The 498,559-nt window shown below is 37.9% G+C and overlaps 4 protein-coding genes across 8 annotated transcripts; 1 reads left to right on the forward strand and 3 right to left on the reverse strand.

Moving 5' to 3' along the window:
- The first annotated feature begins 2,082 nt into the window (after positions 1-2,082).
- On the forward strand, positions 2,083-6,090 carry COX6C (cytochrome c oxidase subunit 6C). Its single transcript, XM_007427354.4, has 4 exons — positions 2,083-2,239; positions 3,236-3,363; positions 4,974-5,108; positions 5,983-6,090. The coding sequence occupies exons 2-3, from the start codon at positions 3,250-3,252 to the stop codon at positions 5,097-5,099; spliced, it is 240 nt and encodes a 79-aa protein (XP_007427416.1). The 5' UTR covers positions 2,083-2,239; positions 3,236-3,249; the 3' UTR covers positions 5,100-5,108; positions 5,983-6,090.
- A 1,925-nt stretch (positions 6,091-8,015) lies between these two features.
- On the reverse strand, positions 8,016-411,854 carry VPS13B (vacuolar protein sorting 13 homolog B). Of its 3 annotated transcripts, none has more exons than XM_088149087.1 (62): positions 411,431-411,854; positions 410,236-410,403; positions 408,250-408,393; positions 386,837-386,954; positions 385,518-385,685; positions 384,556-384,737; positions 379,560-379,734; positions 373,263-373,507; positions 371,268-371,363; positions 370,578-370,700; positions 369,356-369,493; positions 367,596-367,683; positions 363,220-363,411; positions 361,827-361,996; positions 361,388-361,582; positions 360,951-361,075; positions 355,572-355,753; positions 320,905-321,039; positions 317,746-317,919; positions 282,919-283,028; positions 270,699-270,840; positions 267,651-267,781; positions 256,281-256,515; positions 249,405-249,625; positions 242,759-242,965; positions 226,726-226,897; positions 225,761-225,875; positions 218,493-218,634; positions 214,703-215,111; positions 213,387-213,495; positions 191,692-191,895; positions 185,761-185,887; positions 182,723-182,866; positions 148,988-149,678; positions 140,818-140,955; positions 129,961-130,368; positions 102,882-103,084; positions 101,261-101,468; positions 100,800-100,984; positions 85,167-85,363; positions 81,859-82,040; positions 79,295-79,644; positions 73,644-73,805; positions 58,078-58,233; positions 56,446-56,709; positions 51,371-51,454; positions 51,040-51,215; positions 46,691-46,861; positions 44,781-44,979; positions 42,977-43,165; positions 42,014-42,160; positions 40,791-41,074; positions 36,773-36,900; positions 36,270-36,469; positions 29,096-29,211; positions 27,216-28,039; positions 23,673-23,849; positions 22,499-22,669; positions 15,019-15,195; positions 11,385-11,487; positions 10,544-10,793; positions 8,016-10,434 (listed from the first exon to the last, which is right to left on the reverse strand). In XM_088149087.1, the coding sequence occupies exons 2-62, from the start codon at positions 410,380-410,382 to the stop codon at positions 10,186-10,188; spliced, it is 12,054 nt and encodes a 4,017-aa protein (XP_088005213.1). In that variant the 5' UTR covers positions 410,383-410,403; positions 411,431-411,854; the 3' UTR covers positions 8,016-10,185. The 3 variants fall into 3 exon arrangements, with proteins under 3 accessions (XP_088005213.1, XP_088005212.1, XP_088005214.1); XM_088149086.1 differs by having other exon boundaries at positions 44,781-44,982; XM_088149088.1 differs by lacking the exon at positions 218,493-218,634 and adding an exon at positions 219,179-219,245 and having other exon boundaries at positions 44,781-44,982.
- On the reverse strand, positions 264,357-265,277 carry LOC148214759 (uncharacterized). The gene has a single exon (XM_088149250.1). It carries the CDS (start codon positions 265,275-265,277, stop codon positions 264,357-264,359), a length of 921 nt encoding a protein of 306 aa, XP_088005376.1.
- Positions 411,855-466,607: 54,753 nt separating the features above from the next.
- On the reverse strand, positions 466,608-479,209 carry OSR2 (odd-skipped related transciption factor 2). 3 transcript variants are annotated; one of them, XM_088149090.1, is made up of 5 exons: positions 478,628-479,209; positions 477,593-477,840; positions 471,199-472,021; positions 469,851-469,950; positions 466,608-468,123 (listed from the first exon to the last, which is right to left on the reverse strand). In XM_088149090.1, exons 3-5 carry the CDS (start codon positions 471,927-471,929, stop codon positions 467,941-467,943), a joined length of 1,014 nt encoding a protein of 337 aa, XP_088005216.1. In that variant the 5' UTR covers positions 471,930-472,021; positions 477,593-477,840; positions 478,628-479,209; the 3' UTR covers positions 466,608-467,940. The 3 variants fall into 3 exon arrangements, with proteins under 3 accessions (XP_088005216.1, XP_088005217.1, XP_088005215.1); XM_088149091.1 differs by lacking the exon at positions 477,593-477,840 and having other exon boundaries at positions 466,608-468,041; positions 478,628-479,207; XM_088149089.1 differs by lacking the exon at positions 477,593-477,840 and having other exon boundaries at positions 478,628-479,207.
- Between the last annotated feature and the right edge of the window lie 19,350 nt (positions 479,210-498,559).

The following is a 498,559-nucleotide window of genomic DNA, read 5'->3' on the forward strand; positions in this document are numbered from 1 at the left end:
AAAAAGAAAAAAGGGCACTTGAAACTTCTGTTTTCTCCACATTTTCAAAGCTTTTTCAAGCCAGTGATTAAAAATCCAACATGACAATGACTAATGCTTTCAATAGTTGTGGCAATCACTGGTAACCATCAACATGTTGCTTCATCTGCATATGGTCCAAAACTTAGAAAAACCATTCCTGCGTATTTGTTGTTTGCATCCATCATCATAAGATTACTCCAAAATTAAAGCATGCAGTACTTGAAAGAACTTCAAAAGCTAAACTTGCAGTTCCACTGGTTGAGTCTTTTTATTGGTTCATGTTTTCCATTTGGCTTCAACATCTTGCTTTGCTGATACCCTTCTAGAATTTCACTTAGTTAAGTTACGGCTCCAGTTGGTAAGTAGTTAATTAATACCGGGATGGCAGCTATGGATTGTAGCAAGTTCATACCTTCTGCTTAGAGACAGGAAGTGGTGAAGAATGCCACATTTTTTTAATCCATTCCATATACATATTTATACCATACAGAGGGTGACCAAGTATGCCTTAGGAAAATAAATGAAAATTCATTAATCTAAATGTATTCAGCTTTGATTATTTAGACTATTATTGTAGTTCTGTTAACCACGTAGCTCAGATATGTTAATGTAATAGAAACATGGGATGCGCTTTTTAAGATAAGGTTCTTTTCTAACAAAACAATGTAGAAATAGCCAATTTTGCAATAAAAATAGTGCCAAGCATAATCTAAAAACCTGATGTAACAGAAATAGAAAATGGGAAGCCTACCGTCTTCTTTTCCTCTTATATGATAGCATTCTGTAATGAGAATTCTATAACTGCATTTAGAACTATCTAAAGGCAAAACTTACACCATGAATATTCTTGAAGCCATAACAGCAGAAGTTTAGTAAAGAATACAACGAACTCGCATCAGCAGAAAACAAAGCTTGTCGCAAGGTGGCAAAAATGATGCCTGATCCATGGGTCTCAGTTTAATTTATAACACAGCAAAATGCTTGTGGTGTGCCCAACACAGTACAACAAATCCAAATAAAATGTCTGAAATTCTGATGTCTGTTTTAAATAACAGCCACTTTAAAATACTAATTTTTAAACAATGCTATAATATATTTGGCATCGTGTCAGTTCTAAATCAAGAGTTTGCCATGAATTCACTTCTGGCCCTGAAAATAGGAGCAAATCTGATTTTGATTGTGGCACACAGGACTTGTTTTTTTATTCAGCGTTGTTCAACAATGCCAATTATATCTGACAGGCCGGCTGCTAGTCCAGTTTTCAGAAGTGACTCCGGTCCAGAACCAAGAAAATGATGTACCCAAACAGAACAATGGTAATAGATGGCGGTATCTGGCCAACCTGGCCTGGCCTCGAAGCTAGCAGGACCGGGCGCAGCGGGTACCCAGCAGGAGGACCGGCAGTGAATCTGGACGGGGATGCCCGCCAAGGCCGCTTTTGCAAGACTGGCCCTCAGACTGCGTGGATTTGTCTGTCACCAGGAGCTGAGCTCAGCATGGTGGAGCTCCAGCTGTCCAGATGTTCCTGCAGGGCTGCTTCTCCGGGCCCCTGAGCCAAAGGACCTGCAGGGTGGCTAAGCCACGACTCTCCCCTGGGGCTGCAAGGAATTTGGGATTTAGCAATCCAAATCACAGGATCGGCAATGAATTTTCCATTAAGAGCTGGACAAACACTGCCCACCCCGAACATCGCACTGGCTCGCTCCAGGAGCAACACCGGCGACATTCACTATTAGCGCAGCGCTGGACTCAAGAGTTGTAAACGCGGCTCTAAACCGAAACAAGCGTAGCTGTTTGCAGCACCATCTTATATTTCTCGGCTACACCCGAATCGAGGGCGCCAGGTTGGGGAAAGCAGTTCAGTCACTTCGACTTCAGCGCTCGCTCCTTCGACCGCGTCTTACTTAACCCCGAGCCTCGTCGCGCCGCAGCGTTACGTCAACTTTCAGCACCGCCCCCCGGCTGGCAAAAAGCCCGCCCTCCGCTGCGATGAACCCCGCTCCCACCGCGCTCGGGGAGGCAGCCCCCGCGGTCCAAGTTTGGGCTGAGTGCCTTGCCGTAGTCTCACGCGCGTGCGCAAACCGGAACCGTGCGTCTGAAGGGGAAGGCGGAAGGACAGCCTTACCTCCGTAGGGGTCAGAGGAGGAAGTTTCTCCTGCTTGCTGTGGGGCGCGAGTGTCCGCGGCGGCCTCCTGAACAGTTCTCAGCTTCCCTGCAGGTGCCGACTGGCCCTTCGCTGCCTTCAGGGCTCCGGAGGACGCCGGGCCTAGTTCATGGCTCCGGGGAGAGCGGGAGGCGGGGACTTGCGCCTCTGCGGTCTCGCCGTGGCGGTGCGGTTGGTGGGCCGGTGGGGCCCTCCCGGGGGGAGGAGTTGGGGCGCCCGTCTTCCTTGGGGTCCGGCAGAGACACGCTGGGTGGGAGCTGGAGGCGATGAGGCCAGAAGGATAAGGTGATTTTTGGCTTATGGCTTGCTTGCTTCTCGCCGTAACGGTTGGCTAGCCGCGAATTATGGCGTACTGGGCCATGTGAATCCTGCAGATTATTGGCTTTGGGAACCGTGACTGAGGAAGCTATGGCCGTCTCCAGGATGCAGTGCACGGGGTGGGGAGAGACCATATTTGCTGAACGGATCGCCGTTCTTTGGATGAGCAGCAGAATAAAAAATGTCAGCAGGATGATCCTTGTCACGCTGGCAATTAACAGTAGCTCCCGAAGTGTAAGATTGAAATTCCATCTGCAGCTGGGGAAAGGGAGGATGCTGGTGCATCCGTATTAGGGTTGTGCCTTGTAAAGCAGAGGAGCATCTACGAACCAGTTGTCTTTGCGTTGTCAAAGCAGCCACTGGGTTGCAGAGCTGCACAGCTGCTGTAGAAACTGCTCCCATCTGCTTCTGCTGCACGTATGCATAGTGACAGCTGCGTGCAGCTTCTGGAGCTTTGCAATTTGGTTACTTGAATTTCAAAAGTGGCACTTTATATACTCTGTCCTGCCTATTGCTAAACATCTTTCAAAAACTTTATAGAGCCCTAGTCTATATCACACATTATGGATTTCTTGTAAATATTACTGAATTTCCAAAGAATTAGGTAGTTCTATAAAAGATTGCTCCTTTTCTGATATAGGGAACTCTTTGTGGCTGTGATTTTTGTTGTTCTTGTTGAGTTAATGATGTGATCATGATAGCAAAGCCTTAATTTTCCTTTTCTTTTTTTAGGAAAAAACATCACTATGTCTTCTGGTTTGTTGCCCAAGCCACAAATGAAAGACCTCCTGGGAAAATTTGCGAGAAGGAATTTTCTGATTGGAGTTACTTTAGTAACAGGATGTCTGATTTACTTGGAGGTCAGGACTTGTGTTAAAAGTCAATATAAATCAGTTTCATTTCATGCTTAAGTCCAATTCTTATATATTTGAGCAAGTCCTGCAAAATTACAGGTAGTCCTTGCTTAACAACCATTTGTTCAGCGACCATTGAACAAATGGTAGTTATGGCCAATCCTTGAAGTTATGGTTGTTGCAGCGCCCCATGGTCATGTGATCAAAATTTGGGTGCTTGGCAACCTGCCTGCATTTATGACTGCAGAGTGTGCTTCAAGTCCCCCCACCTACCTATCTCCCTCCCCACCTCTGCCCTTTTGGCCACTCTGCTGCCGCCACCCCCAGCTGACCTTTTTCATGTTTTTCCTTCTTCTTGGCATGGGGCCTCTGTTGGTGCTGGGCTTGCAGCCGCCTCCCTGGCCACCAGGCTTCTGAGAGGCCTACCCCACTTCAGCAGTCTCAGCCAGCCACATATTCCCACATGCACACCTGTTCTAACTGCTGGGGTTCTGCACACAGCACGTGGTTCGCTGCCTTTTCCTGGCTGCCAACCATGGTCTTGTAGCCATTTATTCCACAGAGGGTAGTGCCTCCCAAGAGGCAAGCGAAAACAAGGCAGGGGCAGGCTTCAGATTGTGTCCAGGAGGAGCCACAGCTGACCAGTGGCCTCCTGCTCGGAGCTCCATGGACCAGGTCCTGGCTGTGTGCTCTGGCCATCTTGGGAGTGGGGCTGGGGGGGTCTTTGTACAGCTGCTCCTTCCTGGGCAGGAAAGCTGTAAGTGGCTTTTTGCTGCGGGGGGGCATGGACCTGGCAGTGGTGGTGCTTTCTCAGCCCTGGAGTGACAGGGAAGGGGGGAGGGAAGGGAGGAAGTTTGCGCCCCTCACCTCTCTGGACACTCCTGCCCGGTTTGTGATGGGTCTGCTGTACCCCATCCCGCCTCTGTCTCTGCCTTTTCCACCTAGATGTGCCCAGTCAGATGTGGGAGGATTTGTGTTGCTAAAGAAGGAAGTCAGTGATGAAGTTTTGTTTATTACGTTTGGAGCAAGGAAGAAACATGTTATTTCATTATGCATAGCCCTCTTGGCTGCAGGCCTGTCAGGAGCTTATGGCCAAGGAGGTGGTGGCGAACGGCAGAGGCAAGCATGCATACATGAACCCCAGCCAGGGAGGGGCTGAGACTGCAGAAATGGGGCCTGAAGTGGGGCAGTGGGGGCGGCAGGGGTAGGTGGCGGTGGAGTGCTGGGTGGCCAAAAGGGCAGAGATGGGGGGGGGAGTTAGGCGAGAAGTGTGAGGTCCTTGCCTAATGACCACAACTGGGACTACCAGAACTGCTGTTGCTAAGCCCTGCAGTCACATGATGTTTCGCCTAATGACCACTTCATTTAGCAATGGGAATTCTGGTCCTAATTAGGGTTGTTAAGCAAGGACTACCTGTAAGTCGCAGGTAAATAGGTATAAGATTGTAGCCTTAATGATGTGTACTTTTTCCATCAATTCTATCACTGTTTTCTCAATTTAGGCTGCAAATAAGAGTGTTTTCATAGACATTGCTCTCATTTAAAAAAAAACACTGCTTTTGTTCAGTATCTAATTGAATTTTGAAGGCTAGTAATGGTAACTTTTTTCTCTTCAGTTTGCTTTCATTCAAGGAAGGCAAAAACAATACAGAGATTTCTATAAAACATTTGACTTCGCGAAAGACTTTGAGGACAAGAAAAAAGCAGGAGTGTTTCAAAGCGTGAGGCCTGGTGACGCCTAATAATCATAGGTAAGTGATTGTGCAACTTATGGTGTAATAATTCAAGGGAATGTTTAAGCTAGGTATGGATATATAGAAGTGAGCCAGTGTGGCATAGCGATTAAAGTGCTGGCATCGAATGAGAGATCCAGGCTCTAGTTCTCCCTTAGTGGAAGACAGCTGGGCAATCTTGGGGTGGTTGTCCTCTCTCCGCCCTCACCCGTCAAAACTCTTCCTGGGAGAAAGCCGTGGCAGACCACTGAGCTGCTTTGGTGTTGGGTGGCCGGATACAGATTAAGACAGTAAGACAGATTAAACCACTTCCACAGTGTTAGCAAGGAAATGGCATGGATCTGTTACTGGTTTATTTTATAACCGTTTAGCAAATACCTTTAAGGTGGCTCACTGTGCATTTTGAAATACAAAACTACAAAATAAGAAATGGCAACTCAGTTAAAGTATAGGTAAAAGTTAAATCAGTTAAGTAGATTTAACCAAAATAATTCCTTGTATAAGCCTGCCACTGTCTGTTGACAGTGATGTACTTTCCTTAATTCTAACATTCATGTGCTTTCTTGGAAAAATGTAGCCAGTTTCATTGCTTCCAATTTTTTTAAAGAGTTTTCAAATCATGCCATTAGAAGCTTTATTGTTAAAGCAGAGGTTGGCTAATTATGTTTGTAATGGCATTTCACCATGTTATCATAAGCATGTTTTTTTGGGTTGTAAACTGTTAGATCCCTTGGGCTTCATAAAAGCCAATAAATATAAATATATATTATAAATATAAATATTATTTATAAGTATAAATAACTTAGAGAAAACAAAATGATATTTTGCGCATCATCTTCAAAACGGGAGAGTAGATTTCAGGTTCTTAATAATTTATATTTTTCTTTTTTAGAGCTGCCTCTTGGACACAAGATAATTGAAGATTATTGTGATCCGTAACGATCACCTTCAGTGCTGGTCCTGCTGTAATTTGCTCATTAAACCAAATCCTTATCTCAGAGTGCGTCTTTGCTTCTTTTGGTTGGTGGCAACCAATATTGCAAAGCTCACGGGGAGTATTGCAGTATTTAGCTTTCTTGGGTAATCTGCCAGGCTGAAATGTCCCTAGTAGCAGAAGTCTTTGAGCTTTCTTTTTAAAAGAAAACACCGAGGGAAGGATGTGTGTCAAATCTAAACGATAACAGGAAAAAATCTGGATATTGTGTTTGGGTCTTTTTAGTTTCCTTTCACTGGGGTTGTGCTGGCAGTTGGGAGCAAAATTTTTCCCTCACCTTGTAGCTTTTGCTTCTCAGAGAAGTCAGGCAGAAAAGAAAAGGCTGGGCTGTATTAAATGACCATGTGGAGGTCAAGGGTATGGAATCCACATTTTACACATTATAATTTAATTTTTTTTCTCAGAACATTTACTACGTACCTTGCAGATAGAACATTGCTGAGTAAAAAAAAATTTTTTTTCACTTTGCGATAACAAGAGAGGTTTTAAAGATCTTTGTTATTCACAAGAGTTCACTTTGTAACAGTTATGGAAACTGATGTGCTGCATAGCTGTGGGCAGGCTGATGCAAATGGCTACTTTAGGCCCTCAGAGCTGTGCTATAGCAGGCTACCAGCCCATCTAATTCAGCATTAATTCTACTGTGGCCAACCAGAGACATGCAGGTTAGGAATGCTACAAAAAGGTTTTTAGGTTAATGGCATATTGCACCCTCTTCTTGGATGTTTCATTTAGAAAGCAAATAAACCTGTTACCGAAAGGGCTATGTTGATAATGCATCCAGATATTTAATCAGATATATATTGTTGCCTGTCACTGCCAGATTCTGATTGTTTCAGGCATGATGTCTATTTTTATCATTATGTAAAAAATGTGGCTGAGCCTGGGAACCTCTGCCCTAAGTATGTGCTCTTCTTGCTGAGCAGCAAGGCCCTCCAAGGACCATTTATGGGTCTAAACATTGTATCAAGTAGTGTGGAAAAATAGTTGTATAAAACTTAATAGTTATTTCATGCTTTCAGTGTTCGTACATATACATTATTAGTTGTAGTCCTTAGAATAATACTATACTGTATAGAATAAGACTTTGTGTTAAATGTAGTGGGAGGAGCCTAGATGACTGAGTTCCTAACACTGTCCCCCTACCCCAATATGCTTATGACTGAAGCACAATTTGAATCTTGGATTCTCTATTCCATAGCTTAGTCTTTAGTGATTCCACAGCTTAGTCCATGATTCACCATCTCATGGTGGCAATGTTCAAGAGACTGCATAGCTTGCTGTGAACCTACGTGTCATGGGAATGGCCTGTAATGGTGCCCTTGCTTTCTGAGGTCTCATGCAGATTAGGGAGGACATTTTTCTGTGTTGCTCCCAAGTCATACTGTCAGGCGTGGCACTCAGCTTCCATTCTTCCTGCTCTGTGAAACAAAAAATGTTTTTTTTCTTTAGCCAAGTATTTTCAGTCTGAATTAATTGTGATTGTTAACCTTTTTAGACTGTAAATGTTTAGAGATTTTTTTAAAAATTGTTAGCTGCCCAAAATGTGTTCTGGGCAGAAAAGTGGTATTCAAATCATATAAATAAATATATGAATATTATGATTAGTCATGTAACTATCTGAATCTTAAAAGTCATTTCCAGTATACATGCTGTTCTGATGTGTCTCAGGGTGATGGAGTAGCATCTTCATACAGCAGAACCAATAGCTGTTGTACAAACTGTAGCTAGGTCAGCAGTTTAAATTTAATTGGATCTGTAAAGCAATTACTGCTATAATTGAGAAGAGCATTAAACGAATTGGGTTGCCTCACTCTAGCTATAACCTGTCCTGTCCGTACTAGTTTATTATTTTGGCATGTTACAAATAAAATGCATTTCCTTTTAATCAAATTGCTATAATAGGTACAGTCAACAGACAAAAGTGGCAATATAACTCTTTATTTCTCATGAAAGATTCAATTATAAAATACAATATTTTAAAGCAGTATAGGTAAACAATGACTAGTTTGACAGATAACTTATGTACACAGTGTTCTTACTTTGTACTTAGGATAAACCTAGTTTTCAGAGGCTGAGTATTTTAAAAAAAGGGACACATAAGACACATGACAAAATCAAAAGAGTTTTCTAAATCTCTCTCTACCCAGGAACGCACTGGAAATGTTAGTGAAAATTAGATGGCAAAAACTTGCTTTAAATTCAGTATCTGACTTCGGCATAGTTTTGTAGTACAGATAGGTCTGCACAGATTAATATTGAGTTCTTGCCATGAAAAGCTGAGTTGGGGGGGCTTGGGGGGGAGGAGAGGAAAAGAAACATTTAGGATCAAAATTGTTAAATAAAAATAAGCAATAGCTAAGAACCCATATCAAGCACACTTTCTCAAACTAAAGCCTGCTGATCCCATTTCAATCCACAATTAAATCTAATAATTGTTTTACACCAGTGATTCTTCTATAGTTCAAACTTGAAAACAGATGGTGAAAAGTCTGTAGAAAATATGTATTTAAAAACAACCACTGTTAACATACTAGAGCTGTCTGAAAAATTGGATGTACTGAGAAATCTGATAGCTGATCCAGTATGGTCTAAACAGGGCTTGGACATACATCCATGAATTTTACTTTACTTTTCCTCTGTGATGGTTTACGGTGGAGTTCTATGCTACAAGTATATATTTTTCTTCTCTTAGTCCACCAGATACCTTCCAGTGCAAGCGTAACTGCAGAATTACTACAGCAATAATGAAACCAGGCACTAGTTTTAAAGTTTACTGAGCCCTTCCCAGTGGATATAAGGTTTTAAGTTTGGATGACGGTGGGTACATGAGACCTGATACACTGGCTGCTAACTTGCTCAGTTAAAAACTCAGCACACTACATCTCACCACATTAAATTACACTTTCAGCCATACACTGAGTCTTTTATTTTATAGAAAAGTATGAGACAAATAAACGTGAGTTCAAATTATGTATACTTCTTAAAGAGTGGCTACACAGGCTTCAAGTCAATGATGTGTTTAAGATGAGCCTTGCCTATCCTGGCACCCACCCAAATGTGCTGCAACTACAACAGCATGGCTGGGAATTATGGAAGTCCCAGTTGTGTTTGCTGAGGGGCTCCAGTTCGGATATGTTGATCAAAATGTAAACAGATTAATATGGCCAATGTGGCAATTGTTATGTTACTTGGATGTAAGTCAATGGAACCTACTTTGAGTAATGCATCTTGGATCAGTTAATGATTTAAATTATTCTCTTGTTTTTGGTACGCTTCGCTGAACACAATTTGTAAAGCTTTATATAATGCAAATTATTGGTCCCACATCAATAGTCAATGACAATTCTTGCATAATTATAAACTGTTAAAGAATCTGCAATAGCATATACATTCAAAAATCTTAAGAAATCATTGCTATCTATTATTGTGGACAAGGAATCTCATAAATTATTGTTGTCACCAGGTTGTTCTTCAAATTACACAAAGGCACTATTAAGGACTGAAATCCTGCAAAATTTCAGTCAAAGAAAATTATTCTAACACAATCGTCCTGAAGCCCAGCTATCGCTAATAACTTAAGACTTCTAAGTGCTTCCAAACTGAATGGGAAGAAATATTTTGCTATAGGTTGGGCCAGTTGGAGTACAAATTTCAGCCCTGAGCAAGTTTTTAAAGCTGAGTTCTAAACTTTGCTAATAGAAACTGGCACCCCTTTAGAAAGAATGAAAGAAGGAACAGAAAGATTTGTAGGACAAGAACATTCTAATGTTAATTCTGTGCATTCTGCCTATCTTTGCATATCAGACTTCCAGTTAAAAAGAAAAGATTTTCACTGTCACCTTACAGGGTTGCCAATTTCTGCTTACTGACAGCTTAGTTTACAACGTATATGCATAATTTTGTCTCATAAAGCAGACTACAGAATTCATCTCAAATGTACTGAGTGCAAAATAGACTCTTTTTTAAATGTGCTAGTTCGCTATCCCAGCCCACCTAAGTTTAAGCTCATCGGTTTCATGTGATGTGGAATTTAAAAGTTCATATTAGGCAACTGCATAGATAGTACTTTAAATCTGGAAGCATTTCAGCAGGGTGTTTTCAGTTAAACCCTCTTCTCAAAGCTTTATTTTTTACCATAGTAAATTTACTGATGAATACATGAGCAAAAATGGGATTAACCAGGTATTGGTAAGTCTTTAGTGTTGCTGGAACTGGTTCTGCAGCTACGAGGGGAGCTGTGTTTTGTACAGACACGGGGACAGTAACCAAGTGGCAGGATGCTTTCGTAATGTAGTCAACAAGTCTGTTGTACTGCTGTTCAGACAGTCTCTCTCTGTTTCCATCTGCCTGAAATCAGAGAACACAGATTTATTGAAATGGGCAGTGTATAGCTAATAAACTTCAAAAAAATCATGGTGGTTTGTAAAGATTACAAGTAGCAGTGAAACAGCTTTACCTCCACATCACCAGGGACTCTCGGCTGTTTGAGCTGCACCTTCAACAGATTGCTTTGTTCACTGTCTAGTAGACACTCAATTTCTGTCACTGGGAATGCCTGTTGCTGTGTGTCTTCATCAATGCTAACCACAAACAGCACTTCTGAGGTAAGTAGTAAACATCCTTCATGTTCTTGGCCTGATCCGCTCACAATGACCACATCCAGGGCCATGTAGGCCTCTGGTCTCCCTAGTGACTGAAGCATTTTCCTACAAAAAAAATGTTCAAGATAAAGAACATAAGTTCACCTGATAGTCAACATTTCTGAGTGTTTTTTTTTTTTTTTAAAGGAAGCAGTAGTAGCATTACACAGAGACAGCAGTTTTTTGCAAACCTAGCTATGTTTTTAAATCCCAAAGAGGTCTTGTTTATTTTGTAATACTCTCAAACCTCCAGTTCTGCAGCCAAGCTGACCTAACTGATGGTCACAATCACATCTCCTTTGTCCAATTCATTTCTCATTCCAACACTGAATCCACTCCAAGAGACTGGAACTGGAAACTGGAACCAAACTGAGAAGAAGAAACTAACAGCTATTTCTGGAGATGTCCACTATTTGGGCAAAGGCATCTATGTAATACCTTTTATAAACAAAGACAGGCTAGCATCAGATTTCCAAAGCTCAAAGGAGAATTGATTTTGAGAGAGGGCCTCTGAATAGGAACTTTGTGTTTAGCATTCCTAAATATTCTGCTGTAACTCAGCCTTTTGCTTGGGCAACAGCGTTAATTTGACCAGAGTCCAGAATCTATTAATCAACACTTTGGGTACAGAAATGAGTCAGTATCCAGATAATTTACCAGACGTATTTGACGTGGCTGTTTGGTGCCTGTTCAGCATGTTGATCGCTTGGAGGGCAGCGCTGTCTAGGATGCTGGGAAAGTCCAGCCCCATGCAAAATACCTGTGGTGAGAAAAGTTAGGCTGTTTTTGTTTTTACGAGGAGGGAGAAGAGAAACATGTTGCAGTGATGTCATGTTCTTAAAGCAGTCCATAAAATTGTGCAGATCCAAAGTGATGTCACATCTTTGGATGCTCTAGTGGAGATAATTCATTCAATATTAGAATACAATAATCATGCACTTAACCCTAATGGATTTTAGCATTAGAAATAAACAAAAGACAGAATGTCAGTCACATACTAGCAATTAGGAAAAACCGAATGCTCTTGAGAGCCATAGGTTTAGAATGGGATTGGACAAGTCAGTTAAGAATGTAGGCATAACAATTCCAGACCATGGTTAACTTTCCACATTCTTTCATGCGTATCTCACAATTAGTAAACATCAACAGCTAAATTTGCCCTAGATACTGCATTTCAATATAAATTACTTAATGCAGCTGCTAAACATGAAACCCAAATGTTTATGAATTCTCTTGGGGTATCTGAAACTTGAGAAGTGTCTTGCGCTACAGTAGAGCTCTGCAAAGCTACTGCTCTTCTGTTTGCGCTGATCAGAATAGAACAAGGGGGTGACTTGGCACGTTGCTTTCTGATGGCAGGTACATTTTCATACATAAAGGGCATGGTTCTTATACTGAGAAATGGCAGAGTGTCAACACTTGAATAATATACTTCAAAGATAAACGTTTTACAAGAGGAATTGAAACTGGGGTGCAGCTTAAGACTGCAGTTTCTGGATAGGGAGAATGCTGAGCACTAATGGGTGAGACTGTGGGGCCAGGTTGGAGGTTGATTTAGCCTTGACAGGTTGCATGCACTCATAGCAGAGTAAACATTTCTACATCAGGGTAGAAATTTATAAAACAAATACCAAATTAAATAATGCACTGGTTTTGTTGGGGAAGAATAAAGTTTAATATTGAACACACAAACTCCTGGTAATGCTTAAAAGATACATTCCAGTTACAACAATTAGCCGATTGAGGTTTTTCAGTGTTATTGCACATGAAATTGTCATTGGCAGTTGGAAAAAGAGAGAGCATGTGATTACTTCTGTGTGGTCTTGTTCCCCCCGTAGGGCATAAGCCCATTTGCCCATTAGTCAAGACCAAGATACTGATCCATGCACTTCCATTTATTATGGAAGAGGTTTGGGTGTTCTCTGTTTTCTCAGCCAATAGACACAGAAAATACGAATACAGTTGTCAGAATCTAGAACACCCTGTCATTAATTCTATGCACCTAAGCCAACATTGCACTGCAAACCCCTTTTCAAATGGAGGACGAGAGAGTTGCAAAAGAACTTGACATTTTTTTGGAGGGGTTGTTATTCAAAGAACCAAAAATAAAAAAAACAAAAAAAACAATCCTCCTGAGGGCCTGCAAACAGTTGGCTCTGCTAAAGTTGCTCTCTGGTTTCAAGCCACTGTTTGCAGTGAAGTGCATCTCTCCATTATTTTGGGTTGCTTCTCAGTTGCCAACATTTTTTAAAAGTCTAAAATACATACATGGAACATCTCTTACACTATCTTCCAATTTTGTACTTCTTCCTCTAGTTTTCCTAGAACCAAAGTTTTATGTACAATTTCCACTCACTCAACAGGCTAAAGAGCTGTACGTATTGCACACACACATCGGATAAACAACTATGTGGGAGAACAGCCACGCAGAACGGTTTCATGCTGTCCCTCTGAAACCTCTCCAGAGAATCAGGAGATTCTTGGAAAATCTTAGATGTGGAGTGGGAGCTGCAGAAGAAGGCATATGTTGAAGAAAAAGAGTTGTGGCTTAGGTTTCCCTGGTTCTTTTTTGGCTACTTTTTAGGCCTTTGGAGCTGATGAAGAACATGGGGGAAACCTGTGAGAGTACCCTTTGGATGACCCCCCCATTTTTTCTGAAAGGGGTCTGCTTGAAACTTAGGCCTCTAATTTTGTCATTTGTCCAGAAAGGATCTTTACCTCCAAAATGTGTTTAAAAGCACGGAGGAGCAGAACAGAGCCTCTGTGGTTAGACTCTTCATTCTTTTGGGTGCAAAATAATGCCTACAAATTTAGTTAATGGAAATCAAAAAGTTGGCCAGTGTCAGTGGCCAGTGATTCATCTCAAGGAGGAAAATGTTGAACCAGTTAAAGGAAGATGCCATATGAGTAATCACATTATAGCAATAACATGTACAATGTTTGCAATCCTTGGATACAATCTAATGTATCACTAATGGAATAACTACATTATCTGGGCCTGGCTCAAAGAAAGTGAGCATACTATACACAGTGGTGTCATATGCCCTGGTAGGAAAATTCAGAACACACCCTTATTCTTTCCAACACTAAATCTAGAAGCAGAAAGAGCAGTTGGCAACTTAGTTGTAATATGGTTATCAAGACAAAAGTGTGATCTTGGTGTGAATGGGCACTTAGCTCCCACTAGTCCACAGCATTTCATGGTATATATGCATGAGATAATACTAACAATATTACCAACCTTGCAAATTTGATTCTTGGCTTTGGTTCCTTATAGCTTCAGAAGAAGGTATCTAAAAGCTGCCATCTTCCACACAGTCAGTGCTGTCCATTTATTTAAGGTAATAAATGGTGCCCCATCTACCTCCATCTCAAAGACCCATGAAATATTTGGGAGGAAGAGTGTTTCTCTAGAAGTTGCCTCCCATCTCCAAAACTGCCTTCGGATTGTCTTACCCTTTCATTACTATTTTTTTCTCATCCTTTAAAAAGTTTATTTTTTTAGAAAGACTTCTGGATTTTTCACTGCCCTACTATTACTCTTTAGCCACCCTGAAGAAAATATGGGACAATCAACATTGCTCTTGATTGAAAGAAAGGCTGGACTTGTTAGCAAGCAGGATGATTTTATTCTACAATAATTACTATTAAGCAATTTGCCACCTCAAACACTTTAAATTAGATTTCCTTAACCTGATGCCTACATTTAAGCTGAGACCACAACTTCTAAAATTCACAGACAGCACGTCCCCCTTTTTGTTATAAGGAAATGATTTACATTAATAAGATAATGACAGTAAAGGACATCTATTCTGTAGTTGCTTAATCCTTTGAAAATTGTATGATATCATCTGGGCTTCATGGATTTCCTCATTGAGATAGGTAATGGCTAAAGAGTAAGCAGGAATGTATAACTTAATTTTGTTGTTTATATTTTATTAACAAGATTTAATCTAAGTTCTCAACAAAATTTCTGCTATAGAATCTGCTAGTTTTGCAATGGATTGTAGATTTTGCAAAATCCTTTTTAGTCCCAGTTTGGCTCTTGACTGCATTTTCCATAAAATTCCATGTCTGTTTTATTTTCTTAATATACAGAATAACTGGGTCATGAAGGCTAAATATCTGAACTAGGAAAATAATGTAATCTCATTAAAAGATTGTGATGGTAAAAGGGAAATTTGTATCTTTAATAAGATTTAATAAGATGTACATGCTACAATTAAAATAATATATGAAAACTGTCAATGAACTTGTAATACGCTGAATTCATACATTTGCTCAAACCTACCATAGCCAGTCTGTGAGACTAACTCAGCTGCTCCTCCAATAGGCTTAGCAAAAACTCCCATGATTCCTTTCCCCACGCCAGAGATCACGCCTTTGGCTTTGTGTCCAGCTGAAGCCTGGGCTTCTGATGTCTTCTGGAAGTTCTGCATTGGCTGGTCTACAATCCCAGCAATTGCACCTGTAATGAGTTTTCAAGTATTATAGAAGGATATAATCCCAGACCAGGATGAAATATTGACTTCTGAACCCGTTTGCTTCATATTATTTGAATCTTATGCCATTTTGTCTAATACAACAATAAGGAGCAGACATTCAATCCCTTTAATTCAGTGTAGGGAAATTTCTGCTAGTCACATCTTCTACTTCGCTTTCACTTAAATAAGGGACCCCAACTTTTTGATCTGCCTCACAAATTTGGAGTTCTGAGAGCATGTTATGGGCCCTCAGCCCAAATTACTGCAATGATGGACATAGCCAGTTACAAAACAGTCAGTTTACCAGAAAGCAAATTTATGAGCTTGCTCCCTAATAACCACTCTAGTGGTTCTGAATGTCTCATACCACCCTTTATTTCTGTCTTCTTTCTGGGTAGGTGAGCACACTTCCAAAGAAAGCACTGAGCTGTAGTTTCTATAATGTCTGATGAGATGTCTGAGGAGTTCAGAAGCATTCTTGGAAGTAAGGGTTATGCTTTGCAACATGCTGACTTCACATTTACTTCTTTAATATAAAACAATCTAAAACAAATAAAATCAGGTGAGGCATAGGATATGGAACCTGATAGGCACCAATGTAGATGTCTGTAGGTGGGCACCATGTTGGGGACTAGTATATAAACATTTAAACTTGGTTTCATAATGGATTTTTAAAATTTTCATCTTTTCTCTAAATATAGTTGTTGAAATGGTAAAATTGAATATGTTGTATGTATGAATGTGTATTTTACATAAGAACAAATTTCTGCTAACATAGAGAGACTTCAGGTTATTATCTAAAGTAAATCTCACAAACCCCCTAAGCCTGACTTCATAAGAAAAAATTCCTATGTCCAATATATCATTTTAATATGCCCTTATATTACAAAAATGCTCATAAACTAATGCAATCTCTGATATATTACTAAGCTTAGTAGAATTAGGCCTGGAGACTTTTGTTACTGTTTTTCTGAACACAATCATATTTTATTTTAATGTGTATAGGTCAAACTTTTACAAGTGCCTTAGTGACCCCTCCAGCTTTTCATATCAACAGAGGATAGCAGTTTAAATCTCCCTAAATGTAAACAGGTATGTCAGGTGGGATCTCTCTTTGATCCTGAGTTTATTCAAGCCACGTACCACAGAGATGCCTCTAGCTGTTGTAACTTTGATGGATAAGCTATTTGGATCTTACTAAAAGGACAATGATTGAACAAGGTGACAAGGTGTTACATTATGAATCTGAAGTGCTTATGATGCTCAAGGTCATCATTCAGCACAGGAAATACTCGGTAAAGCCTGCAGATCTCTTTGTAAGGACTTTGTACAAATATGGAGAAGAGACATCTTTTGCATCCCATCTGGACAATAATAACTGTATTATGGCCAACCGCTGTTCACTATGTGCCCAAAAATAAAAACAAAAAAACCCACACAAATATTAGGTGTCCCTGGAGACAACAAAACCACCTTAATTGATAGGTAGAACCTCTATCCACCATAAGACTCTCAAGCTAGCCATGACTCTGGGGTTGTTTCAGATGGTTCTTTGCATCTATCTTATAATCCACGCCTGAGTCCTGAGATGAGATGCAAGTATTTTTCCCTTTAACTGGTACATCATGATGTAGAAAACAATTAAAGGAATGAGTGGTATAAAATTGTATTAAAACTACTGCTTTACTATGGTGGCAATTTACTAAATATTAGTAATGGTCATATAAAGTGACTTCAGCTGTTCTTCAAATGAAACATTTCCTCCTCTAGGCCACATCACGTTTGCTTTATTCCTTACCCAGTTGTCACCCTTGCAGAAATTGTCCTTGATCTCTCTCTAGGACAGTGTTGTCCAAACCTGGCCACTTTAAGATGAGTGGACTTCAACTCCCAGAATTCCCCAGCCAGCCATGAAGTCCACTCATCTTAAAGTGGCCAGATTTGGACAACACTGCTCTAGGATGAGGATGTATATTTTGTGGCATAGGCATGCCAAGAATTAGACAAGTACCCATCATCAAAGAAAGATGCACACAGTATTGCAGAAGATGCTAAGTATCTAACACATGTGTGGTACAGTCTTCAGTGCATTTTGGGGGTGGTGGTGGTGGAATGCAATTACAGTAATTACTCCTTGTATAAAACCCCAACACACTAAAAAATGTGTTCTCTCATTTTATCTTGCATTTCAGTACCAAACTATACTACTACAGCTGCCTTTCTCTTTTGCAGATAGCCCTCAACAGGAAGTAATTCATGCTGAAGAAGCGAAGGGGGTGCTTCATTCCTCTTCTGTAGCTTCTTTCCCCTGAAACTTCCTTCTCTTTTTACTCTTATCGGTGTTTAACTGAAGCCTGATTCCAAACTTTCCATACAGATCTGGAGCCCCATGAAAGCAGCTGAATGATGGGTGAACCCCTGGGGAAAATCTCGAACATGCAGAAGCCATTAGGCTTTCAGTGCATACTGCAGAATTATAATAGGAAATTTACCCCTCCCTGAAACACTTCTCTCTTATGTTTTATTGAAAAGGACATGCTGCCCCATTAACAGTGACTTGTTCTTGCAACTTTCTTATTTCTTAACAAATATTCTTGCTCTCGTGTGTGTATCTGTGTGTTAGGAGATTTGTTTCTTTATACTACACTACAGCATCTAAAAAGAAAAGCAAAATGGTCTTCCCAAAAACAGTATTAAGTCACCATTACTGGCTTCTTTCACCTGACCTATTTTGTCCATCCAGAGAAATTGCTCAGAACTTAATAGTTTCTTAAACATTTAAAAACTTTCCTATTGTTAGAATTAATACAATGTTTTCAGCAAACCACACTTAAATAATGTCACTGGGAACTAATAAATGCATCCTATGTATTCCAGACTCTTTTTATCTGCTAGTAAGTTCTGGACAAAAGAGGTTAGATAAAATAGATGCCAATGCAACATCCCATCTTGGAAACAGTTATACTAGCAGTTTATGCCTCTCCCCCACCCCGTTTGAGTAAGATTCTAGATGTGTTCCTCTCCTTCAATAATAGTTGGAAAAATATTGTATTTATCAAGTTCAACATGTTTTATTTCTTCCCATCCATCACAATTTTAGATTCCTAAATTTGCCTTGCTTTCAAAAAGTAACTCCAATGAACTTTAGAATGTGCTACTGGAACCTTTCAAGGGCATGGACAAACCCATGTGAGGCATCAGAGAAGGTAAACCAATGAAACCTGGGAAGAGCCGTGACAAATATATTGTTAAAATCTCAGTACACCAGAAGAGACAGGTGAAAAACAGATTGCAGGGAGAAACCAAATAATATTGATGGATCCGTTATTTGCAGAACTGTACACTCAGGCTGGGTTTGTGTTGAGATGTGATACTTTAAAATCCTGGCAGATGATAAAATCTGGTGCTCATGAAAAATCTGCTTGTATATCATTACTCCTAAAATGCAATTTAGATACTTCAGATACTTATATCACAAAGTGCTTGTAATTCATTTGGATAGTTAATTTTTCTGAGACTAAGAGTAGTGGGAATTATTTCAGCAATAAAGAATTTGTAAACAGAATCTGAATGCCAGTTCAAGACTTTCATTCTGTTTAAGGAAAACAGTGCAGGCAACGTAGCTTAAGCCAAATTGTAAACTCAAATTTCTTGTCTATATCTTGAGTAAAGGCAGCAATTAAGAACAAGAAGTGATCCGTTTGAGTGAAATATAACAGGAATAACTGCAGGTTTCCAGCACAGTGTCTAAATCCCTGGAACATCAAGAAGATTCTATTGTTCCAGTCACAAGTATTCATATAATAATGGGAACCTTCAAGAAAATCTTCAGAGCTAGATAAATTCAGCCAATCTTCTATGTGGCTAATCTAAGAACGAAGGAGATGTTGTGGATACTGAAACTTTAACTGTACAGAAGAACTTCTGACCTTTCTCAAGAACTTTTCTGCAGGACTCTAATTATGGTATGGAGTGCAGTGGCACAAATAAATGGTGAATACTGTGGGCACATATTAATCATGCACCACAAATTTTCTTTTGGGTGATTGCCCAAGGCTATCATAGCTAAAATACAAAATGGATTTAAAAAAAAAATTCTTTGGATAATAGTTTGCACATGATGCTTTTATTGAGGATTCTGCTTGTTAAGATTTCAAAGTGCAACCTTCTGCTGTAGCAATTTTCTTTTAAGATATGTCTTGATGTATCCGTATCTATATCTATATTGCTGAAAGTGAATGGTATTCACCAGCTATTAGGATTTTTTTTTTAAAGTTAGTTAACACCATTTAGAAACCAGTTCCTACCTTCATTGGGCCTTTACAGGACATCTGAAATAAGTTGCTTCATCCTGCTTCCAGGCAGGTCCTGTCCTGGAGAGTTTTCAAAAGACTGCACCCTAGGTCAGCTTTCCCCAACCTGGGTGCTTTCCAGATGTGTCTACTACAACTCCCAGAATTCTAAATAATGGCTGGGGAATTCTGGGAGCTGAAATCTTGCTTGGGATGATGCCCAGATTAGAGAGGGTTGCTGTAGGTTCATAACATGATTAGCAGTTACCTTATTCTAATTTCTATCATTTGAAAATTTCCCTGGCAAATTATTTCCAGGTAGGTATATTGTCCTAGTTCATATATGATAATCCAGGATTTTAATTACGGTTTGTTGAACAAGTTATATTAATCTGGTTCATAACATAAAATACAGCGAAAAATAACAAACCAGAATATGGCTTAATGTTATGTATGAATTAGGCCACTAATTGCATTTACACATCATGCTGAACTATAGTTTGGTTCACTCATTGTTCGCTGAATCCAAAACAAGTTAGTCAGTCTTTCTGTTGCATAAAGTAATAATGGCTTATTTGACCAATTCCTGGTTTATTTTGCCACTTATTTTAGCAGCTCTCAACTTGCACCCTTTGAATGTTCGTTAGAATAAGACTTGTGGAGAGCATAAAAATAAAGCAGGTATAAGCTAGAAAGGTACAAACTCTGATTTTAGTCTAAAAAAAATATTGTTTTTCAGTCTTCCCATTCACACATCACACTAAATGAAAAGCAAATCACATTATGACTTATTGTGATCTGGGGATCAAGCCAAGCTTAAAAGAAATGTGAAAGTAGCCCTATTGAGCCCCTTCCTTATAATGTCAGTACAACATAGTTTATGGGAATAATGAAATGCATGATGCAAATGATGATAATAATAGTCATAAAAATTTCCTTCTACTGCAGGGTAGAAGAGAAGCCATGAAATATGATTGCTATTCTATTTATAATGTCTATTTTTGCTCTTAAGTTGAATTGCATGGCAAGGAATTTTTTTAAGAAACCGAAAAAATCTTTTCAAACTAGATTCTTCTGAACTTTTATGTTTGCTTATTTCTAGCCACTTTGATCTCACAGGGTGATAATGTGGTCTCATAAAAGCATTTGCCAAGCAATACATATTTGTGATTTTTTGGCTAGTAAAAAAAAGTCTGTGTACATTCTTCCTTCACAATTCTAAATCCTACTTTCCTTTCAGAAATTTCTATATAGTGGTTAATTAGGTTGGTGCAATGTGTCTCCTTCTCCTGAAGAAATATTTTTCATCAACGTTTATTTGACATTTGAACTAGTGGTTTACAAACAAAAACAAGCATCTAAGTTAGCCTTCCCCAAGTTGGTGCCCTCCAGATGTTTTATAATCAAGCAAACTGAAGAGTGCTTGAGTTATGAAGCAATGGAAACATCAGAAAACAACATCATTTGAAAGGAAAAAAATGGAACTCTTGTGTCTTCCTACCATTTACAGAATAGTAAGAAAATAAAGTTGCTTTGCATGCATGCGCGTGTGAAGACATCCAGGAACAGCTCCCACAGCTGCTGCGCAAATCCCCCTCCCCCCAAAACAGCTCCTTTTAATGATTCAGACACAGGTGCTTTGTACATGCTCCCATGTGGTGCAAACACTTCATTCGCATAATTAAAAGGTTCAAATATTTTTCATGATCCTACTACATAATATATGCAAATAAAAGTATAGAATGCATTTTTAAGTATTACTCCTCCATAGCCTTTAGCTTGGGGCAGGTAGTTTCTGGTGGCTTTTTGGTGTTATTTTTAAATGGGCATTCATCTCCGTTCACATTCAGCGGATTGTGTTCCTAAACCTACTTTGCTGCAGTGATACTGAACACAGTATTCCTTGCCCAGGACAAGCTGTTCTGCTAGCCTGCAGGGAATCCTTAAGTAAGTACTAGAATCTAGTAAGATCTAGTTAGCCCATACTGGGAACAACAGGGGGAGTAACAAGTTAAAGCCAGAGGCTAAACACAATTCATTTCTACTCCAGATTTGGAGTCGTGGCCTCAGGCAGTCATTCCTGTGAACTTGCTTTCCTTCTGAATTAGATTACTCTGTGATTCCCCATTAAATAATCTGTTCCCCAAGTGTGGAGAATTCACATGCAGTTGCTGCTACATATACAGCTTTGTGGAATGGAGCATTCATCTAGCATCGTTCTTACCAGATGGCTAAAACAGGATGTCTCTGTTCCCCTCCAAGATTATAGGAACTCATAATTACAAGAAACCAGAGCTTTTTCTGAGCTCTCTTTTTCTCAGATTAGATTAAGAGGATGAGATGGGGGGAGAGGTAGTCACCCCTGCAAGTCCGATATGATTCAGGGAGAGTTGCTTGCCAGGGATAATCAGCCTACCCAAGGCCTGGCTAGGGAGAGGAAATCAAATAATACATGAAAATAATGTATCTGCTCCCCCCGCATCCCAAAACATATCCTGTGTCCCCAAGGGAGGATCCCATCACAGTTGAGAACATAACTCTGCTGTCCAAGGCAACAGCCTTGCTTTTCAACTTTGCTTTGCTTGCCCAGCCCCTGTTCCCTCCACTTGGCAGTGGCTAGGTCTGACACAAGCTTTCATTTCAAATGAATTTTCTAATCCCCACCAATGTGGAAATATGTAACTCACTTTCAGTTAAATGGAAAAATTAGAGGAATTGAGAATAGTGGAGGAACTTTATTTTGCCAAGCGGAGACTGCAACGTCTACACTACGGGGCACACAGATCTTGCTTCTGCCAGCGATCCTCTGGCTCTCTATGTCTGTGCCCTCACTCAAGGAACGATTTGGAATTGGAAACCAAAGTCAAAAAGTTCTACTCGAGTTGGCAAAAGGAAAATGACCAAATGAATACTGTAGCTCCAAATAAACATATTCAACCTGCAGATATTTTCAGATCATGTCCTCCCAAATGGTGGACATAATGGGGCTCCTTACCTAGAAGGCTGATGCCCAGTCGGGAAAGGCCTTGTCTTAGTCCTTCTCCCAGATTTTCCGGCAGCTGCCTTCTCCATTCTTCTTGCCGATTATAATGCTCCTCGTCCAATGAAAGCCTATCCATATTTCGAGCCAGGCTTGTTGCTAGGTTGGTAATGGATGTTAGTGTACCTGAAGGCAAACAGATGAGTAAATGCCCAGTTCATTTGGAAACGGCGAGGGATGTTACTGTTTTGTTTAAAAACAATGGAAACTACTTGGCTCAGAATTTTCTCTACACAATCAGGGCCTGTAACACATAAAAACAGTATCTTACATGAATAATATATGTTACATGTCCTCAGTACAATTCTTTACCCACCCAGCAGACTTTATAATGAGGCCTGCTGTAACTGTGATACAACAAATCTTAAACTGGGATTGGCAATGTGGCAGTCTATAGTGGACTTCATGGAATTTCAAGACTAAGTAACGCTCTTAGATTTTTTTCCCCCCAGATTTTCAAAGGGGGAATTTCAATTTTTAAAAAATTTTCAGCATCCATGCCATAGCAGAAACAAGCATGATTTTTGTCTGGATATGAAAAGATTGTTAATCTCTGTCCTAAATCAAGCAGTGTTGAGCTAATGAAGATTCAGCAAATAATAACACTATTTGGAGATAATCTGACAATGCTTTGAACTGCTGGCGACGCTTTGATAATCTGGCAGTGCTTTGAATCTTTTCTGTTTTCCGCTTGGCCTTTGAAGCCACAAGATGGCGCTATGTCTGTATACAAATCCGGGGAAAGCCAGATGTGGGCTTGCTTTACAAATGTGCTCAGCAATATTTAATAACAGTGTCTATTATTATCTTTTCAACTACATATGATGAGGCAATGTGGTGTAAGGTTTCTGAGGTACTGCAGAAATACTGAACTTCTTTAACATTTCTGTTCAGTTACTGCATTACAAAGTGGTCATGTGGGAAAGCTTAAATCACTAGTAGAAACAATAGTAGAATAGAAAAAGTAGAGGAGGTCCTCTCTCCCCCCACCCCAAATGCACCCACACAGCAACATACACCATTCCCTGAGACTCAAGGGGCTTAAATACAGCTGAGGGTGGCAAGTTCATCTGAGAAAGTGATGCCTTCTCTTAGGGCTGTACTGGAATTGGGGAGAAGAGATGGATACCTTTAGATATGTGCTTTACAAACGACGTGGTTCCTCTGGAAACCCCACTAACAAAGGCTCCAGGGCCACGGGTGAGACCTTCGTATGGAAGCCGGAAGAAGTCCGCGATCCCATTCCCAACGCTTCTTACCAAACTGGCTGGGCTGCCAAGAATTTCCAGAGATCCCACAACCCATCCTGCAAAGAGATGTGTGGTAAAAAATGAGCTGAGGCTCACGCTAATTTCACAGAAATTGCAGTTAAATAAAAAGAAAAAGATGGAAAAAAACCCCACTCTCATCCCCCCACCCCTTTTTTACACTAAAATTTATCACATCATGAACTTCCTTTGAGGAAAACACGGGAAATAGCTCATCCGCTACAGATTCAGCAATGGCAATCTTTCACGCTTTCTAAATCAAAGAAATCTCTTTGGCAAAAACACAAATAGCTTTAAAATGACTTCCTTCCATGAGCCTCCCGTATTTCTGCTAAAGCTGCGTGTGGAGAGAGGGATGCTGCAGCCAGACGGCTGGGAATAATAGGACCAGAGGCTTATTTTGCTCCGGAGGCTTTACATCTTGCAAAGCAACTTTGTTATTTCACGTCCGCCCAGCAGAAGAGTCATGACAGCCAGTTTACAGTGATACACTGTCCCGCCTTGGGGAGTGTGAAGGTCAGCGGCTTGATGGGGTGTTGGGAAAGGGGATGCAGGTTTTTGACAAGCACACAAGGAATGATTTTAATCCACTCAACAGCTCTGTGCTGATCACTTTCCTGTAGAGTCCAGTTATGGCCAGATAAATGACTTCTTGCTCAACATAACTGTAAACAGAAATGGCATTTGCATGATGATTAAATTACTCAGAGGGAGGATCCTTATACGTTCCCCACAAGGGCTTGAGGGTGGAGGAGTTTCTAAGATTTCGTTTCTCACACAAAGTTACGGTTGCCAGCAGAAAGCCTGACTCCGAGCACGTTACAGCAATGCGAAGACACCAGGGCTAGAAGGTTCTCTGTAGCCAGCGCATCGTGAAGGTTGCTAGAAAGAGCCTCCTGCCAGGACTAGAAGAGCCCAAGTTTGCACCTGCCTGAATGCCTGGCCAGCTGTCCACACATGTTATGATCAACTGAGCAGCCACAATAGATGGACAATTTCTCATGCCAGTTCTTTTCACTTAATGCAGTATTTCTGCAACTTACGATAGAAAAATATTTCAGAGTGAGAGGGCTTTATCATACTGATCAACTTACAAGGTTATAGAAAAGTCTAGAAGTAATTTGATATAGCAACTGACTTTCAAGCCAATAACAAAAAATATTTCAACATTATGATTTTTCATTCCATTATTTAGAAGGCAACTTAAAAAAAAAGAATCACCACATAAGCTACAATAGTTAAGAGTCTACTCTGACAAAAGCTGTTTCTTTGATTCTGCAATAAGGCTTATGAGATTAATTAAGCATTGTGCAAATGAAACAGATAACTTGTTTGATCATCTTAAGGTAGAACTGCATTTTCCACCTCAATTGTTTTGCCTATATCCTACAAGAAACAAACAACCAACCAACCAACCCCAGAGGGTATCAAACAAGCAAAATCAACACTATTTCAAAAATACCCCCAACCCTACCTTCTTGCAATAGTCTCAGAAATCCAAACAAGCAGTGGTAGTTAGTATCAGCTACTATCCCAAATGGTTATATGTGCGCACCAGGATACTAGTGTCATAGTAGTGAATGTGCAAGTATGCTCAGATTGCATGGTACCAAACTCTCTAGCCCAGCATCCACTATGATGCTTGTCCTGGGGCTCACCTTTCAGATCATTTCACTGATCATATTTTCACGCTGGCTCATTCAGGCACTATCTGACTTAGACCCAAGGCTTTTGGGGAACAGTACTGTAAACACTTTTGCTGATAATATATATAAAGCTTTCAATGTTTTGATTGCTTATATACCAGATATAGCTTATATTGCAAGCTCACATTTGAGTGAAGGGGTTGTCACAAGGAAAGATTTCCTTAGGGTTGGCAGAGCTGAATGAATTAACAGCTGTTCAATATCAATAGATTATTTGTTTTTTCAGTCCAGCATTATCCATTCTGACTGGCATTTTAAGACCTCAGACTTTCTCAGCTCCTGCTATCTACTCCTTCTGAACTAGAAATAATTCTGGGATTTTAAGCATGCAAGGCAGGTGTGAACAATGAGCCCTTTTAATGGTTTGCTTATCTACCAATTCATAGGAAACAATGTAGGAGTTCATATCTAAGCCTGTCTTACAAACCGACCAATCTGGATGTGTCCTACCTTTACATGGGCCCCGGATATACATGAAATTAGCTCTTCCACTATCACCCATTCACACAGTGACTGACACGAGCACACATACGTTGGAATGATCTAGTCCAAAACAGATGGAATGAAGAAGATAATTGCTTCAATGCAATGTACACACATATACATTAAAAAAGTGCCGCAGAGATGGAGTCGCTTTGTGAATGTGCAGGTATGGGAGGAAGACAAGCTATCCATTGATCTAAAAGACTGTTTGTTCAGTATTGATCTTTGATGGCAAAGAATCAGTAAAACAAACACACTCCTCAGATCAAAGGACAATAAACATCTGCATGCCAGTCTAATGTGAGGATTCTGGGAAGAAAGACAGATTGCTAATCATAAACGACAGTTAAAGGGAAACCGAACAAGAACACAGTTTTCAATGGCCTAATTTGCTTCGAATGTATGGAGATGGATTGAATAATGCCACAAAAGAAGCTCCTTTTGTGAGATCATATTAAGAAATGGTTTTGAACTCTGAGTTGAGTAGTTGGCTAAGACAGCAAAGAGATAATGAGAATGTAGTACCATCCCTCTATTTGTGTCAAGCCTTGTGAATATCCCATTAAAGTCCAAGTAATTATTGCTGTTTAATATTACTAAATTTTCTGGTCATTTTCAGATGAGATTTTAAATACAATATTCTTTGAGACAGCATTGTTACTTTGCAACTGCAGAGCAATAAGCATGCTGACAATAAAAAGTAAAATCTCCTAGGCTGAACTTAACTTCTGCTACCTGAATAGATAGGGTATGCAATTGTTCTTAGCAACAGCATGGAAACGATTTGGTTGCCTCTCTCTTCTTCTATGATGTGTTCAATCTAGCCTACAGCATTAATATTGAAATAACATTTCAATGAGTAAGAATGGAAGTTAATTCTAAGTCATTTGTAGCCTTAGGTACAATCTCTGTGACATATAATGATTAAGTCATGGTCATTTCTCAGCTTATTCTTGCATCTGATGAAGTGAGCTGCAGCTCATGAAAGCTTATGCCTTTTAATAAAATCTGTTAGAAAAAGTTCTACCAGACTCCTGATTCCCCCCGCCCCAAAAGAACAGGTATCTCTAAAATAGTTGGGTGGATAACGGTACATATTTCAGTCATCAGTGTAGGACCAAGCATAACTTCTATTGCTACTTTTCAGAAATGCAAGCATACATTTTAAACTTAATCTAGAAAAACGTGTACAATTATTAAAAAACAACAACATACCTGCTCGGAATAACGCTCCTGCAGCATAATGCATGGCCAGGGCATGAATAAGCTGCCTGGCAGTTGTAAAAAGGGGTCCTCGTTCAAACACAGAAAAGGAGAGAGGAGTGTGATCTGAAGCAATATATATCTTCAGGGAAGCATGGATGCTCACCAAGAGGTTAACTGGCTGGATGGTCAGCTTCCTTAACTTTACTGGATTGACTAAAGCATTTGCATGCTGCCTCACCCTTTCTGGCAGTGCCTGGCTTACAGTCAATGTTTTTGTGGAACGGTAAACACTTTTGCTGTCTGGAAGGTAGGTCTCAAATAAAGTCTTAATGTAATACACAAATGTATCTTCCACATATAACCTGGTTGGTTTCATTTCAAAACTGAGATCATTCACATGAAATAATAAATGCTGCTCTTTTGACAAAGTGACACAAAGTTTTACAAATGCATTATTGTTACATTCTTCCAGGTCTTTACTGGAAAGCATAAGGTTATGGACTTTAGCCCACTGTATGGTTTCATTTTTTTCTCCCTGGCACAACACCACTGGAAAATGAAAATTCGACTTGTTGTAAAGCTGATTGTCCAGCTGTAAGTCTCCACAGTAGACCTGGAGAGTATAAAATTGCTGAAGGCCACTGGTAGTCTCTCCTTGAAATTTGTGAAAGAGTGGTCTAAGGTAGCTAGCAACTGGAACCATATGAAGATAAATGTGGTCTACTGTGAACCGCAGAAGTTCTGATGATGTTTTAGAGTTCGTGATGTCATCATATACTGTGAGGCTCAGCTGATTAATAAACAATTTGAACAGAAGACTTTGCTCCTGGGTTCTGTATAAGAGAAAACAACATCGTAAACATTCCTCCAGTTTCAAGTAAAAATTAAATGAAATGCAAATGCAATTGTTGTGAACTGAATATGAGGATCTGGTCAACTTATGCTAACAGATATTATTACTTATATGTGCCCAGCTACACTTTCCCTACCCATTCAACATAAATGCATATTTGAATTCTTAATATAAAATCATGTTCAAACTTCTTTGTAACATTTTGTGCACAGTAGTTTTCAGTTATATTTGTAATGTAGAGACAAGTAAAGCAGTCAGTGGAAAATATCCTCACATCTTGTTACATCTTGGGCAAACAATATGGACAGTTTCTATTATGGATCATTAATTTCACATTATGGAAGCGGTATTTTCCCCTATTAAATCACCATGGCTATTTTAAACTGATGATGGGCTGGCTGGCTTTATAGTGTTAACTGCTCTTCTGCCAAGCTTAACTACAAGTGAATCAGTAAATACTGAAACTTGCTAATTTCATGGTGATTCCTAATTATAAGACCTTTTAAAAATACACAAACCAAGCCTGCAATAACATTTCTGTGCTCTCTGTGATGCCAAATCATAAAGTCAAGTACTTTGGCAGATATAAATAGGCGATATTATAGACCTCACAACAGAGATTTTGCAGTTTGGGGGCATAAGGCTGTGTAATAAAGATGATCAACTACACAGTCTGTATCGGATAATTCTTCTGTCCTTCATCATGAATGAGAACTCCCACAGACCTCAATGGGAGTTATGTGCAAAAAAGGTCTGCTGATCTGGCCAATAAACTTGAAATGTGTGAGTCTTCTCTGAGTCTTGTTTATTATAACAGGCACTTCATGTTTATCCTTTAGTGACATGACCTCAGATGTTAAATTGTCATGGCTTACAATGATATACAAAATGTTAACATGTGGTCTAAACATATGCCACACATAAGCAGTGACACCAGACAAAACAAATAGTTGTGCTAGTTTTAATAAGTCACCTCACACCTAGAGGACTAAACAGCTACCCAGGACAATTTTCTTTCCAAGCAGTTTTAACATACCTGATCAAATTGGCCTGGTGTCCTGGTTTTCCTTCAGGTGCTAAAGTGATTATTACTGTCCCGCACTGATGAGCAATATCCACATAAATGTAGCCAAAGCCAGTTAAGAATACAATCTATGGAAAAGAAATAGTATTTAGAAATCTACCAAATGTGGCTATGCTTTGATTCAATAAAATTAATGCTGTTTGGATTAAAATTATTTACTTCAGAGTGGCGTCTACAGAACTATAATAAAACAAGTGTTTGAAAATGGCAATTTTTAGTAATATTCTGTATCAAATTAAATAACAACAGACCTACAGCATTAGACAAAAATGGATTCTCCCAAATTTAACTGAACTGACTCCTCAAATAAAGTCCAGGACATGAAGACTTTTTCCCCCATACCTTATTCTTGAATTTGTCTTGCTCGCTTATGTATACTATCCCAGAATTAGGTGCAACAGATACTTCCAAGCCTTTTTCCAAGGTAGAAAAGCTTACAGTGTATATGTTTTTTGCACAAATAGGGCACTTCATATCTTTTGTCTCTGATTACAAAAGTGTTCCCAATTTTCAGGGATAATTCTGGGCTAAAAGCAAACTCGATCTGCATTAAGAAAGGAATGGGAGACTGAAGGGAGCACAATGCGTTGCTTGCATGAAGGTAGTAGTGGTGCTTCATTCAGATATACCTTCATTACCCATATACATGTACATGTTTATTTGCATTGCCCACAAAACACCACACTACAAGAACATTTATACTCTCAGGAATATTATGGCCTATATAGTATGTTGAAAGCTATGTACTTGAAACACCTTCCACTGTAAAGAAAAAAAAATGACTTGAATGTTAATAAGTTTTCATCTTCCTTAAAAGGCCTCTTTCACCTAAATCAGTGTTGTCCAAACTTGGCCACTTTAAGATGAGTGGACTTCAACTCCCAGAATTCCCCAGCCAGCCATGCTGGCTGGGGAATTCTGGGAGTTGAAGTCCACTCATCTTAAAGTGGCCAAGTTTGGACAACGCTGACCTAAATGACTCCCAACATGGTATATAATCTACTCCACAAGGGCATAATTCCTCAGAGTTTTGTATTTGGCTATGGAGGCATCCTGGGAGACCCTGCTGGTTGAAAGATTCTTAGGAGCATCTGCCCCTCACTGCTCAGTTATGCAGACCCTTATAGCTCTGGCTGATGACACATCACTGTCTGTGATGCTACCCCAGAGCAGGCCACCTTCTCCTCCAGTCGCACAAAATGAAAACTGCTTGAATATCACTGAGATATTGAAATTTAGGATATGATCTAAATGACTGAAGAAGCAAGACAAAAAATAAAGCCAAAAGAGATATCAAATGGAACATTCCGAGGCTACCACTTTTAAGGAAGTGGTGCCACATACTGAGGAAGCACTTTCTGAAGTAGAAGAGACAATGACTGTCTCTAAGAAAATATTTTATCAATAAAAGAGTTAACTATTATGACAGTAACTTTTTTTACAGATTCTTGATATTTGACTTCCTCTTTTTCCTGCTTTTTCCCTTTTCCTACCTATCAAATATTAGGTAGTAAAGAATTCTATGCATAATTTCTTACAAGATTGTGAACAAAGTCAGGGATGACCTAGTAGACCAGGCATGTATTACAGAAAGCTGTTTGGGTGGGGGCAGTAGTGTTGCTCTCCAAGATCTGCTTTCCAGGTTTGGGGGTCCTGTGCCAATCTCAATGCCAAGGTGGGAGGGAGCAATGCAAGGCGGGAGGGAGCAAGAAAATCTGATAGCATCTAGGGGCTCTGCTCATGAGGGGCAGACTATGAATTCTTCTTCATGTTGTTGGGGGAAGGGAGAAGCTAGGGGTTCTGCTTGCGTACTACCTGTCTTGCTGCATAGCAATGTCTCTTCCTGAGCTCTTGGAGCTCATCACTGAGCTGGTGTTGGAGTCTTCCTGACTTGTAGTACTGGGAGACTTTAATCTCTATGCCTTGAGGTAGGGTTCTGGAGAGCTCAGGAATACATTGTCTCCAGGGCAACCATGGCTTTGTCCCAGATTCTCTTTGGCCTGATGCACATAAGTGGCCACATACTTCTAGTCTTCACTTTGGAGCTGGTAAGCAATCTGAAGATAGAGGATATGCTAATGAATCCATTGCTGTGGTCGGATCAGTCTTGGTTTACCTGAGGGTAGTTGCTGCCTCCAAACCCCTGCAGGGAGGACCCATTAAACTGATTCATCCAAGATACCTTATGGATTCAAATGGATTCCAACAGGCATTTGAGGACTTTGAGGATTTCCCCACCAATCTGGAAAACAGTTCTGCCAAGCATCTGGTTCAATTCTGGAGTATGGATATAACCAGGACACTTGATAAGGCTGCATCAGAGCAGATTCACCTGTCAGTAGATCTGAAGGGATTCCTTGGTTTACTAAGAAACTCAGGGAGATGAAGCAGATGAAGAACACCTACAGAACTAATGCAGAAAGACCAGAAGTGAACATGACTGAATATAGGCACCAGATAATGACTGAGATTACCACATGGCAATAAGGGCAGCAAAGCACCCCTGCTTCTTTGCCATTATCGAACTGGTGAACTCTGCCCCAGCAGCTTTGTTTAGGGTGTCTTGTTTCCTTTTTGGGACCAAGATTTGGTAAGATCTGCCTACATGCTTCTGTGAGAATTTGGGGTAAAATTTTGCCAATAAAATCACTTAGATTTGCTCAAGTGTTGGTTCCTCATAGACAGGAACTATGGAGATGTTGAGTCTTCCAATGCGATCTGGGATTCATTGTATCCTGTAGAATTTCAAATAAGTAGATATGATACTGGGCAGTATAAGCTCTACTCCATATGATCTAGACCAGGGGTTCTCAAACTACGGCCCACGGGCTGGATACGGCCCACCAGGGTCATTTATCCGGCCTGCCCGCCTGATTGGCTACCGCTGCTGTCTGTCAGAAGCGGAAGTGTTGGGGCTGTGTCGGAAGCTGCAGGCAATGCACGAGGAGGGAGATCACAGAGCCGGACTATTCTACATGACAGGTATGCCGGGTCTGGCGGCTCTCCTCCTCTCCTCATACTCCGCAGGAGGGATCCTCATGTTTTTTTCAAACTATAGTCCGGCCCCCCAACATTCTGAGGGACCATGAACTGGCCCCCTGTTTAAAAAGTTTGAGGACGCCTGATCTAGACTTCTGCCCCAACTGGCTTTTTCAGAAGCAAGTGGAGGCTGGATCAAAGAGATGGGCAGTAGTCTCATTGGAGATGGGGTGGTGCCATCTGCCTTGAAAGAGACAGTAACGTATCACCTCCTGAAAGGGCCCACACTGGATTCAGCCATGTTAGATGGCTACTATCCAGTCTCCAATCTTCCCTTCCTGGGGAAAGTTGTGGAGAACAATAGGGCTCCAAATGCAATGCACTTAGAGGAAGTATATTATCTGGATCCAGGCCTGAGCATGGGATAAAAGCTGCATTAATTGCACAGCTGGATGACATGCATTGGGATGGAAGAGTGCACCCCTCCTCATCTTTTTAGATCTCTTGGCAGTGTTTTATAAAGTTGATCCTACCTTCACAGCTTTTCCCTCCCTTAAATTCTATTCTAGACAGAGGACCCTCCAGAGAAAATTTGCAGGAGGAATCACTGTTTTGAAAGACACATTTTATTCAGGTCATAGAGTATAGTACATTTTGAGCTATTTATTTTTAATCAAACAAAAATCCAAATAACAGTGATATTACCTTGTTATACAAATACTCATTGACTGAAAAACTGGAATAAACTACATATTATACTAATCATTTTATCTTCAGTGCAGAATTAATGTACATTTATATTCATAAATAGCTAGTACAGGAGTCTCAATCCAATTAGACCTAATAAAAATGCTTTAGCTCTTTGTTCCATCCTAAAACTCTGAAATGCAAATTGCCTTTGTGCTTAATGTTGGGTTCCATAAGCATTCAAACTTGTTTAATTCTGGGGAAAAAACAAACATAGGTATAATGAATGGAGAGAAATCCCTCCCCCAATAGCTATTTCATTAGGATTAGGGAAGGAAGGGGTAGAATAGGAACTTTTAATTTGTCACACTTAATGATCTTCACTGAATTAAAATCACTTGGGGGAAGGGAGTTAAAGATGGTCTTGTGCTCAGAAATCTTATTGGTACGTGCTGTATGTCTATGAGTATACTTGGTGTGGGTATGTGTATAGGAGTGTGCTGTGTGATATGTTGTAGCCCCATTTCCTAGCTTAAAACCATCTACGTGTCTTTCAAAGAATTCCACAAGGTCCATCTTCCCTCCATAAGAATGGTTGTCTACACTGGCTTTTAACATCTAGCAAGGACAGAACATTTGGCTAAATCTTGCATGAAAGAATACCCAGCCATATTGAAATACACAGTTGTATGGCTACTTCTAAAGTATTACATATTGAAGCACTAATGATCTATTGTCAATGTACTGTTTTTTAGGATGGATGTTGAATCACTGACAGCTATGTATTCCAGAGTCTTGGATAATGTTGTTTATCTAGACCCATTTTAACTAGTTTCAGACTGAGGACAGGAACAGATAAGGCTCTGGTTACTTTGTTTGATAACGTATGCCAGAAGACAGACAGGGAATGTGGCTCTAATAAGTACCCTAAACTTTTCGGCAGTCTTTGCTACCGCTGAAGATAGTTACCCTCATTAGCAGTTTTCTTGGAGAACTGTATGTACTATATTGTGATGCATTTCCTTTTGTCTCACGTACTGGTTCCAGAGTGTGTCCAGTTCAAATGTTTCCAGCATGGATGCAGAGGAATTTGCCCAACTCAACAAAGGATCATCCTTTGCTTTTCAAAAACTATATTATTAATTTTCAAATTCATAGATTTATTGAAAATAGAAATATCATTACATATATAAACTGAAACATGCTGAGGTTAATTTGTCTAGAAGGTCTCTGCTACTTATTTAACTAGGTCACCAAGCCACTCATTCTACATCTATATTCCTACCAGCAGCAAAACATCATTGCTTCTGAGGCAGGTAAAAACCCTGGAATGTGCTAACCTAACCAGGGGAGAGGGGAGGGGAGCTTTTTTCAAATGTATCCATGTTATTAAAAGCTTGATAAATTATTTTTGTTTCTAGATTACACTTATCTTGGCTTACAGATGTTATTAGTGGACACAGCACTCTTCTGAAACATGAAATAACATCTTGCTGTAACATCTTGTTGAATTATTTCTTTGAAGATTTCCTGATGGCAATTAATTCCTCAGGTCAAATAAACACAGCAGAGGAAGCTCTACTATTTAGTTTCTTAGATTTACAGACATTTGCCTTCATCAAGTATGCTTTTAAACTTGCATTGTGAAAAGTGCTTTTTTGCCCTTGCAACTCCTGCCTGTTTCTGAACACTTTGGAATCTGAGCCAAAGTTGGCTTTGATAGCAAATGGCAGATGGGAATTTCAGTTAGTATCTACTGCATTTTCTTACAAGAAGAAAGAGCACTTAAATTAATGGCTCAACTGAAAGAGCAAACAACTTATGATCCTATGATATCAGAGTTGCTTTCATTTTTGTGCCAAAATTACAAGCAGAACGAACCAATTCAAATGCAAAGGAATTGTAAGTTCTGTGTTTTTGAGAAATTATATACTTGATACACATTTTTTACTTTTTCAATATTCTGATTTCAAGATAGAGTTCCATTTGGCAAATAAGTTTTAACTAATGTAACCAAAAGCTCTTTGAACTTTAATATATAACCAAGAAAATGAAACCTGCAGAAAAAGCAGTGGAAGCTGTTGCTCTCAGGATAAAAACCTTCATATCATAAAAAATGTGAACTTTCACTGGGAAACCCAGTCATAGACTGAAAGTAGCATTCATTTCTCAGAATCCAGGTTGCCCCTGAGAAAATCCATTTCCCATCCAAGCCCTCTTTGTTCTCTTTAAAATGTTTACTAAGGGATCTTCTGGGGAAGCACAAAACCCCCACCCCACAATGATGGATAACTTTGCAGGAGAAGACCAAGGAAAGAGACAATATTTCTTCTTTTGGTGGCAATTCTACGGTCCAAGTGCTTGTTCAGCAATAAACAGAATCTGCTTATTTAATTTTATTTTTTAGCTTCGGCTGGGAAAGCTATAGCATTTGCTCATATTAATCCCTTGGTAGTGTTGTGTTTATCATTCCTCTCACCTCCCTGTAAGTTTTCCTTATTATCTTCCCTCATTCCTTTTATGTCCCCACTATCAACATTTGGTCTGGAAACTCCTTGGCCAGGATTTCTCTCCCTTTTAAATCTGTTGCTCTATAAAACTTAACATATATTCATGATGCAACTAAATAATACAAGGTTTTATTAAATTCAGCAAAACAAGCTCTGCCACTGTTAAATATTTAAAACGAAAGTAATCACAAATATGAGACTTAATGTTTGTTCTTAAAGTGATACCCTTATCCAACCTTCACCTGTCCCCAAAACACTTTGGATAGGAACATTGATTGGAAGCAGAAAAACGATACCATTCCATAATTCCTTGCCTGAATTGTGGTTCTCTGTTTAAATATAGTTAAAAGGCACCAGAAAGCATGCACATTTTAATTGTTATAAGACAATCTTAGCTTCCAACACTGAACCCAAAACAACAAATGTTTCTGTACAATGGAAAGCACATGTCAATTGATGAGATTGAAAAATGAAATGAAGGATTGAATGTAAAAAAATATTCACAATTCTTAAAAGCATGAAAAAGATTATATTTCTATCCTTACAATAACACAACTGCCCTCAAATCAATAAGGTATTAAAACATAGAAAAAACAACTATTTAAGAAAAGATAATTTAGACTCTCATGGGAGGATCAACACATTAATCTCTTTTTCCTAGCAGATATTTCTTGCTTTTTAAAAATAAAATAAAAGAATGGCATATGAGTTAGTGCACCTACCTAGAAACAGAATAACATGGAATGAACAAAAAGAAAATCTTTCTGCTATTAGAAAATGCACTCATATTATCAGGCCCTTTATTTGTGATTAATTCCTATTTTTAATTGGTGGATATTAGTTTCTTATTATTGTGGATTTATAATCTGTTCTATGCAAATGTTATCTTTTACTGTCAAAATACTTTATGCCGCAACACTCAGAATTTAAAACCAAACCAAACCACTAACCTGTGTGCCTTGGTTATTAATGTCCACAAAATCACTCCATTCATTTGTTAATTCCTCTGATGATATAACTTTTAAAAGAATGCTAGGGACCAGTTCTCTGGTTTTGCAATCTGGATAGCTGGAAATTTGATGATAAAGCTCATGGTGCACTGAACTTTCAGCTGGAACATGCTTGCAGTAAATAGCAAACTTTGGTGTGTCTGGAATTTAAGGAAATATCAAACAGGCGCTTTAAAGAATAATGTCTGAATTTATGGTGCAATTCCATAATATCTCAACATGCAAGTCTAGCCTCTAATGAACTCTGACAGATTAGCAGTACATACCATTTTCTTGTTTGTTTATTTTATGGATCTTCCTTTCATTCCCTTGCCTACGCATTCTAATGTTTGGCTTAAATATGTTTCATTTTGAATAAATGTATTGAAACAAAGAGTTGAGGGAGAACAAGCCTCTTCATTAAAAGGTTTAAGCATTATGCTGTAGCAACAAAAATGACATACCTTTGATGTTCTCTTTCAAAAGCAGTGAGACAGGGCACCTGTTGTGGATAATTATGCGAGGACTAGGATCTTCCGATAGGGTTAAGTATGTCACCCCAAGATGTTCCTGGTAAGTCAGAGCTATGGCTCTAAACAAGATTGAAACATTACACATTTCTTTAAGAAAAGTTCATCTGCAGTTAAAAACTTTGTATCTTCATAGTGAGATATTAAAGAATAAATATTTGAAGTTTTTCCTTCTAAAATCCAAAATCTTCCTATCTTAAAAAATGTAACATTACACTTATGAAGACCTTAACAAAGAAAAACAAGAGGGGAAGTAGTTATAATACGAAAGGATTTACATGAGAAAATAATCATAGGTACAAGATTTCCCCTAAAGGTGCCCTTCATTTAAAAGGGTAATTCTATAGCATTGATATGACTACTCCAAAGAATTCTCCAGCATCAAACACCACTTATACAAAATAAATGCAGAAGAGTAGTAAAAAGCAACATGTGCAATCAACGTATTTGTCAGCATAATGAATGACAGGGATGTGAGAATATGAATGAAATCAGAATCTTATATAGGATATATATAAAAATAAACATATTAATCAAATTGAATCAGCATGTTAATAACTTACAGCCATTAGTTTAAAACTTTCATTCATATATTTTGCAACAATAGTAAATAAAGCAAATTGATTTGTTATATGATTCTTATTTGCAATTACCTCACACAGTTGCTCAAGCAATGTTTTATCAAACATTCCTTTCAGCAAAGTGTCTAAACATCTTTTCTTTGGATTAGCATACAAGTGACAAAAAGTGTTTAGCGTATAATATTCTCAGTTTTTAGCCCCCACATATACAAAGTAATTGAAATATGGGATTATTGGCATAAGTCTCATCCAGATAACAAAATCTAAAAATATAAGGTCTTCCTCAACCCCAAATCATTTGTTTTGGAATTAACTTAAGAGTGTACTCTTACACTTTTGACAATGGTCCTATTTATTAAATTGTTTGTTGAATATTTCCCAAATATTTATTAGCATCGTGTGAATATAATGAACGTCTTTTTAAATTCTGTATAGTGTTAAAAAGATCTAATGAAAGAAAAATTTGGACACTATTTTTGAACTTGAACTATTTTTTCTTCTAAATAGCAATGTTTGCTTAATATTGATCAACGATATCAATCAATCTTATTAAAAATACTATGGCCTTATTCACTGTCATAGAAATTGATAATACTCTTCAACATGTAAGACTAGGTATACTAGCAAAACAAATATTTAAAAATTATTTAAAATGCTCCTTGAACCAAATTCCTGTGATGTGCTAAAATCTTCTCAAATATTTTCAATGCCGGAAGAGCAAACTATTTTCTCTGTATGCTTTCCATGAAGAAAGTCCAAGGTTACTCTGGAAAACCAGGCAGTGTTGATGAAAACGACCTGATTCAGTAGCAGTTTCCCATGTTAGTTTAATGGCCAGTTGTTTGAAACAAATATCCAAATATTTGTAAGATGAAAGTAGTACACTAGAACAATTATCCAGGATCCGTTTATAGAATTGCAGTCATTTTTAAAAAATAATCCACACATCTTTATCCAAGAAATAATAACATACACACATATGTGCACACACAAAAATGAAAATCTTGTGTTGTACAGCATGCAGCTGGATAAAAAAAGAAGATAATTTGTCTACTATATTATTTAAGGAGAAATGAGCAAACAACTGAGCTCTCATGTATGTTGAGCATCTATGTCTAGTCTACACAGGATTTTTATTGTAAAACAGAGAATAAACTTAGAATAAGTGGATAAAAAATGTATCAGTTTTTATCCACTTATTCAAGCCAGGAATCTTTACTTGCTATTGTGTCCTGCTGATGTCTGTTAGGATTACTGTGTTTTGTCAGCAACTTTTCTTCTAAGACCTATTTTGGAATCTCTTGAAGCTCAGCCACACTACTCATAAATCACCCAGAAAAGTCACTGTTGAGTGATTGAAACGATATAAGGTATTCCCCTCCTCAGTGCTTAGGGATTGAAACTCATTGTCTTCAAAGCATCTCCCACATAGCTCACTCTAAGGGCAATACCATATGGTTGATTCTGATCTTACTCAACTTTATGTAGCTTCTTATTTATATCTACAGCATATTCTAAGAACAAAATCAGGTTTGGGACAGGAAATGGAAATCAAGTTTTCTAATCAGCAATGGAATTTTTACTGTAAGGAGTGGCTTATTTTAAAAGGGGAATGCAACTTTGGATATAGGGTGCCTTTAAAACTTGGACATTTTCCTTCTATATTCTCCAGATCATCATTTCCCTCATTAATTTTCTTTCCTATTCTTCTCATTTGCTCTTCTTTCAAATAAATTGTGCAATTTTAAATAGCTACCTTTCTTCTCAAACTACTGCACTGGGAGAGATCTACCTTGTCCAGTGGAAGAGGTTGGATTATGAAAATCTCATTGTTCACAAAACACCTGAAGCTTCAAGAACAAAATCATTTGCATCATTGACAGCTGTCATAGATATGGAATGAAAAGCATAAATATGAAAGAAACAAAAGTGGGATCTTTTTTATGTAACAAATACAGCACATCACTACCTTTCCCAACCATGCAAATAGCAATTCCTCCATCCTTGCTGTTAGTATTTCCATCTCCTATGTGATATGAGGCTGCACATATCATAGGATTATATCGTTTCTCAACTGAATTTGCACCTAATTCCAGTTGGCCCACACCAAAAGGCTTCATAGTGCTTTCTCGGGTTACTAATGCTCTGATTGGAGTGAAACTCTGAAGAGAGTGAATTTCATAACTGAATAGTAGTAATTAAGAATGCCTTTGATTTTCTGAATATGGTGTTCTGATGAAATTGTCAAGTTTCTACAGTTTCAGAAGGATTTGCTACTTCATGGGAACACAGGATATAAACTTTATGTATTTATTTTGTATGCTGCCCAACTCCCAACAACTCATTGGAAGAGAGTTGTGTTATATCTATGGTGGCAAAGAATCAGAAGGTGTCTGGTAGCATCTTTTCCAACTAACACATTTTATTAAAAGGCATAAGCTTTCATAGCAGCAGCACACTTCATCAGATACACAGAAATCCTTAATCAGTCCAGTCGCTCTATGCATCTGATAAAGTGAGTTGCAAAAGGAGAAATCTATCTTCCATAGATTTTGCTTTCTTTTTTATGTATCCTTTGGTTCCTTATGGCCCTTTCTGAACCTGGCTTAACTATTAATTCTTTATGCAAAAATGTACTGTTACAGATTCTAATGACAGTTTTAAATGTTATGGGCCATACAGATTACTGCGGCCTTATATTTTAGTTGTGATACTAACATGAGTTGTAGTGTATTTTTGTATCAATTTCTTGACACTGTATTTCATTACTTTAGATTGGGCCTAGTTAGAGGCAGAGAAAAATAACATTACTACTACTGCTTCTGCTGCTGCTACTACTACTTTCCTCTCTGGTATTTATGTAACCACGAAACAGCTTTTGTAACTGCTGCAGTGATTGAAAGGAACTGAAGTAAACAGCAAGAACTGCCTTTAAGCTGCACCATAGACAATGTGGTGACAGTGGAGCCTGTCAAAAGCTGAGCTTCATGACATCGCAAGAGTGTGTTGCACAGGTGTAGGAAACCTACATGTGTAACCACAAAGAAGAACATTCTTGTTTTGTAGAATCGTGGTATCGTCTGGCTCACATTAACTGTGTCAGAAAAGATCTGTCCAGTGAGATATTATACATTTCTTTTTTCCCCTTTCCTTTTTTTATTGGAAACACACAGTGAGCACAGACTGTAAGAAACAAATACCCTTACTTTCTCTAATATTGAATAACAGACACCTTATGAAGAGGGTTATACAAAAAGTACAACTGAATTTCTTGTGACTCAATCTAAATATCCATTCTTCATTAATGCATCTACAATACCAAACACTATTTCCGCTTAAATGAAAGCTTCATTCACATACAGACTACATACCTGGTGCAGAATCCATTTTCATCTCTACCACCAACAGGTACAGCTATGCTCTGCCTTGGGAATTCCTGTCTAATGACAGCTGGTAAGCTCCAGCATGGAGTGTCGGGACCATTTGTGCTGTGTTTGAAGCTTAGCAACATATACTTCTGAATGGGAAGCTCCTCAGAAATGGATTGACTAATGTCAGGCATCAAGTCCCAGTAGAGCACAGAACAAACTTTGGCAGCATCTGACTCCGTAGCAGAACAAACACTGAATATTCTGCTGTCTGGAGCTGGTAAAAACTAGGAAACACAAGGACAAGAAAAATAAATAAAAGAAGAAACAGAATACGTAACTCTTATTTGCCAGAATATTTGACACATTGATATTGCAAACTTCTGAAGAATTTGCCATTCCATGTATGATGAAGTCTTTGTCAGGACTCCCTCAATATTCAGATTTCATTATTCCAATGAATGGGAGAACTTGAGAGGGACAGCAGAGCAATATACAATTTTCAGCAGTAGTTTGCAACTCACACATTATTTCACTGAAAAATGTTATCTTGAATGAAATTGGGAGACACACACCTTTTTTTGGTAAAAAAAAGAACCAACATGTTCTGCACAATGGTATACTAGCCAATGCCTCAATTTCAATAAAAATCAATACAAGTCCTATAAAGTGCATTCAGGACTGCCACAAGCTTCACGTTACTTGTCTGGTTTCTGAGGAAGGGATTTATGAAAGTGTAGCATTCTGCAGTTTTAAATTTATTTTATTCACATGTTTTGTATACAGAGCTTCGGAAATGCTTATAAACCAGCAGAGTTAAGTTTAGGTGCTGCAAACAGTTTCAGGCTGTCAACAGATGTACCTACTTTATATGAAAATGCTGTACCATAATTCTTAGAACTGTTCTATAGTTATTCCAGACTGCGCTGCTCCTGTTTTGGCAGCCTTAAATTTCTAATGAGAGCCAGGGAGAACTAACACTATGAACTATTAAAATTTATGCAACAATCACTTTTCATTTCCATGGCTGACTATACTGTGGCATCTACCCTTTAACTGGAATAACCAAAAATGGCCATTATTTCTTATTCCTTGTCCACTGTTTTCTCTTCAGTAAGAAAAGCATTACTTCAGACCCAGGTTCCTCCTGTTGTAAAGCTTAGAGAAGTTTACCCCCAAAGCAGTTTGTACATATGTTAAAGAAATGTATGTAATCAAAGTTGTACCTCTTCCCTGAGCTGGGACTTCGTAACAGAGAACAGCGGCCTACAACTTATTTGGTATGGGGTATTATTGACAATTATACTCTTGTCTTCAATCTGCAGGATTTGAATACCACGCCGAACAATGGAAGAAATGCAGAACTGACACAACTGCAGAATAATGTAACAGAAGGTTAAGCATATACAGTTAATAATTTGTCTTTATACTTGAAAAAAAAAAAATAGAAAAGCACATTGCCCTGGAGAAAGATATATAAAACTGTGTCCATTGATGCCCTATTCCGACACAGAGTTAATGGGAAAATCCATGTCTTCCTAAGCCTAATCACTGAGCACTGTTTCTTAAGGCATTCCTTTGGTTAAGTGCAGAGAAACAGAGATGGGGGGCTTCCCAGACTGGAAGTTCTCTAGCTCTGTAATACAGATGACTTAACTGACAGTTCTCCATTTCTTTATGACTTTCCACCATCTTATTTATTGCACCTAAGCAGGAACATCTTTGCTTAGCCACAACAGGAGAAAAAAAAAATAGCCCTCAAAACCATTCTTTGGGCCCCTTGCTCCTACCTCTTCCTGCACAGACAAACTAATGATAAAAGGTTGGAGCTTTTGATATTATCCTGTTTGCCAGGTCAGTTGAGAAATGGGATCCAGTCCTCAGAAACAATTTAGTTCTCCATTCCTGGCTATACTTAATAGCAGAGCTGGAATCCAAATTGTTTTCTTCTGAGTAATAGGCACAGGAACACCAGTAACAGCTTCCATTCAAGAAGAAATCCGTTCTGGGAAAGATCAGCTATTAATTTACTTTGAAAGACCAATCTAGCACAGTAACCCAGTGACTATTTGGAATATCTTTAATTAGTTATTTTTGAATGAGACAATTAAAAAAAAAACTTATTGGCAGATACTTTATTTTTTGTTTATTGCTTTTAAAGATTAGGATATAATTCTAGTAGTACTAACTTTCTGATGACCTGGAAGGGATCCAAGTCTGATCTCTGCTTCAACAAACCCTTCTTCATCCAGTGTTACCACCTCCTCATTGTCGCCATCCTTCCATTTTGGTGATGTCATGTTGTGAACTAGCTTAATGGCTACTGACTTGTGTACAGTATTACTGTTTGCCCAATATATTCCAATCTGAAAAGCTTCCTGAAATAGAAATATTTGATTACCCTCAACACTTCCATTACTTAATACTTCCATTTGATATTTAGGCAGAGGGAATTTCCAGACTTCTATCTTTCCAAACAAACATTGGAACATCTTTTATGGGACAGTCCTTCAGATACCTGAAGAGAGATATTGTTTTTCTCTATGGTCTTGTCTTCACTAGGCTAAGCATACCCAACTATTCCAGCCATCCTTCAAATAAGTTCTTATTTTAGACTGCTTATCTTGGTTGACCTTCTCTGGATAGGTTCTGATTTACTTTCCTAAAATGCAAATGCAAATTAGAAGCAGTATTTTAGGTATGTTTTAACCAACGCAGAATAGAAAGGAATGAAGATCTTGACACTTAATTTTTCTCCATGTAGTCTAGGATCATCTTTGTCTTTTTTACTGCTCTGTTGTTGCCTCCTGTTCAGCTTCTAATCCACTAAGGCACTCAGATCCTTTTCATGTGTACCGCTGTCCAGTGTTTCTCCCAAATACTACACTTGGGCCTTTGATTTTTTTCTACTTAGATGAAGGATTCTGTATGTCCCTATTGACATTCATCCTGCTGGTTTTGAAACCCACAATGCTACTGCTTTTACCTCTTCATTTGTTCTACCTTTCTAATATATAAAGCTTTGTGCAATTACACCTTAGCATGAAGTAGGGATCCAGTCTGCTTATATCTTGTAGGAAAGACATTCTAGTTACTTCTACATCTTCCTATTGTACCACACCCTCCCACCCAGCTAAATGTATGATTCAAGGCTAAGGCTAAGACTAATTTTTTACATCCAAATACTATGGGTTTAAAAATGGTAAATAGAGAAAGCATCAGAAGGCCATGCACAAAAAGTTAGGTAGAAGTATTTTAAATTAACAAATCAATCTGTCCTACGTAGATAATTAGAGATGGTTAAGTTATATTAAAGGGTTTTAGCCCAGTTTATTTAAGGGCCCTAAAGGAGTAAATATAAGGATTGTGCACATTTCAAAAATGATTCCACAGAAAGACTTTGGAATTTGCACAAGTGCAGCACTTCTCTGGTGTTAAAAACTTTTTCCACGCTTCTGTGGAAAACAGAAAAAAAGAAAGAGGACATTATAACTCTTAATGCTTTAAGAGTCACATTAACATTAATGAGTGGATTTATTAAAGGCTCACAAAGACACCTGAAAAAGTTGGGCTATTTTGACAAAAAACAGGGACATGCCATGCTTGTTCCGAAACATTTTCAAAGCATGCACTATCCTAGCCAACATATTATCCTTGTTTCTCAACTTAAAAACACCTATAAAACTTCCTCACACCTCAAATAATGGAAGCTGTCGCTGATCTTAAAAAGAGACTTCTCACTGTTTGTCCTGTATTAGGAACAGAATTAACTCGATAAGTGGGCCTGTTTTCAGCTGGAGAGCGGGCAGAAGAATGCCCGCCACTTGTTACTTATGTGATTCTCTACTTGTGTAGCTACTGATAAAAATAAGATGCCCTGTGCCCTGGGTCATGACTCAGCAAGACCTTGTGACCTCTGATTTGACAAGCCCCACCTACATGAAATGAAAAGGAAACTTCTTCAAGAAAATAACACTTAAATGGAAAGCCTGCCTGGAAGTTTGGCGGTATCATTGTTTTCCCAGTAGGAATCTGCAGAACAATCTTTTCGCCTTCAAATAGCCAAAGATCCCACTTGGACTGATTGATCAGCAGAGCCCACGGCAGGAGTTCTATCAGCAGGGTTTTCACACATGGCTTCCACACCGACAGCTTCACACGCATTGGACTATCCCACTGAGTGAGCTGTTCACTGCTGTTCCAAGCAACGTATCAAAGGGGAGATAAAAGAAAATGGTTAATTCATTGGTAAGATTTGCTGTTTATCATCCTTGCCATTCATAAAGCTTTTGTTACACTGTAATACTCCTGTTAACAGATATGACTCTGAAAGACAATCAGGGAAATCTGTCCCTGATTTAGGTCCTCTCCTTTGATTGAAATAGGCCTTTATTCAAGGATCAAAAAGCAACTGAAATTTTTAAGTAATTGAATTAAAAGTTTTTTTCTAGGCAACACCTGGCAATGAGACTGGTTGCCAGTTTCTTGCTATTGAAATAGTACATATGCTTTCTAGAAATACGATTGTTATTTTTTAAAATAAATATTAACCCTCATCCACCTCCTACCCCTATGTTGCCATGTGGAAAATTACCCTCTGCCCTGGAATGCACTTTAGACGGAAAGTTACAAAAGGAAAAGATTAGTGTCTTTTCTTTAGGAGGGAAATGCTTAAAAGATACTGAAAACTGTATGGGCTCAAGTAAATCCTCTTGATATTCCAGCTACCTATTTGCAGGATCCATACAGATCCTTCAGGAGCTGAATACATTTACATAAACCCTAATGGCAAATCTCCCTATTCTCATTTACTTATTTTTTGAAAGGAAGATCTGGCTGCAGCTACGTAACTAATCTCCCTGAAAACTGTAGGACTAAAGCAGACAGGTTGCTGCTGGGTCCCTTACAGTCTGCCAGTCTACTGTGATACCCATCCTGTCCCACCTTTTTAAATGTCCCACTACATCTATGATACACACCAGGTGTGTATGTCAAGATGGTCAAGATGGGGTTGTGGTATCACCATCCTCACTGCTTCTTTGCACCTCTGAGTTACACTGGAGCACATACAAAAAGGAAGGGCTTTGATTGCGATGGCACAACTGTCATCTTGCCTGTTTTGACTTCCCACAAGCACTGCTGAAGATAGAGCATTGCTCTGTGCACTGTGGGAGAGGACAGACAACCTCAACCATCTCACATAGTATGTGCCAGATGGCTGAATTGGGCTGCCATTTTCTTCTTTTGCTTATCAAACACTTTAAAAATAAACAAACATAAACAACAGCTCAAACTAAGCCAAAGGTCCATCTAGACGAATACCAGGTTTACAAGCAGTTTTTGTCTGTCTTAAGCTTATTCTGTACTTCTCCTGCTATGTAGAAGTTTTGATATATTCATTCATGGCTCTGGTTATTATTACTACATTCACACAACTGTAATTGATAAATTGATACCAAAGTAACCTACACTATTATTTGCTGAATTAGGACTGTGGAACAAATCTGCTGGTACAAATACTGTACTCTGTTTCTGGACTGTTCTGCCCTAAGACTGTAAGGCTACCTTTTCTAGAATTAAATTATGTATTCAATGTCTTTTCTGAACAATGGCAGTTACTTGGGGGTTTTTTGGCAAAAGACAATAGTCTGGATCATGAGTGAAAGACATTCTAGCATTTCAGAAAGGGCCTTTCTCAACTCTGTCCTGGGCATACCAGTGAGAGAGAATGGGACATTTCACATCCAAGGCATGTCCTTCCCCTTCTTTATGAAAGAAAACTAACCTAAAGTACATAAGCTTCTTAAATATGAGTTATTTGAAGATCATGTATCATTTGCAAAGATATTTTTGCCCTTGCAAGTAGAATATCTCCAAAGGGAAATAGTTAAAAGGAATAATACCTGGCAAAATCCTTCTTTGTATAAGGCCAGACAGATTGAGGGGAGATGCTGCGCCCATAGAAATCATCGAGTATTTCATATATGGTGCCACTTGTATTCGATTTGGTGGCTATCTGTTTAATAAGTGCTGTTGAGATAGGGACTGCACATTCAGATGGATTATCTTCTTCCCTGCCATATAGATTAAAAATACAAAAGATATGGTATTCATTGAATGAATATATTAAGACAGCAATTGTCATGGCTTTATTAAGAAAGTATTGCATGAATTTATTAAGAAAGTATTGCATGAATTTATTAAGAAAGGATGGCTGGCTAGGGAATTCTGGGAGTTGAGTCCACACATCTTAATGTCGACAAGGCTGAGAAACCTTGCTCTAAGCAATTGTTTCCAATTGCTACAAACCTCCTGCAGGTGAGCTGTGCTTCAGGCTCCAAAATTAATTTTTATATATATATATATGTATGTATGTATGTATGTATGTATGTATGTATATAAAAATACATAATACGGCTGGATAGCGTAGCGGTTAGAGCACCACCTTTGACACAGGAGACTGGGGTTCAAATCCTGGCTGGTACCTACCTTACCAGTAGGGGTCCTTGGGCAAAGACCCCCTGATGTTTCACCTGCCTACCTCAAATATGAGAGTGACACGAACTAAGAGAGTCATGCCAGCTCAGATGTCACCTGGATTAACAAGGTCCATGTCAGATGTTGGGGAACCATGACAATCTGAGGATAAGTGGGCTACTGGAACAAACCATACATGGACAAGACAAGAGAACTTGGAACTGATGGAATGCTACTACAACAGTAGACCTAATGAGAGGGGATATATGAAATGTATGAGGGAACTATGGATAGACAGAAGACCTACATCCACACTAACTGAGAAACAACTAGTTACCCAGCGCTTCAACATAGTGAATAGGAAGCTGCTCTCACAACTTGAGATAGACCAACTCCACATAACGACTTGGACTCAAGCAGACCTGGAAGAACAACTGGATGTGCAGCCAACACCTGAAGCTGGAACGTCACTGCCACCCCCTCCATTACAGAGCACAGCAGCTGATATGAGGCATAAGATCATGGATAAACTAGCTACAGCCAACCCTCGAGACCGATTACCAATGCTCAGTGGAGAAGTACCATCAGATAGTATGCCAGAAGATGCCAACAGAGACCTCCAGACAATACCTACTACCACCATAACTGAAACCAATGAATTGGTATACGCTACAGCCGCTGTAATCCTGGAAATGCTTGGCTACACGATCAAAAAGAACAGCAGTATGTACCCACCCTGGAAAATGAGACTGGAGGCTAAAATCAAGGCAACTCGCAGAGACGTCAGTCAGGTGGTGGAACTACAGAAGGGTGTGGAGGTTAAGGATAAGGCTTGGTTACTGAAAAAATATATGGGCCTGACTCCATCTGAAGCCCTAGAAACTGCTAAACAAAGGGTCACAGCACTGGCTGCCAGGCTAAGGAGATACACTAGAGAAGCAGAGGCCAAGAAGATAAATGCCCTGTTCTCCAAAGAACCATCCAAAGTATACTCCCAACTGCAGTGCAACCACACAGTAACAGCTGAGCCACCAGCAGCAGAAACTGAACAGTACTGGAAGAACATATGGGAGCAAGAGAAGACACATAACAGCAGTGCACAGTGGCTGCAGAACCTGAAAGCAGACCACAGCAATTTCCCAGAACAGGAACCAGTCACCATCACAGTAGCAGACATCCAACAGCGGGTCAGAGCTGGACAGCACCTGGCCTGGACATGATCCACACCTACTGGCTAAAGAAACTAACAGCAGTGCATGAATGCCTAGCAGCACAGATGAACCAGCTGCTAGCAGCAGGCTACTACCCAGACTGGGTAACACAAGGAAGGACAGTGCTTATCATGAAGACCCTCACAAGGGAACAGCACCATCCAACTACCATCCAATAACCTGCCTTCCCACAACATGGAAAGTCCTATCAGGCATCATAGCTGCCAAGTTACAAGACCATATGGGCCAGTACATGAGCACAGCTTAGAAGGGCATTGGGAACAACACCAGAGGCTCAAAACACCAGTTGCTCATAGATAGAGCAGTCACCCGAGACTCAAGGTCTAAACAGACCAATCTGAGCACAGCCCGGATTGACTACAGGAAAGCCTACGACACATGGATCTGTGAATGCCTAGCGCTATACAGAGTCAACAGGACACTAAGGACCTTCCTCAAGAACTCAGTGGGACTGTGGAAGACAACACTGGAAGTCAACTCAAGACAGCTCGCACAAGTGGCCATCAGGTGTGGCATATCCCAAGGTGATGCACTGTCCCTGCTACTGTTCTGCATAGGCTTGAACCCCCTCAGCCACATAATCACAAGGACTGGATACGGATACAATTCAGGAGTGGAACTACCATCAGCCACCCTCTCTACGTGGATGACATTAAGCTATATGCTAAGAGCAAACGAGACATCGACTCACTGATCCACCTGACACGGATCTACAGTGAGGACATTGGAATGTCATTTGGACTGCAGAAGTGTGGTCAGGTGGTAGTAAAGAGAGGGAAGGTAGTTAAGACTGTTGGGGTGAAAGTACCAGCTGGCCACATAGCGGACATACAGACCAGCTACAAGTACGTTGGTATCCCACAGTCACATGGGAACCATGAAGAGGAGGCAAGGAAGACAGAAACATCCAAGTACCACCAAAGGATAGGACAGGTCCTCAAGAGCCAGCTCAATGGGAAGAACAAGATCCATGCCATCAACGCATATACCCTGACAGTCATTATATACCCTGCTGGTATAGTGAACTGGCCAAGGGAGGACTTGGAGGCTGCTGATGTGAAGACCTGGAAGCCCCTAACAATATACCGAGGTTTCCACCCCAAGTCCAACACCCAGAGACTGTACACCAGCTGGAAAGAGGACGGGGGGGGGCGGGGCTTCCTTATGAGTGTCAAAGCCACTGTCCTGCATAAAACCCAGAGTATCCAGGAGTACATCACTAAGATGACACCCAAAGATAAGCTGCTGAGAGAATGCCTGAGGCAGCAGCAAAGGGGAGGAAGTTCAAGTGAAGTGCCATGGCAAGACAAGCCCCTGCATGGGATGTACCATCGACTGATAGCTGAGGTGGCTGACACTGGGAAATCCTATCAGTGGCTGGAAAGGGCTGGACTAAAAGACAGCACTGAGACACTGATCATAGCAGCACAAGAACAGGCACTAAGCACCAGATCCATAGAAGAAGGGGCCTACCACACTAGACAGGACCCAAGGTGCACATTGTGCAAAGAGGCCTCAGAGACAGTCCAAAACATAGTGGCAGGGTGTAAGATGCAGGCAGGAACAGCATACACTGAACGGCACAACCAAGTAGCTGGCATTGTGTACAGGAACATCTGCACAGTGTATGGGCTAGACCCCCCCAAATCCAGATGGGAGATTCCACAGAAGGTCATGGAGAATAACAAGGCTAAGATCCTGTGGGACTTCGAGATCCAGGTGGACAGGCAGGTACTGGCCAATCATCCAGACATTTGGTAGTAGACAAGGACCAGAAGACAGCAGTGGTGATAGATGTACTGTATCAGTGCCAAGTGACAGCAACATCAGGAAGGAGTATGAGAAGCTGGAGAAGTACCAGGTCCTGAAAGAAGAACTAGAGAGGATGTGGAAAGTAAAGGCCAAAGTGGTCCCAGTGGTGGTAGGAGCACTCAGGGCTGTGACTCCTAAGCTGGGAGTGTAGCTCCAACAGATCCCAGGAACAACATCAGAGCTCTCTGTCCAGAAGAGTGTGGTGCTAGGAACAGCTAAGATACTGTGCAAAACCGTCAAACTCCCGGGCCTCTGGTAGGGGACCCGAGATTGAGGAAGACACGTACCACCTGTAGAGGTGAGAGGGGATTTTTTTTTTTATTTTATATATCAAATGATTGTCATGAAATTGCCAAATCTTGTTATATATTGGGTTGGAACCTGAAATCTTACAGGACTTTGGTGAGAACACTGACATATGATGAGATTTGGTGATCTGTGTAAAATTCTGGATATTTATATACTTCTGTATTAATTAATTTTTATTTAATTTTGGAGTTCTGTGGGTGCCAGCTGGGAGAGTGTCAGGTATGGTGCTGCCAACCCCTGGCTTACGTTAGGGTCTGAAAAGCTTCCAATAACAGTGTGGTGATCCACATAAAGCAAGAGGTTGGGAACTACTGCTCCAAATTTCCATTACCTATCTGAAATAGGGACAATACTGATGAAATTTGTATGGACAGAAAAGCTACTTTGAAATCCAACATATTTAGGAAAAAAAAAAATTATACCTGGCTTGGAAGGTTAAGTGATGGGTTAGATCTGGTTCTATATTTTGCAATGTTTTTTCTTTTCCTTTTCCAGGAATTACTTGCATTTCACTCAGACCCAGGTTTCTTTTCTCTAAATGTATGATGATGGGATCAGGAAGATGGCTCCTTATGATAAAAAGAGGGCTGAAAACAATCTACAAAAGTAAAAGAACAGAGCAATATTGAATGCAGTGTTCCAGGTCAGCATTCCAGCTCTAACAAACTGTCAATAAATCTCTGCTTAGGGTCAGACTGACCGTATTCAGAACATAAAGAGCAAGATCAATTTGCACAAGGGGGAAGTACTCACAGTTCGTTGCTGGACTTGGGACTGGGCCTCTAACATCAAAACCATGCACCATACATAAATAATAGAACTATTTGATGATGGCACCTGCAGCAAAGGAAGATGTTTGTAGAGGTTAATGTAGCCTCATAGAAGTAAATAACTACAACCAAACGGACTGCAGAGCAGAAAGAACATTTTCAGCAGAAATACAATTGTACTTGTGCATGTTATTCTAAAGGATGCCTGTTTAGAGCCCAACCAACATTACAGAATTAGAAGAGGCCTTTTAGACCATCAGCTGCAACCCCTTGCTCAGAGCAGGAATCTAAATTAAAGCACTGGTGGCTGATGGCTGTCTAGCCTTGGCTCCAACACATCTAGTAAAGGGGAGCTACCAACCTTCTGAGTAACAGATTCCACTATCAGACTTCTCTTGCTGTTAAAACTCAATGTGAATAGGCCTTCCTGAAACTTAATTCCATTACCTATTGTTCACTCTGGAACAATAAAGCCCAGGGTTTACATCCTTTCAGGTATTTGAAGAATGCTATTATCTCTCCCCCCACCCTTTGTCAAGGCTAAACATTCCCAACTTTTTCTCTCTCTCTTCATAGGACTCAATTTCTTGTGATCATCTTCATTACTTTTCCCTGAAACTTTCATAGCTTCTTGGAATCCTTCTTAAAGTATGGTGCCCAGAACTGGATACAATAAGTAAGATTTACCATCTTTGGTCCTGGATGGGGTTGCACTACCCCAAACAGACCCAGTGTGCAATTTGGGGGTTCTTCTGGACTCATGGCTCCTGCTTAAAGAGCAGTGGCAGTCATGGCCAGAAGGGCCTTTGCACAGCTTCATGTTGTGCGCCAACTGCGCCCATTCCTAAATCGGGAGGCCCTACTCATAGTCACTCATGCCCTAGTTACCTCTTGGATGGACTACTGTAACACGCTTTACATGGGGCTGCCCTTGAAGATTATCCAGAAGCTTCAGTTAGTGCAAAATGTGGCAGTGCAGGCAGTTATATGTGCTTCAAGAACTGCACACATTACACCTCTGCTTCGTGAGCTGCATTGGTTACCAGTTTGCTTCTGAGTCCAATCCAAGGTGCTGTTTTTGACCTTTAAAGCCCTACATGGCACGGGACCAGGTTATTTGAGGGACCGCCTCTCCCCAGTGACATCTACCTATCCCATCAGGCCTGGCAAGAGAGTCATGTTGTGGGTTCCATTAGCTAGGGAGTTTTGTCTGGCAGGTCCTATGAGGAAAGCCTTTTCTGCCATAGCCCCTCCTCTATGGAACACCATTCCCCCCTGAGGTGAGGCCAGCCCCAACCCTTTTGGCCTTCCAGAAGGCCCTCAAAACATGGTTTTGTTAACAAGCTTGGGGATCCCATGGTAGAATGGAGCCTGCTGGATGGTTATTTGATCGTTAACTGATGCACTCTTTATATGCTGGCTGCCATTTTGTTTTTTACTTTGTTTTTATTTTTAATTTAAATTGTGGTTTGATTGTTTTTTATATTACTTTTATGTATTTTGTTCTGTTATGTACACCACCCAGAGTCACTATGTGAGATGGGTGGCTATACAAATATGACAAATAAATAAATAAATGAAAATAAGATGGGGTCTGACCAATGCAGAACAATAACAATTCATTATTTGCAAACTATACTACTGTTGATGCTATCTTAAAAATCGCATTTGTCTTTTTTTTTTTCTAGTCACAAAACACTGACAACTCATATCCAATTTGTAATCAGTGACTAGTCACATATCTTTTTCTATTAACAAACCAAATATTTCCCATTCTATACCCAGGTATTTGATTTCATTTCCTAACCAAATAAAGTTATATTTGTCTCGGTTACAATATTCATTTTTGTCAGCTCATTTCTCTAACTTAAAATCATTTAAATTTTATTTCTCTCTTTTAGGGTATTAGCTATCCCACCCAATTTTGTGTCTTTGAAAATTTGATAAACATTCCTTCACCTCTTTATCCAAGTCATTAATAAAAATGTTGAACCTTGTGGCACATCAAGCAATACCTCATTCCCACTGGATAAGGAATTGCTGATTAACTTTCCTTGATTAAAATGTTTAAGCTGCTTATGTATCCACTTAATTGTCATGCCATTCAACACACACCTATGTTGCTAATAAGAATGTTGTGGGGTACTTTTTCAAATGCTTTGCTGAAATCATAATATATGTTGTCTATACATTACCACAATCTACTAAGAAGTTATCCTATCAAAAAATAGGTGTAAGTCTTTGCAAGATTTGTTCTTGACAGTCCATGCTCCACATTGTTTTCAAAGTCCTTAAAGATTTATGGAGAATGCTTCCGGTGAGGCTAGTGAACTGATGCCTACGTTCTGTGGGAGACATCACGGCCGAAAGGCAGCTGGATGTAGATCTGGACTGCCGATAACTCTCTCTGGATCAAAGAGAAATCTTGAGATCACCCCCATGCATTCTGGACACCTGTTTTTTTTTTTTTTTAATGAGTCAGCAGCAGAAACTGATGCAGCTGCTTGTGATCAGCTGGGAATTGTGGGTTTCATCATGCTCTGAGCCATTAATGTAGCCTCTCAAGGACTCAAAGTTCATCTAAACCTCATCCTCTTAATCACCCTGAAGTTTAATTTTTTTCCTTAGTGCTTCTTCAAGAATGAAAAACCTTCAGAACAGCAAATTGGCATTTGCTGGGTGAATTCCTCTTCAATCCGTTTAAAAAGAAAGAAAATTCTGTTTCCAGTTTTGTAAGATCTTTATTTTTTGCAATAAATAACAAAAGGGGGATTATAGTGTGTTTTGGAAAGTTTTTGAACATTAAGGATTTGGATGAAATTGATTTAGGGTAAGACTTTGGAAGTTAATTAGCCTCCGATAGCTTCTCCTGTGGGGGAAAAATTATGTTTATACTTTGCCCTGATAAAAAAGCTTTGAAGGTTAATCACCAGAGAGCACCAGATGGCTACTAAAGAAAACAATGTATAAACTGGCTCAAGAAATGTTGGGATTATTTAACCCTATATTGGAACCAAAAGTTGCTATTGAAGAGAACCAAGCTCCTTGGAAGATAACTGAAATGCTTTTAAGGTGGACTTAAAAATTATAAACTATAAGAAAGAGATGGAAATATTGGATTTACAAATGGAATTGGATGATCATTTGAAAATCAAAAGAGGGATATGGATTACCTGCTTAAATTGGAATATAAGAAATTTACAGGAGTGGCTATATTAAAATTACATACGGTTTTTGATAAAGATGACAATGATTTTGACAGAAAAGACAAGGATAATAGAAGAAAGAAGATGCTGGAATTTTATTTATGGGATTTAAGGACTGATGGAAGGCAGAAGAAAAAATACAAAAATGGTTTATTTGATTATGGTTAAGTAATGGATTGTTATTTTTGGTGATGTTTAATGGTTACTTTGATTGGAGCACTCTTTTTTGGAAATGTCTAATTGGGTTTAATGGATTAGTTTGTAATATCTATATTACTATTTTTGGTATACTAATAAAAGATTATTATTTCTGGTAAAGTTTAATAGTTTTTTGCATTTAATTTTTTTAATGTATAATTATTTAATTGGGTTTAATAATGGGTTGTTATCTCGAGTGATGATTAGTGGTTATTTTTTTTATTCATTTATAATGTTTGTCAATTGGGATGAGATTTTGATTATTAAGAGAGGGATTAGGGGGATTATGTTTAAAGGGAAAGGGGGACTAAATGCTTATGTTGCTAGCTATATCTGTTAATCTTGAGACCTTTTGTTGATTAATAAGGAAAGCTGAGGATTTAGAAATGGGTTTATAGAAATGGGGTGAAGGATGGAATGAAGATGTATTTGGTAGTATTTTAAGAGACAGTGATAAATTGTTAACGTTTTATATACTTGCTGGGGATGAAAAGGGAAGCTTCTTCTTAGTACTTTGGGGGGGATTTATTTTCTTTTTTTTTTGCACTGTCTTATATTTTTACATCTATTTTGGTATTTGATTTTTGTATTAGTTTTATCTGTTTTATATAATCTTCAATAAAACTATTTTAAAAAGTCCTTAAAGATTTATAATCTGCTCTAGAATCTTTCCAAGTATCAATGTCAGAAATGGATTAGTTTGTAATTCCTTGGACTCTCTCTTTTCCCCTTTTTGAACATAGAGATAACACTTGATGATAATTTTTAATACAGGAACAGAATAATTCTTCCAATTACGTGGCATTTTAATAGTTCTTCAGAATTTCTCAAAGACAATACATAAAGGTTTTGCTAGCTATCATCAAGTTCCTTCAATACTCTATAGTGGAATTCATCTAGCTCTGAAGATTTAAATTCACTGAAAGTAGGGTGTTCCTTGACCAAATTTCTGTCAATATTACGTTTCAATCTAGCACCTTTAGCTGCTCTTCACAACTGCTTGTTGGAGAAGACTGAGTGAAAAGAGGAGGTAATTGGCTCTATCTTTCCTCTGTTGCCTGTTAGTATTTTATTAACTTCACTGAGCAGCTGTTACATCAATTATCTTCTCTTTATTTTGAACATACATAAAGTTTTTAATTAGCTTTCCTGATAACAGTTCTGGAATATTTTTACACACACACACACACAGGTACCCACTTTCTTAGTGAATGCCTGTCTTTTGTGGAGCCAAATTGGGTTTTCTTTTGCTATCCTCTATTTTTGTTCAGACTGGAAATGGCACCCATGTGCATTATTAGCAACTGAATAGGGTTTTTAAAAAAGGATAAAGAATTGCCCCATTTGGACTGGGATACATATGGGTTGGGGGGAGGAGGAAAAAGGGAACATTAACCAATCAGGTTAATCACGGTCTATATTCCTACCCTTTCCTTCAAACCAAATGAGGGCAAATAGCTAATTGTATGTCTGGTATTATCTATTTTTTAGCCTTTAGAAAACTATTGTTAGAAGATTCCATGGGAGGTGTTTAAAAACTCATCAGGAAGCCTTTTAGCTTTAATGCCTAAATTATAGCTTGATCATCCATCTTCCTCTAGCTCAGAGGTAGCCTCTTTCAACACCCTGTCCTACAAAATATTTGCTTCCATACCTGGATGACCGTGCTATATTCCATGAGCTTCGACTCAAGTGACACATCTCTTGACCAATCTTCATTTCCTTTAGCCTTTACACTCAATTCTGTCAATTCATTATTTTCTAGAACATATGATGGTAGTTTCTGCTTGGGTTCAAGGCAATCATAGTGTTCTTTCACAACAGCCTGTCCATCAGGCCCAATATAATGCTGAACAACTTTCAGTTCAATGCTTTCAGAGAGGTAACTACATACAATTTGTCTTCCACAAATAATTATCTAGATTAAAAAAAAAACATACAGACAACACAGAAGAATGTTCTATATGAGCCAGTTCATAGACTGAAAGCTAAAGTGCACCTTGAACATAAACATTTGTATTACAGAAAAGTGCTCACAGAAAGATAAGAATGCTCAGATATAACTACCTTGGCCAGTAAACCAAAGTTTATTACACTGAGATCAGGCCTTTTAACCACATGTTCTGATCTGATCTGAGTTTTTCTTTTCCATGTTGAGCTTTAAGAAATACATAACAGATTCTTAAATCAATTTCCCATGTTATCTGAACTGAGATACTATATTTTAAGTACTGATTTAAAGTCAGGATATGTGAATCAGTTATCAGTGTAAAGAAAAAAAGCAGAGATTTGTTTTTACAGTTCAAACCTGAAAACTGGAAAAAAAAAGATTAAACTAAATCGGCTTCTCTCTGGGCTGGCAACAGTTACCCATGCCTTGGTTTCACCATGTCCAGAATACTGCAATATGTTCAGCCATGCGCTACCCAAGAAGACAACCAATGGGTGTCAATCGATGCAAGTTGCTACCTGTGATCATATCTTACACTGAAATTCCTGCACTGGTTGGCAACTGCTTCCAGGTCTGAATTGAAGTGGTTAGCCTTAATCTTTGAAACCATAAATTGCTTAGGGTATTGCTATCTGAGAGGCCACTTACCTTGTTATGAACTGTAATTTTTTTTATAAGAGTACTCTGAGCAGCCTTACTGCTCAGCAGGCACTGAGTCTGCAGACACTTATGTCCTGTTGCTGTGTTTTACTCAAAAGGAGGCTGGTGTTTTCCCTTCACAGTTCAATTTTAGTAATTACTGCATTATATTATATTTTAATTGGGTCCTTCATTAGTTTGTTTTCAGTTTTATTATTTTCTTGCATTGTTGCCCATATTTCTGTGAAATTATAATCAATGTAGGAAATTACTCTAGATACGAATAGCTAAAAGAATTGGTCTGGGGCGGGTGGCTATATAAATTGAATAAATAAAATAAATAAAAGGCAGAGGGGGGCAGAGTGTTCAAGATTTTCCAGGAGGCAGTATGATGAGTGCATTAGTCCCAATATATAAAGTGAACTTGCCACAACTGACAGATTTTCTGTTGTTTACTACAATTCTTATTTTCCGAACGAAAGCCTCTGTTAGACCTCCCACAGAAAGAGAAGAAGGGTGACAAGAGAGAGAAAGATGTTTCATGATTACCCCTGATCCGAAAGCATCAAAGCATCTGTTGCTATTGCAGTATTGCTAAGCGTAATTATGGCTAACAGCATCCTTAGACAATGTGATGGGGAAAGAATCCTGTCTGGAAATGCCCATGTATTACATGCAAACCTTCTTGTTACTTACTTGTTTCTGTATTCCACAGAGCTGCTGGATCTTGATAATAAGTGAAGCTGTCCTTCCCTTGTACTGAATAGTTCTGATAAATATTCCTGCATTATCTACACTAAATGGCTCAGACCACCGCCAGTTTCCCCAACCTTCAATACAAATATGTAGCAGCTGAAAAGAATAAAAAACAAACAAACCAGAAACAAACAATAAACATGTTAACTGATGACCCATAATAACCAGTTAACCCTATGGCAAGAAACACGTTTTATTGCTGAAAAGGTTCTCATTATGAGAACTGAAAATGTCTATTACCTTTCATTGGAAAAATAAACAAGCCGCATGACCCATGTAATCTAGCATTCGAGGACATCATAAGTCTTGATAATCATGTGTTTTATATTCCATAAAGTAAATAAACTTCTAGTTTTGAAAAGAGAATTTCTAAGCATGCTAGCCTATTTTATTAGAGGCTAACTTTTACCATATAGTTATTTATGATGACACCCCTCCCTCTAGCCCAAAGAAGGTTACCAAGTTGATGTGCTGTGAATACTAAAAACACAAATAAAAATCAAGGCCTCAAGAAGGAGATAACGACCCCCTACTCACAGACTGAGGACAATGAATCAAGGCTAATGGACTGAATGTTCTAAAATTATGCTTTCCATCCAGTGAAGGCTGACACTGACCTTTAAAAGGGAGGTGCAATAGCAAACAGCTAAGATATTGCAACCCAGTCGCCTGCTGGCAATTTTTGGTTCCTTCAGCACAAAACTGCATATAAAACAAACATGTCCAGTACAGTGGGTGGCTTTTGAATGACAAGAGCTAGGCCTTGATTACTAACACAAATATACAGGATGATAAGTACCCTCAGGGAAAAAGTTATTCTCTGAAACAACTTTGATATTTAAATCTTAGACACCAAGTAAAGAAACAGAAGTGCTGTGGCTGAAACCAAGTGGCTTACAGTTTCATTGGGGGGAAGTGACACATAAGCAAAATACAAGGAATAAGACTTGGGAGAGAGAAAGGTAGCTGGAAAAACAAAACGGAGGCATGGCATATAAAAACTTTAGTATATCACTAAAAAAGTTTGATGCCAAAATAAATGTTCTGGACTAAGATGTATTGTTATCTCAGGTATTGAGCTAGAGTGGTTGGAGCCCCTTGCGAGTGTAAGACATGTTTGTCTTCTTGACCAGTTCTGCCATCTTGTCACTGCCACTGTTATATGCGTTCTGTAAATTTGTGGTTTGTTTTTATGCTGGGAGCCAGCCAGAGTCAACTGGAATTGGGCAGAACCTAAGTCAATACCAGTAGTCCTCACTTAACGACAGTTGGGACTGGAATTTATGTCGCTAAGCAATGCGGTCATTAAGCAAATTAACATGTGACCTTCTTCCCTTCTTTGCAGCATGAAGCCAGCCCCGCCCCCTCTCAGAGGCTCCAAAGAGGGCTTTGTGCTGCAAAGAATGGGAAAAAAAGGCTGCTTTCAGCTCTTTTCCCCTTCTTCACAGTGCAAACCCAGCCCCATTGAGCCCAGCAACTAGGCCAGGAATGCCTCATCAGCAGCGGAAGCAAGAAGACGGTGGCAAAGGTCAGCCGGGGTGATGGAGTGCAGAGCAGCAGGGGCCCAAAAGGGCATAGATGGGGAAGGAGATAGGCAGGTGGGGGAGTTGAAGTGCCCCTGCGATTGTAATTGCAGGTGGGCTGCCAAGTGCCTGAATTTTGATCATGTGACCACAGGGGTGCTTCTGTCATAACTGCAGGCACAAGTTGTAAGTCCATTTTTCAGCATCATCATAATTTCAAACAGTTGCTGAACAAATGGTTGTTAAGCAAGGACTACCTGTAAAATAAAATAAAATAAAATAAAATAAAATAAAATAAAATAAAATAAAATAAAATAAAATAAAATAAAATAAAATAAAATAAAATAAAATAAAATAAAATAAAATAAAGATAATAATTAGCCTGAATATAGACTATCCAGGTTAGTGCTCCTGTTTTTTCCCCCTACACTATTATTATTTTTTAAGTTTTGTAAAACTTAAAATAAAGAAACATTCCAAAGCAACCAACAGAAAGCGTTTCCCAGAAGAAATTCTGAATCATTACAGGTAGTCCTCTCTTAACGACTGTTCATTTAAAAACGGTCCAGAGTTACAACAGCCTTGAGAAAAGTGTTTTACGACCCCTGCAGTCACGTGATTGTGATTTGCAACCTTTTTTATGATGGTCATTAAGCCAATCATGTGGTTGTTAAGTGAATTCTGGCAAAAAACATCCATCAGGGAAGCTGGACTTGCTTAATGACCATGTGATTGGCTTAACGAACATGTGATTCTCTTAACATCCATTCTAAAAAGGTTGTAAAATCAGCTCCGATTCACTTAATGACCAAACTGCTTAGTGACCTAAATTCTAGTTCCTATTGCGATCAGATAGCGAGGACTACCTGTACTGGTTTCTGCCTGTTCGTGCTGAATCCACTTAGTAATAAACCATTAACATGTCTACCACATATATAACATGGCAAAGCCAGGATTTTGAATCATAATTTGAACAAGCCACAGGGCCCTAATTTGCACATAAGAAATAATGAGCAAAAGAAATCAATTATGGAATAGTGTTATGCATCAACCTGACGGCTATGTTTGACAGTATACAGAATTCTGAAGTGACACAGTCCTTTACAAGAGACTTAAACCTACAACAGATTAAGAAGAAAAGAATGGGGTTTAGTCAGATATCTTCCATTAATTGTAAACGTTAAAAAGAAAACCTAGTGAAACTAGAATTCATGAAATTAATGAAAAAGGAATTGACTTTGAAAATGAATTATCAGTGGACAAGAAAAAAAATAGCTTGATAAAAAAAGACAGAAGGACAGCCCTAGGTATAGCAAGCACAAGTAAAGATGAAGAAAAAAAGATTATTTATTCCAAACATTCTGCTCAGTATTGCTGCGAATCTCAACATCAACAATCATGAACTTCTTTCTTGCATTAATCCTTTTAACATAAATTGGAAGAGGTAACCCCATTACATCATATTTTAATAATCAGGAAAAATGGTATAATTCATGTATTTTCTCTTTAAAAAGGGATTGTCTATTTAGATAGAAAGTCTCAGATAAGAAGCCTAAATCTCCAAATATTTGGGTTCCATAGTACCATTTTCTTTGGTCCTTTGTAGCATTACTCCAGAAGAGTGGGGTAATTAACATAGATAATTCCCAGATCATCTTAAACTGCTGTCAGGCTGCCATCCACCACATCAGAAAATAACATTTTCACCACCTGCTATGCTAGTGCACTGTCAAGAAGTTTTTACTTTTTCTTTGCAAGTAAAAAAATCTGGTGTAAATATTTATGATCAACTTGCCAAACTGGGAGACAAATTAAGTACAAACAAATTTGACTTGCACCTTATATTTGATCTTGGTTATAGAACCCACTACAGTTTACCTCTATTAATTTAATTTGAAAAATTTCTATTCTAACCGACTGTATTTAATTTTGAACAAAATTGTTTATAGACTGCTATTGGGAATCATTTATACCATTAATGAAATCTAGTTTTGCAATCCAAAAAAGTATGAGATCTTTGATAAAAGTAACAGATACAGTGATGTTTAAATGTTTGCGAACCTGTTTGAATTTGGATCATTTTCCCCAATAAATAAATGAACAAGTATAATATTTTGGACTCATGTGTTTAATTGGGTTCTATTTATCTAGTGTTAGGACTTGTCTGGAGAACAGATCACATTTTAGGTCATATTTATGCAGAAATATTGAAAATTCAAAAGGGTTTACAAACTTTTAAGCATCACTGTAGTATAAATTGCTATAAAACTGGGAGGGAAAGGGTTAAGGATAGCCCCTCTTTCCAATAAAACAGAGCCATACCTAAGAGAATTTCTGCAGAGGTCCATACACAAAAGTTACCCACTACATCACACAATTCAAATTCTGGTTACTCGAGCCTGCAGACGTGTTGCATTTCAGCCCACAGAATTCCCAGTCAATATGAGGAGCAGGCCCAGTGACGTGGAATTCTGGGTGATGTGCTCCAATGTATTTGGAGGATATTGGGATAGAAAAGGTTGGCATAGTGCATTTTCCTCCTTCCAGACAAGTGGCACTCTGGCTTACTTGCTCTTAACAGCGTTACAATTTCAAGGGGCCAGGAAGCCGTTGTTAAATTGTACTTTGTACTTTTAGGCACCAGATCTCTGAAACTGAGCAGAATCATATACTCAAGAAACATCTTGAATCCAAATGATATCAAGGACCTCTGAACAAGCGAGGGTCTCAAATCTTGAAAGAAGCGTGCTAGATACATTATCTGCTAAAGAAGTACAGTTTGAACAAAATGCAGTGAGACATTTAGAGGATAGATTTTGACAGAATAAAAAGAATAAAGGGAAAAGAATAATTCTGAGAAATTCTTTTTTAACCGTACGTACTCATTGAGATTTTCAGCAGTTTTCCAAAACAAGGGAATCTAAATTTCTACCTTCTATTTATTGCTGTTTTTAAGTAGCTATTAGATAAAGGGTTTACTTTTAAATCCCATAATTGAAATCTTTTAACAAATTTACATCTGAAACAAATGTGTTTTGAGGTTTTAGCTGTATACCACTAAGGCAAAACCAAAGGAATTTTAAGTCTCTTTTCATTTATTTTTATTATGTACTTTAAGTGGGAAATTACAATACTTCTTCTTGACTGTAATCAACAAAATAACAATGAAGTCTTTAAATGATACAAATGTTAATGAAATCCAACCCTTTGAAAACAATTCATTTTCACTGAAAGAACTGCCGTGCCATACTTAAAAAAAACATTTTTGCAAAGGTTAAATAAAGTATTTTATGGCAATCACTGGTGCTCAGTGCCTCTGTAACAAGAAACACGAGCTGCAGGTTTTGCTTCCCAATAAGGGAGTGCGGTATTTGAGACCTGATCCTAACTCATTTTATCCCCAAGTGTGAATTAAACAAGTCAAATGTGAACTAATGCCTAGAGGAAAGTTTCTGACTCCAAAGTATGGATTATTTCATATTTCACATTTATCTCACAATCTGCTCTCAGAGTTCTTAAAATCCACTAACTTGGCAAGATGAGAATTATCATGAGGAATGAAACAGCTTCAAAACGATGAAGTCATCTCACATTCCATTAATCTGACACTTGCATAGCTTGTCCACAGTTGGGCACTATTCTGACCTCTAGATAATGAGTTCCTCAAGAATAAGCATCACTGAAACAGTTTGGAACATACCACAACATAAAATGCCCACACTGAACTCCTAATGAATTTGTATTAATCCTGCATACTTACAAGCAACTGCCTGTTGAGAGATTAAGACAGAGTGTTAAAAAAAGAACTTTGCTTATGCAGTCCACAAGGTATCATGCTATTTGACATTTTTCCAAACTATTTTTTCAAAATACCCACACACATTATATGACGCAGATGCAGGTGTAGAAGAAGAGAGAGTACTATATATAAAAAAATTCCTATATTCCCCAGTGGATCACTTCCACCTCTCAATTCTGGTGTCATGGTAATAAAATATCAATAGAACAATAATAACATGGAATATTACAAAACTCATTAACTTCAATGATTGCCAGAATCTTGGGTTTCAGAAAACCAAGCATGTAGTGCTATCGATGATAGAGAATGCTCCACAGCTGATCTGCTTTTCATAATCTTTGCCTCTCACTCTTCTTTTTAACACACTGTCCATTTTTTTCTGCTTGATGGAACAGTCTTCATTCTTCACACAATATTAGTAAATGTATTCAGCTAAGAGTCCTTTATGACTCCTTTTGTCTCATTCCTAATAACAGTACAACTTATTCTGAATGCTACGTGCCTAAAAACTACCAATATCAAAAAATGAACTTCTTGTTATATTTCATTTTTCTTTTTTTAATAAATAGTTATTTCCAGTCTCATTCAATTTAATAAACTGACAGCAGAAAATAGGAATAATTCTCCAAAGTTACCTGACAGATCTGGGGGGTGGGGGGGGGGATACTTGAACTCAGGATTACAAGATTCTAAACTAAACCCTCACCTGCTGGGACTTCCAGGAGAGGTATGGTGAACTGAAGACGGCTCTGTGAAAGTGGAGCCAATGATTGCAGCAAAGACAATGAAGTAGACCACTTCCTTGGAGCCTCTCTGTATAAGGAGAGGACAAGAGATTGCCCACATGTGCTCCAGATAGCTGCTCCTTGTGAGGAGATGGCAGGACAACATTTTTTTATGGGTTTGAGAACTAGGAGACAACTGGATTAGCCATCTTGCTTGTAACCATAGAATCTCACTTTCTAATCACTTTTGGAAATTGCTCATTGACCACTTCTAAGTTGGTCAATGCTTCTAAGGAGACCTTCAGACCAACAAATCTGAAAATGCTGGGTGACTCTGTCTTCAATCCCGAATGAAAGAAAATTTTAATTGTAACCTTAAAAATGTAAAGAATCTGAAATAACAGCAAAAAGCTAAATATGATTTTGATCTTAGGAAGTTATAAATGGACTAAGGGTCCATATAAAATTATAATATTTAAACTTTTACAATAAGATTTTGGAATTAATTATAAAGGTCAAACAGCTTCTCATGGGAAATAGATTCTGTTTTGGTTTTTACAAGACAAAACAAAGATAAGCAATTTCATTATTTCAAAAACTGGACACTAGAGGTAAGTAAAGTTTTTAGGCAGAGGAAAAATTTACCAACCTGCAAAATATTGCAAAGTGTTCTAACAATGGAAATACTGAAGGAGAATTTTGAAGAATGGAATCAGAAAATAGTAATCACAATATCAGTAATGTCAATAGTGATGTTTGCTTCTATGGACAGACTATGTCCAAAAGATGTTATTGAAGAAATGATAGATGTAGAACAAATTTTAGCTGACAAGATAGAGATGGTATCGAAAGTGGATTTACAACTGACAGGCCAAGAGAATGACTTAGAAAAGGATGTTTCACGGGATCGACAAAAAAAATTAAAACTTTAAAGAGAAATACAAACGACAAACCAAGAGAGTGATCTGGATATTTTTTTTCTATTGGATTTACAAAAGAGGCTTGTTGAAGTCTTGAAGAACTCTGTGCAATGGGACAAAGAAGAAATGAAGAGAAATAAAATCCTATGACAATATTTGAATGAACTAAAGATTAAGACTATTAGAAGTAAAAGGAAGGAATATAAAATTGGTTTATTTGACCAAGGTTAAAAACAAGATATGTTGTTACCTCTAGCAATTCTTTACAAACTTTCTGCTGACACCAGGACTGAAAAGATGATGTTTTATGGATTTGTTTAAAGATAAGAGATGGGATATGGGATGAAGAGATAAATATTTGTAACCTTAGAGGGGGTGAAGACTCTTACATTTGTTTTATTTGTTGTGATGAAGATTGGAAGTCACTTCTTTATATATTTCTTTTCTCTTTCCTTATTATGTTCCTACTTTTCTCTTTCTCTCTTGCAATTTTTACTCATTGTTTCTAGTCTCTTTTCTTTCTTTAAGTGTAGTTTGTATTAGATTTTACTATTATCAACAACATTCTTAATTTTTTTTAAAATCCCTTTCACCACTTTGGGTGTGTCTTTCTCAATCTCGGGTCCCCTACCAAAGGCCTGGGAGTTTGACGGTTTTGTGTAGTATCAGCTCTTCCTAGCACTGCACTCTTCTGGACAGAGAGCTCTGATGTTGTTCCTGGGATCTGTTGGAGCCAGTCTCCCAGCTTAGGAGTCACAGCCCTGAGTGCTCCTACTACCACTGGGACCAACTTGGCCTTTACTTTTCACATCCTGTCTAGCTCTTCCTTCAGGCCCTGGTACTTCTCCAGCTTCTCATACTCTTTCTTCCTGATGCTGCTGTCAGTTGGCACCGCTACATCACCACCGCTGTCCTCTGGTCCTTGTCTACTATCACGATGTCTGGTTGATTGGCCAGTACCTACCTGCCTGTCTGGATGTGGAAGTCCCACAGGATCTTAGCCCCTGTTATTCTCTATATCTCTGTGGAATCTCCCATCTGGACTTGGGAGGGTCCCGTCCATACACTGTATTGATGTTCCTGTACATAATGCCAGCTAGTTGGTTGTGCCATTCAGTGTATGCTGTTCCTGCCTGCATCTTACACCCTGCCACTATGTGTTGGACTGTCTCTGAGGCCTCTCTGTACAGTCTGCACCTTGGGTTCTGTCTAGTGTGGTAGATCCCTGCTTCTATGGATTTGGTGCTTAGCGCTGGCTCTTGTGCTGCTATGATCAGTGCCTCGATGTTATCTTTTAGTCCAGCCCTTCCCAGCCACTGGTAGAATTCCCAGTGTCAGCCACCTCAGCTATCAGTCGATGGTACATCCCATGTAGGGGCTTGTCTTGTCAAGGCACTTCCTCCACTTGAACTTCCTCCCGTTTGCTGCTGCCTCAGGCATTATCTCAGCAGCTCATCTTTGGGTGCCATCTTATTGATCTACTCCTGGATGCTCCAGGTTTTGTTCAGGACAGTGGCTTTGACACTCACCAGACCCCACCCACCCTCTTTCCAGCTAGTGTATAGTCTCTATGTGCTAGACCTGGGGTGGAAATCTCCATACATTGTGAGGAGCTTTCAGGTCTTCGCATCGGTAGCCTCCATGTCCTCCTTTGGCCAGCTCACTATACCTGCAGGGTAATTGATGACTGGTAGGGCATACATGTTGATGGCATGGATCTTGTTCTTCCCATTGAGCTGGCTCTTCAGGACCTGTCTTATCCTTTGGTGGTACTTGGATGTTGCTGTCTTCCTTGCCTCCTCATCGTAGTTCCCATGTGACTGTGGGATACCAAGGTATTTGTAGCTGGTCTCTATGTCTGCTATGTGGCCCACTGGTAGTTCTACCCCATCAGTATTAACTACCTTCTTTCTCTTTACTACCACCTGACCACACTTCTCTGGTCCGAATGATATCCCAATGCCTTCACTGTAGATCCGAGTCAGGTGGATTAGTGAGTTGATGTCTCGTTCACTCTTAGCATACAGCTTGATATCATCCACGCAGAGGAGGAGGGTGATGGTAGTTCCACTCTTGAACTTGTATCTGTATCCAGTCCTTGTGATTATGTGGCCGAAGGGGTTCAAGCTTATGCAGAATAGCAGTGGGGACAGTGCATCACCTTGGTATATGCTCCACTTGATGGCTACTTGTGCAAGCTGTCTTGAGTTGACTTCCAGTGTTGTCTTCCACAGTCCCGTTAAGTCCTTGAGGAAGGTCCTTAGTGTCCTGTTGACTCTGTATAGCGCTAGGCATTCACAGATCCATGTGGGTGGCATTGAGTCGTAGGCTTTCCTGTAGTCAATCCAGGCTGTGCTTAGATTGGTCTGTTTAGACCTTGAGTCTCGGGTGACTGCTCTATCTATGAGCAACTGGTGTTTTGAGCCTCTGGTGTTGTTCCCAATGCCCTTCTGAGCTGTGCTCATGTACTGGCCCATATGGTCTTGTAACTTGGCAGCTATGATGCCTGATAGGACTTTCCATGTTGTGGGAAGGCAGGTTATTGGATGGTAGTTGGATGGTGCTGTTCCCTTGTGAGGGTCTTTCATGATAAGTACTGTCCTTCCTTGTGTTACCCAGTCTGGGTGGTAGCCTGCTGCTAGCCGCTGGTTCATCTGTGCTGCTAGGCATTCATGCACTGCTGTTAGTTTCTTTAGCCAGTAGGTGTAGATCATGTCCAGGCCAGATGCTGACCGGCTTTTCATGTTCTTGACCTACTATTGAATGTCTGCTACTATGATGGTGATTGGTTCCTGTTCTGGGAAATTGCTGTGGTCTGCTTTCAGGTTCTGCAGCCACTTTGCACTGGTGTTATGTGGCTTCTCTTTCTCCCATATGTTCTTCCAGTACTATTCAGTTTCTGCTCCTGGTGGCTCTGCTGTTACTGTGTTGTTGCACTGCAGTTGGGAGTATACCTTGGATGGTTCTTTGGAGAACAGGGCATTTATCTTCTTGGCCTCTGCTTCTCTAATGTATCTCCTTAGCTTGGTAGCCAGTGCTGTGAGTCTTTGTTTAGCAGTCTCTAGGGCTTCAGATGGAGTCAGGCCCTTGTATTTTTTCAGTAATCAAGTCTTATCCTTAATCTCTACACCCTTCTGTAGTTCCACCAGCTGACTAACATATCTTCAAGTTGCCTTGATCTTAGCCTCCAACATCATTTTCCGGGGGAGGGGGTATGTACTGCTGTTCTTGATTGTACAGCCAAGCATCTCCAGGTTTACAGTGGATGTAGTGTATACCACTTCATTGGTTTCAGTTATGGTGGTAGTAGGGATTGTTGTGAGGGCTCCACTGGCATCTTCTAGCATAGTATCTGATGGTACTTCTCCACTAAGCCTTGGTAATTGGTCCCATCCATCCCCCCCCCCCCACCCACCCATCCATCCATCCATCCATCCATCCATCCTCACTTGCTGGATCATATATTCCTCAAAATAGTATTTATTTATAAAATGTGTATGACACATTTTAACACTAAGGATACTGTAGCTAGCTAAACCTCACAGTAACAGAAATACTAATATGGCATTATAGAGTTTAGGATGAATAATAAATTATATTCCCAGATTGAAAATTATTTGGAAAGTGGTTAGAATATATGAACACAGGAATATTCTGCTAGATTCATGTAATGACCCCTCTAGAATACTGGTACACCCAGTGGCCATTTAGATTTTTCAGGTAGAATATGAAGGCAAAATGACTGGCATGCTGAAGCCTGAACCCAGTGATTCCACTTGTGGTACTTGTCCTGATCTGTAGCTATTGACAGCTATATCTTCAATGAATGTGGCCAATTCTCTTTTAAAAGAAACTAAACAAGGTGTTATCACTGTATCTTATACCAGATTTATGGCAGCATAAATTGTTTATGGCATTGCAATTCACAAATCATGACTTAAAAAAAAAATACTGTGGAGGTTGTGGCCATGGGGTTCTTTGCCTAGTTTTGGCCTTTGCAAAAGCTGAGACTGTATCTGGAAGAGAAGGCCTTGGCATCAGTAACTCATCCCCTCATCCCCTCTGGAGTAAATTACTTCAATGAGCTGTACGTGAGGTTGCCTTTGAAAACTACCCAGAAGCTGCAATTGACAGCCCGCCTCCTGGCAGAGGAAAACCACTTCAGCCCCAAAACACCAATTTTTGCAGGCACTGCACTGACTTCCAGTAAGTTTCCAAGTGCTTGGTTCCCTGTATCTTCAAGACCATCTGTTTCAAGTGAAACCAACTTATCTGGTCTGTTCACCCACAGCAGGGATGTAAGTTTGGGGAGGGTGGGAGAGAAGACAATGTTTGTCAATTATGACTCCATTCTTCTGGAACAGTTTGCCTGCAGAAATCTAGATATGATACTTCTCCAATGGTGTTCAGAAAAGTGGCTAAAGACAGAAGTGTCAAGGAGGTTTCAATCATGAAAATTTTTGGATTTTTATTTGGATAATAGAAGCTACATTGGATTGACAGTTCTGGTGGTTTTATTAACATTATGTACTTACAGGTAGTCCTCCCTTAATGACCACAATAGGGATTGGGAAATTGGTTGTTAAGCAGGATGGTTGTTAAGTGAGTCACCATGTGACTGGATCCAATCTTACAACTATTTTTACTATGGTGGTTAAGTGAATCACCACAGTCATTAAGCGAATTCAGCTTCCCCAGTGGACTTTTTTGCCGGAAGTCGCTTAACGATTGCGGTGATTCATTTAATGACCATCATAAAAAAGATAGCAAATTGTGATCACATGACCACAGGGGGTGGTGTGATGGTTTGCGACAGTTGTAAGAGTGACTACAGGTCATAAGGCACTTTTTCCGAGGCCGTTATAACTTCAAATGGTCATTAAATGAACAGTCATTAAGTGAGGACTACCTGTATTTGATAAGATTTTATTTTGTACTTTGTAAAATGCTGGAAGTTTTGGAATCTGGCAGCACAGAAAAAGTACAAATAAAAAATTTTTTTAATCTTATTTTAAGATGTATAGAGCCATCTAACTCACAAAAATGCAACTCTGGGCAGAAATAAAAACACAAATACAATAGAAATGGCCTAAAATCCACAACAACAACCAAATACAGAGGTAGGGTATACCACCACAGACCATTCCTGGCAGCTATGGGAGCTGCTATGCTGTTTCAGGAGGTTGCTACCCACCAAAAAAACAGATGAATTCCACCACTGGAATCAGTTCTTACTGAACTGGATTGTGTATAATGCTAAAAAGCTTTCTTTCCTACAGAAAAAAATCAAATTGATGCCAAGCAAGCTGTAGCCACATCCATCCTTAATATTAGGAGCCTCTGCTTCTCCTTAGAAAATTCCTGTTCCTCCATTCTGTCATAGTTAGAAGGGAGTTCTCAGTGATTAAGAGACAAAAGGAACCTCTGGTTGGAAAGTTACTGTTTCCCCTTAGAACCACTGTGGTCCTTGTTTATCTTGGCCGTTTTTCTAAGAAAAGTGTTCCCTGGGGAAGGATTTCTGGGACAGGAGGACCAAGACCAGAGGAGAGCTTGAAATAACTCAAGTCAGAGAAGAATTACGAAGGCTTTTGTGCTACCTCTTGTTATGCTAGGAAGCCCAGCCCTTGGAGCAATGATTGTTCCTACATTTCACCTTCTGCTTCTTGGGGAGAGGGAGATTTGGATTGGTTTGGTTGGTTTACCCTGCATAAAATAGTCCTGGCCCCCAATGTCTCATGGGAAATAACACCCTTCATCCATTTTCAAAATCAAATTTCCTCTATGGGAACATTAGGCTTGAGGTAGCTCTTGCCTCCATCTGGTACCTTTTCAGGTTTTGCATATTTGGACGCTTGCATCTTAACTATTGGTGCCCTGGAGATGTGGGTGTCTCTTCCATGTTGCTGTCTTTGTTACACAATGAGATCTCGCATTCTGATTTGAGAAGGGAGGAAGTAGAACTACAAATATAAGTTTTAGGTTTTTATTGGGTCCTAGGCTTGGCTAAATCTTTTGTCGACATTGGGAGGAAGACTAGGCTGGATCCAGGATGTTTCCTGCATAGCAGTAGAGTGGTACCACTCATTCATGGCTTGAATACAGTACTTCCTGGGCTTCTGCTCTGGCCTCAGCCAAATGGGTGCTAGGAAGGGGCCCATCCTGTTTAGACATGGGAGTGTTCCAGGAAGGAAATGCTACTCCGGAAAGAAGTTATGTAACATTGGCTCTTATGACTTCCAGCTGGACCCCCCCCCCCCACTATGCCTGGGAGAGAGGACACATTTGTCCCCCTGGAGAGGTAAATCTAAAGTGTAGCTGCAGGAACAGGAGGATCCATTCCAAAGTTAGGAATGCCCTCTGGAAATCTCAGTAAAAGTACAGTTTCTCCCCCGGAATTACTTTACAGTATTTGTTTAGCAAGAATCTTTATCAAATTTCATCTTGTTTTAAATATTTTAAAATGTCCTCTGTTTCTTTATTATTTTGCCTCTGAAATATTCTGTTGCTTTATTTTAGATCACTAACTTGTGTGGTTTACTTTTATTATTGTGAATTGGGCATCTCATAGTTACATACATAATAAAAGTAACAAAACTCTAAAATAATATTCAGCAATCTCTGAATATTCAGTGATGCTTCTAGACAAGGATAGTTTAACAGTGCCCAGTCATGGTTGTTTGTGTTTCACTGCATGTGGAAGACTGCAACTGTCCTTCCAGGTTTTTTTAAAAATCCAAATAACATTCTGTAGTCAATTGGACAGTCTTACTTCCTGCAATCCTAAATGTTGGCAGAAAGATGAGTGGAAAAGATATGATTTTCATTGAGACTGCTGTGTTGAGAAAAAAGGGTTAAAAACTCCTGATCGTGATTGGCTGTGCTTCTTACTGCAGTTTAGAAAGAGAGAGAAACAGCTATAAAAACAATGCTATTTCAAAGGGGAAAGATTAATGTGAAAGCACTGCTTCCACAGAAGCAAAAACCATAGAGAAAAATATAGAGCTATCAATTATACTGGCCATAACTTGTCAAAAAAAGGTCCTTAAATTGCTTTCTGCAATGGGTAATCTATAGGAGGGGAAATTGTAAAGCTCTTCTCCTTTAGCTTTTTAAAAAGTTAACGAGTGAACTCAGTGTAGTTATTCCACAGTAAATGCACACTGAGTGCAGGTTTCTGTGATCGACCTCAGCCGCTCATAAACCTGCACTCAACATACAGAACCCAAAGAAGATACGGCTACAATTTCTCACTGAGGAAGACCTCTTCCTACTAAGGAAGAGCTAAACATTAAAGATAATGGTTCTCCCAGAATTATCTTCTTTTCTCACTGATTTTTTTCCAAGTACAAGTGATGACTATGTACAGAATATTGCGCTGCCAAGTTTTTTTTTAATACAGTGCCCAGCCCAGATTATTCTGGAAAATCAGCAGGAACAGCAGCAGTCAAGCAATATGAAATTGTCCTTCAATCACCAGACTGCTCTTTCCAGCTATGACCTCAAACTTTTACATCCATAATCTAATTTTCCACAACCCAATCCCTTTCTTGCTTATGTTCAGCAGCAAACAGCATACTGCAGTGATCTTCCTATTTACATGTTTTTATTTTTGCCTAAAGCACAATGATAAAAATAAATACTAGAAATGTTTGATTTTTTAGAATCTCTTTTCATTACCATTGGAATCTCTTCTCGTTATCAAATCTACCAAAGAAGCTTTTATGAAGGAAATAATTATGAAAAACACATGTGGGCTGTTTGCTCTGTTGAACCAACATGAGCTTCTTCACTGCAGTTCTGTGCATGCATGCACCATGCATATACCCCCACTCTGTGAAAACAGATGCAGCTCAAGCATATGTAGAAAGAGAGGAAAAAAGCTCATCAAAATCATTAGATGTTGATGAATATGGATATCTGTGAATTCCCAAAGAGTGGTGAAGTTGAGATTCTATTGTCAGTATATCTGAGAATGCAACAGGCAGTTATCATAAAGGACATCCTTCTCCAAGATCCCAAATTATGGTTCATTGTTCAGCTTTTGGCCTGCCATTTTCAAATGTATTGTCTTATGTCAACAGAAGCTTGTGCCCACATTGTTAGGATTAACATCCCAAAATCTGAAGACCAGTGTTTTCTCTCAAACCCAATAAATTATTGCTATGCTTAAATACAGAAGCCTGAAGTTTTTTTTAAATTGTAAAATGTGTGAGTGTACAGCAGTGTTTCTCAGCCTTGGCCACTTTAAAATGTATAGACTTTAACTCCCAGAATGCTGACTGGGGAATTCTGGGAGTTGAAGTCCACACATCTTTAAAGTTGTCAAGGTTGAGAAACACTGTATGGCTCCAAACTTGAATGACATATAAACATTTCTGGGTTTGCTCATCCTTTTTGTTTATCTCTTCTGTCTTGCAGTTTAAGCATGGACCTTCAGCTGAAATCTGGAAAGCTAAAGATAGCGGAATGCATGAATAACTAAATTGAATTATTTCAACACTTCCCACTTTTAACAACTGTTGCACTTTCTCTGACATACCTGTGGGGACTTGTGAGAGCGCCAGCTGTACTGGTGACTATGAAGACTCTCCAGCAAAACATTTTCATCAGTGTCTACCTGGCCAAACCGCAGTGTCTCCTGCGTGTCATTACAGATTACAAAATGGCTAAAGAGTAACTCTTCTGCCTCAGGGCACTGATTCTGGAAGAAAAAGAACAGAAAAACCAAACAAGCTTCAGATTAATTCCAAGATGTTTGGCAACTATCTGCCCAGCAGCGAAAGTTTCTGTACCAAAAGCCTTCTCTGTTGCAAGCTTTCCTACAAATTATTTTTTCCTCATAACAAAAATGGCAGAATCATTTATGGGTCCCAAAATTTATATCCAATAATAAAGTTCAGTTATACTGAACTGCAAACTACAGACAACAAAACAAGGGAATTACAATTTTTAAAAAAGATTTGATATACGTTATACATATGTGAACAACTCTGAAACAATGAAGTCTTCCTTTTTGCCTGAAGACAAATCTATGAATATTCAATTACTCAGAAATGCTTCTATATCTGGGGACATCAGTCTCCTCAAAATGCATACTGAACAAGGCATGTAGGTAAAAAATGAACAATGCTGCAGATCCATAAGGGTAATATTTAATGCACATCATACATTTCTGACATTTAAATTAGAAAAAATACCTAGCTGTACCTGCTATTTAACTGTTCATTGTCTGTCTTCAATCATTTGTATTTGGCCTTGCTACTGCTTTTTAAGAAATCAGGCTAGAGCAACAACTATATTGGACATCTTTCCATACAGTATGAACAACTGCCTTATTTGACAGTCTGTATAAAGTCTCAAGGGTTTATTAATCCCTATACTACATTGCGTTACAAGAATGGTTTGCAGGAAGAAGAGTAAGTGGCAATGTTACAATGAGATCTTCAAGACATTTTTCCTTTACATTTTGACCTTTATATTTTCTCACTCCATCAATTTGAAGCTAATTGCCAATTCTCTGTATCCCTTAACCAACAGGTAATATATTACACTGCCCACTTCTTCTATTGGAGCTCACAGGACCTCAACTGATTTCCTTTCTTCAGTCCCATTTTCAGTATTTCCATTCTCTTTGGTTATATTACTATGATGATTGTCAGTTTCACAGCGGGAGTATTTCTGAGTGATTTTTTTTCCTTCTTAGAATCTTCTCCCACACCAGTGGGTAAGTTCTTCCCTTGTTGTTTAGTTACTGATGGTTCTGTCAGCAAAATGCCACAGAAGTAATGGAAGCTTATAAAAGCAAGGAAGATGTCCAGATTTCTCAGCCAGCCAACTCCTTCTTGGCCATCAGATTTCTAAAGAATGCACTTTAGAAGATGTAGTTGTCAACACTTCATTTAGACCAACACAAAGAGCTACATTCTCAGGTCTTAGATGTAGAAAGTATGTAATCCATTACTTTTGAAAGTTATGCAAAATCACCCATGATGATGTATGTAGGTAAATACCTCTTCCCTGCAGGATGTTTGAACATCCCCAAGCAGAACTTGGTTTCTATAGTGACCACATGCTCCAGTGTGTATGTTCCATTTTATGTTATCTGTTAAAAAATACTGCATTCCTATATTCTCCTAACATCTCTTCTTGGCAAGATTGAGGTCTTGTATCCTTTCCACAGAGGCCAGTTATATAACCCGTGCTTATTTCCTCTCTCCTTTTAAATGTATGTGTATATACCTATCCACACTTAATCTCATTCAATTGTAGAAGTTAGAAATGGGGTTCAAGATAACTGGGGCAGAGCTAAGTTCAAGAAGATTTGATGCTACAAACTTAATGTTATATAATTTATGTTATAAATTATAAACATAATTTAATTAAAATGTTTAATAACAATTGAAGAAAGGAACACTGTCATTCCTGGTGCCATGTAAGAACATATTTTGTTTTGACATTCTTTAATGGTACATCTCTGATTACCATTAGCCACAGACATGGATTTACTTATTACCAATTTATAAAGAGGTCTTCCTTAAATAATTTTTTTTAAAAAAATCTGAAGAACTGTGTATTGGCCTATATAACATCCACTACTATTCATGCTACATAAATCTGAAGAGGGGAAGATTTTAGTGGGCCAACATTTCATTGGCAAAAGAATCCAAACTTTCAAGATTTCTATAATAATTTTCTACCATAAATGATTCCCCTCAAACACTGAAATATATCTTATTGTGTTCAAATGTAATGGGAGAACCTATCACATATATTCATATTAAATACATAAGTTACTTAAAAGAGAATTATCTGGACTGTACCTCTTATATTTCAGAACACTTTTTCCACTTTAACTGTGAAATCCTATAGAAACTCAGAAAGGTATTCCTATTAAGTTGAATAAAACTTGCTCCCAACTAAATTTTCAAAGACCTGCAAAGTTAAGACTATAAAAACAGTTGCTTACAGAAAGAAATCACTGGGTTTTTTTGGTGTTTTTTTAAAGAAACAGTTCTATCGTCTTGGGATTTGAACAGATGACCGGGGATCATATAGCACAGAGCCTGGTAATGTCTGTAATGCCTAATCTATTGTTAAACCTTCCATCATTATTTAAGAATAAAATTAGTTCACCTTTTGGGAAAAACAAATTCCAACAGAGGCTTCTGTTAATCTTGAACTCTTGACCTAAAGGTGTAAGGCCAAATTACTTTGTGCTTTGTATGTCAGCTCTTCTCCACAATGTGTACAAAAGTAGTTGTTTCTGATACTTAGTTAGAAAATATGAGGAATTCAATTAATGGTGGTGCTCTTGATTTTGCCTGGCAGAATAATGTGTTAATTGTGAACACTGAACATAAAAAAGTACTGACTAGTGGGAAGCTAATTTTCAGTATGTGGTAGAGAAGAACCCGCTGAAGAAACATGTTGTTACCAATTAACATTAATATGTAGTTCAGAGCCCACCTCAATAGCTAATGTACCCTAATGTACAACTAGGGTGAGTTTTTAATCAAGGACAGTCTAGGCTAGAGACTCACCCACCACATCAGAAGATGGTGGCAAAAACTCCCGAAATGAGAGGAAACAAGGAAATTGCAACAACAATTACAGAGGCATATCCTCTGTGGGTCATTTGAACATTGCCACCCCTGTGTATAAATCAGGTCTAACTATTCATAGAATGTACCTGACTGGAACATCTTGCTAGGCAACATATGGCTCTACTTACACAATCCTGTTGTTTCCAACTCAGAGTATTTCTTAAGGCTCCCTATAGTTCAAGTCAGTCAGTCATTTTCTGATGTGGTCTTACACATTTAAATATTTATACAATGCATTTTATTTGTACATATGTGATACTGGAGAGACTTTTTTCACTGCACAAAGCAATGGGTCTTTCTGAAGGCCATTTTGCAGTAGTTACTGCTCCACCAGCCCATGCAAACAGGCCTCCTTCAAAACTGTTTGCTTGTTTTCTGTTAAGCGCATTGCTCAAAATATGACAAAAAGCAGGAATTGGAGCTACAAAGACTCTTTTTTCACAGTGATATTTGAACCAGATGTAAAGATTTAAATCACACTAGCTCTTATTTTATGAATGTCCTTTTACAATAAGAAAATCCTGGAATGCCTTGAAAAAAGAAACTCTGATGTAAAACAGATGTTTTATCTTTTTTAGCTTTGCTATTGTAGTTTTGTGATGGGTAATTAATGCAGAAAACTTCATATAGGTACTGTATATAGATTGGTAAAGAGAAATTCTGGGGGAAGGACTGAATAGCTTGGCATAATGCAAGATTGTTTGGATAATCGCAGAAAATATTATTTGGATATATTTTTATTAATTTGACCCATTAGTTTTGTATATACAGCAAATCATGTAAGTTGTAGCAAAAACCTTCATTAAATAACAGGGAAGATATATGCCAGATATCAAATGTAACAGGGTTCTATTTTTCATTCAGTAAGATAAACAAAAAACTAGGGGAAAGTATAACTTTAAACCATGATATCATTTGGAGGGACTGGGTCAAAAATCCACAACGCTCCCTGGTTCTGCCTCCTATCTGAACTAAAAGGAAAGGGCTTATGATTATTTTTTTATGTCATACATAGGTTGGACCTTAGGAGGTTATATATATATGTGTGTGTGTGTGTGTGTGTGAGAAAAATATTTGGTATTACCATTATTCAACAAGTTACATTCCAATCTCAACTACACAGGCTTAAATCCATCCAAATTGGCCCATGAAATCATAATGTTTTTTGAAATAACTTTTAATGGCATAGTAGTAAGAATTTTAGTATAAAATACTCTTTCCTGCTATAATTTTTAATTTATAATTGCCAAAATGGGACAATAAAAGTAACAGACTACACTTGCCAGGGCTTCTGCCAAACATTCTTCAGAAGTTTTGGTGCACCTAAGACAGCTACTCTGTCAGGGCAAAACTCACTATCATAGCCTTTATGTCAATTACTCTGTGAATCAGTTTGGATACTGTATATCCTATTATCTAGATAACTGTGCTGGATCCAGAAAGCAGTTGAGTCAGGGTGTCTTCTGGATCATCCAAACATTTGAATTCAAAGAGGGAAAGAGCACTTCTGTTTTCAAGTGTTTTCCCACTGACAACCTGACCATTTCCCTGGCATCTGTTATGTCTTATGTTCACCTGGAGTCCTTCCAGAGCCACTCAGTGACCTGCATACCCTGAAAATTTGCTCTTTTGCTATGAACTCACATATCTCTTCCTTATCTTTCTTCTCCTTGAATATGTACCTTCAGATTCAGTTAGTTACTTCATGATAAGCACAAATTGCATTACAAGGTTAGATCTGAACCACCACCAAACTATGATTTTTGCTTATTCTCCAAACTGGAGTTGCAAGCCATAATCAGATCATTGCTTGGACTTCTGTTTTGGATCGCAAATGTAAAGAAAACCATAGTTTGCTGGTCTGGATATAATGGCAAAAACCATATAATCTCTGGTTTCCGCTAAATGGGAAACAAGATGCCATCCATAACTGTCATCCTTTTGGGGATAGACGATGTTATATGAAGCACAAAAAAGGCATAAGAAATACTATGCAAAAAACAGGGAAAAAAAATGAGAAAAACATTGAAAAATTCAGTTTATACAAACACCAACCACTGTAACTCTTCATATCTTTCTATCCTTGCAAACCAGTCTTGTTTCTACTGCATCTTTCCATGAATTCATACATTTCCTTTTGTTTCTTAAACTCATCTCTTTCTATTTGAGGACCTCATCAACTCCATCCAACTACAACTACTACTATTTCCTCCCAACCCTTCTTTCATATATATCTTTTACAATTCAATCCTCATTCATTTTCTCTATAGGACTTTTGTATTCAATGCACATTCAATCAGCACCCTTTCATTCATTTCCTTCCCCATAGAAGAGCAGGAAAAAACATACGAATCATGCTCATACAACACCAAATCGTTATACAGTATGTGAATAGGTTTTATGCATTCCATTTGCTTTTGTTTTACTTTCAATAAAATGCATGACACAACAAAAAGGACCTGAGGCCAGTTTGCCTTTCCTCTTTCAGTCCCTTCGCCCTATAAAGCTTTTGACACTTCTTTTTTTCTTAGGAATCCTGAGTTATGGTATCTGGTTTAACCTTTTCATTTCAGGACTATTCGCTTACCTGTTGCCAAGCCTGAAAGGTTTTATGCAGAGAGTGGATGGTATGTTGGCCAAAGCTGATGAATACAGGATCCACTACCATATTTCCATCCAAAATCTTTTCCATGAAATTGCCAGAAACAGAAAACTGCCCAAAAACACCAAATGGTTTTGCAACAGTTTGCATAGTGAGATTTCTACACTCCAAAAGTTTGCAGTCAATTTTAGTGGAGAACTGGATCTCCTTGAAGATGGTTCCATCAGTCCATTGCCTTAAATAGGTATGTGGTTCTTCAAAAGAAATTATTGAATATTCTAACTCAGATGGCACACTTTTATCAGAGATAAATGGATGTAGGAATTTTGGTGGCCCTGTAGAACAAAAGGTAAAAATAAATCATTAATACTTATTTGCAAATATAAAACTAGGAATGAACATATGCAGGAGAATAATATGTCCAGAATGACCAAGCCATATTTTTCTAGGTCAAATCAATTTATTTTAAATAAAAATTCTAAATATTATTTGATCATAATTAAGTAGTCACCAATATGAAATATAGACTGAAAAATATTGAAAATCAACATTTTCTCCACTGAAAGTTTAGTGCTAACAGCATTTCTGTTCCAAAAAGATGTGCTTGTCTCCAAGTTCTGGAATCATACAATAAATGCCTATTACTTATTTCGTTCTAAGTCACAATATAAGCATTACACATGTCTTCTTTGCAGGGCTAACTGAACTCTATTTTTCAAAAGCTCTTGGAAGTCTTTGCCCACTTGAGTGCCATTGAGATGCATGGGTTCAGTTCCCTGAATCCTAACCTGCCTGGCCATTGCTGAAAATTCTGGGAATTGGTGTCCATATTTGTGAAAGGCACCTAGGTTGGAGGGGGCTAGCTTTTGAAGTCCCAGGATAAAACCTAAAGCCACAAGACAGAGCAGCCTTACAGTACATGAGAAGGGCAGCTGTATAAATGTGATATATATAATATATATATAAACAAGCAAGCAAGCAAGCTGACCTTTGGTCAGAGTTTGGATGGAAGATTGCTCTTTCATATGCCTCTTTAGAGGTATGATATGAATAAGTAAAATATGTTGGGTGTTGTGCAAAAGTTAATAAGATAAAGCCCTCTATTAAATGGTATTAGGAATGTAGAGGTGGGCTCCAAAGCCCAGACAGAAGGTCTCAGCATCGCCCTCCAGCCACATGGCCAGTAGCTGGTATACTCCAAACCTCTGGAAAGTGCTAACTTGCCTGCCCCTACAGTGTATTAGCCAGGACATACAAACTGCTATTGCAAAGATGATATTGATGACAACAGCAATGTCAATAAAAAAAAAGAAATAATAAACAATCAGTAGAGCTACTCAAGAGCTAAACAGCAAAAATCCATACTTCAAATCGGAACAGGAAAAAAAATAGAAATCAAAATTGGCGATCAAATTAGGAGAACACAGAGGATACTTATTCAGGACTGTATGTTCAGATATAGTGTTGATGTGTAAGTTAAAATAAATGTAATTACTGATGGGGGTAGAGATCAGCATCTGGTGAACACATATGGGAAATGTAAAATAAGACCGTTTAAAATATACTCAATTATCAAAAGGGTAAAGAAAAGTATAAAAAACCAAAGCTATCATAAGCATACATGGAATCATACTGCAGATGTTTTTTTAAAGGAAATGGGAACCAAAATTACAGAACACATTATTTTGAATTTGCAGAAAATAATTATCCTAGAAAGCAATATTATTTAACATAGTCAATCTGCAATAGCCACAGTTGTGTATATTTAATTGTTCCACTGTGAATAAGTTAATAAAGAAAACAGTAATTAAGGCCAGTTTAATTTTAAAAAAGTTCTAAAAAAGAAAAATGCATCTTCTGAAGGATCTCTGCCTGGTTCAAGCTTCTTTTGTTTCTTTCACTGTCATCTGAAATGCTAAAAATGTTAACTAGTAATGGGGAAACCTGAAGAAGGTAAGTCACTCACCACTTTCAAAACTATCATTTATGCAAAATGTCCTGCTTTAGAAATTGCTTAAATATCTGCTCATTTCTCCTGGAGAATATTACTTGATAATATTACTAGATAATATTACTAGAATTAGACAGTCTAACAAAGTGTACTGGAAATAAAACTGACAATAATGAAAGCACATAGTACTGAACCAACACAGATGGATCACATCCCCACTCCCAATTTCTTTTAAAATAATACTCTGAGTTTCTAGCACTTGGTACTTTCTTTGGCATCTCTTTGTTGAAGAGGACATATAAAGCAGAGCAAGTATGCTGGCAAATGTGAAAAGCAAAATTTATTCCATCAGGCTCACAATAAAGTGAAGGAGGGTATTTGGGCCCATTACTGAGGCTTAGAAAATGCAGCACCTTCTGCAATTACCGCATTCAAATACATCTGTTTTTTACACATTCCTGCTACCGATAAGGAGGTGTAAGCTATCTGAGCATATGGTCCAGGGGACAAAAGAACTGCAAATGTAAAGCAGGTGGGGTGATGAGTAGGTGGAAAACCAACAGTTACAGCTTTCTGTTTCAGAGTTTAAGATACATACCTGTGCCCAGCTGATCCAGATGGTGGCAAAGATGAAGTTCCACATGAGCAAACTGAACTGAGACCCCAAGGGCAGGCACAAACCAAGGGGTAAAGCATGAGTCCACCCTAGTACAGGCTGCTAGGGCAGTAGGAGTGACAAACTGATCGGATGTACTCTGAGAACCGGATTCACTTTCTGAACTGGGATGGGGGAGTGAGGGAAGGCAAAAAGAATGTTTCAATATACTGAATTAAATTGTTTTCTAAAATAGCAGCATGTCTGAGGATCAGAATTTCAGAAATCCAGTCATTATTAAAGACTTTTTAATAAGTATTTGGAACAATAATTTCAATAACAGCATTATAATAAGAATATATTATGTTCCATTTAAGTTCAATAAACTTTTCTTAGACAATATTCTTCCCCTTCAAACTTGTGCCTGAATCATTTTCTACTGCATAGTCATCTATTTTAAAAAAGTGGGGACATGTTAATTTTAAGACAGAAATCTAAAGCTGAAGAATTGCCATTAGCATACCATCTCACTGCATTGCCTCTCAGTAATAATTTGGGCTGCCATGAACGGTTTTCAAAATGTGTTCAGCAATCATGTTTAAATATCCACAAATCTCTAGGCCTACAATCTATATCTATAGATAGAGGGCTTCGTTTTTAAATAGACTTGTATACCAAACCACTGAAAATACTATACAGGCTAACACTATGTCTGTCTGTCTGTCTATCTCACAATAGTTACCTGTATTTTCCTTATGTGAATAAGGGTGCATGTATGTATGTGTGTAAGCTTGCTGTGTATGTGTGTGTGTGCACATGCACGCACACAAACATGCTCACACACATATATTTAATAAAAAGCAAAGGTTATTTTGTTTATCTACAAGGACGAGATCATGCAAACACTACCACCATCCAAGGACAATTGTTAAAAAAAATGACAGAGAAGATGCAAAATTATCAAAGATTTGCTTTGGGAGAAGACTTCAGAGTGAAGTCATATGTGTGCTCCAACTTTAGCTGTCAAGTTTCCTATGATATCAAATTTGCAATCAGTTGTTGACTGTGAGAAGTGATTAATTATTGTGTAGCTACATTTTAAACCTACTTGCACTAGAGTGGGGGAAGTTATCCAGCAAGGCAATTGTTAACGTTCTTTAAAAGGAGCAAAACTTCATCATGTGAAAGAACAGAAGTTTTAAAATTAAAACTAGCCATTAGATGGCAGAACCAATTTAAATATTAAATAGATTGATGAGTAACAGCAAGCAACAGAATAAGGAAGGTATCAGCCTAATATAATGGGAAGAAAATTAGGGAGAATACTTCATTTTGGAGAAATTCAAACTGTAGCATTAGCTGAAGAGCTAACATGGTAAATCTGGTAAAAATCAATTAATATGGCTAAGCTGAAACACTGGTCATTTGGAAGGTAGAAATTTCACACATCACATGCACATACAATGTTGTAAGTCCTTTTTCTAGGTAAAAAAATAAATTTCCAGCCCTACATGTCTTGAAATCACAGTGGGCCTTATATTCCAACAAAAATTCCCTTTTTCTCCATCTCATGCTTTTTAAGGCAGACTTTTTTCAAATCTCTAGTTTCTTTCCTCCACTCTGAGTTGTTGGTTTTTTTCCCTCCATATTGGACGTTACATTGGATTCCTTTCAACTTATATCAATACTGATTTTTTTGGAATAAAATTGTATTGGCATGCCAGAGAACTCCACATTATGCATATCTGCAATTTCTTAGCATGGGCAAGTATTATTATATTATTATTTGACCAGCAGAAATAATCATATATGCATATATTTCCTTTCTCTCTCTCTCTAGCATTTAATGGAACCACAGTGTAATTTAGGGAAAGTCTGACATGCAGAACAGTTAAGCTTGCCTAAAACATTTAACTTTACTATGATTAAAATGCATTCCTTTGCAACTAACACCAAGAAATCATTTAATATGATCAACTGATGGTATGAGCTTCACGAAAGCAAATCAATAAAAAAAATTGGCTTCCGTTAATCATATCAGGTCAATTGATATAAATATTATTCATTTTCCTGTGTCTAAAATCTCCTGCATTATAAAAAAACCTTATCTTCTATTTCTCTCCTATTTCATCAACTGCTGTAGATGCTTTCAAGCAAATCAAGAAGATACATACTAATTTTTTTTTTATGGTACCTGTGCATGTAGTATATTTCTGATGCTCCTGAGTTCAGTTTGAATACCAATAAGGTATAATTCTTAAAGTGTTGGACTAGAGTCAAGAAAGAAAGGATTCAAATCTCATTTAGTCATGAAGCCTACAGATGAACCCAGATGATCCTAAGTCAATTATGATCTCTTTGGTTGAATTAACTTCACCAGATTGCTGTGAGGACGCAATGTATCAGAAACACATTCCTCACGTTGAACACAAACTTAAATTTATAAACATTCACTTTATTTTATTTTATTATTTGAATTGGATATACTGTGGTTAATCTTGATAATTTCTTTGAAATATGCTAACTTTCTTCCCAAGGTGCGGGGTGCCCCCACTCTCATGGGCTTTAGGAAAGGTGTGAAATCCTGGCTATGCCAGAAGGCTTGGGGGCCAGATGGGGGCTCGCATCAGTGGAAGTGGCTTGTGGGGTAACTGATTTTACCACTCTCCCCCCGGTCATCTTGAATGTCTTTAGTATTTATGTATAGGGTTTGTTTTTAGTGGATTTTAATGGATTGAGTATTTAATTATTTATGGGGTATTTTAATTGTTTATAGGTTTTTGATTTTTAATTGTGAGCCGCCCAGAGCCACCCATTGGAGGAGATGGGTGGCATACAAATTTAATAATAAAACAAACAAACAAACAAACAAACAAACTAGATACAATGGGCTACGTACCTGGCTTATCTCAACAAAACACAGTTAAATATAACTGTAGCTTAGGATTCAGATGTAACACTGTGATTTACTAAAAAAAGAAGCTTCCAATGTCTGTGATCATGCCAGAGAAAGACAGGAGGGGACTACATGGACCCAAGATTTGCCTAGAATTCTTTATATCATGACCAGCTATACCCAGTGAAAGGCTTGGATCATACATATATTAGCATTTTTCCAGACCTGCAAATTTAGACCTCTGTAATGTGGTGTTTCAGTCATCTATCTAAGCAAGATTTCTTGCAGTAAACAATAAATAGTTTGAAGAGTCATGTGTTCTCGTCTGTTTCAGTGTCCTAGCTTGGTGGTTCAAAAATAGCATGATCTGTCTCTATAAAATAAAACACTGTTTCATAATCAACATTGTATTTACCTTTGGTCATCCCCTGAATTCTGGTTGCTGTTCAAAACAATTCTCCAAAGATCTGAAGCTACAAGTTCTTTTGGGTCAGTTATTAGGTTGATGCTTGGCAGGGACAGCTCACAAACTTTGCTTTCCGATAAGCTGAATTCTCTGAAAGCAACAAATGACTTCTGGAGCTCATCCCAGTATTCCAAGCTGCAGGGGATCTGTAACAGTTGCAAACAAATCTTAGTTGCCTGGCATTTCTTGACAAATTCAAAAACATTTATCTGCAGTGTGATTTACAGTTCCTCTATCTATCTGTCTCTCTGTCTGACTGTCCATTCATCCATAAATACACACACACACACACAGTCTGTCTGCCTGCGTATCTATCCACCCACCCACAGATTAATACACATTGTCTGTCTGTCTGTATGTCTATCTATCTATTGGCACACACACACACACACGCAGAGTCCGTCCATCCGTCCATCCATCCATCCTACTGAAATCCCAAAGGACCCTTGGCAGTTCATAAAGATAAAAGACACAATTATGATTACACTATCCCAAATCAGATTAAAATTGAAATATAAGTTTCAGAATATATAAACACAAGCCCCAGCTATAAACCTCAGCCAAGGTGACATCACAACCTAAATGTCCTCTGGAAGAACTTGATTTTGAGCTGTTTCTGGAAAGCAATTAAGATGGAAGTCAACCTCATCTCCATTAGGAGACCATTCCAAAGGACCGATGCTGCCATCAAGAAGCAGCACTTTGTCAGTCATCTTCTTAATATATTATTTTAAAGGTTTCATATTAATACAGTTGACACTGATATTTATCTCACTGGGATTAGGGAATATTTCTACCATACAAAGGGAATATTAACTACCATACAATGTGTATACATTTCTCTAAATTATGCAAAGCAAAATGCAAGCAGATATCCCATCATCATCATCATCATCATCATCATCATCGAATTCTGTGCTTGCATTAACAATATATTTCCCTAGATTTTGATTAAATAAGTGGTTTTTTTAAACACCAGTTTCACATATAGCAAAGCTGGAGACAGAAAGCAGTATTTCCCAGGGCACATCTGTAATAGATCAGGAACTATTATAGAGAACAATTATCTTCTTGGAACCTTTTCATGCAGGGTGTGACTCAGTTCAGGATAGGATATCCACCCCATCTTAGTCATAAGAGAAACCAACCATCAAAAAATTGTTCTTATCTACACCAGCTTGTTAACCCTTAATCCACCAATTCCTCTACATAGGTAGCAGATCTGAACGTCATTGCTGGTCCTGAAATTTCTGATAAAGAGAAATAATGTGTGATCCACACCAAGTTCTAAAACTCTTTTTTTTTTTTTTTTTTACTTAACAGCTTTTTATAGAAATGTAAAAAGAGAGGCAATAAAGCATAGCATGAAATCCCAGAGTATGACTTCATTAATGAAAGCAGTTTCCACTGATAACACTGGGTGAAGGGACAGGTTTTCTTTTGCCTCCAGTTTTATATGATCCTCTAATCTGGTGTTTCTCAACCTGGGCAGCTTTCAGACGTGCGCACTCCAACTCCCAGAATTCCCCAGCCAGCATGGAGTGCGCATGTCTGAAAGCTGCCCAGGTTGAGAAACACTGCTCTAATCTGATGTAGAATATCTCCTAATTTGGGATCTCACCCCAGCTCTGATTAGTCCCATGTAACTGATTTCCTGAAAGAAACAAGTATTATTACTTTCTGTGAATCCAGCAATAAGTAGCATACAAAGCAGCTGAATGTAGTTTTCTGAATTTCCACTATGGCCTGCCAGAAGAATTTAACCGATAAATATACCATAATGACAATCCGAGGGAGCACAGCCCCTAACTGCACACAACATACCTAAGAGTACATCATTAAATCTTCACTTTCCAACTCTAAGAATCCCCAGACACTCGTCAGAGCTGATGTAGTACCAGTTAGATGATTACTGGCAACAGTGGAATTCATCTGCTTAGTGGAGTAGGGGGTGAGCCTGGATCTCTTTCCCCAGTTGTCCTACTTGCTGTCCTTCCAAGTCTATGTGCCCCGATAGGATTAATGTATGGCATAAGTGATTTAAGTGATTTCATTTTTAGGCAATGCCATGATTTGGAACAACCTCTTAATCTCTTAAAGCCATTTTATTACACACTAGGAACTGGCCATATAATCATTGGCAAGTTTGAGTTAACTGTTTAAAGACACTTAAAAAAAAAAAAAGCATTGGCTATTAAAAAGCTAAACAGCAAAAGAAAGCAGGATTTTTAGTATATAATCCTTCATTTTAATATATGCAATACTGAAAAGCCCATTTATATCAGTAAATACAAAGAATACATGGAAAATTGAATTCATGTTACAAAATAAATATGATATGTTCATAATTGAGTAACTGCTTACAGAATGCTAGGTCTTGGGAAGCAAAAACCAAAAAAGCACACAAATGCCTAGGAAGGAAGGAAGTCTCACTGAAATGTACAGGTTTATAGCAGCAGAGATCTTTATGAATTGAATTTGAGAATTTAAACTGATTTAAATTATATATTTCTATGGATACCACATTATTTGTTCTTCTGGGTGGATAGGTTATGACTAGTGGCTCAGCTTGATAATTTTAAAGGAAGATGAATGCTTTATGCAGTAGCAGCTGCCAAAAATAATAAGTCTAAAACTTGGATATCAAGTATATTGTACAAAATGACTCATGGGCAGGGGAAGTGAGGATATTAGATGCTGTCGAGAGTCCCATAAGAAAAATAAAATTGTATTCCTTTTGTCTTGAAAAATAAGATTAATATTCTCCCTACATGTCAAATAATACTTATTCTAGAGATATTGCTGCTATCGTTACTGCAATAAGAAACTTGCATCAATGTTGTTAAAACATGCATTTTCATAAGAAGCCATAACATAGCATCTCTCTTCATTTTGTACATCATGAAATCTTCCAAGAGTGGCACAAGCTGAAAGGCAACAGTGATAAACATTTGGACTTTATCTCAAGCAAGCCAAATAGCCACCCCGGAGCATCAAATCAGGTTTCTCCAATTCTGAGTCACTTTCCAACCAGGAAACCCACATGGCAAAACCTTGATTTGACCCAATGCAGGGTTCTGGTTGGAAAACTAAGTTGTGAAGCGTTTTCATCTCTTAAAGGATCATAATGTTCAGAATAACATTTGACTATTGCAATAATTTTTAATGGTCTGCTTTAAAAAAAAATCATATAATTCCAGCTCTCCCTGAAGTTTCTGCTTACTGTTCAAGATGCACCTTCTTTATCAGAGCCTATGTTACTGTTATTACTGTTGTCCATTCATTCTCTTCACCTACACAATCAGCATAGTCATTTGATATAAAGATGACCCAGGATTCCTCTTGGTTTGTCATGATTTTTTCTATTATTTCCACCCAACTCTAGCTTCTAACATTCATTTCTAAGCTGGAATCCTCACTTTTTTCTTTACCCCATTTCCTTCCTGGCTACTCAAAGATACACAATTTACTATTCCTGATAAAGCATCCACTGAACCCAAAGTCTAGTCTTTGCGTTGTATAAATCTGCCAATTCTTAATGCATCCCTTTTAGTGTTGTTTGGAATGTCTCTAGCTGCCAAGCAAGAAGCCCATAACTGGTGAGATACAGTTTCTTAAAGTTTTTGCAATGGGCACTGTTAGGAAACTTTAAATGAAGAGCAATTTCTGGACTGCAAGAGCTGCTATGCAATGGAACAGCCTGCCTCCTGAAGTCATGGGTGCTCCATCACTGGAGATTTTCAAGAAAAGATTGGACAGCCACTTGTCTGAATGGTTTGAAGACAGTTGCACTGAGCAGGAAGTTAGACCAGATGCCCCTGTGATTCTATGATGTACATTTTATAAGTAAAATAATAAATAGTAGATATTTTCCCAATTTGTTTTTAACAAATGTTTGGGGTTCCTTGTCCTTAACAAATTAGCATCCAGTTCTCTCCTTCAGGTCCTTGACAGTCCAATATCTGGAGGCATATCTTTGGTTCTTTTTTCTTGAAAATGCTTATATAATCCTACAGCATTTGGCCTTCTGTACATTTTGGCTCTAAAGATGACATTCTAGAGGACAACCTGAATGAAACTTACAATTTTAATTCCTTATAGACAATTGGAATTTTGTTTCTTCTTCATTTATTTCTCTTCTTGTCCCTTTCAAGGTCTGTTAATTGTTTCACATGTCCTACCACTTCACTTTTCACCAGCAATAGAGTTTTCCTTGATCTGCACAGCTGCCAAACCTTGACATTTACTGTTATGCTGTCACTGCAATTTTTTATTTTTCAGGTAATGTATTCAGAATAAAAATGTGCTAGCAGGTAACTGTATTAATAAGTTGCTTTCTCTTTTGTACTCTGAGTAATAAACTATCTACCTTTTTGAAGATGAATATTTTAAAACTTTTCCTTGGAAGTTTTTTTTTTCTTTGAATCTGTTTCCTCATGATTGCATTCTCTGAACATCACAAGTTCAACAAAATATAGGTAACCATACAAGGCAAAGCAGAATATATTTCAGACAGTAATTAATCTGTGAATGAAGAGGTGCTGGGTCCATGATTGCATGGAAATTAGTCCTTTAATTTGAAAGTTTTATTCTGTAATATTTAATATGTATGTTTGGAGAGAGAAAGAGAAAGAGAATCCTGTACTTAATATGTGAAAAATTCTCTTTCTAGGTCCTGATGCTAAGTAGCTGGAAAAATGTTGGAATCCAGTATAGGAACTACATGTAAAGCTTGGCACTACCATGGGTTACTTTACTCTGGTTATAAAGTGAATCCATCCAATAGATGACATGGTTTAATCTTGCAAACTAGAGATATTTTGAATATAAGCTGTGCACAGAACTACCCTGCTCAATGGCTGGTCATTTCAATACTTGATAATGGTATTTCAATTTACCTTGACATTGAGACACAGCCTCGGTTAATTTTCAGAAGCCTTGAATAACTTCTCTATCTACTAGTGGGGGAACATGAATCAAGGTCTGTAAACTTTTTACATTTTTATAAATTTACGAGAAAGAGATGCAGCAGACAGATGCAGAGGATTTTTATGGAAAGGGAGTTTATCAACTTTTAAGTTTCTGGTAATTTAATAAATCTGTTATTAAGAGTATTGTGTAACTTTTTTACAAACACAACCTTTGAGAATAAAACCTCAAAAACTTTAGAAGCATCCAAGGCTTATATGAGACACTGTTTTCTGAAGTATTGATTGAAAAGTATTTGCGTCCCTGACTCAGATTATCTTGGTAGTCAAACATATCTGCACTTGAAAAGTGCAAATAGTTTCTAATCTGGTTCACTGTGGGTTCTCACCCTGTGCTAATTTATGTTGGGACCAGAAAAAGAGAGTCTTTGATTTAGATTTATGAAATGACAGATGTAAACTCTCCTATCATCATTATGGAGACTTCAGTAACAGTTTTAATGCTATCCCTAAATTTCTTTACAACACTCTTTCTGCTCTACACAGAAGCATGTTCACTTTGGCAAGATTTGACACTCTATTCTCCAAGATGCTGGAGGGGAGATTCAACAGCATCACTTACAGGAAAACTGATGTGTGTGCTCAAAATTAGAGAATGAAACTGTTATATGCGTTCTAGTGTGTGTGGTCTTCTGTACCTTGCCTGACAATTAGAGCTAATTTCTCCACTGAACAGTAGGGGCTTGGCTCTAATTAGAGATTATGTGTTACTTATTGAGAGATGAAATTTCTTTGAAAATTATGAAATTTTCACCCCTGCAATTGCTATGAGAAGGTGGGTGTGCCAGTAACATTTGTTGATATGTAAACTAGCTTAAGCAGTCTGATTGCTCTTTATTATTCCTATCCATTCTCAAATTGTTTTAATGTGGTCTGTACTGGTTTTTATGTGGATTTTCTGTTTGGCCTACAATTGTACAGGTGGTCCTCAGTTAATGGCCACTTGTTCAGCCACTTTTCGAACTTGCAATGGGGTGAACAAGTGGTACTTATGACTGGTCCTTGGAGTTCCAGTCATCACAGTGTCCTTGTGGTCACATGATCGCGATCCAGGTACTTGGAGCCCAGCTCGTGATTACAATGTTGCAGCATCATGTGGTCACCATTTGCAATCTTCTTTGCTGGTTTTTGACAAGCAAAGTCAATGGGGAAGCCAGTAGGAATTCACAAATGGTGACCATGTGATGTCCTCACCTAATGACCCATGGTGATTCACTTAACAATGGCAACCAGGAGTGCCAGAATTGCTGTTCCTAAGCAGCGCAGTCACATGACATTGTGCTTTATGACCGTGTCGCTTAGCAATGGCAATTACAGTCCCAATTGTCATGTCTGTATAGGACTGCCTGTATAGCCTGTAAGGACTGCCTGTATAGCAAATAAATGAAATGCATACATTTCCAGAAAAAAATATGGAGGAAAAGATGGAAGAGCTGCACAAAACCTGTTGAATAATAATGCCAAGAGCCTTCCATCTAAAGTACCCAAGTGCAGAGGAACTTGATTCAGGTTGTGGAAACTTAGCAGAACTTTGTATATCTAAACTGATATCAGCCACCCACTGAACAGACAACAGTGTGATACCAGATATCTCCCAACTGTTTGTTGGTGGTCCTTAAGCCATTTTTGGAAGGCCTTACTGCCACTGCTACTAATATAGATAGGAAGGAAGGCTTTTTGATAAATTCCTTCTACATCCCTCACACGATCACTGTGTGTGGAAGCAAAAAACAATGTCCTTGGTATAAGTTTCAGCTGAAAATCCCAAAGTGTTACTCCCTCTATAAGAATGTGGAGACGTTATGGAAGGTTCTACAATAAATAAATTATTTATTCTTGGCTAACTTATTTAACTTTACCACATGTCTTGCAAAACAGTTTCTTTAGGCATTATGCCAATTGTAAAAATCCAGAATACATAGCTTTTAAAAGAAATAGTAGACAAAAAAATATTACCAACACAATAGCTAAAGTACTATCCATAGGAGCTAGAAACACTGAAACTAGTAACAGGAATCAGTATCCATCGGGTATATCCACTGGGCAATCCAAAGGGCATACTGAAATATAATACAACCCTCCATCTATTTGTTCAGCAACAGAATAGCACAAGTCTTTCACTAAATAATCATTTCCAGGCCCAATTTAAAATTCTATTTCTGCTCTTCAAAGGCTAACATGGCCTAGATGCTCCTATCTTAATAAATGGCTCCTCTCACTCTTCTTCTGCTATGCATTACAGTATCATTTGAAAAAGCTCATTTCAGAGTGCCTCTACAATAGGAAATCAGAGGTGGCTGTATTGGGCAAATGAAACAATGATTTTGGTCACCAGTCATACCTACTTAGCAATCTGCAAATCTATTCTCAAGGATGGGGGCAGAATAAATAAATAGTATTTTAAAAAATTATTTGTATTTTATTTATTTATTATGTCAATTTATATGGCTACCGATCTCTAATTTTGTATGCTTTATTTCTGTTTTGACAATTGCAGGGGGCTTTTGGTCCATCATTTTCACATTCCATGCTCCAACTGTAGGTGATCTTGTAAAACCAGGAACTTCTCTTTCAGTGCTGATATCATCAGTGACTACACTTCTATGCAACTTGGTGTAACCAAGTTATCACCTTCAGATCTATTTGTGGAAGTTCCATGTTCCTCTCCAGTAACTAGAGGGGTCCCTTCCAACCTGAGGATTTCATTAATTGGCAACCAAAGTTGTCCAAATGTTTCAGACATGCCCATACAATTTTCCTGGAAACAGATTTAATTCTGAAGTTCTTTATCCTAGATAGGTTGGCTTCAAGCCTGAAGAACATCACCTCTGCTGTGGGCTACCCTTACTTTAGTGCTTCCTTTGATCTCACTAGAGAGACTTACTAGGAACTCCTGCTAGCATCACTTTAATGGTCACTGAAGCTAATGAGTCCTCTCATCATGTAAAGCTGTTAAGTCCATGAGAGGGTTACTGTATATTGTTTTCACCTGCTTTTAAATTGTAAGAGGATTGCAGAAGGCCACACATTCCATTTTTGATGTTACTGACTGAAAGGATCAGAAGCAAGATATAATATTAATATTAATTATAGCTTTTTCCCATGGATTTTAGCATTATAATGGTTCTATACTGTAGGCTGGTAAGTATTCTATTATTCTAAATAATCACTTACATGCCTTATTCAAATTGCATAATGCCATAGTATATTAATTTTCATGCCCCAAATTCTTAAATTAAACTTATAATTTCAGTTGCATTGCTACATGATTATATAGCTTATATGATTATATAGAAATTCTAGTCAATTTCTGTACTGTATACGCTGCACTGATATTCCATAAGTTAAATGTGAAATTTTATTTCAATCATTGACCAAAAAAATAGATCTTTGAAAAAGAGAAAAAGACCTGTTTTTCTGGTCAATGACTGAAATAAAATGACTGATTTGACTGATCAGAAGCAAAATCCCTGAAGGGTTATATAACAGTAACCTGGGATATTTTATTTTTTAGTTATTTTTATTTATTAAATTTTTCAACCGCCCATCTCCCCCCAATGGGGGAACTCTGGGAGACTCACAACAAATATGCAAATATAGGTATATGTACATTACAGGTATCCTCACTTAACAACACAATAGGGATCAGAAAATCAGTTGTTAAGTGGGGCGGTCGTTAAGCAAGTCACCACGTGACCGGACCCAATTTTATGATGGTCATTAAGTGAATCACCACAGTTATTAAGTGAATCACATGGTCATTAAGCAAATACAGCTTCCCCAATGGATGTTTTTTGCCAGAATTTGCTTAACCATGTGATTCACTTAATGACCACGGTGATTCGCTTAATGACCATTGTAAAAAAGGTCGCAAATTGTGATCACATGACCGTGGGGGGTGTAATGGTTGTAAGTGTGAGTACAGGTTGTAAAGCACTTTTTCCGAGGCCATCATAACTTTGAACTGTTGTTAAACAAATGGTTGCTAAGTGAAGACTACCTGTATTATGTTGATAAACAATGACAGGAATTTATTAGCAACAAACAAATTCATCCCATATAAGTGCATACATATAGACTGAAATAAACTAATTATGATGCATAGATTTCAATGGAATTTATGTATAAATTATTACAATTGGAAATCTTGTATTGATTTTTTTTTATTCTATGTTACTGCATTTAAATTTTCTTTAGGGGAAGGTTCAGCAACTAATATATGGTATGCACATTTTACTAATACTTGGACAGATGTGATTTTCTATTAAAGTCCATAGAATGCTCAGTTATGTAGCTGAAATGTCAAGAAAATCCATGTCTGCTTGAAAAAGAATTCTTTCTTTACATATCTCTCTGCCTTTTAGATTACTTAAGAATGAGGCTTCTATACATCTTCAACTAATAGAAGTCATAAAAAAAACTTTTGTAATATTGGAACCAGTTGAGAAACCACAAGTATTCAAATGCAGGAAATCATGATTTTATAACATTTTAATGTGATCTCCTCTTGGGAAACAAAGTTAGCCAAGCCTTATTTCTGTACAGGAAATATTCACTGTATATTTGTAATATATTGCGGTATGGGGCACAGCTGCACGTTTTTCACCTGTAATGCCCACTGGTATTGTGGCTTATTGCATTGCATCAAGATTGCCTTCCTGTCCGGAAAGCCCTCTAAGTACAAACAAGACTCTAAGCTGAGGTTTTATTTTCCCTTGGTATCAGAATATGGTAATTCAAGAGCCATGAGAAATAGTTTTTAACCTTTACGAAGAAATACATAACATTCCTTTATTTTTAGAAAAAGCATGTGGCCAGCTTATCTTATCAATTCATCAAGCTACTAGGTTTAGAGCAAATGCAGGTGTGCTGAATGGAACTCTGGGCTAAAATGTGCCACGAAACCTGCATCAAGTCTCATTAATGGGGGGAAAAATAAACGAACAACTAAACATACATTAAAAAGCAGTTTCACAAAACACACAGGCTCAGAGGGAAAAGAAAAATGCATTACACATAAGTGCATACATATATATGGAAATAAAGTAATACAAAACCAGTTTCATTATGAGAAAAGCCTCTAGTCTTTTACCATGTGTCTATCCACAAGCTGTCTTAAAACTTCAACAGCAACAACAGAAAACAAGAAATAGTTTCAAGAATTCTGTCCCTAGTATTTATCTGGCTTTGCATTTTTTTTGCAGCAAAGCCACTATACCATTTTATACAAAACTACCCATGTGAGTCAGATCATCAGGACATCTAGTCCAGTGCTTACCACTTTTTTCTCCCCACCCTGCTACCTGAGATCTAATAATGGAGATGTATACATGTGAAACATACACTATGTTATTGGGTTTTAATTGTTGAGTCATTTTTGTTCATGAATTTTTCATTAAAACTCAGTAACAAAAAAAACCCTGAAAATGCAACTCTTATATATATGCACAAAATATTCTGTCACTTACAAATTACCGCAACCAAGCTGAAATGCCATTATTTTACATTTAAATTCGACACGGCCCAGATACTGCTGTAAGGTTCACTAGCCTGGATTCCATGATTTCCAATGAGACTGCAGACAGAGGTTTTTCAAAAGCAAATACAGCTTTTATTGTTGGCCAAGAGAAAAGCAGGGTGGACTGGTCTCTGTCCAGCTGGCAAGAAGTAGACAGGGAGCAGCCACACCCAGAACAGTTTACAACAGCTTTTATACCTTTTTGTCATCCAGAAGCATCTAGGAGGAGGGTCACACACACAAGTGTGCCCGCCTTCTAGGGTTGGCATAACATTAGCTTAAGCAGCATAAACTAATAGTCAAGTCTCTAGTCCTCACTTGTTCCAGGGGTTCCTCATATAAGGCATTGCTATCTAGCTTGCCCGAATCGTGCAGAGGATATGGTTGCATAGTGTGGTTAGAAGCAAGAGCAGGTGCAAAAGTTCATGCATGCTCAGGAAATGGGTCTAGGAGCTGGCAAGACATTTGGCCTTTAGCTTAACCACATCTTTCCATTTCCTTTTGCAATTCTGCAAACTGTTAAAATGTCCCTTTACAATCAGTATAACTTTTATATGCTTAGTACCTTATAACTTTTATAAGATTTCTACTTGCAAAAGCATTCCTAGTTTCTTTAACTGACCTTCAGCCAAACAGTTCCTATGTCAGCAGAAGCTTGAGGTACAGAAGCAAAATAGGCAGTCTAACCATACCTTACACTGCGCATCAGAAAGAATGCCCCCTCCCATCTCTCTCTCTTGTCACCCCCATATATTAATGTCCTTGGGGGAAACTCTCTTGAGAGTTCCTGTAAAATGTGAAATACAGAGGGTGAGTACAAAATCTAAAACTTCCTTGATTATAATATAAACTTGATGCTGCTTTTTTGTTAATCGTAGTTAAAATATCAGGCATCATCTGTGTGAATGCAAAGAGCCTCTATGGAACTCCCCCCTCCCCCCCCGTTAGGCAAATCTCATGGTGCTCTTAAAATCTATACCAAGGCCTGGTTTTTGGACCAGGAGATAATATGGTAATCAAAACTCTCAAATGTTTAAGTTTTAATTTTTCCATGAAAGTTTTCCCAAATGACACTGATATGGGAGAGTAATCTCCAGTTTATATACTTCTTCTGGGAACACAGTAAAAAAAGAGAGACCTCAGAACTCATAACTTGACCACTCTTGTTTTATATATGCTACCCACTCCCATTTTGTGGTTTTCCTCTAGGTGGCTTAGAAATACAAAACTCTAAAAGATCTTAGTAAAAAGAAATATTTCAATCCCCATTTTAAACTATAACAGGGAAGAGCCAGCCTCAACTCCAATGGGCAAGGTGTTCTACAATTTAGCCTCTAGCACAGAAAAAGCAGGATTAGCTGTTGATGTAAGCATGTCTGTGGTAGGACCTGCTAAAGCTGTCCCAGTGAAGATCTAAGAACATGCAGTAACTTGGATATGTGAAGGTGGTCCTGCAAGTAATCTAGACCCAAGCTCTGTAAGATCAGAACAAGAACCTTGATTTGAACCCAGAAAGCAACCACTAACCTTTGCAGCTATTTCAACAAGGGGTGTTGGGGCACATTCATCTCCTCTGCTACCACATTCTTAGCCAAGTGCAAATTCTGGGCTGTCTTTAATTAATTGAAGCACCATTAATTAATTAAACGACCCAATTTCTCATGACTTAAGTCTATCTTCAAAGGCCACTGCACAAAAAACTGCAGACTTTTAAACTAGGGAAGAATTCATTCCTTGCCGTTGATAACTGTGGTAGAATTTTTATGGCTTTCTTTGCTAATACCATGAACTTAAATCACTACATGTCATACACAAATTATTTGGATTTCCAAAATACTTGCTTCTGAAATGTGAGAAATGACTCAAACATCAGTAAAATGTGTGGTTTTCCAAAAAGCCCTTTTCCCAGGCTCTCAAACGCCAACTCAACATTGTAGTCTCAATGGGAAATGTAAAACGAGTGAGCACAAAATGAGGTATTCTCTCCGAAAATAAAAATATGAACGCTTTTGATGCTCCTCACAATTGTTTTCTCATTGACTGCTGTGTCAAATCTTTCCTAAAGTTATGACTTGCAACAAATTTCAAGATAATTGCCCCAAAGTCCATACTTTCTTTAGGCATTATTTTAAGGAGTGCTATATAAAATAGTAGTACATTTTTTAAAAAGTCTATTTATAGATGAACATGGTGCTAGAAATAAATAGCTAGCTCATACATTTTTAGATCAGAAACATTTATGTAAATTCAAGAACAATTCATGTAACTAAACAACATATACATACCATTCCCTCTTACATTTTCTTAAATAAATATAAACTATATTATATTGGCCTCCAAGAATGCAACATAGCTTTCCTGTCTCAACTGTTCCTTTTTTGAAAGACACAGATTATAGTGGCAGAAGAAAGAAGGGGAAAGGTAGAATTCTGCTCAAGTAGAAACCACTGATTATACATGTTTCATATTCCTTCTTTTCTTTTTGTATTTTCTGAAGTGTCAAAACACAGTAATGGCACAAAACAAGCAAATTACGCAAGTTTCTTGCATTAGCACAGATTTACTTCTGAAGTTTGGTCTTCTCTAAACCTCAATGAAACCTGTTGTAAATTGGTACTGCTTAAAAATGCTGGAATTAAATGAATCATATTCTTCTAAAACAAAATGTGAACAAAATAGCATTGTTTATTAAATTTATATTCTGTGTTTCCTCTAACAAGCTCAAACCAGTGAATGTGATTTACCTGCTCAACATTATCTTCACAAGAACTCAATGAGGTAAGCAAAAATTAAGGCTGAAAGTTCACTCTGTGAATTTTGTGGCTGAGTGTCATTTGAATTAGTCCTCACCCAATGCTCTAACCACAAAACAGTAGGTTTTTGCTTTTTATACTCTGTGCAGGTAGTCCTCAACTTACGATGGCAATTTCCTTTGCTAACCGATGTGGTGGTAAAGCATGACTGCATTGCTTAGCAACGGCAATCCCTGCAGTCCCAGTTGTCGTTGTTAACCAAATCCCATGGTCATTAGATGAGGCAACTTCCTGCCAGCTTTCTACAACCAAGTCAGTGGGGAAGCCGGCAGGAAATTGCAAGTCCCAGGCAGCTTGCAAAGCAGGCCAGCACAGGCAGCTTGCAAATAGGCCAGCAGGCAGGTAAGTGGCTGCTGCTGGGTGGGGGAGGGTGCGAGGGGGTGTATGAGGGTATGAGGGAGGTGTGGCAAGGCTCGGGGAAGGGGTGCAGGGGTGCAAGGGAGAATGTGAGGGTGGTGTAGTGAGGCTTAGGGAAGGTTTGCAAGGGTGTGAGGGGTGTGTGGCAAGGCCCAGGAAGGATGTGTGGGGATGTGTGAGTGGCCAGCATGGCATGGGTGCAGAAGGGCTGGGGAAAGCTGTGCGGGTGGGGGAGACTTACCCCAGTGACTTGCAACCTTCCCTGCCAGCTTCCCCACTGACTTTTGGGGGAAGCTCGCAGGGAAGGTCACAAATGGCAATCGTGATTGTGGGGCGCTGCAACCGATCGTGTGAGCCAATTGCCAAGCACCCAGACTGTGATCACATGACCACAGGGGTGCTGGGATGGCCGGGACTCCAAGAACTGGTCATAAACACTATTTGTTCAGCGCCGTTGTAACTTCAAACAGTCACTGAACAAATGGTGTAAGTCAAGGACTACCTGTTGTATTGCCCCCAAATGACATGAAATACTGATTCTTGCACAGATCCCAGAAGAAAAAAAAATATGTAGACATTTACTACTTGCTGTATTGCAGAAAGGGAATAGAGTTATAAATCTTACATCAGAGAGTTAAAAGTTTAAAAGAGTACAAGCCCACAGACTTTTTAATGGATGATGAATGTGAGGGTGCTGGGTGCTTGGCAACTGGCTCACACTGTTGCCCATGTGTGCCAACATTGCAAAATATCCTTGTTTCACAAAAGGAACACATTCAATATTTCTATCTTTATACTTTATCCTGTCTAATAACAAACTTGAATAATCCAGTGCTGCTTCATTTGAAAGCAAAACAGAATCACTTAGCTGTTCTGAGTAGTCACTCAAAGAGGGTATTAATTAAATCAACTAATTAATTAAATGAGTGATTTCTGCATATGAAGAATGTAGTGGCAATTTGAGCAAAGTTGAATTAAATAAAAACAAAAACAGAGGCCATATAGTGTGTGAGTAGAAAATATGCAAACGATGCATTCCATCCTATTCTTATCTGTTACTTATTTAGTAAGTTACAGGTAGTCCTCGCTTAATGATGGTAATTGGGACCAGCAACTTCGTCACGCTGACTTTCAACAGCAGTTGCAGCAGTTCCAGTTGCCATTGTTAGGCGAATCTCGTGTGATTGCAGTTTCCCATGGTCATGCAATTGCCATTTGCAATCTGCTGCCAGCTTCCCTATTGACTTTGCTTGTTGGAAGCCAGTAGTGAAGGTCACAAATGGCAATCACGTAACCATGGGACGCTGAGACCATCATAATTGTGAGCTGGTTGCCAAGCACCCGAATTGCAATCACGTGACTGTGGGGACGCTGCGACAGCCACAAGTATGAGGAATGGTTGTAAGTTCCCTTTTTCAGTGGTGTTGTAACTTCGAATTGACACTGAATGAGTGGTTGCTGAATGAGGAATACCTGTAGTTAGTTATTTCTAAAATTTCTATGCAGCTTCATTCCAGATTAGCTGTAAATGACTTACAAGACAAAGCAATGCATTAAAAATAACAGAAAAACACAGGAAACGAAAACCAATGTTATATTAAATATGCCATCCATCAGGAATTTGTAGTATTACATCTGCAGAGTACCAGACATTTTTCTTTTTTTAGATTTACTGAAACCAAACACTGGAAACTGTTTGGAGTTGGGTGGCATACAGTAAACTCTAACAAATTGAGAATCAATCATTTCTCATGTAGTGCTGCTACTTGTCTTTATAAATCAGAGGTGTATTTTTACTTTTTTTAAACTAATTTCCCACTGACATTCTAAAAGTTGTTTTAAATTAATAAAAATGCTGTTTTACATTTTTAAAAAGTTGTTTTAGATTAATAAAAATGCTACCAACCTGAAGTACATCTCCAAGATCTGCAGTGCTAATATCTGGATCTTCAGTGGTGTTAAAAGGAACTGGGGTGATTCTCACAAGGGTAAGCACTCTAGGCTCTGGATATCTCCATAACATCATTCCTGGATCATCCTCAGTTTCATTGTAAAACACAACTTCATAGGCCCCAGGTAGTTTTTGTGTATCTATTAAATTGAGGTAGAATGGTGAAAGAACAATATTTTACCTAAAGAAGAGAATGTCCTGGTCTATCAGAACAATACAGTTAAAAACAAATTAAAAGAAGGGAAAATAAAATGAAATCCAAGTTTTAAAAGGTCATAATAAAATGGAAAGCAATCACAAACTGTTTTTTAACAGATGCCTGTCTTAATTAAAAAAAAAAATCTAAAGAAAAGTGATGTTCAGTACTGTAGGCTAGTACAAAATTACCCTGTAACTGAACTGTATTTCAAAAATACCTGTATCTTGTATATATTGAAATAGGCCTGTTCGTAGATCATCTGAAGTATGTTCTGTTTTAGAAACCTGATTCTTCTCCGTTAAAAACTGTACTGGATATTTTTGATTGGCCATTTGTCCTTCTATCTTGTCTTCTTGAACAAGGTAACTTTGCAGAAGTTCATTAAGAAGAACTAAGCAGTTCAAATGTTCCTGTCCCCAAAAAACCTTATAATGAGAAAAACATAGTTAGCAACTTAAAAAAGATTTAAGCACTTTATATCCAGTTCTTTCAAGGTAGCTTGTTAGAAAGCTTATTCTAGGACTTTTCTAGGTTTATCAGAGAAACAAGTTCATGGATCATGAAGGGTTTAGAAATTCAGATCCTGGTCCTGAAAGCAGAAGATATTTATAGCAGCAACCATTTTTAATTGCAAAAATCTTGAAGCAGGATTTCTTCTAAGTAAAGAGAAAAATTATTATAAGATCTCTTAATAGTGGCATGCAGAAAATCTTTTTTTTTTGTAGATAACTAATTTTATACCACCTAGATACTTTAACATGTCCTTTCTCAATCTTGTTTTCTATAGGTGAGTTGGATTTCAACTCAGGTATCTCCCAGTCAGTCTGGGGATTAGCCATGCTGGCTGAAGGATTATGGGATTATGTGCTTTTAACAACACTATGCATCTATTTTGGTAAGCAAACTGGGAAAGGAAGACATAGGAACACCACAATCTATCACAAAAACTACTGCTTAACAGTAGTTCAAGTTATTTCCTCAAGTTCTTTCTTCATTTCTCTCCCAAGCCAGATTTCTCAGCTCAATAAGTCATATGGCATAGAGTGTTTACATACAGCTATAGTTAAGTAATGATACAAAGTGCTAATCCTATGGGTTTATACCTTTCAGCCAGCCCGTCACTCTGCAGCTAACTTTAGAAGAAAGAGCTGCGGGCTGAGCTGTGTAATGAAATGTCAGAGACCAGAAGGTTCTGCTCTTCAATGGAAAGGCTCCTTCCCTGGGGTGGCAAATTTACCAACAGCCAGTTTTTGAGTTTTTTGGAGGAAAAATGTCTGGAACTGAGACTATGGCATCAAGCAGCAGAAAAGACTGCAGTAAGTATCTCCACCTACTATTAATATATTCTTTTTTGTGAACTGTAATTGCAAACAATTGTAGGAGTCTATCTTGGCTAAAGCTAGAATATAAACACAGTAATAGACAGAACACGCTACCGGTGTCTGGTCATCTGCCATATAACTATTTTCTGGTCAAGTTATCGGAGGTTATTATGTAGAAGGGATATGAAGTTACATATAATAAGCAACACTGTGAAGTGATTTCCTTTTAATGTTTTCAATACTGCCTATCTCTAAGACTGAAATATACTTAGAGCTGTACGAAAAAATGATACAGGCATAATATATTCTATCCAGAAAAGGATCTTGTTAGTACACCATACTGTATAACATTTCTAAGGCACATAGAGAACTGTATGTCATTTCCACATATTAAAATAAAAATACACATGGTCTAAGATTTCCTTAAATCTGAAGAATTTTCTCTAACTCTGATCAACTTTCTACTGTCCATGCCCATTCTCTCCACAATTGTAGCTAATCTTTCTGCATACAGACCTGGATCAGTCCACCTCTCATATCAACACAGACTTTTGGAGTAGCCAGTTCAGGACCAGGATTCCCGCTATGTTTGCACCATTTAGCTTCTATTGTGACAGAGCAGCACATAGGTCCAACCAGAGTTCTGCTTTTCTCCTGAAGACTTGTTTTTATAAGGAAATCACTGATGTCAAGTGTGAGTGATGATTTATTTATTATACCTAAAGTACACATGGAAAAAATACCATTAGGATTAATAGTGCATACAGATATATTTTGTATTTCCTTTCCAAGAAATAAAGTATATACTTTTAAAGGGATAACTTATATAAGTACCTACAAATCATTTATAGTCAGCACTTTTACAACTGAAACATCACTATTGATTTTTTTCTCCAGTCAATTATAATGTTTTCATATAAAAACATTAACTCATATATTATTATGTAAAAAGGGAATTCTTTTAATAAATTCCATTATTTTTTTTATAATAAAGAGATAGTTGTTCATGGAATATAGCAAATAATTTGGCAAAATGTGAATTACTGTTTTACAAACCATTAAAATGAATTTAAATGGCTATTTTGTCTATCAAGTTATTACCATGCTGAACACAACTATAGGATGAGAGAATAACAAAAGAATCAGAGACAAAATATGAGAGTGCAAATAAGAGAAAAAACTATTTGAATGGGAGAGGAAATCACAAATGGGAACAAAGAAGGAACAAAAAGCACATTTTCTAATAATGCTTAAACAACATTTTAATTGGCTACATTTCTTAAAAGAATTAATAGCAAGAATCCTTTCTCCTTTTAGAGTGTTCAATTTCCAGTTTTTTTTCAGAAAAAAAAATAAAATTGAATAGAATACAAACAAGGAGTCCTAGAGCTATTTGAGTAGGGTAATTCAAAAGGCTGATCAGATTAGAAGAAAATCAACAAGAAAGACCTTGATGCACTACATTAAGATAAATGTATTTACTTATTTTTTAAACATACTTCTATGCACCACAATCAGAACGACTCCTGGCATCTTGCAACAAGGCAGAAGCCATTTCTTGCTAAGAACATTGATGCTCAACTCAAGCTTGCAAAAATCACTAGATTACCCTTCTAGAGGAATGTTCTATATTCAGATGAGTCAAAAGTGGAAGTTCTCCAGCTACATGGATATGAGAGGAAGTTTTCCCATGGTAGAAAGCAACGAGCCTAATAGTAGATCAGTCAATTAACAAAAACAAGAAACTGTTAAAACTATATCTCTCATCCAAAAGAGGATGGTTTATAGACTTCTGCATTCTGAGTATGAAAGACAAATCAATATTTGAACATTGAGTTCATTATAAATTGAGTTCACATTAGATATACAGCATATGATAAATGTAATATATAGAAAAAATGTAATATATAGAATATAAATATAGAATAAATGTAAAATGTCAATAGACAAGAATGTAAAATTATAATGACATCATAATTATCAAATTAAAAAAAGGAAACTGTTGTGTTTCAAACGTACTCTGAAGCTGCAAGCAGTATAGATCTATAGAATAAGCCTATGACAGCTAAGTAGAGTTCCTTAGTAGTATTGAATATCTGGACTCAGAATATAATTGCTGTTCAAACCGTATAAATGGTTAATTATATGAGTTTGATATGCAGTTTTTCCATTAGAGTGTAATCTCATATTTTTATGCCAATACAAAAAAGCAGGGCATCCTGTGAATTCCACTGTACTGATATTCCAAGCCTTGTTATTACTAGTAAATTAATTAGTACATTCTATGTAATATTTTCCAATAACAGCAATTATATTCTGGGTCCATATATACTTGACTTGATAGTAGTACTATATACTTGATAGTAGTATATTCAATACTACTAAGGAACTCTACTTAGCTGTCATAGGCTCATTCTATAGATCTATACTGCTTGCAGCTTCAGAGAGAAAGACTTACAGATGGGTAGGGTAGAGTCTGGTATGTCTTCTTATGAGGAAACAGGTACATTTGTACATATTTAGACTTTTAAGTTTTGACTAAGATGGCTTCAACTGACTAGCATTGCCAAATTATCCTCTCTAGAGGTTTGGTAGTCCATATTTGCTTCTTAAACTATCCCTCAGTAAGAACTAATATAGTCTTCTGAAAAACACGTTTGGCCTTGAGAGGGCTGTTTTTTATTAACCTTTCAAAGTCAGTTAGTTTTCTGTGTTGCTTCCAAGCTGTGGAATGTACTCCATTGGGAGCTGTGCTTAGACCCCACTCTTAATGTTTTTTTAAAAGGAGACAAAACCATCCTTTTTATATAGGCTATTTATGTTTAATTTTTTAAAATAATTTTTAACTATCTTGCATGTCATGTTGGTAAAAACAAAGGATATAAATGGAAATAATAGGAACAGTACAATAAGGTATCATCTCATTGAAACAATTTATATAATCTAACTGGTGTTTAATTAATTATATTCAATTATATATAATTTGTCCTAGAATTGTTAATAAGTAATGTTTGCTACTCTCTTTAAAAAAAGTTGCAAAATGCACATAGCTTATGACCAAATTCTTGAAATGGTTGAATTTATTTAGATTAAATTGACAATATGCAAGAATCAGGATGCTGAGGTACCAGAATTGCTAAGCAACTGAGTACAAAAGAAGCATGTAGGAAGGAATTCTGAATATCTTGATCCAACAAGATGGTTAATAATGGAAGGCTTTGCGTATTGCATTATAAATTATGCTGGTCTATGACCATAATAAAGATTATACTAGAAAAGCAGGTGTTTTATCCTTTGATATCAAGGTGAACTTCAGCATTTCCTGTTAAATGAAAACTCATGTTAAATGGTTTTTCAATCGCCAGCCTGTACATTATCACTACTGGAACAACAGATTCATTAGTTAGCTCTGAGTGATTTAAAGCATACTAAAAATGCTCAGTTCCTATCTTATTTTTGTTCCGGAAATCAATGTCAATATGCATCTGTTCGGATGCAATGTGAAAAGAAGCAAAAATGAGCACTGGCCATACCTACTCCTCCTCCAGAGTAGCCGTGTTAAGGCTTTCTCTGAAATGATCTCTGATCTCATGTTGGAATGTTAGCCTACAGGGCCTTGAATCCGGAACCTATCTCACCTGCAGATAGATAAACTACAATGATTTTACTGATTTAGCAACAAACACACAACTGGAGCCTGGCTGCTTTAAGTCACTACTGCAGGCCAGAAGCCTCCAGTACAGGAACTCATTGCAATCCATTTCTAAAAAGTAGATTAGGATATATCACTGCAGTGAAAACAAAACTACTCTTTCCCTCCTTAAAATTAATATAAACTGATGCCCAAACTAGGGAAATTGTGATTAGTTTAAATTCTTGTTAACAAATATAGGCTTCTTTCGACAAATGATATTTTAAGTCATTTAATGTTCTCCCCACTTTGGAAATAATAATAAATTCTAGTTATTTTAAATCAGGAAGAGGATGTGTGCTATCTTTTCCTCTCATGATAAAAGAGAGAAGAGTGTTGTACATGCAAGATCAAGCCTCATTTCCACTTGTTTGCACAGGGTTTAATTACAGACAAGCATTTGCTCTAAAATGGGCAATTGTCTATCTTCTGTTTACTAAATATACTTTGTGACTTCAATAATTTCTCCAGCCAATTCATTTATGTATCATGCACTTACAGTAAAAAAAAAAAATCTTTCATAACATTTATTTACAGGTTAGACTTGAAATCCTTTAAAAACATTATGAACTTCATTGCTAGATTTGATGGAAAATATTAATTTTGAGAAGAGTATTGTTTAAAAATTTATAGACTCATACTCCAGTTCTAAGTCTTAAAAAAAATCTTTAATTTCCTCTCCTATACTTATGACAATAAATTGAAATGAACTGAACTTCTTAGCCAGAGTTTCTCCCCCCACATTCTAACTATGGTTCATATTTGGAATTGTCATTGTGAATATTGAATTTCAGTATAGTTAATTTGGAATGACTATGGCTTATTTTTCTAAAGAAATTTAATATTTCTAAAAATGCTAAAAAAAACCCCAAAAACACCCAGGGTCTACAACAGGCAACTGTTTCATAGAACAGGATCTCTAAATCTCTGATTCAATCCCACCAACCCCCCAAGCCTTCTATAAGTCAGAATGCTATCCAGTGTGTGTAATTTAAAGGTATCTGCATCAAATACATTTTTTGGGGGGGGAAGGAAATTTGCTTATTCATCTCTTTTAGAAATTAGGAAAAAAAGGTCTGCTTCCTTATTGTAAATTTTGAAAAGTAGCTATCATGCCAAGAACAATTTTATAATATATTGAGTTAATGCTCTTTAAAAATAAGATTTCTGTAACGTAACAATGTTTATGAGCCAATTTTCAGAACAAATACTTGCTCAAATCTTTCACTGAATTTGATAATAATGGAAAAGTTTCAGACCCCAAGACAAGTGTTGCCCGGATCCCACTGTCAATTGGAAGCAGCACATGTGCACAAAACCACACAGAAACGTCACAAACTTTTGTGCACGACTAATGTAGACCTTAGAAAAGAGATCTCTCAATGGGGAAGAGTTTCAAAGTAAACCAGAGGAAGGCACCTTATGTAAAGATTGGTTATAGCCCATCTAACACAGTACTGTCCCTAAAGGGACCCAGCAAACTAGTTTGGTGAAACAAACATCCAAAGTAGGCAAACTGCCTCTCCATTTGAGTAGAGAATCCTTAACTCACCAAGTCTGTTGTCTTAAAACCACATTCTAATCATGTAATATCTTCTGAGCATATGAACAAAAGTTCCATAAACAAACAATGAAAAGTTATGTTACAGAGGAGCTGGGACAGAGAGAACAAAAATAGCATCCTTATACATTTTTCAGTGTAGGGAACAATATGCTAAGTGCAGAAAAGAGCAAAAAATAGTAAGGAAAATAAATTAAAAACCCGAAATAAGAAAAAAGAAAATATAACCAAATCTAGATTACACCAAAAACATTTCTAATACAACTCCAAATAGATCTATTCTGTCAATTTATCCTTGCTTCCACTTCTTCAATATATCACTTCATTAACTACATTTTGTTCCTTAAGAACCAGTGTGGTTTAGTGATTAAGGTGCTGGACTAGGACCAGGGACACTTGGGTTCAAGTAAACCCGCATCCACTGAACCTTCCTGGATGACTTTAGGCCACTCAATTCTTCCAGCCCAACCCTATCTCATGGAGTTGTTGTTGTGGGGAAAAACTGGAGAAAGAATCTATGCTTCCTTGAGCTCTTGGAAGCAAATAAGCAGAAAACAGAATAGGTGAAAAACAAGATGTAAACTAGGATTACAGGAGGAAGTACTAAACAATGAGTGAAGATGTAGTTTGAGCAGTGGCTATAAGGGAGAAAAAGACAAACACAAAAAGAAAAGGAAAAAGAAAGAAGACATGACAGTAGAGAAGTAAGCAACGTGAAAATGTGGGGCTCATTAATTACTAAATACAATGTTTTCTAGGAGGTCTACTACAAATAGTAGCTGGTCTGAGATACAATTCCATAACTTAGGTATCCAAGATGCTAGGGAAAAAAACATGGGAATATTAATTTGCAAGAATTTCCATTTCTCCCATTACTAATCGTATCTATAACAACAAAATTGTTATCATACTGTCATCATTCCAATTTTGAAGTCATTTTCTGACATTGTAATGACAAAATGATGCTAAGTTAATGTCTACACTAAAAATAAATTCTGCATTCAAGCATTTTGAATTCTTTAGAAATTAGAACCATTTTTCTTGGAACCTTTGCAAATTCTCTAAGGGTAAGAACATTCTTCCTTAGCAACTAGCAATATCCACTTTAGAAAATTTTATTTCTTTTTCTGAAGATCTATATGTTACTAAAGTTGGGTGAGGACTATTCTCATCAGATACTCATAGGCAAGATGTGCAGGTACATAGTATCCTAAGTGTTCTATTTTGAATCCATCCCCTACTTAAGTACCGTATCTGGCAATCCTTATGGTGTGAATATATACACCTGTATGTATACGGGGCTGGAAGTCATGAGCACAACATGCAAACAACCAGTGTATTCCCCATTGTGTGCCTGCTTACTCTCTTGTAATCCTTTTCTCTCCAATCTCTCTGATCTGCAGGGGCGAGGGATAAAAAAAAACCCAGTCAGGCACAGGAAAAATTGCCTACAGAGATTACTCCCCCTCCTTGCTTGTTTAAGCAATCTCTTCACTCTGCAAGGGGAGGACCACAAAACCCCAAAAACAAACAATCTCTCCTGTGCCTGGCCTAATTCCCCCCCCCCCCCACACACACACAATAGAGCAGAGAGATTGGAGAGGAAAGGATTACAAGAGAGTAAGCAGGCACACAATGGGGAATACATCAGACTGTTTGTGTAGCTTGCTCAGGGCTGCCAGTGCCAGTACAGTCCTTTTGATGAGTATTCCCCATTGTGTGCCTGCTTACTCTCTTGTAATACCTTCCTCTCCAGTGAATGTAAATACAAACATTAATTCCCTTCTTGCTAATTATCGCAGTGCTGGGGTGAGAATTCCAAAGGGCAGGGGAGTGGGGAAAAAGAAAGCACAGTCGCAGTCACGTGATTTCCCATTTAGTGGCCACTTTGCTTAATGACAGAACTTCCAGTCCTAATTGTGGTTGCTAAATGAGGACTACTTTATTGAGTTTAAGATACCCGTGTATTACTCAGGTTACAGAAAAGTAAACACCTGTTTCCACTTTTGGCCTTGCTTCTGTAAACCTAGGTAGGGGGAGCAAAAGAAGGTAGTGACAGCAAATACAAACAGCATCATCTATATGTATCGCCTCAGGCTGTCCTGCTTGGATGGGGCAGACCTGGCAGTAAGCAGACCCATTACATACCCAAATATATTTCTGCTGCTATAGAATATTTATACTGTATGACCTAGATGTATCCCAGCATTCTTTGCTATATTCCAGATAATCTGAACATTTAATCTATAGTAATGTGTCAGACATTTTGTGGGGCCAAGTTACAGCCCCTAACCCAAACACATCTTCCCAGAGAAAACAAAGCACAGGCTCAGCTGTATGGTGTCAAACTGGGGAACTACCCCATTACAAAAACACTTTTCCGGGAAAAGCACACTGGGTCAGCTTAGCTACAGAACTTTCAGAAGGCTAAGAAATGCTGATAAACTGGGAGAAGATACTGGGAGATGAGTACTGCTCTGGGAAAGCAAAAGAAAGCAGAGAGAAACTACATTCAGCAAATTGCCTCTTCATTCTTTCAAAACCCCATTGTCTTTGCAGTCCTGCCCCATTACCTTGTAGTTATACCCTAATGGCTTCACTGACCTCACTAGGCACATGATGTATTATATCCAATGAAATACTTAGCTGCTCCAGCCAATACACAGGTATATCATAATTTGCACATGTCTATAAAGACATATAAAGGGACTGTAACCCCATCCCTCTTTAGGCCTATCTTTGTCTTCGGTGCTGTCAGTAAACCAATTTGTGCTTCAATGTAATGTGGTCTCCAGTTCAAAAGCACCCCTAACATATTCTACTACAAATGCAGATGGTCTTGTGGCCATTCTGTTTCTAGCACTGTAGCTTCATGTGACTATGAAACTAAACACTGCCACCTGATGTTTGCCACTTCCATGTTTACAAAATCTATGTGTCCCTTTGAACCATAGACATCTACTTTTAAAATTCTACATCAACACATAATACTCTTTCAGTTTGAGAGAGAGAGTGAAAAAATGACAGAATGCTCTTTCCAAGTACTATGAGTTTCATTTATGCCCAAATGATCCATAAAGGAAAAGGTTTCCATGAATTTCAAATGAAGATGATTTATACTGTCAAAAGCAACTATACTGAAATTGCACAACAATTTTAAAAAGTATTCTTTTCTTTAATCTTACTAAGAGCCAGAATTCTTCCTCAAGGCCATTATACTTTATTTTTCAGCTGTTCTGTTTTTCCTTTGGGATGAAATAAACCTTGCTGTAGAAATCACATTGCACCTAATGAAAGGATTGGAAGTTGGGCAGAGAAATGCTAAAAAGAGATCCTTAGTCGGGGGACACACAAAGTAAGGTTATATGGGGGTTAAAAGAATAAGTAGTTATAACAACTGAAAACTGTTATATAGACAAATATATACTGCAGTGAAATGATGAGTACCATAAGACAAGGACTTCAGTAAGACTTCTTTCAGTGGAGTTTCATTAATAGAAACACATCACGGGCTGACATACATGGAGAACAAGGCTTTACATGCTACAGGAATGGAGTGCTGAAACACTAATGGAAACGATCAGCATACCCCAGAGTCTAACTGTAGGATCTTTATGCATCTGGATGAACTACCCTTGTATCAAGGGTACAAGATGAATTTACATGGTTACTGTTAGTTAAAAAAGGTGAAAATAAAATTTAAGGACCTTTCCTTTCTCCCTACCCCTATACAAAGCTTTGACACGGCTCTCCAAGGATTCTCTGAGAAAATATATTGTAGAATATTGGCTTCCTTTAAGTAAGGCAATCATTTCAACCATTCTGTGAGCAATCAATTTATTTTTCCAAAACCTGTTATGATATCCCCAAATTACCATTTTCTTCAAGGATATCATGAAGTTAACATGCTGTTTTGCTGAGCACTTGCCTATTTTTCTTTCATAAGGAGAAGAACAATTTGGCCAACAATTCCACAGTTTTTAAAAACAGTCCTTCAGGAGACTAATAAAAATGGTTGGATGAGGTTTACAAAATGCCGCCAGCCTTGCGAAGGTCTGCTTTGATCCTTAATAGCACTTAGATGTATCAATGTGTTGATGGAGAAAAGACAATCAGCCTTCTTTATAATGCAGCTTCTGTATGTCATTATAAAGTATGGGATGCCATATGCTAGAAAGAAATAAGCAGGTAGTCTTTATACAGCTGGAAATGATCTAGGAACACTTGACAAATCTGCAGGCATGTGATTGATACTAACCAGAAGCTGATTTGCATAGCAATTACTTGAAGGCAGAACTATTAACTTTTATAAAACCATGATATAACTTATTTTACTCTGAAGATATTATAGTGAAAGATGTAGCACAATGACAACTGACAAGGGCAAATAAGCAAAGACAACTATAAAAGAGTCTCTCATGACTGAGCAGCAACATTCTAATGGTCCATATATTTTATGTTTTCCTCTAGGCTATTTGAAGTGCTCCTGCAACAAGGAAATCATTTTAAGCAGCCTTCTCCTTCCCATTTAGCTCCCTTGCAGCTTCCTTAAATAATTATTTATAGCTGTATCCTGCTTTTTGGTTAAACTCCAACTGCTTCTTCTCTTGGACCAAAAAGATAGATATGTCAGCTTCATTCCTCTGCCAATAGCTCCTTCTTTCTTGGAAACTTAGGAGTTGTTCTGTACAATTTCCAACCAAACAGATTCGGTGTGTTTATATATGTGTGTCTTGTGAATGAATGAGCACGTGCATTTGCATTACCTCTATGTAATTTTAAACAGAAAGTGCATGAAGAAGCAAAGGAGCAAGGGCATCTTTACACAGTATTATCTACTTTGACTGGCAATACTATTCAAAGGAAGTTCTTTCCTATCTCCTGTTATTTGACACATTTCTGTTCGCTGGAATATTTCTATATACAAAACTTGCAGTCTGTCATGCACTAACAACCTAAACCATGGTTAGTTCAAGATATGTAAGAACTGCTACCCAATAATAATCTCCCAAGTGAAGGTACTGTGTCTGAATATGTAACCAAACCAGTCAGGCTTCTTGCATTAAAAGGCCAGGAGGATTTTTTTAAAAATTAAAAACGCAAACTCAAGAAACTATTCAACTAACAGGTTTAAAAAAATATATTTTCAGATACTGAAAAGCATAGCATAGAATCTCCAAAAAACTGAACAGTACCAATGTTCTTGCTTCTTCTGACATCCTCAGATTCGTTTAAAATCCACATTAGTAAAATAGTTACAAATGGAGAATTCTGTGTCAAAAATGTTTTAAATAGGTGGATGTTTCTTCCATCAACAATCACTGAGAAACCAGTTAGTAAGTCATAATAAAGTCTGCCAAATGGTATATGCAAATTTGGTCCTGCAGTTCTTCCAAAAGTATAACCCATTTTAGTTTATTTTAGTGATGAAAGACAGATATATTGGGTGCAACATTTGGGCAAATATATTATAATTTCCATGTTCATTATTCTGCCCTCTTGCCACCCTCCTCCAATTCATGCTGTTGCAAAATTAGTTGTCAGAAATCTTACTGGTTTAAGTTAAAGAGCTTGAAGCTTAGGTTAAGATGACTGATTTAAACCTACACAACAAATGTTATTAATATAGATCTAGCATGGTCTTATGGGTGTGTGTATATGCAAGAGGGAAAGAGACAGAAAACAAGCATGCCTATATGAAAGAATGCTTTCCTCTGTTTTTCTGAACAACTGTTTTCCTGTAAACTCCTTGAAATCCTGTGTTTCTATTGTGATTTAACTGAGGGAGGTTTAATTGAGGTGAAGGAACTCTTTTCATTGGGTTTTTTTCAGCAGTGGTTCTTTGTCACCGCTAAAAAGGATTGTTGCTTAGAGAAATTTTAAGAAATTGTTTATCTAATTTCTCTTTGTACAAATTTGGCAGACAATTTAGAAAGGACATTTGTGCTCAGGTCTAATCAGAGTGAGATAAAAAGGAACACTGTGTATCTTAGTGAGTTTCCTCCTGGATTTTTGCCTGTTATTACCCATTGGTCATTACTATTACCAGCCAGTTTTCTCATCTTCTGCTTCTACAGCCAGTGTCTGAGAATCCTGAAAGGTGAGAGACGGTGGAAGAAGAATCAGTGTCAAAACAGCAAGACTAATGAAAGAATCCTGATGTGCGGACCACCTTGCTAATTTCCTTGGATTGCAAGCTGCACAACTGAAACTGATCAGCATTGTCGCAGAAGAAGGTTGCAAAGATCTACTTACTAGGATATTAAAAGATGAAATAACGAATCTCTAAAGGAGACGCTTTTGTTAATAAAATACTGTGCTAGCTGGAATGACCAGACTGTAATACCACCAGCAGGAAAGCAATCAGGTTAAGTGAGAAAGCTAGCAATGATCAAATACAATAGATTAGACTACTGGATTTCTCATTAGTGTGAAATAGTCTTGGGGAGAATGAACTGTCACTAGAGTACTTCAACACTGTCAGTTAACCATTCTTCACTGAGACTTTTTTAGCATTATATATGGCCATATGTGGGCTCTGTAAAAATACAAGATGTGTTATCAGTGGTAAACAGATATTAATGACCTTGAACAGATCAAATCCTTGAATGTATCCTTCATGTATGTTCCTCCTGCGTTACAGCAGCCCTGGCAGCTTGAGCATATATTTTGTTTGAGTACTTCAAACACTAAACATTCAGGGACTTATATGACTTTAATCCACTGCAGGCAGTGCTTCATTTAATTTTATTGGCTGTGCTGGAGGTAGTGGATCTATTTGGGGGGCAGGAGAGGAACAGAGCTCTTTTACGTATCTTTTCAAAAGGGCTTAATTATATTTTATAGCCTGGGCTAGGAGCCCTGCTTGTTTTCTGTCTAACAAGGTTCAAATGGAGTTCAGACAAGTGATGAATCAGAAGCGAAGTCAAAGATGGTTATCTTTATGAAATGAGCTCATCTCCATTTAGGAATGGCCGAGCAGGTACATCATGTTCAGTGTTGAATGTTAAATAGTCTGGAAATCATGCGCTGGTCAGTGATTTGATAGTTTTTGATTTATTGTTTTGTATCTCCATTCAGAGCAAATACATCTAACCTAATTTTAAATATATATTGCACCTTTGATTAATTACAACTTTATGCTTAGAATATTTATAAGAATACTGAACTTTGTACCTGTAAAAATAGTTCATTAGTACTCCAAAACAAAGTAAAGAAACAATATAGAACTGGCTGTTAAGTTATTGTGTGAGCCCAACATTTTAAACATTCTATTATGTTTAATGAACAATAATCACGGAGTATATTCCATTGCATTTATGCAGAAGAACTTTCCAGAACCGGGTCTCTGTTTCAGGATTCATCCTTCCATCTTCTATCAACTAGATCACAGTGGTTCCAGAGAAGTCTAACTTTACAGCTAACAATATTTCGATAATAGTTTTATAACAGTGCAAATATAAAATGTCAGGCCCAGGACTCCAATGTACTGCTGTCGTGCACAGCATATATATCAATTTAATAATCAAAATGTTCATTTCTCAGAGGATATGCAGTTACCTCATTATAACTGTATCAGCAGAAAGAAAAAAAGAACCAAAGGAACCAAATAGGAACCAAATAGCTTGAGACTGTTCCATCTGAATATCATCTCTGCTCACACTTTCCTAAGTTAACTGGCAGGGAGAACTTTGATTTTAATGGATTTTTATATTTTGAGCATTGTCTTTCTCAAAATCAGCATGCTATGATTAATTTGTATTAACGGGGTGGGGGTGGGGGTGGGGGGAGGCAATAGAAGAAGCCAGTTTATCAGTAGCAACTCTGAACTCTATTATAAAGTAACATTAGGGCATCTGACCAGGGTTAATAGTGATACTCAGTCCTGGGATTAGGTAGTATCTTATTTCATGGATTTTAGGCCATCTGTTCCTCCTTCCTGCCTTTAGGTCTGCAGAACTATAAACGCAGCTCTACCTCAGGGACCATAGAAAGGAATTAGAATTGTTCTGCTTTTCATTATCACAAGATTCAGTAACTCATTTCATTGTCAGGATAATCCTCTTTTACTCTTTCTTTTGCGCTTGTAGAGTATGCCAAAATGACAAATAAAATCCCAGATGTTACAGACCTGATGAGGTCGCCACCTTTCCCCGAGTGTTGTGTTTAAGCTACTTGGGACACAGCATCAAAAGTGACAGGACCCTGATGCCCACACCCAATATTCATTATGATTCGTTAGTGATTTGTATAGCTGTCTACCAGCCGAACTTCCACTTCAGTCCTCAGCAGCCATGAAAATGTTTTGCTTCTTCTCTAGCTTTTACTGACCAGGAATTCACTTCCTATTGTTTAAACATTGGGAAGAGTTTATGATTCTTTCTAAAAGTAACAAAGGTCTTTTGGTACTTGTAAGCAGATTGTTACTCTAGCTTATTATTTTAGATAATCAAAATTAATTTGATGCTGTGTTTTTTCCTAGGCTAACTATTTTTAAGCTTCAAAAGACCATGACAACATTTTGGCAGAGTCTTCTCATTAGAAGCACTAATTTTGAAAAAGAAATCAATTGTATTGGTGTCTGTCAAATACTTTCAGTGCATTGCATTTTAAAGCCTTTACAACTTCCAATTTTAGTTCGTAGATGATTTCTTTTAGTCAAATCATTTCAATTTCAGAAAATGAAATAGTTTCTAAATACAAGAAAAAGAGCAATGGAATACACTGATTGTAGCTATACAGTTCACTGGGTTTCATTCTCTAGCTCACAACTTAAAAAACGATTTCTACTGTCATTTATCTTTCCTTTTCTCTTCCAGCTCAGTTTTAGCTATGAGACACCAGAAGCAGACCTACTGGAAAAATTGCAAAAGTAATCAATGTAAAATATGATTACTAAGTTTCCTTATGTAAAAGGCAAAATCGATCTTTGTTTACTGGAAATAACTATAAACAATGTTTTAAGTAATTTTCTTCTACTATTCTAACTACTGTCCTAGATCACATCAGTGAATCACAAATTCTGCTTACAAAAAACTCTGTGGCCACTTAAAAATTAGGGAAGAACACTGATTGCTATGCAGAGGCAATGGTAATGCTAGTAGATTTTGTTTGTGCACTAGAGCAGCAGCAACAAATCCATCATATTGGTTTTACTCAAAGTTGCAAAATGCAACAGATAGATGAAGTATGCCATGTTCTAGTAACAGAGGCTAAGAAGCTAGCCAGCATGGTCTGGGAACTCTTCTGGATATATTGGCTCTAAGAATGGTTTTGGATGCATTGTACAAATAAAAACTGATTCTAACAAAATTCCAAGATTTAGCCAATGCTGAACTGGCTAACTGACAGTGACATTATAGTGGAGGAATACTTGTTTACACCTGGAATACTGGGGCCGTGGAACTGAAATATGGTTCCCAGCTTTTCATTTAAAACTTTACTGTCATCCTATTCAGACCATACAACAGATTATACAAATATTTTCACAGTCAGAGAATCACACATTATCCAAACCTGCCAAGCCCTGCTCCTCTTGCTCTGGATTCTGCTGGACTGAGTGGCAAGACCTGAACAGAAATGGAGGGAAGGAATTTAGGACTGTCCTTGAAGAAACACTACTTTATCAAGATTTCTGACCACACAGGGTTCCTATCATATTCATGTTAACACAAGAACCCTTCTTGTCTTCCTGCTCAACATAAGGGTGTTTTGCCTGTGGCTGAAAATACTGCATCTTGCAACTCTACATTTGGGAACAGACTGTAACTAACAGGGAAATTACCCCATCACTCATCCAAAGGATCACAGACTACTATCCTACATTATAACTGGGGAATGTACTGTATAGCTGAAAAATGCTATTAAGAAAAAATTTAATCACTGAACTTTCTGCAAATTATAATAATTTTATATCTGAAAAAAAGCACAGATGAGAATATCAGAATTTCAGAAGAAGCATAAACATTAAATCGAGCCATCTCTGAATAGTGTTTTTTCAAATGTTCCAAGAATCTTGAGCTACGATTAGTTTGTTCTTCTGTCAATTGTGATGGACTCATTTTTAAATTTCTCCTCTAATGTACCGAGTAAATTTGCAAGGTCCAGTTGCATCCCTCTGCTATTGGCTACTTTAAGAGAAGGAGAAGGAGTAAAAGGAGGGAGAACCATAGTTAGAGCCAGATGATACTATAGCTGGGTGAGGCAGGATATTATACCTCAATTCAAAGACATTTCTGAATAGGTGATCCCATGCATATATAAAGAATAAGCCAAATTATATCTTATGTGCCAAGTAGATACCATTACAGCTTTTTTTAAAAAAATGGGGAAGTTAGTATTGATCATTTATGCTTTGTGTGTGCAGTATTGTGTTTACCTTGTAAACTTTGTGTGCATTACACACATTTTCTTAATGTTGTTTATATCTTCAGTTGTAAATTATAAAATGTGAGGAATATATTCCTTATTTATTTACTGAGCTTCAATGTATGTACTCTGCACTTGTGTATATTTATACTGAGCTTTCAAACTGCATGCTAAATGTAAAGATCATGTTGCATGTCTTCTTTGGTAAGCACTGCTGGAAGATTGCTAAATGTAGAAATGTGCATTAGGCTTGGGCATTCGAAGATAGAAAAGACTCAAGTTAAGAGGTGAAAAATATATTTTTATGCTGAAGGGATTATTCATTGGCTATGTTGAAGTGAACCGCATGGTGTGTTGCGCCACTAGGCATGTAGAGTCAGGTTGTTCGTGTACTGAAGCTAGATAAAACATATTTAAATAACTGCTTTCAAAATTTGCTACAGGGATTTTTAAAATATTATCTCCTAGTTTGGCTTTAGTTAGTGGTCAGCATGGATCACTACCCCACTTACTTTTTGTGGTAAAAAACAGGGGATCAAGGGGCTTATTTTGAGTTCCTATTGTTTCCTATGGCAGAGTATTCAAAATGTTTTAAGCTTCGTCTGTATAGATCATGGAACATTTGAGGTATTTGGAATTTTGTTCTGTTGGCCATTTAGTCCAAAATAAAAATCCTTTTTTCTCTTTTATATATGCCCCCCCTTTTTTATCTGCTTTCAATTGTGACCGATTCTATGGAGACTGCCTGGACGAGTCCCTGCAGTTTTCCTGGCTAGGTTTTTTCAGAAGCGGTTTGCCATTGCCTCCTTCCTACGGCGGAGCCCAGCTGGCAGTCGCAGGAAATCGGGTCTCTTTCATTGCGTTGCGTCCAGCAACCGATTCCCATTTTCCTGTGCAAGGCGCCGCCAGTGTTTTTCCCTCCCACCGGGGTGAGAGTACCTATTTATCTACTCATTTATGCTTTCGAGCTGCTAGGCGGGCAGGAGCTGAAGGGGCAAGACAGGAGCTCACCCCGCCGCGTGGAGCTTGGGCTCGAACTGCTGAAATGCCGACCATTTCTGGCCGGCAACTTCCAGTGTCATTAAGCCACTGTGCCACCATGTCCCTCTATGTATGCCCTTACTAGTAAGCTACATAGAACGTCTCCTCCCATTCCTTTCAACCATATCTGATTGTGCTGGATTATATTCTTCATAGTGATATAAATTGATAATTTTTGTACTGGTACAAGTCATGTTCATATATAAGAGAGAATGAAATATACCGTATAACCAAATGATCTTTGTACTGTAAGTTGGAATCTAATAATATGCACATTAAGTGGAGGGTGGGGAAGGAGAAACATGTAGCTGTTTTCTTTTTTGGTTGGGGTCTTTAGATGTAAGTGAAGATTAGGTACGTTTCTTTGGAATGATGGAAATTGCTGCACTGGAATGAAAGGAGAGGAAGAAGGGAGAGAAGGGACAAACGGGTGGGAATCAGAGCTAGAGGTAGCACTGGGATCCCAGGGAAGAAAACTTCAGTGACCGGGGTAGCTGGACATATCCATGAGGGTAGAGGTGACCACTGAAAAAACAGCAGCTGAGAAGTCCTCCATCACAGGAGCAGTTAACAGGCAAGCAACCAGAGTTGGAGATGGCAATTGAAAAACACAAGAAGTTTGTTCTAGTGTAGTTAATTGGGTGAAGTGAAATTGGCTACTGGAGAGGGAGTGGTGGCTAGTGTGGATCGGTTCTCATACTGGAGACTGGACTGTGGGTAATAATTAATTGATGTGAATCACCCTCTGGGTGAGAGAAAGGGTGACAGAGGACTGGGAGGAGACAACTGTTGGTATGGGCCATCTTCTGGTGGAGTGTTTCTCTCATAGTGAGAATCCTGAGGAGAATAATCCTGAGCAGAATTCTGACCAACCTAATCCCAATCAGGTAAAAATATAGTTTGGGGGAAGAAGTGAGGCAGGGGTTGAAAGGAGTGCAAGATGATGGATGGGATATGGGTAGTTACAGTGGAAATAGTGGAATGACATAGCAGCTATGGAATAAGGGTAAAGAGTGTGGTGGAAAGGAGGTTGGGGAGAGAGATGTGGGAAGATGGGTTAGTTGTCCCCTTACGTTATCTGGTGGGAAAGTGGAAAGGGACAGTGAGGAGGGAGTAGCATCAGTGGGGGCAGTGAGAGATAGAGTGGGAAGCAAGAGGTGGTCTGCCCTCTGAGAAGGGGGATTTGAAAACTCAAGCCAGTCCCCACTTTAATACCCCCAAAACATTCATCTCAGGAATCATCTGTTGGGGCTTTGGAATACCCTGAATCAGTATTCCAAATCAGCTCATGCTATGGAATACAGATTTGCCTATGATAAATATCTCCTCATCCATGATTCAATCATGGATGCTAGGACAGACCTGGTGAATCAACGATACCTTGTTGAATGATGAGGGGAAAGTTCCTCTCTCAAAACCCAGCAGGGGTTTCAAGTGTTGCATCAGCTGTGAACCCAAAGTAGGGGAAGAGTCATGATTGTCATCTGAGAGACTCTGCAAGTGACCATAACACTGTGCCACAGCATGTAAAGTATACCTAGGAGGTTGGGTTTGAAGGACAAGTTGATTGTGTTACTGTTCTACCAGGCTTCATGCTACATACTTTTATCACAGCTCAAGCAGCTTGACTTTACCAAAGGTCCAGGGAACTTCAAGTTATTTCTCTGAAGGAGAAGCTGCTTGGGAGTTCATGGTCATCATGTCTAGGGAATCAGGGAGGAGCCTGCCTGAGCCTCTTCCAAGTACAATTTTGTTTCCTGGGACTTAAGGAATGTTTCAGCCCTCTTTGTTTATATAATGGTTCTTAGACAATATTCTATTTCGCACAGTGTCATCTTCCTGATTCTCTACACCATGGGATTGTCCCAGGTGATCATGGGACTTACCAACATAAGATATATATTAGATAGGTTTTTTGTGAGTCTAATGGTGTGATGGCTGGCTCAGATTCAGAAAAGTCTAAAATGGCAGAAGTTGCTCAAGGTGCCCCAGATGAATGCCAGCCTCAAGGGGAGCCTAGCAACCAGGCACCTGAAGCTGACATAGCTGGAGGCACCAGTAGACAACGGGCTGGATCCAGGACCTCCACCCAGAGCTGAGTGCAGAACAGAACAGAGGAGATCTACATGGCTTCTCATATGATTTCCACCCCTGACTGCACTCAGTGCAGATTCCCTTTAAGAGCCAACACTCCCCAGCAGTTCTCCATTGGGAACAACTTGCCAGTACTCTGGCTTGCCAGTACTCTGTGGGTTTGTGTCCTAAACCTGCTGCCTGATAAATCTTTGCTTCTTGGAACCTGGACTGGCTGACAAGCCACAACTGGATTCCTGGATCTTGGATTGTGACCTTATGATGCCCTCACCTGTTGCTCTGGAAATCATGCAGACACGTTTATACCATTGTTTGGGACTTTGCTGGAGCATATGTGCACTTGCACACACCCTGCCTGCCACTGTCTGTATTATTTAAACTCAAGAATAAGGCCTCTGCAGCCTAACTGCAGTGTGTGTGGGTGTTTGGCCTGGAACAGGACAAACAGATCCTATACGTTTCCAAGAATGCCTGGGGAGTTTCCCAAGGCAGGCAGTTCTGTTGTGTGCTTTGTTGACCACTGGAATGAGAGGTTAGCAGTGGTGCTTGACAGGATTGCTCCTAAAAACCCAGTCCCTGACTGCTGAGCCAATAGAACTCCTTGGTTTACTAAAGAGCTGTGGGAGATGAAGCTACAGAAGAGATGCCTGAAGCAATACTGGCATGCAATGAAGAAGAACAAATATAATTACACTGTGCTGGTAAGAGCAGTGAAGTGTGATTATTCTTCTGCTTTTATTGCATATGCAGATAGCCACACAGCAGCATTATTTAGAGTTACATATTCCCTGTTGGGGAAATCCAGGCTGGAAAATGGGCTGCTGGATCATTGCAAAGAATTCACTCAGCATCTGAAGGATAAAGTTTCTCACATTTGCTCAGAGTTGGATGCTAGCTGGCAAAGTTCATTTGAGATGATCTGGGATTAATTTGAGCCTGTGGATCCTGAGGAAGTGTCCAATGTTGTCTGTGCTGTCAGCTGAGTATAGAGCAGAAACTGTTGTTGTTGCTCTTGTCGATGAACTCTGGCAAGACCAAAACAGGGGGAGTGCAACTCTCCTGGTCCTGCTGGATCTCTTAACTGCCTTCAGTATCCTTCTTGGCTGGGTGCAAGGGCTGGTAGTTTGAACACTGTTTTTCAATGATTCTCTTCCTTCCTGAGTGATTGATCCCAATCTGGTTAGGGGAGAAGTTGTGTCCTCTGTTGTGGAACATCACAGGGCCTGGTCCTTTTCTCTGTTTAGGATCTACATGAAGCCTCTGGGAAAGGTCATGCATCATCAATCTGTGGATGATACGCAACTGTGTGTCTTTGCCATAGGCTGGGAAGGAGATGTAGTGCAGGTCCTGACCTGACACCTGGAGGCTATTAGGCTTGGATGCAGAAAAAGAGGCTTAAGCCAAATTCTAGCAAGATGGAGTAGCTGACTAATTCCAGAGATGTTTCATCATTAGCTCTGGATAAAGCTGGCCTTCAGTTTGGGTGTTCTCCTGGACTCACAGTTCCTGCTTGAACAGAAAGTCAAAGCTATGACTAGGACAGCCTTTGCACAATTGTGTCTTGTGTGTCAGTTGAGGCCACTTCCATAAGAGGAGGCTTTGTTCATAGGTACTCAGACTCTGTCACTTTGTATCTATTAGAATCACACTAATACAGAGATGCCCTTGAGGGCCATTTGGAGACTTCAGCTGGTTTAGCATGAAGCAGCCTAGGAAGTTATGAGGGCACCAAGGTTCACCAAGGTAACATCACTTGCAATTCAAGGTCCTGGATATCCCTGAGAACAGTCACTCACCCACTAATCCACACAAAGAAACAAATGTATTGTTCTGATAGTTTTGGTTTCTGTTAAAGCAATAATTCTAGGCAGAATTGACTTTTTTGTTTAATTTTTTCAGCATTTTAAAGTCAACTTTGGTCTCAATTCATGTGCAAAAGAGCACGTAAACATACTTTCATAAGGATATATTCAGTCCTACATTAAGATATAGTTTATGAGGGGATATATTCCCTTACCACACTGCATCACTATTGTGTGTGTTTTCACATATGTGAACAGATCTGTTTATGTTTGCCAATCCATTTGAAACCCTGTTTGCTTGCTTGCTTGCTTTCTGTGATAATCTGCATGAATTTCTATACAAAGAAACCAACAGGACCTCATAAAGCATGTATCAAACAGGGCAGAAGATTGGCTCAATAGAAAAAAGGCAAGTACTAGTAAAGAACCCAAAATATGCATCTTTCATCATTCCTAAAGTAAGAAGAAAACTAACTATAAAAACTCCTGATTAATAATATCTGGAAAACATATTTTATTGGAAGGTTATCAGTTAATTAAACCTGCTTTAAAATCATTAGGCACGATCATAAGCTTTTGTTTTGCTTCCATGAGGGAGGAAACATGCCTCTCACACATTCCCAACCGAGGCTTTTAAAAAATGGCTCTCAGCACAAGAGGATTTCTCTTACATTACCAACCAACTTCCATCTCTTACACAAAGGCTCATCTGGAAAAGAGGCCGTTTACACTGTTTATAAAATACTGTCACATAAAATTTGTAAGGGAAAAAAAGCCATTCACTAAAAATAGCTTGCGTAAGTAAGGGATTAGAGTAGTTTCTGCTGCTATAATTGCTCCTTTGTAGTTTTTTTCCATGATGTTTCTGAACAGCGCCTTTTGACTATGTTTATTAAAGTCAGCACATCAAAAAGGATCAAAGCCACTGCTAGTGAGAACTAAAAAAAAGCCCCAAGTGTGTTGTGTTGTCTCATGGGAGAATTATGCAGATTCAAGTAAACAAGTGCAAATTGTTGAGGTTTTAATGAAAATTTTCTACAATTATTGAATCTGAAGTCATTGGTTATTATAACATCTGTATAACAGATGGCCATTTTGTATAAAAGGCAAGCAATGCTATTTTGTCTGTTTTAACAGTACATCTGAGAGGACGACTTTTTGTCATTGTATGCCATTTGCTTCAGCAAATAATTCGTAAAATGCAGCTGGTGCAGATGGTCACCATGGTTATGTGATTGTAAAAACCTGAAACACTGTGAAGTATTTACATATTAGTTTCATATGCCAAAATCAGCTTTATTCAGCTCAAAGGATACTGCCATAAAATTTTTGAATATAAAAAGAGACTGTCTCTTACATAAATTTGATCTTATATTTTCATTTGAAATGCAGTTACTGAAATTTATCTTCAACTAAGCTATACTTAGTTTGGACTCAGAAATAAAATAGTCTCTTTTAGAATAAGTAACGATCTATTAAATGAAATGAAATGAAATTGTACTACAGTTCTACCAGGATTTTTAAAAACATTTTAAAATATTGAAAATAAATTAAATTCCTTGTGAGAATTTTCTTTCAAAAACTGCCTAAATTTAATGCACATGAGCTATACTTTATTATTTACTGAAATATTCCTTTTACTATTGCTCTCGTTTACAAAACTTTGGTCCATCTGTCTCCATGGGTCTGTACATGTCTGCATGGTTCCAAATGATAAAACAAATAACAAAACTAAGGAAGCAGAAGTGTGAAATTGCTTTGCTTTGCCTTTTACATTCTTGTTAGAAACACTTTTTTCTTTTTAGCAAACAATTTTCACTTTCATACTTTTCACTGAAATAAATTATTGTGTACTCAATTAAAAATATTCTCAAGAATATTTGCACACAGAATTTCTTTTTAAAAAAAGTATGCACACCCTTTCCTACTTAATACCATGTAAGGTAAAAGCTGTAACCCATTTCCATTCACATCAACTGTAGTTTATGTGGACTGCCTTCAGAACAGACATATAGGGTTGAGAATAAGAGAATAATTCTGAGACTATAGATTATAATACTTTCTTTGCAAGATAAACCACTTTGGATTACAGGTAGTCCTTGATTTACGACCACAATTGGGACTGGAACATCAGTCACTAAGCAGTGCAGTTGTCAAGTGAGTCACACCCAATTTAATGACCTTTTTTGGCTCAGTCGTTAAGCAAATCACATGGTAGTTAAGCGAATCCGGCTTCCCCCATTGACTTTGCTTGTCAAAAGCCCCCCAGGAAAGCTGCAAATAGTGATCACGGGACCCCGGGATACTGCAACAGTTGTAAATACATGCCAGTTGCCAAGCACCTGAATTTTGATCATGTGACTGCAGGGATGCTGCAATGGTTATAAGTGTGAGGACCGGTTGTAAGTCATTTTTTTGAGCCCCACTGTAACTTTGAACAAATGGTTGTAAACTGAGGACTACTTGTAAAGATGGCATTTAGAGTACATTCACATGATGGAATGTTCCCCATCCAATGCCATTCAAATAATAAAATAGTGCACCAGAGAATAATTAGGTTATCTCTTCCCTCCCCAACAGAATCATTTGTTAAGCAGAGGAAAAACTTCTGTTACGGAAAAACACTGACTCATGTAATACACACACATCCCTTTGCAATTTGAAGTGGTATGGTTAGGATTTGAAATTAGGAGTACTGTATATATTCAGGAATAAGCCAAACATTTTAGGTTCCAAAATATACCCCCAAAATTTGGACCACAGCTCAGATTTTTAAAAGATCGTCACTGCCTTAAAATTGTGCAACTTTATAAATGATGATGTAACAGTTTGCAGTTTCCTGCCTGTTGCTGCTGTTAAAAATTTGAGGATCAGCTTATCCATGGGTGACACATTTTTCATGGTAGTTTGGTTGACATTTTGAGGGTTGGCTTATCCACAGATGGGCTTATCCACAATTATATATGGTAGGTCCTATATAATTTCAACATCCTAAGATTTACACAGAAGATAGCCATGAACTGTCCTGTATTTTCTCAAATTGCAGAACACAGAATAATGGACTTAATTATAGGATGGAAGATTCCAGTTGAATGGTTGGGTCTTGCCTATCTTCAGGACCACATATTCCAGATAGAATCTATCCATGATACCCACTTGATTTGTGAAGGCTATGAATCCCACCCCTCCATAAAGGAAAGGGAGCAGGGACTGTGAAACTTGCCTTCTCTCTACCTGTTTATAGCCATATAAAATACCTTGCTTGCCTTGTAAAGATGGCCCCCTCTTCCCTCTATTTAGTAGGGAAGTGAAAATAATGCTTTCATACGGCTTTTGAATTTTAACTTTTGGGTGATGCTGTTGTCCTGCCTTACCAACTAGAAGGAAGACGAGGAATTGTTTTTTAAGATTGCTTCTTGTTATTATTGTTTTACAAATAATAGCCCCTCAAATTCTAATGACTGAGGAAGCATAAAAATTGTGTAAAGGGTATAAATAAATGTTAGGAAAGATATCCTGGTAAGAGACATTGAACTTTGGAACTAGGGAAGTGGCAACTAGTGAAAGCATTCAAGCAGAAGGTAGACATGGTTGCTTTAATTAGGATTTCTGCAATGAGCAACAGGTTGATTTAGCAACCCTAAATGGCTCCTTCCACCTTTATGATTCTGTGATATTCAGTTCTGAGATTTGAGAACTACTTCTAAATATTCAAACCTACTGGATAACAGATACTGTACAAATAATTGAGCTAAAGAAAGGGGATTTTTTTTAAAAAATGGAACAAAATGACTGTATAACTATGGAAACATATTAAGAAATAATCTGTTTTCTGCTGCTGGTCTCTCCAAACTACAATTGAAATTTTAAAAATGCCATTTCTGTTCTTAACTACACAGATGTATATGAATAAAGATATATATTTATGGATAGTATTATGTCAGTCTTTAGGATTTCAAACATTGTTCATGTTCTATATACCTTAACTTTTTTTTCAGTTTTAGAACAAAAAATGTACTAAGATTTATTGTTCCAAGTAGGAATTTTCCTGATGAAAAAGTAATAAATGATCTAGCTTGGCCTAGAAGTTATATTTCTCAGTCATAAATTGCTACCTTGATCTCTTAAACTATTTACAACAACTCAGGAAGATGTAGCTGATAGCTAGTCAGAAAAATATACCATTCAAATTATTCGCTAATAAAGACAATTTATTCTTTATATATTTCAGTTTACCTTTTTGTTTGCTTTTTAAAAGTAGGGATAAAAATATATACATGTTTTACTTTCTCTTTCTGTTCTTCCTATAGTGAGCATAATCAGGTGTGAACTCTGAGTAGCTTAATTCAGTTTAATTTGCTATGTAGCCTCGTTTTCAGGGCAAACTCAGAAATAAAAATACAGCTTAAATATAAGTAAGGAAACTATATATAAGGAAACTATTTAAATCACATTTAATACATAAATCATAAAAACAAATTAAAATAATTGCAGAATAAAATGTTACTTATATAATAGCACACTAAAGCTAGTTATATGTAGAAAAAAATACATTTTCAATATTTTTTTTAAATACAGCAAAGATCAAGCAATGTAAACTTCTTGGGGTGAGGAGCTCCAAAACTGTGGGGTTACTACAGAATAGGGCCAATCCCTGGTATATAGCCATTTCAAGATTCTTCATGCTAGAACAAAAAACCTGCCTCAAATGTTGATGCAGAAAGGCTGCAGTGGGTTCTTCAAATAACCTGATCCCAAATAATTTATGAACTTATTGTCTCTTGTCTATTATCTATTGAATGAAACACAACATAGACATAAATCAAAACATAATGCTAAACCATGGTTAATATTATGGGAATGAACCACAGGAATATGTTTCCCCCACTTCCTCCAGCTTTTCTCCCTCCTTCTTCTTGTGAGGGGAAGTAATGAGGAACTTACTTTGGGATCTGAATAAACCAGTTTCCAATCATTCATAATCTTGGAAAACGTGTTTACTCATTCAAACAAATCTGCATCTGCAAGCACTTTTACATGGTTTGAACTGGTTAGTTTGTTTAAAGTGACACAAGTGCAATATTTTCCAAGTTTGGACACATCAAGGGAAAGCGTAGGGTTTTTTTTTTTCCCCACCAATGAAAGTGGAAGCTTTCAATTTAAAGTCTCAATCTCACATATACTGAGATATGGATTTCTTTTACTCTACTGCCCATTTCTTCTTTTTCTTTTTCCATTTATTTATTTTACTTACATACTCTCTTTCCACAAATATTACCAATTTGATAAACAACAACTTAAACAGTAAATAATCAGAAATGACGTACTAAACATTAAAACCACATTAAAACAATTACTAGCAATTTAAAATCCAAAATAATGAGATATATCTTAAATGTCAAGAAAATAGGAGCCAACTTAAGCTTGGAAAGGAAACCATTTCACAATCTTGAGTGTGATGCAGGAGAATGTCTTTCTTCTATGCCTGACTAATGCAGCTAAGGGCATAAGGGTATTTTCTACAAATCTTAATTGGGAAGATGGGTAATGAGCCAATGATTCATTATAATACCTGGACCCAAATCATTTCAAGTTTTCACATTAAGCCAAACCATTGAGTTGGTTACAAAAAACAACTGGCAATCAGTCCAGAGCAGAACTTTTAACCCCAAAAATAATATGATTGTGTGACAGAACAGATTGGTTTGTAGCTTATTGCGCCATTTTTAGAGGTAGTACTATGTTGGGGCATTGCAACAGTATAGATATAATGAAACCAAGCTTGTGTAATTAATACAACAAGCAAACTCAGACACAGTCACACCTTGTGCACAAAGAATAGTTGGACCATCTACTTCTTACTATCGGTCCTCGAAGATAAGATCAAAGATTAGTATAAGATCAAAGAGCACTCTTGATCTATCAAGATGGAGAGCAAACGCTTCTAGAACGTGATTGAATCCTACTCTCTAAATTGTGCTAATTTTTTGGATAGCCCATTTTAAGCTGAAGCAATATTCAAAATATTTGACTGATTCCTTAGCTTTAGAAAACAAAGTGCCATAGATCTCAGTGTCATCTGCATATTGACAATTCCTCACTCCATAGCTCTGTACCCATCCACATTAATTTCTGTATGTATTCATTATTATGCAGGCAAATTAAATTCTGTGGGGCACCATAACTAATGGCTGTGATGCCAAACAACAGTTTTTCAATACTAACTTCTGCACCCAACAAACAGAAGGATATAACTCTGTTATATAGTGCCTCCAAAACCCCAACCCACCAGGTAGTCCAGAAGAGTATCATGTTAAATAGTACCAAAAACTGATGAGATGTCCAAGTGAACAATAAAATATAATAGCAGCGATAGCCAAAACCAAGACAAAAGTATTATTCCTCATATATTTTGGAATATGTTTCTTTATCAAGATAATTTTTACTTGTTTCTGAAACTTCAAAAACATTTGCAGATTGCCTCATTACAGACTTACCTAAGGAAAAAGTGGGTCCAGCATATTCTACTTGCTTGAGAAGTATGGCAGCCTAGAGTAGATTCATATGACCTTTCAAAAACCAGTCAATATTTTCTTTGATGAATAGATACATCTCAAAACACATCAAGAACAATATGTATGTATGAAAGAAATAATGGGGCCCTGTCCCTTTCTCGTTCTCAGTTTAGGTCAATTTTTCCCAATTAGGAGGCTCTCTAGATATATAGCCTTCAATTTCCAGAATTCCTCCACCAATATGATCATTGCTAAGAAATTGGAGGCATTTCCCAGCCTTGGTGCCCTCCAGATGTATGGACTTCTATTCTCATACATCTGGAGGGCACCAAGGTTAAGAAAGTCTCATTCTGGTTATTTCCATATGTTGAGTGAAAGCCCAAATGAAATGGTTCCAAATGAAAACTATGTATCCACCCTCTAGGTTTATTAGTGACCCTATATTATAATTAAAGTTAATTATATATTACTATTGTCATAATGATTCCATTATCATAAACAAAAATAACTTCAACATTCTTACCTTTAGTCTTACAGTTGACTTTGACATTCAAATTTCCACTGAGGTTCGATAAAGATACTAACAGACAAGGTTTACAGGGATTTGGGCAAGTTTCCACAGAAACCATAATCTGAGTTGTATGGATAGAAAATTGCTGACAACAGGAAATGCTCATCCATAAGTTTTCTTGTGCTGAAGCTTTTTCCCCTCCATAACTATGATCTTCAGAGTTGGAAATCTTACTTTTGCAAGACTGGGATATATACATGTCATCCTTCTTTGGAACACTATCAGTTGCTGAAACATTTCCCTCCTGGGCCTCATAATCACTCTTCTGCCTTAGCTTTTTCAGAAATTGTTTTATTTGATCTAGCTTGACAAAACTGATACTGGCTTTCAGAGGCTTTGATATATCCACATTTATGTTGGCTGTGGGAAAGAGAGAGAGAGAGAGAAAGAGAAAATCTTTTATTGTAAATCTTTTTACAGTATTACAGCTTTTTCCTTGTGAAAATAATCTAATCTCAAACAACTATTCAATTGATGGTGAAATGAATGTTAATTTACAGATTGTTAGGCAGTTAATAATTGAGGTCTGTACTTCAGAGCAGTGTAATTAGACATTTAAAAGTAAATACTTTATGTGCAAATACGACAATGCATATTTATTAAAAAGCACAACCCAACAACACACAAAAAGAGCTGCATGAAGACCCTATTCACCCATATTCAGCTTCATGAGGACCCTGGACACATTGCAACACATGTAATTATAGAAAGCAGAAATAAATTACCTACAAGAGATCTTTCAATGTAAGCAATATTTGCATAATTTCATCAAAAAGTGCACATCAACCCAACCAATATCACTAACACTTAAGCCCTCAAAAAGAATAATCCATTATTACATCAAAGGCATCTCAGAATGCACTAACAGGCTGTGCCACCCATTTGAAATAAATGTGGCACACAAACCAACAAAATACCTACAAAATATACTAAGGAAACCCAAAGACCCAGTACCAAAGGAAGACAGTACAAGAGTAATTTAAAACTAAAATGCTATGAACTATGAAAAATACTATGGACATCACTATGTAGGACAAACAGGCAGAAGACTAGCAGAACATATCCATGAACTAGCTGTCAGAAGAAACAACACAACTTTCTAATCTCCTTCCACACAGATAACCTTGGGCATAACTTCAACTGGAAAACAGTGAAAATCTTTAGAAAAAGCCAAATTGAAAAATGCAAGAGAGTACTTAAAAGCATTACACTCTGACCAAACAGGGATCAACAGACATATTGACTTAAATCCTATTTATGAAGATATCAAAAGATATAACTAAAAATTCAACATTACAAATTCAATGCAGGCATCAGCAAAACACCCAACATTCCCCCATCACACAGCAATCAACCAACCCCTAGATGAACTAGAGCCATCTCATTATCAACCAAATAACCAAAACCCAACCACAATTGAACAAGCACATACGCAAAAAGAACACCCTCCCAACAAGCCATCACAGCACGTAGCAACATCACTGATCACCCAGGAAGGAATCAACGGACAGGTAAGACAGAACAATCACCTTATCAGACAATTAATCAAATAAGGCATCAATCACTTACAAAACATCTGTCTACAGTTTACCATTTCCAAGCATGTGCAAAGCAGCAAAACTAGACAAATATATAACCCCATTCAATCACTGAACCTCACTTTTCCAAATCTTCTGTACTGGTGATATTATCTAGTAGGCTAATGAAACCACTGCAACCCAAAAACTAACTCAAAAGACTCCAACAATGCATCAGACTAGGAAGAAACTCGTTGTTGTTCAGTTGTTAAGTCGTGTCCGACTCTTCGTGACCCCATGGAACCATATCAAGTCAGGCCTTCCTGTCCTTCATTGCCTCCCTGAGTTTGCTCAGTTTCATGCTCATTGCTTCAGTGATGCTATCTAACCATCTCATCCTCTGCCGTCCTCTTCTCCTTTTGCCTTCAATCTTTCCCAGCATCAGGGTCTTTTCCAAAGAGTCCTCTCTTTGCATTAGGTGACCAAAGTATCTGAGCTTGAGCTTCATTATCAATCCTTCCAATGAGCAATCAGAGTTGATTTCCTTTAAGATTGACTGGTTTGACCTCCTAGCGGTCCAGGGGACTCTTAAGAGTCTTCTCCAGCACCACAGTTCAAAGGCATCAATTCTTTGGCGCTCAGTCTTCTTTATGGTCCAGCTCTCACAGCCATACATTACTACTGGAAAAACCATAGCTTTGACTATGCGGATCTTTGTCGGCAAGGTGACGTCTCTGCTTTTTAATATGCTATCTAGGTTTGCCATAGCTTTCCTCCCAAGGAGCAAGCATCTTTTAATTTCATGGCTGCAGTCTCCGTCTGCGGTGATCTTGGAGCCCAAATAAATGAAGTCTGTTACTGCTTTCATTTCTACCCCTTCTATTTGCCAGGAATTGATGGGTCCAGATGCCATGATCTTAGTTTTTTTAATGTTGAGTTTCAAGCCAGCTTTTGCACTCTCCTCTTTCACTCTCATCAAGAGGGTCTTTGTGAGAGATAAAGGGAGTCAAAGCCAGAAGTCATTGCTTCTCCATGGTGCTGCCAGGGCTCTGGAATAGACTCCCAGGATCAGGCTAGATCCCTCCTTGGTTTTCAGGAAGATGTTAAAACAGAACTATTTTGGAGAGCATTTGAGTTCATGCACTGCAACATCCGGGGGCCAGATGGGGGCTCACACCAGTGGAGGTGGCTTGTGGGGTGATTGACCTTGCCCCCCTCCCTGGTCATCTTGAATGTTTTTAGTATTTATGTACAGGATTTGTTTTCTATACTTGATTTTTTAATGGATTAATTTATTTTAACTATCTATGGGGTATTTTAAATTGTTGATGGGGTTTCTGATTTTAACTGTGAGCTGTCCAGAGTCACCCGTTGGGGGGAGATGGGCGGCATACACATTTAATCATGAATGAATGAATGAATGAAATCTTTTATTCCATTTTATTTTATTTTATTTTATTTCATTTTATTTTAGTCTTTTGGACTGGGGCTTTATGGCTGTTATTTTATTAGTTTTGTTTTTTTAGTCATACTGTGGATGTTTTAATTTTTTTATATTAAATATCATGTAAGCCACCGATAGTGTGGATTGTGGCAGGATATAAATACAGTAAACAAACAAACATAATATTCTCTTCATGGTTAGACATTTGGGAATGTACTAATTTACCTCCATAAAAAATTCAGCCCTTTCTTTGTTCCAAAAGTACCACTGTGTTCAGAGGGTCTTACTCCTGCTGCAGTCCTTGTCTGACAGTTTGATTAGAGGCAAATGCACAAATTCATCATATAAACATCAACTTCGATATGTTAATGTTCCCCCTCCCCTGATAGCACAAGTTACAAAATTGTATTTTCATTCTCTCCCTGATTTGTTTTCTTGATTGTATTACTTCACCATTAGGGCTGTGCAAGTCCTTTGAAAGAGTTCACTGCAATATATAGGAGTGGGTAAGAAGCAGCTCTCATTAAAGCTGCTGCATCTTTTCCCAGGCTCTTTGTAAATTGTCCCCAGCTGTCTCTTTACTGATGTGATGCACAGCCATTTTCCATTTTTCCCAGCAAAACATCTCACTCTTAAGAATTGTGTTTGAAACCATTTCTTTCTTTCCTCCTTTTTAGCTAATGGAAATCCCTCACCACAAAAGGGATCAGATAACTTACAGAACTCTGAATATATTTGGGAAAGCAAGATTAGTTGTTATTTTCTTTAATTAGCAAAACATATGGTTCATGGATAATCCCAAAGCCTTGTGTCTATTAGTCTGTTATATATTTGTTAATATTACCATACACTTCCTCCTTCTGGTAAGCTGATATTTAGCCTGCATCAAAAATATTCCAAGAATTCCCTATCTGGTGGGTCTCCTCATCAACCCACCAAATGGTTTCTAAACGTTATCGAGAAATGTCTGAAAGCCTGGTAAAATCTTCATGTGTTCAATTTCCTTGCTGGATTGTATTGTTCTAATTTAACTATTAACTTTAAAATCTCACATTTTTGTTATCAACTGGGGTACGTATACTTAGAAGTGTAATTGATGGCAACAGAACTTACTCCCAAAGATGATTTTTAGGGAGAAATTCTACTTCTTCAACTGATGCTGTGTGATAGGCATGTTCCTTAATGACATTTTTACATTTCTGTAATAGGAAAAGCATTGTTAATTTCTTCCTTTCTTCTTGATCCAAATATGAAGGCTGAAGATCTTGCTAAGTCTCTCCCTCCTTCCGGGAGTGCTTTTATAAGGGGAAGAACGTGAAGGTGTTCTGGAAGTTGGCAAGCAGACACAGCTTATTTCCAGAGCACCAGTTTGCTTTGGGCTTTCTAAGAAATTGATTTCATCCTGAGTATGTCAGTACATTGCATGTACTTCCTAGCTGGTGAGATGCACACACACTCTTGAAGTAAACTGGCTTTAAAACATTTTAAAAATGTTTACCCAATACTGTCCTTACCATTAATAAGGAATGCTGCATGTGGCAGAAACCTGGTAACCTAGACTCTTCCCTTCCCTGTTTTACTAAATAGGGATATGTAAAAGCTGACCAAAATCATGATGGGCAGCTGGGATCCATATCTATGGGCTATCTGGCAAAGATCATGGCATATGAAATAGATATGATTTGGAATGTAAGAAGGGTAATTCGTAAAAATGGGGAAAATAGATACAGATGTCATTGGTCCACCAAACTAACAGAAAAGGGAAGGAGATAATAGATCTGAATGAAAGTGTTCTGGTCCTGTGGAGTTGATGAATACATGAAGGGAAATGAAGATATAGGCTTATTTATGACCATACAGCTGAGCCCTGCAATGATATCATTGTGCAAACTCCTCTTTTACGTTCCTGTGTTGTGACAAATGCTGCAGGGCAGGATCTGCATAGTGATATCACTACACACACACAGCTTCTGCAAAGGCACATTTTGTTCCTTGCTTGCCAGCAAAAAACAGGTCAGCCAGCCCAACCAACCTGTTTTCTCTCAGTTACCAGCCAAAAGCAGAGAAATTGTTCCTGAACTATTTTTTAACAGCAAGTGATGAATAATTAAAAGCACCTTGCATGAGGGTCATCTTTCTCAGGGTCCTTCCTGAGATTGCTTTTTATTATGTTCCTATTACAGTGGTACCTCTACTTATGAATGCCCCTACTTACGAAATTTTCGAGATACGATCAGCTCTGGCCCCAAAAATGTACCTCTACTTACGAATTCGCCTCGACTTACGAGCCATTTTCCGCCTGTTCCACGTGGTCCGCGGCCATTTTTCTGCCCGTTCCACGTGGTCCGCGGCCATTTTCCGCCCGTTCCACGTGGTCCGCGGCCATTTTCCGCCCGTTCCACGTGGTCCGCGGCCATTTTTCCGCCCGTTCCACGTGGTCCACGGCCGTTTTTCTGCCCGTGACACGTGGTCCGCAGCCATTTTTTCCGCCCTGCCGCGTGGTCAGCGGCCATTTTTCCGCCCCTGCTGCGTGGTCTGCGGACGCCGGAACGGATTAACGGTAATTACATTGAACCTTATGGGAAAATTTACTTCGACTTGCGACCAACTCAACTTGCGATCAGAGTCACGGAACGAATTAAGTTCGTAAGTAGAGGTAACACTGTACTTGCAAAGACATTAAACATGGTAAATTCATACCTTCATTAAGCAATTCTTTTTCTGTCCCTAGTCTACTTTTTGAGTCGAGATGCATCATATTGGCATATGCAGAAAGGTGTCTGTGAATCACAATGGATATATATTCTGACATCACAACAAACTGTAGTTCAGTATGATAATTAATTCCACGTAACTAATTGCAGTAAACCTAAACCAAAAGTAAAAACTTCCCAATTTCTCCTGAGTGCTATGGCAGAAATGGTTGAGTGAAGGAAAGGATATGAACAAGGCAAGGCTTCTTTCATTTGTTCTCATCATGTAGTTAATGACTTTGGATCAGAAAAAGTTACTGAATGAGTGACAGCCTGGCTGTTAAAAACTTTGATGAAGAAGGATGTCAGTGTAAAATACATTGGCCCAGTTGGGTAACATAAAAAAGGTCTTGTTCTGATAAGGTAAAAGAGGAGACCTTCTTTGGTGATACAACAGATGGGAAAACTATACCCAGACATGCAACAATGGCATTTATATATTAGATAATGCAAAGAGGACTGGAAGACAATTGGAAACAAATAAAAAACTTACAGAAGGTGATGTTTTATCCTAATAAAATTGGTCTAAGAAAGGGCAGTGAAAAAATCCTATTTATCACATATGCAGCACCTCTGATAAATATTAAACTAGAAAGAGAAAACATGGGTTATTGGTTCTTTTACTTCAAGCGGGCTTCCTGTCTTCCCATTTCCCTTAGCCATGAACAGAAAAAAAAAAACAGAATTGATTTACCTTTTTAAATTGATGGGCTGACCAGAATTATGGAATATAATAATTGAATATAATATGAAATTATTTCATGTCTATTTTTGGTGTGTGATCCCTGTTTATATCCTATTACTATTTTCAATAGTATTTTATTAAATAATAATAGTGTTTATTTTTTCACCTTCCTTGCATTTGACTTTTATCTATTTCTTTGTTCTATTTTTTTACCTCCATATATGTTTCTTATTGAGGATTATATATTAACAAGATATTTAAATGCTTAAATTCTATATCTGTAGCCTTTTCAACCTGCTCAGCTTTACCTGCTGAGGTATAATTTTAAACCAGAATAAAACTGATATCTTGGTCATAAATTGAATCCATACCACCTATCTGGAAGGTAGTTATGATCACCAATATACCACTAGACCCAAAGAACTGTTAAACTATACAGCAACCATGATGAAGTAAAATGAGCATTCTGTACAATTTGTAATGGAACCCACAAAAAGTGCTAGGGCTTCTACCTGAAAAAATTAATTTGACAAGAAGAATCACCACAAAAGAGCCCTTCTTGAGTCTTCCCTGAATCATGGAACTCAAAAAGACAACTAGTCACTAATTAATGTTGTGAAGTCAACCATATAAACCAGTGGCACAAGTTTTCATTACACAATGCCTTATTTTAAATAGCCTCCATATTCTGATTTTAGGATTTTCCCGCTGGCTCATGCCCCCTGAATATGGTGAGATAGCCTGTTAATGAGACATGGAATTCCTAGAAGATGTGTGAAAACATGAATGCTAATAGAAGGTATAAGGTTTAAGCAATTGTCTATGAATTGGGTGAGAATTCATTGATAAACTGGTGGTGACTTGCTTTACCACTGAACCCTGTAGGTGCAGAACTTTCAAACAATGCTCTGAATACATAGACACTTCAGCCTTTCTGTGGCTTGTAGCTTATTTGGGCATCTGTCTTGCAAAACTGGCTAGAGTAGTTGATGTATACGTGCAATATGTGTATCTGAAACAGCATGTTATGTGGATCCAACTAGGAGCATCTGATAGGAAAGCCGCATAAAATTCTCTTACAGTCTTCCATTTGTAACACTCCTGTGTTTTCTTGGTACTTATTCCATTTTTTTCCTTTAAAAATTCAGGAAGGAAGGAAAAATAGAATGGTTGTACAATACCTTTTGATTGGTAGTACCAGGAGCTATCCATCTAGAAACCCCTGTAGATAATAACAAGAATATCTTTGCAAAGGCAAAGATGTATTGATATAATTCAGAATAACTGTAATAAAGAGAGGGAATACAAGGGCCATCATTTAAAATCAATAGTTCAGCAACATTTTTTCTACACTAAGTAAAAAAAATCACAGAGTGATAGAGCTGGACAGGAGAAGGATACCAGTGAAAAGCAAAAGCAATATTATGAAGTGCTATAAATATCCTAGACTGATGAAAAAAATAATATTCCCACTTGAAGCTTTTCCTAGAACTGTGTTTTGCAACCATCAAAATCATACCTGTGTGAGTATTTGCTCTTTGGCATATTTCACTTCCTCTAACAAAAAAATGCAGCTTTATCACTATACTATCTCAAAAGGGTATTTGTAAAAAAGTAATGAAAAAATAACCTTACCCAAGTACTGAAATGCTTTTGCAAATGACCTTAAGTTAATTAGAAAAGTATGCACTCCGGTCAGTTCCCCTTCTCATATATCATCTCTCATTAAATTATACATTAAAAAAACTCATTTCAAAGTTAAGCAACACCATGGTTAACGAAACTGTTAAACTGGGATCAAATGAGCACATTCCTACGTTTATATATGATGTCATATTAGGCAGCCCACAATTGAACTCTCTGAGAAATATGATTTTTTAAAAGAGTAACTATCTGATCTAATGCTACTTTTCTCTCCATAGGCTGACTGTGCTAGGAACAGGTGGTCCTGCTTTCAATTACAGAGGGCTAGCATGCCAGTGTGAGGCCTGGATTAGTTCACCTTCTCACAGGGAATTTGTCTCAGTTGGGAATGGATTTATTATGGCTTCACACATGGAATGGAGCTCATGTCAACTGAGGGCAATGACACATCATATGATTCAAATTAACCTGCTGTGGACTGTTTTGCAGGGCTGAGATTGTATATTAAAATGACGACATTTTAAAACAGCTTGAAAGAAACCAGGATTGTTGAAGCGCAATGGTTCCAATTTGTTCCAACTAATCTATCACCTGCTGGAGATATGATTGTATTGGGACTTCTGGTAGCTGCTATTTTCCAGTTTTCTCCAAACCAGTGACCTTGCTAATGGGTACAATTGTTGCCTTTGGAGTAAAGAGGACAGAATCCCTACAAAGTGCTTTTTTATGGATGGCTGGATGTATGTTATTCATCACAAAATACAAACAACAGAAGTGAGAGGGGGAAACCCTAGACATGAAAAAGTCATTCAGCAACCTTTTATTTCATATTCTTTATATATTTCTCAATTTGACTGGCTAAAGGTCTACAGCAAATCACTTTAAGTAGTAAACTTTCAAGAAGCTTCATAATTTAATATATGAAGAACTTTCCAAGAAAATAACATGAATGAATGCTCTGGCACAGAACAGCTTGAATTTTTCTTGGACTTGTGATTAGATGTTAAATTTTATAAATCACTGACAGTTTTTGTAATATATTATGTCAAAGACTGTGATAAAGTATGTTAAAAAAAATCCAACACTCCCATATTCTAGTTATGTACTTAAAAAGGAATAATAGAACAACAAAACAGTGTTAGTGATGGTTAGCAAAAATTAAATGACCGTTTGAAATTAATACAAATCTTTATCCAGCTGAAAATGATTCACTAGTATTACACAGAAAATACAGAAATTGATAAGTTAACTAATTGGTTCATATTTTAAAAAATAACTCTTGGGGGCTTGAAGAAGTACTACAATTTAGAGGTGAATATGTGTAGCTCAGGGTTGAACTGTGGAGTCCTTGGGGTTCTCTGAGCTTGGTTCAGTGCACTGAAGATGTTACCTAGCTGGTAATGAAACATTTGCAAGAAAAGAACCAAGCTCAGAGAACCCCAAGGACTCCACAGTACTACAATTTGACTGATGACTGAAGTTTTCTTCATTTTCTCATACAAGTCACTCTCTCACACCTGGCCTAACCCTGAAATATATTGGGGAATAAATTCTCATTCATTAAAAATAGTAACTGATAAAACTATGCCAGTCTCAAACAGCAATGCCTTCCTCCCACAGAAATGGGATTACTCAACAAACAGCATGCTAGACATAGATCAAGGGTTACATGTTCAAATAATCCAGGAGTTCGGCTTTAGAGCCAGGATATCTAGGCTAGAATTGAAGAATTTTGTCCAGAAAATCAAATGATACACAATTGCTATATATATATATATATGGGGGGGGGGGGTCCATCAATGAAACAACTGCATTAGCCTACAAGCATGTTCAGAGGCATCTACAGGATCTACCACTGCATCAAAATGATGAAAGCACCATTGTGCTGTAAGCTCTGCTCCAAGGAGCAGTCATGCATTGCGTGGGTACAATGTTGTTTTCATCATTTGCCCCTTTCCTCTCCATGCAAATACTGCTGAATACCTGAGAGGCCACACTATATGTGTGGGCAGCACTTAGCTTGGTGGGATACAACTTCAAGCAGTCAGTGCAAAACTTCTATTTGCTTAGTTCATTTGTTGTTGACTGTAGAGTACATGGCCTCTATTATGGCTAATGCTCATCCATTTTTAAAGTCTTGGATTTGAGCAGTCAGAAGTGTTCTACAGTAATTATGACCCATTTAAGAAAAATAATATGGTCTTTCCCACCTACAGAGATTTTCGTATGATATTGTGGCTTTTGCCAGAGTATCAAGAAGTTGAGTAGTTGATGTGATGAAATTTCTCTATTCTCTGCACAGAGAAAACAAGGTATCATTACTGAAAGAAGAAATGTTATAAAATATAACATTGACATTGTTTGTGGGAAGTTGGCAGGAAGCTGCAAGTCACAATCACATGAGGTTCTTGCTTAATGACCTGTGATTTTCACTTAATGATGGCAATGGGGACTCGTAGTAACAGTCACATGACATCACACTTTACAACCCATCGCTTAGCAACGGAAATTCCGGTCCCAGTTACTGTTGTTAAGCGAGGACTACCTGTAAAATAAATAGAAGACTTCTTCATCCACTGAATACTAACTGTTAAGAGTTGCTGGGAGTTGGGTGGCATAAAACTTTTGATGATGATGATGATGATGATGATGATGATGATGATGATAAGGGAGAAAAGAATCTCCACACTTATGAGCTGTGCCTTTTGCTCCAAGAAACGTGATAATTAATAGATTAAATTTAAGATGTCAATTGGCAATTCTTACCTGGGCCATTAAGGAAGTCTTTAATCTTCAGTGTTATGAGAGGAGGTGGGATACCACTTTTAGCATCTATTTCCCCTGCTACTGTCTGTAACCAGGTCTTGCAGTAGTCAAGCGTTTCTGGGAGAGTTTTTCCAGGATCTACCAATGATAAGAAGACCATTTATGACATATTGTTGAATAATCACTAACAGTGTATTAAAATAGGCCAAACTTTATTCGAAAAACAATATCTAAATTTTAATCAGGGTACATGTATGTTTCATATAAATTCTGCATTATGATAATTATACATTTGTATAGGGTATTGATTGCCAAATATGATCATCATCAAATGTAAAAGCCATCATGAATGGACCAATAAGCTTAGTATACAGTAGTCCTCAACTTACGACCATTTGTAGTTACAACAATGATGAAAAAAAGGGACTTATGACTGGTCCTCGCACTTACAACCGTCGCAGTATCCCCATTGTCACGTGATCAAAATTCAGGTGCTTGGCAACTGGCATGTATTTTCAAGAGTTGCAGCATTCCAGGGTCATGTGATCATCATTTGCGACCTTCCCAGGGGGCTTCTGACAAGCAAAGTCAATGGGGGAAGCCAAATCTGCTTAATGACCACGTGATTTGCTTAACAACTGCAGTGATTCACTTAACGACCATGGCAAAAAGGGTTGTAAAATTGGGCGTGACTCACTTAACGACCACATTGCTTAGTGACAGAAGTTCCAGTCCCAATTGTGGTCATACTCCCAAGAGGACTACCTATATCTGAAATATGCCTAGTAATTGTGCATCTAATCAGGTCTATGATCTAAATTTTATTTCTAATAGTAATTTTCCTTAGATGTCTTTTAAAATGATTTGTACCAAAATAAAGGAAGGTAGCAAGAGAAGAAATAAACTATATAGAAGTCTTAGAGATCAGAAAACCACATGGTTCAAGATGCAATATAGTGGTACTACTTATGGGTTATTTTATAGATGTTACAGTTTCACTGATGCTACAATCCCTTTTTACAGCTATACTTCTTAAGTTAACTTCAGTAGCTTCTCCTCTTGGTTCTCTTTAATAGGACCTCTTTGCTCAATTCTTAATATTCCCAATTGTGACTAAAAGTTCACATTTGGTACCTCTCAGTTCTATGTCTTTCTTCATGTCCTAGACAGTATATATGAGGAATTATCACTGCATAAAACCATTTAAATCTTTGGCTGCCCACTGTCTTTGTTTTGTTTGTTTTTCTAAAGTTGATTTAGAGCTTGACCATTAAAAAAAAGTAATGTAAGTGAAGCTCAATAGTGTCATGTTATATCACCTTCATGACACTTATTCCTCTTCTGTTAAGTAGTGATGTTTACCAAAACAACCACCATGCCCTTTAGATAATTTAAGGACTTTGCCAACCTGCATTATTCATCTCAAGCGGAATGGACTGTTCTCTTTTTAAGCTCACTAGCTTCAAATTTTAGCACACTAGCTTCAAACTTATATGCTCAAACTCAAGCATATGGCAACACAGTATGAGCTTTAGCACATCATGTATCTCTTGGAATGTATTATTTAGTGTAATCATATGATTCAGAAAACCTGGCAGGAATTGTTTTATATGGATGACAAAGGAATTTAAGGATTGCCAGCTCTATCAGCAAAAAGGAAATGGAGTTTGTTTACTGATTTTGCTGTCTGAGAAATGAATGCACTAAATTCAGCAGTGTAATTTTTAAATTGTAGGTGAAGGAAAAGTATGTAAAAATAATTTAATATGGTTTAAGTGGCTTAAAGCCACAGAATTTTTAAAAAACAACTCCCAGCCTAATCAGACACATTGTGAAAACTAACATTAATGATTTTGTAAGAGAACACGGTGTTCTGAGAAAGAATGGAACTGCCTTCTGCAAAGAAAATTCTTGCTACATCATTTTATTTTTACGATTTCTTAAAAATTCAAAACACCGGAAGAGCTGGTATGGATGGAATCTGTTCATCCAGAAAAAAATGATCCATCACAGCGAATTAGTCAGAGATATCACTGAGGAAGAATGTTTAAGCAAAACTAGACTTTTGCTTCTCTCTTTTGTAATTAAAGGAAATAGCAGCTTCAGACAACCAGTAATTCATAGCTGCTTCTGGACGCACTTGTTATGGGGTGGTGGTGGTAAGGGGGAAGCATCACAGGTTCTGTTAAGTGACTTCTTAACATTAGAAAAAATCAATCAATATACACTTTGGTTATGTTTGGATAAAAGTATATCTATAGAAAAAAAGTGAAATAATTTAAAAAAAAAACCCTAACCAACTTTTTTAGACTGAAGAAGCTGCTTGGACAAGTAGCAAAACGTCTCTACCAAAAATAAAAGAAGTCCAGGTGCCATGACTCAACCTCCAGACAAGTGCAGAGGATGGCTACCAACATGGTGAAGTATCTGGAAGCCAAGTCCTATGAGGAATGGTTGAATGATCTGGTATATTTAGCCTATAAAAAATACAACTAAGAGGAGATATGATGGCTGTCTTTAAATATCTGAAGGACTGTCACACAGAAGAGGGAGCAGACTTACTTTCTAGTATCCTGGAATGCAGGGCTAGAATACTTTTTTAAAACTACAAGAAAGGAAAAAGTCTAGAGATCAGGAGGAACTTCTTGACTATATAAACTGTCAGCCAGTGGTGAATTTTCATTCACTAGAAGTCTTCAAACAGAGGCTGGACGGTCATCTGTCAGAGATGCTCCAGTAGAACCTGCCCTGAGCAGAGGGATTAGACTAAATGACTTCTATGGTCCTTTCCAACTCTATGATTTTATTAAATCAACATCAGATGGGCATCTCTAGTTTGAATGGCTAAGTTTAAATAAGGGAAACACGTGAAAAAGCTCTCAGAAACAGTAACTGAAAGGTCAAGCAAACATTAAGTCAGTTTCAATCACTTTACATGTTTATTCAGAAGAAAGAACAAGAAACATTCTAAAAATGAAGTCCTGTGCATGTCCACTCAAAATTACAAGTGACAAGAAAATCAAAAACCTATATTACGCTATAGTTGCTAAGGAGGACATCCCATTGTAAAAGATGAAATCAGACTGTAAATACAAAACTGCCTCAGAGATCACTTCAAAGCTCTGGAATATTCAACAAGACAGGTAAAGCTGATGCAGAAAAACAGACCTGCTCAATAAGGGCATTGTTTAACATTGACATTCTTAAACTAAGGTCTCTGAAATCCTATTTGAGCCTACAATATCCTAGAAATGACCCAAAAGTCATAGTAAGACACAAAGTAATAAAATACCACCACTGCAAACTGCAGTGTTCACTAAATAACACAAAGTGACTACAGAAATAACCACAGAAACAGGACCAAAAATAGGAGATTTAGGCATGGGGAATTGGAAATGTGATGTCAAAAATCTTTTTCAAGCCTGATTGGGAAGCCATAGGAGTCTGATTTGGTTTGTGAGACCAGAAGGTCCCCATCTTTCATCTAAAAAAGAAGTACAGTGGGGCAAAAAAGTATTTAGTCAGCCACCAATTGTGCAAGTTCTCCCACTTAAAAAGATGAGAGAGGCCTGTAATTTTCATCATAGGTATACCTCAATTATGAGAGACAAAATGGGGGGGAAAATCCAGAAAATCACATTGTCTGATTTTTAAAGAATTTATTTGCAAATCATGGTGGAAAATAAGTATTTGGTCAATATCAAAAGTTCATCTCAATACTTTGTTATATATCCTTTGTTCGTCATGACAGAGGTCAAACGTTTTCTGTAAGTCTTCACAAGGTTTTCACACACTCTTGCTGGTATTTTGGCCCATTCCTCCATGCAGATCTCCTCTAGAGCAGTGATGTTTTGGGGCTGTCGCTGGGCAACACGGACTTTCAACTCCCTCCAAAGGTTTTCCATGGGGTTGAGATCTGGAGACTGGCTAGGCCACTCCAGGACCTTGAAATGCTTCTTACGAAGCCACTCCTTCGTTGCCCGGGCAGTGTGTTTGGGATCATTGTCATGCTGAAAGACCCAGCCACGTTTCATCTTCAATGCCCTTGCTGATGGAAGGAGGTGTTCACTCAAAATCTCACGATACATGGCCCCATTCATTCTTTCCTTTACACGGATCAGTCGTCCTGGTCCCTTTGCAGAAAAACAGCCCCAAAGCATGATGTTTCCACCCCCATGCTTCACAGTAGGTATGATGTTCTTAGGATGCAACTCAGCATTCTCTCTCCTCCAAACACAACGAGTTGAGTTTAGACCAAAACGTTCTACTTTGGTTTCATCTGACCATATGACATTCTCCCAATCCTCTTCTGGATCATCCAAATGCTCTCTAGCAAACCTCAGACGGGCCTGGACATGTACTGGCTTAAGCAGGGGGACACGTCTGGCACTGCAGCATTTGAGTCCCTGGCGGCGTAGTATGTTACTGATGGTAGCCTTTGTTACTTTGGTCCCAGCTCTCTGCAGGTCATTCACTAGATCCCCCCGTGTGGTTCTGGGATTTTTGCTCACCGTTCTTGTGATCATTTTGACCCCACAGGGTGAGATCTTGCGTGGAGCCCCAGATCGAGGGAGATTATCAGTGGTCTTGTATGTCTTCCATTTTCTAATTCTTGCTCCCACAGTTGATTTCTTCACACCAAGCTGCTTGCCTATTGCAGATTCAGTCTTCCCAGCCTGGTGCAGGTCTACAATTTTGTTGCTGATGTCCTTCAACAGCTCTTTGGTCTTGGCCATAGTGGAGTTTGGAGTGTGACTGTTTGAGGTTGTGGATAGGTGTCTTTTATATTGATAACAAGGTCAAACAGGTGCCATTACTACAGGTAATGAGTGGAGGACAGAGGAGCCTCTTAAAGAAGTAGTTACAGGTCTGTGAGAGCCAGACATCTTGCTTGTTTGTAGGTGACCAAATACTTATTTTCCACCATGATTTGCAAATAAATTCTTTAAAAATCAGACAATGTGATTTTCTGGATTTTTTTTCTCATTTTGTCTCTCATAGTTGAGGTATACCTATGATGAAAATTACAGGCCTCTCTCATCTTTTTAAGTGGGAGAACTTGCACAATTGGTGGCTGACTAAATACTTTTTTGCCCCACTGTAGGTCCTATCTAGGCCAGCAACCAAACTTGTAAACAGGACATTAATCAGGCAGGCAAGTAGCAAATTAAACCAATAAGCAGGTGGATGGCCTAAGAAATGTTTGCTTTTTGGGAAAAGCCTGAATTACCTGGCTTCTGAAATTAGAAGGTTCAAAACATTAGCCAAAGCCTGACTCAGGTGCTCAAGTACCATCCTTTGATCATATGCATAGGTGGCACTAAAGCATGTTAGCTACATTCTTTGGTAAGTCATCATGTTTGAAACAGTTCTTTTATTCAGATCTGTATTCAGATCTAAGGAATTGCCAATGCTACAGGATATACCAAAATGCAAGGGTGAATGGCTAAAATATTTGATTTATTCAACACCCCTGAATTGCCCAGGAAAATTGCCTGTCCAATTATTGCAAACTAATACTTTCAACTGCAGTGGTAATATCTCTTAAAAGGCCACTTTGCAAATAGGGAGAGAAAAATACATAGTTCCTATCATCATCACCAATTATTTATGACATAAAAATATTTGGCACAGTACATTACAGTAATACAAACCAACAGGGCACTGCTCATAACTCAGTATCTGAGAAATACAAAAAAGTGGGGGACTTGATAGGAAGAAAAGTTGCACTAGCTATGCTATGCCAAAATAACTTTTTGGATCCTTGCCAGTATATCAATGACCATGCTGGCTGGGGATTGTGGGAGTTTATCAAAGGGGTATGATTGTTAAGTTGTGGAAACCTGTTCTATAGGCAGCAGTGCTACATATGGCATTAATTCTGCTATGTTTTCAATATTATTTTATTCTGCATTTTCCTTAAAATAATACAGGCTGCAATTTGGAGAATGACAGTTTAATCCATTATATCCAAGTACAATAATCTATTCCAAAGTTGATTTTCAAAATTAAATTGAGAATTTGCAATTTGGTAAAACTGAAAATTTGCTGCTGTCCTCAAAATCATTATATCTTGAAGAAATTGCAAATAAAAAGAAATTGACAAATAATTCCCAACTTGTGGTCCTGGGGCCAACTGGTGATGCACATTATGGGCAATTTTTTGTTCTTATGCTCAAATTCTCACCAAATTTCAACTGGGAATATCATATCAAAATTACTTTTAAAGCAGTAGTGAAATAATAATCAAAGTTTTGATGTATGCCAGTTTGGAGGCAAAATGAGATTTTAACAAATTATCTCCAAGTATTTGTTTTAAGTGTTGATTCCAGTATATGCATGTATGTGTGTGCATATGCGAGCACGCATACATGTGTGTGTGTGTATCTATCTTTACACGCAGATATATATTTTAGCCAACAGCAGTTAATTTTCTGCCTTTTCCATAGATGATGCATATAGGTACCAGTTCAGTGGCCTTTTCCACTGTACTTACATGAAGCCTTACAGTTTCTGCCAGCTTTCCCCAACTTGTTCCCCTGCGGACATTCTGGGCTACAGTTCCCAGCCAGCATGGGAACTATATGGTAGGAAACATAGTCCAAAACATCTGGAGGGCATCAGCTTAGGGTAGATAGACCTATATAGAAGGGTAGTGGCTTTCCAGCATTTCAGAAGAGAAGTAATTCCATTCCTACTTGGATATACCAGTTACAGAACCTGTGAACTTTTGTATGCTAAGTCATTTATAGCTATTTTTTTAAAAGCCCTGATATTGTGTACTTATATGCATATAAGTAATTAATATGAAAATGTAAGTAGAAGTGAAAATTAACACTGCCTAAGTAAAACTGCCCCATGAATGTGAAGAATTTATGTCTTAGATTGCAAGTGATGTTACAAAAAAACCTGTTTTGGGATTCTGTCACATTCTGACTGGTTCACAAATAAGATTACAGTACACCTTTCAGAGTTACAGGAATAATTCACTGAAGCAAATCGTATGACTGAGAAAAAGAAATATGGAGCAAACTCTTACAGAGAAAACTTAGCAAGACAGGCTAAAGTTGAGACACAGCAGCCAAGACAACTATGCCAATAACATGTTTCAATTTAGTTCCTACTAACAGAGCCAGCTTGGTGTAGTAATTAAGGCATCAGGCTAGAAACCAGGAGACCATGAGTTCTAGTCCTGCCTTAGACATGAAGCCAGCTGGGTGACCTCGGGCCAGTCACTCTTTCTTAGCCCTAGGAAGCAGGCAATGGCAAACCACTGCCAAAATCTTATCAAGAAAACTGTATGGACTTGTCCAGGCAGGTGCCAGGAGTCAAGATTGACTTGAAGGCAAAAAAAAAAAAAAAAAGCCAACAGTCCACACTATCGAGCACCCTGTAGCTGAAAGAATAAATCTGAAATAAAGCTAAAGAGGAAATGTAGAAAGGCAGAGAGCAAGAAGAATTTACTGAGAAAGCAAGAGCATTGTAGAAGAGTACAAAAAGGGAAGAAGATGTAAAAGGAGGCAATGACCACACAGAACAAAGCAATGCATATACACAACCCCAGACAGAGCTCTGAATTACAAGAGTGTGTGCAATATGCAGCATAGCTTTTCCAAGAACTTGACCAGCTCCAGCCACTCAAGTAGGGCAACAAGAGAAAAAATACAAGATTTATCTTTCTTTGAATATTTTGAGTTGAACATACTACCCGAAAGGTTCTTCTTCTGCTTAAGAGCATCTGAAACTGTCTACTTCCTTATAACAAATAGAAATTTCAGTAGTACACTGCCACAAACAGTGGAGTAGTTAAGATGGTTAAAAGGTAAGTATCTCCTACTATGCATGAGCTTGTGTGTTCTTGTGTGTGTTTGTGTGTGTGAGTGTGTGTGTGTGTGAGAGAGAGAGAGAGATTAGGGGAGGGGACTGGAAAGCAAAATGACAATACTGTATAAGAAAATTTTAAAATAGTAGAACCACCATATTCTATTGCTTTCTCCGTGTTTTTAAAATTTTAGTGAACCAAATTATGAGACCAATAAAATCAGCTCAAACTACTGAATACATAACCTCATGTTTAACTAGAATAAATAAACATTTTTCTTTTTGTTCACCCCTGAACAAAAGAATTAGGCAGTGAATCTATGATTTTAAGGATAGTAAATGGTCTTACCTGTACACTTGTAATCTGATGCAACACCTTTAAGGACAGCATCAAACACAGATATTTCCACTCTTTGCTTTCTATGATGACAGCTTAAGATGAAAGACGGTTGAGATACAACCAGGTGCAAAAATGGCTCTAACTGCAAGTCTCCAGTTCCTCTGCGACCAGGCTGTCGGACAATAGTTATACCCAAGGCTTGTCTAGCAGATGATCTTGTGGATGCATGAAGACTTTCCAGAGATATAAGACCTGACTTTTTCCCAGAGGGCAATGAACTGTTAGAGTTTAGGAGATCATCTGCTGTTACTGATGAAAAACCTGTTTTGACAGATTTCTTGCAATCATCAACTGTTTCTGGAAGGTTTAATGAACTTTTGATTGTTTTTTCACCATCTTTTTGATCTTCCTGTAATTTTGATTTAAGTAAAGTAGTACATGAATAAGTCATGAAGGAGAATCGGCTTGCAGTAATAAAAATGTCAAATGGAATAAAGTTCAGATTCTTCACTATAGAAGATTGTCGGGAAGGTTGGGCAATGCGATGTTGGCTGGTGCCACTATGTTGTTCTATTTGGACTATTCTGATTTTAACACTGTCACTGCCAATGCCACTGTCTTGGGCTCCACTGTAACGTGAAGATGTTTCAGCTGTACCTCCATCAGATGTATCCATCTTTTTCTGTTCCAGTTTGAAAACCTGGAAAGGAAAATACTGTATCATAAAATTGCCATTCTCAGGGATTTCCATTCCAATTATATTAAACAATTGCTATATAAACATAAAGTCAACTCAGATAAATTTCTGTAAAAAAGAGGAGTTTGCCAAGTTAACTTTTAAAACAGAAATTACTCATGAAAACTCATCAGGTGTCTAGTCCAGAGAGAATGATGACTTATAATTAATGACATGTTGGGAGAAAGATGTAGCAAGAGGAAAGTATTTCCTAAGTTCAAATCATTTTTATTCAGGTGCTATAAAGATACAATGTCAGACAACTTCCATGATACAGTATCTGAAGATCAAGTAACTGAAGAAATTAAACTGTTTTAAGCATTTAGATTTAAATAAAACTAAAACTCACTATTGTACTTTCTTGTGATACTGAAAAAGGGCACAATAACTAGCAATTTCATAAGCCAAAGTTGGCATGATTTATTAGAAGGGAATATCAACTTCATAATTGTTTCCTGTTCCATCATTGCATTATATACAACACTATAATGACCTTAAAATAAATTTACTGTTATAGATTTTGTGCTCGGGGAATTGAATCCTTTGCTAGAACCTCAAGGTCCTCTAACTAGATCCAAATGCAAATGTATGTTTGTGGGGTGGAACACTGTAGATAAGTAAACTCTTAAAGCAGCTAGCAAAGCTACAAAAAGGGTCTGTCAAATGCAAACAATTAATATTCATATTTTTCAGGTCAGATACATTTAGGCTAGAAGATAAAGAAATAGCACATTGGTAGCCACGGTGCTGTTTTAACCTCTGAAAAATGTTTTATGTTCCTTAACATCTGGGGATAACTTAATACCTGCTGGATGATGGGTTGCTCCATAGCAATCCCCATTTTTTAAAAAGGTAACATCCAACCTATCTAATTACATCAAAATAAGCCTAAAGTATAAATAGGCAATTATATACTAGTACTTATTTATCAGGCGCAATATGGTTCATGGGGTCACGAAGAGTCGGACACGACTTAACGACTAAACAACAACAACAACTTATTTATCAAGTTTCTTGACTGAGTAACCTAAAAATAGATTCTATCTATGGAACAAATCAGTTTAGACCCAAGTATTCAACCTTCCATCAATGCATAATCAAGCATTATATTTTCACAAAAAATGCTCTACAGTCGTGTGAAAAAGAAAGTACACCCTCTTTGAGTTCTATGGTTTTACGTATCAGGACATAATAAAAATCATCTGGTCCTTAGCAGTTCCCAAAAGTAGGTAAATACAACCTCAGATGAACAACAACACATGACATATTACACCATGTCATCATTTATTTTTCAAAAAGAAAGCCAAAATGGAGAAGCCATGTGTGAAAAACTAAGTACGCCTTATGATTAAATAGCTTGTAGAGCCACCTTTAGCAGCAATAACTTGAAGAAATCGTTTTCTGTATGACTTTATTAGTCTCTGACATCATTGTGGAGGAATTCTAGGCCACTCTTCTTTTTAACATTCCTTCAGTTCACTGAGGTTTGTGGGCATTTGTTTATGCACAGCTCTCTTGAGGTCCCACCACAGTATTTCAATCGGGTTGAGGTCTGGACTTTGACTGGGCCATTGCAACACCTTGATTCTTTTCTTTTTCAGCCATTCTTTTGTAGATTTGCTGGTGTGCTTGGGATCATTGTCCTGTTGCACGACCCAATGTCAGCCAAGCTTTAGCTGTCGGACAGATGGCCTCACATTTGACTCTAGAATGCTTTGGTATACAGAGAAGTTCATGGCCGACTCAATGACTGGAAGGTGTCCAGGTCCTGCAAAACAAGCCCAAATCATCACCCCTCCACCAACGTGCTTTACAGTTGGTATGAGATGTTTGTGCTGAAAAGCTCTGTTTGGTTTTCGCCAAACGTGGAGCTGTGCATTATGGCCAAACATCTCCACTTTGGTCTTGTCTGTCCAAAGGACAGTGTTCCAGAAGTCTTGTGATTTGTTCAGATGCAACTTTGCAAACCTAAGCCGTGCTGCCATGTTCTTTTTAGAGAGAAGAGGCTTTCTCCTGGCAACCCATCCAAACAAACCATACTTGTTCAGTCTTTTTCTAACTGTACTGTCATGAACTTTAACATTTCACAAGTAACTGAGGCCTATAGAGTCCGAGATGTAACTGTTGGATTTTTTGCAATTTCTCTGAGCATTGCACAATCTGACCTTGGGGTGAATTTGCTGGGACGCCCACTCCTGGGAAGATTGGCAACTGTCTTGAATGTTTTCCACTTGTGAATAATCTTCCTCACTGTAGAATGATGGACTTTAAATTGTTTGGAAATGGCCTTATAACCCTTCCCAGATTGATGGGCAGCAACAAAGGCTTCTCTAAGATCATTGCACACACCTCAATACTCAAGACCAGCAAACTCCTAAAACTTCGGCTGTTATAGAGGTAGTCACACTTGCTGATGATCAATTGATCAAGGGCATTTGATTAGCAGCACCTGGCTGCTACTTAGCCTCTTCATACCTATGGAAGCAGTAAGGGTGTACTTAGTTTTTCACACATAGCTTCTCCATTTTGGCTTTCTTTTTGTAAAATAAATGATGACATGGTGTAATATGTCATGTGTTGTTGTTCATCTGAAGTTGTATTTACCTACTTTTGAGAACTGCTAAGGACCAGATGATTTTTATTATGTCCTGATACGTAAAACCACAGAACTCAAAGAGGGTGTGCTTTCTTTTTCACACGACTGTATATGCCCACCATGCTATCTTCATTTATCTGAAAACAGCATTTGATACAATTCTGGCTTAAAGGTTTACAAGAAATTAGCAGCAATCAAACCTTGCTTGTTTGTCATATATTCCTAATGATTATATTACTCCATGATAATTCTTATGCTAATAACATAGAACAATGCTGATGATGCTGTCACCCTTGTTTTGAATATGCCAGCATTTGCAACCAAAAAAGCTTACAATTAATTATTCAAAAACAAGTTATTCACCAAAAAGAAGCTCCAACTACTAACATAAGAACAAACCAAGTGATTTAAATAGTGGTCCTTTACTTGAAAACAACAAATTTGAGAACTTTCATCTTATGCACAGAGGCTTCAAACATGATCATTAGATGTGTTAGTCAAACAGGCTTTTGTTTTAGCAGCAGTTGAAAACTTTAGAGCTAAATTTTGCTTTTATTCAACAATGTGTAATTCTGCCCTTATAAAGACATATCACCCTTAGAAGCAGTTCAATACAGATTCTCCACACTTCTCAATTCTCCCTAACACTCCAAGATTTTATTAGGATTCCCTTCTCTATCTTACCATATGAGAATCTGTCACTTAAGATATTGGTTGAAAGTAAATTTTGAGATTTTGGCCCAACTCATCCTTGTAGACAAATTCTTTAAGAAAAAAGTTAAAGCTGACCTGCTACAGCCTGTCAGTGTAAGTGCTAAAGGCAATGGTTCCAGAGAAAAGCATTTCTGAAGTTAAACAATGCATTCTGGAACTTGAACGATGAATTGAAAGATCTAAAGTTTAAATCATGCCTCAGGGAGCTTTTATCATAATTCTTTTATTAATTTTTTTAATTCTCATTTAAATTATTTTTTAAAGATCCCCTCCTCTTCAAACAAAAAGGCATCCACACTCACAAGTTTTAATGCCGTACCCTCAAAGTTAGCAAACAGGTAGCTTAATAACATCCCTTGTTCAGTTCTTCACTGCATACACTCAGAAGTAGCCACTGAAACAATAGCTAATGTCCTGTTGCATTGTCTACTGTATCAGGTCTGGCAGTCTACACTGAAAGATCCCCTTCTTATTAAGTGTATATTATGATTGAGACCAAGGTTACCCAGTACTTACTAGCTGAAATGTCTAAGAAACTTGATAAATTTTGCCCCAATGTAATTACCATCAGAAACTAATTAGTTTAAACTCACTATGGTTGGTCACTGCTTAGGGAACAAAAATGATGCTTTCTAATGGCAGCCTTTATACAATATTGCTTTCTGGATACGGGTATATTTCACTTTATCTTGCCTGCCTTTTATCTTATCTTACCTGTTTTATATGTATGTATTCTTGTCTGGTCAGCCAGTGTGATGTAATGGTTGAGGGGTCAGAGTAGGGAGACACCTAGGTTCTACTTGACACATGGAAGTTTGCTAGGTGACATTGAGCCAGTCACTGCCTCTCAGCCCAACATCCTCACAGGGTGGTTGTGGGGAAAAGATAATAGAACACTATACATGTTGCCTTAAGCTCCTGAATGAATGGCAGGGTATAAATTAATTCAAATAAATAAATACATTTTGGCCTCTGTAACTCAAATTATATTTAATATTGCTTAATTTTTGAAACCTTAGTTTAGTCAGAAATTTACCAAGCAATACTAGTAGTTTCCTGGTTTAAATCATATCAATCACCATGCAGGAAAATAAGATATGTTATACATCTTAACTCTGGTAAGTGTTAGGCTATGAAGTGACAACACTGACAAACTCAGAGGACTTTGATCAACCCAATGAAAGATGAAAACTGTAGACTGGTATTATAGAACCAGAATTACAGAACAATTGGCTAGGCAATGTCTCACAAGATTTTAAAAGTAGAGTAACACTTGTGCATAGCAACTCCCCTGCACTTTTCCAGAGTGTTGAATGTGGGAATTCTAGGAACTGTAATCCCAACACATCTGGAGGGCATCAACTTTGGGAAGACAGACGTAAAAGACACCAAAACCTAAAACTAAGCCACCACTCCACCAGAATCTTTCCATATTGTAGCTTTCCAGGAATCAAAGGGAGCAAATGATATTTCCAGAGAAGAATACATTTACTGAAGCATATCTAGTACAAAGACACATTTTGAGAATGATTTTAGTGGGTTTTTTTAGTTATGCTATTTTCCAACTTGAATTTTATAGCTACTGAAACTAGTACAAGTTTGATGCACACACAAACTGTGATGTTTAAACATGAACACTTTTTGAAGTATGTGGTAAAGTCTTTCTAATATATGTTGGATTAATTTTAGTATGAACATTTAGTTGAGAATTGGTTATGTTCTGTAAAATATCAGTTGATAAAGAGACCACTATTTTTGGCTCTAATGGGTATCTTCTATTTATACATTCTTATGAAGATGTAAAAGATAATATTTAACTGTGGAGTCCTTGGTGCTCTCTGAGCTTGGTTGTTTGATTGCAGTTGGGTTAATACCCAACTTGGTAACATCATCAGTGCTAGTGGGTGTGGGGTTTGCTCCCTGTTTATATATAGTAGCTTGCCCTGTTGGTGCAGATGTGCTTTTCTAGATTAGGGTATTTTTTCTGCTTGATTGTTTGTCCATAATTCAACTACATATATTCTCTTCTATTGATACTATTTAAAAAAGAACCACAATTTGATTAATGGCTAATTTAGGAGGTCAGGGTGATTCACAAAAAGCAGAATTTATAAAACTCAAACATTAAATTCCTAATGAAAACATTAAGATCAGTATTTCAATGAACTGGAAAGACAAGTTGGTAGGGTTATCAATCTAGACTAAGATTTTCCCAAGATAACCAGACTTCAATGAGCTCCTAATGGGAAAAAGTTCCATGGCTAAAACATACACTAACAATTTTCCTCTTGATGGCGTAACTTGGCACACACATAGTGCTTTTTGCAAAGAATCTTCAGTAGATCATGGGGTCTAAGGGAGGACACAGAGCCCTTGAGATCTGCCATCAATGTTCTCTCGGAGGATGTGCAACCTTACACGTTACTCAGGATTTGCAGCTATTAACTTTAAAAAGCCAGCTTGATAACAAATCCAGGAATAAAGTGAATATCCTTTTACACTAGTGAACAATTCCAAATGCAAGAACTTTTAAAAACATCTCTTGCTTTGTTACGGAAGAAATGGCCCAATACTTTAAAGATGTCAAAAACACCAATATCAGCTTCCTGATAGCAAATGTAATGGTAACATTTATCATTGAACTGCATTTATATCAGTTCACTCACTCTTTACATAACCCATTTAAAATGAACAATAAAAGTTTTCTTTAATTAGCTACTGGTGTACATTAACATGATCATGATTAAACCATAAAAACTAACTGTACATTACTCAGGTCCCCTATCACATGTGTTTCAAATTATTTTAGCTGAAAATGTACTTTGAGTCTCTTTTAAAAGTTCAACCTTCTGCTTTCAGAGAATTAAATGCATATTACTGCAGTGGAGAAGATAATGTTTCAGACCTCCAGGCATATATGAAACAAACTGGCAGCACATTAGACAAAATGCTTTACTTATTAGATACTTCCTATTCTAAACAGTGTCATCAAAGGCTAAAAACAAAATCCATATAAAAGCTGCACAATGCTTCCACACAGAATCTGTGCCAAAATCCCTGTACTTTCCAACTAATGAGGAAAGGATGTGCACTCTTAACATATGAATGTAAGATTTTCCAAGCATTGACTTTAGGAAACAGTACTATTGATTCCATATGGCTTATGTTAAATGAAACTGTATTGGTAAAATAACCTTTAAGATATCTGGCATGATAACCATAATTAAACAATATTCAAAGGAATAAAACAAAGGAGAATTTGGTTTCACAATGGCTAATTAAAATAAAATGAAAAAACACAGTATGTCCTCTATCAAGATAAATTGGTAATTTAAAAAAAAAAACTACTTAAAATACTGTTAAAATATACTTTAAAGATAAAATCTAAAATGCAGAGGGGAATATTCATAGTTTGGCGAAGAAAAGTAGCATATGAGTTGGAATTTTTTTATACTGAAAGAATAGTACTAAACATTTGAACAATAACCAGATGGGTCTTAAATCAGAGCAATTCTACAGTTTCTCTGTCAGAATGAATTGCAATGTGAAAAAGTTTTCAATTGCTGAAAAATGTCAAGTTGATAGTTTACTTCTTAGATGGCTTCAGTGCATTTCCCCCATCCTTTCACATCACAGTAGCCCCACAGAGAAGGTGATGAAAGCTATGCTAGTAGCTAGGGAACTCTGGCAAATTCTTCGTTGTCATGTGTTGAGATAAGTGACTTTATAGCTTAACCCCTTGAATTCAAAAGCATTTAGAGAAGATAAAGAGATAAGGGCAATAATCTGTATCCCCCCCCTTCATGAATATACGCTATGGTTGGGCATCCTACAACATCAGTTCAAATCTGTTCAACGTTTTCATTTATTACTCAAGCAAAGATATGGCATTAATCGTCCTTTCAATTTAGGGAGCCATGTTGCTCTAACAATTGGAGTATTTTTGTTTTGGTGTATGAACTGAACGACAGTATCTCATGAAAGCAATTTATTTTTCCAAATCCTAGTCAAAAGGAAGATAGAGGCAGCAAGCTAACACTATTTCTTTACCATGCTGGATGCACAAGCAAACACTGTAATTTTCTAACGTGGAAAATTATACTATATTTTAATATGCTGCATAATGGTAAATTTACAAACAAAAAATCGGGGCAGGGGGGAGAACGCTGCTACACAGAAGGTCTAACAGTGAAACTAAGAGGTATACAATTGCATGTGACTTTTGTTACTTCTTCAGTGAATTCATTCAGAAACATGAGCAAATTGCAATATTTAGATAAATTACAAAACTATACCTCCTGATTAGGTTTTATTTTCCTTTCTAATAAGAGATTCTGTTTGAAACATATATTTTATGAATTAAATAAATTTTAAGTGTTTTTGTCTTGGGGAAGTGGCAGAATAAATTTGTAACACAGATTCTCTGTTACCCACACACTATTAATCAATCTTACTTTTTTCAGGACTTGTGGCAAAAATTCTATTTTGAATAGCTATTCAACAAACTTAAACATTTCTTTTTTTAAATGATACCATGTATAACACTTTTTTTCTACCATATCTCCACATGCAGGCTCATCTATTTTTGGAATGACATCCAGCTTGAGCAATGCTGTTTCAATATGCATATTTTTCATATCGATTTTTTTCCCCGTAATGAATAAAGCAATCTTGCATGTTCCTAAACTGCATTTTCAACAATGGAATAACTTTGGTAAAACTACATAGGCCCAGCTGTTAAAATGAGAACTGTTGTAAACTCTAGTATATCAACACTAAAAAGGATGTTTTCTGTAAACGCTACTTATATGCTACTATTAACATAGAGATCAGAAGACAGAACTGAAACAATATATGAGATACAGGTCTGATTTCTCTGTAGCACATATACTGTATGTTTTATGCTACATAAGTCAACTGTTGTTTCCTATTTTAATCAGAGAATAATCTGATTTCAAAGCTACAAAATCCAATTCTCCTATATCCCACATTTATATTATGAACAGAAACAATTGTAATATGCATATTTATAGCTGATACCTCAGCAGATGCAAACATACCATTTTGAAAGAGGTAAAAATCAGAGGTGTGCAAAATGCTTCCAGGTTAAAACACTCCAAAACCCCTAGAAATATTCCAATCTTGAAGAATAATTCTGGTGAGGTTGAAGCAGGGTTAGCATCAAAACTTCCAATACTGTTGGAACAACATTTTCCCCATAATTCTTTAAAAATATTTTTTTAACAAAACTTTTCATCAAATCAGACTGCATTTAAAATAATCCCAAATTACCTTCCAGTTTCTGAATTATTTAAACTGTTGAAGACATTTCATTTGTACAAACTCAACTAACTGCTGCAATTTCTTATTAATTTGTAGTGATGGCAATTCCAAAATACATTTTAGAGACGGACTGCAGCTAATATTAAACTTTGTCTTTACTAACTACTCTGTTGTTGATGGTCAGAGATACTTGACATGATTTGTGAGAGAACCTGAAATAAACTACTTCTCTTTCCTGTTGTTGTTAAGAGACAAAATTATAAATACATGGACCACAGATCAACTAGGCAGAGTAATGTGGCAACCTGCCTCACCTCTGAAATGCTCCAGCTGATATGAACATCAGACCTACTCAAGACTACTCATTATTTCTTCAAATCACATAATATATACCAAAGATATTCCTGAAGTAGGTAATGGTGAACGAATCCTGCTATGCATCTGCATAACATAGTTCTCTTTTATATTAATGATAGCTATTTAATAATTCTACTTATATGTCATTTTCTGCTTCTTCCATGGTAACTTTCAAACACTCATCTAAATATTCCAGCAAACCATGAGCTTCTATTCAACATCATATAAAATACGGAACAAGTTGCAAGTATGAAACCACAGACAGAATATCAAATCACATCATCATGATCACATCCCATTTAATAAAGAAAAAAATTAAGATTTTTAAATGGATATAAATATATTGCTTATTATATAAAATTAACTATAACAATTAGGGGTGTGCATTAAAAACAAGGAAAAATCCTTCCAAACTCAGGAAAAAATAGTCCAACTAGGAACATTTTAAGATACTTGTGTTCCAAAAGATCAAAATCAAAACTTTCTCAACCTTCTATTATACAAGTCATTGGTGTTCAAATTCTTTATTTCCTCCATTTTTGTTCTAGCAATGCAAATTAGATGGGACAATAGTCCATGGTGAGTGCTATTTACTTCCCAGCCTATAGAACAATTGGCTGAATAGTTCATTAAGAAAAAAAAAATACAGGTTTTAAATATTCATATAGCTAGGAACAGTTAAGGGCATTTCTTGCTGCCATTGCCTGTGTAAAGATCCAAAGAACTGTGCCCAGCAAAGATACAACAGCAATGGATTTATTTCAACACAACCCATGAAAAAACATAGCAACAGCACCACTGCATTTCTCTGAATTGCGTTGTGCATAATTTTTGCATCTGACCCTGTCTCCAAAGTACAACAAACAAAGCAATGTAGTTTTTGTGTTTCTCAACCAGAAATGTCAACAACATAGCAACATTATCTGTAATACACAGAGAAAATGCACACTTTTTTGCCTCTGGCAATCTGTTTGCGAGGGTCAAACAAAACAACATAATTTTTGCTCACCTAAAAAATGTATCAACACTATCTGAAATATATATGTGCACTACACACTTCTGCCTTTGGCAACCTGCTGAAAATAAAAGTACAACACAGAATACATAGGGACTACAATTTTGCATTATGATTACCTCCCCTATAACAAAGAATTTTTAAAAAGCAATGAACCCATGAACATTTGCTTAACTGATTCTCCCCTCCCTTTCTCAATTGGCTCCAAATAATGGTAGCATGGATAGAATACGAGCTTGCTGTTTTGTTGATTTACACATTCTCCATGACATGGAGGAATTTTAAAAAATCCAAGCCAATTGTGATCACCCAAAACATCAGATCACTCAGAACAAGCATTTATTCAAAGTTCAGAACATTCAACCATGTTAAGCTTGGAATGTTTTGCCCATCCGTAACAGCAATGGCTTTTTAATCAATTTATAGGGAGCAGGCTTATCCCTTGTTGTTATGTTGGACATAGTAATTTATCATCTATTTCAAGTCAAATGTGCAAAAGTAACTGTTAAGCCCCCACAGAGCTATTTATATTTTAATAAATGTTAATGAACTCCAATTAATTTGGCTTCTAAAAATGGCTTAAAATTAAAAGCTAAAAACTCTAATGAGCCTGTTTACATAACTAAATATCATCAAATTCACTTCTATGTTTGATTCAGTATGAATTATAAATCAGATGTCAGTTGTTCTCTCCTTTTTTTCTTCCACCTTTTCCAGCATTATGGATTTCTCAAGGGAGGTGGGTCTGTGCATAATATGTTCAAAATATGTTGTTTTTGCCTGGTCATTTGTGTTGTTAGAGAAGATGACTCTGGATTGTTTTGTTTGTTTCCTTGGCTATCCATGTATTCCTAACAGTCTTCTCCAACATTCAAAGTTCAAAAGCATCAATCCTCTGTCTAACCTGTTTCTTCTTCTTTTTCTTCTTTCGTTTATTTCAAAAACAATGAAAGATACCTATTTTGGGGACAATATTCAATTGGCACAGAAAAGGGGGTTTATTCAAAAACTGAAATTTGTAGGATTTGATAGTATATCTGATATTTTAAGGTTATCTATAATCTAAGATTATTGCACCAAAATCTGCCGCCTCCTCAAAATGTTCTTCATCTGGGTAACTCTTCCAGTGAATCAAATATTTAAGCCTTTCACTCGTGTTTGTACTCAGGAAAAGGGTGCTGGAGAAGGTAGAGTGATCCCCTGAATGTAAAATATCCAAACCCAAATATTTGGGTACTGCACTTGCTGTGTACAAATTTAACCAGTTAAGGGAGGAGTTTTCTTTCTGATCTCAAAGAGTCTCACAGTGTGGGATGGATGTTGAAGGAGGGTGTGGTGGTAAGCAAATATTTCTAAGAGAGTGGAGGACAGCCACAAGGCAGAAAATATTCTGATTTACCCAATAAAGCATTGCCCCACTCGTTTTCTGAGGTTGGATTATAATGGATTTGAAAATTAAAACAAGAAAAGACTGTGCCCACCTGACTGGTGCTGTGTACTCTTGTGAGAAGTTTGTAAACATTCCACATTCTTATGATCTCTTTGTAGCAATCATGTATTTAGCAATTTTAAGGACATGGGCAACAAATGGCTTCCTTGATGGCCAAAAACTCCTTATTAAAAATGGCATAATTTCTTTTGGCTCATAGAACTGCTAAGAAAGGAATGGAAGGGGAGCAGGTTGTCCATAAACTCTGGGGTGGATTGTAGAAGCACAGTTCTCAATGCAAAATCAGAAACATCTGCCTGTATTTCAAAGAGACAGGTGAGATTTGGATGGTGGAGAATGGCTGAGAAATACATCTGTTTGAATTGAAGATGAACTTGATGGGCTTCAGAATCCAGTTAAAGGGAACCACTGTCTTGGCAAAATCAGTCAACAGAGTCAGTGCAACAAAGTTAAGAATACATTTATAGTAAAACTGGGCAAAGCTCCAAAATTGCAATACATCCCTAACAGTGCAGGAGGTCTCCAATGAAAGAATGGATTCTATTCTGAAGTTCCATCTGATCCACTGAATTTCCTTTGAGGAGATACAGTCATTCAAATAGTTCAACACAACCAAAGGAATGCTTATTTAGAGTAGTATATAGGCTATATTCATGAAGTCACTGAAGAACTGCTCAAACTTGATCATTGTGGAGGGCAGGATCCTTAGAATAAATTAGCAAGGCATCTAAACACTGTCAAAAATATGTCCCAAAAATGACTTCCGGGGAAGAAATGGCGAACTGAAGATGGCTCCACAAAAAGTGGAGCTGACAACCACAGCAGAATGAAGAGCCAGCGAGTAGACTGGTTCTTCATAATTCCACTCTGGACAAGGACTTAGATTAGATTAGAAATTTGATTTTGGAAAGTTATAAACAGACTAAGGGTCCAGATGGATTTGAAATAAGATTTTGGAATTAATTATAAGAATCCTTCCTATGGGAAAATGCTTTTGTTTTGAATTCTTTAAAAAAAAAACATAGGATGGGACTTTAAAGGTTGGACATTAGAGGGAACTAGAAGAACTAAAGATTACAATGAAAGAAGAAGAACACATAAATTTGACTTACTAATACAGAATGGAGCAAAATATTTTAACATTGGACATATTGAAGGATATTTTTCAACAATGGACCCAGAAGATAATTTGAAGAGTGTCTGCCTCTATAGACAGACTGTGTTTAAAAGACATCATGGAAGAGGAACAAGTTTTATCAGACAAGACTGAGACTTATCTGAAAGTGGATTTAAAAATGACAGACATTCTTGTAATGACATGGAAAAAGATGCTAAACTGGACCTACAAAAGAAACCAGCTAATGTCTTAATAATTAAAAGGGATATACAAATAACAAACCAAGAGAGTGACCTGGATAATTTTCCTATATTGGATTTACAAATGAAGCTTGTTAAAGCTTTGAAGAATTTTGTGAAAAGGGACAAAGAAAAAATGTCAAGTTCTAGGACATTATTTGACAGGACTAAAGATCAAGATTGTTAAAAGTAAAAGGAAGAAATATAAAGTTGACTTATTTGATCAAGGTTAAAATAGATATGTTGCTATCTATGGTAACCCTTAATGGACTTCTGCTGATCAGGACTCACATGATGAGGTTTTAAGGATTTGTTTATAGATAAGAGATGGGATATGGGAAGAAGAGATCATTTGTTGTATTTTAAGAAAAGGTGATAAGTAAATGGTTTATATTTGTGATGAAGGGGGAACCCATTTCTTTATATACTTTTCTTTTTCTTTACTATATTATTTACTATATTATTTTTTCTTTCTTTTCTATTTTTTCTATTTTTTTCTTCTATTTTTTCTTTTTCTTTTCTTTTTTAGTTTGCATTAGTTTTTTATCATTGTAATTATAATTTTTAATAAAATTACTATTAAAAAAAACTTGTCCCCAAAATAATGAATCTTTGAAAGATCAATGGGCCTCCTGACAATCTGAATGGTATTATGTATTTCCAAACTTTCTGTAGCAATCTTCTAAGGCATTAAATATTCATGACTCCCTTTCATCCAAATAAGACTGTAATCTCCTCTGACACCCAATTTGATAAAAATGCAACCATTCCAAGAGTTCAGAAATGAGAGGAAGGAGGTAGTGATCTTTAATGGTTAGAGTTCAGGAGCTGGAAATTACAGATTGCATGTAGGGAACTATCCTTCTTGACAAAAAAAGTATGAGTAACCATGGGGAAAAGGATGTACAGATTAAGCCTTTTTGTAAGCTCTATTAAATTTCTTTTGGCAAGCTAGTTTTGTATAGGGTAGTGTTTTTTTTGTGTGGGAATCTTACTCCAGGAGTAAGATTGATTGGGGAATTACAGAACCAATATAGGAGCATAATCTGTACTTCCCTCTCTTTCAAACACATAATTGTCTACATATTTGACGGGAAGCCCAAAGGGGGTACTTGCTGAAGGGTGGTGAAGTCTTGAGACCTTAAGATTGTGAGTGTTGCATCCCAGGATATCAAAGGTGATGTCATCTTGATTCCAATGAATATGAAGAATATAAATCTATATGCAGTCCATTCTAGGACTAATGAGGAATACAATGGAGAGGCTGATAATTGCTAATGGTGAGTTCTAGAGACTCCATATTCTCTGTAATGGGTCCTGAGTAAAAAAGGAGGTTGGATGGGCTAAACATATTTTCAGTGAAAGATTCAATGAACCTGCTTGTAGTGTCAAAATCTACTAAGGCCTGAGTTTATGTCTACCGGGCAACAGGAATGACCAAATGTCAACACATAGGTCTGCATGTCTGGGCTCCACTTTATTTCTGCTTAGCCCAGTCTCTGACACCTTGGGGAATGGAGCCACATTGTTTCCCAAAAAACAAGATCTGGAGTGTTTAGAGCAACTATTGGCAAAATATTCTCATCCCCACAATCTGAAGCTTTGGATAAACTGGGGACTCCCATGCAAAATAGCTATAATATAGACATATATTGTGTGTGATGGCACAACTTCCCTTGGGCAGATAGCAGAGGTGTTCTGGCTCCTAACTGCATACATTCATCTTCTGAAATCTCTGATGTATGGATGGATAGGGAAAAGAGAATAAAAAAATAATAGTGGTACCTTTCTTTCCTTCCTGTACTCTACTGCAATTCCTCAATTTATTAATCAATGCCTAAGCAAACCTGCATCAATGTTGTTAGAATATATGAGGTGCGTTTGACAAATTAGCTCATCCCATATCGTAACCGACAATCTCTCTTTGAACTGGTCAGTTTAACCTCTTTCATTACAGGTCAAAACCTGAGCTAACAGCTGGAACTCAGTTGCATACTTCTGCACCAAATTCTTTTGTAGGCAATGGATTTCACATTTGATTGTTACTTGCTTGTCTGAATCTTTAAATTTAGCTCTTAAACATGTCATAAAATTTGTGTAGTTTTCCACATTCAGGTTGCTCTGAATCAGAAGATAGGCTGCTTACTTTACAGCACTCTCAGTCATTGTCAGCCCTATAAGGTAGACCTAGACTCCTAAGAAACCAATGCCATATAAGTCAGAACTACTTTTATTGTAACAGCTAAAATAACAGAACCTTGCAAGCCTCAATATGCTTCTTTGTGTGAACTAGGGAGTGGCCTGAGAAGTTTACTAAAGTTAGTCTCTTGGAACAGGTTCAAGCCCCACTTATCTAACCATTGCCATGATAGCAGCTCTTCCTCCTGTCCTTCAAGGCCATCCCCTATGCTCTCCACAGTCATTAGACTAATTATAAATCCTACACAGATTTACTTGAAGGGGAAGTTATCATATGTGAGAATGAGGTATATTTCACACTGAGTAAGGAAGACAGTAAGTTTGCTTGTATTCCCTTCATGCCTGTCAGGCAAGGAGGCAGGTACTTAGTGTTGAAGGGCTACAGTTGCTCTAGCCACTCTAGTTGTAGCTTCAGGATGTTGGGCTGAGAGTGGCATGGGAATCATTGGTGGCAATAGATTCTGTCCCACCTGCTGTTCTAACCAGTTCATTATCTGGACTAACTGGTTAAACTGGGTTGTCACCAGATTCTGATACTGGAGCGAGTCATTGGTTAGTAGATTTGCCAAATAATCAGTAGCCATTGTGTTAATCCTTGATGTGTAGGAAATTGTTCTCCCCCCTTACTGATGGGAGTAATGAGAATGGGCAATGGAGTTGTTAGGCATCCCAGATTGGGCTGAGCAGTAAATCTCAGATCTCTTGACACTTTATCATTTGGCTCAAAACTCAGACATGTTTCAGCTTGATTAGAATTTCTATAGCAGATAAGAATGAAGCTATACACAACTGACTGCCCACTATTAGTGTCAAGTTGTAAAAGATTTTTAAACTCTCAGGAATCTCAACTCTAGATTTCTTCCACCCATCCTTCCAAATTAATGTATACTTGGTCCAGTGCTTGGTGGCTTTGAAAGAGAGCAGTTGTTATATGTTTATGTATTGTCATCTCTGGCCTGGGAATCACTGATCTCTGCTTTGTTTGGCTCAAGCCTTACATAGAAAACTATGGTTTTAGGATGGGTTATTTTGGGATAGATTCCATGGAATAACTTAAAATGAAATCACTATTTCAGAAATACATTGAAAATTGTATTTTAAATGGAAGGTAATACACTGAGCATCTTCTGAAAATACTGGCAATTGGACCTTGACAATTGTTACACCACCATCTTGATGGAACTTAATCTGGGTCCGACAGCCAAGCATAAGACTCTAGAACACTGTGTAATTCCAGTTGAGAGCTTGTCACAATGTGAGGGAAAAAATGTGCACTTTCCTGGAGCAGAAGCAGCAATGAACAGCAGCCAAAAAGACTCCTATTTTTGCAAATGTTTTATCTCTGAAGGTTCTTTTCCACTGATGAGTTAAAGTACTATTCACCCCTTTGTGTATCAGCAGAAAACAACAGTGATGAAATCTGATATAAATTTCTTGATCAGTACCATTGCCAATTTCTAACTTGCATGTTTCATCTGAATTGACACATTGCCTAATCATGTTCCTGCAGGGTGCATTATGCAAAGGAACTGGTTTAACCCCCTGTCTTTAATACCCCTTCTCCTCCAAAAGTCCTCAGGTGGCAACCCCCCCTCCAAATAACAGTGACACAGAGTTTGATATCTTTAAATTTCTCTGCTTTTCCTCTTGATAAATAAAGGCTAAGCACTGAGGAGTGACTGGGAACACAAAGAGAGTTAGTTACACATGCAGACACACAATCTCGTAAATGTTCAAAGCACACAAATCTCAACTTTCCCTAATTCTGGGATTGAGGGAACCATTTGCCTGTCATTTTACTGTTGCTGAATTTCAGCTTTGCTAAGCCAGTATTCTTGATCCCTAATCCTGTTACTGCTAAAGCAGTGCTTTTTAAGAGAACTGAAAGGCTTTTATATTATTTGTGAACTATGAGCTTCAGCTTTCTGAAGTTGGATAACATGAGACAAATTATCTAACATGTAAATAATAAAAATAAATATAACACATGTGTACTGTAAAAATGCAACAAAGTCACTGTAAGATAGTGTAAAACTAGAGAAGAACATGATTCTTCATATCCAATATAATCTTTTCTAATTAACTTTTCTCAGATGCTTATATTACATCTAGTAATCTGGAAAGGCAGAAATTCATCTTGTAATTTACATACATATGTGCCTTATGGTCTGTGTCTAATACAACAGGAATTTCATTTGCCTGGAAGAAAAATAATTTACAGCACTATTTTTACCTTCAAGTTTGGAAAAAAGACCAGCTAATGACAAATTGCTCTTAAAATTAAATAATGTTTACAAATCTAAACAACTGCAATTTTCTTTGTTGGGTTCCCAAGATGAGAACCATTGTTTCTTTTGATCAGGGGACACTACAGCTTGGATGAATAATTGTCCCAAATTACCATATGTATTCTGCCTTAAACATTCTGGAAGACTTTTCTACTAGTCAGTAAAACTAATCGAAAGAAATACTTGAGATACACAGCTCTCAATAATTTGCCATTTCCATGTGTGGGTGGAATGATCCTAATCACATAAATGCTTGTTGGTGTTTTGATTCTGTAAAAGGCAAGAATAAAGGTGCATCTCTTAACAAGAGTATTAGTTTTTCAGTTGAAAAATAATATTTAATGGCAATACTGAGCCATAGAGTAGGGTTTTTTTTTCCTGTTTATAAATATTATTGCAAATACTTTTAATAATTGAAGGTTTACTTAAAAGTTGCAAGGATGGGGAAGAGACAAGGCAGGCAAAAATAAATCAGCTGAGAAATGTGGGATACTTCATTTTATTATGTTGCTGTACGCCACACGAGGTCTGGAAAGATTGGCTGGCGTACAAATTAATTAAACAAATAAACAGGTGATGATGGTGAAGGAGGAAGAAGAGGAGGAGGAGGTAATAGTTTTCTAGTTAAAAGAACATTTTGTCTGAAAATCTGAAATAGCACAAAAGACTTACATACTGAAACACAAACCACAAGGCTAGAACTAAAGAGAACATGTTGATTAAATAGAAAGATAAAATTTGGGGCCATACCACTGCAATATTTTGAACAAGAATCTTCTGTCACTGTGAAAAGAAGCAGTCCCAAGTTCTAATAAACAGAAATTTGTAGGAGGGAAAACGAAGAAGTGGTGTCTGTTTATGTGTATGTATGCATGAGGTCGACAACTGTGCAGATCAACAATTATGAATGTTTACATTAGCAGCTTTTTGAATTTGATTCACCAAATATTTTTAGTGCTGCATATATGTTCAGAGCTGCCCATAATTTCGCATCGTCCAAACATAACATATAACATTGCTTTGAGATACACCGAAAGCCGTATTTTGTCACTTCATGCATTTAGAAAGGAACATCAACTTAGAAAAATTACACTCGCACCCTATATGGGAAAGTTCACATCACCAACAAGCAGAAAAAATCCTAAATGTCAGAGTGTCTCATTTCTTTTTCCAGACTGATTATTTTTTTCAGTGAAACAAGATTGCAGAACCAACTAACTTTCTAGATCTGAAATGAAAGCATTTTAGTTGGATGATTTCTTATGGAAAATATACAGCTCAAAAGGTATTGACATACAGTGGAATTCCAAACCAGATGACATTCCAGAGAGAATACAGAATGCTCCTTTCCGTCTTCTTGGATTTCAATTATCTGTCATATACTACTTCAATAGAAATTGCTAGGCCAAGAATTCTGGTTCAATAAAAACTGAAAGTTATGCATGTGAATAAAATGGACAATAACCCATTATGTTGTAAGAAGCTATAATTGTAAACATTTAGATTCCTTTAACAGCTGGCAATTCTAAGCTCTGCATATATTTAAGGTTTTTAGCTAGATGTTTGATTTTCCATACTGTAAAAATATAATCTTAGAAATGTTTCAGGGTTTAATATTTCAAGGCAGGGCTAGTTTTCTACATTCGTATTATGAATTACAATTTGCATCTATTTTAGTTCCCATTAATTTACTTTATGCACCACTACACATTATTAGGATTGTTTCATGACTGCCTGAAAACTACAAGGAGTTAATCCTCCAAAATATAACATTAAATATAACTATTTAAAAGGTGTTATGAAACTTATTAGAACAAATGTTGTTTTCAGATAGCAGATTTAGCTTTTAATATTGCTTTAAAAAGATATGTGAATTTTAGGTGACAGTGTTTCCTGACAATGTTACAGACATCAGAGTTTTACTAATATTTCTCATACCTCAGGTATTAAAGTTTGAAACTTATTCTCAGGTATTCAAGTTTGGAATCATTCCCATCAATGCAGAAACAGATGCTTGGAACTCTGTGACACGTATCTCTGCAGCTTATTCACTTCTTATTGGCTTATGTTTTCCTTAAGTTGTGATATGGCTTCCCCCCTCCAAAAAATCATTGTTTTTCTGTATTATCCATTAAGTTTTTATTCTGTGTAATTTAGCTATCCAACAGGTGAACCAGATTAATTGCTTGAATATAGTGATTGCATATTCTTGTAAAACTGTTGAGAGTCCTGTGGGATTGTGGGGGGATAGAGACGTAGTAAGAAATAAATCTTTCCATCCTTGTGGAACATGGCAGTACACAGATATGGTAAGCAAACATACAAACACCATATAAAATAAGACCAAAGTGTACATGATCTTTTCCCCAGAAGGTTTCATCAAGTAAAATATTACCAAAAAAAAAAGAGGGAGGGAGGGGAGACTGAGAAGAAATAAGTTCAAAAAATAAGCTGGATGCTTAATTAAGGTCCACGGTACAAAATCAATCCTAAATTGAGGTTTGATTATCAGGTGTTGTTGATATCAAAATATGCATAATTGTAAAAAACGGTGAAAATGGCTGCTTTCTCCACCACTGAAAACCCAAAGACTATCAGAATGGCTCTGGGGAAAGATTTAACTCTCTCCTATCTTTGTTGTAGTCCTGCAAAGAACTCACCTCTGAAGCTGTTATTTACAAGCCAAAAGAAAATGCTCTGAGCCCCAACAGCAGCTTTCTTTGAAAGGCAAAGCAACATCCGAAAGGGGACTCTGCTGGAATGGTAACAAGGTAAAGTCAAGGTAAACTCCCAATTTCCACCCCTGAAGATCTCATCACTTGTTTATATTATCAGCATTCTGACATGTTGATATTAATTTTATCTGTACAATTAACATTTTATTTATTGATTTATAATTTGTATGGCCACCCATCTCACAACAGTGATTCTGGATGGTGTAGAAGACTACTAAAACATCTGCATATAATCCATGACATCCAAAGTTAAAACAAAAACAAACAAACAAACAAAAACCAGAAAAACTACATCAGCAGAGCTTGCCTTACTATCTGGCCCAAATGCCTCAGAAAGTAATCTTCAAAACTTTGCAAAAGGCTAACAGGGTTGAGGTTGTTTCCAAGCAGGATGCTATTCTACAGGGCTGCACTATCACAGATAAGGCATGACTCCTGGGTCCAAGAAGATTACATTGTTTAATGGAAGGGACTCAGAATGTGCCCTCCCTACTAGATCCAGTGGGCTGAGCAGAAACAGTGGAAGACAGGCAGTCCAAAGCTCTATATGACAAAGGACAGGGCTGCCTTCCCCCACAAACATCTGCCTACCCCACACGCTCCCACCGGGAGGGCATGCTCCAGGTTCCCTCTTTTAAACTTTGCCACCTGATGGGACTGAGGAAACATGCCTTTTCAGTGGTTGCCCCTGTGCTCTGGAATGATCTCCTCCAGAATATACAACATCCCCCAACTCTGCTTTAGGAAAGCTATTAAGACCTGGCTTTTTTCCCAGGCATCTGGGTCAAGCTGAGCAGAGTCCCCTTTTGGTTGTTTTCATTATTGTGCTTTATTGCCATTTTATATGTCTACTTCATTTTAAAGTCTCAATTTTGTTTAAGTGTTTGTCGTCTAAAAAGGCCAGATTTTAAAGGCCAATTGCTGACAACTGATTTGTTTGTTTTACTTACTTTCCACCTTCAGTTTTTACAATTCAGGGCAGTGTATATAATGCTCCAGCCTCCTATTTTCACTACTACAACAACCCTGTGGCTGAGGGAGAGTGACTGGGTCAAAGTCACCCAGCTGGCTTCTGTGCCTAAGGGAAGACTAGAACTTACAATCTTTAGGCCAGCACCTTAACTATTATACCAAACTGTCTCCTCTGATCAACTGCATAAACCACTGACAGTTCAGAGTAACCTATCACATAAAGGTAAATTAGAATTTTATTTCTCCATTTAAAAAAAAGAGTATGCGTAACATTTTAGTATAGATACTGGCTACTTCCTTCAGTATATATTGTGCTTGACCAGTTTCCTAAATGGATTATTTTTTAAGTCACCAGGAGACATGTCTTGCAGCAGGACAGATAAGGAGCATATCTAGATGGTAGCAAAGTTCCTAGAATGACTTTTGCTTATAACTACATTGCTGTATTTTTATACTGCCCTTCCTCTTCTAAAGAGCTCAGGGCAGTGTACCTGGTTTTCCATCTCATCATTATATCTCCACAATAATTCCACTAGCTTGAGCTACCATAGCTGCTTGGGGGATGTTATCTTGGATCTCCTCAGCCCTTACTGAATACTCTAACCATTACAAAATACTGCCACTCAAAATGCAGTATCAAGGCTGGTATATCTTAATATATACATGTCTTGATGTATATTTACTTACTTCTAATAACAAGTGCCATGTAAGGCAGAATTGGGCAACTTGTTTTCAGCTTGAAGGCTGATGTTAGTTTTGGAGAATATGCCAGAGACTGTGTTCTTAACAAATTTGGGTTAATTAAATCCTGAAATATGATTAAATCATGGCATTTGAATACAATTAAATACAACTGATGTGATTTTTCACATATTCAATCATTCCCTTCCTGAAACATTAAACATAAAATTCAGGGGCAACTTTTAGAGGTTGCACCCAAGGCTTTGGAAGCTTACATGTGGTCCTAGAGTAGCAGATAGTTCCTCCTTGGTGTAACGTGCTTTTATTCCATTGAGACAGCAAAAGCTTTTTAAAACCTGGTTGAAATAAATTGTGAGGTGCATTATTTGCATGCATTGCAATGCAGATTAGCAAAGTCTACAATTTTAATTTTAGTAATCATTTTACTAAATCTAAAAATTATCATTTGCAATTTGAATAGTTGAAATAGATTGCAAACTCCTGCTACCAAACTAACCTTTTGAATTTTACAAAGCTCTGTCACATTTTATGCAATATGCTGACAGACTCTGAAAGAGATAGAACAGAATTTTAGGCTACTATATATTAAAGTTAGAGACAAAAGAAATACAATCTCCACAACAAAGAGCTGTGTTTCAGATAACCAAACAACATAACCTTAAAATCTGGACTGAGCCCAATCTTGCACTTAACACTCAGGTTAAAACTGCTTGATCCATACGGGTTAGTTCTCAAACACATTGGAAAATAAATAAAAATAATTAGATTAAGTTTTTTTAAAAGCTAGAAAAATGTACTTTGGCTAAAGTACTTTATTTATCTTTTAGATTTCTCATTACCTGAGTTTCCAAGATTTTTCTAAGGGAAAATCATCTCCTTGGGGCAATTACTATCCTGGTCATGAGCCAGCATGTGAGATTTTACAACCCAAAAAAGTAAATGTTAAATCTTTATCAACAAAGAATTGCATAACTTCTTGCAACAAATGATTATCTTGCAAAATAACATAAGATGCAAGGTCATGGGGGGGCTCATTCCATCTGAAAATTGTGTGCTAAGGATTTAGAATCACTTTGGATTTTTCCAAGAAAAAAGAGAAAAATAGACTACTTTAAATTCCCATGGCTTGCTCTGTCAACTAATAAGTGCTTAAAGTGCTCTCTGCCAGATATTTAAGAGAACAGAGATGGTTAGCTTACAAACCACAGAAACCACCTCTACACTTCGTTGATGCTGCAAGCCCAAGACTCCAGCTAGTAGAGCAAAAAAACAGTCCTGTCTTTTGCAGCCCCAACAGGGAAGGCTGTTCTCCATGCAGATTGCATGAACCACTGAAGTTTTCTTTTGGGAGCTGGAATTTGGAGTTTCTCTAAGAACTCAGATTTAGAATAACTTCAAGAGAATGATTAAACTTTGCCATCAAATATTTGTAAACAATGCAGAAATGAATTACAAATGTTTGTAGGTGTCCTAAAGATTCCATATGTGACTGCACTACTTGTCTTTTCTTGTCTAATGGAAGGATGCTAAGGCTTTAACAAACATTTTCCTGTGTCAGAGATGGACATTCAATACATCTTAAATAAACATTAAGGAAAGCTTCATACCCTGAAACACAGAACTGTAATCAGTATAGCTGTAATTGGTATGGGTGGGACAAACTCCTGAAGAGGTACAGTAATTTATGACATCATATCTCATAACATTAAGTTTGGTTTCACACTAAAACAAAGTTCTTCTGAGAGTGTAATGGTGGAAGACAGTGGTTCCAGTCCTCCTCTGGCATGGGAGCTGGCTGGGTGACTTTGGGCCAGTCATTCTCTCTCAGCTCAACCCACCACACAGGGTTGCTGCTGTGTGGAAAATAGGAGGGAGCATTATGTACACCACTTTGAGTTGTACAAAATAAAGGCAGGGTATAAATCAAATAAATAAATGTCAATGCTGGAACAACAGTACTAAATGATAAGCAAGCAAGCAAGCGTGCTGTTGCACTTTAAAGACTAAGCACTGCTTCTCACCACATGGTTACTTCATGGAGACTGCCAGAAACTGCTTTTGTATGTGGTTATGCCACATGATGGAGTATTTGTGTGGACTGCTTCTCATGATACAGATTTTTCAAGTGACTTCTTAAAACTGTTTCCATAGAACAGTGCTTTGTGTGCATGCCAGCTCCTCATGAGGATGCGACCTTGCCGCATGCTTTGCGACCCCCCCAAAGATATTCTGTCTTTGAACTGATTCTGTATGCCAGCTGTTTCCCAGAGCAAGACATCTCATAATGGTTTGCTATGTAAGGCAGTTATGCAAAGACAATTTCAAACAGAGTTTCTATGGTGACTCTTAGTAGGTACCATATTATGAGCAGTGACCCTCAGCAGCCCTCACCGTGTTGTTTTTGTACATATAGTTGTAAACACCTTGTGATGATACAGAAACAAGCCTAGAAAGTTTGCTGCATAAAACAACTACAGTGGTGCTTAAAAGTCTGTAAACTCTTTTAAATTTTCAATACTGAATATTTCAATAAAGAAATGAACAAGTATAATGTTTTTGACTCATTTGTTTAATTGGGTTCTCTTTAACTAGTTTTAGGACTTGTGCGGCGTACAGATCACGTTTTTGGTCATATTTATGCAGAAATATTGAAAATTCAAAAGGGTTCACAAACTTTTAAGCACCCCTATAGAAGACAGTCAAGATTATTGCCTCTTATTCAGAATGTAAGGCACAGAGTGGATATAAGTTAATGGAAGGCAGATTCCAATGTTAGAAGGAACTTCCTGTAGAGGGCATAGGGAATGGCCTTGAAGGATGGTGAGGAAGTTCCATTACCAAGGCAACGATCAGACAAGCATGTCTTAAGTCCATTCCAAGAAACTAGTTTGAGAAAACACTTCAGACAGGGCCCTCCCTAATTCATACAATGATAAAGGGAGAGAGGAGAGAAGCACAAGATTCTGTTATTATAGCTGTTCTAATAAAAGTTGTTTTAGATCTATGTGGCATTGGTTTCTTAGTCTGATCTACTCTCTAGGGCTGATACTTCCTATCTGTATTAGCAGGCTGATTGTGAATATCCAGATACATGATGGGCTACTTTACACTAGATGCATTCAGGTAGAGGCTTGACAGCTATTTGGGTGGAGTGCTTTAATCTGGATGCCTATATTTGATAGCTTGTATGGTCCCTTCCAAATTTTAAATTAGCTTCAATTCCAATGAGAATTATCAGAATGTGCAGAAGCATTGGTGATACTGCTGGAATCAATACTGATATAGGTTCAGCCAGTATTGGAGAAGGAATCTTCAGAACAGACTTAGTCTAAGTCAGCTTCACTCTACCATTTCTTTGCTTAGGATTCTGAGCCTTTCCAAGACAGAGGAGGCAGAACTGAAGCAGAAGACTTTCCCAATCTCAGTAGTTTCTAAATGAGGCTTTGTGGACTATAAATTCCAGCAAAATTCTGAGTGGGAATTCTCAAGAATATTCCAAGAGGAATAAATCAACATGTTACCATTGAGCATCCAAAGTAGACCTGAGAAGATTAGAGGGGATGGCCTACTTGTTCATGAGATACTGAAACATAGCTGGAGCTTCCAACAAAAATCACACTCTGGAGCATTCCGACCTGAGTTGATATACAAGTGCAGGATGTAGGAATTACAGAGACTACAGTGAAGAAATAGATACCCAAAAGAACTAAGATTCTGGATTTACATTGTGAAAGAAATAATTTGTATCACAGATTTATCTATACAAAGAAGGGATGCTTATACAGGAAACTTTAAAGAAACTTACGTTAATCCACCCAGAGTCACTTTTTGTGAGATGGGCGGTATCTAAATTTGAAATATAAAAAATAAATAAATAAATAAATAAATAAATAAATGCTACTAAAATGTTCACAGATTGCATACATATTAGAATGGAAGCTGAAGGTTTTGTTCTAATAATTTGATGGTTGCTTTTATTAGATATGTCAAAGAAAATATGTGGTAAATGTATTTTCCATCAAAAATTGTGCTATCATAAATTTCTGAGCTTTCTGGTCACTTGCATTCTGTGCTTATACCTGGCTCTAAAATGACTTTTATAATTGTTAATTATTTACTGAAAACTTGATTCCAGATGTTGAACAACTTCTGTTTACATCAGTAATGCAGAGAGAAAATTGCTAAGGATCTGACTTCCGTTTCATTCAACTTTCATAGTGCAATAATTATGTACATCCCCACAGGACTTCAGAATGAATTCATGGTATAACTATAATAAAGGTAGTATGAAATCCATGTCAAATCAATGAAGAATTTAGAGAAATACAGAAGAGACAAGAAAGAGAAACTGTATTATGGATTTATTTTGGAATTGAGATGACTACTTTCTTTGCTTATCTTTATGTTCTGCAGAAACCACTGCCAAGTCACTCAATCATTCTTGAACCCTGTCTCAACAACGTTTAAAAGGAATTTGCCCACTTTTACTTATTTTTCAGCAGATCTACCGACTTTCCTATATAAAGGCACAATTTCATGAATGAGAGGATGCATTCACAAATCTGATTGATTTTATATTGCTTTTCATAGTGTTATTTTAAAGTTCTGATTTTATTGTAATTGTAGCTTTTTGTAAATCACTAATGGGAGCTATTGAAAGTGGAGTATAAATTACTTAAAATTATTGAATTTCTGGGAATTTAATATAAACTGGAATATATCTATTTAATTTTATGCAGAAATAATAACAAGAAATGTAATAGATATCTACATTCTTAGGAACAAATGTTTATAATTTATCGAGTAATACAATTACTTGGCATCATTTAATAATGATTTGAATACGTGTAATAGCCATCCAAGTTCAGTGACCAAAGAACATTCATATCACTTAAAATCTGCCACTTATCAGTGCAGGTAGTTCATGTGTTTAGCACAAATTATTAACTACTGATTGATGTACACATTTTGGCAGCTTAAGATCAATGTCTAAAAAAATACTCAGATTTGTGAGTAGTCCAATGAAATTGACACAAAACCATGCTATAGCAGAAACAACTTCTCAAATTCCACTTTTCAAAAAAAAAGTGTGTAATAAAGAAACCTTATTTTATTAAAAAAAAAAGTCAGAAGAATATATCAAAGAAACTTCCTTTTATAAAAATAAGACAGGAGCCCCACTAGGTCTGCAGACCTTGATCCTGGCTTAAATTTCATAAATAAATTTAGTAACATAATATAAAGAAATTGTAGTTTAGAAATGACATCCATCTAATCTATAATATGTACAATTATTTAACATTTCCAAGATCTTAAATACAATTTACTTTAATCAATGAAAATTTGACTAAACCTGGATTATTTATTTATTTATTGAACAAAACTGGGCTTATGTGGATCTCTGGGAGTCAGGCGGCATATAAATTTAATAAATAATAATAATAATTATTATTATTATTAGCATTACTCTTGCTTCAGCACAGCTTCCTAGACTTTGGCTACAAACAGGCTGTGTGTCTGATACAAACTGGAGGAAGGACGGAAGAAGGCAACCTTATCAAAGAACCCAAACTTAATCTTTCTAGTCAGTTTCACAATGCCCAGATTAATTTTCCCAGTTCAGTATTAACAGCATGCAATTATGTTTTGCCTGAACTCTCTCTCCTTATTCTCCCCAATCCAAAACACACAGCGGGTCTATACTGCAGCCTACAACCATTATCTGACTCAATCCTTGAACTCTCTTATTAGTCAGCTGGAGGAAGAGCTGCTTTGCTTGTGGTTTTCTCTGTCTCTTCTCAACATCAAGGTTGGCAGAAGTGAAGACAATCAAAGTTCAGTTTTTAAACTAGCCTGTGTAGGATTGGTAGTGAAAAAGAGTACAAACTGCCACATGGAAATATCTTGTGATGAATACGAAACAATCTGTAATGAGTAAAATACAAGAAGAAATTCAGAGGAGAGTTCTCCATCCCTCAGCATACTGCAGTTGCTCTTAGTAAAACCATGTACTCTTCCCAATGTATGGGAACTGTTGTTCAGATTAAAAATTAATGTGGCTTTTTTTAGACTAGCAAGCAACTGTTGAATGGAAAATTCCCCCAGGAAGGTCAGTTCTTGTATTCCAATACATGTACCTACTGCAGTAAAGCCCAGTGACCCTCCCCAGAGCACAGAAGAAGAAAAAAGGGGCTTAAATAACTTTTCTAGTGAGATCTGCATTTGGTTATAAATCAGTGTGTGGTCTCCCTTGCATTTGCAGGCGGCTAGTGGTCATACTCCTGCTCCTCACAGTAGATACTGTAGAAATCTGACATTTGTGGATCATTAAGTATAGTTTCACAGAAGCAAGAAACTTCTAGAATTATCAACTATCTCTCTTTCTACTTCTGCAATAGGAAACTGCTGCAAGTAGTATTTGTATCTAGTATTTCATCTCTTCTGAACACAGCTGTTAGATGCAGTACAACATTTAGAGCAGCCTGCCTGCCTGCCTGCCTGCCTGCCTTCCTTCCGCTTTAAACTACCAAAAACTCAAACTCACATTCAGGAACTAGTTAACAGCACAAACTTCAAGGACTTGAAATTGCTAGAAACATTTGCTGTCATAACTGTTCAAAAGATTGGCCTGCTGCAAAACACAGAAATGTATGCATATATGCTCCAATTTTAAAACTTAAGAGTTTTCCTCCCACTCTTTTGAATTACCATATTCTTACCCACTGTTATCCCTGATTCTCTGTGCAGTGCTATCCCCACCTCACCAGTTTCAGCACTTACAAAAATAGAGGCTTCACATACCTATTTTGTGCCTTATTTTGCCTCCCAATGCAAATAACTAACTAAAAATATACTGATGAAAATTGATGGTTTTGCTCTGAAAGTCAGCTGTAAGATTTGGGAATGCTGAAAAAATTAGGCTGACTACAGGGCCCATAGACCAGAGTTTCTCAAACTTGGCAACTTTAAAGATGTGTGGACTTCAACTCTCAGAAGTCCATAGATCTTAAAGTTGCCAAGTTTGAGAAACACTGCCATAGACCATAAATCATCCACCCTTGATATAGATGAAACACAGCCACAAAGAAAAGGGTCTCCAACTGTATTCCACCAATGGAGGCAGTACATTATGTGAAGGTATGAAAGGAATGTTTAAGCTGTAGCATCTCCATTATGGAACATAATGGAGGCAAAACTACATCATTGTTGATTTTGTTTCAGCTGCAAGTGATGACCTAGGTCTTTTGCTCTTAATGACAGGAGCTTAGTTTGTAATTTTTTTTCATCTGGGTAGTTTTTATTGAATCTTTATGAACACTCTAACTTGCCCTGAGACCTACTGATATGGTACTTTTAATGGGAATATAGATAAAATATTTAAAGTAAACAGACAGTGTAAAAGGGATTCATGGGTATGTCAAGAATACTGAAAAGAAAAAAGAAACTTGCTGTTCACTTGAGATAGTCCCTTGGATGTCCCTGATCTATTAGTTAGAATAGGCAGAATAAATAAATACATTTACAAAAGCCTTGTATCTGTACAATGTCCCTTGGTCTTGGTTGTAACCCAAGATTCTTTCACACAAGGTATAGCCAAATCTACTCAAAGTTGCTCAACATTCCACCGCATTTCTAATTATTACAAAACCTTCTGCAACATTTTTGACTTGATAAAATTGATCTGATGAGCTTGTATACTTCAGTGTAGGTTCATAAAGAGAAGACCCAACAGCAAGTGAAAAGGATGATTGCTATAGAAGTGATTTAATTTTTTTCCCCTAAACTGAAATAGACAGGATTCTAAAATAATAAATTTGTACCTTCACTAGTGTATTGACTACAGATATTTTTTTCCAGAAGCTGACATACAAGAGGATTTAAGTCAATCCTGTATTACCTGGTGATGTATAAGTTAATGTTTGTGTGGTAAGTTTTAACATAACAAAACTAAAATCTTTGTTATGTTAACTGAAACTAAACGATCCCACAGAATTCTCTTGTTCTGCTTAAATACTTTAATCTCAATGACAGATAAACAAGCAAAATTAAACTCTAAAGGAATGACAATGTTAGGAAAGCAAGTTCAATCAAAGTAAGACAACTGTACAAGGGTAAAGATCTGAGAACTGCAATAGGAAGTACTGAAAAATTCAGAAATTTACATTTACATAAAATAACATTTGTCCTTTAGCACCTACCTAGATCAAAGAGGAGCCATTTTTGGCCTTAATTATGTGGTTACTCTCTAACCTTCTACACAATATGTTTTTTATTTCGTTAAAATATAAACATTTAATTTACTCTATAACACTGGTTTAAAAAGTATACATATACTATTTCTTACATATGGTCCTTTTGGAAGTGGATTTAATACGATGATTACTGGATATTTGTGAACAAAGTAATTACTGCTTCCAGATCAGTTAGCCAACATTTAAAAACAAACTTGTTATTCAATTACTATAATGTAGCAATAGTCTTTGACTTTCATCCTTTTGTAACGTAGTGTAGCACATAATTTCTAAGTGATATTTGAAATGCAGGTGAATGCAGCATTATATAGAATAATTAGTGATAAAGTTTGGGTTAGTTCAAGCAACTGAACAAGAGTCCTTGAGAAATAATTTGTAATTCAAACCGTTAACTCAAACGGAAGGTTTCCTGATCCCTGCACTATTTTATTCTGAATAGTAGTATCTGATTTCTAGTAATGATCTCTTGTGAAGTCCTAAAATGTCCCTTTTTTGCTGATGTTTACATCATGGTGTTACATTTGCAGATTTATGTTCCTCTTTTAGACTCTGCATTTCTTAGTCAAACTATATATATTTAACTTCAGAAACCTTGATCATAAATCAGCCCAGTCCTCTGAATAATTTTGCTGTTTTTCTTTGAACTTTGGATTTGTACAGGCCTTGGAAGGCTGTGTGTTGGAGGATGTGTTTGAAGATAATAGAAGATGGTCTTCCTTTGCTGGGGAAAGAAATGTGAGGGAGCTCCTAACTGAAGTTGGGAAGCATATAGCAACGGAAATATAAATTTGGCTCTTTATTTCTTTTCCTTCTTGATGCTCATTCTTCAGAGAATCTCTCAGAGGAGGAGTGAAAATGAAAGAAAACTTCTCTGCCATAAAATAATTTATAATACCTCAAGATAGGAGCAATTGCATAAATAGGCTCTATCCTGAAATGGAAGTTAAAGAGCAGCTTTAAGTCACTTATGCATTGAAGCCCTTGAAAGGGGCAAACTTAGAAACTGCCAATGAACAGAAATTATTTTGCTTCTTCCTTGCTGGACTATAGTCACTGTAATCATTTCTAGTAAGAGAATAATTTTGCAGAGTAGCATTGTTCACAGGCAATGTTGGTAAACTAGAATATTTTAGAAGTCCTACTTATCAGAAATAAAGAAATAAGCCAGTAAATGTAATGATTTCCAGCAGGAAATGAAGGGGTCCCCAGTCTTTCAGACCAACGGGAACATTCGGAATTTAGAGAGCAGTTCATGGGTGCTCTTACAAAACAGCTGATTTGATATAGCTTGCCTGTTCCCAATATGATTGTGAAAACATAGCTAATCCCTCCAGATCTCTGAGAAACTTTCTGCCATCCAGTTTATCTTTGTTTTTATTTTTCCTTGGCCCAGTGGGCACACATTGAAATAATACTCTGGGCCACTAACCATTTAATTTTTTCTAATGCTTTGGGGTGCAGAGTTAAGAAAACACAAAGAGACCTGTGTACTTTTGTTTAGCACAATGTAAGGACCAGGATTCCTGGCTGCAACCTCTCTAAACAAGCCTAAGTTATTAATGAAAAGCAATTCAAGTTTATGATTCTGGCTTATCTGAAGTAAAAAAAAAAAGATTTGTTTAGCTATTCTTGGTAGTAGAAGGCAAATGGGAGCAATCCAACAATGTGCATCGAAATTTGGTTTAAGTTCGCGTTACAAAAACTTCTGGATCATCAATGAATGATTATGCAACATCTGCACGTTTACATGATGAGGAATTAGTCCCATTCAATGTGACTGTCAGATGAAATTTAGGATGTTATTCTATGGAAACGTTCCTTCTTAAAGTACATTTCTTAGGATTGGATTTACAGGAGGAAAGAAAACTATGTTCTAGAACAGATTAATCAAAGTATAGCTTCTACACAGTCTTCTAACGTTAGTGAATTGTTTTGCTTTCATACTATATGTTCATCTCGTTAATGAAAATAGCTTTGATGCTACCATTGTTTATGACCCAGTATTTTATTGCTTTGCAGATTCAAATATTTTACATATTACTGAGCCTATTTGTTCCTCAGAATGATTGATTTCTATTGATTCACAAAAAACAATCCTTTCTTCTAAACCTAATATTTTTTCTGTTTATAAATTTTCAGGCATTTCTGAAAATGAAGAACCTTTGAGACGTGAAGCCTGTCTTGTAGGCTAAGTATGATCCCAAGTATGCAATCAACTTAATGCTTCTATATATTCCACCAAAGAAAGGAAATACTGCCTTGTATATTATTTACTGTAAAGTTTCCCACAGTATACTTACTCTGAAAATGCACTTACAAAAGAGACCTCTGTTCACGCATTTCAGTAATAGTTTTGTTTTTTGTTTTTCTATTTTTTAAACAATGCTTATAACAGTTTGCATAACAAGATCCATGTCAGTAATTGGTATTTGGACTGACAGATGTCAAACTTCAACTAAAGTTCATTGGGTAGCAGCAGAATAAGATGACTATTCTCTATCAGTGCCACAGAGTCTAGTTTTCCCTGATATTCCAATGTAACATATGTTATAGCATTTATGGAGCTAACCACAACCTTTCTGGGCAATACTTATATGCGATACTGCTGTGACTAGTGTTCCTTTTCAGATGATGTGCTATAGCCAGAATGGCAAAAAATAAAAATTAAAAAATCTGTCTTGGAATTCTGGTAACAGCAGTTCCAACACTTCTAGAGAGCATCACTTTGGGGAAGGCTTTAAGACTGGTTTAAACTCCTAACTACATTGCTTGTTCCTCAATTGTACAAATGTACAAATCAATTGTAGCAATTTTACCATAGCCAACAGCTGAAAAGAATGAAATCTTGGAGAAACAAAAGTTTTCCTTTCCTATAATCAGACAACTAAAATACAGCCAAGAAAATACATACAGAAGACAGTGTTCCTGTATATCCCAAAGGGGATCACAATACTGAGGTGCCACTTTTAGCCATAATCAAGGTATACGTAACGCATATTTAGGCAGCATAAACTATTGAAAATAAAAATGTTAAAAATTGCATGATGAATCACAGTTGCTTCCAAAAGTCAACTGATAAGGGAAGTTACCTCTGCAGTTTTGTTGGAAGGTTCCAATCCAGACATATTATTCTGCATTAATTGTTGTAAGAGCTGTAACTGAGCAACACTGAGGAAGAAATCCAGACCTGTTGTCATATTCACCTCCAAAGAATGGCCACATACTAAAATTTCCTAAGAAAGAAACAAGTTTGCAAAATAAAGTCCATGGTTACCAGCTGTTTCTTGGCAATTAGGTAATTTTATTTTTTAAAGGCAATATAAACTATTTATATTCTCTAAATTTTTAATTAACATTCCTTTATCTCTTTCAGCAGAAAACACTATGCACCATCTGTAAAATGAAATCAGGTAGAGGAGTGATGGAACATCATACAGCTATACTTCGAGCAGGATGTTTAATGTTTAAGGTACCTTTCCTTTGTTTCATGTATTTCATGCGTGAGGTCCTGTTTCTTTGTTGCATCAAATTCTGGGCTGTCAGAGCCCTTATTAATTTTCTTGGCAGAAAACTGTAATTCTCCTTTCTCACAGACAGAGATGTAGTGGGGTCTACAAGCACATCTTTATAATGAAACTGTATTTTGCGGCTCACAGATAACTGATTTAATTGATTTGTAGCTGCTTGCTAACCTTTGGAGCAGAAGTATAGATAAATTACCGTTGTCCCATGGCTATTATAACCCCCACACAAAGCAAACAATTGTGACCATGTTTCAGAAATTAATGAAAGGAGAAAATAAACAGATTTGCTTACTAAGCAGAAAGTCATATCCCCTTGTTATAAAAAATATGTGCATATTCATCCTTAGTAATCTGTAGTAGACTTCTCCCTTTCTTACTGAATATCCCAAGGGGGTAGATTCAAGAAAAAATTGAAATATCTAAAGCATTTATATTCCTGAAAAACAGGAACTGTAAAATTCATCTGATACTATTTTTCCCTACTCATCTAATGTTTCCTTTAAACTCTATTTTCAGCAAATGTGCAGTACATGATAAAGCTGTGGAGATGGGGCCATAGGGCAGCAAGATAGGACATGCTTTACATGGAGCCCTCCAGTTTTACTCCTGGCCATCCCCAGGGGCTAAAACTCAAATACTAGAAAGGAGGAGAACTCCAAACTGCTGTGTGAAGTTTGAAATGAACTGACAGGAGCTAAAGGAAACCACAGCTGGATGCCAAAAAGAAGATATAAACTTTCTTGGTGAAAGTTTGAAAGGTTGAAAGAAATTTAAAGAGAAAGTGTTCTGGCCTGAAACTCTGTTTCCTTTGAGTGATCTCGAATTGTGCCTTGGCCTTCTATCTTACAGAAGAAACGATCATTTGGGATCCTAAATGAGCTGCTTTCCCAATGTTTACATTTAAGGATTCTTAGGTTGATCTTCAGAAAACATGCTCTGAAGCCTGATTTAAACATAATTTTTTGGGAATGGAAAAAAAATATGTGTGAGGCATTCTTTGCAGCTGGCATCTCAGTTTAAATCGAATCAATTTTTAGTATGTGTTTCATTTGAAAGCAATGAATTTGTGGTCTGGGAAAATATATTCATGAGTTATGTTTAAATGAGATTCCAACATGGACTCTGCATGGATGATTATTTTTCACTTATATCCAATGTCTTATTTAAATCAAATTCTAGATGTCAAGTTTATACAGAGGATTTCTAATTATCATCAGAATATGCAGATTCCCAATAACTTAAAACTACCTAAACACCATGAGAACATTTCTCAGTAGAGAAATGGGTCCAGTTAAGATTTATAGCTAAATTCATATTTTGAGACTCATTTCTGGGATATTTTACTTGCCAAGCTGAAAAATAACTATAGAAAAATATTGGTTTCTCACAAGAATCCTAGCATATTGATCCATAATTTATACCAATTATCTGTTATTGTACACAGGCATTTATTTCTGTTTCATTATTTTTTTTTGGTGTGAGCACATTTGAAAATAAGGTAGCGACATGTTAAACCTAAATCTGAATGCAGGATTATGTTTTATTGGGTGCAAATAAGAAAGGATAATAAAATCACAGATAAGCCCTTATAAATCTATTTCATTTGGATGCCACAGACCATAATCTCAGGCTTAGATATAACACTAAGCTATTCATTTTAAATTATTATTGTTATTGTTATTATTTCCAGGTAAAATAAGGCATATATGCAATTTATGAACATTGTAGTTTAGCAAGCTAACAAGTTAACGCACACACATTCTGTCTCTAGCACTTCTGGATCGTTTATTGTATTCTAACATTTTCCCCTTTAAAAAACAGTTCCTCTAGATCGGTGGCAGACTTTAGTGATTTGAAATAAAACAAAATAATACATAGTAATATTTATTTACTTCTTTGTGTTTGCGGGCCTTGAAGTCAATGTTGACTCCTGGCGCCTGCCTGGACTAGTCCCTGCAGTTTTCTTGACAAGATTTTGGAAGTGCTTCGCCATTGCCTCCTTCCTAGGGCTGAGAGAGAGTGACTGGCCCAAGATCACCTGGCCGGCTTCGTGCCTAAGGCGGGACTAGAACTCATTCCTGAATTCTAGCTTGGTGCCTTAACCACTACACCAAACTGACTATTTACTATAACTATTTATTCATTTGTTACAATTATATCCCATTTTTCCCCAAGGAACTCAAAGCAATATTTTTATTTTTAATTTGATCTTCACAATAATTATGTGACATTTCTTGGGCTAATAAAGAAATGAGCGCCCTAAGCTTCTATGGCTGAATGTGGAAACCAGAGTTTTCTTGATCCAAGTCCAACACCTTACCACCACACCATATTAATTCTCATAACAAAGATATTTTTTTCTTTATAAAAGCTATTATTAGCCAATATAATATATGACAGGGTTATGTCCAGAATTACCTAAGCAGGCTGATTATCCATTGCAGATCTGATGGCAATGTTGAAGGAGGAAACGAAAACAATTCGACGCAGAAAAGTGCATACCATGCACTATTTTTAACACAGTTTAATGTATTATTTTAATAATTAACAAATGTGCCAATATAAAGCTAAGTGACAAACATCATCCCAAATCCAATACTGACCTCCGTGTGCAAATTCTCTGGAGAAATTACTTTTGTGAAAATGATGGCAGGAGCTGCAGTTACTCGTACTGTAAAGTCTGTTAAAATTGGAGTTAAAATAGCTCTCCGTTCCTGATGGTGTTTTATGCTAAAAAATAAAATAAAATAAATGTACACTGAATTATCAATTCTTATGGCCAGAAGACTCTTCCTTTGTATTTGTAGATTAATTTCTTAACGTAGCAACATTACTGAAAAAGTTCCGCTGTGAACTATCAGAAATTAATGAAGGATGAACTGCCGTTACAATAATGTTCATTATTGTAGAACATTATACGTATACAGAGAACTGAGCATCTTAGATGAGAAAATACTCCCAGATTAATTTTTAATGCTATCAATACCTCTTAGCCATCTCCTTTTTTACATATGGAATACAATAAAGTGTAGTTCAAGAGGTACTGGTTATTTTATTTACAGTCAAATGCATTATCACAGCTTAATATCTTAGGTACCCCAATTATCACTTCACAACAGAGAAATAAGAGAAAGGCAACAGTTTTGTTCAATCAAAAGGAAATAACTGAATATACTTGTACATACAATGATGATCTTATATACACTTAGAGTTAGTAAATACAGATGACATAAATTAAGCACATAAATGCTATTCCATTGGAAAATCCAATAAATATATTTATAAACATATTTTCAGGCCTGTATAAAATTTTAAAATTTCATGTAAACTGATATCCAGAGAAAGGGAGAAATGTTCAATATTTACTGCCTATTGGGACCCATTTCTGAATCAGCAAAATTAGCTTTGCAGGATATTTAAATATTTGTCTAAGAAAGAGGCTAAAGCAGGTATTGGAATTAATGCAAATGTTAAAAGAAACTGAAGACAAGACATTATCTTCAGATGTGAAGGATTTTTCCAGTGACTCTAAAGAGCTAACAAGAAAGAAACCTGTGCTTTCTCTATTAATCTTCCCACACTGTACTATTCTTAAATGTTCCATTAATTTGGCACAGGTGTTCCCCATATGAGTAGCCTCAATGAGGAATGGTATAATGCCAATAGTATGATCAGCTAGGCATCTGTTACATATTTATCTTTGAAACAGAAGGAATATTTCAGAAATATTAAAGTAGATGACTCTCCTTTGTACATATGAAATAAACATTTGTTTAGAGTACAATACTGATAAAACAAGTAGATGCTCAGAATACATCCACATAAGATAAGTATTGGAGGTGCAAGTGACCATTTTCTTCTTAAACTGAAATCTGGTGTTTAGTGTTGATTTGATGCTCATTTCCACACACTATTGTTCTGTATTGTACTGCAAAAGAAATTGATCATGTAAACACTAAAACAAAGAAGGAGTAAAATGGTACTTTCCCTTATATCCTTGAGGGAACTACAAATTTAGTTATTAGGAAAACGAAATCAGTGCTGCTCTGGCCTGTAAAGAAATAAAATCCATGTTTCTTACTAGCTTATATTCAAGTCCCTCTGCTGAATCCACATAGGCCTGCAGAGTTAAACACCCAGGTGGAATTTGCAGGAAATCTCAAGGCAGAGAAGCTGATAATATCCTTTTATCAGAGCTCTCCTGTGAAACCTACTAGGATTTTCCAGCCATTTTCTGTTTTCCACATGTTGCGTATTTACACTGGTTAAAAAAAGGAGCAAAATATGCTGGAACCAGCTGTCTTAGAGGAATATTTAGACAGATTAATTAGACATTTGGAACACTTCAAAATAAGACCACTAAGGATCTTAATGACACCTGTACACTTTGAACTAAACCTTGATCATATTTTTCCCCCCAAAGACAGCAAGATTAGTACTTGCCAGGGTAGAAAGACAGGGGATCCATCAAAGGAATAAAAATGAAAATACTAATACACAGAAAAATACACTATGATTTCTTTTTTAGATTTTTTATCCGGCCTTTATTATTTTTATAAATAATTCAAGGCAGCGAACATACCTAATACTCCTTCCTCTTCTTATTTTCCCCACAACAACAACCCTGTGAGGTCAGCTGGGCTTCAAATGATTTTATTTTATTATTACAATCTTCTTGATAATGGATAAATGTTTATGTTTTAAATTGTTTTAATTACTATTATATTTTATAAGCTGCCCAGCTATTTAATAATAATAATAATAATAATAATAATAATAATAATAATAATAGCAGCAGCAGCAGCAGCAGCAGCAGCAGCTGCTGCTGAAAGGCATCCCAAGTCATTTAAAATACTATTAAATATAGATACCAAAGACTTTATATATATTTAATATGAAGAGTTTCAGATAGGAATATCAATCTATTTTACTTCGTCTAATCAATAAGAACAATGAAGAATTTGCAAAGCTTTTAAAGATTATTCAGTTTTCACTGTATTTGATTTTTTAAAATCAAAATATATGCTATAAAGTTAGTGTGATCACAAGTAGAGTATTGTTATATCACTTCCACTGTAAATTGCACTTTATCAGGGTTTTTAGCATACTAAACCATACAATCAAGTTTTCTTCATTCTCAAAAGCAGTTTTCTGGAAAACAAAAAGATTCATGTAGTTGGTTTTTTTTAACTTTTAAAGTTTATTTAAAAGTGAGCCTTGAGTATCTGTTTACATTGGTTGCATTTGGGAAGCAATGCTGAAACTAAAAGAATGTAGATACATTTTACAATGTTTCCCCAAAACTTGAAGAAAGAAATTGTTCAGAAGGAAAAAATAATGCTATTATTCAACTGCTATGGATGATTTTGCCTTTGCAGTTTTCAAATAAAGACATGTCTTTGTACACTTAACTTCATAAAAAATGCTGCTGCAGAAAAAGAACCCCATAGCAAAGTCTGCTGTGCATACATACTTGTGTATGTATGTATGTAAGAAAATCCCACCAAACTCTGGGGGAAGTATGGCAAACTGAAGATGGCCTCAACTGTGGCAAAGACCAAGGAACCAGTGAGTAGACCTCTCCCAGCTAAGGAGAGGAGAGAAGATTGCTCACATGTGCTCCAAATGGTTGCTCCTTGTGAGAAGACCTCAGGACAGCAGTTTTCCACAGGTCTGAGCACTGGGAGACAAAGAGATTAACCACCTTGCTCGCAACGGCAGCGGAGACATTTAAAGGACTCTGATTTTGCAAACCTCACTTTCTAATCACTTTCAGGAATTGCTCATTAACTATATCTAAGCTATTAGAGACACTTGGAAAGTCAAGTTTGAAAATGCCGGGTGGGTCTGCCTTCAATCCTGATTGAAATTTTAATCATAAGCTTAAGAATTTAAAGGATCTGAAATAAACAGCAACAAGCTATATAAGATTTTGATCTTAGAAAGTTATAAATGGACTAAGGGTCCAGATAAAATTGGAATATTAAAACTTTTACAATAAGATTTTGGAATTAATTATGAAGTATAAACAGCTTCTCGTGGGAAATAGATTCTGTTTTGGTCTTTACAAGACAAAACAAAGATAAACAATTTCATGATTTCAAAAACTGGACACTAGAGGGACCAAAGATTTTAGGTACAGGCTGGTAAGATGATACAAAACATTTTGACAGTAAAAAGGGAGACTTTTGAAGAATGGAATCAGAAAATAGTACCCACAATATCAACAATATCAGCAATGATGTCTGCTTCTATGAGTAGACTATGTCCAAAAGATCATTGAAGAAATGCCAAATGTAGAATAAATTTTCTAGGTAGAGATGGTATCAAAAGTGGATTTACAACTGACAGGCCAAGAGAATGACTTAGAAAAGAATGTTTCACTGGATCTACAAAAGAAATTGGGTGAGGTTTTAAAATTTAAAAGGGAAATACAAATGACAAACCAAGAGAGTGACCTGGATAATTTTTCCTATTGTATTTACAAGAGAAGCTTGCTAAAGCCTTGAAGAACTCTATGTGATGGGACAAAGAAGAAATGAAGAGAAATCAAATCCTATGACAATATTTGAATGAACTAAAGATTAAGACTGTTAGAAGTAAAAGGAAGGAATATAAAGTTGGTTTATTTGATCAAGGTTAAAACACGATATGTTGTTATTTTTGGCTACCCTTAATGGACTTTCTGCTGACACCAGGACTGAAAAGATGATATTTTATGGATTTGTTTATAGATAAGAGATGGGATATGGGATGAAGAGGTAAATGTTCGTAACCTTAGAGGAAGTAGAGTCACTAAATGTATTTATACTTCTTATGATGAAGGCTAGAAGTCACTTCTTTATATATTTCTTTTCTCTTTCTTTATTATATTCTTACTTTTCTCTTTCTTCTCTTTTTCTTTTTCCTTGCACTTTTTACTCCTTCTCTCTATTCTCCTTTCTTTCTTGAAGTGTAGCTTGTATTAGATTTTACTATTATAATCAAAATTCTTAATAAAATTATAGATATAGATAGATATATGAAAATCCCACCAAACTCATGCACTCAGGGGATGTGGTCTGGATGGGAAGAAATAAGCTGCAAGTGAGTTCCTGCACACACACAAAAAAATGCTGTTTGTTCAGAAATTTTACCTGCACCGTTGATAAATCTGGTTTCTTATGCCCTCATCACCTCTCTAACTGACAAATGAAGTGCCCGCTACCTGGTATTGTATTTGAGGACCACCTGGAAACTGCAGATGCTGTTACCAGTACCAAATAAAACCAGTTTTACAGATGCTATACTGGCTCCTAATAGACTACCAAGTATAATTCAAAATATCAGTTTTGACCCATATAGACTTTTATAGCTTCACACCTAGGTATCTGCAGGACCACCTACTTCATTCAGCCCAAATGGGGAAGTAGAGAGTGCTCCCCATCTGAAAACAGAGGTGGGTGGGTTTAAGTATGTTGTTTTTCTGGATACGTCTTATGTGGAATATCTGACCTATGGAGATCTGAATAGTGCCCTCCCTTAGTTTTAAAGGAGCTGTTTTCTACAGGGCTTTTATTTGTTGGGAAATGATCAAAGTTGCTTACTGAAGGCTGCCTCTTTCTTTTACTATTAAGGGCATTTAAAGGTTTTACAGATGCTATACTTAGCTTCTCTAAACTGCTAGGATACAAAAATGCTGCAAATAAATAAATAACAAGCAACATAGGGAAAATGTACCCACTTACCTTGAAACTTTAGAACAATGCTTGAACCACAGGCTCTGCATGTAGCTTTATATTGGGGGGGAGGGGGGTTCCCCTTAAATAAGATACTGCAGAACTGAGCTAATACAAGCTCTGTTCAGCAGGCATTGTCCTAACTCCCTCTCTTGCATTCACTGAAATGCATCTATCTTGCAGCATATCTTTAAAGAACTACTGTGACCCTTGAGTGAAAAAAATAATAATCAAAGTCTATTGTAGCAATGTAATCAAAATGGAGCACTAAAAATGGAAGATGTCAATGTAACATTTCTAACTCGATTTGAGCTGGAAGCCCTCTTTTGCATATCAACAAATCAGCAGAAATTTGTCATTTCAGAAACTGCAGCTGTTTTCATTTACAGAAGCACAGAAACTGGTTTCAAGCCAATTGGGGGGAAAACATTTTTGTCGTCTGTTGGCTTTAAAATGTCTAAACTAGTTCTGTTCAAACTTTTACAAAGGTACAAAAGGGATAATAATGCTGTTTTTTTCTAGACTAGCAATCTGAATGCCAGGTTTTGGCCTGGAGTTACACTTTATGGCTATAAAATAAGCTATTACAGAAATATAGACATAACTGTATCTGTATGATTATTGTACAACAATTCTATAAACAATTTGAAATGCACTGTTCAGAATCCTAGCTCATGGAAAACGTGTTTGCAATGGAATGCAAACATACACTTCAACGTATAAATACCAAAAAAATTAGCCCAAATCTATGGGATGCTGTTACCATAATGTTTTTGATTAGAAACTATGGAGCGCTGCTTTCAAGCAGATTCTTACCTACTGGCCATGTTCCACTCAAGTGCTGGATTCTGAGAATTCCTTTCATTCTCTGGCACTGCCCTGCTTTTACCATTTTCCTTCTCTGGCTTTAACTGATCCCACTGAGCAGTACCAATGTTGATGGACTGGAGGTCTATTTGGTACTGTCTGTCTTCAACCTCTGAACCAGGATCTCGAAGAACTCCCAAATTCAGTGCTCTCCTATGATGGCAGAAAGAAATTAAAGAATTTCATTATTTTCATCCAATTTCAGGGCTAACTCAACAGAGTTTTAAGACAGCAATAACATTAAATTAAAGTTGCTATGAGATTGGAGCCATCCTTTCTGTTGGGAGACTAATGTTCTAATACTTTTTCACACAGCACCTGTATTTTCTGCGGCCATTCTATTTTCATTCTAATTCATTTCACTTCTTTTCTTTTTTTCTTCCATATCCAGTTTTCCCCAAGATTATTCTTGAGACTACCAAATAATGGTCTATCCCATGTCATAACTTCTCACTGTCTCATTTCCTTCATTAATTCTCTTAATATTTCATTATAAATAATAAAATCAATCATGGTTTTAGATTATATTCATTCCTTTGTTATGTACAGATATGAAAAATACATGCTTAAAATATGCATTCAGAAGAAACAGATCTTCTTCTAAGCAGATAACTGTCATTCTCCATCATTCTTAGATCTCCAAATGGAGTGGAGTGGATGAATACAGACAAAGAAATGAAGATCAGATCTATTTTATCCATCCCCTTTCTCCAACTTTCACAGACATGTAACATATCTATTTTCTTTCATTTTATTTGCTAATTCACACTTTTAACCATTTATGCTTCTTATATTCCAAGTCACAATCTTCCCAATGCTGTAGTCATCATCAGACAGACCCATAACTATTGATCTCTGCATCAGGCTTAGGTCAACTGAGGGTTTCACTTAACACCTACTTTGTAAACTAGAGGAAGAGTAGACTAGGTTATCATTCTTAGACATACCTTCTGCCACGTGCAGTATTTTGGCCCATATGCCACAAGTGCAACCAAAACCAGTTGTGCCCCAAGCATGCTCACACTATTCTATGCAAGCAAGGATTTCTAATCTAGAAAGTACCTTGCAAGTCATTATACTGTAGCCTGCATCCCACCCACTAGAAGTTATATGGAGTTTACTGACACAAAGGATATGAAAAATGGGATAAAAAAACAATAATACAGAAATATGTTAAGCTTAAAGCTTGCATGTGGCGTTTGGTTAAACACTCTATCCCTGACACAAACCACTAGCTCTATTTCTAATATGTAACACTATGTAGCTCAAGAATCAGCAGTAAAGTTATGGTAGTCTACAATAATAGCCTGAAATCTCTTCTTTCTTTGAAATATTTTATTACAGAAAAAAAAATCAGGGAAGAACATTTATAGACCAATACTATATAGCATAAAGAAGAAAGACCAAATATAAGGAAGAAAAAAGAAACATCATATTAAACATAAAATTAATATATTTATGAAACATTCAGCTGGATTTTAAATCAAAGATTTATTTGAAAATGTCTGAAATCTCATGAGGTGTCAGCATCAATGCCACAAAGCTTGTAACATTTCAGCTAGTGACACAGAGCTTTCAGGTACAGACTGCTGATCCATGAAACACTGCTTTTCATTAAATAAACATATCAAAGCAGTTCCTATTAAAAATACACTTAATAAACATAGCAAAATACCAAAATGTAGAAATAGTAAAAATGATATGGCTATTAAATCATTCAAAGGAGCTTATTAAAACCATGTTTTTTATTTATGGTGAGGACACGGCCCAGAGAGCCCCACTGTGGGAGTGGAGATCTTCCAAAATGGTAAGTATACAATGAAGAATGACTGCTTCCCTATTGCAACTTAAATGGACATCGATCAGCTAGAACATAACAGCCAGGTAGGGTTATACAGAAACAGGCAGTTCCTCAGATAACTTAATCCTGAGCTGTATAAGCCCTTATAAACCAGTATTTCCATCTTAACAATGGCTTATACATAGACTGGAGCTCACAAAAAATGTGTTACTCTTGTCCCAAGTGTTGTTAAAACATCTATATGAAACTAGTAGAAGCTTTTGAGCAAGGTGATAACAGTAAGGTGATGATGCCTAGCTGAAATGCAATCAAGGTATAAGTGCTGTTGGCTAATAAGATCTGAGGATTGATCCAGCTTGTACTGGTTGAATTATGTTTTACTGAAATTATATCATATGTCATATATCATATACTGTATATTATATTGGCTTTGAAAAAAGAACAATTTACAGTGTGGGAGTGCTCCTTCATCCTCACCCATTTCAAAGGAATGACAGTGGCACAGAGCATGTTTGCACAACTATTTCTAGTATGCTGCTGGTAAATTTTTTTGATTCTATAATATTTGGTATTTGCTATAGATGCCTTGCTGATATCACAATTGAACTACTACAATGCACTCTTCATTTTGCCTATCCATGATAAGTATCCAGAAACTTCAGTAGGTGTAATATATGGCAGCTAAGCTGTTAAATGCTATTGAATGCCAGGACTTTATCATGTACTTGTTGAAAGATCTGCACTGTTTGCCAAGTGATTTCCAGACACAATTCAAGGCATTGGTCTAACTGATGAAAGTTTACGGCCAATGTATCTGCAGAATAGTTCTTGACATGAACTCTTCTGGGCATTAAGATTTTCTGAAGTTGCCTTTATTTTTAAAAATCTGTTTGTGATAATGCAGAATATAGTCTCCTTCTGTATCATTCACACTTCCTCTGAGGAACTGCTTTTTGGTCCCCACTCACCCTGTCTTTAGAAAAAGTTGTGAAAACTCATTCACCCAAGCCTACTGAACTATTTTATGATTATTTTAATATTAAGTATTTTCTTTAAAAAAATGAGTCTGTTTTTATTTTTATTTTTCTTTTGTGGTTAACCTTCACCATCTTGGTTAGATGGAAATGTAGAATATAAATCTAATAATAATAACAACCGATGAAGTAGTTGTGATATGTTACAGATAATGTCAAGTACCTAATCTGTATACTTAGCATCAATAACAAAAATTTATCAAGATTGATAAGAGAGGACGGCACAGTGGTCAAAAAGTGGCAACCAAGCTGGAGTAATTCCCTGTAGAACTCTCACAGTTTAAATCAAACATTCTTAGTTTGGACAGAACATAAATCCTATGCAGATTCAGAGGTGATAGAAAATAAACATGCTCTAAATTTGGTTTCAGCTATGGGTTACACCAGATTTGTCACAGGTCTTTCTTCTTACAGCCATTACTTCAGTTGCCACATACATCTTAATTCCAAAGAAAATCACAAACCAGCTAATGTGTCAAGTGAACTTAGCTAATTTCCAGGATATCATTCAGACTTCAACAGAATTATCAACCATGTCCCAGGGATCATTCAGTTTTGAAGCTATCCAGTTCCATCAGACTTTAGGGGAATACATATTTTGCTGAATGACCAAAGCTCAGTGATGGAATATATTACGGCTATAATATTTATTGTTATAAAGAAGATTCCAGTTTCTATCTCTTGGTATCTCCAACTAGTAGTGGGAAAAACTGACACCATGGAGAGCTGTAGCCAATCATAGATTGCTTCCTGTTATGGAAATTGGTCCCTTACCTACTCAAAAAACTATGCTTATATTATTAGGGACCAGGTATAGAAGTTTCCTTATTCATTATCTTCCTTATAACAATCCTTTGGTGACAATCTTGGCACTTCATTAAACTTTAATGTCATAACCCAAAGCAATCAGCTAATCTTCAGGGTTCGGTTCTTTCTCTGCTCCTTTTCAACATCTATATGAAACCGCTGGACGAGATCATCCGTCATCATGGGATTAGGTATCATCAGTATGCTGATGATACTCAATTATATATCTCCATCCCTGGTGAAGTAAGTGATGCTGTGACCACCCTCTCGTAGTGCCTGGAGGCTGTGAGGGTCTGGATGGGGAACAACAGGCTCCAGCTGAACCCTGGTAAGACGGAGTGGCTGTGGGTTAGTGGCTCCTCTGTATCCGGGACATTGTCATGGTTGGTGCTGGATGGGGTAGCACTGCCCCAGACAGGCCCAGTGCGTAATTTGGGGGGTCCTCCTGGACTCACGGCTCCTGCTCAAAGAGCAGGTGGCAGCCACAGCCAGGAGGGCTTTTGCACAGCTTCGGGTTATGCACCAGTTACGCCCCTTCCTGGATCAGGATGCCCTTCAAACGGTCACTCATGCCCTTGTTATCTCCCAGATAGACTACCGCAATGCGCTCTACATGGAGCTACCCTTGAAGAGTATCCGGAAGCTTCAGCTGGTCCAGAATGCAGCTGCGTGAGCTATTTTTGGGGTCTGAAGAAGGACCCATATAACACCTTTCCTCCGTGAGCTGCATTGGGTACCGGTTTGCTTCCGGGTCCAATTCAAGGTGTTGGTTATCACCTTTAAAGCCCTACATGGCATGGGGCCAGGCTACCTGAGGGACCGTCTTGCCCCCACAGTTTCAACCCATCCCACCCAATCTCACAGAGAGGGCATGCTCCAGACCCCCTCGGCAAAAGAACTCTGACTAGCGGGGTCCAGAAGGCGGCCCTTCTCTGCTGTAGCCCCCGCCTTTTGGAACATCTTGCCCCCAGAGGTGAGACAGGCCCCCTCACTCCAGGCCTTTCGGAGGGATTTGAAGACCTGGCTCTGCCATCTGGCCTGGGGCGGGGAGGGAGATTGTCAGAAATGGGGTTGGCTAGCCCCCTAGAGGCCTGGTGTGGCTTCCATCGGCCTCTTGGATTTTTTTTTCTCTTCCTTCCATTTGTGTAAATGTGTTTTTCTTTTTATAAATTTTAGTTATGTATTTATTTGTTTTAATTTGATGTAAACCACCCAGAGTCCCCCATTGCGGGGAGATGGGCGGGGATAAGTCTATGTATAAATAAATAAATAAATAATCTTCCAAACTTTACTAATTGTATTTTTGCATTAGAATACAGTAATAGTTATAGTAACTGAAATTTGGACAATAAGTTATGTTAATGACTAAAGCTTCTCTAATGGCTGTAACATAAACATTGGGGGGGGGCATCCTATAAGATCTCTGTCCTCTTCTTTGCAGGTGGCATCAAAGAATAAATTGAAAGCCTACCATAGTTGGTAAATAACAAAGTAATGTAATACGGCCAAAGAAGACCTTAAGCATGTAACCGGAAACATAAATTTAATGTTTTCCTTTTTAAATTGATTTAGTCTGGGTCAGGCATTTTGTATGTTTATACAAGAAACAGCTCATGTTGAATCAGTTACTATTCATTGCTGAATAGGCATAATTCAGAGGCTCATTGTAAGAAATTCAAAATGTATTCCCTTACAATCCAGTGGAGAATTATAAAAGGTAGAAAGCAGAAAAAAAGCCTAAAAACAAAAATATTTTAATAGGTTATATATAATAGTACTGTATGATTTAATCATATTTAATATTAAAAAAACCCTTTTACACCTTTATCTACTTTCCAAAACCAGAAAAACATTCACATCATATGGTTATAACATCTAGCTCTGAATATGCTGCTTTGAAGTTTACATCTTCCAGGAAAATAGTTTTTCTTGGCTTAACATACACTTTAAAGGTTCTTATAAAGATAAAATATTGATTCACTGTAAACTGCTCTTAACAAGGATCCAAAGAGCAGGTGTTCACATTTTGTGTGTTCAACTGTTTTGTGTGTTCATCCAGTCAAGATATTAGGTATAAGAAGTGTTCAAAAAGAAAAAGCTGTTGGCATACATATTTTTCTTCCCATGTCCTCTTTCATATGGTTTTGTGTGTGAGAGCCAAAACATTACTTCAACCTAGAGCACCTCTGAAAACATATTTTGGCCTTTTAAAAATAACTTAGTTTATGAAATTTGGGAAAGACCACAAAACAGTTAAGTAAATAATCTCTTTAACAAAGTAATGGATTCTGCCCTATATTTTAATAATTAAAAAACTTAAAGAGCAAGTTTAAGATTTGTTTTTGGTTTCCACACATAAGATGGCATTCAAGCACAAGCTATGTTTGACACAGACTGACTGACTGACTGATCAATCAATCAATCAATCAATCAATCAATCAATCTCCTCATATATTTTAGGTGACATGACCAGCTATGGATTTCCCAATCTGAACTGAGATAAGTGTACTGCAGAGGGATTTTAACTTCTCTTACTTTTTTTTTTTTTGAATAGTACTCTATCTGTAACTTTAAACTATTTTCCATTCAAGCAAAATGTACAAATACTTATGTGATACCTATACCTTAGTCCTATGGAAAATTATAGAGTTGTGTGAAAAATAACTTAAGGTTTGATGCAGAGAGAGCTGGGTGCCTAGAGTTAATATGCCAAAAGACACGCAACCCTTGGTGCCCAATGGGATACCTACCTCACCTTTTTATATAAAAAGACCCAATAAAAAATGAGAATGGGCATGGTTCTATGCAAAGTATTGGTCTCAAGCATTTCAATCCATTATCTTTCTTAAAAATATATATAAAAATGAAGTCTAAAGCATTGCTTAAAACATGCTTACTTCTCTAGAAAAATCATGAAGGTAAACTGGGAGTGCCTTGCACAGTGAGGGTAGAAATGGTAGGAGGTAGTAATATGGTAAATGTTTTGAAACCACTTCTATCCTCCTTGACAACCAATTTTATGAATTTGCAAGTTTCTCCAACCAGCTGTTTTGCAAGAACACCCATAAAACATCCAAATTCTAAATTTCCCCACAAACCCTAAAGATTTGGATTCCCCAATCTAGAGATTACACAATATGGCTTTGGGGAACCACATACATATTTTAATTATCAACAATTAAACTGAATTTAAACAAAAGGAAACAAGTCACCATGATATTTGTCACAGCTTATTAACACAAAAGGCAGGCCTGTGCATATTTCCAAGATGCAATTTATTCAAATTATAATCAGATAAAACTCATATTCTAAGCCTTTATTCATGATACAGTTTTGGCATGGAAATCAGATGAAACTCAAGTTCACGTGGCAGCAGCTCCATATGAAAACAAACAAACAAACTTGTTCACTAGCCAAGCTAGATTCATGCTGCCAATTAACTGCATCTTATGGTGGAAACCAATCTGTACAGCGGGTTGATAAGCTTAAAATGCCTGAAAAACTTGTAACAACCATCACAGGTTGTTTCAAAAAGGTGGTAAGTGGTGGCTTTGCTCTGCAAAGTAGCATAAGAGATCTCTAACTCACAAGGAATCTTGAGAAACTTTAACTTAAAATATTAAAATATGGTACTTTTAGGAATAGCTCCAAGCTCTTGCAAGTCATGTAAATACTAGCTACAGTGCCTAATTTAAATTACCAGATACTTCTTCTAATATTCCCTCCAAAAATGAAATTATCTTTATAAACCAAAGGAAACCTTCCCATAAAACTTAATAAAGCAATCAGCTTAAGGGCAGAACGATAACCTTTTCATTATAACAGTGGCAGCTTAATGCCACTTACAATGTTTGTTTTCCATTTAAGAGGGTCAGCTGTAATGAAATGGACCACAGCCTGGTCAAAACTGATTGTAGGACATGGATCCTATGAAAGCCACTGAACACATGAAAGGAATTACAGCAGACCACACATCAAATGTTTGGGCCTTGGTGCTTCCTTCCTCTTATCCTAGTGGCAGGAAATGCACTACATATCCCGTGAGGTGACCAGACATTTAAAAGTAGTGCCTTGTTCCAAAAAGCTCTGTGTGCAATAATTTACCACAAATAAGCAGAAGACTGTTTTCCACTGCAGTTGTCTTCTAGGCTTATAACGGGAGCACAATAGTGGGAAGAAAGGTAAAGTATGGAAACTATACAATGTATTTTCAGTCTGTCTGAGGGGAAAATAAGAAAACCTCAATTTCTGAAAGTTTTAGGTTTTTATTATATGAATGTGTATAATCTGCCTGGTATTATTTTTAAAACTGTGCCTATGTCTTCTTTAAATGCCTTAGTTAAAAGACTGAAAAATCAGATGAGTATATATATATATTTTCAAAATTGGTTCTGTGACAAAAAGGTCAATTTGTTTCTAAACCTATTCTTATATGCACAACATATTTTAAATCATTCTGTAAATGAGAATGCGCATAATTCTAAATGCATGCAAAATGTTTGGATGACAAGCCAGGAATATAACTTTTCTAAACAGACTCAGAAACAGGGATAGAGGAAATAGAGATTAGCAGTCATAACAAACGGTGCCAAAATGAGATGTAACGAAGTAATGCATTCTTTATGGATCTGCATTCTGTGTGAAAATTTTAGCTCAGAATGCAGCATTGCTTGCCAGTAATAGGAGACTAGGGTTTGGCTTTCCCAAACTTCATACAAACATTTACTGCGAAACTGAGTAAACAAGCTCCTTCTGATTCTTTAACAATGTTAATCAAGTCATATCTGGTATTCACAAGGGTTGCTTCAGGTTCTGTTGGTTTAGTGGTACAATACCTCAGCCTTATCAGGTGCTATATATATATTCACCTGGAAGTTCTGAGGTTGAGTTTCACTGAACGTGAGCTTCATGTTTACTACGTAGTAGTTATTTTTATGTAGGATGAAAAACAGAACATCCACAGTGTGTTTGATAAGCTGACATGGGACAGGAATTCTTTTTCACTGTTGTGTCAATTTATCAAACCCATACGTGGATAGCAATCAAATCCTCTCCTGAGCATAATGAAATTATTTCAAAAGATAAAGAATAACTTATATGATAACTAGTGTGCTCTCCATATACATTAAATATATGACATACACACCACATTGTTCTATTTTATTGCTACATTGCTTAAATATAATAAAAGAAAAAAATCTCAGGTGGGTTATTATTCAGCATCTGCATCCTGAAATGACAAAACTGCTGCTGTATTTAATAGATTTTTTTAAAGGGAAGGAAATGTGGTATGGTTTCATAAGCTATTCTTTTATCTATTTAAATCCATGTTTGTCAGCATTACCTCAGAAATAATATATTTCTACTATTATATGGTATCTCGGTATTAAATATGATATAAATAAAGCTACCAAAAATGTGTACTTCTACATAGTATTACTTTGTGATGATGAGGTTGGTTATCTAAAGAAGGATATAACACATTTGTCACACAGTGTTCCTGTAAGTGTTCATCTTTTCACTCCATTTTTCACCCTACTACCTGTGGGGTCCTCACCTACATCAATCAAGTACCCTTGCCAAAGCTGAAATTCAATACTGTTTTATTAACAGAACCAACATTTGCTCTTTGTTCAGAGATGTGGTTCAGCTAATGCTTGTTCTATTGAATCAGTGAAATATTAACCAAAGACAACTATGCTCACAATATTAATGGTAATTAAATATTTTATTCTTATTTGTTTTAAAATAAGATAAAGAGTTTCTGTATTTATATGCTGGTCTTCTTTCCTAAGTCTGTATTCTTTACTAAGTTCTCTATTCTTTAGTACTTTAGATGTGTAGGGTTTATCTAAACCAAAGTCCAAGCCTGAAGCCCTTCTCCGGTAAAATATTTGAAGAATGTAAAAGGAACATTTCTATTGATCCTCTAATACTTGTTGCTTACTTGAAATTTAATAAAATGAAGAGCTTATTATTTTTGAGAGGTAAAGACATCTATCAAAAATTGCAGTTTATTTAAAGATGCTACTTGGGTGTCAAGCTATAAATTCAATTTCAGAAAAATAATGTCTATAAAACATCTGATTCATCTGTGTTCTCATTGTTAGATTTCTTCTCTTGACTTCCAATAAAAGTATTACGATTTCATATACACACAAGTCCTTTGCACAAAACTGGAAATTACCAGATGTTGGAGTCACAGAATCATCCAAGAAATCTCCAGCTTATATTAAAAATTAAGTTAGTGTAGAACACAAGGGAAGGAAAAGGAAAGAACTGGCAATCAAGCATTATGACAAATGAATATATGGGCTGATGAATGAATGAATGAATGAATGAATGAATGAATGAATGAATGAATGCAGCAAATATTTGAATAATCATTCCCTTACTTTTTTCTGTTCCACTAAATTCTGTAAGCTATTAGGAAATGAAAACATAGCAATAATTTCCTAAAGCACATGGACAATTGATACTTTTTAAACATATTTATTATTGTTTATATAAACTATCTGATCTTGATCTTTTGTTTTAAAGTATTATCATCCTAATGTTTCAGATATGGACCATGGTTTCAACAGAGGGAGTTATTTAAGCTAAATAAAAAAGCAAGTGTAATAATACCACTTTCAACTATTTAATGAGATCAGGCTAAGGTCTGTAACTATATTTATTGTGTAAGGCAGAGCTGTAACACTGAGACAATTCCTTGGGAAAAACAATTTTAAAATATTGTGTATGATTTTTAAAAAGTCCTATTGTTGGCAGTAGCTGCTTAAGAATTAAGAATGTTTTTTTATATAGGTAGACAGACAGACAGCATGTATTAACTGGTGCTTAACTTTCTTTATCTTAAGAAACACACCTCTTCTCTTGTTTCTCAGACAAAAAGCCTTAAGTCGGGGCTGGCCAACCCGAAGCCCGTGGGCTGCATAGGTCCTCCAGCTGCTGTCCCCAAGATTACATCTCCAAAATTCACCCTTTTACCATTTTGGCAGCATTCTTTTGGGGATCTTGAAGAGGTTAAATGAGAGGAATGTAGCAGTTTGCCTCTGGGAGGCCTCCAACTCACTTTGATACCTCTCCAACATTGGGCCTAAACATTCAGCCTCATCCACTCCAATGGTGTCATAACATCAAAGGGCAGCTTAATGTAACTCTCCAAAAAGTCAGAGATCAGCCCCCAGCCAGTTAAATGTTGGGCATTCCTAACTTAAGATAATGCCAAAGATAGGAGATTTCAGCTGATTGACACTCTATTTTAGTATTATTCTGAATATGTATATATTCATAAGTTCCAGAGCACAACTGCTCTGAGAAGAATATTTGTCCAGGATATGCTAGAGAAAAGGACATATTTACACACATATGTAAGGAAGGAGTGGTTAGGTGAATCAGTATAAACCTGCTGATTCCAACTCGTCAAAAATAGGCACTAAAGCACAGGCTGCACCCAAACTGCTGTAAGTAGATTAAATAACACCCTGACAACAAGGAATCTGACTATGGTGGATAAGCTAGTGAACACTTTGGCTGGCGAGAAAAATGAGCACCTTATCACTTCCTTTCTTTTTATCTAGCAGAACCTCTGATGATTGGGGGATTTCCATTATTGGAAAGAACAGGTATGTAATTTGGGGATGCTTCTAGAGTTATTACTGTCATTGGAATTCTTATGTGGACATAGTAACTTCTATGTCCAGGACGGCTATTACCTCCTTTTGCTGATATACCAATTGTGCCCTTTCCTGAAATGACCAGTAGCCTCACGTTTAGATTACTATAACTCTCTCTTTATGGACTACCCTTGCTCTTGGTCCAAAAGTTGCAACAACTTGTGACCAAAATATCTGAGAGACTGTTCTTGATGGAAGACTGTTAAGGGAGATTATACTGCATATGTTAACAAATGCAAGGTGCTATCTTTATTCATAGATAGGCCTTCTCTATGCTGATGTCTCCAATCTGGAATCCTCTCCCTCCTGAAATTTATAAGGAGTTTATTAAAATTCCTGTTAAATACCCACTGAAAATCCATCTTTTCATCTACATATTTTTTTAAAAAAAATACTGCATGATTTCTTTCATTTTTGTTTTCTTTCTCTCTCTGCCCACATTTTAAAACAAATACGCTATGTTTACATTATGTTAACATTATTGCTTGATTTTTTAATTATTGTATTGTAAATGGTTTTAAGAGAACTATAAAAGCATTATAAAATAATTAAAGTGGTAGCTGTTTATGGTTAGTTTGCTTCAAAGAAATGCACTGAGATGCCCTAGTGGCCCTTTGCAACAGGTATATTTAGAGCAGAAGCATGAAAATTGGCATTTTTGTGGTTTTTCCTACACTGAAATGCTTTCTGGATAAACCATTTATATGTTTGAAATCTCCCATAAAGGGTTTAATTTAAATTACAATTTAAACTGATATATTTTAAATGAATGTCATTGCAGTTCACAACACCATTGTGCATCTCTGTTTTTTCTCCATTTTCTTTTACAATGAAGCAATGAGTCAGTTCATAAAATACTAAGAATGAAACTATTAACAGTCCCAGCCCCTAGCATGGATTTTCCATATGAAACAGTTTAGGGCCTGTATAAGTCAAACTAGCTATACCACTTGCAAGTAACCATATCAAACACCAGCACAATGCAACCTTCTTGCATCTGAATTTTCTAATTTGTGAAGATCCAGTCTGAATCCATCTAAAATGTATGTTCATTATATAATAATGGATCAATTCATTTTTTCTTATGATAAGCTGGAATAAATCTGTCTTTCTTCACATGCAGAAGGAAGAGATGGAGTAAAATACTTTTGTTTTTAGCTCTTGACATATAGCATTTTAAGATCCTGGCTTGTAATACACTATTTTATGAAGACAACACAATTTGTTATACTGAAACAAATGCACCAATGGGCTTACTACTAATTCCATGCAGACCTCAATCAGCCTAGGTAAATGAGAGAAAGAAAGATTGGGGTTATTGTCTGACTGCAGTCACTGTCCAAGCCTTATTTTTCTTGTTATCGTTGTTTCCATTTGATACAGTTTGCCCTTGTTAAAATTATCACTTGATTTTTGCCTTACAGGATCAATCACAAAAAGTTAAAAATTAATACATAAATCACAAAATCACAAATATTTCTAATGTTTGTTTTTCTTGTTTGCAAATAGTAACTGCAGTGATTAAAACATTGCATATGTTGTGAAGACCCCTTAATCAATATATCCATTATATTTTGTACTTCAATGTAATACATAGTAATACGCACACACACAGATATTTAAGAGAATACTGAAAACAAAATAAGGAAAGTGGGGATGGATCCCCTACCCGATATTCATTATGCAATATTCACATGAGTTTAAGCATACATTTGTATGATTTCAGACTAATTCAAATTTACCTGTCCACAGTGCAAAAGTATAATAATATTTCTGGCATATTTTACTAACACAAGCCAAACTCTGATGTATCTTAAGATAATATAATATCCCAAAATAAAAGCACATCTGAAAACCCTATGGAAATAAATACACATACACATATACACACATTAGTTGGCCAGAAAAGCACCTCACTGGAAAAATTACTAGATTTATTGAGAAGTTTTATGCTCCAAAATATATATTGTAACCGGCTGAAATTGGGGACATTGGCTATTACAGGGGTCAATGGACTAAAATATGTTTATTCTGTGTAAAATCTGCAGTGAAAAATACATCTTATGTTGGTGCTAATCCATGAATAAAGTTGAATAATGAATAAAAAGAAAGATCTTCAATTTGACTGAATCAATAATAGGATACTAAATCAATTAATAATCTGCCTGAAATAAGTCTAACATACAAGAACGGTGAAGAGAGGGATACCCTAAAATATGAAAAGATTTTAGAGCAGGGAGGGAGGGAGGGAGGGAGGGAGGGAGGGAGGGAAGGAAGGAAGGAAGGAAGGAAGGAAGGAAGGAAGGAAGGAAGGAAGGAAGGAAGGAAGGAAGGAAGGAAGGAAGGAAGGAAGGAAAACATTTAATTCTTTCAAAACATTTCAAGAGCTGTAGTAAAAATTGTCATAGATAAAACTTTGTAAAGGACATCAGGGAGCCCACAAGTATTGATGGAATGAACCAGAAGCTGTACAAAGAAGTTAACAAATGTCTCATGATAAATAGGATATGGTTCTCACAGTACCAAAAGCATAGCCTTCACAATATATTAAGTTAAAATTCCACCATAATTAAAAGAAATAAAATACGTTTTAAATATTACTGTGAAATACTATTAAAATTTTCTTGAACCTAATCCTAGTGTAATTTGTAATTTACTCATAAAATGCGGGGTAAAAAATGGAAACAGTAATCTTTCTGAAGGTTTTCTTTTTCTAATAGTAGTATCTACTATAGCTATTATTTTTAAATATTAAATATTAATTTTAAACATATACATGGCAGCAAGGTATCCTTGAAATGAATGTTTTAAAGGGTATTTCTCAAATTAGCAGGAAATCCAAGAACCATTTAGTGGAAAGTCAACTACTTATCTAAAAGACCAAATTTAAAGTTATGCCACAGTGGGATAACTTGGTTATGAAAGTACTGTAGTATATGAGATCCGACTTCATTATAAAAAGCGGCCAAAGAAACATATGCCACCCTTCCAAGCTGGATGTACAGAACAAAATACTGGAAATCATAATAGAGTCCACAATGATAGAAATCCGACTGACTAAGCATTCTGATCAGACTGGGGAGTCTGGAGAATGGATGGCCGGATTGATGGCTAATATAGATATCCAGATGGATGTCTATATTAAAGATATCCCATGACATTTCACCACTACCCACGTTAAATACAGAAACAGAATTGGCTACTGATTCCTACTTCAGCACTAATGATGGAACAGAATCTTCTCAGGCTATGTGAGAAAATAGGCAGTTTATGGGGCCCATGACAGGCCACATGACTCAGGCCACATTCTAAAAAAAACAGTCATTATTCACTAACCCCCTGAAACATATGCCACCTAATATATCCACCTCTTTTTGCTAAATAACACAACATGTCCTGGACAAATGCATCACCATGAAAATGAAAACAAGAACAAATTTCCATAGTATTTGTATATGTTATTATAAATCCATAAAAATTTAGAAAGGATTATTGTAACTTAAATAGAAATTAAAATGTGTCTCAACATAGTAAGAAACAAGTGATCAGAAAGCTGGAGTACCTGCTCAGTCTGCCATCTGGCTGCTAAGAAATGTGAGCAACTCCAAGGTCATTAGTCTTTCATTAATTAATCTCTCTCTCTCTCTCTCTCTCTAAACTGGACCTTCAAACAAAGGTCCATTTTATAGAGTATTGTATATCTATCAAATCTGTATCTATAAAATACTACCACTAGGCCAGACTACTAGTGAGAATGGTGATAGAATTTCAATGTAAGTAGCTTCTTACAAATGTTTTGCTGGCAACATATTCATGAACACTAGTATGCAGTCAAAAAAGACAGGTCACTCAACAAAAAGAAAAAGAAAGCATAAAGTAGCAAAGAATTAGGCTAAAATGTTCAATATTGAATTAATTAAAGTAACTGAATGTACTATATTGTTTTAGAAAAAATACCAATCATTACTAAACTTTAAGTACTATATGAATGTCAACAGTAATAGCCAACACAGTACAAATCATAAAGTGAGATTAAGAATTATAGTAATTTCTCTCTAAGCAATAAAGACTGTATGTTAAAAAAAACAAACCCAAATTTCACATTGACCCTCTTTTTTGAGAGCATTTCTTTCTTTGGGTATCGTAGCAACCTACAGTACTGGTTTCAACTGAATCCATGCAATCTGCCCCCAACAGAGATAACCTCTTGAGCTCATTTATTTATTTATTGTTTTTAAAATGTATTTATTATTAAAGTATTGAAATACAAGGAATATTAAAAAAGCAAATATTGGGATGCGAAGGAAGCAGAAAAAAGGGAAAAAACAAGACCATACCAAAAAAATAAATAAATAAAAAGACAACAGTTAAATTAAAAAAAGAAAACCATAGTGAAAAAGAAAAAAGTGGATTCCACCCTCCCCTTCCCTTTCTATTTGTATCCCCAGCCGCAGGCCATAGTTTAGATATTTGAACTTTACATCAAACATTAGCAATTGTTCGTTTCTATTTAAGTCCAAAAAACTGTATTTCAGATATGGAACTCTGCCTTGCTCTGTGACATACTGTATGTGAGGGAGCCATTCTAGCTTGAACTTAGTTAAACCTCTATAACGGATATATACTGTCAATTTTGCCATTGCAACGCATTCTCCAATTTTAATCTCCCAGTCTGATATTGTGGGCAAAACATACTTTGATATAGATACATATTAGACAAAACTGTTCAGTCAATTGAATAAGGCAATACTCTAACAATACAAGAATTTGATCCCGTGATTCCATATCTAACAAATTTCAAGTAATGTATTGAAACAAATGACATAATTTAACGTTAAGGGATGGAACTAGAAGCCTATAGGACAATGCCTCCCAAATGCATCTGGCTCGCAGTATATTCTGTAATCCTAAAGCTAGTTCCGCCCAAGACATGCATACACATCATATTATGCATCCCAGCCACATTCTCTCAATCTGACATCAAAGCAATACAAAGCAAAGGACTGTTCTTGTTGCATTTTGTATTAGTCTATTTTAAAGGGTTGTTTACAAACTTCATTCTGTTTCAGACACAGCATTTAGATTATTGGCAGGGCACGTGTTAATTTAATTAACTTAAAATAACGACACTGACTCCCAAACTGTTTCTAGCACAATTCAAGGTGTTACTTTTAATGTTCAATATCATCAAGCTTTATGGATCCACGTAGCTGAAAACCCATTTTCTATCATACTAATTTAAGTGAGAACTTCTGTAGAGACTTTGCTCAAGTTCTTCTGCCTTTGAGAAATAAGGCATGCATGAACTGAGACCAGTTGATTTCCCTTTGACATACCCCAATTCTGGAGTGCTCTCCTTAGGGAGACTTTCACACTCAAGACCATTTTTGGAGCCTAGATTAAGGTTAACCCAGTGGGAAAAAATATCTATTATTTGTGATCAAACTACAAAACATTACTTGCACTGATAAATATGATTATACTATCAAATAATCAAGTGAGGAGAAACTGTCTGAATCCAGAATAGAATTAAGTTTATTTTTGTTTGTAATAGATATTTATAAAAAGCAAATAAGAAATACTATTGGGCCAAATGCCGACTGGCACAGCAGTTCCTGCTTACTGATACTTTATAAATACATTGTCATTCTAATACGCCCAACTGGCATCCATATAAGCAATGTGAAGACTCTTCTACCCTTTCAATGAATTTGACACAACAAACTAACAGATCCTCACAAGAGTCTCAGTCAACACACAGACATGAAAATTTGTTTTGAAAGCTTCTGCAAATTGAAACATAATTCCTTCTTTTTCGGCAACATTTTTCCTAAGCTCTAGGGTCTCTTTCTCAAGCACATTAAAGCACTAGTAGAACTGAAGCTCTACAGTTTATTTTTATTTAATTGCATGTTAGTTACTGGGAAGCCATTCTATTTTATCATTCTATTTTTTTTTTTTTTTTAGAAGACTGTAGTGCTTTTTCAGCATGTTTATATGCTTGAGAAAAATATTCCTCATTTAAATGGGACTGTGATTGACCCAGTCCAACGACAGGAGGTTGTAACATCACATTGGACTATATATGTGAGTATGAGACTGATAGGCCAACTTATCATAAAGTGCATTCTGGGGAAGCTTCTCTCCCCCCCCACTCCTTCTCAGATAGAAGTTCAAAAGTTGTAAAGTATCTGTACAACTTTAGCCATTACTATGTCTGACTGAAAGTAATATCTGTCATTTTTAAAGCTGTAAAATGTTTTACTGCTGGGGAAGGATTTTGAAGGTTCTGACTTAGTGCTATTGAAGTGTACTTTTCAAACACATGCACACACAAATGCACACACCACATCTGAGAAACAGACCAACAGGAAGCATAAGACACTTGTTCATCTGTATTTCTGTGACTTTTCTCACTTGATATTATTTGCAACTATGCTTTCAGGTTTCCCAGCAATGCCAAATCTAGTAAAGATCATATATTATTTTTATCAGGTTGATTACATATGTTCTCCAGTTTTTCTGCTTACATATGATTAGTGTGGTTTTCACAAAGGCAGTGACACAATCCAGAGCAAGCCATTCACACAAAAAATGTGAAACTTTGCCTTAGAACTCTGCTTTCTTTCACAGCTTTGATCCACATGACATCAATGGTCCAGCATTTGGCAAGTCTGCAAATCATTTAACATTATGAAAATCACTTTCACACTATGCAGCTACCGAATGAGACAGTATTTGCAAAAAATATTTTTTTCATAACTAAATTATTTTACTGGGGATGAGGGAGAGCTTTTTCAAAGTTCAAAGTACTTTATTTGGGTCATTGACTGGCCTGCTTTTTCACTCATGCTCTACTGGTGCAAAAGTCTGATTGGTTTCTAATGTTTTTGTTTCCCAATGCTTTCTGGACTTCTGAAGTGCTGAACTGAGCTGTTAACTGAGCTGGCAGCGTAATCTGGTGGGGGATTTTATATTATCCCCCCTGTCATGGTCAGATCACTCCCTGGTGGCGGTGGGATTCTTCTATGCTGCCCCCCTCCGCAGGGAGGTGGGACCTATTCGAACGGTCCGCCCCCGGCGACTGATGGACCCATATGGGTTCCAAAGGGAGCTGGGGGTTGTTCCTGAGGCCTTGCTGCATGGTCCAGCAGAGGCTCTGGCCGCAGCCTGGAACAAGGAGGCGGCTGGGGCCTTGGACAGGATCGCGCCTGTGCGTCCTCTCTTGGCCCATCACCCCCGGCGCTCCCCGTGGTTCACGGAGGAGCTGAGGGAGTTTAAAAGGGCTAAGAGACGTCTAGAGCGCCGCTGGCAGAAAACACGGGACGAATCAGACCGAACACGGGTTAGAGCTGCTGTTAAGGCCTACCTAGTGGCGGTAAGGGTGGCGAAATGTCAGCATTTCTCCGCGCTTATTGCATCCTCAGAGTGTCGCCCTGCAGCCCTGTTTAGGGTCACCCGGGCCCTCTTGGGGAAAGGGGGGGCGGAGGACTACTTGCAGGGTCGTGCAGAGGAATTTGCTGAACACCTGATGGATAAAATTGCTCAGATCCGTTCTCAGTTGGAAGGCAAGCGTGGAGTAGGTCAGTGAAGTTGCCCGGGGAGCGTTCTTGCCCAGTTATCTGGGAACGGTTTGATCCTGTTGCCCCTGAGGAAGTGGACAGCGTCCTCGGGGCTGTCAGTGCGACCACCTGTGGTTTAGATCCTTGTCCCTCCTGGTTAGTTAAAGCTACCAAGGAGGTGACTTTAGGGTGGGTTCTGGCGGTGGTTAATTCATCCTTGCAGGAGGGGGTGTTTCCGAAGCCTTTTAAAGAGGCTTTGGTCCGCCCACTCCTCAAGAAACCATTGCTAGACCCCACCCTCCTGGACAATTTTTGTCCAGTCTCCCACCTTCCCTTTTTAGGAAAGGTGGTAGAAAAGGTGGTCGCGCAGCAGCTTCTGAGGATACTGGAGGAAACGGATTATCTGGACCCCTATCAGTCAGGATTCAGGCCCGGTTATGGGACAGAAACAGCATTGGTCGCACTTTTAGATGATCTCTGGCGAGAGCGGGATGGGGGTAGTGCATCCATCTTTGCTCTTCTTGACCTCTCGGCGGCTTTCGATACCATCGACCATGGTATCCTTTTGGGTCGGCTGCAGGAGTTGGGGCTGGGTGGCACAATGTTGCGCTGGTTCAGCTCCTTTCTCCAAGGCTGAACCCAATCGGTGTTGATAGGGAGCGAGAGGTCTAGCCCCCGGCCCCTACTTTGTGGGGTGCCACGGGTCAGTACTTTCACCGCTCCTATTTAATATCTACATGAAACCACTGGGTGAGATCATCCTGCACCATGGGGTGAGATATCATCAGTATGCGGATGATACCCAAATATATATCTCCATCCCAGGTGCCTTAAGTGACGCTGTGACTGCCCTCTCACGGTGCCTGGAGGCTGTGGGGGCCTGGATGGGGGACAACAGGCTTCAGCTGAACCCTGGTAAGACGGAGTGGCTGTGGATACAGGGAGCCTCAGGATATAGGAGCTTGTCATCTTTGGTTCTTGATGGGGTTGCACTACCCCAGTCAGACCCGGTGCGTAATCTGGGGGTTCTCCTGGACTCACGACTCCTGCTCAAAGAGCAGGTGGCAGTCATGGCTAGGAGGGCCTTTGCACGACTTTGTGTTGTGCAGCAGTTACGCCCCTTCCTGGATCAGGAGGGCCTCTGCACAGTCACTCATGCCCTGGTCACCTCCGGGTTGGACTACTGTAATGCGCTTTACATGGGACTACCCTTGAAGAGTATCCGGAAGCTACAGCTGGTACAGAATGCAGCGGCATGGACAGTTCTTAATGCCCCTAGGAGGGCACGTATAACACCTCTGTTGCATGAGCTGCATTGGTTGCCAGTTTGTTTCCGGGTCCAATTCAAGGTGTTGGTAATCACCTTTAAAGCCCTTCATGGCATGGGACCAGGTTATCTGAGGAACCGCCTCGCCCCAGTCATCTCAGCCCACCCCACTCGGTCCAGCAGAAGGGGCAGGTTGCAGACCCCACCCGTCAAGGAATTTTGACTGGTGGGTCTAGGCAGAGAGCCTTTTCTGCTGTAGCGCCCGCCCTATGGAACATCTTGCCGCTTGAGGTGCGGTGTACCCCCTCCCTCATGGCCTTCAGGAAAGAGATCAAATCCTGGCTCTGCCAGAAGGCTTGGGGGCCAGAGGGGGGCCCGCACCTATGGAGATGGCTGGTGGGGTGAGGGGTTGTCCCCCCCCCCAGCATCTTACAGGTTTTTTAGGGCCAAATTATAGGAGGTTTTAGGCCATTTTTATATATGTTTTTAACTATTTATAGATCATGTCTATGTCTGGAGAGTTCTGTGTTTTTTCTTTTTTATTATTGTGAACCGCCCAGAGTCACCCATTGGGGGAGATGGGCGGCATACAAATTTGAAAATAAATTAAATAAATAAATAAATAAATAAATAAATAAAGCATGCATGAAAAAAGTAAACAATGAATATAGAAAATTTCATTACAAAATTCAGACAAGTAAAGAATTTCATTCCTCAGCATTAACACACAGACCCATCCATGTCCTATTATATGCCAATGATGCTGCTATTCTTTATTTGTCCCAGGTAGGTTTCGAAACAAGCCTACAAGCACTAGCTAAGTTCTCTCACCTAGAAAAACCTATGATTAACTGCGCCAAAATTTACAAAAAGAAGCTCCAAGCATCAACATAAATGACAAAGTAACAGTATTCAAATGAAGTAAACTAAGGGCTTTATATAGGTATCACATTCTACTTTTCCTCTACATGAAATCAAGAAATCCAAAGTCTCATGCATAGAAGACCACAAATGAGATAATTAGAGCTGTAAGTCATAAAGGTAACAATTTTCTTCCTGTGGCTGTTAAACTATTCATAGCCAAGATGATTCCACTTCAGCTCTATGGCAAGTTTCATATATTGGGGAAAGGGAGATAAAACAACAAGAAATGCAGATTACTCAATAGTTTTTGTTTTAGCTACATTTCCAAAAAACTCTGAAGGAATAGAGTAACAACACTGATATGAACCAGATTTAGGCTGATTAATACATATATTTTTCTAATCACTTCTATATTGGATCATTGAACTTTGCAGGTGGGGACAAAGAAACACAATATTTGCCCCTCCATGCATAGCAAACAATCCCTTCATTCTTTCAACTTACTATCTGCAAACAGACCCTACACACAAGAATCAAACTACACAGCTATTATACCATTTTTGTGATGTGCAGATTATACGGATATGCGTTGTACATTCTGGGCTATATGAGTTAACTTTTAATACTTACTGATAAATGTCTTTCCTCAGCACAACTCTACTAAGAGGATTGTCAGCCTGAGGAGCCATTGATACAGAACCAATTTTAAGTACCAAAGTATCTTCCTGATTTGTCTTATCTGCAATAAAAATGGAAGACAATCACCACACATATTACATCTGTGTAAAAGTCAGTCATTAACAAAAGAACTTGAAATGGATAAATATCAGTAAGGTTACTTCTGAACAAAGAAAATTTACTTGTGGAATCATTATTAACAAAATAATATATTATTTATTGACACCAATTTACATGGAAAGCCAGTTCTTATACCGAGAGACACAGACTGAGTTCTAATGTGCTCTGATTGGTTTTGGCTTAAATCAATATCTCAATCCAACCACTGGCTCTTGTAACCACAGATTATAATTCAGTCTAGCTGTTTGCAATCTATGGCTTGTAGACTCTGCACTGCATTAAAATGAAAGAAATGCTGCATCAGTCTACTATATATATAAAACTCCTGCTTTATCATCTCTATTTTTTAAAAATGCTTAATAAAGTATTATGAATAAAGAACTGACTATATGTTTTAGTAAAGCAATCAATCTACACACTATATTTTGTGACTTTTTTTAAGCCTGTGAAGGATCTTATGGTATTTTAGAAGCTGATATTGACATCTGATATATACATAAAGGCAGGCCTAGTGTTTTCCATGAGTCTATGTTTTGAGGATGTATGTAAGCTTTCAATTTCTGTATCTCTGGCCACCCAGTGAGTTATCCCAGACTTGTTTTGAAAGTTTGAAAGTTAATCTTTCAGCTACAAATGTTAAGTGTGGTGAGTGCTAAGTATTTTACTAAATAACATATTGCTTGATGTGGAAAGAACAAGCAAACTTCACATGCAGTTCAGAAGAATCAAGTAAATGTGCCTGTGTGTGTGTAAGTAAACTGACTTAAGTATACCACAAACATGCACCCAGAATGAATCAAACAACCAGAGGCCATAATTAACAATATGGACACACATATTAATGCAAAAGTCATGACATGGCTCAAACAAATATATCAAATATTTATTTCACAGACAGTTCACACTACTTTTTAAAAAGAAATAATTCTTATTTTCCAGAAAAAAAATATTGTACCATAAATCAATGCAGTGGGTTTCTCCTTTTATTACTGAAATACACTGAAAATAATTAAAGAAGAACTGCATTAAAGATATGATACAATAAATTGTTTTGGAAAATAATATCCAAAGAATATATATTTATTGTATGCTGCCCAGAGCCATTGATGGAGTGGACAAAATATATATTACACAAATTTTAAAAATACCTTCTATGTTACACTGTCCTTCCTCCATTTTGGGGAAGAAGATCCGGATTACCCCTGTATTAACATAAATAAGTGGCAAGTTGCGAGATGTGAGAATATGGGACCTCATAGGCTGGCCTGGGGATTTTCTTTTCTCTTTTTGACTCTTTGGGAGATTCGCTTGAAAAATACTTGCAATTGCATTGAGGAAAGGAACACAAAGAACAACATCAAATGCCTGAGCTGAAAGAAGAATCTCATGAAGAAAATGAGGAGAACTATCTGTGAAACTTTCAGATAATTTCTGCAAGGTTCTTCGTTCATTTCTTGAAATCAATTTGTGGCGGACATTTTTTGTGACTGCTTTTGTATAAGTCAAAGAGAGAAATCCATGCTGTTGATGAGAACCATCCAAAAGTTTTGCAGTTGCCTGTGCAGAGAAACATAAATACCCAGAAATAAGAAATCTGCATGCATTAAGTAGTGGTTATAAAACCGTTTGCAATTTATTTATTTATTTCTGTTTTCCAGTTCTCCCCTTTTTTGGCAAAAGAATGCATTTTGGTGAATTTATGGAAAATAATACATGTCCTGTCTCTTTGCAGACCTGACTGAAATTTGTTCATACAGTTGTTTTAAAATGCATTTAGCTTCAAGTATAGAGTATGCTAACTGATGACAACCCTTTGATTCAGAGAAGCAGAGGATGAGCCATAGCAAACTTCATGCTCCTAAATCTCTTCTTTATTTTCTTTGTATTTGCATACAAAGGGAGGAAATTATTTTTCATTATTAGCTTTGATTAAACTGCAACTTCACCTTAATTGAAACTCAAGAAATAATGGTTCATTGTAACCACTTGTAGTTATCAAATCAGGATTTGAAATTACAGTACAGTTCTTAGTTTGTTGATTAACCACATTTTGAAGTTGTTGTTTAACCAATTAACTGAAAATCAAGAATAGACGCTTCAGATTCATCTATCTGCATACTCTCTGTATGTAAAGAAAGTGGCTAAGCCATAATTTTGCATCATGTCCAAATGAGACCAATCCAGGTGCATGGTGTGTGTGTGTGTGTGGCCACATTTAGATGTGATGCAAAACTATGACTTTTACAGGTAGTCCTCGTTTAATGACTGCTCTGTTGCACGACCATTTGAAGTATGACAATGCTGAAAAACACTTTACGAGTGGTCCTCGCACTTGTGACTGTCATAGCATCCCCATGGTCACATGATCAAAATTTGTGCACTTTGCAACCAGCGGGCATTTACGACCACCACAGTGTCCCATGGTCATGTGACTGCCATTTGTGCACTTCACAGCTGGCTTCCAACAATGTCAATGGAGAAGCCGGCAATAAAATCTCAAGTTGCGGTCATGTGATGTCTTGCTTAATGACTGCAGCGGAAGTGAGGTGATAAGCCTGTTGCAGTCACATGATGCCTTACTTAACAACTGCACTGCTTAGCAACAGAGTTGCCAGTCATTAAGTGAGGACTACCTGTATATACATCTTCTCTATTTGAGGGTGGGTCAGTCGGTCGGTCGGTCGGTCGGTCGGTCTGTCTCTCTCTCTGTCTGTCTTGTCTGTCTGTCTGTCTCTTTCTTTCTTTCTTTCTTTCTTTCTTTCTTTCTTTCTTTCTTTCTTTCTTTCTTTCTTTCTTTCTTTCTTTCTTTCTTTCTTTCTTTCTTTCATTATATTTTAATTTTACATGACCTGAACAAGTATTTTTACATGCTGAAAATGGACAATGGCAAATAATAAATATTAGTAAATTAGCTTAATTTGTGTTAGAACAAAATAATTGGAATAGGTATAAACAATAATTTTGCATGAATAGTAATTTTGCATATTCCTGATAGGAAAATAAATAAATAAAAACAGAACTTCCAGTAACATTTTTTTAAAGAATAAATTTATCTTATTGAATATATTAACCACTACTGGGTCTATTCATTCATTACTGTCCATAGAGAAATCTCAGCATGGTAAAAACCTTGGACTTTCTCACTTTCTCCTCAGAGCAGAAAGAAAACAATGTGGGATTGAGACTGTACTGTGCTTGATTGAAAAGAGTTTTGTTGCATGTTAAACACAAATCTATTCTAATACAACCTTTTGCAGATTACAATGCATTTCATCAGATATCTATAGTATTTTCCTGATTTTTATTTATTTTTATTTATCAGATTTATAAAGCTATCCATAAACACTCTGGGTAGCTTCCAACAATAAAAATAATCTAAAAGTAACAACCAAATAGATAAAATGATGCACATCTAGGAGAGCAATGAAGCTTCCAACCTAACATACATAGTCCCACAAGAAGCCTGACACCCATCTAGCCCAAGGACTGGGGGGAAAGTCATGTATTTAAAGATTGTTTACACAGGGTCAGGATAGGTTCTCTGGGGGGATCCTGTTCCAAAGGGGAGACAATGAGTTAGACAAGGTCCATTTACTGGGTTTGATCAGGTGACACCGTTTAATTGATGGGACATGGAACATGCCAAATCTGTCCAGTGGTAGAAGACAGGCAGAAACTACCAGAGACAGATGAACAGATCAGTGAAAAAAAATGTTCTATATGCAGTAAAATAAATTTCTTGTATATTCTCATTCAGTTACATCACAATCAAAATAGATCTTGCATTCACATATACAACCCAAATAATATTCTGTTCATTAGAAGAAGTGGACTGTAGTCCATGAAACTTAAGCCATAAGAAGCTGGTCAGTCTTTAATATGCCATAAAACACTTTTTATTTTTTATTTTTGCCACAACAGACTAACAGAGCTACTCCTCAGGAAATTATCTGAATTTTCAGTAATGTGGTCAGGAAGATGGAAATCAAGAAAAGGTAATCAGATTTGTTATTTTTTCCATGTTCAAAAAAAAAAAAAAAGCATTTGGAGGAGTCCTAGGATGCACACTTTGAGATTTCTCCATGGAAAGTAACAAGGGAATTAATATATAAAGCAGTCTTAAACATATTAACTTTTGCCAAGTATAAAAAAGATGTCATATACAGAGGGCAGCCAGGATAACAAAACAACAGTATGGTTGATTTTTTTTAAACTAAGTTCTACAATCACTAAAATTTATTTATAGCAATGGTCAGAATATATACGAATTGGAGAAAAATAAATTAAAAGAAATTTCAGGTTCCTTATATTAGCAAAGAATTTTTAAAGTCTTATCTTAGGGTGGCTTCCATTTCCCCCTGTACGTACATATTTCTCCTTTCCCTTTCTTCCCTTGGTAATCAATTAAGCCTTGAATTCTGAAGCATGTGAAAGCTTGCTCATACTCACTATCTTGGGAGATTTTACTTACTTTGAACAAAAGTTAGTATTATCCTACTATGGCTATTGGATTTTGGCAGTAAGTTTGCTTTAAGACTGCAAACATTTATCTCAAATATTTTAATAGGCACTCAGTAATTTTGCTAACAGTTGTGAAGCACCAAAACACTTAACTTTATCCTGTAACTGTTAACTTGTACAGCTGTAGCTTCTTAAATGGCCAAATATATGCATCATTCTTCACATAATTAAATTCAAATCCATAAGTTGTGAAGATAAATATTCTTCCTTTGCTATTCTAGCCAACCTACTTTGCATGGGAAAACATTTGCCAGAAAACCACTGGGAAAGAGAACATATTTTTTAAAATAAGAAACAAAAAGACAACTTTGACTAATGGGTTTTTAGATGAACAGCTTTCTGCCTTCACCATCACCACTCTTAAATATTGTTTGTTAGTGGAAGTTCTGTAACATACATATTGCACTGATTTCTTACAGAAGGAAAGAAGCCAGAGAAGTTACTGAAAGGGTCCTGCTTGCTGACCGGTCGAACCAGTAATGTACGTCTGTTCAGCTTGTCAGTACAGGAGAGGAAGACACCTCCACATTTCCCCAGAGACCAAGAATCTTCCCCAAAGCTTGAGGTGATATGGATAAAAAAAAAAGCAGAAAAAGAAACACTGAGCCTTAGGGGAAAAAACTCACAGGCATTAAAAAATTAAGCCAAATTTTGAAGTCTGAATTTTCCTTGTGAGTCCTTCACTTCCAGTATCACAGTTCAAATGAATTTTTAAAAAAGAGGAATCATGAAATTGAAAAAGATGTCACAGTTTCATTACTTGGAAGCAACAGCTCAGCAGAATTTTTTTTTAAAAAAAAAAATCAGGGCTCAAAGTAGAGCATGGCTATCCAGGGATAACTTAACTTGATTTGCTTTTCAATTATGAACAAAAGAAGCTTTATTAGAATGGAAGGAGATGGATTAAAAGAGCTACATAACATGGAAAGAAATAAAACTGAACAGATTTTTCCCATCCACCTCTGCAAGAGCAAATTAACCTCATGATGACTTATATCATAATTCTTGCAATCATTCTTCTTGTAATGAAAACAAAAAGTCATATTTAGATTTTAGGGTAATTATTTGGTTAAATGTATTATTCCACTACATAAAAAGCTCACCACAAGCTTTTCTTTGCATTGTAGAAATATCCCTTCAAAATGTCCAGATTGCCAGCCTTCTCCTGGTCTGGAAAACATAATGTTCACCTTATCTATTCTAAGTAGCTGTTCAGAATTCACACATTTCAACCACATAACAACATACATATATATATATATATTCATTCATTCATTCATTCATTCATTCATTCATTCATTCATTCATTCATTCATTCAATTTCTATAGCCACCCATCTTGTGCAAACGACTCTGGGCAGCAACCAGAGATAAAAAAACTTCAATATAATCATAAATAACAATACACACTCCCAGTCAGCAATTACAATATATTGTCTTGTGGGCATGGGTATCTTCAGTGTCAGGTGTCTGAGTCCTGTCCCAGAATCAGTGTTCAGATCTAATATTTCAAGTTAGAGATCACATGTAGGATCTTTATTTTCATCAGACTCTGGGACTGAATGGATTCTTAGTATGCCTATAAACCAAGAATTTAATTTTTGAGCCTAGTCTTGCACTGATAAATGCCTCACAGAAAGCCAATCTTTGTCAGCAACTCTGAGTAGAGTCAATGTTGTCTTCTTTTATTGGGATGTCTTTTAGTAATATTTTACTTGCTCAGCTACCTAACAGTAGGTCTTCTATTGGCTGATCCACTGCTAATACTGAAAGATGAAGAAAGTAATGTTGGAAAATGAGCCAGTTTGGTGAAGTGGTTAAGATGCTGGGCTGGAAACCAGGAGACTGTGAGTTCTAGTCCTGCCTTAGGCATGAAAGCCAGCTGGGTGACTTTGGGCCAGTCACTCTCTCTCAGCCCAACCCACTTCACAGGGTTGTTGTTGTGGGGAAAATAGGAGGAAGGAGTATTATATATGTTTGCCGCCTTGAGTTACTTATAAAAGTAATAAAGGCAGGATAAAAATCTTTTTTAAAAAGCCCATAGGTGCATTTCATAATTGCACAGACAAGGTAGGGGCACAGAGATGTGTTGTGCATTATTGTAAGGTAACAAACGAAGCCAATCAGCTTTTTTGATATACATATATTGTTCTAAGATAGGAGTGATCCACTATATCAATCAGATTGAGAATAGGGTGTTTAAGCATTCAGTTGCATTCCCAAAAACTTGAGATGGCTTTTCCAGAACTTTGTAGTAAACTGAAATCCATAATCAAAGATAATACATTCAAGCAACCCATGAAGTCTGAAGACATGCTTCAGAAACACTTGCTTGATTTCATTAGTGGCAATGAAATAACCAATTCACAGTAATGCATAGCCAAGGAGAAGATGAGACATGTTAAAGAATACTATTATGCTAGTGTGGCCTTGAGTGTTTAGAAGCTCTGTAATAAAATCCATTGAAATTAGTTTTCTTGGATCCTTGGCTGGGTCCAGACATGAGAAGACTCATGGCTTTGTGATGGAACTTCTTAGCCCTTCAACACACTGGTCGTGCCTCAACTATAACCCAAGACCACCAGAAATCATGGGAAAAGATGGGAGATTGATTGATTGATTGATTTACATTCATCTTGTCTTTCTCCAGGAGCTTAAGTTAGCTTACACGAGGATTTCCTTTCCTTTTATCAATACCTGATGATGTGAAATGTTAAATGAACCCACCAGTGCAGATCATTTTTTCTCCTAAAAATTGCATAGCATATCTAACTCCAGTTAAGTACCAAGTCAGTAGGATAGATTCTGTAGCCTGGAACTAAATCACTAGTGTCGTCACAGATGGCATACAAGCAACTGGTTTGCTTCTTCTTCATGAAAACCATCCTGGAAAAAAAGGACTTCCAGAGAACTAATGGTGAACTGAAGACGGGTCTCCTGACAGTGGAGCCAATGACTACAGTGGAATGAGGAGCCAGTGAACAAGGAGAGGACTCAGGATAGCCCACGTGTGCTCTATACAGCAGCTCCTCATGAGGAGACCATAAGACAGCAGTCTCCGGCAGGTTTAGAGCTCTGGGAGCTGAGAGATTGCCATCTTCGCCCAAGCCACAGTCGGCACTTTTCAAAGGACACATTTTTTTGGTATACTTCCTCTCTTAATCACTTCTAGAAATTGCTTGTTAATGCTTGTTTGCATATTAAGAACCTCCAGAAAGACAAGTTTCATTACACCAGGTGAATTTCCTTCATTCCTTGGTAAAAGACATTTTATGCAAGTTTAAGTACTTTAAAAAATTCTTATTTTTGGAATAAACAGCAGAAGATTAGAATGTTGATTTTGGAAAGTTATAAATGGACTAAAGGGCCAGGTGGATTTGAAATAAGATTTGGAAATAAATTGCAAGAATCCTTTCTGTGGGTTGTTTAGAAATATAGATAGATATATAGATATAGATATATATGAAGATTTTGAAATTAAGTATAAGAAATCTTCCTATGGGAAAATGCTATTGATTAGGAAAAAACATGATAAGATGGAACTTTAAAGGTTGGACACTAGAGGGAACCAGAAATAACTAAAATTATAGTTTAAGGAGAAGAAACCTACTAATACAGAACAGAGCAAAATAATCTGACTTCGGAAGAATTCAAGGATATTTGGGAACAATGCACTCAGAAATTACTCTTAAGATTGTCTGCTATTATAAAAACGGATTTAGAAGAGGTTATAGAAGAGGAAGAGATTTTACTGGACAAAACAGAGCCTGAAGCCAATTCGAATGCAGATCTAAAAGTGGATCTAAAAATGTCAGGCTACAAGAATGATATGGAAAAAGATGTTACACTGGATTTATAAATGAAATCGTATGATGTCTTAATAAATAAAAGGGATATGCAAATAGCAAATGTGATGGACTACAGTAACACAGCAGGTTCTCAGGAAGGAGGGAGCACATTCCAGGAAGAGACAACACAGTCTGGAACTGGATCATGGGAAGAGAAAGATATTTAGGATAGCCACTCCCTAGAATCTCCCAGGGTATATCTGCTAGGTTAGAGTAATACAGATTTAGTCTGGCAAGATTCTGTCTATATGGTTTAAGCAATAAAAGAACTAAACTTGGCTGGATTGTTTCTCTGTCATTCTTGGGTTGAGCCTGACACAAACTAGAAGAATGACTTCGATAACTTTCTTATTTTGGATTTACAAAAGAGATGTGTTAAAGTTTTGAAGGAGCTTCTGAGAAGAGACAAAGAGAAAATGAAAAGAAATCAAGTTCTGGGACACTATTTAAAGAGATTAAAGGTCAAGATTGTTAAAAGAAAAGGGAAGGAATCTAAAGTTGGCTTATTTGATCAAGGTTAAAATATCTATGTTGTTGTTTCTGGTAACTCTTATTGGATTTTTGCTGAGCAGGATCGAATGATGAAACTTTAAAGGTATGTTTATAGACAAGAGATGTGGGAAGAAGAGATATTTTGTTGCATTTTTAGAGAAAGTGATAAGTTACTGTGTTAAAAGGAAAGGAAAGGAATATAGAATGGGTTTATTTGATTGAGATTAAAATATATATGTTGTTATTTCTAGTAACTCTTAATGGACTTTTGCTGATTAGGACTGAATGACGAGGCTTTAAGAATTTGTTTATAGATAAGAGATGAGATATGAGAAGAAGAGCTCTTTTGTGATAGTATCAGAGAAGGTGATAAGATATTGAAATTGTCTGTACTTGTGATTAAGGGGGAAGTTATTTCTTTATATCTCTCTTTTCTTTTTTCTTCACTATATATAATATCTCCTCTCACCCTTATGGGTGGTACATGTTTTCCTCAATCTCGGGTCCTCTACCAGAGGCCTGGGACTGAGAGTTCTGCACAGTATCTTAGCTGTTCCTAGTACTACACTCTTCTGGACAGAGAGCTCTGATGTTATTCCTGGGATCCGTTTGAGCCACTCTCCCAGCTTTAAACTTTAATAAAACTTATTATTTAAAACAAAAATGCTGGAAAAACGGACATTTTGCCCACAGAATAACTCAGGTTCTTCTGAAGTTGCAACAGCAGCACTAGGCTCTATCAGCTGCAAATACCCTTGATATTTACTGGAGAAATATTCTATTCTTCTGCAGGACCATTCTACTATGGGTGCATAGTAAACTTAATGCTACAGGAAACAGGGATCTTAGATATTGCATTAAATTGAATTGATCCCAATTATTGTAAATAACTGTAGCAACAGAAGGGATATCAGAAGTACGCATCCAGACAGAAATGAATTTTCCAAGGGAATTCCATGAATGGGAAACAAAAAGTTCATAAAACTACTGGAAGAAATTTCATCAGCACAGGCATGGCAAAGTCGTGTTGGGATATTTAGGAGCAGGATTAGTCACCACTTCAAATTGATTACCTTTTGGGGCCTTGAGTAATTTGTTCCCATTTGCAAAGCATCTTTCTTTCAAAGATATTCATAGTAAATGTTCGGCCTGGTCTTTTTTTCCAGAAAGCTATGGTATATCCCTTTCTGCTTAGCAGCTGAGTCCACTAGACTGCTTTATATATCTAAACTGCATCTTGTTCTCTGTTCAGGGTGCCTCAGTATTCATTATGCCAGTGTTGACTGTCTTAAACTTCCAGTCACCCACTGATCTTAAACATAATTGCATCAATTCCTGTAATATGCAAGGTGGCAATACATGTGCCAACTCATCTAACATCTCATCTGACAGCAATTCTTGATATTGATATATGAGGGCAGCCTTATTCCAGGCAAAGTCTTGGGCAGTAAGTCAGAAGTTGCTGGACTAGGTAGCTACTTTCTAACTCTCCTTAAACACCATCCTCGTTTCTCCTACAAACATAGCAAAGTACTGGAGTGGGCTTTGCTCCAACAGATATGAACCTGCCAATTAATCAAAAGGCCTATCAGAGAACTGATGATAAAATGTACTTGGGTATGGTCATCCCAGAGCTGCATATAAAGTGCAGTGAGCTGGGAATTTGGGGAACTTTTCAGCATTCTGGTCAAATTTTTCAGGTGAGGCAAAAAGGCATTTTCACAAAGATGACTCAGTTAAAGGCTGACTCAACTCCAATCTGTTTAATTGTCCCTGCATAGCTTTTATAATACACTGAATGAAATCAAATGTAATTTAATTTGTTCTTGTTCGGACTATATTTTGGTATGTGATCTCCATCATGCCACTCAAAAGCCAAATGCAGCTTTTAGTTTTAAAAAGTTGCAAACTTCTCCTTAGTTCACTGAAAAATTCCACATATTTTTATGCAATAGTGAAACTATGATGGGATTCTGATTATATGGGGCTAACCCAAATGGTAGTTCATATATTTTCATATTCCTGATTAGAATAATTTTGTTTTACTAAACAACTGTTATGTAATCTTTGTTATTTCTTATATATAAAATACATTTCAGCAACACAGAACTGTTACTTTCTGACACTTTTAATTTAGGTAACAAATTCATTAGAAAATAAGAGGTGATTTTTTTCACAAAATATAATATTATGAATATTATAGCAGAAATATTTCTATAATTTCAGCTCACAGAAATCATACACGGAAGGAAGGATCTCTCTCTTTTCTCTGGAGAGATTAAAATTTCATTTCATTTTTTATGATAAATTAACTACCTTATTTAAGAATATGACAAAACATTCAAAGAAGAAAAAAAGGAAAGGAAGGAAGAGTATATACTGAACACCAGAGATTAGGACAGAATAAGACAGGATAACAGCTTAGTAAGGAATGTATCTGCCTAACATGTCAGCCCATGTCCTTTGTAGCCAGTACTATCCAAGAGAAATGTCATGCCTTTTTCTGTTATTTCCAGCCAGAAGTGTAAGCTAAACATGAAGTACAGATAGTCCTCGCGTAGCAACCACAATTGAGACCACAACTTCATCGCTAAGCAATGTGATCGCTAAGCAAAAAATCATGTGACCACACTGGAGTTACAATGTTTCTTCCACTTCCATCGTTAAGCAAATCACCACAGTTGTTAAGCGAGACATCATGTAACCATGACTTATGATTTCACTTCCGTGTTCTCCATTAATTCTGCTTGTTGGAAGCCAGTTGTGAAGCTTGCAAATGGCAATCACATGACCATGGGACGCTGTGATGGCCATAAGTGCAAGGATTGGTCACAAAGCTTTTTTCCCCAACCACCATAACTTCGAACATCACTAAATGAGGCAGTCAGTAAGCGAGGACTACCTGTACATAAAGTGTTTCCTAGCTATGCTCCTAAGTGAGGAGGAAGTGCCAGTGGCACAAGTAGGCTTGTTCTAGGCTAAGCATTTAGCCTGGCTTAGCATATGGCTAACAGCGCTAAACAGTCAAACTCCGGATAGAAAATGCTAACATTCTGCTGCCATTTAATGGCCATCTGGGTTTTTACAACCAAGATTTGGCTTAACAAATCATGAAATATGTCAACATCTTCATTCAAGATGTTAAACATTAGTAAGGAGGCATATTTGAACACATTTGATATGAACTTCCAATTACAACCAAGATTGTATACCGATCTGTATAATTATGACACAGCAATATAATTTCAAATATGTACCCTCACCCTTTCAGATCAAGTACTACCACCTAAGCTGTATAGTATGTTTTTATATGAATGCTAACATAAAATGAACATAAAATTCTTACCTATTTCTGTAGTGGTCAATGTTGAAACTTTCTATTTTACACTTCACTTTAGTGTAGACATCTTGTACATCTACTGAGGCACTGAGATCTTCTAACTCACCAACCACACATATTTCTGCAGTATCCAATAAAATTAGCCAGTTCATCAATAAGACACATAATTATTTTGTAGATATGTAGAAGAGAATAGTTTGTCTTAATTTCAAACCAATATTGTTAAGAGAAAACCTTCTTAAAGAACTAATAATTCCCCCAGGAATGTGTATGGGAAGCTCATGTACACTCTGGTGTTGCATACACTACTCTTAACCTTATCTACCAATGGGCTTAGTATACAAACATTATGTTCACAAAGGAGAGGGGGAGGGGCTGAATTCTATTCCCATAAACAGAGCCATGGAGCTGACTGAAGCTACATGCACACATGTACATGTTGCTATCTGCACAGTACGCACATACTATGCATACTACAAATCCGTCTAATTCTATAATTTCTAATGGCTCCTATATAACTCTGTACCTTTTAACAGACACATCAGTCCTAAAGCAACCATTAAAACCAGTGCACTGTGCAAGTAATCGTTTGTTCTATAGCCATGTGTTAGAAAGATTCTGCAGACTGGGATGTGATGGCTGGGGCAGGGTGGAAGGGAGTCAATTACAGGTTCACTGGTGATGAGGCATAATTGTTCTATTTATTTTAATATCCAATATAGGGGTTGCAATCCGTGGCCTATGGTTCTTATGCACCATGCAGGTCTGTTTTTATACCCCTCGGAGTTCTCCAGAAATGTTATTCAAATCTGGTAACAAAACACAGACAATGAGCAAAGTGGTTTTGTCTTTCCTCTGCCCTAAACACAGAAAGAAGGTATGCTAAGACTCCATTTTTGAGCATATTTGAGCAAATGGAAAGACAAGTTCTATTCCATGTTGTCTTTGCTTTTTAATCTGAAATGTAATACCTGTGCCTTTATTTTCTGGATCTGGTGCAAATAACTTTACAGTAAGTTTCGGCAACATCCACTGCATCCACAAACTCACACGTCCGCTTGATATGCCAATATTGCTTGTTGTTTGCTCCAAGGTAACAGAGTCTGAGAATGGAGAATCATCACCACCTTGCAGAGATTCACCCTGACAAAAAAAAGAGAGAGAGAGAGAGAGAGGGAGGGAGGGAAGGAGGGAGGGAGGGAAGGAAGGAGGGAGGGAGGGAGGGAGGATAAAAAATAAACATTAAAAAAAATCTAAACTAAATTTAAAATATCAACCACTCTTACTCATGTTAATAAAAACCAGTATATTTGAAAAATAAATTCTGAAATAGTAAATGTACGTGTAAATAAAATACTTTGCAAGATATGGCTCATTAGGGAAGGTTTTATCAACATTAAGTAACATCTTTCACGCATATTGAGGACACTGCTGCTGGGGATATACTGATACATACATACACACACAAACCCAACACAGCCATTTCTGATGTCCAGATTTACTAACTCATCTAGCACTACAACAGGATTCATAGCTAGAATAATAGCAGACCACAAAGCCAGATGTTTTCATATAGTACATCTAAATTCCTTAGATTGGTAGTTCTCTGTGTTTAACATGTTAGGTTTCACCAATTACTTTTTTAAAGAACTTGGTTCCAACCATGATATAAAGAGAAAACATGCTTTTCCTGAGGGTACCTGTACATTTACGGGTATTTTATTATTGTAGTTACCCTTTGATTAGGGCTGTACAGATATCTAAGCAGGAGCACTGCTTCAATAAATCTTGAACAAGGCACTTCCTTAAAACTGCTTCATAAAGCAACATGGTCTCCTTGCTTGTAATCATGAAGGGCAGTCATCAAGTTGCTTTGGTTTGTGTGCTCCAACTGGCACTTTCAATGGCTGGAAAAGGCTATGACTCAAGTTTGCAAGACGCCTCATCGAGGCAGACCACATTTCCTTTGCCTGAATCACTTTCACTGAGGTGAACCAAAGCAGCCTTGCCACGTCGTCATCGTTGTCGTCGTCTCCTTCTCCATACAGCAACACAGTAAGGGCTCATCTCTATATAGCAGCATACATTCTTCTGCATTTTACTTCTATTTCAATTGAACAGTTATGGTGGGCAGTAAAGATAGGCAGTAAAGATATTACAGGCTGTATTATGGTGGACAGTAAAGATATTACAGGCTATATTTCCCAGACATTCTCTCTAACTCCACCAGTCCTACTTTCTTAAAAGACTGAACTAAGGAGTTAAGTGAGTGAAGGCATGAGTGATTAAGAAACTGGCATGCTGCAAATGAAAGCCCAATGTGTGATGTTCGGTGAATGTACAAGTCTTCCATAACTGTGCCTAACATAGACTTTCAAAATTCCAAAGGTGCCCCTTTCTCTATAGGGTTGCCTTCTCCATCATAATCCACAGAGAACCAAGATTTTTCCTCCAGAAAATGAGTTTGCATAACTGAACTCCCCTCCAATGCAACCTAATTAGGGGTCAAAGAAACACAAAGGTACTATTTAATTAAAATCAAAATATTCTCAGTATAGATTGAAAGTGAAGTTCAAGAGAGTTTTGATTTCTCTGGATAGGTGTACTATTCCCAACATTTTATAAAAGAATTATTTTCTATGTGCTTGAAAACAGTAGCATTATACACCATCTTAGTCGACACATGCCAAATTATAATTGGTAGATTACACATGAGAAGCAGAGAGTTGTTGTCTCCTCCTTTCCTCATAAATACATCAGCTTGCACTGATTTAATTAAATAAATGATTTATTTTCATGACATCAGATCTAACCTAACAATAATAAACAAAGATATCACATTGCATACAAAAATAACATATAAGCCATGGCAAGACAGGATTGATTTTTTTTAAAAAATGGTTTGTACTCAAGTGTTTTGATACTTAATCCTAAATGGAAAACATTCTTTCATACAATGTATGATTTAAAAAATAACTCTGGGAAAATGCTTAAATTGAAGTATTCTAAATATATTGATGATCAATCATTTTTCTAAAGAGAATAAAATTGTTAATAAGAAAGTAGCCACTTTTTCTATGAAAGCATTCATTAAATCCAGCATGATTGCACTTAAAACTATTCAGATAATTGAGGGACTAAGCATTTAACTATGTACCGCTTGATTAATTTCAAAGGCTAAAATCTGTATCCCAACAAAGGCAACAATAAATCTCCCAGCAGTTCCAAGATTGCAAATGGTATAAGATAAACATCGTATTTTGTAATGAATAACTAAGCCACTAAAAGCAGGCGTAGGCAGTCTTTCAGTTCAGGGCTTCACTTGGCTTTTGAATGCCATGCCAACAGCCACATTGCAAAAAGGGGATGGGGCAGAGGCAAGAAAATGACAGCAACCAAGATAGAAATAAAATTTAATTTAATTTCAAAAACATTTGAAACAAGTCTGGGAGCTTCGCTAAGGTTTGAAAGGGGAAACCATTTTGCATCTCTAAATCAGTGAAAGGTTGTCACAGATGAAATGCAACACTTGTCCATGTGGCATAAGCACAGATGTATGTTCTTGGTAACTGATCATTCAAATGAACTTTTGAATTGGTCCTAAATTCAGGAGAATTTCTTTTGCTAACATGAGTGGAATTTAGGTTGGCAAGAATACAACAATGATTGCTACCATGACCATCATTTGCAGATGTTTCCCAGAAGCAGCTATTCTTTGTTTTAGGAGATGTGGCTTTTTCCTTCATTTACCATATGAATAGTGTTAATGTTTTCACTATGGTGTCAAATATACTTAAAAAATAATAGGATATAATAGGAATGTCTGATTTTTAATTAATTAGGAGGACATAGGTTGAAAATACTACTAAACATCTTGTACATTAAAAAGTTAAATATTTAGGAATGTTGCTTATTTGTAAAACACAGCTGAATTTCAGTATGGCAATTTGTTCTTTGCAGTTGTTTGAATCTATTTTTAAAGCCCATTTTATTCATAAACTTGCATATAATTATGCCTTATTCTTCAGTGCTCCACTTTTCTCTGAAAATGAACACTTTATCATAATCTTTCCATCTCCATATCTAATTTTATTTTAAATTTTATTTAAAAGCAATAGAAGTGAAATTTCTTCAGCTTAAATGTATAAATTTGTAAAAATAAAATGTTGTTGGGTATCCAGCCATAACTGTAAATATCAGCTTTCCAGATCCTCAACACCTTATTGAGGACATGGCATACACAGCAGAAAGTTCAAACATAATTCGAAATGATTAGTCTTTTTACTGGAAAAAAGAATGAAGTCATATACAAAGAGATTTGTTCACTGTAGTATATGGAAGTTAAAGCTTTTATATAAATCTATGCTCCAGAACTCAAATTCTAAACTTTGTTTTCCTTCTGCCTTTCTGAGTCAATGGATACATCATTGTCTTGATGGCCTTGGAAGGCATCTGATCTATATTGATGTAACAGTTCTCTCTAGCCTGGGAACTAGTGGTTCTTCAGTTCTGTTCCTTACAAATATAATTCAGATTCTCACAATAAAAGGAGGGTTTGTTGCTTAACTCCTATGACTGGATTTATTTATTTTTTAATGCATTCAAGGACTTTTTCCCATTTTTCATGCCATGACAGGAGAACTTCACCAGCACCTCTTTTGGTCTGTAAGAGGTGGCATGCTTACATTTGGAAGTGTGTAAAAAATGATCTCAACAGTGGCAGGGTCTTGGGCTATGATATCTTTTACAAGGGAATGCTGATTAATCTGATCAGTGACATTTCCACTGGCAGAAGATTTTAGATAAAACTGTCCTTTGGCATATAAATTGACTTGTAAATAAACTTCACTTGGTTTTTACTGGACATTTACATTCACTGAATATATATTTACTAGGCTGATTTAATACTTAAAAAATATGTTGTGTTTTATCACACATTCAAATACGTTGCTTTTACATTCTTTCTCTGGTACAAAACAGGATACAAAAGTATGAAAAATGAAAACGAATTGTTCTCTGTTTTTTGCATTTGTTGGTACTGTGATTATTCCTCAGATCCAAAAAATGCAGACTATATGTATCAAACAATTTTGTCCTCGATAAAAAAACTCTTCAAAAAAGAAGTCTGCTGGCATGCTAGAACTGCTCAGCACCCTCCACTGGAAGTGGCATTGAGGCTAGTGAGTACATCCTCCTGCTCAGTGCAAAAATCCAAATTCAAGCACCCTAGACAGCTGATTACCTAGCCTGCCTGAACACATCCAGTGAAATGGAGCCCGTCACCTCTTTGGGTCATTAATTCCACTGTCAAACTGCTATTACTGTTAGGAAGCTTTTTATAACATTTAGTCAGAATTTGCCTTCCTATAATTTCAGTCCGTTATTCCATGTCCTGAAATAAAAGGGAACAAGTCTTAACATTCTTCAGTTTGATATCCCTTTAGGTGTTTGAAGAATGCTCTCATATCCCCCCTCAGCTGTCTTTTCTTTTGGCTAAATATGCAGTTGAGACCACAACTTAGCCAGCTTGGACAAAGGCTGATCAAGTTGCTTCATATTTCTAAGTTTACATTAAAAGCAATATTCTAAATATCATTGGAATGGATCTGAAGATGGGTACCAAAAAAGTTCTTCAAATGGCTGAAATGTAATCTATAAGCTCTCTGCATACCTTTTGAATAGGCTGGGGAAACACTTCACGTTTTAATGTCTAATTTATAAAAAATTAAAATGTTTCAACATGTAGTCCTCGAGTTACGACCATTTGTTCATCAACCGTTTGAAATTACGATGGTGCTGGAAAAATGGACTTACAACTGGTCCCCAAAGTTACAGCTGTTGCACTTAAAAGCCAAGCACCCCACGATCACATGATTGCCATTTGCAACCTTCCCTGCCAGCTTCCCACAAGCAAAGTCAATGGGGAAGCCGGCAGGGGAGGTTGCAAGTTGCTCAGGTAAGTCTCCCCCACCCACGCCAGCCTTTCTTCACTCACATGCACCACTCCCTCCTTCCCTCCTTCACTTGCACGCACACACTGTGCTCTCCTTCCTCCTTCGCCCACTCACTCTCACCAGCACCCTCCTTCCCCTTTTGCTCACTCGTATGCGCCATGCCCCCTTCGTGCTATGCTGCAGCTTTGGGACTTTGCAGAAGAAAGCCTCACAAATGGCCAGCAGCTGCCAACATGAGCTGTAGAGCATACACTAGAAGCACTCCTGGAAGTCCTTCAGCACTGGAAGCGCCCTGGAGAGTCCTCAAGCGAGTGGAGGGAAAGAGGGTGCAATACGTGCATGTGGGCGAGCGAGTGAAGGGAAAGAGGGCACTGGTGCATGCGAGTGAACAAAGGAGGGAAGGAGGGTGCTGGTGTCCATGTGCAAGCAAAGGAGGAAAGGAGGGTGCGGTGCATGTGAGCAAGTGAAGGGGGAAGGAAGAACCTGAGCTACAGTGTGGCAAGCAGCCACCCCAGAGCTGCATGGTTCTAAGGCTGCTTGCAGTCCCTTACCTTACTGAGGCTCAAGGCTGGGAGGGACCAAGCCTGGAATGGCTCAGATTGGGGTGGGTCCTCAGCTAATGACCAGTGGAATTTGCTTAACAACGGCAATGGGGAATGCCGGGATTGCCATTGCTAAGTGACGCAGTCATGTGACATCTTGCTTTACAGCCGCATCACTTAGCAACAGAAATTCCAGTCCCAATGGTGGTTGTAAGTCAAGGACTACCTGTAATACTAGTATTTAAAATATCTTACAAGAAACTAGGTCTCATACTGAATTCAATTTACTTTGAATTTCTAATCCCTGGTATGTAGAATTAGATAAATCTATGCATTGGTTTTCTATTTGTATTCAAATTTTCTATTTGTATTCAAAGAATAAAGCCAGAATCAAAATTAAAACTATTTTCCCACCCTTCTTCATACCAAGCTCTAAAATACACAATTTAATTCTTTGCCAATTCTTGCAAAATGAACTAAAATATCAAGTATATTTTTCTTAGGAGAATTTATCTTTATTCATCTGGAAAAGCCAAACATATAAGGCCTTCATCCTTGATCTGCATTAAAGCTCAGGGATGATATAAGTCTGGAGCAAATTACTGTTCCCCAAGGACTAAACACTTCCTCAACTGTTTGTACTTAAGTAAACAGTAACAAGTGGCCTGTTGTAGTCTGCAATACCCTTACTAGAATGCAGGGGAGGTAAAAATGATTAAGTGTTTCTAAACTTTGGTTCTTAAGCCTCTCGCTCAAGTTTTCATCTTCAGCACTACCCAGTTTGTAATTCAGGAATCCTAACAGCTTTAACTACATGGGGGAGCAGCACTCCCTATCAATCTGTCAAAATGAAAAGAATTATTCACAGCTGGATAATATAAATAAATACTTCATATGCTATTTAATATAAACAATTTTTTGAGTGGGCCATACCTCCTCACCTTTCCACCACTGGTTCATTTATAGGAAGACTTTCACTTGAAAGAGCTAAAGACACTTTCAAAATAATCATTTTGGCCTCCTGGAGAAGTAGTATACTTTAATCGTGAAATCCATGAAATTTTTTAAAAATGTACTTAGGGTACAGCACATTTTTATTTGATAATATTCAAGATTTTAAATGTAAAGTATAAGGGATGTATAAACAAAATAAAGAAAAGAAAAAGTCAATGTAGTTCCCTGACAAATAATTTAAATATATCAAAGGGTTGCTATACCATAGAAATTCCAGTAATTAGAACGAAAGCATTACAAACCCTGAGAAATAACTTCTTCAACTTAAAGAGTCCAACTATCTTAAAGTAATAAAATGTTACCTTCTTTGAGGCACATTAGCCATATATCTTGATACACAGTCCCTAAATTTAATTTATTTTCTTATAGATCTTTAATAATTTCAAATATTGTATCTTAAACATAAATGCTATTCCTCCTGTTGCTTCCTCTCTCTAGTGGATCAGAATATATTGAAAGAAAGTGAAAGTGAAACTCAGGCCCAAGACAGGTATCACTATAAAAGAAGATACAACTGACAAGTCTCCTGGCATCTCTACTATGATAGCCCAGCATAACCTTTGTTATTGCTAAGGAATTCTGATCTGGGCCAAACAATATTTGATGAAAACATCAAAAGAAATTCCAGAATAGCCCAAAGTAGCCCGTTATTTGGAAAAAAAGTTAAATGTCTTAAGATGCCATTTTTATTCCACAAAATGGGAAGAAGGCTAGGTTTTCTGTTTAGGGACAGTCTGAAGGGACATATTTTGCCAGTAAACATCCCTAAGCTTTAAAGGTTTCCAAAAATTTGGTTCTTCTACTTGAGGAGGCTCTGCGGGTCTCAAAATGGCCCTGGGGTTAGACATAGGTAGGCCTTAGACTATCTATTCCTATTATAAGAAAAGTCATCCTTAATCCATTTATCCTCACTGTTTCACCCGAGCAATCAAGCAATCAACACAATTTATTTAGATAAAATAAACAGAAATAAAGTAACATTTAAACAGCAGTAATGTAAAACTTGCCTAAAGAGACCCATATGAACATTTTACTCAGCGAGACCCAATATTGACAAGTGTGCAAAACTTTGCAACAATATGTGTAACAAGAATTCTCTCTTGTAAATTAACATAGAGTTTGTCAGACTGATCTGGGATACATAATAACAAAGGAGAAATTAAGCTTCTTCAGCCATATCATTACAAAAGAAATAATGCAAAACCAGTCAGTATTGGAGCCACAGGGGAGACTGGCAAGCTATAGTGATTTTATTAAACATCCCAAATAAATCAGCTGAGCATAAGATATTAAACTTGGCTTTAAAGAAGAATCTTGTTGACATGCCAAGGTAAGTGATATAATATAACTAGCTAGTTACTATTTAGGATGTTCCATTCATTCAATGTTCTCTAGAGTCAGGTTACTTTCATTTCGGTATCCAATAGCTTAAAATCTTTCTCAATAGTTTATTTTCTTAGCCTGAGTAAATTCTAAAAAATAAAGAAAATCTACAGTGAGAGACAGTTTGGTGTAGTGGTTAAGGCACCAGGCTAGAAACTGGGAGATTGTGAGTCCTAGTCCTGCCTTGGGCACAAAGCCAGCTGGGTGATCTTGGGCCAGTCCCTCTCTCTCAGCCCTAGGAAGAAGGAGGCAATGGCGAACGACTTCCGAAAATCTTGCCAAGAAAATGGTAGGGACTATCCAGACAGTTGCCAGAGTCAGCACTGACTTGAAGCTCCCTCACTGCCCCCGCAATCAGATCTCAAGATAAAAGTTTTCCCAAAACTGCTCTTATAAACTCAGTGTACACCTTCAGCGACTACAGTGATTTCCAATGATGAGCATGTAATTTGGATGAGGACCCATTTGTGAACCATAGAGCAACTAGCTAAAGGTCCAACAGCAAATATTTTCAGAGCTTCAGGAATACATTCTCTGTTATTTGTACAGAAGAATTTTTAAAATCACTGAAAATCTTTCTTTAAGCTTGAAGGACTACAATGTCCATACATGCTTCCCATGACCCTAATCCTAGAATGGTACACCAAAGTATTTAAAAATCACTTGTTTTATCTCCTGCCCCTTTAACATTCATCTTACTTTCATAGGTTTTTTGGCCAAAGACATCACTTTAGTCTTTTGAAAATTACCAGCTGGTTTTCCTTATAGTATCACATTAAACTGTTAAGAGGCTTGTCTGATGCCAACTGGAATCCTCAAGGTAATAGCTGTATCACTGACACACAGCAAGAGTGGAATATTTAAATTTGCCACTTTGGGAGGTTGAAAGCTTGGGTCTGAGAATTTCTTTGCAAGTAAATTCATGTACAGGCTGAAAAGGGCGTTAAAGTGCAACACTGTCAAACCCATATATAGAAGTTTGATCTAATAATGAGCCTTGTGGGTTACATCTTTTTCTGATTCTGAAATCTTCATGAATAAGGAAAGTAGGCATTGATCAACATCAATATCCCTGAGTTTTTCCCATAAAAGAGGTCTTTAAATTAAGTCAAAGGCTGACTTAAAATTAGCAAACGCCATAAAGAAGAAATATTGGGGGTTTTGTAGAAGAGTACAAAGATGAATTTGGAGAAGATATGCTAAGATTCTTAGCAAAACATAAGCTCAGTTTGGGAAAATAAGAAAGCAAGACAAAGAAACTTAGAGTTGCTTGACCCTGACTCTCTTTGGTATCAGGCTTTCAAGATTTAGCTATCACAGCCTAGATCAATAGAATTCTAGGAGTTCTTGTGGCATCTGCTTCCTGTTCATGGCCCACAATGGCTTCTTTCCTCAACCATTTTTGTCATTTCCTCCTTGTGCCTGCTAACTATACTCAATAAACCAACAGGCTGATAGTCAGCAGGGCATTTTGTTGTCTTTTAAGCTATTAATTAAATATTTATTGTAATGTAACCAGAAAAAATGCATTAAGGAAGTTACCAAACTTACCTCACATTCAATGTGACAGGGAAAGCACGCAGAGCACGGCTTCTGGAATTCTTTCCAACCCCTTAAGAACAGCATTGCTCTAGGTCACAATATTTTACTTAATCTTTATTTTCCTGACACCGTACCAAATCTGGTCCCATTTGTTCAATTTCTGGAATTGGTGATGAAGATAGTCCTGAGCCTCTCTACATAATTTCCTTTCAACATTCTATTGGGTTCAAAATAATAAAAAGTGGTCTTTGTATGTTTTCATACAACCAAATCTGAAATGCTGGAATTATTGTATAGGAGCCTGATGATACATTCAAATGAGCCTTATGTCAGTAAGAAACCATCTTTTTCCCAAAGTCGAATGAATCTCAATATTGATACCACATTTGGATAACAGACAGTAGATAATAGCTCCCTACAATAAACTTGTATATAATATATATTTAGAATTAGAGGACCTTGGTAGTCCTAGTATCTCCTTTATGAATTGATCCCTGAAGTATCAGTATAAGGGGGCACTCATCCCAGAAGCAGAACTTCAGATCCAAGGCTATTACAACTGATATACTTACCTCTTAAAGTGATTACTGAATCAGCATAGTTTAATTTATTATGTGCCATCAAGTCATTGCGACTTTTGGCAACCACATAGATTTTCTCCATGACAATCTATCCCTAACCTGGTCTTTCAGGTCTTCCACTGCACTATTACTGTAAATGGGCAGCTTGTGTTTCAGCTGGTTTTTTTAAAGAAAGAATGAAAGAGATGACTCTTAGAGCAATATACAGTACAAGGATTTTGGAGCCCTCAGTGTTAAGGACTTTAAAACCTTCTTCAGTCAGTGGCAGGCACACTGGTCTGCTAAAGGACACTGCATATTATAAAACAGCCCTAGAATCAGAAACCACAAGAATGATTGAAAACAATTTGTTCATTTAAGCAAAACACCTTATGAGATTAAATTGTTCTATCAATCTCGCCTGAAGAACGGTGTGTGAATGTAGAATGTTCAGCCCCACTTGGTAGACCAGACCAGGAAATCAACTCCATAGGAAGATTAGAACTACCTTTATTGAGATTGGATATAATAACAGAATCTTACAAGTCTGATTGTGCTTTATCTCCCTTCCTTCTTATACTCCAGTGAATCAGGGAGGAGCCTGCCCGAGTCACTTTCGAACACTATCTTGCTTCTCAAGACTTAAAGAATGTTTCAGTTTTCTTTGGTCATGTAATGGTTCTTGGACTCATCTCCCTTATTCTGTACAGTTTTACTATCAACATGCATGAACTAAGTAACTATTTTATTCTACAATACAAACTCTCAAATTTAGGAGTCGATTGATAGATGGTAATGATGGGAATTCATCCTCAAGCAATTGGGAATAATTGGTATAGTTGTAAAAGCCTACTGGTCAGATACTCTATGATAAGAAAAAAACTAAAACAAAGTAACTGATCAGTGATTACAGTGAATTATAATAAGTAAATTAAGGGTTAATATATATGAGAGAGTGATAAGACATTCTGAAGATTTCCCAGTACCTAAACTCGGAAGAAAAAGAGAAAATGGTACTGATAAGCCAGTAGCATGTAAAGTAGCAGAATGGTTTTAGGTTATCCTGGGGAAAGAAGTGGAAATACATTGTTTGTTTGTTTACACAATTTATATAGCCTTTGCTTATATGGTCTTGGGGGATTTTAATCTGCCTTCCCTGGGAGTTGGATCTGAGGTGGCTCAGGAGTTCATGGCCACCATGATTGCCATGGGCCTATCCCAGGTCATCCAGAGCCCGACACGGGACAGTGGTCACACACCAGATCTGGTGTTCCTGTCAGAGCAATGGCTATGTGATCTGCAATTGGGGGAATTGTTGGTGTCCCCCTCGTCATGGTCAGATCATGCCCTGATCACCATGGGATTCTCTGGCGCCATTATCCACTGCAGGGAGGCTGGACCCATTAGATTGCCCCACCCCCGGCGACTGATGGACCCGGAGGGGTTCCAGAGGGAGCTGGGGGCTGTTCCTGCTGGTCTGCTGCACAGCCCATCTGAAGCCTTGATTGCTGCCTGGAATAAAAGGGCAGCTGAGGCTTTGGATCGGATCGCACCTATGCAACCTCTCCCCTCCCATGGATCCCATCACTCCCTGTAGTTTACTGAGGAGCTGAGGGAGGTGAAATGAGAAAAGAGACATCTAGAGCATCGCTGGTGCTCATCTAAGGACGAACTCGACCGAGCTCAGGTTAGAACTGCTATTAAGGCCTACCAAGTAGCGGTAAGGGTGGCAAAGAAACAGCACTCCTCTGCTCTTATTACATCCACAGATTGCTGCCCCGCAGCCCTGTTTCGGGTGATATAGTCCTCTTGGGTACTGGGGGTTCAGACAACCTTTTGCAAGGTTGTTGTCAGGTTTAGCCCAAAGAACTCCAAGAGACAATGCAAATTCTGTTCTACTGTGTTTATTAGCTACAACCTCTAGACAGAAAATCTCCCCAGACTGAAACCTAGCTCCCAGGCCGGCCAGCCACAACACCGTGAATTCCTCAGGGAGGTTCCAGCCTCATCCTCTTCAACTTCCCATACTCCTCCGGTGAACTAAGAACACGCTTATCTCCCTGAGCCTGGCCTTCATAATTCCATTCTATCACAGTTGTGTGGAGGAATTTGCTCAGCATCTATCAGATAAAATCGCTGAGATTCGTTCGCAGTCGGACACTGGCTCTACTGCAGGTCTGTGGGAGATGCCTAGGGTGGAGTCTTGCCTGGTGATCTGGGAACAGTTTGAACCTGTTCAGCTTGGAGAAGTGGACAGGGTCCTTAGGACTGTGAGCTCAGCCACCTGCTCTTTAGATCCATGCCCCTCCTGGCTTGTGAAAGCAGCCCAGGGGGTGTTGTGTGGGTGGGTTCTGGCAATGGTGAATTCTTTGAGTGAGGGGGTTGTTCCTGCACCTCTAAAGGAGGCTTTGGTTCGTCCCCTCCTCAAGAATGCATTGCTGGACCTCACCATACTGGACAATTTTCATCCAGTATCCAACCTCCCCTTTTGGGGGAAGGTGATTGAGAAGGTGGTTATGCAGCAGCTTCAAAGGACCTTGGATGAAGTGGATTATCTGGACCCATTTTAGTCAGGGTTCAGACCTGGGTATGGTACAAAAACAGTATTGGTTGTGCTTTTGGATGATCTCTGGCATGGGCAGGATGGTGGTTGTGCATCCAATCTTGCCTTACTTGACCTCTTGGTGGCTTTCAATACCATCAACAATGGTATCCTTCTGGACCAACTCAGAGAATTGGGGGTGGACAGGACAGTATTGTGCTGGTTCGCCTCCTTTCTCCAGAGTCAGTTCCAGTCGGTGGTGATTGGGAGGAGAGATCCCGCCGCCGCTGCCACCCCCTGCTATGTGGGGTGCTGCAGGGGGCGGTGCTCTCACCTCTCCTATTTAACATCTACCTGAGACCACTGGGTAAGCTCATCTGTCGCCATGGGGTGAGGTATCATCAGTATGCTGATGATACTCAATTGTACATCTCCGCCCCTGGTGACTTAAGAGATGCTGTGGGCATCCTATCTCAGAGTCTGAAGGCTGTGAGGATCTGGATGGGGAACAGCAGGCTTCAACTGAACCCTGGCAAGACTGAGTGGCTTTGGGTTTTGAGCCCCTCCGGTTCTAGGATTTTACCATCTTTGGTACTAGATGGGGTCACACTGCCCCAAACAGACCCTGTGCGCAATCTGGGGGTCCTCCTGGACTCACAACTCCTGCTCAAAGAGCAGGTAGCAGTTGTGGCTAGGAGAACCTTTGCACAACTTTATATTGTGCACCACTTGCACCCATTCCTAGATCAGAGGGACCTACTCACGGTCACTCATGCCCTGGTCACTTCCCGGTTACTGCAATGCGCTCTACATGGGGCTGCCCTTGAAGAGCATCCATAAACGTCAGCTGATACAAAATGCAGCGGCGTGAGCAGTTATGTGTGTTTCTAGAGGAATACACGTTACACCTCTGCTTCGTGAGCTGCATTGGTTACCAGTTTGTTTCCAGGTCCAATTCAAGGTGCTGGTGTTGGTCTTTAAATCCTTTCATGGCATGGGGCCAAGATATCTGAGGGACCACCTCTCCCCGATTTCATCTGCCCATCCTACCAGATCCAGCAGAGAGGGGATGTTATGGGTTCCATCATCTAGGGAGATACATTTGGCAGGCCTCAGGTAGCGGGCCTTTTCTGCTGTGGTGCCTGCACTGTGAAATCTTCTCCCCCCTGAGGTGAGACTAGCCTCATCATTGTTGAGCGTCTAGAAGTCCCTTAAGACTTGGTTATGCCAGCAGGCCTGGGGACTCCAGGGGACGGGGGAATTAGTGAGGTGGCTCCCTTATTTTTAACTTCCTTTTATTCTCTGTTTTATTTTGTTTTATATATTTTTAATGTATTTTACTGTTTTTAGCTTTGTTGTATGCCACCCAGACTCGCCTGTGGTGATATGGGCAGCTATATAAATTGATTAAATAAACAAATAAATAAATAAATAACATTACCAATAGCAATTAAATAACAATGCACACTTAAGAACTTTTATTAATGAACTCCAAGCCATGAACAGACTAAGTGTACAACTGCTCAAATAGCCAGGCTCTTGAGCCATAGCAAGAGACAGAAATAGTGCATATCAGAATGAACAAGTGAGATATTGTACGGTAAAGCCTGTCTCTTAAAGATGCAATCTATTGCAGGGAGTCTCCCACTCTATTGTACTGACAAGCAAATGGCTCTAATGCTTGATGAATACATGAGGCAACCTGAGTTTTACACTGTATAACTTTTTGAAATGATTTTTTTTTCTACTTGTGTCCTGGAATGGACAGGCTGATTTGATCCCTATCATTAAATAAAGTCTCTTTTGAGATGGACACATCTGCATAGTTTTTTGGCAACTGTTCTATTGCCTTCTCTATTTTTCCAACTGTCAAGTCTAGCCTATATCCCTAGTATTCTCCAATTGTTTCCTATCCAAGTACAAACCAAGCCCAATCTTAGTTTCTAAGCCTAGGCAAGATTAGTCAGGTGCTACAACCAACTGAGATTCAAAGATATTACTCAGACACAAACTCACTAGATAGCCCTCTCATTAATTTGCAATCTAAATTCCTCACACCTTATTAAGTTGTTGCTACGACAAAATAAATACTTCTATATGCATCCTGAACTTCTTGGAGAAAATGTATAATACAATAAATAAATTCTTATTATCAGATTTAAATAATTACATATTATGGTTCATGATTCATTTCCAATTTTGTTTCAAATCCTAGATACTCATCTTGTCTTCTTCTGTTTCAAACACACAACTACTATTCCCAACCCTATCCAAGGGTCTATTAGTATGCTTCTAACAGAAAATAGGCAAACATCTGTTCTATTCAGAAGTAACAATAAGCTCTAGGTTATTGTAGGCAACCTTTTCAGGCTGTCAGAAAAAGTCTTTGGGAGCCACACAAGTAGGCCAGGCTGGTGTGGCCAAAATACAATATGCAGAGATTTAAATAATCTTGCTCTCTCTCTTACACGCACGCACACACACACACGCACACTCATATACAGGCACCCAGACACAGGATTGCTGAGAGGAAAGATGACATTAAAATCTCCTTAGCATGATTTTTATTTCTCACTGATGGGTAGTAGAGAAAAGTACCTGGAAGTAGGGCAACTGGCCAGATCAAGAAAAAGCAGCTGAAAGTTGACCATATTGTTAAGGAATCAAACTGCAGTTGCTGGAGGCTTGCAAGTCCCCTACACACCCTACCCCATCCCATCAAGTGTGGCTTTCACTTTTTTTAAAAATTAACTACCAACTGTCATAATTTCCTATACAACAGACCAAAGTTAATGATTAATTATAGTTTACTGAATCAAGCCAATTTAAAACTTCAGTTCAATTTGGGTTTGCACACAAATACTAACTATGATTAATTAAAAAAGGAGGAAAATATTTCTAATCTGCTTCATGTTGTTGTGCTATGTCTGTTATGTAAAAGACAACATTTGAGCCTATGGCTCACTGTGGCTTGCATCACTACTAACAAACCATTTTATATTCCAAACACAACTATAATCTTAATATTGTATTGGTATATCTTTAATTTCAAATACAATTGTTAAATGGGTATAGATTAAAGATCAGGATTAGGGTTGCAGCAGTTACGGTAGATTTTACTGTAGCCTCCTCAGCAACCTGCAATGGCACAAAATGATGACTTGCATGTCATCTTGTAAAATGATGACACAATTATAATGATCATTTAGCAAACTTATATAGCCGTCCATCTTAACCAAATATCTGAGGGCAGCTAGACAATTAGGCAATCACTCAAGTTTACAATTATGTATTACATTAGGATCATTTGCTGTTCTTTCTTTCTTTAGGCCATCCCGCTCACAAATTCAATTGGGTTTAAAAAAAAAAAAGCAGAGACACATGCGTTCATATTCTTGTATGTCTTATTCTTTCATTTCCTGTTTAATTCCTTGCTCTAGCAGATCACTAATATAATTTTTAATTACCTCTGTAGTTGTCCCAATATCAGCTGATGGACTACATGTACTGGTATCCAGTGGAGCAGTCCCAATACTACTTTTAACAGGTGAAACAGGTGGTACAGGTCCTGAAACAGATTCTGTATGTGCCAGAGACTGATGGAAAATTCCTTTCTTTTGAATCTTATTCCAAACTTTCTTCATTAAATCTGTTAGTTCATATAGCAATTGCACCTTAAATAAATAAATAAATAAATAAATAAATAAATGTATGTATGTATGTATGTATGTATGTATGTATGTATGAATGAATGAATGAATGATGTCAATTTAATAGATCGCTGAATATCAACATTCTACAAATTCAAGTTTATACAGTAGAAAAATAATACATTTGTCATTGCCTTATTAAAACATATGGGAAAGGTTTTTGCATAAAAAAAATCAAACCTACATAGGTAAGGCTGTAAGAGCTACATCTCCTCTTGTACAATTTAACTTTTAGTTTTAATGAATAAAGACTTTGTTTAGTTTCTGGAATATTTCACAGACTTCTACAGAAGCTGCCACCTCAATGGCAACTGAAACATCTGAAGTTCTAAAAACAAAAATAACCTAATTTGTAAGATACAGGAGCATTCATTTTCTGTCATAGATGTGAAAATAGTCTCTATCCACAGAAGAAAAGAATCAGCATCTTACAGAACTATCTCCTGGGATATGACATTTAACTATTCAGAAAACATTCTGTATAACTTACATACTGCATTGCTCAACTCAGATCTAAAGTACTTCTGCAAAATACTTCATAAATAAGCATTAATCATGTAACTTGTCATATAGCATATAAAAAATTCCATGGAAATTGCAAGCACAATATATAAGCATATCCACAGCTGGATGCCATACCCAGCTTGCCATTATGGAAAAAAAAATTTTTTTTTTCATATTTAATGAAGAAGTTTCAGCCTCAGGACATATCCAGAGAATGACGTTGGCTTCTAATGTGGGCAAAACAGATGCAGGAAAACATTGCTGTCTGTCCAGTTTTGATATAAAACAGAACTTGATTTGTGGATATGAGAACATAATTTATCCTCAGAGATCTGCCTCAGCTGCTTTTGTATTGATACAACATTGGAGAATTTCCTTACACTCTGCAAAATTTACATTAATATTTTAATGTTTTAATTTAAACTTTTCATACATGTGTTTATGTGCAAATGTGTGTTAAGGAAACATTCCCATATCATTCATATTCTTAATAACTTAGTAATTTTAACCTTTTTCCCTGTCAGTATTTAGTAATAAAGTCATAAATCGAAACTGGCATACATGGGTGATGATACCTCACAGATCCAATAAAGTAAAATCTCAATTCAATGGACCATGGGGCAGAGGGGTATCTGCTAAAGCCAAATGCCTCTTAAATCCACTTCTCCATCATTGGCTTCAATTTATATAATGATGCAAATGACATGAACAAATGTGAATCATCCAGACTATTACAGATGCTATGAAATTTGTGCATTCTCTTCTGGTGATGTCTAGATGGAAAGCGTGTCTATTATTTATTTACTTATTTATTTATTCATTCATTCATTCAATTTGTATGGCCGCCCATCTCAGCAAGTGACTCTGGGCAGCAAACAAAATTAAAAATATTTTTTTAATATATCAAAAATTCACCAACTAAGGTCCATTAAACCAAGGATTCACTAAATGGTTAAAGCTGAAAGTTCCTCCCCCGTCTCTGCTTTACTTTGATAACCTGATTGAGTGTCAATAACCCAAAAGGAGTGCGGTGGCACTTTTCCCGACTACCGAATTTTATTAAAAGACTTCATCAGATGCATCGAGCGGCTGGACTGATTTAAGATTTAAACTGGCGTGAGATGAGGGGAAGGAAGGGGAAGATAGGCTGGTTATGCAGATGCAGGTTATGTGTGACACAGATTACAAGTATCTTATCAATTAACAATTGTAAGGGGTTAAAAAGTCATTCTGTTTGTTGACACTTGAGATTGCCTGAAACCTTTTGATGAATGGGAGTTCAGCAATTTTTCATTCAGTGGTGCTTTTAAAGTTCTTTTTTTCCAAAACTGTCACTTTGAGGCCTGCCATATAGTGTTCTGAGAGGCTGAAATGCTCTATTATTTTGTCCTTCTTTTGAGTCCTGATGTGAAACTTGTCTCCATTAATTCCTTTGCACAAAGTTTGTCCCATCTGTCCTATATAAAACCTGGAGGGGCACTGGCAGATATCACGCTGGAGAAAGAGCATGTGAAGGTGCCCCTAATCTTATGTGTGTACTTGTTGGGGTCTGTCATGGTGCTGCTGGCGCAGATGTAGAAGCAAAGGAGACATCTGGGTTTGTGGCAGGGAACGTGCTGATGCCATGTTGGCATCATTGTTCTGTTGTTTCTTGCTGCTTATAAGATTCTGCTTCAGGTTGGGTTGTGGTCTGTATGCAAATATACCACCCACCACTTAAGAAAGCGCAGTGTCGTTGCCCAGAATGGGCTGTAGCTTATTAATAATGTGTCTGAGCGGCTTGAGCTGTGAGCTGCAGGTAACAACTACTGGTGTTCTGATGTTCTCTTTCTGGGGTATGGCTTTTAATAGTTCCTCCCTGGGAAATGATCTGGGTCTACTGCTTTGTCAATTGATGTCCTTGGGTGGGAAGCTCAATTTTCTGAAGGCCTAGTTTAATTCCATCAGTTAAACATCTCTGTCAAGTGGGTCAGAGCAAATGTGATTGCAGTGTAGAGCCTGAGTACAACTAAACCAACATATATAAACCAGAGTCACTTTGCTACCTGCAGTATAACCTGACAAGCCTACCCCCTTCTTGCAATCCCTATTTTCCTGGAGAAAATATTGTGCAAAGTGTCATTGCACTCTAAAAAATGGCCGTATGAAAAATGAATTGTATGAGAAAGATCTGTTCATGGTTAGCCTGACAAAGAGAAAGTGGAGGGGGAAACACACTGAACAGTATTAAACTCTATGGTTACGTATAAAATAATACTGTTTGTTGACTAATAAAAAGCCAGAGTTATTTTTGGAATGATTCTGGTAAAATGATCTCTGCCTGAAAAATATCAATATGACAGGAAAATTATGAGATGTCTAACTATGTGTCACATTTTTAATCAAGTCATTTTCAGATAATACAGCAAGAGAACAGAATCACAAATTGCATTTCACCTACAAACTGTGTTTCACCTGCAGCACTTATTAATTTCAGTAACATTTTATTGTTATAAATCCTGCTTTTTCTTTGAGTTTCCTTAAGGCAAAAGTAGAAAAGCAAGCCTAAGGGTATTTTGGTGCCAGATAATTAAGATATGCTTAAAATACATGTCAGCAAATACGTTTTGTTATCCACACTGGATGTGAATTCATATAGATTAAAGTTTAGGGATCTGTATCTGAGCCCTAGTTCACACAACATAGGTGAAGAACAGTTATAAGACAGTCAACTTCTACCCTATTCAAATTTCATAGGAGAATTTCAGCTCTGCATACATGTTTTATGATAGCACATAGTACACATCCTCTCAGTTTGGTCCAAACTTTCATTTTTGGCCAAGTGAACCACAAACGCTAATTTACATTTTGACAAGTATTCAGTGGCAGCTTAAAGCAGTTCCATATGAGCTAAAGATAAAGTTTATATTAAGCTGAGGAATCAATCACTTGGATATTCCTGCCTTAAGACACTAACATTTAATGCCCCTCTTTCTTTGGAAAAGGTACATTGAAAAGAGCTGCTTGCCAATATCTCAGAAAATTATTTCTTAAACTTGCGATAGAGGGATAACGGGTTCTTTTTGCATGTTGATTTTGTGAAATAATTTTTTGAGTCATCTTCTTGGACTGAATTAGCTTATGGTAGCAGCAGCAGCAACATTCAGTACAGGCAGTCTCTGTTTAGCAACTGACTTGTTTAGCGACTGTTCACAGTTACAACAATGATGAAAAAGTAACTTTGCGACCAGTCCTTGCATTTATGACATTTGCAGGTCTGTAAAGCAAAGGAAAACTGAAGATCATAAGCACAGTCACCGTTTCACTTAGTGACTGCCTTGCTTACTGACCAAGTTGCCAGTCCCAACTGTGGTTGCTAAATGAGACTACCTGTACGCCCTTTCTCTTAAAACAAGCTCAAAAGAGAAGGACCAGGGAGTATTTCCTATTTCCTCTGTTCATATTTTAAATGGCCATTTAACCAACTTGATCTCTATTATCCAACTATCGTGAGTTTACAGCTATTGCATTTTACTTAACCATTAGAGATACCTTTTAAAAGTTGGCAAAGAAAGGGAGAACATTTTCCATACAGCAAGAATTTATTCTGCGCTATATTGGTTCTCTGTATAATACTTAATATCAGGAGGTTAGGGGTTTTCTGTTTTTTACTTGTTTGAAGAACTGCTTGCCTTACATTGTTAGGTGCTTTTAGCAACTTTTACAATTACTCTTGCACATAAGAAACAATTGAATGGTAAGAGGCAGAAACTTTGGTCTCACTCCATTCATCTGACTGGAACAGCTTCAGGATAGCAGGTTTCATTAAAAAGAATTTGCCAGAACCACTATAGATTTAATTCTGGCTCACTGCTAACCAATATATAGTGTAATTCTACTAATGTTTACTATTGGGGCCTGAAGTGGTGATGTATACAGGTTCCTCCTATGGGTAGAATGTCAGGAAGACTCAGACAAGGTAGTTATCAGTCCTGGTGAGCTGGAAATTGTTTACTGTGCTGTGATTATATCAGACCTATGCAAGATAAATTATATGACCAGCTACATCACAATCATCAACTTTGTGACAACCTAAAATTAAATTTGGGAGCCAGTTTGGTGTAGTGGTTAAGGTACCAGGCTAGAAACCGGGAGATTATGAATTCTAGTCCTGCCTTAGGCACAAAGCCAGTTGGGTGACATTGAGTCAGTCCTTCTCTCTCAGCCCTAGGAAGGAGGCAATGGCAAATCACTTCTGAAATCTTGCCCAGAAAACTACATGGACTAGTCCAGGCAGCCACCAGAAGTCAAAACTGACTCAAAGGCACCACATATATATATTATATTTTATAGGAATACATTTGTTATATAATGATACACAATTTTGCAAAATGATCAGTCCTCTAATGTTGGTCTTAACAGATGAATGCCAATCAGACCAGAACCAAAATAGGGCGAGTGAAAAAAAAGAAGAGGGAAATATCAGCAGGAAATGCTAAATATTTGCAAAGCTACAAAAACAAAACTGCACAGAGCAAAAATCCAAAAATTTGGGTCACAAGACTGAGTAACCTTGGGAGGCATGAAATGTTGATGATCAGCTGGAAAAGAGCAAAGCCGAAAACAGAAAGGGTGAAAGGATGGAATGTCCTGGATGAGATAATGGCTGACTGAAACTGGAAGTGTTATTAGAAGGTTATTCTATAGTGCAACATTTTGTAAAGTTCTCTCACAATCCAGTTCTTCCTATCAACACCACTCTCATCTTGAGCATGTGATCTGGAACACAACTGTGAACGAGGAAACCACTCAATGTTACATTTTTAATCTCAATATAAACTATTATCATTTGTTATACAGAGACACTGGATCACAGCTGCTCCATACTTTATGTGACAAGTCTTTTTGCTTTGATTCCCCATGCATTGCACAAGTATTTATTGCTGAAAACTAACAGAATATAAATTCAAGCTGCACTTCTCCAAGAGCCTGCTGAAATATAAGTTGATAAGTCATAACAACTTGTAACTCTACCTCTAAACCAGGAACATGTCCATTGAATCAAGTTTCTGTAATATCTTTTTAAAATATCCTTTGGAATACTTTAAAATGTTTCTCACCTTTTCATTGGGAATTACTAGCTGAAGACATGGCAAATTTCAAGATTCAACAAAATCTTTGAGAGAAAAAATGATCCACAGAAAGCTAAAGTCATATGATAGTATTTATTGCTCTGGAATATTCGGCTGGCAGCCTGCTCCTTACCCCTTCAAATTCTGTGATTTATGTGCTTTTAAATTGACTGATCTTGTATTCAGTCTTTATTCAGGGGACTGTTTCTACTTTTTCTCCTTCTCTTTTTGTAATTACTGAATGGCACTGGTGTTTTATTTGAAATCATTCTGTGCATTTTAAAGTTTGTTTTTATGTTTGATTTATGGTTAACCACTTTGAGTGTCTGCATGGTTGGAAAAAAAGAGGGAAAATATTTATATAAATAAAGTTATTTCCTATTGCCCTCATAGAAGGTATCTTTACTTTAGTTGAAAGAATTTAATGCTTAATGACAGCAGGTATGTGTGTTAATTTCTACAAAGAGTACATTAATTTATTTCAGCAAATGTATCCACAGTGACAGCAAAGCAGGGCCCCAACATTTAACAATACATCTGCAAGTGATTTCATTCCATCAAATCCAAGATGCACTTATGTGCTATAGCTATTACACTTTGAGATGAATCTAAATTACAAAACATGAAAGAGCTTCAAAGCAAATCTTAATCTAAGTACTCTGATCTTGATGGCTCAGTTTTTATAGGAAAGAAAGATGCTTAAAAGAAAGAAATAATTCTTATAGAACCAGAACAATAATACTTAAATCAAGCAATTTAATTTGTTCCAGTAAATTAAATGCACCAACCTGGGGATTTGAGCATTTCACTTCAAGTGATTCAAGGTCAACATGAAGACATACAACAAATGAGTGCCTCGATTCTGATCCTGCCGTGGGCAACACTTGAGAAGTCACTGCCAGAGTAGAAGTGCAGCCAACAGGTTCTATGATGTTAAGGGTCACCTGCTGTCCCAGAAGAGTATAGATGCTAAAATAATTCAGACTGATTGTCCAAGGGAAAGCATCTCCTGGTTAATCAAGAAGAAAGCAAAAGCAAGGGTAAAATACATAAAGAAATCATTCCGAATTTATCCCCACATAAAACTAAATAAAAATTGTTTCTGGATTATTCCTTCACAAAAGTAATAAAAGTCTAGTTCTAGTATCTAGTGATACTATTCAGGAGCACATTCTATGTTATGTAACACAGAAGTGCTAAGTTCCTTCTCACATATAATACATATCATGCAATACACACATCAAGAATATGTGCAATTATATTCTTTGTTTTGCATCTATCTACACAATATTGTGGTCTCTGTTGGGTTTAATAGCAATAAGCATCCTGAGCAAATTTAAATTACTGTTTTGGCAGAACATTTGAACCTATCTCTCTTATATGAAGTTTAACATTAATTTGGCTTTTGCTGGATCATGCCCTTTGATGTTTAACTTTTACCAGAAGAAATCGTTTTCATTACTAGGATTTAGAAACAGATAAAGTATCTTAAATGTTACTTTGAGTAACACATAAGCTAACAGTGTAGTCACCAGCCTTCATGCAAAAGAAATAAAGGAAAAAGTAATCTATTCCATTTTCCAAACGTTATTTTGTTTAGTTGTGGCAGGTGTGTATGTGGGTGTGTTTTAAGAAGAGCAATTGTATGTTCTTAAGACTGTGAGAGGAAGCATGATATTCTGGGTGAGTGATAATTCAGTTCTGTTAAAGAAGAGCTCAGATATGATGACTCTTGGTTCATATGTATGACAGCAAAAGATGCTTAGCTAAAAGATGCTTGGTTGAAAAATGCATATATTTTTTTTGAAGAAAAAAAACTTTTTTTTTTCAAAATCTTCAAAAAATTTTGAAGAATAATTTTGAAGAAAATTCCCAATTAGGAAATTTGTGCAAATGCAATGAACAAAACACTATGATTGTTACTATAGCTGTATCTCCAATACTGAATGAATGAATGAAACAGAACTAAACTGGCAGCCAGTTCCGTGAAGTTCTTGCATCATCTCTGAATCTAATCACAGTTGAAGAATTATTAAGTTCTTTCCAGTATTTGTTGAGACCGTGAAACTACCCTTGAGCTTACATATAAATGTCTCATTTCTTGGCATTCCCTGTTGCCTTTCTTAGCCTCACTTCATCTCCTAGATCAACGGTTCTTAAACTGTTTGAACAATTAATACTTTTCCCAGGCTCAATTAATGTCATTATCCTCACAAAAAATAAAAATAAACAAAAAACCAGACTCTATTGTTTTATACAAGTGTCTCAACAGCGGCAGTCCCAAACTGGATCCTCAACTCACAAACAAGCAATTACAAATTGCTCCATTTCCCTCAAAATATGCCCAAATTACCCTAATCTCTTGGAGGTAATTACCCCTAGTTCAAGAACCACTGTCCTAGATGTTTCTTATGATTATTATCCACTACTTCTGCTCTATTTCTGGCATCTAATTTCTAAACTTCTGGAGCCAGAGAACATAATTCCTTTTCATGATCTTTTGTCTTCCTACCCCACAATAATTCACTTGTTTAAAGAATATTAAATATTCTGATAAAGCTCTCACTGAAGCAAAATCTGAACTTTACAAATATCATAACTGGCTGCCAGCTCTTTTACTACTTCTTGTTGGCACCTGCCTGAAAACACATCCCTTGTATGTGAGTATTGTCAGGATTTTCATTCTCATGGGAAAGGATTCGTCCTGTTATCTTTACAACAATAACAAATAATATTTTGGCTACAGAGATCATGTGAAAAACACCTGTTATTGTGTGTTGTGTATTGTGCTATTTACTGCCACCTATTGGCGTGTGTATGCTAGTTACCCAGTGGGGGTGGCATAGAGCTATAATACAAGGAGAGGAAAATGTGCAGCCTCTCTGAGTAGTTGTTAGTTGTTTTAGTGTTAGCCACTATGTAGGTTTTATGGGCTACGTAGTTGTAACAAAGTACCAAGTAGTGTACCTTTTCTCTAAGAGTTTGTAGCTAGCGATTTTGTTAAGTGTGTGTTGCTAATAAGTCTTGGATGCTACATTAAATGAGAAGATGTGTTTTTCTTTATATTTTGTATGATATTTGCATTTTATGGAATTTTGCATTTTTATCAATAAACACCAGTTAGTATATAGTTTTTGACTGGATTTCTTTGGGAAACAAGAAATGGACATTGCATTGTGTTTGCTTTCATGGCTAATATTTTCCTGGAGTTTTTGTTGCGCTCTGCACAGACAGGAGTGTTTGTGATTATCACTCTGCCCGACAAGTATTGTCAGTAGCACTGAGACCAATTATTCTAGTGATCAAGCAAGAAATGAAGAATTCTGTGAAACTCCTATCTAACCTCTTAAGCAAATTGTCATTACTGGATAGTTTTCAAATGGTGATTCCATGGATCCTTACTAATAGTTCAGCCTCTCTTTGGTCTTACGATCACTGAATGTAGCGTTACTGTTGGAGAAAGGTATTTCTTTGGCTTATCCAGTGTTCTAGAAGATGCCTAACAAGTTTGAAATATTTGACTTTGTAATCTTCACATTCAACTACAACTGAGCTTTTTTTAATTCACATGGCTCACTAATCTCAGAATATTTCCATCCCACTGTATCCCTAGTACTTCCATCTACTCCATACTTGATAAGTGCTACTTCCACCTCTTTTCACAATTGCGCCAGTTCACTTGCTAAGGAGAGAATACAGTTGTATCTCTACTTACGAAATTAATCCGTTCCGTGACTCTGATCACAAGTCGAGTTGGTCGCAAGTCGAAGTAAATTTTCCCATAAGGTTCAATGTAATTACCGTTAATCCGTTCCGGCATCCACAGACCACACGTCAGGGGCGGAAAAACGGCCGCTGACCATGCGGCAGGGCGGAAAAAATGGCCGTGGACCACATGGCATGGGCGGAAAAATGGCCGCGGACCACGTGGAACGGGTGGAAAATAGCCGCGGACCACGTGGCATGGGTGGAAAAATGGCAGCGGACCACGTGGAACGGGCAGAAAATGGCTCGTAAGTCGAGGCGAATTTGTAAATAGAGGTAAATTTTGTAAATAGAGCTGATCGAATCTCGAAAATTTCGTAAGTAGGGGTGTTCGTAAGTAGAGGTACCACTGTAATAATAAAGCTGTTTTCTTAGATAAGTTTCCCTATGTTTTGTAATGTGTTTGGTATATAAAACAAACCTGTAACTTTACTGGACTTTGATCCTTACAATAATATCTCATTCCTTTAAAATGTAAATGCTCAGTTGACTAATAGTTTCCCCTAGTTGTGAGCCTGACTGATAATTTGAACTAATTTTTACCCAAATTAGGAAGCATTTAATGTACCCGTATGCAATCCAATGAAGTGTTGGACTTCTCTACAATAAAGTATTTCCTATTGGCACCTGAGTTATTCTCCCCCTTCCCCCTTTTTATTATTTTAAATGCTTGCCCCCTTTTCCCTTTTGCTCAGTAATAAGTTACTACTCCCCATGATATTAAAGCAGTCATACATAAATCAATTATATGTGAAATGTATCTCAATGAAAAAAAAATTTTCATTTTGGTTTTTGCAACACTTACACGTAGAGAAGCACATTCACATAACACAGTAGAGTGCCTGACAAGAATTCATAGCTATTTATTGTTGAAAAACTCTTAATCCTTATGTGGCTAAAACAGGGGTAATAACAGATCCAATATTTTATAACATCAACTGGGAGAGGTATATTGTGAAGGGGTGCTGTAGGGTGTCATCTGTTGCACATCCCAGTTTTTGAATGCACATTCCCTGGAAACCAGGCTGATGCCAAAACTTTTGGCACTATACAAAGGCCTAACTTTTTACTCTTCCACTCAAGACTCAAGACACAGCCTAGCTGTATCCTGCTGTACCTTGTAAAAATCTGTGCCTCCTATCGTGGTTTTGTGGTTATTCCTTTTTAAAATTATAAAACATTGCTTATTTTTATTTCATTTTATTCTTATGTCTTATTTATTTTAAGGATTGTAGCTCAGCTTGAGATCTTGGGATAGTGGATGGGCTGTAATATTTTAATAAAGAAAGAAATATATTGCAATAAAATTGTAATTTCTGTCAGGAAGAAGCAATTTCACCTGAACCTTTCAGCTTAATTTTTCCCTTCTAGCATTTATTATACATAATATATACACACATACACACACACACACACCACAATCACCAGGCCTGTCCAACACTATTAGGATAGCTCAGAGTGATGCAGCAATTATTACTTTCTGGTAATGGTGCTACCACATTATTTTCCTCTCTCTATAAAGAATGTTCAGAGAAGAAAGACAAAGACAAGAAAGACAAAAATCTCAGAGTTGTTAAAAGAGAGAACAAAATCCATAAAGACACCGAAGATGGAAACAGACATGGGAAAACAAAGAAAAACTTCCCAAAAATCTCAGAACATAGGCGGTTCCAACCTCAAATTGGTGTGCTAATGGATGCCGATGGACAAATAGTAACTGATTAAAAGAAGATCCAATAAACAAGATGGGAGGTGACAAATTTGATATATAAATAAATAAATAAAAGATGAAAGGAGTACATTGAAATTCTGTACAGTAGAGATATCAACATCCAAGATACCTTCCCTATTTACAAGAAGGTCTAGTACTAAAAGTTGACATTAGAATAGCACTCTGGTCATTACCAAGTTGGAAAGTTACAGGAATTATCTACAGAAATAAGGCAAGCAACAGAAGAAAAATCAGTAAAGGTAAAGGTTTTTAACTTTGTTATTGGACAGCACTCCTGAGAATACCATGGACAGCCAAGAAAACAAATGGATCATTAAATAAATCAACCCAGAGTTCTCAATGACTAGGCTCAAATGATCATACTTTGTATGTATTATGTGAAAAATGTAGCTCTCCAAAGACGTCTATAATGCTAGGAAAGGTGGAAGAAAAGAGGAGAAGAGGACAACCAATAGTAATTTAGATGGACTCAGTGACAGTGGCTATGGATGCACTGTTGGAAGACCTGAAGAACCAGATTGGGGGCAGATTGTCCTGGAGAAAATGCATTTATGTGGTTGCTAAGAATTGACACTAACTTGATGGCACATAATCCATAAATATAAGAGAGTTTAAACCCAGCAACTGGTAGCTAATTTACAGAGGCCTACATCATCTAATGTATGTTACAAGATTAGAACCTCCAAGACACAAGCTGGTACCAAAATTGTCTGTTTAGTATTTAATAAAAGACCTACAATAACACAGAGAAATATGGATGAGTAATATGCTTTTTGGATTCAAACTGTAAGTACAGACATAACAACAATAGGTAAACTCCTCTAAAATTTAGATTTAGTATTATAGAAAAACAGTTGTAAAAGGAACTGGGCAAGGCTCGGAGTGCATCTGAAATAATATCAAAATTCACAGTCTGATTACTTATTGATCCTAGAAATCTGCATGTGAAATTTCCTGAGTCCTGGGAAATTCTCACTCCATATAACCTGGAGTGTACTGTCTTCTCTTCTTTTCCCCAGGAAGACTCTAAGAGAGTAAACTTTTAGAAAGGACTGGTTTGTTAATCTCAAGAGGGGAGGGAAATTGTGTTTACATAATAATACAGGCAAATATTATTCTTGGGTTTCCTTACTAGAGGTAAAAGTATTAGGTTACATTTAACTATGTATGTGTGTCTTGATCCCATGGGGACCACTGGGGGTTTACCTAGCTAGAGATGCCAGTTATATGAAGTTTTATATTACATATAAACTATATGACTAGATGTTATATCATACAAGTTTAATAAGAAAACATTTGTTGTTCACAAATATAGTCAAAGCTTACTCTAGGATCCATTCGTAAAATATTAGGCTTAAGCTATGAGTAGGATACAATTACCATGTTGATGTCATAATGGCTAGGTCAGGTTAAAAAGTGCTTTTATTCCTGTTTAATTGTTGGGAATGTTTCATTTGAAATTCAATGGCAAATACACAGTTATTTTCCAACTGTTTTGTTATTTATTTATTGGATTTATACCACAACTTTCTACTCAAGCAAATACTCATGATTAACAACATTTTTTAGAAGATATATTAGAATATGTTATGTGATTATGTTCAAGTGTATATTAAAAATTTAAATTTACAAAATGAAGAACTTGGTTTCCTTCAACGACCATCCAACAAATTAGTCAGATTAAAAAGAATGCTTTCAACTGAGCTTTCCCGTGTTGCCACTAGTTGGAACTGAGTCCTGCACATCCTCTGGCTCTGTTGTATTAAGGTACTCTATAAAACTTCTGTAACCTATGTTTAATAGTATTTAGCTGTTGAGCAGAGGGGGTTAGTATGAAAAATAGGAAATATGCAAGTCAAATTTCACCTCAAGCACAGTGGCTACTGCAAAACATTAAAATAAAGGTATCACATTGGGAAATCTGTGTTTAAATCTTTGTGTCAGACAAAGAGCATTAAAAGAAATAAAATATTTAAAAAGCAAGAAGAAAAAAATAGCTAGCATTTTAGGAAGAATGAAGCATTTTGAAAGGATTAAAGAGAAATGCTGATATCAAGCTACAAAATTAGTCTTAGAAAAACACTACGGTATAAAAATACTACCATAAAAGGAACATAGTGTCACAATATAACTCTCCCCCCTGCTTTTGGAATTTGTTATACCTTACCTTCCTCAAGGATTGGTCTTTGGACAATAAAGGGAATCTCTTGCAGGGGTTCCATGTGCTTGTGTCCTGCACTCATAATCTTTATAAGGGGTAAGCAAATGACAAGAGTTCCGGGCATACTAGTCTGTCCATGGTACCAACTGCGGACAGTCCCAGGAATGTCACCAGACACTATTGTACTGGGAGATGGCAGGCTGTCATTTGGAATGAACACACAGCATGACTGCACTTCAAGCTGAAAGACAAAAACAGCCATTAAAAAAGGGTTAGGATTAGGATTATCTAACCCTAGGGGTAATCCTAAACACTTATAAAGGCAAGAGACAACACGCTTACTGTGGCCCTAGGTCTAAGTTTCATAGGTAACAAGAATCAAAATCAGTTAATGGACATTTTTTCATGCTTAAAAAAAAAACAAAGAGAACCGCGCCATATGATCTGTATTTTTGTAATTTGTGTTTGTTTCTCAGTCAATGCCTAAGAAAAGTCATATTGGTCTACTCAGGAGAACTCTGACAGAAAAAAATGCCTATCTGCCTTTTCATACCTTTTTTTCCAAGAGAGATGATTGATTTGGAAAGTGTACTCACAGAAAAGAAAAACAATCCATTTGTAGATTATTACCTTCTGATAGCATAAACTAAGACTTCAGATCTGACTAGGAGCTCATATCTTGCTTCTTTTAGTGACAATTCTTCCCTTTCTTTGAAGTTTGCAGAGAATGATATGTACTATGAAAGATTGCATCATTCTCAAGAAATGCAGCTGAAATACCACCTTTGTTACATTGCCAAATATTCTCATTATTGCCAAAACCACATACAGCTAGTACTGTTTGTGTTCTGTAACTATGTGCACATGGAATGTGATAACCAACATAATCTCCTGGGCAATTTAGCCTCATGTTTAGACTTAAGAAAACAACACCCCTAAAACCAGAAAGCTTCTAGCTTTCCCCTTACAGAAGACAGGACTGAAAGTATGTAGGAAGTCAACCTTGAGAGAAGAAAGTGTGCATACCATCTTTGAAAATAATGATTGTATTCAAGTATTCACATATCAACCACATGTAACACAATTTGCTTAGTGGAATTCTGATATAATAATCCGGTTAATATATTTCTCTCTGCATCAAAACCATCATCATCATCATCGTCATCATCGTCATCATCATCATCATCATGGTAGATTGCATAGTCAGCCAGATGTTTAGACTGGATTTGGCATTTTAATCCACCTATTGAGTCCTTCCCAAGGACCTGGGATAGGCAGATATTATTGTTTGATGGTGTTAAAGGTATCATCACAGGATGTAAGCTGTTCCAAGTAAAGCTGCCTTTTGCAATTGACTGATGGTGATTTTGTCAATGCCGATGGTCTTCAAGTGGTGCTCCAGATGTTTTAGGATTGTACCCAAGGCGCCTATTACTACTGGTACTATCTTGGCTTTCTTTTGCCATAGTCATTCTATTTGCAGGTCTTTATATTTTGTGGTTTTCTCCAGTTCTTTCTCTTCTATTCTGCTGTCTCCAGGTATTGCAATGTCCACTATCCAGACTTTTTTGTCATCTTTTTATCAACAGTTGTTAAGTCTGGGGTGTTTTGTGGCAGGTGCTTGTCTGTTTGAATTGTCCCAGAGCACTTTAGCTTTTTCCTTTTCTATTACTTTGTTTTGTGGTCCCACCAGTTCTTGCTTGCGGGCAAATGGTATTTCTTGCAGATATTCCAATGCACCATTGTTGCTACTTTGTCATGCTGTTGTTTGTAATCAGTCTGTGTGATCTTCTTTCAGCAGCTGACTAGGTGGTCCATTGTTTCTTCAGCTTCTTTGCAGAGGCGGCATTTGCTGTCTGTTGCTGTCTTCTCAATTCTGGCTTTGTATGTGTTTGTTCTTAAGGCTTGGTCTTGTGCAGCCAGAATTATTTCATATTTAGATTTAAAACAGCAAAAAATTAAACATTTATATGCAAAGAACAAAAGGAACCATTTGAATATTATCTTCATAATTTATTGTTGGAAATGGAGCTATATTAATTTGGAATAGATAAACCCTATATTAAATATACAGATATGTGCATAAGAGTACATCTTTTACATACTCATATAAAGTAAAACAAGAGTTTCTTTAAAATACTAGTTTAAATATTTGTTGTTTATTTGTCTTGTTTTTAAGTTTTGTTTTATCTGGAATTTCTAAATTATTCTAATGTTATTAGCTATTCTGAGTGTTCAAAAAGATAATGTATGAATTGAATTGCCCAAATGAATAACTAGACAATTGCATAACTTTAATTGTGGCTTTTATTGTTGCGCTTAATGTGTATTTGGGGCTTCAAGGAAATAATTTACAGTTTTGTTCTGTTCATACAGAGTTTAAAAGAAAATAAACCCAGACAATAATTTTTTATATGCCATTTTCCATGGAATCTGAAACAGTGAAGCAATATACTCATATGACAACAACATTTTAAACCAATATATCCATTTTTTCTGATCATAAAATAAAAGGAAATTCATAAATAATAGGTTGCCACACACTCCTGGAAAATCTTCTCCTGTCCTCATAATGTTGATAACCTCAGTATAGAGCACTGAGTCACCCTAAATAACTTAAGTATATGATAAATATGATCTAGGTAGTTTTATTTCAGGTTGGTTTGACAGGTTAATATATTATGGATAACTAAAAGCTGAATAAACAATTATATATATAATTTAGATTATAGAGGTAGTCCTTGCTTAACGACCATTTGTTTAATGACAGTTTGAAGTTATGACAGCCTCAGAAAGGGTGTTTTATGGGCTGTGAAGCACTTCCGGCTGTTGTAAAATGTCACGCCCCCCCCCCCATGATCACATTTCAGGCACTTGGCAACCAGCTCACATTTACGACTGGTTGCCAAGCACCCCACAATCATGTGATCGCCATCTGCCAGCGTCCCCAGAAAGTCAATGCAGGGAAGGTTGCAAGCAGAGGGGATGGAGGGAAATCTCTCAGCAGTGTGCAGGAATTACTGCACACCATTACTGCACACCACTAAGAGAGGGGAGGGGAAAGCTCTCAGCATTTTAAAGGTCTCTCTACAACCTTTAGCAACCAGGTTGCTTTATCACCTTTTTCTCAAGTTTATATTCCAAAAAATTGAATATTTTACATATGAAATAAGAAGTTGGAGTTTAAGCTTAAACTACATTAGATTGTGACATTTTAGCAACACAAGTTCAACTACAGCTGATGGATACTGTTCACTTCCTCTGATTTTACTCCTTCACATTGTAGCAACTTTGTGATTTTAACATATGAATTTGCAGAGTGTTTTCACCCTCTTTTCCATTATATCATCAATACTGTTAACCACAGAGCAGGAAAAAATGATGGAGGTATATTGGAATTCCTCCTAGTCTGGGTGAGGAACTTGGTTTTCTTCAATGACCATCCAACAAATCAGTCAGATTAAAAAGGATGCTTTCAATTGAGTTTCCTATGTTGCCACTAGCTGGAACTGAGTCCTGCATGTCCTCTGGCTCTGTTATACTTCTCCAAATAGATAAGTACTAGAAAGGTATTAGTTATGCTCATCTGCATTTCCTTCAGTTGTCCATATGCTGCTCTGGTCACAAGGTCACACACTGTTATTTGCTTTGTGAGAGAAGAAAAAGTGCTGAGCCAGATGGATTATGAGCTGTTCTGGCAAGGCAATTCTTACATTCATTGGCCACTCACAGCTCTATTATTCCCCTTTCTTTGGGGGTGGAGATATTGCTGTCTTTAGGCTTGTTCTCAGACCCATGCTAGGGAGGCTAATTCCATTTCTTATCTGAAGACAACTCAAGAAGAAAATGGGAAAAGTAGATCTTTACATACTCAGAAGACAGCTACCTCTAGAGCTGCTCACCTTGAATAAATTTTCAACCCTTTGTTTAAGTCAGATACTAACATATTAAAATAATAATCTTATTTCAACTAGATGTTACTTCTTTTGTGCATATATTCTTATGAAATTACTTTACTGTCTGAAAATGAACTAGTTGCATATGAAATCATCCAAATGCATGAATATATACAATATCTATTGAGGTCACATATGGTCAATTTTTAATGCACAGGACAATAACTTTGCTTATGTATCTGCATGCATGTACAGAAATGTACATAAAAGTTTCCTCTTACCACCACCACATGCAGGTAAATTTATCCTTTGGCATATAATAGTAACAAGGAGAAAAAATGCAACTACAAATCTTATGAGTTGTTGCATTAAATAATGAAAAAGTGCCACTGATCTCTTTATTGATAAGAATGTTAAAACATCTTTAAATTCCTGTATCCTTAGAGTTATATTAATGCAGCATATTAAAGATGTTAAATTGTTTTTAAACTTTGAAAATAACTATTAAACTATATATTTAATACTGTAAATTTAAGATAAAATGTGACTGATTTATATAACTGAATATAAATTTACAATGGTAAATCTTAAATTAATGTAAAGAACTGGCAAATAAAAGGAAAGAAAATGAAATAATCTGCCAGTAAGAAATCCTCAAGCTGAAGGTCAGATCCTGTTCAGGGAAACCATCTGGTTGGGGTCCTCTAAGCCATACCATATACAATTTAAAAAAAAAAAAAATCCTATTCATTAATGCATCACAGCTGCACTAAGTGTTACTTTATTTTTCCATGGTAACATCTTTTCTGTTTCAAGGATTGAATTTCAGTTTTGGTAGCAACGTATTCTTTTGCCAATACTGAACATAATTCCTTGTTTTTAACATACCAGTATTACAATTTCTTGAAATAGATTCTTCCCTTATTTTGATTATGTAAAGATCATGCTTTCTATGCAGCAGTCTATTGGAAAACCAATAAAAGATAGCAAAATGTATCACAAAATGTAAGCAAAATGTATTTGTCTTCTCATTAATAAGCACACTTTCTTAAAATTGTGCCAATATCTCACAAACAATAAATCCAGAAAGAAGAAAAAGCATTTGTAGTAACCAAACTAAACTGATCTTGGAAGTTGTAGTTTCTTTTTTAAGGTAAAGTATTAATATAGTATTAAATTATATTATAGCCAGCTTGGAAAAATTGTCAACACTTGACTTCAGGAGAGGATTATGCCTGCAGCCATCAAAGGGGCTGTGGCCTGCCCCTTCCTTAAGAAGCCCCTTCTGGATACAGCTGTTTGATAACTATTGCTTGTTCTCCAGGCTTCACTTTTTAGGGAAGACTGTTGAGAGCATGGTGGAGATTCAGCTACAAAACACCCTACAGGAGTTAAATTACTTAGACCCCTTTCAGTCCAATTTCAGATTTGGACATGGGACTGAGTCGACAGTGGTCGTTCTAACCCCTGCAGGGAACTGGATGGAGATAATGCACCCCTTCTGCTCCTTTTGGATTTCAATATCATTGGCCATGATATCCTTCTGAGCCACCTACTGGAATTGGGAGCCCGAAGCACTATTTTAAAGTGATTCACTCCTCCTTCAGTGGGCAGTTCCAGTCAGTGGGCGGGGAGAGTTTGATCTGGTGCCCATTCTTATATGGGGTGCCACAGGAGTAGGTCTTTTCTCCCCTGCCATTTAAGATGAAATCCCCAGTGGTTTAACATGAATGGTTTGGGGTGAAGTATTATTAGTATTCTGATGATACTCAAGAGAGTTGGATGGCATATAAATTTAATAAATAATAATAATAATAATTATTATTATTTATTGTATTTATTTATTTATTTATTTTATTTATTTATTAGATTTCTCTCCTGCCCATCTCCCCTACAATAGGGGACTCTGGGCGGGTTACAAAGACATTAAAACTATAAATATATATAAAATACGTACCATATATACAATTAAAACAATACTAAAAACAAAAAAAATCCAAGAAGATGGAAAATCAGGGCGGGGACAGCCGGCCACTATGGGGCTAGCCATCTCCCTGCTTGAGATGTTCCCTCCCCACCCCAGGCCAAGTGGCAGAACCAGGTCTTCAAGGTCCTTCGGAAGGCCAGGAGTGAGGGGGCCAATCGCACCTCCAGGGGCAGAATGTTCCAAAGAGCGGGGGCTACCGCAGAGAAGGCCCGCCTTCTGGACCCCGCTAGACGTTCTTTTACTGAGGGGGTCCAAAGCATGCCCTCTCTGTGTGACCGGGTGGGATGGGTTGAAGTCATAGGGGAGAGGCGGTCCCTTAGGTAACCTGGTCCCATGCCATGTAGGGCTTTAAAGGTGATAACCAACACCTTGAATTGGACCCGGAAGCAAACTGGTACGCGGAGCAATGGTGTTACATGGGCCCTTCTCGGGGCTCCAAAAATAGCCCGCGCAGCCGCATTCTGGACCAGCTGTAGCTTCTGGATACTCTTCAAGGGTAGCCCCATGTAGAGCGCATTGCAATAGTCTATCTGGGAGATAACAAGGGCGTGAGTGACTGTTTGAAGGGCTTCCCGATCCAGGAAAGGGCGTAACTGATGCACAACCCGAAGTTGTGCAAAGGCCCTCCTTGCCATGGCTGCCACCTGCTCTTCAAGCAGGAGCTGTGAGTCTAGGAGGACCCCCAGATTACACACTGGGTCTGTCTGGGGTAGTGCCACCCCATCGAGCACCAGAGATGACAAAGTCCCAGATACAGAGGAGCCATTAACCCACAGCCACTCCATCTTACCAGGGTTCAGCCGAAGCCTGTTGCTCCCCATCCAGACCCTTACAGCCTCCAGGCACCGAGAAAGGGCGGCCACAGCATCACTTACTTCACCAGGGATGGAGATGTATAATTGCGTATCATCAGCGTACTGATGGTATCTCATCCCATGGTGACGGATGATCTCACCCAGCAGCTTCATGTAGATGTTGAAAAAGAGTGGGGAGAGAACCGAACCCTGTGGCACCCCACACAGGAGGGGCCGAGGATGGGACCTCTCGCTCCCTATCAACACCGATTGGGATCAGCCCTGAAGAAAGGAGGTGAACCAGCACAATACTGTGCTGCCCACCCCCAATTCCCTGAGCCGTCCCAACAGGATACTGTGGTTGACAGTATCAAAAGCCGCTGAGAGATCAAGGAGAGCAAGGATGGTCGCACTTCCACCATCCCGCTCCCGCCAGAGATCATCCATAAGTGCGACCAATGCCGTTTCCATTCCATAACCGGGCCTGAAACCTGACTGGAAAGGGTCCAGATAATCCGTTTCCTCCAGGACCCTTTGGAGCTGTGAAGCCACCACTTTCTCAACCACCTTCCCCAAAAAGGGGAGGTGGGAGGCTGGACGAAAATTGTCCAGTACGGTAGGATCCAGGGAGGGTTTCTTGAGGAGGGGGTGCACCGCCTCCTTGAAGGCAGCCGGAAACACCCCCTCCTGCAAGGATGTAGTAACCATCGCCTGGATCCAACCACGTCACCTCCCGAGCTGCTTTTACCAGCCAGGAGGGGGATGGGTCAAGATGGCAAGTGGTGGCCTTCACAGTCCCCAGGACCCTGTCCACTTCCTCAGGAGCAACAGGATCAAACTGTTCCCAGATAACTGGGTAAGAACGGTCCCCCGGTATCTCCCCAGACCCTGCCTCATGCTCAGAGTCTAACTTGGAATGAATCTGAGCGACTTTGTCCTGCAGATGCCCTGAAAATTCCTCCGCATAGCCCTGCAAATGAACCCCCACATCCCCCTTGCCAAGGAGGGACCTAGTGATCCTAAACAGGGCCGCCAGGCGGCATTCTGCGGACGCAATAAGGGCAGAAAAGTATTGGCACTTTGCCCCCCTTATTGCCACAATGTAGGCCTTAACAGCGGCTCTAACCTGTGTTCAGTCAGATTCAGTCTTTGTCTTTCTCCAGCGGCGGTCTAGACGTCTCTTAACCCGCTTCAGCACCCTCAACTCCTCTGTAAACCACAGGGAGTGTCGGGGCCGATGTGGCAAGAGAGGTCGCATAGGCACAATCCTGTCCAAGGCCCCAGCCGCCTCCCTATTCCAGGCAGCAGCCAAGGCCTCCGCTGGACCGTGCAGCAGGTCCACGGGAATATCCCCCAGCTCCCTCTGAAACCCTGATGGGTCCATCAGGCACCGGGGGCGGACCAATCACATGGGTCCTGCCTCCCTGCAGAGAGGGGTGGCATAAGAGAAACTCAGGGTCACCAGGACGTGATCTGACCATGACAACAGGGAAAGATGTAAATCTCCCCTCAGATCACTTTGCCATTGCTCCGACAAGAAAACCAAATCCGGCATGTGGCCACTGTCTTGGGTTGGGTCCCGCACCATTTGCGACAGGCCCATGGCTGCCATGGTAGCCGTGAACTCCTGAGCCGCGTCCGAGGACTGCCCCGGGGATGGCAGGTTGAAGTCCCCCAGAACCATAAGCCTGGAGAACTCCACTGCCAGCCCTGTGATGGCCTCCAGCAGCTCAGGCAGGGAGGCTGCCACGCAGCAGGGAGGCTGGTACAATAGCAGAACTCCCAACTGTTCACGGGAGCCCAACCTAATGAACAGTGTCTCACAGCCAGAAACTTGTGGAGCAATGACCCTGAAGGCCACTAGAGATTCCCGGATCACAACAGCCACCCCTCCTCCCCTGCCCTGGCCTCTCAACTGGTGCCACACCGTGAACCCAGCTGGGCAAATTTCCGAGAGGGGCACCCCTCCCTCGGGGCCCAGCCAGGTCTCAGTGATACATGCCAAGTCTGCCCCCTCCTCAGTGATCAAGTCACATATGAGGGGGGCCTTGTTGTTAACTGACCTCGCATTAAGCAGCAACAGCCAGAAGCCAGGGCCCCTACGAACCTGCTGACCAGGACCTGGGAATGAGCCAGGAGGGCCGGAACACGCCACCGGTGAGACATACCGGGGGCGTCTTCCCCGAAGATGGCCCGCTTTCCAGCTCCCGCCATAACATCCCCTGCTCGTCACCACCTCGATGGAGTAGCCCACCGCATAGCCCCCGGGGGTTCTGGGCCCAAATACCTCCCCACCTGGGCCTCCCGGGTCCCCAGTCCAAAGCATTATTATTTCTTGGTGCTGAGGCTGTTAAGAGTCTGCATGGGGGCGGGGGGGGGGACTAAAGTTGAATCCTGGCAAGATGGAATTGCTATTTGTCCACTGCAACAATTAAGAATTGATAAGACTAAAATTCCTACAAGCCAATGTGCAGGACTGATCGATGGTTATGGGAAACATTTAATTACAGTTATTGCTGCCCAAGGGGGGCATACCAGTTACTGAAAGCAAAGGTTCACATACTTTTGCCACACTCGAGTATGTGGCTTTGGATCATTTTCCTCAATAAATAAATGAACAAGTATAATGTTTTTGACTTGTTTGTTTAATTGGTTTTTCTTTATCTACTTTTAGGGCTTCTGTGGAGAACAGATCACGTTTTAGGTCATATTTCAATATTCATATGCAGAAATATTGAAAATTCAGAAGGATTCACAAACCTTTAAGCACCACTGTAAATTTTTAAAGTCTTACTCTTAAGCAGTATCATACTTATGTTTTCTTCCTTGTGATGTATTCTATGTCCAATGAAAACATTTTCTCCATGTTTCTTACAGCTGGATTTCTAACATGGATGGTTAACATATCAGACAAAGCAGTAGAATTCATCATGGCACTATACATTTTAATAGCATTCTTTATTGTGTTGTGCATAGTAGATTCATCCAGGTTAAAAGCTGATCCTAAGGCTGATGATTCTTCATCAACCTCAGAGTAATGTAATATGCCCAATTTTGTTTCTCATGTTAGAGAAGTCTCTTTCTTTTTCATTTTGGGTAAGAGTCTGGAAAAGCCTTGGAAAAGCACTTTGTCTCCATAGTAACTGCAGTAGCTATTGCAGGTACTGAAGTGGGAGACAAGATGCACAACTAGAATAACAGCACAACATGATATTTGAAGACAGAAAGAGTTTTGGTGAGAAAATGTTCAAAATGTTGGTGGGAAGAAGCCTTGGCCTGTCTCTAGACCTCTGGTGCCAATTGACTATGCCGGCACAAATCACATAACAGCATTTTTTTTTTGGTCACATAAAGCAAATTTTTGGACAAAAGTTATCAATTGCATTATAGCAAATCTGCATAAAGTGAAAGAAAACTGTAGCTTTTCATTTCAACAGAAATTGAACTATTTGAAACAAGTCAGAGTATTAAGCAAGCTTTGAGCTATAGTTTAATAACCTATCTTATGTTTTAAAGCAGGTAACCACTGTTTCCCAGTTTAGGTGAAAAGGGAACTATTGTTGGAGACATTGTGGTTTAATTGCATATATATAAAAAGAGTAAAGAGGTTATATAAACAGGCAAATGTTTCATTTGGGTCATGGTTATTAAACAGACCCTTAAATATCCATACTGACATATTGTTATTTTACAAGAATTCCTTCTGTTTTGAAAGTTATCTTGACAGTCATATCAAAACTGCTTTGTTCAAGTAGCATTTGGATAATAAAAAAAAATCTGAAACAATAGAAATCCATGCTTTAGAGATTTTCCGATAGAAGAGAAAATGACATATAATGTGGGATTTTAATTTTTTAAATAAGTTTTATTTTAAATAAAATTTATCCTTATTTCTGTGCTGGCCTACTGTGCATCGTTTACAGCAACAATTAATTAAATAAAACCATAAAAATAATTACAATAAATGAATAAAAGAACAGAATAAATAATAAGTAAAATTCAGCAACAGTACCCTCAATAGATTGAGAACCAAAAGTCTAGTGAAAGAAAACTATTTTAAGTTTCTTCCGAAGTGCCAAGAAGAACAGGGCCATCCTTACGTCAGGGACACAGTTCCACAGAACTGGGGCAGCTTCATGAAAGGGGGAACACATAACGTACTTGCCTCCTGGAGCAGACTGTCCCTTGCATTAACATGACCTGAGTCATGAAGGACTTCATAAGATTTTGAACTGTACCTGAAAACCTATAGGTAGCCAACTACACCAACTAAAGTTGCCAAATGGTTTTCAAGGCAACTCTAAGTAGACTGCATTGCAATAGATTAATACAGTCTAATTGTGACTAATTAGACAGGTATCTAATGGTATAATTCGATTGATCTAGACAAACAGTTGTGAGATGTCCTATAAACAATAAAGCAAGCTTTACTGTGGAAAGCTTACAGTCTAGCATTGTTTTTGTTACACATGACTATATGCAACAGAATATATAGATGTCTAACCCTATGCTTAATGATCCTGAAGAGCTTAATTAACTTGGCTTCATCATTCCATGATGGTCAAATGAAATTTGGCTTCATTATTCCCAACATAAACTTAAACTGGGAATTTATTTTATAGAAATTTCAAAATAAGAGAAGGTCCTAAAAGTACATTAAAATATTCTTCTCCTCCATCCCCCATCCCCAATTTCTTACCTGAAGCGTAAGGCACTTAACTGCATTCCATACCACACTAATAAATTCTTTCATTCTTTCCTCAGGACCTTTGCTGCAATTTTCAGCTGAACTCAACATGGCTTTCACTGGTACTGATAATGGTCGTGATTCTTTAAAAATAAAAGAAAGATAACTAGCTTGCTAAATGGATTACATGTTACTAGATACATAATAATCCCAATAAAACCAAAATAAGTCATAACTAAATCCTAGTGTTAGAGTTCACCAGCATTAATAAGCTCCTTTGTGCTCCAAATCTGGAGTCTATAAATGTCCTCCAGTTCTAGCACTCTGTTCTGTTACTGATTCTTTGATCATGGTTTGCTTGGCTCACAGCCCATTCCACATAAACTTACTTCATGAATGGAACACCTAAAATGAGGCCTTTCTTTGGACTCTTGGAAGAAAAATAAAGAGGCAGTAGGGATTAAGACACCAGAGGCAAAGAAAGGGAGTTACCTATCAGTACAAATTTGTGGTTACCTCTGGAAAAGACACTTGCTTAAACAAAAAAACAAACAAACAAGCACTGTAAGTCATAGATCTTAATCTTGGCAATTCATAAATATTCCCTCTACACATTGTGCCTCATAATACTGAGGTCTTTCTAGGTCTTAAGGAAGCAGACCTCCACTGTCTTTGACTGAACCATCTTACTGGTTGTATCAAGGGAAGCTTGTACTATGTAGTTCAAATACATTATCACTTGTTTTTTAAGAGTGCTTACTGAGGCTTCTTGATTATCTTCGATTTCAGGGTCGGCTGAACCCTGTTAAATGATGTCAGCCCTATCAGGTAGACCAGACTAAGAAACAGACACCATGAAGATGTAAGCTACTTTTATTAGAACAGCTATAAAAACAGAATCTTGCAAGTCTGAATGTGCTACCTTTCCTCCCTTTTATTTTCATGAGAATTGGGGGGGAGGCACTGTCTGAGACATTTTTGCAAATTACTTTCTTGGTCTGGGATCAAGTTCTGTTTATCTGATCATTGCCTTGGTAGCATATCTTTTCTCTGTCCTTCAAGGCGATCCTCTTTATCCACTACAAACTATGATCTTCTCTAAAGTTTCCTTGCCTTTTTATACAGAGTTATTTTCCACAAATCAGTAAGGATCTAACGAGATACCTCATGTGTGAGGAAAAGTGTAACAGACCCTGGGAAAGCAGAGGAGGAAACAGGACCATTGCAAAAGAGATAAATCAGCCTAAGGGAGGGAGGAAGCATGAGAAAGAGCATCAGAGCAACTCTGCCTTAATTACACTAGGTATACATTGAGTTCACATGCTAGCAAGGTTATACTCAAAATCCTACAAGCTAGGCTTCAGCAATACATGAACCGAGAACTACCGGATGTACAAGCTGGGTTTCGAAGAGGCAGAGGAACTAGAGATCAAATCGCCAACATTCGCTGGATCATGGAGAAAGCATGAGAGTTCCAGAAAAATATCTACTTCTGCTTCATTGACTATGCAAAAGCCTTTGATTGTGTGGATCACAACAAACTGTGGCAAATTCTTAAAGAGATGGGAGTACCAGACCACCTTACCTGTCTCCTGAGAAATCTGTATGCGGGCCAAGAAGCAACAGTTAGAACCAGTCATGGAACAACCGATTGGTTCAAAATAGGGAAAGGTGTACGACAAGGCTGTATACTGTCACCCTGCTTATTTAACCTATATGCAGAGTACATCATGAGAAATGCCAGGCTGGAAGAATCACAAGCCGGAATTAAGATTGCAGGGAGAATCATCAACAACCTCAGATATGCAGACGATACCACCCTAATGGCAGAAAGTGAAGAAGAACTAAAGAGCCTCTTGATGAGGGTGAAAGAGGAGAGTGCAAAAGCTGGCTTGAAACTCAACATTAAAAAAACTAAGATCATGGCATCTGGACCCATCAATTCCGGGCAAATAGAAGGGGTAGAAATGGAAGCAGTAACAGACTTCATTTATTTGGGCTCCAAGATCACCGCAGACGGAGACTGCAGCCATGAAATTAAAAGACGCTTGCTCCTTGGGAGGAAAGCTATGGCAAGCCTAGACAGCATATTAAAAAGCAGAGATGTCACCTTGCCGACAAAGATCCGCATAGTCAAAGCTATGGTTTTTCCGGTAGTCATGTATGGCTGTGAGAGCTGGACCATAAAGGAGGCTGAGTGCCGAAGAATTGATGCCTTTGAACTGTGGTGCTGGAGAAGACTCTTGAGAGTCCCCTGGACTGCTAGGAGGTCAAACCAGTCAATCTTAAAGGAAATCAACCCTGATTGCTCATTGGAAGGATCGATAATGAAGCTCAAGCTCAGATACTTTGGTCACCTAATGCGAAGAGAGATCTCTTTGGAGAAGACTCTGATGCTGGGAAAGATTGAAGGCAAAAGAAGAAGAGGACGGCAGAGGATGAGATGGTTAGATAGCATCACTGAAGCAATGAGCATGAAACTGAGCAAACTCAGGGAGGCAGTGAAGGACAGGAAGGCCTGGCGCAATATGGTTCATGGGGTCACGAAGAGTCGGACACGACTTAACGACTAAACAACAACAACAACAAATACATTGAGTGGGAGAATTGCTTTGAGAGGCCTTCAAAGTTGATAACAAGCCCTGCAAGGCTGCCAAACTCAGGAAATCAGAACCACTTGGATTTCTGGAAAGATCTTTATTGCTGGTAGGATACCGTAACAGAATGTTGAAAGCCTATCAAAGCAATTTCCCTGGTTAACTTATATCTAGCTTAATTAAGGTGGAGTTGCTCTGAGTCTCTTTCTCATGCTTCCTCTCTTCCCTGGACTGAGGTATCACTTCAGCATTACCTGACATTATCCTTTTGGATGAAGGAACTTGAAATAATAATTACGTATTTTTAAAAACCAGTATTTGATTATAAAACTGGGTGGTAATTAGAAAAAACTGAACTAATCTTCTAGTAAATTTAACCTGGACTGACATTGAAATTCTTACCATTTAAATTGTAAAGATTGTTAAAATAATTTCAAACTAAATTGAATTAAAGCAGACTTACCTGTTACAGTTTTTGTTTTTATAGGGCTACTGGCATATTCAGAAGCCTGATTTGACTGATGTTTAATCAACGGTGTGCTTCCAACTGACATCTCATCATCTTTTTTCCTTGTGACGGGTGTCCCGAGAGAGATAGATCCAGCCTGTCAGAATCAAAAAAGGGGAGAAAAGGAAACACAATGAGTAATTCCGAATTCAAAATTAGCATGTAGGAAATGATTCTTCATATTACAGAATGTAGTTACTTCATAAGTCTTTTAAAAAAAGATTAAATTATGAAAACAAAAAGCATGCCAATACAAGTTACAGTATTAAGCACTGGAATAATGCAGTGCTTTAACACATAGATTTTAGCACACAATTGTCTCGCCTTTGTTTTTCTTGACAGTTACTGAAACTCTTTTGAAACATCACTTAAAAATAAAAAGCCATAAACATTCAGTCTTTACAAAAAACCAGTTGTATTAATTAATTTTTCAGTAGAGTTGGGAGGGCAAGTAAAATTGAATCCAGCCCTCCCTTCCTCTTCCCACCAAGCTGATTGACAAATTACTAATTTTGCTAATAGTGCTCCATGCCTGAGAACTGGATCAAAAAAATGGAAACAACTATTCATTCAGCAAATATTTCTACCACCTTTATCTGGCCAGGTATATTGCACCAAACCTGCTTTTTCATACATGCAAAAACAGATCAGGGCATAAAACAAATCTAATAAAAGAAATTCGTTTCATTCCTTAAAAAATGAAGTAGAGAATCAGATGTAGTTTACAACAAGATATTGCAGAATGGACATCTGGAATTCTCTGTTCCAGAAAGTCATCTAGCTGTAGCCTCCAAGATACTCTATTGAATTCATTGTTCTTATTTGCTTTTCTACCATCTTCCCTTCAGCTGTCAGTTAGATTCCATAGCCACAGATTATGCTTAATTCCTTCTGAGCTGTCCCTTCCACATCCTCAAAATCTGCTTTATAGAAGTATTTTTTAAAACAAATGTTTGTAATTCTGAAAACCTAGGATTTTTTAAAGTCTAATCATGCATCTCCTATTATATCATGATAGTGACACTATTTTAAATATATAAGCAACAGTGCTCATATCTGAACATTAAAAATAGTGGGAAAGATGGCATCTCTGGTCACAAGAATTTTCAACTGAATGCAGGATTTGTGTGCAGCATATAATAAACAAAAAGGGATATATCAGCATTTGGAAAGATATCCCAGAAAAAATAGCATCTACAGTATGGTTAAAGAGTTAAGAAGTGAAAAATCTCACACATTGCATATATTATTTTGTGGAAACAGTGAAAGTATCTTAACATAAAAAATAGAATTTTTGTTAATAGTATTTTATGTCTGAGAAATTTGAGATTTTAGAACTGGTGTAATGTAACAGCTGAACAAAGGACTGTTAACTAAGCATTCACCAACTGGCCTTAGGTAAACTACAATCTTATAGCCTTATCTATTTCCTGCAATATGGTGATAGTAGTTATCTTTGAGCATTTGAGAAGAAACAAGGTTCCACCAAAACAGATAAAGAAATTACAAATCTGCAGAAAGTTACATAAAGAAGAGTTATGTATTGGGGGAAGGGAATTAAAGCTGAACTAGTTACATGCTTCAGGCTACAAGAGCCCAAGACAATAGGACTATACTCAGCTCCAGTACTGAATCTAAAAGTTTAGATCATTTTTTTTTCTGAGATCAAGTGTCTGGCTCCCAATTCTATCTTCTATGTTCTATATTATTTTACATGTTATTTAAATGTATGAAATATATTTGTGGTTTGAACAACATTCCTGGATCTGAAAAGATGCAAAACTCCTGTTAAAATATGAAAGAAAATATAAATTACAGTATTCTTTTCCAAGTACAGAATACTCTATTGCCATGAGTACTACTGTGCCAAATATAAACAAAAACTGAAAACCAAACCAAATTGTCTGACTGCTTTAATGAAAAATAACATGACTTGAAACATAGCATCAACTTGTTATCGTGATAGAAACGGATCAATACTGGATACTATGCTATTTGAAGGGAAACCAAAGATTATCACAGCCAGAGAAAGATGGGAAAAATTATACCCATATATTGACCGCTGATCTGGAAAACAAACAGCTGTCTCAGTTTTGCTCACTGAACTCAAGCTTGAAGTTGATGCTGATGATACTCAATACAATTTGGCCGAGTTTTTGGTATTGCTGATTGTAAATATAAAGTAAATGAAAGATCAAACTATAAGGAAAGTGATCAAGTGTTGGGTCTGAGTCTCAAACTTGCAAGGAAATTGCAGCTGATGAACATAGAAAATGACAACTCTATTCCAGTTGGTTAATATAACTAGTCTAGTGGAAGAGAAGTTATACTTATTTACTACTTCTTTCTCTTGTAGAGTCACCTTAATAGAAGATCATGGTTTTAGAAGCTGACAAAAAACTAGGCAAAAAATTAGGGATATTCTTTCAATGATTCTAGACTTTAAGCTATTTAATCTATATATACCAATCATTAAATGTTCTTTTAAAAAGCTGTTGAACAATGGGAAAGTGAATAATTAGAATTATCTGTATTGGGGACAAAGGCAACAATTATCAGCACTACAACATTTTGATGGTCATAACGGAACTGGGAAAAGGGAAAATATATCATTCAACGCCAAGCAGACTATGGAATTGACTGTTCCTACCAGAATGCAGGACAAATAGATCATCATCATCATCATCATCATCATCATCACCACCACCACCACCATCACCATCACCATCACCATCACCATCACCATCACCACCACCACTATTGTTTGCACACAGTCTACCAGATAGTTCTGACTGGATTTGGTAGTTCTGACTATCAGATCCCTCCCAAAGATATAAGGTAGCTAAAGATCTTATCATAATATACATACTGTTCCAAGTAATGCAACCTTTTGTATTTGAATTGAAATTCTATCCATTCCTATTGTGTCCAAGTGCTCTTCCAGATCTTTTGATATGGCACTAAGCTCACCAGCCACTATTAGCACCATTATGACTTTCTTTTGCTACATTCACTCGATCTCTATTTGAAGGCCTTTATATTTCCCTATTTTTTCTAGTTCCTTCTCATTGACCTAACTCCAGCTACTATGTCAATTATCCATACTTGTACCTACAGTCATGCCTGGCTTATTATGTTTATCAGCTTGTATCTGAAAGTCCTGCAAGATCTTAACCTCTTCTTTCTTGACTGTTTTTTCAATACTGTGATTCTACCAGTGATAATTCTTATTAAAATTGCAATGAATTAAGATGATCACTTTACTGCCTTTCCAAATACTCCACTTGCACAATCCTCTTACATCCACATAGTAGGTATTCAACAGTCTCTTCCTGTTGTTTGCATAATCAACATTTACTGTCCTACTGAGTTTTCTCAATTTTAATTTTCATTATACTTAGGCAGAAAGACTGTTCTTAAGCCACTAAAATGAACCTTTCCATTTCCTTCTTTAATGTACTTTTTTTTAACCACTGCCTTTTTTTTTTCATTATTAACCTTTCCTTAGATGTTGCTAAAGTACTGGCCATGTAACAGTTTTTTTAAAAAACAGTACTGTCTTTGCATCATCAGCTGCTTGTTCTTACATATAATCTCAGTTTCAATATACCTTATTTTATTAGGTCATTTAGTACATCTTCTTGCTTATCCTTACCCTTTTTCTTTTTCAACTGTTTGCTGCTTGCATCACCCCAGGTCCTTTTCTGCTACGGGGCAAATGTAGCCTATCAATGTCACTATGTCAGTATGGCAACTGATTTTTTTCCTCCATAATCTTTTGACTTCAATTTGTAAATCATGATTTTTTTAAAAAAATTCCCAGTTGTTTTTCATCAATTTTATCACCACATCAATGAACCATACTTTCTTCTTTTCTACAACAGTAATGTCTGCTGTGCCTACCATTTTGAAATCCCACAAAAGTTTCATCTCATTTTGCAAAACTTGTTCAAACACACAATCCCAGTGGTTTTTGCCAACAGTAAAGCCAAATTTTCTACATAAATTCCAACAGACAAGTTTTGCAAGTCAATCATGGGGTTATGTTTAATCTGAGCGACTTTACTATAGCCATAATGAGATGGTCTACATTTATCCTTAATTTTACTTAATTGGTATGTGAACGAAATTATTTGGGCTTTGAGGTAACTGTTTGTAGGGCAGAACTGTTCCCTCAGTTTCCTTTCTAAATTTCCAGATTTCATCCACCACCATGTTAGATTTTGATCTGCTTTTCCTTCAGTATCGTGCATATACTTGCCATGGAGTGGTTTGCTTTACCAGATGTTAATCCAACTTTGAATTACTTTAGTCTTGTATTCCGATTTTTTTCTTAAACTTCAGGAGGGTTTCATTGCAAACTTCCATAAGCATAGTCTATTTACTTTTCCAGATGTAATCATTCAGACTATGTTTTTCTTATTCCATAGTTTGTTTTACTTGCAACAGTCCTCTACCACCTCTACTTCTGGATACATATAATCTATGAATGTCACTGCTTCAGTGAAGTGCATGATTTATGGTCATTAATTTTGTTGTTTTTCTGATCAAGATTGTCCAGTTTGGCTTGAATCCAGTCAATTATTCCTGCAGTATATTTAATCACAGTGACTGCCCAAGTGTTTATTGCTTCAGCAATATTTCCACCATTTAGTTTAGTTTTCGTAAAAAAAAAACCTGATTGTTTGATATAACTTAAACTAGCCATGTTTTTAACTTGGTTGTGCAATTAATCAGAAGCTTCCATTAATTCCAAATATTTGTATCTTTCTTCAGGTGCTGGTGTCTAATGACATTTCCATTCATTAAGGGTAGCCCATCTTCTATAATCTTACCTTCTTTAATCACCAAATAGCACATTTGTCCAGTCCAAATTTCATTCTTGCATCTTCCTTAAATATACAGACTGTATCCAACAGAGACTCAGTTTTAGATTCTGATTCAGTATATAGTTTTAGATCATCCATATAAAGCAAATGGCTTATTTGGGGAGCTCTGCTTTGCGACTTGGTACTCAAAACTGATTTTGTTCAGAATATTTGTGAGTTAAATCACTGCTAGTACAAAAAGCAATGGTGAAAATGTGTTACCTTGGGTTTTATTTTTACTCCTCCCAAATTTCCCCCATAAGGGTGTTTTCCCGTGAAGCAATTGACATCTCCAGAAATCTTCTAATATTTCAGTTTATTTCAAACATTTCGAAGCATTTTTGAATCCAACTATGGAGAATGATTTACAAGCCTTTATATAGTATATTTAGGCCATAAAGTTTATTTTAAGTTTTTAATGATAATTTTGTCAATAAGCAGCTGGTCTTATGCCATGTGAATTTAGCAGGTCCCTTTTGTTCCATTGAGAAAAATGCATTTTCTTTCAAATTAGCATATATTAGTTTTGCTATAATTCCAGAAAACAAGTTTAATGTTGTGGTCAGGTAAGTTATAGGCCCATAGTTGTCAGTTCCTTTCCCTTGCTTTTCTGTACCAGAAATGTTCTTCAAGATATCATCCAATATTACTATTATTATTATTATTGTTGTTGTTGTTGTTGTTGTTGTTGTTTGGGGAACAGCTGGATCATAAGCAGAAGAGAGATCTTTATCAACAAATAAAGATATATAAAAACTAATAACTCTCTTTTGTTACCTGTTCAAACACACAAAGTACTGTGGCAATTTAAATACAAATGCATGCTCTTTTTTTATTTCCTTTGATGAACTCCTTCCCAAATGCAGAATCTAGAGACCTGCTTCAACCCAATCATTCATTCTTTAGAAATGGGACTTTGCATGATTCTGGAAGAGAGAGTGATCATGCTTCCAGAATGGCAGAGGCAGAAGCAGAGCAGACTCTAGTCTCATTTTACACGTGACATCCCTTCATGCAATGAATGGAAACAGATTTTGTGTCCAATAAAATTTCTGCCTGAAAAAGAAAGACGTACAAATATAGAACACTACTCTTACTTTTAATGACAATATTGTCATGATGGAGACCAGATGGTTACAGTACAATAAATACAGGCATATGTTTTTTCTTCTTTTGAACAGTCACAAAATTGTATAGAATGCACAATAATTACACAGCTTTTGGCTAAACCTTTTAAATGCATTACCATGGAAAACATAGAAAGCCACAGACCAAGCATTATGGAGTATATTTTCAAAAGCTAGGGAAGAGCATTTATATTTTCAGAAGTCAATCGGATTTATGTGGCTGCAATCTGATTAGCTTTAGGTAACATTAACTAACGTAGTAAAAATTAAACTTAACCCTCTCCCCCCAAAAGATGATACAATGAAGAGCTCTCAATTTGGCATTATCCACTGAAAAACATTAGTAGTTACTTTTAATCATTAATTTCAATTGTTATTTCAATCTAAATTATCTAAATCTCTAAATCTCTAAAATCTAAATCTAAATTATTAAAACAATTATGTTTTAGAGAAAAAAACTACTTTTATGTCACAGTAGATTAACACAAGGCAAACTTACTGTGAATCAATGAGTTTTAGTGATTAGAAAATCAGCACAGGATACTTCAGGACAGGATAATTCAGTTATATAAGTCACTGGGTCATCCTAAACCAGTGGTTCTTAAACTGCGAGGTAATTTGGGCATATCCTGGGAGTAACAAAGCAATTTGTAACCGCTTGTTTGTGAGTTGAAGATCCAGTGTGAGACTGCCACTGCCAAGATCTTCTTCATCATCATCATCCTAGCATTTTCCCACAGGTGCAGGGTCCCGTTTGGATCAACAAACACCATTTCATGAGATCCAACACAGCAACTGGGTCCAGCTATATAATTTTCATGTCCTCATTAATTGTGACCTGCCACCTTTGCTCTGGTCTTCCCGTGGGCATTTGCCATCAGTGGTAAACTGGTAGGCAGTGCAGGTAACGGTGTGGAGTGCTGCGTGTAGGACATGGCCATACCACTATAAGCATTTTTCCTGCCTTTTCTCTGTTATTGGTGCAACACCCATCTGCTGCCGGACTGTATTATTGCTGATGTGGTCTAGAACAGAAACGCCTAATGACCAATGGAGCATGTGCATATCTATGGTATGTAAAGGGCATGCCACTGCCAAAAGACTTTTGTAAAACAATAGTGTCCCCCCCCCTTTCTCTCTCTCTTTTTGGTTGGGCTAATGATATTATTCAAGACCAGAAAAAGGGTGAATTGGGTCAAACGGTTTAAGAACCAGTGCCCTAAGCCATGAAGTCTGAAGTCTCAAGCCTGACATATGCGGCAAGGTTCTTGTGAGACTACGATAGTAAGTAGGTGAGTTGGACAATCATTTATGACTTGTGCTCTCTAATGGAAAGATGGGAGGTAAATGTAATAAATTACATAATTTTTAAAATGAATGTATTGTATACAGAGATTGATATTACACACAGCAGATTAGAGACCAAACCCTAGTAATTTTTAGCCATCTTAGAGATGATACAGTCTGGATATAAATAGTACTGTGGGGGATATAAATATGCATCACTGACTTCTTTGGAGAAAAGTGGCTGATATAAATTAAGTAAATATTTCTTTACCGTCTTTCATAATTTATTATATGGGTTGAAGTAACTCCAATATTATTTATGATCATCTTAATTATTTGTGAGTTCTCTTTGCATCTCAATATTTTTTTTTAATCATTATTCACTATTATTTTTCAATAACAACATTCATGGCATGCCTAATTTCAATCAAGTAGTTATTTGTCTCTGAAACAGGAATAAAATTGCTGCGGATATCCAACAAGCTTTAGTCAGTTTAATCATATGTACAAGCTGCATACTTTATATACTTATATAGCCATCTACACTCACATGGAAAAGGAAGTTTCAGAAGTGAAAGAAAAACATAAAGCTGCCCAATAAGAATGTGTCCGTAAATAAAGAAATAAAGAGGGGAATGAAATGGATTATCTGAAAAATGGCACGGTTGGTTGGCAGGACAGAAAAGAATTACCCACTGTACATGTTTTGTTCCAGCTTTTACTTTTTATGGTAACCTATAACAACAATACTAATTCTCAACTTAGAATCAAACACTGGGTTTATCACCAGCTCCAGAGCAGACAAATCACTCACTGTTACCAAAGATATTGACAGTGCAGCCAAACTTCGCATGATCTTTCCAAAAGAATACTTTTAAAAAATGTCTTACGTGCTACCAAGAAATCTTTATTCTCATGCTTGGAAGAATCAGGGGGTCGAGCAAAATCCTATTGCAAAATTAGATCTGCATTCCTAAAAACCTTTTAATCAAAAGACAATACTGTATAAGAACCTACAAAACATAACGAAAACAGGGGGAAAAATGAAAGCATCAGAGAGCGATAGGAAATAGATAAGATCCTAAAATAAAGATTCTCATTTGCTCCTTTTTTCTAGCTATCTTATTACAAAACCTTTTCTGAAGACTCAGTAGTCCTTCTGAGAAATATGAAATGGGAGTGTCCCTGTGAGACAGGCACATAATAACAATAACAATAACAATAACAATAATTATTATTATTATTTTCCAAGTATCTACAGTGAATTGATCAAAGGACACCACGTAGTATGTTCCAAGATCTCTTCCATTTTTTCTAAAACAGCATATATATTTTTTCATACTATCAAGGATGTTTTCATTTACAACTATATTTGCATTAGGCTTGCCAGTATTATTCCGTAAGTCTCAAATTACTGCATATTTCTCAATCTTCTATAATTCTGAAAAATATGGCTTTTTTTTTATAGCACCAGAGAAAGTTCAGTTTCTCATTGCAATAATGTGGCAGAAGTACCATCTTCCTTGGTATCCAGTATTGATTACAGGATCTTAAGTGGTGTCATTTATATTCATGATGAATGAACAAGCTAACCAGCTTTCTCTACAGAAAGGCCTTCCACAAGATTCTTTGGAGAAAAGATAGGGCTAGGCTGTGAATAAATCAATAAAGAGTAACTAGGCCATCATACTGCTATTTGTAGATTAGTGTTTTACAATACACATCTAACTAGAAGTTTCAGAATGCTAATATTGCTTTAAAAAAGAACCAAATAAATACCATATTTTACTACTAACCAATGAATAGGTTCAGAAGACATTATGTAGATTTATGCAGGCATTCACAAGCCTTGCCATGGGTTTTATATTGTTTTTCAGTGAATGTCAACATTGTTCACCATTCAAAATAAAAAAGAAATGTTTAGACACAAGCAGAAGCCAACTGCGAATATAACAAAACATCCTCTTTTGCCCCTATAGCACTAACCACATAGTCACAACAGGAACTATATAGTTCTTTACTCAAATAAGTAACAGCCGCCACAACTCACCCTGGATTTTTTGTGCAGTAGGAAAGGCACAAATGTAGTGCATTATGCTATGTTTTTAGAAAGCATTTTAAACTCATATTACATTAAAAATGCATATTCAGACCTCTCTTTCAACATTTCATGTCTACAATAGAAGTTTTGAATAGTACAAAAGCACTACCATCTTTAACTTTAGCAATTCTCTAAGAGTAAAGACACAGTTTAATAATATTATTATTTAAGACTTTTAATCTTATTCATAAAGAAAACAGCTGTAACAGTAGGTAGCCGTGGTTAAATTATAAATTATCAAAACTCTACCTCAAAACTGTATTTCCTAGTAATCTCTCTCCCAAAACTTTACAAGAATTTTTCTGACAAATCTAGCAAACATAGACATGGAACATTCAAAGTATATGACACAGAAGATAACTTTGCTTTAAGCAATACAAAACCTGTAATTTTTTAGAACTATTTTCAGGCTACTATCTACTTTACAATTTGTCACTATGGATTACTTTTGGAACCACTTAAAGGAAATACTATCTCATCACAAACATATTCTAAGAGACCTATCTACAATATTTTAAAATTGAGTGGATTCTAGCCACAGTTTTATAGGCTTTACAAGTTTTTCATCATTTCTTTACAGTATTATTTTCCAACCTTTCAAGTTAAAAAACTCTTGAGATATCTTACTAAAAAAAAAGTAAAGTCCGGTTATGTGCTGCTTTCTTCAATCATGAGCATTTCTCAATCAAAGACTATTATTCAGGTTGGGTCTACTTATAACTAGCAAGTCAGTTCCCTGCTCTTCAATACTATTCAACCCTTGATGTTGATGAGAGGATATATAAACCTGCTAGTTACTAAACAACTGAAACTTTTCAGCAGATTTATATTTTAGATTTCTGGATTTTCTCAATTTGTTTGCAAATCTGTAATATCTTGACAAGTCAGAACTGAGATGATGTAGGGAGGCTTCAAATAATCCTATCCAAGCTAAGTCTCAGTGCCCCTGAATTCCTCTCATGTATATTTCTCTCATCTATACTTCATGTATAAATGTATAATTTTTCTCAAATATACCACAGCATTGAGAAAATGCAAAAATATAAAAAATAAACCTACTGAAAACTTTATCAGTAAACTTCATTTTTCACAAACTTTATAAAAATATCTTAGAACTCAAAGACACCAACTCTCAATATCTACATTATGTATTTACAAAACCTTAAGTTTCATTAATACAAAAATTTGCACTAAATTTAATTAGGCTAAGAAACTCAAGAAGGATATAACATTTTAACTTTCTCTATATTATCCTTCATTATACTCACTTCTCCAAACAGTAGGCACATTTCATCAGGTTATAGAAACAAGCAAGCTTTGTAGACAGCTGGCTACAAGAATCTTTCTCTAAAGGATCAATCTCTGTTGTTTTAGAAATAACTATAGTCCACTAGGTAGAAAATACATTACCCATTTTAAGTTGTAGTTTTCTAACCAAGTAATTAGAGTATTTGTTGTTTCATTTACCACCTCTTTGGAAGTTATTTTAATGGAAAATGGGATATCTATCTATCTGTCCAACAAACAAACATACACACACACACATGTGTGCATACAACTATACAGAAATTACAAGCCAGGCAAAATTTTCCCAGACAGTGGGCCAAATGTGGATGAGACAACAAACTGTCTCATATTCTTTTGAAACTATGCTTACGAATACATTGTGGCCATACTTATTCAAAATTATCAAGAATATATAAATAGTTTACATTATCTGGTTGTTAGACAAACAATAATACCCAGTAGGCGTGTAAAATATAGCACTCATTCTTCTGAGAAAAGGAATAAATCAAGAACACATAGACTTAAAGCACTCTACTCAGTTCTCATTTCCAGTATCTTAAGCAGACCAGCTTCTCTTCTATAAGTATCTTTTCGCCATTTCTAAGACTAGTCAGAATTATTCTGTAGACACCTCTGTACTCTGGGCTGAATCCCATTCTACCTAGCCATTCATTTTCTGATGGAACAACATTCCACAATGGAAAAGAGCTTCCAAAGTAGTTTTGCAAAGAAGAGCAACATAAGTTGAGACAAAAATTCTTTGTGATAACCTTTCCCCCAAACTACCAAAGATATACCTGGTTATCTTCTGATTTTTTTTTTATTCAAGTTTATATGGGCAATGTTTATCTAAATATTTCCAAATCTCTCCTTTTAAAAAATATTTTGGCTAGTATCTTATTTGAAACCTTTTATTCATTTAAAATCCCAGCAGTGCTACTTGTAAAATAAGTTGATTAAAATACCTTCTTAAAGAATCTTAAAAACAATTTTATTAACAAGTAATTACAAAACAAAATGATTGTCAAAGATTAATCAAAACAGGAACACACTTCAAGGTAAATATTTAATATGTATACCTTATATGAGAAATATTGGGGCTACAAAAATTCATTTTCTTTCCCAGCAAATGTGGCCAAATCAAACCTCCAGAGCAACCTTAAAAAATATATCGAAGAGCACTACTACAAAAATAGTCTGAATCCCTGTCTTTGCACCTATAATTCAAACTATTTAATTATTTTATTCTTTTTACAAAGTGTATGTAATGTGTCTTATGAACATTTTCTCCCAGCTATGGAATATACCCATTAGCTGGACCTATTTGCTTTATTTATGGCACAAATCAAATCCTTTCTATAGTATGTTAAAAAAAAATTGTACAAGATGTGTGAGCACTTAATTTCCCCTGATTTATCTGATTTTTAATGTTTCAGTACTGACTGCATTCTGTTTGTACTGCACGTTGCCTGAGGACTCTAAGTAAATAAGCAAAGATGTCCTACCTGCTGCATCAGTCTGCTGCTTCGCTTCTGAGGCTGGTACATAAGCCAAGTATATAAAACTGGATCAATGTTGACTGTTAATCCTTGCATGCTGGCCAAAAGCACAGCTCCTACATAAAAACAATTACAAAATAAAAGCAATGACATTAATACATCAATGCCAAAAACATTTTGAAAATCTAATGCTATTTTAGAGATCAAGGCAGCCTCCAAAACACAGGTACTTCTTCTGAATGCAGCATGGTTGCAAAGCATATGAAACCACTGCATGTTCTCAAGATAATCAGGCCTACACAATGTCTGAAGTGATTGTTTATGTTTTCAATCATACATTAATGTATCTAGAAAATGTGCTTAATAGGAGTGTAATATGAGCCTAGATTTTTAGAAGGAAAAGATGCCCAGAAGTTTTACAAATGCATAAGCTGATTCTGTTTGGTAGTATTCAAACATACATAAAATAAAGAATGGGATTAAGATCACCCAATTTCTCTTGCCTCTCAACTGAATTTCCCGTAAGTTGAATTTGCCTTGTTATCACTGAGAGAAGATCATGTGTCTATTCTGCTTCCCTGCTCTAAACTTTTCATTTGCCATTTTGATCCTGACTGTTACTTTTCCAGCACATACATTCCTATATTTTTAATTGTTGATACTGAAGTTCCGTGATGGAGGGGTTGGCATGTCTTAACTTATTTTAACTTTTCAAAAACTTATTTTATTTTTAACTTATTTTTTAACTTATTTTGACTGTTTAAATTTTAACTTTTTTATTTTATCTTAACTATTGCCCTACTTTTTTTTTCATATTTTGCAAGGGTAAAAATGGAAACAAAAACATCAAGAATAAGAATTATATAAATAGGAATTATTTTAAAGTTTATTTCAGCAGTTCTCAAAGCTGAAATGAAAAGCCAAGGCTTGGCACATCTTAACAGTGAAGACTGCTCTAGAGACTACTTCAAAACACCAAAGCCACTTCATTACTTTTATCCATGAGTTATATAAAGTTTCTTTACTTAGCAACCTATGCATTTCAAAAATCCAAACAAATCCAAGAGACATCATCTCTATAATGCTGCACAGTGACCTGGAGTGCATCCAGTCGGATCACCTGGAGACCTATACAATACCCTTTTATTGAACTGGGTCTCTGCTAGTCACAGTGAACAGAAGAACTGGGTCTGGAAGAGATCTGAGTATGTTAAGCTGCAATAGATAATGCTTTCATTTTTTATAGTTTTGTAACTTTTTCAGAATTAATACCATTTTCAGAAAATTCTTTTACAGCTTGAAAGAAAGATCCCTTTCTAAAACTGGTGGTAGGATACAAATTCAGAGCAGAATAACTGAGCTGTTCTACAGAACAACTGTAGAAGTTGTTTCCTATATTGCTAAATTAGCAAATTTCTTTTACTTTGATCCCAGCTACCAAAATATATAGTACTCAACAGAAGGGCCCTCAAAAATGTTCATGGAAATGTATATCAAAACAGAAAAACATAAGAGTTCTAGACTACAGTGGCATAGTAAACATTGTTTTTATATTTTTTTTTACTGTTTTTATTGTTGTTTGCAAGCCACCCAGGATTATGGTGCATAAAATGGGCACCTATATAAGTCTTTATAAGTCTTATAAATAAATAAAGGAATACATAATTCAAATAATATACCAAAGCTGAAGAATTGATCGTACTCCCTTAGAAGTTAGGAAAAAGACTTCCATTAGCTTTACTGGGAAAGAATCTCACCATAAAATTGCAATATATTTTTAGAGACAGGTATCAGATAAATTCATTTTCTTTATTAATATTTATAACCATTCAAATCTATTAAGATATATTCTAATAATGTTTTAGGTATGCTTAGTTTACTTATTAAGAAATCTCATAAATTTCAGTGAATTTTGAGCAAATACAGTAGTCTCCGGGTTAAGAACGCCTGGTTTACAGACGACCCATAGTTAAGAATGGTGCCCATTGTAGCAAAATCCAAGTTAAATGCAGAATGATTTGAGTTAAATACACAATGGTTCAAGTTAATTACACAATACTATTTATACAGTATTATACAATAATACTGTTCTGGCTTACATACAAATTCAACTTAAGGACAGACCTTGGGAATGGAACCAGTTCTTAAACTGGGGACTATCTGTATGATAAAAATGTAGCATAAAAGTATCATTTTTTTCTTTTAATTAAATGCAGTTTTCAACAGAGACTCAATTTTATTGTTATTTTGTGTATCATTCTTGTAACTGGCTAAAAAATAGATAAAGGTACTAAAATAAAATAATTTACCTTTTAGCTAGATACAGAATTGCAGACCATAATGCACAAGAAAGAATTTAATGGGTTAGCCTTTTTTTTCCAAACTGGTCTATATTTGTTAAACACTTAGGAATTTAAAAAATGCAGATACGTGGTTCTGTGAACTTCTCTATTCATAGTTTCACATTCTTTCATATTGATATGATCCAGAAGAGGGGGGCCTTGGATAAAATACTAACCACATTGCTAGCCTTTCTAATCAGAGAACCAAACTTCCATAAAAGAAATGACATTTCTATGCTAAGTGAAAAAAAGGTCTATGCTAAGAGAAAAAAAGCAAACCAAATATTTCCCTTCTTCAGGTAATGCTTAAAATACCAAAAATAATCTATAGAACTTAAAACTTGCTTGTTGATACCTGCAGCATAAAGCTAAATGATTATATTTTTTTGGCAAGACATATTTTACAGTCTTAGGGTTTTAAGCGATTTCATAGTTTAGATGAACTCTGGGGACTCAAATAAATGATCAAAGTTGACTGCAATAATATTCCTTGTTATTAGCCACCTTGAGTCTTTATGATTTGGCAGCCTAATAATTCATCATCATCGCCATCACCATCAGTCAATTGCAAAAGGCAACTTTACTTGGAACAGCTTACATCCTGCAACGATACCTTTAACACCACCAAACAATAATATCTGCCTATTCCAGGTCCTTGGGAAGGACTCGATAGGTGGATAAAAATGCCACATCCAGTCTAAATATCTGGCTGACTGTTCAACCAACAATGCACATTGCTTAAAAAATTAGCTTCCAGCAGGAAAATTAAAAGGTGGCTAGTAATGAATTATGGGAGAGGCATGCTCATGAACATATGTGGTTAATTTCCAGTATTAACTCAACCATGCAACACCCTATGAAGAGTATAAGTTTTTCTGCATGACAGTGTGAAAACAAATTTGTTCTATATGTAAGCATTCTGGTACCTAATGTATCTACTATCAATCATTAAATAGAGAAACATTCAACCTTCTCTCATTTTACTGGGGAGGACAATAAAGGAAAGGATATTGTTTGGATGTTTCTATTTACTACCAAAACGTATTCTATTCATATTATCAAGTTATCAAAGTATATTGTGATCATTTTCAGTTATAGCTTTAGCTGAAGCAGATATTAAAAATATTCATGCAGGCCCAAAATAGCACCCATGAATCTTTACACCTTGAAAGAATTATATCAGAATGGATTCCCCAGGTTCAAATTTCTACTTGCCAGGCAGAGATGTTGTAAGATAAAATATGAGGGAGGGGGTAATAGCTACTATACTTTCCATACATGATAACATTTAATTGTTGCACTTATATCTTACATCTTAATTGTTACAGTTCAAGGTGGCATATACATATGACTTGCTCAAATACACACACATGCCACTTTGTATTGCTGTCAGACAGAAGAATATAGATGCAGCAATTATATTTTACTATATATGAAATTTACACCTCAGCAGGGAGCAGATTTCACCTTATATACAAGCTTAAACCCAATGAAAAACGTTTTTTTCCGTCTCTCTCTGTGGGAAATATACTGTTACATTATTGTCACAGGATAGCCTATTTTCTTAAAGAAGGGTTTTTTCCTTTAAGGAAAAAAAATACTATCACTATTATTTTCCTCCAAAGATTACTCTCAAGGATTTCCTTGCAGTGATCGGTAGTAACACATATGTTTCAAATAAATACATGAATAAATTGCAAGCTTTGCTGCTCTTGCTGCTGGAGATAGTACTGGAGGGTCCAGTGCCTCTTGGAAGCATAAAAGATCCTGCTCCCTGCAGGAGGGTTAACAGCTGAATAAAACAAATTATGTTTGCTTGGGGCTGCAAAGGAAACAAAAGTTCTAAACCCTGCTGGAAAGGCTGGGCTCTACACACTTCAGCAGTTCAGGATCAGCAATAGGAATAAACATTCAAGCCTTTTGGCAGATTCACAATTTGTTTCAAATGAATTTTGGCAGAGAGTGAGTGAACAATAACATCAACAAAATATAGACTTTTAGGCTTCAAATAAAATATAAAAATTAAAGAAGCACCCAAGTTTTCAACACTATATATAAATGCATAACAAACTATTAATTTTTCTGCAGAAGTGACCTGCAGCTGAAATGATCCAGAGGGGAGAATGGGAAGGAGAAACAGAAGCATATTATTTTTGCAGAATCTGTATGGTCAGACAATGCAGAAACGAATAAATAAATATTATTGGAAAGTCTGTATTGGGGATGAATGGGGATATCCCTCCACATGTGAATAATATCATTGGTGAAGTTATTTGAAGTTATATTAGATGACACAATATATTTATTACCTAGAATCAAGCAAACATTATAAAGAAGGGTACAAACTTCAGGGTTCTTAATCAGAATGAAGGTTAAGAATACACTGATTGGTTAAGAATATATAAACATTAGTATATGATCTTTATATGTTGGATGTACTACAGCCCAGATATAGTCTCTTATGGGTGCCCTTTTTGTATTAAGAGGACAGTCACAATCTTCAGGACAGAATGATAAAAACTAAAGCCAAGCCAAGTCCACAAATTATGTAAAATTGAGCAGAGCATTTTATCCTATTTTAGATTTGATAAGTATGCTACACCTTAAGATTGTATAAAATTTTATTTTGAATGATAGAAAAATGTTTACATACATTGTATCAATGTATCTATAATTATAGAAACAATATTCCCAAAGTAAACAGTCCTGCAGGTGACTGGCAAGATAACATGATTACTAATTTTGGAGGTAGTTTTCCAGAGGCTTTTTTCCCCTTGTCAACCACATCTAACAAGTTAATATAAAGTAGAAGTATTAAATCACTTGGACAAAGTTTAGTGGAAATGGGCTTGCTTTTTTTCAGATCTTATATGTCATTTCTTCAACTATCTACTCCAAGGGAATGGGTTTTTCACCAAAAATATTGTGTGATGATTAATCACATATTTTCTCCTGCGGTTATTATAAGATCCAATAAGGGCCAGGTCCCTGGAGAAGGGTATCTATATGGTGGCTAAGAGACATCCCCAACTTGATGACGCATAATCATCAGAAAAGCATCCCACCAGGGCATATTTACTGCAAATATTAACAATCTGCTAGTCACATCAAGGAAGACTGCCCAGCTGCTTTGAAGGGAAACTACTGATTGAGTATCTGCATGTTTTGAAAAATATTTGGAAGTGTTTCAGACCTCAAGTGAACACAGCACTCTCTTACTAATCAAAGCAAGCTCATACTTTTCCAGGATTCCACCCCCACCCCTCAAAAGAAGATACCACTACTTTAAGGATTTGACTCATTAAAGCAATTCTTAAAGCAGTCAAGTCTTCTCTTCAGGCTCAGGTAGTAGCCTGAAAACCTAAATGAATACCAGACACATATTGTGCTTGCCTGAGGTCTGAACCACTTTTCCAAATCATTTTCAAAACAGACACAGTACAAGGAGGAAATGATGTACATTGATAAATGTATATTGCAACTATTATTTCACTATGTACTCTTCTACCCATTGTATGCTAACCTAAGAAGGGAAACATAACATTCTCTTCTAGTATTTAAACAAAATCCTGAAACTTATTTTTTAAAAAGCAACCACACTGGGCAACAGGAAAAAAAAAATCTAAAATGTACCTTGTGCCACAACAAATATCAATTTCTATAGTGACATAAAGAATCTCTGCCTGACTATGACACCAGTGTGCACCATCCATGGCAAAAGATGGATTGAGAACTAGATAGATTGCAGGAATGGAGTAATCACTGTTGCTAAATGCTAAGTGCAATTTGATGTTAAGTCCATATTCAGCCCACCAACTTTTGAGGATGAACCTTGTCCAGCAAACCTCACAGTTTTAATACCTATTTTTGGTCTTTTTTTCCCTCAATCTTTTATTTTTTAAAAACATATTGCCTAATCATTGTGGATTTTTCATGCATGTGGATATACATATATATCCCCATTACGAAAAACCCACAATTTTAATATTTAATGTATTATCTACATATATTCACAAATACAACAATGGAACACACAAAAATGGGAAGGAGATGGAAATCAGCTGCATGTTTAGTTGGAATATATGTATGTTTTGAAAATACACTGTACATCAGATTATGAAAAATGACAGTAATGGTGCTCAGGAATAAAAATAGGGGTTTCAAAGACATTCTTTGTAAACACTCTTTATACATACTCTCCTGGACTCCTGCTTGGAGATGGCACTGCTTTTCTATGCCCCACAAAATAAATGAATCAGAATGCCGGGAGCTGATGAGAAATAGGGAAACAAAATAGCCCCAGCCCCACCCCTTAGCCACCAGCATTCTGATTCATTTATTATTTGAGATGCATGCAAAAGCAATGTCATCTTCAGGCAGAAGTCCAGGAGAGTCATTATAACACTTGTAAGGTCCTCATATCAAAGCAGTATCTGCAGAAGAGTAGTTGTTAATGTCAGAGTAATTCCATGTTCATGTCATGGAATTACTCTGAAGAAATGCTTCACTTGGACCTCCAACAGAGCAAGGCACCCCTCTGACAATCTGCAAAGGTCTAATAGTTATGTTCTTATTGATATAGAGAAAATATTTATTACCTGCTAGCCTTTGAAGACTCACGTTTAAAAAGCCTACTCTGAATCTTATATGGATACCTTCCTTCATATTACTCTCATGTTATCCTGCAATCTTCTAAACTTTGCACCTCAACACAGGAATAATCAAGCAGTATTCAAATCTATTTTATATTTTGGGACCCTAACTTAACAATCTTTCCTACACATACAATTTATGGAAGGGTTATGGAAACTGAAGTTGTTACAATGAGTCTGGGCTGAATCAAAATTGTTAACATCTTAAAAATTAATGCAAATGTTTCTCTCTTGGATTTGTACTGTTAGAAATATAAAAGAACAGCTAGGAAAATTATTAGAAACTCCACTTCTGCCTCTGCTCTCTCAACAGATAAACCTAAATCAGTTGGGTTGTTCTTTAGCCATGGCAGGTGTGAATTCTGGGAGTTTCATTCTCAACACATCTGGAGAACATGGTTATGGAAAGTTGACTGAAGCAAATCCAGAATATTATCTCAAGATGGACTGTGTAATTCAGTTGACATAACTAAGGAAGATAATGCTAACCCACCCAACATATACCCTGGAAGGGAAGGCAAAAACTCTCAGGCTTATAAACTACTCTTATACGGTAACAAATCCATTCCCCAAATCAAAGCTAGTGAATGTATCAGTTAACTGACAGAAACCACTTCTCCTCAGAAAATGGGATTCAAAGGGATATATGTGTTCTTAGAATCATATGGGTATTAGGAGTATGTATTGCTTTGGATGCAAAGATTAAAAAGTGCTCTTAAACATGCAGGGGAGCATGTATAGCCCTTGTATGTAACTCCTTAACCAACTGTGTTTTTTCCTAGGATCATGGAGCAGCTGGGTGGTGCCAGGAAAAGGAACAGCTGCTTTGTGACGTTGCCAACAGGAGCCATGTTTGTGCCCCTGCACACTCCAAAGCACTATTTTGCCTTTGAATCCAAAGTGCTAGACAGCCCTAGTATGTATATACATGTCAGTGCATTTTATATAAAAACTGGAGGATAAGCAGATGTCTAAACAATGGAACAAATTTTGAACAGCAAAAATCCATCACCATTGAAGATCGTAAATGTAGAAGCCACATACAAATTATTCTTCAAGTTAAGGAAAGTGGATGTTAAAGATTATAGGTCTGATATATTGCCCACCCAGTTGAGAAGGGAGATTTTGGTCAGGAGGGAAAGACTGAATACATATGCAGTTTTATTTTGTTAAGGCCGTAGTGCTGTTCTATGTTTATGCCTGACTACAAAGAGAAGTTACAAATTAACAGACTTTGAAATACATTTGTGCTTTTCCCTTTGAGAAGACATTTAGGAGGCTGAAAACAGCAAACTACTCCCATCCATATGAAACAAACTGGAGTTGAGAAGGCACAGTGTGTGTAACTCTGCACTTATACTTGTAAACATCCTTTCCACACAGAGCCCTGTGGGACAATCAGAGAATTCAGTGAATTAACTACTTGGAATAAATAAAGAACCCTTGACTTGGCATATAGCTCTTCTAACTGATTAAAAATAAGTGAGAGCTATTCTTCCCCATTCCCTTCTTTAAAATGCAGCAATATATTTAATGTCATTAATATTTTTATTTCCTATAATGTACATTATATTTAAAGCCCATCCAATGTAAGGCTACAAATCAGTGAATTATACTACAATCCAGTGAATTCCAAGAAACACTGGAAACTGTTCAGCTTATGTTCCTTGTTCAGACGATTCTGACACCCGTCAGCACTTTTCTTCTATAGATGCAGCTTCAAATATTCCTGAATATAAGAACGGTCGGATTTTACAATTGCAAAAGTTTAAAAAGCCATATTTAAATTAGTTTCAGATATCAGAAAAATAATACGGAATCTGCTGGATGGCAAACCTACAAAAAGACTGTTTTTAAGCCTGTTTATAAAAATCCATCTTGATCTAGGGTTCACTAAACTTCTCAGAAAAGAAAGATGACAAGAACATTTAAGGGGATAAAGGAAGCAATTTTCAGGGGCCAACCTTACCAGACTAAAATTGATTAGCGTTTTTTTAAACACACACATATACACCCTGAAGAAAACAAGCATGTTTTTAAATAGCCAAAATAATTGCACATTGTGTGGAGACTCAACTTTAACTATTATCTGATTCAATATGTCTTGGTTCTGCAGCTACGCTATATGATTCTCCAACATTGTAGTCTCAAAAAATATTGGATTATGTTCCATCCATCCTCTCCAGGTATGACTGATGGACGGTAACAGGAGTTATAATCCAGGATACTTGGAGAGCATCTGATGAGGACTGCTATACAACAAGAGTCTTTACTCTGCTGTTCAAAATCCAGGCAAGACTTATAAAATTCTTTAACTTTAAAAATTGTTACAAATCTTTAACTCTTGAGAAGTTTTCTTCAGGCAAATGTATTTCATTTCAGGAAAAGGTACGTGCCCCTATCAGGTAATCTTCAGTTGTGACAGAGGTTCTCTCAAATCTTTTTGGAAATAGAAAACAAACGTTTGTGACTTTCCCATTTTTGGAAATATAAATTCCAGCATTTGAAATCAAAACGGTCTTCATCCTATGCAAAATAAACAGATTACAGGATATTCCTCATTGTGTCCATATGGGGGCAGTAGAGTTTAAGAAAAATACTATACTATACAATTGTGCCCTTAATTATTTGTTCAAAGAACTTTCTTGAATCTTTTAAATGAATAAAACATATACAGTTATTAGTCAGAAAGAAACAAATAGAAAACATTCAGGTTATGGCCTTCTGAACAATGCCACTGAAGAGTCATATTTAAGACCACCCAGTGTCCAGTTATGTTTCTGGAATATGTAGGATTTTCCTCTCAACAAATATATTGGCAGTTTTATGTCTCAATTTCTATGACTGAGTTTTCTCTCAATCTCGATGATATCCTGATGTAGTATGTTCCTGCTTTTTCCCCACATTTTTCATTAAGCATCTCACAACTTCTAAAACTAGTCTACAGAGCAACTAAAACCAACAAGAACATTAAAGCATTTTTTAGAAAAATCTTCATGACTTTTTTCCTACCTAAAATACACATTTAATGTAAGCCAAAAAATTGGTCATGGCAATCTATAATCTCACATGTCCATATTGTATCTAAATATTATTTTGAAAATCCGAGTGAGTCCCAATATATCAAAACCAGTGGAGTGAATACAGCTCCCAATTAAAACAATGCAATCAGTGTTTCAAGTGCTCCAAATCAGGCTGACCAGATGCCCTTTAACACAGGGTTCCTCAACTTTGGCGACTTGAAGATGTGTGGACTTCAACTCCCCATTCTGGCTGGGGAATTCTGGGAGTTGAAGTCCACACATCTTCAAGTCGCCAAGGTTGAGGAACCCTGCTTTAACAGGTGGAACAAAGACAGAGATGGAAAGATTCGTCACTACTCACTATGGAGGAATGCTGGGTGAAATTGCCTGATCTTCCTGAGATAGATAAACTAACTTTTTTGATTAGAGAAAAGACAGTATCAACATTTATTGGTGACTGAAAAACTCTTATGGACTTTTTGCGTAAAAATGAAAACAAAATGAACTTGTGATTTATGCTTTGATGATTAGACAGGATAGATTATAGAAAGAAGAGTATTATGATGTAACTTTAGAGAGAGAGGTTAAAATATAACTGTACTTATAACTGCTGTGAAGAATATCGGAAGCCACTGCTTTGTATCTTTTTTCTTTTCTATTTTTCTTTAACTTTTTTTCTTTTCTTGCACTTTTTGCTTTCTCTTTGCTTTCTTTCTTTTTCTCTTTTCTTTTTTTCTTTATATTAGTTTATATTAGTTTTTATCTTTTAGCTTTTTTTAAAAGCTTTAATAAAAATTATATATATATTTAAAAAAACAGGTGGAACAGAGTCAACTCTACAATGCCAGAATGAAGCATTCAAAGTATTTTTCACCAACTATATTTTTTGCATTTCTAATTCTTTATCCTTGATAAACTACATGAAGTAATTAAGATCTACAATAAAATCTACTGCTACTTTAAAATTAGTTACTGTAGGGAACTCAAGTTGTTCTAGATCTGGTTTGCAGATTTTACCATGGATCTTTAGTGCTTTTCTAGAAAACACATATTTTAGCCAAGTAATCCGTTGGTATCTATTATTAATTTAATTAGATTTTTCCCCAGTATACTTATTCAGTGAGGAGAAACATGCTTTAATATCCAAAAGTGTATCTTTAAAGGAAGCATGGCAATCTGCACAGTTCATTTTCGCAAAACTGTTCCCAAGATGTCACAATTCCTGCATTTACAACTGAATGAAGAATCTTTTTTTAGTAGACAGACATCAAATTTAAAGAGTGTAGTAGCAAGAGAAAGAGGCACCCTGCCTCCATTGAGAATAGGAGAGAAATGTGTCAACAAAGATTTCTGTTTAGGACTGACAGTCAATCATTCCACTGCAGCCTCTACTATCTATATTATCTTTCACCTCCCAAATGTTATTTCATTTTTTTGGGGGGGGGGCATGGATAAGGATATGCAGACTGCATTTATGATGGATCACAGGTTTAAAAACAGTGGAGAGAGACAGAAGAAAGCATGCAATGCAGTTCTGCTGTTTGTAATATATAGTTATGAGCCCTAATATGATCAAATAAAAGAGTCATAAAACTCTATATCAAAAAGCAGCGCTCAAAAACCTGTTGAGATTGTTAAAATACATCTATTTTTTCACAATTCTAACTTGCTCTCACCCTGGACAGTTTGGCTTTATCTATCATGATAAATATAAGTAACAATTGCGTTTTACAGCTGATTGTACCTCAAATGGTCTCACAATCATAATATGGGTATTAAGGAGGGAAAGCATAATCTTGAACTGAAGCAACATTACATAATCTTGTAATCTTGAACATGCTGAAGCTACATTAACATAAACACGATGGCACTTCTTGGGATAAAAAGATCCAATGATCACATTCATTTGAGCCCAGAAAGTTCAAGCACCTTCATTCTCAAGGGAAGAACTAGAACTCATCCACACAAATTGGTTAAAAAAGTTTGGCTTCTTTACAAGAAAAAGATGGGAACGATTTTTTGCTCTGAGTCACCGAAGCACACTGTGATGAAATCACCACCTCACTTGGCCAAAGCCAATGTGGATTTCCAGGACAGAGGAAAAAAAGGCCTTTCTATGTCAGCTTATTAGCTCAAAGGACATACACGAAGCTGAAGAGGGTTAAAGCTCCAGAGCATATCTGGAGATTAAGCTGATAGCTATCACACCAGCTGACTACCAGAAGGAACTGCAGAGCTCACTGCAGATGGAAGTAGCTTAAAGACTGAAAAGAGATCAGTTTTCTTCATAATTTGGAACTAATAAGGAGTTTCCTCTATGGCAGATGGATTTTCTCTGCCTAGTAGAGCAGGACCTTAGCAGTTGCAGCTAAATACCTGGCATAATCATAGAAAGAGAAAGCTGACAATTATCTCAACTACAATCCTGAACCAACGTATTTAGATCAAAACAGCCAATAAAAATAACTTGAACATTTCCACTTCAAAGCAATTAGAAACTACTTTTACAAACTTGTATTTACATTTCTGTTTACAATTATATATGTTTCAGAAAGTCAGCGTACATATACTTACCTATATGTTATCATTGTTTGTTCCAAATGTCTTTCCATTGAACTGTCATTTTCAAGGAGAGAAAACTTGAAGCATACATTTGTATGTTTATTCTTAAGTATGAAAGAGTTTTTGAAAAAAACTCTTGAACTGAACTGATGATTTAGTTTTTGTATTTATTGATAACAATCACTGGAAGTAACTTTTTCTTCTTTTCTGCACATTTCCACTGCCCAGTTCAACTGCAATAGCTTACACATTTCTAGCTGTATAAGAAGGAAAATGGGGCCATACCTGCTGCTCTATCCATTTCTTAACTTTAAAAACATACAAGTAGACCTCACTTACCGACCGCCTCATTTGGCAACCATTCAAAGTTACAAGGTTTAAAAAAAAATGTGATCAATCCTTGCATTACAACCATTGCAGCATCCCACAGTCACGGGATCGCCATTCAGGTGCTTCACAACTGGCTTGTGACAAGCAGACTTAATAGACAATGTGGAAGTAAAATCGTAAGCCATGGTCACATGACATTTTGCTTAACGACCGAAGCAGAAGTGAGGTCGTAAGTCTGTTGTGGTCACATGATTTTCCGCTTAGCAACCACGGTGCTTAGTGATGGAGTTGCTGGTCTCAATTGTGGCCACTAAGCAAGGACTAGTAAGGGGCACTTTTCCTGTACAGAACTTTGAGACATTTGACAATTACAACTCCAATTAAGAAATAAAATTATTTGTTCAGAAGTTAAAATGGGCCTCTGCATTTTATATATAATTGCATTCTATTTACAGTGTAATGCCTATGCACTTTTACTCAAAAGTTCCATTAGGTTCAATTAAATTTATTTCCAAATAAGGGAATATAGGATTTTATTTTCTTTTTTTTTAATATTTCTAAGCAGAGATTCTTCGAAGTTTTATACCAAGGAAACCCTAACAAGTGCAAATCACTGCCTGTTAATCTAAGAGAAGTTTGGTCTCCTTGCAAGATACAAAATTACTCTGGTTTCTGGATATAATATTAATATGTTTAAGTTTCTAAGAAATTCTAATCTCCAGTTGTATCACCACATATAAATGATCATGGCTGTGCTTTTCAACTTTAAGAGATTTTAAGGAAACAAAGATATCACTCAAAGGTCTTCATAAATGGAGCACCAAGGGTCTCCTTTGACATAATTCAAGTAAAAATATATAGATAGTAACAAAAATATGTATTATATATTGTTAGATACACATGAGTCAAAGGTTTAATTAAAGTATCTTTTTCATTACTTCACAAAATCAATGATATTGTTAAAGCAGTTTATTTCATTGATTTTTGCTTACTTTCACCAAGAAAAAACAAAAAAACAAAAACCAAGCTAATATAGCTTGATTTAACAATTTTCAATGTCCACAGCCCTACAATATTTCAGAGCTTGGGCAACAATCAAAGAATATGACCAGCTTCCCACTGCTTCTCTATAGCTTCTGTGTACACATGCTCCTCCTCCTCTATGACCTTTTGCCTCTTCACCCAACCCCAAATTCACTACTTCACTCTATTCACAATCTATGCAAAACATCCTTGGCTGGTTTTATGAAGCTAAGCCACATAACTCATTGTCTTTCCTTCTTTCCTTCCTTTCTTACTCAAATTTATATGGCCACTCATCTCACAAAAAGTGACTCTGGCAGTGTACAACAATCCAATAAAACAATAGATATATAAACAATCATTACATAAAACCATTATACAGTAATTATTAAAAACATTAAAAACAGAATTAAAACAGAAAAAGAAGAAAATAGGCAAAGGGATGTTAATAATAGAGCCACCTCACTAATTCACCTATCCCCTGGGGTCCCCAGGCCTGCTAACATAACCAGGTCTTGAGGGACCTCTGAAAACTCAGGAGTGATGAGGCTGATCTCATCTCTGGGGGAAGAAAGTTCCACAATACCCATGCCACAGCAGAAAAGATCCACCACCTAGGGCCCACCAAATGTAGCTCCCTAGACACGGAACCCATAACATACCCACTCTGCTAAATCTAGTGGGACAGGCGTCCCTCGAGTTAAGAAAACCCTTCTCATAAAATACTATCATATACTGCACTGCCTGTCAAGGATCTTTTTACAGAGGTTTTCAATAAATCAGCAACCTGAAATTAAAAAAGGAGTATTAGAAAATGTGGATAATTACTTGAAAAAGTACATGAACATACAAGTTGAAAAAGCAGAACAAATTAATGTAAAATTGCTTAGTATTTTGTTTAATTAAAGACACAGCCAGATGATACAGCCTGGACTACTTTATGAAGTAGCAGAAGTAACTTGTATAATTTAGTCTTCAGCCTCAAAGAAAGGAAAAACCTTCAGAAAGGATTTCATTTTCCCATGAAACATGCTTTTACAAGCAAAAAGAAAGAAAGTTCAAGTGAACCATGGGGTTTTAGATTATTTGATTAATTATATCTTGGCTCACTGGTTTTTCAAAGTGACGCACAAAAAACCAAACTACGCACAAATATTGATATAAATGTGAAAACAGTTCTTGCTTCTCTGCATGAAGTAGAAACATAAAATTCTGATTTTACACAGGAAGAAACTGGCAGTTTCTTAACATTCAACCAGAATCTGCCTTCTTATAACTAAAAAATCTACTGTTCCACATCCTGAACAGATATTGGCTTTTCAGGTATTTGAAAAGTACTGTACTCTTATAACTCCCTCAGTAATCTTTGTTCAAGAATAAACAAGCTCAGCTCCTTCTACTTCTCTGCATATACCTAGTTTTGAATCCCTGATCATCTTTCTTGGCCTTCTCTGAACCAGTCCCAATTTGTCTGAATCCCTCTCATACTATAATGCTCTGAACTGGACACAATACTTGAGTTTAGGTCTGACCAATATAAAATGAAATGGAGTAATTACTTCCTATAATTTAGAAACAATATTATTCATTCAGTTTAATATTCCATTAACAGCTTAACTTTGCATTAGTCACTGTTATTTTCAGCCCATTCAAGAACATTCTTTAATAAAAATGGAGCCTCCTTTTTTCTTTTTTGAACATGTACATATTTGCCCTCATTCAGATTTATTTATTTATTAAGCTTATACCACATCATAATGTAACAACTTTTGGCAGCTTACAAAGTACTTAATGTAACAAAGGATAAAATACCCATAGTATGGTTAAAAACAACAGTAACATTAAAAAAAATAATAAATAACTAGCAACCAAAACAAGAATATGAAAAAGCACCCAACATATCTGTGATGGAATGTGAAGGTGACCTTGGAAGGCGGGGGAAGAGATGCTGTCTAGGGAACAATCATATAAGAGAAAGGAGTCCACAACAGAGTGGACAAGCAAGATTGATGTCAGCCCTCCTAGGTAAACCAGATAGGAAACAAAACTAGATGAACTAATTCTACTTTATTGTAAGGCTACATTAACAAAATCTTACAAGTCTGAAAGTACAAATCTCCCACCCTATTTACTGCCTGAGTAGTTAGGGCGGGTCCTTCCTAAGTTCCTTTCTCTAGCCATTACTCTGTTGTGGACTCCTTTCTCTTTTATATGATCATTCCCTAGGCGAGATCTCTTTCCCCTGTCTTCCAAGGTCACCCTCACATTCCATCCCAATATCAGAAGTCATCAGGTTGACCTCTCATCTCCCACAACCACAGACTGAAACCAAGACTGAAACTAAGAAAGGAGCAGAATCACTGCAGAACACGACCTCCATTCCCAAAGCCCTATAGGTGGTTCAGTAAGGTACCATGGTTGATGATACCGAAAGCCACCAGGAGCTCCAAAAGGATGAGGAGGGATGTGCTACCCCCATCCAGGTCCCAACACACTTATTCCAAGGGAGCAATTAAAATCATCTGTGTCTCATATTGGGGCCTTTAGTTATCTATCATTTTGGATTTTACAAAGATACTACAGAAATGTTCAGTGAGACCATTAGATATTTCCTTCAGTATCCTAGGCCCTGCAGATTTAGATTCATTTAAAGGAAAGAGATATTCCCTGATTATATTCCTATCAAACTCAAGCTTCAATTCTGCTCTATATTCTTCCTGGTTATTTTTTGGAACACATAAAAGTTTTGTTGGAGAAAACTAAGCCAAAATAAGAATTCTTTATTCTTATGTTATCATTTTGTAATATTCATGGACCATCTGATATAATGATCAATTTTGCTTCCTTTTATTTGGAACGCATCTGAAGATGCACTTTTACCTCAGCACAGTATCCTCAACATCCTTGACCAATCTCAACTGAGCTTTAACCTTTTTTTACACCATCTATACAAGCTCTTTCTGTGTGCTGTTTTTGGTGATTTGTTTCCCTTTCCATCTTCTACATATGTCATTTTAATTTTTCCAGATCTTCATTAAGCTTTTAGTGGAGCTACACTGGATGTATTCTCTTTGCAGTATTTGCAACTGTGCTTTTCATATTGCTTTTTTAGGAACACCTATCCATGCAAGTTTCCTTTTTCTGTTACTTTCTCCTGCTATGGAATCCTATTTATCATTGCTCTGATTTATTAAAATCTGCTTTATTGAAATGCAAGATATGCATCAACTCAGATTTAGTTTCCCTCAATATCAAAAATTCCAGCTTTACATTGCATCTCCCCTAACGTTCCTGCTACTTTATCAACAAATCGCTTTGTGCTAGTACGAAGTTGTGGATAGCTGATTCTCCTGTGCCTTCTTCCATCCTCTGAAAGAAATAGTTGCCAGCAAGCCAAATCAGCTGAGGCAGCATCACAGAGTACCCTTCAGGCAATGGAGGTGACCCAGTAAATGCCTCAGCTTGGAGCTCAGTATTGTTGATGAAGTAGAATTTTCCTAAGTTTATGTCATGATGAGTTCGTGTCAGCTTCTGAGCGGTAAAACTACACTTCATATTTTTGCAGCTATAGATTCGTCTATAATCTGTCAATATATATATTGTCTGTACAGCAATATAAATTATGTGTTGTTAACTATAAGTAACCATATGTATCATGCAGTTTAAGGCATTTAAGTGCTGTCAGCAAGACACTCAGACTAGTGAGTCCCAAGTTTCTCAGAAGATCAAAGATAACCCATGTTGTATTTAATCCTAACCAGATCCAGATTCACACTTTCGATTAGGTATTTGTGCTGATCTCATGACTACTGCTTTTCCAGAGTGCTTTGTTACTAATATTTGTTTAATTAGGATAATTAATTACAGCTTAACTGAAGATTTTTTATACTACAGACCTCACACAGATTTCAAAGCCAATGCTGTAAGTTAATTTTTTTTTTTAAAAAAACTAGCATTTAAGACGAAGTCAATAAATTTTCAATTAATAACATGCTTACTTTGATGGCTGTTCAGTAATTCACTTTCATACCAGTTCATAAATTTCTTAGTTCACCTTCTGGAATTTTGAGAAGAGTACCTCTGCCATGGGAAAATTTGGTCTAAATCTGCTTTGCTGCCAATAAACCAAAAGAGCTAACTGGCTGATAATCCTCCCACACTACAATGTTTAGGTATATGCAGTCAACCAGTGAAAGTTTAATTTGTTCCGCTAATGGCACAGAAAACTACTCAGAATTATTCACTATAAGTCTAACTTCGGCTCCCTTCTATCATACGTACAAACTCTAAATCATTCTGTGCTTGTTAACGCAGGCTGTTTTATCTTTCTTTTTGATCCAAAGCATAACAATATAACAAGAGCTATAGATAATCTGGATAGAATTGCATCTATGAGCACAAAAACAATAAAATATGCAAAACCCATAGGACAAAAATAATATTTACTTTGACTCTAAAATTCGTTTTGTTTTCATAGATTATTTTTAAATGTTGCTCTTGAGCCAAACAAAACATTAAACATATCTTATAAGATCTAAGGGCATTTAAATACATGTAGATGGCAGGAGTAAAAGTAAATTAAGCATATACTTTGAATGTGATTCTTACCATATCATCCAGTACAATCACTGTACAATCATTACTTCAACATTTTTACATATCCAATTCACATTTTAAGGTTATTTCCTGTTGTTGTTTATGTACTTTACCACCAGAGGTAAAATTTGGAAGAGATAATATAAATATGAATATTTCGTTAAAAAAATAGTCATATAGTTCTTCTTTAAAGTAATGCTGCCAATGAAAACACTAAAAAGTTTAGCAAAGTTTGAACCCTATTCTTTGCTGTACCACATATTGATTTGCTGCTGGTTGCTTTCCTTGTGCTAAACCAGCAACCTTAATTAGTAAACATCAGAACCAGGTTCACTTTTAGAATATGGACAATCCAGGCAGCAGAGATTAAAACTATACCTTGTGTGGGGTCATCATTTGATTCTAGTTATGATTAGTTGTTAGCAACCTCCTGGAAATAATGGTAGAACATTGTATAAGGCCATGTTTATACATATGCTGCTTGAAGAAATACTTAAGTAGAATCCACAGACCATGGGATTAAGCTGCTGGCAAAATGAATGAATGAATGAATGAATGAATGAATGAATGAATGAATGAATGAATGAATGAATGAATGTTTCCTTCTCCATGCTCTAGAATTTTATCCCTATTGTTTGTTTTTTTAAAAAAAACCAGACTGATTTATCTAGCCATAAATAAATAAATATTTCCTTCTCCATGCTCTAGAATTTTATCCCTATTATTTTTTTTAAAAATTGGCTGATTTATCTAGCCATATGCCAGGCTACACTAAATAAACCTCAGTACCTATAACTGCAATAAAGGCATTTCCTTCATTGAAAACACTGAAGTAGCAGCCGAAGAAATAGCAACAGTAATAGATACAGTCAAAGAAGTGGACAGTTTTCTCCATCACTCCTCCCACGTCCTCCCTGTAAATATTCTGCATTATTTATGTTAAACAATTTTTATTATGTATTGCACATCTTTACAATAAATGAGTGCCTGAATCTGTTTTTTCCCCCGTTCCCTCTCCATATCTTTTCCCCACCGCATTGTATTTCTTAGACCGCATCCACAAGCAAAATCTGAATGTTTTCATCTTTGTACCTGGAAAACCTTTGATGCAACAATATACTTGTTCTCCTTAGCCTGGAAGAGGTGAGCTGAATTTGTCCTGGGGCCTTTGTAACAGTTTCACTAATAACAAAGGTAGTTAGGGTAGCTCAACATAGCACTCATCTGTAGGGTTGCAGAACTGGGCCTTTTTCAGTTACATGAAATTGCTTAAGTGATTTGAAAATTTTAATCTGGGGTTTTATTCACATTGAGCATATATTCCCTCCACATGAAATTATACCCACCTCCTGATTATATGCATAAAGCATATGGACAGCCGCACTGTCCTTAGACAGAACAGTATTGTTTGTTTGCAACCCGTGTGTGCACTATGGAAGACCAGATCATACAAAATGAAAATTGGACATGGAAATAATAATGAATGTCATTAGATCAAGCATCACAAAGTGTCATAATTCTGAAATTTTAACTCATATATTTATTTTGTTTTGTCTGTTGTTTTTATCATGAGAGCAATCCAATCACATGTTATAATACTGTCCCTCTGGCGATATAAAAATAAGTGGAGAAAGATTCTAAAACAAAGCCCAACCGCTATTTGGACAACTTCTTAGGATTATTTTTTCTGCTTCTGGTTTTCCATTAGTACAAATTATGTTAGTGGTATCTCTTGATATCAAATTAAATTGCTCTGGTTAAAGAATATTTGTATATTAATTATACTGTTTTGATTGCCAAATAATCTGAAAAGCTCATTGTTTTATTCATATTTAGATTTCTGTCAAAATGTTGTATGGTTCTGGATATTGTTCTAGATACATTTGTCAAAAGTGACATCTGTCAAACTCAACTATAATTAGGTTCAAGTTAGTGAAGGAGTTACTTATATTTTTAGACAGTCACAAAGAAAGGACAACCAAATTCACACATTTGAAATAATGAATCTAGTAAGTAATTAATCTAAGCACATCTTCCTGATGATAAAAACTGCAGGCAACAGCTAGTAGCTGACTACTCACTGGAACATTTTCCAGCTGTTGCAAGCAAAGGCTTTCAAAATGCATGCATACATCCTATTTTCCCAGGATTTCAAAGTCCACATGCAGGCTGCTGTTCAGCTATTATAAATGAGTAATTCAAGTAGGGCATGACTGTGTCTTGCATTAACTTGATAAAGATGTTTCACTCCAAATACATCCACATTTCTGCTCAGCTAACCCTTTCGAAGAGGGCAATTGCCTCTCATTATATTTTACTAATAACAGCTAAAAATTACAGAGACTTATTGACTGAGCCTCCATTGCACAAATTTTAGACATGAGATGTAAAGTTAATTCAGATTGTTTCCTGAATTAACTTTTAATATTTTTAAGAAAGCTGAATTTCTTTGGAAAATGTCTAATTTTCTAAATAATGAAATATTAGCATTTTATGTATTAAAGGTCAGCTAATTTTTTCTTGAGAACAAATATGCTACATTTCACTCTATAAACGTTATATACTTACAAAGCTCAAATATTAATAGGACATTAGCTTTGCATTAATTTTACAATATTTTAATATTATTAAATATTTTAATAATATTATTAATATTTTAAAAATGGCTGCTTAATAATGACTGTTGTTATATATTTATTGTTTTACTTAATTGTTGTATGCTGCCCAGGATCACTTTTTGTGAAATGGGTGGCCAGTAAATTTGATAAATAAATAAATAAATGTTAAGTATTTAAGCAAATCACGTATTTGTATATTAAAATATTTGATGCACTTTGAGATGCACAGTACCAGAGAAAAAGACAGTTTCGTCTTTCCTTCCTGTCATCTATATCTAGCAAATATTTGGAGTTAAAGGCATATAAAATTTTCATAATCCTAGCAGTTAGGCCCAAGCATTTCCTTGTTTTCTCTGTGGAAATAATCAGGTATCTATCATACTGTAACAGCTAGAAACCAAATTATAGCTCACACAATTTTTATACAAGTGTGTAGATACCACTGTATGTATAAAAATATACTAAACTGCAGTAGTACCCTTATTTACTAACAATTATTAGCAAGCAAAAAGAGGCCAGGGAATTTGATAGCAATTTCCCCAACCTCCTTTCAAAAGTTGCTCTCTCATGTACATTTTACTCAGTCTTCCTGAAGAGATTAAAAAAGAGTTGTCAAAATAGTTGAATCTGGACTATGATTTATCATTACTGGCAAGATTCTGAAAGCCTCCTTTCTCCAGCATAGCCTAAATTTAAGAAACTGGAAATTTTCATTACATGTTCAGTTGACAAATGGCAGTTTGTCTTTTTGTCCATTCCCTACTCCCCCCCCCAAAAAAATCTTTGTTATGTTTTACTGAAAGAAAACAAATCCAACCTAGGGTTGTGAAATCAGTGTGTTTCAATAAACCATATCAAGATTAACCACAGTGCAGAGTTCAGGCATAATGCCAAAGTGTGTTTACTCAAAACTAGAAGTAAAGGTTTCTGATTGCATCTTCACAGCCATGCTAGAAAAAGAGAGAAGTGGAATTCAAACCTGAAGTTTGCCTATACTAGTTTTTATAATGATAAAACTGTAGCTATTATTATATTCATATGTAATCAATATTTCATTTCACTGTTACAATCTCAGAAGAAACTGTGTGTGATACAAGGACTGGCAACATAATCATCTAATAGAATTTCAATCACAGTGCAAATTGCTGTGACTTGCGATTTTTTGGTATTTACTTTTTAAAAAGCCAATATAATTTAAAATCACTGATTATTTAGGATACTTACTTGGGGTTTTAACACCCCAGGCCTCTCCCAAATACAAATGCTTAGATTGAGCATTCAGCTCATCTTCTCCAGGGGGAATCTCATTTGGGGGCTTCAAATAAGGTGAATGGGGCTTCATTTAGCCTGTTGATTGTACAACCATGGGACAGAGATTTTAAAATATATTAGAATGAAATAAAGGTACCAAGAAGAAACCAGCCTGCTCAGGAACTTCATGCTTATGTTACTAATTTTGAGGTGGAATGCATGTCACCGAAAGTTCAAAATGTTCCATGTTCCCTGTGCTACACAGGGACCTTGCAAAAGGAACTCCAAAAAGAACTCCCTTTCCTACTCTCCATAATGACCATTACAGCTACAACACAACAGTATAATGCTCTGGTTCAGGACCTCAGCTAATTCTAAATTTGAGCCCCCAACAGTTATATCATAACAACGGTGAGGGTACTGTTGCAAATCTCTCTTGTAATCTTCCTCATTCTACCGCTATGGTCCTTCCCAAGGCACAGCATCTGCACGCAGAGAAATCTCCACTGAACAAAACAGACTCTTCTTGAGATAAGTATGAGCACTGTGTTAGATTAAGGAATATCTTTCATGTGCCTGTTTATGCCATCCAGTTCAGTCTAGAAAAGTGAATTTTGGACTGGAGTACATCTGCTTATACAAAAGAGATGGGAATTAAATGAAATAATGCAGATTGTACACCCTCCCATCTTCCATAATGCTTGACACAGTATTTCAACCATGCCTCAGAATAAAGCACTGGGCTTTGGCTGTTCAGGTGAGATCACTGCATCCACAAGGACCAGGCCCTATAAAAACCGTACATTACTTTGATACTGTAAGATTATAGGAAAATATTCTTTTATTATTTTCAGACTGCTGTGAATTCTTTGACACTGATGTGGAGTATCTGATCTGATCCACACATCTCTTGTAGTTATTCCTTGACAATGAAAAGCCCATCCATGCAGAGAGAAATCATTAGACATTATGAAGAAAAAGGAAAGCCTTGATTTGAATCTCAATCAATAAATACGTTATAAAGCACCTGAGAAGTGGGTCAGAAACCACTTCTTGTAGAAGCCACATGAAAAGATGAGTGTATCAGACAGCTGAATTGTGTTTGGTGATCATGTAACCAAGTAGATTGAAAATATGAAACCTGAAGCCTCAGAACCCCATGATCTTTTGATACTAAGAAATCATTATTCTCCTTTCTGCTGCTGAAAACACTTGGGCCTATCAAGAGCTTAGCATAAACCCCAAGAGTTGACTGGACTGAAATCAATTTAATAAAAAAAAAAAAATCTAGGCAACAGGCCTAGGTAATTTAGAAAAATCAGAGAAATCATGATCCTAGTAAGGATCTTCTCTCAGACAGGGCTACTAGAGGGCAATTGTCTCAGTATGGAACCCTTCCATGCCTTGGAGGCAGAGGTAGGGCACCATTACTGATATATACTTCATGAATATTCATAATGCAGTTGACAAACCAGAGTACCATCTTGAAATAAAACTGGTTAGTCCCATTAATGAAATGATGTTATTATCCGTCATCCAAACAGATCTTTATTTAAAAGTCCATTTCTCTTAGATTTATTGCTGTAATCCAATCCCTTTAATTCAATAGCAGAAGAATGGATGTTAAAGACAAAATCAAGATTAAATCATTTCAGCTCTGAAAATACAGTGTTGAATTTGGAGCTTTACTCCATTTCAGGAAGGTATACCAACAGTAAAATCCAGTTCTTTTTTGCCCAGTGAAGGAGCCCTATCCCGCCCTCAAACCAAGAGATATTATATTTTGTTATGCATAGCAAAGGATGGGGGAAGAATTCCAAGACACGCTATCATCAGTTCCAAGGAGTACAACCCAGGTATGACACAGGCCAAATCCCTCTAGAAAAAAGGTTTATTTTCTTCAATGTTACAATACAAAAGTACATTAAACATTGGTTTCTTCTACATTAAACATTGGTTTCATATTATTTTCTCCCATAGAGTTATTTTTTTAGTCTTATCTTACCTCTGTAGCAATGTCTATATTTCTAATATTCCTATTAACTATTCCTATGTTTTAAACTCTTAATCTACCCTTTTCCCTTAGGCAACTATATTGGTTCTATTATCTTTCCTTCATTTTCTCTTGAGTCAAAATCCCAGATTTTTCTACTGGCCTCTCTGCCATCTCTCTCTCTTTCATTCTGAATGTGTCCTGCCCCTGCTAGTGCAGGCCCACTCTCTACAGCCCTAGAGAGCCCTCTGGCCTTGCTCCCTCAGCACTTCACAGCCAACAATCTTTGCTGCCAACAGTCTCCAGGAGTCCTCTGGCTCCAAAAGGAGTCAGGAGTGCTGGTGATCCAAGTGGACAAAAGCTCTTTCTACCTTAGATGTAGATGTAAATTCCTGGAAGAACTGACCACTTGATTGGCATCAGTGAAAAGAAAGTATCCTTTCTCTAGCCTGTTATTTATGATATGGAAAACACAGAGGTCACAGCATGATGAGCTATATTCCAGTGTCTCTGCACCTGGGCCACCTCATTCTTTATTTTCATGCGAAGTAATCTTTCTCCTCCAAAATCAAGATCCTTGATTTAATGGCTTGGATCTTTACTGAGATCCAAAGAACTAAGCATGGCAACACAAAACTCTCTCTCTGGCCATGATTCTTGAGACACAGTCGGCACAGGCTTTGACAGTGTTTATCTGCTTCTTCTTGATATAGTCTGGCTACATCTCTTTCAATATAATTTTTCAAATGTCAGAGAATTAACACAAATTTGTCCTAGAAAAATATGATTTTATTCCAGGCTTGATAAGTTGTTATCCAGTGAAATAAGATATTGATGGATCATACGTTACCGCTCAAATCCATCTTATTGTCTTACTCTTGATCTATTAGAATAGAATGCATTTTCCATTATGGTCCTCCTTGTGTCACTTATACTATAATGAAATAACAGACACCAACAAAGAATGTCAAGCTCATTAGTTCAGGAACTCAGTAACTGCAGCATTCTCAATGAATCACATGACTCAGCTAAAGAGTAGTGATTTAGTGGCCAAATAAGGTGACTATCAACTCTGACAATGAAGAACTATACATACACACACAGGATCCCAAACCACTCTATCATATTTCCTGCATTTCCTTTTAACCAATTAATTCTAGGTTTATATTTCTTACCCCCTCTCCACAGAGGCTGTAAAACCTCTGCACTGTCCATATTCCTTCCCACAAAATGGAACAAAGGACTGGACTCAGCCTGAGCAAACTTTCTTTACCAACGTCCTGCCAGTTAGTCATCACCATGGCCTAGAGATATTTGATATCCTTGATAGAGATGGCAAGGATGCTGGCTTTTATTTAATCAATCCTTGGTTGTTTATAGGTTGGTGCTGTCAAGGAATAACTACACAGGTTATCTGAACAAAGAGCCTGGAATTGAAACATCATATAGATAGTCCTTGGTTACATCGGCGATTGGGACTGGAGTTTCCGTCACTATGCTATGCAGTCATAAAGCACGACGTCATATAACTGCATCATTTAGCAACAGCAATCCTGGCACTCCCCACTGCCGTCACTAAGTGAGGATCACGGGTCATTAAGTGAGGACCTCCTCTCAACTTCCTACCAGCTTCCAACAAGCAAAGTCAATGGGGAAGCCAGCAGGAAGCTGCAAGTCCCAGGCAGCTCACAAGCAAGCCAGCGGGCAGATAAGTGGGTGTTGCTGACTGGGGGAGGGTGCACAGGTGGCCATGTAGGTGACAGGCATGGCACAAGTGCGACAGGGCCAGGAGTGGCTGTTGCTGGGTGAGGGAGGGTGGGGGAGGATGTGCAGGTGGCTGTTGAGGCGTAGTGCAATCGCAGCAAGCCTGGGAATGAATGCTGCCAGATATACGAGGGTGTGTGGGTGGCCATCAAGGTGTCGAGCAAGCAGTGCCAGGCATGGCTGCTGTTGGATGTGCAAGGTTGCGTGGACTGTCGGCATGGCACAGTGCAAGCATGGCAGGGAGGGGGGTGGCTGCTGCCAGGTGGGGGGGGTGCAGTGGCTGTTGCAGGCACCGTAGCCAGACTCCTCAGGGAAAAAGCTACGGGAGTCCGAGCAACTTACCAGAGCAACTTGAAACCTTCCCTGCCGGCTTCCTCATTGACTTTACTTGTGGGAAGCCAACAGGGAAGCTCGCAAATGGCAATCACATGACGTGGGATGCTACAACTATCGTAAGTGCAAGCCAGCTACCAAATGCCCAGATCGTGATCATGTGACCATGGAGGTGCTGGGACAGCCAAAACTTTGAGGACCAGTTGTAAGTACCACCCATTCAGCGCTGTCATAACTTCCAACAGTCACTGAATGAGTGGTCATTAACTGAGGGCTACCTGTATATTGAAGCAGGTCATCTGATCTCTAAACCTAGAACTCTGATCATTTAGTATACTATTTGGTATCCTCTGAAGGGGATATTCCAACTTCTGGATCAACAGTGGCCTCATCAAGGAAGGAGAATGATACTGAAAAATGTCATAACCTTATCCAACATACAAATGGAAAGGGAAGAGCCAAGAACAAAAACTAGATACCAGTTCTTCTTGCAACTGGTCAGATTTGACAGGCAGGTGTGATTTTGATAGTAAAGAACTGAGACTCTTGCTGGACTCAACACAAAATTTCCTTGACTGTAAAAAATGGCTCCAGGCACATGTGGTAATTTGGAGTCATAGAGGGGCACTGTCTTTGGAACAGATGATTCTGATGACAGGATCAATCATAATGTAATAGCTACTAAATGCTGTTTATGGTGGTGAACAGGATGGAGAACAATCACTACTTGCTCAGTCTGGGTCACTCTGCAAGGCAAAGTGGATCAAATACTACAAGCAATCTGATCTAGTTGTGTCTGGATCAAGCAGAGGATTCAGTATCCATACTCTGAAGAGGGAGAGAGGGTTTTTAAGTGGAGACTTAGCGCCAATAGATTACTCCATTATATCCCCTTCTGAGGCAGATATAAAGGTTTGGGGAAGTTAGTTGATATCTGTTGCAAATCCTATCCGACTTGGATTATCGGAAATATCTTTATTGCTAGTAGGGTATTGTAAGAGAATCTTGAAAGCCTGCCAAAGTAATTCTGTACCTCAACCTATACTTAGCATAATTAAATATAAGTGGAGTTACTCTGAATTTCTTTCTCATGTTTCCCCCTTCTCTGGACTCAGGAATCTGTAACAGACATTTCTGGTGTCAAGGCTACTGAAGTTGAGAGTTGTTTAATGTTTGATTGTATTAAAGCTGGTGCCAACTTAGCTATTGTCACTATCTGTAAGCCATTCCCAGAGTAAGGCTCTAAGGTGGGAAGATAAAATACAGCATGCCTGCTTCACGAAATTTTGGCAGTGTTGACATGGATCAACTAAATGCTATGCATCCAAACATAAGAGGCCGAAAGGACTCTATTTGAGAGTGAAAGTTTATTGCTGCATTTGACACATTTTCAAAAGGAGCCCTTCACAGCCATGGAGGGTAGAGGTAGAAAGCCCTCCACAGGCAGTTTGAAATAATATCTTTTTTTAGATAGCAGAACAGGTAAGTGGGAAAAATTTCCCTAATAGTCCAAATCAATCTCATAAAGAAAACGGAGAAAGACTACATAAATTACAAAAAGTTATAAATTATGATTTACAATCCAAAGCAGCTGGGTTCATATAACATGGTAAGCCAAACAAACCACAATATAGCTTACTCTAATATGTAAAGCTAGTCTAGACAGCAATCACGGGTTTAAATAATGTATTCAAATAGTGTCTCAATTATTGGAAAATGAAACAGAAAATTCCAGCTCTGCTCCTCTAATAACTGCAACTCTGGAGAGAAAAAAGCACAGAAGAATTTTTGAAGCAACCTTACAATAGTATTTATCTGCAGCTCCAATTAACATCTGTAATGTGCATGTCTATTTCTTCCTGCTTCTTTTTTCTAGTAAAGTTGCCCAACTTACCCAGACCTTATATGAACTAGGACTGTGGAGACTCAGAAGAAGCACTCTGAATCTCATACAAGCACAACTCTCTGTGATTCAGAGAGGAGACCCTCACTTTTTGCATAAGCCTGAAAAAAGGTACAACAAAAAATGTGACTTGCAGCAGGAGCTAGCAGCAAAGCAACAGATCGCTTAAATGCAAGCAATCCAGGAATGAAATAAGAAGGAACATACTGCTTTAGATGAAAGCTATGTATCAAAAGGATAAAAAGAATCTTGAAATATAATTACAGTTGCAATTATTATTTAATGTAAATTGCTTTAGGGGTTCTTTTGAATCAAAAAGCAAGAAAGAAATCAAGAAGATAAGTAAACAATTATCATAGGAAGAACTTAAAATATTTTATTTTCAATAGGTATACGCCTGCTCCTATGAGATTTTTGAAAGCCCAGTAATTCTTGAGAGAAGATAAAATACAACTGTGGTCTCATAAAGCACAGACCTACCCATTACAGAAAACTGCAGTACAGAGCAGGTGGCAGCTATGATCAAGAAAACCTTTGCACAGGTTCACTTGGTGCACCAGTTGTGTCTGTTCCTATACCAGAAAGTTCTTCGGTCGCTCATTCGACTATTGTAAAGCACTCTACATGGAGTTGCCTTTGAAGGCCACTCAGCAGCTACAGCTGGTTCAGAATGCAAGGGTGCATGCAGTGATGGCTATGACACGGAATGTGCATCCCTATTGCTTTACAAGTTACACTGGCTGCCAGCTGGCATCTAGGTGCAGTTCAGGGTGCCAGTTATCACCTATAAAGCCTTTCACAACATAGGGCCTGGCAACTTGAGGGGCTACCTGCTTCTGTGTTTCCTCCCATCCAATGAGGTCGGCTAGACTGGACACACTCTGTGTCCTGTCAGTTAAGCAATGACATCAAGTGGAACTCAGGAAACGTGCCTTCTTGGTGATGGCTCTTGACAGAATGGTATCCCCTTGGAGATCCATACTGCTCTCACTTTACTGATTTTTTTGCAAATTGTTTAAAACCTGGTTGTTATCCCAGGCCTTGGGTTAGGATGGTGGTAAAGCCCCTTTGGTTCGGAATCTTTTTTGGTCTTCTTGTGTTATGGGGTCAGTCTTCCAGTCAGTTGTATTCTCTTTCCTTGATATATGTTGTTTCTTTTTCATTCTCTTTTAACTGAAGGCCACCCAGAGTTCTTGTGGAATTAGTCTCAGAATTGAAACATTAAATTTAAATTAAAATCAGGCTAATTCCATACTTGTACCTTTGGAAGAAGTTTATATTAGGATTATATAATATATTCCTATAAATAGAGAACAGTAGAGTAACAGGTGTAGCACAAGAAAGGAATTGCTTTCAACTTGCTACAGGTAGCTATAAAACCATTCTAAAACTGTGATGGGCTTTTAAAACCATGCAAATGCAGAAGTAGGTCTATTATGTGGGGGGAGGAGCGTTCTTAGAAGCATCCAAACCCCATTTACACAGTAGCAAAAACATAATACTTGTAAAAACAATTTTAAAAGATATTAGAATTCCTTGCATTAGCTAAATCTTTTGAATAGCTATAATATAAATCTTAACTCTGCTATTCTTTCTAAATTGGCAAGATTGGCAAGCTTCTATTTTTAAAGTACAATATTTGGTCTCATTACTTCTGATACCCCAATTTAATTCTTATAAATTTAAAATGCTAAATCTGCTAAATGACCATTTCCATAGGAACAGAATATTACATCATAAATACAGATCTATGACCTCACCCACAGGATCTGGCAGGAGAAGAACCTGCACATAATCAGAAAAAAAGTTTCTTCTCCCCATAAACGTCTCTAATAGCAACTCCAAAATATACAGCCTAATTCAGTAATGTACCATGTACCATACATAATGACCCAAAAATGACAGTTTGAATGTTTTTGTTTAACATTTCATGTTAGGGATTTCAGGGAATGTTTTCCTTAAAAAATTATAATTAAACCCTGTCATCAGGAGCTGGTGCTATGTTAGTTTAGAAAATTACTCCCTGAGCCAATTAAGGTCATCATAAGGCACTTTTCCTCCAGAGTGTGACTGATCCTCTGTGTGGAAAACGGTGGAAGGTCCTCCCCATCGGTAGGAAAAAGATTCTGCATGAAGTATCATTACTGAGCATTACTCCTATCCATTCCATTAGATCTCTGGATACAGTTAATGCTGTCGTTACCATTTTTATTATTTTAGCATGCTCGGTTCACTTTCCATTATTACTGGAATATTTGGGTGCCAACTGGCTTTAGGAAATGCTTTATCAATCTATTTTGACACACTGACATTTGAATTTATAAACCTTCCTGAGACAGAAACGCCATTTAGAAGATCATATTATATTCCTGAAGGAGAATGGACAATATACAGTGGTACCTCGGGTTACGAATTTAATCCGTACCGTGACTCTGGTAGCAACTTGATTTGGTCACAAGTCGAGGTAAATTTCCCCATAAGGTTCAATGTAAATATGGCTAATCCACCCTCTGAATTTGGTCGCACCCCGAGGTAAATTTCCCCCATAAGGTTCAATGTAAATACGGCTAAACAGTTCTGAAACATATGCATTTTATTTTTAAACCTCAAAAACATGAAAAAAAGTACAGTACAGCACAGTATGAAGAGGGAGAATGGGGTGGGGAGGCAGTTATTGTTTGGAGGGAGAGTCCCCCTCCAAAGGGACATCGGGGAGATCTCCTTCAGGGGTTTCCTCTCTTCTTTGCCTCTTAGCTGCAGGCTCAGTTCTGGGGAAAAACCTGTCTAAAGTCAGTTGTTTTTTCCTGCGCTGCATAACCCTCCAGAAATGACATGCTGACAAGCACACCAAAAACCTTCCAAACGCCACAAAACACACCACAAGCCTCACCAAACGTCTCCTTGCTACCGCGATCTCGCCCACAGGAAGCCGCGACCGCGTGGCAGCAGGGAAAATGGCCGCGGATCCAATTCGTAAGTCGAGGCGGAGTTCGCAAGTCGAAGTAAATTTTTGGGGCCGGAGCTGGTCATATCTCAAAAAATTCGTAAGCAGAGGCGTTTGTATCCCAAGGTACCACTGTACTCATCAAATTATAATTATAACTAGCAAGTTTTGTGTAATAATTTCAATGCTTTTTAAATGTCCCTTCATATTACAAAATATATTAAACTCAGCTGATTGGGGGGGAACAGATCAATTTCTGCTTAACTACTTAAATTCAGTGGAGCTTAAACATTTTTAATTTGGGGTTTGACCATGTTCCCAGTTGAATTAAATACAATTCAATATATAACATTATCCAAAATAGTGCATTATAATGATTTTTTGGATACTAGGCACTCAAAAATAAAATAAAGTGAATATATGGGATAATGAGAAAGGGTTAAAATTAGTCTGTGCCACAGTAGAAATATCCTGATGATCATGTTGTGGAAGATACCATAATCCTTATAAAATTATTCATATTAAGATTAAAGACAATTTAGTTCCCTCTATTCCCACAACTAGCTCATATGGAAAAGAGATCAATCTCCAACTTGTATATGTAACATCTTTAACATTTGCTCTCTTTCTGAGCTTGTGATTAAATGTAACATTTTAAAATCCCAAAGTTCTGAGAAAAGCATAAATCCTTGTCTCACAGCTGCTGTTTGACTCTGGAAGCACATGCAAGCCTTAAACATCAAGAAATCCCAACAGACTAAGCTGGAGAACACCTGTATCTCTTCATTTAGCTCCAATAACAAAGTATAAACTTCAACATTACAAAAATAGATGCTATGTTCAGCTGCAGTTACATTTTGCTCCTAATTCCCGTGAACAAAAATGCTAAGAGCATGAAATCATTGAAGCAAGTTCTGTCATCAGAAGGATAAGATTTTTCTTTCTTTCTTTTTTGGAGCAGAAATCCAGTGGGAACGTGATAGAAAACCAGCAATAATTACAGATAAAGTATGGAGTTAAATCCTCAGGGAGAGAAGAGGAAATGTAACAAGATAGATGAGTATAATTTTTATGCTTTATGCCCAAACCATAAATGTGAATTGTCTTTAATTACTATAATGTATTTGGCTGATTTTGTATTTATTAAAATCTCCAAGATAAAGTATTTTTACAATTGTGCGTGTGTGTGTTTGTATGTGTGTAAGTGTTATGTACTGTATAACCTAGTGACATAAAATCATTCTTTTGCAGACCAAACTCCATTAGATTTGATCACATCTTTGATCAAAAGTTGAACAGAAAAAAATGACAATTTCATTTTATCCAAACTTCAACACTCAAGAGAGAAAAAAAGATTGAGTCAGCTACCCTGGATTTTATGCCCATCTCTTCCTTTCTAATTAACCTCACTGAACAAAATTAACCTCTGCAACATATGGAGGTATCAAATAACATTGTTGCTGTTGTAATTTATGTTTCTGCAGACTTCAGTAAAGGAGTTGCTCTTAATATATTTTGGGAGAAGAAAATAGGTCGCAGATGAAATATCCTACCGTACCAAAACTTTTTAAAACTATAATTAAATCAAACAATTGCATTTCCCATAAATATTTTAAAAAGAAAGTATTTCTTTGAAAAATATGCTTATTGCATTGAAAAAAAAATTACAGGAAACTATAATGCTGTTCTTTAATTTCAGCCTGTAGATTTCAGCCTATAGATTCACTAATTTTTAATTATCCTATATAAGTTTTCAGATTTGCAAACAAATTTAAATGACCAATTGCTAAAGAAACATAACCTTCAATCTGAAGCAAGAATAAAATCATTTTTATAACAGGACCTCCTACTAGACCAGGAATCTTGTAATCTAAATTTTACTAAGCGCCCTCGGCATTGGTCATGGTTCCTGGGGCTGCTGCCAGCAACATCTTGCTCTCTACAACTGCACTAGCCAGATTGGAGGGGGGTTCTTTTTGAGGGATGCAGAGTAGGATTGAGATGTTGTAAAGCGAGTCAGGAAGAATAAGAACATTCTTTGTAAGCTCTCAATTTGTTTTTTTTTTCCAATTGGCTTATCACTTTATTATAAAATTCTTTCTGGAGATGAAACGTTTTTTTCAAACATTTACAAATTTGTAAAATTGTGTTTATATCCTTTCTGGTCTATTCTACCCTTTAAAAGAACAGAGGGGGGAGAGATTAAGCTAATTTTGAACTATGAAATATAGAAGCATGTGGACTAAGTGTAACTGCCTTTAAACCACATCTGATGTTTAAATGAATTGGCAAGAACACAAGTCTTTGTCTTGTATTTCTTCACTGAATTGATAAGTTGTTCCTTACAAAAATAGTGGAGGCAGCTTTCAATATCCAATATTTAACAACATAATGAACTGCAAACAAAATACAGGTGGCCCTAGTTATCTGTGGTTCCATTACCCACTGTTTTGTGAGTTGGTGGTTAGTATATACAGACCAGACTTCATTATCTATGGTAAAGGGTCTCAAATATCCATGATTTTTGGTATAAGGTTCTGTTTGGAGGAGGATTTTTAAAATGTTTTTATATATTTTACACATGAACGAAATGGCAAACAGGCCTTTCCATTATGTGTGAAGTATATCTTTTCAACATCCCATTATCCATGGTTTCATTATCCATGGTTGTTCAGTTTGAACAAAACCCCAGCAAATAAAGAGGGCCACCTATATAATGAATGTGAAACTTAACTAAATTCTGATTTATTCCAGCCAATTAAAACTCTTAGATTCCACCCTCCATGTTTCGTATTGGTTCAGTTCCAATAAGAATATTCTATGGCATTTCCTCTTTAAGATATTATAAGGAAAATGGGTTAAGTGTTTCTTTAAATCCCCATTCAATTTCTTAAAGTTATGTAGCCATAGTAACAGTGTGAGCAAAATATCTAATCAGAATTTGTTCAGTATTCTCAACTGTTCCTAAAAATATTTCATTCACTTAAATCAGTGTTTTTCAAACTTGGCAACTTTAAGATGTATGGACTTCAACTCCCAGAATTCCCCAGCCAGTGCTGGCTAGGGAATTCTGGGAGTTGAAGTCCATACATCTTAAAGTTGCCAAGTTTGAAAAATACTGATTTAAATTAACAAACTCTTCATGAAAATAAGTTAAAAGATTATGTATCAGCCACATATCACAAAGGAAGAATTATTTCTGGTATAGTCCATATCAAAGTATTAATTGGTAAGCAATCTGTCTATCATGGGCTTAATAAATAAAGTGGCACAAAGTTAGAAAGATAGATGCAAATACCACATGATGATGATGTCTAATCCTGGCTGAATGAAAGAAAAAGAGGTGGCCAAAGTGGGCTCCAATTTCAACTTTTCCACTGAGATTGCAGTAGATCTCAGTTTCTGAAAAACATCTGTTTTTCTTGAAGCCCTCTCAGATTCTCAGAAAACTCTTCCCTCTCCTTCTAGATACATTTTTCCCCAAGAATTTGACACTCACCAGAACTGTAACTGTAATCCTTACACTGAGGGATCTGAACAGTGAAAGCGAACCAATCAGGAGCAAAGAGAGACTCTGGCTTTCTGCTTTCCTTGAGCCATTTGCTGCTGTGTAGGTCTCTGGTATCGGATGGACCTTGTATTAAGGGGATACGCTTCTCCTTTCCACCATCACCTGGACAGAGGGTTAAAGCAACATCAGAGATTCAAGGAAGAGATGTTGAACAGAATATAATCATAGCATCATATATTACAATAAATAAATCAGATATTATAGCCTTTTTCTATCAGCAATACCAAAATAAGGCATTTGACGTAAGCCTATGTTAATAGTAATAATGTGTTAAACATATCATTTATTAATTAAGCAACAGCAAATTATGATGCGTAGGTGAAAAATGATTGCAGCATTTCATTCAGAAACATGCACTAAATAAAAATGCACAGGAAGAAACTCTGCAAAGATCTGAAACACATTCAAATACATTTGAAGTGTAATATTTCAATAATGAACTATGTGAAATATATTCTATGGAAATATAAAGTGAATTACAATTCAAAGCTTCCTTAAAATACAAATAACTATTTTAGAGTAAAGTGGTGCTTCAAAGTTTGCACACCCTTTTGAATTTTCAATATTTCTAGATAAAGAGAAGCCAATTAAACAAATTACTCAAAATCATTATATTGTTCATTTATTCACTGGGAAAATTGATCCAAAGCTACCTGTTTGTGTGTGGCAAAAGGATGTGAACCTCTAGGATTATCAGACCATTTGAAGGGGAAATTAGAGTCAGGTATTTCAATCAATGGGATGATAATCAGATTTGAGTGTGAGAGGTCCTGCCTTATTTAAAGAACAGAATTCTGGGTATTCACTTTTAAAGTCTGATCTTCACAACACAGATATGTGGAAGTATGTCATGGCCTGAATGAAGGAGATTTCTGAGGATCTCTGAAAAACAGTTGTTGATGATCACCAGGCTGGAAATGGTTACAAAACTATTTCCAAAGAGTTTGGACTCCACCAGTCTGCTGCAAGGCAGGCTGTACAAATGGAGGCAATTCAACACCACTGTTACCCTCCTCAGAAGTGGTCAAATAACCAACATCACACCAAGAGCATACTTTGCCATGTATTCTCTGTAATGTTGCTTCCTGACATGTGTATAGGTTTCACATGAGGACAAGATGTTGGGATTCCCATTTTTCTAAGCACATTCCACAGCTTGATGTGATTGACACAATCAAAGGACTTTCTGTAATCAATGAAGCACATACTTTCTTTTTGGTATTCTCTGGCTTTTTCAAATATCCAGCATGCATCAATAATAATGCCTCATGTTCCCTGGCCTTTTCTAAACCCAGCTTGAACATCTGGCATATTTTTTTTCCATGCAGGAAATTGCTGGATGATCCAATCCAATCTGTTTTGGATGATCCTAAGCAGCATTTTGCTAGCATGCAAAATTTAGAATACTGTATGATAGTTTTCACACTCTGTTAAGTCTCCTTTTGGGGGGGGGGTATTGAAATATAGGTTCCAATCTGTTGGCCACTGTGTTGTTCTCCAGATTTGCTAGCATAGCTTGGTTAGAACCTTTATTTATCCTTCTCCTATTGCTTGCCATATTTCTGGGGGTATTCCATCAGTTCCCATAGCCTTCTAACTTTGTAATGACCAGAGTGCTGATTTAACTTCATCTTCTAGTACTAGAGGTTTTTGTAAGTAGGGAATATCTTCTAAGGTATCTTAGTTGTTAACATCTTTACTGTACAAAATTTCAGTATACATCTTCCATCTTTGTTTGATCTTTTTTGAGTCAATCTGAGATTGGAACCTCCTTCTGTGTTCAGGGGTCTTTTGGAAAACTTTCCTTGTTTTTCCATTCTGTTTCCATCTTCACTGTCTTTACAGATGTCATAACACTGCTTCCTGACTCTTCTAACAACTCTCTGAAACTCTTTACTAGGTTCCTTTCTCAGATTTTTGTCTTTCTTGGCTTCTCTTCTTGGCAATTTCCACTGTTTGTTCTGACATCCAGCTTGCTTACTTCCGTTTCTTTATCTTTGGCGGTCTTTTCACATTCATTCTTAACAACTTCTTCAAGTTCATTCCATAATTCCTCTGGTTCTCAATGAGGTTCAGGATTTCAAAGTGATTCTTGATGTTCTCCTTGAAAATGGTGAGTATAGGCTCCAGATCATATTATGGAAATTGGTTGGCTTTCTTCTTTAGCTGAACTTGCATGTGAGCAACTCCACAGTCAGCACCTGGCCATGTCTTTGATGCTATAATTGAGCTCCTCCACCTACTTTTAGCAATCACAAAGTCCATTTTATTTCTCTGTACTCCATCTGCTTATGTATATAAGTGTCCTTTTTGGTTATTTGAAGACAGTGTTAGCTATGAAGAAATCATTGGAGTGGAAGAAATTGATAAGTTATTCTCCAGCTTCATTTCAGTTTTCTAAGCCATATAATCCATTTTCCTCAATATTTCCAACTTTGTCATTCCAGTCTCCAATCACAAGGAGCACAACCTGCTTGCATGTTCTGTCAATTTCAAACTGAAATTGATAATAAAACTCATTGACCTCCTCTTCTGCATCAGTTTTCTTCCCTACACTCTCCATGTCCTCCGATTCTATCCAGAGTTAACTGGAAGGACCCCTACCTATGACAGCATATTTGGAGGAAGAGAGAATACATCCCAAAAAATCCAAGCAATGATCAATCAAGTCTCCTATTCTGAAGTTGTAAACAATGTAAGTTAACATGGGAATAGAATCCATTCCATTTTAAATAAAAACTTAATATTGAATATTTAAGCATTTTAATGGAAACAATAATGAATGTTCAGAAATCACTTCATCAGCCACTTGCAGCTGAAAGTAAGTTCATTCAGATATAATTTTAATTTTTTATGCTTAGCTTTTACAGAGCTAAAATTTTCTACAATATGTAATTACCAAGGTACAGCTCCTTAGCAGTAATAGAAGTATTCATCATCCAAATTTGGTTTCAAAAAGAGAAATAAAAAATAGATTTGATTCATAGGAACAATACTACATTCTTGTTTCAGTAATCGTCTTTGTGAAAAGCAAGGCCTGCTCTCCTATACAGGCTATAAAATTTTACATGGTCCAGCTGCACATACCTGGGGCTTTAGCACAAATTTTTATTGATCCCATGGTCCCAGAGGCACATTTGACCAACGATGTACTGCAGTACTTCAATTCAACATTTTGGACTGAGCCCTCAAGACTCGGCAGAGGATTCTTAGTTTTCACACCTAATAAAAGAAAAATGCAAATGTACTAGCCTGCTGAATGCAATGTATTTATATTTTTCACCAAAGACATTTAAATGCAATTACAATTATTTACTTTCGATACACAGAAAAGCTCAAAACAGCACTGTTAATTAGCTGGATACCCTTATATTTGCATTTAGCTTTGTTCTCATTTATACTTCTGGAAAGATTTGATTCTCTAGCTATATTTATTTCCTAGAGTTAAACCAATTTAAAGAAATTAGATTACTCTTCAAAACCATTCAAATCAGTCACAAAATATAAATTAAACTTATGCAGCTGGGTAGCACAGCAGTTGACATCCTTTTACGAAAACAATGTTGAAATTATTTGAGGTCAAAAGTGAAAATAGGTTTGGTGGTCTCTTTTTTCTCTCTGCACATCCAAGGAGACCATTTGCCACAATTTAGCACTTACTGGCAGCTATTTCTGAAGAGAGACCTGAACTGTAACAGTGGGATGTGTAACAGGTCAGGAGTGTGGAACTTTGGCACAGTTGCACAGGAAAGCTCAGGAAACACCCACCCACATTACATTTGGCGGTGGCCATTCATATCATTTCTTTATTTTTATGTTCAAAGCTACCCTTATTTATTGTATTTGCTAAATTAGTTTCAGCACCTGTTTTAAAAAAAAAAGGACAGAAAAAGGACAGAAAAAAAAATTAATCTACCCCGATTCTTAATGGAAGAAATCATCAGGTTTGAAATAGAACTTTCTTTGTTTGCATCTTGTGTTTACAGTTGGCTCAGCAATCTTTGGTATAAAATGGAGTTCCATAAAGGAAACTATCACATTTTACTAACCATATGATAATTATTATTCGAAGTAACTTTTCTGATTCCTCCGTTCCCATGTTGCTTTATTCACTCTCACACAAATACTTTAAAAAAAAAATTCTGAAAGGAAACATTGCAATTAAAATTTGAAAAGGGTCTGGAAAAGATGTGCATATACATATGCATATTTTCACAGATCCTTAAACACTGATAGTACTCATAAGAATGCAACACATTTTCAAAGATATAGATGAACATTAATTTTGTTTTTAAAATGTTACTTTTAATTTCTCTGTGTATAACACTTTTTCACGGATCATTATTCTGAAGTGGTAAAGAGGCTTCCACATCTCAATGACACTGTGAACTATACTAGTTTTTCTCAACTTCAGCAACTTTAAGAGGTATGGATTTCAACTCCCAGAATTCCCCAGCCAGCATAGACAAGGGCTTAGACCAAACACAATCTACTGAAGAAGAAGATGGCATCCCACTCAAATATTCTGCCAAGCAAATAAATGGCCATTTACAACCAGGACATCAACTTGATATTGGAAGATGAGCTCTTCAGGTTGGAAGGGGAAGAACAAAGTTCAAGTAGAAATAGCACTATGTTTTACATTGTGGCTGGATTAAAGGAGAAAGGACATCCAGCTACTGATGTGCCTGGACAGAAAAGGGAAATTTGGTATTGCAAAGAAATATATATTATTGGTACACAGAACATCAGAACGATTAATCAAAGACAGCAACATCAGAGTGGAAATTTCATCACTGAACAATCAGGCCTGGAATGGGTCACTTCACCATCAGAAGAGTAACAATCTTTCTACCGCGGGCAAGAAAATCATAGAAGAAAAGGAATATTTTGACATTTTGAACATCATATTCTTTTGGGTAGGTTCACCTCCCAAAGCAATTATGCCAATAGATGCTTGTATTAATACAGTCCATTGCCATAGTATTCCAGCTTTTTCTGGTTCTTCTTTCCAGGTTTTTCTGTATTTCCAGGTTTTTCTATATTTGTCTCTCTGACCTTTTGGGGGTTAACCTTTTGGTATATGAAGTTATACTGCCACTAATATGTCATTTCTGGACATATCTGTTGTAAGGCTTGTGTATAACATGCCCTACCCAGTTGTATTTCCATATTAATGCTACTGTATTTTGATGCCATCTAAAAAAAGTCTTGTGATGAACTTTTACACTTCAGATTTGATCTTTACCTCTCCACCATATGCTGCATAATTTGAAGCTTCTCTGCTTCTGATTTTCTTAGATTCCACACTTCGCAGCTAGAGATGTTAAATGTTTTTATAGAATGCAAAATGTAATCTGCTGCCAGATGGTAAAAATGTACATTGTATAGTTACCATGGTATTTTAAACTGTATTTAGTCAGGTCTAATTGTGAGTCAATTGTGAAGGAATTTCATTTTATTATGCACTTGGTATGTACTGTATAGTGAAATGACAATAAAGTATCCTATCCTATCCTATCCTATCCTATCCTATCCTATCCTATCCTATCCTATCCTATCCTAGATTATTGCTGGTATAACCATGGCATTAAAAGTGTCCACTCTTGCTTTGGAGTCTCCCATTTGTTGTGGTATTATTTTTATGTATTTAAAGCTTCACCCTGATATCCATTGGCCAGTCTGATCTCAGTGTGGAGCTTATTCCATAAAGTTGGTGCTGCTACAGAGAACCAGTGCTTTCTAACTTTGGCTCCCATGACATCCCAGAAATGTGGGACAATGAAGAGCCCCTCCCCACATGATCTAACAGGCCAGGCCGAATCCAGTTGAAGGAGGCAGTCCCTTAGGTACCCAGGTGCCAACCCATGAAGGGCTTTATAAGTTAATGCCCGCACTTCGAATTGTACTGAGAACTGAATCAGTAACAGTGCAAGTTCCACAATATAGGTATAATATTGTCCTGTCCCAGTGTCTGGAGGCTGTGGAGGCCTGGATGGGGTACAACAGGCTCCAGCTCAACCCAAGCAAGACTGAGTGGCTTTGGGTGTTTGATCTTCTGGTGCCGGGGACTTTCCATCATTGGTCTTGGATGAGGTAGCACTGCCTCAGACAGACCAGTGTCCAATCTGGAGGTCCTCCTGGACTCAACAGCTCCTGTTCAAAGAGCAGGTGGCAGCCGTGGTTAGGAAGCGTTTCCTGGACCAGGAGACATGGCTCACTGTCACTCAGGCTCTTGTGACCTCCCATCTGCTACATGGGGTTGCCCTTGAAGAGCATTTGGAAGCTTCAACTGGTTCAGAATGCTACAGCACAGGTAGTAAACGGCGCCGGTTACTTGATGCGTGTAACATTTCTACTCCGTGAGCTGCATTGGTTGCCAGTGTGCCCCAGGTGCAATTAAAGGTGCTAGCTGTCACCTTTAAAGCCCTTCATGGCTTGGGACCAAGTTACTTGAGAGACCAACTTTCCTCAGTTGTTTCTACCTGTCCAATCCAGTCAGGCAGGATGGGCATGCTTTGGGTCCCATCAGCTAAGGAATGCTGGTTGGCGGAGCCTAGAAGACACGCCTTTTCTACCATAGCATCCACCCTATGGAACATTCTCTCTCCGGGGATCAGGATGGCCCAACCCTGTTGGCTTTTTTAAAGTCCTTAAACACCTGGGGGCAGGGCCTGGGGCCCCGAGTGTGTGCAGGGACCTGTTTTGTGGTTAATTTAGTCATTATGATGTGTGCTTTATTCTCAGCTGCTATGTATTTTAATGTTTGTATTATTTTAATTGTTTTAATTTTTTAAGAAAATTATTTGCCGCCCAGAGTCACTTGGGCTAGTATGGGTGGCCATGCTAGCTAGCTAGCTAAATAGACAGATAGCTCCCAACATTAGGAGCCACTTAAGATATAGGCCACCACATTCTGGACTAACTGTAATTATGGGGTAATCTTTAAAGGTAGGTCCATGTAAAGTGCATTGCAGTAATTTGTGCAAGTGGTGATGAGAGCATGAGTTACTAATGCTAGGTCCTCCTGTAGCAGGTAAGGACACAATTGATGCACCAGGTTGTGGCAGAGGATAGTCTAGACAGCATCCTATACACCTTCTCAGAGCTCACAGACAAAAACAATCCTAGATAATAGGGCAACATTATACTCTGGTGACCACTATAGACTCTATCCATGCAGAGTCAAGACTGCAGTGAATCTGAACGACTTTTTTACCTAATTGCTGTGCAAACTGGTCACAGTGGCTGGGCAGGATAACTGATGGCTCCTCCCTAAAATGGAGTTAGTAATCTTATACTGGGCCACTGGACAACAGTCCACTGATGCAATAAGAAAGAAATCCACCTCACCTTCTTTACTGCCATGGAGTGGGCTCAAACATGGGAACATATTATATTTAGCTGCAAAAAATCTGAACCTCTAGATTGCAACAAAGAGTTACAGAAAAAGAAACTCTTTACTGCCATCTATTGATCATCCATATTTTACCCCACACCTATTATAGACCACACTATATTGTAGTCCTCACCTGACAGTTTTAATCCATATAATAAAGCATGTATGAAAAGGAAAAGAACTGAGAAAAGATGTATGATTTTCACAGAAATCAAAGGCTTCAGTCATGGGTTACAATCTCAAAGAAGTAGCACTTCTTCCCTGAATGTAAATAATATTTTATTACAGATACCAACTAAAGTAAAACCTAAAAGAATTAAAGCTAAGCAACCTCTAACCTCAGTAATAACATTGAACTATATCCTTTTAATGATCTCTTTGTAGGCATCATATCTTATTCTTCTAATAACAGCCACTTTCATATTCATAGAATTATACTGGAAGGTCTTCTGGTTTCATTTTTTGTAAATGAAGTAAGTTAAACTCTTAGTAACTACCCTAAAATTAAAAAAAAATGTTTCTATTTTTATTCAAATGTTCATCCTTTATATCACTTTCAGGTCGTATATCTTTCTTTTAGCCACCTTTATAAAAGGATGCACCAAAAGTCAGACCCCACAGAGAATTTATTATATAAATTACATTAAATGTTTAAGTTGGTTGCCATTTCCTTCTAAACACTTCCTTACTTGTTTGCTGCCTAAACTTTGAACAATTCTAAGTACAGTACCATTTTCTCTGAAAAACAAATTAATAAAACATATTTTGATTGGGACTTGATTTCTGGTACACCCTGTACATGCACAGGTAAAGCTATATTACTTTTTTATCACATCTATGGATCTTACTTGTTAAAACTTTATAAAATTACATTTTGGAATCAGTGCAAAAAGGACTACAATGCTATCATAACCAAAATCTACCCACCTGTTTAACAAGAAACTATACATAAACAATAACACTTTGAAATTTTTGACTTTACTGTTGAAAATGACAATCCCTCCTAAAACAAATAACATTAATTTTTAATCCACAAAATAGCAGCCTCCATGGGTACATTTAAAAAAAAATAAATCTGGCATCCACTTGATTCACCAATACAAATTTAAACCATTTTATTAGCTAATGATCTCATTTTCTCTGCAGTTCTATGGAATGTATTAGTCACTGATCACACAGTATGCCCTACTACCACCACAAGTATAAACTATTAATATGACACAGTTAGCTTCCAGGAATTTCTTTTTCAATTTTTTAAAAACTGCTAATTTTCCTATTTAGCTTTTAAATTTTCAGTTGCAATTACTACTGATAAAATATCCTTCCAGATTAAAGATGCAATACAACACCCCAATTTATTTGTTTTACTTAAAAAATCTGAAGTTTTGCTATACTATAACATACTGTATAACACATGTGGCTTTGAGAGCTATGAAGAATCACTTCATAACTTGACAAAACTATATTATTGCCAACTATATTTTGAACAAAAGGATGTATACTACTGATCTCCTTCCTTTCATCTTACCACCTGTTTCTGTAAATTTATTACATTTATTGTTTCCAATTTTAACAAATCACATAATGGCACAAAGGAAAATATGTCAACCCTGGAATTATTTGCAGTTGTAGAAATCCCTTTTGTCTGGCTCATGAAAGACCTGCAGTTTGTTAAAAATACAGATTGTGTCTCTTTTGTCTGACAGCCACCAAGCTGCACAAATTACTTTCTGCCTATTCACCTGTTTGCAGCTGAATTGGTGAGCTGTGGCTGACTTCAGCAAGCACTACAGGATTGATGACATATGCTGCTGATAAACCAAACAATATGAAGAAATTACAGGCTGACATGATTGAAAGATGTATGTGCCAGAGCCAACTTTCAACTATATATGTGCAATATGTAGAGAGAGCAACATATGTTTGAAATGAAAAATCTTTTAGAAGTATTACATTTGTCATTAAATAAATGACAGACAACAGCATAACCTCACACAGGAGGTCCAAAGTTCTTTTTAAATCAGGTATTTCAAAACTGTATAAGCTCTTGATCAAGAAAATAATGCTAAATTAATTTTAGCATTACTTTATAACGTTATTTTATTTTACACGTAGTCCTTATTTACCAATTGCTCATTCACAACTGTTTGAAGTAACAGCAATGCTGAAAAAGGAGATTTGCAACCAGTCCTCATACTTGCAGCCATCGCAGACTCCCCCAGTCACATGATCATCATTTGCAACCTTCACAGCCGGCTTCCAACAAGCAAAGTCAATGGGGAAGCCAGCAAGAGGTTGCAAGTTGCAGTCACGTGACGCTTCACTTTACAACCGCATCGCGTAGTGATGGAGTTGCCGGTTCCAATTGTGTTCAGTAAGCAAGGACTATCTGTACAAAATTTTGTGCATACTTGTGAAAAAGTACCATACATACAGAATTGCAGACAATGTTGGAACTTTTGCCAATTGACTAACACACAAGTCCAAGGTAACAACATGGGAAATGCTTTCCAAATAAGATTGGCATGACATTTCAGTCAGAAAGTCTGGAAGAAATACTGCATGTAAGCACTGGCTGGGTATGCAGCATACCTTTGCATAGTTCTTTTTTATCAGTACCTCAATCTAATAATCATGTTCTGATTATGTCATGAAGATATACATCCTCCTAATCAAACTACAGAACAGATTGTTTAAGCGAGTATCTTTTCCAAAACTAAATATCTGATAGAAGAATATAAGCTAAGCTAAACAAAGTTTCTCCTCCAAAGCTCTACACTGAAATTAGATTTAAAGAACAAGAACTCAGAAGGTGGGACATGTATTAACCACCTCAAAATCACATTCTGTTACAATACAGGATCCTTCCTCACTTCCAGCGATAGGTCTTTTCAGAGTTCTTCAGCCGAATGGCTTTGCTCATACAGATTCAACACAGATTATATTTAAGAGGTACTTTAAATAGGAAAAAACTAAAAAAACTTGTTTGCTACACAAACTGATTAGGTATCTAAAAAAGCTATGGCTATTAACATCTACTACAATGTAACTAACATCTACTACAGTTTAACTAATAGTTACTGATTTAATACTTCTTTTAATACCACTTATTTTATATCCTCATTCAAAGAAGATACAGAGATAATTCTCTGAAAAATAATTCACATTTTTTCAGAGAATAATTCCACGGGGGCTCATTTCCCCACCCCTTTATTCCCCTCTTGCCCTGTATGGTTCATGGTATAGCAGGCCCCTTAGGTCAGAGGCCTGGAGGGTGGGGGGAGGAGCACCTTGGGCGATTCAGGGCAGGTATTCAGGTGGTGACGTGCATGGGACGTTATGATGGGAGCCAGAGGGCAGGCCTTTCCAGGGGAAGACACCCCTGATGCATTATACCAGTGGCGTGTTCTGGCCCTCTGGGCTCAAGCCCAGACCCTGGTCAGCAGACCTACAGAGGCCCAGGCTTTCGGCTGCTGCTGATGAATGCCAGGTTGGTCAATAATAAGGCCCCCCTTATTCATGACCTTATCGGGGAGGAGCAGGCTGACCTGGCATGCATTACCGAGACCTGGCTGGCACCAGAAGGGGAGGTAGCCCTTTCAGAATTGTGTCCAGCCGGGTTTAGGGTTTGGCACTACCCGAGACCCTGGGGCAGGGGAGAGGGTATGGCAGTGGTCATCTGGGAATCTCTCCTGGCCTTCAGGGGCTCTGGTCCACAAGTTGCTAGATGTGAGAGCCTGTTCCTGAGGTTGGGCACACAGGATCAGTCGGGAGTGTTGCTATTGTACCTGCCTCCCTGCTGCATAGCAACCTCCCTGCCTGAGCTGCTGGAGGCCATCTCAGGGTTGGCAGTGAAGTTCCCCATACTTATGGTCTTGGGGGACTTTAATCTGCCGTCCCTGGGGTTGGCCTCGGAGGCGGCCTGGGAGTTCATGGCTACCATGGAGGCCATGGGCCTATCCCAGGTCATCCTTGGCCTGACTCAGGACAATGGTCACACTCCAGACATGATTTTCTTGTCAGAGGAGTGGCAGAGTGATCTGGTGGGGGATTTTATATTATCCCCTCTGTCATGGTCAGACCACTCCCTGGTGGCTGTGAGATTCTCCTATGCTGCCCCCTTCTGCAGGGAGGCAGGACTTATTCAAATGGTCTGCCCCTGGCAACTGATGGACCTGCAAGGGTTCCAAAGGGAGCTGGGGGTTGTTCCTGAGGCCTTGCTGCATGGTCCAGCAGAGGCCCTGGCAGCAGCCTGGAATAAGGAGGTGGCTGGGGCCTTGGACAGGACTGTGCCTGTGTGGCCTCTCTTGGCCCATCACCCCCGGCACTCTCCATGGTTTATGGAGGAGTTAATGGAGCTGAAAAGGACTAAGAGACATCCAGAGTGCTGCTGGCGGAAAACTAAAGACGGGTCTGACCGAATGGCTACCCTTGAAGAGTATCTGGAAACTACAGGTGGTGCAGAATGCAGCCGCACGGACAGTTCTGAATGCCCCCAAGGGGGCACATATAACACCGCTGTTACGCAAGTTGCATTGGTTGTCTGTTTGCTTCTGGGTCTAATTCAAGGTGTTGGTTATCACCTTTAAAGCCCTTCATGGCACAGGACCAGGTTTATTTATTTATTTATTAAATTTGTATGCTGCCCATCTCCCCCAATGGGTGACTCAGGTTATCTGAGGAGCCATCTCACCCCTGTTGTATCAGCCTGCCCCACTCGGTCCAGTGCTGCACACCCCACCAGTCAAGGAATTTCGACTGGTGGGATCTAAGAAGAGGGCCTTTTCTGTGGTAGCCCACACTCTGTGGAACAACCTACCTCCCGAAGTGCGGTGTGCCCCCACTCTCATGGCCTTCAGGAAAGGCGTGAAAAATCTGGCTGTGCCAGAAGGCCTGGGGGCTGGATGGGGGCTCCCACTAGTGGAAGTGGCTTGTGGGGTAACTGACCTTGCCCCTCCCCATCATCTTGAATGTTTTTTACTATTTATGTATAGGGTTGTTTTATGGTCAGATTTTAATTGATTAATTAATTTTAATTATTTATATGGTATTGTTTTTTTAATGGCTTGGGCTTTTGGTTTTAATTGTGAGCCACCCAGAGTCCCCTGTTGGGGGAGATGGGCGGCATGCAAATTCAATAAATAAATAAATAAATAAATAAATAAATAATTCTATTAAAATAAAATGCCAAATGTTTATATTGTGCCTGCTTGATTTTAGATATTTCTTACAAATTATACTCCTGACAATAGGAAGGCAAAGCTCTTTAGTAAAGTAGCAGAACACATTTCATTTTCACATTTTACAGCCCATAAAATGGATTCAACAAGATATGCTGACCTATAGGAAAAAAGCTGAATGCACAAAATAAATCAAATCCTTATAATGTTATCCACCTAATAATTATATATTAAAAATATGCCTATTAAAAAAATTTAAACAATATTTTTACCCTTCTCATTCAATACTTCTAAACTGATTTTTATTTTGGAAGAATGGAGCCGTGAGAACTCCATAATTCCATAATGCGAACTTCATAATTCTGACAACAAGGATGTATACAAGATTATCTTTTTATTTGGTATAAAATCAGTTGGCAGTCTTACATCTGTGCAATGCAACATAAACACCCCAGCTGGCATCTCATGCTCATACAGATATGAACTTCAAACACAGAAACATCCTTATTTGTAGCATTGCCAGGGTAATTTTGTTCTCCGTGCACACTACTGCTATTTGTCAGGCAGCCTCTGCAGGTGTGCATGGTACATAAGCGTACAGCTGTAGTCAAGCAAGCCAAGTGTTCTATCAAATGCATAATGAAAACCTCGGCAGCTGTTTAAAATCCAGAGAGAACAATATGAGTTAGTATTTTTGGAAAAGCAAGGATGGCAAATTTATGATTATCCTAGCTTTCCAAAATAGCTTCTGGATTGTGTCATTTTTATGTAATGTCTACTTATTAAAAAAAAACCTTTTGAATGCTAGAAAAATAGTGAATGCTTTTAGTTTGTAATATAACATGAAAGTAGTTTCATAACTAAAATAAGTTTTATCATACGCAAAATGCTAAAAAAGATTTCATGCTGGAGAGGATGGTTTTTGATAAGTGCTATCATTAAATGTATTAGTTATAGCATCACAAATCACTGTAATCTAAATTAGTATTATGTTTTCCCATATTTACTGTAGCATTTTTCTCTTTTCTATACTTTCAAATCAGCTAACTTATTCATGAAACTTGTACATTTTTGGTGTAAACATATAAAATCAATACTTAGGAATGGTGACCTTGCTTTGACATCATATTAAGGCAAAAATTGTCCTGTAAAATCTCATATTTATAATGCAAATTTTGTCAGCTATGAATTAAACTTGAATCTAGTATCATAGAACTGCAAAAATATTTTCATCCTTCAAGGCCAAAAATTAAGGGTATATTTTAAGGGCAAACAGGTGGATCAATGGGTTCCTCCCCAAATGATGGGATATACTCTTTTTTCCTATGAAAATAAAGGCAACTAAATCAGAGAAATTCTAAAATGTGCTCAAAGCAAATGCTGTACATCAGGCTAGAAAGTAATAAAGTTAGCTCTCTTCAGTTGCTCCTTCTCTGGCCAGTCCAGGATGGTCTTTTTCTTGCTATGATGTAGTTCCTGGGAAGTAAGGGAACAGATTCCCAGAGTTCTTGGCCAACTGATGAACAGATAGAATTGGAACATATTCTCCTTCAGTTTTCCTATCACAGATTACAAAACCAAACTAGTACTGGGCAGATAAATTCTCCACCTTCCCCCCCCCCCCCCCCCCAGCAGTTCTCTCTTAGTTTGGCAACAATTTGCTTTAGAAAATCTTTGAAAGGGGAAGATAATTTCAGATGAATTCTCATTGATATTGTAGGATGTTCTTGTACATTTGAATTACAAGTGGTCAAGGCATACTTCTTTCATTATAAAATTAGTGGATAACAGTATACTATATTCTTCACTTAAATCTCAAAGAAAGACAACACATCAAGAGGGAATTCTGCCCATGGGCTTTTTCAGTAATGGTGTTACTGTCACCAATAAGGAGAATCCTGACTTTGAGAAATCATTGAAGAACTGCTCCATCCCCTGAAGCAAATTCAGAGAAATTCGCCACTAAATTTTCTGCCCAGAAATTTGATAGAGAATTTCAGAAGTTCCTTTTTGCCTAGCACCAAGCCAACCTCCTATTAATTTACATGATAATTAACTTAGGTAATGGACAGTAACGCAGAACAAATGCTCAGTCAAGAATGTTGGATCAGTAGCTTTGACAGGACTGGATAAAGGATGGATGAGCAACTGTAGTGCTCTCCTAGCTGAGACTACTGAAACATCCTCACTGGGAAGTAGAGCTAACATGCAAGTCTGCTTGAGACATACCATCATAGAACCAACTGGTACTTTATTTAAATCACTTGTATTTCTGTTGCATAGGAAACCAAAAGCTTTAGAAATATGCTTATCAGGATTAGACTTCTTTAACTGGCCACAGCTAGCATCAAGTGTACTTAGAACACAACTATGGACCTTAGCTTCTTTACAAAAGTTTTATCTCCCACTCAGTTTTATGATTTGTCAATAATACTAGAATGCTCTTTAGTTATTCCTTATTTCAAAACCCTAAGAATATTCCTTATTTCACGTTGTGTTTGCGTTTAAAGCACTAACTTAATTCTTAATTTGAAAAGGTGCAGAAGTGCAAAACCACCTTGCACTCAACATGAACAGCTGAATTCCACTGGGATTTATCTCCAACAGCCTATGCTGTTGTTTTTTTTAATGTGTTTTCAGTTTCTCTATGAAAGTAGGTATTTGTTATAAAGGGGTGGTCTTTTTCCCCCTAGGAGCATCATGAATGGAGTCACCTGCAAATAAATCCTAATTTAGAAGATCCAGCAAACAAATACATATAAAGTAACTCACCCACTCAAATTAATGAATTCTGAAGTATGCCTACTAAGATCATTTAGTAACAAAGTCTATTGCTCTTCTCTCATCTGTAACATATGCACAATGTCCACACAGAACATATTAAACTCTCCCTAAACTCAACTGAATCATACTTCATCACTACAAATGTATCCAACAAATTAAGTATCAAGCCCAGAGGCAGACTATTGGAAGGGTGGAGGAATGCAAATAAACATCAATGGCTGATATTTATTTAGTAGGCAGCAATTCAAATTCAGTTTGGAAATAATGATTGCAACATATATTGATAGCTGGAAATTACCTGAAATTCCAACTTAAAAAGCACTCATTATTGGCTGAATAAACCAGAGTTACGAGATTAAAATTAATAATGGCAAGACTGACAAGATACATGTGCAGAAAAAAATCTGAGCTATGGAAATTTTTTGTAATCTTGAATCAGTGGCATGTATGGAAGGGGCAAAGGTGATGTTGGAAATGGTGATATTATGATGTCATGACACAATGATGCAACTTATATATTTACATCAGACACATATACAAAGTAGAATCTTTTAGCGTAATGATGTCCTGACACATATTACCATTTTGACATCATTGCAATTTGTTATGCATTCTACTATCTTGAATGCAACAGAACCGAGAAACCCAGGTTCAAATCCACCCTCAGTCAAAGGAAGCTCATTGGGTTACTTTGAATCAGTCATTCTCTCTCAGGACAACTCAGAAAAATGAGTCTTGGAAGCATATCTGCTGCTTTGAGCTCTAAATGAAGGTGGTATGTAAATCTAACAAAAAAGAAAAATACTCAACTTATGCCAGCTGGAAAACTATGCACTATGGGGAAAGTATTAAACAAATTATTCTAACACAATCATGAAGGTATTTCAGTCTACTTATTTTGCCCAAGTAAGCACAAAGACAGGTTGGGGAGGAGAAAATTGATTTATGCCAAATCCTATACCTTTTACAACCCAATCGTATCCTGTTGATTATACAGCTTTATGTTGACTGCAGGATCAGTATAAGGAAAATTCCATTTATAGAGCAGAAAAATACAAATATAACACTGTCCCACATTTCTACACAAGTCCCGCCCATCCCAAAATAAATAAACAAGGACTCCAATATGTATATAAAAAACATCAAAACAGTACAAACATCCATTCTTTAGTACACATAAAAACTGAGTACATTCCACCATTAGTCCTTCAGTTGGATATGTAAAAGCAGAGCACATCAAATAAGTAAGTGAAAGGGTACTTTCTGCAATAGGGTATAATTCCTGCGACTCTTCTCCATTTCTCCACCACTCCCACTCTGAAAACTGTCTCATTTGAATTCAACAAGTTCACCACCAATTCTAACAGCTTATCACCCTGCTCCAACAGAGAAGACACAAAATCAGCATAAACCTAAATAAGTGGGTCTGCTTTCCTTTGAAATTGCAAGGATCTGAGCCCCCAGTTATGGCTACTACTGGCCAAACTCTCAAGCATAATTGTCTTGGAGGATCACAGCCAAACGCATGGAACAGACCAAACAATGAACGCACAAAGATCCAATACAATTCCCTACAGGGAGAGCAGTAAGCACACTATATACTACACCGTGTCTTATACCTTCCTATAACAGCATATCATCCTTCATCAACCTAAGGGAAGCAGTCTGATTTAGGGAAAGCAGAACAGACCTAGACCTTTCTTTCATCAAAGGAAATGACTAAGTTCAGATAAAACTCACTCATTCCTGCCAGGATTCTATGATTGAGCCAACTGCTTTACTCTGCCTAACATTAGGAACAACTCATGTGGGTATCACTCACACTTCTTTATGACTTCCTTAAACATTTCCAAGACAGAGAGGGTGTATTCCAGCATATGCCATTTTATTTACTCAATTATGAAGGTGACTGGATTTCCCAAACACCCAGTGAAGGACACTACATGCCTAGTAGCAGTAGTCAGTGCCAACCAGTGTTCCTGTGGGTTGTCAAAGTATTTCTTCCAGATAGGCTACATTATACAGTTCTATAACAAAGCCATCAGTCAGTCAATTCAATCAAAACAATATTTTTAGTACAGTGGCAGAGCCACGCTACCACCAGCTACTCCTCACACAACTGCCAAAGCACAGCTGCCTGATTGAACACAGCCATGGACGTTTCTTTTCACTCTGTTCCTGATGCTTCTCAATAAAGGATGTAACTATGTCATGGAGTTGATTGTTCGTTATTGATGTTTGCGTGAGAGATATACATTCCCTATACCTTACACCATTCTGACACAGAGGCTTCAGGATAGGACTCTGTGAGAGAAACACACATAGCTTGTCCCTTTCAGACCTCTGGTCCTGCTGTTCTTCCATTTTTTGTCCCATCAGGTTCAGTAGACTAGTATTGGGTAATATCAAATACTGCCCAGAGTCACTGGGAGTTGGGCGGCATATAAATTTAACAAACAAACAAATAATAAAATGTCCCAAAGTGTCTACCTCATATTTATCAGTCAAGTGGCTCAAAGCTTATAGTGTGGGTTCACATTCTATTTTCATCTATTACTTTGCCATGATTGTTGATGGCACTGTAAGGGGTTTTTAAGAATATGATCGTGCTTTTTTTACTGCATGTATTAATATCATCCTGCCTGATAAAAAGCAGTTTTCCTCCTTCACAGGTCTCGATTCTTATGTAGCCACCTGACAGCTCCCAGGTAAGAGAACATTGTGGACGCTGCATCCAGTTTTTCAAGCTATACAAAGCAACGGGGCTAGAAGACGAAAGACGGGGCAACAGTAATTGAGCATATCTATTTTACCCTCTAATGATTGTGCAGAGAAAAGTGGAAGCACGTTAAAGTACAACTTAACTCTTGAATTTATTCTTTTAGTTCAGCGGTCTGGGAAACATTATAATTAAATCTCTCTCTAGTCACCATAACCATAATTACTATAAACAAAGTTCAAATGAAATCTTAAGTTATAGAGGTTTGCAAACTAAAAACTAATGTTCATCAAGACAGCTGGAGAAACAATCTCAAAACTTAAGAAACTCCAGACCTCTTACAGGCTTCACATACATGGATGCTTCTGTTTCTTCCATAACCTGTTTTTGTTTTTTTCCCCCCTTCTTCATATAGAGCAATCATTTTATAGAGTGATTGTAACAGTATACCATAATATTGTTGATTGTTGTTACAAACAGGCCCTCCTAATCCAACTGCTTTGTACTTTAAGAAATGCTTGTTAAAAAATTACTTCATAAAAACAAAACATTTTCTAAGCATGAAGCAATAAAGTCAAGATTTTGGAAATTCTACAGTATTAACTTAATTATATCGGCAAGTGCATTTCATGTTAGATTTTTCATTAGAGCAAAAACATTTAAGGATTATTTTCCAGACTTAGTGAATGTTGCTGTGACACATTTGGTCAATAAAAATGGATGAAAAACAGTAGAGCTTTGAAGCAATAGCCAGAAAATGCCACTGTGGTTTACCAAGAGTAGGATGCACAAAATATTAGACCACAGTTAATGAAATTAAGCCATGTCTTAAGTTAGCAAAATGTGTGCTCTGTTACTTGTTTGGAACCTACACAACTGCCTAATCTTTGAGAACTCCTTTGCCTCCAGTAAACACTATCTTTTGCATCTCTTCATAATTAAATCAGGGGACTACCACTGTTTTGAGTTTGCATTATTTTAATGCAAAGGAACAATAAAAATGTAATCTTTTTTGTTTCTACAGACTTACGTTATATATTCATGAATTTCCCTTGAATGGATTCATGGGTATGGAGAAAAGATCAGAATGATAAAAATGAGATAAAGCAAATAATTTTATTAAAATATGCTGAAAACAGCGGAAACTAGTATTCAGCTTCACTTCACAGTATATTCTTTCAATGCGCATTGAATTTCAATTTGCTTTAATCACTTTGCCGAAAGTTTGCAATTGTCTGTTGCCACTGAATACCTTAAACTATACTTAACACTGACATTAGCTACATACAGATTCTCACATATGTATTCTGAAGCATTAAAGATCAAACAGAAAAGCTATTTCCAACTTTCTTAATTTCATAACCTTGGTAGAATTAAAATGACTTTGATTATTACTACCATAAAAGACACACTTGCTGAAATCTAAAATGCAATTTAAACCATGCATGCTGTGCTTTCAAATAGTAGATATAAATTTTATCTAAGAAAGAAGTAAATGCTGAATATTCATTTTTATTATGATCTTCACAACTTCTTAGTAAACACTGAAAGCTCTCAGCTTAGACTTTTAATTGGGGAGAACTGCACACATGAAATTAACGTATAATTATGATCCTACTTTAATCTTCTGGGAAGATGTTGCCTGCATCCTACCATCTAGCGCCTACATGTATTAACAAAAGAAGTTTTCTTGCTCCAACAGAAGTTGAAGTACCAATAAAGGTTTAGGCTTTCTTCTTATACAATATTCCATTGGGCTTGTTGGACTGGGGAGCTGGGCATAAGATTCTTCCAATTTGTTCCCATTATACTTTTGCTTCTTCCTGCCTTGAAAATACTAAATGACTGATTATTACTTAGTACTGCATTTCCTATATGCAGGATTGTGCCGAAGCAGATTCTTTTGAATTGTTCCTGGAAATTATGAGTTGGCACATAAAGGGTATTATTCCTTTGCCTGATGTAATCAAGAGACACGCACTCAACTGCTTGACTCAAGCACTCACTGTATGAACACCTTGCTACAAGTTGCTATTTAGAGAATAAGAATCCATTCCACAACTGCACGAGAGGACATTAATCTAATGTATTTTATGCCATTTCATAAACATTTATAGAACCCAACCTAATTACGTTCTAATGTGTCATAATGCAATGCTGTTTTAATACATATCATTCTGGTTCACTTAGTACATCCAAACAAACAAAATAACAAAACTTCATTATGAACCTGATTTACACAAAGGTATTTTTTCATCAGCATTCTGAGGGAGGATCTTCTATGAGCTATGACTAGAGCTTCTATGAGGCATAACATTTAAAATATCCTGCCTTGCAAGAAAGAAATACCAGTACTCATTTCAAAGGAAAGCCTAACATGACATATTTCAAAGGGAAAGAAAATTGAATCCATTTTATTCCAGTTACAAGCAAAGAAAAAAATCTAGAGGAAGTGTGTCAAAATCAATCAGCAATGGAACCTTCAATGCAATTTATCTAAAACTATATAGAGTAATATCCTTCTCAATAAAAACAAGAAAAATATGTAAAGATGGAAGAGATCATTACCCTTAAAACAAAACATTAATATCTCTATTAGCAGAGGTGTTGAATTACATGGGTCTTTAACAGAAGCTGTATTACATTCCAACTAAACATACAGCTCAGAGCCCATACCCTTATTTCCATAATCATTTTCATATGCCAAGCATACATTAATACAGTATTATCTTCAGAACGAGAAACAGACATTCCTTTAGAAATTAATTCAATACTGAAATGCATCACATTAAGTTTTTTACCCACATTTCTCTCAGGAACACTTGCAATGCAACCACTACATAGAAAACTTGTAATATTCCTTCCAAGGACTCCATTATGTCTGACAGAAAAAATCTAATGTATAGACTTACCATTACAAAGGATGCAAGTTTGTTCTATTACAAAATCATTTTTGTGAACACAGCCTTTAGCAAATTCAAAAAATCAAACAAAAATATGAAGGTGATATGCTTCAGAAATCTCATAGATAATTCTTTTCTCTAGTATTCAGGTTCATTACAATCCATATTAGCAATTATGGTAATGGAAAAACCAGTATACAAGAGAATACTGTACAGCATACAAGATAATAGATGATGGAACAGAATAGCTGCATAAGCCCTGGTTTAAGTCTCAACTGTGCTGTTATTTAGGAAGCAGGCAATGGCAAACCACTTCCAAAAACCTTGCCAAGAAAACTTCAGGGACTTGTCCAGGCAGTCGCCAGAAGTCAAGACTGACTCGAAGGCACCAAAAAAAAAGAAAAAATGGCAACCTGTTTATTAACAGAAAAGTTATTTCAATTTCAAAAACAAGATGTCTTCCACATGTACAATGTGAGTACAAAAATACCAGCTGATACAATAGCACTAACACTTATGTAAACTACTGTACATATTTTTCCCACTTAGAGATGTGATATCAATATTATTAAAAAGGGAAAGCAAAATACATAGGATTTTATTTTTTGTATTAAGTATTATGAATTAGAGATGTACTGCACTTCAATAGCAGTAAAGTGCGTCAAAGTGCATAGGGATGAGAACGTAACACTTTCAACAACTTCGTAAAGCAGCCACATTTTACAGCCCATTACACAGCTGTGTTTTACAGCTCCCACATGAGACTGAGAAAAGATGCACATAGCCTTAGTGGAAATTTGTTTTTCTGGTGACCCATTTTCATATTATAAGTACATGCAATTAATGCTGAATCAAGGAGGCCATGAAATTTACAGCCTGATCTAAATGCCACTAAACAAGTTACAATAAATTGAGTAAGATTTCTGAAAAACTAGTATTTATTCCAAATACTTATTCTTTAGAACCGGTATTTATCACATGAACCTACAGTTCTTTCAGCTTTTCAACTCCACTGAAGTCAACAATTCTGTTCAATTAAAGCAGATTCTTTTTTGCATAAGAGAAAAACAGCAATATATGTGCATTTTATGTAACACTGACATTGTTCCAAGCCCTGTAATCTAAATAAATTAGTACTATCCCATTGTCCTGCCATTTTAAAACACATGTGTGAGATCCATCCTTCCAAAAAGAAGTGTTGAGAAGGAGATAATAGAAACAATGAGAAATCAATTGCTGCTGTTCCTCCTAGTCACCACATAATATGTGGACAAACATAGTATGTGGACAAGAGTTGCTGGGATTCAGGAGGCACATAAATTTATTATTGTTGGTTGCACAGTCAGCCAGATGTTTAGACTGGATTTGGCACTTTTAATCCACCTATTGAGTCCTTCCCAAGGACCTGGGATGAGCAGATGTTGTTTGATGGTGTTAAAGGTATCCTCACAAGATGTAAGCTGTCCAAGTAAAGCTGCCTTTTGCAATTGACTGATGGTGATTTTGTCAATGCCGATGGTGTTCAAGTGATGCTCCAGATGTTTTGGGATTGCACCCAAGGCACCTATTACTATTGGTGCTATCTTTGTTTTATTTTGCCATAGGTGTTCTATTTGCAGGTCTTTATATTTTCTGATTTTCTCCAGTTCTTTCTCTTCTATTCTGCTGTCTCCAGGTATTGCAATATCCACTATTTTGTCTTTCTTATCAACAATTGTTAAGTCTGGGGTATCATGTGGCAGGTACTGGTCTGTTTGAATTCTAAAGTCCAAGAGCACTTTAGCTTCTTCATGTTCTATTACTTTGTGGTTCCACCAGTTCTTGCTTGCAGGCAAATGGTATTTCTTGCAGATATTCCAATGCACCATTGTTGGTACTTTGTCATGCTGTTATTTGTAGTCAGTCTGTGAGATCTTCTTGCAGCAGCTAACTAGGTGGTCCACTGTTTCTTCAGATTTTTTGCAGAGGTGGCATTTGCCATCTATTGCTGTCTTCTCAATTCTGGCTTTATATGCATTTGTTCTTAAGGCTTGGTCTTATGCAGCCAGAATTAGCCCCTCTGTCTCTTTCTTCAACTTTCCTGCTCTTAGCCATTGACAGGTCTTGTTGTTATCTGCTTTGCGTGCTAGTTTTTTTGTGTATTGGCCATGTAATACATTGCCTTGCCATGTCTCTTTTCTATTCTTCATTTTCTCTTTCTTCTAGGCCAGTTTAGTTCCTTTGGTAGTCAGTAAGCCTTCATGGTATACTAGCTTCGGTGCATCTTCTTCACTGTCCTTCAGAGATTCTTTCAATGCCCTTTTTTCTTCTTCAACTGTGTGATGTACTTGCAACATTCCACGCCCACCTATGCTCCTTGGTAAGTAGAGTCTGTCAACGTTGCTGTGTGGATGAAGGGCATGATTCATTGTCATTATTTTTCTGATGATGATGATGATGATGATGATGATGATTTTACTACTACTACTACTACTACTACTACTACTACTATTTGAAATATAGCTTAACCCTGCTATAGGACATAAAATCTCAGACAAAATTAAAACTGGAAATTAAAGAGAGAAAGAAAAAACACTCACAGCACAATCTGAAGCCAAAAGCAGGGTCAGATTTCCTTGTTGTATGGCTAAATAAAATATCAGCTGAAACTATACATCTCTTGCATGTTGTGAATGGCTGAAGATCAGCTGATAACACAGCACTGTGAAGAGATATATAGCCATGGCAAGTGCCTACATAAAAGCATTATTAGAAATACTGGATATAAACCAAATAAATTTAAAAAATTAATTACTTATAGTTGGAGCTTTACTGTAAAAGCGGTAGTAAGATTTTGTGCAGAAATTGAATGTTTAGTATGTATGGCAATATAGTGGCTATTTCATAAAAATTAACATTGAGCATCTTGAGAAAGAATTCTATTTCTGAAAAAAAAACTAGGTTTTTTTAATATTTATGTCTTAGTATGCAGAAAAACAGAAAGCTACAACAAAAACAAACAGAAAAAGAAAAAATACAAAAACACACATTACATTTTAAAAATAATAATTCAACACTATTTTTGAACAAATAATCAAACCTTGATCATATGGAATAATATTAATCAGCCTTTCTATTACACTGGAAAGAGCAAACTTACATGATCAAACCAAAATTGTAGACCTGGGAAAATAATGTCATTCCAACTTTGAAGAGGATTTTTCCCCCTATACCTCATCCAATACATCCAATTATTTCATATAGTGTTAAGTTCCAGACATTTGGTATATATTTCTAAACTAGAGTCACATGTTTAAATTCTACTGATCTCTGTAACTCTTTATTAACAAGCTTATGGATAATAAATCAATAAAGGGCAATAATGGCACAAACCCATACCATATAAGTAGGTTCTACCTCACTCCTTTTACATTTCTGTATAATAAGGTTGCCAATCAACGTTTTAAAAACATTCTTAGGGTGTCCAATAAACATGAAAATATTTGTTGAAATATGTAATATTTAAAATGTTTAACCAGTAAATAACTAATATGGATAATTCTTTCTTGCAAATAACTAATGTCCACTTTTATATTATTTTAATTATTTTTTAAAAATTTAACTAACTAAAGAAACCTGTAACATAATATAGTGTAACTCCGAAAGTGACAAATAAAAAAATGAGGAAAAGGTGGAGATGCTAAAAGAAATATGAAGTGAGTTAGATGATAAGGTAGAGATGAAAAATGAATTATTGGAAAGGCATGAGGACTGACACCAAATGTGAAGAAGAGGCCATCCTGTTTGGTAATGCGTATTAGTAAGAATATGCACTAAGCAGAAACTAGAAAGAAGAACAAGAGAAAGTCATAGTTATCAATTTGAGGAATACCAGTGGAAAATAATACATTTTGTCTATAAATTATATAGGATCCAAAAGCATGAAGGATTGATCCTCAGATAGGATATAACTAAAAGTAAAATCACAGATAAAACTTTATAGAAGATTAAAATATAATATAAATTTAATATAATTAAATTATATTATTTATATAATATAATATAATACAAATGCATAAAATGTATGTATGTAGGTAGGTAGGTATTCCCTTTGTGGTATGATGATGATAGAGTAATTGAATATCCAAAAATCTGGTCACATTATTATTATATCCTAAAACTACACAAAACATATTATTTTGTACCATTTTCTCTGATATATTCCAAGTAAATGGTTTTAATTATTCCCCAATCCAAGCAAATCAGAGAGCAAACCCATGAAAAGGATCATATACAAAAACTGATAATACCTGAAAGCTTCCCACTACCTCACTCTATTTCTGCCACAAAAAGATTCAGCCACTGCAAAATCAGGTAACCAACTGCACCATAAAATATCCTTATAAATGAAAGGCCTATGTAAGAAAAATATGTCTTATGTTTTATGAACTATTACTTACCCTCACATTCAGATCTAGTGTCTGGCTTTGTTTCAGAGAAAATTCATCTACATACTGTACTACATTGCTTACAGGCACAACTCAGTCATGCAACAGCTATTGCACAGCTCATATATCAAATATAAATTGCATTCAAGGCTGTACATCCCAGATTACATACCCCCAAGTCTTCCATTCTGTTTAAAGAAATGCTAAGAGAATTCGTACTGTGCCGCACTGCTGTCACATGACTTTTCTTGGAAAGCAATCATACAACTTAAAAATCTGTTTCCAGTGTGTATGTAAAGCAATGAAGAAGAAAACACGACTGCGTACGTCAACTTTACCAAACCTAGTGCTGCTAATTCTGTTAGAACTACAACTCCCAGAATGCCCAGCCAATGGTCCAACAGATTTTTATTTTATTTATGTGCAAATTTATATCTTACCCTTCTGATGTTGACACATCATATGCAGAAGACACCAGGCTTGGGAGGGTACTGAATATAAGAACAAATCATTGTCATCGACATCAATACTAAAGCATTCCAAGTAGCATTAAACAGCCTTTAGCAAAGCTAATGAAACATGAGTTCAAAAAAAAAAAAAGTCCTAGCCAAATGTTCCAATACTACAACAGAACTAGCATAAAACTCAAAAGAATAAATAAAATAGAAATAAGTAAAAATAAAGGATGGGAATAAAAGATATGAGTCACGACAGCTAAAAAGTCATCTTTCAATAAAAATAATGGACTCTTATATGCCCTCTCTATCCCTCTCTCTTAGCTGACAATCAAATATGGCTATATAAGGACAGACCCCTAAAACAACCTTGTAAAAAGCCACTAGCCTGGGAGCTTGTAGATGGCAAGAATCATCTCCAGGCACAAAAATATTTGTAAGTTGGAGGATAAGTTATTCTCCTCTCCATTCTGGGCTTCCGTGAATCAAACAGAAGCTACATTGGGCAAGTTTGGCTAATAAATGTTTTTATGTAAAAAAAATGGAATATACAAAATTATATACTAGATTCCAGAATAAAATAAATGGCTTTCATTTTCTATCAAAGAAGTAAATGTCCATATCTCATTTCTTCTCCTAACACTAATAATTTATTAGTGTTAATGCACTTCCATATTTTGATAACCCAATCCTATTTACAAGTTATTTAAAAATATTTCCAGTGGTTGGACAAGATAATATTTGCATTAACCAGCAAATTATCAGAAGTTTGGGCATTTACAATTCCAACTTAACCAATACAAAGTCTACATCTACATATTTAATTCCTATAATTTTGTACAACAAATACTTTGAATATTTTTATATTGCAGCTAATAGAAGAAAGAAGTCAACCCATTAAGGATGTAACCTTACTCATAGCATATTTTAAGATCTGTACATATGTATTTTTTTTTTAAGTCCATGTTATTATTAGATATTTTTGAAAGCATTTCAGAAATAATACAAATAGAGGCATGCCAACTTCCAGGGCAGGTATGGCAAACTGAAGATGGCTCTGCAAAAGCAGAGCCAATGACCAAGGCAAAGACCAAGGAACTGGTGAGTAGACCAGTTCCTTGGAACCTCTCCGGATAAGTACAGACAGGAGATCGCCCATATGTGCTCCGGATGGCTGCTCCTCACAAGGAGACCACAGGACAGTGGTTTTCTGTGGGTTTGAGCACCGGGAGATGACGGATTAGCCATCTTGCTCGCAACCGCAGCAGAGACTTTTAAAGGACAGTAAATTTCCAAACGTCACTTTTGAATCACTTTTGGAAATTGCTCTGTAACTATTTCTAAGCTATCAGAGATCTTCGGACCGACAAGTTTGAAAATACCACATGAATCTACCTTCAATCCTGAACAAAAATTTTTTTAAAAAAATTAATCATAAGCTTAAGAATTTAAAGAATCTGAAATTACAGCAAAAAGCTGTTTAAGATTTTGATCTCAGAAAGTTATAAAAGGACTAAGGGTCCAGATAAAATTTTACAGTAAGATTTTGGAATTTTTACAGTACCTTTTACAGTAAGATTTTGGAATTAAATATAAAGAACAAACAGCTTCTCGTGGGAAATAGATTCTGTTTTGATTTTTACAAGACAAAACAAAGATAAGCGATTTCATTATTTCAAAAACTGGACACTAGAGGACTGAAGTTTTTAAGATAGAATAAAGATTTACAAACCTGTAAATGTTGCAAAGTGTTTTAACAATGAAAATACTGAAGGAGACTTTTGAAGAATGGAATCAGAAGATAGTAGCCACAATATCAACAATGTCAGCAACGATGACTGCTTCTATGGACAGACTATGTCCAAAAGATATTATTGAAGAAATGACAGATGTAGAACAAATTTTAGCTGACAAGATAAAGATGGTATCGAAAGTGGATTTACAACTGACAGGCCAAGAGAATAACTTAGAAAAGGATATTTCATGGGATCTACAAAAGAAACTGGCTGAGGTTTTAAAATTTAAAAGGGAAATACAAATGACAAACCAAGAGAGTGACCTGGATAACTTTTTCCTACTGGATTTACAAAAGAGGCTTGTTAAAGCCTTGAAGAACTCTGTCCAATTGGACAAAGAAGAAATGAGGAGAAATCAACTCCTATGACAATATTTGAATGAAGTAAAGATTAAGACTGTTAGAAGTAAAAGAAATGAATATAAAGTTGGTTTATTTGATCAAGGTTAAAACAAGATACATTGTTACTTCTGGACTTCCTGCTGACTGAAAATATGATGTTTTATGGATTCTTTTATAGATAAGAGATTGGATATGGGATGAAGAGAGCTTTTGTAGCCTTAGAGGGGGCGAAGAGTCACTAAATTTGTTAATACTTATTGTGATAAAGGTTGGAAGTCACTTCTTTATATATTTTTATTTTTTTATATTTTTTCTTCTTTCCCTTTCTTTTTTCTTGCACTTTTTACTCCTTTCTATTCTCTTTTCTTTATTTAAATCTAGTTTGTATTAGATTTTATTATTATAATCAAAATTCTTAATAATATATAAATATATACATATACATATACATGGGACATGGGAGGAAGTTCAAGTGGAGGAAATACCATGGCAAGACAAGCCCCTGCATGGGATGTACCATTGACAGATAGCTGAGATGGCTGACATTGGGAAATCAGTGGCTGGAAAGGGCTGGACTAAAAGACAGCACTGAGGCACTGATCATAGCAGCACAAGAACAGGCACTAAGCACCAGATCCATAGAAGTAGGGATCTACCACACTAGACAGAACCCAAGGTGCAGGTTGTGCAAAGAGGCCTCAGAGACAGTCCAACACATAGTGGCAAGGTGTAAGATGCAGGCAGGAACAGTATATACTGAACAAGTAGCTGGCACTGTGTACGGGAACATTTGCACTGTGTATGGGCTAAACCCCTCCCAAGTCCAGATGGGAGATTCCACAGAAGATCGTGGAGAATAACAGGGATAAGATCCTGTGGGACTTCCAGACCCAGACAGACAGGCAGGTACTGGCCAATCAACCAGACATCGTAGTAGTAGACAAAGACCAGAAGACAGCGGTAGTGATAGATGTAGCAGTGCCAAGTGACAGCAACATCAGGAAGAAGGAGCATGAGAAGCTGGAGAAGTACCAGGGCCTGAAGGAAGAAATAGAGAGGATATAGAAAGTAAAGGCCAAAGTGGTCCCAGTGGTGGTAGGAGCACTCGGGGCCGTGACTCCTAAGCTGGGAGAATGGTTCCAACAGATCCCAGGAACAACATCAGAGCTCTCTGTCCAGAAGAGTGCAGTGCTAGGAACAGCTAAGATACTGCGCAGAACCCTCAAACTCCCAGGCCTCTGGTAGAGGACCCGAGATTGAGGAAGACACATACCACCCATAGGGGTGAGACGGGAATTTATAAATACAAATAGAGAAATCCCGCATCAGATACAGATATATGGAAGTGGTGAAATAAAATATGGGCAGATGAGCAATACAACTGAAATTCATTAAACTAATATATTCTAATACATCATTAGAAGCTTATAATATTGGAAGATATTTCATATCTATTTTTTAATCAAAACCCATATGTCCTTTCTGAATTTTAAGCTGATTAACACAGCTCAAATCATTAGAAATAAACTGTAGATAGTAAATAACATATTAAATCAATACTGTAAATTATATATGAAATTAAGCTAAAACCAAAATTTTGGATATAGCAGGATTCCATGTATAAGATTGTAGTCCAAGAATGATTTCCAGTTAGAATTAAATTCTATGTCAGATTTACTTTTTAAATACAAAATTATTCTAGACATTGAGACATATTCCCACAATTTAGTTAGCTATTCTCCAAAGAGGGAATCAGAGATCTTTTCCATAAAAGGCATATAGAATTCTGGTAGCGATTAACATACATAATGCCAATTCAGTATACATTATTCAGTGAAATTTATGTATACGTAATGATTGCAATATTGCAGCACTCAACAGAATCCTGCACATTGTCCAAGAAGATGCCTATGCAGAAAGGTTTAACCAGGGTCAAGCACAGTCATCTCACCACATCATAACTCTTGACCTTAGCAGTACACAAACTGCTGCTATGCATTATAGCCAGAACATTTGTCTGTCAAGTTATTAACCTTGCAGCATTCAATGATTCTGTTACTCCACAAATGTCCAGATAAGTAACTCTGCCTACGGCAAGTAAGAATAGAATAAAATAGAAAGGGTTTTGGAAAGAGCAGATGTGTAATCTTTCATATCCAGCCCACCCATTTGTGCTCTTTTTTCAACCTATAATTTAGGGAGGTGAAAACTTCAACAAGCAAGTCAGAATACTTAGCTTTCACAGAGGACTTTGTCTCAATCACAGATATCAGAAGGGACAGTTAACCCTCAGGTAAATAGTTTGCATGGCATGGGGAGGGTTACTTTAGCCCCAAACAAACACAATTCTGCTTAAGATTTAATCTATTCCGTCAGGGTTAATTGGGTGGATTAATTAATTCAGGTTTGAAATCTGTGTGACATCTTATCCTTCATGACAAAGTCTTGCCACACTACAAAATCCCTGGAAGAACAGTGGCATATCTAATCCTAAAACGTTACAGAATAGGAGCAAAAGGTACACTACAATTCACTGTTGGAAGTGTGTGGCCTTTTCTCTGAAGGAAAAATGCTCAAGACTGCATTTGCTTTATAGGGCACCCAGGCAAGAGAACTCTTGGCAATCGAAACATAAAGCAATGATACTGATGTTTGGTCTTGTTTCCTTTTTCTGTGAGGCATCATGCAATTCAACCTAAGTAACACAAAATAATCATTCATCTTTTCATTTCAGGTAATGAAAGGATGGGATTAAGAGCATGAGAAAACTTTGTTCCGGGGTGGTGGAAAGAACAGCTGAGCCAGGTTGTCTTTAAAACTCTACTGCCAATACTTGCAACACCACCCTTTGAAACTCTTTCAGGTGTCATTATACGTCTTGGTTCAAGACTAGAGTGCGTGTTTTTTGTACAGATTTGCAAGAAAATTGCAGGCTGCCATTGTCTTCCTACAGTCATTTTAAATCACATGCAGGTTTTTCAACTGATTAATTAAATTATTTACATCTGACTTTTCTGTAGTCCTAGGTGTACAAGTCCAATAGCTAAAGTAGCTACATTTTCAGTTGGGTGGGGGTCAAGAACAAAGAAAGGTAACCAGACTCTTTTTAGTTACTATGCTCAGCCACAAATAAGTTAACTATCAAGTTAACTCAACTAACTTACTCATGGCACAGCAACATGTAAGAACAGCATTGAACTCATTAGTCCCTAAAATGATACCTTAAATAGTACTGCATGTAGTTTAAAATCTAACGCAGGGTGCCCAAAGTAAGTGTCAGCCTTGGATATATCACGTGGAACACACATTCCAACCCAGAGGATTGGAAGGAAATGATTAAAACTCAACAACCTGCATTACGACTCAGCTCAGAAATGTGCATGTTGTTTTTTTGGGGGGGGAGGAAGAAAAGGGTGGAGGAACAGCAGACTTCAGAGGCATTAAAACAGCAAATCCCTATATTTTCAGTTTTTTTCCTAACTGGTTAAAGAACTATGTAGCAAATCCAAAACCCTTTTTATATGCACACCTGGGAAGAATTCTGAATTCTGTTACTTTCCTCAACATTACCCTGATGTGGTTTTGACCAGATGTTTAAATGTTACAACATGTACTTTTCTTCTTTTCTTCCAAGGCAAAAGAAAAATAAGAGGAATATTTGACTTCACTCCACAAGAGACCTATTTAATAGTTTGGTGGTTATGTAAGTAAAGGTAGCTTGGCTAAGTCAATGTTGACGACATACAGAACAACATGATCCTAATGAGTTGGAAAATATTGGCTCTCCTGAGATTTAACCAGATGCTACTGCACTGAGAAAGCTACTGTATTATTGAATTTCATTTTTGTGAGGTAAAATTTATTATTCAACCATTACGGTATTCCACATGAAGTCTTCCATAAAATAGGTTTGCAGTTACTTTCTGGAAAATAGGTTTTATTTTCACTTTAATACATCATTTACATGAAGGGTCCAAATGCCTATTTGATCACCTTAAAGCAGATAAATTAGAGGGCTGCAAGCAATTTTGTTTAAAACCCCCACACAGAGATTAATAGAATTGGACTGTCAACTAAATTACAAATTACTTAAGTGCAACAGGGAAAATGCACTCTCAAGGTTCAGTTTCTAGAGAAAATAAAACTCTGCAACTGCATTAATATTTTCCTGGCATACCAATCAGAATGCAGCCAAACTTTAAATTTACTACAAAGAATTGCATTAGGAAAACTCTCAAAGAGGAGATAAACACAGCCCAGAGTCAGTCTGGAGCTGGGTGGTACCTAAATTGAATAAATTTAATTAAATGAACATTATTAATGTAATTCTTCAATTAAAAACTGGGGCAGTGTTGTCTCTTACTCTTTTAATTCTTGAACGGTATACTTTAGAAAGAAAAAAGGTGTGATAAACAGAGGTCTAGAAACACATGCATTGGACAAGTATGAACAAGCTGGAGTTGGCTGTGATCATCTCTTATTGGAAAACAAAAGGTTTTTTTGCTGAACAATGTGTAAAGCAAGTTTTAAACTGTTTAGCTAAGATTTCTTTTCAAGACATCCAAATGTCCATCTTTGTAAATTATGCCACAAGCATATTTATTAATGCCAGTCAAAATACAATATATAACATATAACGAATTAAGTGTTGTAAAGAAACAGGAACTTGGTTACAGGCACACTCACTATTCTACAGTTAATTTGTTTAAATAATCTGTTATTTACTTAGGTAAACCAATGAATTCAGTTTTTTCCCCAAATATACTCTTAAAATACATGCTTGATTATTAGAGCATATATGGAAATAAGTAATTCTTCTAAGACTGGCAATACCCTTTTCACTGCATTTACAGTATTACTATTTCTGAAGCACTGACACGCCAGTGATCCAACTAGCGTTTCTAGATTTTCAATATTCCCTATTTTCAAATAAGACCATTATGAAGAATTTATCTAATCTTTCTGATTCTTTTTCACTTTCAATGTGCATGCCATTTTAAAATGAAATCTAATAGATATTCACTGAGTTTTACATTAAATACGCTATAGAGAATACGCTTGTGGAGTCCCTGGAGTTCTCTGAGCTTGGTTCTTTTCTTGCAAACATTTCATTACCTGGCTAGGTAACATTTTCAGTGCTAGAATGGGATGGGGTTTGCTCTGTTTATATACTGTGGCATGCCCTGCCAGTGTTGGTGGGGGTGGGGGTTTTGTTTTGTTCCTCTGGTAGTTCTTTGATTAGGGTATTGTTCACTGCTTGAGTGTGTGCCTGGTGGTAACCTCTGCTTATCTGGGTGATGATTGCCGGTGAGGAGATGTTCTGGTCTTTTGTTTTCTTTTCTATTGTCTCTTTTGAATAGTGTGTAGATGCTGTTTATGTGTCTGTTGATTCCTGCCTTGTCTGAATACCAAGCTTCCAAGAATTCCCTTGCATTTTTGGATTTAGCTTGGTCTAAAATGCTGACCGTTTCCCAGTTAAAGCTATGATTAAGTCTGTCCATGTGTTGTGAGATTAAGGAGTTTTCATCATGTCTTCTGACTGCTAGTTGGTGTTCATGGATGCGCTCTGCCAGCCTTCTGTCTGTCCTACCTAGTGTTTGCTGCAGTCCTTACACTGTAAGTTGTAGATGACTCCTGTTTTTTCTTCTTGTGCTACTGGGTCTTTTGGTTTACTTAAGGTATTTTGGAGGGCTTTAGTTGGTTTGTGTGCTACGGAGATGCTATGTGGTTGTAATAGTCTGTTGGTGGTTTCTGAGATGTTTCTGATGTATGGCAGTGTGATCCTTTTTGTAGCTTGTGTTGGTTGTGTTGTAGTAGGTTGAGTGGTCAGGCACTTTTTGATAAAGTTGCGTGGATATCCATTTTGTTGGAAGATGTTGTATAGGCGGTCTGTTTCCCTTTTCTGCTGTTCTGGGTTGATGCAATGCGTTTGTGCTCACATGAATAATGTTCTTACACAGCTCCTCTTGTGGGAGGTTGGGTTGTTACTTTGGTAATGGAGTACTTGATTAGTGTGGGTTGTCTTCCGATAAACTTGGGTTTCTAATTTACTGTTGTTTCCTCTGCTGATAAGGATATCCAGGAAGGGTAGCGTGTTGTTGTTTTCTTCCTCTCTGGTGAATTTTATTCCTTTGAAGATGTTGATAGTTTCATGTGTCTTCTCTAGTTGTTCCTTTTTTTATTATAACAAAGGTGTCATCTACATACCGGATCCATACTTTAGGTTGTATGTGTGGAAGTGCTATAGCTTCTAGGCATTGCATTTTGAACAAAAAACAAACCCCACCCCCACGAACACTGGCAGGGCGTGCCACAGAATATAAACAGAGAGCAAACCCCATCCCATTCTAGCACTGAAGATGTTACCTAGCCAGGTAACGAAACATTTGCAAGAAAAGAACCAAGCTCAGAGAACCCCAAGGACTCCACAGTTCAACCCTGAGCTACACATATTCTATTGAGAATACGCTTGATATGGCAAGAAGTGGATTTCAGACTGTCAGGCAAAATATAGCAATGCAACAGGATTAACTCTTTAAAACTGATTTTCCTTAAACTCTGCCACAAAATGATAGCCTTAAAAATCACCTTAAGTTATCCAATGAGATTAATGTAGATATGGCAATTTTCTTTCTCCTAATATTTGCAAACTCCAATCACAGAAAAAAGAACCAGCAGAAATCAAGTGGTATCAAGTTTTTTTGTAAACCTTAATGTATATTTTCTAATACATGTCTTTTCTATAAAGGGACCAGCTGGCTGTAGAAATTTGCTGGAATGGAAAAGGACTGAGAAGTTTGGGGAAGTAAGCAGTATACCGTGACAAAGGTCCTTTTTCAATCCTTCACTTGCACCTTTATAAGCTGATCAAATTTGGAAAGGCATAGCAACAAACTCACAATTCCAGATTTAGAGTTATCAATAAATGAAAGTTGAAGCAAGCCTAGATTCAAATACACATTTCAAATTGCAGTTACAATGGGGATTCTTGAAAAAAAATTAACCCAGTTACACGGTATGGATTTAGACATTTAGCTAAATTGGCCTAACTAAATCCTGATGCAGTGCTACATCTGAATCAGGCCAGATTCTGCTGCTTAAACCTGAAGTCCAATCCATCTTGTCACAGTAAGAAATGCTCTTACATTAGAATGAAATTATACAGATATATATTTTAAACCTGTATTTTGCTTTGATTTTTCCCCAATACCAGCACAAGTTGAAGGCACATTTAAAAAACGCAGGCATGAACATCTTACAATGCAAAGCTATTCTTATTATTTCCTTTGAGGAAACTAGGGAAAGTACTTACAGTCCTATAAACTTTTTCTCCTTCTAATCAACCCAACCTATAAACATTTATAATTATGCAACTAATTAAAAATATATAATATTGAATAATAAATTATTAAATAATAAACATTCAAGTTATATACATATTTTTATACATTTCTCTTCTGCTTTGTACATTGCTATTCTGTACAGAATTTTTGATTGCTTTTACTTACCTAACATGGAATAAGTTTCAAGATTTCCTTTTTTTCAATTGGTGGCTTACCAATGTTTGCTGCAAATGTGTGAAAACTGTGTCCAATACTATATAAATAATATTGTACAGCCCTAACCGTATACTAGGTTAGACTGGTAGAAGACTGTCTTTAGGTCCCTATATTCAATTCACTTTAAAAACAACTAGATTCTTACAGTATTTCCGTAATAGTGTTTCCAGCAAGACTGCCTTAAAAAGCCACTGAACAAACAGCATGTACTAAATATGAGCTCTTATTTTCAATAAAAAGTACCTTACTGGAACTGTTAAAATGGTTTGTTAGCCACTAGATATTTATCACCACCAACTGTCCATTGTAACAATCTTCTAATTATGACATAGAGACAAGTTCTATTTCCAACAATAAATAATATTTAGGCAGCTATTAATTCTCTATAAGCTATAAGAAGAAACTCCTAACCTTTTTTCAAAATGAAGTATGATTCCTTAGCTAGTAATGCTTTGCATTTTATGAATTACCATTTTTCAAAAACCTTGATTTTGAGTACATAACTGATATATATAGAAGAACAAATCCATTAACTGACATCTTCCAAGCATCAACCATGGCTAATTTTAAAGATGTAGTTTAAGAATTTGTACATGCCATCTTAAAATTTAATCTGAATAATAGAACACCCACCCGTTACATCAAGCCTAATTTTAAAATATTTTTGGTTCTTCTGTAATGTCATACCCAGTGAAGGGTTCCAATGAACTTAAAAACTTGTACTCCCTTTTGTGTCATTTTAGTTGATTCTAGTAAATGTTTTCTTTATCCTATAAATGTTTTCTCAACTATGTATCAGTGTGGTTCTATTAGTCTTTATTATATTGTTTGCCTTGAGAAGAAAGATCAAGTTAACACCAACCCCTCCCTCCCTCCCTCCCTTCGTTAGCTTTTATACCACTTCAGTCTTAACCAACTCTAAACTGTTTATAGGCCAACAAATATACATAACACTAAATAATACAGGGAACAACAATACAGGTAGTCCTCAACTTACAACCACAATTGGGACTGGTAACTTCCATCGCTAAGTAATGCGGTTAAGTGAGTTGTACCTAATTTTATGACCTTTTTTGCCACAGTCATTAAGTGAATCATGCAGTTGTTAAGCAAATCCGACTTCCCCCATCGACTTTGCTTGTCAGAAGTCCCCTGGGAAGGTTGCAAACAGCGATCATGTGACCCCAGGATGCTGCAACCATTGTAAATACATGCCGGTTGCCAAGCACCCAAATTTTGATCACGTGATCATGGGTATACTGCAACAGTCATAAGTGTGAGTCACTTTTTCAGTGCTATCATAAGTTCAAATGGTCGTTAAGGAATGGTCATAAGTCAAGGACTACCTGTAATGAAATATATCATTTTATAATAACCTTTTTTCTTCTGATTTGGCAGATAAATAAATAATCTTCCTACCATATAATATCTATGGCACTACATCTCACTCAAGACAAATAATTCAAGCTTCCAAAGTTTTCTAAAATAACTAGATCTTGTCATGTTTTTGAAAGAGCCTAATGAGCAAGCCATTCTTGCCTCTGGGGTATTCTGTTCCATAGAGAGGGGTCCCTACAGAGGCGATGTAATGCAATGGGTTATATTATATGTGAACAATTTCAGCAGATGATAGCCTGGCTAATCTTGTACCAAGTTTGGAAGCTAAGAAAGATTGGGCTTGGTTACTACTTGAAAAGGAATGCTGACTATAACCTAGAGGGGAAAATTTAAAAATCACAGAAGACAATAGCAAATCACTTCCCTCTTGCTTCCAAATAAACTACAGTGTCCACAAAGTCACCAGTAATCAAACTAACATTGAAAGACATCTCATATTATATGTGCACAAGCCATTACACTTGTTCAGCAAACCATGATTAGAAATCTCAGCTAAGCACTATGTGTGAACATAAATTCATAAAGGAATCGCCAATGAGCTACATTTAACAATCCCCATTATTAAATATATGACCTTCTTCCCACCCCCTTTAGCACTTGTTCCAGAAACAAGGAATCTCCTATATGCAGTAACTTAAATCAAAATCAATACATTTTATTGAACAGTTTTACATATACATAAACTTAGTTTATTTTAGATCACATCAGAAATTTTTAAAAAACTATACCTGAACTTTAAACATAAGAATGAATGAATGATACACAATGCATAAAAATGTTGTCATTTCAGTACCTGATATTTGGAAGACTTCATTCATTAAAATTTCATTCACTAATGATGAACTAGAATTTCCAGTATAAGCCCAACTCTGCCAAATAGTTTGCATTAGAAAGTTCTGAGCTCTTGTAGCCTGAATTGTCAAATTTGGAAGTTCAAATATACATTCATTCACTGCAATATTAGATCGCTTAGACCTAGAAAATAAAAAAGGGTGGGAGAAAGTAGAAATGAATAGTATTATTATCAAAACCTATATATACTCAGATAAAAGTACAAATTCAGCACAGGTACCAATCTAATAAATCACCAATTCTTATGATCTCAGGATGCAATATTATATTAAATTCCATATGGTCCTGTAATACATTATAAATTAAATGCCTAAATTGTAAAACAAATTAGGAATTAGGGACTATTGTAGAAAAGAAATCATGGGAAAATCATAAAACAGAAAGCCGATACAGGAAAGTGGTCAACAGACAGAGCTACAAAGCAGGAACTACCTGGCTTAAATGTTGCCTCAGTCATATAACCTTAGAAAAACCACTACCTCTCTCAGAAATATGAAGGGAAATGGTATAGCATTTTTCAAAGATTACAGCTAGAACATGGCTATTAAGTGCTGTGAACATCTGAAAGTGTTATGCTAATTTTAATTATAATACTACTACATTTGAACAAAGTGAAATATAAGATCTGAACCCACACAATATCTCTACTGCAATAACTTGAATATTTAGTCATGTTTTATTACATAAAATAGCTTCTTCTGATGTTAATAGTCAACTTATTAATTTACTATTAATTAACTAACTAAAGTAGCTAGGTGACTCTTCCACTCATTAAAGCTGAAGCTGGAACAGCTTCTGTATTATTTGAAGGGAAGAGGTGCAACCCATTGTTTTCAAAGACTGTACCATAACATTATTGGGGTAGAGGGGGGAGAATTCTGCCCTTATTCAAAAAATAACTTGTTCCTTGGCTTGATACAGCTTAACAAAGTGTTTTAAAAGCTTCTTAAACTAAGTGTAAGCACTATTTCTGAATGAGAATATGGTTCAGTCTTTAAGCAAAGGGACAAGTGTAACTAAGCCATGCAGGTCTATAGCCTATGGAACACAAGCTATGTATAACTCTAGAAATAACCCATCCCTTTAAAATCAACATTTCTTTGTGATTGAAAGAACATAGAAGTGAACAGCTGGCTCCACAGGTTTATACCAAGTCCCAAAATGTAAGAGTGGAACCTGCCAAGAATTTCTTAAAATTATTTTTTTATTACTTATATCCTGTATAGTAAAATAAGTTGATTTTTTCCAACGTAAGACCAGTGAACCTGCTACTATAAACCTGTGACTAAAGGATGGCCAGGGGATGAAGGGTGGAGGGCTGTTAAAGAATATAAAGAAAAGCCTTGGTATTTTCAAACTGGCTGTTATGCACTTCAACATGGTCAGTTATTCTTAAACAAAGAAGTACAGGTAGTCCTCACTTAACGACCATTCGTTTAATGATGGTTCAAAGTTACAACGGCCTCGGAAAGGGTGCTTTATGGCCCATAAAACACTTCTGGCTGCCGTAAAATGTTGCATCCCCCCCAGGGTCACATGGCTACATTTCAGGCGCTTCGCAACCGGCTCACATTTATGACTGGTTACCAAGCACCCCATGATCATGTGATCGCCATTTGCAATCTTCTCTGTTGGCTTCCCCATTGGAAGTCGGCAGGAAAGGTTGCAAACAGAGGGGACACAGCAGTGTGCAGGAATGGAGCTCAAATCCTGAAGATCTGAGCTCTGTTCCTCCAGCCCCACCAAGGATTTCCCCTCTGTTTGCAGACATTTGAGCTCCATTCCTTCCCATCGCCAAGGGTTTCCCCTCCCCACTCAGTGGTGGGTAGGAATGGAACTCAAATCTTCAGCATTTGAGCTCCATTCCTTCCCACCGCAGAGGGTTTCCCCTCCCCGCTCAGCGGTGTGAAGGAATGGAGCTCAAATCTTCAGGAAGAAGTTTTGAGCTCCATTCCTCCAGCCCCAGGAAGGATTTCTCCTCCATCCACAGAGGGAAAGGCAAATCCTTTGGCGGGCTTTAGGAATGTTTGAGAGCGAAAGGGCTGCCTGCCAGGAGGATTTCAGCTCTACACGGCGCTGAAACCATCTGGCAGGCAGCCTCTTCACTCTCAAAGAGCTGCCTGCTGGGAGGATTCAGCTCCGCACTGAGCTGAAATCCTTCACCAGACCCCTACCCTCCTGGTTTTCCAGCTTGCATGGGGCGATAAGAGTTGTAATCAATCCTGGGGGTGGCTGACACGCTGGTGTCACTCGTGAGTTATTCGCCAATTCTATCATTCTTGGAATTTATTATTTTTAAATTGTATTTTAATAGATTTTATCCCTTTGTAAACCATCCAGAATCATTTTTCAACAAGATAGGCAGTAACAAATTTGATATATGAATAAATAAAAATATTTGTCAATATCAAATGCAGCTCTGGGGGGAGAATATTCCAAAGGACGGGGGCAACAGCAGAGAAGGCTCTCCTCCTGGGCCCCGCCAGCTGACATTCTCTCGCTGATGGGGTCCGCAACATGCCCTCTCTGCCTGACCGGGTGGGATGGGTTGATGTAATGCAGGTGAGACGGTCCCTCAAGTAACCTGGACCCATGCCATGTAAGTCTTTAAAGGTGATAACCAACACCTTGAATTGGACCCAGAAGCAAACTGACACCCAATGCAGCTCCCGCAGCAAAGGTGTTATATGTGCCATCCTAGGAGCACCCAAGATTGTTTGCATGGCCGCATTTTGAACCAGCTGTAGTTTCCGGATATTCTTCAAGAATAGCCCCATGTGGAGCGCATTGCAGCAGTCTAACTGAGAGATGACCAGGGCATGAGTGACTGACCAGAGAGCCTCCCAATCCAGGAAGGGGCGTAACTGGCACACCAAACGAAGGTGGGTGAACGCCCTCCTGACCATGACTGCCACCTGCTCCTCAAGGACCCCCAGATTATGCACCAGGTCTGTCTGGGGCAGTGCAACCCCATCCAAAATCAAAGAGGGTAAATTCCCAGATATAGGAGTACGTATCTCTTAATGGTATTATTTCATCCAGGCAATGAAGTATTCTAATCAAATTCTTCAAATACAATTTAGAAGTCCAAATGTTACAGTAATATATACTGGATACATAATGTTTGAAAATATTTTTAAATAAAAAAGAAAGAAAGCTACTTTGCAGATTTATCTAAGAAATAAAGCTGAGATTTTCAATCGGTAATTCGAAACATACTACTAGGGGAATTCTATAAGAGTTCATAAAATATCTTTGTTTTTAAAAACTATGGTCTGTTGTATATATAGAACATGTGCATCATCAGATGTATATACTTTAAGCAACTCTGCAATGTGAAATCTCAAAACCCAGATAAAGCAGGTGGTATAATTTAAAAAAATAAAGTGCACATTCAAGTTTAATGACATTATCAAGTTATTCTCCAGGACTAGCGTCCATGACTTTAATGAAGCTCTCAGTCTGCATGCTGATTTGGATTTAGTTCAAATGCTATTTGATGTATTTCATCTGGCGTTTTATTCACTATATACTACATTTAGTAATGTGGCTGTAATATTCATTTATTCCTACTTCATTATCCTCAAACTTTTTGCTTTAGCTTAAATTAATGTTATTATAAAAAATAAAATAAAAATGTTGGAAATTTAATTCAGTTCAATCACAGCAAGAGGCTGAAGAATACAGCTTGATATAAAGAGTTTATTTAATGCATTTCCATACCAAACTGCATTCATACATTTTAACTTAATTATATTTTGTCTCACTGTACGAAACATCGTAATTTTAAAATACCAATGTGTATTTTGAGTACATATTCCAAGGCATATACATATTTTGAGTATACCTTCTACGATAGCTAAGTGGACAGATTAAACTATATGTATAATCTCTGTTTAATATGATCTCCATAACCAGAGAAATATGTAGATAATGGACACAGCAGGATGCATAGATCTCCATTGAGCGGCCTAATGTCCTTGTCTTCTGTTTCACACACACAAAAAATACTATTTTAATCAACAGCATAACTTTAAGAGTTAGACTATAAGACTAAAACGTTTCCTTTAAGCAAAACAATTAAATGATAGAAAGCAATACAAAAGTGTATTTTTAATGAAACAGATAACAAACAAATAAATAAATGATATATGTTTCTTAATGTGCAGCAGTTACACACAGCAGATCTCTGAAACCTTGCAGAGATACCTACTCTTCTATAGAATCTGTATGAATAAAGGCACATAAAGCAAAAAATATCCATCCTATGATATAAAAGATTTTACAGCAAAATCAAGAAAATTAGATTGGCAAAGAATTATACTGAACATCTGCAGTACTGCTTATGAAAAGATGACAATGTACTAACACCTGAATCAAAATGGCATTTCAGTGAATAAAGAACATATATTTATACGAATCAGTTAATATGTGGCTGTTATTAATCACAGAATCATAATACTGGAAAGAACATTTAGGCCATCCAAGTATAAACCTTTGTTACAAAAGAGAAGAGAGCCAGAAGTTTACTTAACAGAAATTTAATGAGCATGGGAATAAGGCTTCTAAATTATTAGCAAATAAATTAAAGAATAAAGTTTCACACATTAAAATCAGTTCAGTTTAAAATAATGCAAGGGAAAAAATTCTGAAATTAAAGAACTGAACAAACTGCACTTTATGCTATTTTTTTTTTCACAGCAAATAGATTAATAAACCAGAATAGATTTTAGACTTAATTCAGATCACTCCCTAATTAGAAGCTCATAGAACAAGTCTTTAAAATTTCCAAATAAATAACATGGGTAAACAAAGATATAAAATGCAGTTAAGTTCCAGGACTTGATGCATCACTGCACCTATAAAAACTTTTCAAAAAATATGATGCCTTGTTTACATGTTTAACTCTATATTACAGGATAATCACATCTCTAATTCATGGCATAAAGCAAAACAAAAATAGAATTCGTTGAATCTGATGATCGTTGATTCTGATCTGAACTTCACTTCCAAACCAAGATCAAAAGATTTTTACATCATGTCTAGCCAAAAGGATGTAACTTGCTAATTATATTATTCTGGATCAAGCCGGATTTATTAAAATGGACAAATGGTACATCCCATAAAAAGAATATTAAATTATAAAGTATAATTTCTAATTTCTAAACACCTTAGATATTTTTAAAGCATCTGACCAACTCCAATGGCTTTAGTGTTTAAATTAACTGAAAATATTAAATGAGAAAAAAACCTATTGATCCTATTTGACAGTTGACACTTATACATACACACCCACAAAAAAAAAAAAAGAAATACTCACCAGTATTTAGGTAGCTTAAGCATTTTGCCATAAATAGCTGTGCTGAATGGGGGAATTACTGAAGTTGGTGAACTATAAGATCCATTAATATCCAATGACGTCAATCCTGCCTGAAAACCAAATATCTTAAAAAAGAAATAACATAGTCAAAAACAAAATATAAATATTTGAGTTTTTTTCATTAGCAAGTTTATTCATTTCAATACCATGAAATTTCAGTTTTTAAATGCAGCATACTTTTTCCCATATTTTAGAAAGCCCAAGCAGGAAAATCATGTAAGGAACAAAATGTATAACACTAAGATAGCATGACTTACTGTATCTTGAAACCAATGACCCACAATATGATAAATAGTTATATGTTTCTGTTACATTATTAACAAGATACCAGTGGAATGGCATACATATTTATTGAGCAGAAAAAGAATAAAAGATACCTTAAGATAGCAGTGCATATAGCAATAGTGAAGTAAATTATCAGATGGCTGACTAAGGCTGCTGACATATTGCACAAGTTGATCAGCATACATTGGCACTGAGTGTTCCAGGACCATTTTATCTACCAATATTTGGATACAAGGCAGAGGCCGTAATAGCTGAAGATTTGTTGTAGTTAAGAAGGTGCTTGAACTCTTCAGGAAATAGGACAGAAAATACACAGACTAAGTTATATCTAAAACATGGATATATATTTAAATTTAAACCATATAATTCCAAATATAGTTTTTTAAAAAAATATATAGATTCTATCTCAAGGTCATCTATTAAAAATTTAGAATATATATAAATATATACAAACTGTTAGACTACATAAAATAATATCTATTCAAAAAGCATGCATGTTTTAATTACAAATAGTTCATAAAATTATAGTACCTTTTGACCCATGATGACAGGCAATAAGTGGGCAAGAAAATTGAATTCAGCCATAGGGATAGTAACAGTGCATTTTAAAATTGTAAAGGTTGTGATCCGAGTTGGAATATATTCCTCTAAGGCAGCATCTTCTTCTGTGCTTGGCATAACTTTGGCTCCTTCTATACAATCTATAATAACAAGAGATGATTTAATATAATGATTAAAATGAATGTCTATCATCAATATATTGTTTTGATCAATTTGTCTTAATTTAGATTATGTCCAGTCATGATTTTGGATTGCTTTCGACTCTTGCATCCTTCTAGAACAACAGACGGAAGCTATAGCCAGGAGGGCCTTTGCCCAGCTTTGGCTGGTGCTCCAGTTATCCAGGTTAACAACGGGCAACAATTACTCATGACCTAATAACCACACAATTAGACTACCATAACACACTCTATGTGGGGCTTTTAGAAATGACTTGGAAACTACAAGTGGTACAGAACACTGCAAGTAAACTGCTGATGGGGTTATCCAGTCAGTACAGAATAACACCAGCTTTGAAGTCATGGCACTGGTTACCAGTATGCTTCCTGGCCCAATTCAAAGTCCTGCTCCTTACCTTTAAAGTCATTAACGGCACAGCACCAGGATATATCAGGGAACACATTGCCAAAATAGAATCTGTCTATTGGGTAATGACATTTGGAAAGGGTATGCTGAGATCCCCCCCACTGCAAGGTTCATGGAAGCAGTTAAAGTGGTACTGTTTCATCAAATGATCATATTTATTTATTAGTTTAATTGCTTTTTTATTGTATTATATGCTGAACTAATGTATTATGCCCAAAGCCCATATAGATTGTGGCTACCTATAACTATTGTTTAATAAATAAATATTGCATGCCATGAACAGAAAAATAAGTCTGCTTTAAAGACTCATTATAGCTTATAGGTGCCCTCTTTATGATTTTAGCAGTTCTATAAGTATATGATTCCCTTGTTTTTTCTTCTTTTCTCCTTCCTTAATCTATCTTCCTATTCTTTGTAAAATGGCATGCATTCATGCAAGTAATAATTTTAAAAATATGCCTGACTAGATATGTTTCCTATCCAGGATCTTTAAAAATTAGTATTTTTAAAGTATACATTAAAGTAATATATAGCATATTACAATATATTAGAATACTTTTCATTTTCAGTTCTCAAAAGGCACAGCAAATGAATTCCTTAAGCAGATAGTGAAATGGCCTAACTGTAGGAATACAAAGATTATTACAGGCAACAATGAACGGTCTCAGCTGAAATCCTCACAGAACTTTCCTCTATCAAATCCATTTTTACCCTTAACATTTTTCCAATTAATACTCAGATATCTTAGTTTTTAAAATTAAAAATTCACAAAACATACCTAGTTTAGACTTGCTATATGGTTCATATTCATGTTCTAGAGCACAAACAATCATTTTTATAATTCTGTGCACTGCACTGCTATCAAGTCGAAGATTCAGAGGTCCTATAATAAGATTTTTTGTAGACATCTCCTGAACACCACTGAAGTCTTCAATCTTCACAGAAGTCACATCTGGCTGATTTCCAGACACTAAAATATAAGTTGTTTTGTTTCAGAGTGTTAATATGCAGCATGAAATTTTCTTATATTGCAAATATCATAAGTTAGCATTTGCACCCATGTATGGACACATGCTACATAACATACCAATGCACTTATTTTCTCTTTAGAGATCCAGTTATATAAAGGTAAGAGAGCTGCTGTTCTGTATCTTGAAGTTTGGAAATAGCCAATTTATATAATCAATGGTGGCACAATATGGTATTTAAACATTTTCCTGTATTATTTTCCAAATTGTTTTGTGCTTCCCTAGCTTGTTTCAAGCTTTATCAGAAAACAAGAGAAGAACAGCATTCAGAGCATATAAATCACATTTACAGGGCATTTAAGCCCCCTTCTCCCACTGTTGGCCCAAGGAAACTGGCCAGTCCAAAATTAAATTCAGCTAAAGAAATAGTATTTTAGACAGATTTAATTAAGTATCTTTATCTCAAAGAATAACCTTTACTGCATCTCTTATTCACAGGGAGGCCCAATTTCCTTTATCTTCCTCGGTAACAGTTATGAGGAACGGAGGCGGAGGGGACAAATGCAATACTAGGGGGATATCTGATTCTGGGAAGCAATTCATTTCCATCCTCCCCCTCCAAAAAAAAAAAACAGCCCCAAACCACACAGTCAAAATCCACAAGAAATACTGCATGCACACTGAAAGTGCATTTTTCCCTGTTCCAATTCAACTGCATTTGCTTTGTTCCAAATCCACTGGAGCTGTGGCTTCTTTTCTCTGAAAATGCCAGCAGTGCACCTAATTAAATCTGAAGTGTGAAAAACAGGTATGTTGTGAATAGATGGGAATATAAAAATTACAGCTTAATGTATTTGTAAATAAAGTTTCTAGAACTGGTTGTTTCAACCAGAGATCTTCAAATTCAGATAATGCACTAAATGAAAGTGAAATGGTAACAGAAGCAAAAGCTTCTAACTTTCTTGAAGCTATGCCAGAGAAGGTTCAGGGAGAGGAACTTTTATGTCCAAGCATGGCCTCTAACCAAAAGGCAATGAGGCAAGAAGCCACAATTAGCATTAAAACTCATCATTCTAACAGAAAATATTACTGCTGTATTCCACTTACAGCATAAGTGCAGACAAAGTCCAATTGAACTTTCAAAGAAATGAAATATCCAACATGAACTAAGTCATGATTCTTTTAATGCCTTTGCAATCTTCATTTTAGAGAAATTATTAGACTTCTATTCCTTCCCCACCCAGGGGATTTACTACCTGGATACAACGAAGGGAGTCTGTAGCTCAAATGACCCTGACAGTAATGCTGATGGGTGTATGAGCTTCTGGAAGTGTCATCCTGGTTGGCAAAGTAAAAAAGGAATGGGGGTGAGCCCTTCAAGTTAGTCCAGGTCAAGACCCAGGTAAGCAGGGATTCCAGGAATGCTACGTATTGTTATAAGGCAAAAGAACTGAATTTGAAAGCCTATCTGGTTTTCTGCCTATCCCATCATATACCAAACGAAATCAAGGTGGAGTTATTTTGAGTTTGTGGAGTCCTTGGTGCTCCCTGAGGTTGGTTGTTTGCTTGCAGATGTTTCATTACCTGACTAGGTAACATCATCCATGCTGGTGAGTGTGGAGTTTGCTCCCTGTTTATATACAATGCCTTGCCCTGCCAGTGTTGGTGGGGGTGTGGTTTTCTTCTTGGTAGTTCCTTGATTAGGGTATTGTTTTCTGCTTGTTTGTCTGGTGTTAATCCCTGCTTATCTGGGTGTTGGCTGCTGGAGAGGATGTGTTCTGGTCTTTTTGTTTCCTTCTTAGTTTTTTTTTTATTGTCTCTTTTGAATGGTGTGTAATGGTTTATCTTTGTGTGTTTCTCTCTATAATGGTTCATCTCTATGTGTCTATTGATGGCTGATTTATCTGAATGCCAAGCTTCCAGGAATTATCTAGCATTTTTTGGATTTAGCTTGGTCTAGGATGGTCACGGTTTCCCAGTTGAAACTATGGTTGAGTCTGTCCATGTGTTGTGAGTTTCTTTCTCAAGACTGAGTTATCTTTTCTGAAAGTCCCCCCTTAACAGCTGCCCATTCCTTCTCTGTTCCCAAGGTTAGGTCTACATTCCTTCACATGGGGATGCTGAGAGTGGTGAGGGCAGATGGGGCTTTGCAAGCTTAGTTACTAAGGAAAAGAGCTAAATATCTATAAGTAGATCAGAAGAATGTGACATGGCCAGACCAAAGCTGCAAAGACTAAAACCACAATATATAAAAGGGTGTGATAATGTTAAGAATTATTATTTATGTGCTATTTATGCATTACTATTATCATCATTTTAGTTTTTTATTGTATACCACAATGAATCAAATATTTAGATAACATTTGTAACTATTAATATTAAATTGTTGCTCTGTGGAGGATAGGCAGGTTTATTATTATTGTTGTTGTTGTTGTTGTTTTTGTTGTTGGTCACACAGTCAGCCAGTTGTTTAGACTGGATTTGGCATTTTTATCAAGTCTTTCCCAAGGACCTGGGATAGGCAGATGTTGTTGTCTGATGGTGTTAAATGTATCATGGCAGGATATAAGCTGTTCCAAGTAAAGCTGCCTTTTACAATTGACTGATGGTGATTTTGTCAATGCTGATGGTCTTCAAGTGGTGCTCCAGATGTTTTGGGACTGCACCCAAGGCACCTATAACTATTGGTACTATTTTCACTTTCTTTTGCCATAGGCGTTCTATTTCTATTTGCAGGTCTTTGTGTTTTGTGATTTTCTCCAGTTCTTTCTGTTCTATTCTGCTGTCTCCAGGTATTGCAATGTCCATTATCCAGACTTTTTTGTCTTTCTTATCAACACTTGTTAAGTCTGGGGTGTTGTGTGCTTGCTGCGCTGCAGGGCTTGAAGCAGCACTCCTCAGTGGCAGTGGCGAGCCCAGTGGAGGGGAAGAAGAATACAATGATTGCACCAAGGACAGGGAGAAAGGTCCGCTGGTGGCAGCAGCAGGGGGAATATAGTGCCTCTTCATGCTATGCAGGATGGCCAAAAGGGCAGAGATAGGGGGAGATAGGTGGGTGGGGGAAGTTGAAGGGAAGGCAGTCCCTTGCCTTGGAAGAACCGAGGTTTGGGGCTGGGAGGGACCAAGCTTGGAATGGCTTGGATCGAGGTGGGTCCTTGCCTAACAACCGTGCGGGATTCATTTAATAACAGCAGCAGGGACTGCCAGAACTGCCATCGCTAAGCGAGGCAGACACATGTTTCTATTAATGACCACTTTGCTTAGCAACAGAGTTGCTGGTCCCAATTAGGGTCATTGAATGAGGACTACCTCTACACACAGCCATCACACCCATTTCCAGAGAATGCACAATGTGCATGCATTCCCTCCTATAAGTGACTAGAACAGCCGGTTGCTGTACCCTATCATTCCAACCCATCCTTTTGTAGATAATATGGTCTCAATTAAACCACTAATAAAGCTTACCAAAGTTGCTTTAAAATATTTTTACGGGAAGAAGTGTCTCTTATTGCTCTTGAATTTATTTAGTTTAGAGAGTAAGGGGAATGAGGAATGGGCTCATTTATTCAATATAATCTTATGTAAATAGCCTGGGAGTAAATGCCATTGAACAAATTTGTTTCTGTTCTCCAGTAGGTTCAAAACTACAAGAAAAATAGTTTTCATTAAACTTTGAAAGCACTTCCTGATGCACAGAGCTTCCTGAAACAAATTGCCTCAGAGGTTGATGGATTCTCCTTCTCAGAAGCTTTTTACCAGTAGCTGAATTACCATTTTTTAAGAAAGTTATAATAATTGGTTTTCCACATATCCAGCAAGCTGAGCATTTGATGCTGCTGCTGTGTATTGTCTTCCTTCCCCTTTGCCTCTGGAAATTAATCTTGTAACTCAGCTTCCCTTGAAGTAGAGATCTGAACCCAGGTTTTCTCAGTCTAAATTAAAAATTTATAGGATATCACATTTTATAAATAACTAAATCAAGATGCACATTATTTTATTCAGAAATCTCTGAACAAAAAAGCAAGTGGTGGATGATAGACAAACAGGCATTCAAGAAATCAGGCTAGATTTAAATTAGGCCTTAAAAAGGTAAGCCTGAGGACAGTCGGTCAAGGACTGTCAGGTGCCTCTGAATAAGCCTTTGTTTCTGTTATTCAAAGAGAAAGCAAACAAAGAAATTAAGTACCTTTGCCACTGGTGCTCTCCATTGTGTACAGATAATCCATGTAGAAAGCCCCAAACCTCTGCATTCCAGCTATCTCTGTGTACATCTCCTACCAACAAAGCAAAGTACATACAACTAATGTTCTGTTAAGAAAGAATCTTGAGATTATAACCCAACGGTATCAGAGCTATATAGAAGTACTAAAGATATATGCTTGTTTGGGTTTGTGCATGAATACATGGTAAAGCTTATCAATACAAAGGACAGAGGTTAGCCAAAGAATTCATCCTTCAAATAGCTAATGCAACTTCTATACCAGGCTACACAAAAGGGCATCTATAAGCCTTTTGGATCTTTTGTTCAGTTTTACCAACAGAAGCTAGTTAATTAGTATCTTAAATTGAGTAAATTATCTCAATCTGACCTCTTACTTCCTAGCAGACCAGCTGACTGAAAATCTAACATTTGTAATTTACAAAACATTTTAGGAAATGTAGCCTGAATCAATTAGGTTTATTTGAACTCAGTAGGAATTGTTTGTTCATTGTCTATAAGAAGCAATGAACCTTAAATAACATTCTAATCATGTCATTAGACTTGAAGGTGATATTAGTTGAGGAGAACTTATATACTACTAATAAAGGAAAGTTTTAAGCTTTAACAAAGTAAGTTGTCAGATCAGACTGAGAATTGACAGGAAATTCACCATATAAACTGAGACTTCAGAAAGGAAGCAAGGAAGGAGCCTTCCAAGGATTGTACATACACTATTACTTTTTAAGATGTTTATAAATGGCATGAAGTGGGCATAAAAAATAAGTAGTTGATAAAAACAAAATGGATTGAGAAAAGCTCCAAAAAGTTCTCCCTATACTATATGAAGGAGCAAAAAATGGAAAATGCAATTCAACCTAAGTTTCTAATTTCACATTTTATTGGAAATTATTGAAACATGGGGGATGACTAACTAATGAAATTACATTTGTAATACTGTAGTTAAGTTCTGGAGATGCCTCCTCAAAAATGATATCAAGCTTCTTCCCGCCTTCCCCCTCCAGCTTTAGTTGTTTTGCTTTGCAGTATACTCTAATTGGTGAATCTAAAAAATTCTTTTGAAAAAACAAAGTAATTCCTGTAAGCCTAGAGTCAGATTCTATTGCTTTAAAGAATCTGAATGCAGACATTGTTAAAAAATTAGCCTACTGCTTCTGAATATTCTGATGGCAAATAACCTTCGTCCTTTAAGAACTGTAGTTAAGTACAAAAAGCTAACTGAACAAGTTTAATGGATATGCTAACTTTAATTTGTCACACTCACATCTTGATCTTCTTTTGGGCTGCTCAAGGGAACTTACTACATTTATCTTATTGTAATAAGTGCAAAATCTTTATTAAGGTAATGCTGCAAGAGAGTAACCTATCCACAACCAGTCAATAGTTTCATAACAAAAGGTGGTTTAAAATGAAGGCCTCCCTGGTTCCAACTGAAGATTCTATCCAATTAAAAATGGGCTAATTTATTTATTTACTCCATTAAAAGTAACAAGCTTGGTCACCTCATGTTAATTTTAGCAGTAAAGAAAAATACATATTAAAACAGCTCTCTGGATATAACTCTTATATACCTTTCCTAGCACAAAAACTAGGGCCACCAAGTGATAAAATAGTTTAAGAAAAATAGGTAATACAGATTTTATAAGTGATCTACTGAACATAAAAGTGGGTAAAATAAGACAGAAGATCTGACTATTCAGCAAATTCAAATTAGAGAGGAAAAAGACCTTGTGAGCAGCTGCATCCAAAATAAATTCTGCATGAACACCATTGTTTTCAGGACTTCTGTAATCAAACAGTGAATTGGTAAGATATGTCATCCCTTTTGTACTCAGATTTTCTCCACAGTGGAAAAAGTATGCTTCCTGGTATAAAAGGGGAAAAAATTAAAATCTGTAAGAATGTAAAGAATATAAAGAAATCACAGTGTAGAACTTAGAGAAACGTATTTTTCACAAACGCAAAATGCTTCCAATATATAATCATTAAGACAATCCCATAATGTCTAAAGCTCCATAAATTCAGAAGGTAGTAAAAAACAGAAATATCTTTGGGCAGGTTAGTGATGGCTGTTTTGCATATTTAAGTCTATTTCCTTGTTTATAATCTTCTACTACTACCCGGGTTTTCACACTTAACCTTTTACGAGATCAAAATTTAGCCTTTGAATATTGTAAATTTGGGTGGGGATTATGCGTTTTTCTGATTCAATTTACACAGTATCTTTATTTTCCTTTAAATCTCAGCAAAAATCTCAGAGTTTCCAGGTATACCACAAAGTACTACGCAGCAAGTCAGATTTGCATGCAATCCTCATTACCAGCAAATTAAACCAACTCTGCCCTAATTTTGATGAGTATACAGTTGCCTCATTGTATATGCTACTTCAGCAAAACATTTGTCCATCTGATCACCCTCAGCTAGAGCTTTTATCACAGGAAAGTCAAATTAAAGGAAAAAATACTAAGTCACAGCATTTAGTAAATATGTAATTTCAGTATTTTGATAAAAAACCATCAAGAACCAAGCCTTATGGTGTGGAGGGAGGGAGGGAGGGAGGGAGATATCCAGAGCTTGAATAAAATGAACACTGATACTGATAAATACAGCCATTTTCCCAACATGTTATCAATTCTTTAGATGCAACTGCCCTTCCCGTTTCTTTTTTTACTCTAGGACCTAAAAAAGGTACTTCAGGTGTGTTTATGATCTGACCATATATACAAATATTGGGATTTTTGTTCTCACTGATACTTCATCACTGAGGCCCTAATAAAAAAAGTTTTGAAATTACTTTCTCTTAGTTGAAAAACACTATTTAAATCCTTTTCTGACATTCAAAATAAGACGTGGCACTCTGGAACTAATTCAGGATCTTTCAAAAATTTCTAAAAATGTTTCCAGGCTATTAGCATGTCTGTGATCCAATAAAATATAAATTATACTCACTGAATCACTTCTATTCTTGTTCTCTTCAAAATCTTTAACTCCCATAATTCCTTTAAGGCAAAGGGCTTGGCAACCAACAAACCCTATCTGGCAATCAAAGAAAGGTTCTCCTCTCATAAGGACCTAGGGAAGAAAATTTAATGTGGTGAAGGATGGTCTATCAATATGTAAACACAATGAGAAATGGTTCATATTCAAATGAGAGTGGGATCCAGCACCCAGTTACAAGTACATAAATAAAATAAGAAAATAAAGACACCCTCTAGTTGAGCTCAATTCCTGGTGACAATTAGAAAAAATTATTAAGGTTTCTTGAAAATAGAATAGACGTGATTTGCCATCACCTTTTTCTGGAATGTTTTTGATTTCCCAGTCTAGTTTACAGTCCTTGATACTATAGTGAAATAAATAGCTTTGTGGATTACCTTATATGTAGGCTTATTGTAGTTAATTAAAAAGTAAATAAAATAAAAGAGTACTTGTAATGGACAAGACATGAAAATACTCACTTCGGGAATACAGCTGTAATCTAAAAATGGATCTCTTTCAGTTATTACAATTGTCCAATAAGGGGGGAATATAAAATCAATACTGTTACTGCCAGCTGAACATAATAATGCTGATGAAAAACTACTGATGCCAAGATTTCTACTATAAATGAACACTGTACAAAAGTAATGGAAAAATTACCTCGATTGTAGTTCCTTCTTGTTGCCAGCACATTATTTCTTTGGATTTTACTTTCTGTGGACTGTAATAACTACTTTCAGCTTGCATTTCAGTGAGCTATGTAACAATGAGGAACATTTACCATTAGTCAACATTAGAATTAAATACATATAAGATCTCATTATTCTGGAGAAAAAGATGACGACAGATTTTAGTATTGGTGAATACGATTGTGCAGGAAACAGGTGCACTAAAGCAGCTATGACACATTATCCACACAGAAAGTAACTTGGATTTAAATGCACCAATTTAACCTATGTACTGCTACAATTGAAAAAATACTGAAATATTTTTACTTTCTGAATTACAAAAACAATGGACAAAAAAGATCAAGTTACCTATACGCAGGTGTAACACAGTTTATGGACATAACCAAATATAATTAAGTACACTGTAATAACACAGGAAGTAATTTAAAAGATGGAAGTATTCAGTTGACCTTTATGAACTTTAAATCATAAGGAAATACTTCAGCTATATATACACGCACACACATACACACATACAAGCACATACACCACGCACACACACATATACTCTGGTCAGCATGAATACAAGAGCCAAAAAAGTTAGCATTATTCACTAAAATGGGTAGAATAATGAATCTTTTGCTTGTCCCCAGCACTCTTCACTATCCATCTTTAACTGCCAAAATAATTTCTTTTAATTTTCTTATACAATTTCTAGAAGTTCTCATTACTTTGTCATTTCCAACAGGGTGTACACATGGTTGACATTTTGAAGCACAATTGTATAAGGCAAACGTTCAAGTAAAACAGGAAAAAATCAATCTTCAGCTGTATGCAATTATTGTAGAGGAAAAGCAATTAATTGATTAAAAGAACTCAAACATTGCAAGAACAATTTCTGACATTATTAGGAAAATGCTACATTTAATTTGGTATGATTTTTTAGCTGGAGTAGTATCAGCTACTCAGAATGCTAATGCAGAAACTTGACCTTATTTTTGACCAAAATATGATCCACAAATTAATTCCATACATTTTTAGCATTCAAGCAGAACAATGGATTCTAATGTTTGCCTTCTAAGTGCCACAATAATACTCTTATACATTCCAATTTATAAAGTAAAAATGTAATATTAACAATTTTGGGATATGATAAAATTATTTTAATGCAAGGAAATGTACAAGAATAGCTAAAATGGTCAGTCTTAAGGAGTTGTAGTTACTTGGTTAGATGAACTGCTTAACTAAGCAATTTACTACAGTCTCAAACAGACCTAACATTTGAACCAAAGTACAAGTTGTGGGATTCCATGGAATATTCTTATTAAAACAGCATTTCAAAATGCAACAGTGTCCACCCTCATAAAATTTGATAAGGTCCACTGCCGAACCTATAGCAAAGACCAAGAAACAAGATCAAACAGCTGCAAAATAACAATAAATGAAGAAAGGAAGAGTGTGAACACCTCAGGACAGTGGGGGGAAAGAGCTGTAATTATAGTTTTATTTAGTTATTGTTTCCTAAAAGCTTATGGCATTACATATGATTCTCTTTCTCTTTGTTTTATCTTCACAATAATCCTCTGACAGAGATTAGGCTGAGGATAGCCCAAAATTATCCATTAAACTTCACTACTAAATGAAGATCTGAACCTGGGCTTTCTTGGCCCAAAGTTGTTACTACTATATTCAATCTATAATGCCTAGGTTATCAATTATTTTTTCTGTTACAAAATAAATCCTAAGGATACTAAGGATTTGATACTATTCACTTACACAGGAGTACATCTCGCTAAATTCCATGGAGTTTACATTGGAATAGATCCATACAGGACAACACTGCTATAGTATTCATCTAAAAGTGAGCTTATACAGATTTCCTCCCAGTATTAGAATTTGTGCCATATTGTTGATGCCTACTGTTCCTGGTCCATCACTCAGTTAAATACAACTGAAAATATACTTGTATTACAAATAAAATACTTGCTTTGAATGTGATTGTTGCCTTTGTGCAATAAAATCCTATGGAAACAATGGGATCCTTAACGATTGGAATTTTCTGTTGATTCACTGTTCCATCATCCACTCCAACATAATCTCTATCTTCATTATCGGTGCTCACAATAGCAGGCACAAATGACCAGGCCCACGACACCCACCCTTGCTGTTGATCATCATCTTGTTGAACATAACATTCTGGAGAAATATCTTTGCCTATTTCATCTTCTGTACCTTAAAACATAAAGAAATAGTTTATTCAGCTAACAATGCAATTTTAGCCACAAAAGATCCAAAGCCAATTTGTATTTACCTCTGTAAAGAACATATTCTGCCTGAATATGTCAAATGTCTTTTCATAATTAACATGCAAAGGTCTAATTTTCTTCATTGGGCTGAACTTACTCATAAAATACCTATTTCCAAAATGTATTGTACAATTAAGGACTGTAGTTTATATATTTTTAAAAATGGTTTTTATTGTTGATACGTAACACTTCTGTCTTAGATATAAGTTTAAAAACTCTCTATAAAGCCATATTTTTAAGGAAAAATATGCCTGTTTAAGTTAAAGATAAGTATTTGAATTGGCAGAAAGATTAGGACATAGAGCCAATCTACTTGTTTAAACTAGGAATAGTGAACTTCAGATAGTAATTCTAATCTTGCCATCATAAGCTGTCAGTTTGGGCCCTGACTAGTTTGAAAAAGAAATGCCCCCTCCAACACTCCCACTTTTTCTCAACCTTACTTCCTAATTTAAGGGAAAGATGAAACACTTTTATTGCTGAACAGGCAAAAACATTATCCTGAAGTAGAAGCTATTTTAAAGCTTAATTGCAGTGAAAACGATTTTTAAGGAGGCTCCTGCTGGGAGTCTTCCTTCGCTAGGAAGTTGCGGTTCCCAGCTTTGCAACTTCCTAAAAAAATCACCCCACTCTTTTTCTGTACTTTCACTTGATATAAATTGGGACTTTTTAAAAGTCCCATTACCAAACAGGGGGTGCTTTGTGGTCACATTCACTATGTCCCCCAATGTCCTTGAATAGAGTTAAATCAATACACTGATTAAATTACAGTACCTACAACATTATAAGCATTCTGAACATGTGTCAGTATATCGCATTTATCTCCTACTTGATGTGAAGATGGGTGGCTTGCAAAGTGGTCTCTAGTTCAGATATCTTACATAAGGCAGACTGCATGGAGTAAAACAAGACTTTGGTTGTGCTTGGGGCTTAGTGGCCCAACTTGGCCAGAACCATTCTTACCATAAGCAAGGAATGCTGTGTACAGCTAAGGTATGCCTAAGGTTCATAACCTAGTCTATACCTTCTTTATATTGCTACAAAATAGTATAGGAAAGTCTTAATTGTCTAAAGCCATGAAGACAGCAGATAACAGTATCTATGGGCCCACATGGTAACTTCTATGAGATGTAAAAAAGCAGGATTTGAATTATAAATTACAAAAGGAATAAATGGTTATCTAGGTTGTTGTGGGTATGTATGGGTATGAGTGAATGGATTAAAAAAAGTGATGAAATTATTTGAGATGAAACTGAAGTGAGGAGATATTGGAAGGCATATTTTAAAGATTTGTATGGGAATGATAATATCATCTCTGCAATGCCCTCTCCACCACCCGCAAGAAGGCCACAAGGCTCCTACCCTGCTTGCATCTAGAAAGCAAGTATTGTTTCAGGAGGTCTTAGATTCTGGTTTATTATGGTTTGTCATAATTACATAATTATTTTGTTTTTCTTGGCTGTGTATAATAATTGTTTTGGTTTTAACTTTATTTGTAAGCAGCCCAGACTAATTGTAGATAGGGGTGAATCATAAATATTGTAAATAAAATTAAATACAATAAAGACTGGAATTGAAACAAATGCTATAAATGTTAGCATTCAACTGATAAAAAATGATGAAAAGGAATTCATAAATGTTGCCAGAATGTTCAGAAACAGTAGGCTGCAGGTGGGGATAGTGTGATTGGAGAAATGTTATAAATGTGAAATTAGTTTGTTTATGAAATGGTCATGAGACTTAACATGTCCATGAAGACTGTCTCTGGGCTAGACAGAAGAATACCATTAATGTTTCCCTATACAAAGGAAGAGTAGAAAGAGTAAGTGCAAAATTTGCTTGGGATTAGTTTGTTAAATATACCTAGGAAGATATTTGATAGAATTGGTGACAAGGAGCAAAATATGGAAAGTGCACTTCAAATTCTTGCTGCACAGGGCGGTGTGCAAACTAGATTTTTCCTCTTCAGCAAGTCACTGAGAAATGTATGAAAGTGAGAAAGTTACTGTATGTTGATTTAGAGAAATCCTATCATAAAGTGAATGCTTTGAATTATGGAATCTTTTGTGTGAATACGAAGCTGGTTGCTAAATGTGATAACCTGATGGGACTTTGAAGTTGTTAGCCATGTTTTTATGGATTGTTGTGAGTCAGCTAGAGTCATTATATGAGACAAGCAGTCATACAAGTCCTGTGAGTAATTAAATAAATAAATAGCAGTATATTTGTTTGAAAATAAATGAAACACTTTATGAATGGTTCAAAATTATACAGAATAAGACAAGAGTGCACGCCTTGGTTGTTTAATGTACTTACCGACACAACTCTGTTGTAAGGAATGAATTCTTTTCCAAAAGATGCCAAAATGTCTGTGTACTTCTACTGACTCACTCTGTCTACCTATCTACCTATCATGTTTGTATGCTGCCATATTCTCAACAGACTCCCAGCAGTTTACAACACAGGAAATAACAATACAGAATCATAAAACATTAAAACATCCAATGGAGAAAAATATATCAGCTAAAATTATACTACATTAACCAGCAACAAATCATCACTCTAATTAATCTCCAAATGCTCTCTAGAAAAGTTTTGTCTTCATTTGTTTTCTGAGAGTAACTAAGGAGGGGACTAACTTAACCTTAGTGGGATACTATTCTACAACGTGTACTTACACACACACACCTCAGGAAAGTGGGAAACCACAAGCAATTTCTCAAGGTGATCATCAGACAGGCCGGTTCTAGCCGGAGAAGGCAATTGTATAACTACCTAGCACCAAGCTATATAGGCTTTGCAGGTTAAAAGCAGCACTTTGAATTGCACCCAAAAATTTATAGAAGGCCAATGCAGGGCCTGCAACACAAGTGTAATGTGCTCAGGATGATGAATGCCTGACAATACACAGGCCACAGCATGCTGCACCAACTGCAGCTTGTGGGTGTCTTCAAAGACAGCCTTATATGGAAGTGAAAGTTTGATACAAGAGAAACATAAAAGTTGAATGCGGTGGGCATGGGTACTGAAGAAGTATATGTGGAAAAGAAGAGTAAGGTCAAGAACAAATATATGCTGAATGAATGCAAACTGAATATAAAAATGAGTGACCAGTTAAAAAAAAGTAGATTTGCAGTGAAGGAAGGGTAAATGGATTTTATCTTTGATCAAGTCCATTTTATAACCCCATGTTTAATTGTGGGGTTCTATATATTAATAGAATCGGGCAAAAAAGTCACTGCAATCCTTCACAGTCAGTCCTCTATGCTCTGTTTTTCCAAGCATGAGAAGTTTATGATGAAGCAAAATAAGAAGACAAGAGCTCAATGAGAAACAGTTGCCATTGTGAGTGTGTGTTATTGTCATGAATTTCCTTATTAAAGGGATGGGGCACCTATGTTTAGTTTTTCATTTAAATAACAGAAGAAAAGAAACAGCTGATAGCTTTGTAGGTGGTATGTTCTGAGGCTGTCATTTAAATCCAATAAAAATAATGGAAACAAGTCCACATGGACCCAACACAGAGTTTATCATTCTCTTCCTCCAAATCAGTACAATAAAGGCAAAACAGCTCTGCTTTCTAATCTAATGAAATCTACACAACAGCTAAAGCGGTTGAATTTGGCTACTCAGTAGTTCCACTTTCCCTGTAAATGGGCTCAGATGTTTGCATAAAAGCAAGCATTACTTTTAAGGGGCATCAATGGCATAACTTTGGCAGCTATCCTCAATTCACAATGCAGCGCACTCTGAAATGCTGTTTAGTGATTACCTATCTATAGTTTTATTTTTTTAAGATCAAGGTTTTAAATATTTAAGACCACTAAACCCAGACATGTGGTACCCTTGCTGCATAGGTACTTCAATAGAATTTATCAGGTGTACTTACCCATTTCATTATATTGTCTCTTTTCAACCTGCATCCATTTTAATGTTACTGTATTTGATGTTATCTAATCTAAAAAATGGATCTTTCTCTACTCTCAAATTATCCAACCTCTAAGAATCAGTTTTTGATTCTAAGAAGAATATACCTTATGAAAAGAAAAAAGCAGCGAAGGATTGGAATTGTGCAAAGAATATATGTAGACATCGTCATCTGAATTAAATTGTAAATGTAAATTTTTCTACCTCTGTCACAACTGCATGAAACTTAATCTCTGACAAGTGCATCTTCTGGAAGAATTAGCCCACCTTTCTCCAACTTGATGCTATTTAGATGTGGTTCGGCCATGCTCTAGGGGAATACAAGAATCAGTCCTACGTACAGTGGGGCAAAAAAGTATTTAGTCAGCCACCAATTGTGCAAGTTCTCCCACTTAAAAAGATGAGAGAGAGTTGCAAATAAATTCTTTAAAAATCAGACTGTGATTTTCTGGATTTTTTTCCCCATTTTATCTCTCATAGTTGAGGTATACCTATGATGAAAATTACAGGCCTCTCTCATCTTTTTAAGTGGGAGAACTTGCACAATTGGTGGCTGACTAAATACTTTTTTGCCCCACTGTATCTGGACAGTGCCAAGCAGGCACAGGGCAATTTATAGATGATAGAGACAAAAAATCCACTAATCCTCTGATATCCTAGGTGTATATCTTAAAATATACTAATGTGGCATAGTCATAAACATGTTGAATTAGGACTGCATTGTGTATTGCTGAGACTCTTTTAATCATGAAGGCATAAAAATCATTTAAATAAATAAAGAAGCTTCACTAGCTATCAATTGTTTTTCAAGCCTAATTCAAGATGTTCATGATGGCACATAAAGCCTTAGGCACAACTTACTTTCAGGGCTTTCTATTCCCAAATAGTCCATTTAGTACTCTTAGGTGCAGTTCTTGTAGGCACCATCATCAATATATTTGACACACTGATCTCTCTGTTGTGGCACCCATATTATAGAATAAATTGCCACTGGAGTTGAAGCAAACCATTTATTTACTACAGTTTAGAACATTTATTTTCACAGGCCTTCTAATGTCAATATTTCTATTTTTATTTTCATTATCTATTTTAATTTTATTTATATTATTTTTAACTGCATGCTAATGTTTTTGCTATGCCTATAATAGCTCTGGATAGCTTGCAAGGCATAGCAAAAACTTCTCTAAATAAATTAATTAAATTCAGATATTTAAAAAGAGGATATTATGATTAATCTACAATAACACAAAAACAAGTGCATTATTATAGTAAATGCTAAATAAATGATAAATCAGATTTCTTTATTACTGAAGAAAGCTGATTTTAATCATAAGAAAGTCGAGAGAGAGAGAGAGAGACAGACAGACATCAACAAAAATAACCTATCCCATATATATATATTTCTTGCACATTTCTATCTCCTTTTCATTACGAGATGGCTAGTTACCGCAAGTTGTTAATGTTAGTATGCCTTCATATTGCCTTTTGGATAATTATATATTATTGAGAAATAAAAACAGTGAAAAGTTAAATAAACTAAAGTGCACTCAGATTAAGAAGGAAATTCTATAAATGCTAGCAGACATTCAGTAAAACTACCAAGTATAGTAGCAAATATAATTCAAGGTGATTGCTTCTCAACTAATTATTACTGAATTTATATAATAGCAAAATCACTAACGTGACTTCTTGAACCAGCCTAAGAAAAGAACTGTGCAAGACTCAATAAGGTAGCAATTTTAAACATACATTAATGGCCTTAGTAGCATTTCTTGAACAAGCTGCCCATCTCATAGAAAATATATTTCCACTACTTGTTTTTAAAAGATAAAATTGTTTTTAATAAAACTGTGTCTGTGCAAGACATTATGAAAATAAATTTTCTACAAACCAAATCAAATTATTACTTACTATTTAAACCCCCAATAAATAAAAATGTACAAAACATGCAGTTATAGGACATTCCAGCCTAAAAACAGGCTCTTTGGAATGCTCTAGAAAAGATCAGTCTGTTTCAAAGTCAGATTTTTTTCAGAATGCTGCGTTATTACCTGAGATATTACCCAAGATATCCTTGGTGTGACAAACAAGGTCCTCACTTTCTCCATCTTTAAAGTTACCAATTTCTCCATAGTATAGTGAAATTCCAAGCTGCATTATACGGATAAACATAGGAAGCTGTTGATCAGTAATGGAAAGTTTCAGACTTTCAACTAAAGTATGAACCTGCAAGTACAGAGGAGAGCACATATAAAAATAATCAGATTCCAATGCTCACCACTAAGAAGCACCTGAAGACAGACAGACATAGGTACCATAGGACAGCGCAATTAGATATTCAGTAGGGTTGTCTCGGGCACATCTCCATCTTCTTGTACAAAACAACTTCGGAACCAAACAAATGTAAAGTTTTATTTTCATTACAACATATAAAACAGATAAACTTCTGAAAAGAAAAACACTTTATCTTCAAAGGTTCTAATAGAGAATGTTAAACATGTGTTTAGCTCTCTGGTAATATCCTAAACTTTAAGTGGGCCACAGCTTTTGAATATGATACTTTATATAATTCAACTTGTTGGGCACCCCTACACAGCAACTGGCCATTAAATAGTCACATCTTTCCATTGTCCCACTGGAAAGAAGTCTATCAAATATTCATAGTTTAGTAAAATAAATATTTTTGAACATCTATATTTCCATGGAAAAGTATGTTATGATAATATGATATAAAGGACAACATATTGATTTAAACCACAAGAGAAAAATGAAAATTCTTTTAATGAAAATCCAAACCACAAATAAAACTCTCTTCTGTGACTATAACTATACTCCTTTTAAGTAGATTATTTTAATGTAGGTAAATTATACATTTGGCAAACTCCTTCTTCAGCTCCAACAAAACAATCCAAACAGAAAAACAGTTCAGAGATACATGAAGTGCTCATTATCCAAGAATTGCAGTGGATTTCTATCATTGAATACTGAACTAAATATATTATTTATCTCACTCCATGGGACTGTTCAAAACTAGCTAGTGAGGAATTGCTATATACATTACTGCCATTATGACCAGCTAGGCTAGGGACTTTCCTACGTCCGCACAGAGACTATTACAATCAACTGCCCTTTGACAAACCACAAGAGAAATGCCATCTTCTCTGGAGAAGATACAGGTAGTCCTCGACTTACGACCACAACTGGGACCAGAATTTTGGTCACTAAGTGATGCAGTCATAAAGCAAGACATCATGTGATCACATTGCTTAGCAAACACGATACTGGCAATCCCCATTGCCTTCATTAAGCTAATTTTACCAGTCATTAGCCAAGTACCCACCCCAATCCAAGCCATTCTGGGCTTGGTCCCTCCCAGCCCCAAGTAAGGTAAGGGACTACCTCCAACTCCCCCCATCTCTGCCCTTTTGGCCCCCCTGAAAGGGCATTCCTTTGCAAAGAACTTTGGCATGCCCTTTGAGCTGCTTTATGTTTTTTTCCTTATTTGCCACACGAAGCCAGCCCCATATGGCTCAGCAACCAGGCCGGGCATGCCTCATCAGCAGCAATAGCAAGACAGCGGCAGTCAGCTGGGGTGGCAAAGCGCAAGGTGCAGGGGACGCAAAGGGCACAAATGGGGGGGAGATAGGTGGGGGGAGTTGCAGCGCCTCTGAGGTTGTAAATGCGGGCAGGCTGCCAAACGCCTGAATTTTAAACATGTGACTGCGGGGGTGCTGCAATGGCCATAACGTCAGGCACAGGTCATAAGTCACTTCATTCAGCGCCATCATAACTTCAAACAGTCACTGAACAAATGGTCGTAAGTCGAGGACTACTTGTATCATCACCTGAGAAGACTGTATTTAGCGCAACAAACCATTCCTGGAATCACGGAATCCTAAGAACTGATGCTTGGCTCTTCCATGTCCATCTCTTTTTAGATTGTGAGTCTCAAGGGAAGATGGTCTTGTTTTATTAACAAATGTATTATTTATTATGTGAACCACATGATAATTTTTAGGGGAATATAAATGCATTCAATAAAATAAACTATAGACTGTTTATTTTATTTAACTAAACTCATGTATTTTAATAATCACCATTCCGATTCAAGCTCCACTAAAGCTGCTTAGCTTTCATTCTGAGTTTTTAGAAGACATTCTGAAGTAATATAAGCCCTGTTCTGGCATTATGAAAATCAGTACATGATGTCAAGGATGAGCCCTGCTATTTCACAGTTCTGCTAGTAATTTTAATCTGCAGAACAGCCACGTGTTCAGTAAGGATGTCTGTACAAGAGGCACTTTCCTGTCTGCAGACATAGCTATACACAGAAAGTCTTCCTTGATGCAGACATCCTTGCTGAATACAAGGATTTCTTAATAGATCAGAGATCATCTGCATTTGAAGGAGTAGGGCTTATTTCTGCTATTTACATAGGAAGTTTTAATCCTTTTTAATCTTCTACCTGAAGTTCTTAAATACCAGTTTAAGGCCAACAGAAAAAATCAGTAACTAAAATTTAAATATACATCTGGGCATTAAAACAAAAATAATTTTAATAAATCTCAAAACCATGGTAAGTAAATGTTAGATATTTGGCTTATAAAAACAAGTGGGAGTCAACTTATAATAGTTTATACCCTTGTAATTAGAGCCATGCTTTCCATTAACAAGAATTACTTTTAAACAAATATTCTTAGGATTGCACTGAAAGCTAAATAATGATATTTCTCTAAAGCAAATTCTAGGAGTACAGGGGTAAAAAACAAAGGATAGTATCATTTTACAATTAATCTACATGTTACAGCTGTGCAAAACATTTAAAACAGTTCATGACACGGCTTAGCATCTTCCTTTGAAATCTTCAAGTAACTGCTGCTTTTGCAAGACGCACACAGCTGATTTGAGAGCTGCCCCAGCTTTCTCCATGCACATGTACATGCACAAATATTTCATTTCATTGACAGCTTCAGCAGAAGTGTAATTAATATTCATATGCATGTGCAGAAAACTGGGGATATGTGTGGTTATATGAGGCTTTTAAGTAGTTACATGAAACTCACAAAAGACACAGCTGCTTTAAAATTTTTGAAAGAGGTGCTCTGTTTCTGCTAGTGCACACTGAAAACTATAAAACAGTTCTTTTCAATGTTTTATATAATCCTACAGATGACTTATGTTGCATAGGAATGCGTCCATCCATGACAATCTTACACCCAAAGTCTATATACATTTAGTGTGAGCAATTACAACTGAAAAACATGCACAGAATTACATTTCCTTCCTGGAGGCAACAAACTTCACTTAGTGTACAATGTATGTTTGCATGTTCAGTCATCCCTCTACATATGCATGCACATACATGTATACATATACATGTGCATAAGGACATACACTTGCATACATGTGTACAAAGATATATGCACACACAGGGGTTTCTTATATGTATATATATACATACACAAGTATGTATAATCACACCCATATAAGCATGCATGCACACACAAACACAAATCTAATGCAATTAAAATTTAATTATTAACCAAATATATGTGTGTGTGTATGTTTTTAAACAAACACAAATAAGCAGGCAAGGTATTTATAATCTTTAATTAGATTAATATTAATCAGTATTCTTTAACAGACATTTTATGATCATTGAAACTGAATTAAAACTATCTTTATATGAGAAGAAAAGAAAGCATACAGGTAATTAGTATGAACCACAGAAAAGACTGTGTCCATGTTTTGTGGTCAGATATTTATGATCCTGCCATAAATATTTATCTGTATTAAAATTTGGAATAAAATCTGAACAGCAAGTCCGTGACTGAATTTTACTCCTCAGTCAATGCGGCAATCTGTAAATTTCAAAGGAGCAGCACAAAATTTAATATTCTATTTAAATATGACAGCTAAATAACACCACAGAATAACATGTCTCAAATATGTCTGAGCTTATAAAAGCCATGATTCTGTAACAAGCATTTGTTTTAGAAATTATGAACACAATTATTTTTAAAGAACTTTAGCAGTCATTTAGTTCTACTTCAGCATTACTGAAAATGTCAAAACACTTAATTTACAATAAATAAATTGTGCACCAGCTCAAAAATTATTTAAAAAGTCCATGATCTATCCAATACCTTTAATACCCTGTTCTAAAGCATTTTCTACCCACTTCACCATTTGGATAATAAAGCACACATTCCAAACTATGAAGACCTACTCTGAGAGAATAAAACTCAGAATTCCATTGAAAATGCCCATTACTTAAAAAAAATAATTTGTTGACTCTGATCCAACACTTCTGAATATTAATCTTCAGTTCTACAGACAAGCCTGTTTGAAGTTTGTTATAGTTAATAAATTGAAGCTACACGGAACAGCTTTAAATGTCCTTTATGTTGAATTGGTAGCCTACATTAGAAGAATGAAACCACATGCTACTGGATAAATTATGCACAAAACAACTGCTTATTACAGCATGTGGCATCAATAATACTAGTAAAATTAGCTGCACATAGGGATAGATAAATTACAATACACAAGCCCACATCTGGAAACAAGTTCAACATAGATAAAGTTACTGAGCTTCCTCAGTTTTATGTCAGAAATAGGTTAAATTTCCAAAAATACATGCTGTTATTGACTCTTGGATAGAGCTGATGATGCTGGTCCCAAGATACATATTAAGATACATCATCTTGACATAAGATGAAAATAAACTACTTCAGAAATGAAGAATATTTTGAACTCCAAGCTATGTTTTTTTTCCCCTTCATCTATATTTTTTTCTAATAATCTTAGCCATGCCAATATCAGGAAGGAAATAAGGAATCCAGAATTTCACACAGTAGCAAGACTGTACAACATGGATGAAATTAACATATAACATAGAAATTCCTGAAACTCAAGTTCTGGTCACTGGTCAGAACCCAATTCTCACATTTTTTATTTCAGCAATAAGTATATCCCCAAAAACTTCAGTTACGTGTTTTGGGTTTTTCATGAATATATGACTCAATTATCAGGAAATCTACTTACTTTAATAATGGATGGCATCTTAGAATTAAGATTATCATAAGTGAAGTGCAAACGAGTTCTAAACGAACATTTGTATAGCAGAGGATCTTGATAAAATTCAATTTTGCCGCTAGCATTCCTCTTGTCTAGGCAAACAGTACAATCAGAAAAGTTTATCACTTTCCTTAGTACCAAATCAGTTGCTATGAAAGAAAGAAAAACACTGTTTCATTTTTAAAGCAAGATAAAAAAAATACAGTACAAACATTTATGTTCTATTTAATATGTGTAAGGAACCATACACTGCAGGACTGCATAAACCTCTTCAGGATAACAGCTCAACATTGAGTGAGACACTGGAAATAGTGCTTCAAAAAGGAGGTACGCAGGACAAAAACTGTACAATAGATGGGACCAGGATGAAAACTACATTTGCTTTACCTTTCATTTAAAATAAATGTATGATTACTCTTGATGTACAAAATAACTCCCCTTCTTTCACATTAAAAATAACAATTCACAGCCACTTTTGGAAAGGTTCCGGCAGCCACACAGATTATGCTTCTTTGATATATAAATGCACAAATCCCAGAATTTGTTGAATATATATATATATCAACAAAAAATACCAGGGAAACTAAGCTAATGAGGAGCTTCCAAATACATCCTGTTGCTTGATATCTATTTCAATGTCAGTGCCGAATCTGGAAGGCTCAACTCCTCCACCCCCTCGAAATTTAGTGTTTCATGTCCTAAGGATACAATAGGGAAGCACAAAAGATCATCTCATCTGCAAAACTAGGTGGTCCAATGTTTCATTTGTCCAGTCAGGAATTATCATCTCTCTGGTAAGCAACACAGAGCCCACTTACCTGTCATGGTTCCCTTATTAGTCAATAGAATAGCCATTTCCCAGTCCCCTTAACTGGAGGCAGCTGGGCTATTTTTTTAAGTCTGACAAAAAGTTATGATTTACAGATTACCTGATATATCCATAAAGGCTCGATCCCAAAATTCATCTACTGTGTAACATTCCGCAGAAGTAATATTAACAGAAAGAACAATATCATCCTCCACATATTTGAGTATGAGGTTATTAATGACAATGTTGACATTGTTTATAACTCGCCAAATCAAACTTTGTACATAGCCTAAGAAGGAAACATGAATATGGTCAATCTTTTATTTGGGAGCTCCATCAGCAAGCTGCTAAAAACAAAATAAGTTTCTTAAATTTGCCAATCCAAAAAAGCATTTAAATAAAACAAATGCCATCAACTTTTCTCGTCTTTAGTGTTCGGTAATTATAAATATCAAATAGAATAGGCATCCCCCAAAATCAAGAGATGATCATCATCCAGTTGAAAGTTATAACTTAAAAATCACAAATTAATGCATATATGACAAAAACTAGCAAGAGTAAACTCTGTTTCCAGGTGTCCTGACAAATTCAGCTTCAGGACTTCTGAAACATAGATCTGCATGGCAATCTCCATTTCCAAGACATAATCCTTGCACACATCTTCCTCCCCCCACCCCTACCCCCTGTACCCTCTAATGCTGCAGAAAGAATGTCAAGAGACTGGGCTATTGCCTTATTAGTGATTTATAGCAATTACAGTGTTATCCAATTGCTAATATAACAATAATGAGGATAGGTTTTATATTACTATAACAATGGCTGGGTCATTTGTAGGAGATGCTACAAAACACTAGTGAGGAAATGGACATAGATTGCCTTCTAGATCTAACATCCTAAAAGCCTGATTAAAAAAATGAGTCTTTGCAATAAGTTGGTGCCTTAGGTTTGCTAATATAGGTCCCTAATACAGGTACTCCTCATTTAGCAACTGCCTCATTTAGCAACCATTTGTAATTACAACAGCAATGAAAAAGTAACTTTACAACCAATCCTCACATTTACAACCTTTGCAGGTCTGTAAAGCAAAAGAAAGCTGAAGTAAGGTCATGAGCACAGTTGCAGTTCACTTAGTCACTGCTTTGCTTAATGTTCGAGTTGCCGGTCCCAATTGTGGTCACTAAACAAGGACTACCTGTACTATTTGAAAATAAATGTCCAACAAAAATGGATCAACCACTGATTTCCCAAGTTTATTTCTACTTAATTTTAATAACAAACCAAAATTTCTCAGGCAATGACAAATGTGCTCATAAAAATGTCCTCTATTTGGAAGATAGGGCGGTAACTCTCAAAAGGTCCAACTCCAAAACATTGTACCTCTTATCTTTTTTCCACAAGAGTTATTAAATGTCCAAATATACTATTTATATAACAAATCACCTGGTGGCAAATCAGGATCAGGAGTAGTCTGTTGGATTTTTCTTGGTTTCATTGCTGTTTTTGAACCTTCAGTAGTACTACGATTTGTTGAACTGGAACCACAACTTTCATGGTCATCCTAAAATATTTTTTAAATTATTTGTTATAGATCAGCAAAGAAAGAAGTGCAAACATTTGGTAGTTAGGTCATTTTTGTGCCTTCTTTTCCATAATAGGAATTGGTGACTTATTTGATTTATATCCCAGCTTTCAATTCAACTGAGTACTTAAGGCAGCTAACAGATTAAAAACAAAATGCAGAATAAGCTTGAAAATAAATTAATACTAAAATATATTAACATTTAAAACCTGGCGAAGGAAAAATACCTAGTCTACTGTTCTAAATGCAAAGGAAGTAGGGACTAAATGCAACTCCCAAGACAACGTTCCACAGCATAGGAATGATGTAGCAGGAGGCCCTCACACACGTGCCAGAAAACAAGCCTATGACAGCTGGGACATCTTCAAAAGGGCCTCTTCTTACAGATTACAATTGGCAGCCAGGTTCACAAAAGGAAGCAATTCTTTAAATAGGTTGGACCCTAAACCATTAAGGCTTAGTGAGGCTGACCCAACAACAAATTGTGCTCAGTAAACAATGGGCAACTAGTGCAGATTTTTCAGTACAAGCAGTAGTTAACAGTCCAGCTGCCATATTTTGTGACAACTGCAACTTCCAAATATTTTCCAAGGGTAGCCCCTCACGCAGGCACTGACTGAAGTAGTCAAGACTAAGTGGAACCAAAGTATGGATAAATGTTACCAAATTTGACTGGCTTAGGAATTATTGCAGCAGTAACTATAAATGTGCTTCTTGTGAATCCACTGACAGCTGAGGATCAAGAAACACTCTTAGACCATGACTTGTCATTCAGAAGTAATGTAAACCCACATAAAGGAATGTAGAAATACCATGTAAAGAATGTAGAGATAAGCTTGAGGAAAGAATGGATGAGCTGCTAAAGGAAGAAAAAGAGCAATTCACTCCTGAGACAGTATGAGAAAGAAACCCAAAATTAAAAAAACCCCTCTCCATTCTGTTTGATATAGGTGGGGGTAGAAAGAACTCTGGCAGTCTTTCATGATTGTGTTACTATATCCTATAACAATAAAATAGAATTGTTGTAATCTTTGTGATATCTCTTTCCTAACCTGGCCTACCTCTAAGGGCTGACAAACCAACCCAAACTAGCTGAATCTCAATCCCTATCTAGTTTCCTACTGTTTCTGTTCTTCCTGATCTAGCCCATTATCAAACACAAACAATACTCAATAGTAGTGACTACTCCCTTACAGTTTGATTCAAGGAGCAATTAAACTTGTTCTCATCCACATACAGATAGCATCCGACTCTAAAGCCCCACATGACTTCCCCAGCAATTTCCTATAGATGCCGAACAGCACAGGTGCTGCAAAAGTTGGTTCCTAGACTGATAAAATTTCAACAGACAGTTATGAAAACAGCCAGCTGCAGACCTTCCCAGCTTCACTGAAGAAGCCTGACTGTTTACCAGTTCATGGAAGAGCCGTATAAGGAGAATCAGACAGTTTCCACTCAAATATACATGGATATTTGGCACCAAACTGAAAATAATTCACTTATTGAAATTCTTGTATTCCTACTCCGTGCACCTCAATAAACCTTGCTAAAGAAAACTCCATGAGAATCATGTTTGGAATCATGTTTGGAAAAGAAACAGACTAAAGAGTAAGAAAAAATTATCTGGCAAAGCCCAAAATTTACCATAGCTGATGTATTTACAGATTGCTGGAAGAATAAAAAGCAACCCCCAAAAAGGAGGGTTTTTAAGACAAATGATAGAATGTGAAATACTTACACAGAGCCAAGACCACCTATTAGAACATATAAGTAAATTGCTATTAAAATAATAGCAACACAGAAGAAGTAAAAGACTTTATGGTAAAGTGGATGCAATTACTATACATTACAACAATGAGAGGACTTATATAAAATGTTGGAAATATTACAATACCAAAGGAACCTGTGATAGTCATAAAAAAAATCAGAAATACTAGAAATAAATACACATTATTCAAAGAAATTTAAAAATAAAACTTGAATTGAAACCTCCATTCTCTCTACTAGAAATCTTTCCACAACAAATACATTTTTAAAAATCACAATTTATCAAGATACGTACTGATGGCCACAAGGACAAGTTAGATCCAACATGGGAAAAGAGATGTTTGGTGACAATATCAGACTGGGACCCCAAGTTTCGAGAATTTGCAGCAATGGTAAAATTAACAATATACATCCAGAACAAAATTTTGGCTAAATTTAAGCAAGAATGACTTCCCTATATATTACATGACACAAAACAAGGCAACTTGGAGCATAGTTTTTGAGGAGGAAATATTTCATGTAAAGATAGTAACCAGAAACAATTTTAATGTTTATATATGTTTTGATGTAATCACCAGTCAGGTATAATGGGACAGAATTTAGAACTTAAGTTTTTACTGATATTTTTTCATCTTTCTTTCTTTTACAAGTTCATGTGCATTTATTTTAGGAATAATGAAAAATAGTGGTGACATCAATATAAATATAAATGTTTAACAGTTTTGTAGTGATTTTCAGTTATTTCTTATGAGGATATGATTTTAATGAAATAGTGCATTTTAATTTTATGACAATTATAAATTCTCTATTTTCTAATATTTTATTTTCCATCCACTATGCCCTTTTTCACTTTTTTCATTTAAGTAGTCATTTCTTTTTCCCTTAAATGTTTTAAAATAAAATTTAAAATGTTTTAAAAAGTAGAAATTTTAAAAAATCATCCACCAAAACTATCACTAGGCATCGATTCTATGAGCATCAAGACAGTCTCTTTACTCTCAAAGCTGTATAAAAGCAAAGCTAACAAGATCTAAGAATCTAAAAACATTCAAATAAAAGAAATCTAATTCTGAAGAAATCAGATGGTTTCACGAACACCATAGGGCCTGCTATCACAGTACATTAATTGAATCCTGACACTACTTGTGGGGGAGAATTCTTTTTCCAAGACAGTGATCATGAAGTTATTTCATTTACTCTCCTCAAAACAGCTCACAGCATACACTGATCTCTTGAAATTTGGCTTCAATTATGCCATTAGAATATCATATGTGGTGATGTGGGTCTCTCTTAATGACCACAGCCTTAAAAAGAATGCAGTTTTTGATTGATCAGGGACAGTGGTTACAATAACTTCTGTGGGACAAATAAAACTACAATTTAGTAGACTTGTGGAAAGCTAATTTCATAATGTTTACGTGCAGAAAACACAAAAAACATTACTGTACTGCTGAAACATTTTCCAAATCAGCAGTAAACAGAATCTCATATAATCTTAAAGACAAACAGAACACTAAGCTCACCTTAAAGCGCTTTTGGGACAGTGAAAGCTAAATTCTCCTACATTTGTTCTAGCGGGGTTAGGACTAACGGCAACAGCACCCCTCCCTTCCAGTTACAAGACTGATAAAAATTTAGAGGTTTTGTATAAGGCTCTATCACCAATTCTCACCTTTTACAATCATTTAATTCTTAGTCTTTATTATAAAAAGTTATTATTTTAATTGCTGTTTTTAATTACTTCTACAGCTCACAGAAATATAGCTTCTTCTTTTCCTTTTCTCCATAAAGCCTCTCCCTATATTCTCAATTTACTGCTTTGCCACTTAAGTAAATTCTAAGTAATTAACTTCTTGACAGCTTTCATTGCATTACTTCATCTGTATCTCAAACACCTGAATGTCCATCAACTTCTTCACAACTTAATTTAATGATGCTTCTATATTAGTCAGAATGACCACAGAACATTAAAAAAGTAGACTTGTTCCTCAGGCTTTCAGTGTGAACTGAATTAAATCTACACTTATTTCACAACCCATAAAATTTTATTCTGCGTATAATAAAATGTTAGCAGCAGTCAGTTGAACCAAACTTTGGCAACAGCAAAAGGTAATACCAACTGTTAATACCAAGTAACTAGAGTAGCTTTTTTCAACAAAGATAAATATAACAACTGGGGAAGCATCTAATTGTAACTTCTTCCAAAATTAATAAACACTACCTCTTTCTAACAAGCTAATAAAAGGTTAGAATTAAAAGGTTAGTACTCTGGTATTTCACTGCTGTAGTGTAAACATAATACATCATTTATTATAACACAGAAGCAAAACTATAATTGTAAACTGGACTTGTAAATGGCATTTAAACAAAATAAGCTTTAGTCCAAGGAACATAATAAATTATTGTTAAATTAAATAATAACAACAGGGTTTTTTCTCCTTATGCAGGGAAAGTTGCCTAGAGAGTAACTCCAATTCCTGTAACAGAAAATGTTAACAATTTAACTTTTCTCTATTCAGTCTTCAAATGAGGAAAAGTCTCTTACTCTATCCAATAAACTATAAATGTATAAGCTTATAAATTAATGTTATAATGTACTAATCTAAAGCCTTTTGAAAACATAATGAGACACCGAGGACAAGTATTTCATCTGTTCTAAACTAATGTAAATCTAGAATAATATCAGTATTCTAAATCTAGAATAATTTCAGAGGAATTATTCAAAGCACAGGGAAACTATTAATTTTCAAAATTACATTATTAACACGACCCTTCTCACACACAAATAGCTAGATTCAGTAAACAATGTTTACTAAGTACAGATAGTCCCTGAGTTACAACTGCAATTGGTGGCTAAGCAGTGCAGTCTTAATTGCTTAGCGACGACAATCCGGATAGTCCCAGTTGTCTTGTAACCCAAGATGCATAGGTCATTAAGTGGGAAGGGAAGAGTCCCTGGCAAGGAGTGTGAGGGTGCAGCAGTGGGTGGGGGAGGCCTTGGGAGGCCCAGCACAGGCCACAAGTTGGGGGAGAAGGTGCTGCGGTTCAGTGCGAGCTCAGGAAGGCCAAGAAGGATGGCACAAGGTGCAAGCAAGTGCAGGGAGGCGGGGAAAGAGAGCATGGGGTGTGTGCGTGCATGCATGTGTACAAGTGTAGGAAGGCTGCGAAAGAGGGTGTGGGGTGCGGGTGCATGCATGAGAGCACAGGGAGGCAGGGCAAAAGGGTGCAAGGTATATGCGTGTGTGCAAGCACAGGAAGGCCAGGAAAGAGAGTAAGAGGTATATGTGGATGGGGGAAGGAGGACATGGTCCTTTCGAGTGAAGAAAGGCTGGGGGAGGTGGGAGACGTATCTGTTGCATCCTTCCCTCCTGGCTTCCCCATTAACTTTGCTTGTGGGAAGCTGGCAGGGAAGGTTGCAAATGGTGATCACGTGACCACAGGATGCTGCAACCAGTCATAAGCTAACTTCAAGATGGCAGTAGGGAGCGGACGCCTAGTGCGTAGCTCCCAGCCATGACCACCATAAACCATCTTTTTACCATAGCCAGTATGGGGCTGAGGAGAGTTGGAAGTGTGGGACCCACATGTGAATGTGGGGTGAATGAAGAGAACCCCCAGCATTACTTCCGTCCGAGGCGGGCCGTTGTGGCAGGAAGGAGAGTTGCGGTGGCAGCAGCTGGGATGAAGACGCTGATGGAGAGGACGTGGGCAATGGAGGCGAGTGTGGCAGTGGGCAGCGCTTAGACCCAGGGGGTCAACGGAGGCTACGGCAGCTGCAGCAGTGGCAGTGGGAAAGTGCTGGTGGCGGCTGCTGTGGCTGCGCCATTCGAGCTGAGAACGACACCCAGGCTCAAGGGGAGTGACGCCGGAGCCAAGAGTCAGTCCAGCTGGGCCGGGAATGTTGGCGGAGCTGGGGCCCAAGCCCAATGCTGCTGGTTTCGGCGATAGTAGCACCAGCAGTGAGAGCACCGGTGACAGCGGTAGGACAGTGGCAACTAGGGCGAGGCTGAGGTGGACCCGACAGCGACGGCAGAGCAGAGGCAGTACCTGAAGCCCACAGTACCTGAAGCCCACAAAGACACTGGGACCTTGGGGGTTGTGGGTTCTAGCCCCAACATGGCAAGGGGGTTCCCCTACCCCTAGAGAAGAGGCCGGGGGGACTTGAGTGGTTGTAGGGTGTGTGGGTGGATGGTGTGTGCTTGTGAGATGAATGTGCTACTCTCTGCCTGGGTGGGATATGGGGAGAGGGTAGGAGTGAATGTGGCCCTCTTCTCTCCGGCCAGTGAGAGAAGTTAGTGGAAAGAGGGTGAGTGTTTGAGAAAGGGGAATTGGGGTGACTGAGCCCCTGTTGGCACTAAGAGCAGTTAGCTGAAGTGCCACAGGGGCTCATTTCCCCACCCCACTTTTTCCCCTCTTCCCTGTATCGTGTATGGTATGGCGGGCCCCTTAAGTCAGAGGCCAGGAGAGCGGGGGGAGGAGCACCTTGGGTGGTTCAGGGCAGGTATTCAGGTGGTGACAGGCATGGGGCGGTATGACGGGAGCCAGAGGGCAGGCCATTTCAGGGAAGACGCCCCCCGATGTGTTATTCCAGTGGCGTGTTCCGACCCTTGGGGCTCAAGCCCAGACCCTGGTAAGCAGACCTACAGAGACCCAGGTTTTCGGCCGCTGCTGATGAATGCCATCTCACCCCGGTTACTTCAGCCTGCCCCATTCAGTCCAGCAGAAGGGGCATGTTGTAGACCCCACCAGTCAAGGAATTTCAACTGGTGGGATCTAGGCAGAGGGCCTTTTCTGCCATGGCCCCCACCCTATGGAGCAACTGCCTCCCAAGGTCCAGTGTGCCCCCACTCTCATGGCCTTCAGGAAAGGGGTGAAATCCTGGCTGTGCTAGAAGGCCTGGGGGCCAGATGGGGGCTCGCACCAGTGGAGGTGGCTTGTAGGATGATTGACCTTGCCCCCCCCCGTCATCTTGAATGTTTTTAGTATTTATGTACAGGGTTTGTTTTTTATACTTGATTTTTAATGGTTTAATTTATTTTATTTTTTATTTATTTATTATTAAATTTGTATGCCGCCCATCTCCCCCCAACGGGTGACTCTGGGTGGCTCAGAGCCACCTGTTTTATTACTTTTATTATTTATGGGGTATTTTTGTTGATGGGGGTTTTGATTTTAACTGTGAGCCACCCAGAGTCACCCATTGGGGGGAGATGGGTGGCATACAAATTTAATAATATAAATAAATAAATAAATAAGTGCAAGCTGCTTGCCAAGAGCCCAAATTTTGTTCAGGTGACTACGGGGTGGCTGCAATGGCCAGAACTTCGAGGACTAGTCAAAAGTCTCTTTGTTCAGTGCCATCCAACTTTGAAGGTCACTGAACAAATTGTTGTAACTTGAGGACTACCTGTAAGTGATTGAGAACCAGTTTGATGCCATGACTAAAGGATTAGAAGGGTTAGAAACAGGAGACCATGAGTTCTAGTCCTGCCTTAGACCCAAAGCCAGCTAGGTGACTCTGGGCCAGTCACTCTCTCTTAGTCCTAGGCAGAAGGCAATGACAAACGTCTTCCGAAAAATGTTGCCATGGACTCGTCCATGTATTTGCTATGAGTCAAAATTGAGTCAAAAGTACAAACAAAAAACTAAGTGACTAGCCCTTTAGAATGGCGGTTAGTTGGGAAGGTGTTTCTGGAGAAGGTGATAGTGTGTCTAATGTACTTGTTATTTTGCCGTTTCCATTTCTTACCATATCACACGTATTTGTTAATGACTGGTATGCCAAGGAACCCGTGGTTCTTTGCTTAACATCATTGAGTACAATGATTTAGCTACTTTATACTATAATACAAGGGAAGAAATGCATCAACATATACTTTCAGTATCTAAGGATATAAATCCTGCAGCAAATTTGATGAACTGGAAATAAAAATATGGAGCTTTTAGAATTCTTAAGAGTAGAATAGGGGATGTCATGGACATTTAAGTCAACCTTCCTTGACACGGACCCTCCTCATGCCCCAGATGTCCACTGCTAGGAATACTGAGAGTTAAAATCATGTTAGGTATCCACATCAAATACCTCTTTGTTAAACTAGGATCCTTCAGAACAGCAATAACAATAACTATGCAGGAGTTTAAGAGGGTGTGTTCATGATGGTGGTTAACAAATGATACACTCACTGTCACTCCAGACCTGCTGTTGTCCACAGACCAATCAAGTCATAGCATGTATAAGCCAGGGTATGTACTCTTCATTCCAGTCTTCCTTTTAAGTCTCATCCGGCTCTGAACCTTCTCACAACCAACAGAACAAATATATTACTATATCCACATATACAGTGGGGCAAAAAAGTATTTAGTCAGCCACCAATTGTGCAAGTTCTCCCACTTAAAAAGATGAGAGAGGCCTGTAATTTTCATCATAGTTTAATCAACTATGAGAGACAAAATGGGGGAAAAAATCCAGAAAATCACATTGTCGGATTTTTAAAGAATTTATTTGCAAATCATGGTGAAAATAAGTATTTGGTCAATATCAAAACTTCATCTCAATACTTTGTTATATATCCTTTGTTGGCAATGACAGAGGTCAAACGTTTTCTGTAAGTCTTCCCAAGGTTTTCACACACTGTTGCTGGTATTTTGGCCCATTCCTCCATGCAGATCTCCTCTAGAGCAGTGATGTTCTGGGGCTGCCGCTGGGCAACACGGACTTTCAACTCCCTCCAAAGGTTTTCCATGGGGTTGAGATCTGGAGACTGGCTAGGCCACTCCAGGACCTTGAAATGCTTCTTACGAAGCCACTCCTTCGTTGCCCGGGCAGTGTGTTTGGGATCATTGTCATGCTGAAAGACCCAGCCACGTTTCATCTTCAATGCCCTTGCTGATGGAAGGAGGTGTTCACTCAAAATCTCACGATACATGGCCCCATTCATTCTTTCCTTTACACGGATCAGTCATCCTGGTCCCTTTGCAGAAAAACAGCCCCAAAGCATGATGTTTCCACCCCCATGCTTCACAGTAGGTATGGTGTTCTTTGGATGCAACTCAGCATTCTCTCTCCTCCAAACACAACGAGTTGAGTTTAGACCAAAACGTTCTACTTTGGTTTCATCTGACCATATAACATTCTCCCAATCCTCTTCTGGATCATCCAAATGCTCTCTAGCAAACTTCAGATCGGCCCGGACATGTACTGGCTTAAGCAGGGGGACACATCTGGCACTGCAGGATTTGAGTCCCTGGCGGCGTAGTGTGTTACTGATGGTAGCCTTTGTTACTTTGGTCCCAGCTCTCAGCAGGTCATTCACTAGGTCCCCCCGTGTGGTTCTGGGATTTTTGCTCACCGTTCTTGTGATCATTTTGACCCCACAGGGTGAGATCTTACCTGGAGCCCCAGATCGAGGGAGATTATCAGTGGTCTTGTATGTCTTCCATTTTCTAATTCTTGCTCCCACAGTTGATTTCTTCACACCAAGCTGCTTGCCTATTGCAGATTCAGTCTTCCCAGCCTGGTACAGGTCTACAATTTTGTTTCTGGTGTCCTTCAACAGCTCTTTGGTCTTGCCCATAGTGGAGTCTGGAGTGTGACTGTTTGAGGTTGTGGACAGGTGTCTTTTATACTGATAACAAGGTCAAACAGGTGCCATTACTACAGGTAACGAGTGGAGGACAGAGGAGCCTCTTAAAGAAGTAGTTACAGGTCTGTGAGAGCCAGACATCTTGCTTGTTTGTAGGTGACCAAATACTTATTTTCCACCATGATTTGCAAATAAATTCTTTAAAAATCAGACAATGTGATTTTCTGGATTTTTTCCCCCATTTTGTCTCTCATAGTTGAGGTATACCTATGATGAAAATTACAGGCCTCTCTCATCTTTTTAAGGGGTAGAACTTGCACAATTGGTGGCTGACTAAATACTTTTTTGCCCCACTGTATTACAGAGAAAAAGGAGAAAAGAAGGAGGACCAAAGGATCTTTGAAAAGTCTTAGACCAAAGGATCTTTGAAAAGAAAAGTCTATGGAGTTGCAGATCTTTCCTGAATGACAATTTAGACAGCTACACTTGATATTATCAGCACAACTTGGTATTATTCTGCTCATCCCTGAACAAATCAGTGATGAACTCATATTCCAGAGAGAAAGCAAAATTATTTGAGGAAAATCCTGAAGAAAGTTGGGCTACTGAACATTATTTTTTCCTCCTGGAATATTGCCTTATTGGCCAAGATTTTTATTAGCCAACCCTGCCTTATTGGCCAAGATTTTCAAATAAAAGATGGAACCCAAGGGGGAAAGAATTGTTACCCTACAAAGAACCTAAATCTTATAATTGAAGCCATCAAAAATATTTAAGGCATTTACATTGATCCTTCCATTTGAGTAAGCTATTTATTTTGAGTTCCCGAAGAAGTTGATACTACACTCAAATCTATAATGACTAATATTCAAAAGTTAGTTCTACTGTATTCAGTGTGATTTATAACCCAGAAAACACATTTTTGATTGTAATTTTAAATCTGATTAAAAAAACAGTAAGGTTTCAAATCTAAATCATGTAACAAAGTACTTTGTTTTATTCCGCTGAAATATTTCTTCATAAAACATAAAGCCTACCTAGATTTTAGCTCAAATCCTGGTGGCCTCAAAGACTATCCATGTGGTTTTCTTGGCAACAATACAGAAGTTGTTCGCCAATGACTTCTGGGATGTTTTTTCAACTTCCCAGTGTACAGCTCTGATACTCCTTGGAGGTCCCCTATCCAAACACTAATTAGAACCAATCCAGTTTAGCTTCCAAGCCTAGCCAAGGTCAGCCAGGTGCTGCCACCTGCTGTTACATGTTTATTTTATTTCAATTATTTAACTAAGATTAGGCTCCTTTCCAGTTAGAGTCAGAAAGTGATCCCATTAATGCTAACACTTAACATACTTTTACTAGAATGATTATTTAGCAAAGTTGATCATCATAATTTTATTGCACTACACTGCACTTTAATATCTCAGACTGTTACACAAAGGAACACACACTAATTAGGCTCCAATACATCTGTAACTACATCCCCATGACCCACGAAGACAGCTGCACTCTTGTAGGACAACGACATTTAGGAATTCCTGACAAATGCATGAGATCCGGAGCTAAAGCATTATCGGTTGAGGGGATCTAACTACAGAATGCGCTCCCCCAGGAATGCAAGTGCTTGGAATTTGAGCAATGTTAAGGCATATGGCAAAACCTACTTCTTTGATAAAATTTTCTCCAAGAGAAATAAATTTAAAATTGCAAAGATCCTTTATATTCTTTTCCAAAAGTGGCTGCTTAAAATCAATAAAAGGAAATATGGACAAGATTGAATGGAGCCTATCATGTAAATAAATATGTGGAAAAGACATCACTTAAGTACTACAGAAAATGACAGAACGACTTGACAATTTTCTCTACAAAGAACTGAACAAAGTTACAGCTGAGCAAGTCAGAAGAAAATTAAGCCATCAAATCAACGAAAGTTTACTTGGCATTCCTTTTTGAACAGCCTTGGTATTTTCAAGTGCACACTGGGCCATACACTTATCTACTCAGATAAGCAAAGCATTTGATTTTCCAATCAAAATTCATTAAAAAGAATTTATTATTTTGGAATTCCTAGTATTCTAATGTTCACATTACATCAGCATGATCTATGGCCCAGCAATGTGGTAAAATGATATTGTGATTAAGAATTCCCTAATAATTACCCCCAAAACACTAGTACTATCAAACTAAGGACTGAACTAAGGAGAGATGCATTTAATGGAATACCATCAGGGGCTCCTTATCAAAAAGGAAAAAAATAAAAAATATTTCACTGAACAGAAAAGCCATTGATGGAATGCAGGCAAATAATATTTGCTTCCACTGCCTCTCTTCTGAAGCATGAATTCCCTTCCCATCAGCCTTAACCAGAGTTAACTGTTAAGTCAGCAGCAATACTACGCAGTGTTAAACTCAGCCATAATTCAGCAATATAAATTGTTAAGACAGACCAGGTTCCTTCTTGTGAATCTGCTTTAAACCCTGGTTTTAGATTCAGCATTCAGTGAAAGCCCTAGTTACTCTAAATGTGACTGTTTTAAAATAATGGCAAATCACCAGTGAGCTTAGTAGCTCAAATACTAAATATTTGATTCAAATATTAAAAAATAACTCAAATAATTTTAGATAGTGATATTTATTGAAGTTAATTAACGTTTTTGGAGTTTAGAGGCCATAAATTACTTTGCTGCCTACATTCATTATTCACGAAAACCTAAATTTTAGTCAGAATTTAGTGAAAATAAAATCTATTTTTTTCCCACCCAAGTACATGGATCCCTTGAAATCTCTCCACAGACTCCAGGTTAAGAAGCCCTGCTATAAATAGTGCTCCTGATGGTAAGGAATGGAGTAACTTTATTGAGGCACTTGTTGGATCATGAATGAGCAGTCTCCAGAATTCTAATTGGCCAAAAGAAAGAGAAGCAAGGAAGCAATACACAATTCACCACAAGAGAACTGATTATAAGCCTGTAGTACTAAATTTGTACTTTTAGTTCACCATACTTTAACAGAATAAAAAGATAAAAACGGAATAGTTGACTTCAAGCTTCCTCTTGTAATTGCCATACTTAAAATAAAGATGTTTATATGCATGACTACACTGCTATTAGTACAGGTACTATAGCAGTACAATCTTTGTTTAGTAGGTTAAACATGTAATTTAAATCAGATCAAGCCAAATATATTAAGGCATAAGACTTGTTAAGAAATTAACATAACCAAAATATATTGTTCTAAGAGTCCTGAAGGCTTTCTTTTATCTGTTTCATGCTGCTCTTAAGATATGTAATTTCCTCACTTTTAAAAGTGAAGTCATATTCCTGCAAAATTTAACTTTCACATGTGTTTCAAATTTTGTTTGTAGAGACCTAAGCATATAATTATACTTTGATTTTTTTTTTCTTTTTCCTCCTTTAATTTTGTTTGGTTTCTGCTGCTGATTTTGTTTGTTTTTCTTTTCTTGGATCACATTTTATGCCACTTTTAGCTGTCTACTGTAAATCTAGAATTCTTTTAGAGACAATCTTCTTTCTTCTACTGTTAAATATGCTACACATTCTTGATACACTTCTGATTAATCTTTCTCTTTACTCTGGAAACATTCTCCTGCTCTAATGTTTTGTTGATTGTTATCTTCGAAGCGTAATAGTTTACTGGCTTACACATTCTGTGAATATCATGAAACAGAAGACCTAGATAATGTTTTTACTTTTTCCTGTTTTTTAAATGTTCTTAGAAACATTTAATGTTTTAGATAATCATGAAATCACTCAGAGAATTTTGGTTATTGGACAGAGTAGATTAAAATAAATAGCACTAAATCTCACAATTATGGAAATATGCCCATAGAATAATAATAGAAAATGAATTGCCCACCTCATGTTTATATTAATAGTAGGCACCAAACTGATTAATTTGTTCTCTTTTATGGGATAGAGGGGCAAATATTGCAATTACATTTGCCATATTATAAACCTTCCAACTGCTACCAATATATACAGTACATTTCTCTAAAATGATAAAACATGAAAGGAATCTAAAGAAGAAATAATAGTAACAAAGGTTTGTCCTTATAAATTTGGGGCAGGGATTACCTCAGATGTTTTGCAATTTCATACATTTCCAAATATGGTGGAGGACATGCTCCACCGTTAATGTAAATCTTCAGTAAATCATATGATCATATTATTTTCTATCTATATACTTTTTTTTCCAAACAGGACTTATTTATTTATTTTATTTATTTATTTATTCGACTTGTATATTCATTCATTCATTCATTCAATTTATATAGCTGCCCATCTCAAACAAATGACTCTAGGTGGCTAACAACAATTTTTTAAAAAGCAAGTAAATAAATAAATAGACCATTAGCAGCTGAGATTTTAAAAAAAAACTATCAATACAAATATACAAGTATTTCAATAAAATTAATTCACAGGTTCCAACAGACACTCTGACCCTCAAGTTCAGGAACACACCCATGTCCCCAGGGCCTTGCCAAAGGCCAACAAGACAGGGACAGAAAAGGCTTTCCTCCTGCGTCCTACCAGGTGGCATTCTTTATATTATCCATTCATACACTTATCCATTTTTTGCCAAAAAGTACACAATTAGGAAATTGCTGGAAGCTATTGACCTAAAGATGTGTCAAATCATAAACTACATTTTTTTTATTTTTTTAAGATTTGTTTCAATTGTCCAATATTCTTTTGTGAAACATCATATTTCAAAATGGAAATACATATGAGCTTTTTATGTGTGATAGCAGTATATATTTTTATTCTCTCTCCATGCAATTCCTTTTAAGGTGTTTGTACTTACATTTGATATATGTCCTGTTACTAATAGAGATTAGTGCATATAGGATGGTGGGCCTTTTTTCAGCTCTACCAAAACTACTAGATAGATTATGGCATTATTTTGGCTGGATTTAAAGTGGAGGCTTTTTGCCTTTTAATTTTTAAAAACAGTCTATTATACCATTGTTACATTGTATAATGAGAACATACATATACAAAAAAGCAATTTATAAATACATCTTACTTTTATAGCATCTATTTACTATTTTCAACATGATTTTCAATATAGTACTACTAACCAAGATAAAATACAAGGATTAAAATATGCAACATCTTAAAGCTAAAAAAAGCCTAATCTGATATATAATCTACAATAAATAACATAAATACAGATTTGATCAGATGGCATATTGTGTCAGGGCAAAAAGCTATACATCACCTAAATGCATAAATTACTTTAAAATGTACAATATATTAATAAGATACCAAGAAAAATAAGCTCTTAAAGATATATATGGAGCAGTTGGAGAGAAAGGTTGGAAGCTAATTACCTAGATTCCTTAAGCTCCTAAATATATGTATAGAAAAGAAAAAAGGATTGTAAAAAAAATATAAATGAAAGCGAAGATAAATCCTGTCATTGGCATAAGTCCAAATGTTACTCTCCACGGGTCCACATGCTATGGAATAATTTGTCCAAATGTCAGTTGTAATTTTCAAAATGCCTTTCTTGCCATAGATTCTTAAACATCTGTAACAAATACTTGTTTTGAGAGTGCTTTACATTTGTGACATTTGACCTTTTGCTGTATGCCCCACAAAATTCAAGTTTCAAATACCATGCAGGCAGGAAACCTGATCATTCCAGCAGTAGCCATCTGCATGGTCCAATATCAAATATTAGTTCTGGGTTGCACAATGTCATGTGTTACAAATCTGTTTCTGCAGCTTCTATAATTAGTTGTAATTTGCTGCTTCTAAAATGTATTTCTTATGGGACATCTGGCCTCAAAACCTCTACCTTAGCACTGAAAAAAATACTTAGCGTTCTGGTATTTTATTTTTAAAAAATATAAAGCAGTACATGAGTGGCATAACTAGGACCAGGCTTCTTTAAAAAAAAAAACAAGGTTCTCATTATATTATATATTTTTAAAATGCAAATGTACAAAAAATATCAAGAATATATTAAGAAGAGTAAGGCTGAAATTCTGTATACTTTATCTGGAGAAAATCCCATTGTACTCAAATGCTTATTTTTCAATAAACATATACTGCAAGACTATACTGCAAGACATTCTATACAGGGTTTGGTTCTCTTGTACATTTTAAAAGGATAATCATGAAAATGTAACAAGAATGACTACTGAAAGAAAATAAAGAGGCTTAAAGTATAGGTATCACTCTCAGGAGTCAATGCTTAAATAACATCCCTACACCGACAAATAAACATAAATCATCTAAAAAAGAAAGAACAAAATACATTTGTTAGAAACTATGTACATATATACCATCACTCTATTCTCTTTGATTAAGCAATGCTATGTAAAGCATAGAAAAATATGAGAAATAGCAAGACAAAGAAATTTACCTATACCTTCCATATCTTTCTATCCTTGAAAGCCATTTTTGCTTCCACCACTTCATATACCACTTCATATATTGCCTTACGTTCTTTTATCTTCTTACCTCTTTTTCCGAGACTAATAACAACTCCTTCCAGTTATAACTTTCTCAATCTTCCCTTTCTTCTCAATCCATTCACTATATTTTAACAATTCAATCATCATTTATTCTCTCTGTATGACCAAATCATTTCAACCTGCTTCTTTCTCACTGGTCACCCACATTTGTATTCAATTCACATTCATTAAGCACCCATTCATTCTTGACCTTAGTTCTTCTTGTTTTACCACACACAATTCTTAAGTAACCTATTCCCATTGAATTCAACTTACTTTTACTTTTCTCCTGACACACCCAACTCTTACTTCCATATAACAAGGTGTCATTTATCATCTACAAAGTCCTTCACGGCCAAGGGCCAAGTTACTTGCAGAACCACCTATCTCCAACTGACTTTACCCATTGCATGAGATGGACACACTCTGGATTTCTTGTATAAAACACTGTCATCTGGTGGGACTTAAGTGGTGTGCTTTCTCTGTCATTGCACCAGCCCTTTGGAACAGCATTCCCCCCCCCGACAAGATTCAGATGGCCCCAAACCTGTTGACCTTCCGTAAGACCTTGATGACATGCCTTTTCCCCCAGGCAGTGGGCCAGGGTACTGGATGAGTACTATCTGTAACGGTTGGAAACTGAATGGTTGTGAATTGGCCTTGTTTATAGTATGCTTTCCTTTAGTTGTTTTTAGCTTGTTGGTTTATGTTTTAATCCTACATTAGCCACCAGAGTCACAATGTGCAAGTTGTGTGGCCAAATAAATAACAAAGAGTGCAGAAGCACACTCTTAACACAGCAATTTTTGCTTCTTTTGATAATATTAATTCTTCGCATTACTCTGCTATCAGCATTTGTACATCTTAAAGTGTCTCTGTTCATTTTCTTATATTTAGTAAACATTCCACCAAGGTACACGAAATCTACTTCCTCTAGTTTTTTGCCATTTAGGTATAAATTGCAATCCTTTTTTCCTTTTTCCATATCAAACACAACTATCTTGTCTTCAAAACATTAATTTTCAGACCCATTCTCTTCACTGTATCATACAATCTGTCTAACATTTGTTGTCAATCATTTGGGTTCTTAGCTAACCCAGAACCATCTGCATATAAAAGTACACATGCATTAATATTTCCAATTAACAAAACTCATTAGTCACCACAAGCTTGCTTTATATGTTTATCCATAAATATATTAAACAACCAAGGGGAATATAATGATTGGATATTAGATTTGCCACTCAAAACATGGTAACAGAGATTCCTGAGGTATACACATCAGACATAGAGGAGAGAAACAAAATAATTTCCAATTTCCAAATCAGGAAAGTAGTTGGTGGCAATAAAATCTATTCATCCTTTAGAGATACCCCAGAGTTTTGATGAAAGAGGTGGTAAGAGGGCCTTCCACAGAGAGGGTGGATAAATAAAAATAAAAATAAAAATATATATAAACGTATTTAGTTGTACTTGTACCACATATGGATCCCAGGTTCCTCTGAGTTAAAGGAAACAGAAAAAGTTCACATATTCTCTTGTGACATCCTGGCATGGCAAACTGTGAACTAATTATACCTCTTAAGTCACAACCACGGAAGGTCAGAGGAGACTATCTGCTTCCTTCTAGCTGACTGATTACCAAGTATCTCCAGAAGGGTCACTAAATGTGATGAAAGTGCTACTGTTGTTAGATTTTCAGTTATCTAATATTCTTAATATTCTGCCTCTGCTCTAGTTGATTTGCATTTTATGTTCATTCTACTTATTCGTGTTTACTGTTTTAATATGTGTGGGTTTTTTGGTTCAGATGTTTGGGTCTTTGACTATAAAGCCTATTGTTGTTATTGTTGTAATACTGCTATTTTAACATCAATAATTTCCTCAGTAGAAGCAAAGTCTGTGATAAGAGAATAACATATTTTGTGTATATTGTTTATAACTGTCCATCTACTGCCTTCATTTGATTAGGTTTTGTCCATTAAACAGCCATGGAGGTGTCTAAGCTACAAGCTACCTAACAATAGCAGCAATAATAATACTTTTCAGTTGATTGCTATTGAAATTCTTGCTGCAACCATCCTTGCCATTTTACGTGTTACCATTATATAGATGTCTACAAAATATACAGAATTCTGTTATGGAGGAGCCAGTCCACCTTGTTTAAACATTAATTTCGGTATTTCTGTCTTGAGAATACACTATGAAAAGGGAAAGTAAGAACGCTCTAAATCTGCAAGACAACTCAATACTTAAAAAAAAAAGTATGTGTGAGGTATAGGAATTATAATCCAGAGTTCACTTGTTGATTTAGAATATTACAAATATGTAATAGGATAGAACAAGGTCGAACTTCATCCTCCTTTCTGTTCCCAACAGCGGCCAGCTGCTGGAAGATCATAAACAAAGCATGAAAGTTATGGCCTTTTTATCCTAGCATCTGGATTTAAGTTTTATACCACACTGAAACTCCTTGTTCAAATACAAAGAACTGACTCTTTGGCCAGTAAGCTATAGAGGCTGACCAGAAATACATGCATCCTCTATAAATTAAAGAAAAATCTTAAAGCTATTAAAAGCAGCTTGCCTTTAGTAAACTTTAGGACAGTAAATTCCATTAAGTTAGCTGCACATCAAAGACATTTTTCATTAATATGCTCTCTTCAGTTTCTGCAAATGTGATGTGTGTGGGCAGGGAAGTGGAAGATGATTCAGAACATGCTCCTTAAGCAAGTGTTGGACCAGGAGCAGCAAATCTGGAAAATTAATTAATGGATTTGACATTTAGGCCCCATTTCAGCATTTACCCAGTTTCTGGTTTTAGGCATATCACCTTATTCTAATCCTTACTACTTTTGGTCGCTGTGCATTTTGCACTACCAAGTGTGCAGTCAAAATAAGTATCTGTGGCTTGTTCATAAAATGTGGGCTTAAGTAAGCTGCTCATATACAGTACATTTACAACTGGAAATAGTTCACAACTGCACAATTAAGTTATTTCACAGCTGTGAAGTCAAGTTCTTACAAGATCAAAAGCAAACAACTTAAATCCAGATTAGTCCATTACAAGGGACTTACAGAGACTGCCCCTCCCACCAAAAGAAAGCTTAAAACCCATTGCACCACAAGAGCAGAAGAAAATGGTGCAGGAATTTGAAACTTGATTTCACTATAAATAGAGCTTGCCTCTGACATATAGCAATTGCTGAAATTCTTTCATAATGAATACAGTTTTGCAATAAACCTATTAACATTTGAATCCTTAAATCTCAGCTTGTGCCATTTCCAGTTCTGGTGTTTGCCAAGAAAAGTCTGACAACTCAGTTTCAGCATGCTTCCCAACCACTGAATATGCACAACATCAAACTGATTAAAATTTTAAAAGCTCAGAATATCCAGTTACTGGAGTATAATGATAAATTCCAAGCCAAGAAGATTTAGATGAAACACAAGCAATGGTACAGAAAGATCAAGCTACAGTGGGGCAAAAAAGTATTTAGTCAGCCACCAGTTGTGCAAGTTCTCCCACTTAAAAAGATGAGAGAGGCCTGTAATTTTCATCATAGTTTAATCAACTATGAGAGACAAAATGGGGGAAAAAATCCAGAAAATCACATTGTCGGATTTTTAAAGAATTTATTTGCAAATCATGGTGGAAATAAGTATTTGGTCAATATCAAAAGTTCATCTCAATACTTTGTTATATATCCTTTGTTGGCAATGACAGAGGTCAAACGTTTTCTGTAAGTCTTCCCAAGGTTTTCACACACTGTTGCTGGTATTTTGGCCCATTCCTCCATGCAGATCTCCTCTAGAGCAGTGATGTTTTGGGGCTGCCGCTGGGCAACACGGACTTTCAACTCCCTCCAAAGGTTTTCCATGGCGTTGAGATCTGGAGACTGGCTAGGCCACTCCAGGACCTTGAAATGCTTCTTACGAAGCCACTCCTTCGTTGCCCAGGCAGTGTGTTTGGGATCATTGTCATGCTGAAAGACCCAGCCACGTTTCATCTTCAATGCCCTTGCTGATGGAAGGAGGTGTTCACTCAAAATCTCACGATACATGGCCCCATTCATTCTTTCCTTTACACGGATCAGTCATCCTGGTCCCTTTGCAGAAAAACAGCCCCAAAGCATGATGTTTCCACCCCCATGCTTCACAGTAGGTATGGTGTTCTTTGGATGCAACTCAGCAATCTCTCTCCTCCAAACACGACGAGTTGAGTTTAGACCAAAACGTTCTACTTTGGTTTCATCTGACCATATGATATTCTCCCAATCCTCTTCTGGATCATCCAAATGCTCTCTAGCAAACTTCAGATCGGCCCGGACATGTACTGGCTTAAGCAGGGGGACACATCTGGCACTGCAGGATTTGAGTCCCTGGTGGCATAGTGTGTTACTGATGGTAGCCTTTGTTACTTTGGTCCCAGCTCTCTGCAGATCATTCACTAGGTCCCCCCGTGTGGTTCTGGGATTTTCGCTCACTGTTCTTGTGATCATTTTGACCCCACGGGGTGAGATCTTACCTGGAGCCCCAGATCGAGGGAGATTATCAGTGGTCTTGTATGTCTTCCATTTTCTAATTCTTGCTCCCACAGTTGATTTCTTCACACCAAGCTGCTTGCCTATTGCAGATTCAGTCTTCCCAGCCTGGTACAGGTCTACAATTTTGTTTCTGGTGTCCTTCAACAGCTCTTTGGTCTTGCCCATAGTGGAGTCTGGAGTGTGACTGTTTGAGGTTGTGGACAGGTGTCTTTTATACTGATAACAAGGTCAAACAGGTCCCATTACTACAGGTAATGAGTGGAGGACAGAGGAGCCTCTTAAAGAAGTAGTTACAGGTCTGTGAGAGCCAGACATCTTGCTTGTTTGTAGGTGACCAAATACTTATTTTCCACCATGATTTGCAAATAAATTCTTTAAAAATCAGACAATGTGATTTTCTGGATTTTTTCCCCCATTTTGTCTCTCATAGTTGAGGTATACCTATGATGAAAATTACAGGCTTCTCTCATCTTTTTAAGTGGGAGAACTTGCACAATTGGTGGCTGACTAAATACTTTTTTGCCCCACTGTATATTAGACCAAAGAATACACTTCTGCATCTTTTCCTAATGTCACAAAAATAGTCATCTCAAGTAAAGAGATGCAGAGCACTAGCTGGTTTAAAAAAAAATTGAAATATTTTGATTGGTCATGTTGTTCTCAAGGCCAAACCTATCGCCAGTTCAGCAAAAAATGGTGCTGACTGATTTGAGGGAAAACATAATAAAAAAAACACTCTGAACTTTCAATCATAATTTCACAAAAGTTGTAAAGTATTTTCCAAAATTATAAACATAAGATGACTAAAAGAGAGCACTTTTAATAACAATTAACAATATCAGGATGCCATATGATTCAGTTCACGTTGTCTTATTTAGGCTTGCAGTTTTTACCTGGAGTCCATCCTTTAGCTTCAAGATGCACTCCATTGTATTGATTGTAATCACTACTGGTTCCGAACCAAGCTTTGTCCATGGTACATGAATGCGCAACTCATGAATGTGTCCACTTAAAAAAGTAAACGGCAATTTCAGCTCCTTGAAAATAAAAGTACATGAGATGACTGAGTTAGCTATTAAAACCTAACTTAAATCAAATGAGTTGCTAAAACATCTACTTACACTTATCAAAACTCAGTTCAGCTTGTTTCTTTTTTGAAAGCTAACAATATTGGCACATTTCAAATAGTATTCTGCAGTTAGTTTTCCCATTCAAAGTAAAGAATTGGATTCCAAAGAATACACGATTCAACAGGTTCTATGAAGCAGACTTGCAGTTTAATAGCAATTGCTTCCTAGTCTATCAAGGCAAAGTTATGAATAGTCAACTTTGCCTTATTTAAAACCAAAAACAAAGAACTGACTCTTAGGCCAGAAGAAGAAAGGAATCATGTATGTCACCTTCATGAGGCTACCCTGTTAAAAAGGGTGACGATATATTAGCTATGTATCTCTCTGCTGCCATTTAACAGGCTTGAAAAAAAGGGGGGGCTGGGTACATGAAACTGGATGTGGCTAAGCACAAACAACGAAACAATTTTCATTTCTCAGTATAAGAAAAAGCATGACAATATAAATGTATAATGTTGTATGAAATGCAATGTATTTGGATTTTATAACTGGTACTTGAAGATTCAAGATAAACAAAGCATAGCTTACAAAATATGAAATATATTAACCATGTACAGCTATCGAGATTTCTACTGATCAGTAAAATACTGCTTAAATTAATAAATAAATGATCTTACAATATCTACAGAAAACAATCCCATTTAATGTAACCCTTCAAGAATTTTAGAGCAATATAAGTTAGAGACTCTACATAGACACAAGAGATTAGAAAGCACAACTCATGTCTCAATATATATGATTCGCTATATATTGATCCCATGAAATTTTCTCTAAAGCAGAGATTCATATGCATCATATATTTATGGATCTGCATTCTTTGCTGGACTGAGAGACTAAATAAATAAGACATAAGAAAATACCGTTTCTGCCTTATCAATACAGTCCCTATGAGAAATGGGGTTTACATCTACATGAGAGCCAAGTTCTAAGAAGGCAAGTATGCTATACACTGATAAAGCAAAGTAATGTGTGTATGTATATGTCAGAGAAGAAAATACAGTTACTAAAATAACTGAAGAAAGACCTATCACCTCTCAGTATTAATAATAATTAGATGGTAAATGTAAAGCAGTACCCAAAGCTGACGAACCAGAAAATACCAGTGATATTTATAACAGTTGTTTTAAGCTACAATATATTGTGTGAGATGTTTATGCTCTTTTTGCTTATTTATACTATGAGAATTTCTGTATTTTCTGTCAATTGTTTGATAACTGCCCATTGATCAAATTTAAGTTTTATCAATGGCCAGTTTACATGTCAACAATGAAAAATAAATAATACTATAAGTATTTTTCTTTATAGTATAGCTTCAAGACTTCAATGTACAAAATGTCAATTTAAAACATTTTAACAAAATGTTAGGTTAAAAAAAAGTGTTCTTGCTACATAGTATTTGACAAGTATTAATTATCAAAAGAAGAAAGCTCATTTACTTGTATGATAGAAACTACTAGGCCTATTTCAATATTTTGATGAAGAATTTGCCTGTTGAATTTAATCAAAATCCTTCCAAAATTTTATCGCATGGATTATGATGCAGACGGATATTTAGACACGTACAATATTTACCAACATTACAAAGACTCATGAAATATATTCATGCATTATAATTATATACATATATATTCAAATATCATAATCTAATAACAGATATCATTCCCCGACTATTATCATTAAGAATAATTTATGTTAGGATACAGTTTTATTTCATATTTAATCAAAATAGTTACAATCATAACAACATACCTGTTCAAGTACATCAAGTTTTAGTTCAAGTTTGCTGAGAACTACATCTCCTCCCCAGAGTGACAACTGTAAATCAGAGGGCTTCAAATTCTTTATATAACGATTCACATAACTCATTAGAATAGGAGTTACATAGGATTCCAGCATTGTGCCTTTATTGACAAGAGCCTTTTAAGAAAACATATTGTAACTTTAGTATACATAACCATTTAGGACTAACTATGGTTCACAAAGCATTAAATAAAAGCTCGTGGATTTAAAATGCTATATTCTAACAGTTTGGATCCATGTATATTTACTTGAAAATTTAACAGTGCAATATATAAATAGCTATTAAAAAGTAAAAGTAAGTCCAGTGGAATCTGTGGCTTTTACTATCAGCTAAATGGCCACAGAATTAAAGATGTAGCTACTATATGCATACTTAGTCCAACTATGGAGAAAACATGCATGCGTGCATTCGAAATCTATACGCATGCATATCTATCTATATAGCCATCAAACAATGATTTTTTAGGAAACAAATATGACACTGTAGTTAAAATGACAGCATCCAGCACAATGTCTTGTTCATGCTAATCCAATCTAATCTAATCATGCTAAGCCAAAACTAAATTTCTACATTTGGGGTTAATATAAATTTTTTAACCCAATCAATGACTTAGCTCTATATTGTTACATAGGACTGAAATGCACAGCAAACTAAATCTCAAGTACTTTCAGTAACCTGCCTTGCAACATAGCTCTTAGGCAGCAATATAAGTAGACATGAAGTGCAAAATGTAATTAGGACATCAATACTGATATACTCAGATTTATAATCTGAATGGATTTGTATTCTGCCCATAAATGGTTATGATCTTCTCTTTCGAATGTAAGCAAGCAAATATTTGAAAAAGTTCTCTAAAATATCTGGCTGTAGCACACAACACTACTGCCCCAGCCATGTCCATCCAGAGCGAAGTTTCAAAACCTGTGTGCATCGTCTGCTTCACATATCAGTGTCATAACGTGACTTGGCATACGACGTCAATTCAGTTAACCGCGGCTTGGTAAGAAAGAGAACATCCTACTCACACTTCATCCATAATTCATATTTTTATGGTCTAAGACAACAGAACATCACTCATTAAAGCGGCAATATATTCTCAGAAGTTCACAGTCCACAGCAGAAAGCACCCAAACAGCCAAGTACCTTTCAGGACTAGCTTCCACGTGAACCCCGAAATTCGGCGTCGCCCCCCAGCAGGTACAAGAGACACCAGCTTCGTACCTCTGGGGCTGGAGGTCCCCTCCCTCCTTCCCTTTGAACCCCCTCCGCTAGCCTTCGAGCCCTGACACGCGTCCAGATGCGTGCTCCTGCTTTGCCTCTTCACATCTGCCTCATTAGTAAACCCCTGCCCGAGCAGCCTCCGGCTCTTCTTCTGCCCCGGGAGTCCGTTTTCTCATTAGGCCTCCACGGCCGAGAGCCGCTCCTCCCCGCTGACTCACACCCCGCGGAGCTCCCAGCCACCCGCCGCCGAGCCCCCCATGTTCAGGGTCAGCCCAACAGAAAGGCGCCGCCGAGGGTCAAAGAGGCTACCTCCCCACGCCCGCTGGGGCACTTCCGGGTTCCACCACAACTGGCGTCCCCACTTAAAGCCGCCCCCTGCCGTCCGGGGGACAGGCTTCGCGGTGACACCATCCGGCGGAAGGCATCCCGGAGTGCGAAAAGAGGGAAAGCGGGCGGAAGGCGCCTGCGCTCGTGGCGGCGCGCCGGGAGCCTCCCGCTTTCTGTTTTGAGGCGCGTGCCGCAAGTTCATGCTGCAGACTTCGGCGCATCCCGTTACTTTTGGAGCGCGGTTTTACTGGGAAGTGGCAAGCGAGGTTTTTCTTCCTAGCGGTGTTTCTGATCCTGGCACGCTCATAGCGTTTGCAGCGGAGCAAGGGCGCACGTGCCTCGCTGAGTCCAAGTTCAGGTGCGCACGAGAGGTCTCGACGGACACCCGCGTCGAGGTCCCAGGGAAAGGGGAGAATGAGCCGGGCTGGTTCGTCCATCTCTTCCGGTGACTTGCGTTTTAAAGCCCCGCCGGCACGACAGCTGAACGTGTGGGTCCAGCGCGCTGTGGAAGCCCAGAGGATGGGGGCCACTGAGCACAGGGGGTGCCGGCCTCAGGAGCGCGGCCCAGCCACAGCTTCGCTTTTCTGGTTGACGTAGAGATGGAAGGAGACGAGGATTCCTCCCCTGCTGAGCTGAAGCACTGCTCACCTCTCCTTGAACTGTCAGAAAATGGTATTGGCACGAAACGCAATGCCTCCATGGACAATTTATCTTGCTTTTGTTTGGACTCACTGCTGAAGGGTGCTGTCCTGTTTCTGTGGGCGCAGCCAGTGTCGGTTGGTTTATTCCTCTAACTCATCTCCCCTCTTTGCACATCACCACTTAGCAAGAGAAACAGCCGCCAGTCACATCATGCAGTAGGAACGGGCTAGGTCTGATTGCAGGACTGCGCTGTCATCTGTAGACTCCATCCTATTGTAACCTAGGTTCAATAAAGTTAAAAGAAAAAAAAAGTCATGAAGGGAAATGAGTCATAAGCACTGTACTTTTATTTAGAAAAGTCTTTTTCAAATTTGGCAACTTTAAAATGTGTGGACTTCAACTCCCAGAATTACTGGGAATTGCTGGCTGGGGAATTCTGGGAGTTGAAGTCCACACATCTTAAAGTTGGCAAGTTTGAAAAACACGGATTTAGAATTTCTTTCCCATTCTTTTTATCTGCAATAGATGCTGCTTTCCAGATTCCTCAGTGTTCTTTGGGGGAAGCTGGAGGTGGCAGATCCTGCCATTTCAGCAAGTTTTGCCATTTCACCTTTAGGCTATTTCATGCCCCAGTGACTTTTTTGTTGCCACCTTGTCCATGTCTTTAGGAAGACATTTCCAAACTGGAGGCAAACAAGCCAGTGAATCAGTGTGTCCACAAAGGGAATAAGGTGGATCATATAATGAAATGTGCACCATGATCAAAATCTTGCAACATATATACTTGCAACAAATATTGGGATGCAAGTATGTGTTTGGCGCTATGACATCTCTGCACGGATGTCATTTTTGTATCATTGTGGCTTCCTGTCTTCATGTGGGCACAGCCAAGCACAGCCACAATTGAATGGACATCTATAATGGGGGGGGGGGGAGTTGGAAATACCATAATCTCAGATGTAAAGGCTGGTTCAAATAACATGGTAAACCAAAATATAGTATCTTTGGTTTTGGCTTACTGTATTGTGTAAACCAAGTCATTATGGTTTGGCTTTATGTTGTATGAATGCAGCCTAAATATTTGTTAAAATACTACTTTTATCTTACCATTTCATCCTATAGTGCTGTATAAAACCTGATTTCCTATGAGCTTGTATCTCAAAGAAGAGGCAATAGAAATATTTCAAGTGCAAACAGCAAGGTCTAACATCTTCAAAAAAACAAAACACTTTCTGCCATCTCTAAAGAAAGAAAAGTTCTGTTAATTTGCCAAAACTCCCAAATGAAGTTTTCTAACAGCAAATGTTAAGGATTTGCTGACTTCTAAATTTCAAACCATTAAGATTATATTAGTGTTTCTCAGCCTCAGCAACTTTAAGATGTGTGGACTTTAACTCCCATGCTGTCTGGGGAATTCTGGGAGTTGAAGTCCACACATTTTAAAAGTTGCTGAGGCTGAGGAACACTAGGTTAGACAAACCTGAGGAAAAAAGTGCTAGAAGAAACTATAATAAATTGGTATCAAGCAAGAATTTAAATCTGTTTGCCCAGTATAAATTAGCTAACTCTTATTTCTTTGCCCTAATTTAGAAAAAATTGCTTAGATTAGATGGTTTTGTTCATTAATGTATTTTCTCTACCCTTTCTGATCCAGCAGAATTACTTGATGGGTTATTGTTACAGTAGAACCAAGAGCCCCAGCTTAACAAAAATCTCCAAAATGACATGCATTTGGGATTCCGATCTACAGTATTTTACTGCTATTGTTCATGATAAGTCTATTTCAGAAAGTAATTCTATTCACTTTGTGGCATGCTTATTCAAAGAAGCATAATTATCCTTCAACAGATCTTTTGTGCCATATTATTAGTGGAATTTGAAAAACATTTATGTCTTATCTGATACTTTATAAATTGACTGGCTTCTCACATAACCCTAACCCATGGTTTGTTGATGAAATTATAATGGCTGGGGTCACGCAACATCCTAAATAATAAACCAGGGATAGACGACATGGAATCAGAGAATGGGCCCATCTAGTCCAAAATTCTGTGTCACATTCATAACCTGTCTTGTCCCTTTTTAAAACCATTGAAATTAACTGACGTTATCACAATTGCTGGCAGTCAATTCCATAATTTACTCTGTGTAAAGCAAATGTGTCATTCTCTATGTCCTGAATTTCGCTGCATTAATTTCAAGAGTATCTAAAGTTCCTTTATTGTGAGAGGAAGAAATTATTTTCTATCCACCTGATTGACTTATTGTACTTGCAACCACAAAACTCTTGGTGGTTTATAGTAATCATTCTGTTCTATGCAAAATTTTATGTAATACTATTCTATGCATGATTTTGTATACTGCTATCATCTTGTTCCTCCTTTGTTCCAGCTAAAGAACCCCAATGGCTGTAATCTTTCCTCAGCACTATAGAACTGGACTACTACAGTGTGCTATATATTGATCCAAATGTCAGCAGCTCATTTATTGATGGGTGATAGTTGCTGTAGTCATATTACACCTGTGCAATAGACCCTATGTTGGCTCCCAATAGATTTCCAGGTGCAGTTAAAAGTGCTGGTGTTAATCTATAAAGCTCTAGGCTTGGCTTCGAGATATTTCCAGGACTGCCTCCTCCAAGCAGGTTCTACTACTCCAGTATACTCTTCCTGGAACAAAATAACAGTTTCCTGTTTTTGGAAGATGAGATGGGCTAGGGCTCAAAAACAGTTGTTTTCTGTAATGGCCTCTATGAAATAATATCTATGCTGAAAGTTAGGTTGGTGCCTATCCTGACAGCTTGCCAGAAATTGGTTAAAAGTGAACTTTTGTGAAGACATTTTGGAGGATGATGGGGCTTAGTGCCATCTATAGTTATAGGCCGATTGCTTTATTGTCTGTTTTATGTTGTTATGTTTTTACGTTTTTATAATGTTAACCACTGGGAGCTTGTTAATGATGGCAGTATACAAAACTAAATAAATAAATGGGAGAGTTGTTGCAGCCCTCTAATCATTTTGTTGGGCTTCTTTTCTATATTTTTAGCTCTCTAGTATCCTTTTTAAAGTGCAGTGACCACAGTAGTTCAAGTGTGGTCTTACCATGGATTTGTATGAGGGCATTATTACATTAGCAATACTATTTTCAATTCCTTTCCTAATTATTTCAAGCAAGGAATTTCCCTATTTTACAGCAGCTGCATGTTGAGTTCACATTTTCATTCAGTTCTCCACTGTGATTCAAGGTCCTTTCCTGCTCAGTCACTGATAATTAGATCCCAGCAATGTATGGGGGGGGGGAGTTGTGGCAATGTGCATCGCTTTACACAGTATTTATAATGGCGATGGGAGATTTTAGATTTAGATTATCATTCTGTAAATCTAAATCGAAAACTCTACTTAACCACCAGCTCCGTGCAAGAAGTGGTGTATTTATCTGCCAGAATAAACTGGTCCAGGGACTTGCCCCCAAATGCTTGTCTTAACCATTATTTCAGACAAAAAAGGCAGAGGCACAGGTGAGTGCTAGCAGAAGGAATGTATTTGTTACTGAGCAGGAGACACAGAGCATAGTTCTCAAGAATTTTGGATGAAATGCTTCTAAAGCGATTATATCCTGATAAATACAAAGTTGTACAATGTACATCAGAAGCTTTAACAACTTGGCTTGAAATACTTTGCTGCAGAAATAGTTATTCACTGCCCTTATATCTTGCAAACCTAATTATTTCATTAGTATCTTTTACCCCATATTGTAAGATCTCAGGTTTCATGTTTGTGTTGAAAAATAAATGCCTAGATATTTAAAAACCTTAATACATACACTCTCAAAGTAGTCCAAAATGATTCCAACAAAATTTCACAGTTTTGTTCTCATATATTAGTGGCATGATTTTAGACCATTCTTTACACCAAGCGAGTGGGGATTAAGGAAGGAAACAAAAGTAATTTGCCTTCCCAGTTCACTGCTAGTTTCTAGGTGTACCTTCACAGCCTCCTCTGGAAGTCAGAGGCAGCATTGCAGTTCCTGAGCCCTCAAATGTCCACTCCTGACTTGATTGTTCTTGCCTTTTCCTTCTCTTGAAGTCTTAGGAAATTGCAGGCTCTATGATGCCAAATATACACTGGAAAGGATATAGGACATACTTGCATACCCATCAGACTATTCCCTTTGAGCATAAGGAATGTTACACAAAGCCCAGAAAGGGAATAAGAAATAGTAAGCCACACAAATAAAAGGCCTAAGATAAGAAAAGGAGGCCTAACTAAAACTAATATATACCAAGACCAATTTACTAAGTCCTTTCCATCCTTGCAAACCATCCATGTATCTATCATATTCATGCACCAATCCATTCTCTGTCTTTTGTTCTTTATAAAGTCTTTCTCATTATAAAATCCTCTTCATTATATACATTATTTTTAAATTGTTCTTCATATAAATGTTCTTTATAACTTTTCAGTGGACATCTATGTTTTGCTATTTTGGGAATAAAAGCAGCTGAATTAGCTGATAATGCTCCAGGAAGAAAGAATATGATTCACATAATTATCTTTATGCCATTCTTCTTTCAAAGTTTTATTAATCGTTATCTACTGTGAATAATTTGAGTCCGAAAAGCTAACTGTAACTGAGCCCAAAGGACCAATGTAATCTGAGCTTACATATGCACGATGAAGTTATTTGGCCTTCTGCCCAACCTCCCCCGAACAAGTGGAGCAATAAAAATTCTTTCTGCTTGTTTCAGAAATGCAACCTATTGACCACTCAGCATCTTCCAAAACATCCTGTCAATAGCCTTGGAGATTTCCTTTCCAGGAGCACAGATGAGCTCTCATAACATTCCATGGAAAATTATAAAAATTTAAATGTTAAGCAGAGGAAGTTAAGATCAAGTGGGCAATGATTCATGAAGGGTCACATGGGACAGAACTTAAAGGCAATCCTTACAGAAAGCAAAGACCACATGTGAACCAACAGAGAGAATGAAATTCCTTTCTGCGGAACTCAGAAGTCAACTTTATACTGGATTCAAGAATCACCCTTGAATACCCAAAAGGTATTTGAATAAAATGCATTCTGTAAACCAGCCTGAAAGCAAAAGACAGCTAAAGACTGGGACTGAAACCAAAACATTCTAGAGTGAATCTTCAGAGAATGAATACACTCAAGTTGACCTCCCTGTGGCCAGCTGCAATGAGAAATTAGATCTGTGTGTTTCCAGACGTTGCAAGAAAGGCGAATAGAGAACAGATGTGCTTTTTCCCCCTCTTTCAATGGACCTCAGATACTAGCAGTCTGCTCACTTTCTATTCCTTCTAAGTAGGGAAAGAACTTCTTACTCTGTTATAATGCAGATCTTTAGAAAGGATGCATTGAACTCAGTGATTTGAGTTCACACATCAAGCTAACCCTTAAGGTGGTTATTTGGTTTTGGCTTAATGTGTTAAATAGTCATTGTGATTTGTAACCATGATTTATGGTTTAGCGTGCTATGGAAATCCAGCCAGTTGTGGTTTTAATCAATACACCAAGGTCAAACAAGTAATAGATTAGTGTGACATGCAAACCTAGCCAGTGTATTGTCCAGAATGCATGATTCAGTTCCTTTTGCTTAGTTACATGCACTTCATATCTTTTTCATGTTTTAAAAAAGAAGAATGATGATATCCAGATTTCTCTAAAAATTATTTCGAAAAATAGCTTTACAAAAAGACATACAGCCTATTTTTCTCCCTGCAAAGTGAGAGTGTGATAAAGAATGACCTGTATCTCATTGGAAGATACGGATTCATTTAATTATCGTGACACCACTTCTGTTTCCATCTTCTTAATTCTACACTTGTAATAGATTAATAAAACACTTAGAAGAATCTCCTGAAGCAGGGTTCCCCAACCTTGGCAACTTTAAGACGGGTGGACTTCAACTCCCAGAATTCCCCAGCCAGCCTTGCTGGGAGTTGAAGTCCACCCGTCTTAAAGTTGCCAAGGTTGAGGAACCCTGTCCTGAAGGACTAGGATATTTGAGTAAGTGTTACTTCACTGAAAATATGCGTTACGTAGAACACAGACAAACACATAGGAAAAGTCATGATTTTTATCAAAACAATAGTACAAAACAAAACAGCATGGATCTGGACCAATTCTAGTGACTTCCAAGTTGGGGAAACTTTGAAAGTACTATCACTCAAAACATTTTATTGCCTATTTATTTATTTATTTATTTCAAGATTTATAAGGCCGCCCAGCTCAGACAATGTGACTCTGGGCGGCCTACTACATAAACACACAATAATAATAATAATAATTTAAAAGACAAACAAACAACTGATATATAAATACAAAAGCTAAAAGCTACAATGTAAAATGGCAACCAAGCATCGAACAAAACAAACCTCAGAGGGGCAGTCCCACTCAAAACATGTAAAATATGCCGATAAATTGTTCGCTGTGTGCTCACAGGTTCTCAGTACTTGAGATCTGTGATTTTGTACCCCTTCCCTGTGCTAGTATAAATTAGCTTTGCTGCCTTTGAAAGTGGAATGCAAAATCCACTAAATAATAAACGGAACTCCTACACCAGTCTTCTAACAGCTCTTTCTGAACTGACGGTCTCTGAACTAAGAACCTCAAACACTACAGGAGACATGAACATTGAGATGTCCTTGTTAAATGAAACAATACAGGTGCAAGACCAATTTTAACAGCTCTGTCATTTTGGCTCTACTGTTGCAAAGGGACATGCCAGCCAGAAGAGGGAGCGTAAGCCAGTTTACAGTCCTGCTGCTGATAAATGCAGCCATTTTGTCCAAAGAGAAAGTTGGGGGAGATCAGTCTTCTAAACTAAAAGAATTTAAGGAGAGCTCTCCTATTCCTGAGATTCAGCATAATTCCATGCTGTGGAAGTAACATCGACAAACGCTGACACTTTGGACACAAAATCTCTTCCATACATTGATGAAATGTTGGCTTCTAAACTCCAGTTCCAACTTTCACACCTAGCATTTAGGTTCTGCTCATTAAACAAAGATTCATCTCCTTTCAGGGTAATGTGGTGCCGTTCTGTACTTGTATGTTAGGCCTGCGTGCCTGAGGACAACCTGAGATTGCCAATCTTCTAATTTACCGAACAGTTAATCACTCAGATTAAGGCAAAAATGGATTTCATTTATCTGTTTTTTAAATGTCCATATTCATCTTAAATACATCTGCAGGACAAATTTGTCCAGTGTTTCCCCAAAAAACAAAAACTGGAAATTATAATCTTCTGAATTATTTTGTGAATAAGAATAGAATAATAAAAGCATTGAACATTGCAAATAGTTACACTGGAAAAGCATTTAACTTTGCATCAGTTTTATCGCATGTGGCAATTGCCACTTATCATCTATGCTTATCGTTGTTGGGGATAGAGATATATGCAATTTATTTTCCACACAGAAAGCCTTTTTTCACCAACTCTGAATTTCCTTTAAATCTGACAGGGGAAGAATTCATGTTGCAAAGATCTGACTGCACTTCTTATTTTGTATTTTTATAGTCCAATACTGATACTAAATCCTAAAATGTATGTAAACCCTATCATGTCTGAAGGTTGTTTTCATGTAGGAATTTCTATTTCTCACTTTCAATGTATCCCATCATGAACAATGAAACACAAATACTTTGCTTTAGACATTTGTACATCAGAGATAGCCTAATGAAAAACAAAACTAAGAAAGCTTTCACATTTTACTTTACTTTACTTTACTTTACTTTACTTTACTTTACTTTACTTTACTTTACTTTACTTTACTTTACTTTACTTTACTTTACTTTACTTTACTTTACTTTACTTTACTTTACTTTACTTTACTTTACTTTACTTTACTTTACTTTACTTTACTTTACTAGATTTGTATGGCCGCCCATCTTAAAACAACTCTGGGCAGCTCACTATAACAGTTTCTGTAAAGTCCTACAAGAATATGTCCTAGTTATTGTTATATAATTTGGCTTGTTAATTTTATGAAAGTCAAGTCCAAATCAACCTTCTGTATTGCATACTGAAAAAATGTAGACAGAGCTGAACAAACATGCCTGAATCTTCCTAGCAAAAACACCTAATCTAAACGCATGTTACAAGAGGAAAAGTTCAGCTACAGCTATCAGTGTAGCATTTTCTTTCTCACTTGTTTCTCGTTTTCACACTCTTCTCCCTCTTATTCTGTCTCAGAATGCCTCCCCTTCAATCGAATTAACTGTCTAAAAATAGTTTATCTAGAAAAAACATAGAAGTCAATGATGACCGACATCTTTCAGGTGTACTTTGTAACTTATTGGTTTAGTGTCAGCTATTGACAGCTCTAGTTGGGAAAAATTCTAATCGTATCAGCACCAAAGGCAATTCAATTTTATATAGCACCTTTCACATCAAAACCTATCATAAACTGCATTGCCATCAGTTCGTTGATAAAAGAAGAGGTCATGCATGAAGATGAGGAGTAGGGTGTGTATGAGAAACTGATGCCTTACAACAGAAAGTTCTTCTGAAGAAAATGTATCTTTCTGCAACCATATGAAACCTTGTAATGTTTTATAAATTGGTGGTTGAGGCACCTACTCTTGTATCTTTTAAATGTTAAATTTTAAGGAACATTCTCTTCATCCAAGCCCTCCCTGCATGAATTCTGCAGGAATGGTTCTTGTTTCATTTTTGTTTTCCTTTCCCTACCTGCTTTTTATTTTTATTTTTAAAAAAAACAGTTTTAATTTATCGTATTTTATCATTTCACTCTAAATCATTCCAATTTTATTTATATGGGTAAGGGGCCTACAGGAGGAGGAGGAGGAATAAATTCTTCCTTTTTGCTAAAGGAAGATTAACTAAAACACCAAAATAATTTTGCCTCACTTCAGTTCTAACTGGAAACAAAATTAAGCGTTGTTCATCTAATGTGGCATTAGTCATGTTACATTGGAGGCTGAAGTCCTCATTCTGTACCACACACAAGGAGTAAATAAAGGTTATAAATGCTCTCTCTGAAGTGAGAAGAATATAAAAAATGTATTCATTTGCGTGAGATATAAAAATGTACGCTCACACTTCTGAAATGTATGGCTGCTCCGCTCACACTTTGCGCCAAAGGCAAACAAGCGTAATTCTAACTGGCAGCTGGATGACATTCCAAACAGGCACCACATTAATTTACTCACCTCAATCAGATTTCACATGCAACTTGCACAGCATGCAGCCGGGAAATCTGACTATAAATCCTGTGTCTCCGTACAAAATAAACTCCAAAAATCCCTATACAATGAAGTGTGGCGGCCAGGGAATTACTCTTGTTTAACACTAGTAGCAAGTAAGATGTCTGCTTGCTTTCATTCACTGCTTCTGTTTGAGACTTGAAGTAAGTTTCTGATCATAAGAAAAAATATTTTCATGTGATGTGGATCAAGTTAATTTTTCTTCATTGTGTGGAGAATGAAACCCAGTGAAAAGATTCTCTTTTGTTATAATGCTGGGAACAGTTTTGCTAGTCATTACTGACTGCTGATTATCTGATTGTAAGATTTAAATTAGATTTATGGCAGAATGGGAACAGAATGGGGTCAAGACGGAGACAAACATCACTAGGGATAACTCTCTTAAACCAAACTTCAACCTCACTTCCAGTGAGTTGGTAGAAGCAGCAGCAGCAGCACTTTGAAAGGTGATATTTATATAGAAATTTCTTCTCCACAAGAATCAATGTGGCTGCTGCAAGTGGAAAATGGCGTTTCCCAACTCCAAAATTAGCAGCTTAATGCATCCACATATCTCCTGGGCTGAGTTGACCTGTAATGACATGCATCTGGTAGGACTGTTGGTCTTGGAAAAATGTACAGTACCACATCTGAACTGTTTCACTTACTTTGTTGTATCGCTAAAGCTCATTTCTTTCAGACAGCTTTTTTTAACTTGACACCTTCCTATATATGTTGGGACTTCAATCCCCAGCATTCCCTTTCTAACAAACTTACTTCTGTTTAAAAGAAATGTCTAGTCGTGGAAGGACCATTAAAATTTTTGCCTGGTCTGTACTAGCTCTTTAACTGTTGCAAGTTCCATGATTATAATTATTCAGCCACAATTAGGACCAACCGACAGGTTGATTTAGTGGAATATAATGATTAATTTATGAATATAGTTAAAGAAAAGGTTAAAATTAAAAAGTTTCTATCTATCTATCTATCTATCTATCTATCTATCTATCTATCTATCTATTCCATTCAATTGTGTCTGATTCTCGGAGACTGCCTGGACAAGTCCCTGCAGTTTTCTTGGCAAAGTATTTCAGAAGTTGTTTGCCATTGTCTCCTTCCTAGGGCTGAGAGAAAGTGACTGGCCCAAGGTCACCCAGTTGGTTTTGTGCCCAGGCAGGACTAGAACTGAGTCTCCCACTTTCTAGCCTGATGCCTTAACCACTACACCAAACTGACTCTCAATATAAATGTAAATATAAATATAAATATAAATACACCTTTATTTATTCCTCATTTATTTAAATAGGGGTTTTTTTTTAGCAAAGGCAACATATTTCTACACCAATACTTCTTTGTATATTAGTGTAATTCTCTTCATTTTGCCTTTACTGCAGATTGAAATTTTTGAATTTGTGGAAAAGAGTGTGTTTTCTCAGTCATCTTTTACATTTGTGAGGAGCATTGTGTCAGCATTCAAATGGAGCAGCACTGATGCTGTTCTCAAAATGTGGGGATCCTTGTGTGTATTTTATTAGGTGTACTATATAACCAAGTGTCGCATTAAAGCAATGCAATGTTTTATTCAGATAAGAGGTATTGGTGCTTCTTTGAAAAATCATAGAATTGATCTTTAAATTTATAAATATAATTTAAAGCGGGGAGGGCTTATTTTGAAGTTCTACACACCTTAAAAGTTTTTTCCCCCTATACATTTAATTGCATGTTATCAGTACTGCAGCAACAACCTTGTGGGGCAGAGTAATTAATCTATGATAGGCAGAGCTGGAACCAGAATGAAAGAATCTCCTATATTGGGCCAGAGATTTGTTTTTCACAATTCTTTTCTTGTCATACTGGCTAAAATTACCAATCTATTGCTCCTGATGGCCAGACATGGACATTTAAACTAAATTATTTTCTGCTTTATTATTTAAACTATATTATTTTCTGTTTTATGCTTTCTTCAGAATTAATATTCCACTACGATAAAGCCAAGTGAGGAACAGCAATAAAATCGCTTGTTTTCCTTAAGCATCATTGCATTGGCAGCACCAAGAACTGTAAGAGCAATATTGGGAGAAGGTTAAAAAGGAGAGGTTGTGTTTACCTTAGCGCTGTACCTTATGAATTCTGACTACAGTTTAAGCCTTTAACACTCAGCACTCAAAAATCTGTATTCCACTCCTGAACAGCTGCCTCTGCCTGTTCTGAATCCCAAAAGGCAATCATGATGGAATCATTGCACTCTCTGGCTTAGTTAGCATGACAGAAACATTGAATTTCCTTCTGTTTCATTCCCATCATCATCTGAAATATTCCTCTGTTAAATCGATATGTTCTCAGCTGCTTATGTTGCATACAGAAATGAAGACAGAACCACCATGTTCCAAAGGGACTAAACAGCTCAGTACAGATTAATCTCAATGTTGTTCTTCTATAGAAGTCATATTCCATCAGGGATTGCAAATTTTAAAAAACTGCACTGAGATTCAGAGGGCTTTCCCAAGAACTGCAAAGGAGAGAAGCAACTCCCTTGCACACAATTCTTGCTACAAAGTCCATGTACAATGTGGAAACATGGAAAGGAATGGCATGCATCCCCATTCACAAGGGATTTTGTACTCGTGCACATTTACGTTCTCTGCCTTGGGGTACTCAGACTGTAAAGGAAATGAAGTGAGCTGGGGGACAGTTCATAGAATCTGCAGAATTGAGTGAGAACACAGGAGTCTGGTAGCATCTTTCCTGACCAACCAGTTTCATTAAATACTCACAAAAGCATATGCCTTTTAATAAAATGTGTTACTCAGCAAAGGTGCTAGCAGACTCCTCCTGATTTTTTATTATCATAGACTAACAGGGGACTCCTACAATGTACAGAATTGTGTGATAACCCTTCTCTTGAACTATTAGAATGAAAATGGATTTAACAACCCTTTCTGAAAGATAAAGAACAGGGATTAGCAAGGGGGGAAATGATTATTTTTTATTTCAAATTTAGATGTTATTTTTAATGTACACAGAATTTGGGAGAATATTTTAATGAAAAAAAGTTAAGACACACAATTCTATGAGACTTGAAGTGGTATAATATCAGGACAATCTTTACCCCTTGGTTCTGCTAATTGTACATGAGTTGCATGTATATAGTAATTTCCACATAACGTTAAATAATCTGTCATTATTGCTATTGCTCAGTGGAGTGAAAACTTTACTGCCAAAGATCAGTTAAACTAAGTGCAAATGAGTAAAACTACAAAAGAGAGAAAATAATTGTCAGACATTTCCACTAGTAAGTTGTAAAACAGAATATTTTTCTCTAGAAACGGACATTGAGAATGGAAAAGAAAAGAAAAAAATTACAATATTTATATCTAGATGGGACAACATCTGCCCCAGTAAGAAAGCCTGCCTAATCCCATTAATTTACACCAAAAATTAAAAACAAAATAATTGCTAGTCCAGTATTGGGAATTCTTAGACAACAAACCTGTTCTGACTTTCCAGCTCTACTTTAAACTGATGTAGCTTCCCCGAAAACCTGTTCATCTTACAGATTTGCCAGGGCATTTGGGGTTAAATCTGTCTGTATTATCTAGGGTGGCAGCCAGCATGTAATGCATGTTTTCATTTCATGGAATACAAATGGATTTATCAAGATTGGAACATGTGCCTTCCAAACCTGACTGTTTTTTTTATGTATAGGTGAACACTGCACCAAAATCCAGAAGAATTTGAATTTAAAAATTGGACGGTTTATATTTGAGCTGAATTAGGTCAATAAAACCAAAGATAAATAAATATTCCAGGAGGCCATGTTATCTTGGATGCTATCTATCTACCTTTATAGAACATTTAATGCATGCTCTGGAAGATTCAGCTTACTCTCCAGCCTTAGGTTCTCAGCCAGATCCCACTTAAATAAACCTCTGAAATGACTGCTATTTTGAACATGATCTGCTTATGCAAACAGAACACTAGAGTATGCTATATTCATGAAATATTTTAAAGAGCTGTCTGTAGATTTTCAATAGAAATATCTACCTCAGTGTTGTGTAGAATTTACAATAAGGGAAGTTAAAACACACTACAGAAGTGTATATTGTAAACTTAGCAAGTTAAATTAATTCATTGGGGTTTATTCCCAAATAGGTGAGTACAGGATTGTGGGATAGTGTCCAGGTTGAATAATAATAATGAGAATATATTCACTTACGGGAGTATCTCTTATTGTGAGACTTACTTCTAAATAGACATGCATATGACTACATTTTTAGGCAAGAATCAGAAGGCACTTACATAAGGTTATAGTAAGTATTATGCTGGAACATAATTTGTCAAAGGACCCCTTGGTCATATTACTCTGATTACATCTTTGAAATTCACAGGAATAAAGGATAGAAGCTTAGGTCCTCAACATGGCCAAAGTTTTGCCATATGTAGCTGTAACCTGCCATTTATTTCAACATATCTCATCAGCAAAGTGGAAACAGATTTTTCTTAACTAAGTGCTTTCAGTTAAATCTAAAAATACTGCCTTTGTCAAAGGTTAAACTGTTGCTTGATTTACTCTTGTAAGCATTTTAAGCAAGCTGCTTTATATTCCATAAATATGAACTACAGGAGGGGGGGGAAAAAGCAAACACAAACTACACAAAACAAAACGAGGAAAAAATGTGAAAGGCGCAATTTGCTAGTTGGTGAACTGGTTTCTGAATAATGACACAGATGGTCGACAAGTAATCTAAAATAAGGCATAACACATTCTGTTTACATTAAACCGATAAAAATGTATTTTATATGTATACCTAAAGAGTCAAAAATGCTATTTATAGAACATGCTTAAATGAGATGAGCTTAGCTTTTATGCTAGCCAACATCAGTGCCTGAGAAGCCAGTGCAGAGACTGAAATTTCACTAGCATTAAAACACTAAACTGCTGTGTATCATAAATAATTATGTGTAAGCAACTGTGTTATGGTTAACAGCTGAATAATCCAGTACTGTCATCCTTCAGGACATCCATATAATCTTGGAATGTATTACAATAATCTAGCAATTTTGGACTCTGGACTCAATTTTCCTTCTTTGCAGGCTCCTTGTAGCCTTTGTCCAGTCTCCAGAGCACTGCTTCTCAACCTTGGCAACTTTAAGATGGGTGGACTTCAACTCCCAGAATTCCGCAGCCAGCCATGAGGAACACTGCTCCAGAGGACTGAAGAAATACCTTGCATCTTGTTGTCAATTTTGCTGAGAAGAAAGGTTAAACTGAAAAGTACTTTAGGGAAAAAAAACCTTGCACTGAAGCTTTGCTAGCCAGTTAAAATCTGTTATATCATCATTCACACAACTTTGTAAGCCACAAATGGCTGAGTTCCTATTAAGCCATGGTTGGTTGGATTTATTCAGCACACTAAACCAGACACCAGAGACGTTTCAGGACCACAGATGTCCCTTAAAAGCCTTGGGTGCCATACATAAGACTTATAACAGTTGTTCAAAACAGAAACGTTTAATCTGACCTAATGAAAGTTATTAAATACATGTCTGGAGAGTAATCATATCAACTGTTTCATCTTAATTACATATTAAAGAATTAACGAAATCAGATTTAGTTTTTATGCTGGACTAAGCATTATTTTTTGGATTGTAGGTCCCAGCATGGCCACAAATGATACTAAGCCTGTAAGAAGTTGTATATTTGAGCATAAACAGTGTTTTACATATCACTCTGAGTTCTTACAATGTACTAAGCCACAAACAGATAAACAGCATTGTGTTCTAACATAATTTAAACTTGGCCGAATTGTTGAGAGAATGATTGAAAGAGAAGAGAAAGGAAGTATCTTGTTTTGTAGAAGAACAGTAGGTATCATATATAGCATCACTGAAAGCCTCTGGAGAGGGTACAATGGCAGCTTTGTTTTGTAGTATCTCTAAATTAATTCAAAACTGAAAAGAAAAAGGGAGAAAAATAGGTCTGTTGCTTCCTGATAAATATGTGTATGTGATCTGGAGAGAAAATATGAATAAGTGGGTGACCGATGAAGGAGGGTCCTATCTTAAATAGGGAGAAAGTGAACTAGGAAGCAAGGAAATTAGATGAGTTAAGGTGAGAATGGAGTACCAATGCATATGTGGAGGGCAGAAGTCTTCTTGCCCCTTCACTCAGTGGTGCCACAACATATCACCTCCCCCGCGTCACGTACCTTTAGAGTTTAGAAAAACTGTAGTGATGGGAAGCTATAAAAAAACTGCATTCAGCAGACACAGCCATCTGCACAAAATTGATCATGTACAGAACAGTCCTAGGAATTTAGCACACTGCTAACATGTTTCAGTTAGAATCCTAAGAGGTACCTCGTCATGGAGCTCATAATGTTCCCACATATCCACATATGCAAGTGACTTTGCATGTAGACACTCAGACTTTGGAATAAGGGATCTTTTCAGTGTCGCCTATACCTAGTAGACTTGTACACGATGCTTTCATAAGTGGGGAATAACTACATCAAGAGTGGGATATAATTACCTCAAAACAACCAAATTCAATATTATATACTTCTTTTTAACATGTACATACATACACATAAAAGCTATTCCTTAGCACATTGAGCAGTATATTGTTTCTAATAACCCTCATCCGAGGCACCATCAACATTTGCCAAATAAGAAGTGGAAGAAGACCCAGGGAAGTGGCAGTCAAAGTAGGGCTTTCCACCAAAACATCTCAGAGACTGGTGGAAGTGGTGTAGTGGAAAGTAGAAGGAATAGATTACTGGAGGGGGGAAAAGTCACTCAAGTGAGATAGAGGAGGCAGAGGGATGAAGAGGGGGAAAAGCTGTCCTTCCATTAGTGCAATGGAAGGATAAAAAATAATTTCACCAGAGTTTTATTATTTTTGCCCCCAAAGGATAGACGATAGGATCAGCTGTAGCAAGAATGAAGCCCAACTAGCACTTCTCTTTCCCCAGGAAAAAAAAAACCCTGTCTTTTCAAAAGGGGTGCCATTTTTGCTTTTCCCCCCCTTTTTTCAAAGCCAGGAAGTTCTACATTCTCACAGCAGCACTGGGCTCCTTTCAGAAGTTTATTCTGTTTGTAACACTTTTGGAATTATCATGTCGTCATTTAACATCATATGTTGGCATGGTCGTAACAGGAGAAGCTGCAGAAAGAGAAGCAATTTCTGAGGAATGCCCTAGATGCTGTAAATGCTTACGTCATTTCCACTGTGAAAAGAAGGAAAAGCTAAGAATCATGGCCATTTTGTACATTTTCCAAACTAAACCCCTTCTACCACAAGCTGACCAGAGAAAATAAACAGAAATCTGGCCTGCACAGCAGAAAATAAAATAGTTTGCATTTACATCAACCTCTACATTCCTTATGCAGCACAGTGTATTTTTACCCTGCCCTTCATAAAATATAGAATTGTTTGGGCATGACTTGGATGATATATCAAAGCCGGTTTGTAGTACAAAATGAATAAACACAGACTCTGGTAGTATGTTCACACAGTGTCCTGTACTCTTTGTGTTGTGTCATGGTAAAAATATCTGGTTGGAACCTGAAGGTTTTATGATTGACTGGTGAATATTCTACTGAAGAAGATCTAAGTGAAGATAACATTTTTCAAAGAGGTCAGATTGTTGGACCTTGACTAGTAAGAAAGATGAGATTCTGTAGAAGATTTATTTGCATTTGTGTCAATCAACCAAACTGGAGCTTGAAATGTCACTCATTTGTATAAAATATTGTCCCATTCTATCAGCACTTGCCTATGGACTCAGCTTACTTTGAATCAATTTGTAAAACAGTATATATTGCCTAAAAGTCACTTATTATTTTTGCTAAGCATGCATACTGAATGTTGTGCAATGATCAAGCTGAGAGTACATGGACTTACATACAGCCAACGTTGGCATGTAGTTTACTTTGGGATTGTCCAATTATTTAGTGTTTTCTTCCTGATGACAAACCTAGCTGTCCTTGAGCTATGTTTAACAAAGAAAACAAACAAAAATCATAATACTGTTTTTAAAGTGAATTACATTTGGCTAGCCAGAGCATCAATAATGACAATTTTTTTCCATTTTAGGATTTACTTGTCCAAAGACTTGTGTCTGTGTGATACAATACATTATAAAGTAGTCAACATTAAAGTCTTTCACATGGTACTGTGCTTTTATAAGTCTTCAGATTTCAGAGTTTCTGTTATTTTGGATTAGATGTTAATGACACTGAATACCTTTGAAAAAGTTACTATGCAATTTGTCTTGAAGTTATGTAAACAATAATGAAGACAGAACTCTGAAAGCTGGATAAAGCCTTCCCTAGATTTATGTATGTCTTGAGTGGGTTAGGAGACAGATTATGGATCAGCCCTTCTTTATCCCAATCAGTGAATTGCTGTGTTGATCGATGATACCTGAGACTAGAAAAGCAAATTTAAACTTTCGTCTGGGATTCCACCTCTCATGCCCATCCCACCATAAAGATCTATTCTGAGGGATATTAAAAATGCATCTAACAAGGAAATCCAAATTGCTACTTTAACAACTGAGCAATTGTTTAAACTCTGCAACTGTGCAACTTGTGGAAAAATTATTTAATTCTTACTTTTGTTCATGCGTATTATTCACAGCGCAGATAACTGCTCAGAATTTCACAAGCTTAAAAAGTATTTTTAAAATATCTAAAAAAAATGTCTCAAAGCTTGTGAGATCTCAGAAGATTCTAGGGACCTTCTGTGAAACCTCACAATGTATTAGAATGCTACAGTCTCATGCAAAATCTCTTTCAATTTGAGCATTAGGGCTTTGAAAACCTGGCTTTGGTCTCAGGGCTGGGGTTGTTGTTTAGTATTTGTTTAATGTTTTGTTCTGCTGATTTTGATGTCTATTCGATTATTTTAATCTGGGCTGTCTATTTGATTTAATGTTTTAGCTGTTTTTATGCATTTTCTAGTTTTGTACGCTGCCCAGAGTCCACTGAAGTTGGGCGGCCAATACGTTTAAATAAATAAACAAACAAATAAATAAAATGTTCTAAGGATCTCAGGATTGGATCTCTAAAATCTCATGAGATTTGTCAGTCTCGTGAGATTTGGGGCAATTTGGAGGAAGCATGTGGGAGGAAACATTGCATAATGATGCTTGCAGTCAGAAAAAGTCCTTTTTTGTATTAATGACAATATTAATAATGACAAGGGAATGAGGCAAAGTGTACTTAAGAGTAGAAATGGAAGAGTGAACAAAGAGAAATGGAAGGAACTTGAATATGTAAAAGTACATTCCTTCTCTCTTTGTCACTCAGCCTGCCTTCTGACATTTTGAGGATGATGGGATGGCCTATCTCATTCCAGCATTACTGTGATGGCACGTTCAACCCAAGAGCCAATTCTACCTACATTATATCTTCATGTTGAGACTATGTTTTGCCTGATGTTCATGAACAGTTAATGTCAGAACAATGAGAACAATGGAAATGATGAGACCTGTGGCTTTTTGTTTTTTCAACAGGAGAGGAAAAAAAACAGTGAACTTACCACAGCAGAGATAAAAGTAGATAGTCACAAGGAGTACATTCGAAATTCCACAAGGTCTCTCAATATGTAATATGAAAGTAAACCTTATCAATGTAGTCATTGATCAATTCAAAAACAAAAAGCAAACAAATTGTGAGACAGCAAGTAAAAACCACAACAAAACCCAAACTGGTGTGGAGTATTTTTCAAGTAGAAAATAAAATTTAGCCATGTTCAGAGAAATAAAATCATATTGATTATTTACAACTATAAATAAAATGGATCCAGGTGACTTGGGACTCTGACTAGATGGGGAATTATTAGCTGTCCCATTGTTATATGGGAACAATATAACAAATCATGGGCTAATGTTTCAGGAACCATGGGACAAAATCTTTGTTCAAACGGGATACCCTGTAATTTTCCTTGAGAACAGCTGTTGAGAGGGCATTCAGTCTTGCCAGGGCTAAGGTTCTTGGTAACTGTTATTTGGCTTTGATATCTAACCGGCTTGAAAGAAGGTAGAAGTCTACCCAAGAACACATCTCTGGATATGACAGCCAGGTTTGATTGGGCTTCCAGATTCTTGGTATAATTATTGAATACATAGGTCAAATTTTGAGCTATCTTCAAGTGGGGGGGAGCATTAATGCATCCCCCCCAAAGACAAAGTAAATGTGAGTTTGCATAAAATTTGAATATCCTAATATAGATTGAAAGTTAGAATAATTATTATCTTGTTAGTTAAATTTTATCCCTCCCTTTCCTCCAAGAGTATTTCCTTACTGTATTCCAATTTGATTCACGGTGATGGAAATTAGGCTGAGAGAATGTGATTGGCCTGAAGTTACCCAGCGGGCTTCCCTGGCCAAATATGGATTTGAACCTGGAGTTCCCCAATCCTAGTCCAAAACTTTAAGTATTACCTTACAACAGCTATATAAGTTACAATGGATCTCACTGTACTAGGGAAAATAGTGACCTGCTCAGTCAAGACTCTGCCCTTTTCCTCAGGTGATTCTTGGTGTTTGAACTGAACTTGGGCTGTTTAGTCCTTAAACATACATAAAAGGAAAGGTCACATAGCTTGCTTCTGTTCCTTTTATAATCGCTTCTAAACCAACAAAAATACATAGTAAATGTGTAATAATATGAATGCAATAACAGTAAACTATTGTTGCTTATGACAATATTTTGTCTGCAATACAGGATGCTGTTTTTTGGGGGGGGGGAATTGTGTATTTGAGAAATGTGTGTTTGGAGAGTGGTTCAGAATGCATTTATAGCTGACAAGAATGCTGTTGTATGGTATAAATAGAAGAAAAAGAAGAATAAAAAGAACCTATTTGTTTTCAAACACAAAGGAATGCACTAAAACAACACATGGACAAAAAAGGGAAGTGAGGCTATTGGAGTCTAAAAAGGAGAATATCAGTGACAGGTTATGATTTATAAGAGCTTAACAATTATGCCGATAGCATAGGAGTACGATGTATTTCCCTAATAAAAGAGATGACTAACACCCTATTGGATCTTAAATACTGTTGTAAAGTGATGAAAAGCTGAGAGTAAAGGATTCATGAGAAGTGTAAATACAAGTATGGAATGGTTAGCTTGATTTAAGAGACAAGTTAAATGAATGATTGATGAGATACTATTTGAATTAAGAAAAACGACGACTAAAAAGAAAGAAGAAAAGAAACATCTAATACCATCCTATGCCAAGTTTAATAATGTATCTTGAGAGGGTTGTGCAAGCATCATGAATTCATCTCTACACAACACTCCCTGGTTTCCACTGAATAAATCAGGAAACACAAACACAAATGGAGCCTGTGTTTTAAAGGTAGAACGATTAAATACCAAGTCTAACTTATGCAGGCTAGCTGGGGGTTATGGGAACTGAATTCTAATATATCTGGAAACACTAAATTGGAAATGTTTGTCAGAATTCACCAGGCATGACAATAGATATTTCCTGGAATTCAACCCACGTGCAATAACAGGAGAAGCTCCAGAGACTTGCCATGGCTAAGTACCTTGCTTTATTGTAGGCAAAAAAGAAATCATTCATATGTAGAAAGTCTACCTACTGCAGAACATGGGAAATTAAGCCCTATATATTTCTTAGTACCAGGACTTAATCTTATGCCTTCTCCTCCCACTCTTGAGTCAATGGACTTTGGGCCATTCTTTTTCCTACTTTCACTATTGGTGACACCTGTCCCATCTTTACATAATTCTTCTCTCTGGCTTGAGAATCATTATGTGGTATACCATTAGCTTCAGGCCTTACAATTCTCCATATATTTATTAAATTATTATTATTATTATCATCATCATCATCATCATCATCATCATCATCCACAGCCCCAAAAACCAGAGTGAAAGGAACAAGGAGAAGGATGGTTCCCTCTAACAGCCAGATAAGCCACAGATAAAGAACTGATAAGGAACAATGTTGAAGTTGGTTGTTTGGGGACATCACAAATCCACTATGAGCTGGAATCAGCTCTAAGATTCCTTGAATGGAGAGGTAGGTGAGCTTTTTGCATCCTCTATGTTTCATCCCCAGATCACGGCAAGGGGTGGCATTTGTGAGAGCAGAACTTTTGGTCCTCTGTGTGTGTGTGTGCATGCATGTGGTATTTTGGAAGCTCATGGAGGTTTAGTAAAATAGATGTTCAGAGCTTACTGAAGGCCTAATGCACTTATTTAACTGCTTTTTTATATATAACATAAATAATCACGCTACCGTTTTTTGGCAGCCTGCCACTGCGATTTCATTAGCAGACTAAAATGAGCAAAAATGAATTATTTCTGTTTGAGAAGATAGGTGTGAACACATTCTGTGATGAAGCTTCCTTTGGCAAGCCTTTAAAAATATTAACGAATTCCAATCATCTTCAAGGTGATGTAGGGCATATCCAAATCTTTGAGGCCTGGCTATATAAAGCAACGCTAATAGCACTAAATATTCTGCCCTTTTAACTTTCTTTTTACTTTTAGCTTATAACTTACTTCTCCTATCATCCCGCACTTCCCCTGTTTGCCTGGTTAAGTCCATTTTCTACTAGTGACCTATAGGGTCTTCATCAACCAGCCATCACTGAAGTGATATAAAGCATAGAAATATATTAATTAAATAAATAAATAATTTATTAAATTAACTTGTTTTCATTGCTGTTATTTTGGCACAATAATGGTAAGATGACTTTAGAATATGGGGAAATGGTGTAAGATAGAGAGCTTCAGAGAACTTTTTTGGATTGTGGACTTCCTGTTTTCCTTAAAGTAGTTTTATTATAACCTAAATAAAAATTAGAATAATTACACATATTGGAGTGTTGGAATAGGCTTAGTAGCTGGTACAGAATTAATTCACTTTACAGAAGCTGGTTGGAAGTTCACATGATCTGGATTTAAAATGACCAAATTTAAAAATTTCTTTGTCAAAAAAAGTCTATGTCCAAATAATTCATAATGTATCAAATGTTCCATCATGAAACAGTTTCATATAAAATTGAAGTGTCTTTGAAATGCAATGATAGGTTATCATTCTCCAGTCTTTTCTTTTTACTAATTTTTGTTTCTTCCCAAGGAGTTAAATGCCAACGTAGTTCAATACCAATGTATCAAGAGGACCAGCTGGTCTAAAAGTCTGGCTTAAAACTTAAATGATAGAACTTTATATTATCTGAAAGTGATAGTAAACTAAGTATTCTGGCTAGTTTCAGTTTATACCAGTAAATACCAAATGAAAGTTAGATTAAAAGTATAGCAGCAAAAGGATAGAAGCAGAAGAATGATTATATCTTTGGTAGAAAACAAGTCTAAATAGATTGCTTGCTATTCTCCCTGCCCCACCTCATTTTGATTTTAATTATTCCTTTTAATTAAAACCAAAATCAGTGAGAAGCTGCCATGGCGCGAAGAAGAGCTCTAGCCGTTGGCATCCTCTGGATCCATGTGAAAGTTTCAAATAGGCTTCATTAGACATTCTTAGCAAACAGGAAGAATGCGTGGCTGCAGCCCAATTTCTTTTAGGAAGTATGTCCATCTCCTGTGTAAAAAGACAAAGCTAAGGTGGGGTGCTACAGAACATCCTGGGGAGAGGAGGTGGCAGGGAGAAACCATACCAGTTTAACTCTTTCCAAAGATAGATAACACTCTATTATGGCCAGAAGCCAGCAAACCTTTTGCTAAATGGATTTTTGGCAACTGGCCATGACCACCATTTTATGAATAGGCGAACCCTCATATAATAGCCATTTTGTAAAGCACCTGTAATATGCTCTCAAAATCCCTGATATGGCTACTGGCCAAAAAAATATTGCTTTCCCCATGGCTACGTATGTGCAGGTGTACACGTCTCTTGCCTGTTTTCTTCTCTCTAGCAACTGATGCCTAGAGCAGTTCAGCCCAGGCTGAAGCCACAAATATCAGGGAATGGGAAGCTCTCTTATACCAAGGGTTTCCAGGAAGTGATGAAATTATTACTGACCCTAGACTTGGCCATGGGCACTGTGAAATGGCTTATTGGAACAATAGTCTTAAGGGAAGAATATACCATCATTTGATCACTGTTTTTAGAAGACAAAAATAGACAAACCAGACAAGGTTCCAAGGTCCAACAGGCAGGATTCTGAAAGAATGACTGAGTCTATGCTGCAGAAAGAGACTTTTTAAAGAGCTGTTATTGAACTGGGATTGGGAAAACTGGTAGGCGCTTTGAATATAAAGCATACAGGGCTGGGATCTATAGTTTCTCTGGCCTTAATCTAATTTTGGATAAGTTGCAGCAGCATTTACAAGAGAGGGTCAAAATCTGCAAGATGGTGGGTGCAGTGGCCACAATCGAAGCTTCAGCCATTTTGAATGTGCATCACAGACTAGCAAAAAAATGCAAAAAAGGGCAACCAGAATGATTTGGAGGCTAGAGCATCTCCTCTTCAATGTGAGACTACAGCAGTTGGGGGCTTCAGGGCTTGAAACAAAGGCAAGCAAAGGAAGTCATAATAGGAGTGTATAAAATCATACAAGGCACAAATAATGTGAATAGAGACACATTTTTCCTCCCACTCTCTCAATGTTTAAACTCAAGGTTATCCACTGAAACTAAATGCAAAGAGATTCAGGACCCACAGGAGGAAATACTTTTTATATGCAATGTTAAATTGTGGGATTGGCTGCTAACAGCTGCAGTAAGTGCAGCCGGTTTGGGTGATTTTAAAGGGGAACTGAATAGGTTCATGGAGGAACAACAGTTACTATTTTGGTGGTTGTTTTTAGGGGTTTCTTACTCTGAAAAAGGAGAGAGACATGCCTTGGACTTTGCACCAGCACAGCACCTCTAATATTCATTAAAGCAATATAACTTTTGGAAGCCAGGAAAGTGTCAAAATAAGTTCACGCAAAAACTGTCTTCCCTAACCTGACACCCTCCAGATGTATTAGGACTATAGATCCCAAAGTTCCCAGGCAACAGTTGCAGACCCAATATACAAGAGCACTAAAATTTAGGGAAGGATAGTCTTGATCTTGGATTTTACACATTCTACAGATTTTACCTGTATACCCATTTTTTTAAAAAAGCTATGATCTAGTGCAAGGGTGTTGCAAGCATTATTTTTGAACTGGAAAAGTTTATTTTGGAGTGTGGTTGACAGGTTGGTTTCTCTCTCTCCCTTTCAGACCCTGAAGGAGACATCCATGTTTATTCAAAAGAAAGAATCCCAGTTCCTGGAATCCACAGAGAAGAATATGTCAGAAGACAGAGTGTGAGACTGCAATTATGATGATTGAATTGCCTGAGGATAATCCCGGTATGAACTAGATACATTCCACTGTTGCCAAACAATGTACAGTCTGCTCATGCCTTAAAGTGCTTGTTTTGTCTGAGTATTGATCATTTCTTAGATTATGGACAAAGTTTTCCAAAATGCAATAGACACATCTGATAAGTCAGTGACTTACTGGACAGAAAGTCATCTCTGATTTGTACTAGGACCTGCAATCTGTAAGCCTAGAGTTATCCTGCTACTTTCTCTAAGATGTTAAATGCCATATCTCACATAGCGATGGGTCAGTTGGTTATTTTGGGTCAGTGTTTTTCAAACTTGGCAACTTTAAGATGTGTCAACTTCAACTTCTAGAAGTTGATGTGACTAGGGAATTCTGGAAGTTGAAGTTCACACATCTTAAAGTTGCCAGGTTTGAAAAACACTGTTTTAGGTACATTAATTCAACACAATACACAAAAGGGAAGAATCACCACATACTACACTGTTCCATCTTTTACCAGAGATTAATTCCCATAATTCAGGTATTTTACTCAATGATTATACCAGTGGTATGGGAACTCACGATATATATATATACCCTAACAATGTGCATATCCCAAAAATGTGACTCAGAAAAACCCTATAAAGCATGTGAAGCCTTAAGTTTGATTCTTAAAATCTTCCCAGTTATTTGAGTACTGTCTAGAAAGTACTGCAAATATATGTACTGTTTTTATTAAAGGCTTAGGAAATCTGTAAAACCTGTGAGCACTTTGAAAGCATTGAAATGGAGGTCCTGTAACTGTCCTTTTTTTACCCCTGCCTTTTGCTGAAACAAAACCATGTATGTTTAACAAAATAAGATCTAGAGTTTGCAAGCTATGAAAGTTATCTAATTTTCAAACTCTAGCTGTGTTATTACACTTTGGACATTGAATTTGTAGAGATTTTAAGGTATTTTTACAAAATTAAAGTACTGTTTTCTGTTTCCCCCTATAACTGGCATGAGATTGTTTGGTCCCCTAATAGTATCTTTCTAAGTGTTGATCACACTTAACATCTCAATTTGTTACTGAGATATGCCCATCTTTCCCAGTCCCAGATTTCTAGCAAAGATGTTGGAGAAAGCTGCCTTATTCTACATTCAAAAAGCACATTCATAATTATAATTGTCATGTTGCTGCTAGAAAATAAGTCAAGGAGAGAAGATTGCTTAAGATCTTATGTAGCAAGAGCTTCTCCAAAACTGTACTAGTTCTGAGGCAGCAGCATTTTTCCTACTTCAAGAATAACATGGAATAGGAAATGTGGGTTTTGAAAGAAATGGTGATAAGTAGAAAGTGAAGGATTTCACAGGAAATTAGGCCATAATATCAGACAGAAAAGTTTGACCAGAACCATTATCTACAGTGCATTCAGAAAGTATTCAGACCCTCTTCACTTTTTTCAATTTTGTTATGTTGCAGCCTGATACAATTGTTCAAATTCATTTTTTTTCTCATTAATCTACACTCAGTATCCCATAATGACAAAGTGAAAACAGAATTTAAAAAATGTCTATAAATTTATTAAAAAGAAAAACTGAAATATCACATGTACTTAAGAATTCAGACCCTTTACTCAGTACTTTGTTGAAGCACCTTTGGCAGCAATTACAGCCTCGAGTCTTTTTCGGTATGACGCGACAAGCTTTGCACACCTGGATTGGGGGATTTTCTGCCATTCTTCTTTGCAAATCCTCTCAAGCTCAATCAGGTTGGAAGGGAACCGCCGGTGGACAGCCATTTTCAAGTCTCTCCAGAGATGTTCAATAGGGTTCAAGTCAGGGCTCTGGCTGGGCCACTCTAGGACATTCACAGAGTTGTCCCTAAGCCATTCCTGTGTTGTCTTGGCTGTGTGCTCAGGATCATTGTCATGTTGGAAGGTGAACCTTCGGCCCAGTCTGAGTTCCTGAGTGCTGTGGAAGAGGTTTCCATTGAGGATATCTCTGTACATTGCTCCATTCAGCTTTCCCTCAACCCTGGCCAGTCTCCCAGTCCCTGCTGCTGAAAAACACCCCCACAGAATGATGCTGCCACCACCATGCATCACTCTTGGGATGGTATTGGGCAGGTGATGAGTGGTGCCTGGTTTCCTCTAGACATAACGTTTAGAATTGAGGCCAAACACTTCAAATCTTGGTTTTATCAGACCAGAGAATCTTGTTCCTCACAGTCTGAGAGTCCTTCAGGTGCTTTTTTGCAAACTCCAAGCGGGCTTTCATGTGTTTTGCACTGAGGAGAGGCTTCCATCTAGCCACTCTGCCATAAAGCCTAGATCAGTGGAGGGCTGCAGTGATAGTTGTCCTTCTGGAACTTTGTCCCATCTCCACACAGGATCTCTGGAGCTCAATCAGAGTGACCATCGGGTTCTTGGTCACCTCTCTTACTGAGGCTCTTCTCCCCCGATTGCTCAGTTTGGCCAGGCAACCAGCTCTTGGAAGAGTCCTGGTTGTGCCAAACTTCTTCCATTTGAGAATTATGGAGGCCACTGTGCTCTTGGGAACCTTCAATGCAACAGAATTTTTTCTGTGGCCTTCCCCAGATCTGTGCCTTGCAATAATCTTGTCTCTGAGCTCTGTAGGCAGTTCCTTTGACTTTGTAGGCTTTTGCTCTGATACAGTATGCATTGTCAGCTGTGAGGCCTTCCACAGAGAGGTGTGCGCCTTTCCAAATCATGTCCAATCAATTTAATTTACCAAAGATGGACTCCAATCAAGGTGTAGAAACAGCTCAGCAACGAACAAGAGAAATGGGAGGCACCTGAGCTAAATTTCAAGTGTTATTGCAAAGAGTCTGAATACTTATGCCAATGTGATATTTCAGTTTTTCCTTTTTCATAAATTTGCAAACATTTCTAAAATTCTATTTTCACGTTGTCATTATGGGGTACTGAGTGTAGATTAATAAGAAAAAAAATGAATTTGAACAATTGTAGTATCAGGCTGCAACATAACAAAATTGAAAAAAGTGAAGGGGGTCTTGACTGCATGGAGTAATATTTTCCATTATGTTGACAGAGAGCAAATTTATCAGTGGAGCTTGAACAAACATCATCAATCTGGGGTGATGGTATCTTTTCATTGTAACAAAAGAAGCATCTTTGCTACACCAGTTGCTTGGTATATATAAAGTTTTTCATATATGAAAAACTTCCAAATGTTGGGGAAATATAATTCAATATCACACTGATATCTTACATCTTTCCCAAAAACTATATTCTTGGATATTAAACCACAAAGGGACAAGACCACGTCATATATGTACATGTTCCCTCCATCTGTTACACTTCCAACATAAAGATGCTGACAGCCAGTTTTTTCTAAATATTTTTGTTTGTTTGTTTTCCAATATACATGAAAAACAATATTTTATTGAATTTGTCTTATTTTAACATCACAAATCATATTCTCAATATTTTAAAAAGTCTTGTGAGATCAAAAGGTGTTTCATTTGAATATACTGCCATTCTGCTGTTTTAGGCAATCCTAATTCCTTTTGCAGGGCCTTAAATGGTTTAAAAACTGATGAACAATAAGCTGATCTAAAATATTAATACCTGTCTTTGCCCTGATCTGAAAAAAAAGGATTTGCTGTACATGCCATTTTCAAACTCAGATTATTCCACAGTAAATCATGAGAGAGGGGTCAAAGAAGAAGAAATCCTGGCTAGCTGTAGCACTGCTCTAGCACTGCAGAGACTACGCAACAAGCAAAGGGATAAGGCTCTAGTCTTCCGGTGTGACATTTGGAGAGAAGTATTCCAGCTCCCAGCACACGTGCCGGCCTAAGTATTAATCCTCAGGGCATTGAACAACCTTTGGAGAGTCTTCAAGAGAAAGTAGTGGATTCATGTCCTTCCCCAATCTCAGTGCCTCCAAGTCAATGGACTTCATCTCCTAGAATTTTCAGTAATGGCCATGTTGTTTGGAAATTCTGGGGGATGAAATCCTCATATGTTAAGGAATGGTGTAATAGGGTAAGAATATGACATTTATTTATTTATTTGATTGATTGATGGCCACCCACCTCCACAGCAATGCTGGATGGCTTATACTATAAAGGAATTTAAATCTGTTTGTTTGTTTGTTTGTTTGTTTGTTTAAGGACCTAGGAGAGCTCCAGTGGAAAGTAGATGTTTCTTTTGCAAAAGAAGCCAATGAAGCTTTTAAACTATACTGTTCAAGTAACAAATGTAAAGTGAATGGGCAGTAGGCCTTATCTTTAGCTAAAAATGAGAAGACTTTAAAAGATATTCCAGTATTTCATGCAGGTGTGCCATGTTATTTCTCAGCTGGTCACTTGCTGTGGCAAGTCCTGCATGGTTCAACAGTGAAGTGTTGAAACTGCAGATTTGGATTTTTCAGTTAGGTAAATCTCCAAAAACAGGCAAGAAATCCTTCTCCAGAGTCACGTGCTGAGTTATTTCTTTCTGACTTCTGCTGGAATAGTCCTAAGGAATGTGTATAAGCTACTGCTGATGTAGCTTTAAAAGGAACTTAGACAAATTCATGGCTTGTGCTAATAGTGCTATTAGTTGTGATAGCAATATGGAATTTCCAGAAGTAATATGTTTCCGAATACTATTAAGTTACAGAACAGAAGAAGAGAATACTAGTTGTTAAAACAGGAGGAGGAGAAGTCAGGATGGATTCATACAAGAGCAGATGGTGACTTAGTACTTAAGTCTGAACAGAATACAACCAACATTTTTTTTTTTTTTTGAGCCAGTGACAACTCTAACTGTCATACTTTGGACCCAAACTGTAGCTTCTGAAAGTTCTTCAAAAGCTTCTGAAAGTTCTTCAAAAGCAATCCCACACAGAGAATGTCACAATAATCTAACCAAAGCTGTCAAAAGTGTGGGACATTCTGGCAAGGTCAGCGTACTTCAGAAACAGTCACAGTTGGCGTTCCAACTTTATTATTTAAATAACATACCATTTGTCAAAACTAACAATTCTCCTAAAGTGACTCATTTTGAAAAAAAAATATCATTTTTAAAGAGCACAATGTAATAAAACCATTAAAGCAAACATGAAGTCTTTAAACCCAATCATTTAAAGGAGTGGTACAAATGCAAACACACTACTTTATAACACAAACTGTTCTAATAGCAGTTAAATACATAAGCCAACCTATTTAATATACCTAGAAAAGATACATTTAAAAAGAACTCTCCATGTAAAAGAAATTCTCCAGTTGAGGTGCCACTCCTGAAAAGATCCTATCTTGTGCCCCATGACCATAACTGCATACATGGAATGTCAAGCTTCTGTGACTGCAGACAGTCCTTCATGCTACGTGACTTGCAACCATTTAGAGCTTTAAAGTTTAATAGCGACAAATTTAGTTTGGACTGAATACAGTAGACAGCCAATCCAGTTATTCTAAAGTTGGGGTGATATAGTGAAAATTCTTTGTGATTTGTGCAACACAGGCTGGCTACTGATTTAACCCATTGTATAGGTTCACACAACATTTTGAACCATAAACTAGCCAAATGGGCTGTGCTTGTACTACATACTAATCTACAAAAAATGAACAAAGATTAAAACTTAACAAATGCTGCCACTACTAGTTAAACAGGTTGTGCAAACCCATCCAGTTAGTCATAATCTGCTTTATTAGATTTTGTGCTGGTGTGAACTCAGTTTTAGAGCCACAATTTATAGGTAAGAACTTATGGGTAAGAATATGTGAGAATACAATCATAATATAATCATCCAATAATAATATATGTAATAATACAATAATGCAATTAGTATCTAATTTATAGGTAAGAATATGTAAGAACCCAGAAATCATGGGCTTAATAACAAACCATGGCTTTACAGGTGAACCATGTCAACATTCACAATCTTCTTAGCTTCCTTCCAAAGCTGCTTCTCTCGCCAATAAGATAAACGAAAGTTTCCAACAATGCCCTTGAACTGACCTTATCCTTGTCTACGCTTGAATCAGTCCAGTAGCTGACATCCACACACATCAATACAGCAAGTGATCTTTTGCATGTATATGCCTGTTTCTTAGATGTTTTCCCCACAATGGAAGAAGGATCTTAGAAGTATTATCTGCCTTTTGATATTACACCCTGTAGCATCCTATTAGAATGGGACAATGGATCTAAGGAATGACTTGTCAAAAATCATGAAAATTAGCATTTCTTTGAAATGTGAGACTGGTAGCATTGAGAGCTTTCAGGGAAGGGAGTTAGCTGTCAGCCCCAGCTTGCTTTTCTCCCTAGAATTTCTTGTGACAAAGGTGCCTGCTAAATACTTTTGATAACATATAATAACATTTAAAGTTATTACCACATGTTAAAAGAAAGTGTGAAGAATCTTGAAGATAAGATGAAAACCACAAACCCCTGACAACTGTAGACATAAATAAAAAATAAGATGTATTGCCAATTACCTGCCAGACTGCGCACCAGCTGAATTATACTTGCCAATAAACTGGAAAGAGGAGCTCCGTTTTGCAAAATCAGATCAGAAAATGAAGTGAAAAAATTCTGGACTCTACCAGCTGAGATGCATGTATTTCTTCATAAGATTTATATCCTGGCTTTCATTCAGGAGCTTGAGGCAACATACATAGTACTTCCTCTTCCTACTTTTCCCTAGAAAAACTGGGCTGGACTGAAAGAGAATGACAGGTCCAAAGTCACACAGTGAGCTTCCACGGCTAAGGAAGGACTAGAACCTGGGTCTCCCCATTCTTAGCCCAATATCTTAATTATTACACCACACTGACTCTCAGTTATCACTGATAAGCAATCCAATTTTTCAATGCTACTGAAAAAACTAGAACTTCAAAGAGATGATAACACTCTATGTTTATCTCTGATATATTAGCAGTGGTGCAGCCTAGAAATTCTGAGGAAGGAAGGAAGGAAGGAAGGAAGGAAGGAAGGAAGGAAGGAAGGAAGGAAGGAAGGAAGGAAGGAAGGAAACAGCTGATTATAGGGGTGCCAGATCTGTTCAGCTTTTCCCAATCTACTTCCTTCCATATTATCATGACATAATGGGTCATTCCTTTCTATCCATCATGAGGGCCCACTGTCAATAGCCATTAAGTTATCCAGATATAAGCTTATGAGAATCTAAAGCAGGGTTTCTCAACCTTGGCAACTTTAAGATGTGTGGACTTCAACTCCCAGGATTCCCCAAGGTTTTCTTCCCTCTAATTGCCATTCCTGGGGTCAGGAAGGAATTAATGCCCAGATAAGATCATGCTGGATTTTTCCCCCCAAATCAAAATAGGGTTATATTTTAAACAAAGAATCTATAATATCTGCTGGGGCTACCATACTGTGGCTACAACAACTGAACAATCGTTCGATGACCAGAAAAAGATACAGAAACTAACTCCTTGCTACCCTGTATGGTCAACTAGATTTTGGCAGCCCGGATCTGGAGTCCTAATATCTAGTAAAAATTAAATAAGGGTAACTATCTCTGTTTAACATTTAAGGGATTGGCTGTGTCCACCCAGAAAACTTAGCTAGGATTTGTTTTAATTATGGTTTGTTAAACAAGTAGAGGCTAGATTCCCATATTGTATAGATTATCCTTTTTTAAATGTTAGCTTAAAGCAATATATGAACTATCCATTGTGGTGCATAGAGCTGTATTTATGGTATAGCAGTATGTGCAAACCAGGACTTAACTACGGGCAAACCACCATGGTTGAGGACAATGTGTGACCTCAGTATTATCTTCAAAGAAGAGAATTTCAAGATCTCCTTTATGGAGGGAGAATGATTTCTCCCCAAAAGTGGATGTCCTCTTGAAATTTTATTAACTAGTGTATAATAAGAAAGACAGACAGAAATGAGTAAATGAATGGGTTGCAAAAGTGCCATACAAATTGCTCAAAGTAAGAATAGATAAACTTGAACTTTTCTTTCTCTTAATACCTCTTCAAATATTGATCTGCATCATCATCATCATCATACTATCATCATACTATCATCAGTGAAAAGAGGATCTTCTCTTGCCCTGAGTTAGGTTATTCCTGAAATTATAGTCTTTCTATGGGTTTTGTAATACAAAGACCATTACTGGGTAGTAAAGCAGAATATGAGAGTACTGAAGGATTCCATCACTTTTTCTAAAAGGGAGTCATTAAAAGTATAATTTGTAGGTACCTGACTAGAATTGGGTGCATGGAGTGTGTGGAATATTGTGTGGAAAACATTTTAACCTCCTGGTTAATCATTAGTTCAAATAATGCTTAAAATCTCATCTTATTATGAGGTCAGATTCAATGGGAGTAAAATATTCCATTAAAAAAAAATAGAAAAAAACAAGGTCCCGAAGAAATAATTCCTGCATGTTGAAACATATGCATGTCACACCCCATTTGTCTTTCATATTTAAAAATAAAAGAGCCTGTCCTACAGCAATTATTATACAACATGCTCTTTATTTTAAAAATGCAAGAACTTTGGCACGAAGAACAAAAAAAAAAAGAAGGAACTGATGAAAAGCATTTATGTCATGGTTTAAATTAAGATCTCTGTAATGCAAGAATGATATCAGCAGGAAGCTAACTTAATGAAAATAAGACAGTGGTTTTTGAAAAAAAAAACATGCACAGATAAATCCTCCCTGCTCATTGAAGAAGATAGTGGAAATGTGGACCTAAAAGATACGTAAAATGAAAAAAAGTAGTGGGATATTATGTACATGTTTAGGAGACAAAAGGAAAGAGAGGATCTGGGAGGGTAAATTGTGGTTAGTAACAATTTTATCCAGGAGCATCCATGGGGGGGGGCGTGTCAAGAAAATCAAGATGGCAGCCATGATTATGAGATCAAAGCCTTGCCCTTTTTTTTACATGTGTTGCAATCCATGTAAAATGAGGTGGGGCTTTGACTGAACAATCACAATTGCCACTTTGACTTTTTTGACCTCTCCTGCAGATGTCCCTGATTTTATCACACCTACGTTGATGTACAGTTCCTCGTAATGGGAAGCCATGTTTCTAATAGTGTATAGCTTGTATATTTTCAGATGTTTTAAAAGGCAGTTCATGGCTATCAGAGCTGAAGTGGGAATTGCCATGAATATTCTGAAACAACTCACAAAATAAGTGAGTTGAAAAACAGTCAGAATTTCTCAAGATAAAATCCATTAATACCAATGGTTAGTATCAATTAATTATAATTAATATTATCATCAAAGCTTAGAGTACTCTAATGATAGAATGCTCTGAGACCTCTAATTCTGCAGTTAGAGTGGGATGAGGCAGGAAATAATAAATTTTAATTCACACATCCCTTGGATTGCAGTGATGGAAGGGAACATTTTTAGAGCAGCGAAATGATTTTGATCAGCAGACGCCATGGGGAGGTGGAAAGAGCGATCCGGCATTATAGCTCTTCCCTCCAAGACAGGAGGCAACAGGGCTCCAGCCTTGAAACGGTGGTTTTCCTCTACGCCTCAAGAGCCACAGAACTGTCCCTAAACACCATATTTAGATTACTGTGGAATTTATAACACCATTATTTTAAATAATGTTTTAAACTGCACTGAGCAACTGTAGAAGGAGTTATATAAACTGAAGCAGTGAATAAATTAGTAGCAGTTCAGATTTTCTTATTGATATCCCTATTAAATTTTGTTCTATTTCTCTAAAGTATTTTCCATTTTTTCCTGCCAGTCTTTTGGGTCAAATAATAGTATCAATTTCCTGCAATGCAGTTTCTGAAACACAGACACATATAAAACCCGAAACGTATTCCAACTGAATCCAGAGAACCTGCATAAAACGAAGTAAAGGCAAAGAAGTAAACTTGTTACTCCTCCTGAGATTTTGTTATCAGCACCCGATCAGGCTTCCATTAGAAAATAAAGCAACGTTTGCATGCTTGCCAAAGTTTTAAATAATTTGTCCTAAAACATAAACGGTATGAACAACTTTGCCTACAGTCTTGGCATGGCAGAGATTACACATCACAGGAATGCGATTGTTTATATTTCCACACGATTATAAGAGGAATGTGAGGAATGCAGAGCCTTATTAATCAGGCCCAGTCAATTCAATTATTTTCAACATTTTAATTGCATTATTATTCCAGCCATTGAGGTATTCTACTTTCATCCATTTGAAATTTGCATGTTTCTCTAACAATGTGACTTTTGCTGACGTGGTGCTGAAACAGATGTGTGCGGGAGAAGTCTCTTCATCAAGGCACAATCCCTGATTGTTGGACATGGGCAGTTGGGTTGGGTGGTAAGGAAGATGTGGACGAGTTTTGAACTTCCTCAATTGTCTCCATGGCTTAGTAGATTTCAGGTGTGGCGACTATTCCACTGGCATCTCTCCTCCCACTAAATAATTATTTCTGTTTTTATTAAGATGTGAAAATATTTTAACTCTTATCTGCTTGGTTTGCCTCTACAGATAATAGCAACTAACTGACCTTGAAACAGCTAACCAAGGTCAGGCCTGGTTTAAACTTGATTGGGAGACCACCACAGAATCCTAGGGGTGTAGGCTAGACCAGTGTTTCTCAACCTTGGCAGCTTTCAGATGTGTGGACTTCAACTCCCAGAATTCCCCAGCCAGCCACACATCTGAAAGCTGCCAAGGTTGAGAAACACCTGGCTAGACTGAGAAATAGAAAAAACAATCCAGGAGAATGGAATGGCCAACCACTTCTACATGGTTGCCAGGAAAAAGACATGGCTTGTTAGCAGGAGTTAAGTTCGTTTATCTTTTATCAGTTTTGTTTCAGCCAGGACCCCAACTTGCAAATATTTGAGCAAAGATCCCATCTCCTGCTCTTTAAGTTTCACAAAATGCTTGGCATGGTTCTAATCGCATGCTCAGATGGATCCCCTGTGAACCCACATCTGCCCATCGTTGCATTGCCTACATTATGAGTAAACAGTTCCTTTGGTTTAATTATTGTTGTCAGCAAAATGGATTGCAGAGATAGGGTTTGCAACATGGAACCCATGAAACTGCCCATTACCTCTCAACAAATAATGATTGAGAAATTGCAACCTAACTGCTTTTTCCAGAATAGCAAAAGAAAAGGCCAAGCCTAGAAGTATAAAGTGGGCTGATGCTTTCTCTTGATACCCTTTCATGGGTAATAAAAACATGAACTTCAGGCAGATGTATATCGAAATAACTTCAAACAGAGAGCCAGTCTGAGTCAACTTATTTTCCTCACACTGGCAAGAAAGTGTTTTATTTTTTATTTCATTTGTATTTATGAAGCTTTTTATTCTGCTGACCAACCAAGTCTCTTGCAAGTGTACAGATTAAAAAAATAGATAATCATCACTTGTATCCTGATTATTTGGAACTGAAGTTCCACACATGAAGCACGTCTATAAAAAACTGAAAAGAAAGGGCCAAATGACATATGATAGGCAACTCCATGATTTTTCCACATTAGTTAAAGCCCATGAAGTGTCTGTTGTCTCGTTTGTTGCAGATTGCTGTGTCAACTTGATTGTCATTGTATTTATTCTGGGTTTTAAGCTTATTATATTGTTTTTCTATGTTGTTAGCCACCCAGAGTCACTATGGTGAGATGGGCAGCCATATTAAACAAACAAACAAACACTGTTTTTAATTAAAAGCATTTGAGAGGTATTGAAATGTGACTAAGAGATGAGATGAGATGAGAATTTAACCCTCTGCCTGCTTTCCATAGCAATCCCCAGGCTGTTTTCCTACCTGCCCAGGGGAAGCCCTTGAACCTTGTTGGAGCCCATTGAGAGAAAATAGCTTTATTTTCGAAGGGCAAATGACCGAAGGAGAGTTACATTCTGCTACTCCCCACTCCTATCTTTTGCTCTGCTTTTCATCTTCCTATGACCATGGAAATGCCTGCCACATGCAATTTAACGAGCAGCTATAAAGAAAAATTGGAAAGGGCAATCTCTCTGTTACTTCTGTTTCACACAACTTTTTCTATCCATTGTATCGAATGGATGTTATTTACGACTCTCAGGTCTGGGCTGAAAAATCTAGATTACCACAAAATGGCAGAAAGGTGTTACACATTTCTGTATCTCTTTGCTGCCATGTATTGATTGTCTAGATCAGTGTTTTTCAAACTTGGCATGCTGGCTGGGGAATTCTGGGAGTTGAAGCCCACACATCTTAAGGTTGCCAATTTGAAAAACACTGGCCTAGATCTTTGCAGCCCAGATCTGGTTGCCTGGTTTTATTTCCTAGAAGAATTCCATTTATTTATACAATTTGAAAATGAAGTTATAAACATAGAATGCTGCCTTGTTTTTTGGAGCTTACACTCAGTAGATCCTAGATCACAGTTCCATAATTCCCTACTCCATAGGAATTTTGGGATAATGTCCCATTTTAATCAGTAGGAGCTCTCCAAGAATCAGATGCAATGTTAAAATCTGTATTTCTATTAAATGTAATATTTTTTAAAAATGTAAACAGGGAGGTGATAATTAATAGAATGAAAGCAAGCATGAAGAAACAATTTAATCCTTCCCTTCTTTAATCCTGAGGAAATTATAGTAGGTGAGAGACCAAATTACCTAAGATTTTGATCCTCAACAAAGCTTCATACAATAATTCTGTTTCTCACTCTCCTTTCCCTGTTCTCCCCAAATGCTTCTTTCAAGTCTGGATCCCATGCAGCTGGTACAGTAAATGAAAGGTTAGGCAATAACATGGTCAATCGTTAGTGTTTAAAGTGCCGCAGAACTCTTTGTCTTTTGGCTACAGGAGACTCACATAGCTACTTTTTGGGAAAGAGGTACAAAATATTTAATCTGCCATAAATGCTCAATGAATTTCCCTATAACTCATTAAATCTAGCGGCCCAGAAAGAAATGCTCTCAAAGAAAACAAAATTTGTGCTAAATCTACTTTAAAAACACACAGAGAGAACATAATTCTTGGAAGTGACCTTTGCTGAGTTCAGTGGGATTTATGCTCAATTAAATGTGTACACAGTTACCTTGAAATAAGTTCCACCAGAATCAATGGATCTACTTCCAAGTAGACATGATTTGATTTGTACTTACTATTAATCTCATTATGTGCATATTTGATTTCATCAGTATCTTCTGAAAATTAAATTCAGACTGATGTTTACTAAGATAATGACTGAGAGAGAGATGAGTAAGAGGCAGTAGACAGAATCATGCTGCTGCTTGAAATTCGGGATGTTTGATCAAAGCTGATTGACAAATACATGTAGAAAAACAATAAGGAAAAAGGTGAGCATGGAAGCATAAGGCAATGTTTCACCCACCTGCAGCAAGTGTTCAACAGAGGAGGCCCACCAGGTTGACTTGTAGCTGCTTCAAGACACATTGCTCTGAACACCCAGGTCCCAATCTCTCTGACCCCTTTGGGAATCATGCTGGATCAGATTAAAGACTGCTATGCAAGGATCATGTCAAAAAAACATCAAGGTTCCCAAATCAACTTCCAAACTGTCAGAGGAGAGCCATGTCTATTTTGCCCCCACAATTACACCAACAGTACTATCACTAAGCTTCAACAACTTCACACACAAGATTAGAAACACCTTCACATGCTTCTCCTCTAAGGTGATATATGCCATCATCCAACAGAAATGCCCCTCTGGTTTCTATATAAGACAAACAGGTCAAATTTTGCACAAACGTATTAAAGGACACGTTTGACATCAGGACTCGAAACAAGGACAACATAATATCAGAGCATTTGTGACCTCCCAGGACACTTCACTGCAGATTTCAAACAATAATTTTGGAGTAAAGAAATTTTACCAACACAGCTGAGTGAAAGATTAATTTACAGACATCAAAAGGTTTCAAACCGTCTCAAAAGCTCAATAAACATAATAGGTTTTTAACACATTACAATTGTTAATTGATAAGATACTTGTAATCTGTCTTCTGTGTAACCAACATCTTCATAACCACTTTGTCTTCCCTCCCTTTTTCTCCCAGACGTATCCCATTTTAAATTCTACATCTGTTTAGCCACTCCGTGCATCTGATAAAATAAGCTGTAGCTCACAAAAGTTTATGCCTCTTACACACCATAAAAAACAGATAAACTACATAATTAGGGCTACCAGAGCTGGGCTGCAAGAATCTGGATGACCATTAGATGATAACAAACTCATTGCTGTCATCTAATGGCCATCCAGATTTTTGCACCCCAAATCTGGCCATATATATTATGCTTTAGTGTTATGTGTGAACCCAGCCAGCCCGTATTATTCAACAAATCATAAATAAGGAAACATGGGTTAGTGTGAAATGTGAACCAAATGTTTGTTACAGTACTAAGTTTTTAGTATGAGATAGATTAAAAAATCCCTGTGTTGAAGATATATGAAGATTATATATCCATAACTGACTTTCTGAAGAGCTCTTGACAGTAAATCCCAGTAGATTCATTGGTGCTTTTTCTCAATCAAATCTGCATAGAATTGCAGCCAGAGTAGGGCACATGCCAGTTAATAATGACAAAGCTAAAGAATCTGGCTGGTTCCACAATAACCCCAGTTTTAATGTACCTTTGTCCTTTCTCTTTTGATGCTCTTTTAGCACAGACTGAATTTTATCAAGCCATCTAGATGCATTGTCAGAGAAATGAAATATTAAATATATAATTAATATCCATAGATTAAAAAAGGTCTGATTGTGGAGCTTGAAAGTATTATCTCCTGACATTTCCTCTTCTTAAATTTATTATTTATACATTTTAGGGTTTTTAATATTATTACAAAGGTCCATTGAGTGTCCCTAGATAGAATGGCAGTCTAGATATACAACACAATAATCTTTTTATGTAAACATTTCTAGACTGCTGTTCAAACCATACATTCTCAAAATGTCTTACAGTAATTCAGTAATTTTTTTAAAAAAATCAGTAAAAAATGAATCGCTTCAATACACAGGGAACAGCAGAAATAGCAGCAGCCAATTAAAAAAAATCAGAATCAACAGACTCAGAGGAAGGAGATCTGGTAAAATGAAAATACTCAAACTAGCATTCTTGAAGGAGGTCCACCAAATAAGTCAATCAAAAGTGGAATTGGGTTTTCCTCACCAGTCTGAAGTTGCTAAAGAAAGATCCATGGTGAACTTTACTATGGCAGGTTAACAACAGAACAACTCTTAAAGGAATCACTGAGTTGTGATCATTGACTGACTTCCCCATAAATCACTTTTGTATAAGACAGGGCTTCCAGATCTGGAGTGAAAAATCTGGATGACCTCTAGGTGGCAGCAAATAATTCATTTTCTGCATTTATTTTCTCTCATCTAGTGTTACTCTGATTTTGCAATCAGAGCTGTAGGCTTAGTATAATTACTAGAATCTAGGAGTGCTAAAGGGAAAGAAGATCTGAGTTACACCACTGCCTTTTGCATGGCAATTGCTGTGTATATATGCTGATATTATATACATTGAAATGATTGTAAGATCATGCTAAAATAAGCTTGTATGGATATGCTTCCTTTTTCCCATTAATGAGTAGGGGCTTAAAGGCCCTCTGGGGCCATACCCAGAAAACGAATTTGCCACAGGATTCTATGAATATATGAGGGACAGTCATATGAATGCCTTTGTGGATTTAACTGAGATGACCATAAGATTCAGCCCAGTCCCCATGGAAGTTAATTCATGTGGCTTGGAAATAGATTGTGCTGAGGTGGTCTACTGGCTTCAAGGTCTGATTAGGAATAGGCCAACCTGACCTCCAACCCCCCACTGTGGAGAAGCCAAGCCAGTGACTGTTTTAGCATTAACTACTTCCTGCAAAACACGGGGTTCTTTGGGAGAACAGAATATGAACGTGATAAAATATATGCTGAAGATCAGAACGGGAGCCAATTTTACTATTTTTTTTATTTACTTTGTGTCGCCCATGTCCAAAGCCTCTGAGCAGCTAACGATCAGAATCATTACATAACTAAAAACAAACTCCTCAGAAATAATATATAAGCCACATTGAAACAAACAAAATCAGCAACAATGGCAATCAATACAGGTCCTGTAGCAGTATGACTGGGAACACCCATCATTGCCTGGACTGTCTTATTTTGTATAGCTGTGGCTTCTGAATGCTTGTCAAGGAAAGCCCCATACAGAGTGTGTTAAAGCCCTCCTGGTCACAGCTGCCACCTGCTCCTTCAGCAGGAGATATGAGTCCATAAGGAACCCCAAATTTGCAGACCACCCTGAGCAGGGGAGTATGACCCTGTTCAAAGCCAAAGGTGGCACTATCCTTGAATCTTTTGGCTTGCAGACCAAAGCTACTCTGTTTTAAAGGGATTCCATCTGAATCTGTTCTACCACATACAAACCCTGACAGCCTCCAGGCATTGGGTCAGCTCTTCTACTGCATCACCTGTTTGACTTGGGGCCGATACATATAATTGGGTATCATCAACAAGTTGTTCTCCAGTGATGTTTGAGTCATTGCCTCTTCTGCTTTATCTCCCTGGGTTCCTCAATAAACCAAGGAACTGTGCTGGAGCTGTGAGAGGGGAGAAGCTGCTCTGTTACTGTCTACTCAACAGCTGCCCCTTATTCCATTGGGTGACCAGGATCTCAACTGAACTGCCCTTCAGATCCTTTGGAAACTCCCCAAAAGCTCCCAATGCGGAGAGGAGTCAACAGTGAAACTCCATAGCAACCATAATGTGATCTCTCCACAACAGGGGCAAAGCTCGATGACTTCCACTTTCAGATTGTGTTGCATCTGCTCTGAGACAAAAGCCAGATCTACCATGTGACTGCTTATATGTATTGAGCCCTCAGTAAGTTGGGTTAGGTCCATGGTTATCACAGTGTCCATGAACTTCTGGGTTAATCCAGCCCCCTCACCAAGGGAGGCAAGGAAGATTAAAGTTCCCCAGCACCACAAGTCTTGGGAATTCTACCACAACCAGCAATCAGGTGGGTGATAGGGATGTACTGTGAGCAGGGGGAACATTATAAAAACAGCACACTCAACTAGCCCCTGTGGCACAGCTGCACAAATGAGGTCTCACATCCAGTTATCTATGGAGTAGCACCTCTTGATGCCAACAGAGTTTCTCAGATAACAATGATTACCCACCCTTTGCTGGGACTGAGGTTGGTACCAGACCCAAAACCCAGCTAGGAAGAACTCAGAATAGGTAACACCCCCTCCTCCCTCACCCAAGTTTTGGTAATGTAAACCAGGTCTACCCTCTCATCCACAATTAACTCCACGGATGAAGATGCTTTTATTACAGATAGACCTGGCATTTAGCAGCTGCAGCTGAAGTCCCAGGGTTCCAAAGATCTAGTACCAGCTGTTGGGATGAAGACTAAGAGCCAGAAAGGGGAATCAGTCAGAGATATCAATCTCCATTCCTCTAGTGCAGCCTGGTCTCAGCCTCCCACCATATCTCTCCTTGCCCATCAAGACCATATCCCTGTTTCTCCAAGATGCCCCTCCATCCCAGCCCACACCACCTCCTATTCAGGAGCATGCTCTACCATCTCATTCCAGACTCAATCAACTTGGATGACTCTTGAGCTGTTAAAGCTCCTCACTCACCTCACTCCAACCCACACTCTTCACCTACCCTGCCACCCTATTTTCATTAAAATGGGGGGTCACTAACAAAACTGAGGACTGTGGCACCCAACACAACTTTCTAATACCCCAAAGTCCAAACCCAGTGGCAAACTTCTGATGGTCTTGTGTGAGGAGCAAACACAGGAGAACCCACACTGAAGGAGATCACAATCTCATAAATCCAGTCTAATGGTAAAAGGTCCATGCAGTAGGGAACCACCCTTTACCCCAAATGAGTGGGGAGGGGGCAATCACACAGAACCTCCCTGGAGCTGAACTAGACCAGAGAATTCATGCTGCAAAGCCAGTCCCACACTGACAGCCACAGGTCCTGACTTCCTACCAAAAGCACAAAACCTTCCTTGGAGGTTCCATCTGCTTCCACTGCCAGCTGTCTGCAAACATGCAGGGATTGAGGCAACTAAGGAAGTTAAAGGAGCTAAGGCCACCACAAGCAAAAAGGCGACCCCAAGTCCGAGGCTGTCTAAACTTGGTGACAACCGGCCCTCTAGCACCTGAGAAAACAACTGACAATCTGGATGCTGTTCCCGGTCCAAGCCACAGCACTGTGCTTCTCTCCAGACAGTCAGACCATCATTGGCCTCCATTGATATTCAGCAGCCTCCTTCAACTTGCAGTCCATCATCATGATCCTTTAACAACTAAACAGCTGGTGTTCTACTTCCACTCCGATCCCAATTTCTCCAACAGGGAACCTGGCCTTCCCCAACACCCACTACCACATTCCAACAACCACGCACTTCTCCATTCTTCCACAAGCACACCAATAATGGTGCCACAATTTAAAAAAAAAAGTTACCTACCTAATTGCTAGTGTAAGGCCCTGTCCCATTTGCACTTTAATCCTGCACAGTCATACCCTGTTGACACCAATTTTCCCCTGGCCAGCCACATGACATTGCTTGCACGGAGGTAAACTGGTATTAATATGATGGACAGGAGCAATTGCATTCTCTCTTACCAGTGATCCATAAATAAAAGGTCACCAGGAGATTTAGGAACTGTACTTTTTAATTCATTCCAAGGAAATCCAGGGCTGACATGTCTTATGGCTGACACATCTTCAAGCATCCTTAGACACCTGAGGCAACAGCTCAGGCTCTTTGCCTAAGGCTGAAATCATGCTACAGGACATCAGCTTGTGCCTTCAGACTTTTTGTTGCTGCTGTTAAATAAAGTATTTTGCTTTCATTTCAGGAAAGACAGGCATTCTCTCTTCCAGTATATTTGTAAAACATATGCAAACTGTTTTTCTACTACTAGAAAAATGGCAAAGGACTTTTAACTCATCCTTAAGAATTACAAATGTTTAAGAGAAAAGTCATTTTTTTTCAGAATGAATGCAATAGAAATATTGTCAATCCAACATGAAATGTTCAAAGCATTATTCTAGGACTCATTTTGCGCATCACACTAAGCCATGATTTGTTTAACTATGGTGTATTGAATAAATCATAGTTGTTGATTGTTATTGTAAACTTTTGAAAGTCTGTCGTTGATTTGGTGGTATTCCAAATGCAATAAATAAATAAATTCACACAACATGCTAAGCCATAAAACATGGTTTACAAACCATAATGATTGGATTTTATAACATAATGGGCCAAAGCCTAGCAAAACAACATAAAGCCAGAATCTAGGGGCTTTTGATAGCTAAGTATTGCAAGTATTGGGAGCTAAAGACTGCAGAGTGATGAGGCTGTCTCACACATGTAGGCAGGGAAAGCAGAGTTTGGGAGAGAAATTTGTTGAATTTTATTTTTCTTTTTTTAATGCAGATTTAATGTGCTTCGCATCACAACATGATGGGAAATTGTGCCATCATTTTTCAGCCACCAAGGTCAGAAGTAGGGCGTCCACAAAGGAGGATCAAAAACATAAAGATGGAGCCCATACCTATACATCAAAGACCCAACCCTTTTTATGTGTGCCACAATGCATACAAAACTGTAGCAAAGCTATGGTCCTGCCCCATGTCTGCCATTTTTACTTTTTTGACACTCCCTCCTTGTGGATGTCCCTGGCCAGAAGGTCCTCTGGTGGCCATAAAAAGAGAATTTACAAAATTCTCTTTTGTAAGAGAGAGCCATATACAACCAGAGGACTATAGGTTTTCCATCCTAGTACTAAACCATATTGTTATGATTGATTTATGATTGAGCTTGTTTTCTGAATTGGGCCAAATGTATTTTATTCAGTAAGTCATAATTAAACAATGACTTAATGCAGTATGGAAACCCAGCCAGTGACTTTGTGTAAACAGTGGAGCTTTACAGGGGATCCAGTGGGAAGCAAATTGCCTTATAATTGTTTTCTCCATTTCTGTTAGTTTAAATGAGACTTTTATTGTTTATTTCAGTGATTTGGATAAAATATAAAGAAAAAAATAAAAGCTATATTTTGGGATTATCTTTCTAAGTCTTTCAATGGCTTCATTAAAAAACACCTTTGGTTTTCAAATTTCCTCTCATCAAGGAACAAATGCTTGTAATTGTTTTCTAAAGAAACTGTAGACCTGGTCTATTTAGGACTTTGTTGTTTCTTCTTTGTCCCTTGCTTTTGGTGACATCTTGTCTGATGAAAAGATCTGGAGAACTTGGAAAAGCTTTGGGACCTACTATATTGATCCTAATAAAGACACTGCCACGAACTGCATATTTTTTCCTTCACAATCATCATATTTAACATCCTTTTTATTATTCTTTTATACACAGCAATCAACGACCTGTTAAAATTACAGTAATGAACAGTTAGAATTTTTTTAAAAAGCAGAAAACAAAAAGTACCCCACAGAAAATAAAAAAGACATTTGTATAAATGGAGCTAATTTATTAGAAATTACTTGGTTGTAATTGAGACAAAAAAGGAATACAACAGTCTTTAATTTAACACTGACATGATTTAACTTACCAGTATTTGGAGTATAGAAAATTGGGCAACTAACCACAGTACAAACATTTAATTAATTTCTTATGTTATAGGAACATCACAGTGGTGAGGGACAAGGGGAAACTGATGGGAGTCAGTGGAGAAACACAGCCCTGGTGTTTTGTACTGGTACCACATTCCACCCCCTGAGCTCACCCCCTATACCAGGTCATCAAGCCTTAGGAGCCCAGGGTTTCAGCTGCTGCTAATGCCAGGTTGATCTCTAATAAGGCTCAGCTCAGCCAGGATCTAATGTGGGATGAAAGGGCTGACTTGGCATGCGTTACTGGCTGGGCATGGAGCGGGAGGGTCCCTTCTGGGTTTTGAGTGTGGCGCTAGCCACAACCCCAGGGAGGGGTAGGGGAATAGCTATGATTATCCAGGAGACTCTGGAGATTTTCAGGGATGTTGCTACTCAGATAGTCAGGTGTGAGACCCTATCTGTGAGGCTGAGTCTTAGGGATTAATCTATTGGGATTGCTGATACTGTATCAGCCTCCCTTCTGGGTATCAGCTTCCCTGTCTCTGCTGCTCAATGCTAGGTTTGAATAGATGGTGGAATTCCCTAGGCTTTTGGTGCTGGGAACTTCAACCTGCCTTCCCTTGGTGCAGACTCCAAGAAGTTCATGGCTTCCATGGCATCCAGGGACCTGATCCAGCTTATTGAGGGCCTAATTCACTTGGGGGGGGCAGGGAGAGCAGATGTTAGACCTAGTTTTTGTCTTGGAGCAGTGGTGATGTGATCTGGAGTTGGGGGATATTGCCATCAATCACTTGTCATGGACGAATCACTCTCTGTTAATCCTGGAGTTTACTGCAGCTGTTCCCCATTGCAGGGAGGCAGGAACTATTCAATCAGAAAAACCCCAGGGGACTGATGGACCCAATACAGTTTCAGAGGGAACTTGGGATTGCCCTTGAAGCCTTGATGCATGGTCCAACTGTGGCTTTAAGTCACCACTTGGAATGAGAAGGTAATGATCGCCTTGGATCAGATTGTGCCTGGGCAGACTCGCTCCAGGTGCAATTCAGGTTGCTGATTATCACCTATAAAGTCCTACATGGCACAGGACTAGATTATTTCTGGGATAACCTGTCCCCAGGGGTATCCGTCCACCCCATACATTCTAGTAGGGATAGACACCCTTTGGGTCTCTTCATTGAAGCAATATCATCTGATGGGACCCAGGAGGCATGTCTTTTTCATTGCAACACCTGCCCTATGGAATGACCCCTGCCCCCAATATACAGTTAGCCCTGACCTTGCTAGGTTTTAGAAAGGCTCTGAAACCCTGATTCTTTTCTCAGGCATTGGAGCCAAGCTGGAGTTTCTGCCTAAAGGGATGCAATATAAATTTGGATTCTCAATCACCTATCCATGTTTGTTGTTGTTTTAGAATGTTTACTTGTTGCTTCCTGGTTGTACGTCATCCAAAGATGCAATTGTTTAAGTTGGGCAGCCATATACATTTATTAAATAAATAAATATTATACATTCAGAAAAAGTGGACAATAAAGTTATACCAGCATTTGTTATTAAAGAGTGTTGTTTAATTTTTCCAATGTCCTCAACATCTTTTAACCAAAATGAATAAATAATGTGCATTGCCACCAGAGATAGTAATATGCACTAATTTTATTGCAACTCCTCCAAGACTAGACTTTGAAAGGTGAAAGCAAAATGGAGAAAGAAGCAGAGTTTCTGGAGTTGCCCCATTTTTGTAAGGCTGTTCTAGGAATCTGAGTCAGCAGTGGAAACAGAAGACTAATCCTTTATTAACCCTCTGTGCCGTGTTTGTCCAGGGCAGCTGATCATAGGAAATTAGTCGAACCCATAACTTCACTCTGACTCCAATTCTGACTGGGTAATGATGTTCACAGGGCAAGAACAACCCACTCTTGGCCCAGTTATGGCTCATGTGAAGATAGTCAGGTTCTCTTTGTGTGCACACTGAACCTCAAATTAGTCAACCACATTTTAGCCTACCTCTTGGGCAGATAGGATTTGCTATGCGAGGCAAGCTCAGAAAACTGGGTTGAGTAAATAATGGTTAAGTTAGTCATGGATAAATGTGTCACACATACACAACCACTTAAAAGCATGCAAAACAGCCCCTCCTCCTGCAGTGGGGAGAGACTGAGCCAAACGAGGCACAAAGAGTTTTGGCCCCTTTTTACCCTGCCAACTGCATTCTGCACGTTGCATAAGACAGTTGAATTGCCTAGACCAGCCTTCCCTTAAGCTGGTGCTATCTACCTCACTTAGGACTTCAATTCCCACGATGTTGGGAGTGCCAGTTCTGGCGTGCCAGTTCAGAAGAGGCTGTTTTGAGAAAGAGCATATAACCCACTCCAGTAGCAGAGGCTGGTTCAGGTCCCAAAGTTGAAGCATTCACTCAGTGCTTGATCTAGGGCTGGGATAGCAAAGGATCCCAGAGGGAACAGAAGTTGCCATCTGGCTGCAAGAAGCTATGAGTGCTTCTGCTGCCAGAAACAAACCATCTGGGGCTGGCCCTGATCCATTATCTAGACCAGTGTTTCTCAAACTTGGCAACTTTAAGATGTGTGGACTTCAACTCCCAGAATTCCCTAGCCAGAGTTAACACTGAAAACCACTGTTCTAGCAAAAGCTTGTCACTTATATGGCCACTGTCTGAGAAGGCATCTAAAGTTACATCATGCCAAGTAAGCAGCTGGACCTCTTGCATGGCTACATTGTCCTCCAGTGTGTTGTAACCAAGTTTGGTCTGCACAGATGTGATGGAGTCTAAGGGATAAACAAGTATTATAGTAGGGAAAGCTGAAAGGTACAAGCCTCTGGCCTTTTTGTGTTGGTCCAAAACACTGGTGCTAAATGTATAGGTGAAACTTGGATTTCAGTGAAGAGGGAAATTGTGGACCAACTAAATACCACTTATTTGTTGTGTGGTATAGGTATTTCTCAAAGGAACTCTTCTATCTGGCTCTACTCCCAGATGAAAGGCTTGGCTTGAATATTGTCTAAACACTGAAATTATAATTAAAATCCATTTCCAGAAAGAAAGTACTAACACTTAAAAACAACAGACAAATTTGAATTCCTAAAGCTGCATTTAACAATTTTGCACTATGCACACACACACACACACACAAACACATATGCATACACATAATATATATGTATGCATGTATGTATGTATACAAACACACACACACATGCCACAGAGACTCTAAACCAACAGGATGATACATACTATACACATTCACTTGGAAATTGCTATCAGTGGTACAACAGACAAAATGAACACTGTAAGTGTTCATTATACGTGTTCTGGGGTGGTAAAAAGCAGTAATAGTGAAGCTGCAAAAATGTAAATGGAGGTATAAAATGTCTCAAAAAATGCAACATTACGTGGCCAATAAATTTTAATCAGGAACTCTCCCATTTTTAAAAACTAGATCTTATTGTTGGTTGTGGTGGGAGTGGAAGAAGTAATCAGTATTTAATAGGTTCTGGAACTGAGCACAGAACTATTTTTCATACCAGAACTTAGTGATGAAAAATAGGAGATAACATTTCACAAAAGGGGTCCTCTGAACATGCGTGGAATACAATTGCTATCATCACTGAGTAACCCCAGTTCATCTCAGCTCATTTCGCAATAAAAGAAAATGTTCTTTGATCAAATTAAGTGACATCCCAAGAAAACTACCCCAAGATCTTTGACATCAGAAACATACGAGTGAACCACCCTAACATATAGTAGAAAAATATCCATTTTAATTAAAAAGCTGACAGCTGTGTGTCCTTTAATTGCACCCCAAATCCACTACATGAAGAGACCTGCCTCACCTGCCTAATGGCATTTTCACATTGATTACTGGTGCTAATTGGTGTGGACTGGTTTTAATCAGTGCTTGAATCTCATATGTTTCATGTTGTTGTTGTTGAATCTTGGGAAAAGTGTGATTCAGCTGCCATGATTGCTAATCGTTTTTTTTTCTCTTTCAAATTCAAAATACAGATCAATGAACATGTCTGTTTGTGGTTATTATGGTTCTCTGTGTGAATCACCCAACTCCACTGATGTTGACATTCACATCTCACAGTGTTATGACTTGTGTTTTTTTTAATAATTTATTTTGCCTGTAGAAAAAGTCAGAAGCTTTCCTAAGCTGTTTCTTTCACAGAATCTAAAAACCCTAGAGAAGGGGGGGGGGGGCTGTAGAAAAGAGTTCTAGAGTTTTAGAGAACTCTTGAAATGTTTCACAAATTCTTCATCTCCAGATGTGGGAAGCATGTGGCTCTCCAGATGTAGACTATAGCTTTCATCATTCCTGACTATTAGCCACATTGGCTGGGGCTGATGTAATTTGCAGTCCAGCAGCCCTGGGGCTGAAATGAATTGCCTCCCTACAAATGACACAATTCATGGTGTATGTATTAATTTTTTGATACCCGAGTAACAAGTTTTGTGTGGAGCGTATAGTAGTGAATAATAACAGTCCCTTTTTTATATATAAAAAAGCTGGGGCTTTGCTGATGTTTCATGGCTGCTAAAAGGCTGAAGCAGCAGCAGCTGTTTTTATGACCACAAAGCAGTGTAAACTACACATTTTGAATAATTTTTTTAGGGGACGAAGTCATGTTTCTTGGAGCAATACTGAGTACCTGTCCTTCAGAAACATTAAAAAAGTCATGCTTCATCTGTTCTTCTGACACTAATTGAGGCCACACATTAACAAACCACAGTGGCTGAGACCATACATGTTATTAAGCAATAAATACGGTGTCTTGGTTAATATAAGCCTTCCAAGCCAAAACAAAACATACTGCTTTTGGAACTTTTGGAACTTAGACACTGACTCCCCCAGAGAATTCTGGAAGGTCATATGTGTCTGGTACAAACCATTATGACATCAAATGCATCACGACATTGTCACACAAATGACACAAACGTCTCTTCCCTTGGGCATTGGGCCAGGATATCTTGCAATGATTGGGAATCTGTGAATATGAATCGTGGCCTCCGTTTGTTATTGTTATTGTTTTTATTTGCTGGTTAACTTTTTATTCTTGTTTTTAATCCTATGTTAGCTGCCCTGAATTGCAATTTGCAAGTTGGGCAGACGTATAAATTGATAAAATAAACACATTTGCAATTTGTGTGATGACATCATGATAAATATGATGCCCCTCCCTCCCCCCCCCCCGGAAAACCATGGGGATAATCAAAGCCTTGGTCCTGCTCTGTGCCCTTGTGGGATCCTGAAAGAATGCCCTGCTTCCTACATCCTTATGTGGCAGGAGGCTGTGATTAGAAAGTCATGGCAGCTGGACGGACAGACCATATTTTTGAATTATGGAGAAGCTCTATGAAGAAATCTTTGGAAACAAACAGCCCACACTCTGTATTACATGGCTCTGTTACTTCCAGCTGCCTGGATATTTTTAGCATGGACTTTTGCATTGTATTATGTTGGTTTCAAATTTTAGGTTAGCATACAAGCACATGTTCTGCAAACATAACTGTAATAAATGAACCAGCAAAGTGCTTGGAAAAATAGGTCCACTCCATTCATGTCACATTGAATAGAGGAATAGAAATCTTGAAAATCTTCTTCAACAGTATTAATAACATCCGTACTAAGAAACCCAAATGTTTATTTTCCTGTATTCTGCTATATTTAAAGATTCCAAAATGTTGATTGTGTATATCTGTTTATTTGTGCATATACATATTGGACCAGTTCACCCAACACACTAAGTAACTTTGTGGCTTCTTTAGTTTTACTTTAACGTGTCTTCTGCATGCAGACAAAACCGTGGTTAAACAAACCTTGGCCTAGCTTACACTGCACTTCACGCATTTCAAAAAGCCAAAATGTGATTTGTTTTTCACTTAACATGTTGGCTAAGATAGCAAATTGTGAGTTTCTCAACTAACCCTGGTTTAGCAAACCATGTTTTAGCACAACATATGAACCCAACCACCATAGAAAGATAATTAGATTAACCAGCAACCCGAATGAAAACATGTTAAGAGTAACGTATCTCACTTGGACTCTGCAGAACGGAGTTGGAGGATATGCAGAGGATACATACTAACCAGGTCCGAACCTGCCTTGCTGTTCACAATCAGCTAGTCATCCAGGTGGTGCCCCAAAGGCTGGATCCACACAGTATGCTGAGCCAAACAAAATAAACCACATTTTCCCCACAGAGAAGAACCTCCTCAGTGGAGGTCATGTAGTTTGCATGGAAGGGCCCAGCTTCGCTACTTGATATCCTCAGGGAGGTTTTGGAAAAGCTGGACAGTTGCTGTTAGCCACAGCTGAATGTTACGCTAAGCCACAAACAAATTAATCATATGATGGCTTAGTGTGACACAGCCATTGTGGATGCTCCCATTCTGGGAGTTGCAATCCAACTCTTCTGGAGCATGCAAGCTCTGTGGGGTTAGCACAGGTATTAGGTGCTGCTAGAAGGATGAACCACCCATGATCTGACTCGAGTTAACATGCAAGACTCCCAACCTTGATCTGGCAGAAAACAATGCAGACATTAGGGCATGCAGTGATGTGAATTTGAAGGGGTTAAGGTGATTTAGAGCATGGGTGGGTTTGCAAGAAGCCTTTTGGTACCGTCTTAAGCCAAGCACATTTTTTTCTTTGGGCTGTGCGAGCCCAGCTTCTTTAAGGAGGTGCTGGTAAGTGTTGGTAAGTGCCCTGGGCATTGGCACAACTTTTTTTTATATCCAAGAGTTGCACAGCTCTAGCTGGCATAGCAGGTGGTGTCCCATTGCTTTTTGCCTCTGTTCCGTCAGTTGTTGAGCCCCTGCTGAATGTATTTGCTGAAGGGTCCTAGTTTATGAGCGCACCACCATTATAGGTAAGGGGATGGTTTTTCTCTTATTCCTGCCAGGTCACTCAAAGGGTGCTGTCCAGATCTGCAGGTTTTATGGGGCTCTCCCTCACCACTAGGTTCAAATACCGTCCACCAATCCTTGAGCCAGAAGACAAATGTGCAGCATATAAATGGGTGGCTCCCATGGCTGACCCCTATTCTGCAACAGGAACCAGGCCAGCCAGTGGTGCTGGCTCTACTTTCTTACTGCAGGCAACTTAAGGAAAGGGGGAATGGATTTCACTGGCTTGCTTCTCCTCTTCTTCAACGGCACCGGCCACCGATTACCCGGAGCAGGCATACAAGCGCAGTGTGGCATCCTCCTCCCAGGAAGAGAGGCTCTTGGCGGAGAAGAAGGGGAGGCTGGGAAAGGCACCTCAGCCCTGGCTGGATCACCTTGGGCACCACTCAGGAGCACGCGGGGCTTGCAGAAGCTGTTGCTGTAAGTGCCATCAGAGGAGAGCCCTGGCTGGTTCCAGCAGCTTGGCAAAGGCCACCCACATCTGTGCAAAGCAGGACCACAAATGATGGCCTTCAAAGATGCTCATCCCCCACCCCCACCCCAGGATTGCAATCCACCATTTGAAAGTCTCCGGCTTGCCCAACATCTGCGTCCCATCTCAGAATTAAAAGTAACCGTGCCTTTGGTTTGCAGTACTTGTAGTCAGAGTTTTGAGCATCACAAAAGGTTGCAGTTTGCTACCCTGACACTAGATGGCACATTCGCACACCATGCTTCAGAGGCTTACTGCTTCATTCAGTTTTATTATGGCTACCAGATTTGGGCTGCAAAGATCTGGACAAGCCCTGGATGGCAGCGAGGGCTTTGAGTTTCCTAAATATGGTTGCTCTCATTTAGGAGCTGTCCAATTTTTGCAGCCTACCTTTGGTAGCCCTAATCTAGTTTTATCACCAGCCTATGTGATGTTTAATATGGGGGAGTAGGTGACCTGTTGTCTTCTGAATGCACAGTCTAGATCACAGGCCGTTCAGGCAGGGGCTTATGGAAACTGTAGTCAATAACATTTGGAAAGGGCCAGGTTACCTATCCTTATGGACTTCTACACGCACACCAGCCCAATGCATGACTTGACCCACCGTCGATTATTTTGCTACTGAACTTTCTTCGAAGAAGAAACCTGGGGGGTGACAATTTTAAAACCGGATCGTGACAATCTTAATGATGAGCCCCGCCCATCCGGGATTCGGCACGGAAAGCGTTTCGCCGCGCTCGTTCGCCTGGGCTGCCTCTCGCCCCCGAGCGACCCCTTCTCTTCCGCCCGGGCAAGCTCGCCTCCCTCCCCTCCGCGCGGCCGCGGGCGCTCTGGGAAGGCTTCCGCACGGCCGAGGCGAGCGTTAGAGCCGTCGGAGGGAGCATCTCCGCAACCGCGGGACTTTTCGTTCGCCGCTGCAGAGGCTGTGGCCCGCGATCCCGCGTGGCTGTCAGCGGCTCCTGAGGTCGGACTCGGCGGCGGCGGCGCGTTGGGCGCCGCGGCAGAACTTCAGCCGAAGCGCCGGGGATAAAGTGGCGGCGGCGCCCTTCCGCGGCTCGCGGAGCCTTCGCGATTTTGATGAACTCGCGCAACGCGGCTCCTGGAAAGCCCTTCGGCCGAGGCGGCCGCCGCCCAATCGGCGGCTTTATTGACGCCGCTCTGTTTGTTTTCCAGAGCTTCCCGGCCGGTCGACCAGCCCGCCCGCCCCGTCTCGGGCAGTGTAAAGTCCCTGTCTCTAAGCTGCAGCCGCCTGCGTTCAAAGTCTAAAAAGGAGGCAATCTCTCGGGAAGAGCTGGCCTGATTGCCAATAAGTAACTAATAAATCCCTTTAGGCTTTAGGGAGGATTTTAAAGCATTTCCCGGCCCCCGTTTGCCTTTCTTTCAATCATTGTACGTGGGCTGAATCCTGGAGCTATTTCGGTGAGGGGAAGAAGGGAAGCCGAGAGACCCACGGGCTGAGTTCACCCCAAACGCTAATGCTTTGACCATGGGGAACAAACCACCATGGCTAAGTGTGTTTTGTGAACAGCCAGTTTAACATGTTAGCCATGATTGATGGATTAAACCTGCTGTGTGAACATAATCCAGGAGAGCAGAAGTAAAGACTATAACCTGAACATGTTGACAGAGTACAACTCTTATGAACTTGGTGTGATTTATTTCAGAGTAAATATCCACAGAATTATGGAGGTAGATTCCATGATGGATTCAGTGAGGAGACAGGATTGGATTCCACAAAAACTAGCACAATCTACGCTTAGGTTTCACAGGGTTCAGTAGAGTTCCTTTTCTACTATATACATTCCTACCCAGTTACCTGCAAATAAGTCCCATTGAGCTCAAGTACACATCAGTAAATTCAACTGCACTGCCAGGCAGTGCTGCTAAATTCATTTCCATATTTTAACTGGGGGGCTTCCAAATAAGGCTTTTCCTCTGTAAATCATTTTGCCTATGTCTTCAACCACAGAGGATACCCAACCGTCATCTTTACAACCCTTCTGTGTCCTTCTCTAGCTCAAACCTTAAAAAGAGCGCTTTTTAAAATTAGCTATTTACATGGCTGCACCCCAAAGCTAATGCTTCCCCACGAGGTTAGCTTTGTGTTCTCCCGGGCTTGGCTTGACTGTGTCTTGGGGTGTCTGACGGCCATTACATCACTAGAGGCATAGCTCAAAGACAGAATAGCTGCCCACTCTGTTTTGACTGGCATGGCAGGGAGTCCTCCATCCAGAAACATTCAAGACCTTTATGGTTTTTTACTTTTGATTCAATGTGCATAGATTTCCACTTCTAAAAATCGGGAAGCCATGAGTTCATGAAGCCAACTGAGTGAACGTGGGCCAGTCACTCTCTCTCAGCCCTAGGAAGGAAGGAACGGCAAACCACTTCCAAAAAACCTTGCCAAGAAAACGGCAGGGACTAGTCCAGGCCGTCACCAGGAGTCAAAAACTGACCAGAAGGTACCAAAGAAATAAACAAAGAATTAAATACACAGACACAGACACATCTCTCTCAAAGCCTTTTCCTTAAAAAAGAACAGTTTAAACTCTTTTGACTTTAACTGTCACAAAGGGAGAGAAGAAGTAAACTGTGTTACTTATTCAAACTAAGCAGAATGAAAATTACATTTGGAGGGAAAGTGTTTATTTGGACATACAATTTGAAAAAGGTATTTTCACTCCCAGGTTTTGCTGCTGGTACCAATGTGCATTTGGTAAGACAATAGAAAGCAAACAGGTCGGTGCAGAGCTCGAAAATGAGCTGCTCTGTTACTATGTACAAGAAACCCGCCTGCCCTCTCGGTGCAGGGAGAACGCCTGGAGCGGGTATTACTCCCCCACCACAACTGAAAGAGGACTGGCTGGAGCCAGGGGACCTGTGATCAAGCCCCGCGATGCACCCGTCCACTTCACCCACGTGGACATAAAGATTACGCTACAGTTCAAGTCCTTGAGCCAGAATTAGCTCCCCGGGGGAGGGGGGTCTCGGCTGCTCTAGAAGTCCTGCCGCGGGGTGTGAGTTAGACTGTGCCTCCGCAGATCACAGTTGCGCCTGAACACTTTGCCGCACTGCTCACAGTTGTAGGGCTTGATGTCTGTATGGGTGAGAAGGTGAGTTTTCAGGTTACTTCTTTGATTAAAGGTTCTTCCACATGTGGGGCATTTGTGTGGAGATTCCTGTTCAGATTTGAAGCAAGCAAAGGATTAAACCCTTTACAAACTACTTGGATTATCGAGCTTTTCAAAGTTCACTCAGCATTTCCTCCCCCCCCCCCCCCATTTTTGGCCTCATTAATTGTAGTACAACAAGAAGAACATGGCAACGCAAAATAAACTTGCAATCTAAGCCCTCACGCACAGAAAATCAGTGCAGGTGGGTTTCATGTGCAGCTGCAATTCTGTGCAAACGTAAATTGGCAGTAATAGGCAACACCAAAGACAAGAGACCAAAATACACAGGACTGCACTGTGCATGCATTTATAGCCTGATTTTATGCAAATTTACTTTGAAGTCATTGCAATAGGATTCAGTAGGGGTTACTCCCAAATAAATGCCCATAACTTTTCAGATTTAGAATCTGAGATTCATACACTGTTGTGCTTACTGTCCATCGCAAATACATTTACTTGAAAGGAAATCTGCATAAACTTCAATAACTAGATTACTCCAACCACAATATACGTGCATCCAGACAGGCACACGATTTCATATTTTCTTTAGCCCAGTGTTTCTCAACCTTGGCAACTTTCAGATGGTGGACTTCAACTCCCAGAATTCTGGCTGGCTGGGGATCCTGGAAGTTGAAGTCCACCCATCTAAAAGTTGCCAAGGTTGAGAAACACCGCTCTAGTCAGTTGGTCAATTTTCTTTGGGGCTGATCTCAGAATCACAGCTTTACTTTAACATTAACTGCAGTTTTACTGCAGGCACAATGACTTCCAGAAAACGCATCTGGAATCCAGAAGCAGGTCTACTGATTTACTCTTGGTCCCTTGTAAGTGTGTTTAAGATTACAGTCTTAATTGCACAGACATATCTTCCTGCCTGTCAAGGCCAGTCCTCCTTGGTTTGCATTTCCCGGTTCCTGGAATCTAGGGAAAAATGTCTCCTGCTAATCCACCTGGCTTCCCAGGGAGACCTGGCTCATCTCTTCTCACTTAAAGCAAGTCTTTTTAATCTGGGCTTTTCAATCAAAGAGCACATCTCATTTAGCCATTTATAGGTTGCTTCAAGAGCATCTGGCTACTTAAGGAGCTTTTTCAAGTGTTAGAACACGGAAGTCTTAAATGAACAAAGGCAAACTTAACCAGGCTATCTTTCCTCATAAGTAAATCCTGCTAAATTCAATGGAATTTACTCTTTAAATAAATGCACATAGGCTCACAGCCATTAGGAAATGTTAATTATGCTAGAGTAATTTTTATTTATTTGACTGATATCCTACTTTTCTCCCGGAATTTGGGTGCTTGTTGTTTTTACTAGTCAAAAAACAAGACATGAGGCATCTGCAGTGAATTGCAATTACATCAAAATGATGACATGCAGGCAGTAATGTCTTAACACAAATGCTATTACATACTTGCATCCTGATGTCTGATGCAAGTACGTGAGTCACAACACTGGCTTGATGGTATCACTTTGCACATGTCATCATTTGCCCCCTTGTCTCCCCCACCTAAATACCCATGTTACAAACTCCAAATACATTAAATATGGGTTTCTGTTGTTTTCTGCATATCAGTATATGAGTAAAACAGCAGAAAAGATTTCAGATTAAAAAGAATCATACATCTATCTCTTTTTGCATTTTTTTTACTCATCTAGAAAATAATTACTGTGTGTTTATATTCACAGTCAATTAAGATCAAAATAGAATGTGTACAATAATCAAGCCTGGCCTTACCTGCATATGTAAAGTTTTATGAACGGCTAGAGTCCTGGACTGGCAAAATCCTTTCCCACACTCTTGACACTTGAATGGTTTTTCTTTGGAGTGGATATACCTGGAAACCAACAGAAGTGTTTGGAATCAATATTTCTGTGCACACAGCAAGTGCTATAACCAACCCAACTTCTACATAATCAAATCTTTGAAACCAGAATTATATGCTGCCTAGCTGTTCATCCCGAGTGTCCCTTTTTAACATGTTCAGACCCTTTACAATAATTCTTCATAGCTCTTTGTTGCCTTCTTAGCGAATAACCCCCTTTGAATACAGTGAAGCTTATTTGTAGGGCTGCTTAGCAAGGGTGTAATCCTATGTAAATACTCATGGATCTAAGCCCAATTTACTACTTTGGCAGGTAATTCCAGGTGAAGTTAATCAAAATTGCCCCTTGATTAATGTCAGCTTGAATGTTTATGTTTAAGTTTATAAATCTGACAGGAGAATTTAGGGTTCTTCGTGGAATAAAAAGAGACCAAAAAGTCTGCTCTCTCGAAATAAGCCACAAAAGAGTCTCTTTGTAGAGATTTGTACATCATTACAAACCCATAAATATTTTTGTGCTCTTACTGCCAAGTCTTTAGTGATAGTTATATTATAGCCCAAAGGCAAAAAAGAAAGCAGAGGCAAAAAACATGATCAAGAACATCAGAGGACCTTCAAATGAGGGAGAATTCTAAACTGAGATTCTAACCTTAGAAATATGTTCCACTGAAGACAATAAGACTAAAGTCAATCATTCTTCCTCAAAGCAATAGAAGTTCTGCCTCCTGTTCCAACCATATCACCTAGTGTAGCCCCACTATCTTAGAAATCACTTGGCTTCAAAATCAGGCATGTCTTTTCAGATCAATGGTTGAAGGCAAATCAAGAGAATGACTACATCCATGGTTCCAACTTAATTCTCTTGGAAATAAACCCTACTGACTTCATTCAGACGGATCATAAGAACATCTTGTATTTAAATTGGGTCTGCAGTGGATAGCCCCGTTCCTACATCATGCTAAATCATGTTTTTACTAGGATTTACTGAACAGGTCATAAACCATAAAACAAACAATCAACAATATGGCTTAGCATTATATTTGAATCCGGCCTCTGATTGGGCTCAGGCCGCTCAATAAGCCTTGATTTATTTTAACTATGGTTTTCTGAATAAAACACTCAACACACTTCGCGGTAAGCCAGGGTCTCCAACAACCGATTAAGCCCAAACGAGTGAAACCTCAGGGCGTACTCCAGCCCCACCATCTGGGGAGGCCTCCAGCGGGGCTCCTTGCCTGGCCGGCGGAGGCAGAGGCTGACCTGTGGTCACGAAGGTGATCTTGCCTCCGGAAGGCCTTGTGGCAGATGTCGCAGGTGTAGGGCCGCTCGTCGGTGTGGGTCCTCTCGTGGATGAGCAGGTTGTAGGACTTGGTGAAGTGTCGCCCGCAGAACTTGCAGATGAACTCCTTCTTGGTCTTGGAGGGCAGCCGGCCGCGCGCTGGCTTCCGGCTGTCGGGGGAGAGCTTGCCCAGCGCCGCCGACAGAGGCCCGCCCAGCTTGGCCAGCTCGCCCTGAGCTTGCGCGGCCGCCGCCACCGCGTGCGCCTTGGGCGGGTCCTCCTGTGTGGCGGCCGCCGCCAGGTTGGCAAAGTCAAAGCGGGGCCGCTCCTTGCGCAGCGCCGGCAGGACGTGCGCGATGGCAGCGGCCTGCTTGGGATGGAACAGGTGCGTGGCGAAGGGCAGCGCCGGGAAGGGGAAGCGCTCCACTAGCCCTTGCGCCGCTGCCATCTCGCTCAGCGCCGAGCAGCGGCTGATCTCGGCTGGCCCGCCGCCGCCGCTGCCGCCCGAGGCAGTGGCAGCGGCAGCCGCGGCCGCGTAGCAGCCCAGCGTCCAGTGGTTCATGTGCATGGTGTGGACGGCACTCAGGCCGTAGAGACCTTGCAGGTGGTCCACGGCGGCCGGGAACGTATTGACGGCTTGCAAGAAGGAATAGTTGGTCAGCTGCAGCGAAGGGTGCAGCGGGATTGGCGCCGGCAGGGCCTTGCTCCCCATCGTGCCGGGCCGGGCCGGGCTTGGCCTTTCCTTGGCTGGTTGGACCCGAGGGTCGGAAAGCGCGCGCCGGGTCCTTCTCGGACGCTCAGATCCTAAGCAGAAACAAACATGGAAAGACGTACAAAAGATTGTGGGTTATTCAAGGAGAGGCACAGAGCGGCCCTTCCCTTGCGTGAGGTTTCTTTCGCTCCAAAACGGCCTGGCAGCCTCACGTGGCCGTGCCTTTTCCCCAAGGCCAGACTCTAATCCGTTTTATGCCCACCCTTCATGCTGAAGCTGACCGGACGCGCTGCAACGAAGGGGGAGTGGGGAGAAGAAACAAAAACAGGTTGCGCTCCCTTTTTTCTAGGCGGCCGGGTCAGCGGATTTGTGGCCGGGGACGGCAAGAGATATGGCCTGCTGCTCTCCTCCCGCGGAGGAGAGAAGCAGGCCAGCCAAGTCTCGGATCAGACCCTGGCTAATTTCCGACCTGGAAACATGGGCACGCGAGGCGCTAAGAGTGCGGGGGGGGGGGGGGAGAAGCGTAATACGGACATCCCAATTTATGGTGGCAACTCGTTTTACCAGCCGTGCCAGCGCTGGATGATGACCAGCTCCCTTGCAGCCAAGGTCAGAGGAAAAGGCCCTGGCCGCGCTTTTGAAAAGGGGCCAGCTCCTCTCCTCTCCTCTCCTCATGCGGAGCAGCGAGGGGCTAATGCGCGCGGTACCTCGGCGCTTCTTGGGGCGTGGGTCAGGCCACCAGAACTGTCAGGGGAGCCGCACCTACAAGGTGCAGAGTTACGCGCCCGGCGAGGGGATCAGTCGGAGGCACTGAACCGAAGACGCGCGCTGCTTGGCCGAGGCGCTCAAGAGGAAGATCCAAGCAAACACCGGCGCGCCAGGAAGCGCAGGTGCCGTGACACTGAGCCGGCCCAACGCCGATTTCTCTCGCCGCGCGATAAGTTTATGGTTAACCGTTCCCTGTCCTATTCAGAAGCGGGTGAAACGAAAATAAAATAACTCCACGGGCACATAAGGGCCGGGATTTTTTTTTTTTTTTTTTAAGATGAAGGGGAACCTGAATCGGCTGCCCCCCACCCCGCACTTAAGGAAGCGAAGAGCTGCTGCATTCTGGCCCAGCAAACTCCGAGCAAAACTCCAGGGAGGGTCTTCTGCGAGAGCGGAGGCGGGCGGGGAAGGACGGGATGGCGAACCGGCTTTGCTCGTTCGGTCCCTAAGGGAGCGGCGCGGCAAAGCGACGCTCGACAGCTCTTGCAAGCGTCCGAATACGCTGATTGACTTGCTCGGAGGATTGTGCTGGCGGCCCCAGAGCTTATTCCGGAGCAGTTCTACGTAGGTTAATCCCTGGCAGCCCTCAGCTGCGTGCGACGGCCTAGGAAGAAGTTGGGAAGTGCCCCCTCCCTCCCGGGAGAAGGGAACGTGCGGTCTCCTCGCGTTAGTTACAGGCTCGGTTCATTAACCAGCGAGAAAGGAGAGAAGTGCCGCTAAGCAGCGGCCTCCGAGGCGCAGCATTGCACTTTCCATAAAGTGGGTATCCGGCGGTGCCGTGGATTCGAATTCAGCTTTCTTGTTTTTGTACGCTTCCTCCCGCCACGCGATCTGGGAGCAGCGTTCAGCGAACCATAAATTCAGCAAGTCGATACCCACGTGCCCAGTGCTGAATCCGTGGCAGTACGGGGCATAATTCCTTAGCTCATCCCTGGTTTACTCAGAGAAAAATGCAATGCGATTCTAGCAGATCGGTCGCAAGATGGGTTCCCTGTCCTTGAAATAAAATCCTTCTGCAATACATTCGTAAGTGCGTGTGAGTTCTGAAAAAAATACTGTTGCAGGGATCGGTCCTCTCGACAGGACTGGCGAATAGAGGTGCACGGAGCCAAATCCAGCGGGCGTTTCGGTTGCAAGGGGAGGAGGCGGAACAAGGGAGAAAAAACGAGAGCCCGAGAGCGTCTGGGTTGGCGTAAGCTTGGAAAGGAGACGGTCGATTGTCCCGTGCCTTCCGTCTGTTTTCTCCCTCGCGTTTATGCCCGCCTCAGCTTCTAGGCCTTGACACCATGGTCCCGATCCTGGATGCTGAACCCAGGGCCTGCCTTGGAAAGAGCGGGAGTCAAGGCCTAGACGCGCAGCCGCGGTGTGGCTGTCCTGACGCCCAGCCAGGGCCTCCTTCGGAAGGAGCGGGTGTCAAGGCCTAGAAGACCAGCCGGGCCTTGCATCTGGAAAGCGGGAGGGGGGCGGGGGGAGATGTCAAGGCTCAGAAGCTGGGTCGCCTCACTACGAAGCGAGTCTTCTGGACGTCGCGGGCACAGTCACCCAGGCTCAGACCTTTTCAGGGCTTCCCAAGTAGCCGGCTGAGGCTGGCCGTGGGTGAACGCTGCTGCAAGGGGGAGGCTTCCTGGCCGCTTCTGCTCTGCCGCCCGCCTGCAGCGCGTGCTTATTTTTCTTCCTTCAGCAGCAAGTCGTTGATCAAGATAGGCGACCCAGAGAAAAGCGACGCCCGGCTCGCGCGCGCTCTGCGGCGCCTAAGGAAACGGGCCGGAGTCCTTCCAGCTGGCCAAAGCAAACGCTGGCCTCGGCCTGCCCTGCTCCGCGCTGGCCGAAGAGGTATCCCCGCGGATGGCGGGGATGGGGCACCGGCGACCTAGCTCGGGTCGGGCTTTCAGCGACTCGGCTTGCAAGCAACCAGCGCGGCACTGGTCAACTCCCACGCGAAAAGGCAGGAGAGGGGCGCGGGGGGGGGGTCTCAACAAAGCCCGCAGGAGGGTCATGTGCAGACCCTCCGCCAACCCACGCAGGAGCAGGTGAGGCTTCTCTGTCTCTCTCCCCCCTCCCCGGCTTTACTCTCTAACACTGTCGCCTTGTGGCCATTGCCCTGCAGCAGGAATGCGGCTGTTCCCGGCTCCGCGTTCTTACTACATTTGGAACCTCTTATCGGAGTTGGGGAAAGAGTGTGGGAAATGTGATACTATATAGGAAAAGAAAGAGGCACCAAAATCCAATCAGGAGTTACAAGGACTCGACTCACCCGAGTCTGTTCAGCTCGCTCCCTCCCTCGCACGCAGTGCAGAGTCAAAAATGCCTTCAGATGGTGCCCCTTTATATCCCGAGCTATCTTAGTTTTGTATTTTAAAGAATCCGAGGTGGAGGCTGTTCACACTCGTTTACGTCTTATTTAACCACCCGCTTGCTCAATTGTCAGCGGCGATCTTCGCCAGCTTTGTAGGCTTTACAGTAATGTGTCGCCCGACAATTCAGCGCCGGGGGAAAAGAAGAAAGAATCGACCTGTTTAGCGTTATTACATATGTGTTGTTTTTTTTAAGTGGGTAACATGCACCGGTGTGAATGGATAATTAATTTAGGCCAACCTTCCCCAAGCAGGTGACCTCCAGATATGCTGGACTACAAATCCCATTGCCCCAGCCAGCAGAGAATGATGGGGCTCATCATCCAGGGTGGAAAAAGACCTGGAGGGAGTTGCTCAGCAGTAGAGGCTGTGTCACCTCTTTTCTTGCAAGGACCCAGGGTCTGCCTGGGCCCTTCTGCCGTCTTGGGGCTTGGCAGGAGCCAGAGGGCAACAGAAGGGCAGAGTCTGGGCCTTGGGTGGCTTTTCTGCCTCCCCTCTTGCCCTTCTTTGTGCTGTTTTTTTTCCTCTTCCTGGTAAGCGAGCGCCCTCCAAACCTTCCTCCCTTTGGTCTGGGATCCCAGCGTTCAGGGGAGGGAATTAATGGGAGGTGTGTGACAGGGGGGTTAGCTCAGCCCCTTTAACCGAAACTATAAGCTGCAGCTTCCCCCTCCTTTCTCTCAGCTTCAGTTTCCCCTCTGAAATAGGCAGATTGCGGGCCCGCTGCCCCTGGAAGCAGTAGCTGGTCTCTGTCTTGTCCACAGCATGAACAGACCCTCCTCCTCAGGTTGGGAGTTGGGCCACGCTTGGGTGAGAAGTGGGGTGGGCAGGTGGGGGGAAGAACCTCTTCAGGTCGGTGCTAATCCTGGACCGGTTGACTTTTCTATTGAAGTTTCCATTCTACTGGGAAGGGGGGGGTGTCAACTGGTTTCCTCCTTCTAGGACTCTCTCCCAAAAGACAAGAAGGAAAGTCTGAAAATCTGAGCGGAGTTTTTGATTTATATAAAACATGATGCAGCATTCCCCCGCTCCCGACCTCCCCAGTTCAGGAAGAGAAGCGAGAAGAGAGTGCTTTAGAAAAACTGGGAACTCCTTGCCAATTTTTAAGAAAATCTTTTAAATGGCTGTCCTTTATTAAAATAGTTGCACTATGTAGCATCAGAGCAATTAGGTCTACCTCCATTTGAGATAGGGCAGTCTCTCCCCTCCCCCTTCCCAAGTACATGTCCATCGTGCATATTTACTAGGGAGTAAGTTGAAGTGCCTTCCATGGTGCTTGCTTCCAAATTAGTGTTTCCCAAACTGAGAATCATTCTAGTGTCATCTGACATTTTTCATCCAAATGGCCTGAACAGCTTGGCTTGCCTTAAAAATGTCTCCCACATAGACATCATTAAAAAAAACAAAAACAGGCAAACACATTCATTGAAAAATTAATTAAATTAATTCAACTAGAATTTACTTCTCGCTGCAGGTATATGCCTTTCTCTGCAATCCTACACATGCTTATCTGCAAGTAAATTCCTTTGAATTCTTCTGAGCAAACAAGATTAGGAAATCCTTGCATAGGATTGTGCTGTTTAGTGAAAGAGAACTCTATTAAAAATCAGTGGAAATTGGTTTCAGGGTAAACTCGTTTAGGACTGGCAGACAGGAAAAACTACTATACAGTCACAATTTATTTTAATAAATACTACATAAGGGTGAGTTTTTAAAATCTGGATTATATTACTTTCCTATTAACATTGGTGTAATAAAAAAATCCAAATGAGAATACATTTGCTTAAAATACAAGCCCTTTTAAACAAATATTATGCATGCTTAAGTTCAAAGTGAGTTCAACTTATTGGGACTTACTTATGAGTAGACATGCCCATATTTTTCCACTACCTTTTAAAGAAGGCCAATTCAATGCATGTTTACTCAGATGTAGGTCCCACTGATTTTAATAGTACTTATTTCTTAAGTTAAATTTCTTATTTATGTAAGTTAAACAGATCCCTTGATACTTAAACAAATAAAGCTGATTTTAGCAAAACTATTGGGATTGTTTAGGATTACATTTTACAAATGCTCCTACATCCACATTTTCAGAGGTGTGTCTTATTTGACACAAGAAGATACACGCTTCACCTCTTCTAGTTACTTTAAGTAACAAACCTTTTGTTTAAAAAGGTTAAAAAGACGGTGTTGAGGTTATTTCAGTTGAACGATTTCTCAACTGTTTCCAAAAATGGTACAACGTAACAAAAAGATCTTTGTTTTAAGATGCAGCAACTATCTATATGTTGTATAGTTATTAATGCATATTTTCCATTGGATAAGGTTAATACTTCATGAAATCAAGCTGGAGATACCGGTAAAATGCTTCTCAAACGTTACATACAGTACTCTCTCTCAGGATGGAAAGCCATAAACTAGTGATTAAGTTATGAATGGGACTGTATGCGGTAGCTACTGAAACCAGAACAACGTAAAATAAATAGGTCCAGGTGCCAGCTTGACAATCGGAAAGCGCCTGCAGAGAATTAGCGGAAACAGTACCTTTTACTTGGAGAGGCCGCTGCTAGTCAGGCGAGAATCAAACACGGATGCAATTTAGACGCCCTGTCACTTTCCTTCCCAATCGGAATCCCGAATTTAATTAAAATCGGTGTCTAGAGCACGAGTTCTCTCCGATATGGTATCTGGCCGCGACTGGCTTCTCTTTCCCAGCGCTTCCCAGGGCCAAGGCTGGCGGATACTTTCGTAGTCGCCTCTGCTTTGGTGTGAGAGTGAAACAACCAACTGCTCTGGAAAGGGGAGAGGGGGTAAGCGGGGGGGGGCTAAGAATAGAGTTTGATGGTCCTCAGCTATCAGGTATACAAACATTGGCGGACGGAGATGGCGGGAGGGGGGGGGAGAAAGCATCCGTTCTAATTCATCCGAGAAGGCTTTTATTTTTTAGGCTAATTTAATTTTGGCTCCACAGGAGCGTCCCCCAAAGGTCATCCCACTCGGGCAGGTATAACCGAGGCACGAAGCTGGTTTCCAGAATCGCCTGAACGTGGCAGCACGACTAACGGGACTCCTCCGCGCGCCCTGCCGAGGCGGCTGCTCCACAGCCCCGCAGCGCAGAACCACGCCGGCTCCGCGCGCCCGAGAACCGCAGCCAGCCTGCCCCGGCCAGCGACTCAGGCAAGCGGTCAAACCGAAAGTAAGCGCGCAAGTACCCCGGAGCTGACCAAGCGCCTCATCGCCTGGCTTCTCGGCCTCGGTTCCCGAAAGCGAACCCCGCCGCGTCCATCGGGACTTACTCTCAGGCAAACGGGCACGCGGGGGGCAGCTTCCCGGGGTTCCCTCCGCGGGCCTTGGCGAGCTCCTCGTAACCGGGACCCGTTTTTCAACCCCCCCCCCCCCGCGGAGCGCCTCAGAAGCAGTTCGGAGGCACCTCCGACTTGGCTGCCCGGGACGCGCTCGCCTGGACGCTTCCACCCCGCTGGCCGCCCAGCGCCCTCCTGGAAGCCGGGCTGCCTCCCTCGCGGCGGACACGGCGGCCGGACTGCCGGAGCGCGCGCGCGGACGGGAGCCGCCGCTTACCTGCCTCCCCCTCGAACGCCTTCCGACTGGCCTCCGGGGGGCACCGCGTTAGGCCACCGGCCTTAGCGCCTTAGCCGTCTCATTAGATCCACGCGGAGGGGGCGGGAAACTCCGGGAGCTCTTGCATATTATTATTATCACAGGAGGGCTTCAAGAAGCCAGCGAGGCGGCTTCGGGGGCCCTCGCCTCCCGCCTTCCGAGTTTCCCTAGCGGCTGGGTAGTAGGCAAAAGTCCTGGCTCGCTCGGGAGACCCTGCATTAGCTTTTCCCCCGACCGCGCTTCTTTCAGAGCGCCGCGCCTCGCCTCGACTCCAGCGGAGTTTGATACAAGTCTGAAACTCCCCCTCCCGGGTCCATCACATTTTAGCAGTTCAAGCGGCGAGGAGCTGTGTCCCCGCCCGCGGTCCCACCCCGAGCCGCCGCGAGTCGAATGTTCACGGCTTTAACGTTCTGACCACGCCCAGCGCCGAACGTTCAGGAGGCTGCAAAATTGTGAGACCGCCCCTCAAAATCCCGCCTCCACTTTCTTTTCCACCACTCTGTTTACTCGTGTTTGGATAGCAACTTGGCTTTAAAGGGACAGAGATCTTTTTTCCCCTCTCTCCCCCTTCTTACACATTACCTAAGGTGACTTTTTCTTTGAGAAAACAGGGCCAGGTCATAAATCAAACCTTCCTTTCTTAGACTGCTGTATCCCTGGCTACATCAGCTGCAGGAGCTTCAGTGGTTATTTCAAAGCAACCCCATTCCCCCAACTTAGATGTGTCCAGAATATCACTGATAGGTATTAAACATCCTAATTTTATTTTATACTACTATACAGACAGTAATTTCTAAGTCCTTACATTCTCCTCCCCCATTCATATAAAACAAATCACTATTAAATTGTTTTTGAAAGTTCTACTCTCTATTTCTTGTTTTTCCGTTTTACTGATATTCTTCTTTGGGCTGCAAGGTTTTGGGAATCTCATGTTTAAATAAAACTGAACTGTGTCACATAGTTATAGCTTATCATCGTCGTCGTCATGGTTATGATCATCTTCTTCATGTCCAGACTAGATTTTCCTCCAGAATCTTGACTTACAAAGAAAACCGATATATTTTCTTCCACCTGAAACAGGTGGATCCAAAGATAGGGTCAATAAACCAAAGTAACTTTTCTGCATCGCAGCAAGGGAGTGGTGAAAACTAATTTAAAAACTCTCCGGGCTCACACAGTAAAATTTTGAAGTGCCTCTGCAGTTCTGCATGAGAAATGTCCTTTAATTTTTTTTTAATCTTTCCCCAGCTGCAAGAACTATGCAGAGATTTACAGATCTGGGATCTCTTGCTACTGCTTTTCCTCCATTTCAATCCAAGACGGTATTTTGTTCTTGATTTTTTGCTCATCCCAAGTGACCAATCACTTGTTTTTTAACTTGACCCCCTTGATAAATAGAAACAGACTACTCATTCTTAAATTGTGGTCGCACATTGCATTTTAGGCGAATATTACTTAACTACAGTATTCATTCATGGAAGAGGGTAGCAAGAAAGGTTGATTATGCTCCCCAGGCGCAATTTTGCAGGGCCGGCCTGCTCCCTGAAACCTAACACGAGCCACATAGTGAAATGACATTGAAAAGCAGGTTCCCCACCCAGCCCGTCTGGGAACAAGACCTGCTTGGTGAGATCTTGAGGGGGAAGGAGAGAGATCAGGAGCAAATGGGCCAGATGCAAGCGCGTGTTTGATTCAAATCATGAGTGAGGAACAAATGCAATCAATAAACAGGCCAGAAACGGAAGCATTGGAAAATGTAAGTTACAGGACAGGGGAACGAAAAAAACTCCACTTTTTATTGAAAAACAAGCAAACAATGAGTATTGGATAATTTTTGGTCCCCCTCGCCCAGAAAGAATAATTTATAGTGCTTTCCTTTATTGAAAAGAAAATCGGGACATCTGAAAGCTGGACACAGGGCTGGGAAAAGACAATTCCAAGAATCTGGAATTGTTGGTTCAAAGATAAACAAGCCACCTCCCCTCCCCTCTCCGATGCCATTGCTTAGAATGGAAGCTGAGCCCCACTCAGATTGTAGGGACAGGTTTCCAAGTGGGGCTCCAGTCACTTACCAGGCACTCTTGGCAGACTCTGATTTTACCACGCAATCCTAAATCGTGTTGCTTTCAGGGTGAGCGTAGGATTACTCTTGCAGGATATTTGTAAGTAAATACATCTGAGGCAGCAGAGACTTATTCCAGGTTAAAGCATGATTAAGTTCCGGCATTAAGAAGGGCTCCACTTTATGTGCATTTATTTTTGTCGGCTTGATTTATATCCTGCCTTTTCTCCCTGGCGGTCCCTCTTCGGTTTATCGCCACAACAGGAACCCTGTGAGGTAGGCTCGAGCGAGAGAGGGCGACTGGATCAGAGTCATTCTGTGAACTTTCTTGGCTGGACTTGACCCTGATTTCCCCCCACTTAATCCACCGTGCTGCCCCGGCTCTGAAAGAAACCTCTTGCCTGGCCTAATCTGCACTTGCAGCGGTTGCCGCCTTTTCTTCTGTGGCTTCGCTTGGGAAGGTATGTGAGATTCAAGTTCCGAACACATAGAGGGAAGCCTTCCCCTTGCCCCTTTAATCAGCTGGCATTTTCTGGGAGAGTGGCAGATACTGATTGTCTAAGCATCTCTAAAAATAACTCCTTCTGTCTCCCACAATATTGACTCCCTCTCACCATGTCAAAGAAAAACAATAAATTCTAGGGGGATGAATATTTCATTAAGAAAGAAAAAACCGGACATCTGATGGCTGATGGTGGTGCTTCCTGAATGGTTACTGTGGATGTTCTTAGGTTCAGTATTCTAAATTTTTTAAAGGACCAAAAATAAAAATAACCCGTACAGATTTTGCATAAAGTATTAGGGTGGGAATGAGAGAAACAGGTAAATAAATACCTAAGTAAAATTCCCGAGTGGTGTTGCTGCTGTCCAATAATAATAATAATAATAATAATAATAATAATAATTATTATTATTATTATTATTATTATTATTCAGTGACCAAAGTCGTAGTTAGCAGGGATAGAACAAAGAAGGACATCTTCTCTTCTGAGATCGGTGAGACTTCCTCGAAGAGAGAAAGGGAGGTGAGGATTGCTGCCAAAGGAACAAACTAGGGTCTTGATCCTAAAATAAAGTTAAGGAAGGGCAAACGGGCGTTACTTTCCAGTCAAGTTGAACTGACCGGCAAAGGCTGTCAGAGAGGCTTAAGTCGGATGGAAATGAGTCGTCCCTTCCCCATTTGGCCCCCTCCTCCCGAAGAAGCAAGGTCTGATCCTAAATTGCTCCGTTTACATCCCAGCTGCGCAGTCTGGTTGGTGCGGGCAGGTGCCCTTCATTTGGGAGCTCAAGTGTGGCGGGGACGTCCTGCCGAGGAAACCCGCGGTGGGGGCGTCAGTGGAGCTGGAGGACGCTCTAGTTGCATGCCCCCCAATACCGTCCTATCCGTCCTGATACTTAGGTTCGCATCCGGACGTTTTCTCCCTAAAAGGCTTAGGACCAGGTGGGGGAGACGGCGAAGGCGACAGAAGACCTGCATTTACGGAGGGAGCTTTCTTCTTGTGGCATTTGGGGGCCCTTCTTGAACAAGGGGGCAAGGAGGCAGTGAGCTTATTCCCCCCGCCCCCGCTTCTCTCAGTTGAATGGGCCCCTTTCCGTTGCGGACCCAGACGGGACTTCGAAGCCCCCTCCGCTGCCAATCTCCCTCGACTCTGCCAGGGGCTGGAAAGCGGCTCCGAGCCCTCCGCTGGGGCAGGCAAGGAAGCGCTGGTCCCAGCGTGGCAGGAGGACGGTGAACAGGATCCCCGGGAACCTGCCGGGGCCTCTAAAGAGCCCCCCTTCCTTCGCACCGGCACACCGTCATCCTTCCTCCGCCAGAAAAGCCCAGGAGGAATTCGGCTGGAAGCTCCCCCCACCCCGGCCCGGCCCGTTCTCCAAGTATTGCGCGTATCATCAAGGGAGGCAAAAAGCGGGAGACTGGGGGGTGGGGGCCCCCTTCCAAGGGGAGGAAGAGCGGCTCTGCACACCCGCTCCTCTCCCCCTTCTTCGCCTTAGGCCTCCTCTCTCTAAGCAAAAGCACTCTGCGCATGATTGGAAGCGCTCTCGCCACGAATCTTCTCCTGGGGGTGCCCTTCGGACAAATGCACCCTGCCTTTAGCGCCTTAGAAGCCGCCTCCTCCCCCAGCCCGGTGTCCGCCCGCAACCGGGCGAGCGCTTGTCCGACCCATCCAAGAGGGCACCAGGTTGGGGAAGGCCAGTCATCTTTTCTTCGCGGGAAGCCCAGGGGCTGGCAGTGCCCGGCGCAGCTGCCCAGGACAGGCACAGGTTTTCCGCACTGCTCTTTCCCTCCGGGGACTCCGTGCGCCGGACAGCCGCTGCTGGTGGTGGAGCTGACTGTCTCCCCGGCGTTCATTCGCTGAGCAGTCTGCGCCCTCCATGACGGTCGGACGGGACGGGACGGGACGGGACGGGACGGGTCGTTCCCAAGTACGTTCAAAAGAGGGGTACGCAGCAGACCGCGACCCGGGTCGTGTCCCCGGCGGGTGGGCTCGCAAAGGCGCTCGCTGGGAAGAACCGGGTTAAGGGAGCGGGTCCGGTGGAAGTTGCAGGCAGACGCTTAGCAGCGGGAAAGTAAGGCCTCCGGCGCCCCCTGGAGGCAACCCGCAGCGTTGCGCACTGGGAAGGAGAAGGAGAAGGAGAAGGAGAAGGAGGAGACACCAACCCAGCAGCAGGATCTGGAAGCGCTTCGCACCGGCACGATGCTCTCAGCGGCGTGTGACTCCAACTCCCATACTCCTCTTGAGGACGCGGAATTAGGAGAGTGGAAATCCTAGTCCCTGGGGATTTCCGTGGTGGAAGGCAGCTGCCTGAGAGAGGCCAGGCGGTATTGCTGAGTTGGGCCCAGAGTCCTGCCCAGCGGGTCCCCAGGGAATAGCCAGTTAGCCAAGCATCGGCTGAGCAGGCAAACAGGGCCGTGTTCCTGGCTGATGCGAGAGGGAAAGGGCCGTGGTTGCCACAGAGAGTGCAGCAGCTTGGTTGGAAATGGCAGAGCTCTGGCCAGTCCCCCAAAGTCTGAGCTTTAAGGCCTTGTGAAGAAGAGTGCATGCAAGCATGTGCAGAACGCTTTCTTCTTTCCATAAAAACAGCCCTTCTCAGACATCAAGGATTCAAGGAAGAATGTCACAGTAATTAATTAATCCTTCTATGTTATGCTCCACTCTGAAAGGAAACTGCACCACAGTTTCATACTTGTCCAATTGGTGTGATGCCTAGGTATCCTAAGTAGATGGCCATAGGATGGCAGCTGAATTCTTGTGATGGGAGGGAATAAGTCATGGGACCATGGAGATATGGTTAACTACTTAAAAATAACTGCTTAATTATTATGACTGCAGTTTTCATAACCCAACATCTAGTGATAAAGGTTGCAGTATTGTGGAAATATACTTGGAAATCCCTTTAGTAGAATGCAATTCTGCATCTAAGAAATCCATTCCACTGATTTTATTATAGGTTACTTCTAGGTAAGAGGTTATAGGATTGCACTTTTAATCCTCAGATCCAAATCACGATGAAAGCAGCATTTTGAAGCTGTGTACTGTCCATTTACACTCTGTTCAGCCTGCCATGTGCAACATAATCGTAATCATAAAACATAATACTGGCTAGAACAATAGCAATATGTAATAAACATTCTGGCACTTTTAAAAAAACCTAATGTATTGTCTGCATAATTGTAGCAGGAAGCAGGACCATCTAAAGCGAGCTCATACATAAGACGTCCATGGGTGAGAATGAGCGTTGGAAGATGTTTTGCAGGCAGGAGAAACAGCCCACTGGGAAACAGGTGGACGGTAGCTCCAGTCAGCCCACATGGGGGGTTTATTTATGGGCCGAAGTTCCACCGAATCCCAGATGCATTTCTGCTTGGGAGGTTAGGCTTCAAGTCTCGGCACGTGGATCTGAGGAAGCCTCTCTAGTTCAGACAGTGCAGTTCAGGTTGCGCTTCCTGCTCCCTAGCCTGCCTCTGGTCATTCCAGACGGGCTGCCAGCTTCGGCCAAAAAGCACCTTGGAGCTTGTTCACCCGAGCGTGACCGACAAGCTGTGTTCTAGAATGACCATTGAACATGCTGCCCCCGGAAGAAGAGGGGCATCCCTGTCCGCCAGGTGGAGGTGTGGCTTCAACAAGGGCCCCTGGGGAGCATCTGAAGGATGAGCATCATTGTGGCCATATAAAGCTCCGCTCAGCGAGGCTTGGATGACACTGAAGGACCCCCGAGAGGAACGGTGGCCTGCCAACCCTTTCAGGGAGTCTGGCTTGGCGTGAGGAAAAAGGATTCAGAAGGGTTTCTCACGTTGCCTGGTAAACTCTGGGGAAACGGTTTAGCAGAATCAACTTAGGAAAAAATCCTCTTGCAGCTGAACGGAAGGTCTGTTCTTTTGTCTCTAGCCAGGGGTTCAGGGACTTGATAGCCTCTCAGATATGGCAGGTGAGCGCCTTGGCCAGGTCAATAATCTGTGTCGGACCTGAACTGCACCAGCTGTAGGGCAGAACCTGTGGAGCTGAGGCTGGAGGTATCCAGTCCCAACTTTCGGGAGGGAAGAAGGAGTTGTCACTTTGGCTGGTCCTGAAAGATCACACCAAGGGCCTGGAGGGCACCAGGCTAGGGAAGCTGCCTGAAGAAAGGATGTGCAATGTACAATATATTGGATCCGGCGCTAGCCTTTTAAAACAAGTGATTCTCCACAATAAATGCTCTCCATTAACAAGACTCTTATACAAGTTTCTCCAAAGTAAGTATTGTTCAATTCAATGGGTTTACTCCCTGAAAAGGTGGTGGAGGTTGGTAAGGGGGGAATTAGACTTCTTTGTCTCTAGGGCCCAGGGGAGACGGCTCAGGCCAAGGCAACCAGGGGCGGGCGGGAGAAGCTCGGGAGAAAGGGAAGGGAGGACAAGCAGCCATCCAGCAAGCTGCTGGGGCCTCTGAGAGTCGTGTCCCGGTGCTCAGCAGAGACAGTGACTCCTCTCTCCCTCCTCCTGCACCACTTCTCGCCCACAGCTCTTGTTGGCCCCCCTCTTCAACCAGGTTTGTTGAAAGGGTGGGCCAAGGAGTGGATGGAGAGGGAGCCCAGGAGGGGCCCAAAGCAGCCCCCTTCCCTCCCACACTCAATGTAGCCTTTGAGTGGAACTTGAATTAAACACGGCCCTGACTATAGCCCTGAATTTGTAAAAGCAAATGCCAGGTTACTCAGAGGGGCCTAGAAGTAAACAAGGGCCAAGTCTAGCCAAGGAATGGGAAGATGTGTGTCGCAGGTCTGTGGCGATTTACAGGAGAGGAGAAACCTGCGTTTGATCTGAACAGGTTGCTGTGTGATAACTGCTCTGGGCCTCTGGCCACGATACCTGGTGGGAGTCCAGGCAGAGTAAGCGGATTGTTTCCTGAAGTAAAAGATCACCTGAGGACCAGGACCCCATCAACTTGTTCCTTTCCTACTGAGGGACACAGATCTTTTGTTCGCCTTGCAGAGCTTCTGTTCCTATTGGTTCTGTGACTTACTCCTGAAACAAAAGCATCTGAATTTTACAGCCTCTTCTAGCGCTCCCCAACCATGGTTGTTCCAATATACCAGTAGGTAAAGGCAGACTTTATATAAAAACAGCCATAGCCAGGTTGACCGGTGAAGAGGCTGTAAATCCCAGTGGTGAGGGAATTTCTCTTCCAACAGTCTGGAGTCCTGGCAATGCTGTCTCCTCTATGGTTCTAAACACATTGACCTGATCCACCCATTGAGTCGAATCATGGTTTGTTTAGGCATGGCATGGCAAATAAAGCACAATTGCTGGATTCACCCAATGTGCTAAGCCAAAATGAAGCCAACCCCATTGCCATTACAGATGAGGAGCAATGTCCGAATCCAGCTACTGATTTAGCTCGCCCTCCCGCTAGAATTGGCTTTCTTTCCAGTTCAGACTCAAATTCCTCCCAAACAGTTGACTGCTGCCAGCAACTCAAAAGAAACCCAAAGAAAGACTGAATTGTCCCTTTCCCTCATCTAACAACATTTCCCCCAGCCCCTGCCCCCCCCCACCCCCAGTAAATCTTGAAGGTGCCATAAGGACCTGGTTGATTCAACCCTGCTTGCCTCATGTAGCCCCATATTTTGGGTTCTCAGGATCATGAACTATCCATGCAGGCTGAGCTTGCACACCTGCCAGGCTCAGATGACATTGGCTGCTTTGGGGCTTAGCGTGTTGGGCTATCTGGCAGGCACGTACCTGAGTGCCTGGGGGCTCCCCAGGTGAGCCAAGGCAGACTACTTAGATTTTCATTTTCTCCCTACCCCTACTTTCGAATCCCTTTCTCCCCACCCGGAGTTAATCCAAGTAGCCAACTTTATGCGGTTACTTACTTGAACCCAAGGTGAGTTTGTTGGCGAATCCCAGTTGACCATCGGTTCTGTTAAATCAAATTGCTTGGCTTTCAGCGGAGTTGCGGCCATGTCCTTCGACCCAAACCCGAGCGTTTGGGCCTTTTCAGCATGAAGTGGATTGGTCTGCAAGAGAGTTTTGTTACCGTAATTGGATTTATTGAGTTTTCAAAACAACAACATTTTTATAATCTCTGGACCTCGTCCCAGAAGCATGAAAAAAAATTAGGTTTGTTTATTCCTATTGGGAAAGGAAGAAATGGAAGGAGTAGGTTTATTTTACTGTGAACCGTACATTTGAAGCCCATCTCTCTTCACCCTGACTCTTATTTTCATTGAAAAAGACACAAAGGGATTCCTGGATTTGATTAACACCCCACCATGTTCCTAAATACTACACTAACAGTGTGGATATTTGTGTACTGTTCAGCATTCTTCACGTGCCATTCGGACCAAGATCGCCCATATGCCACTCCCAAGTTTGTTTCTTTTCTTTCTCTTTTAAACAAAATTCAGCAGGCTTTATTTCCAAATCCTAGCAAGTCCAGCTGGGCATAACCTTCCCGTGCTTTGGGTCTAGGGCTGCCTCTAAGTCGTGGCCCAGGAGAGGGCGGAGGGGTGATGGGGTGTGTTTGGGAAGATAGACATTGTCAGAATCCAGTTACTTCCTAATTCTCCTGCAGCCTAAACAAGTCCCAGAGGAATCAATGTGGTTCCTTTCTAATACCATCATTTGGGACTTGGGGGTGGTTGTTGTCTGGTTTTAAGATCGCGCCTCATGGGTCTAATGGTGGATCCAAGTCGAGGCTCAGGGGACAAATGAAGAGCGAAACATCTCTTTGAGAGTTGCACTCTACCAGTGAGCCAGAGAGGGGAAGGAGCCCTTTCTTCCTCCCTACAGAGGACCTGAACTGATGGGCTCTGAGAAGACATTCACCTTCTGGGGTCTCTCAGGTCCGGACTTCAGAAAGGGACAGACTGCAGTCAGGGAGAGTCTCAAGCAAGAAGACCCAGGAATCTGCCACAGAGACTCCACCGGATTAGCCCTGGCATTTCATAGCGCTTCCTCTTCCGACTCTCCTAAAGAGGAGATGATTGAAGAGCCTGAATACAGTGAGCGGTGCAGAAATTTAGGATTTTCAGGGAGAACTCGCCTCCTGGCGATTGCGCCGGCCCTTCTGTGTACTTTTCTTGGCAGCATTCCAGAAGTAGGTTGCCCCTCCCGCCAAGGATTGGGGGCCGACAGCTGGGGAATTTCTTGGTGGTCTTCTATCCAAGAACAAATCTGATGGGATCCTACTGGGTTTTGGAGGCCAGGCAATGAAGGCCAGATGTTGCAACCTGCCACCCAATAACCATCCACAAACTAATGTTATGGGATTAGTTGGAGCTGAGCAAATTTACAGCTGTGCTGGTTTGTGGCGTAGGACGAATATAAAAAGATGATTTCTTATTTTTAATACTTGTATATCCCATCCAAAACCTAGATCATCACCATCATAGTCTTTTATGGACAAATATTGATTCAGACAGAAAAATTAGTGGTGCAATTTAAAAAAAAAATTGTTAGGTTTCTGATTAGTGTAAAAGAAAGAAAAACGTATATTTCCAGTCCACTCATTAACAATGTTTAGTAGATTCGTGAGCTTGGTTTTAATGGAGAAATTATGATTGTTATTTATTTATTATAATAAATGCTATTATAATAATTGTTGTAAATCATTAAGAATCAACAAAACAGACAATAATTTACAGCACAATCTTCTAGCTGCCCATTCAGAAGTGCCGGTCCACCCGTTAAGCGTGTGTTCCCACGGAAAAAAAGCCTCGCCGATTTTCAAGACCGGGGATTCTTGTTTGATGAGCTTCCAGGAATAAATCGGGGGTACGGCTTTGTCCCGAAAACAGGCAACGAAATCGTAAAATCGGTAACACAGTTCCGACGAAAACAGCATTTTGAGCTAAGGAATGAAAACTTCCCGTTAACGATCCACTTTCCCCCCATCCTTTAATGGACAGTGGAACAAAGTCAGGTACAGTACTTGGTAACCAAACTCAGTCTCTGTCTTTAAAGGCATCCTAGTAGCCGTGTAAACGGCGGGCTTTTCCTCTCGATATACGTTTTGCTCGACCACCATTTATACTTGCGAAGGGTCCAATCAATCTGGGTCATTCGCCGACTGATTTCTAAAGGGAGTGGAGGACAAGGGGGGTTCAGAATAGTAATGGACGTATTCCGGGACCAAAAGAGCCGAGCCGGGGTTACTTCTAACGTTGTCGAGGCGGGGGACTCTCTCCCCACCCCCCGTCAGCCAGAAGTTCTCCGCAACCCCGGGACCATCCAGCGCAGCCTCCCGCCGCCGAGAGCAGCAGTGGACGGCGGCGGAGCGTGGGCAGTACAGAAAGAGACTCACAGCCGGCCACGCGAGAGGGCTCGGGTGCGGAACGCGGGTGCTCGTGGGCATCTCTGCCCTTCAGAACACAAGGAAGGGGGTCGCTCGGGGAGGCTCTGCGTCTCGTGGGGGCGCACGCCCGGCGCTCAGCAGGACGATCCCCTCGCTGTAGGAAGACGGTCGGGCAGACAAGACCTGGGTGTCCTTAACCCAGCATTACCAGCCGACCTCCGTGAATCCTCCAAAACTCAGCTCTTCAAGGCTTTCGGCGTACGAACAGGAGAGAAAAGCCGTTCTGAATGGGGCTGCGTTTTTGCAAGGTGCTTTCAAGCCCACAGTGCGCTCTAATGCAGCGTTTTTCAAACTTGGCAACTTTAAGATGCGTGGACTTCGACTCCCAGAATTCCCCAGCCAACAATTCTGGGAGTTGAAGTCCACGCATCTTAAAGTTGCCAAGTTTGAAAAACGCTGTTCTAATGCACTTCCCTGCCGCATCTTTGGTTACACCTTTCTTGCGTTTTTCTCATCGTGCGAGAACGAGTATGGGAAGTAACAATGCTGCTAAGAAACTAGTTGCAGTTTTAACCAAAGCAAAATAAAAGAATCATAATTTTTGGTGAGCCCTACCTGCATTTATGCTCTCCCTTAAGTTTAGCCTGAAAAGGGTGCTTCCTGGTGCTTTTATGAATGCAGATATGTTTTCTTGGCAGCAGGACAGAAGCAGTTTGCCTTTGCCTTCTGCGGTTTTAATGGTGATCTCCCATTCACATATTAATCAGGTCCAACCTTGCTGAACTTCTTTAGATCAACTGAGGTGAAATGAAAATGTTGAGCAACATCATGAAAATGGAAGGCTCTGGTTTATTTTATGCCTTTCACTTAGGATCTTAATGGATCAAGTTTATGGTTTGATTTTTTTTAATACAGAATTTTAAAGATAAAACCAGAGATGCTTGGAGACTGTAGAGATCCATGGAAGGGAGGGAGGACCTTATACACCATGTGATTTATGTATTTGTGGGCAACATCAGTCACAGAAATGAAGGGCTAGAGTTTCTCTCATAAAGCCACAATACAGACTTCTCATCATTTTCACGTTGTCACAGTTTGTTCCAGATACCTGTGATGTCAGCTGTGTTGTTTACCATATCCTCTTGGAAACAACTTCAGTGGGCCCCAAGGAAGCCACTTCCAAGACAGCTAAGGACGGAGGTGTCTGACTCCTGAGAAGGAATTAGAAGCTGGAAAGCTCATGCACAACAAAGCAGCCTGTGCCCAGAAGTAGAACAGTAGATTTTTGTTTTTAATCTCAAGGACCGCTTAATGTGTTGCACATTTTCTTCATTGTTTTAATGAGCACCTTCACTTCCTCTCTTTTTCAACATTCACCCATTGGAAACCCTCTTTGGTCACAGGTTTTCAACCTGACTGCCCTCGTGTGTCCAGCAAACAATGGATGTATGTGACAACCATACTGTAGTTGATAATATAGATATGATTGCGTCCTTTCCCATAAATATTAGTGGTTTTCATGCAGAAGTTTATAAACTGTGAGGCAAACCTAAATCAGTATTTAAAAGTGATTTTGCAGGTTATGCTTCTGTGTCAAAAGCAAAAGTGTGAGTTGTGGCTTAGATGCGTGCTGGCCTTTTACACCTTCCGGGTGTCCAAAGAAGACCAATGGTTGTTGGGTTCTTGATGTTCTCTGAGCCTGCTTCTCTTCCTGCAGATTTCCTTACCAGGCTAGGTAACATCAACAGTATGTCAACACTGGAGGAGGAGAAACAAGCTCAGATAACATCAAGAACCCAACAACTCAACTCTGAACTACATGTATTCTCCACTATGACAGGACTGTTTTTCTTGGAGAAATCATAGGGGACGGGAGGGTTGTACTAGACAAGTTACTTTGGTTTCTTTTTTCCAAATAACGCTTGGAGGTCTTACTGTCCCCCTTTCAATGACATTTCTTAATTTGTTCATTTAACTTTCTATTTCCTGCATCAGGAATCGCAGGATATTTTGAGGAGTCACTGACATACTGCTAGACAGTATTTCCAGAGAGAAAGGGGCACCATCTGTATAGTAGTTGAGGAGTAATGTTCTCTTCTATTGGAGTAATATTACTATAGTTAGCAAAGACTGTTACTGTGGCTAGTCAACTTCACCTCTTAGATGGACTCACAGATATACCACATACACATACAAAATCCCCAGATCACAATAAGATTTCTTATAAGAACTAATTAAAAACTGTCATGGTCTTCTAGACTTCTAGTGATGCAGTTAAATAGTTGTGGGTTCTGTTCTCTATGTTCTTATGGGGCTGGATAGGTAGGGGTGGGTGATGATGGTGTTTAGATGGAAATGTCTATTATTTCACTTCACAGTGTGGCAGATGAGCCCTTCTTCAAAGTAGTGCCCTCAGGTTCTATTGAAAATTTGTATCCTGACAGCACTACTTAAACCAGGCAGTTAACAAACTTGCAATGATAATTTATTGGTGCTAATATATTGTCCTATTATAGTGTTGTAACAGCTATTAAAATCTAGTAATATTCTTGAAAAAGTGACTACTAATATAAAGCTATTTAAGCCACCAATGATACTTTCTGAAGTGAGTCTAAGATTTTTTTTTAATTATGCATTTCTTCAGAGTGCAGAAAGCGGGATGTTTATATATGCATGTATTCTGGAACGGTGGCCTTTTCATTCAATATGCGGCTGTTGGAGTTTTGAATATGGATGTCTGAATCATTTACCAAAACGGCTTGAATTGACCCAGCATACAGAATCACCATTATCTCAATGAATTAAAATGCCACTTTCCTCCTTGGGGGGGAAGGGAAACCAGCAGGGTTTTTTTTATTGTTCCAGCAATTTTTGGAAGAATCCTTGGTGCAACATAACACCACTTCTGCAGATGATAGGATTAATTTGCATGTCTGCAGATGGTGCTCATATTACATTAGACTTCACTTGAGCATAGCCATGGTTTGAACAACTACTACATCCGCTCTTTTTCTTCCCCTTTAATTTTCTTTTAAACCGTCTTGTCTGGTGAAGAGTTCATGAAAATCAAATGCTTGCACATTAATCTGAAACCCTGAGCTGGCAAACGTTATTGCCTTAATGTGGATTTTGGATTGTTTTTCTCACAGGCTAAATGATTACTTTTGCTTTTTGTGTTTAAAGGATGACGAAAACTGGTATGTACTAGTAAATCACCTGTTTCCAAACAGCTCTTATGGAATTTTAAAGAATAGAGTAGTGCTCAAAGAATAAATACCCAGAAAAAAACATACATCCTATCAAAGTCTCTGATGCTGACTATTCAGTTGCTGTCAGCAACCTTCAAAAATTAGCTTGTTTGAAATCAACCATGCCTTTTCCATATTGCTGGAACTTTTTATGTGTCATTCAACATCTGTGGTTCATATCTGGGTAATGCATTTATTTATTTATTTGGTAAATTTATACAGTACAGCCACCCATTTCACATATGTGATTCTGGGCAGTGAACAAAGTTAAAAAGAACAGTATGAAAAGTAACAACAGCAAAAAAAAGCAACGACAAAAAGCATTAAAAACATTAAAAGCAGTAAAACCATTAAAGCCATAAAACGTAATTTACAGTCAGTTTCCCTTACAATACAACTACCTTACAGGCTCTATAACCACGTTACTAGATCCCCAGGCCAGATGGCAAAGCCACGTTTTCAGACCCTTCTGGATGGCCAGCGAGGTTGAGGCTAATCTGACCTCCGGGGGAATGAGGTTCCAAGGGCAGGTCCTGCAGCAGAAAGCACCGTCATTGCGTTTCCCTCCTCTAATTTCTTTCTGTGCCCCTTGGTTTCATCTGGTGTGCAAGCTTGGTGTCAAAGAGCAAGATCACCATTGCCCATAATGGAGGAGACTACAGCCCTGCCAGTTGCCTGGAGAAGAAGACCTAGCCAAGGTTATTGGCTAATTTATGAGATCAGTTCAGCAAGGCAAAGTTCTCTAATATTGTCTTTCTAATCTTCATCACCTTTAGCCCAGTGTGTGTCAGATTGTTGCAGCTGCAGATTAATGACACTAACATTACATTCAGAATAATAATAATAATAATAATAATAATAATAATAATAATAATAATAATAATAATAATAATAGTCATCCTCTGATGGGGGGAAGTATGACTGAAATTCAGATGAAATGTATCTAGATAATGCCACAGGTCCTGGTCTATCTAGAAGTGTGTTATGTTTACTCCATCTAATTATTGGCTAGCATCTTGTCAGTCCTTTGAGGTAGGCCAGGTTAGGAAACAGAGTCCACAAAGACTTTATTGTTATAGGGGATATTAACAGAAATTTGAAAGCCTGACACAGCTCCTTTCTGCTCCCTCTTATACCAAAGAGTATCAAGGTGGGGTTATCTTGAGTTTCTTTCTCATCCCCTCTTCCCTCCCAGGGCTAAGTGGATGTTTACCAAACCACTCTTGCGTTCCTTCAAGGTTAGCTCTGTACTCCTCTACATCTTCTGTGGCATTTGCCGTCTCTGTTAGGATTCTTTACTTCTCCGCATCAAATGGTTAGGCATTTGGCTGGATATAAGACTGATTGTTTCTCATCTCTTTTTCTCTTTTCCCCCAGCCATCTGTCACATACAAGCACAATGCGCCATTCTCACAGTCACCTGCCCAAAGGAGTTTTTGAATGTTCAAAAATTCCTTGTGAATTTCAACAGGTTTTCTTGAACCCAATGTAATCAATGCTGCTTTTCAGCTGAAACTTGCAATCTTTTGGCCTGACATACAGTACCTTGGGCCCTTAGAAATAAAATGAGGAATGGGGGAGGGGACAGGATCAGAAGGCATACTTAAATTTGCACAATGGTCAAGGATGCCAGACTGAAAGGCACCAGATCATTGTGGTAGCTCCCTCCTCTGTTACAACAACCCAGTTTGTGCATGTCTCCTGCCAGTAGATGATGCTGATCAAGGGAAGGACAACAATAGAGGGAAGGGCAAGCGAGGAATGGCTCTGTTAGCTATTGGTCCACTGAAATAAAGGAAATCAAGACAAATTAATGATGACTAATCTAAATTCCATGTATTTAAATAGATCAGCTCTAAGCACAATCATATTTTATATAACCTGATGTATGTAGTTCCAGCTTTTCTCCCATCATGGAATAAAGTAGTTATGTTTAATATTGGACTAGGGCGTGGGACCGTAGAAACAGTTTTGTAAAGTGAATAAACAAAGCTATGTTTATTTACTTTATTTGCTTGTTTTATTGTGCTTATAAGCCGTTCCAATCATAAATAATTCTGTTGGATGTAGGGATCCAGGCAGAGCAAATGTTATCCATTTACTGCTGCTGCTGCTATTTCCTTGACTTGTGAGAATCTTCTTTTTTTCAAGTAACTTTATTAATTTTTAAGATAAAGAGATAAAAACTAACAAGAACTAATGATTAAGATAGAAAGTAGAGAAGAAGAAAAGCTAAAGAATGAAAAAGAAAACAAGGTTAAAAGTTCAGAAAGAAAAAGAAAGAAAAGTACAAAAGAAAAATGACTTCTGATTTTCTTTCACAACAGATATAAGTATAAATTTGCTTTAAGCTCTTACTTTAAGTTTACAATGTAACTTTCATTTTTTCTATTGTCTCCTATTATTTCTAATCATCAAGTCCATATATCATGATTTCATTTTTTTCTGTTTCATGCAAAAAGTCCAAAAGGGGTTTCCAATCAGCATTAAAATTAATCAGTGTCTTTTCTCTAATCAAAGCTGTCAATTTTACCATCTCAGCCAGCTCCATCAATTTTACCATCCATTCTTCCACTGTAGGTAAAGTCAAATCTTTCCACCGTTGTGCATATAAAAGTCTCGCTGCTGTCATCACATATAAAAACAAAGTTCTATGGAGTTTTTTCCAACTGTTTATCCATTAGTCCCAAAAGAAATGTCTCTGGTTTTGACTGTATATTAGTGATTAAGTTCTTCTGAATTAATATATGTATGTGAGCCCAAAATGTTTTAGTTTTTTTACACCAAATGTCCACCAAACATTTTTTAATTTATTTTTTAAAATTTTATTACAAAAAGAAGAAAAAAATACATAAAAGTGGTTTAACAAAAAAGTGAAAAAAATACAACAGAGGAAAAAGTGTTAATATATCATTATAACAATAAACAATTTCAATTCTATATATGCTTATCTAGTATATTTCTAGTAGATTTATATGATTATCATGGTTCTTTTTAACCTACTATATTTTGTATAAATGAGTCCCATATTTCATTATACTTGTCCATACAAAGTGTACGTCTATAGGCAATTTGCTCATAAGTGGCAAGCGCAATCAGGTCTTCAATCTACTGAATAAATGGGACCATACGTTTATCTTTCCAAAGCTGCAATGTCAGTCTTTTGGCCGTAGTAAGGGCACGTAGAATCCATGTACACTGTCCAGATGTCAAATTCCATGTACTAGGTATACAGTTCAAAAGAATATTATCCTCTGAAAATTTTAGCTTTTGTTGCACATGTTCACCAAACATGATAAAAAGTCTCCTCTTGTTCACATTTCCAACTTACATTTGAAGTACCTTTATACATTTTAGACAATTTTTCCAGTGACAAATACCAATAGTACATTATTTTATAAAAATTCTCTTGAAGATAACACAGTGTAAGTTTCAATCCTTTCATCCACATATTCTCCCATTGTTCCATTTGTATATTATACCCAAAGTTTTTAGCCCATTTTATCATACATTCTTTCACTTGTTCGTCTTCTGTTTCAAATTTCAATAAAAGTTTATACATTTTAGCAATAACATGTTCATCATTTGTCCATAATTCTATTTCAGATTCAGTCTTACCATATTCAAAACCAAAAGTCCTTTTATCTATTTTAAATATTTCTAATAATTGTACACAGGAAAACCATTGATATATATATACTTCTGATATCAAATCCTCTCTTGATATATATTACTGTAATATATCACTGTAAGTTAACCATTTATGCTTAGTTATCATTTTTATTCTATAATATGCTTCTTGTGGTGGCAGTCATAAAGGTATTTTTGGACACAACCTAGATTTATATCTATTCCATATTCTCAGTGTGGCATGTCTAATAAAATGATTTTTAAAATCTATATTAACCTTAGCTTTATCATACCATAAATATCTGTGCCACCCAAATCTCAAATCATACGCTTCTAATTCCAATAATCTTCTGTTTCTCAACATCATCCAATCTTTCATCCAAACTAAACAACAAGCTGCAAAGTACAATTTCTTGACTGGTGAAAATCTGATGAAAAATTAGTGCTCCCTGTCCCCTCCGGCAGATTTATGAAAGCGCTTGGTTTCATGAGAGGACAGCAATGGCTGGGAATATGCTGTAAGGTGACTGAATGAAAAAGCAGATGACGTGAGTTTTGAGTCAGCAGAAGTGATGCCTCACGGGCAGACTGATTGGGAGCACTTTGGACAAGGCTCTGTCCCCAAGCTGCAGATGTAAACTGTTTTAATCTTAGAAAGGGCTGTGCAGATGATAAGAAACTCAGAAACTGTCAAGGTCAAAGTCTAGGACAAAGAATGTTAATGTGTCTGTAGGGATTGCTAAAAAGCCCTAGCCATCCCAACATGTGGAAAGCCAGGCCAGACATGCGTTGCCACATTATCAAAGCAATCTACAAGAATGCAGCGGAAAGGCTTTAGCTACACATGTCATGGAGGAGGATATTAGTGGAAGGCAGAATGTTCTGCTTTTCCTTTTTAGCGTATTAGAAAGCTCTTTATGTATCCAAACCAATCTATTTAGATGTACCCCATTTTTCTTTCTAGTAGGAATTGTTTGTGTCTGCAGCTTCAGCATCTCATTTCACAGGGTTTCCCCTCCTTCCAGACACATTTTTCCTTCAGGATTTCAAAATCTAGTATACGAGCTTGACTGTTCTCTATTCCTCCTCCCCTTGATATCATGAATTCAAGGATAACATGAGCACTTTTTCTAAGATTCCACTTACCTTTATTTCTTCAACCAATTTCTTCCTGTTGTAAGAATTGGGCGCATGATAGCAGATCCTACTGTTCCTTCTTCTACCTTCTGTAAAATCAAATCAGCAAGAGGACAAACATTTATTGGATCTCCAACTCTTGGCCGAATTAGATTTGCAACTTTTGTCAAGATAGTTAACTATCCCATTCTTGTGAAACGTCCATGTTGCTCAAGTATTCTGATTGATGCCAGCAAAGAATTTTGATAGTTCCAGTTAGAATAGATTGTGCCATTTGGTAGATTAATAAAAGTAATACATTTCTAGCATCATAAGCTACTCTAAAGGGAAATATCTGCAGTCTTAAAACAAATGGATGGCCCGTAGTCTCGTTCTGTGGCCTTACTAAGAACGACCATGACCCGAGATTGTGTACAGTCCTATCAACCATTAGATCTGCTTAAAACCTGCTGTTGTGGGAATTGTCCTTTGCAGTCCCTCTCTGTCACTAATGCTCCAGATTGCCTTTCATGGTAACTGCAGATGTTCTGAATACATTTACCTGCTCATAGGCCTAGGGGATTCCCCCAGCATCTCCCTTTTGGGAGGGGAAATATTTTGTTGTTTTCAATCCAAACCTCAGGGAGAGTAAGCATGAGGGTGAGAAGTGAGAAACATGGGATAAAAGGGAGGTGGGGGTGGGGACAGAGGAAAAGATTCTCTCTGCAGCTTCTGCTTAAAGGTTGCAAATCTGCAAGGATCTGGGACATGACAGCTTAGATTGCTGTAATGCATTCTACATACAGGTTTTCTTGAATATAAAGAGGACTTGTGATTTGAAACACGACATTGGTTTTGAACAACACCCTAGGTTAAAATATGGTGGGGTACTTTGAGTTCAGTGGGTTGTGTGAATGAATCTAGAGTTCTTGGTGAATTCAGGGAAGCATGGTTCAGTAAACCACGGGTAACCATGTTGCGCAAACACACCACTTAGAAGTAATAAATAGCCCGCTACAAAGGATTCGGTTGCTCAGAATGGTAACTAAACGCCCTAAACCTGAG

Source organism: Python bivittatus, unplaced genomic scaffold, assembly GCF_059951505.1.
Source record: "Python bivittatus isolate LINGU-HERP-01145 unplaced genomic scaffold, Pbiv_v1 ctg000590_np1212, whole genome shotgun sequence".
Classification (NCBI taxonomy): Eukaryota; Metazoa; Chordata; class Lepidosauria; order Squamata; family Pythonidae; genus Python; species Python bivittatus.

What these genes read in the sequence shown, in the direction of transcription:
- LOC148214759 (XM_088149250.1), bottom strand. Translation starts at nt 265,277, where the DNA reads ATGCTTTGGACTGGGGACCCGGGAGGCCCAGGTGGGGAGGTATTTGGG.
- OSR2 (XM_088149090.1), bottom strand. Translation starts at nt 471,929, where the DNA reads ATGGGGAGCAAGGCCCTGCCGGCGCCAATCCCGCTGCACCCTTCGCTG. An exon ending in GATCACCTTCGTGACCACAG is followed by an intron (nt 469,951 to 471,198) that starts GTCAGCCTCTGC and finishes GTTGGTTTCCAG; the next exon opens with GTATATCCACTCCAAAGAAA. An exon ending in ATAAAACTTTACATATGCAG is followed by an intron (nt 468,124 to 469,850) that starts GTAAGGCCAGGC and finishes AAATCTGAACAG; the next exon opens with GAATCTCCACACAAATGCCC.
- COX6C (XM_007427354.4), top strand. Translation starts at nt 3,250, where the DNA reads ATGTCTTCTGGTTTGTTGCCCAAGCCACAAATGAAAGACCTCCTGGGA. An exon ending in GATGTCTGATTTACTTGGAG is followed by an intron (nt 3,364 to 4,973) that starts GTCAGGACTTGT and finishes TTTTCTCTTCAG; the next exon opens with TTTGCTTTCATTCAAGGAAG.
- VPS13B (XM_088149086.1), bottom strand. Translation starts at nt 410,382, where the DNA reads ATGCTGGAATCCTATGTAACTCCTATTCTAATGAGTTATGTGAATCGT. An exon ending in CTGAGGAAAGACATTTATCA is followed by an intron (nt 191,896 to 213,386) that starts GTAAGTATTAAA and finishes CTGCCATCATAG; the next exon opens with GAGAGCACTGAATTTGGGAG. An exon ending in AGTCTCACAGACTGGCTATG is followed by an intron (nt 11,488 to 15,018) that starts GTAGGTTTGAGC and finishes TTCTCACCACAG; the next exon opens with GTATTTTGCATGGGGCTGGA.